The sequence below is a fragment of the Xenopus laevis genome, chromosome 4S (assembly GCF_017654675.1).
Source record: "Xenopus laevis strain J_2021 chromosome 4S, Xenopus_laevis_v10.1, whole genome shotgun sequence".
NCBI classification, from domain to species: Eukaryota; Metazoa; Chordata; class Amphibia; order Anura; family Pipidae; genus Xenopus; species Xenopus laevis.
Window position 1 is genome coordinate 39,910,595 of NC_054378.1, and position 556,117 is coordinate 40,466,711.

The 556,117-nt window shown below is 40.7% G+C and overlaps 14 protein-coding genes, 10 long non-coding RNA genes and 3 pseudogenes across 38 annotated transcripts; 16 read left to right on the top strand and 11 right to left on the bottom strand.

Annotated features, from left to right (window-relative positions):
- Nucleotides 1-14,431: 14,431 nt before the first annotated feature.
- Nucleotides 14,432-46,979, bottom strand: dync1li2.S (dynein cytoplasmic 1 light intermediate chain 2 S homeolog). Its single transcript, XM_018260490.2, has 13 exons — nucleotides 46,829-46,979; nucleotides 40,644-40,717; nucleotides 37,676-37,792; nucleotides 33,213-33,443; nucleotides 30,694-30,863; nucleotides 26,271-26,364; nucleotides 25,284-25,419; nucleotides 24,534-24,639; nucleotides 23,066-23,125; nucleotides 21,958-21,999; nucleotides 19,777-19,894; nucleotides 18,261-18,380; nucleotides 14,432-17,210 (listed from the first exon to the last, which is right to left on the bottom strand). The coding sequence occupies exons 1-13, from the start codon at nucleotides 46,912-46,914 to the stop codon at nucleotides 17,107-17,109; spliced, it is 1,458 nt and encodes a 485-aa protein (XP_018115979.1). The 5' UTR covers nucleotides 46,915-46,979; the 3' UTR covers nucleotides 14,432-17,106.
- A 9,232-nt stretch (nucleotides 46,980-56,211) lies between these two features.
- On the top strand, nucleotides 56,212-66,208 carry LOC108715400 (RNA polymerase II degradation factor 1). Its single transcript, XM_018260491.2, has 2 exons — nucleotides 56,212-56,625; nucleotides 63,843-66,208. Exon 2 carries the CDS (start codon nucleotides 63,851-63,853, stop codon nucleotides 65,783-65,785), a length of 1,935 nt encoding a protein of 644 aa, XP_018115980.1. The 5' UTR covers nucleotides 56,212-56,625; nucleotides 63,843-63,850; the 3' UTR covers nucleotides 65,786-66,208.
- A 21,868-nt stretch (nucleotides 66,209-88,076) lies between these two features.
- On the bottom strand, nucleotides 88,077-111,227 carry nae1.S (NEDD8 activating enzyme E1 subunit 1 S homeolog; the record flags this gene model as incomplete). Its single annotated transcript, NM_001091183.1, is given in 20 exon segments — nucleotides 88,077-88,367; nucleotides 91,123-91,172; nucleotides 93,606-93,720; nucleotides 94,188-94,280; nucleotides 96,121-96,207; nucleotides 97,517-97,556; nucleotides 98,005-98,080; nucleotides 98,176-98,309; nucleotides 98,390-98,449; nucleotides 99,296-99,387; nucleotides 99,538-99,601; nucleotides 99,699-99,761; nucleotides 100,322-100,431; nucleotides 101,423-101,532; nucleotides 101,612-101,691; nucleotides 103,422-103,493; nucleotides 105,051-105,081; nucleotides 107,429-107,489; nucleotides 109,328-109,431; nucleotides 111,130-111,227. Coding segments are annotated over 20 exon segments (1,602 nt in total). The 3' UTR covers nucleotides 88,077-88,257.
- A 4,070-nt stretch (nucleotides 111,228-115,297) lies between these two features.
- Nucleotides 115,298-119,512, bottom strand: LOC121393226 (cyclin-O protein A-like). The gene is made up of 2 exons (XM_041561140.1): nucleotides 116,491-119,512; nucleotides 115,298-115,891 (listed from the first exon to the last, which is right to left on the bottom strand). The coding sequence occupies exon 1, from the start codon at nucleotides 117,595-117,597 to the stop codon at nucleotides 116,611-116,613; it is 987 nt and encodes a 328-aa protein (XP_041417074.1). The 5' UTR covers nucleotides 117,598-119,512; the 3' UTR covers nucleotides 115,298-115,891; nucleotides 116,491-116,610.
- A 7,454-nt stretch (nucleotides 119,513-126,966) lies between these two features.
- On the top strand, nucleotides 126,967-129,902 carry LOC121393225. Its single transcript, XM_041561139.1, has 2 exons — nucleotides 126,967-129,368; nucleotides 129,453-129,902. The coding sequence occupies exons 1-2, from the start codon at nucleotides 127,080-127,082 to the stop codon at nucleotides 129,639-129,641; spliced, it is 2,478 nt and encodes an 825-aa protein (XP_041417073.1). The 5' UTR covers nucleotides 126,967-127,079; the 3' UTR covers nucleotides 129,642-129,902.
- Nucleotides 129,903-138,537: 8,635 nt separating this feature from the next.
- LOC121393227 (cyclin-O protein B-like) lies at nucleotides 138,538-141,901 on the bottom strand. Its single transcript, XM_041561141.1, has 2 exons — nucleotides 138,885-141,901; nucleotides 138,538-138,628 (listed from the first exon to the last, which is right to left on the bottom strand). The coding sequence occupies exon 1, from the start codon at nucleotides 139,989-139,991 to the stop codon at nucleotides 139,005-139,007; it is 987 nt and encodes a 328-aa protein (XP_041417075.1). The 5' UTR covers nucleotides 139,992-141,901; the 3' UTR covers nucleotides 138,538-138,628; nucleotides 138,885-139,004.
- A 3,572-nt stretch (nucleotides 141,902-145,473) lies between these two features.
- On the bottom strand, nucleotides 145,474-171,050 carry rnf166.S (ring finger protein 166 S homeolog). 3 transcript variants are annotated; one of them, XM_041561144.1, is made up of 6 exons: nucleotides 170,737-171,049; nucleotides 163,634-163,790; nucleotides 159,619-159,731; nucleotides 158,359-158,473; nucleotides 157,138-157,245; nucleotides 145,474-145,697 (listed from the first exon to the last, which is right to left on the bottom strand). In XM_041561144.1, the coding sequence occupies exons 1-6, from the start codon at nucleotides 170,901-170,903 to the stop codon at nucleotides 145,578-145,580; spliced, it is 780 nt and encodes a 259-aa protein (XP_041417078.1). In that variant the 5' UTR covers nucleotides 170,904-171,049; the 3' UTR covers nucleotides 145,474-145,577. The 3 variants fall into 3 exon arrangements, with proteins under 3 accessions (XP_041417078.1, XP_018115983.1, XP_041417077.1); XM_018260494.2 differs by lacking the exon at nucleotides 145,474-145,697 and adding an exon at nucleotides 152,325-153,213 and having other exon boundaries at nucleotides 170,737-171,046; XM_041561143.1 differs by lacking the exon at nucleotides 145,474-145,697 and adding an exon at nucleotides 153,531-155,367 and having other exon boundaries at nucleotides 170,737-171,050.
- A 3,752-nt stretch (nucleotides 171,051-174,802) lies between these two features.
- Nucleotides 174,803-178,552, bottom strand: LOC108714968 (cyclin-O protein B). Its single transcript, XM_041561142.1, has 2 exons — nucleotides 176,235-178,552; nucleotides 174,803-175,976 (listed from the first exon to the last, which is right to left on the bottom strand). The coding sequence occupies exon 1, from the start codon at nucleotides 177,339-177,341 to the stop codon at nucleotides 176,355-176,357; it is 987 nt and encodes a 328-aa protein (XP_041417076.1). The 5' UTR covers nucleotides 177,342-178,552; the 3' UTR covers nucleotides 174,803-175,976; nucleotides 176,235-176,354.
- A 6,681-nt stretch (nucleotides 178,553-185,233) lies between these two features.
- piezo1.S (piezo-type mechanosensitive ion channel component 1 S homeolog) lies at nucleotides 185,234-284,276 on the bottom strand. Of its 6 annotated transcripts, none has more exons than XM_018260498.2 (51): nucleotides 283,458-284,276; nucleotides 259,095-259,190; nucleotides 249,748-249,870; nucleotides 249,052-249,094; nucleotides 248,670-248,814; nucleotides 244,983-245,172; nucleotides 244,216-244,429; nucleotides 241,263-241,431; nucleotides 238,967-239,053; nucleotides 238,314-238,452; nucleotides 237,141-237,232; nucleotides 235,316-235,576; nucleotides 233,487-233,598; nucleotides 232,545-232,723; nucleotides 231,426-231,574; nucleotides 229,367-229,543; nucleotides 229,175-229,278; nucleotides 228,878-229,038; nucleotides 227,825-228,001; nucleotides 226,536-226,661; nucleotides 219,119-219,319; nucleotides 218,770-218,974; nucleotides 218,569-218,673; nucleotides 217,008-217,161; nucleotides 215,132-215,375; nucleotides 213,755-213,851; nucleotides 213,312-213,480; nucleotides 212,854-212,943; nucleotides 211,244-211,320; nucleotides 210,989-211,057; nucleotides 209,531-209,634; nucleotides 209,308-209,422; nucleotides 208,027-208,098; nucleotides 206,697-206,869; nucleotides 204,146-204,258; nucleotides 201,203-201,373; nucleotides 200,395-200,653; nucleotides 198,267-198,455; nucleotides 197,657-197,831; nucleotides 197,294-197,399; nucleotides 195,212-195,359; nucleotides 194,886-195,100; nucleotides 193,805-193,963; nucleotides 193,537-193,684; nucleotides 191,681-191,869; nucleotides 191,476-191,568; nucleotides 189,847-190,019; nucleotides 189,006-189,128; nucleotides 188,041-188,120; nucleotides 187,006-187,201; nucleotides 185,234-186,501 (listed from the first exon to the last, which is right to left on the bottom strand). In XM_018260498.2, the coding sequence occupies exons 1-51, from the start codon at nucleotides 283,519-283,521 to the stop codon at nucleotides 186,252-186,254; spliced, it is 7,470 nt and encodes a 2,489-aa protein (XP_018115987.1). In that variant the 5' UTR covers nucleotides 283,522-284,276; the 3' UTR covers nucleotides 185,234-186,251. The 6 variants fall into 6 exon arrangements, with proteins under 6 accessions (XP_018115987.1, XP_018115990.1, XP_018115989.1 ...); XM_018260501.2 differs by having other exon boundaries at nucleotides 238,362-238,452; nucleotides 283,458-284,275; XM_018260500.2 differs by having other exon boundaries at nucleotides 206,697-206,872; nucleotides 238,362-238,452; nucleotides 283,458-284,275.
- On the top strand, nucleotides 206,841-209,670 carry LOC121393228. Its single transcript, XR_005960867.1, has 2 exons — nucleotides 206,841-206,925; nucleotides 209,602-209,670. It is a non-coding gene; the product is annotated as an uncharacterized LOC121393228 (long non-coding RNA).
- Nucleotides 284,277-299,252: 14,976 nt separating the features above from the next.
- LOC121393230 lies at nucleotides 299,253-301,200 on the bottom strand (annotated as a pseudogene).
- A 3,074-nt stretch (nucleotides 301,201-304,274) lies between these two features.
- cdt1.S (chromatin licensing and DNA replication factor 1 S homeolog) lies at nucleotides 304,275-317,539 on the top strand. 2 transcript variants are annotated; one of them, XM_018260503.2, is made up of 10 exons: nucleotides 304,280-305,005; nucleotides 309,307-309,447; nucleotides 310,381-310,613; nucleotides 312,363-312,557; nucleotides 312,643-312,788; nucleotides 312,900-313,003; nucleotides 313,539-313,727; nucleotides 314,874-315,017; nucleotides 315,419-315,620; nucleotides 315,939-317,539. In XM_018260503.2, the coding sequence occupies exons 1-10, from the start codon at nucleotides 304,667-304,669 to the stop codon at nucleotides 316,100-316,102; spliced, it is 1,857 nt and encodes a 618-aa protein (XP_018115992.1). In that variant the 5' UTR covers nucleotides 304,280-304,666; the 3' UTR covers nucleotides 316,103-317,539. The 2 variants fall into 2 exon arrangements, with proteins under 2 accessions (XP_018115993.1, XP_018115992.1); XM_018260504.2 differs by lacking the exon at nucleotides 312,363-312,557 and having other exon boundaries at nucleotides 304,275-305,005.
- A 3,161-nt stretch (nucleotides 317,540-320,700) lies between these two features.
- LOC121403678 lies at nucleotides 320,701-333,354 on the bottom strand (annotated as a pseudogene).
- Nucleotides 333,355-344,420: 11,066 nt separating this feature from the next.
- On the top strand, nucleotides 344,421-352,379 carry LOC121403731. The gene is made up of 3 exons (XR_005967453.1): nucleotides 344,421-344,486; nucleotides 346,352-346,443; nucleotides 352,333-352,379. It is a non-coding gene; the product is annotated as an uncharacterized LOC121403731 (long non-coding RNA).
- A 1,549-nt stretch (nucleotides 352,380-353,928) lies between these two features.
- Nucleotides 353,929-355,488, top strand: LOC108705946 (protein kinase C delta type-like). Of its 3 annotated transcripts, none has more exons than XR_005967454.1 (4): nucleotides 353,929-354,116; nucleotides 354,598-354,726; nucleotides 355,056-355,180; nucleotides 355,355-355,488. XR_005967454.1 is itself a non-coding variant. In XM_041591531.1 (3 exons), the coding sequence occupies exons 1-3, from the start codon at nucleotides 353,934-353,936 to the stop codon at nucleotides 355,098-355,100; spliced, it is 357 nt and encodes a 118-aa protein (XP_041447465.1). In that variant the 5' UTR covers nucleotides 353,929-353,933; the 3' UTR covers nucleotides 355,101-355,233. The 3 variants fall into 3 exon arrangements, 1 of the variants encoding a protein (XP_041447465.1); XR_005967455.1 differs by having other exon boundaries at nucleotides 355,059-355,180; XM_041591531.1 differs by lacking the exon at nucleotides 355,355-355,488 and having other exon boundaries at nucleotides 355,056-355,233.
- A 1,058-nt stretch (nucleotides 355,489-356,546) lies between these two features.
- LOC121403732 lies at nucleotides 356,547-358,006 on the top strand. Its single transcript, XR_005967456.1, has 3 exons — nucleotides 356,547-357,128; nucleotides 357,798-357,826; nucleotides 357,912-358,006. It is a non-coding gene; the product is annotated as an uncharacterized LOC121403732 (long non-coding RNA).
- A 2,604-nt stretch (nucleotides 358,007-360,610) lies between these two features.
- LOC121403733 lies at nucleotides 360,611-361,580 on the top strand. The gene is made up of 3 exons (XR_005967457.1): nucleotides 360,611-360,641; nucleotides 361,320-361,348; nucleotides 361,437-361,580. It is a non-coding gene; the product is annotated as an uncharacterized LOC121403733 (long non-coding RNA).
- A 681-nt stretch (nucleotides 361,581-362,261) lies between these two features.
- Nucleotides 362,262-363,984, top strand: LOC121393231. The gene is made up of 2 exons (XR_005960868.1): nucleotides 362,262-362,371; nucleotides 363,415-363,984. It is a non-coding gene; the product is annotated as an uncharacterized LOC121393231 (long non-coding RNA).
- Nucleotides 363,985-364,530: 546 nt separating this feature from the next.
- Nucleotides 364,531-369,984, top strand: LOC121403679 (annotated as a pseudogene).
- Nucleotides 369,985-379,456: 9,472 nt separating this feature from the next.
- LOC121403734 lies at nucleotides 379,457-382,080 on the top strand. The gene is made up of 4 exons (XR_005967458.1): nucleotides 379,457-379,505; nucleotides 380,560-380,588; nucleotides 380,675-380,798; nucleotides 381,883-382,080. It is a non-coding gene; the product is annotated as an uncharacterized LOC121403734 (long non-coding RNA).
- Nucleotides 382,081-382,088: 8 nt separating this feature from the next.
- Nucleotides 382,089-383,031, top strand: LOC121393232. Its single transcript, XR_005960869.1, has 3 exons — nucleotides 382,089-382,119; nucleotides 382,795-382,823; nucleotides 382,908-383,031. It is a non-coding gene; the product is annotated as an uncharacterized LOC121393232 (long non-coding RNA).
- Nucleotides 383,032-388,495: 5,464 nt separating this feature from the next.
- LOC121393233 lies at nucleotides 388,496-392,042 on the top strand. 4 transcript variants are annotated; one of them, XR_005960873.1, is made up of 5 exons: nucleotides 388,496-388,761; nucleotides 389,322-389,559; nucleotides 390,724-390,961; nucleotides 391,636-391,664; nucleotides 391,750-392,042. It is a non-coding gene; the product is annotated as an uncharacterized LOC121393233 (long non-coding RNA). The 4 variants fall into 4 exon arrangements; XR_005960872.1 differs by having other exon boundaries at nucleotides 390,724-390,752; nucleotides 390,838-390,961; nucleotides 391,636-392,042; XR_005960874.1 differs by having other exon boundaries at nucleotides 389,322-389,350; nucleotides 389,436-389,559; nucleotides 391,636-392,042.
- Nucleotides 392,043-394,258: 2,216 nt separating this feature from the next.
- On the top strand, nucleotides 394,259-396,527 carry LOC121393234. Of its 2 annotated transcripts, XR_005960876.1 has the most exons (3): nucleotides 394,268-394,857; nucleotides 395,958-396,195; nucleotides 396,316-396,527. It is a non-coding gene; the product is annotated as an uncharacterized LOC121393234 (long non-coding RNA). The 2 variants fall into 2 exon arrangements; XR_005960875.1 differs by having other exon boundaries at nucleotides 394,259-394,857; nucleotides 395,958-396,527.
- Nucleotides 396,528-401,231: 4,704 nt separating this feature from the next.
- Nucleotides 401,232-402,876, top strand: LOC108715405 (cyclin-O protein B-like). Its single transcript, XM_018260505.2, has 2 exons — nucleotides 401,232-402,401; nucleotides 402,658-402,876. The coding sequence occupies exon 1, from the start codon at nucleotides 401,295-401,297 to the stop codon at nucleotides 402,279-402,281; it is 987 nt and encodes a 328-aa protein (XP_018115994.1). The 5' UTR covers nucleotides 401,232-401,294; the 3' UTR covers nucleotides 402,282-402,401; nucleotides 402,658-402,876.
- Nucleotides 402,877-432,517: 29,641 nt separating this feature from the next.
- pabpn1l.S (poly(A) binding protein, nuclear 1-like (cytoplasmic) S homeolog) lies at nucleotides 432,518-440,522 on the bottom strand (the record flags this gene model as incomplete). The annotated part of the gene is given in 8 exon segments (NM_001090949.1): nucleotides 432,518-432,841; nucleotides 434,242-434,366; nucleotides 435,233-435,320; nucleotides 436,142-436,248; nucleotides 436,680-436,747; nucleotides 438,290-438,443; nucleotides 438,539-438,681; nucleotides 440,297-440,522. Coding segments are annotated over 7 exon segments (657 nt in total). The 3' UTR covers nucleotides 432,518-432,801.
- Nucleotides 440,523-440,631: 109 nt separating this feature from the next.
- On the top strand, nucleotides 440,632-445,684 carry LOC108715406. Its single transcript, XR_001935511.2, has 3 exons — nucleotides 440,632-440,766; nucleotides 443,464-443,521; nucleotides 445,089-445,684. It is a non-coding gene; the product is annotated as an uncharacterized LOC108715406 (long non-coding RNA).
- Nucleotides 445,685-450,705: 5,021 nt separating this feature from the next.
- Nucleotides 450,706-476,157, bottom strand: cbfa2t3.S (CBFA2/RUNX1 translocation partner 3 S homeolog; the record flags this gene model as incomplete). Its single annotated transcript, NM_001171987.1, is given in 12 exon segments — nucleotides 450,706-452,144; nucleotides 452,885-453,069; nucleotides 453,072-453,075; nucleotides 453,267-453,334; nucleotides 453,507-453,711; nucleotides 453,799-453,869; nucleotides 455,061-455,296; nucleotides 456,202-456,386; nucleotides 456,642-456,731; nucleotides 457,549-457,790; nucleotides 461,831-461,977; nucleotides 475,649-476,157. Coding segments are annotated over 11 exon segments (1,665 nt in total). The 5' UTR covers nucleotides 461,952-461,977; nucleotides 475,649-476,157.
- Nucleotides 476,158-556,117: the final 79,960 nt, after the last annotated feature.

Here is a 556,117-nt window from a genome sequence, read left to right on the forward strand (position 1 = left end):
GGGATTTTGTACCTTCTAATAATATACTGTTTAATACACCTTTTTAAACGGTTAATTATGACACTAGGATTTTCTGTTGTTTTAAATGTAATCTATTTCAATGGAGTCTATTTTTCTCCTCCAGTGAAGCTCTTTCTTCTTCAGTAAAATGATTAATACTGATGTGCATCTCTCAGTGACTATGTCCCTCCTTCAGGCAAACCATACCTCCCAACATTTTGGAAGTAAAAAGAGGGACAAAAATGTTTTTCCCGCACGTAGCGCAGCAATTTTTTGACCACACCCCTTTCTGTGGCCACACCCCCTAATTACCATGTTTGTTTTACAAAATTTGGCAGGTTATGAAAGTTTGAAAATATTTCTCCTTATCTAAACTGTGTTTTTGTGTCTCAAAATTGTTACAAAGTATTTTATTTGCACTTGTTAGCTGTTCTGGGCTCTCTGCTAAAAGCCAATTAAGTGAGAAACTTTGTTTCTTTTTCTGGCTGTTCAGTGCAGAGAAAAGAGGGACTTTCCAGTACAAATGAGGGACTGCGGATTGAGCTGTCAAAAGAGGGACTGTCCCTCCGAAAAAGGGACAGTTGGGAGGTATGGGCAAACTATATTCTCTCCCAGAGAAGTTTTCTCCTTCAGTGTTTAATGTAACACCAATAATGTGCCTGCAGAAAGTTTTCCGCCACCATAACCCCTATTTCAGTATTCATCGTGAAAGCACTTATTGCCAGCATAACATTCTCCCTATTAATGCAAAATTAGTACGTAGAAATAATTATTTCCTTCAGCAGTCGATCTGCCTAAGTCAATTTTTTGCCACGCTCAATATTACAAATTAAATTGGGCACTGTATATTCGCATACGTCCACACAGAACATTAACACAACTTCAGCCCCTCGTGCTTTTCTGCTGCGCAATAAAAATATCATGGGAATTTATAGGAGAAACGTCTGACGTACACTGACGCGTACATCAGCGCCATCACGTACTGCGCAGTAATAACGATGCACAGAGCATGTTGTTTCTATTGCGCATGCGTAAAATGTAACGCGCTTCCCCCTGCGCATGCCCAGCTTCTCAGCGGCGTCGCCTTCCCACTTCTACTGCGCATGCGTGAAGGAGTGGGATGTGTTTTGTGCCGTATTTTTTTTTCAGTGTTTTATTACTGTACCAGCACGAATCGTCAGCAGTCATTGACTGTTTGTCTTATTTGTAATTGTAAGCTACGGGAAATATCTGGGTACAGTGAAGAGGAAAACGTATTTAGCGATTAATAAATAACATGAAAAACACGTAGTAAATAAATTCCTTAGGGCTTCCTTTCAACATCCAAGTTTAATCTGTGACAGCCAAATAAATGTAATAAAACATTAAAAGACTGGAGATAACCCCTAATACATTGTTCACAGAGGCCAGGGTAACAACCATAAACTGTGTATTTTAAAGCAGTGTCATGTTTTTCAATTAAAGGTATGGGATCTGTTATCCAGAAAAGCTCAGAATTACCAAAACGCTGTCTCCCATAGACTCCAATATAATCAAAAAATCCAAATGTTTAAAAATGATTTCCTTTTTCTCTGTAATAATAAAACAGTAGCTTGTACTTGATCCCAAAAAGGATATAACGAATCTTTATTGTTAGCGAAACCAGCCTATTGGGTTTATTTCATGTTTTATATGATTTTCTAGTAGATTTAAGGTATGAAGATCCAAATTATGGAAAGATCAGTTATCTGGAAGACCCCGGGTCCCGAGCATTCTGGATAACAAGTCCCATACCTGTATTAATTTAGTTTGAAATAAAATGGTGTGCAGACATATGAATAGTCTGATATAACTTGTATGCTGATGGGGCCTCAGCATGACAGCAGGATTCAATTTTGTTTTTCATTATTTTCATAATTTAAGGTGGCACTAAAGCATCAAGAGGGCTACACTGGAGGTGTGAGAATTTGGTATGTGCCATATTCTCTTTACTGCAGGGGGCAACATAATGCAGAACAGTCTAAATAAATATATATATATATATATATATCTCACCTGTGTGTATATACACTTAAATAGAGAGGTTGGTAGCATAATATGTAGGCTTGTACTATAATATACATGTTTGCTTTCTAATAGGTTACCAATAATACTACCTGCTCCCTTTCATACCACAGGAAACAATAATAAGATGAAATAGTATAGAAAAGTAGTACTAATTACTCAGCAAATATTTTAGCAGGTTCATTACACTAAACCACATCTACAAAGAAAATCTATTCAATTGTAAAAATAATAAAAGAAAAAAAGAAATGATCAAATAATAGACCCTATTAAACATCGATATAATCTGTTAAAATGGCAAAGTGGTTACTGAGGAAAGCCTTGCCCTTAGACCTAATACTCCACCCATACATCAGGAGATACACACAGGGCATATGTTGGAAATGTATGGCCCACATCTAGTATGCTCTCATAGTATAGAATGGGCTATTTTTAAGAACAGCCTTTAAACATTTTACTTTAACAGGGATTACAAGAGAATACAAAATGCAGGAAAAAGTGTACAGAAAAAAATCAAAGAAGGACAAAAATGTTATCTTGGATACCCCAGGTTGCGATGCTGCAATTGGCAAAGTAGTTCTTTGAGTATAAGCTTCCCTTAGTGTCCATCTTTGTTTTTCTGTTAGTTTGAAGGCTTATTTTTTTTTGTAGACGGTTTATCATATTGGACTAGAATTGTCCGACTAGTGAACATGGTGAAAAAAATACTGTGGATTTTTGTTCTTCTATGAGAGAGTTTTGGGCCAGTAGAATGATTTCAGGCCAGGCTGGTAATACTACTGAAGTACTGTCTGAAATTATTTGGAAGATTTGATTAGTAAGGACAGTCTGTTGTTTGGGTTTGAATTGTTAGGTGTATTGGTGCACATTGAGGTAATTAAAGAACGTGTGTGCTATACTGGATATGCTACTGTATACTTGCTATACACAGCTATTGGTGGACATCCAAGAGTCAAAAAATGCTAGTCCCATTGAGCATAATTCAGAGTGTGGTGCAGGAATTCAATAATATTTTGAATCAGTTTTGCTGAACCCCATGTTAAGAGGGCAGCTCTGACCAAGTCTGAGTTAAATGTTTTGAGTTTTGTTGGAAAACAAGGTTTGTGGTTTTTGAAGGAGAAACTGTATTTATTAGTTAGGTTTTGTAGTTGCAGAGTCCTCTCTATAAGTGGATTTACAATCTACATTATTACTGAAGTGTTATGCAATATTGAGGGTGCCTTTAGTGAATGGTTCAGTTTTATCAAATTGTTTAATAATTCACATTAGGGGGCGTATATACTGACTAGCATGTAGGACTCTTGGTTTTTTATACATTGAACAACTTAGCATCTGCTTCTAAAGTCATGGGTAAATTCACTATGCGCCAAAAATGTGCTAGCGACGGCTTCACCACACTTCACCAGGCGTAGTTTCGCCATGGCTGGGCAAATTTACGAAGTTGCGCACTGATTACCAAACAGTTACGAATTTGCACTAGAGATAATACGATAAGCAGTCCGTAATTACGTTAGCGATGCCTAATTAGTATATGGCGTGAAGTTAAAGTACAATGGACGTGTATGCTGCAGCAACTACATTACATTACACAAGACCAGGGAAACTTAATAAAATTATATAGAGGTCTTATATTGCCCTACACGTGTGCCCACTGTATAGTTTAGGTGCAAAATGTAAGGGGGAAGGAGGGTACCCCAAAAAAAATTTACAAACTTTTTTAGCCTATCACCCAGTAAAAAACAGTTTTTTGGGACTTAGAAAAATTTTCAACTTTTTTTTTGACAAACTCCTATCTACTCTATTGCAATTCGCCTGGTCTGAGCTGGCAAAGTAAAGTCTGGTGCAAGAGGTTAACGTTCAGTAAAATCCGCAAGTTAGTGAATTAGTGTAGTTATGTCCCTTCACCATAGCGCAACTTCACCTGATGTAAGGGTGCGAAGTAGCGCTAGAGTTTGTCTACTTCGCTAGCGAATTTACACCAGCACCCGTTAGTAAATCGGCAAAATGACAAAATGACGACACGCTGGCGAATTTTCGCTAACGTTAGCCACTTCGCCCTTAAAGTAAATTTGCCCCATAGTTACATGTCCATCAAGTTCAACCCCTTCAAATGAAACCCAGCGTCCATACATACATACACTGACACCGACCCTCCATACACTCACACAGTAAACTGCACATACCAATATCTATACCAAATGTAAATTTTAGCATCATAATAGCCAATGATATTATACTTGTCCAAGAAATCATTCAAGCCACTCTTACAAGCATTAACAGAATCAGCCATCACAACATCACCCGGCAGTGCATTCCACAACCTCACTGTCCTGACTGTGAAGAACCACCTACGTTGCTTCAAATGAAAGTTCTTTTCTTCTAGTCTAAAGGGATGGCCTCTCGTGCAGTGATCCTCTTTATGCGTAAAAAGGTCCCCTGCTATTTGTCTATAATGTCCTCTAATGTACTTGTAAAGTGTAGTAATGTACCCTCGCAAGGGCCTTTTTTCCAGAGAAAACTCCCCAACTACCCTCATAATTTGTCTTCCGTCCCTCTAACCAATTTAGTTGCACGTCTCTGCACTCTCTCAAGTTCAATTATATCCCTCTTAAGGACTGGAGTCCAAAACTGAACTGCATACTCCAGATGAGGCCTCACCAGGGACCTATAAAGAGGCATAATTATGTTTTCATCCCTTGAGTTAAAGTGGATCTGTCACCTACACATAAAAAGCTGCATAATGAAAGTCCTTTGCAAATTAAACATGAAACACACATTCTTTTTTTCATTAAAACATCCATACCTGTTATGAAGTTGTTTAAATATCTGAGCTGCCAATCAAATATTATCTGCCTTCTTAGAGAGAGAGTTTGGTAGGTTTTCCAACTCACTCTGCAAAGTGGCAGCATCCTGCATGGAACCTATAGTTCTGCACAATTTAGTTTCACCTGCAAGAATAGAAACAGTTCTTTTAATCCCCACCTCCAGGTTATTAATAAACATGTTGAAAAGCAAGGGACCTAGTACAGAGCCCTGCAGGACTTGACTAACAATACTAGTCCAATTAGAAAATATTTGCCAAAGGGAGCATGGCACATGTTCCTTCTAATTAATGCTAAACCTTGCTTTTTAGTTGTAGTCGAGGTAGCAGGAATATTTTTAATACTTTTTCATTTCTAAAGTGGGTTTCTTAAACCCACAATAAGTCAAATTTAACCTCATAAAAGGCAGGCATTTCAGATTTATAATGCTATTTAATGAAAGTGTTTTATGAAGTGTTCTCCTGTGTATTTCAAGCCTCTAATGAGGTTAATGTGTAGAGGTGCCTTGTTCTCATGAGAAGCTCTAATCCTTGTGTTAATTACCACTACCATCGCACTGCATGGTTTTAATTCAGTTGCATATAGATGGGTTATTTTAGTTTATATCCCCTATGTTACACTGCAAAAGTCGCTGAGGAAACAGGAACTGTTTGTCTACTCTATTCTGTAGTTGGTAGCAGAGCAGGACCGGGTCAGGGTGATCAGGAGCACATTTGTTAGCTTTGCAGGACTTGTTCAACCAGACTAGGGGTAGTCAGCAGGGCAGGTAAGTGCCTGGCGCCCCTCAAGCTTTGTGCCATAGTCACGTGCCTTTTCTGCCTACCCCTAGTTCCTACCCTGGTCAGTAGCACCCCCCAGAATAATTTCCATTATAGACAGGCCCGGATTTGTGGAAAGGCCACCTAGGCCCGGGCCTAGGGTGGCAGGATTTTAGGGGGGTGGCATGCTGCCCAACCACACCCATATTGGTTCAAAAACACTTGGGATGCGCTGGAGATACAATCATTTTTTTAATTTCCCTTGCGCCAATCCCCATTGCTCCTGTCCCCCTGGAGGGGACAGGGGTGATGAACGGTAGTGGGCCTAGGGGCGTCCACTATGTAAATCCGGCCCTGATTATAGATATGATTTATACTAAAGCAGTTGAAATAATTGCTGAGTAATTATTAGCTTTATTTCATACTAGCACATATTAATAATTTTTGCTGTTGGAAAATGGTCGAAAACCTTAACCCGCACCTGATCATAACTCCGTGCTTTACTTTTACATGAGCCTCTAGTTCCAAGACAGGGAATCTTTGAGAGCAAAGGAGATGTGTACTTCCCCTTTCTGACCCACACTCAACCCTAACCCTCAATGGTAGCCCAACTTTCAACCCAAACCCATGGGTCCCACACGTTTCAGGTCAACCCACACATCATGAGATACTGTGCCTTTTTTTCCTACAGAAAATGTACTCTATGTGCTATACTTTTTACTCAGTGCTGAAGGAATTATGTATTGGAGTATTTTCCTGCAAGCACATAGTACCTATGTGCTTGGCAGGTAATGGATTAATGTCGAATTTTTGCAGTTGTTTGCCCCTTATTATTCTTGAAATTGCACCTGGGCCGATAATATCCCTTTAACAAATGAATCAATAGGAAATACCACAAAATTACCATTTATGATTGGGTGACTAGAATTTGTTCTGGTGTGGTATGGAATTGCAGCGTTCATTGACACTGTATTCATCTTTCCTTTTAATATCACAGTCTGGGGGATGTATGCTTTTTTTTATGTACATAAACTATAAAAAAAATTTGTCTCTAACTATTCCAGCAATGCCAAGTTCTTTAAGACATAATGAATTAACACCGACTATGCTTGAAATTAAGTACTGATCGTTAAAAGCTACCACCTCATGCAATTTTTAGTAAATGTTTTTTAAGGACAAGGACCTGCACTCAAAGACCGGGAAGTAGTGAGCATTTTGAATGGCAGCCTGTTTTATTGGAATTATGATTAAAAGATAAGTCTTAATACACTATTTGAATTCACCATCTGAACTGGATTGAAGTATAGGGGGCATGTAAGTTAGGATTGTATCTAGCCCTGAATGATTCAGTATTAACTGGAGTATATTGTTGGTCTGGAATCAAGATGTTTCTTGTTTACTGGTGTGTTTGGGGTCTTTGTGTTGTGTTGTTGAAACACCCATTTCAAGTGCATTTTCTTTTCATATATAAAGCAACATGACCTCTTCAAGTATTTTGATGTATTGAAACTGATCCACAATCCTTGGTATATGATAAATAGGCCCAACTCCGTAGTATGAGAAACATCCCAACATCACAGCATGTCTTTCTTTTTTCTTTGTGGGGGCAGGTATATCTTGGCTTCACATAGGCATCTTATAATTGTAACAGAACTCACAGGTAACTTTAGACCTTCTTTGATCTTCCTGGAGCCTTTGCCATTTTGGCTATTCTTCTATCCATTCAAATGGTAGTTTTCCGTTTTCTTCCACATCTTTCAGGTTTTGGTTGCCATGTTAAAGCATATGAGATTGTTTTAGCTAAACAGACTGTCATTTTCTTCACTTCTTTATATGTTTCCCCTCTCCAATCAACATTTAAAATCTAAGTTTTTCTGTTCTTCTGAACAATGTCGTGAAAGAGCCATTATACTTTATTTTCAGAGAGAATACTATAACCATCATGCACAACATTTGCTGCCTTCCTTCCTTAAATAAGGGCTGTAATTGACACCTGTTTTTCACAGAACAAATGACCTCACTAATTAAACTTCACACTGTTATTATTTGGAACAAGCTATTGTTATTTTGAACACTGCTATTATTTGGAACAAACCTTAATTAATGATTCAGTTACACAGAATCAGCAGCATGAATGTTGGGTCTGTTGGTTTTCTATTACTCTACTACACCTACTAGTAAATTATTTGGCATGTAGAAATATAATTTCTACCAAAATAGGGACTGATCAGGTTAGTGATGTTGGACTGCTATTATTCTGAACAAAACTGTATTTCTTGTTAAAGGTAGCAGTTTTCAAATAATCAAGCAAATAATGCAGTATCCTAAAAGGAGAATAGGCCCAAGGTTCAATTGTGTCCACAGATCCCAGCCGGCTCCTACTTGTATCCCTCCAAGTCCGCAAAACTGTTACTGAAATAAAAAAGCCAGCGCCAAAGGCGCGGGAGACAGACAAACAAGCAAATAGGGTAATATAGTTTTGCGATGTTGCCACCTCTTGTGTGAGAAACAGACCACTTGTTTCACCATATATGTGTTACCCTCCTTTGCTATCGACCTCCACCAAAGGGTTAAAACAACTTTCCTTAAACACTTGTTTAGGTGGGTACTCACAAACAGGGAATATCAACTTGCACGTAAAAACATGAGGCGCTTCTTCTTGTATGAACTGTGAATCAACATGCAGCAGCGAATAGTGTAAAAATACCTTTTTAATATTATTAAAAACAAAGCTTAAAATGCACTCACATGACAAAAGTTTAAAAAGAGCATATCTTATGCACTGTCCACCTGGAGGCTCCCCCTATATGCGCCAGTCCGCACAGAAAAGTCCCAGGTTGATCAGGCTTGGGAAGTTACGTGAGCGGTCGTTTGTGTACGTTCGTTCCTCGTGTACGATGCTGGGCGCCTACCAGTGACGTCACCTGCCTTACGCGTTTCGTCTTGCGACTTCTTCAGAGGCTTAGTTCCAGCTGCGCATGTGTGGATCTTTTATTCCGTCTCTTCCTGCGTCACCCGGCAGTTCCTCCTCCTTGGACTCTCGTTGCTATGGGAACGCGTCGCTTTCTGGTTCCTAGATCTTACGTTGCCATAGGGACGCGTGGTTGAGAGTATTCTGACCTTCACTCGTATTTATAGTATTGAGAGTTCTCTTTATAACAATTTGACCAAACTTTCTTCAAAAAGGGGGCTAATAAATATCAATAAAAACTTTTTGGAGTGCATACAAATAAAACCATTGTTACACATTTTAATTAGTATATTAACAAAAACCACTCCTATCACAAAATAATGATCCAAAAATATATATATATACCACAAAAAAGAAAAAAAAAAACTGAAAAATAAATCAAGAGATGTTAAGCAGCATTTTTATAAAAAGCATTCTCAACCATTCGCTATTCTATATCTACCACTTATTCTGGATGGATAATCCTGTTTAGTCCTACATATTTAGATATTCTAGTCCTTACAGAAATGCTCTCAGATTTATATCTACATTGAGACCATTTGGTACTGATGTTTCCATTTGGTATATCCATTTACTTTCTATCTGTAATGTCTTTCTCACTAAATCACCCCCTCTCCATCCTCTCTTTACCTGTTCTATACCCCGCAAGACGAAATGCGTAAGGCAGGTGACGTCACTGGTAGGCGCCCAGCATCGTACACGAGGAACGAACGTACACAAACGACCGCTCACGTAACTTCCCAAGCCTGATCAACCTGGGACTTTTCTGTGCGGACTGGTGCATATAGGGGGAGCATCCAGGTGGACAGTGCATAAGATATGCTCTTTTTAAACTTTTGCCATGTGAGTGCATTTTAAGCTTTGTTTTTAATAATATTAAAAAGGTATTTTTACACTATTCGCTGCTGCATGTTGATTCACAGTTCATACAAGAAGAAGCGCCTCATGTTTTTACGTGCAAGTTGATATTCCCTGTTTGTGAGTACCCACCTAAACAAGTGTTTAAGGAAAGTTGTTTTAACCCTTTGGTGGAGGTCGATAGCAAAGGAGGGTAACACATATATGGTGAAACAAGTGGTCTGTTTCTCACACAAGAGGTGGCAACATCGCAAAACTATATTACCCTATTTGCTTGTTTGTCTGTCTCCCGCGCCTTTGGCGCTGGCTTTTTTATTTCAGTAACAAATAATGCAGTATGCAATACAATTTACAAACGCACATTAAAAAAGAAATAAATTGTCAAACAGTTGAGACTAATGCTTTACATTCTAGTCCTAGTTTTAGTGTGCTATGAACATGATATGATCACAAAACAAGCAACCAAAAGTCAAAATAGCCTTACTGGGTAAAAAAACATTTGATGCAAAAGACACTTGAAACAGTTAAAAAAAAAAAAAAAAAAAAAAAAGCGGTGAAAAATTCTGTATCAGGCATACCTCATTCCAAAGATTAAAAGGAAACCATGGTACCCAGATAAACCATTTCCCAATATCCCTTAGGCTCACAGTGTACTGCAACCCCCTCCCACATTTTTTATTGTAAAGTAATGGGTTCTGGAAATTGCAGCCCCTCTGTTTTCTATAGCAAGTGGTGCACAGATTCTGCAAAACAGAAGCCTTCAAGTCCCAGAATTCATCACAAAGTTCAGTGTATAAGCACGTTTACTACCTAAGCCCAATCATGAGCTTGTGTCAAATAGGGGGGTACATTTTCTATTTAGTATAAAGGCTTATGCTGTGGCGTGTAAACTTTGGTAGGTAGTGAAATATGGCAATTAATACAATTACATTGGTTGGCGTTCTCATACAGTGATAGGGGGCCCCAAGCTTTAGACAGCTAGGTGTTGTTTTGGGCATCACAGAATTGGGAATGCAAATATTTTAGCAACCTAGGAAATCCATGAACAGCCTTATGCCCTACTTCTATGTGGGGTTTAATCTGATATCTCGAATGGGCTTTATTGAGATATAGACAGATATAAACATTAAACCTCTTAAGAAATAAAAGGCACTAAGTTTATCCGGACGCAGTAGCCAATAAGCAACTGTGTTTTCTTTTAAACAGGTGACCAATAAATTCTACCTGCTGATTGGTTGCTATGGGTTACTGCTTCTCGGCAAACATAGTGACTTGTATTACAGGAAAATGATTCAGCCATCACATTGTTAACACAAATTACTTGATTCTATAGGGCTAAAAAGGCCTAGAGTTTTAAATTGTCGCCTTGAAGGGCAAACCAGGAACCGAAAAAGAAATGTTTTTCAACCTACTGATCAGGCTAATGCCCAGCTTGTATGTGCTAACACGGGGAGTGCTAAATGTACCAGTTTTACTTTAACATTTCTAAAGCAGATCCAATCACACTTTCTGCTATTGCACTGTTGTTCTTAGAGATTAAAGGTCAAAAAACATTTTCCCCAACCAAAAGTGCAGGCTAATAGATCCGCCTGGAGCTAACAGTAGTTTTTTGTTTTTTTAAATGGCCCCCCGCCAGCACTAGGCCACCTGCACCCGGAGGGAGCTCCGGGCCAAGTGCCCATGTTGGGGTACACGCACTTGCGACTTGCTCATTATACACATGATGTCAGAAGCACATTATGTGCATGCGCTATGTATGACATGGCTGAGTATCCTAGCACTGGCAGGGGGCATTTTTTTAAAAAAAAAACAAAAAAATAAACTATTGTTACCTCGAACTGGAGTGCAGGCTCTATTAGCCCACCTTTGGTTGGGGATAATATTTTTGGCCAACAGGTGCCCTTTAAGAACAATTGTAAAATTATAATTTTAACATATATAAGAAACTAATAAGAATTTTGTATATTGAGCTGTTCTATTTTATCTACGTTTTTGACATTCCATTTGTTATTTTAAGGGTTTAATTTAAAGTGGTTGTGGTACTGTATTATGATAACAGAAGGCATGGGAGTAGCCAGACAGCTGTTGAACTTGGAGAGAATTACAATAAAAACAAAGATCCCGCCTATGTGACACCAAGTGGCAAATAAGTGAAAAAAGTTGCAGTTTGTATATTTTTTTACAATAAGTTTAATTCATATTCTGTTAAAGGGGTTCTCCACCCAAAAAAAAGTTAAAAAGAAAATATAAATTCTAAGTAGCAATTGTTGATCCCTTTCTGTGCTCTGTAGCCATATGTGATGAGTGCATAATGTCATAACACTCGTTTAACATGCAGTTGTCGTTGTGTTGTTAGTGTGTGTGTGAGATGTATACGAAACAAAGGAAAATTGCGGCTCAATTCCACACATAAAGATATGGAATTATAACGTGTAGCGCGAAGTTGGACCTGGGTGTACAAACCCCAGGTCTATCACATTCAGGTGCCGTCTTAACACATCTAAGGTGTAAAGTGAAGTTATCGCAGCAAATATACTACACTCACCAATGGCATCTGGTGGCTCGGGTGCAGCGCCCCCGAACCCATAGTTTTGCGTATGTGTGCAATTCAAGACTGCTGCTTTGTATGTTTAGAAGACAGCAAACAGTGCAGCAAATGTGGGGGCACAACAGTAAGACATAAAAGCAGATAATGGCTAATGTCAAAGTTGAGCCTTATTCCAGCCTTTTCCCATTCTCATAAAGAATTTAAAGTAAATGAACCATACAGACATCATATCCACATTTTCATGGGTAATATTTTATTTATGGGGGGGGGGGTTTGAAATAAATTTGGATGGAACCACTGATAAAATTGTGTATCCTTGCTACAGATAAAAGGCAGTCATTTATATTTAATCCCATACCAATGCTACGCTTTGAAGTGAAAATAGATATCCTTAAACCAGTTTAAAAAAAAAAAAGGAATGAAAAACACAAAGGGACCCATTCTGCAATGATGTTTATTGAAGCCAGAAACACTTGTTCTTATTCAGCCAGCATTAAGAAGCCTTCAGGTGACAGGACAACGTGTGCTTGGGATAGTTATCATTAACAATTAAAGGTTTGCCCAACAAAGGCTTCGAATCATTTCCTCTTTGGACAATCGAGTTCAGTGTCTGCACAATGATGCACAAGACATGCCAACAGTGCAAGGGTTACCAGCTTCTAAACTGTTACAAGTCAGTGATTAACAGTAGCTAAATCCACATGCCATTTTCAATTCCAGTGACTTATACAATTTAGAATTAAAAGCGGTTTCTTTTCACTGTTCATTTTTCTTTCAAATGTTTTTCCAAAGGTCGCTGTAAACTAGAGTCCAAGTTAAAATGGACTTGCGCTTATCATGAGATGTTTCTTTCCCCTTTAAAAGGCAAGTCAAACCAGGAAATAAAAAGTGATTTGTAAAAACAATTTCTATTGAAAGCAGCATTTCCTCAAAAGACCAGTAACATAAAACATTTTTTTTTTAAAAAAAAATTAGTTTTTATTTAACGGAAAAAAAAAACACCAAGGCAGTTTTAAGTTTAAATGCGCAAAGTCTTTAATAAGAAATTACTTACCGATTCTCTGCTTGCGCTCCTCTTCAGAAAGGCGACAGGGTCGACGATCTATCGTGTGGCAATCGATTTTTCCTCCCTGCTTTCCTTATAGGAGATAGCCAGGGAGGAGAAATCGAGCGCCGCATGATGGATCGTCACCCTATCGTTGTTTCTGAAGAGGAGCGCAAGCAGAGAATCGGTAAGTAATTTCATAATAAAGACTTTGCGCATTTAAAGTTAAAACTGCCTTTGTGTTTTTTTTTTTCGTTAAGTAAAAACACATTTTTTAAAAAAAATAAAATTCATGTTACTGGTCATTTAACTTTTTTTTTTTTTTTTTTTAACAATGGTGCAAAGGCAAGTGAGTTAATCAGCTGCCTTGGCTTACATTGTATCAACAGTCTGAGCAATCAGAACAGAGAATAGAAAGGGACAGAGAGAGACACTGCTTTCAATAGCAATACATATGCCAATAACGTAAAACCATAGAAAAATCTTAAATTAATATTGCAAATGTTTTGTTTTTAATTAGGCAATTTTTATTTTTCTGAGCTGACATTCCCTTTAAAAATAAAGCTTAGGATCCACACATCAATCTGAGAGAAGTCACAGTTCACCTTTTGCCTCTGCTGGATCTAGTATAGAAACAATAAGAACGCAAAGCACAGACAAGGATTCATTTTACCCAATTAGTTATTTGCTCCAAGGAGTAAAGACGATGACGGCAGCATTTGCGGTTATGCACCAATCTTAAAAGAGGAATAAGCAGAAGTTAGAGTTTCTGGATGCAGCCCACCTTATGACTATGTTTCTAGGGGTAAAGTAATAATAAAGACTTGTAAAATTCAGTAGTTATAAAAGGATGATAAGTACAAGGGATAACAGGGGGTGCTAGGTATAAGCAGGTCTCAAGGGTAAGTTATGTATCAGTTATCGGAAGAGACAGTTGTATGTTGTACACATCAGGCCCGGACTGAGAATTAAAATAGGCCCTGCCATTTCAGGTACATAGAGGCCCAATCAGCCCACACAGAGGCCCCAACAGCCCCCACCAGCCCACTGAATACTGACTTTCTATGGCACCTTATGGCAGCCCCTCTGGCATTTGCCAGAACCCACAGATTGCCAGTCCGGGCCTGGTACACATGAGATATTTGCTATTTGCTACTACCAGACGCAGAACACAAATCAAGAAACCTTCATTTGGATTATTGAAATCAAGCAAGTAGAATAAAGGCCACCAGCAGTAATGGTTTTGGTTGCACTGCTAAAAACACTTGCACATTACAACAGAACTGTTAGGAACATGATTGTAGTTGGAACATTAATAAAGGCAATGTAGTACACTGTACAATGAATCCAAGTCTAAAAATAAGACGAAATGGCCTGATGGAAGTGTTCACTCACTAACCTAGAAATCCCTTTATTCTGGCAAATTCTGGGTACAAAAATTTCTCAGTCCTGTGTATGAAAACAGAGAGAAAAAGTTCTACCTGGCTCCATTACATTGCACACAGGAGCTGTTTCAGAACACATGCCTATTCTCTAAAAGTATATGCTGCAGCAGACTTACTACATATTCAGTTTAATGCAAATACAATTACATTTTTACTTATGTTTTTAGTAACTCACATCATAGTTGAGCAGCATAGAGCTGGTTAGCTAGGTAATGTAGTTACAAAGCAAGTGTTTCTGTGTCTCTCCAGTAAGCAGATCTCCTCAGGGTTAGTATATTCCAAATAGACAATCTGGCAAGCAGTCCCAAAGCTGTAATAAGGTGCTTAATAATTATAGAGCTTTTCAGTCCTGCATGGAAGCAAATACTTTGTGATGAAGGCAAAAGAGAGCAAACAATAATAAATAAAAATCAATATTGAAGGTGGAATGGACACAGAGCAGTTGGTGTGTGAGTATCCCAGTGATGGCTATCCTGTGCTTTGCCTGTTGAATGAAAGTATGAAATGCACTGCAGCATATACATTACTGAGCATGAGCTGCTGCCTTTAAACCATTTGCTCGCAAACCTTCCTCTGTCAATATGTACACTGCTTATTTACATTTAAAAAAAAACATCCAGTAAATGAGAAAGAACAAACTAGTCAGAAACACAGGTATTTTTCAGAGGTTAGTACATTTTGCAGCACGTTAGATGTGTTAGTGTTTTAAATACATTAAAATTGGACTTCTTACAAAAACATAGGCTGTAAATGATATTAATATATAGTGGTCAACTGCACTTTGCACAAATTATTAATATGTTTAACATTCTGTCATTACACATTCTGCACTGAATAGCTTTTATCGTTTCAATGTAAGGACAATACAAAAAAAAAAAGTTCATAGAACGAGTAAATGGGGCAAATAAGATTTAGGCTGGCCACGTATTGGAGGGAAAGGTAACAATATAACAAAGTTCACGGATTTACACAAAGCCAACCTCAAACAATGTAGAGAAGACTGGAATAACAGAACAAGTTCTGTAGTGATAGATAAATGAGGGTTATGGAGTAACATGGGCAATGTTTTCCCCTGGTCTATTTGATCAAAGGTTTTATAATAAGTTTAGTAAAATAAAGATAGCCAGGAGGATGCTAAAGACGTCAGTAGCTTACTGGCCCGTGTATGGAGTCCATCTGACCTTTATGTAGAAGAAAATTGGCCAGATATATCTAGTGGGAAGTTTGAAAATTAAGTCAGACATGGACCTGTCCTCTCCAAATGGGTCTTCCATTCCGGCCCAGGGGCCATCATGATTTGTCCATGCATGTTTATAGCCAAGTGTCATGTATGCACAACTTTAGATAAACAGGCAATTGTCTTCTATGGGTTACTGCTTATGTTACTAACAAAAATCTTAGAAAGAATAGTGGATTCATTTTACTGCCTTCAATTCCAGGTGGCAAAAACTGGTAAACTGGATTCCGATATCAGACAGGCTTTCTTGAATCAAAATATGAATCTATAAGTTTTTTGTAGAGTAGTGTATGAAAAATGACCCAGTGTCTTACTCCTACTCCCTTGCTGCTAAAATGCATGTATAGATGGTACTGACATCCATAGATTCTAACTACCCACGTACACATATAATGTGCAGAAGTACCTGCAAAGGCCGACTTCGCAACCTTAAATAAAATTAAGTGATTTAAAAAAATTGATGAATCTAAAAACAAACCTCTAATGTGCAGTTACCCATGAGCTGCATGGAGTCAGCTTTAAGCACATCCCTCTAACCTGTTTACACAAGCATGTACTTTTGGAAAACGAAACTATAAAAACAATGTACAGATTGAACAGATTGTTGGTAGAGCACTTGCAAATAATATATATGTAAAAAAGTGACATCAATTACAGTGCATAATTACTCCAAGAACCTGTGATGGCACTTTCTCAACTATTGTACCAGGCACTTACTATGTTTTGCCCAGCATCGTTTCCATCAAACTTTCACTTGAAATGATTTTGTTTTACTCCAAATCTTCCCGTGTTATTTGCTTAGGGTTAATTTCCCCCAAACACGGTTTACTATATGCTCCAGTAAAGCATGTTAAAGTAAAACATGAGTAGCACAGAGTCTTGGCTAACTGCTTCTCTGATCCATATTAACATACCGTTATCCTTAATTTCCATTAATGGAACGCTTTCCACTCACTTCCTAAAAACCCATTCTGGATTTTATTTGGTTGCCTTCAGCAGAAGTGCCTGCAATATAACCTGACCTTTACACAGCAGGTTCATAACCAAATGGGGAATGCTGTCTGATAAGTAGGATTTACCTTTTAGCCTTCATTAGGATGCACTAGTGTGTAAGTACAACACGTTAAGTGCTTATAGGTGCGGAAAGTGCAGTGCTAGCCCAACCCCTGCATTTAAGGGGAAAAAAAATCAGGTGGCAATTCAAGGCAAGCTTCCCAAAAGCATGTAACGCTAAAGACAAGTGAATCTGCTTGTCTCTTTCCACAAGAAAAACTACAGTATCTTCTGTGTCAGAGCAGCCTTGGTGGCATCAGTTCTGTATACAATAATAATATTTGGTCATTTAAATAAGTGTTGGTATTCTTTAGCATAATAAGATGTCAGGCCTCATTCTCCGTTGGGGAAGAATTAGCTAACACAGTGTCTGGCTGGTGGCTCATCCTGTCTAGCTCCTCTTGGACGTTGGTTAATACCGGCTTCTGGCCTAAGAAAACAATAAAAGCACAACAAATAATGTTAGCACAACTACACTGTCTTTCATTACAACAATTTCCCTATTTATTATCTTACAATTTTACTTAAGAGTAATAGCACTAAATCCACTATTTTGGGATTCAGCCGAATCTCAAATCCTTTGTGAAAGGATCGGGAGAATAAGTTGAATCTGAACCCTAATTTGCATATGAAAATTAGGGCTAGGAAGGGCCAAAGAGAAAAGAGTACACAGCATGTGGTTAAAATGTAATTTCCTTGTATGTGTGATGAAAAGTTAAGTTATTTTAAGGATTCTGATTAGGTTTGGCCAGACTCTTCCTGAACTGCAATCCTGAACTGCAATTCTGAACCGAATCCTGGATTTAGTAGTGCATCCCTAGTTAAGAGACTGATTCATTTTGTTTATTTTCACCCCCAAAAACATATTGCAAAGTTTAAGAATATTGATAAATGAAAGATCTATATAATGAGCACTGCTGCACACAGGCTACTGGATAGAGTATACAGATGCCCTCAATCATAATGGCAGACTAAGTGTTAAAACAGGTCAGATGTTCTGAATATTGAGTATAATACAACAGAATGAGCAACTGAAAGTGGTTTCTCCACAGGGATGCAATTATAACTCAAGCAACACTCAAGGAAATATGGAGAGGTGGGAATTTGGGCAGGCATGAAAATTAAAGTTATGTGTCGAGGTAAAGGAGAAGTGCTGCTCTGGGTGGTGGAAAGTGGTTACCAGATGGAGTACTGAGGGAGTGAAGTGAGGAAAGGGCACAGGAATGTTTTGGCGAGAGGAAGAAAATGCAGAAACAGGATATGATCTGGAGACAGCAACTTGGATTTAAGACACTAATAACATTCTCAGCTTCCGATTTAAATATACCCAATAGGATTGTTTTGACTCCAAAATGGATTCATACATATTAGTTCCCATCAACTCTGTTATTACTTTATTATTATTATAACATTTACATTTAAGAGGAGAAAAGTGAGATCAGTAAGTTTTATTATACCACTCCGTAAAGCTCTTTCCTACCTGGCTTTTTGGCCACACCTTGTGCTGCTCCTCCTCCACTCGGACTTCCAGGTGATCCTGTCTTTTTACTCAGTAGGCTGTTAAAGAAACTGGCCAGGACACCTTCACTGGCAGCAGCGTCTACGGTAAAATTATATAAGTAAATAAAAATTACTTTAGGCCTAATACAGAATTAGAACATTATTTAAAATGATGTCCTGTGTGTGGCAAGCTTTACAGCGAAGTATGTAAAAAAAATGGATTTGTTTTTAGTTACTGATAAATCCTTTTGTCTGAGCCACACAGGTAGGAATACATGACTGTACCCTTACCTCAAGGGAGCAGTATGATACCAATACATTTGCCCAGAGGCTACTTCCTCCCCCTGCATTAACCCCACCTCAACAAGTTCATACTAACACAGGTTTAAACAAAGGTGAAAGATCAAAAGTGAGTTACTCCCTGTCCAAGCTACTTTGGATGAAGAGAACAAAGTCAATTTGAAAAAAAAAAACATAGAAGATAGTAGTGATAATGATAACCTGACTTAAAGGAACAGTGATGTCAAAAAATAAAAAAGTGTTTTAAAGTAATGAAAATATATACATTGCTGTGTTTACTTAAGAACCACTACTATTGTTTATATATATAAGCTGCTGTGTAGCAATGGGGGCAGCCATTCAAAGGAGAAAAGGCTCAGGTTACACATCAGATAGCAGATAAGCTCTGTCTGTCTAATGGTGTTATCTGTTATCCATTAGTTAACCTGTGCCATATAGCCGTTTTTCAATTTCCGCCATTGCTCCCCAGAAGCTTGTTAATATGAACTATAGTAGTGTTTCTGAAGAAAACAGATCAGTTTTACCAGTGCAGGGCAACACTACATGATATTTTCATTACTTTAAAACACTTACATTTTTTGGTGTTACTGTAATTTTAATCTCATCCAGCCTTCCTGTCCCCTAGAAGAAAGCATGTATTAATTCTTCTGTGCCACCAAAATAAAATACTGCTTTCCTCCAAAACTGCCAGGGTTAAAGAACCAACAACATGAAAATAAAAGATGATAGTTAAGAATTATATATAAAAAATTTTTAGTAGCAAATGACTGATTATGTAAGGATAGTTAGCTTTAACGTTTTTAATGAAGCAACAGAAATTACACATTCAAGGTTTGGGCATAAAGCAATGCGTACAATAAAATAAGCTTGATAAAGAGCCTTGTCAGCTTGAAACATTGCTACTACCGGTATGTGCCTTAAAACTGCTGAATAAACACCTTTCAATAACTGGAGTGCTGTCACGTGGAATTTTCAGAAAGGCCAATAAAATGAGTGCAGACATTTTCCTGATGTTAATGTACCAAAAACGGTACCAGGTATTATTACATGGAAGAGTGCATTTTGTTATTGTTCCACGAGTTTATTTTAATTGCTGTTTCAACTAAATGAGATAGAACAGTGAGAAACTAGCAAATGCATTTGAAAGTTCTATGTAAAATTCATAATCCCAACATCTGTAATAAAGGCCAACCTACTTTTAATGTTGGGGTCTGGCTTCTTGACAGTTGCCATAGGTGAAGAACTGGGTACAGCAGTTGGACCTGTTCGACCAGGAGTGCGGGGGGATCCTGTGGGAGCTCGAGCTGGGGACTCCTGATAAAAGCAAAACAGGTAAAATAAATATGAACGCTTCACAACAAAGCTCATATCATGTTTCAAATACCTGCACAAAACACAGAAACAAACCATACATTTAACAAATACTGTACAGTCAACAAGAGGCAACTGGTTCCCTGCCTTTGTATTAATGAAACAAAGATTAAAAACTTTTACATAACACATGATAAAATATATTATTTACGGCCTCAAAGTATCAAAAAGTTTGAACATAGGGTTTAGGTCTTTAAACTTGTGATAGTGCTGCTAAGTTTAGCTTTCAATGGAACACTGAATCTGAGCTTAATGGATATCTACTGTTCTAGGGGGTTAGAACAAAATGTAAGCTTTGAATTTCGGCCCTCAAACATTTATTTTATAATATTACTTTTGCAATTTTTCTTTATTTAAGTAATCTAATCAATAAATACAAATAACTACATGATTTCCCAATCATTATCTTAATCTCGCATACGTTATCACTGGAGACTGAACAACAGGTCTACCTTCCATTTAGAAGATGGTAACATCTACTAACTAGATATTGTCTATGCTGTACATATCAGACTTCATGCTACTGGCACACAAGCTTTCTGCTCCCTAATTAAACGTGTTAAAGCGGGGCCTTGCCCCATTATTTCACATCTATGGAATTTATATGTCAAACATATTGTCAAATGTACATGAAAATTTAATTTGAGCGAGGGAAAAAAAAGTGAAATCTTTACTATAAATAAGCAGCATCACAAGACAACACATGAAAGTGTGTCATAATCTGTTACCTCAATATGTAATTTAATTGCAAGGGTTTCACACAAAGCCTGATGCAATGATTTTACTAGCAGCAAGTCACCCTAATATGCACAAAAAATTATCTTTGCTGCAAACATTTTACATAGTAACATAGTAAGTTAGGTTGAAAAAAGACACACACATCATGTTCAACCTTTTAGATCTACATATTACCTGCCTAACTGCTAGTTGATCCAGAGGAAAGCAAAAAAAATAAACATAATTTGAAGCCTCTCCAATTTACCTCAGAGGGGGAAAAATTCCTTCCTGTCGCCAAGATGGCAGTCGGACTAGTCCCTGGATGAACTTGTACTATGAGCTATCTTCCATAATCCTGTATTCCTTCACTTGCTAAAAACCCATCCAGCCACTGCTTAAAGCCATCTAATGTATCAGCCTGTATGACTAATTCAGGGAGAGAATTCCACATCTTCACTGTAAAAAAGACCCTTCCGAATAATTAGCCTTTCTTTGGAATGGGTGCCCACATTTTTTTTAACCTGCACATCATGTGTAGTTTTGAGGAAGGTGGAATAAATTAAGAGGCCCATTTATTAAAGGTTGAATTTCAAATTCAAGGGAATTTTTTATTTACTCTATTAAATTTGAATATACTTAAATTCGATTAGGAGGTTAAGAAAAAAGTAGAATATCTAAAACTCGAATGAATATTATCGACCGAAAACTCAAATTGAATCTGCATCTAATTCGACTAAACTCAAATCGAGTTTTTTCTCCAAAAAAAAAAAACAAAAAACTTGAATGTCAGGAAGGCTATTAACATCTTCAAATGGGTCATTGAACCTCTCCCACTGACTTATACATGAACTCGGAATGTTTTAGGTGGCGAATAGTCGCATTTGAATTATACCCAGGGTAAAGGTTTGATAAATCTCGAATTTTGAATTCCAATCGAGTTTGGATTATTCCCAATTCGAATTTGTGAGTTTTGAATTCGAATTTCCTTTTCGACCCTTGATAAATCTGCCCCTTAGTGTGTGCATATAAAAATTTCTGTGTGCACTGCAAAATTATGTTTTAGTGTATGGACATTGCTTATAAAAATCGTTCCCTTCTGCCTATCCATATGCCCCCACTTCCTCTGCCGTGGGAGTGCTGCCTCATGGGGAAATATACCCCTGTGTATATCACCTAATGAAAAAAAACACACAGTTTAACAATAAAAGCTCATGGATACCTTGTAAACTTGTAAATCTGTAAAACGTGCACCACCAAGTTAGACTGAGATTTAGTATTGGGTTACTCACCGAGGCTCGAGTGGGAGTGGCTGGCTGCTTTGCTAAATATGACTGTATAGAAGAGGAAAAAAAAGCATTAGAAAAGGGGATTTTTCACCCTCTTCCTCAAACTTATACTATATAGAACAGTAATGTGTAATGTTTGGCAGAATCATTCATTAGTTCTCTACAATTCAGGTGAGGATCAGGCATATATTAGCAGTTCCAAACTTGGCTCTCTGGATTCCACTTATTACCTCAACCCCCTACTTTGGCTACACATTCCATATTTGTAATAATGATCCATACCACCAAAGTTTTCACAGGAGTTCTCCTGTCGAAGGACACCTACTCAGTGTGATCTGGGAGCTGGTGAGAAGCTGAGCTTAGGGGTTGTCAAATTATAAAGCAGAAAATAATTCTACAGGATACGGAACAGGGAATTCTAATGCAGAATGTATTTGTTTCTGAGCTCTCTTGTAATCGGATTCTAAATTTATCAATAGTGATGGGCGAATTTGCGCCGTTTCGCCGCGAAATTCGCGAAACAGCGAAAAAAATTATTTTTTGCCGCCGGCGAATATTTGCCGCGAATTTTCGCGGGCGTTTCACAAACTATTCGATGGAGGCGAAACGCGCAAATTCGCCGCAAATTCGCGCCTGGCGAATAAATTCGCCCATCACTACTTATCAATATTAGCCTTGTTTAATGACATGTTATTTTTATTAATGTAATTTATTATTATGAGTTGGTTCCTAAGCTTAGCCAACTGATAGCAGCTCAGAGCATGAGCTCAACACAGACCTTCACTGCTAAATGGCTGTGGCTGACTTAGCTTTGTAAACAATCCCAAAACATAAATGTGTTAAAATGTAGTTCTTACTTAGGAAAGCACCATTGTCAAAGCTATAAAATTATAAATGTGAACCTAGACAGTAAAAGGCCACAGAATTGTTTTTGCCTAGAATAGTAAATCCAGATAGAAGTGTATAGCAAAAGAAAATCTCTAGGCTATTTAGATATAATTTAAGATATATTTAAGGCTAGTAACATGAAACAATGGAAAAATTGATAGTTGAAAAGAAATTTACAGATATTACCCAGAAAGGTTTGATATTTTCTAAATGTGATTCCTACCTGTTGTTTCATTAAAAAGACTTGCTCGTCCTCTGCAGCAACTTCTTTGTCATGGACCAGCTGAAAATGTAGACATATAGGACATAATATTGTTATATTAATGTACTTTTAGCTACTGTTCTTATTCTAACAAGAAGCTCCCTTTTAACTTCTGGACCCTTTGCCACTGCAAAACAAAGCAACTGGCAGAAAAATTATTTCTGGATGCCAGGATCATTCTTGTAACCAAACCATTATCTGTGCCATAGATGACAAGGGGGCTGATTCGAGCAAGTTGACAACATCAAATGATTGTAGAAAACTGTGTCGATTTTAATTTGTTTTCTGAAATGTCAACGCAAATCAAAGCAATAGACCCAGCAGCTAAAAGCAGACACAAATGTCTCTTTACCTCAACCTCCAAACAAATAATTCTTGAATTAGTCAGTCATTCAGCATGTTACAAATGCTAGAAATGGACAAAACACTGTTTGATGGTTGGTCTTCATGATCTACTTTAACAGCTTTCTCCTCAGTAGCAGTGTCTAGGGCAGGGATCCCCAACCTTTTGGACCCGTGAGCAACATTCAGAAGTAAAAGTATTTGGGGAGCAACACTAGCTATGAAAAATGTTCTTGGGGTGCCAAATAAGCCAAATAAGTGCAGTGATTGGCCATTTGGTAGCCCCATGTGGATTGTCAACCTACATTGAGGCTCTGTTTGGCAGTACACCTGTTTTTTATACAACCAAAACTTGCCTCCAAGCCTGGAATTCAAAAATAAACACATGCTTTGAGACCACTGGGAGCAACTTCCAAGGGGTTGGAGAGCAACATGTTACTCACGAGCTACTGGTTGGGGATCACTGGTCTAGGGTATTAGGCATTTGCAGAGAAAAGCATTTTACAGTCTAAGGCTACCTTTTATATCCCTCTAAACCAGCAAGCAGATGGCTATTCCTTTAACTTATTACGAATATTAAGAATATTACACTTATAATTATCAAAAATGTATATTATAAAAAATACAATAAACCCAAGGTCAGCATGTGGAAGTTTTAGAGCTTTAATGCTTGGTTTTAGGATACTGTCATTTAGAACAATACTTTCTGTAATATACTGGTGAGACAATGAAGAGACAAGAGCAAACCAATAAAAAGGGAGACAAAATGTAAAACTACTAGGATGGGGGGTGTCCATCCTATCACACTTTGCTGCCACACGTTAAGAAAGATAAAATAAAAAAGGACCTTTAGCACACCATTCAATAATCTACATACAAGGTTTACATGTATACGCAGAAATATTGAAGTCTCCCATTTCAACCTAGGCAACTCTATGATAAGATGTTTAAAACTAAATTCCTATACCATTTCTTTGTCTATATTACTACAGTGTATCTTCATATATACATATATATTCCTTCAAATTTTGTGTAGTGACCCCCTATAAACAAAATCAAACCACTGTGTAATAAAATAAGTGGTTACCTTCCTAACAGGAGGTTTCACAATGAAATCTTCATAGGCATCTTCAGGTTTTGAAACGTTTTCGTGCAAAATCCCAATTTTCTTCTCATTGTCCCAGCCAGCAGGACTACAAGAAACCAATAAAACAAAAACACTTTAAGAGCAGAATTCAATTTTGCATAATCGGCTCCATATTCATCCAGTGTTGGGAATGATCACCGTAGTAAGCTCCATGGCAAAAACACAGATGATTATATAAAAGGAAGCTTCAAGAGTTGTGGGCCTATAGCCAGCAGTGAAGATGACAGGTGCCATAACGTTACTGGGACTGTTAAACACACTTATTGGATCTAAAGGGGAACTTTCCTTTATAAAGTAACATATGGCAAACATGTAAAACAGCAATAACGGTCACTTTCTGAAACCAGCTGCTCATACTTAATGCAGCCCCATACTAAATAATAAGCCCTGTTCAATATATAGAGATCATCAAATTTTAGTCTAGAGACTCATCAAAGTCTAGAAATCAATTTAAAAAGCACTCAACCAAAATGTGATTTCTTCCATGTCTTTTTGGTGACCCTTTAGAGTTAGAAAACTACAAATATACACTTGGGCCAAATTGGCTACACTGTTCAGTTTTAATAACACTTTCAAAATTGCATGGCTTAAAACTTGACTAGTTAAAGACTTTTTGTTACAATCAAAGGGGTGCTGACAGTACAATAGATCAAGTACAATCAGCCTAAAATGAGAATAAAACAGACTTACATAAACACGGAATCTTTCTCCACCACCATGGCAGCACAATTGAAGTGAAAATTGTATGTTTTGTGTACAATGTACTTATAAAGCAAATCCAGGTTTTTTTCTTCTTTTACAGATGTATAAATTAAGGCAGCTCCATCTAAATAGTTGTCATCAAGAAAAATGTTGCTTTTAGTTTAAAAATGCCTTTTGTAAAGACTATGGGTACATTGCATCTTTGCAATTTCTGCAGCGTTTGTATTAGGCCAAATCCTTTACATCCAGAAGAACAGGCTCCAAACTGTGAATGTCACTTGAGAATTTAAGAGAACAAAATGTTGTTCACAAATAAAGCAGATTTATCACTGGTGCAAATTAATGTTCAGATACTACAGATTCAGATATTGCTACAAATAATTTTGTGGAGGATTTGATTGAATTAAAAAAATATGAATACCATGCATTCCAAAAAGGCCCAGATACATAGTTATTGCATTCATATTCTTGTTAACTCTATACTCTTTTGGCTACGTTTGATCAGAAATGTACGAAAAGCATTCTTGTGTAAAGTAGACATTATGAGAAAACATTTTTTTTTAAATGTATTTTAGCATTATTAGCCCCTTATACTAGATCAAACCTCTAAATGATGTGCCACAGGCATTATACACAAGAAGCCACCTCTTTCATGATTTATGTATATGTGGTGGCCCAAAAGAGATAAGAGTTAGCTCCTATCCAGCCAATAATCCATTTTCCTCAATAACATTGAATACAATACTCGGTTGTAATCTTCAGCTGTACCTAGAGAAGACTCAGGCCTACAAGGCCAGGCTCATGAGTGCATGATAACTACCATTTGGTAACAGATGGTCAGGGTCAAAATGATGCAGAAGTTGATACAGCTTTCCAGGGAAAGGCCTGATAAATCTCTAGGATAGTACTGACACCTTTTTTGCCTGGTGTTTGCACATTTGGTAAGGCTGCAAATGAAAATTAAAAAGAGGATACACTGTAAGCAAAATCTCCGGATGTGAGACTGGATGAAGTCAAAATGCTCATCTTTGTAGTCATGTTCCTTTTCCAAAACACTGACTGCATCACACTGAAAAAGAAGCGTTACACAAGTGTTACTATGCTATGCACATAAAAAAAGACAGCACAAGAAATAAATCAACATACATCATCAAAAGTCTACACATATACATTTTTCTCAAATGCTTCGGATTGTAAAAATCTAGTCAAAAAGCAGTAAATTCAGTTTTCTGGAATCTCTATGACAAGGTTAAAATGCTAATGACTAATGTCACACAACATGTTTTTTTCTGTCAGAGAATATGCAAAACACCAGCATGTGAAAATACTACCCCTCTGAATGTGTAGTAACTAGAATGAATAACATCTATGAGTCACTGAAAATACAAGACAAATAAATTAAAAAAAAAAGCTACCAGCCTTTAGTAACCCATATCAACCAGCAGGTAGTTGTTCAAAAACAAACATCTGATTGGTTTATATACTACTAGCTAAAGTATAGTATTGGTAGAGGAAGGCTTGATAAATGATTACACTGCAGTTTTTAACACTTAAATGCTTTTTTTTTTTCAATATTTTTTATTGCTTTTCAAACAAATGCAATATGTGCAAAAAGAGTTTGACAAGTTATCAAAAGCAATACAGACAATTGGAAATGAACATAAGTGAGTTACCAGTTCACATTTATAATGTCAACAGTAAATGTGCAAAATAAAATGGTTACAAATTATCATAGGCCAATGTGAGCCTGAAATATTGCATTGAGTATCAAACTTTTGTCCTTTTACAACTATTAATCAGTAAAATCAAATGAGCCACCTATATAGTCGGGACACCACTGCATCCCAGAATGCAAATGAAGGACTGATGAACTACAGAATAGATCACAGAAGGTTGTCATACCTCGAAAGTAAAATAATATGGCAGAAGAGGAGAGTCAGATAGAAAGAAGCTGACAAGCAATTGGATCACAGCGCGTATACTCCAACCAGGGTTGCCAAATCCTTAGATATTTGTCATGGGTATTGTTGAGAAAACTAGCTAATTTTTCGTTCACCATAATCCAGCCTATTTTACGTTTGAAGGCAAGTATAGGAATAGATCCGGCCTTCCACGCCTTAGCAATGGTTTGTTTCGCAGCCATAAACATAGACGTTAAAAGTTTATGTTGTATCTTGGAGAAACCTTCACATTTGCCATTCAAAAGAGCTATTATTGGGTCTCTTCTCACATTAATGTTGAAAACAGAAAATATGACAGTGTGTATCCTAATCCAAAATCAAACCACCCTAGGGCACGTCCACCATATGTGGTACATGGAACCAATTTGTTGGCAGCCTCTGAAACAATTGGGATCTGACGTAGGGGATACCTTTTGCTATGTTATCAGGTGTCAAATACCATCTAAATAGTACCTTGTACGAGGCCTCCAACAAAACAGTATTCATAGCGCTGGATTTAGTGATTTCCCAACATTTTCCCCAATGATCAATATCATAAGAAAACAATACATCCTTTTCCCATGCCCGGACATAAGTGTGATCCCTTGGCTTTGACACGTTGTTTAAGGCAGAGTACAATAACGAAATTGTACCCATACGGTGAGAAGGGTGGAGACACCACCGTTCAAAAAACGACACACTGTGCTCCGACCTTTCCCAGTTGTATTTCAGCGAAGATATGTAATGTAGCACCTGTAGCGCTCTAAAGAATTCTGATGGTGGGAGGTTATGCTGATTCGGAAGATTAGCTATAGTGACTGGGCCCCTAACTGTATAACAGTCATAAATTCTAAGAATGTTACTGGAACTCCACCACCACGGCTAAAACAGTTGACAAAACTAAATGCTTTTTTTTTTTTTTTTTTTTTTTTTTAAAGGTTCCCTACACATTCAATACTACACATACAATACACATACTTGCAATTATAGGTCAGTAAGTTTGACATCTGTGGTCGGCAAATTATTTGAAGGCTTGTTAAGGGATCACATTCAAAATTTTGTCCTAGTGAATGGCATTATGAGCAACAATCAGCATGGCTTTATGAAGGATAGGTCATGTCAGACAAATTTGATTTCTTTTTATGATGAGGTAAGTAAGTTGCTGGACAGTGGGGGGCAGTAGATGTGATCTATTTGGATTTTGCCAAAGCGTTTGATACCGTGCCCCAAAAATGACTGATTTCTAAACGAAGGTCTGTTGGGCTTAATGAAGTCGTTTGCACATGGATAGGAAACTGGCTACAGGATCGGGTACAGAGGGTGGTTGTTAGTGGGACATTCTCTACTTGGAGTAAGGTTCTTAGTGGGGTCCCCCAGGGCTCGGTATTCGGTCCATTTAACTTGTTCATTAATGACTTAGGGGAGGGTGTTGTAAGTAATGTATCAGTGTTTGCAGATGACACAAAACTATCCAGCCCAATTAATTCCATCCAGGATGTGGCATCCTTGCAACACGATCTTGACAAACTGGCAATCTGGGCAGCTAAGTGGCAAATGAGATTCAATGTTGATAAATGTAAAGTCATGCAGTCATGTAAAGTCAAAGCCACTTATACCCTTAATGGGACTGCACTAGGCAAATACATTATGGAAAAGAACCTTGTAGATAATAAACTTGGCTGTAGCAAGCAATGCCAGTCGGCAGCATCAAGGGCAAATAAGGTCTTGAGCTGTATTAAAAGGGGCGTAGAGTCACGGGAGGAGGGGGTCATTCTTCCATTGTATAGAGCACTTGTAAAGCCCCATCTAGAATATGCTGTACAGTTTTGGTCTCCATCACTCAAACAGGACATTATTGTACTACAGAGGGTACACAGAAGGGCAAATAAGTTGGTAAAAGGTATGGAAAATCTTAGCTATGAGGAAAGACTGGCCAAATTGGAGAAGAGGCACTTAAGGGGAGATATGATAACTATGTATAAATATATAAGGGGATCATTTAATAATCTCTCTAATGCTTTATTTACCAGTAGGTCTTTCCAACTGACACGAGGTCACCCATTGCGATTAAAAGAAAAGAGGTTCCGCCTAAATATTCGGAAGGAGTTTTTTTTACATTGAGAGCTGTGACGATGTGGAATTCTCTCCCTGAATCAGTTGTACAAGCTGATACATTAGATAGCTTTAAGAAGGGATTGGATGGCTTTTTAGCAAATGAGGGAGTACAGGGTTATGGAAGATAGCTCATAGTACAAGTTGATCCAGGGACTAGTACGATTGCCATTTTGTAGTCAGGAAGGATTTTTTTCCCCATCTGAGGCAAATTGGAGAGGCTTCACATGGGGTTTTTTTGCCTTCCTTTGGATCAACTAGCAGTTAGGCAGATAAAAAAAAACAAAAAACTAAAACGTTGAACTTGATGGACGTGTCTTTTTTCAACCTTACTTACTATGCTCATCCAACCATGCTATTAGTTTTTTCCCATAGAATAGCAGAGTTCTCAGTAATGTTCTGGTTTTAATACGAGGAGCTAGATCATCTACTAGGCCAAAGAGGCAGATCTCGGGGGTTAAAGCTCCAGGTAGCAGGACCTGGGTCGTTATATACTTGACCAGGTTAGTCCAATATTTATGAATTGCCTGATATGTCCACAACATATGAAAGAGGCCTGTATCCGGGGCTTGGCACTTCGGGCAGTTAGCATTAGGATTCCTACCCATATCTTTAAGTCGCAATGGGGTGATGTATTTTCTATGAATAATCTGCACCATTTTATCTCTGGTAGAAATGAGAGAATTATACAGGTTTGCCTTAACATCTTCCCAAACATCTTCGTCCAAAGAAGGAATATCCACCACCTATTTGGACCTAGCTTTCTTAAGCAGGTTACCCAGTGTAATCAATAAAATTTTATATAGCTCAGAAATAAGTTTTATGGGGTTGGGGTCCCATAGTTTAGTCTCGTAGGGAACCATTTTTGTTTGGATCCTCACAGAACCAAATTGAGCTACAAATGCATGTCGGAGTTGGAGATATCAGTATAGTACAATGTTAGCCTGGTTTAGGGTTTCTCCGAGTTAGGCCATAGCAGGGAAGTCTCCATCTATTAGCAAGGTAGCTAGATGTCTGGAGTCTTGTAGGGAGCTTAAATGGGAGTAGTGGGAGTTCCTCCATAAGGGCGAGTGGGGTGACTGTTCTGGGGAGGAGCCAATAAATAACCTGGTGGCCATTACCCACACTTTCTGTGGGGTTGCCAGAACCGAGGGAAGTTTCTCTAGCTTTTCGATATGGTGCATATGGCCTATGGATTTGCCTAAAAAATATTATCCAAGGGTTTTCTGAAGGACCTGCTGGCTACAGTTTACAAACATCTTTATAACCTTTAACATCAGCTTCATTAATAGAGTTTGTGCTCAACATGCTGACTCCTCTTCTGGTCCTACTCTTTTTCCACTTACCTTAGTGCAAACAACCAATACAGGAATTCCAAGGTTGTGTGTTAAAATATTATCCCCAAGAGGCAAGACAATATTTTCATCCTCCGTCCCAGATGACGTAGGACCTCTTCTCTGTGGTGATCCAGAGAGTGCATCTTCAGGTTCAACATACTCCTGAAAGTCCTTAATAACTGAAAGAGAAAAAAAAAAGAATAATTTGTATATTTGAGAACAATAACAATAGATCCATAAGTAGCAGGGATCTATATTCTACTATTATTTCTGTTTCAGGGCACTGCGGTTTGAGCAATGCCATTTCAAAACCATAAACATTTATCAAGGAGATGGGTTGTCACTTTCATCTCTTTAATGCGGCTGCTAATGATTCATACAGAAGCTTGGATGAATGGCCTTTTACAGACTCAGTGGTGTAACTACCAGGGAAGCAGCAGCAAATGCACCAAGGCCTTCCCACAACCCCCAAGAAGGGCTGGCAGGAGTAGCTGTGTGCACGGCCAGACAATCTAAAAGTAAGATCATGCACACAGCATGTTTTCTAAGGTTGTTCACCAAGTGGTTATTGATATGACCATTTATTCTGAGTGCCATTACTCTTCAATATGTGATACCTTTAATTCTCTTGATGTGCTTTGCCATTTCTGAGGTAAGGGTACATAAAAAATGAAAAAAACATTGCAACCTGTAATATGGAAGAAATAGACAACAAGGTTGTGCTACATCAGCAACCCAGCGTGCCGGTGGGTGAGGTTCTTGAGGGGAATACCCCTAAATAAGATGTTAGATAATCACTTTTGCGAGTATCTGCTACCCACAACTGCTTTATGCACCCTCTGGACATCCAAGTTGTTTTGTAATTGGTTGTGATGATTGTACTGTACTAGTGTACTAGTGCAAGGCTTCACTGTGTTAGTAACAGAGGCTGTTCTTATTAAAGGAGTTCACTCACTGGCAATCTTGTTAAAAGGATACCGTCATGGGAAAACGTTTTTTTTTTCCAAAACACATCAGTTAATAGTGCTGCTCCAGCAGAATTCTGCACTGAAATCCATTTTTCAAAAGAGCAAACAGATTTTGTTATATTCAATTTTGAAATCTGACATGGGGCTAGACATATTGTCAATTTCCCAGCTGCCTCCAGTCATGTGACTTGTGCTCTGATAAACTTCAGTCACTCTTTACTGCAAGTTGGAGTGATATCACCCCCTCCCTCCCCCCCCAGCAGCCTAACAGAACAATGGGAAGGTAACCAGATAGCAGCTCCCTAACACAAGATAACAGCTCCCGGAATATCTAAGAACAGCACATAATAGTAAAAGCCAAGTCCCACTGAGACTGATTCAGTTTCAGTTGCAAGTAGGAGAAATAACAGCCTGCCAGTAAGTAATTCCATCCGAAACTGCAGGTACAAGTCACATGACTGGGGCAGCTGGGAAACTGACAAAATGTCTAGCCCCATGTCAGATTTCAAAATTGAATATAGAAAAATCTGTTTGCTCTTTTGAGAAATGGATTTCAGTGCAGAATTCTGCTGGAGCAGCACTATTAACTGATATGTTTTGGAAAAAATATGTTTTTCCCTTTAAGGTTGTAAGGACCCTAGCTCATTGGATTCTGTAACTGCTTCTCCACTTTGCATGGAATCTGCACCACTCACTAAGGAAAGCAGAAGAGCTTGAGGTCCCAGAATAAATCACTAAAGACCAATTAAACAGTTAACAGAATCCAGTTATTATGGTAATTTTAATTGATCACTGGAACATTTTATAGCACTTGTCTACAATGAACATTATTGGTTTGATATTTTTAATATTTGCTGGACATTTGCATGAATTAAGTCACATGCATCCATTGTGTTAAGTGGCAACCACAAATTGTTTTTAAATAGAGCAATATGACCCTTTATGTCCATGATGTTTTTATGGGGAATGGGCATTTTAGATATACCTCAATAAATGAATGTATTTATTACAATGAAGACTGTTGATTATATGCCATTTGTAAAGATTTTCCCGGTGTGGCCCAAAATAGAGACATTCTTACTGATTTTCCTTATCTATACTACAGACCTATACAGCACGACACAATGTAATTAAGCACTTGCTTCCTTTAATGTTTGTGACAGTAAGACCTTGATATAATTTTCTGTTGTGGGTTCTAAAGTGTCAAGGGGTGGTTCCAGATGCTTTTCAGGTAGCTTAAGGCTCTCTGTGTGCCATCGGCCTACTAGAAAGCAATATGTTGTGTTTCCCTACGAGAATCGTAAATGTATTGAATTTAAAGAGCACATCAGACAGGCAGATGTCATACAATTGCTTACAAGACGCTTTACCCCTTATAATATCCACGTGACTGAAATAAGAAAAGAATATAATAGGATTTCTCTAATACTGGGCTGATGCAAAACATTTTCTCATAATCATTGTTTTATGTCCATTTGCTAGAAAAAAAAAAGAGAGCAAACAAAGGTAAGGTTGTCCCCAGGCTCTTGTGTGGATGCAGAAAGCTTACACCCAACTTACTCTTTTGTTCCAATTCTCGCATTTCTTCTGGAGGAATTTTCAGTTTGTCTATGTGCTCTCGCAGAACACTTGCCCATTTCAACAAAGATTCCATAATAGTCCAGGGTCTGGACATGTCCCCAACAAACACGGCCACTGTCTCACCGATAGATTCTGCAGGCAGAGCAAATTTTAGAAGGCCTTTGTGGTACAAGTCTCCATCCAAAATCCACACATTGCAACGTGTGAGATCTGCAAAAGAAAAATACTCATTTTGTAATTGAACCTACAAGCAATGTATAATGATCAGTAAAGCAGAAGAGTCAAAATTATTCACAAATGTGAAACAGCAGTCCCGTCCAGCTTTACGGCTTTGTTTATAGCAGTGATATCAGTCTTTGGTGGTCTGAGAAAATCTGAAACCCACGGGTACATCATTGCAGTCTTTACCCGAATTATTTATGGTTATTAAATTAAGCAAAAGGAAATACTACAGCAGTAATCTATGACAATACTAAAGAAACCCAGAAATACCCTGATGACGTAAAATTATTAACTTTATCTTATTCCGGATTGTTGGAGGCTTGGCTTACATCACAGAAAACTTGCTGACAGTCTACAGAAATTGATGCTCTTATTTCAACCCAACTTAATTATGTTACTATTTAAACATAATGGCTAAATAATCTGTAGAAAAGCTGGGAATAGAGACATTTTAATGTTTGGCAGGCATGCTGATAGCTGTGAAGCAGAAGAGGTTACTAAAAGGTAATTGATAACTACTGGAAAAAGGGAATCTAAGGTAGAGAGCGAAATATCTACTATGTAAACATGAGGCTATGCGACTCATGCACGAGAATGCTCTGGATCAGACTGTAAAAGCAGCCATTGTATTTGGACAATATGAGCCATCATTTCTCACACAGCTGCTGCTTGGCATCAGTGTAGCGCAAATAGCTGGCACTCTCCTAATGCGAGACATCAAGGCACATATTTCAGGCTACAAATAGCCTGTCTCTTCATAACATGCCTGAGTCTTTGTTGTTTATGCAAATATCCGTCAACAAATGACTACAATTTTTGGATTAGTGGCAAGCGATTGTTCTCCTGCTGCCATAATGCCATGAAGCCTAAACAAACACAGAATGGCAAGTGTTCGTTTCTCCAATTTATTTTCAAAGTTACAGCCAAAGGAATTTATCTCAACAAAGTAGACAGAAAAGTAAAGTGTACTATGAATAAGAGACTGTGTTTTGAAATAAAATGACGAACGAAACAAAGTATTTTATGGGCTAGAATAAAATATGTGTACTCAAAAGACAGCCACATGTCCCAAAGTGCACAATAAATAGGGTTTGTGTAGACCAGTGATCCCCAATCAGTGGCTCGTGAACAACATGTTGCACTCCAAACCCTTGGATGTTGCTCCCAGTGGCCTCAAAGCAGATGCTTACTTTTTAATCTCTGGTTTGAAGGAAAACTAGTTTTAGTTGCGTAGGTACTTAATCAGATTAGCAGTGCATATATTAAAACAAAACACTGCATGCCACTCATATAAGCCAAAAAAATGACAACAAAGGACTAAAATGAGGAGGGTTGTTTATATATCGCTCATTATTGCTAGTTAAAGTAATGCCGCTTATTACGGTGTTATTGCTTGATAATAAAAAAAAAAGAAAACATCTGCATACATCACACTTCAAAAGATTAGGCACAATATATTTTCAGCATAAATTCCATATTTTTTGCTAAAGTTTATTTAGTGGGACCCTATTGGGTTTGGCATATATCCAGCATAGAGACAACCATAAAGTGTTGCAGCCTAAACTTCTTACTGATGGTTAAAAAGCTTTAAAAAGCTCATGCAGGTACCTCAATCATCATCTTTATATCTGTGACATCAATACTATTGCAGGGAGTGTCATGGAACTGTCATAGTAACATAGTAACAAAGTGCCTATATCTTATTCTAGGCTGATACAGATAAATGTAGAGTGACTTTTCTAATGTGAAAAAGAACACTTCTAATTTCAGGTCCTATTTTATTCGACTTAATAAGTAGGGATGCACCGAATCCACTTTTTTGGATTCGGCTGAACCCACGAATCCTTTGCAAAAGACTCGGCCGAATACCGAACTGAACCCTAATTTGAATATGCAAATTAGGGGTGGAAAGGGGAAACATTTTTCCTTGTTTTGTGACAAAAAGTCACGTGATTTCCCTCCCGCCCCTAATTTACATATGCAAATTAGGATTCGGTTCAACCGGGCAGAAGGATTCGCCTGAATCCAAATCCTGCTGAAAAGGCCAAATCCCGAACCGAATCCTGGATTCGTTGCATCCCTATTAATAAGCAACTTTTAAAGGGTCATGGTCAACCAAAAAACAGTCTACTTACAGATATAGACTAATCAGCTAGACAGTTGCTGTAAATTCAGTGTTTTCAGTGTCTAAATCTGCTGCATACTTACTTTTAGTCAAAAAAAGATGTCACATAATTTTGTACTCTTTGCCCTCTTTGTTTAAGTGGCTGAAATGTACCGGACTTTCCAGCACACCATTTGACATACATTCTATCCAAAAGCCAGCTGAAATGGTCAAAATCATCCAATAGTTTACCACAGGGATGGTTAAAGGAGAACTAAACCATAAAATAATAATCACTAGAAATGCTGTATTTTATACATTGAACTTATTTGAACCAGCCTAAAGATTCAGCATCTCTATAGTAGAGATCCAGCACTTAAAAGTAGTCACAGGGGGTCCCCATACTGGAATCTGTTAGAAATGTCTGCGACATTCACATGCTCAGTGGGCTCTAAGCAGTTACTGAGAGGCTAAGCTTAGGGGTTGTCTCAAATTATCAAACAGAAACTTAGGTTTGTCTGTCATAGAGATGCTACCGGGCTAAATAATATCTGATGCTAATTGCAATGGTTTCAGAGCTGCCATGCACTAATGATATGATTTACTAATCAGCCTTATATTGTGACATTTCTATTCTATGTGTACTGTATATTGTGAGTGTGTCCCTAAGCTCAGTACGTGACAGCAGCACAAAACATGTGCAGTGAATCAGCAGAAAAGAAGATGGGAAGCTAATGGGGCATGTTTGGAGGCTGGTATAGAAGCCCATTTCATAATATACACCAGGGGTGCCCAGACTTTGTCAGCGCATGGTCTACTGTCGCAACTGGCCTCCATCATAAGATCTAGCAATAATAATAATAATAATAAAGACCATTATTAAAAATATCAAATGCAAGCAAAGGTTCACCAGTAAATAACTGAGCGTGTGTCTATACCACAGAAACACATGTAAGTAACTTAATGCCATAACATCTAAAAGTGCATTACACAGATACCATGTTGCGGTCTACCAAGAGCTCTGAAGTAGTCTACTGGTAGATCTACGTCTTGGGCACCCCTGGTCTACACCATTTCAAGACTACTTCTTTAGTTAAGCTTTAGTTCTCCTTTAAAGAGACATTATACACCCTTGGTCCACATGAGTTCAGCAAATAGGGCTTGTGGTGAACATATATTCTGATAATAACAAGAAATCTATTTTTGTTATTTCTTGACCTAAATTGGAAAACTGAAGCTATTCTATGTTTAGTCCTTGAAAGACAGATAATTAGATTACTAGTCCACAGATAACCCCTCCATGATGGACTTGGCTAACTAAACAGTTACAACAAAAGGGGAATTATCTACCTTTATAAGGTATGCTGTTATACCAGGGGTATAAAGCACCTTTTAACATATGGGTATTAATCTAATAGTACGTTCCTCAATTAAATATTTTTCTACAAAAGATAAATGCATACCTTATAACTAATTGTTAACCAATTATTGGGTTGTGAAGCTGACTTACAATTTATTGGTCTCATAAAGTTTATGAAACACTGCTACATCATAGAGTGACATGTATTAGTTGGCCCTTCTGTTCACATATGCTGAACTGCAGGTCAATGTTTGCACACTATGTGCCATTCTTAGGACAATAACTGATATGAACATGGGGGGGGGGGCTGTGTGATACTGATAAAGTTCTGATGTCTCACTATCTACCACCAAATGATTGCTCTACCATGTGATTCACCTGTGCAAACAAATGCAGGTACATCAAACATCCTCATAGATAAACCCCCTGAACAAACAGAACAACAAACACTCAAACGGACACTTGAACACTTAACTGTCGCCTCCCATAACTTTTTCATCAACATACGGCGGCTCATTTACTTACACCACCCATATGTTCACCTTGTAGTAACCAATCATGATTACTTCCATTATTCTACAGGATTTCAAAGTGTGTGAGAGAGAGAGAGAGAGAGAGACACAGAGAGAGAGACAGAGAGAGACAGAGAGAGAGACAAGAGAGTGTGTGTGTGTGTTTCATTACAAAAATCATGTGTGTTTCATTACAAAAGCATGTCTTTACCAAAAAAAATTAGTTCAATTTCACAAAACTGACCATCTCTATCTTCATCATGAATGTTCAAGTATAAATATTCAAGCCCCCTTCCTTTCTTGTTGTGTTCGGCACCTTGAAGTTTTGCCATGAGAGTGGTCTTTCCTGAACCATCTTCTCCTGAAGGAAAGAACAAAGTAATTAGAAGAAAATACTTAATAGTTTGCCCATGGATATAATATGATTATTCGAAAGCAGAGTTTTGCAACTGTTTTTTTTTTTGTAGCATAAAAAAAAAAATGTAATTTTCATTTTAACACAAACGCTTTCATTTAACATGAAAGATGTGGTTTAAAGAAATAAAATGTGTCCATCAAGCACAACCTTTTTTGTCTAAATCGAAACCTGCCTAATCGCTAGCTTTATTTTCTCACTCTAAAAAGGCATTCAACCCTTGCTTAAAACTATCTTATATAAATGCCAGTACAACTGCTTTGAGGAGAGCATCCAAAAACGTAACTCTCACCGGAAAATATGTTGAATGGTCAAGTTATATAGTTAATAAAGTACCCCCTCTTGTAAATTATAAGGATATTATAAGTTACCAGGAGTTTCATGACCATATAAAAACAAACGAGGTGTGGGTGTGTTCAAATATTTTTCATCATTACCCACATGATGAAGGTGAAACCCTTTAGGTTTTGTTATATGTTAATGCTGTCAAGTCATTTCTGTTTTATGGCGTTACTGTCTGTTTAATGTTAAGTATGTAGAAATGCTAGCACTGTAACTCCACAACTTCTCATTTATGCCAGTTTGGGAAGGGAGAGAATACAAAGTTTAAGATTAACAAGTATAAATATTTAAAAAAAAAACTTGTCATACAAATGTGTTTCCCCTGGTATGGGCAGCATAGTTATCATGAGGGAAGGCAGATTTCTTGTTAACATACTATTATTTGCCCTGTCTGCTCAATTAGTCTGTACCTCCAGTGCGGGAAACACATTTTGAATAATGGGTGCCATTTAAAAATAATACATTTCCTGTTTGAATAGTTACAAATAATATTCTGTTTAAAGGAACATGGGTAAACAGGCTGTGCAGAATAAAAAAAAGTGACTGGATGAACACTACTTCCTGCTTTGCCGCTCTCTTGGTTTCCACTCATTGGTTACCAGGCAGTAACCAATCAGTGACTTGAGGAGGGGCACATGGGTCATAACTATTGCTTTTGAATCTGAGCTGCATGCTAAGGATCAATTGCAAACTCACTGAACAGATATGTGCCATGTGGCCCCCTCACTGACTAAAGGTGGCAATACATGGGCAGATTAAAGATGCCGATATCGGTCCTTTAGACCAATTCGGCAGCTTATCTACCCATGTGTGGAGGCTCCCGACGGGTCCTCCCGATTGATATCAGGGGGAAAAAAAAATCGGCCAGATATCAATCGGTCAAGTTTGATTTCTTTCTGTGATCCAGGATCAAATTGCCTAGTTGATGTGGTCCTGCGACCCCCCGGGCGCCCATTCGCAGCATTGTAATTCACCCGATATCGCCCAGCCGGTAGTGGGCATATCTGGTTAAGATCCACTTGTTTGGCGACCTCGCCAAACGAATGGATCTAATAGTGTATGGCCAACTTTACTCTTTAGAGTTAAAGAGCTTAAAAGCAGCAAGTTGCATTCAGTTCTGTTATGTTAGAGATCCAGTCACTCCACTCTTAATACATTCCATTTTTGCCTAACTATATTGAAAACATTTATTTTGCACAGCTCATCTATCTACCCAGTTTCTATATTTACACTGAACTGTTTCTTTTAAAGTGTTATATAAACACAATAGCAACAGGGAACGTGAATTGTAAAGGGAATCAATTTCAAACCTCCCAAAAAGAAATAAAAATATGCAGACAATGATGTGCTGTTGTGGAAGCAAATCAAGTGATTTTGTGATTTCCCTGGGGCTGAACTGTGGAGAAACTTCAGATAACAAGATAGATAGATAGACAGACAGACAGACAGATAATAAAGTACCCCCTCTTGTAAATTATAAGGATATTATAAGTTATCGAGGAGTTTTATGACCATATCCTCATATTTTGCAACTGGGGGTACTTTATTATAATACACAAATTTCAGTGAGTCATGTGACAGAAATGACATCAGAACTCACCGTTTATAAGGATATCATTTACAAGATATTCATAGCTTTTGTGTATTATATACTGTATATATATATATATATATATATATATATATATATATATATATATATATATATATATATATATGTGACAGAAATGACATGACTAAGCTCAGATTATAACCAATGACATTACTAAGCACCATTTATAAGGATATCATTTACAGGATATTCATGGCTCTTTGGTATTATTTATATACACCAACAGAAATGAAATGCAGGAGCTTAAAAGAATGGGTGCACAGTGGAGGAGAAAGGATTACATATTGGCTACATTTGCAGGACTCAAGATGAATGCTGTAACCTGATCCAGCAGCTTGTTGTTGGGCGGCTATTTGCCTCATATGTGCTTTTAAGATCACACTTGTGAGCAGTATTTTAATGAATAATCATTTTTATAACCTACACTATTGGCACTCACCATTTGTTCTTTTGTTAACTTACTATAGAGTATGTTTTTATGAAATTTTTATTTAGAGCAAGAAGTATTTTAAATGCTATAGACATTGTTGGATATTCTTTTCAACTAATCTGTCCTTCAGTTGCAACCTACTGGTTGGATAAAAAAAAGAAAGAGGAACATTTAGAATCTGATGGGTTTGTTCATTAGACAGAGACATGTGATCCATAGATGATCTAAGCAGTAAAAAAAAATTTCACAGATAACTATGACAATGTTCCCACTCAACTGGTAGGATTGAAAAGGAGAACGCAGCTAAAAGGAACAGCTGAAACATAATAAAAGTCTATAGGGTGAGGTTTTAGAGAGATACGAAGTTTCCAGAAAGAAAAAGCAAAAAAAGCATTTTCACAGCTTATACTAACCAAATACCAGTATGTTTTTCCCAGAGGGTAACTTCGATCTTGCACTTGTGGAAACATCACTAAGAATTGAAGACCTAAAAAAAAAAATAAGAATGTTGCAGAAAATTCAGTAATGCTGTACTCAATATGGACAGTCCTAGCAACATGCAATACAAAATACTAGGGTTTAACTTAAACAGCCACAGTGATGTATAGTAGCCTGTCACACAATGTGTTAAAAAAATAGAACTAATCACATCTTGGGCTTATTTCCTAAAACTGTTCACCACAAAAACGCAAACAGATTTTGTGAATAAGGCATGTTTCACCTTAGATTTAACTTTTTAGTATGTTATAGAATGGCTAATTCCAAGCAACTTTTAAGTTGGTCTTTATTATTTACTTTTTATAGTTTTTTTCTTTTTTTTTTTGTCTTTTTCTTCTGACTCCCTACAGCTTTCAAGTGGGGGGGTCACTAACAAATGCTCTGTAAGGCTACACATTTATAGTTTTTCTTACTTTTAATAATTCATCTTTTTATTCAGGCCCCCTTCCTATTCTTATTCCAGCCTCTTATTCAAATCAATGCATGGTTGCTAGGGTAATTTGGACCCTAGCAACCAGATTGCTGAAATAGTTGAATAAAAAGCTAAATAATGAAAAAACCAGTCTCAGAATTTTAGGTTCTATATCATACTAAAAGAACTCAGAGATAAACAATCCCTTTAATTCTTTTCATCTTAACATTAAATAATGCATATAATAGTTGAGCAATGTTACCATATTAATATAAGCACTTGTGTGTGTGTATATATAGATATACATGTATGTGTGTGTATATAGATATACATGTATGTGTGTATATATAGATATACATGTATGTGTGTATATATTTATATACAGGTTAGGGATCCGTTATGCAGAAACCCGTTATCCAGCAAGTTCCAAATTTAAGGCAATCTCCCATAGACTCCATTTTATCCAAATAATCCAAATTTTTAAAAAAGGATTTCCTTTTTCTCTGTAATAATAAAAACAGTACCTTGTACTTGATCTCAACTAAGAAATAATTAATCCTTATTGGGAGCAGAGCCAGTCTATTGCGTTTATTTAATGTTTACATGATTTTCTAGTAGACTTAAGGCATGAAGATCCAAATTATGGAAAGATCTGTTATCCGGAATACCCCAGGTATTAAGCAATTAAGCAAATCCAATAGGCTGGTTTTGTTTCCAATAAGGATTAATTATATCTTAGTGTGGATCAAGTACAAGGTACTATTTTATTATTACAATTTCTAAAAATTGTAATTATTTGGATAAAATGGAGTCTATGGGAGACCGCCTTTCCGTAATTCAGAGCTTTTTGGATAACGGATCCCATACCGGTCTTTTGTTCTTGAAACCCTTTAAGGTATAGCTCTGCTCCAATCGTGTAAACCAAAGTCTACCAAACCAGTTGGGAATAGTATCATATATATGGGACACTGCTCCAAGTGATCAAATCTTCATCATTCAAAAATTCAGTCAATTGTTACCATTGGCAGACCATACTCTATCAACCCCTAAAGGCCAAAGACAAGAATTAGGCCAAAATAAAAAATGTTAGCCAAAATGTAATGTATAAAGGCTGGAGTGACTGGATGTCTAACATAATAGCCTGTTTTTCAGCTCTCTTGGTTTCCACCGATTGGTTACCAGGCAGTAACCAATCAGAGACTTGAAGGGGGCACATGGGCCGTAACTTCTTGCTTTAGAATCTGAGCTGAATGCTGAGGATCAATTGTAAACTCACTGAACAGTTATGTCCCATGTGGCACCCCTTAAAGTCGCTGACTGACTCAGAGTTATAGAGCTGCAAAGCAGGAAGTAGTGTTCTGTTATGTTAGACATCCAGTCACTCCAGCCTTTATAGATTAATATTCTAATTGCTATAAAGTGAGTTAAATAGCAATATGCACACACATACATAACGCAAATTATACAGGGCACAAGGAAAATAAGAACTGTGCCTGGATTGTAAGTACACTGTTCACCATTCAAAACATATGATTAAATAAAGAGAATGCAACATATAAAAATGGTGCAATGCAGAGAAAAGGGTATTTTTTTGGTTTACACTTTAAGAGCATATTCCCACAACTTTCTCTTTCTTTTACCCCATCCAACAACAAAACATCACCAACAACTCCAAAATCGCCCCATCACCTCACACCCAGTGCCTTTTCAGCACCTTCAACAATTCTGATTTGCTCTCTCATCATCACACATTGATTACTGTAACTCTCTATTAATTGGCCTTCCCCTCCAGAGACTGTCACCTCTCCAGTCCATAATGAATACTGTCATTAGAGCACCTCAGCAACCTTTCCTCCTCTGCCATTTTCTACACTTGCTTCCGCCACAGTTCAGAATAAAATTCAAATGAATGGCCTGCACATTCAAAGTGCTTTATAACTCTAACCCACACTTAATCTCTGTAGACATTCATCAAACTGCTTGTTCCTCTCCTCCACTCACATTGAAGACTTTACAAGGGCTGCACCTCTTCTTTGGAATTCTCTCCCAGAATTTGTCAGACTTTCTCCCAATTTCTCTGCCTTCAAAAGGTCTATGTAAACACATTTGCATGGCTTCAGGGTGGACTATATGCTGCTAAATGCAATGATTAGTTCCACATCTCTGACCTGATACTACAACCCCTACACCTTGAGTCATACCCCCCTTCTTCCTTTTAGATTGTAAGCTCATTTGCACAGTGCCCTATTTACCTTTTGTATTTGTTTTTGGTTTTGTATGCTTTCTTGTATTTTAACGTATACACTCACTTATTGTACTATGCTGCGGAAAATGTTGATGCTTTAATAATACTCATGAGCCGACATGTAATTGAACTGTTGCCAATTTTAGTGCCATGAATAGTTGCAAAATTACAATGTTAGTACTTTCCACAAGTACTTCTGATTCAATAAGACATCTTTATAATGTTTCCTTCAAGTTGCATTCACCCTCTAAGGGTCTGGCCACACGGGCAGATTCGGGGAAATTAGTTGCCAGGCGACAAATCTCCTCTTCTTCATGGCAACTAATCTGCCTTTCCCTGCCTTGGGCTGGCTAAAATGAAAATCTCCTGGGGGCAGGCAGACGGATCGCTTCATTTTCCGAAGTCGCCCGTAATTGCCTCACGAGGAAACTTCGGGCGACTTCAGAAAACGAAGCACTCTGTGTGCCTGCCCCCAGGCGATTTACATTGTAGCCGGCGGAAGGCAGATAGGGGAGTCAGTTGCCGCGAAGAAGAGGAGGATTTTTCGGCTGGCAACTAATCTCCCTAAATCTGCCCATGTGGCCAGACCCTAATAGCATAGTTGGAACCACTAACATTATTTATCTTGATTATTACACTGGGATTTAGTGCAAGCTGGCAATGCAGTTCATAAAAATAAGAAAATGTGAGTTCTGCTAGCATACCTAGTCAAATATCTCAGAAATGTTCAACTAATGTTAACATTAGACATCAGCATAGGTTAAACTTAAAAACATAAAACATTATGTCCTTAAATATTAACATGGATTAATAAAGCTTCACACAACAGGGTGTGGTAATTCCTAAGGCAAAAAAAATGGTTGGTATTGAAAGACACTAATTGTACCAATGAAAAGTACTAAAAGCTGCAAGAAATCCACACTGTCTAAATGATGCCATGTTTCTTTGAAATAAAACGGTAAATACCACACGATACAAACTTCAAATCTAGTTTTTGAATATATCTTATTATGTGTATACAGAAACACAGATATTAAGGCTAATTCTTATAGTACAATGGCAGCAGAATGATAGATAATACAATGTATATTATTTCTACAATTTTGATACAATCAGGATATTGAGGAGTGTTGTACTAATTAGGAAAACTGGCAGTTACAGTCTGCATGATTAAAGGGGTGGTTAACCTTTAAGGTAACTTTTATTATGTTATAGAATGGCCAATTCTAAACAACTTTTCAACTGGTTTTCATTATTCATGTTTTATAGTTTTATAGTTATTTGCCTTTTTCTTCTAAATCTTTGCAGGTTTTAAATGGGCGTTGCAGACTCCTGTCTAAATAATAAATGCTCTGTAAGGCTACAAATTTATTGTTAGTTTTGATTACTGATCCTTCTATTCAGGCCCTCTCCTATTCATATTGCAGTCTTTTATTCAAATCAACGAAATAGTTGCTAGGGTAATTTGGACCCTCGTTACCAGATTGGTTAAGATGCAAATTGAAGAGCTGCTGAATAAAAAGTTAAATAACTCAAAAACCTTCAATAATAAATACCAATTGCAAATTGTCTCAGAATATCACTCTCCGCATCATACTAAAAGTTATCTCAAAAGGTTAAAACCCCTTTAAGCTGACAAGTAAAAAGCATTTTTAAATAGTTTAATAAGCCGTAGTGGCAATAGCCTCATTGGAATCTGTTGCCAAAAAAAACAGATAGAAAATCTAAATCTATATGCCAATGGGAGAGATCATTAATTGATGATATAACTTTAAAAAAAAATGAGGGTTGCTTCCCTTCAGTGGTTCAGGCAGTAGGAAGCCAGATGAATATGAAGGAAATGCTGCTGGATGGAGTTTAAAGATGTCCAATGTGCTTTTCTCCAGCTATTCTTAGGGCAAGGCCAGACATGGCGTTTTTGCGGGGTATTGCAATCTTGACGTATTGGCGTTTCTGCTAAAAAACGGCAATACTGGCGTCCTGTGTCGCATTTCAGCTTGCAAGCGCCCTGTGTGAATTGCCATAGTGTGTTTTCCATTAGTTTCAGTGGTAGTGCAGTTTATGCATATTTACTTCTGGCTGTTCTTTATTAAAAACGCCACAAAAACGCTACGTCTGGCCTTGACTTTAAGGGCTATTCCACACGGGGAGATAGCCACGCGTTTGCGGTCGCGGCGACAAAGCGCCGCGCCAGTCGCCGCGACCGGCGCAGGCGACAGTTTTGTATGGGCGCCTATGTAAAAACGCCTGTGCTAACCACACGAGGCGATGCGCTTTTCAACAGTCGCCTGAAAAAGCCTGGCGAGGCATTTTCAGGCGACTGTTGAAAAGCGCATCGCCTCGTGTGGTTAGCACAGGCGTTTTTACATAGGCGCCCATACAAAACTGTCGCCTGCGCCGGTCGCGACGACTGGCGCGGTGCTTTGTCGCCGCGACCGCAAACGCGTGGCTATCTCCCCGTGTGGACTAGCCCTAAAGGAGAAGGAAATTGCCTGGGCGCAAAAATCCTCCCCCTCCCCTGTGTTGCCCCCCTCCCCCCCTGGCCTACCTGTCCTGCCGGGCAAATGCCCCTAACTTGTTACTTCTCTGTGCAGGTCCTGTCCACGGAGCTCACAGGCGCCATCTTCTCCGGATCTACTGCGCATGCGCCGAATGTCACAAAGTTTTCCGATTTCACTTTGTGACATTCGGAGCATGCACAGTAGATCCGTACCCGGTAAATGCTCCTACTGCGCATGCGCCAAAAACGCCAGTCAAAGCAAGAAGAAGACCGCTTGGGAGAAGATGGCGCCTGTGAGCTCCGTGGACAGGACCTGCGCAGAGAGGGGAGTAACAAGTTAGGGGCATTTGCCCGGGGGGACAGGTAGGCCAGGGTGGAGGAGGGGGGGCAACACAGGGGAGGGGGAATGATTTTGCACCCAGGGGGTTTCCTTCTCCTTTAATCTGCTTACTCCCAGTATTCCTTGCAGCTCTCCAGTGTCAGTGAATGCTGGGAGTTGTAGTCCCACAGCCTGAATGCTAGAAGCTGGACATTGCTGCTGTAGCTGAAATAAGTGGAGAAGAGCAACGTGTGAAGCCACGTCCCAGGGACATTGTCATGCCTCCAATAAAGCCCCCAGGTGATGCCATTTCATTAGGAAACGTAACAGAGTGAATCAAGCGCCGGTGTGACTGCTCTCGCTATTTCACTTTGTCAGCCCCACATGAGTAGCCAACAGGCAGGGGATGCATGAGATCAATGATGAACTTTCTTTTATTGTGTTCCGTCCCCATTGTCATTCACTGACAACATGAGCATCCCATCCGCCCACCAATGGGGCAGCGCAAACTCCTGTCAGTGAACTCAGAAGCTGGGGGGGGGGGAGTTTAGCCGGAGCAAAGATAACATAGTCGTATGCATTGATTCCTTAGCGGCATGCGTCCAGCCCTTGTTTGCTTCTCACCATAAGCTCTGCCCTTCGTCTTCTTCGCCCCCTGCTCCGAGAGCATCCCCCCGGTCAGCGCCCAGCAGCTTCCTCTCCCCCGCCATCTTGCCACTGCAGCCACTACAAAGAATGACATCAACCGGTCCTGCCTGAGGACCCCGACCACAGAGTCGACTTCTGGTCGCCTGAAACTAAAGCATCAAATCCTTCTGCTCTTGTTTGTGTTAGGCTGGTTAGATGTTCTCGTACAAATGCTCTTAAACTGCGTCTGCGTTTGGCGAAGCAGAAAAAAAACAAGACGTCGAAATGTTTATTAGTCAGGCAAATTCGCTGACAACTAAAGTGTCTGGGGCTTTAGTGAGACATAAAGTAATGGCTGGAGGAGCCGCCCTGTAGCAATAGTGCCACCTGTCGTTGTGCTTACATTATTTCATTACAGGAAGCACATGATTATTATTTGGTGAAGCAGCAGTATTGTCCTGGCAATTTCTGGCGTTTTTACTCTCCTTCCCTGTAAAGTGTAATCCCTGCAAAACAGATTGCCCGGAAGAAAATCAGTCTTAGAACGAGAATTTAGTCTGTCCTCTAAAAATTACTTCTTAAAAGGGATACAGTCAGGGGAAAAAAGGTTTTTTTTTCAAAAAAGCATCATTCAATAGAGCTGCTCCAGAAGAATTCTGCACTGAAATCAGGTTCTCAAAAGAGCAAACAGATTTTTTCATATTTAATTTTGAAATCTGACATGGAGCTAGACATGTCAGTTTCCCAGCTGCCCTCAGTCATGTGGCTTGTGCTCTGATAAACTTGCACTCTTAAGTGCAAGTTGGAGTGATTTGACCCCCTTCCTCCCCCCCCCAGCAGCCTAACAACAGAACAATGGGAAGGTAACCAGATAGCAGCTCCCTAACATAAGCAGGCCTGGATTTGTGGAGAGGCCACCAAGGCCCGGGCCTAGGGCGGCAGGATTTGAGGGGGGCTGCATGCTGCTCAACCACACCCACATTTTCTCAGAAACACGGGGGATGCACAGGTAGGGTTACCATCGAGCCGGGTACCTGCCAGGTACCGGTATTACAAATTTACCAGCAATGTAGCTGCCATTAAATTTGTAATACCCTTAAAAAGACCCCCTCAGCCCGCCCCAATCCCCTGTAAATTTAGCTTTTTTGACTATGTCCCCCATCGAGAAATCTCTTTGCTGTTGCCACGCCCCCTTTTACGCCATGGACCCGCCCCCTTTTATTTCACACCCGCCCCCCCACCAGCTGGTAAAACATTTAGGAAAAGGTGGCAACCCTATGCACAGGAGATGATAGTTTTTTAAATTTCCCGTGCACTAATACCTATTGCTCTGGTCCCAATGACTAAAATTTGCCCAAATAAATAGGAGGGGGGCGAACGGCAGTTGGCCTAGGGGCACCCGCTATGTAAATCCGGCCCTGTGTAACATTCTTCAGGTTGTTGATGCTCTATATGTTGATAGCTCTTTTAATTGCTGGAGACCAAATGCACCCGCTTCTGTGGTCCAGACCCTTGACAGAATTAGGAGCGGTATAGGTTGCTCAGCGGTGGGCAGCAGCAGCCTTATAATGCAGAATGCATTTTCTAACATGGAAATTAGAAAATACAGTGATCCTGGCATTTCCTTTCAATTTCCAATAAACTCAAAATTTATTTTGCTGATATTTGATTTAGGACAGCAAGATGGAAAGTGATGCAAAAGTGTCTCTTCCATTTAGTGTGCGATTTTCTGTGTTTATATTTCAAGGCCAACTGTTTATTTTCTCCTGACACTCCATACCCACAGCACAGAATTAACTATTTACACCTTCACCCTCATTATGTAATTAAACCATTGAATTACTTAATTCCCACAATAGCCATATTTCCATTGCAGTTATATATGCTGAAGACAAATTACTCATTACAAGTGTTTTATTCAAGAGCATAGCATACAGACACATGTAGCTTTGGCAGAACTTGAAACAAGACTTGCCCTGTTGTTCCAGTCTTGCCACAATAGTTGTGCTGTCCATAGGTGTCCCAATTAGTCTAAAGTAATTGTCACACACACGTTTGAGTCATGTAAACTAAAAATATTATATATGCCTCCATCCCTTAATATTTATTAGGCATAATAAATTAGCCATACAGTATATGTTTTTAAATGTAACAAATCACAGCAGGACCACCATCAGGGGGGGTACAAGTACTAAAGAGCCAAAGATCTGAAGTGCCAAAGACCAGAGGCCGCGAATGGAGCTGAAGCCGTAAAAGACCCGAAGTTGAAGTCCTGAAGCCGTTAAAATATCCGCAGCCAAGAAAGGAACAGTGTTCTGGCCCACCGGAATACCAGGAAAACCCAGATGGGCACAGGTGTCAGTGGGCCTCATGCTTCTAACCATTTAGCCCTGGGGTCCCCAACCACCGGGCTGCGGACACTCCCGCACTGGGCTGCCAAACCCAGTGCGACAAAATTGGTGGGCCCCTGGTCTGAGGTTTGTTGGTGGGCCCCTGGTGTCCCAGTCCGACACTGCTGGCCACCACTGTTTTTTTTTTTTAACTTTTATGTGGGACCCTGGCTGCCAATGTTTTGTTAACTTATAATGGGGTCCTGAATACCAATGGCTTTTTAGAACTTGTGTGTGGGGTTTACAGTTTTTGGCGCTGTCTTTGTGGCCTTTTTACTGTGGTGTGGGTGGGCGGGGAGCAGAAAATTTTGTTGTACGGGCCCCTGTGACTTCTGATGGCGGCCCTGAATCACAGTAAAAACATTTGCTTGCACAGGGCAGTGTACCAAATGTAGCCAGATTATTTGGGGCCCCCCTAAATAAATATGTATATGCCCCCAGTATCAATAAAGTATTTGTTGCCTGAGCATCTCTATTGGATTTAGCTGTAAGGGTATAGAGAGATTAGCTAAACATTTGAGACCCACAGTTGCTGGATCCTAGAAACCACCATCCCATATGCATAATGTTCATTTGAATAGTGTGGGATTTTGGTGTGAGGTAGGCTTTCAGTTTCTACAGACATTTTAAACTGTCTGCCGATGTGCCCACCAAAAAAAACAGATTTCAGTATCAACCCAAACTAGTTCCTGTGAAATACAAGGTGTATATCAACTGTGCAACAAGTCAAATCAGACAACATCAGCTCAGTTTATACTTGGTCATTTAACAGCAAAGTATGCTTCTTTTATGACCCATGTAACAGACATTGCAGAATTGCTGTTTTAGCCTATGCGGGACCTGCCAGAACCTATTTGGAGTCAATTGGTGGACTTTGAAAAATCAAAGCGAATTTGATCGAATGCGCTGTTACTTCAATTCGTACCACTGAATTTGATCGAAAATTGACCTATTCAATAGAAAAAGGACCTATTCGGCCAAAAAAAAAAAACCTTCGATTTTTTTTGCTAAATTTCGATTGGTCTTTTTTCATTTGAATTTTGAAGTTATGGGAGTTCAAAAAAACTCCCATTACTTTGAAATTTGACCCTTGATAAATCTGCCCCATAATGTCAACTTTTTTTTGACTTTGCTGTTATAGAAAGTATGGCATAATTTCATGCTTTTTCCATAATTCAGATAACAATCATACATATTGATAAAAATAATCTGAACATTCAACAAACCCAATGAACCCGATTGTTTTGCAACATGGATTTATGCTGCTAAAAGTGTCCATACACAGTTTTAGTCGATGATTTAGCCCATTAGACCAAATCAGCGCCAAAATATTGGGTCCCTCTGACAGGCCTGCCCAAAAATGGGGCAGATATTTATTGGGCAGGTTTAAAAATCCCCTTGGGAGGAGGACTGCATTGGCTTGATGCAGTCCTTACCCCGAAGGCTTGAATTCCTGTTTTGTGATCGGAACCAAACAATCAGATTAACTAGTTGGCAAACATGGCAAACGAGCGGATCTTTCAATTTATCACCAGCTTCTACTCTTTTTTTATTACTATAAAGAAAAACAGAAAATCTTTTTTAAAATTTTTAATTATTTGTTTAAAATGTGAGATATCCTTCCAGTCTTGAACATGAGTTGTGGGAAAATGGACCCCATGCCTGTACATGACCATTTAGAATCATGCTGTCTCTTATGTTACGAGGAAATAAAGCCAAATATTTCTAGGTCTGTCTTCTACAATGTATCATTAAAGAAATTGAATTAAAGTCATGTTGAACTCATCCTATCTGACAGACAGTACACAGTTGGCAGTTGTGGAAGAGAAGATGGACCACAGCCCCTCTTTACCTCATTGCTTTCAATCCAAGCAAACAGCAATAGAAAGGTGTCTTATTATGTTTTGTACGGCCACTCATATGGTATCCATCTATTTCACCTGTGGACTGGCTAGATACCAAAGACGATCGCCTGGTATATGGCCACCTTAAAGCCGGGGCGCCCAGCCTGCGGCCCAGGATGGATATGAATGTGGCCCAGGATGGATATGAATGCGGCCCAGCTTGAAGGAGAGAGAAAAGGGAGAGAAGGGAAAAAAAATAAAGAAATTAAGAAATAAATGTATGGAAATACAGAGAAAACGAGAGTGAAATAACACTTTGTGCTCTCTAAGTCCAGACACATTAACCACCTCAGTCTGTCGTCTTGTTAGGAACAGGCTTACTATGCCAGGTTGTAACAATTTGCTGATCTATGGAGTAGGGAGGATGGGGGGCTCTGCCCATTGCCTAGTTAGTAAAAATAATAAAATAATAATTAGGGATGCACCAAATCTACTATTTTGGATTCGGCCGAACCCCTGAATCCTTCACGAACCGAATCCCAATTTGCATAGGCAAATTAGGGGTGTGAAAACATTTTTACTTCCTTGTTTTGTGACAAAAAGTCACGTGATTTCCCTCACTGACCCTAATTTTCATATGCAAATTAGAATTCGGATTTGGTTCGGGCAGAAGGATTCAGCCGAATCCGAATCCTGTTGAAAGAGGCCGAATCCCGAATCCTGGATTCGTTGCATCCCTAATAATAATAATAAGTCTGTTTAATATCCAGGTATACCATATTCCAATGTATAGCTCCATCTGGTTATCTAACTGGTATTGTAGTTCTTTTTTGTGTATTTTCTTTAATTTTACAAATCAAAAGTGTCTGTGTATTTCATGTGTGGCCCCAGACAATTTTTCTTTTTCCAATGTTGCCCAGAGAAGCCAAAAGGTTGGACACCCCTGCCTTAAAGGAAAGATCACTTGCCTTGTGATATCATACAAAACTGTGGTGAATGTATTGTCCTGAAATAAAGGGTTGTGCGTACAATTTAACCATAAAACCATGCACAAATGCACTTTTTGGTGGGGGGCGGGTGCAGTTTCAGCCACATAAGGCAACTGTTCATAAGCATATGGCTCAGCTGATGTTCATTAATCTGTCTGACCACATAGGGAGTATTGATCATAGTTTGTGTGACTTTCTCTCTGCAGTTAATTTCTCTAGGAAAGTGACCCCCTCACCCATATGACACGGTCTTAAAATGCTCAGTGAGAAACACGAAAATGACCTCTGATTTAGGCCTGAGTGGTAGCCAGGCAACAAATGATTCTGCCGGACACCAGTAATTTCAATATGACCAGGCAAGATGCATTTTATAGCCATCTAGTTAACGGTACACATGCCCCATAGGCTAAATAAAAAGCTACTTCTCCATGGCAACTAGAATTTGTTAAATCCATCCTGCAGTTGTTGCAGATGTCTGGATGGATAGATAGATAAGATAGATAAGATAGATAGATAGATCATGCATATCCTACTGTGGAAAAAGAATCAGGGGGGGGATACATTTGGTATGTGTCTAAAGAGCATACTACTCCGCACAGGAAATAGATGCATTCATGCAATATGAACCACATATTGATTTATATCCCATTCCAGCGAAAGCTTTTATAGCACACAAAATGGGAACAATTTATAGGACCCACCAGTGACCTTTCTCTGCCTGGAGCAATCAACAAGATCATCAAGAGGGTTGTGGAATGAGCAGAATTTAATCTAAACATTTTCGACAGCCTCAAATATACAGCCCTTAAACATTAGAATAAATATTTAAGTTCTTGAGATTTGGGCACACACACATTTGTAAATTAAACCTTTGGCATCCACATTTTGCATATAGCCTTCGGTTGTATTAAAGGGAAAGTAGCCACACATTTATCACCCTTGCCTTTTAAGGCAACTTTGTACAGTAGTGTTGACATGTCACTAACATTTCATTGGTGGGCTTTAGTTTGCTACTACCATTATTACTCATGTTTAACAGCCCACAGTATATCATTATACCTGTCCAGTCAACTGAACAGCAGGTCTCCCCCACAGAAATGATTGACAAAAGACATTTTACCCATAAAATATGAGCACATTGCTAGATCTTCATTTGGGGAGAATTGGATTCAAGTCATGTAATAACCTGCAACAGGTAATGATATCTAGTGGTTTTTTAAATGTTACAGAACTACAAATCTCAGCATATCCTAATATATATATATATATATATATATATATATATATATATATATATATATATATATATATATATATATATATATATATTGTGAGAAAGGCCATAATGTGGGCCGAAACGTTGGATATGCATTATTAAATAAACACGTCTGATTGGAGTGCGGGTCCTTCTGATATATTATATTAAAATATTATATATATATATATATATATATATATATATATATTCATATTTTGTATTATATAATTTGTGTGTATATATATATATATATATATATATATATATATATATATATATATATATATATATATACACACACACACACACAGTCCAATAAATATCCACACTCCAATGCAAAATGAATGTATAATTGATATTTGTATACTCGTATATATGTTTTTTGAAAGTTTTTTCACTGCTGATGACGTCATGGTTGGTGTCAAATTGAAGGGTATTTAATTTTGCACCCATTTTTATGAAAATTGTCCTTGAGAAAGGCCCTAATGTGGGCCGAAACGTTGGATATGAATTAAATAAACACATTTAATTCACACGGAAATGGAGTGCTGGTCCTTTTATCAAGATATACAAATATATATATATAAGTAGATGCCGGTGCACACAAGGAATTTTTTAAATAAATACTTCTTTATTTTATCGACGTTTCGATCCTCTGCTGGGACCTTTCTCAAAATATAAATATATATATATATATATATATATATATATATATATATATATATATATATATATATATATATAATCCGAATGAATTAGGAGCGCACAACCAAAAGTATGATCCGAATGCTGGGTGTCAGTCTGTAAAATTTTCTATAAATATCTCCAATGATGACGGCACTCCATAATCAGCCAACCTGGACAACTAGGTAAATATTTCAAAGGTTTATTAGTGGACCAACGTTTCAATTCCGCACAGGAATCTTCGTCAGGGTGAGAAAAGTGCCAAACACAGATAGCCAGTATATAAACAGAAAATGGGGCCAAATACTCGTTGCTAGGGTGCCTAGCAACACATGTGAAGGAGAGAAAAGAGTGCAAAAGTGTTAGAGTAAGGAAGACACGCAAAAATCGTACAGTACCCCTTTACCTTATGTTCTGTGCGCATTCTGTGGTGATCGAGTCCAGTAATCAGGCCTGTAGTAGAGTCGGCGATGTCCCATATAACCCGTCTGCGGACATAGCAGCAGTAAGCCGGCAACCCGGAAGTTGCTGGCAATCTCCGTGAGCCGAACGCTTCAGGCGTTGCTAGGCAACCCGTGCGGCTGAATTGTACTGTTACACTATAGTTACACTATGTCCCCAATCGTACCTTGGGTAGCAGGTGTACCCAGTTTGTGCCATCAAGGGTGTGGGTAGCGGGCACACCCTCCCAGACACCTGTTCTTTGGTGTCTACGGCCTGACCGATGCTTGGGTATGGATTAGTTCAGCCTCACATGGTGCTCCTGACCCAGGACATGGCAGTGTATTCTCCTATCTGACCGGTACTTGTGCACCTTATAGACTGGCAGGGCTAGTGGCCTGCAGGAGCGTGTCAGCGCACCTTTGGTGTACTATCTACGTTCCCGTCTGTGCCACTGCCTTGATGCCAAGATCCTAAGCCAGCAACAGCGGTTTTGAGCTGCCCGTGTCAACCATACACTGGGACGCAGCTACCGCGTATAGATCTGTTTTCGCACTCACAGTACAATTCAGCCACACGGGTTGCCTAGCTTACTGCTGCTATGTCCGCGGACGGGTTATATGGGACATCGCCGACTCTACTACAGGCCTGATTACTGGACTCGATCCCCACAGAATGCGCACAGAACATAAGGTAAAGGGGTACTGTACGATTTTTGCGTGTCTTCCTTACTCTAACACTTTTGCACTCTTTTCTCTCCTTCACATGTGTTGCTAGGCACCCTAGCAACGAGTATTTGGTGCCATTTTCTGTTTATATACTGGCTATCTGTGTTTGGCACTTTTCTCACCCTGACGAAGATTCCTGTGTGGAATTGAAACGTTGGTCCACTAATAAACCTTTGAAATATTTACCTAGTTGTCCGGGTTGGCTGATTATGGAGTGCCGTCATCATTGGAGATTATATATATATATATATATATAGATATATATATATATATATATAGATATATATATATATATATATATATATATATATAGATATATATATATATATATAAATAAAATACAAATTATGAATCAGAATATACCTTTGAGGTGTCAGGGTTGCATAAGAGTGAGTACAAAACCAGACGTGTTAAACACAGCGGCTGTATTTATTACTGTAAATTGACATTCTCTTGATGACCACATTGTCTCATGAGAAATGAAAGCTCCCTTGTATTTACAGGGCTGCAAGGCAGGGCTTTGTTCTGAGTCTAGTCTGCCCAGAATAGCAGAACCCAGTCACGCTCACTGGCAGCCTGGCACAAAATGATTGGTTGAATGATTTATTATACAGGTGGATTTGGTTTTAGAATCTTGGATATGCAAAATGTTAAAGGGGCAAAATACTGCTGGCAGCTGTGCATGCAATGACTACATTAGTGTGTTCAGAATCAGAGTAGGAATGCAGCAATTCTGTAGCTCTGTTATAACTTTTCTCTTTATTGGGTGCCGCTTGCTCAGGATCCTAATGACATCATTGAAGTCTGGAACTGGACTCCTATTAAATAAAAGGGTACTATTGGAATCTGGTGATTTTATTGCTCAACACATGCTGCACCAACCCATTCTGCCCCTTTTGTTGTAGGAATACCACTTATAGTGAAATAAAGGCATGGCTTATTAACTGCATAGGACTTTACATTCTTGTTAACTCTTACATGACTAGCAGTGAGCACCTGATGTGGGGGATAATGAGCTCCACCTTTAGTTTAGCATTGTTAATCTAGCCTGTGGGTAACCTGAAGAGGAGTGGAGACACAAGGGGAAAATAATCATTAGGATAAAGAGATAAAGAATGGGATTCTATGCAGATCTATAACACAGAACATATCATTGTGAGAAAAAGGCACCATATATATTCCCTGCGGCTGCCATTGGGAGAGAGCAGTTGGCTCTTTAAATGGAGTAGTCACCCAGAGGAGACTAGCCTGTGCTAGTTCTGAGGGCTTCAATACAGCAGATGCAGAGAGGGGAGTGTATGTAAAAGGGCGAAGAAGAGGAGGAGGGGGAAGGGGAGCACCAGATTGTACCTCTGAGAGGGGAGCATCTGTCACTCTCCATCTTGCTCTCAGTTCCAGCCCAGCCCTGCCGAGGAGTGGAGATCTTCTGCCGCATCCCTCACTCCAAACCCAAGTACAAGGTAGGTACTGGCTCAGGCTGCCCAGGAGCCCATGGTCTAGAGCAGCTCCATGTGCGCTGTGTTGTGTGATGAGCAGATCAGAGCCCGCAGCTGCTTCCTTTGTTCTGACTCCTGCACCACTGCAGTCTCCGCTACAAACCACAGCCCGGGCTCGTCTCATTGTGCCGGCTTCCTACCTGCACTTTTCTGTATACACTATCTTGGGGGGGGGGTGCTTGTTATACTTACACTCTACTATTCCTTGTGGAGTTTATATCCTACATTTAATTGACTTCAATAATCTGCCGTTTTTGGTTGAGATAAATGGGCGCAACCTGCTTCCCTCCTGCTGTACAAATGCAGCTCTTCTTAAAAGGTTGCAGCTGGAGGGCTGCAGGTTGGGGTATATCCCTGGTTTAAAGCATTTCAACTGTTCAGTCAACCCTTTAAAAGCCTCCACCCTAGTGTCTCTTTATGCATGATCTGGGACACTTTCCCTTTAATCCAAGCTGAAGCACTGTTCCTCCCATATGTTTCTTGGCTTCCCCTCCATTAAATAAGTTTGGGGGGGGGGCTATACAGCTGGGATTTAATGGAGGGCTGAATCATACAGTTAAATATAAAAGATCCTGTTCTTTTGAGGGATTGTTACACCCTTTTATGGGTAGATGGTTGGTAAGAGGAGTAGCACATGCGTGACCGATAACCTAATCTACCCTGCAATTTCCTCCTCCTCCATGTATATGTATAGTAATTACAATTAAGCCACTGAATCTGCTGGATCAGATGTCTTAATTCTGCTTCTTTCAAATAATCTTAACCCGTTTATTGCCAGGCACTGGGGTCTGCACCAACCCTGCACCCCCCATTCCTCTCATTGTGGATGCTGAGGAGTGTTAATGAATGCCATCCATTCCTATTGTTCCATATTAACCCCATGTGCAGAGCTGATGCCTCTAGCAGTCTAGAGATCTATCTACTGCCCCCATCTGGTACATAAATCCATCTGTGAAAACTCCAGTTATGTGGGTGTTATATGAACTCAAGCCAAGAAGGGCATTACTTGAGAGCTGAATATTGATGTTTAGAATTGAGTTACTACTTTATGTCTAGACATTGTAGGTAGATGCTATTCTGTGAATACCTAGAGAGCATCAGCAGGACATATACTGAAGTGTGTTATATATTTATATTGGTAAAAGGACACATTAAATCCACCTGCTGATTCATTTGGAATCATTTTGCAAACAGAGCAGGTTTCTGCCAATGCAGCATGCATCTACTTTAATTGCCATTTAGCTATGTAGCGCGAGGATTTCATGTGTGTCTAGTGCTAAAGGACCAGTAACATCACTGTAGGGTTGCCTCCTGGCCGGTAAAAATGATAGTTGATCCCAATATTATTAATAGGGAAAAAAGATAAATATATAGGAAGGCCGGTATTTTTTTTTCCAGAAAAGGTGGCAACCCTAACTGAGTACCATTTTAAGTGTATCTGTCCAAGCAGCGCACAAATAAAAGGTTTTTTTTTGTCATCAAATGACCAGTTTTAAGTGAGAGAGGCTTTCCTTCTGTGAAACGTAATGAATGACATTTGACCATTTTCTATCCGTTTGCCTTTGCCACTGTCCTTACCCAACATGGATACGGCATGAGTCTGTCAGTGCACACACAGAGCGACTTTTAGCATCTCTGTGCGTGAAGTTGTTGAATTGCAGGGCTGAGAAAGCTCCACGTAGGGAAGTGCAACACAGGGCCAATTGCCAATACTTTGCTGTCTGCACAATTTACAGCTTGTTGCAAGGGCAACAAAATGTTTGCAATTGCCCCTCTAACATCAATGGACTGGACCAGCAGGGTCTATTTATATTATTGGAGGGACACTTGCAAGAGCATTATTCTGCTAATCTAAAAATTGCATGTGTCATTGGGGGAGGGGGGGTTACTGTTTGCAATGGAAAGTCCCCAAATGCCATTGGATAACTCCCAGCAATACTGAACATATAATGAAGTTTTAATGCGTAGTGGAATCTGTCTGTAGCCCAGAAACACTGGGGAGACCCAGAAACATTTAAAGGGATGAAGTGGCCATCCTAGCTAGCACAGACTTTCCTTACATGGAAAATGTGTTTTAGGCCTCCTACTAGTCACTTAAAGGGGTGGTTCACATTTAAAGTAACTTTTAGTATACCATAGATTGACCAATTGTAAGCAACTTTTTAATTGGTCTTCATTATTTATATTTTATAGTTATTTTTCTTCTGACACTTTCAAAATGGGCGTCGCTGACCCCTTCTACAAAACAAATGCTCTGTAAGGCTACAGATGTATTGTTATTGATACTTATTATTACTCCTCTTTCTATTCAGGCCTCTCCTATTCATATTTCAGTCTATGCATGGTTGCCAGGGGAATTTGGACCCTAGCAACAGATGGCTGAAATTGCAACCTGGAGAGCTGCTAAACAAAAAGCTAAATAACTCAAAAACCACAAATAATAAAAACCAAATGCAAATTGTCTCAGAATATCCCTCTCTACATCAAGCTAACAATTAATTTAAAGGTGAACTACCCCTTTACGCAACACGGCCATTAATGGGAGTGGTTCAACCTTGTTGCTGGGCCTCCATTTCTTGTTTTAGTAGGAAAGATACAATCTGTGGCACAACTGCATTTGTATCATGTACTTAAAAATTAGACATGAGGGCTGCTTTTTAGGATGCCATTTTGGTTGACTTGATTCATTCTCTAACTCTATACCTGTGATGAAGTAAGCGCAACCAGTGCTTTTTCAGGGGCGAGGGCCACATAATCGCTGGTCACCCGTCATCCCCTGCCGCGCGTTCTTGTGGGTCACCTTCTATCCCCCCAGTTTTGGACTGGGACACCAGGGGCCCACCCAAAAACCTTAGACCAGGGGCCACTCTCAGTACTATTATTCTCCATCTCCTCACTCAACCTCTATTCTCCTAGTCTGTTTTCTTTACATACTATAATCTGTTATTCCATCTATTTAGCCTCTTTGGCTTATGTCAACTTTTGGCTTTAAAGGGGAAAAAAAGACCCCTCTTTTTTTTACTTTAAAGGGGTGGTTAACTTTTAGTATGTTATAGCATGCCCTATTCCTAGCAACTTCATTGTTTATTTTGTATAGTTTATTAATTATTTTCCTTCCTGTTCTGCCTTTTCCATCTTTTTAGTGGGGGTCACTGAACCTGGCAGACAAAAAGCTATTTGCTCTCTGAGGCTACAATTTTATTTTTACTTTTTTTTACTTATCTGTCCAGGTCCTCTCTTATTCATATTCCAGTCTCTCATTCAAACCATTGACTGGTTGCTAGAGTGAATTAACTGCCCCTCAGGGTGGTATTTAGGGTTTCCTCCTGGCCGGTATTTTACCTGTCTGAAAAATTATTATGATCCCAATGTTATTAATAGGGATAAAAGATAAATATACAAGAAGGCCGGTTTTTGTTTCCAGAAAAGGTGGTAGCCCTAGTGGTATTGGGGGCTGAAAGGACCCTGGGTGCACAGATTTCCTGGAAAGCCCGTCTATATAGAACAAGGTGAGGGAGTGGCAATTACTAAAGGGGTTAGGGAATAGTCCCCGTGAAGAGACAGATTATCATGATTCATCAGATTTAAAGCAAGTCCTAACTGTGGCTTGCTCTTATAAAATATATTTTTGGCAATTAAAAGCTCAACTGAATGAGCATATGTAAAAGGGGGTATTCGTCTCTGTTATGATGCACTTTTACAGCATATTCCTAATATATTTTGTCCTTTCTTGTATTCAGAAGGTGTAGCATTACATGTTTTCCCCTCTTGGCAGGCACTTAATAATAAAAACCTTGTCTACACTATAATTAAGTTTGAAAGTAGAAGATCCACGATCACTTTAAAAAGGGATGCTTATGAAAGAATGCGGGGGGGGGGGGTTACATTTTTTCAGCCCTTCAAGAGGAATTTTATGTCAATGACCCTTCTTAAAGGATATGTTATTCCTACATATCGCATAATGTTTATAGGATACTGCACACTAATCTTCCAGTATGTCAGGCTCAGTAGAGAGAATATTCCCACATATATCTGTTATTTTCTATTACTTAGGGAACAATTAAGTTTCTTCTGTATGGTTAACTGTTCATCCTTTTCATCTGTTTACAACTGTCCATGAACGTTGGAAAATGTAGTTCAACAACAACTAAGAGAATGAAAATGAACCAGGCTATGTTTTTTGCTCACATCTCTCTTTTTAGAAACAAATACAAGCTAGAGATTATTATCAAATATGACACTGGGAAAAGAAAATACTAAATGTGAGAGTATTCTCAGGGGTCCTTTAAAGGAATTGTATTTGTGTTTGCAAATTGTTGCATATTCCCGGTTTGCTGTTTCAAATGTGAATGTAATTGAGTCCTGATTTCAAATTACAAGTGTTTCTTGTTTCAGAGGGCTCCAAAATAACTTACAGTTCATGTATTGTTTGTGAAAATACAGTCATATGAAAAAGTTTGGGAACCCCTCTCAGCCTGCATAATCATTTACTCCACTTTCAACAAAAAAGATAAAAGTGGTATGTCTTTCATTTCCCAGGAACATCAGAGTACTGGGATGTTTTCTGAACAAATATTTTTAGTGACGCAGTATTCAGTTGTATGAGATTAAATCAAATGTGAAAAACTGGCTGTCCAAAAATTTGGGTACCCTTGTAATTTTGCTTACTTGAAATAGGGATGCACCGAATCCAGGATTCGGCCAGGATTTGGTCTTTTTCAGCAGGATTCGGATTTCGGCCAAATCCTTCTGCCTGGCCGAACCGAATCCTAATATGCATATGCAAATTAGGGGTGGGGAGGGAAATCGCGTTACTTTTCGTCACAAAACAAGGAAGTAAATTTTTTTCCCTTCCCACCCCTAATTTGCATATGCAAATTAGGGTTCGGTTTGTGAATCTTTCACAAACGATTCGGGGGTTGGATTAGCTTGTTAAGCCTTGAACTTCATAGGCAGGTGTGTCCAATCATGAGAAAAGGTATTTAAAGTGGCCAATTGCAAGTTGTGCTTCTGTTTGAGGGTAAGGTCACACTGGGCGTTTTTGGTCGCCTGGCGACTAATCGCCTCAATTTTGCAGCAACCAATCTCCCCAAATGCCTTCCCTCACTCTGCACTGGCTAAAATGAAAAATTGCCGGCGCTAATCACATGCGGCGATTCGTTTTCCAAAGTTGCCCGAAGTTGCCTCATGAGGAAACTTCGGGAGACTATGGAAAACGAATCACTGCGTGTGATTAGCGCCAGAAATTTTTCATTTTAGCCAGTGCAGAGTGAGGGAAGGCATTTGGGGAGATTGGTCTTTGAGGCGATTAGTCGCCAGACAACCAAATCTCCCCAAAACGCCCGGTGTGACCTTACCATGACTCTCCTCTGAAGAGTGACAACATGGGCAACTCTCAAAAGATGTGAAAACAAAGATTGTACAGTATCATGGTTTAGGGTAAGGCTACAAAAAGCTATCTCAGAGGTTTAAACTGTCAGTTTCAGCTGTAAGGAATGTAACCAGGAAATGGAAGGCCACAGGCACAGCTGATGTAAAACCCTGGTCTGGCAGGCCAAGAAAAATACAGGAGTGGCATATGTGGAGGATTGTAAGAATGGTTACAGACAACCCAAAGATCACCTCCAAAGACCTGCAAGAACATCTTGCTGCAGATGTATCTGTACATTGTTCTACAATTAAGCACAATTTGCATAAAGAACATCTATAGGGAAGAGTGAGGAGAAAGCAGTCCTTTCTGCACTCATGCCACAAACATCGCTTGTTGTATGCAAAAGATCATTTAGATAAGCCTCAGTCATTTTGGAACAAAGTGCTTTGGACTAATGAGATAACAAAATTGAGTTATTTGGTCATAACAAAAATCACTTTGCATGGCGGAAGAAGAACACCGCATTCCAAGAAAAACACCTGCTACCTACTGTCAAATTTGATGGAGGTTTCATCATGCTGTGGGGCTAGTTCAGGGACTGGGGTGCTGTCAAGGGTGAGGTGAATTCAACCCAATATCAACAAATTCTTCAGGATAATGTTCAAGCATCAGTCACAAAGTTGAAGTTACACAGGGGTTGGATATTGGCTATAGGAGGCGTCTAGAGGCTGTTACATTTGCAAAAGGAGGCTCAACTAAGTATTGATGTAATATCTCAGTTGGGGTGCCCAAATTTATTTCTGTTAATCCAAACTTTGTCACTGCTGAAATACTACTGTTTCCATACAGCATGTTATATAATAAAAGGAAGTTTCTACTTTGAAAGCTTAGCCAATGATAAAACTCCAAAGAAATAAGAGGGGTTCCCAAACTTTTTCATTTGACTGTATGCCCTATTCCACTGTCTGCTTAATCTTAAAGCGATACTGACACGTTCCTATTAAAATCATAGGAACGTGTCAGTATCAAATATGTGCTGCACCCGAAATAGTTCCCCTCAAAGCCACCCCCAGCCCGAAAAACCTGCATGAACCCGACCCTCCGACACTGCTAAAAGATCTTTGGTGCTGTTTCAGTGATGCTGGGCTGGGGGCGGCACGATCCTTCCATAGGCTAATTACGAATAAAAACAAGACTTCAGCCTTAGGAAGGATCGCTCCGCCCCCAGCTCAGCGTCACTGAAGCAACATGGAAGATATGTTAGTAGTGTCAGCCGCACCAAGGTTTGCGGGGCTGGGGGCGGCTTTGAGGAGGGATATTGCAGGTGCAGCACCTACTTGATACTGACGTGTTCCTGGGCTATGATTTACATAGCGGGCGCCCCTAGGCCCGCTGCCATTTGTCGCCTCCCTCCCCTTAATTCCCTTTATTTTCATAATTGGGACCGGAGCAATAGGAATTGGTGCACGGGAAATTTTAAAAACAATTGTATCTCTGCGGATCCCCAGTGTTTCTGAACCAATGTGGGTGTGGTTGGGCAGCATGCCGCCCCCTAAAATTCTGCTGCCCTAGGCACGGCCTTGGTGGCCTCTCCACAAACCCGGGTCTGACTAGTATGATAAAGTAAATGACAAGATAACTGCTAAATAGTGTATTATGAGACTGCAATGTTATTATTTTTGACAGTGCGTGTGTGTGTGAGTAGTAACATCCTTATTTGTGGTGTGGAAGAAAGGGTTTGATGTTGTGAATGTTTGTAACACAAAAGTCATATAATGTGTTGTAACATACTGTTTCTATTTTCATGCAGAATCAAACATGGGAGCAAAATTTAGTAAAAAGAAAAAGTCATATTGTCTTGGTGCCGGTAAAGATGGAGAGTCAACTGAAACAACGGAAGTGGAACAAAAAGAAACAGAGACCCAAAGTGAGCAAAAAGATGCACCTCAGCCTGATAAACCTGTCGGCAATGGTACCAGTGAGGAACAAAAACCTCAGGTGGAGAAGCAATCAGATATAGAAACAAAACCAGATGAACCCAGCAAAGATGAGCAAAATGCAGGCCCAGTGCCAGACAACAATCTAGGAAACAATCTAGAATCAAATAGAGCCGAACCTGTGGAAACACCACAAGAAAAAACAGAAAGCAATTGCTCAAGTTCTGTGCAGGGACAGTCAAGTGAAGTGGCAAAAGTGGACCGTAGCAACATAACACAAAAAGCACCACCATCACTGGAGCCAGAGAAGACCGAAAAGGAGCAACCAAACAAGAATCTGGATTTGTCCAGTGATCCTCCATGTGCTGCTGTAGCAGAGCCAGAAGTGAAACAAAGCAGTGGTGTAGAGCAGCAGGCGATTGTGCAGCAAGTTGAACACTTACAAGAAGCTACAGTGAAGGAAGCAGATGAGGAACTTCAACCTGCATCAACACTAACTGTTGAAAAAGAAAACCAATTGGTCACTGAGAGTACCATATCTGAGAATGATGTTCCCTTGTCTGAAGAGGTTCTTGAAGTAGTAACAAACACTCAAACAGATATCCATGACAAAGTTACTGCACCTGTAATTATGCCAGAACCTTCAATAACGAAGAGCACTTCAAAGGTGGCAGAGATCTGCAAATCAGAAGAAGAGTCAAAGCAGTCTTTAGAAGGCCAGAGTCCATTACCTGAGCATGAAATTCCAGAGCCTGTGCAGATCCCTCCACCAAATGCAGCGGCAGAAGAGCATAAAGAGTTGCCTGTGTTGGCTTCTCCTGAACCAGTAGCTGAGCAGTTAGTGCCTTTAGCAGACACGGTAAACACAGAAATAGAATCTCTAGAGCATCCACAGGCATATATGCCTTTAACCATAGAGCCTGCAAATGAGAAGGAAGCAGTGGATCCTGAATCAGCCCCACAGGAGTTAGAGTCTGTGGCAGGACCAGAAGATCCTGATCATGTAGCTGAGCCAGTAACATCTGAAGTACTGCAGCAATCTCAATCAGAGACTGACAAAGTGTGTGAGAATGAAACCAAGCAAGTTGCCCAAGAAGATGAGCAACAGCAACCAAAAACATCAGAAGTGCCTGAGCAACCTGCTCATGACAAGAAAACTAATGCAAACCAAGTATCTTCAACTTTTGACAATAAGGAATCAGAAGTCTTGTGTTCCCGGGCATCTGATATTGTATCTAATGATCCACCAAAATTGACCTCAGCGGAGCAAGAAACTTGCACAGAGATTCCAAGTGAAGTTACACCTCTGCAAACTTTACAGGACAGTGCAGCAGAGCTCTCCATCCGTTTGGAACCTAATGCCCATGATAAGAAATTGGAAGACCAGAGCTCTGACAAACAATCAGTAGTAGAGCAGGAGAAAAGTATGGAGGAAGAGAACAAAGCAGTAGTAGATGTGGTTCAGGAAACCTTGAGTCAAGAACCAACAGATGGCAACCATACTGCCTCAAGTCCAGTGGCTGAACAAGATAACGTTTCAAATCCCTCGACTGCAGATATCAGTGGTTCAGCTCCCCAGTCCCTCGTCAAAGATAAAATAGAAAGCCATGCAACACTTGCTGAAGAATCTGTAGATGAGAAAATTCATTCTAATGTTCAAATAGTAGATAACCATGTGACCCTTAATGGCCTGCCAAGCAAAGAGGAAATTAAGGTGAAAGAAAATTTCGAAAATCTAGAAATTGGTTCTAACCATGCAATTAGTGAGCTAAATGGGCAAAGTGAAAACCATGAAATTGAAGTGTGTAATGAATAAGCGCATGTGTTTTTGTTTTTTTTCTTTTTATCAAAGGTGGAAGGAGCCAAAATGTCCCTGTTTTGATGCACTGTATCTATTTTCAGTGACCAAAAGCCTCATGCAAATGCTTGCGAGACAAAAGAGCTGAAGCTCATGCAGGTTCTTCCGTGAAGCAATCGCACTGTCCTTGCCAGTTCAATGCTGTGTCATTTCCAGAATAAATGTCCTATTTATATTAATGTTTTCTAACTTTTCACTGAACAGGACAATTCTTAATTTGTTTTCCAAAATGTCTCCTGTTTTAAAGAAGCACCACGAACATTTACCATCAACATTGGCAAAGTGCAGTGAGCATAAAGCCCCAATGTTCTGATTAAACTGTCTTTAAAGAATGAAACGATACACCTGTTTTCCAGAAATAAAATAATCATATTTACCCCCTTTTGGTGTTGGCGTTTCTTTTATATCAGTATTCACTGTTGGACAAGCAGTGAGTTGGAATTGTGTGAAGTATGTAGAAAAAGTGTTAATAGTAGATTAGATGATACAGGTTAAAACAGGAGTGCCAATACTTAACTAATGTAAGGGGTGCTTTATATTGCCCCATTATGATCTACATTCATAAAAGCACTGTTAGCATTTTGTTCCGTGGATAATATTCCTTAAATATTTACATTGATTTATGAAAGAATTTGTATTGAAATCTTTAACAAACAACTATTTGTTATGTTACCTTAAAAGGATACTGTCATGGGAAATTTTTTTCCCAAAATGAATCAGTTAATAGTGCTGCTCCAGCAGAATTCTGCACTGAAATCCATTTCTCAAAAAAGCAAACAGATTTTTTTTATATTAAATTTTGAGATCTGACATGGGGCTAGACATTTTGTCAATTTCCCAGCTACCCCTGGTCATGTGACTTGTGCTCTGATAAACTTCAATCACTCTTTACTGCTGTACTGCAAGTTAGAGTGATATCACCTCCCTTTTCCCCCCCAGCAGCCAAACAAAAGAACAGTGGGAAGGTAACCAGATAACAGCTCCCTAACACAAGATAACTGCCTGGTAGATCTAAGAACAACACTCAATAGTACAAACCCATGTCTCACTGAGACACATTCAGTTACATTGAGAAGGAAAAACAGCAGCCTGCCAGAAAGCATTTCTCTCCTAAAGTGCAGGCACAAGTCACATGACTGGGGGCAGCTGGGAAATTCACAAAATGTCTAGCCCCATGTCAGATTTTAAAATTGAATATAAAAAAATCTGTTTGCTCAGTGCAAAATTCTGCTGTATCTCTTTAACATAATAAATATCTGCATGAAAATAGGAGGGTGATTTAGACAAGAAAGATCTACTGGTAGATCCTGATCTAACATTTTTGGCACCCCTGGATTAAAACATAATTAAGATCCTATATAATTGGCTTACTAAACTAAAACGTGATCTTACACTGGGCAAGAGCAAGCACCCCTGCAACATAAAAGCTAGACAACTGGCTGCAAGCTGCCTACACATCAAGTATAGACAGGAAGTGACATTGTGACACTGTTTGTGGCTGTTCGGTGACATCACAGCATAGCATCAAATGCTTTCCCATAGTGATTGCTTTGCCAGTCTTGCATGGAGAACAGCATTTTTTGTAAAATATAGGGCAAGTATTAAAATATATGTTTTAAAAAGTTTCCCATCCCTAATATTAAATATATTTCAAGGATAGAGCTTTGGAAGTGCAAGACATGTTGTAAGGTAGAACTAGAGTAGAATATAGGTAGCTGTCGTGTAAATTCTTTAATAAAAATGATTAAATCATTTTAATAATCAAATGACAAACATTTTAAAGGGAATGTCAACCCGAAAAATTCATTTTTGCCTAATGAAAGAGACCTGACTTTGATGGGGAAAGAAGACTTTTGCAACGTTGTTAAAAAAAAATAACCAGGAGTTAAACAAATGCTGCTTTCGATAGCTATTGTTTTTACAAATATCTTTAAGAGACCTTGAATTTCTTTATACATGAATATTGAAAAGTTGTTTTGAATTATGTTTTCTTTTATTAGGCAAATGTTTATTTTAGGTTTGACTTACCCTTTAAGGCACAGAGCAAGAGAACACACTGTATCCAAAAAACTTTAAATGATCTGTGAACTGCAGTTTCTAAAGTAACAAACAGTGGTGTCCCATGCCTTTCCAGTGCTGGTGTTTTGGAACAAAAACAGCCAGAAAAAGTGTGAAAACCATATAGTGATAAAGGGGACCCCGTTAAAAAGCATTCTTCAGAATGTTCATGAATAACCTTATGTAAATTTATCTGAAAGGACTAGCAACCCAGAGTAATGCTAGCATAAAGTCCATCACCGAATGATATATAAGCAGTAATTAATCACTGTTTCTTTGCCTAATGTAGATACAGTAGGTGGTCTCTCTCTGTATATATAGTGAATAAAGTACCCCCTCTTGTAAAATATAAGGATATTATAAGTTACCGAGGAGTTTCATGACCATATAAAAACACAAGGCCGAAGGCCGGTAACTTCTAATAACCTCATATTTTGCAACTGGGGGTACTTTATTATAATACACAAATTTCAATGAGTCATGTGACAGAAATGACATCAGAACTCACTGTTTATAACTGATGACATCAGAATAATCAGAATAATAGCATACATTCAGAATAATAGCTATGTGTTTTGAAGAAGTGAATAAAGCTCAGAATCCAACAGCTTTTATTTCCAGACACACAAATGCATTGGAACACTGCACATTCTTTTCCAAATCAAAACATGAAGAAAAATGTATTAAATTTGTGTTATTCCTTTACAGGAAGTGAAGAAAATTGTCAGTATTAGGCTGTAAAAAAAATAGCAAGGTCTGCACAAACTCAAATAATCACTGTATAAACTGAAAAACTGCTTTCCTTTGAATCATTGAATTTATATTTAGTTGCATAAGCAGTGTTTCTGAGAACTGCTGCCATTCTGTGTTGCATGGAGTCCACCAACTTCTGGCACCCGTGAACAGGAATTCCAGCCCAGGATGATTGAATTACATTAAACATACATTTCTTGGTTTAGTCTCAGAAACAGCATTTTTTGTGTCACCCCAAATGTTTTATATTGGATTAAAGGAGAACTAAAGCTTAACTAAAGAAGTAGCTAGAAATGTTGAACATTATGTTTTGGGCTTCTGTACCAGTTCAAGGCAACCACAGCCCTTTAGCAGTAAAGATCTGTGTCTCCAAAGATGCCCCAGTAGCTCCCCATCTTCTTTTCTGCTGATTCACGGCACATGCTCTGTGCTGCTGTCACTTACTGAGCTTAGGGACTGACTCAAACTATACAGTACACATAATATAAATGTAATAATAAAAGGCTGATCAGTAATTAATACAGATAATTATTACATGGCAACACCCGAAACTAGTGCAATTATTATCAGAATTTAATAATCAGCCCTGTAGCATCAACTTATATTACAGGCCAACCATATTCTCTGCTTGATAATTTGCAACAACCCCTAAGCTTAGCTTCTCAACAGCTGCTCAGAGCCCACTGAGCATGTGAGTGTTGCAAACACTTTTCAAGATGATAACCCCCTGTGACAAGTCTTGCTGCTTTTGAGAAGCTGAAACAGTCAGGTGGAATAAGTTCAGTATATAAAATATTGCATTTTTAACCATAATTAATTTTAGGGTTAAATTCTCCTTTAAAGTCTGGGATTAGGCTGGCCACTCCATAACATCAATCTTGTTGGTCTTAAATCAGTTAATAGAGGTCAATTAATTTGGTTACAACACTGAGAAGAACTTTAAACCATATTTAAAATGAGTGATTAATTAATAGAACTTTAGTGTTATAAAGTGTAGTGCTAAATAAATAGTCATAAATATCTTAGCAGTTGAGTTGATTAGGCTGATGTAATGATGTAATATAATGTGACCATTAATTAATAGGATAAAAATGTTAAATCAGTCTGCTCGAATTCATGAAAATGGAAGGAAAATGAAATAGTAGAAGATGGAGTTGTCCCAATCTCTACTGCCTAGTATTTTCTATCCCTGGGACACCACAAAGATGGAGAAGGCAGAGAAACCGGGACTGTGGTCTCAAATTTTAAAGGGATACTGTCATGGGAAAAAAATTTTTTTCAAAAGGAATCAGTTAATAGTGCTGCTACAGCAGAATTCTGCACTGAAATCCATTTCTCAAAAGAGCAAAGAAATTTTTTTATATTCAATGGGGCTAGACATATTGTCAATAAAAGGAATTATTTATTATAGGAACATAATATTTATTATTTTTTATTTGAAATATTCCTTTTATTCAGCATAATGCCTGGAAGTGCGGCTTCTTAAGACACACATATATATATATATATATATATAGATATATATATATAGATATATATATATATATATATATAGTAGTAAATGGACCCGCACTTTTCGTGAAAAAAGTGATACATTTTATTCACAGATGCATATCCAACGTTACGGTCTCATCCTTGAGAAAGGTCCCAGTGTGGACCGAAACATTGGATATGCATCTGTGAATAAAATGTATCACTTTTTTCACGAAAAACATTGGAGTGCGGGTCCATTTACTACTATGTACCAGAAACCTTGACCAAGGCACCCACCTCTAATAAAATCCAATAAGAGTGCGCTCACCAAATATATATATATATATATATTGGTGAGCACAGAACTTAGATCTAGGAGAAGAGAGAATAATATTGGCAGCCTTAGATGTAAGTAGCCTGTACACCTCCATCCCCCACGAGTTGGGCATGGCGGCGGTCCATTCTGTGTTGGAGAACTCAGAGTATGATGCTATACAAATTAACTTTTTTATGGAGCTTCTATCTGTTGTCTTACATAAGAATTATTTCTTGTTCCAGGATAAGTTTTATCTCCAGCTACAGGGGACCGCAATGGGATCCAACGTCGCCCCTACCTACGCCAACATCTTCATGAACCATTTTGAAGATACATATGTTTACACGCATGAATCATTCGAGAGACATTGCCTGAAATGGTGGCGCTATATCGACGATTTGTTGGTAGTATGGAGGGGTGACGCTGGATCCCTATTGGAGTTTAAATCATACTTGGATACATGTATCCCAACCATAAAATTCACATACACGCACAGTGAGGAAAGGGTTACATTTCTCGACACTACAGTGTACCGTAAAGGCAGACAGTTACATACCGATTTGTATGTCAAGTCTACTGACAAGAACAATTTATTACGGTTTGATAGCTCACATCCGAGGGCTAACATTTCCTCTCTCCCCAGGTCACAACTATTACGCGTCAAACGAATAGTTTCAGAGGAGGAAAATCTCACTGAACGCCTGACTGAGATGACAACTAAATTTACACAGAGGGGGTACCCGAATGCAATGCTTAACCAGGAAGTAGCAAGGGTTAGAGAGCTTCATCGAGATTCCATTATACAGGGAAAGGTGCCAGAGGTGTCACAAAAAAGACGTATACCGTTTGTGCATACTTATCACCCAAGTGCACGTAAGATACATCATATTATCTACAAACACTGGCCATTACTGCAAAAAGCCTATGCTGATATTTTGGAATTTAAAACACCCCCCCTCCTGTCGTATAAGCGCCCAAGGAGTCTGAGGGACAGACTTGTTAAGGCAGATTTAGGTACCACTCGGACCAACCCGCAGAGGACTTTAGCACCCCTGAGAAATGGCATGTACCCTTGTGGTAGATGCAATCAGTGTTCTAGCGTCATACGTACAAATGCCTTTACCCATCCCCACACAGGGCGGAAATTCGAAATACAAGATCTTTACACTTGTGACACTGAGTATGTGGTTTACATGCTGAAATGTCCCTGCGGGCTGGCCTACATAGGGGAGACCATTCAACCTATACGTGACAGGATAAGCCAGCACAAATCAACTATTAGAAAGGAGGTATTGAAATTACCTGTTCCGGCGCACTTTCATGCAGCACGGAATTCGGTAGCAACCTTGAGGTTTCTTGTGCTGGAGTCTGTTGCCCCCCCACGCCGGGGGGGCAACAGACTCCAGCAACTCCAGAAAAGGGAGAAATTTTGGATCCATACACTACAAACACTACATCCAAAGGGACTCAATAGAGAATATGATTTATATGCGTTTATATGAGTATGTTACAACCATTGAGTGAGATGGGGTAACTTTGGGACTGATTGATAATACATATCCTATTTGTTACATTGTTTCGATAATCTGAGTGAAAACTAATATATGATATTGTTACTTAATTGTTACTATTTACTTGATGCATAACCTGATGTTTATAAGAATTATGCCAGCAATGCTTAATTATGCTCATTCTGGGTGATGTTATGTGATACCAGGGGGTTATGTTTAATTATTCTACATATGTGTGTGGGCGGAACTTATGCCTATGACCCTATATAGGATGTGATGTCATTGTAATCATTTATGCTTGATAAAGAAGCGGGAGCTTCGAAACGTTGCAATTTCTTGCTTGGTAAAAATCTTTTTTATTTCATTAAGCAAGTGGTCTGGACTTTTTTGTTTGATATATAATTTGTCTATAGTTTACTTATTTTCCTGTTATTTGTATGAAATACAAAGAATTCTAATTATAGAAATATTCCCATAGATTTAATGCATTTTGAACTAGCTTTTAATGCTCAAATTATTTTGCCCATGGCATTTTGTTCTGGTATGTTAAAATTGTCTAGGTCTTTGATACTGAATCTTGAATCTTATAGTATTGTTTTCAGCTGTTTGTATTTCTTGGACAAATGTACATTTGTTCTTCCCTTTAGAAATGGATATGACCACAAAATATTATTCCAGTTGGTCCCAAACTTTTCTACACCATCCAGAAGATAAGCAACTTCACTTGAAGTAAAATTTCTGCGAAGTCCTGGTAGTTTCTTTTTTTTCCACTTTTCAGGACTCTATGAATACAATGTCAATACTACACTGAGCAATAGAGAGGGGTCATTTCTGGGATTAGCACTGGTTTCCTTTAAACAACATTGCAACAAGAAAATGCTAATCTTATTTTGCTGAATATTATATAGAGAAAATAATGAGAGGAAATTGTATTAACCTAAGTGGCAGAAGGAGACAGCAGATGTAATTACACAGCAGTAAAGGGCTGCAAACGTTTATCATGTATCAGATCGTCACTAAGCCTGAATAGCAACCATGTGTGCCTACATTGCATGCAGATATTAACTTCTGATAAATAGATACAACTCAGAAAAGCTCTAATAATAATATTAAATATATATTCATAGCACATTCAAACTGCATTACTGTGCATTCGAGTACAACACACTAAAGCATTCAGTGTCATTGTGAATGACTAAACATTTAAATTTGTGTAGTATATCTTTTGGGAATCAATTCAAGGAAACAAGGGTGCTGGCTCCTTTTACTCACTATTTCTTTTCACTTCACACCATTCGTCTTTAAATATTTAATCTATGAAAAGCATTTTTCTGTTATCACAGTATTATCGCAGTACAGTATTTACAGTATTTCTGGAGAGATCTCTGCCTCTTCTAAAGTGGTCAAAATTATTCTGCACAGAGAGTATGTAAAGTTGATGTCAGTGTTACATCAATGCAGAGGGAATTCATAAGAAGGAGAAGCGGTGAGCTCCATTATTTGTACCAGGCTTGACTGTTTGTGTCTGTTGGGGTAAGAGACACAAAACTGCTCACAATTATGTAGCTAAGTAATTAAAACCAGGGTTGGACTGTGCCAGGGTCCCCCCGATCGGCTGCCACCTAAACAAAAGAAGATATGAGGTGGCGCAACAGACTGTGCTCTTGTTCCTACATTAATTATAATGTTTAAAGCTGGCCATAGATGTTGAGATTTTTAAAAGATCAGATCCTAATCGTGAGACCACAATCTTCTCAGAACGATCATACAATCGTACGAATTTACCATCAACTAAAAAGACAGGCAAAGATTTTTTGACCTGGCCGATCAATTTCCTGACAGATGTCAGCCGAAAAATCGTAAGATGTACGATCGTTCAAATCCCACTAACCGCACGATAATTGGATTATAATAGGATTGGTCGGGCTTCCCTAAAATCGGTCGTTCGGCAAGAAGAATCGTCGCGTCTATGGGGAGCTTAACAATGATGTTTAAGTAAAACATTTTAAATGTTTCATTATTTGACAGAATGTGAAAAATAGGGAGATATTACAAAATGCCCTTCCTCAAAAGAAAATAATGAAATTTACCAGGTTCTATGATGAAATATGAAAGGTTGTTGGTGTTTCTCCTGACAGTGTTGTGGTTTGATCAAGAGAAAGATCTGAAAATGTAAACAAGAGTAACAACAAATTAATTAATTCTGCACGTCATTCATTATTAAAAATGCCCCACTAAGCTCCATGTACTTCCTGGGTCCCCCCAGCAGTCACATCGTCTGTTTGCTCTATAATTACACACCTGGCTTAGACATTTATATTTAAATTGTATGATCATAATCTTTTTGCCTAGCAACTAAAATGTACAAATGTATCCAACGTGTTTTTTAGAACCCTCCTTTACCTATTTTGACATAATCTGCTGCTTAATTTGGTTAATAGTTATTACATTTGAATTATTTCTGCTGAACATATGGGTCAGCCCATTCACTTATATTGTCTTGGTAAGTAAGTGGTTAATGCTAAAATGTAAAAGGTTAATAAAAATACAATATATTACCCATGTGACCTCATTCAGAATCAGTTGTTCTGGAAATACCTATTACTTTTTAAACAGGCTGACTTGTGAGTTCTATCTTGCTTCCCTCTTACAGTTCTTCCTGTAACTGCTGAACTCTTTCCTGTTCTTAATGGTGCCAATAATAAAACGGAAATATAAGAAATAATTACAGATATAATTATTTGTTCATGAACTTATGTGACATGGACCCCAACATTCCAGGCAAAAAAAATAGTATTCATTTAATTGTTTGTAAATTTAATTTGCATTGTGCCTTTAAACCATAGATCTCAAAAATGAAAACATACTTACGTATAGGGGTAGATTTATCAAGGGTCGAATTTCGAAGTACAAAAAACTTTTGAACGAAACGAATATCGAATTCGAATCGTACGATTCAAACGATTTTAGTGTACGATCAAAGGATTTTTAGTCGATGTGTAAAGAAAAAGTTTGTAGAAGGTCCCCATAGGCTAACATAGCAATTCTGCAGGTTTAATTTGGCTAAGTATTGAAGTCAAAGTTTTTTTAAAGAGACAGTACTTCGATTATCGAATGGTCAAATATTCGAACGATTTTTACTTCGAATCGAAGTCGAAGTAAATTCGAAGTCGTAGTATCCTATTCGATGGTCAAAGTATCCAAAAAATTACTTCGAAAATTCTAACTTTTTGTACTTCGAAAATTCACTCGAACCTTAGTAAATTTGCCCCTTAGTGTCTGTTTTACTTTGAAGACATTTCTCTAAACTCATGCCTCCTTTTTTCAGTGGTGTGAATAGTTTATCTATAAATGATCAAAAACAATCAGTAAAGGCACACTCTATGCAAGTTGGACAATAGCTGAAAATCACTTATTGCATTTTATAAAATGTGCAGAGTAACATGTCTCTATTTATAAAGGAAATATGGAGAGGACATCTCCGTTTTTCCATGACGATATCTGTGTTGCCTAGTAACATTCAGTAATGCCTTTAGGCACACAGGCATGACAAGAAGTGATGTCCATTAGGTTTAATGTATTGCTGTTGAATTCTGAATATATTCGTGAATATTAGTTAGCTAGTTTACATCATTGTTTCCCTTCACCCTTCAGGAATCCAGCACTGTGAAATACAGCATTGGATTCATGGGGACAAAGTGCAAAAATGTGGTGGATTGCCCTTGCTTTCTGCACTTTCCACCCTGCCTTTTGGGTCTCTATTGAAGTGGAATCAGAAGACAGCGTGCAAAGTGCAAAAATAAGGGCAATCCACCAAGTTTTGGCACTTTGTCCCCAAGAATACAATGCTGTGTTTGGCACGGCTGGATTCGTGAAGGGGGAGTAGAAACATCTAGGTGTTGCCTTTTCCTCCCACCCCCAACCCATCCCCTTATTTAGGACACAACATGGGACAGGCTGCTTCAGGGCCCTGTTCATACCGTCTATCCAATAGCAGGCAGTGAAGACAAAGCTGCCTTGGCCCCTCTGACATGGCACTCTGTATCCAGTTCTAAATAAAAGGATTGTAGCCACACCATGGACAGAAGTGCTCCCTAAATGAGCACTAAGGGCATGCTTTTGCACCAGGCCTGGACTGGCCATCTGGCTGTTTGAGCAAATGCTGGTGGGCCAAAAGCCAAATGGTAGCGAAAACCGTAAAGCCAAATGGGGGGGGGGGGAAAAGCCGTGGGGGCCGAATAGGAGCCAAAACTGAAAAGCCAAATGGGAGCCGAAAAGCCAAATGGGGGCCGAATAGCCGCGGGGGGGCGAAAAAGCCAAATGGGAGCTGAAAAGAGTCGAAGCCACTGAGGAGAACTCGCTATGTAAATCTGTCGCTGCTTAGTGCTCTTGAACTTCTTTACCCCCCTAAATGTGTTATGTGTTATTTAAGATAAGAAAGTTTAATATCAAATGACCGATATTTTGTAATGTAATTATTACTTTAATGGGTCTGTAAATACCATTTGTATGTTGTAATTTCTTTAATTTGCTTTTATACTGCTCTTCTGCTTTTACTATAACCATGTGATGATCACACAAGTGCGAGGAATCACGCAGAATACTAGTACAGATCCTGCTGTTCATGGCCATCCCTGTTTCTAAACAACCTGGAAAATAAATAAGCAAAATGCATTACACCTGTTGATATTTGATTTGTTATTATCTTTTCTATGTTTTATTATAGTTCAATGAACAGGGATTGAGCAAAAAGTTTGTATTTATTGAGTTAGACAGGGCCACCAGGGAAACTGAAGCTACTCCATGCTTAGATCTTGCACATTAGATAATTAGACTACCAGTGCACAGATAATTCCCCTCATAATGGACTACTGATAATAATTCAGGTGAAACAGTGAAGGGAGGGAGAAGTATACTGGAAACATCCAAGGAGCAAACATTGAGTAAAGTTCAATCTCCTTGTTTGCCCAGTTTAAGTCAAGAAATAATGAAAACCATAGATTTTTTTTAGTAGGCCAAAAGTTTGCTCAGAAAAAGTCCGTGTTCGCTCCCCTCTGACGCTCTCCCTCATCTCTGTCACTCTCCCTTCTGTCACTCTCCACTCTATCACTCTCACCTCCCCTGATCTCCCCTCTGCCACTTTCTACTCCCTCCCTTGCCCTCGGCTCTGTTACGGCCCATGCACCAGCATCTGGGGAGAGGGGCACGGTGGCCGGCCGGGTTGCCTTGGGCATTTAATCAGTCAGCTTGGCCAGCTGTACTACTACTAACATAAGCTGCACACCAGAGTCTAAGTAATAGAATATAAAGAAAAAAAAGTACACAAAACATCTAACTGGAAAAGCTTCCAGCATAATATGTGAACACAGTGGCCCCTGTCACTCACTCCAAAGCTCATAGAAAAACTACTGTAGAATAATTTGTGGTGGTAAGACAGAAAAAAGTTTCATTTTCATTTAAAAATAAAAATAACAGAATTTACTTAATTACAAAATATGTGCCTAGTATAGACAATTATTTACCTGTACATCTTGATTTAACACTTGTTATTTCCGGAGTAAGAATTGTACAGATCTCCATGTCAATGTTGCATAAGGTCAAGGGATCTGAAAACAAAAATAAAACAAAAAACAATTCTGTCAGTCCTATTAACAAGTCCATTGTGAAATATGAAACATTGCATGATCATATCTAATTTTGAGATTTTATGCCATTTCTATATATTCACTTAACAAGTAAAAGTGCAAAATTATGTATTTGCACCAGCCACAATCAGCCTTAAAATGTTCCTCCAGATAAAGCAAGTACAAAGATAAAGGGCAGTAAGTCAGGCCCAGATTTGTGGAAAGGCCACCAAGGCCCAAGCCTAGGGCAGCAGGATTTTAGGGTGGTGGCATGCTGCTCATTTTTTTTAGAAACACTGGGGATGCACAGGAGATATGATCGTTTTTTAAATTTCCCGTGCGCCAATACCCATTGCTCTGGTCCCAATGACCAAAATTTGCCTGAATAAAGGAAAGGAGGGGACGAACGGCAGTGGGCCTAGGGGCGCCCGCTATGTAAATCCGGCCCTGTGCCTCAACGAGCCTCACCTTTGTATTCAGTGGTCTTGTCTTACCTAAAGCAGATTCCAGCGGAAGGGAAGTCGAAAAAAGCTTTAACCGCTCAGCGAAAAATAAATTCCTTCTTCTGATCAGACATCTTCTGTTGCGCTGCTCCTATCAGAAGACGTTCCTTGTGCGGAAGCCACGTGGTTACACTGAAGGGCGTGAGAATGGGCAGAACCATCTAGATACGCCCCCTAGCTGTAAATGTTATGGCCTCGCCCATTTTACACCAGTGTGGGCAAGAGGATACGCTTGAGCTGTGTGAATTGATAATGAATGGGGAAGTGCCATTGTTATGGAGGGTCAGAAAGGACTTTTGTTGTGCCCCGGGCCGTCATGGTCCTAGGAGTCTCAGTGAAAAGGCTGCAGAAATATGAGTTTAAGGCGACTGTATTCTATTATAGTTACTGGGGATGTTCTACATGCCATCCAGCTGTAGTACTGTAACTCTTAGCTAGGCTTCACACCCCACAATGATGAGAGACACCCCCCTTATTTATCCCCTGCCCTGAATGGGGGTGAAAGACTGTGATTTAGGTACTGTATGTATAAGAGAAGACCCGTGCAGGCTGGAAAGGCAGTGGCTGATGTCAGAGATGCACCAAGATATTCTGGCACATAACCCCAATAATTCCCATTTTCTCTATTTGTTACAGATATTTGTCAGGAGATCAGCCAGCAAGATCAACAGGGGAAGAACAGCACCCAGTGAACAGCATCTTCCCAATGTACCATCTACAGAGCACCCAGGACTGCTGTGACTGAATTATAACCTGACAGACTTCTTTTCCCCCAGTACAGGTAGATTTACCATCAGATGGCATATATACATGGGCCTTACAGCCACTAGGAGGCCTCTGTATTCCTCTCCCGTCCATCTAACAGACTGCAGGTGCTGGGGTCTGCAGGCCACCGGGGAGGCAAATGGAACGGAGAGGAATGCAGAGGACACCAAGCGGCTGGAAAGCTCATGTGCATGCAGCCATATTCTTGTCCAGCAAGATCAGGGGCATTGATCCTGGGAGCAAATCTGATCGCCGTTAAGGGGTCAGGAAGGAATTTTTCCCTCTAGTGAAGTAGATTGGCCCAAGCTTTTTAGAGGGTTTTTTGCCTTCCTCGGGATCAAAGGGCTCTCTACCCAGCTGCGGCTCTCAGGGAAAGGGCATAGTGGCCCCTCTCCCATCCTAAGCTCTGTCTTTGTGCAGCCCCTCCATCAGGAGTTTAGTTAGAAGCCGCAGGTAGGAGGGAACCCATTTACAGACCCACTTTCCATCTCATTGATCTTATTAATAAATCTGTGATTTCACAGGTTAAGTCCAAACCAGTTGTTTGTGTCATTTTTCTGGGATTCAGGGGACTGCAGGTACAGTTCTTACTTTCAATACACTGTTGGGGTCCCAAGGTTGATGTTAGAAAACTATTGCCTGGACATCTTAATTTTGAAAAAAACTGGGCAGCATTTTACGGGGAAAGTTACAGATAAAACTTAATCTGCAACAGCCAAGAAGAAGCTGAAAAATGTGCAACTGAAGTAAAAAGAGACAAAGCAGCAGGGAAAAATCTAATGGCACAACTGGACAATACGGGGCTTAGGGGAGAAAGGACAGGAAGAGGAAAACTAATATGTACAGGGCTAGTGGTGAGGTCTCTGGGGGGAGTGCATACGGATCCATATGATGTGGTTGCTGGGGGAGAGAAGGGGAGCCATACAGGGTTGCGGGAAGAGAGCAGATGTATAGGTACAGGGCTGCTGGAGGGAAGCAGAAGGATAGGTACATGGCCAGGCCTGGATTTGTGGAGAGGCCACCAAGGCCCGGGCCTAGGGTGGCAGGATTTTAGAGGGGTGGCATGCTGCTCAACAACATTTTTCAGAAACATTGGGGATGCACTGGAGATATGATAGTTTTTAAAATACAGGGGAGGGGAGGGGGGGGCAAACGGCAGTGGGCCTAGGGTCACCAGCTATGTAAATCAGGCCCTGAGTAAGCCGGTGACGCATGGGTGTGCAATACCTTTAATTGTGGCAAATGCAAAATAAATTATTACCACTAACAATCTTGGCTACAGGGATTGCACCTCCCATGCAGTGTACTGTGTGCTGCACCTCGCACTTTTTGTAACAGAGCAGGCACAATCATGAAACTACTGCAGAATTCTATGTGTATGGCAGTTTCTATGTGTATGGGAATTTTTGCCTCTAATGATTGTAAATGAGCCCTTTTACATTAAACATTTAAAACATTAAAAATGTTTGCACTGCATGTCTTAATACTGCATTTTGGAAATCTGCGGCTGTCCTGCATGTGCTACAGAAGAATTTTAATAATGAGACTCTAAAGGTGGAAATAGGTTTTAGCACATCTGGTGCCTTCCACTCGAGGTATCTAAACAAGTTGCCTCAGGTTAGTTGCCTGTTTACATTATTTGAGACTTTTTTTTTTTGTCTCAAAATAAAACTGCCGCACATATAAAAGTACGTCTTTAAAAAATATGGTAAAATGTCAGCAATGTTTAAGAAAAGACATACAGTTCTACAATAATCTTCATGTGTTGGCAGTGGTGACTTAATCATCAATGTCACTGCCAAGAGCCACCACCATAAACTATAGCTTTTTTGAGTGCTGCTTCCATTGACTATTTAATTTAGTGCAGACTGTATATTGTGGGGGTCACATTCAGATGTAAAAATAGTTGGGAAGCAACATAAGCATGAGAAGATATTCCAGGGTGGTGCAAAATAAGTGATGTGACTGGCCATTCGGTAGCCCCTATATGGAGTGGCAGCCTACAGGTCTTTGGCATTAATAAACCCAATAGGATTGTTTTGCCACCAATATGCACTCATGCATCCTAGTTACATTCAAATACATGGTACTGCTTTTATATTACAGAGAATGATATTTGATTTCATTTGATAAAAGTTTATTTATGGGTTTACATTTTCTTTAAGCAACAGAATATATCTGAGTTGTATTTTGTGGGTGGGAAAATAGGTGATTTTTGGGTAGACGATAGAAGCACCAGAAAGGACTAAAAAAGTACTGGGAACTAGATTGAGTGTTATAAGAAGCTAAATAAGAGAAGCAGAAGGAGAATACCCCAAACCAAACCTCCCATGAAAAAGGGGTGGGAATCTGAATAATCAGATCAGATATTCATATATCATTTATGGTATATTTTCTTTATTTGATCACTGTAAAGATGTATCCTACTTTGAAGTAAAAATGTATACTGATTTTAATTTAATGAATTTATTATTGTACCTGCAGTTGATAGATTTGGTTTCTTTAGGGTCTGGCCACACAAGCAGATTCGGGGAGATTACCCTACAGAGATTCAGACTGCAGCTTAGACACTTCCATAAATAACCATCCTCCAAGGGATCCAGCCCTTCAAACTTAAAGATGTTCTGCAGTCTCCTGGTAAACTCACAAAGGAACCCAGAAGAAATACAATAATCTGTGGGTCTCACTCTAGGGGTCTGGCCGCACGAGCAGATTAGGGAAAACGAATCGCCACGTGTGCCTTCCCACAGGCGATTTTCATTTTAGCCGGCAGAGGGCAGGGGGAAGGCAGTTTAGGGAGATTGTCGCCCTGAAGAAGAGGAGATTTGTCGCTGGGGCGACTAATTTCCCCGAATATGCTCGTGTGGCCAGACCCTTAGAGTGACTCCTATAAATGATTGTATTTATTCTGCGTTCCTTTGCGAGTTTCCCAGGAGGCTGCAGAACATATTTCCATTTCTTCTTCATATTATGCTGCTTAGTTTGAAGGGCTGGATCCCTTGGAGAATGGTTATTTCTGGAAGTGTCTAAGCTGCAGTCTGAATCTCTGTAGGGTAAGTACATGTGATTCTCTTCTGGCTCAGCTTGGTTGTCACCACTAATATTACCTGCAGGAATGAATGTTGAAGCCACAAAGCAGCCCAGATACTGAGTATTTTGCTTAGGAAAAGGGGCATAAATAGGAAAAAACAGAATGATAAACATTTAAGAGAAGGAAAGGTCTAAGAAAATAGAAAAACAGAAAATGGAATGGGGAGAGCCCAGGTTGATGAGGCGGATAGCTTTGCAGACAATGTTAAAGTTAATGGGTAATATATACAGTAGATAAGTGGGGGAAGCTGGATGATGCATACAAACTAAATGAGAAATATAGAATAATAATAAGAGCAGTTTGAGCTGCTGTTGTCACCTCTCCCATTTGCCCCTGTGATGTTTCAGCCAACAACACCCAATGTAGGGTCCCGTCAAAATGGTCTCAATTGATAAGGCTGTTAATCACTTACTGATACCCCAGGGCAGAGAAGCACTGACCCAGTGTACTACTGACCAAACACCAAGAACTAATTCTCTTTTTTTACTTCAACTTTGTTCAGTTGCCCTCACATGTACAGTAGAGTAACAACGCTGGCCTTTAAAATAAAATGTTTAAAATGTCACTGTACTGAGCATGCACCCCTGCGTGATGCTCGCTGAGAAGTTGTCCTGGGTATCAGGTAAATGACTGTAATATCACGGGGGGGGGGGTAACACAATTGAACCTTTCCTTTTCAATTAAAAGAAATTAAAAGAAAAAAAATAATGATCTTTCAAATTAACCAAATGTTGTATCAAGCTTTAGTGATTTGTTCTAGATTAGAAAAGAGCTTTTAGTATGATGTAGACAGTGACATCCTAGAAGACATTTTAATGGGCAGATTTATCAACGGTCGAGGTGAATTTTCGAATGCAAAAAATTCGAATTTCAAGCTATTTTTTGTGTACTTCGACTAGTGAATAGTCCAAATTCAATTTGAATTTGAAAAAAAATCTAAAATTAGAATATCGAAATTACTGTCTCTTCAAAAATTTCACTTTGACCATTCGCCATCTAAAAGCTGCCGAATTGCTGTTTTAGCCTATGAGGGACCTTCTAGAACCTATTTGGAATCAGTTGGTGGACTTTGAAAAATCAAAGATTTTTTTGGAAAAACTTGGATTCGAATTCAATCGAATGCACTTCGATTTGTACAATTCAAATTCGTCCGAATACGGACCTATTTAGCCAAAAAAAAACCTTCAACTTAATTTTGGTTGGTCTTTTTGAATTCGAATTTTGAAGTTTTTCAAATTCGAAAATTCGATAAATATGCCCCTAAATGTTTTTTTTTTAGTTATTTAGCTATTTATTCAGCATCTGTCTCTAGGTCTGATCTCAAGGGTACAGTTGAACGTATAAACAGTGGTTTGAATGAGTCTGAAAGATCAATAGCAGAGGTCATAAACAGAAACATAGGCAACAAAAAGCATCAGTAACATTATGGCTTCACAGAGCAACACGTAATTGATTTGGTTGCTCTGCATTGACAGCATCATTACCTTTTCTTTGCACAAATGACTTTTTGTTTAGGGTTTTGCTAAGTTGTGTGTTTAAATACAATGTGTTTGCTATCCATCTTTTATATGTTTTTTAAAGGAGAAAGAACCTCCCCCCACAATGTTAAATCCACACCGGCCCCACTCCCTGCACAGTCTTACCCCCAGAATTCTGCCCTCTTGAAATAGCGACCGCACATGCAGAGTGAGCGCAGCGGAGCTCACGGGCGCCATCTTCTTCTTCTTTTTGGTAATCTTCGTGTCTTCTACTCTGCTTCGGCAATTCCCATCTCTTTCGGCGCATGCGCAGTTGTCGCGAATAGGAAGATTGCCCCAACTGCACATGTGCCATTACGCTGCTCACTTCACGAAGATTACCGCAGAGAAGAAGATGGCGCCAGTGAGCTCTGCTGTGCGGTCACTATTTCAAGAGAGGACAGAATTATGGGGTAAGACTGTGCAGGGGGGAGGCAGAAAGGGGAACAACAGAGGGGGGCCAGTGGGGACTTAATTGGGGGTTTAATTCTCCTTTAAGAAAAGCCATCTCCCCATCAGCCACCCATTGTGTTCAACAGATAATAAATATACCCACCATTGTAAAACGTAAGGATATTATAAGGCATTATAAGTATGGCCATATAAAGGTACAAGAATGAGCGCTTCTATGCAGGTCATGGAACCCCATGATATGAGGGGTAGGGTTGTTAGAATACTTTACTGTGGGCCCAATAATGTATTGTTATCCTTGTGGTTTGAGTGCTTCTAATCTGTGCATGCAAATCCTGTGAGTAAGAATAGCTACAGCCAGTAACTGGTCTCGCCTGTGTTACATATGGGAAAAGGGAACTGCATTACTTGGATCAGAAATCAGTACTTGCAAAGATCCTTTGGTTAAAAGTAAAAAAAAAAAACGCAGGGACAAATGGGCTGTCAATATTAAGGGGCAGATTTATCAATGGTCGAGGTGAATTTTCGAATGAAAAAAAAAAATTGAATTTCGAGGTATTTTTTGTGTACTTTGACTAGGGAATAGTCCAAATTCGATTCAAATTTGAAAATTCGACCATTTACCATCTAAAACCTGCTGTTTTAGCCTACGGGGGACCTCCGAGAACCCATTTGGAGTCAATTTTTTTTTTTTAATAAATTTATTTTATTTTTCAACAGTTAAATTACATACATTCCTGTACAGCAAGTTTAAAAAAATAGAATCTTAAAAGGACCATCCCATCATACATAATTAAAACCCCCATCAATTAACATTCCCTTGATGTGATATTATTAACAAGTGTCTCTGTTTAGAACTACCAATATTGTTACAATTTACCATACCTATACAATGATACCTGTGCATTTATCAATTTTAGATACCAGTGTTATTGTGAATTTACCATATATTTATGAATACGGAAGTATTTTATTAATTAAGTTAACCCATTGGATGACAGTGGGAGCATTTATACCCATCCAGTTCATTATCACCAACTTTTTAGCATAGAACAATATAACCCTCATAAGTGTTCTGGTTTTATTTAAAGGTACAAGATCATCCACCAATCCCAATAAACAAATTTCCGGGGAGTGCACCTGGGGAAATGCTAAATTATCAACCAAATACTGTAAAACATCCTTCCAAAACTGCTGCACTGGAGGACAATGCCACACCAGGTGCTGAAAAGATGCATCTAACTCCTGACACCTTGGGCATCTGGCTTCCAATTCTCTACCCATTGTCTGAAGCTTTTTAGGGGTTATATATAATTGATGAATAAATTTGTATTGAACCAGCCTGTCACTCAAAGAAATTAAATCACAATAAAGTGAATCGGTAGCCTCCTCCCACTGTTCCTCACCAAGAGCAGGAAATACCATTTGGAGTCAATTGGTGGACTTTGAAAAAAATCACCGTTTTTTTGGAAAAACTTTGAATCGAATTAGATGGAATCGCTATTACTTCAATTCGAATTTGGCCGAATATGGACCTATTCGATCAAAAAAAAAACTTTGACTTCATTTTGGATGGTCTTTTTGAATTCGAATGTCAATGTTTTTTCAATTCGAAATTCGACCCTTGATAAATATGCCCCTTACGGCAGTGGCGTAACTACCAGGGGATAAGGGGGTGCGATTGGGCCAGGGCCCGCACCCCCTCAGGGCCCTCCGGCAGCTCACGTGCAGAAAATATTGTATGGAGGGGGGTATGTGGTGGGCCCGGCTGCACGTTCTGCGCCAGGGCCCGCCCCCCTCTGGTTACGTTACTGCCTTACGGCCCTCTATTCTTACAGCCCAGATTTGTGAACAGAGGAAGCAGTGGACTGCAGATGCCGCTTGTTCTGTTTGAGTAAATATGATACAATAGAGTTGTAGCCTTTCAATAACCAATTGAAAGAACCATGGAATGAAGGTTTTCCCATACATGTATATGCATTGATAGACTATTATATGTATTCATATGTCCTTGAGGAAAACAAAATTATTCCTGCATTTATATTCACTGAAAATAATATGCATTTAATAAGAAAAACTGCTTTTTTGCTTTTGTGCTGTACCTTGAGAAGAAAATGCAATGTGTTCAAATGTGCATTAAAATTCAGTGCTGAAAGGACAGAGGGAGAGACGAGCCTATAAACAAACTAGTGCAACCTCTGTGACACAAGGAGGAATGCGTCTGCTTCCAAGCATATCTTCATGTTTACTGCCCAAAACATTTTTGGCACCTATTTAATCTTTAAATTGTATTCTGGCCTATTTCATTTTGTCCTGTTTCATTTTCACTTGTGTTCAGAATAATAGAAGTCCGACATCACTAACCTGATCAGTCACTGTTTTTGGTAGAAATTATATTTCTACATGGCAAATAATTTACTAGTAGGTGTAGTAGAGTAATAGAAAACTAACAGACCCATCAGTCATGACATTCATGCTGCTGATTCTGTGTACTTGAATCATTAATTGAGGCTTATTCAAAATAATAATAGCGTTTCAAATAGTAGTGTGGAGTTCAATTTAGTGAGGTCATTCATTCTGTGAAAAAACAGGGGTCAACTACAGTCCTTTTTTAAAGGAGAACTAAACCCTAAAAATGAATATGGATAAAAATGCCATATTTTATATACTGAACTTATTGCACCAGGCTAAAGTTTCAGCTTCTCAATAGCAGCAATGATCCAGGACTTCAAACTTGTCACAGGGGGTCACCATCTTGGAAAGTGTCTGCTCAGTGAGCAGCTGTTGAGAAGCTAAGGTTAGAGGTTGTCGCAAATTATCAAGCGGAAAATGAGGTTTGTTTGTAATGTAAGCTGATGCTTCAAGGCTGATTATTAAATTCTGATGCTAGCTGCACTGGTTTCGGAGCTGACGTATTTATCTGTAATAATTATTAATCAGCTGTATATTGTCTCATTTCTATTCTATATGTACTGTATATTTTGAGTTTGTCCCTAAGCTCAGTAAGCGACAGCAGCACAGAGCATGTGCAGTGAATCAGCAGATTATCAAATGGGGGAGTTAATGGGTCATCTTCAGATTCACAGATCTTTACTGCTAAAGGGCTATGGTTGCCATGGGCTGGTAAAGAAGCCCAAAACATAATGTCAAACATTTCTAGCCTATTTAGTTAGTTCTCCTTTAAAGAAGGAAGGAAGGCAGCAAATGTTGTGCACACTGGTTAGAGTGCATTTTTTTCGCAGTAAAATGGGTCGTTCCAGCCATTGTTCAGAAGAACAACATACTTTGATAAAAAAGTTGAGGGGAAAACATATAGAGAAGAGCAGAAAATGATAGGTTGCTCAGCTAAAATGATCACACATGCTTTAAAATGGCAAACAAAATCTGTAAGACGTGGAGAAAAACTAAAAACTACCATTTGAATGGATATAATAGCCAAGATGGTAAAGACTCAGCCAATGATCAGCTCCAAGATCAAAGAAGGTCTAAAGTTAGAGTACTGTTACAATTATAAGACACCTATGTGAAGCCAAGCTATCGACAAGAAGCCCCATTGCACATACTGACTGGCCTAAAGGGAACTGGCGCAACATTTTATGGACTGGTGAAAGCAAGATTGTTCTTTTTGGGTCTAGAGGCTGCAGTTTGTTAGGCGACCCTGAACACTGAATTAAAGCCACAGTTCGCTGTGAAACAGTGTGGTGGTGCAAGCATGGATCAATTTCAATATATAAAAATACTTAGAGGTCATGTTGCCTTATACTGAAGAGGAAATGTTCTTGAAATGGACAACAATGACCCCAAACACACCAGTAAATGAGCAACATCTTAGTTCCAAACCAACAAGACTGACGTTATGGAGTGGTCAACCCAATCCCCGGACCTTAATCCAATAGAAAACTTAAGGGGTCCCATCAAAAATGCTTTTTCGGAGACAAAACCAAGAAATGCAGAAGAATTGTGGAATGTAAGAGGTGCCAGAAGTTGGTGGACTCCATGTAACACAGATGTGCAGCAGTTCTCAGAAACACTGATTATACGACTAAATATTAGTTCAGTGATTCAAAGGAAAGAAATGATTGAAATATTTTTCAATTGATACAGTGAATGTTTGAGTGTGTAAAGAAGAATGCAGACACTATTTTTTTGTTTTTACTAGGGTGCATTTTTCTGTATATGTGTAAGGATAGGATGGAACAAATAAACAAACAGATTCTAGACACATTCAAAATGCTTTATTTAAATGACTCATTGTTATCAATTCTTATACATAACTGTGCCCATATTATGGGTTTTTTATTTTTTCTAAATATCAAAAGAAAATATTTTAACATATTCAAGGTTAAGGAAGTCACAGACAATAAAACTGCTATAAAGAAAATGCATTTACACCTATAATACAATGTAGCTAGAGCTGGAAAGTCGCAGAGGTCTGAAGCATGGCGTTGTAGATAAATGTATTATTAAAGATAACAAATTGCTTGGTTATTATTTTAATGGCTTCTTGAGCAGCAGCACCTGAAATGTAACAAAACAACAGAGAGTTTTTATTACAGCAGCCTGAATAAGTGCTTTTTACTTCACAATCAAAATGACAAGGACAGACCATGTACATCTACATTAACAGGGGTGCTTCGCCAATGAGGCAAGTTGAGGCTGTCGCCTCAGGCTGCAGCACCCCACTAGGTACCAGGGGCAGCAAAAATGCTGCTCCTGGTACTTTAAGAGAGAGAATTTCCGGGGGAGGGGGGGCAGCAGCAACTGCTGTTGCCTCAGGCGGCGTTGGGCCAGGACTTTAATGTTTACCCTTTTGTTTCCTTTTTGCCCTTTTTGTTTCCAAGGCTTAGGGTGGCTAATCTTAAAACTCCTGCTAATTGTGCACGACTGTTTTAAGAACCTGTATAGAGTATTAAAACATTTGTTCTTAAACCGGTAGTTTAATGCAATCTCGAAAAATGTAGATGTCTCCAGCTCAATAAAAAAAGGCTTTCATTTTTTTCATATTATAAAATATACAAATATAACTGTAGTCATAGATAGATAGATAGATAGATAGATAGATAGATAGATAGATAGATATATAAATATATATATATATATATATATATATATATATAGATAGATAGATAGATAGATAGATAGATAGATAGATATATATTGCCTCTCCGAGAGACATTTATGGCTTTAAGGGAAATTCCACAGCCTCGTCTCCCTCAAGCTGAAAAACGAAATGCGTTCACATGAAAAAAGCCTTTCATCCTTTCAATTGGGCAGTATCTTGCCCTTTGTTTATCTGTCCGAATAAAAGTTTCTCCACTATTTGACTAAATTGCTGTATTTGTAATATTGTATCTGAAATTATTGCAAACACCTCCAGGAAAAACAAATCCCACTTTCACAGTTATTTCTTCATACTCATAGTGCCATCACTTTTACCAGTTCAGTTGCACAAATATGCCATTTTCTACCTCATTGATGTCATTCCTACAGACTGGCAACCAGAATTGCTCTGCATCTATGTGTAAAGTGAGGTCTTACCAAGATCTAATAAGAGGCAAAATTCTGCTTTCATCCCTAGAGTCAATGTACTTTTGTTGGGCTACATATAGTTGCAAAGTCTGCTATGCACAAAAACTCCCCATAAAACCTTGCATTTATCAATGCTGAGCTTCATATGCCCATTTGCCTTGTCCCCTGTTCTACTTTAACCACAGGAGGTTGGCACGTAAGTAATGTAGGTTCTATGCCGGAAACTGTCTGCATGGAACCTATATTACTTACAATGCAAACCTCAAAGTAATTGATGAACAATTTAAAAAGCAGAGGTTCAACTACAGACCCCCCCTGTGGTACTCCATTAATGCAGCGTTACAATCACACTTGTTGTTATATATTTCCTACAAATAATATGAGAAAGGCCACTTAAATTAGTAATACTATCAAGTGCTTAAGAAAAAAGTACTTCACATCCACCAGGTCTAGGTTTCTGCTCACCTCCTTGTAGAATTCGATTCATGTGGTGGTATTTATTGCCCAAAAAAACACATTGGCACATATTCACTTCTTGTGATTTGGATTTAGAGATCCCGCAGAGTAATGGCACCATATTAGCAATTCACCAATCTCTTAGTTCAATGCCAGACATGAAAGCTCACTCAAAAAACTGATTCCAGTACAAACAAAATAACTGCCTTTTGCACAAATTCTGAATGTAGAGAGACATGATTTCTGGTTATTTTAATAGAGTGAGCTCTAATACATCTTCTTGGCAAAAGGAGCCCCCCTATAAGATATATTGGATCATTCATCTGACACCCAACTCCTGAATGAAGTGGGTCTCCTCCCCAGAAAAATATACTTTGTTTCCCAACCATTCCTGTGAATTTATATCTAGTCCTCTCTTTAAATCTATCCCCCTTCTACTCCTACTTCCATACCACTGTTGCCCAATTTTTTGGTTTCAACAGAAACACAGATACAAATAATCCATTATCGTAAGGTAACAGCTTCCTGTACCAAGTTACTATTTATTGATGAAGCATCAAAACCACCATCATTTGTTGTTGTTGAATAGCCATTCGTATAATGTTGAATCTTACTGATCTGGTCGTTAATATCTTACCTGCATTTGTAAAGCAGTGGTTTCCAAACCAACAGGCTGGCCCAGTATGAGGCCAATTAAAGAGAGATCTGTTTAGAACAGTGATCCCCAACCTTTTTGACCCATGAGCCACACTCAAGTATAAAATAATGTTGGAGAGCAACAGAAGCATGCAATAAGATCCTGGGGCTTTCAGTTCTCCAGTGCTGTGATTGTGTATTGGTAGCCCCTATGTGGATTTGCAGCCAACAAGAGGTTCTGTTTGGCATTATACATGTTGTTTATGCAACTAAAGCTTGCCTTTAAGCCATGAATTCAAAAAGAAGAACCTGCTTGGAGGCCACTGGGAGCAACATTAAAGGGGTCAAAGAGCAACATGTTGCTCACGAGCTACTGGTTGGGGATCACTGGTTTAGAAAGTCTCTCCTAGGTTCTCCTGCTGCTTATTTTGTTAATAGAATGTATGTTTCCCATTTGTTTTCCTTGTTAAAAACAGTTTGTCTCTTAAAAATGCAAGAATAAAAACTAAATAAATACAGTCTCATATATTAAGGGCAGGCAAGGGCAAAGTGCAAAATATCTAGCGCCTTTTGAAAAAGAGAAAGCGCGTTAATGGAAGGACCATTAAAGATAATAGTACAGTAAATTAAAAATACATGTATGAAATATTACCTCCCAAGAAGGAAGCAATTGTATGAGGTTCTGCGGCTCCATATCGACAGCTGAAATAGAAAAGTAAAATATGTCACCATGGGCCAACAGACAGGAGTTGAACGAGCCTATAGCTGCTGACCTACTTTCTACAAATGGCTTGTCTAAAGCAATTTCATCATTCCATGTTCATGGGCAAAGGAGACAAAGTAAATAAGAGCACAGGAGGCTAACTAGAGGGGAAATCAGCCTTCAATTGTACTCGTATCACTGGGTATAACTTCTTGCTTTTTCTTCCTGCTATGACTGGCTAAACCCAGACCACTGGCATACTATTTAATCAGGGCACATATCTTTAGGCTAATAGCATAGTAGCAAAGATTTCTCCAACTGATAAACACCCAACTTAGTAACATATTGATACCACCTGTCACAGCTAGTGACCCTGAAATGGCTCATACATGCATTTTCATGTCAGGCAGTATTTTTTAGGTATGAGGGTGTTTCAGGCATTTCTCCACCCACTGAAATAAGCTAGTGGGAAAATGCCATGATACTGCCATAAAAAAACCCAAATTATTTAATAATTGTATATATTTTAAATAGGGTAGAAGGGTACAGCTGTGCAATATACCAGTTGGATTAGAATGTAGCATTTTACAGTTACCATTATATTTTTCTCTGCCTTAGTTGTTCTCTAATTCAGTTAAAGGCAAAAAAATAAAATCCAATTTTTACTTTCTTTAATGAAAAAGAAATCTATCTCCAATATACTTTAATTAAAAAATGTTTACTGTTTTCATAAGTCAGCTTACAGAGGATGCAGAAGTTGGATGTGTGGAACTTCGCTGGAAGAATCTGCGATGAGGGGTAAGTATGGAGTATGGGGCATTTCCCCCAGGGGGTAGTTACCCTGGGGGGAGAAGAGAGGGGGGTCTACGTGGGGTGGGGGTAGGGTTTTTTTGCCCACAGGTTGAATCCTGCTTTGAAGGTAGTTTTTAGTTCTAAATTACACTGTTTACACTACAAATAATTCATTCTACCATGTAAAATTTAATTCCTAACCCAACAAGCATATATTTTTTTAGTGTATATTGGTGTGTAGGCAGCTATTTCAGGTAATTTTGCCTGGTCATGTGTTTTCAGAAAGAGCCGGCACTTGGCACTGAACTGCTTTCAGGCAGGCTGTTGTTTCTCCAACTCAATGTTACTGAAGTTGCAGTGGGGCATGGATTTTTACTATTGAGTGCTGTTCTTAGATCTACCAGGGAGTGGTTATCTGGTTCCTTTCCCAATTGTTCTGCTGTTGGCTGCTAGGGGGGGGGGGTTGATATCAATCCCACTTGCAGTGCAGCAGTAAAGTGTGACTGAAGTTTATCAGAGCACAAGTCATGTGACTGGGAGCACCTGAGAAACTGACAATATATCTAGCCCTATGCCAGATTTCAAGATTAAATATAAAAAAAAATCAGTTTGCTCTTTTCAAAAGAGCAGCACTATTGACTGGTACATTTTGAAAAAAAGAGTAACAAAAGGCCAGGTGAATACTTGTATAAGTTGTTGATGCACAGAGCTTTAATTATTACACAGTTCACTGTGCAGACACTTTATCTAGTGCAACCCAGATAAAGGAGGCCAAAACATTGGCAACTAATGGTGTGCTAGTGGACAGTGGACTGACACAGACTGCACAGCGCCTAAGGGCAAGGGCACACGGATCTCAACCTTACTCTTTCCTTCTTCTGTGTAGAGAGAAGAGTATCCACTCTTATTTGCAGCTTTGCGACAGGCACAGCACTGGCCTGAGTGTAGCTACAAAGAGTGGAGTTAAGCCAAGGGCAAAGCACATTCGCACCTCAGCTCTAACTGTACCAGTGGTCTAAGTGCTTGGTGAGTATTTTCTACTGTGTGCATGCCTGTGTCTAACTTCTAGTCAGAAAAGAAAATGGCCTTTGTAGCTACTCCGCTCAATACTATAAGTAGGAACTATGGTCACAACAGCCTTTTGAATTTTTGCCTAGCCAAAGATGCCTAGAATATAGCTCAGCAACATGGGCATAACGTTTAAAAAATATCAAATAACTCCGAATTATGGAAAGCCCATCTCCCATAGACTCCATTATAATCAAATAATCTACATGTTGAAAAATTATTTCCTTTTTCATTGTGATAACAAAACAATAGCTTGTACTTGATCCCAACTAATATATAATTAATCCTTATTGGAAGCAAATTCAGCCTATTGGGTTTATTTAATGTTAATGTGATTTTCTAGTAGACTTAAGGTATGAAGATCAAAATTAGGGAAAGATCCATTATCCGGAAACCCCCAGGTCCCGAGCATTCTGGTTAACAGGTCCTATACCTGTATAGCCTACAGTATTCATAGGCTTTTGTTCTCCTTAAATTTTATGTTTCTATTCATGGCTGTACACTCTTTAATAGCTTATCACAAAACACCATTCAGTACTAGAGAAATGGCATGACATAAAATGGAAACTTACAATTCTTGGATATACTCATCTTTCACAGTCAGGGATAGACCATATTCTTGAAGCAAACCATTAAGGCAACTTTTCAGTTTTCCAATATCACTCTCAATTTGGTAATTGTAAATGCCTGGAGGATAAACAGTAACTCAATTAAACCAGGTGCTCAAGCTAGATAGTGTGCTCCACAGACACCAATATTTCAAAATAAATATGTTTCCTTTCATGCTAAATGGCATTCTGTAACCTGAGGGAACATATTACTTATTTGATCTGTCAATTCATCTAAGACTGATAGGTCACATACAGTGAAATCTAGTTTAAATATACATACATATAGGCTGTGCCAAATACCGTCAGCACAATACAAGCTATACATGTATATGTTGCAAAAACTAAATTGATTCCAAATAGTTTGTTCTATTTTAGCATTGTTATTATAATTTTCATGGTTTGGGTTTTAAACTACTTTACACTACATGGTCATTAACCTATATCATACAGTATTATTCATTTGTGTATTTATTTATATATATATGCAATTGTAGGTTGTGTAAGATTTTGTGTGTATTTAAAAATCCATGATTTAACAGTTACCTGGGTATCTGCCAAGCTGTTTCTGAAACCTGTCAACAGCCCTGAGCATCAGGTATAACACAATTTCATTGTCTGGATTCTCCATTAACGAAACTGAGAATAAAATTTGGTCAGTTAGAAATTATACACATTTCCACTTTGAGTTGACGTAGCATATATACCCCCCCCTACACAAAATTATAAATAGCTTAATTCCATATACTGTAACTTTTGTTATTACACGCAAAACATAAAAAGAATAATCTATGAAATATTAAGTAGATTTTTAGAAAGAGTTAACAAAAGTAATATACATTAATTGGTGAAATGTTTGATTAGAATACACCTTAATTATCTGGGGAGCAAGCGTATTCAACATTGCTTTGTTCAGGCACATGGGCACCGGACTCAGCAACTCCCTTGTGCTGCCTTGATAAGACACACAAGTATTACTGATCAAATCTATCCAAAAGTATTTGCTAGAGAGAGATTGAGTGTTTTGAGTAGGGGTCAGTCATGCACTGGTTTTAAAGAAACCTAAGAGAAACACAACTACTAATCAGCAAATCATAGGGTTCATTAGCTCTTTTTGGAAACTTGCAAAAATAGGCAAAACAATGTCCATTTTACCCACAATGTGCTTCTCTTCCCAATCGTATAAGTGTAAATGATCTTGCCGCTATCCTGCACAAATCTTTGTAGGTGGCACATGGGAATCCATTATATGCCGCTCACTAGCACACTATTCCACAGGGGTAAGATGAAAAGCCTGTGAGAGCATAGTGCACTAAAGGCAAGTACAAGGATTTCTTGCAACTCATACAATAATGTCAATTGAAATGGCACAGCACACTCATTACTGGACCATAGGTAGCCACAAATACGCTGAATGACAACTTTTTATTCAAACTTGTTCAAGAACCTTCTTGGAATAACTTTTTTGGGTCTTAGGTGATACCTAATAATACTGAACTCATCTCTAGCATTCAGGGAATAGTGATCATAATATGGTCTTCTTTGAGATTCTGTTGCAGAAGCAATTCTATAAAGGAGCAACTAAAACACTAAATTTCAGATGTGCAAACTTTGACATTATAAGGGCATCTCTGCAACATGTTAAGTGGAAGATGCTTTTCACAGGGTTAAACATGGAACAAAAATGGGAAGACTTTAAAATGTTGCTTAATAAATAAAGTATGCATCAGTATATTCCCCTTGTAAGCATGGAACATCGTTGCAAAGTGTTGGTGTTGAGGTGGGTAAGAAAAGGCGTGCTTTTAAAGCTTTCAAGTTAGCTGGGACAGCCAAATCATTTATAAGGTACAAGTATGTGGTAGAGTTCTGGACACCAATCCTTAAGAGGGATATAAATGAGCTGGAGAGAGTGCAGAGAAGTGCAACCAAACTGGTTGGAGGAATGGAAGACGTAAATTATGAGGGTAGACTGTCAAGGTTGGAGTTATTTTCTCTGGAAAAAAGGTGCGTGCGAGAGGACATGATTAGACTTTACAAGTACATTAGAGGACATTATAGACAAATAGCAGGGGACCTTTTTACACATAAAGTGGATCACCGTACCAGAGGCCACCCCTTTAGACTAGAAGAAAAGAACTTTCATTTGAAGCAACGTAGGGGGTTCGTCACAGTCAGGACAGTGAGGTTGTGGAATGCACTGCCGGGTGATGTTGTGATGGCTGATTCAGTTAATGCCTTTAAGAATGGCTTGGATGATTTTTTGGACAGACATAATATCAAACTCTATAGTTAGTATAGGTATGGGTATATAGAATTTATGTGAGGGTATGGAGGGGTGTGTGTATGGATGCTGGGTTTTCATTTGGGGGGGTTGAACCTGATGGACTTTTTTCAACCCGATTTAACTAAGTAACAAGCACTAAGTGAACATTGTTCAAGTTTGCCCTAATGTTTAACTTCATTAAACACATTTGTTTACCAATATCATCCTTTTTGGCTGTATCCAAGCCATACTCCTCTTCCAATGATCGGCACCTGACAACTCTAAGAAAAGCACAGTTCCTGCCTGCATCAGAAATCACAGTTAGGAATATCTTTGTGGTAAAAGTAAAGAAAATCAAATCAGTAAATTAGAGATAAACAGCATTAAAAAGGACGATGTTTACTACAATACATCACGGAAAATAAAGTAGTTAAAGGAATAGTTCAGTGTAAAAACAAAACACTGGGTAATTAGATAGGCTGTGCAAAAGAAAAACTGTTTCAAATATAGTTACTTAGCCAAAAATGTTATCTATAAAGGCTGGAGTAAGCGGATGTTGAACAGAAATTCCTGCTTTTCAGCTCTCTAGCTCTGAGTTAGTCAACGACTTTAAGGGGGACCACATGGGACAAAACTGTTCAGTGAGTTGTGATTGATCTTCAGCATGCAACCTCAAGTCACTGATTGGTTACTGCCTGGTAACCAATCAGTGGAAACCAAGGAAGCTGCAAGCAGGAAGTAGTGTTCTGGCTATTATGTTAGACATCCAGTCACTTCAGCCTTTATAGATTACATTTTTGGCTAACTAACTATATTAGAAACATTTTTTATTTTGCACATACTATCGATTTGCCCAGTTTTTATTTCTATACTGAACAATTCCTCTAAAGGGTGGTTCACCTTTAAATTAACTATTAGTATGTTATAGAATAACAAATTCTACTAAAAGCAACTTTTCAATTTGTCTTCAATTTTCATTTTTTATTGGTTTTGAATTATTTGCCTTCTTCTTCTGACACTATCCAGCTTTAAAATGGGGTCACTGGCCCCATCTAAAAACAAATGCTCTGTAAAGTTACAAATGCACTGTTATTGCTACTTTTAATTACTCATCTTTCTATTACAGGACTCTCCTTTTCATATTACAGTCTCTTATTTAAATCAATGCATAGTGGGTAGGGTAATTTGGACCCTAGCAATAAAATGTTTTTTTTTATTTCCCTCAATCTGAACATGTAAATTTAAGTTCTGATATAGTTTGGTATTTGGCTGAATACAAAAATAATGGCTTTGGTGCATTCCTGGTTTCTTAATCTTTTGTAATACATGAAGTTCCCTTTAATCCACACTTCTTCCTTTCAAATACCCAAAACCTACTACAGGGTAGTAGATTCTCCTGAGACCTTCTGTATTTAGACTGAAAGGTGTAAGTTTACAGGGTCACACAGTTACAAAGGTGTGATGTTTTATTTGCACGCTTTCATGTATTGACTTAAAATGGCACAAGATTATACCAAAAGACCTTCCACTGTAAACATATCATACTGAAGGGCACAACAATAACCAATCACTTCAGAACAAAGTTCGGTTAGAACAGATGATGTCAACTTACAAAATAAGCGAATGTCTCTCTCAGATATGGACTCTGGAGGCTGGAAATAGATGAGTGTGGTCAAAATCAGATTTTTAATATTATTGTCTACAGATATGCTTGAAGACAATTACTGCATTAATAACAAATATACTGAAACAGGTTCTCCAACCAAAAACTTTATTTCCTAACAACTTTATTTTTAAATGCATATGCAACTGAAAGAGGAATTTATCAGAATCAGTAGCAAAGAGATTATAAACAGGTACTGCTTTTAAAAGCAATTACATTTACAAATAACTTTTAAGTAGTATTTTTTTAAAAAAAAATAAATGTGTATTGAAAAGCTTTTGAGCAGAGGTCTCTTTTTCATGTTTATCAAACTAGTATAACAATGTGAATCTGAAATTGTAATAGGTAACTAAACTAAGTTATTCATGCACTTTCTAGATGCTCATTTTGGGTTTATGATTGTGCCACAGGATTATATGAGGATATTTTATACTTACTCTGCCTACAGATTGCAGGAGTTTGGAAACACAACTCTCAACAGCTGAAGCATCCTTTTTGGCTTTCTCACGATATCTAAACATGGAATTATGAATTCAAGAAATTCATTTTATATTTATAGAAATTTTTAAAAAGCCTACATATTCTAAAGATATATTTAAAAAACCTACATATTCTGCAGTTTTATGAATTTGTCAGAGTCAGCAATCATGTCAGGAATAGTCCCTCGAAGAGGTAAATTGCCTTTCCCTTCCATCGCCATGAACTCTTTCACAGCTCGAGCCAAAATCCAAAATGAAGTTGACTATGGATTAACCAGGGAGCGTTACCATCTCTTCTATTCAATCTGATAGGTGGACAAATTAAGTTCAAAAAGCTCTTTACCTGATGTGTAAGATTGGTGCAGCGATCATCATTTAAAATCTCCTCAACACTACTGGAAACCTAAACAGGATTTGAGAAAAAATAGATTAGCATAAAAACAAAACCTTGGCAGCAAAACCCCATGAAAATGATCAAACTAGAAAGGGAAGTTTAAGAACAAACTTTGTGTTGGTTTGAAAAATTGACTGAATTAAATCAATAAGCAGTTTAAAAATAAACCAATGAAATTACATGGGTAAAATCTATGTTGGTGGCCTCACCCACTTTATGTAACGTTTAACCTTAGTCCACCAGTGACAAACTGTGAAAAGTTTGGGGACACTGGCGTTAAATGTGTGAGAAACGCAGCAGTTTAAACTTGATGCTCACCAGGCTTGGAAAGCTTATTTTTTAATTAGTCTGGACTCCACTACTCCAATGTCAAACACATTATAGTTAAAGATAGAGGCTACGTTAACACTGTTACCCTCCCAAAGAATAGCGGACCAAAAAATCAAACCAGAAGCAAGGGATACTCCAAGGAGATCTTAAAAAATCCAAGCTAATGGCCTCTCTTGTACTGGTGAATGTTCATGTTCATGAGTTCACCATCAAGAGATCATTAAAATACAATAGTGTGCATGGCAGGTTGTAAGAAGAAAGACACTGCTATATAAAAAAAAAAAAAAAAAAAAAAAAAAAAAAAGAATAGTGATACTACGGCCCTTAAACCCATCCCTTATGGTGACATCAGAGATGATATCAGAGAGGGAGGGCTGGTCCCAGCACTGTATCACCATGATTGGCATAGGGACAGGTAGTTTAGCTCCAGCGCACAAGTAGTTATTTTGCAGTGCAGCTGGGTCACATGACCAGAATATTATGTAAATGCACATCATTAACAGGGATATTGCAGCCCCTTCATACCTTTGTAATATTTAATGCAGTATTCACATTTTTAATAGCTTCCTCAAAGTTCTCCTCATCCTCTGGAACCCCATTTTCATTCTTCAGTATGCCTGGTGGATATTGAAATGTATTTAAAACACAACTGAACATGTCATATCTTGTAAAAAGAGAGTGAGAGAGAGCATGAGAGAGAGAGAGAGAGAGAGAGAGAGAGAGAGAGAGAGAGAGAGAGAGAGAGAGAGAGAGAGAGAGAGTGATACCTTGTCTGATCAGATCTCTGAAAGATTCCTTTTCTTTGTAGCTTTTTGGCATTTGGCCTCCATTCTGCAACAAGAAGGATAGTAAAGGAGCCAATGATACCAGAATTCTACAGCATTTTCTCAATGCGAGTCCAGAGATACATGGCAAACAATATTCATACCTCACTGCGCCACTTGTCTAAATACTTGGCTACTACAATAATCCATGGAGTATGACTGTGGTCCTAAAAGAGAATAGATATAATCAAAAGAAAACCAGTTTTTACATTTCTGACAATGAAATGGCCTGTAGCAGAGCAAACAATTTAATGTATAGATAGGAATTACATAACTTCCTAAAATCCATTGCTTCTAAAATAATAGCAAATCTATAATGGCATACAGCGGGAACATGTTTCAGTTTTTACCAACAAAAAAGGTTTGAAATTGCTTCCAGCCAAAGAGAATATGCTTGTTATACTAGACATGAAAAGCAGTTTATTCAGGGTTACATTCAGTAGATTAACACTGGGCAAGCTCTTTTATCATATAAAATCCTTTTTAAAACCTATAGTTGGTCAATTATAATACTTGCTTAAAAAATAATTTAAATTACAACACAAAACTATGTCTTGTTCTGAAACTGCAACCATAACAGAAGGAATGATGGCTAAGCCAACATACCCCCACATGTTGAAAGTACGTTATTACCCAGAGGCTTGGTATGCTTCACTGCTTCTAGCACTTTGGGAACATAGGAATAAGAAAGCCCCCCAAAAATAAACTAAACAAAGTATGTGCATACTTTTCTCTCCATGTGGTCCAAATCATATGACTGTAGGTGTTCCCTCAGCTCTGGAAATGGCTGGTCCAACCTTAAATCTTCTAATGCATTGTCAGGATGAGATTCAATCACTGGAACATGAGAGAAAATGTTGGGGAAATGCAGCCCATAGGTGGAACTTATACGGGGATTTTTTTGGCTAAACTGGCTAAACAATTAAAATGTCTAGTTTTCCGGATACCGGATCTTTCCATAATTTGGATCTTCATACCGTAAGTCTACAAGAAAATCATGTAAATATTAAAAAAAACTCAGTAGGTTGGTTTTGATTCCAGTAAGGATTAATTATATCTTAGTTTGGATCAAGTACAAGGTACTGCTTTATTATTACAGTGAAAAAGAAAATATTTTTAAAAAATTTGGATTATTTGGATAAAATGGAGTCTATGGGAGACGGCCTGTCTGTAATTCAGAGCTTTTTGTATAATGGGTTTCTGGATAATGGATCCCATACCTGTATTGCAGGGGTCCCCAACCTTTTTTTACCCATGAGCCACACTCAAATATAAAATAATGTTGGAGAGCAACACAAGCATGCAAAAAGTTGCTGGGGGTGCCAAATACGAGCTGTGATTGGGTATTGGTCGCCCCCTATGTGGGCTTGCAGACAACAGGAGGCTCTGTTTGGCAGTATACATGTTTTTTATACAACTAAAGCTTTCCTTTAAGCCAGGAATTCAAAAAGAAGGATGCTACTGGGAGCAACACCCAAGGGGTTGAAGAGCAAAATGTTGCTCATGAGCTACTGGTCGGGGATCACCGCTGTATTGTAACAGAAAGTCAAAATTAAATCACCACTAACATTTTTCTAAAAAAAAAAAAAAAAGCAAGAAGGCAATATAACTACAAATTCTCTTAAAAAAAATTCAGGAAGTTCTTGAATATACCCCAATATATCCACATTCAAGAACCTTCCAGCACCTTAAACCACAGGATTCCGATAGGTGGCAATTCTATTTATGCTATGGACCAATAGTTAAAGACAGTTGGCAGCAATTTTTATATATTATATATATATATATATATTTATTTTTTTTCAACACAGTACAAAGATATGCTTACCAGTATGTTCTTTCACAATAATCCGCATGTAGCCAACAAACCCATATGCGCGGCAGACTAATAGTGGAATATTGGAATCCCAGAGTGTTTCAGCCAGGCGTAGAAGTGTGCTGGAATAAGCAGAGCAATGAATGCTGGCAAGCAAGCAATTACTGTGAATGTATTGGCAAACGTGGATGAGCTACAAACCTTTCCGGGAGCTGTGTGCTGATCACCATAGTGAACTTGCAAAAGAATGATGGATCTTTATCTAAAAGTTGTTCTGGGCTCTGGAGAAAATAAACAGTCATCAAATTGCCTGCTGGGGTCTTTTTAAAGTGCAGTATTTCACAAAACGTATAGTTTCCCCACAAGTGATTCTTTTTCCAGTGGCTTTCTATTTTCTATCATTCTTCTAAGCTTACATATTTAAAAGTATTTTATTTTGTTGTTCTCGTGAATCAAATTTAACAGTTTATAGAATCTATATGAGGAGAAAATTATACAATCATTGGAAAAGTTATGTAAAAGAAAATTGTAGTAAACAGAAAAGAAAAAAAAAAGTGGATATACCCTATTTTTATTTTGTTGTTCTCGTGTATCAAATTTAACAGTTTATAGAATCTATATGAGGAGAAAATTATACAATCATTGGAAAAGTTATGTAAAAGAAAATTGTAGTAAACAGAAAAGAAAACAAAAAGTGGATATACCCTATTGTTAATTAGGTTTAACATTGTCTCTGTTTGCAATAAATGTTCTAAAATAAAAAAATGGATGTAGATTATTCTGCACAAGGTTCTCTGCATTGTGATAAGATCTCAAATCATCTCACTTTATGACAGTTATACTGGCAATGTGCAAAATGTTTAAAAGCTAGAAAAAAATAAGATAATCCATAATCAGACATAAGTATAGTGCTTGCTCTCACTTTATAACACCATCCGGTCTCTTTACAAATGTGCCAAAAATCTTTTTAGTGAAATGTTATCATGTTTATAGCCACTTTCACTTGCTGCTGTTTTGAGAAGATGCATCAGTGTTATTCTAATTCTAATGTTTCCACTGGACCAAACATCCAGGAATGTCTGTAATTAGATCTATAAAGATTGAAAATAGAACCAGGGGCGTTGCTGCCATGAGGGAAGTTGAGAAACTCACCTCAGGCGCAGCCCACAGCAAAAAGCTGCTCCTTGTAACTTAAAGAGCTAAAATTCCAATTTTTAAATCAGAATTTCGTCTCTGCCTCAACCCACTCATGCGCTTGGAAAGGTAAGCTCCTGGTGTGAGGGGGAGCGGAATCTGAAAGGCTGCCCCAGAAACACCCCTGAATAGAACCAGATAGTGACATGCTCCTGTAGAAATCCGCAACATGTCAGTATTTTATGTACTGGTGATAAATAATAAAGGGATGGCACTGAATATAATGTGTGTGTGTACACACACACACAGTTTCCTATGAAGCAATCGTACGAAAGTTATGTCCAACAAAAACTAGTGACTGTCTCTCACTGAAAATCGTCCGATCAGCAATACATACAGAGAAATTATCGTCAGCCAACAGAAATCTTTTAACCTGGCCGATTGACCAAACATCCGATCTCCGTGGGATGAAAAATGTCGGGACTCTACTCACACGGTCCGAAAATCGTACAAATCGAGGATTCGTACGATCGGATCTTGGCGTCTATGGCCAGCTTAAGCCGGGAGCACACACACACAAAATTTGAGGCCAGCTGAAGATAATGTTTGTATGTATATATAAATATGTATATAGCCTAGATAAGATTAGAGGGAACAATACCAACTACATGTACACAATTGAACAGAAATGCTACAGGACATGTTCAACATGCACTTTGGAGGAATCTGGTTTTAGTAAATGGGAATATTCCAAACAAAAAAGCACCACAATTAATGTGGATTGTGTAAATAATTACTAAAATAAAAACATTTGCATTGACCTTAACCAAGCAGCTAGGCTAAGGATAATATACAAATTCAATAAAATCTTACAAACCTCAGGAACAAAATTGCCAGTAACATCATCATTTAATTCTTGTAAAAGCTCCATGGAAGTCTGAGCACGATTCTATTTGAAAAAAATATGACAAATTAATAAATGTTCCGAATTATCAGATGAAAGATAAATTTAGGTTAAAACTTAGGTTAAATCATCCCTATTGGTTCTCTATGCATGTGTAATATAGCAGTCAAAATATATGATCAGTAAAAAAGTCAAACATCATTAAAAGTAACTTCCACCAAAAACAGTTCTTTGCCTAATGAAAGAAAAAGTAACTATAAGCAAAAATATTAATGGTTTTCAAACGATGTAGTTGTAATTGAAAACAGTGTTTATTTTCCTATCTGTTCTCTGGGTTCAACAAGAACAGGTCTGAGTTCTCTTTCAGGTCTATTTTTTTTTTTTTTTTAAATGGCAGTCATGCAAATTTGTTAATGTATAACTCACAGTACATGTTCTTATACAATTATTATGTGCCAAAAATAAGACATATTTAGTATTAAATAGGCGGTTTACTGGGCTTGCAAGTTAGGGATCATGGGGTATTGGTCCGCCAAAGAAAGTGACGTGACAGTATTAAGTAGTAAACAGAACTAAACTAAAGAAAACAAATAGGTCTGGTGGCTCCTGTAAGTGTGCATTGTACATCCTGCCATTGCTCTGGGGTAAGCTCAATGTTTAAAGGGATCCTGTCATCGGAAAACATGTTTTTTTTCAAAAAACATCAGTTAATAGTGCTACTCCTGCAGACTTCTGCACTGAATCCATTTCTCAAAAGAGCATACAGATTTTTTATATTCAATTTTGAAATCTGACATGGGGCTAGACATTTTGTCAATTTCCCAGCTGCCCCAAGTCATGTGACTTGTGCCTGCACTTTAGGAGAGAAATGCTTTCTGGCAGGCTGCTGTTTTTCCTTCTCAATGTAACTGAATGTTTCTCAGTGGGACATGGGTTTTTACTATTGAGTGTTGTTCTAAGATCTTACAGGCAGCTGTTATCTTGTGTTAGGGAGCTATTATCTGGTTACCTTCCCATTGTTCTTTTCTTTGGCTGCTGGGGGGGGGGGGAAGGGAGGGGGGTGATATCACTCCAACTTGCAGTACAGCAGTAGAGTGATTGAAGTTTATCAGAGCACAAGTCACATGACTTGGGGCAGCTGGGAAATTGACAAAATGTCTAGCCCCATGTCAGATTTCAAAATAGAATATAAAAAAATCTGTTTGCTCTTTTGAGAAATGGATTTCAGTGCAGAATTCTGCTGGATCAGCACTATTAACTGATTCATTTTGGATTTTTTTTTTTCCCCATGACAGTATCCCTTTAAGTCTTGTTCCCATTTTATTATGTGGGGGTATTTGTAGTCCGATGGCAGGTTGAGTAAAAACCAATAACAGTCTGAGAGAATTCCTCTAACCTGTCCTTCTGTGTTGCATAGATGCTTTATTCTGGTTTTCTGGCGTATGTCATATAGGTTTGATCGGAGACAAAGAAATCTGATGCCAAGGCCCATGTGTAATGTATGCATGTACATGTATGTAAAATATGGCATTTTTAGCCATATTCATTTTTAGGATTTAGTTCTCCTTTAAATATAAGCTATCTACTGTAGCAAGACCTTACCTTTCCAATACTTTCTTTTTGAAGGAAAAAGCTAGAGAGAAAGCAAACGTTTATTAGTAGAAAGATATAAAATCATTACATTTCACTAACTTTATTTAGAGACAGGCTTCACCCCTTGCCGGAGCACAATTTTGTACGGTTTCAAACATAAACCCTGCTTCTAAAAGAGGAATGTTTAAAGGACCAGTAACATCAAAGAATTAAATTGTTTTAAAGTAATAAAAATATAGTGCAGTGTTGCCCTGCACTAGTAAAACTGCTGTGTTTGCTTCAGAAACACTACTATTGTTTATATAAATAAGCTGCTGTGTAGCAATGGGAGCAGCCATTCAAATGAGAAAAGGCTCAAGTTACACAGCAGATAAGCTCTGTTGAACATGTTATCTGTTATCCATTATCTATCCTGTGCCATATAGCCGTTTTTCAATTTCCGCCATTGCTACTCAGCAGCTTGTTTATATGAACTATAGTAGTGTTTCTGAAGCAAATAGATCAGTTTTACCAGTGCAGGGAAACACTACATGATATTTTCATTACTTTAAAACACTTTCAGTTTTTGGTGTTACTGTTCCTTTAAACTGAACATAAAAGCCACTGTGAACAGAGACATAGTATTTGCTTACAGATATGACAGTATGGCTAATTTTCATCCACAAATACAGCTACAGTCCCACAGATTTCCCCACAGTTATATGTAAAGCCCTTTTCATTAAAGGTGTCAACGTGTGATCAAAATGTGCTCCTTGCACTTCCATATAGTTTACACTTAGTGCTGCTCAGTCCTTCCTGCCTTCTGTTTCAAATAGAGTTCTGCTGTGCCTATGGACGTAGGGAAACCCTGCAGTTACCACCAACTCCTAAACAGGTGGACGCTACAGGGTTCACTTCATGACCATTTCAATTAGTGCTGCACACTTGTGGCTAAAGAACTGGGTGCAGAAATAATTTGCACGCTGAACACCATTATGTCTGACAGAATTCCATCAAATAACATCCAATTTGCAACAAAATTTACATGCATTTGTGTTAAGTGAAATAGACACAAATGAATCAGGTGCAGCCCAGTTACATCAAGCACATCACCCCCTTGTGACCACAATGATGAAACTAATAAATGTGTTTTTCTGTTGTTTGGGTACTGAGGAGAACAATTGCTGTAATTTTGAAAGTAAAATGCTGCACCATTCTTGCGGGATAAAGGATTTTGCTGTGCAACAGTTTGTTATCTTTTTTGCCCTATTTTTTGTATATTAGGACACATTCAATGTGCTGTTCAGAAGGGCTGATTCATGGGTGCTAAATTGCACAAGGGTAGTTACCCATTGCAACTTATCAGACCGTTGCTTTTTTAATTTTTAACTTATAGTGAACAACTCATATCAAATTGCCTATTAGTTGTTATTGGCAACTGCACGTATGCAATTGAGTACCTGTTTTAAAACACATTTTAAAGGGTGGCCTTTTTATAAGTTACCTATTGTATTGTAAAGCGTCACAATACAACACTGATACCAAAAATGGATAGTCACTTCCTAGTCACTAAGTGAAAGAAATTACTCCTATCGCCCTGACATGACATGAGTGACATAACTAATACTATTGTGCAGATTGATGAGAAAGGTAACCCTCAACATGACAGAAGGTGCTTTACTTTGAAAGGCCCATTGATCAAAAGTTGAATTTCAAATTCAAGTGAATTTTTTTTACTCCATTATACTTGAAATTCGATTGGGAGGTTATTTATGAAAAAATATGAACGTCTAAAACTGGAACTAATTTTACAGACTTGAAAATTCGAATCGAATTCGATTAGAATTTGACTAAAACGCGAATCGAGTTTTTTCTCTAAATGTCTCTAATGTCATTGAGGCTATTAACATCTTCAAATGGGTCACTGAACCTCTCAAATTGACTTATACATCAACTTCACCAGGTTTTAGGGGGTGAATAGTTGAATTCTAATTATTCCCAGTGTAAAGGTTTGATAAATCTCGAATTTCGAATCGAGTTTGCATTATTCCCAATGCGAATGTGTGAGTTTTGACCAAGAAATTATTCAAAAATTTTAATTTCCTATTCGACCCTTGATAAATCTGCCCCTAAATGACAATCTGAAGAATTGTATCAAGGGTTCCAGAATTTTCATGCTCAAGCAACAATGCCAACAGAAGGCTTAGACCAGAAAAGCTAGTCTTTACAGATCAAGGACAAAAAAACTTATGAATCAAGGGGAAGCCCTCAAAAGAACACTGTTATATAAAAGATAAGGTACAGTAGCAAGTGCAGTTATCAGCACCCACAATTATGGTCCATAAAGGCTCAGACATTATATCTCAGCTATAAACAACAATTGTTTGAGCAATATGTGAAGTACTTACTTGTTACCAACATCTTCCCCAGTCACAACGTTCCCGTCCACAATGGTAAATAAGCCAATGCCTGTATTAAAAGAACAGCCCACAAAAGATTTTAAGATCATATTTTTTTTTAAATTTGTATGGTACACCCAGTTGGTCTGAAGTGATGGTCCAATTATACCCATTTTGCTTTGCCAAAAAAGCCGCCAAAGGTAATGAAGACAATGGGTGTCATACTTTTTTTTTTTTTTTTACTATCCATGGATGTTTTTTCTCTGCGAAACAAGCTGAAATATTTCACTCATCCCTAACACCATATAAAACAGTCAGTGTTGCTTTAAGGTATTTCTTACTAATGGATCCTACTTTGACGATTCTGATTCTATTAACCTCTTATACCACTTCTACAGGAATGACACACTATGTATTTGAACAGCTTTTGTCAACTCTTACAATGCCAGACACATTTTTCCATTTCCAAAACCATTCTGGACGGCAATACAAGAGAGAATCACTAAGTTACTGGGGTTTGAGATACAGTTGGATCCAAAATAGTACTTAAATTGCTGTTTCATGTGCGCAGGCTTATAGTACAACACTGGAAATAATGAATCCCCCCCCCCACATAACCTGAATGGGGAAAAGCAATACAAGAAACACAGGCAATAGAACATTTAATAGCCAGAAAGAATGGTACAGTTTAACAACATCTTTCCATTTGGCAGTTGTGGATTCTGGAAACTGTGTAATTGCATTTAAACTAATGTTGAATGTCTGGTTAATGCACCGCTGTACTATATACATGTACTATACATGTAATTGCAGTTGTTTCTGCTATTATTGTTCAAATAAAACTTGAACAAATAAAAAAAATGGAGCTGCTCAGACAGCAGGTACAAGATATTTTAATATGCAAGTGCATAAATGGTCAGAACTTATGTGAGATTCCCTCTGGGGACTCCACACACCAAAAAAATGCAGGCAGATTAATGGTTCGTGATTAAATTCATATTGTGTGTGAATTTGAAAGGGACCTTAGACTTTAAGCTCCAACGGGGCAGGGTCTGATGAAAAATTTGTACAATCTCTATAAAGAAGAATTTGTCTGTACTATATAAAGAATATTAAAAGTCTCTCATCCGACCTCATATTTTCCACTGGAACAGAAACGTGCATTTGACATTGGCCTCCTGTAGATGTCAAAAACACAACTAAACAATTTTAATGGGTTGTTCGCCTTTGAGTTAACTTTTAGTATGATGTAGAGAGTGATATTCTGAGACATTTTGCAATTGGTTTTCATTCTCTATTATTTGTGGCTTTTGAGTTATTTCAATTTTTATTCATCAGCTCTCCAATTTGCAATATCAGCAATGGCAACCAAGCATTGAATTGAATTAGAGACTGGAATATGAATAGGAGAGGAAGTGAATAGAAAGATGAGTAATCATAAGTATCAATAACAATAAATATGTAGCCTTATAGAGCATTTGTTTTTATAGGGTCAGTAACCCCCATGTGAAAGCTAGAAAGAGGCAGAAGAAGAAAGCAAATAATAAAAAAAAAAACTATAAATAATGAAGACCAATTGATAAGTTGCTTTGAATTGGCCATTCTATAACATACTAAAAGTTAACTTAAAGGTGAACAACCCCTTTAAGCGATATTCCTGATGATATAATTTGTTCTGATAACACTGAATCCACACAATGATTATGGTTATATTACTCTGCATTGCTGCTACATAAGGTGAGAATAAGTGAATTTGTTTGAAATTGCCAGACAATTCTCACCTGAACACCCAAATAAACAGCGCCCTCTTGCATTGTACTGTTATTTGCTTGTAACTATATGAACATTTGAAGATTGCTGTATTGTTAACTATGAATATTGAAAATTTTTATTGTTCTCATCACTTACCAGGTAGCACCAAGTTCTTCAGAATCTCAGTACCAGTGGCAGTTGCATTTATTAGACAAACATGAGCAGATTCCAGCGCCTCCTGTCCATGGTCACCCCATAACCTGCCAATAAACAAGCTCTACAAGGTCAGTATCACCAGAAAGGGGATATACATTACTTGCATTTTATCATATAAATCTAGGTTATATAATTTTATTATACTGCTACTACAACTTTTAGGGCAGAGACACACGCGTAGATTCGGGGAGATTAGTCGCCTGGTGACAAATCTTCTCTTCTTCAAGGCGACTTATGTCCCTGAACTGCCTCCCCTGCCTTCCCGTGGGCTAGAATGTAAATAGTCGGCGGGATGGCACTCGGAGTGATTTGTTTTCCGAAGACTGAGTAATTTAAATCAGTTTATTTATATATAATACACAAAAGCTATGAATATCTTGTAAATTATATCCTTATAAACGGTGAGTTCTGATGTCATCAGTTATAAACGGTGAGTTCTGATGTCATTTCTGTCACATGACTCACTAAAACTTGTGTATTATATTAAATAAAGTACCCCCAGTTGTGAAATATGAGGATATTAGAAGTTACCTCGGAGTTTCATGACCTGTATAAAAACACTCGGCCTTCGGCCTCGTGTTTTTATATGGTCATGAAACTCATCGGTAATTTATAATATCCTTATATTTTACAAGAGGGGGTACTTTATTCACTATATAATCTACAGTCTGGTCATTTCCCTATGGGACCAGACTGTAAATTATATCCTTATAAACGGCTCGTTCTGGCGTCAGAATGCGCCGTTTATAACAGGGATCCCCGGCCGCCGAATTTTACGCCGCGTGTCCGAATTTGATGCCACCGCGTTCAAATTGGATACCGATGCGCCCAAACTGGACGCCAGTGCAGCCGATTGGGACGCTGGTGACCAGAATTGGACGCCTATCCCCACACCCCCCTCCCGACATTTCACACAAAATGTAGATTATAATGCATAATGTACCACCTACTGAAATTTATAAAGATATTAGAAGTCACCTCATAGTTATGTGACATGTATAAAAGCACGAGGCCAGGAGGTGACTTCTAATATCTTTATAAATTTCATAACTCCTCTGTGACATATCTTTATAAATTACAGTAGGGGGTACATTATCCACTATATATATATATATATATATATATATATATATATATATATATATATATATATATATATATATATATATATATATAAGCTCTAAAGCTGACTTTCTCTTTGGATACCTGTGGTGAGCTTTGATAGAACATTGGTAGAGAGAGGTTGCAGAACAGGCACCACTGATGCTGAGGAGGTTGCAAAAGTAAGGTAATAAGGTATGACAGCTAAGGAAGCAAGGCCGCGCGCGCGCGTCCCCGTTTGCGCACGGCCGCGACGTGGACGTGGCCGGCCGGGTAGTCTGTGGCTCCCGACCAGAATTACCAGCCCTTAGTATAAAATAATGTTTCATGTCAGCATTATGGATGTTCAAAAGATCAAGCGTATTACCTAGAACTAACAGATGCCAGTACGACATGTGTACACCGGGTCGAACATTTATCGCTGCCTGTACATTATAGAAGCCTAGCGCTAAACGTCCCAGCTGTCAGTATATGATAGGGCTGACTCGTGTCCTTACTGCAGCTATACATCACCCTAACTCTCAGCGCGGACCGGTCTTTAAATGAGAAAGAACAGCAAAACTACTCTGCAGTATAGGCCCTCACATCTACAATATAGGAAACCAGTCAGATATGATACACAACAGCCCAATGCAATGTACCTGAGCTGCCTGTCATACTTCTGCTCCTTTATGTGTACAGCCTGCGCCATGTTTGTGACCCGGAACTAAATGCTCGCAGCTTCCGGTCATTAGATGGCGCTCAATCCTTGTAGATGGATGCAGACAGTGAATCAATCTATTAGGATTGTTTGCCTGCGCCTAATCTCCGCTAATCGAACACATCTATCACAATCCGACGCCTCCAGCAAATGATGATACTTTTGGCACTGCGAAATCAAAATGGCGGCTCGTGTACTAGCTCTGGGGACATTTATAGGAACCCAAATGAACCAATCTTTAATTTTGATCAGTCTTGTGTAGCTGAGCTCGCATAATAAAAATGTGTCCGATAGTGTTAGTAAACGAGAAGCAGTGCTGGCTGCATGCTTTACTTCCCGGGTCCCCAACCTTTTTTTTTTTTTTTTTTTACCGTGAGCAAAATTCAGGTTTAAAAGGAATTGGGGAGCAACACAAGCATGAACAATGTTCCTGGGGGTGCTGAATAAGGACTGTGATTAGGGTTGCCACCTTTTCCGGAAAAAAATACCAGCCTTCCTATATATTTATCTTTTTTCCCTATTAATAACATTGGGATCAACTATCATTTTTACAGGCCAGGTGGCAACCCTAACTGAGATTGGCCATTTAGTAGCCCCTATATGGACTGGCAGCCTACAGGAGGCTCATTTTGGCAGTACACCTGTTTTTTATGCAACCAAAACTTGCCTACAAGCCAGTAATTAAAAATTAAGCACCTGCTTTTAGGCAACGGTGAGCAGGGTCGGACTGGGGGGTCCGGGGCCCACCGGGACTGGTGTCCAGGGCCCCCCTCTGGCCCCGCTACCTACTTGTTCGGCGAATCCCTGCTCGGCGCATCGCGCATGCGCAAACGGAAACGGCGCTCGGCGCGCATGCGCAAACGGCGCTACTATGCGCCGAATTTTTTTTTATTATTTTTAAAAAACAGTTTGGGAGAGGGGGACTGGCCCGGCGGGGCCCACTAGGGTCGGGGCCCACCGGGTATTTTCCCGGTATCCCGCCGGGCCAGTCCGACACTGACGGTGAGCAACATCCAAGGGGTCGGTGAGCAACATGTTGCTCACGAGCCACTGGTTGGGGACCACTGCTTTACTTGCTGACTGTTTTTTTTAATCACTTTTATCAACTTTTTCAAATGGGACATGTTATTCAGAATGCTCATGACCTGGGACTTTCCAAAAAAGGGATATTTCCGTAATTTCTATCACCATACTTTGTCTACTAAAAAATAAAAGTCGTTTACCACTCGAGGATGCCAAATGTTTGGCACCCCCAAGTGATTGTATTGACTTACCTGAAACCCAGGCTGGTGCGCCTATCTGCAGAAAACTGCACCGGCCAGGGGTTATTGCAGTGAGCACCACAGAGCGATCCTCTTCCGGCTTCTTCTTTCTTCTCACAGCTGCGCATGTGCATTAGAGTGAAAAGCTGAACTTTAACTAAGAAATTTGGCTTTTTCATTCTACTGCGCATGCGTCCTGGGAAATTTAGACAGAAAAAGCTGGAAGAGCAGTGCTCCGTGGTGCTCACTGGTATAACCCCGGGCCGGTGCAGTTTTCTGCTGATAGAAGCACCGTCCGGGATTTCAGGTAAGTCGATACAATCAATTGGGGGTAGGGTTACCACCTGGCCGGTAAAAATGATGGCTGATCCCAATGTTATTAATAGGGAAAAAGATAAATATATAGGAAGACTGGTATTTTTTTCCAGAAAAGGTGGCAACCCTAATTGGGGGTGCCTAACATTTGGCACCCCCAAATGGTAAACGACTTTCCTTCTACTTTAATGGAGTTATTTATCAAAGTCCAAATGGCAAAAACTCTAAAAATTCAAGTTTTTTATTACTATAAGATCCAGATTTTAAGTGAAAAAAAACCCAAACATTTTTCAGGATCTATTAAACCCTGAGGCTGCAAAAAGTCAGAATCCGAAAATCCGGCATCTCAGACCTGCCGAGGTTGTATATAAATCAATGGGAGATGTACCTAGTTTATTTGGAAGTTTCTGTGGTTTGCGTTGAAATCTGACTTTTCAGGAAAAAAATCCAAAAAATTCAGGCTTTTCAGGAAAAAGGCCAAAAAATATAACAGGAATGGCATCTGAAAGATTGTCTCCCACAGACTCCATTATATCCAAATAATCCAAAGTTTGTAAAATTATTTTTTTCTGTAATAATAAAACCGTACCTTGTACTTGTATGGAAGTACAACAAGCTTATTGTTTTTCTTTGTTTTTTTTAATGTTAACATGATTTTCTAGTCAAGTCGTCAAGTTTTTCAAGACTAGCTCCCGAAACATGTCGTGAGTGAGAATACACCAATAAAGGGTGTTTGCAGACTAAAGTACTGCCTGTTCTTGGTGGTCTGTTTCTAAGTTCTATAAATCAAATGCTTATCACATGATGGATGGTGTGTGTTGAAACAGCAGGTTTACACGTATCTGATTTTGTACGGTTATCCTTCTCTGATTACTGAACTTATTGCACCAGCCTAAGTTTCAGTTTCTCAATAGCAGCAATGATCCAGAACATCAAACTTGTCAAAGGGAGTCACCATCTTGAAAAATGTCTCCAACACTCACATGATTAGTGGACTCTGAGCAGCTGGTAAGAAGCTAAGATTAGGGGTTGTCGCAAGCAGAAAACGAGGTTGGTCTGTAATATAAGCTGATGCTACAGGGCCGATGATTAAATTCTGATGCTAACTGCACTGATTTCTGTGCTACCATGTAGTAACTTTCTGTATTAATTACTAATCAGCGTTATATTGTGAGATTTCTATTCTATGTGTACTCTATATTGTGAGTTGGTCCCTAAGCTCAGTATAGGACAGCAGCACAGAGCTATTGGGGCATCTTTGGAGACACAGATCTTTACTGCTAAAGGTCTATGGTTGCCCTGGGCTGGTATAGAAGCCCAAAACATTGTGCAAAATTTGTAGCCTAATTCTTTAGTTAAGCTAAGAATTCATTCTCCTTTAACTAAAGTAAAATGATTGCTCTCCAGGGTCGGCACTATAAGTGCTTTTAATAAAAGATTATATTTACTATTCAGCCATATTCTGGTTCATTTAGAAAACAGTCTCTGTAGAGGCCTGTTTATTAAAATTGTAATTTTGTAATTAATAGGGCTCTATAAAAATGTATTGCATAAAACAGCTCATGTGTAAAAACCTGCTTCATGTAAATAAACCATTTTCATCTTTATATACTTTTTAGTAAAGTGCACCATTGGGTAATCCTAAATAGGAAATGCCATTTTAAGAACTAAGGGCCACGCCTTGAGATCCTACCCGGTGCACACAAACAAACCAAACATGTTAGGTCACATGAGCCGATTAACGGACAAAGTTCTGTCTTTTGCTCCCACTCTTCTTCCTGTTAGATCTCATATGAGATTTTATCCATTTTCACACTTTCTAGGTTTCCCCATTTTTTCTTTTTGTAAATTGATTTCATATGCTCCCATCCGCCTCTCTCAGAATTGAGACTCATCCTACATGAATAACTCTGTGGTTCACAGTCGGCTCTACTATGAAGGAATTTTCTCTGCTTTCTGTTCATTAATTTCACTGCAACATTTTCCAGATTGCTTTCACTTTTTACGAATATTATATTGAATTTTACTTATAGAACAGTTGCAACTTGCGGAGTGCAAAAAAGCAGAGAAAAAGCAGAGTGCAAGATATGTATAAAAGCATGTGATTATGTACCTATCCCTCTGCTTCCCCCAGCAGCCCTGTATGGATCCCCTTCGGTCCCCCAGCAACCGCATCAAATGGATCCGTATGCTCTCCCCACAGATACCTCAACAACAGCCCTATACATATTAGTTTTCCTCTTCCTGTCCTTTCTCCCCTAAGCCCTGTATTGTCCAGTTGTGCCATTAGATTTTTCCCTTCTGCCTTGTCTCTTTTTACTTCAGTTGCACATTTTTTCAGCTTCTTTTTGGCTCTTCCAGATTAAGTTTTCTCTGTAACTTTCCCCATAAAATGCTGCCCATTACTTTTCCAAAATTAAGATGGCCAGGCAATAGTGTTCTAACATCAACCTTGGGACCCCAACAGTGTATTGAAAGTAAGAACTGTACCTGCAGTCCCCTGAATCCCAGAAAAATGACACAAACAACTGGTTTGGACTTAACCTGTGAAATCACAGATTTATTAATAAGATCAATGAGATGGAAAGTGGGGTCTGTAAATGGGAACCCTCCCACCTGTGGCTTCCCTGAGAGCCGCAGCTGGGTAGAGAGCCCGTTGATCCTGAGGAAGGCAAAAAAAACCTCTAAAAGCTTTGGCCAATCTGATTCTTTAGAGGGAAAAATTCCTTCCTGACCCCTTAACGGCGATCGGATTTGCTCCCAGGATCAATGCCCCTGATCTTGCTGGACAAGAATATGGCTGCATGCACATGAGCTTTCCAGCCGCTTGGTCTCCTCTGCATTCCTCTCCGTTCCATTTGCCTCCTCGGTGGCCTGCAGACCCCCGCGCCTGCAGCCCGACAGATGGACGGGAGAGGAATACAGAGGCCTCCTAGTGGCTGTAAGGCCCATGTATATATGCCATCTGATGGTAAATCTACCTGTACTGGGGGAAAAGAAGTCTGTCAGGTTATAATTCAGTCACAGCAGTCCTGGGTGCTCTGTAGATGGTACATTGGGAAGATGCTGTTCACTGGGTGCTGTTCTTCCCCTGTTGATCTTGCTGGCTGATCTCCTGACAAATATCTGTAACAAACAGAGAAAATGGGAATTATTGGGGTTATGTGCCAAAATTTCTGGGTGCATCTCTGACATCAGCCACTGCCTCTTATACATAAGAGTGAATATAGGAACTGGTTTTACAGTGAGGGTCTAATAGACCAGAAGTGAGCCAGCACTATATGAGAATGTGTGCATGTAGGCATATATAATAGATACCTGCCGCTATTGTTAAGGTGGCCATACGCGGATAGATCCGCTCGTTTGGCGATGTCGCCAAACGAGCGGATCTCCCTCCGATATGCCCACCTTGAGGTGGGCAATATCGGGCTGATCCGATCGTGGGCCCTAGGGCCCAACGATCGGATCCTTCACGTTCGCAAACGGGCGGTCGGATCGCGGGACCGCATCAACGAACAGATGCGGCCGCGATCCGACGGGATTTTTAACCCCATCCGATCGAGATCTGGCCGACTTTCGGCCAGATCTCGATCGGGGAAGCCCGTCGGGGGCCCCCATACACGGGCCAATAAGCTGCCGACTCGGTCTGTCGGCAGCTTTTATCGGCCCGTGTATGGCCACCTTAAGTGTATTTAAGGGTAAATGTAACATCACAATACTCCTACCTGCTACATCCTGAGCATGACCAGATCTCAAAGCCGCCACCTCCTTCAATCACCATGAGCTGCTTCCTCTCCATGTTACTGCCACTGATCTCCTGATGACTTTTGGGAAGAGCCTCTTTCTTAGGTGTTTGCTTTGCTGCCATTCTTGGTTGATGGTGGAACCAAGTCTGGAAAGGTTTCTGGAAACACACCTGGCATAAACTTGCACAATAAGATGTTGTTGGATGATACCAGGTGGGTGATTTTACCCATGCACTCCTGCCATAAGGGGCCTGAACAGTCTCTAGGGTGCACTCTATTCCAGGTGTCATATTGCAATATTTGGTCTGCAACTCTAAGGCAGCACTGAGCTAGGAGAGATGGTGGGTAGGAATGGAATCCATACCTTGTCATGCTCAGTGCTGCAATGCCTCTAGCAGCAGTGAAGGCATTGGCTGCTCTGTTGATTTTGGCAGCTGGACATTCCTTGTAGGACACTCTTCTAAGGGAAAAGTGTTCCAGGAAATACTCGATGGTGGGAGCCCTTAGACGGAAACACAAACTCCTTAATACCAATTTTTCTAAATAGTACATTAAGGGAGCTGTGAATCCATCTTCACAGAACAGCAATAGAAACATGTCTGTTTTAGGGAAACTCTTTTCCATTACCTTGCAGGCCAAATAAAGACAAGTGGCACCTATGACCTTCAGGCTGGCAGCTTTTAGGGGAGTGCAGGCCAGAAACCTTTCCAGGTAGTTGACAGCGAGACACAGGGTCTCAAAGTCCAGTCTAAAGGCCCTGTGTGCAACAATCATGGTGGTGATGACTTCCCTCCAAGATGTTTCATTGATGTCGCTGTGATTCCCTAAAAAGTTGTTAGGTGCGAAGTCCTCTTCCAGGCTCTTATTAAACATGTAGCACATTTCTCCATAATCCATGAAGTTCTGCAGCGTATCTGGCATCAGGTTTCCAAAGGTGCTCCATGGATCCAGTACAACTGCACTGCTGCAGGTCCCTTGCCGGTTGCTCTCATACTTGGTGATTTTGTAGCATCGAGGGTCATAATGGCTTCCCTCCTGGCTCTCAGGGATAGCTAATCTCTTTCGCTTTTTAATAAAAGTCTCCATAACGCTGTCTCTCTCTCTCTCTCTCTCTCTCTCTCTCTCTCTCCCTCTCTCCCTCTCTCAATTGCTGCTCTCTCCTCAACCGTCTCTCAGCAACTGTCTCTTTCCAACGGTTTCTCTCACCTGAGAGCTTTGTATATCCAGCATGTGCTCTACACCGATTGGCTGGAGATGTGTCTAATGGACAGAGCTTGAAGTGAATCTTTCTATCACTCAACCCAATTACTGACCTTTAACTGCCGTTCTAGTGCCTCATTTTATGCCCCAATCTTTAATTAGGTTTTGGGTATCTGACTTAGAATCGGGGGAGATGAATACAAGTTTTGTGAATATGAAATACATTGTGCTGTCTGGGGTAATAAGCTGGGAAGAAAAACTTAAAGTAGCTACATATAATCATAGTCCCTTGTTTTACACCCTTTTTATATTGTTATATTCATGAGAGTGGTGGTTGATTGGTAGACATGGCTAGCACCAGGCCTGGATTTGTGGCCAGACAACAAAGGCCTGGGCCTGTCCACTAACCACATCTAAATTGGGTGGGAGAGGTTGATAGTTGATTGAGTCTCCTGCCTGTTCAGTCCCCAGTGCCGGCAATTAGTGACCTGCAGCAGCGTGGAACAGGGGTAAAAGCTATTACGTATGAGTGGCCTAGGGTGCTTTGGGTTGAAATCTGGCCCTGGCTAGAAGCACATAATGAGCCAAATTGGTACCAGAACCATAGTCATTCACTCTATTGGAATATTTGCTTGTTTAAATATACCAGAATTTCATCAGCCTCAGTGCCTAAAGCAACAAGCCTGGTACAATACATATATCATAACACATTGTTCAGAGGTTGGTACAAAATATATAGTATATACCTAAATCACAGTCTTTCACCCCCATTCAGGGCAGGCGTTAAATAAGGGGGGAGGGGTGTCTCATCATTGTGAGGTGTGAAGCCTAGCTAAGAGTTACAGTACTACAGCTGGATGGCATGTAGAACATCCCCAGTAACTATAATAGAATACAGCTGCCTTACATTCATATTTCTGCAGCCTTTTCACTGAGACTCCTAGGACCATGACGGCCCGGGGCACAACAAAAGTCCTTTCTGTCCCTCCATAACAATGGCACTTCCCCATTCATTATCAATTCACACAGCTCAAGCGTATCCTCTTGCCCACACTGGTGTAAAATGGGTGAGGCCATAACATTTACAGCTAGGGGGCGTATCTAGATGGTTCTGCCCATTCTCACGCCCTTCAGTGTAACCACGTGGCTTCCGCACAAGGAACGTCTTCTGACAGGAGCGGCGCAACAGAGGATGTCTGATCAGGAGAAGGAATCGATTTTTCGCAGAATGGTTCAAGCTTTTCCCAACTTCCCTTCTCCTGGAATCTGCTTTAGGTAAGACAGGACCACTCAGTCCAACCGTGAGGCTCGTTGCGGCTTTTTAAATCACGTAACAGCGATATATTATGTCCAGATAATATTGTGAAATATCATCTTTTCTCCAAGATATAACTTTCTGCACAGACATTTAATTAAGTACACAACAGGAATTTTTATAAACACCCATAAACTCTAAATTCAACCCTTGATAAATCTGACCTAAGGTTCCAGCACCCTAACAGACAACTCAATTCAAAACATGCAAAGAAAAGTAAGATAAAAATAAATCCAACGAGGGAACCAAAGTCAGGCCCTCCCCCAACAATTAACAAACGGTAGCATATGCAACATCATAGTGATAATATAGTATTTGATAATATAGTATCCTCCATGTTTCATACACATCTGCATTTGTGTTACCATTATAGAGTGATTGATTTCACTATGGTCACTTGCTCTGCTTACCCTTATAAATGTTTTTTCATAAATTCCTATGGTATTCACCAGGCCACCAAGGCCCGGGCCGGCAGGATTTTAGGGGGGCGGCATGCTGCTCAACCACACCCACATTTTTTCAGAAAAACTGGGGATACACAGGAGATATGATAGTTGTTAAAATTTCTTGTGCGCCAATACCCATTGCTCTGGTCCCAATGATCAAAATTTGCCCGAATAAAGGGAGAGGGGAACGAATGGCAGTGGGCTTGGGGCACCCGCTATGTAAATCCAGCCCTGTTGGTCTGTAATATAAGCTGATGCTACAGGGCTGATTATTAAATTCTGATGCTAACTGCACTGGTTTCTGTGCTGCCATGTAGTAATTATCTGCATTAATTACTAATCAGCGTTATATTGTGACATTTCTATTCTATGTGTACTGTATATTGTGAGTTGGTCCCTAAGCTCAGTAAGTGACAGCAGCACAGAGCTATTGGGGCATCTTTGGAGACACAGATCTTTACTGCTAAAGGTCTATGGTTGCCCTGGGCTGGTATAGAAGCCCAAACCATTGTGCAAAAATTGTAGCCTAATTCTTTAGTTAAGCTAAGAATTCATTCTCCTTTAATTAAAGTAAACTGATTTCTCTCTAGTGTCGGCACTATAAGTGCTGTTAATAAAAGCTTATATTTACTGTTCAGCCATATTCTGGTTCTATTTAGAAAGCAGTCTCTGTTTCACACTGTATAGGTTTAGAGGCCTGTTTGTTAAAATTGTAATTAATTGGTGTATTGCATAAAACAGCAAAAACCTGTTTCATGTAAATAAACCATTTTCATCTTTATATACTTTTTAGTAAAGTGCACCATTGGGTAATCCTAAATAGGAAATGCCATTTTAATAACTAAGGGCCACCCCTTGGGGTCCTACCCGGTGCACACAAACAAACCAAACATGTTGATGAATATAGGGCACTGGTATAATTACCCTTTAGGCTGTATTCTTAAAAGTATCTTGAACCCCTGCTTCCATACAAAGCAAAATCCTTAATTTAACAGAGTCTCCTCCCACCACCACTATCATTGGTTCAGAGGTCATTGCTATGGGGGTTTGTAGCCTAGCCATCCCAGCGTCAATATTAACCCCTTTTGGAATGTCCATCAAAAAAAATCAAAGTCCAATTCATAGATCCAAACCGGTGTGTTGTGATTCAATCAAAGTCTCATGGTTTCATGTGTTTTGTTGGCTAAAATAAAGTCAATAAATAAATACAATATTTACACTTCACCCCTGCACTGCAAAAGCTACAAGTAGCCAAAACACTTTGTGTCAAATTTTTTTTTAAGAGCAAAAAATGCTACATAACGTTTGTTGCAACATATTTCGTAATGCTTTTGACATAGTTACCTACCTGCCAGCCTTATATGTAACAATAAATGTATCTTACCAACAGTAGGTTTCATTTTTCAAAAGGCAGCACTATCTGTCAAAGAAGAGGAAATAACATTAACATTTAAGTCATAAAAAACTCGCAACACTCCATTGATCATTAAGGCCTTGCGGTTCCATAGCACGCAATTTATTAATCCACAGGGTCTCGTTCTGTAACAGGATTCTCTTTTTATCACCCCCTCTCTGTGGTACCTGTACAACTTCTAGTATTTGCCATTTCAGTTGTGACATATTATGTCTAAATGCATTGAAGTGAACTGTAGTGTCTGTGTAAGTATTTAATTTAACATTTTTGATGTCACCTGTATGTTCTTTTATTCTAGCCTTTACTTCCCTCGCTGTTTGGCCCACATAAACGTTTCCACACGGACATTTTAGCATATAGACCACCCCTAGTGTGTTGCATGTGGCATAGTGTTTTAGAGGAATGCTATTACCTTTAGTGGGATGTTGTACAACTGCACCCTTTATGATTGATGAACAACAAACATAGCTAAGGCAAGGGAAAGTACCTAGATTTGGTTTGCCTTTAAAGATTTTTTCCATTCTTTTAGGTGCACGTAGTTCGGCGGGGCACAGAATATCTCTTTACGCATTGCGTTTTCTGTAGCTAAACATTGGAGTATGTGTGCATATCTTCCCCAAGGATTTATCTACATTGAGTATGGGCCAAAATCTCTTTATGATTTTCTCAATTGGTTTACTCTGTTTAGCAAATTTGCTAACAAAAGGTATTTTCTTTGGTTTCCCTACTACCTCTTTGTTCATATTATTAGTTAGTAATGTGTTTCTGGGGACCTCCCCTATTGTATTAGTGTTAAGTAGTGATTTTCTATTGTAAGCTTTTACTTGAAATCTATCAATAATTGAAGATACTGCTTCCCAGTATTTCTCATTACTTGAGGCTATACGCCTGGCCCTTAGGAATTGTCCTTTTGGTATCCCTTTGATACATTGGGGATTATGAAAACTGTTAACCTTAAGTAAATTGTTTTTGTCAGTGGCTTTCCTGTACAGATCTGTTATCAATTCCCCATTTACCACAGTCAATTTAACATCAAGAAAATGTAAGGTCTGAGGTTTCTGGGGTGAATTTAACCGTAGGGTGTTTGCTATTAGCTTCAGACACCATTTCATGAAACAAGGAGACGTCTCCTTTCCAAATAACCAATATATCTTTTGTATAGTAAAATGTGTTCCCTATACTTATGTTTAAGGAAAAACTTAGATTCTAGCATATGAACAAATAGGTTTGCAAATGAAGGTGCTACCGCTGCACCCATCGACGTCCCTTGTTTTTGCCAGTAAAAATCGCCTTCAAACGTAAAGTAATTCCTTTTTAGGACAACATTTAGGCAATCTAGTAGGAAATAAAATCAAATTATTGGGCAATGCAGTTTCCAAAAGGGCCTCCTCTATGCAATTTAACCCTTCGTCCTGTGGTATTGCGGTGTAAAGGCTTACAATATCAATACTACACAATGTACAATCTACATCCAAGGTTTGTAAAAGGTTTAACCGCTGTAGCAGATCATTAGTATCTTTTAAGCATGTTTGGATATTTTGAACCAATGGCTGTAGATATGAATCCACATATTTTGAGAGAGGCTGTAGGACAGAACCTACACGTGAGACGATTGGCCGTCCTGGAGGATTATCAAGTGACTGTATCTTTGTGTATCTTTAGTAGGAGATACAACACAGGAGTACGTGGATTTTCATTTATCAGATACTCCTGTGTATTTTTGTTAATTGTGCCATTGTTCCAGGCATCAGTCACTAAAATACAGATTTCTTTAAGTAAATCTTGTACAGGGTCTTTGTCAATTTTTTGGTAATGTCCAGGTGTAGTTAGCTGTCTCATAGCCTCCCATCTATATTTTTCTTTATCCATAACCACAATTGCCCCACCCTTATCTGCTTTTTTAATTATGATCTCTTCGTTATTTTTTAAGGATTGTAAGGCACATTTCTCATCATGTGATATATTAGGTATATTCCTAGCTGGGTGTTCCCACAATTTTCTGACTTCATTCGTGACCACAAGTTCAAATGCAATTAAGGCATCATTATCAATTGCTGGCATATATGTACTTTTCTTTTTCCATACATGTAAATTAGGTGTGGGCAGGTCCGGACTGAGAATTAAAATAGGCCCTGGCATTTCAGGTACACAGAGGCCCAATCAGCCAAGATAGAGGCCAATCAGCCCAGATAGAGGCCCAAACAGCCCAGATAGAGGCCCAAACAGCCCAGATAGAAGCCCAAACAGCCCTCACCAGCCCACTAAATACTGACTTTCTATGGGACCTTATAGCAGCCTCTCTGGCATTTGCCAGAACCCACAGATTGCCAGTCCGGGCCTGGGTGTGGGGGCCTCTGGATTGTCAGGGAAACGCATTTTTAATTTTAGATTCCGTATAAATTGTTGAAAGTCAATCTCCCACTCAGCAAAATCTATTTGGTATGTGGGGATAAAGCCCAGACCGTGGTTAAGCAGGTTAACTTCGTTTGGGGTAAGTTCGGAAATGTTTATAACAATATTTTCTGTTACCTTTGATTCCTCTGCCTGCTTGGATACTGCTCTCTTGGAATTGGAGCCCGAGGGGTTTTCTTCTTTTTCTTTTGGTACGCTGCCTCCTGGTCTAAAAAACCAGCGCTGCTTAGCTCACTGCTACTAGAGAACTCCTTCGGGTAACTCCTTAAGTCGGGTGATTGCTCTCTCCTGTTGTAAGTGGGACGTGTGGTTCTCTGGTCTGGATAGTGACAACCTCTTAGTTTGCCGTGCTGTTGTGGAGAATACTGCTGCTGGCGCTGTTTCCTTCCATCTTCATGCCCGGTATAGACTTGATTTAGACGATAGACTTGGGCGTCTCACTAAAATTTTACTTTTTTGCGCTCAGCGATACTCTATGCTGCTTCAGTTGCTCCTCGTGGTCATGCAAAATGGCCGCCGCTTGTTCCGCCCCTTTTTCTTGCATGATTTGTTCCTTCAGCTCGCCTATCTTTTGCCGAACTGTCAGTATTCTAGCCTGTAATCGCTCTATTAGGATTATTAGGTCAAGGCTACATTTATTGCAGATTTCCTGCCATCTTTTGATCAGTAGTGGATCGTCTGCACATAGATTTGGTTTTATATCTAGGCAAAGTCCTCTAGGGATGCGCTTAGATCTTCCATATTGTGCTAGAGAAATGACATGAAGATTTATGCTTGTTTCTTTTTTCTGGAGACTTAGTAATTCTTTCTTATTATCACCATTCACTGTTGTTCCACTCTGGGAGATATCTCCCTCCTCGATTTCACATAATATCCGCTGAATGTCAGCGTCACTGTAGGCAAATGTAGAGGCACCACTCTGATCAAGTGTTTGATCCTATTCACTCATTATACCTTATCCAGGTAGAGAGGGTAATACCAGGGTTGGATGGATATAGTCAATGAATATAGAGCACTGGTATAATTACCCTTTAGGCTGTATTTTTAAAGGTATCTTGAACCCCTGCCTCCATCCAAAGCAAAATCCAGTAATGCAGACAAGTTTGGGGAAAGAATACCAACAAAACACATGGAACCATGAGACTTTGATTGAATCACAACACACCGGTTTGGATCTATGAATTGGACTTTGAATTTTTTGATGGACATTCCACAAGGGGTTAATATTTTCGCTGGGCTAGGCTACAAACCCCCATGGCAATGGCCTCTGAACCAATGTATGTGGTGGTGGGAGGAGACTCTGTTAATTTAATGATTGTTTCACTCTGCTACTAGCTCGAAACATGGCGTGTGAATAAAGGCACCTGTGCAGCAGTTTTGCGCCTGTTGGTATTCTTTGCCCAAACCATACATGTTAGGTCACATGAGCCAATTAACGGACGAAGTTCTCTCTTTTGCCCCCACGCTTCTCCCTGTTAGATCTCATATGAGACTTTATCCATTTTCACACTTTCTAGGTTTCCCCATTTCTTCTTTTTTTAAATTGATTTCATATGCTCCCAGGCCCGGACTGGTAATCTGTCACCTCGGGCAACTGCCCGAGGGGCCGGTCTGACCTGTGTTTAAGTGGGCCGCCCGCTGTCTGATAAGATGGGGTGCAGCACTTCATTTGTATGTGATTAATCAAAGCCAGCAGCAATCCGTCACCCGCCGTCTGCTTATTGATATCCCTCTGCTCTGTCTCAGGTTTCTCCCCCAACTCTCTGGGATGGCACTATGACGCTCATGTTCGCAGCCCCCTCCCACCTCCACTTAGCAATGTAATGTAACAGAGCAGGGGGAGGACCGCAGAAACGTAGAATTCGTGGGCAGGACACATGTGTGACCATGGTCGCTTTAACAAATGCCCAGGGATACTTATTTTTGGGGGCCCACTGCTGACTGCTGATTTTTTTTTTTGCCTTTTTTTAATATACTGGTGTAGCTGGTGTAGCTGATGGGTCTGGGCTGGCTCCCTCCCCTGTCTGAATTCGCAATGCCCCCCCCCCCTGACCAAGTGAAATGGAACAGGCCAGAGAAGCCCAGGAAACCGCTGTACAAATAGGAAGCACAGCCTGCCGGCTGAGCTGTGCAGAGAGGGAGCCGCGCATCGCAGCAGCGGTTTGGGTTGGAGCGTCACACGCTTCTGGCCTGCTCTGCACTGCCTGCCACCAGGCCTGGATTGGGAGTCAAAATAGCCAGGCCTGGGAGTCAAAATAGGCCCTAACATTCCAAGTCCACAGAGGCCCAAACAGCCTCCTACCAGCCTGTCATGATACAGGCCTGTAATAGTTAATAAAACAGGCCAAGGTATCATGAGAAATATTTCTGCCAACATCTAAATCAGACACATAACAGGCCTCTTTTCACTATGGTCAGAGGGGTCAGAGCTGTAATTCCCTCCTCCATGCCCTGGCTGATAAGAGCCATTCCATGGGGAGGGGGGAAGCCCAAGGAGTGAGAACTTAAAGTTCCCAGCAAGACCCTCAAAGGTGAAGTAAAGGTTACATATAATGTATACTCCAATATATTTATCCTTACAGAACCCATACCTGTTGTACCAACAGTATAAAAAACTGATGATGGGTTCAAGGCAATTTCATCTTTCCAACAAGTCCAAACATGACTAGGTTTGGTACTCTGTATATTAGATGTGAATATCTGGGCAGGGGCAGGTCACAAAGTATTGATGTTTAGTATCTATGGAATCCCTGAGAGAATTAATAACCAATGAATGTAATATCATCTCTCTCCTATTTTCCAATAAGGAGTTATGGTCATTATATTCTTGGTCCAGTTCCTACTCACAGGAGGTCATAAAAACTCAATCTGTGTCCTGCTAGGCCACGCCCCCTTACATTCCTGAGGGAGGGGGGAGTATGCAGTTACCTGATGCCCTGAAATCACTAATAAATAGTCAGCTCTTCTGACTAAACTTTGGATTTTACTTTGGAGGACCAATTGCGATTGGAAGTTATCCCGTTTGTTTCCCCTTGCCTCCAGGACCAGGAATTCTATATCTTTGGAGTTAAGTATAGGTTTTCCATGTTTTCCCTTTTATTTTACAACTGTTTGTACTTGTATTATTGAATGTATGTCTCTTTTGTAACATCTTTTTTGTATTTTGCACTGTTATACCTTTTATAATATTAAAAAGAATTTAATAAGATTGTCTTTGATGCTCTAAACGAACCTAGCCTGAAAGAGTTGAGCCTTAACCCTCTGCATACTGAAGTACTTGTTGAGTCAGTAGGAACTAACTGACTATAGTGAGAGAGTGTGTATTGCATTGGTGTATTGTGAGTTATTACCTGTTAGAGAGAACAGGGGAATAGTCACATTAGGTTTCTATCGCCTGTGAATGATAGATGGTGGCAGCGAATGAGTTTTGTGGGTGTTGGTTGGTGTTTGGGGTGCTTTTGTGTTAGTCTAACCTGTGTGCAAGGTGGGTGAGAGACTGAGTGAGTGACCCCTGATAGCCACACCTAAAGTCACGTGCGGTTGGAAGTACCGTGTTCGTGACAGATTGGTAGGCAGCGGTGGCATATTTTTTATTTAGAGCATTAGTGCTTGGGTTAAGTCATTAAACCTTGCACTAAAGAACTGTAAATCCTTGCGAGGAGTTTACAGTCTTCAAAGACAAACTCAGTGCATACTAATTTTATTAAGACATACTTGCAAACAGTTTCCCTTCCCTTCTTGTTTTTCTTTTCTATCTTTTATTTTGGCAAAGTGTTGCAAGATGGCAGCATTTTACAAGAGGCAGACCAAGGAGACCCTCATCAATCTCTGTGAGCAAAGAGGAATTGATGTAGCGGACAAATCGAAGGAAATGTTGATTTGTGCCTTGGTGGAAAAGGAGCAGCAGAACTACACACCTGAGTCAGGAGACTATGCAACTCAGGATGTCCCAGTGATGAACTCTGTTCCAGGATCCTCTCAGCGAGAGGACAGTTCTAGTTGCAGTGGGCAGGATGACAGGAATTCATCCCTGCAAGCATCTTTGCAATTGTTGGGTTCAGATGACCCCCAGCTGCGTCTTCAGCTCATCCTGCAATATCAACAGGCAGAGAGAGATGCAGCAGCTGCAGCAGCAGCAGAAAGAAAGGCAGAAAGAGATGCAGCAGCAGCAGCAGCAGCAGCAGCAGCAGCTGAAAGGCAAGCAGAAAGGGATGCTGCTACAGCTGAAAGACAGCATCAACTGGAGTTAGTCAAGCTCCAGCAGCAGGGATCACACTCACGGTCCAGTGAGACCCAGGAAGTACGCCCTTTAATAAACTCTGTGGATAAATTTCCAGTTATGGATAAAGATGGTGACTTGGATACCTTTTTGCGGTGCTTTGAAAGGGCTTGTAGACAGTATCACTTACCCCGTGAGCAATGGGTAAAATATCTCACCCCAGGGTTGAAAGGCAAAGCCCTGGATGCCTTTGTGGACTTACCACCAGAGTTTGATGGGGACTATGATGCTATAAAAAATGCCCTCATCAAAAAGTACCATCTTACACCAGAAGTATACCGCAAAAGATTTAGAACTGTGCAGCGTGCACCTACAGACAGCTACTCTGATGTTGTGAGTAGTCTGAGAACCGCTTTTAGATCCTGGTTGAGAGGACTCTCTGTTACATCATTTGAGTGCCTGGAAGATCTGATGATAAAGGATCAATTTTTGCACACCTGTCCTATGGAAGTGAAGCAATTCATTATGGACCACGAGCCCAAAACGGCAGATCAGGCAGCAGAGATAGCAGACACATATGCTGCAAATAGGATGTCTGACCACCGCAGAACATCTGTACCAAGCTACAAGGAGCGATCAACAGGAGGAACCGCACACAACAGTCTACAGTATGGTGAGAATTCATCTTTTGGGGGGTCTGTTGCAGCTGTGGGGCAGAAGGATACCCGCCGATGTTTTTCCTGCAACCAGATGGGCCATGTGAGGACTGACTGTCCACAAAAGAAGGAACCAACTTCACCTGGACAGCCTGTTGTGATGCTTGTGTCTGGTAAGCCTGAGAATCTACATCATCATATGCAGTCTGTGATTGTGGGGGACAAAGTGACTCAGGGACTAAGAGACTCGGGATCTAATTTTTCTCTGGTGCGTCCAGAGATGTTAAACACTGGGGACATTATTCCTGGAAAGACTTTGTCTATAAAGGGAGTGGGTGGGAGCCACCCAAAGGTGCCTGTGGCAAAAGTTTTCTTGGATTGGGGTGCGGGGAGAGGTCTAAGGGAAGTGGGTGTAACTAATGAAATTCCTGTAAATGTCTTGTTGGGGAATGATTTGGGTTACATGGTAACTGCTTTTGTGCCCTATGACCAGGTCTCACTAGGTCCAGCCGTGCTGGAGTGTGGCCACCCACCTCAACAGGTAATTGTAAAAAGTACAATGCAGCAAAGTAACTGGGAGGGAGGACTGGGAGGCAGGAGCCAGAGTCAACCAGTGCCTGAACCAGTGTTGTCCCAAAGTAGGGATAAGAAGGGAGAGGGGGAGGAGAGGTTTCCCCTAGGAGTCTCCCTGGTGCAGCCCGGTAGTATACCGGCAGTGAGGGATTTCCAGCGTGTAATCCCTGATCCTGTACCCAAACTGCCTGAGGTCTTGAGTGAGGGTCAGCAGCTACGCCAAGCTCAGGAGTCAGTGCAGAAGCATGAGGGACAGGTGGTTAGGACTCAGAGTAGGGTCCTAGTGGATAATGCCACTCAGACTGGGGAGAGTGATGGTAGTAGTGGGCCAGGAATAGCCCTCATGCCAGAACCAGTACTGAGGGGCGGTCAGGTGGTCAGTACTAAGGAGGAAATGCTGACAGTACCAGGAGTTGCTCCCAAGTCAGATAGCAACAAAGTAGTTTTTCCAGAAGTCCAGAGTATTAAGGACAAGCCCAGTGGTTTATGCCAACCCAAGACTAAGCAGGTCAGTGGAGACCAGGGTGGCATCAAGGGGGTGGGAGGCCTCCAACTACTTTCTATGTCTAGGCCCAGGGAATGGGAGATTAGAGATAGGCTGGAGGGCCCCTCAGTGAACAAGGTGGGAGGCCGCCAGCTAGTTTCTATGTCTAGGCCCAGGGAATGGGAGATTAGAGATAGGCTGGAGGGCCCCTCAGTGAACAAGGTGGGAGGAATAGGTCAGATGCCTGAGGAGAGCAGTGATAGACCATTGCCTACTATGCAAACCTGCACTCTGTCCAGAGACAGTGCAGATAGAGGCAAAATGGGAAGTATACCTACATCAAACCAGTCCAGTACCTGGGATTATACTGATACAGCCCTCAAGGAACAAGACTTTAGGCCGGGGAGGTAGCCTGATCCCTCATACTGTATAACATGAATGGATATTTCGATAATGACCTGGCTATGGTTATGGATTTATGTTTTATTGTGGCAAGGTTAAGAGTGACCTGTAAGTCAATCTCCCCTTGCTCACTCTAAAAAGGGGAGGTGTCATGATACAGGCCTGTAATAGTTAATAAAACAGGCCAAGGTATCATGAGAAATATTTCTGCCAACATCTAAATCAGACACATAACAGGCCTCTTTTCACTATGGTCAGAGGGGTCAGAGCTGTAATTCCCTCCTCCATGCCCTGGCTGATAAGAGCCATTCCATGGGGAGGGGGGAAGCCCAAGGAGTGAGAACTTAAAGTTCCCAGCAAGACCCTCAAAGGTGAAGTAAAGGTTACATATAATGTATACTCCAATATATTTATCCTTACAGAACCCATACCTGTTGTACCAACAGTATAAAAAACTGATGATGGGTTCAAGGCAATTTCATCTTTCCAACAAGTCCAAACATGACTAGGTTTGGTACTCTGTATATTAGATGTGAATATCTGGGCAGGGGCAGGTCACAAAGTATTGATGTTTAGTATCTATGGAATCCCTGAGAGAATTAATAACCAATGAATTTAATATCATCTCTCTCCTATTTTCCAATAAGGAGTTATGGTCATTATATTCTTGGTCCAGTTCCTACTCACAGGAGGTCATAAAAACTCAATCTGTGTCCTGCTAGGCCACGCCCCCTTACATTCCTGAGGGAGGGGGGAGTATGCAGTTACCTGATGCCCTGAAATCACTAATAAATAGTCAGCTCTTCTGACTAAACTTTGGATTTTACTTTGGAGGACCAATTGCGATTGGAAGTTATCCCGTTTGTTTCCCCTTGCCTCCAGGACCAGGAATTCTATATCTTTGGAGTTAAGTATAGGTTTTCCATGTTTTCCCTTTTATTTTACAACTGTTTGTACTTGTATTATTGAATGTATGTCTCTTTTGTAACATCTTTTTTGTATTTTGCACTGTTATACCTTTTATAATATTAAAAAGAATTTAATAAGATTGTCTTTGATGCTCTAAACGAACCTAGCCTGAAAGAGTTGAGCCTTAACCCTCTGCATACTGAAGTACTTGTTGAGTCAGTAGGAACTAACTGACTATAGTGAGAGAGTGTGTATTGCATTGGTGTATTGTGAGTTATTACCTGTTAGAGAGAACAGGGGAATAGTCACATTAGGTTTCTATCGCCTGTGAATGATAGATGGTGGCAGCGAATGAGTTTTGTGGGTGTTGGTTGGTGTTTGGGGTGCTTTTGTGTTAGTCTAACCTGTGTGCAAGGTGGGTGAGAGACTGAGTGAGTGACCCCTGATAGCCACACCTAAAGTCACGTGCGGTTGGAAGTACCGTGTTCGTGACACAGCCCAAACAGCCCCTTCCAGCCCACTATATGATAACTTTATATGGAACCATACAGCAGCCCCTCTGGCATTTGCCAGAACCCACAGATTGCCAGTCCGGGCCTACCTGCCACTTACCAAACTGATCTGCGGCGCATGGGCGGGTTTTCTGTAAGGCTTGACGAGGCTCCCCAAACATTTGAACTTTTTAAAAATAGAGCAAGGGAGAAACAAAATAAAGTTATATTTAAAAAAAACCCGAAGCTCTTCTGCAGGCTCGACTAATACTATGCCTTTTTTTTTGGAAGAGCGGAGAGACTGTCTGGCTTCTATCCCCCCATCTGATTTAGGTGGCTGCCTGTCTCCCTGCCTGCCTCTCTCATAAATAACAGCTATTGGTCAGGCAGGGAGGCAGAAAGCACACTAAGGCACGGAGCAGAATGGATGAAGAGGTGATTTTACATTTTTCAGCTGTCGTTTTCATGCAGATACACCAGTGCGCGCTGTAGGTAACAAGTCAGTCCACTTCCACCCATTGCCCAACAGATGCTGATCTGATCCTTTCTCTGTAGTTTGTTGCAAACACATTTAACAGTGCTTGGTATCTGAGACTATTTGCAGGTGTTACTGTTTATGTTGTACTTACTGATGGGCCAGGATGGGGCGTGAGAAAGATGACAAGTCACATAGGGGCATGTTTCCTAACATTGGAGATAAATATCTGGAGAGATTTTTGGAGATGTTGTCCATGGCCACCAATCAGCATCATCATCATCAGATTCAAACAGACACCTATAAGCTAGAAAGCTCCAATGTTAGTAAACATGCCCCATGGGGGGGGGGGGGTAGGTGTCAGGGAATAAACTATTCCCACTTTTTTATACTTAAAACTTAAATGTATTGTGGAAGAAAAGTGGTAATTGGCTAGCTTTTTATTTGTATGAGAGTTTCTATATTAAAATTACACACAGTTTATCTCTCATAATACAGCACTGCATGCATTAACCCTTTAAGTGCCAGCAGAATTTCACATTTTGGTTACGCGAAATGCCAGCCGTTTTTGAAACATTTTGTGCTCTCTCACTTTAGGGGCATTTTCTGAGGGGAAACCTATAGTTTACCTAGGAAAACTATACATTGTTTTTTTCGGTAGAAACTGAGCTTTCTAAATCTGCCTGAGTTTTCATGTATTTCCACCTGTGCAAAAAAATTTATAGTGCTAAATACCAAAAAAAAATGAAAAATTACCATTTTTCATCGTATATCAATTTATACCAGAAAAAATATTTCATTTTAGGGATGAAAATCCAACTGATTTGGAAAGCCTTATGTCTCTCGAACGTGCCAATACTAGATATGTATAGTTTTAGGGAGATTTAGGATTTCTGTACAGCAAAAACTCCCGGCAGTATATTACCGAATTTTGAAAGCACTAAGGCAGAAAACGGCATGCTTTAGATTCCAAGGCAAAAAATCCTGAAACCGTAGGTTTACCCCAGAAAACCATACATTTTTGAAAAGTACACATTCTGCCGATTACAAAATGGGTAACTATGTCTCTCTACTCCCAACTACCAAACATAAAAGCTTGTCTGAACATAGCAGTTTTTCAAAAAAAAATTCAAAATTCTGAAAAATCATTTCAAAGGTTTTATTTTGCTGCTCCGCATATCCCAAACTATATTAGGTACCAAGAAAAAGCACCTGAAATATGATTGCCAGGGGTCCACTGAACAATTTGATACCCATTATGCATAGGTTTACCAAAGTATCTGGCATTTAGAGACACCAATATAAAGTTAGCACATCCAAATTGATCAGGACTTTACTTCAGCTACTGAGAAATCAACACATTGACTGCATTTTTTGTGGGGTAAAAACACAGAAATATATGTTTACCCCCCAAACCCATATATTTTTGGAAAGTACACATTCTACTGAATCTAAAATGGGTACCCATGCCTTTCTGCTCCAAACTACTGAGTCGCAAGGCTTTCCCAAAGTTGTCGGTTTTGGTGAAATATCTGAAAATTGCCTCAAAGCTTCAACTTCCCAGCACCATATCACCCATGTATCGTTACGCACCAAGAAAAAGCACCCTAAATATGATTGCCAGGGTTCCTCCAAACAATTTGGTGGCCATTGTTCATAGGTTTACCAAAGTATCTGGCATTTAGAGGCCTCAAACTGAAGTTAGCGCATACAAATAGTCCTGTGGGTAACTTCATCTAATGAAAAATCAACACATTGACTGCATTTTTGTGGGGTAAAAACACAGAAATATATGTTTACCCCCCAAACCCATATATTTTTGGAAAGTACACACATTCTACTGAATCTAAAATGGGTACCCATGCCTTTCTGCTCCAAACTACTGAGTCGCAAGGCTTTCCCAAAGTTGTCGGTTTTGGTGAAATATCTGAAAATTGCCTCAAAGCTTCAACTTCCCAGCACCATATCACCCATGTGTCATTACGTACTAAGAAAAAGCACCCTAAATATGATTGCCAGGGTTCCTCTGAACATTTTGGTGGCCATTGTTCAAAAGTTTACCAAAGTATCTGGCATTTAGAGGCCCCAAAATGAAGTTAGCGCATACAAACAGTCCCGTGGGTAACTTCAGCTAATGAAAAATCAACACATTGACTGCATTTTTGTGGGGTAAAAACACAGAAATATATGTTTACCCCCCAAAACCCATATATTTTTGGAAAGTACACATTCTACAGAATCTAAAATGGGTACCCATGCCTTTCTGCTCCAAACTACTGAGTCGCAAGGCTTTCCCACAATTGTCGGTTTTGGTGAAATATCTGAAAATTGCCTCAAAGCTTCAACTTCTCATCACCATATCACCCATGTGTCATTACGTACTAAGAAAAAGCACCCTAAATATGATTGCCAGGGTTCCTCTGAACATTTTGGTGGCCATTGTTCATAAGTTTACCAAAGTATCTGGCATTTAGAGGCCCCAAAATGAAGTTAGCGCATACAAACAGTCCCGTGGGTAACTTCAGCTAATGAAAAATCAACACATTGACTGCATTTTTGTGGGGTTAAAACCCAGAAATATATGTTTACCCCCCAAAACCCATATATTTTTGGAAAGTACACATTCTACAGAATCTAAAATGGGTACCCATGCCTTTCTGCTCCAAACTACTGAGTCGCAAGGCTTTGCCAAATTTGGCGGTTTTGGTGAAATATCTGGAAATTGCCTCAAAGCTTCAACTTTCCAGCATCGTATTGTCCATGTATCATTACCAGCATAAAGCATCCTAAATATAAACATAGGGGTCTACTAAACAGTTTGATGCCCAATATGCATAGATATACCAAACTTTGTGGCGCACAGAGACCCCCAAATGACAATATGTATAGACATTTTCACGGCTGACGCGCTGGCTGCTGCAATATAACCACTCGGTGTGTGTATTATGCGACATTAGACCACCTAACAGTACAGAGACCCCAGAAAACCATATATTTTCAGAAAGTACACATTCTGACGGATCTAATATGGGTAAATAAGTGTTTCTACTGCAAACTGCCAAACTGCAAAGCAATGCTGAACATAACGGTTTTTATCAAATTTCTGAAAATTGTCACAAAGCTTGAATTTTACCCCATTATATGCCCCACATTTCGTAACTTATCAGCATAAAACATCCTAAATATGAACGCCAGGGGTCTACTAAACACTTTGATGCCCAATATGCATAGATATACCAAACTATGTGGCGCACAGAGACCCCCAAATGACAATAGTGTATATACATTTTCACGGCTGACGCGCGCTGGCTGCTGCAATATAAGCACCCGGTGTGTGTAATATGCGACATTAGACCCCCCTAACAGTACAGAGACCCCAGAAAACCATATATTTTCAGAAAGTACACATTCTGACGAATCCAATATGGGTAAATATGTGTTCCTACTGCAAACTGCCAAACTGCAAAGCAATGCTGAACGTAACCGTTTTTATCAAATTTCTGAAAATCGTCACAAAGCTTGAATTTTACCCCATTATATGCCCCACATTTCATAACTTATCAGCATAAAACATCCTAAATATGAACGCCAGGGGTCTACTGAACACTTTGATGCCCAGTATGCATAGATATATCAAACTATGTGGCGCACAGAGACCCCCAAATGACAATAGTGTATATACATTTTCACGGCTGACGTGCTGGCTGCTGCAATATAAGCACCTGGTGTGTGTATTATGCAACATTAGACCCCCCTAACAGTACAGAGACCCCAGAAAACCATATATTTTCAGAAAGTACACATTCTGACGAATCCAATATGGGTAAATAAGTGTTTCTACTGCAAACTGCCAAACTGCAAAGCAATGCTGAACATAACGGTTTTTATCAAATTTCTGAAAATTGTCAGAAAGCTTGAATTTTACCCCATTATATGCCCCACATTTCGTAACGTATCAGCATAAAACATCCTAAATATGAACGCCAGAGGTCTACTGAACACTTTGATGCCCAATATGCATAGATATACCAAACTATGTGGCGCACAGAGACCCCCAAATGGATATATAGTAGATAAAATTTACAAGGCAAAACAAAATAAGGCAGTAAAGGGTGAAATGCAAAAAAATCCAATAAAAACCACAAAAATCAATGTTTTTTTCCAGACTAGTGTTATCGGCCGTCAGAATCACAGTTTGAATATTTTAGATGGGCCAAACAGGTTATACGGCTAGAAAAAAGTGAACACAATATATGCAGAGCTGAAAATGCAATAAAATGGCTAAAAATTCAATAAAATGGCTAAAAATGCACCAAAATACCCAAAATTGCAATATAATCACCGAAATAACATACAAAAGGTATTGCACAGTACGGTTAGCGAATACGCTATGCGTAATGGCAATAAAACATTTTTTTCAGCCAAAAAAAGAAACGATGCGATAAGAAAAAAAGCCACAATGCCATGTATGTGCGTGTGCGTGTGTACAAATGGTAAATTACATGTTATGTGCGCGTGTGTGCACGTGTGTGTAAGTGCAGTGAGTGTAAGTGAACCCCCAATCCCCAAAAATGTATGTGTAAGTGTGTGTAAGTGTGAATCTATGTGTATTACTGTAATAAGTGTGTGTTGGTGTGTTTGTGTGTGTAATTGTTGCACTAACCTGAAAAAGTCGCTGGAGACTGTTGCAGGCGATCAGGAAGAGCCCCTGGAAGACATCTGCGACGTGGTTCCTGTCTCTGTGCTGTGGGGGCGGAGATCGACGGCGCGGTGTAGGCTGCAGCAGCAGGACACGTAAGTAACACGTGCCTGCTGCTGTTTTTGGGCCCCTGGGCGATCGCGCCCCAGGGGCCACTCGATCCCCTGCTCTGCTCGTTGCCTAGGGGCAGGGGATCGAGCAGGAACGGAGCGAGCGGCTCTAACAGCCGCTCCTCCGCTCCAGAACCCGGAAGTGCTGCAGAACGTAGAATCTACGTTCTGTGGCATTTCAAGTACCTTTGCCACAGAACGTAGATTCTACGATCTGTGGCATTTAAAAGGTTAATACTGTCATCAGTTACTTCCAGGCCCGGACTGACAATCTGTGCGTTCGGGCAAATGCCTGATGGGCCACTTGCTGTAAAATGTAAATTTTCTGCTGACCTAAAAATGCAAATTAGGTCTGTCTTTAATATGTAAATGAGCCACTCACTTGAGAAAAGTAAAAGCTGTCCGTAACAGCCAGCCACAACTAAGCCGATGCCTCCATATGTTAGTGCACGCCAGTACTGGCATATAGGCGGAATCAGAAATTCTTTCCAACTTCAGTTAGATATATTAGAGTTGCTTGCTATATACCCAAACCCTTATGCTTATGATAGGTATATTAACAACATGATATGGAAAACTGTGATGTGTATTAATTGCATGAGGCAGCATTTGGCACACATGATAATTAAAGTCCTCTTATCTGCCAGGGTGCATGGTCTAGCTGGGGGCACACAAAGGAAAATTTAGAATTTATTTTAAGTGTAGGGCCACTAATCCATCTGTTAAAATAGTTGTGATACAAACTAGGGTGAGATATTTGTTGCAAGGGCCAGTTCTAGTACATAGGGTGTATAATATTGCTGGGCATTATATCGTAATGGACTCTTAAAATATCTATTAATAAACACTAGTTCTAGTTAACCTTCGGGTTGGAAATAAATATTATGCTTTGTATGTATCGTGAATACATGGGCTGCATTGATACTTTTACCTGGGCTGCTTTTTCCTCCCAGTCCGGCCCTGTATGCTCCCATCCGCCTCTCTCAGAATTGAGTCTCATTCTACATGAATAACTCTGTGGGTCACAGTCTGCCCTACTATGAAGGAATTTTCTCTGCTTTCTGTTCATTACTTTCACTGCAACATTTTCCAAATCGCTTTCACTTTTTACTAATATATTGAATTTTACTTATAGAACAGAATGGGGATGCAATTTGCAAACAAATTGATGCACAACAACTTGCACAAAGTAGAGTGTGAGATTTGTAAAAAAGCATGTGATCCCGTGTACCTATCCCTCTGCTTCCCCCCCCCCCCAGCAGCCCCTTCTCTCCCCCAGCAACCACATCAAATGGATCTGTATGCTCTCCCCCCAGAGACCTCACCACTAGCCCTGTACATATTAGTTTTCCTCTTCCTGTCCTTTCTCCCCTAAGCCCTGTATTGTCCAGTTGTGCCATTAGATTTTTCCCTTCTGTCTTGTCTCTTTTTACTTTATTTGCACATTTTCTCAGATTCTTTTTGGCTCTTCCAGATTAAGTTTTCTCTTTAACTTTCCCCATAAAATGTTGCCCATTACTTTTCTAAAATTAGGATGACCAGGCAATAGTGTTCTAACATCAACCTTGGGACCCCAACAGTGTATTGAAAGTAAGAACTGTACCTGCAGTCACCTGAATCCCAGAGAAATTACACAAACAACTGGTTTGGACTTAACCTGTGAAATCACAGATTTATTAATAAGATCAATGAGCTGGAAAGTGGGGTCTGTAAATGGGTTCCCTCCCACCTGCGGCTTCAAGATAAACTCCTGATGGAGGGACTGCACAAAGGCAGAGCTTAGGATGGGAGAGGGGCCGCTATGCCCTTTCCCTGAGAGCCGCAACTGGGTAGAGAGCCCTTTGATCCTGAGGAAGGCAAAAAAAAACCTCTAAAAACTTTGGCCAATCTTATTCTTTAGAGGTAAAAATTCCTTCCTGACCCTTTAACGGCGATCGGATTTGCTCCCAGGATCAATGCCCCTGATCTTGCTGGACTAGAATATGGCTGCATGCACATGAGCTTTCCAGCCGCTTGGTGTCCTCTGCATTCCTCTCCGTTCCATTTGCCTCCTAGGTGGCCTGCAGACCCCCGCACCTGCAGCCCGACAGATGGACGGGAGAGGAATACAGAGGCCTCCTAGTGGCTGTAAGGCCCATGTATATATGCCATCTGATGGTAAATCTACCTGTACTGGGGGAAAAGAAGTCTGTCAGGTTATAATTCAGTCACAGCAGTCCTGGGTGCTCTGTAGATGGTACATTGGGAAGATGCTGTTCACTGGGTGCTGTTCTTCCCCTGTTGATCTTGCTGGCTGATCTCCTGACAAATATCTGTAACAAATTGAGAAAATGGGAATTATTGGGGTTATGTGCCAAAATTTCTGGGTGCATCTCTGACATCAGCCACTGCCTTTCCAGCCCGCACCGGTCTCCTCTTATACATAGGAGTGAATATAGGAACTGGTTTTACAGTGAGGGTCTAATAGACCAGAAGTGAGCCAGCACTATATGAGAATGTATAGATAATAGATACCTGCCGCTATTGTTAGTATATTTAAGGGTAAATGTAACATCACAATACTCCTACCTGCTACATCCTGAGCATGACCAGATCTCAAAGCCGCCACCTCCTCCAATCACCATGAGCTGCTTCCTCTCCATGTTACTGCCACTGATCTCCTGATGACTTTTGGGAAGAGCCTCTTTCTTAGGTGTTTGCTTTGCTGCCATTCTTGGTTGGTGGTGGAACCAAGTCTGGAAAGGTTTCTGGAAACACACCTGGCATAAACTTGCACAATAAGATTTTGTTGGAGGATACCAGGTGGGTGATTTTACCCATGCACTCCTGCCATAAGGGGCCTGAACAGTCTCTAGGGTGCACTCTATTCCAGGTGTCATATTGCAATATTTGGTCTGCAACTCTAAGGCAGCACTGAGCTAGGAGAGATGGTGGGTAGGAATGGAATCCATACTCTGTCATGCTCAGTGCTGCAATGCCTCTAGCAGCAGTGAAGGCATTGGCTGCTCTGTTGATTTTGGCAGCTGGACATTCCTTGTAGGACACTCTTCTAAGGGAAAAGTGTTCCAGGAAATACTCGATGGTGGGAGCCCTCAGACGGAAACACAACCTCCTTAATACCAATTTTTCTAAATAGTACAGTAAGGGAGCTGTGAATCCATCTTCACAGAACAGTAAAAGAAACATATCTATTTTAGGGAAACTCCTCTCCATTACCTTGCAGGCCAAATAAAGACAAGTGGCACCTATGACCTTCAGGCTGGCAGCTTTTAGGGGAATGCAGGCCAGAAACCTTTCCAGGTAGTTGACAGCGAGACACAGGGTCTCAAAGTCCAGTCTAAAGGCCCTGTGTGCAGCAATTATGGTGGTGATGACTTCCCTCCAAGATGTTTCATCGATGTCGCTGTGATTCCCTAAAAAGTTTTTAGGTGTGAAGTCCTCTTCCAGGCTCTTATTGAACATGTAGCACATTTCTCCATAATCCATGAAGTTCTGCAGCGTATCTGGCATCAGGTTTCCAAAGGTGCTCCATGGATCCAGTACAACTGCACTGCTGCAGGTCCCTTGCCGGTTGCTCTCATACTTGGTGATTTTGTAGCACCGAGGGTCATAATGGCTACCCTCCTGGCTCTCAGGGATAGCTAATCTCTTTCGCTTTTTAATAAAAGTCTCCATAACGCTGTCTCTCTCTCTCTCTCTCTCAATTGCTGCTCTCTCCTCAACCGTCTCTCAGCAACTGTCTCTTTCCAACGGTTTCTCTCACCTGAGAGCTTTGTATATCCAGCATGTGCTCTACACCGATTGGCTGGAGATGTGTCTCATGGACAGAGCTTGAAGTGAATCTTTCTGTAACTCAACCCAATTACTGACCTTTAACTGCCGTTCTAGTGCCTCATTTTATGCCCCAATCTTTAATTAGGTTTTGGGTATCTGACTTAGAATCGGGGGAGATGAATACAAGTTTTGTGAATATGAAATACATTGTGCTGTCTGGGGTAATAAGCTGGGAAGAAAAACTTAAAGTAGCTACATATAATCATAGTCCCTTGTTTTACACCCTTTTTATATTGTTATATTCATGAGAGTGGTGGTTGATTGGTAGACATGGCTAGCACCAGGCCTGGATTTGTGGCCAGACAACAAAGGCCTGAGCCTAGGATGGCAAGCCACTAACCACATCTAAATTGGGTGGGAGAGGTTGATAGTTGATTAAGTCTCCTGCCTGTTCAGTCCCCAGTGCCGGCAATTAGTGACCTGCAGCAGCGTGGAATAGGGGTAAAAGCTATTACGTATGAGTGGCCTAGGGTGCTTTGGGTTGAAATCTGGCCCTGGCTAGAAGAAGATAATGAGCCAAATTGGTACCTGAATCATAGTCAGTCATTCACTCTATTGGAATATTTGCTTGTTTAAATATACCAGAATTTCATCAGCCTCAGTGCCTAAAGCAACAAGCCTGGTACAATACATATATCATAACACATTATTCAGAGGTTGGTACAAAATATATAGTATATACCTAAATCACAGTCTTTCACCCCCATTCAGGGCAGGCGTTAAATAAGGGGGAGGGGTGTCTCATCATTGTGGGGTGAAGCCTAGCTAAGAGTTACAGTACTACAGCTGGATGGCATGTAGAACATCCCCAGTAACTATAATAGAATACAGTTGCCTTACATTCATATTTCTGCAGCCTTTTCACTGAGACTCCTAGGACCATGACGGCCCGGGGCACAACAAAAGTCCTTTCTGTCCCTCCATAACAATGGCACTTCCCCATTCATTATCAATTCACACAGCTCAAGCGTATCCTCTTGCCCACACTGGTGTAAAATGGGTGAGGCCATAGCATTTACAGCTAGGGGGCGTATCTAGATGGTTCTGCCCATTCTCACGCCCTTCAGTGTAACCACGTGGCTTCCGCACAAGGAACGTCTTCTGACAGGAGCGGCGCAACAGAGGATGTCTGATCAGGAGAAGGAATCGATTTTTCGCAGAACGGTTCAAGCTTTTCCCAACTTCCCTTCTCCTGGAATCTGCTTTAGGTAAGACAGGACCACTCAGTCCAACCGTGAGGCTCATTGTGGCTTTTTAAATCACGTAACAGCGATATATTATGTCCAGACAATATTATGAAATATCATCTTTTCTCCAAGATATAACTTTCTGCACAGACATTTAATTAAGTACACAACAGGAATTTTTATAAACACCCATAAACTCTAAATTCGACCCTTGATAAATCTGCCCTAAGGCTCCTGCACCCTAACAAACAACTCAATTCAAATCAATCAGTGACTCCGATAAAAAAAAACATTAAAAGAAAAGTAAGATAAAAATAAATAAAACGAGGAAACCAAAGTCAGGCCCTCCCCTGACAAATAACAAATGGTAGCATATGCAACATCATAGTGATAATATAGTATTTGATAATATAGTATGCTCCATGTCTGTATGCACCGATCAAACCTTCTTCAGGTTTCATACACATCTGCATTTTTGTTACCATTGTAGAGTGATTGATTTCACTATGGTCACTTGCTCTGATTGCCCTTATAAATGTTTTTTCATAAATTCCTATGGTAATCACCAGGCCACCAAGGCCCGGGCCGAGGGTGGCAGGATTTTAGGGGGGCGGCATGCTGCTCAACCACACCCATATTTTTTCAGAAACACTGGGGATACACATGAGATATGATAGTTTTTTAAATTTCCTGTGCACCAATACCCATTGCTCTGCACTCAATGTCCAAAATTTGCCCAAATAAAACTACTTGTTAGCATATGGTTACTAATTTGTGGCTCCATATCAACTAGCTGAGTAAGTTTTAAATTTCCTATTATCTCCCAATATGTTCCCTAGAAAAAGCTGCAGAAACTAAATATTCCCTACAGCATAGCCCTAAAAGACAATTTAGGTATAAAAAAAGCAGAGCAGTCCTCCTTCGGGTAGGCTAAGTTGTCCTATCCAGAAGCATTTGAAGAAGGGGGTTGGCTGAAATATTGGCTGAGGTTTCAGTAAAACTTCTCAATGAGTCGTGTGAGTGCCATTTGGAGATATTTTGTAAAGTCGGGTTGAAAAATTACCAAAGTCCGTCAAGTTCAACCCCTCCAAAATAAAACCCAGCGCACATACCTACACACACTCACTGAAACTATATACTGTATACCAATATTTATACTAACTATAGATTTTAGTATCACAATAGCCTTTGATATTATGTCTGTCCAAAAAATCATCCAAGCCATTCTTAAAGGCATTGAACTGAATATATATATATATATATATATATATATATATATATATATATATATACATACACACACACACACATATATATATATATATATATATATAAACACACACACACACATATACATATATATATATATATATATATATATATATATATATATATATATATAGAGAGAGAGAGAGAAAAAGAAATCAATCTGAGAAAGACAATTATTCTTTTAAAACAATAAGGGGCCGATTCACTAACTTCGAGTGAAGGATTCGAAGTAAAAAAACTTCGAATTTCGAAGTTTTTTTTGGGCTACTTCGACTACGACTTCGAATTGAATTATTCGTAGTAAAAATCGTTAGACTATTCGATAGTCGAAGTACTGTCTCTTTAAAAAAAACTTCGACCCCCTAGTTCGCCATCTAAAAGCTGCTGAAGTCAATGTTAGCCTATGGGGAAGGTCCCCATAGGCTTGTCTAACTTTTTTTGATCGAAGGATATTCCTTCAATCGTTGGATTAAAATCCTTCGAATCGTTCGATTCGGAGGATTTTATCGTTCGATTGAAGGAATTATCCTTCGATCGAACTATCTGCACTAAATCCTTCGACTTCGATATTCAAAGTTGAAGGATTTTAATTCCTAGTCGAATATCGAGGGTTAATTAACCCTCGATATTCGACCCTTAGTGAATCGGCCCCTTAGTCTTTTAGTACAGGTATGGGATCCAGAAGAAAACTCCAAATTATGGAAAGGCTGTCTCCCATAGACTCTATTATAATTAAATAGTCCAACTTTTTAAAAATAATTTCCTTTTTCTGTGTAATAATAAAACAGTAGCTTGTACTTGACCCCAACTAATTAATCCTTATTGGAAGTAAAATCAGCCTATTGAGTTTATTTCATGTTTAAATGATTTTCTAGTGAACTTAATGTACAGTATGAAGATCCAAATTACAGAAAGAACAGTTATCCAGAAACCCCCACGTCTTGAGCATTTTGGATAACAGGTTCCATACCTGAACTCAAAGGATATAAGCACAGGAGTTAATGTCAAGGGTTAATCAGCGCAGCATTAAAGGGGTCATTCACCTTTACATTAACATTAGTTTTGACAAACTTTGCAATTGTTTTTTTTATTGGTGGTTTGCGTTATTTACCTTTTTATTCAGTAACTCTCCAGTTTGCAATTTCAGCCGTTTTTTGCAGGAGGAGAGCTAAACTCGATGCATGATTTTCTGGTTTTCTATACACATAGGTGAGCCAAAAATATAGTGATTAAGGGAATCTGTATGAGAACTTTAGGGGGAGGTAGTGAATACATTTTGCCTTTCCTTGTCCTTTAAGTCCTTTGAGGTGGTGTGTGTATATATATATATATATATATATATATATATAAATCAGGGATATTATACAAAGAAGCAGTATGATCCAGTATACAGTTCTGCAGAACAATACTGGGATCTTCTGGGAATAAAACCTAAATGCTGCAGTTTGCTAAACAAAAATGACTATTTGGACTGGATTTCACTAAATTCAAATACTTTGTTGAATGCTCAACTGTTTGTGTGAACCCACAGATAGGTATTAATAAAATCCACATCCTCTAAATATAATCTAATACATTATTTTAAAAAATGCAAGGAACTGAAATCCATGCTCATAGCAGCCAATACACCAGTTTTGCTAAAGTATCACAGGCAGGTGGTGGCCCTTCCCACCAACACGGTCAGCGCACCCCAGTCCCATTGTGAGGGAGCAACGCCGCGACCCATCCCAAAGTGCCCCGACCCGCTCGCCTGAACTGAGTGAGAGCAGAGAGGTGGGAGCAGCAGTAGATGGCAGCGCTCGCTTGCAGGTTTAGCACCGATCTCCAGATGAATCCAGTCATTGTGCCGCTGCTTATTCCTTCATCTCCCGAGTGCGCTGCTCATAGACAGCTGGTTCCTCATCCGCACACTCAAAGAGCCTCTAGTTCTCCTCCTCCCGAGTCTTATTCAGAGAGATTTGCGGGGCAGTGGGCCCAACAAACATGAGGGATTGGCACCAAATGGAAGGAACTGTTTGAGCACATGAGTGCGCCGTCCTCATATGGTTCCATCCTTCTCAGTTAAGGAAATGCCCAACACACTGGCAATTAGTGTATAACTTGCATTTATATTATTTTTGCCAAAGTGCATAACCTTGCATTTATCAACATTGAACCTCATTTTCCATTTTGCTGCCCAGTTTTCTAATTTAGACAAATCACTCTGCAAAGTGGCCCCATCCTGCATGGAACCTATAGTTCTGCACAATTTAGTATCATCTGCAAAAATAGAAACAATACTTTCAATGCCCACCTCCAGGTCATTAATAAACAAGTTGAAAAGCAAGGGACCTAGTACAGAGCCCTGCGGTACTCCACTAACAACACTGGTCCAATTAGAAAATGTTCCATTTACCACCACTCTTTGTAGTCTATCTTTTAGCCAGTTCTCTATCCAGGTACAAATACTATGTTCCAGGCCAACATTCCTTAATTTAACGAGTAACCTTCTGTGTGGTACTCTATCAAAAGCTTTAGTTATAGGCTATGTTGTCCACCCTTACATTAAAGGACAAGGAAAACCCACATCATTGGCAGCTGTCAATTTGTTAGTCACCCCCCCCCCAGTGACTTGCTTACTTTTTGCCTTAGGGGTAGTTTCCTCAAGGCCATTGCAACACAGAAATCTCTGGCTCAGTTTCTAGCTATCTTTATAAGGCCATTACAGGGGAATAGATCAGTGTAGCCTTGCTGAAATGGTTAGCTCTGGTTACCTACAGGTAGGTAATAGCCCATACCCACACATTTCTGTTCAATCATTTTGGTAAGTGTCAGCTTTCATAAATATTATTTATTTCATAAATAACAGAGATACAACTGCAGACAAGTGAAATGAAACTGCATTTTACTGAGAAAAATGGTTTTGCTACAAATACGTAATAAATTGTTTTACTTTTCAAAAAACAGCATTTATCATCAAAACTTCTAGTATTTAGCATGTTCTGCAAAATAACACAAGTAACAGAGACACAGTGTAACAACTAGACAAACAGACAATATCCACAAACCATGTGCAATTTCTTCTTCCATCTTGCCATAGGGTGGCACAGTCCTGAAAGAAAAGAAAGCATCCAGCTGCTTTATTCCAGCAAACGGAGCTTCGAAAGCTGTCCTGCCTTAATACTGCCATTCTGAACATGGCCTGTCCCAAATACCAGGAAACGGACAGTTGTCAATAAAGGGAAAGTTCCTCCAGTTTGCCTTGCATTTGAGCAGATTCTGGTTTTTGTAGAATTTATTATCCTCCACTTCAGCTTGGAATGTCCGGCAGTAATTGTAACCATGCTGATTTCAGGTGCCATTTTAATCCTTCTCAACAGAACAATGGGAGAGGGAATTAAAGCAGTTATGTCAAATTGTATTACAAAAAAAGAAACAGCAGAACAAGGACAAACCAATAAGCAGCCTACAACCAACAAAATGAAGTATTTGCATTGTTCATTTGAGGTAAAAGATTTGCCTTCATGCACAAATAATAACATCACTATCTAAGAAAGGTGCTGCACAAAGCTTCATTAGAAGGCATTGGATACAAGTGATGTGAGCAGTGCAGGAAGGGGCGCTTCTTGCTAACCTGATGTGTACAAGGCAATGGGGAGATAAGGGGCATGGAATAAAGTGGCAGATAATAAAGGAATATGTAAAAGACCAGAAAGTGTTGAACATTCCTGACATTTGCAGCAATGCAGATAGTTATAACTACAACAATGAGCTAAACCCTTTTGGCAAGTACAAGTGTTAATCATTGAGAGATCTTCCTACCGACTTTAAATGTCCATTCCTGATCAAAAGGGAGATAAAAGGTTGAAGTAATGTGCAAAAGGCTCTCATGCAAGGTATCATTAGTCCACACCCTGGAACATGACACTGATACAAGGAAAGAAACCCAGGCAATGATACAGTCAATATGACTCCCACCCAAATTATATCTATTGTTGGAAATTGTAAGGCTAGTCCATATATTATTAGCTTTAAAAGAAGCCTTTTGTTGTACAAATCAGCATCTGCCATAAACTTATGGATGTTATCACTTAAAGGATCAGTAAAGCCAAAACATTCAAATGTTTTAAACGTTATTAAAATATAATGTGCTGTTGCGCATGGACTGGTAAAACTGGTGTGTTTGCTTCAGAAACTCTACTCTACTATAGTTTATATAACAAGATGCGGTGTTGAAATGGAGGCAGCCATTCAAGCTGGAAAAAGAAGAAAAGGCACAGGACACACAGCAGATAACAGATAAGCTCTGTACTATACAATGGGATTCTATGGAAATTATCTGTTATCTACTATGTATCTTGTGCTTGAATGGCTGCCCCCATGGCTACACAGCAGCTTGTTTATATAAATTATAGTAGAGTTTCTGTAGCAAACGCACCACTTTTACCCAGTGGAGAGCAACACTACATTATATTTTCATTCATTTTTTGGTGTTACTGTTCTTTAAAGAGGGGTGGGGTGGCTGATTTTAAAACATTCAGACTCACGTACACTAATCTCTGATGGTTGGGTACAAATAAATGGCAAATGTGCATTGTTCCAAGGTTATGTGCAGCAAAAAAGCAGCTGTATTCCTCTATTCTAGATTCATTTAAGCAACACATTTATGTGACTCTACAATACTATCCCCCAAGAGCAATTATTGAAGATAACACATTGTGCGAGTATGCTCTTTTGCACAAAATCAGATTTTGCGTTTTGTATTCCTCTCTCCACAAGAGAACACATACAAACCTATACATTCTATATGTATTTGTGAATATTTCAGAAATATTTACTGTTAATTTGTGCTAAACATTGGTTACCCTATTTTCAAGTTCTGAGTAATGGAATGAACGCCCATTTTATGGATTAATCTGCCTCAAGTTACAATCAGCAGAGTTCAAAATTAAGAGGGAAACTGCATTTTTAAGGAAACCATGCCCATCTGGCATCCAAACCGTGTTTGTGCCATTACGCAGTCTTAATAAAAGAGGATTTGGTCACATTTAGGAAATGCATTGTTGCATGAATTAATAATTTGAGTGGCAGTCATGTGATTGTAGCACATAATCCCCCTCCTGCTTGTATTGAGGAAAGGGCACTGTCACACATTAAAGCAATTATTCAGTGTAAAAACAATGAAAAACATCTTTCCATAAGTAGCATAGCAGGAAAGGCCAATTAAAGTAATGCTTTATATAAAAAAAATTCCTTTTACATCCCTAAACTAAACATATTAATTTTTTTGCTTTGTATTTTCTTTTTTTAAAATCTCCACCCTTCTTAATGCCTGACATTGTTTTCTTAAGAGTTTTGAATTGCTACGGCCATCAGCCTCCTAGTAAGTACTCACACAGCAGGTCCCTCTTCTGCGAGATTGTATACCACTAAAACAGAGCAGGATAAGGGCTCTTACACACGGCAGTTTTTGGCTGCGCTCCCCTGTGTTACGCAGGAGTAGATGCAGTCAATTATTTTGAAGGGGGCTGTACTCACACAGACGCATGTAAGCACCAAACGCAGGTTGGGACGCAGCAGGTTGCATTTCACCCGCGTTCGGCGCATACATGCGTCTGTATGAATACAGCCCCCTTCAAAATAATTGAAAAAAAAAGACAAATGATGGATTTGATATTTGTTCTATATTCATGTTTTTAACTCTTGTCTTTTTTTCAAAGGAATATGATCCACATGGAACACCCTGCGTATCGGTACTAAATGGAACATATGATGAAGTGTCTCAGGAAAAGTACTGAGTACTGTATGTCACAAAGGTACCATATGATGTCTCAGGCCTGTATAGATCAATTCCTACTAAAGGCTATTTTTCCTTAATTTTCCTTCATGTTTCAATTTAAGTATCACTTTAATCTGTACTAGGTAATTTCTTTCACAGTGTGCTACAATGTTTAAGATATGGCTACATTTTGGATACATTGTCTGTGGTCATTCAGTGCCATAACTACAGTCTTTCAACAATTTTGGACTTTGATTATTTCGAACTATGGGCTAAGGACAACAGAAGTATGGACACTGTGAACTTTGACCCTGGGGACGGGGTGAGAGGCGGGACTGTACCTCTCTTTCACTATATATGTTTGTCACATGTAATACACCAATAGGCTTGATAAAGGGCCCAGCAGAGGCCCGAAACGTTGCCGCTTTGTTTTGTGAGCTGAATAAACACTGATCACTGAATCAATCGTATCAGTTGTGCCACAGGTTTCTTGTTTTGCTATGCACAGTTCTTGGGCTTTGGGCAGCACTGAGCCCGATACCTGACGGCACCTGACACCAATCCAGTGTTTAGGGCCTGGAGCAGCACTCCATTGTTGGGATTTACCCTTCAAAATAATTGACTGCATCTACTCCTGCGCTCCCCATCGTCTGAAGGGAAGAAAGCACAACGCTAGGGAGCACAGGCAAAAACGGCTGTGTGTAAGAGCCCTTACAAAGCCTAAGTCTTAGGAGCTACAGCACAGCAGAAAATCTGAAAGTGGAACTACCTTTGGGTATGAAGGAACAACCCAATATCTGCAGATATTACGGCTTCCCACCGTCCCTAATGGCCCCTAGTAGTTCTAACATTATATTCCTGCATATTCCTGCTTGTTTAAGCTATGCACCGAATCCACTATTTTGGATTCCGAACTAAATCCGAATTTGTATATGCAAATTAGAGGTGGGAAGGGGAAATATTTTTAACTTCCTTGTTTTGTGACAAAAAGTCACGGGATTTTCCTTCCCGTCCCTAATTTGCATATGCAAATTATGATTTTGATTTGGTTCAGCTGGGCAGAAGGATTCAGCGAATCCTGCTGAAAAAGGCTGAATCCTGGATTCAGTGCATCCCTAGCTTATAGTGCAGTGTTTGGAAGAGGAAGAATTGAGCAGTTGCTCAGGAGTCAAATTAACTAAAGGGCGAATTTTCCCACACTTCGCCAGGCGCAAATTCCTCATCACTATGCTGCGTCTCAGCAGCCGAACATTGGCGAAGTGTCACTAGCATTAATTCAACAGCATTACTTGCCAATCTTTCAATTCTGCCTAGCAAAAATTCATTAGTACTTTTATGCTTAGGCCAATTTGAATAGGGCGGGTACATATAGGTCGTATATTTGTCTTTATTAGAGATGTTGGTGCAAATGCTTGAAATGGCCACTTATTATAACAAATGTCCACGGAAGTAAAATAAAGACAAAAGAGATTCTCTAATGCCGTAGACATGAGACAAGCCTACAATAAATGTGGCATGCCCCTCAAATTTGTTAAAAAAAAATTGTTAACACAAAACTCCTTAATAGTTAGAACTTTTGAAGGCAATCCCACTTTAAAAAATTAAAAGACACCAGCGTTTTTTACAACTTTTATGCATTTCCAGGTGTACAGGATATGATTTAGGAGGATGTAGCTTCATCTTATCAGTTCGCCAGGTCTAAAGTGGCGAATTTAACTCTGGCGAAAGAGGTAATGTTCTGTAAAATTTGCAAGAGTTACGGCTGTTTGCCTGTGCAAAACTGCACTAGTGATGATCCCTTTCAATAGCGAATTCTCGTCTACACTTGTTAAATTGGCGATGTTCCTGCCAATGAAATTTCTGGCAAATTTTCGCTAGCGGCGGCCACTTCGCCCTTTAGTAAATCTGCCCGAAAGTGTTTAATTGTCCTACTATCCATATAGGGGCATACACAGCAGTACAAATACCCAAACTATGTGAGGTTGCTAGGGATTTGCCAACACTAGCAACCTGAAACTTTTAGAAAACATTGACATAGAAACATATATATTTCATAGCAGAACTACTTAATAACCTTTCTTTTGAAAAGTAACAACAACAAAGCATCAACATTGCCATGTTCCTATCAATAAAAGAAATCCACTAAACCATTTGATCCCTATGATGCAAGTATCCCCAAACCTTTTCTTTTTTAATACTAGAAACACAGCTCCATATCATTAACAGGCCCACAGCAGCCAGGTTCAGAATATGTGCTTTTTCTGTAGGTACACAACACTGATGAATGACGACTGTCAGGGTCATAATGATGGCTACGCTGCTTTGGGTACAACTATTATTGGCCCTCTGGGAATTAGGGGCTCTCGTGGAGATTTGCAACTGGGTGTAATTCCAGAAATTATGTTTAATGCGGTACATACCAGCAGACTGATTGAGTTGCACATCAATGGTCCCTAGTGTGTGTTCACCACTAACTCTCCCAGACAGGGGTAAATGTGTGGTGAGAGAATTGTGGAGGAGAAGTTAACCATTGTTGTCTTGGGAGCCAAAGCTCCTTGGTACAGCTTTGATGCTTGAACATGTGCCTTTTTTAGTGATCGGAGTGAGGAAAAGACCCTCACACTGCCATAGATCCATGTGCTTTCTGCCTTTTAGCTACAATAGTATCATCTGTATCAGACAACAGCTCATGTGAACAAATGAAGAAGCAATATACAGTATTCTGTCCAAAAAGCTAATATGTAACAAAAACCCAACTTGTGCATTGGAAAGCAGACTAGCAAAATGAGAATAGCTGGGATGTGGTTGTGGGTACAAAAAATATATGATACAAACTGGAAAATAGTTAAGTGCTCTTGCACAAATTCAGAAAAATAAAGTGTAACAATCATTCCTTGAACCAGATCAGATGTTAAACCAACTGCTCTAAAGCTGCAAAATGTTTAAAAAAAGTACCTATGTTCCATAACAGTGGCTTAACTACCGGGGGAGCAGGGGGTGCGAGCGGGCCAGGGCCCGCACCCCCTCAGGGCCCCCCGGCAGCCCGCGCGACATTGACAATTGGGGCGGGGCCCGGCTGTGCGTCACGCACCAGGGCCCGCCCCCCTCTAGGATCGCTACTGTTCCATAAAAATACTATTGTTACTAATCAAACACAGACATTGCAGTATGAAGAATAACAATTTTCTCCTTATCTTTGTGTATATTACATAGGTTTTTACACTATAAAATATCAAAGCTTCACACTAATGCGGTAAAAATGCCAAAACCTGTTGTTATCATAAAAAGCCAATATAAAAAAAAAAGGTAAGACCCTTAATCTCTGGGGCACACAGAGACGCTTTGAGGAATTGAAGGATTAGGCTAATGAATGGATCAGGGCATGAAATATATTCAGACTGCCTACAGGCGACGATATCCTGAACGGCAGAATTCTTCAAATTAAAAAACATAAATTACATTAAAAAACATCTGGCATCCAAGAAAGCTAAAGACCTGCAATTGGTGTCCCTTACATATCACTCACGTTAATCCTTTCCATTATAGAAAGACAATTAGCAGGGCACTGCAGGCAACATACAGAGTATAGATTTCTACATGCAACAATACATTAACACTTTGGTTGCTGATGCAGTTCCCCTGTCTTCTGCCTGTCCTGCATTGTGTGTGTGGTAGGGGATCAAATCAATATTGTTCCAGACGTGAATGGCACTTGAAAACCTCAGAGCTGTCACCACAGAGGTGCTTCCTCAGGGATTAAGGGTACACAGCATCTACTCAAATACAACAGTCCTCTGCACTCAACCCATTATCAATATATTTAAGACAGAGACATTTTGTGCATACTGCTACTGAAAAATGCCTTACCCTTTAAACAAAACAGGGATTGTTTGTCCATATATTGCAATATATTTAAGCTGGCCAACTACGTCAAAGTCATCCCATATCTGGCCAGTCCTATGCTCAATTTTCATTCAACTAAGGGTACACAGCAGCAATACCACTTTACTGAGCCATTCCTTTATCAAACAGTGGATCAAAGAGCACTATATACCTAATATATATATCTATATATATCTATATATATCTATATATATATATTTATTAGCGGTTTAAACCAGTTCACTGGCAAATTGTGCAAAATAAGATATTATTTGAGAAAAACTGGCTCATTGCTCATGGTCTCTCGTGATCCACAGTGATCCTACTACCCAAGCAGTACTGCTGCTGTTTGAAGGTGAAATTTTTGTAGAATTCAGCACATTCCCAGATGTTTATATGGGTCATAACCAGATACTAACCTCAGATATCACGTCGTACAGTGCTAACCTCTACCGGACATTAAATAAGCATAACTACACATAATCCATTGCGGGTTTCCTTCTTTATATGTTCTCAGTCTTTTCCATGCTATACTATTAAAGATTAAAGTCCTCTTTGAGAGTTTCCTCACATTGCTTCAGCATGGAAAGGGTGCATAGTCACAAGTGTCAGTTCACTGGTCACACCCATTAATGCAAACTATACACCTCAACTCGGATTTCTTAGAGGTCCTCTTTAGACCCCCTGCATTGCACTTCCACTGTGGCCTAGTACCTCCTCTGATGATCAGAAAAAGATTCCACCTTGCTAAAATGATTAGTAATCAAAAATTAAAAGGCATGGGGAGAAGGAAACGTGATTGGGAGAAGGAAACGTGATTGCTATATTTTGGAAGGAATGTACAAGCCTCGGCTGTTGGTGGTAGCACCGAGAAGAGGGACATCGGGTGCCAAAAGTTTTGTCAGTTCTCTGAAAGTGACAAAGCAAGGGCTGCTTGAAGGGCTGCTTCCTCATCAATGCTGTAATCCTATAAAACACAAACACAGGAGGTGCAGTATAATGAATACTTGTTTTTGGCAGTCTGATACAAAATGTTCTTTGTTGATTAAGCATTACCCTGAGCAGAATGCAAAGGGGTTTGATATTTGGAAAAACTACAAGAACCTGGGCCCCATACACTACATATTTGATCCAGGGACTTGTCCGATTGCCATTTTGGAGTCAGGAAGGATTTTTTTCCCCCTCTGAGGCAAATTGGAGAGGCTTCAGATGGGGTTTTTTGCCTTCCTCTGGCAGTTAGGCAGGTTAAAATAGAGTTCAACGGTTGAACTTAATGGATGTGTGCCTTTTTTCAACCTAACTTACTATGTTACTAGTCTCAAATATGGCCTAAAAAAAAAAAATAGGAATTATTTGAGCGGAGCTCACCAGACTTTGTGGTGTTGATTTGCACTATCATTGCCACTATGTCACTTAAATAAAGCCAATTTGGAAAAGGACAAGTGGTCTCCATAAGTTTCTTTGGTTGAGTGCAACTTCGAGAAGCTAACAATTGTGCTGGAGTTCTGGCCTGTCTGCATGTGATCCAAAGATTGGCCTGTATAGACTAGTAAAATTTGTACATTGGGTACTCTTAATTTTTTTTATAACCCAAAGCAACATATGTGCCAAGATTATTGGTGGTGCAAAGTCTGTTATGAAGGTAATGGGAAAGGAAATAAAAGGCTGGTGACGTCACTGGAAGGCGCCCCGATCGGAGGACACGAGGAAAAACGCTGCAGACTGGTTTTACATACAACAGATGCCAGAGACTTGCAGACTCCATAAGGGGACGGTTCCTTACCAGGACGGTGCAATATTATGCATTTTATATGAGATGCCATGTGAGTACATTTTTTAATTATTCTTTTAAAATAAAAAGGTTTTACACTATTTTGCTGCCACATATCTTTTAACAGTTGCACAAGAAGAAAGTGAAATAGACGCTGGAAAGTCTCTATATACGCAAAGATACACGTTTATGTTTGTGAGTACCCACCTTGAAACCTGATAAGGAGAGTTTGAAAACCTTTCTTTAGTCTTTATAACAATGGTGGTGGAAACATCGACAATGGTTCACATTTAGAGATAATATAGCAAAGCCCTACTTAGCACAAAGTGGTGTTTGAAACAATATTGCCCTATATTTTGTTTGTTGGTCCTGTGCCTATGGCGCTGGCTCTTTTTTTCTAGAAATTGTATGAAGGTAATGGGAATCCTGTTTTGAAATATAGGAAAAACTAAATATGCAAATAATGACACCAAAACAATGTTCAATTAACATAACATAAAACCAGCCAGTCTTTTTGCTAGGGCTTTGTTGGCTTTAGTTATTTGTTGACCTCCTTTGACTTTGCTGAAGAGCGCCCAATCAATGTAAGGTTTGAAAGTTGAAAGAAATGACAAGTAGTATGTCATTTGCAATAAAAATGTCATTAAGTAGTTAATTTGCATTTATGTTAATGGTTCAAAGACTGTCACGCTGAATGGTGAGCCCCCACACATTTTCACCTCACCAAATCCAAATATCCAGCAGACCCATTTTAAATCTTTGTAATGAGTTAAATAGGATTTGTGTAGGAGCTGTAAAGCCATAATTTGGTATTGACTAAGAGTGATTCTCCTAGTGGGAGAGTGAAGTTTGAGTATATCGAGAGTGCTGGTGTTCAGGATAGAGTCAGCTCAGTTCCTGAGTGATGTATCTCCAATGGAGGGATCTAGGTCTGTTCTGAGGAAATTATGAATAACTGCAGTTGAATGGCGAGTATTGTCTCCTTTCCATGTATGATTAAAAGGATTGGCATGGTCTTGGTCTGTCATCTTACACAAAACATTCCTTGCATAGTGGATTGCTTGTGTGAAGTAGAAGTATTGAGTATGGAGAAAGGGAAATTTGGCTCCATGTGTCATGAGGACAAGGTTTTATTTAGTATGTAACCAAAAGAGAAAACGGCAGGCACTCACAGATCCCACAAACAGGCTTGTAAAAAAAACGAAAACTTTATTTTAGGGCAAAAAATAAATCAATACATAGCCTTACACGTTTCGTGCCATCCGGTACCTGTGCGCAGTGAAGTCCACCCTGTTTCTGTGTTTTGAAAAGGTTAGTCATTAGGCCACTGGGGAAGTCCTTATTACCTGTCTAGAGTAGGTAGAAGGAGAGGTTTTGGGTAAACTTGTGTCTATGTCTGAAATTGCGCCATATGGGTTTGTTTTAAAGGTGTTAGTTTGTTAGGTGATGAATGGAGCAAAGAGTTAAGTTGCAGTGTTCCCATAAGGTTATATTCCGTTTTTAAATTGCTGTATTGTAGATGCAGTCCCCAACATGACATAGGAAGGCAGCCTCGTTATAGTAATGCAACTTTGGACATTGGGTATTCTTTGAATACACACATAATGGAATTGTGACATGACTTCCAACTCAAAATAATTTCTGACGTCTCCCCTTCTAGACTACATTTTGATAAGCTGTATTTTCCCAACAACAAGTTTGCATCCTGTATTTGTTAAAGCTCAAACTCTTTGGATTGCTCAAGCTACTTTATTTTAGAATTGCATGCTGATAAAATCATTTGAGAGTTCTGAGAATTCATTTTCAAGCTACAACCATCTACATCAAAAATGGAACCATATAAACATCCCAATACCAAAAACCAACAAGCCGTCATGCATATCTTATGTGGGACACTTTTCATCCTCATCACATAAAAAATCAATTGTGTTTAGCCAGGCTCTGAGATACAACCGGATTTGCTCAAACCTTGATGACAGAATAAACATCCCCATTTCTTACGGAAAACTTTTGTTAATCAGGGACACCATCCACAGGTTATTGGTGATCAAATCCACAGAGCAACTTAAATACCCAGAGACACACTCTTGGATTACAAAGAAAAGACAGAAAACAACAGGGTTGCTATTGTAGTTACCTAAAACCCACAACTGAACATTAGTAGAAAAATAGCCAGAGACCTGCAACCCATGCTCCATACAGATACCTGCAACACATGCTCCATACAGATACCTGACTAAAACAAATATTCCCGGAACTACCTCTCTTGTCTTAGAGACAACCACCTAATCTGAGGAAAATGATTGTCAGAAGTGCTCTTTCTAAAACAACTAAAGCAGGTACATTTCCCTGCAACAGCAACAGATGTGAAACCTGCAAATACATACTGTGCAAAGATCAAGTTGCTATACCGAATACACATAAAGTCTACACCATTCTGGACCACTATTCGTGTGCTTGATCCAATGTGGTATACATGATTACATGTACTAGGTGCTCTACAGGAGGCATATACATTGGTGAAACAGGACAAAAATCTCGCACAAGGATGAACCATCGCAGACATAAAATTAACACCAAATCATGTGATACACCAGTGGGGCAACACTTCTGCAGTCAAAATCACAGTCTTCAGGACATGAAGGTCTTAATTCTAAAAGGGAACTTTAAAACTGAACGGGAAAGGAAGATTTATGAATTCAAATGTATAGAGTTATTTAACACATTAAGACAGGGCCTTAATTTAGGGTCAGGTTTCATGTCACACTATGTGACCTGACTGAATCAAGACTCCTATTGACTATTCACAACCCACCCTAATTCATTGTATTATCTATACAATTGATCTCTATCTATCTGTAACTTCCTAATATATTGCCCATGAATACCTTTCACGGATTTAACAGTATATATGCTTTGCCTTTCTAGCTTTCATTTGTATTTTGCCTGACGAAGGGGCCTTGGTGCTCCGAAAGCTTGCAATGTATTTTTATTGTTAGCCAATATAGGTATCACTTCTACAATACTTTTTGTATTTTTGTTTTTTTATTTGTTATTTATGCTACTGGCTAACACGGTACCACAGTTTTTGTTTTGTGCAAGTCTGTTAGAAATACATACCACAAATGTATCATAAGAAAATTTATGTCGGTGGAGCAGATGTTGGAGGAAGTTGGCACTCTTGTAGCTTGGATCCCCCCATGGCATTGCTGAACAGATTGGGCATACCTAAAAGAGAAAGAGAATGCTATAGACAAAAATTCTGCTAAATTGCAGTGAGGAAAATTTTCACACATTTTCAATAAATAGGAGCTGCATTTCCAAAGAGCATCTATGTTCAACTGAAATAACAATGAATAAATTCAGAGGAAGATTCTAATCCAGAAAATTTTCAGCCATTGAACTGCTTGTGTTTATATGTGATACTTAGTTGGTGGTGCAGTCATTGTTATGACAAGGTTACCCCTGCAAAATCACCCAGTGGGAGGTCTCTTGCACTTAAGATGGCCATAGATGTAAAGACTTTTAAAAGATCCAATCGTTATCGTGAGACCACGATTATCTCAAAATGATCATTTAAATGTACGACGTGTCCATCAACTAAAAAGACCATTTCAGGCGATATTGCCAGCAAACTGTAGCTGCCTGCTTGGCCCTGCAAACATAGATAGATTGCACTGGGACCCATAAAGATTTTTAAACCTGGCCAATCAATTTTCTGACAGATGTCGGCCGAAAAATCGTAAGATGAACGATCGTTCGGATCCCACTAACCGCACGATAATTTGATGGATTGGTCGGACTGCACTGAAATCGGTCGTTCACCAAAGAAGAATCGTTGCGTCTATGGGGACCTTTACACACAGGCCAGATTGTTTTGAACAGGATGGCCTGTTTAAAAGCATTTTCAAACTGCAATAATTACAAAGGCAGAATATTAATGAAAATGATTTGGGGAAAAAAAATTGCTAAGAATAGGTCATTCTATATCATACTAAGGTGAAAAAGACTTGCAAGGTCAAAGGGAACAAAGCTATAATGTACCTCAATTGTAAGTCACATAAAATATTCTGTGAGTTACTTTCATCTTATCTTATTGGCCACTTACTTCTTAATTCTGTCACCAGAAGTTTCCAGATGAGAGTGACTTTACCAGAAAGTAACATAGGTTCTACACTTAGTGAAACAATCAGTGTTACACTTACACAAAGATCCGTTTTTGAAGCGTTGGCTGCAAAGCTGAAATCCCTTCTGCACAGGGTAGGTTTAATTGTGGCACCAACAAGGCGACTATTCCAGCCCTTTATCAAGCTCAGTGTGCTGTGTAGGTTCAACACTTACCACTTTGTTAGGGTCATTCCGATGATTCTCCATGCAGTGCTTTACAAGTTCCTGTTGGTCAAGGTTACGGGCTCCACAATATGGACATATAAATGTGGATCGATTTGGGATATTGCTTAAAACAGAAGATGACAGAATATACCAATTTGGTAAAAAACCACAGCATATAAGTGACAACATTTATAAAGTAATCAAGTAAATTAAAAAGTACTCAGGATTCTGATTTGTTAAATCTCTTTAGCTCTAAACCTAAAAAAAAAACTATTTGGTGTTAACTTACTCCCTGTAATTTTGCACTTATATTTGTTTTCTATTTATTTTTGGAGATATCTGCATTATTAGAAAAAGGATTTGGATTTTATGTTTAATTTAACAAGGACTTTAATTATACAGCTTTTTATTTCTGGGTGACAGGTCCCCTTTAACCCAAAAATTCAGCTCCGATAGTGCAGAGAGCACTATTGCACTAGAGACGTGGCCCCCCTTTGACCCGCTACGACACTGATGTTTTAAGCACAGTAAGGAGAGGGGGGCCTCAGGCAGCAGCCCAAGGATCGCCCTGGATGGCAAAGTATTTTTTTAGCATTTTGTAGCTACTACAAGTATTTGCTACTAGTAGCTGTGTGTGTCTCTAAGGGTAAGGGCACACTTGGCGACTAATCTCCCTGAACAGATTCCCCCCTGTCTTCCTTCGGCTATAATGAAAAAACGCCTGAGGCATGGTACACGCGGCGATTCGTATTCCGAAGTCGCCTGAAGTTTCCTCATGAGGCAACTTCGGAAAACGAAGTGCCGCGTGTGCCGTGCCGCGTGTGCCATGCCCCAGGCGTTTTTTTCATTATAGCCGGCAGAAGATGGGGAAGCCATTCGGGGAGGTTAGTCGCCCCAAACAAGAGCCGATTAGTCGACTAAATCTCCCTGAATTGTCAGGTGTGCCCTTACACTTAGGATCATGGAGTCGGACATTGATCTATTTAATAAAAAAAAAAAAAAAAGAGTTGTTGAGCTGAAGCCTGCCTTGCAGTATAGTATACAGAAACATGTAAATTGCAAAAGTGCTCAGAAATCTACTCTGAGAAAACTCCAGATCCCAAGCCTTCTAAATACTAGATCCCATACTTACATACACTCATATGTAGGAGTACAAATTATGGCTCTTCTGTGCAAATGAAAGTCCTTAGCGCCTATTACATTTTCAGCAATTATAACAAAAAGGGCTAATGATTTAGGAAGTTGTAAGGGAAAGAACACACTGTATACCTGGGAATGGGTTGGGATGTTGGGACAACTGGAACAAACTTTGGGCAGTTGGCCATCTGTTCTTGTACCTTAGCACATGAGGAGATGTGAGCTCTCATCTTTGCAAGGGTTACCTGCATTTGATACAAGATTACAGTAGATTAAAAGCAAATGCCTGCTGTACTTTGTACAACGAGTTTCTGGCAAATGGGTAATTAAAAGCTGCTTACTATAGACTAACACCAGAGCTATGGAGTCAGAAGGAATTTTGGGAGTCAGAGTCACCAAAAACATACCGACTCCTAATAACATTAAAACACTAGAATGACAATAGTGTCCTATTGTGCCCCACAAAGTTAAAACTGGTGTGTTTGCTTCAGAAACACAACTATAGTTTATATAAACAAGCTACTGTGTAGCCATGGGGGCAGCCATTCAAGCACAGGATATACAGTAGATAACAGATAAGTTCTAAAGAATCCCATTGTATACTACAGAACTTATCTGTTATCTTTATGTATCTAGTGCCTTTTTTTCAGCTTTGAATGGCTGCCCCATGGCTACAAATCAGCTTGTTTATATAAACTATTGTAGAGTTTCTGAAGCAAACACCAATTTTACCAGTGCATGGCAACATGACATATTTTCATTACTAAAAAACACTTTCATTTTTTGGTGTTATTGTTCTTTTAAAGGCATTATTCAAATTTGAGTTACTTTTAGTATGATGTAGATATTCTGAAACAATTTGCAATTGGTTTTAATTTTTAATTATTTGCGTATTTTTTAGTTATTTTGCTTTTTATTAAGCAACTTTCCAGTTTGCGGTTTCAACAATCTGGTAGCTAGGGCCCAAATTACCCTAGCAACCATGCATAAATCTGAATAAGAGACTGGAATATGAATAGGAGAGGGTCTAAATGGAAAGACGAGTAATAAAAAGTAGCAATAACAATACATGTGTAGCCTTACAGATCATTTGTTTTATAAATGGGGTCAGTGACCCCAATTTGAAAGCTTGGAAACAGTCAGAAGAACAAGGCATATAATTAAAAAACTATAGCAAATAAATAATGAAGACCAATTGAAAAGTTGCTTAGAACTGGTTATTTTTGCCCATGGGCAGTTACCTATAGCAACCAATCAGTGATAAGCTTTTTAAAAGAGAAGGAAACCCCCTTGGCGCAAAACCCCTCCTTTCCTTCTACTTTAAAGACAGCTGTAAGTAGAACAATGAATGCAGCAATTTGATTGGTTGCCATGGGTTACTGCCCATGGGCAAATTTGCCCAGTGTTGATAAATGACCCCCAGTGTCACTTTAAGTTGAAAAATTGCTAACGAGCATCATAAATAAATGTGTGCTAGTTTTCATTCATGAATATAACTGGGTTGTGGCTGCTTTAATCTATTTCAATTGCTAATTAACTGAAGGCCTTTTAACTGCTGTAGGCCTGATTATTTGTGAGGCATATTGGAATACTAACGTTTCTGTACTTTAACAGGCCATCAGCTCTGCTTAAAGGGTTGGGTTACCTTTCAGTTTATGTTTAGTATGTTTTAGAATTCAATTCTATTCTAGAATTCAATTCAAAGCATCTTTTCAATTGGTCACCATTATTTATCTTTTACAGTTTTTTTTTTTAAATTATTTGCCTTTTTCTTATGATTCTTTCCAGTTTTCAAATTGGGGTCACTGACCCCAATTAAAAACAAATGACTTGTAATTCATAGTTATTAATACTTTTCATTACTCATCTTTCCATTCAGGCCCTCTCCTATTGCCGTCTCTTATTCAAATCAATGCATGGTTGCTAGGGTAATGTGGACCCTAGCACCAGCAAACTGGAGAGCTGCTGAATAAAAAGCTTAATAAATCAAGAACAACAAATGATAAAACATGAAACCAAGTGCAAATTGTCTCAGAAAATCACTTTCTACATCATACTAAAAGTTAATATAAAGAAGAACAACCCCTTTAAGAAACATAACCAAACTTTGGATCATGTCAAATAGTGGAAGACTTAAATACAGGCCTTGCTTTGTTCTGTTTCCCTGAATGTGTAGTTATAAAAAGATTCAGAAATGGCTTCATAACTCTTTGGGCTATGGCGCACAGCACAAAAATGTTTATTTGTGTTTGTGTGTATTACCCACACAGCTAAAAGATCTGTATATGGTTGTTAAAACACTCTATATATGGTTGTTAAAGCACTCTGTATGTAAGTGTTAAAGCACTCTGGATATAAGTGTTAAAGCACACTGGATATAAGTGTTAAAGCACTCTGGATATAAGTGTTAAAGCACTCTGGATATAAGTGTTAAAGCACTCTGGATATAAGTGTTAAAGCACTCTGGATATAAGTGTTAAAGCACTCTGGATATAAGTGTTAAAGCACTCTGGATATAAGTGTTAAAGCACTCTGGATATAAGTGTTAAAGCACTCTGGATATAAGTGTTAAAACTCTGGATATAAGTGTTAAAGCACTCTGGATATAAGTGTTAAAGCACTCTGGATATAAGTGTTAAAGCACTCTGGATATAAGTGTTAAAGCACTCTGGATATAAGTGTTAAAGCACTCTGGATATAAGTGTTAAAGCACTCTGGATATAAGTGTTAAAGCACTCTGGATATAAGTGTTATAGCACTCTGTATATAAGTGTGATAGCACTCTGTATATAAGTGTTATAGCACTCTGTATATAAGCGTTATAGCACTCTGTATATAAGCGTTATAGCACTCTGTATATAAGCGTTAAAGCACTCTGTATATAAGCGTTAAAGCACTCTGTATATAAGCGTTAAAGCACTCTGTATATAAGTGTTAAAGCACTCTGGATATAAGTGTTAAAGCACTCTGGATATAAGTGTTAAAGCACTCTGGATATAAGTGTTAAAGCACTCTGGATATAAGTGTTAAAGCACTCTGGATATAAGTGTTAAAGCACTCTGGATATAAGTGTTAAAGCACTCTGGATATAAGTGTTAAAGCACTCTGGATATAAGTGTTAAAGCACTCTGGATATAAGTGTTAAAGCACTCTGGATATAAGTGTTAAAGCACTCTGGATATAAGTGTTAAAGCACTCTGGATATAAGTGTTACAGAACTCTGTATATAAGTGTTAAAGCACTCTGTATATAAGTGTTAAAGCACTCTGTATATAAGTGTTAAGACCCTCTGTATATAAGTGTTAAAACCCTCTGTATATAAAAGTGTTAAAACACTCTGTATATGGGTGTTAAACCCCTCTGTACATAAAAGTGTTAAAACACTCTGTATATGGGTGTTAAAACACTCTGAAATGCCCATAAGTATTTATAAGGCAATTGCTTAGAGCCATGAGTGCACTCGCAGGTCAGGCAATTGTTACTTGGAAAGGCAAAAGTCAGTGTTTTTAAAGGCAATCACCTGACCCATGAGTGCTTCACTGAAATCAACTAGTCAACCCAGGAAAAAGATATACTCGTTGGAAATTTCACTAAGAGTGTGAATCTTGCTATGTAGGGGCACTTGACTCTCTGATACAGTATACATGTTTCTCAACCTGCCCAGTTCAGTTTTAGTAAGATAAAAAAACTCAAATAATTCATCTACATTGCTATCTATGGGGCAGATTTATCAAAGGTCGAGTGAGTTTATTTTACCTCGAATGATCTCAAAACTCGAATGGTATCTTATTTAAGAAAAAACTTGAACGTCTAAAATTCGAACAAATATTACCGACCCAAAAACTGGAGTTTTTTCCAAAAAAAAAAACTTGAATGTCAGGAAGGCTATTAACATCTTCAAATGGGACAACGGACCTCAGTCAATGGCTTCTACATGAACTCGGCAGGTTTTAGGTGGCGACCTATCGAATTCGAGTTAGTTCCAGGGTCGAGGTATGAAAATCTCGAATTCGAGTTTGGATTATGTGAGTTTTGACCGAAAATTCAAATCAAAAATTCAATTTATCTTTTGAATCTTAATAAATCTGCCCCCTAGTCTATTGCCATTGCTAAAGCGAAATTTTCCATACATAATGAAAAAACGCACCTTTTTACTGCAGCCTCTGCAGGGAGCTTTGTACGAAGAGAGTTGTTTATCTACATTGGATGCTTTATCTACCTTCTTTGGGTCAAAAGGCATACGGCAAAGTGGGCAGAGTGGGGAAGAGACCTGGAGGCATGGCTGCAAGCACTCACCACAAAACCTGCAAGTGCCAAACAGGGGCAATAATGAAAGAATTGATCAAATTACAGCAAAATGTTTACAGTACATCATCATATACAGGACAAACAGAGTAAATATCACAATCCAACTGAAATGAGGAAAGCTTACAAACCAGAGAATTTCTAAAAAACAAAAAACAAAAACAGATTGGGGCAATAAAGCAAAATAGAAGGTAGGAAATGGCAAGTGAGCAATAATCAGAAAGCATAAAGCTTTAGGTCTGTGATTGAAGCCGTTATGTTAGGCCTGCTGTAAATATGCAGACATTACAATTTGCAGAGATATAAACTTCTTACTAAGCTTGAGTTAAAGGGCATGTAAAGTATTACCTTTTTCTCTGTAAAAATAAGACAGTGCCATGTACTTGGTCCAAACTAAGATATAATTAATCCTTATTGGAAGCAAAACAAGCCTATTGGGTTTATTTAATGTTTATATAATTTTCTAGTAGGCTTAAGGTATGAAGATCCAAATTATGGCAAGATTCGCTATCCGGAAAACCCCAGGTCACAAGTATTTTGGAAAACAGGTCCCATACCTGTATGTATGTATGTATGTATGTATGTATGTATGTATGTATGTATGTATGTATGTAAATATAAATATATATATATATATATATTCCACGTAGTCTGATGCACACCCAGCCAGCGTCCATTAATGCCTGGGTGCAGGTTCACACGGGATAATATAACAAATACAACAAACCGCACTCCAAGGTCTTCTCAAATGTGTTTAAAGGTGAATCTTTATTATCTTCTATATATATAAAAGAGGAGTTGGAGGTACCATAAACTGAGGAGTAGAGGTTGAAAAGCTTTATGTACCGACTCCACAGCCCTGGTAAGGATTAAGTATATCTTAGTTTGGATTAAGTACAAGGTATTGTTTTATTGTTACAGAGATAAAACTCTAATTTAGAAAATAAAAATAAAATGCAGTCTATGGGAGATGGCCTTCCCATGATTTGGACCTTTCTGGATAATCGGTTTCCTGATAATGGATCCCATACCTGTAGGTCTGATAATTTTGAGGCAAGGAGAACATCCTCAGCATTATGTGAAAGTAGAAACTTAAAAACATCCATGATAAACTGGATGTGTTCCTGTAAAGATATGCCCAATATGCACATATACAATCCCTCTATGTTTACACCCACTAGCCAACATCTGGTCTAGAGGGCAACTAATCTCCTGTTTATTTTGTAAATCGCAGGTGGGAAAACCTATGCTTCAGTAGCTAATCTCAACATGTGCCATAGCCATTAGATAAGACCATCTCAAAATGACTTATCTACAAGGTAAGTATTAAAGGTCACGTATGGTTGCAAAATTCCATCAATGAAGACACAAATTTAGTAAGATACCTTCTATTTATTTACTTTGGGGAGTGCATAAAAAATAGACATTTTTGGATGTGCTACCATAGAAAATAAACAACTATAAAACTGTAAATAGTCGGCTTTAATTTGTAAACTTACCTGAGTAAAAAAAAAAGTCTGCTTTAAAAACCTGGTCATTATGGAAAAAAAACAACATTTTAATATAATCATAAGTGTTCAAGATGACACTACTTGTCCCTTTATTGGAGGGTTTTAACACAATATCTGTATTAATATGTTTTTTTTTTAGTTCATACCATTTGCATTTAGTGAAGATAAAGAAGATGATTTATTCGATGTAAACAAGGGGTCCCCAACCGCACTGGGCCGCCGAGCCGAGCGAGGCGCCCCCCGAAATGGATGCTGGCGCGCCCCGAAATGGACACCGGCGCATGCAAATTTGCTGCCGACCCTACCTGACCCATGGGCCTCGCAAAAAAAATATTTTTTGCCACTGGTCCTCGGTCCAAAAAAGATTGGGGACCCCTGATGTAAACTATCTGTTGTTAAGTGTTCATTTTGGGGGTATAGTTCTCCTTTAATGATAAAGAAAGAAGCTCATGTGGTGGGGAACTGATGTCTGGAAATTATTATCATTATGGCAGTAATGTTGTAGACGTGAACTCGCGAGGAACTGCAGAGCTCGAAATTTCAATGCCAGTGGTTTGTCTGTACAGATATGGGATCCGTTATCCTGAAAGCTCCAAATTACAGAAAGGCTGTCTCCCATAGACTCCATTTTCTCCAAATGTTTCAGATTTTGTACAAATAGAACAGCACCTTGTACCTGATCCAACCCAAGATATAATTCCTAATCAGCCTATTGGTTTTTTTTTTTAATGTTTACATGATTTTCTAGTAGGCTTAAGGCATGAATATCCGAATTACAAAAACATCTGTTATCCAGAAAACCCCAGGTCCCGAGTATTATGGATAACCGGTCCCATATCTGTACTTAAAAAAATCAATTGCAATATTAGCATTATTGTTGGCAGATTTGCACATAATCCACACCATATTATAATAAATAAAGCTGGACAATAGCATTTGCTTCATGATAATGCATATGCATTCAATATGACTTTGAATCTACAAATCTGACACAAAGTTTAAAACTGTTGGATTGAGGGTTGCGATTTATTTATTATGTTCAGCTCATTGTGATATCTGATATTTTGAGAACATAATTTTTTGCCACCTGCTGTCCCTTTGTTAGGGTTTGATTTAAATTTTTCATTCAAGAGATCAGTGATCTCAACATGGAAACTGCTCAGTTTTGGCCCCTGGGGCCCTGTCTCTTGTACAAACATAAGAATAGAAAATAATTCCCAAAACCCTTACAGTAAACGTTAAACAAAAAAACATTTAAAGGACATGTAAAGCCTACATTTTGCTACCATGGATATAAGTTGGGCATATCTTCCCCACCCAAGCCACATCATCTGTACTGTATATACCCCCTCCATTTGCCAGCGCCATCACATTTTCCTAAAACAAAAAGCAGCTTTCACCAGGCGGCCATTTTCCCTCTGACACATCATCAGTAACGTGGACATGTACAAACAGGACATGTATGTTGTAAAGTTCATGCAGTGCAAAATGCAGGTTTACACAGGCACAACATACTTTGATAAAAAGTTCTGCTGGGGTTGAGCTCTGTAATGGTTAAGCTGAACTCAGGAGAGGTGGTTATGAGAAATAAATAGGATCAGACAACTAGTGTTTTTATGGGAACCTGCTATCTCTTCATTGGCTGTTAGACTGGAGGGTGTGTTTATCTGAACTGCAAAGAACTGAGCATGGTCATGAGCCAACAGCCAAAGTAAATTCCTGAGGGAGGCAGCAGAATGAGTTAGAGGAGTAGAACGATTTCTAAGTGATTAAAGGGATGCTGCAGCCTTACTGTTAATCTTTTAACAACCAAAGTTATCTAAAGATTTCAAAGAGGCTGTTCCCTGATTACATTTTTGTGTTTGGAGGGGGGGGTTACATGTCCTTTAAAAAAAAACTTCAACTTTTGTTAAACGTATGTGAATTGAATACGTTCCCTTACAGTTTATAGATTTGTTACAATCTGGAGTTCCACAACATGCAGTCTGAATGATAGACAAGTACCAGAATGTTTGATTTATGATTTTCACAGCATGTTATCACTTTTTTAAAACAAACATTCATTTAGTTGGTAAGTGAACACATAAACCAGAAACACATGGAACAACATGAATCACAAAATCTGTGACCATCAGTCTCCATGGAGCCAGTCAGCTTTCAGTTATTCCATCCGAACATATCATATCGTCTGCCAATGGCTTTCATCAGCATAGTGGACTTGCTGGCCCACCCAGTGCCCAAATCATTTCAGTCAGGTCAGTACATTTAAACAGTAAAAAATAAAACTATATCTAATAAAACAGCGTGGGAGGTGGTAATAGGTTGGGGATCCTTACCAAAATCAGAGAACACAAGAACATGATACAGTGAAACCTCGATTTTAACTTCCCGCATTTTACATTTTTTATTTGTGATCCCACCAATTTATAATGCATTTAACTAGGCCCATTTCCTGATTTAAAGTAATGTTTTCCAGTATTTTACATCAAAATATTGTCCTCGTGTACCCCAAAACTGCTTTTTTTCTTCTGTTTGTGAAATAAAGAGATGTAAATGGTCAATTCCAATTAGTCTGGAATCAATCACTTATTGCTTTAGGTTGTGTATGTGACAGAGGCCTTGCACATGCCCCCCATAGTGCAACATTAATGCTGCAATGCTCAACCCTTGTTATTAACACAGTAATTATTGTATCTCAAAGTAAAACGGTCAGTAATTGAATAAAAAGTTACTTTAATACATTTCCCTGATTTTTAATTTTCCTGGATTTTACATAATTTTTTTCCTGGTCCCCTGGAAAACATAAAATGGGAGTTTTACTGTACATAGAAAACTTTAATTAATTAATTAGAAAAGGGTTGAACTTGATGGACTTTGATATGTTGTATATAACCTGCCTAACTGGATCAACTAGCAGTTAGGCAGGTTATATAAAGACTTAAAAGAGAACTAAAGCTTAACTAAAGAAGTAGGCCAAAATGATGTACATTATGTATTGGGCTTCTGTACCAGCCCTAGGCAACCACAGCCCTTTAGCAGTAAAGATAACACAAAAGGAAGGGGAAACACTCCCGTAGAAATCTATTTTTTGGAGCACTGGGTGATTCCCTAATTACGTAAACATACTGCACTACATTGGTTTCTAAATTTCCATTGCCTTAGGCTAGGGGCACACGGCGCGATTTCGCCGCGATTCTGCGCTGGGCGAGTTGTCGCTGCGTTTTTTAAGCCGAAATAGCTTTGCTAACTTTGGCGCTGGCGTCAATGCAAATCGCGGCGAAATCGCTGCGCTAATTCACACGCGGCGATTCTTTTTCTACTGTCGCCCGGAAACGCCCAGCGAGGCAACTTCGGACGACAATAGAAAACGAATCGCCGCGTGTGAATTAGCGCAGCGATTTCGCCGCGATTTGCATTGACGCCAGCGCCAAAGTTAGCAAAGCTATTTCGGCTTAAAAAACGCAGCGACAACTCACTTAGCGCAGAATCGCGGCGAAATCGCGCCGTGTGCCCCTACCCTTAGGCGCTGATCTCTATACAGGAAATTCCTTTCCTTTTTCTTTGGGACTTTTATGCGCAGTGGGGAGACTGTGGAGAGACGGCAGGAAACCAACAGGACCAACATTTTTAAATCTGGGACATTTGTAAATATTTGTCATTTTTGATCACATGCTCTGTGCTGCTGTCACTTACTGAGCTTAGGGACCCACTTACAATATACAGTACACATAGAATATAAATGACACAATATAAGGCTGATTAGTAATGAATACAGATAATTACTACATGGCAGCACAGAATCCAGTGCAACTAGCATGAAAATTTAATAATCAACCCTGTTGCATCATTTTCTTCTTGATAATTCACATCGACCCCTAAGCTTCTAAACAGCTGCTCAGAGCCCACTGAGCATGTGAGTGTCGTAGAAACTTTCCAAGATGGTGACCCCCCTGTGACAAGTTTGAAGTCCTGGATCATTGCTGCTATTGACAAGCTGAAACTTTAGGCAGGTGCAATATGGTCATTATATAATATATGGGATTTTTAGCAATATTAATTTTTAGAGTTGAATTCTCCTTTAAGGTTGAACTTGACAAACGTGTGCCTTTTTAACCTAGCTTACTTACTATGTTACTTAACTATGTATGTAATCAATAAGGAGACATTTGAATGTCTCCACTAAACATAAGATTAAGGATTTCATAGTTGAGGTCATAGAAAGAGTCCATATCGTTTTAAAGGAGACATATAGGATAAATGAAAAAAAAACCTAATTCTGTAGGCAATAATAAGTGATATATGGTGTTGCTTTTACATGGTGCTAAAAATTTATATTATCTTTAAAAATCGCCCCTTTATTGGAGCTCCCTATAGATGTTCTCTGGTCCCTGTGTTTCAAATGAGGGGTGGGCATGTCCTAACTGTTCCTGCCAGAAGCACGGTAGGAGGGGGACAGCCAATCACAGCCTTGCAGTCACACAAGCACAGACAGGTGTCAGTTCCCTATCAGGTCCCGCTAGTTGCTGATTGGTTCCTGTCCTACAGTGCAGTAAACGGAGAGTCACCAGCTCCACTGCACAGCCTGGGAATTCAGGGAGCAGGAAGTGGAAGGGAGGGATTATTAGGGTTTTTGCAGAAATATTCAATAAATCAGCCTGAAACACTACTTTTTAAAGCACAATTCTTCTATATCTAAATGAGTGCAGCGTACTGGTACATTCTTATTTTTTCTGCAAAAAATAAGACGTTTTGCACCCCCTAAATCTGCAAGAGCAATTTTTGTACGTAGGTTCAATTCAGTTCTGATAGAAGAAGTTGCTTTCTGCACAGCCATGATCCTAAACTGTAGGTATTATGATTTTATTCATATTTAGTATCCAGCACAAAAAAAGGCATATGGATTAATATGAGGGTTGTGTTCTGTAGCTAATGATAGCCTACACAAAACTGTCCTTATCTGGAGTTGCTCCAATTTCCAGAAAGAAACTGACTCATAAACATGGTGCTGTTTTTCTACTACAATTAGGAAGCAACAAGTGGAACCTCCCTATTCCTATTTGGTACCACTGAAGGCCCAGCACAAGTCTTGCATGGAATCATCCAATGCACATAAACACGGGGGGGGTGTACACTGTCAGGGGGCCCTGCCATTCGAAGCTTCAGAATGACACGGCCCCAAAGCAGAGCAGAAATGTAGTACCGTGACTTTTCGGCCTAGAACACAGCGACAGGAGAGAAAGCCGCTCAGCTAATCACCAGCCCAGCAACACGTTCGCTCAATAGTGTTTATTCTTAAAGGGATGACGTAAGAAAGCAACAGGCATTCTATAAACCGCGGACAGAAGCGATCCAATGACGAGAGACGGCTGGCACGTGACAGGCACTATAGCATAGGGCGATATTATGCCCAAGGACCACTTGACCAGTCACTCACGTGTGTCCGCAGCTCCCGATGGCCACGGGCTTATAATAAACCTCCAGACAGATGGGGCAGCCATATTGCGTCTCTATACTGTCTGCGGAGGACGGAGTCGCCAGAGACTGGTGCGAGTGATGTTGCCGGTGCTGCGAAGAAGACACCAGGTTCCGGAACATAGCCATGACCGTGACAAGCCCGTTACCTCAGCGGCTGCAAGACATAAACACAACACGTCATCGCCACGCTACTCAGAAACGTCATCGGTGCGACAAGGAGGCCTAGCGTCACCATGGAGACGGGCTTTGTTTCCGCCGGCTCACTTTATATCATGGGTAATGGGGAACTCACACGTCTATTCATTGTTGGGGGGATTAAACGGGGAAACGTGAAGCGCCTTGGTAACTGTGAATGCAAACAATGACAGTTTGAAGAGCAGTGCAACTGGATCGCCATTGCTTATATTATTTTTTTATTTTTACTGTAGTGCCTTTAATGCTGTCCACTCTCTGATAGCTTTGCCCCATATTCTGCCACCTACACACAATGCAGACAAATAATAGCGCGTCTCAGCTGTGTCGCCATTTCAATACACCCATAGGAAAACAGAATACCTCCCAACAGTCCCGCTTTGAGCTGGACAGTCCTGCTTTTGACTGCTCAACCCACAGTCCCTGATAAGTACTGAAATGTCCCGAGTTTCTTTTGGATCTGCTGCACTGAACAGCCAGAAAAAAAGATACAAAGTTTCTAACTTTATTGGCTCTTGGCAGAGTGCTCAGAATACACACTTAAGATACTTTTGTAACCGTTTTAGATAAAAATTAAGGGCAAGGCCAGACGAGGTGTTTTTAAAAAAATCTCCGCAAGGCGTAAATATGCATAAACTACACTACCACTGAAACTAACGGAAAATGCACTATTGCAATTCACACAAGTTCGTTTGCAAGCTGAAATCTGCCACAGGACGCCAGTATTGGCTTTTTTAATGGAAACGCCAATACGTCAAGAAACTACCAAATCAATAGACTGGATCTGCACGTTTGAAACCACACGCAGCGTATCTTAAATATGGCGTCTAAATTCTCAATGAGAACAATGAGAAGTGCATGTTGGTAAAAAAAACCTACATGCTGAAAAACGCATGTTGACAGTTGCGGGTGGCTTCAGTGGCATAGTTACGACCCGCGTTTATTTTTTAAAAACGCAACGTAAAAACACCATGGCTGGCCTTGCCCTTAGACTCACAGCTTAAGGGTCTGGCCACATCAGCAGATTCGTGGAGATTACTCGCTCCAGCGACAATCTCCCCAAACTGCCTTCCCCCTGCCCTCCGCCGGCTAAAATGAAAGTCACCTGGGGGAAGGCACACGCGGCACACGTTTTCCGAAGTCGCCCTAAGTTTCCTCGTGAGGCAACCGTGGGCCACTTCGGAAAATGAAGTGCCGCGTGTCCGTGTGCCTTCCCCCAGGCGATTTTCATTTTAGCAGGCGGAAGGCAGTCGGGGAGATTGTCTCCACGAAGAAGAGGAGATTTGTCGTTGGGGCAACTAATCTCCCCGAATCTGATTGTGTGGCCTAACCCTAAAGGGCAACTCACCTTCATTAGCAAAACTATAAAAACCACAGAAATGTGTTCAAACTTTCATAACCTGCTAAATTTTGTAAAATGGACATGGTAATTAGGGGTGTGTCCACACAAATGGGCGTGGTCAAAAATATTGCAAAGCTCCACGTGGCAAATCTTTTTGTCCCTTTTTCTGTTTCCAAAATGTTAAGAGGTATTTGGCATAACAGAAGTATTTTGCTTATTTGTGTGAAACAAGTTTTTTTTTTTTTTCAGCCTTGGAAAAATATGTATGAAATGCAAGCAAAGTCATGCTGTCCTTCTCATCCAAGCAGGAGATGCATTGATTCTGCAAGTAAGATGTGTCTGCCATTTACTCTTTGTAAATCTTGTATTTTATATAATACAGAAACTGATGATTGCAGTGCTGCTTCTAGAAGTGGCTCTTTTTTTTCTTTCTAATATATATATATATATATATATATATATATATATATATATATATATATATATATATATATATATATATATATAATCTTGATTCAGCTGCAGTCAGAGTAAAAGGATATTTTATACTTCTGCTGCTGTTGTTATAATTGTCAATATCATTTTGAGGCACAGGGGACAGATTTATGTGTGAGCTGTTTCAGATCCCTTGAGATTGTAAACTGGATACTCTTGTCTTACTCCATCTCTAACCCTTATTTGTCATTGTATTTAAAGTCCCCTTTTTGGTATAATATTGTTTTGTGTCACTTAGAGGTACTATATAAATAATAAAGATGAGGCATAAGGTTTGAATAACAGCATTTAGGTGCAATCTAAGTAGAATGCAGTAAGGACTGAAGAGATTACTGTAAGAGTACATAGCAAAAATATAAAAAAAAAAGTATAATCCGTTGTCAATATGTGTATTTGTTCAATAGATCCTGCTTCAGAGAATACTAATGTGCACAAATTCCGGCTTCTCTTGGCAAGAACAGTCATTTATCCAAGGGAGAAGGTACATAAAGTTTAATTCTATATTATAAATTCATCCAATGTAATCAGATGCTTGTGATGACATATAGTATAGGAAACTTACTGTGCTTTTTATGAATATTGATATGCATTAATAAAGCAACACCATATTTGGCAGCACTGCAAATAACTGGGTATATGCATCAAATATACATGTTACATTTATTGCTCACCTGTTAAAAAGCAAACATGTTATTGGTTGCAATTAGTTCTTGGACCTGGGCAAACTTTGTGTTTTTAATTACATAGACCACGGCTGTTACCCATAGCAACCAGCCACTTAATATGATATAGACTATCTATCTGTTGCTTAAGTATTCATTTTGGGGGTAAAGTTTTCCTTTAACTGCGGTCCCAGCAGTACATGCAACAAAAGAAAAAGTGGCCTATGTAAAAATAAGCATTCCCACACCACACGGGAAAAGAAGAAAACACTTGTGTTTAGGAGTCCTAAAAAACAAACAAACCTCCCTCTCCCATATAGCAATCCTATTTAAATAATGATTCACTTATTTTAGTACTTGTTACAAATGTTCCTGCAGTGATTTGTGGGGTACTTAAAAGCTGAGTGATGCTATAAACAGGCCCGGACTGGCACTCTGTGGGTTCTGGCAAATGGCAGAGGGGCTGCTATAAGGTGCAATAGAAAGTCAGTATTTCGTATGCTGGTGAGGGCTGATTGGGCCTCTATGTGGGCTTATTAGACCTGAAATGCCAGGGCCTATTTTAATTCTCAGTCCAGACCTGCTGTAAAGATTGATATTGTGTATCTCTCAGGTTATCTTGGCTTATTCAGACAGTCCCTCCTCCAGTGCCATGATTCAGCAAGTTCAGGAGGTAGTGGTTGACTTTGTTCATTGCTAACTGTTTTGAAATAAAAATTAAATAAGAAATAATTTTTTTTCGTTGTTTTTTTCCCCCCTTTTTTAAGAGTATTCCCAAAATTATGTAAAGCAGCCCAGATTAGCAGGAGGCTGGCAGAGGGTCAGAGTTTTCTCCGTGATTATATCTGCTGTAGTAGAAAGCGAAGTGCAGTATTCACTGGCCCAGAATATGCAAATTAATTAGGGATGCACCGAATCCAGGATTCGGTTCGTGATTCAGCCTTTCAGCAGGATTTCAATATGCAAATTAGGGGCGGGAGGGAAATTGCGTGACAAAACAAGGAAGTAGAAAAATGTTTTCCCCTTCCCACCCATAATTTGCATATGCAAATTAGGATTAGGATTTGGTATTCGGCCGAATTTTTCCTAAAGGATTCGGGGGTTCGGCCGAATCCAAAAAAGTGGATTCAGTGCATCCCTAAAATTAATTCAGCCCGTCATCAGGGCCGGATTTACATAGCGGGTGCCCCTAGGCCCACTGCCGTTCGTCACCCCCCTCCCCTTTATTCGGGCAAATTTTGGTCATTGGGACCAGAGCAATGGGTATTGGCGCATGGGAAATTTCTCCAGTGCATCCCCAGTGTTTCTGAAATAATGTGGGTGTGGTTGAGCAGTATGTCGCCCCCTAAAATCCTGCCGCCCTAGGCCCGGGCCTTGGTGGCCTTTCCACAAATCCAGGCCTGGCCATGTACCTATCCCTCTGCTTCCCCCCAGCAGTCCTGTACCTATCCCTCTGCTTCCCCCCAGCAGCCCTGTATGGATCCCCTTTTCTCCCCTAGCAACCACATCAAATGGATCCGTATGCACTCCCCCCAGAGACCTCACCACTAGCCCTGTACATATTAGTTTTCCTCTTCCTGTCCTTTCTCCCCTAAGCCCTGTATTGTCCAGTTGTGCCATTAGATTTTTCCCTTCTGCTTTGTCGCTTTTTACTTCAGTTGCACATTTTTTTCAGCTTCTTTTTGGCTCTTCCAGATTAAGTTTTCTCTGTAACTTTCCCCATAAAAAGCTGCCCATTACTTTTCTAAAATTAAGATGGCCAGGCAATAGTGTTCTAACATCAGCCTTTGGACCCCAACAGTGTATTGAAAGTAAGAACTGTACCTGCAGTCCCCTGAATCCCAGAAAAATGACACAAACAACCGGTTTGGACTTAACCTGTGAAATCACAGATTTATTAATAAGATCAATGAGATGGAAAGTGGGGTCTGTAAATGGGTTCCCTCCCACCTGCGGCTTCTAACTAAACTCCTGATGGAGGGGCTGCACAAAGACAGAGTTTAGGATGGGAGATGGGCCGCAGCTGGGTAGAGAGCCCTTTGATCCTGAGGAAGGCAAAAAACCTCTAAAAAGCTTCAGCAAATCTGCTTCTTTAGAGGGAAAAATTCCTTCCTGACCCCTTAACGGCGATCGGATTTGTTCCCAGGATCAATGCCCCTGATCTTGCTGGACAAGAATATGGCTGCATGCACATGAGCTTTCCAGCCGCTTGGTGTCCTCTGCATTCCTCTCCGTTCCATTTGCCTCCCCGGTGGCCTGCAGACCCCCGCACCTGCAGCCTGTTAGATGGACGGGAGAGAAATACAGAGGCCTCCTAGTGGCTGTAAGGCCCATGTATATATGCCATCTGATGGTAAATCTACCTGTACTGGGAGAAAAGAAGTCTGTCAGGTTATAATTCAGTCACAGCAGTCCTGGGTGCTCTGTAGATGGTACATTGGGAAGATGCTGTTCACTGGGTGCTGTTCTTCCTCTGTTGGTCTTGCTGGCTGATCTCCTGACAAATATCTGTAACAAATAGAGAAATTGGGAATTATTGGGGTTATGTGCCAGAATATCTTGGTGCATCTCTGACATCAGTCTTTCCAGCCTGCACAGGTCTTCTCTTATACATAGGAGTGAATATAGGAACTGGTTTTACAGTGAGGCATAGACCAGAAGTGAGCCAACACTATATGAGAATGTGTGCATGTAGGCGTGTATAATAGATACCTGCCGCTATTGTTAGTGTATTTAAGGGTAAATGTAACATCACAATACTCCTACCTGCTACATCCTGAGCATAACAAGATCTCAAAGCCGCCACCTGGTCCAATCACCATGAGCTGCTTCCTCTCCATGTTACTGCCACTGATCTCCTGATGACTTTTGGGAAGAGCCTCTTTCTTAGATGTTTGCTTTGCTGCCACTCTTGGTTGGTGGTGAAACCAAGTCTGGAAAGGTTTCTGGAAACACACCTGGCATAAACTTGCACAATAAGATTTTGTTGGAGGATACCAGGTGGGTGATTTTACCCATGCACTCCCGCCATAAGGGGCCTGAACAGTCTCTAGGGTGCGCTCTATTCCAGGTGTCATATTGCAATATTTGGTCTGCAACTCTAAGGCAGCACTGAGCTAGGAGAGATGGTGGGTAGGAATGGAATCCATACCTTGTCATGCTCAGTGCTGCAATGCCTCTAGCAGCAGTGAAGGCATTGGCTGCTCTGTTGATTTTGGCAGCTGGACATTCCTTGTAGGACACTCTTCTAAGGGAAAAGTGTTCCAGGAAATACTCGATGGTGGGAGCCCTTAGACGGAAACACAACCTCCTTAATACCAATTTTTCTAAATAGTACATTAAGGGAGCTGTGAATCCATCTTCACAGAACAGCAATAGAAACATATCTATTTTAGGGAGACTCTTCTCCATTACCTTGCAGGCCAAATAAAGACAAGTGGCACCTATGACCTTCAGGCTGGCAGCTTTTAGGGGAGTGCAGGCCAGAAACCTTTCCAGGTAGTTGACAGCAAGACACAGGGTCTCAAAGTCCAGTCTAAAGGCCCTGTGTGCAGCAATCATGGTGGTGATGACTTCCCTCCAAGATGTTTCATCGATGTCGCTGTGTTTTCCTAAAAAGTTGTTAGGTGCGAAATCCTCTTCCAGGCTCTTATTAAACATGTAGCATGTTTCTCCATAATCCATGAAGTTCTGCAGTGTATCTGGCATCAGGTTTCCAAAGGTGCTCCATGGATCCAGTACAACTGCACTGCTGCAGGTCCCTTGCCGGTTGCTCTCATACTTGGTGATTTTGTAGCACCGACAGTCATAATGGCTTCCCTCCTGGCTCTCAGGGATAGCTAATCTCTTTCGCTTTTTAATAAAAGTCTCCATAACGCGCTCTCTCTCTCTCTCTCGCTCTCAATTGCTGCTCTCTCTCTCTCTCTCCCTCTCTCAATTGCTGCTCTCTCCTCAACCGTCTCTCAGCAACTGTCTATTTCCAACGGTTTCTCTCACCTGAGAGCTTTGTATATCCAGCATGTGCTGTACACCGATTGGCTGGAGATGTGTCTCATGGACAGAGCTTGAAGTGAATCTTTCTATCACTCAACCCAATTACTGACCTTTAACTGCAGCTCTAGTGCCTCATTTTATGCCCCAATCTTAAATTAGGTTTTGGGTATCTGACTTAGAATTGGGGGAGATGAATACAAGTTTTGTGAATATGAAATACAGTGTGCTGTCTGGGGTAATAAACTGGGAAGAAAAACAAAGTAGCTACATAAAATCTTAGTCCCTTGTTTTACACCCTTTTTATATTGTTTTATTATATTGTTATATTCATGAGAGTGGTGGTTGATTGGTAGACATGGCTAGCACCAGGCCTGGATTTGTGGCCAGACAACAAAGGCCTGGGCCTGTCCACTAACCACATCTAAATTGGGTGGGAGAGGTTGATAGTTGATTGAGTCTCCTGCCTGTTCAGTCCCCAGTGCCGGCAATTAGTGACCTGCAGCAGCGTGGAGTAGGGGTAAGAGTTATTACGTATGAGTGGCCTAGGGTGCTTTGGGTTGAAATCTGGCCCTGGCTAGAACATCCGCAGTAACTATAATAGAATACACCCGCCTTAAATTCACATTTCTGCAGCCTTTTCACTAAGACTCCTATGAACATGACGGCCCGGGGCACAACAAAAGTCCTTTCTGTCCCTCCATAACAATGGCACTTCCCCATTCATTATCAATTCACGCAGCTCGAACGTATCCTCTTGCCCACACTGGTGTAAAATGGGCGAGCAGAAAGAATCCCAAGGCACACAGGGTCAATGTAAGCAAGCTGCCTTGCGTGTTTATTGCGAAGTGCAACATTTTGGGGTCACGCACCTTTCTCAAGCATAAAGAAAACAGTGCAAAGTGTGAATATAAAGCAATTGATATGAAAATAAAGTCAATTAAAGTCCATCCACCAATGGTGGAGCATCCAAAGGTGTGCTTCCTCAGTGTGTCAGTGATCCTGTGTAAAATTAGTTATTAATTAAATATTCTGGATTCATAAAAAATGAATACATCATAAAACCATGAAACTTGCAGATATAAAGGGTTAAAATGCATTAATAGAACGAAGTAAATTTACCCAGTGCATTAAAGTGAACCAATCAGATATAAAACAGACATAATACAAAAAAGCATTTACAATTAATACAATAAAAATATAGTGTATTCACACTTCTTATACAAGAGGGGGGTTGTGGGTGCACTCCTAAGGCCATATAAAAATATATATAAATACAATAATCCCCTGTCTAAAAAAAAGAAAAACAGGGTTTTTTGTTACAAAGTCATAACTTTGTAACAAAAAACCCTGTTTTTCTTTTTTTTAGACAGGGGATTATTGTATTTATATATATTTTTATATGGCCTTAGGAGTGCACCCACAACCCCCCTCTTGTACCTGAAATGTAGCCGGAAGCTGTGGCTAAGCTTCATGTGGTTAGTGCACCCTCATACCCACCCCTTTAAATTAACGGTGGCCCTATGTCCTTGTTGTTTTTTATTAATCCTTGGTTTGGGCAATTTCTCTCCCTCAAAAGCCACAAATGCTAGCGGCTGGGGAGGCTTTGGCCTTTTTATTACCAACGCCTGTGAGACACCTATTATATTTGCTGCACTTATCACTAGGTAACACTTGCACAGACCCACACACATTACACCTATTACACTCCACATTTAGCTTTTCCTTTTTAATCTCCCTCTAAATCTATACTCACACCTGTACTTATACTTATACTCACACACATACACACACAAGTGTGCACTTATATATACAACTTTACTTTTCCTTCATTATAGTCTCTTCACAATCACATTTTTTTTTTTTTTTAAATGGGCGTTGGTCTGGGCAGTCTCCCCTACAAAAGCCGCATATGCAGGTGGTGGGGAGGATCTAGTCCAGATTGAAACCAAGGTTTTAAATTTTGATCACAGGTAAACAGGTTAGGGACCGCCGTATGGGGTTTACCTTGACGTGGTATGGCGGCTTACCAATTTTATGATCATAACTTTGTAACAAAAAACCCTGTTTTTCTTTTTTTAGACAGGGGATTATTGTATTTATATATATTTTTATATGGCCTTAGGAGTGCACCCACAACCCCCCTCTTATTCACACTTCTTACCCTAAACAAGGGGGGGGGGCAAAAGGAAGAGGCCATAGCATTTACAGCTAGGGGGCGTATCTAGATGGTTCTGCCCATTCTCACACCCTTCAGTGTAACCACGTGGCTTCCGCACAAGGAACGTCTTCTGACAGGAGCGGCGCAACAAAGGATGTCTGATCAGGAGAAGGAATCGATTTTTCGCCGAGCGATTCCAGCGTTTCCTGACTTCCCTTCCCCTGGAATCTGCTTTAGGTAATACAGGACCACCGAGTCCAACCATGAGGCTCGTTGGGGCACAGGGCCGGACTAACATAGCGGGTGCCCCAAGCCTACTGCCGTTCATCACTCCCCCTCCCCTTTTTTCGGGCAAATTTTGGTCATTGGGACCAAAGCAATGTGTATTGACACATGGGAAATTTTAAAAACTATCATATCTCCTGTGCATCCCCAGTGTTTCTGAAAAAAATGTGGGTGTAGTTGAGCAGCATGCCGCCCCCCTAAAATCCTGCCACTCTAGGCCTGGGCCTTGGTGGCCTTTCCACAAATCCGGGCCTGTCCATCAAGCAGAGTCAATGTATCGAATTAAGCAGCTTTAGTCTGTGTCCAAATCTCCAGACTGTACTGTATATCAGTAATATAACATATAGGAAAACAGAGCTAAATGTACTGAAAGAAGCCCAGCAAACGAAAAGTAAATAATACTTAGTGAGGTAGAACAATGTCTGTCAATGAATGAAAAGCCGATACCTCTTTATGCATCAAACGGGGTGATCCCAAGCTTTATTCCATGATGCTCTTAACACTGTTCACAAGATCAAACGTTTCGGGACCCCATGGCCCTTCATCAGTGATAATATACAAAAGAGACTATACAAATTTATAGGCTTAGACACAGTGACTCCTAGTGCTGGTTCATGAGAATAGTCCTCATCTGTTTTTCCAATGTCCATTTTATCTTCCACATTTTGCTAAAGCTATTAACCCTTCAACCGCACAAAAGCAATTTTTTATAGCAACATTTTTTTTAAAAAAAAAAATACTTTACCCATTTTTTAAATTTTTTTAAAATATTTTTTTGTTATAGTGTCATATAAATTCACTTCTTAATTGTGTACCACAACTAGGGTTGCCACCCGGCCGGTATTTTACCGGCCTAGCCGGTAAAATACCTGCCGGGGCCGGTATTACAAATTTACCGGCAATGCAGTTGCCGGTAAATTTGTAATACGATTAAAAAGAGCCCTCGGCCTGCCCCCAATCCCCTTGAACTTACGTTTTGGTTCTTTTAGTGTCCGTGGCGCGGCCCTGCCCCCTTTGACGTCCCGTCCCACCCATTTTGACGTCACGGCCCGCCCCTTTGCGTCCCCGCCCCCCACCAGCCGGTAAAGAAATTTTAAAAAGGTGGCAACCCTAACCACAAAACTACATATGTACATCATCATCATTTATTTATATAGCGCTGTCAAGATACGCAGTGCTATACAAACAATAGTATGTTCTGTATAATTATTGTTAGTTACTCACTGACTAGGATACGTATAGGCATAAGATGTCTCTTAATCACTGGCACATTGCAGGTTTCTACATTTCTCTATAGCTGCAAGAAAAAATGCTCTTATCAGTTGTCTGGAACTAAGTTTACACAGTAGCAAATACTCTTTATCAGTTGCTTAAAATTAAGTTACAAAATGTATCACTATAAGCAGTTCAATCCCCAATTTTCATTCATTCCCTTGGGGGATAATGTTCGAGTTTCCAGATCCAGAAGCACTCCCTTAGTAGTAATTTCTTATCTATCCTATATAATAAAGTTCAAGTGTCTCTGCATCCAGTCCCTGTGTCCGTGGGATTGCGCTACTGCGCATGTGCCCCACGGACCGTCTCTGGCCAATTTTCTACATATGTTCTAGCGCCCGTTAATTTAACGGGCTTAATGTCTAGTATTAGTATAATTTGCTTTAACCTCTTCCAGCACTTGCCAGCGTAATTGAGATACATTGTGTTTACATTCTGCCCAGTGCTGGCTTACTGATGTCATTTTAGAGTTTGCAATCCGGATGGAACTATGATGCTCATTCAACCTTAATCTTATCATAGTGTTAGTTTCTTCTACATATCCCTTACCACACGGACATTTTAAGTAGTATATTACATTTTTCGACATACAAGTGTGATACCCCTGTAGTTTCATTTGGGTTCCTTTTGTTGGCTGTAATACTGTATCTCCTTTTATCACATTATTACAGTTCTGGCATGACAGGCAGGGGAAGGTACCCACCACTGGTTTGTCCATAAATCTTTGTTTAGCTGTTTTAGGGGGCTGTATGTCTGTGTGGACCAAAAAATCACCTAAATTTTTACCACTCTTATAGGCAAATAAGGGATACTCCTTAAACACCTTAGAAGTGGAGGGGTCATTCGTCAGTATTGGCCAATATTTTCTGATCACCTTTCTTACCCTTTTTAAATGTACATCAAAAGTGGTAACAAAAGGGATTCTTTCCATCTGTGTATCCTTTTTCTTATTTGCCTTTTGCAATATGGGTTTGGGGTAACCTTTCTTTCTGAACATCCCCAACATCTTATCTTTACTCACTTCATAATTATCTTGTAATACGTTTGCATCGCATTAATTGACTCTTAGGGAGACCTGACATTGTATTAGGTGGAATCTATCATAATATAATATATAATAATAGAACCAGGTGTGTGTCTAGAGTATGCTTCCTGTGTAAATGTCTGCTCACTGCCTCTAGTCCTTCATGAGGAATACACGTATAAAGACTTGAGCCATCCATAGTGCATAGGAATACTTCCTCATTTTCCAACAGACTTATGTGCGCAATTTTATTTAAAAAGTCTGTGGTATCACGCAAACATATAGGAAGCTCCTGCACTATGGTGCCCAGGTAACGGTCTACAAATACAGCTAATATTTGCAACAAGGAGTCATTCCCGACACTATGGGTCTACCCGGTGGATTGGTTGGATGCTTATGTATTTTCAGCAATAGATAGAGGATTGGAACCCTGGGATGTGTGACTGTTAGAGCTGTTCTAATCTCTGCCAACAACTCGTAATGTTCAGTATTACTTAATTGATTTAATGCTTCCGTCACATACAATGCCTTGTCCATAATCACTCTTGCCTCTCCTTTATCTGCTCTTTTTATAATAATATTCTGGTTTTGCTTAAAGTTTCTAAAGCTATATGCTCAGAGAGGTTACGGTGAGTTCTGGTTCTGGTTGTTAAACATATTTAATGCTTTATTATCTACTGGCGGATCATAATTACTTTTTACGGCAAACTTTTTGGATATAGACACTTTTGTTGCGCGTTGTATAGCTCTCCCCTTATTTTGAAACTATAACTTTAACTGTGACGAGCGCACGAATTTAAATAAGTCAATTTGAAAGTCAAAAAGGCCAACAGAGTGTGTTGGTACAAAGGAGAACAATGTCCGTGCCACAGTATATTGACAGGACCTCCATCTTGTTTTACCAATGAGAGGAAACAATACCGCTAATGAAGTGAGTTTGTGTGACTGAACCCACTGCAGAAGAGAACCACCAGCAGACAAGCTTCTCCTTTAAGGCAGGAAAAAGAAGTATGCAGCTTCAATGGCAGATGGGCCAAGACTCAGAGTGAGGTGCACCGACCATTCTGCAGTCAACAGACCGCAGAGGCAGCCAACACGGATCCCCACAGAACCAGCCAGGACAGCTGTCAAAACGTTCCCCTTCGTCCTCTCAGATCTCTCATAGATCCTCCAGACCAAGCCAGCACAACACTACGAAGGGCAGATATCGTAAAAGCCAACTCTTGACCCTAAATAGTGGGAGCCGTATCCCTGTGCCTCAGGTGTCAAAACCAGAAGTCCTCTTTTGATTTATTGAAATCAAGAAACACATCAAGTTCAATCTTTTGCCTTAGCAAAACCTAACCTAACTGCTAGGTGATCTTTTCTGTCAAAATTGATGGTGCTATGTGCTTGTTTTTATGGGGGCTGCCTAGACAAATTACTTGTAAGTAGCTCCAAAAATTCCAAGGGTGGCCCTGGCACTCAGAGAAGGGGAGTGCTGTCTAGAATGTAGGCTGGACATAGGAGTGCTGCTAGCAGCTTGTTAACATTTCAGTGTTGATAAGATCAAGTAGGTGTGGTAAACGCCTGTATAATTTGAAAGCAAACTTGCTATACTTGCATTCACTTTCATGGGGCTTGTCACTTTGCCAGTGCAGACAACATGGCATCCAATAGTTCAGGATTTTTATCTTTTTGCTACATTGCAAAGCTGTGTGTCTATGATCTGCTTGAATGAACAGTAACACCAAAAAAATTAAAATATAATTTACTGTTGCTATGCATTGGTAAAAGTTATGTGTTTGCTTTAGTAAATAGGATATTGTGTAGCTGTGGGGGCATATAATAATTAATCCAGCACACGAAGTTTGCTCAAGGGTTATTACCCGTGTTTAATGTCAAGCCAAACAGGTTCCTATGATCCATGCACCGTGAACGTTGAAAGAGGGACCAGGTGTGCATCTGCATTTCGTTTGGCTGTAGCTGTGGGGGCAGCCATTCAAGCTAAAAAAGGGGAAAAAGCACAGGCTACTCTTTTGTGCCAGGGAAGGGTTATAATAATGCATCATAGTTCAGTGTACAGGTCCTTTAATAATTTTATGTTACTACTACTTGAATTGTAAGTATACCCATGTTTTCCCTACTCCCTATCGTATCGCCTAGAAACACAACAGTCACCCACTGTCTCTGTATTGATTAGGTACATTGTTCTGGGGAATGAGCTTTGCTACAATAATGGTTGTGTGCTTGATAATTGATAAGTTGTCTTGAAATTTAGTTGCCAAAATAGAGTTTTCAAAATGAGGCTACGTGTTTTGGGTTTGCCTAGAACTTAGCCAGTTTATTGTAAGGACTCTGTAATAATCCTGACAAAATATTGGATAGATGGGAAGAGATCAAACTTGAAAAGTCCTGGTAGAGCTACAATGGGAAGCTGACGCTTTTTTGGGCTCCTTAAAACAGTGTACGTCCATGATTATATATGAGACATACAAGTCTATGAGCTGGAAACTCTGCTGTATTTCTCAGTGAGCTAGAACCACTGATTTTGCCCTTCTTACCTTCCAGTCAATTTCCAGTTTGTTAATCAATTAAGGAATTTATTGTTTTATATATAGGGTTTGATAAACTGTTTTCAGTTTCACTATTCCACAAAGGTCAGTGCAGAAAAAAAAAGAAACCCGTATATTTACTGTAACTGAATTATTTGTTTCCTTGTGATTCTCACTCCAGACAGGACCAAAGCTCCCTCTAATTCCTCCTCTTAATTCTTTTGAGTGCACATTTGAAACTTGTGTTTGAGCATTTTTAAAAGGTGTTTTTGTGTGCACCACAATATGTTGTGCGCTAGCCTCAAAATTTGTGCTTACGTACACAGCCTTGAGGGAACAAATATGGAATATTTGTTCCCTCAAGGCTGTGTGCGTAGGCACAAATATTACTTATGAAAGAGAAACATAGTGACATTTAGAACAGGAAGAGGAGATACAGTATATTGTGTAAGAGGTGGATCTGTCTTTTTGTCACTCATTAAACAACACTTTATTCTTACTTCAAATAAGCTTTTTTATTTTTTAATATTAAATTTCAATCTCATTGATTTTGGTTTGGTTTAAAAAGGCAGGAGAAGGAAACCCAGTTTGTCAGGCATCCTACAGTGATTACAATTGCTTACATTCTACCTGGGGCTGGTATCCACCATAATTATTTTCCAGACTTTAGTGTACACCATATGTGCCCATCAAGGAATTCATGGGAAATGGAATAAAGATGGTGGCACCATGCACATCTGAAATTGACTCCAAGCTGGTGTGTTTAAGAGGGGCATTGGTGCAGAGTAGAAAGTATCCTATTTTAGTCACAAGGAGGTGCCCCTGATTTGGGTTTCCTTCGTCTTTTCAAGTGCTTCCTATCCTGCAGTATTATTGCACATTCGAGTATAGTCTTTGGCACAGTAAGTGGGAAGAGGCATAGATACCAGCCATTTCAATGATCACCATTTGACCCACCATCTCTGGAAAACAAGCGCAAGGATGGATCTGGAACAGTGCATACAGTTTCTGCTGTAACAGTCGCTGTAAAGACTCCTTTCTCTACAAGGTGCTTGGAACAATCACATGTAGAATTCATGAAGTCAGGCTCAGTTCATATCCAAGAAAACCGTCCAGGTCAGTTTGAGACTTACATTTTTGCTTGAGTGAAGTCCTCCAATATCGAGCAGCATATATAAAAAATATATATATATATATATATATTTATATATATATATTAAGTGAGAATCCTCCAGGCTTGCTGAGAATCACAACCCACCTTGAGACAACAGTTACTGCTCTCCTTTTATATAGGCCAATACAAAGTGGACATGTGAGCAGTTACACCTGGACATTAAGTGTTGATTAGATGTTTTACAAGTCATATCTTTCATTAGCACCAACCTGTAGTGTCTTTCTGTGCATATTCGTGCTTAATCACGCCAGTTATTTCTCTGCTTTCCTGTAAGATTCATACAGCTCAGTGTTTTATTCTGTAGTAGGTAAATGCTCCCTCCGCACCAATAAAGAAAGTCTTAATCCTTCTCTATAGTCCATTTGATCATGGTTTCTGGTGAGCGATATAGGAAGATGAGTTTTGCATACAGTTCCTCTTCCAGTTCTAATTCCCCACGCTCTCGCACCACATAGATATCCTGGCACAGCTTGAGAATCTGATCCACACAGGGCAGCTCCTCAAACATGATGGAGTGAGAGATTTCACTGAAGAACCCACGCACAAATTTCCCAATGACCAGCACAATAGACACATACAGACCCATGATCCTGCAACAGACACATTCTACATTACTGACCAAAACAGGGTAGTGAATAAAAAGGGTCAGAAACTGCTTTCAATAGCGGTCACAATTTCAAATAAATCCTGCTGAAAAAGGCTCTCATTCTGTCAAATCCTGCATCTGGCACATTCCTATTTGCAATGCATCACTGACAAAAAGTATGGTTTTCTTACAGTAAACCATTTATAGCTAAAATAAAATAAGAAAACCTCTTTCTTTCTTAATCTGTCTGTGATCTATGACTAGAAATACACCCTTCTGATGTGACTGTTTTGGTTTACAAATAAGCAGAAGTCCATTATGCAGGGGGTTTATCTGTGTGCAATGACACAGTGGCTTTGTTTAGCTCTAGGAATAATAAAAAACATATTTTTTCGTGATTAAAAGAATAGTCAAAGCTTTTGTTGGGCACAAGCCCTATTTAATGAATACATGTTGAACAAGTTGGGTGTGCTGCCACTTTAAGTCTTGTATATTGTTTAGCACTTACCCATATCCAGCCAGGAATCCTAAACTAGGGGGGCTGACTTTATCATTAAAAATCACCATCGGTAGTATGTTGCAGTCGTCCTCGCAGTCTTTCAATGTAATGACCCACCACTCCACAAAACTGTTGGTGCCATTTCCCTCTGCAACACGCATCCGATTCAGCTGCACCTCCACATCCAGGTAACTTTCTTTCTCATCTGCCCAGCAAAAACACCATTAGCACACTGGATAATGACCCTACTCCTTGTACAATCCAGCTCTACTCAGCGGGTCTTATATACTAAAAGCAAGCACATTTTTCTCCATGCAGTAATCCAAAACAACCAAACAGCAAGTAGTTTGAATCTGTTTACTGCCAGCAGAATACTGAAAGTACATGTATGACTGCTTGTTATGGGTTACTGCACTGGGTCAATCTTTTCAACTAGAGCAAAGGAAAGGCAGCACTATGGATAAAAGTGATGGTTTATTGCAATAGGACACAGACCAACATCGCCTGACGCATTTCGGGAGCACCTTAATCATAGGCTTATCTTCATTCTTCCACTCTTCAGAAATGAAGGGTGCATTATTTGTAAATTAGTAAGAAGGGGGTCAGAGTTTGCTGAATGTGGCACTGGGTGGCTGTGGTCATTATAAACAGGACAGAGAAGAATTTCCAGCTTTTTCCTTTTGCTTTCATTTAGTCAACCTTGTGTACCTCCAGTAACATAGTGTATATTTAAACAGACAACAAAAACACAAGCTAAAATATTTTCATGTTGCAGTGCCACTTTCCTAAATTTATTTGTAAAGCGACAGTTACCATTTCTGGATTTCAAAGTTATTTTTATAATTAAAGTAGTATACCAGCCTTCCAATTTTTTTTTAAATTTAATAACAACATTAGCATCAAGTATTCTTTCTAATAGTTGGTCTGGTAAAAGCCTAGCCAGTTGGCAACCTTACCAGAGAGTATAAAGCCAAACTCAAGCCCAGGGCTATGAATGTCAGGTGACAGCCAGAAAATGAGGTTGCCTGTGGAGCATCTCCTTACCTAGCTGGAGCGGTTTCACTGGATTGGCTTCTGGGCCATTAGGAGCACGAATGTACTTTGGAAACAAGTGCTGAATAACACTGTAATAACAATTTACTGAATCAGTTTCCCACAAATTACAGAAATCTGTAGAGCAACGTTTCTTAAAAATGAATATGCTGAATCAAGCTTTGCAAGATAAATACTGGTTTCGGATTTCTGCACTTTATTCTAATAACAATTTTCTATAATAGGAAGAAATTTCCCAAAGAATCAGAATACAACCTAGCATTATTGTTTTCTGTGAAATGCAAGAAGTGACAGATTGTGTCACCTTCTTTTCACATCTTCCACATCCACTGCCACCTCTTGTCTCAAACCCTTGCTGCTTCTTACCTTTGGAATTCCATCCCATCCTACAAAAGGAATCCTCTCTCAATCTCTTCAAGGCAAAACAAAGAGTCTACCTTTTGGATAACTAGAACGATAGCTGAGTCCTGTGCCAAGCCTATTCCTATGCCTTACCTTGTGCATGTTTTCACCTCCAATTTGTGCCTGTATGTTAGCCTCCCATCCACTTAGACTGTAAGCTCTACGGGGCAGGGACCTCCTTCCCACTATATTATGCGATTTGTCTTCCTCGTGTATACGTATATATATTGTACTTTTATGCACTGCACTGCGGCTCAGTAAAAGCATTATACAGTAGGTTGACTATCTGGACTGCAGGTTGCCATGGTGCAGATTCCACTATGCCACTGGGTGAAGTTCTGTTGGGGGCCTGGACTGCTCTGAAAAGGCGGGACTACAACTAATAGGGTGGAGTTTGAGTGGATCAGGATGGCATTGTGCTTGGGGGGTGGTAAGGCAAACATATAAGGCCCATGACTGCTCATGGCAATCCTGCCTTAGGACTTTAAGCTCTACTGGTGCAGCAACTCATAAGAAAGAATCACTGTAAAACACTGAGTAACGTGGTAACTCACACAGGGGTATCTCGTACTCCTTGAAGAAGATCTGCTAGCTCCATCCTCTCCTGGCCCCCACACTCCAAGTCTTTAGTGTGTTTCTCAGACGTGTGCTCAACAGTGCCACCTTTTGCCAAGTCCCTGTTAAAGAGATGAGGTGTCATTGTTTAAAGGGGAACTATTACGAAAATGAAAATTTAACATAAGCTTCATCATACTGAAAAACAAAACTTTCTAAATACAATTAGTAAAATATTCTTCATCGTTTCTGAAATAATCAAGTTTATGTTCACTATCTCCCTCTCAGCATCGGTTTCTCTTTTTCTGTCTTCATGCATCAGTTGGGTGTCAGATATTCATTGACAGTTCGATCCAATATATCTCAAAGGGGGGCTTCCTTTCCTAGCAGATGTATTAGAGCTCACTCAAAAAACTGATTCCAGTACAAACAAAATCTAACAAATCTGCATTTTGCACAAATCTTGCATGTAGAGAGACAGGATTTCTGGTGATTTTAAAAGAGTGAGCTCTAATACATCTTCTAGGCAAAAGGAGAAATAAGATATATTCAATCTAACTGTCAATGAATATCTGATACTCAACTCCTGCATGAAGAGAGAATGAAGAGAAACAGATGCTGAGAGAGGGATAGTGAAGATAAACTTGATTATTTCAGAAACAATGCAGAATATTTAATTGATAATATTTTAGAAAACTTCTTATTTCGGTATGCTGAAGCTTATATTACATTTTCATTTTCACAATAGTTCCCCTTTAAGCTAGTTAGTAATACACAGTGTTTTGGAAGTGAACCGTGTAAGTTCCTCAAGGCAGCCACTTGTGATTCTAAACCCCTCACCTTTGAAAATCCCAGGTAAAGCGGAGTGTGATGTCGGATGATCCATTTTGCAGCTCCTTTCTCATTTGCTCACGGCTTGGAGGACTGATTCCCCATACAGATCCTGAACTTCCCTCAATTCTCGCAGTCACTAGGTCCTCATAGCTATACAAAGTAATAAACTGCATGGCAGTCTGGAATGAGAACAGTGATATTGCTTCATGAAATCACATGCTGCCATCACAAGGATACTGAGGAAAATACATCATTCAATTCATTGCACACATTATATATAACCATTATATGCCAGATATATTTATTTCACACCTTCTATTCTACAAACTCCAGTCCTTTAGTCTAACACAATCTCACCAATGATTTAATAATTAATCAAAATGAATGCCTGTCCTGTATGTTGAAATAATATAATTTAGAATTCATAACAATATGCACTAATGTAACTATAGAGTTAGGATTGTACTTTGATAAGCTACAATATCTCTGCACAATTATCTGTAATATGTACAGAATATATGCGGTCAATTCAAAAAAATCAATCAGAATTTGGTTTTTAGAGTATTACTGCATATGAAGAGTAAGTGGCAATTGCAGGCTGGTTGCTAAGGATTTCAACTGTATTTTTTTTTGTTTTCTTTTAGTCTAGTGATTGCCTCCTCTGTCTACAAAACCATGACTCATGCCAAAAACCTCTAGACTGAGGCTGGTGTTTTAATAACACTATAATGTGCAATATATATGAAATAATGCATGGATAGCGCATTTTTTTGTCCGAATGCTTTTTCACTATAACTAAAATCCAACAAACTCTGAACGTCAGAAAAATGCCTTTTTTGTAGCATGAAGTGTTCCACATGCACAAACAAGTACCAGTTTGAATTCCACAGAGGGAGACACATCACACTGTGAAATCTTATGGAACATAACATGATCAACAGCTGTACTGTCTGCTTTCTCACTTCTCACTCTGCACAATATAAATAGCCTTTCATTTCTACCCCTGTGAGCAAAATCACATCAGCCCCAAGAGAAACCGCTTCCTACCAGCTCTCCACGTTCCTTACAGACTGGCAGAACAGCAGTATAGGTATGGGATCTATTAACTGGAATGCTTGGGGCCTGGGGTTTTCCACATAAGGGATCGTTCCATACTTTCAATCACTATACCACAGATCTATTAATAATAGTTTAAACATGCAATAAACCCAACAGGATGGTTTTGCCACAAATATGGATTCATGTAGCTTCAAGGAAAATGTACTGTTTTATTATTACAGAGAAAAAAAAAGCAATTTTTAAATACAGGTATGGGACCTGTTATCCAGAATGCTCAGGACCTGGGGTTTACCGGATAACGGATCTTTCCGTAATTTGGGTCTTCATACTAGAAATTCATTTAAACATTAACCCAATAGGCTGTTTTTGCTTCCAATAAGAATTAATTATATCTTAGTTGGGATCAAGTACAAGCTACTGTTTTTTAATTTTTAAAAAATTTGGATTATTTGGATAAAATGGAGTCTAGGGGAGACTTTCTGGATATTGGGTTTCCGGATAAGGGATCCTATACCTGTATTAGCATTATCGATTTAAAGTGCATTCTAATGAAGATTATTAGATATTAGGACTTACCGGCTGTCTCTCAAATCGATAGGTGAGATCTTCATATTGCTGTGGGGTAAATGGCTGGATAGACTGTTGTTGTGCACTCATTGTGAATAAGGGCTGAGGAATAAGGAAAAAATGATACAAAATAAATGGCCAGCTGCAATATTTTATTCATTCTTACTCACTGAACACTTCAGCTGACCTTTGCCTGCCACCATTCCTCACTTACCTCATAACCCCCGAGTTTAAAAGTAACGGTGACATCTATAGGGTGGTTGACGACTCCCACCACTGAGCGCACCAATGACATGAAGAGCAGGGGAAACCAAATTATACAGATGAGAAAGACTATGATCAAACCTCCCATTCCATATTTCACAATCTTCTTTTTCTTCTGCCCCTTGGGTTGGGGGTATTTCTGCAAAGATAACAGTGGATAAAATAAAATATCAAGATAAGGAATTTGGCTGACTTGGAGGCAGCTTGGGAGTGGATGCACCCTGAAACAGTAAGTGGTGTGCTGAAGAAAAAATAGTTTTTTGAACAGTGGATAAAGGTCACCCCAGCTCCATTTTTAATAATTGTTTTGGAATGAGCTTGAAGGGCATGTAAAGTCTAAAATAGAATACGGCTAGAAATGCTGGTTTTTGTATACTAAATATAAACATGAACTTACTGCACCACAAGCCTAATCAAACAAATAAGTTATGCTTTCAAAGTTGGCTACATGGGGTCACCATCTTGTAACTTTATTAAACATCTTTGCAAGACTAAGGTGGTTATTTATCAAGGTCCGAATTTATCTCAATATCGGCTGCTACAAACTCAGATCTAAACCGCTCGGTTCTTTAAAGCTTATTTATCATTACATTTTCCCGAAAATTTCCATTGCGGGAAAAGCTCAAACTTTCACGATTTTTTCGTGAATTTTTCCCGAAATCTCCGAGATTCACCCGAAAGCTCAGAAAACATTGTGAAATTGCCAGAAACCCCAGACACAACCAAAAGTCAATGGGACTGTTCCCATTGACGTTCATGCAACCTCGACAGGTTTGAGATGCCATGTTTTTAAATTCGGGCTTTTTAGCCCTCGGGGTTTAATAAATTCCGAAAAATTAGTGATTTTTTAAAAAATCCGATTTTATAGAAAAAAATCAAAAATTTTTCGGATTTCGGGGAATTCGGAGCTTGGTAAATAACCCCCTTAGACTGTGCACATGCTCAGTGTGGTCTGGGCTGCATAGGGATCGTCATAAACAAAGCTGCTTGAGTTCTGCATGGCTGGGAAGTAAGGCGGGGGCTCCCCCTGCTGTTCATAAGTATGATTGTTTCCCCGCTCAGCAGTTAGGGACCATCTGACAATTCCTTTCCACAGCAGTAAATGAAGGGAGAATTCACTGCATACAGTCAGGTTTCTTATAAAACGGTAAACATTTTTTAATTAAAGTATATTGGAGATAGGTTTATTTTGCATTAAAGAAAGTCAAAATGGGATTTTCATTTTTTGCCTTTACATGCCCTTTAAACATATACAACCCCCAAAGCAATATGTGGAGGCTTATTTATTAAAGGTCAAATTTTAGTGATAAAACCACGAATGTCATTGAATTTATTAAAAGATCCGAATATAAAAAGCATGAACTAAAAAAACGTTGACCGATCTAAAAAAATATGAATACCTTTAAAACCTCTAAAAATTTGATTTAAAACTTGACTTCTTAGGGGACCTCGGCAACTTTTACTTAGTGAAGTTTGGTGTTAAAGGGTTTCGTTGTTTTTTTTAATTAATACATTTCTAATTTTTAGAAATATAGGATAACCACTATTTTTCGGGGGTGGGATCGAAATTTATATTTATATTTTAGTAAATAGGCCCCATAGAGCAGATTTAAGATATCCACCAAACATGCAAATTATAATCAAAAATGGCAATCACATGACAACAGCAAATTGCCTCAATGTTTGTCTTATATTAGGGATGCACCGAATCCACTATTTTGGATTCGGCCGAACCCTTCGCAAAAGATTCGGCCGAATACCAAACCGAATCCTAATTTGCAACAGTAAAGGGTATTTTTTTTTAACCTTTTCAGTCTCACGGCTGCATTTGATAATGAAGATATTAGCATAAATGTCTTCCACGCACATCCAGTTGGACAAGGACAAGGTGGTATCAGTCCAAACCCAGTCCATAACAGCCCTGAGCTCTACTAGAAAAGGAACCAAGCGAAACCTGTGAAACAATAAAAAGAGCATGACTTGTTTTTCAGGAGAATGGCTCATTATATTATACATTATAGTCTTAATATTCTAGGCTGTGACAGATTCAAAATGCACTTATTTATCATCTTACCCCTGAAATAGGAATAGGTTGAAATGGTTGTACTTCTTGGTAAGGAAGTTGCCCAGTATGCGGGTAGGATACCCACAGCGGATCTGGTAGGCAGACAGGGCAAAGTAAATGCACTTAACAAAATACCAGAGCTGAGCCACAGTATTCTGATTGAACATCCTGCAGGTAGAAAAGACAATTATGAGGCACTGGCAAAGTATATAACAGGATGTGACCCCAAATTCCCTTACAGCACATGCACTGAACACTTCAGTTAAAACAATTAAGAGATGATGTCTGTCTGTCACATCTACAAAATGCAAATATCAGACACATTTATATATGCTATACAAACTAAAGTCTCATTACAGTAAAATAATACACTAACTTACATTTTTGGCAATTTTAAAGTTTTAGTAATTATTTCAGAGGATTTAAATCATACAAGCAGAGTTTCAATATAAAGTGATGAGCTTTATCACTGAAGCTCAAAGCAGCTGTCTTGTAGAAATGGTAATCCTTCACAACTTCGCAACCTCTCGCTTTTCCTCATTTCTCCTTTATCTACTCACTCTCTTTCGACAGAAAGGGAAACCAAAGGAATTAAACTTTCTTTTAAATAAATGAAATATGTTGTAATGAGTATAAAGTCAGTCTATAAGCCAAAAACATTCTTCTCTCCTCATTCAGAAGGTTATGGATTGTATACACACTAACAGCTGGTAGGGCAATTATAACAAAAAAGGCAAAGAAACTCACAAAAACACAGTCATTTTGATTCATTAGCCATTTGTTTTTGATTGACTAACCAAACATTTTTCTCTGGAAAAAAGGAGCTTGCGAGGGGATATGATTACTCACGTACAATAGAAGACATTATAGAGAGATAGAGGGCAATCTTTTTTCCCACAGAAAAGAGGGGGCTATACTACCCCTTTTAGAAACATGAAAAAAAATACATTATATATAGAGCAAAATCCTGGTTATCGGATCAGTCTTGCCTGCAACAGATTCAATGACATTAATATTTTTCGTTGGAAATCTTTGGATTTAAAAATGGTTGCAGTGATTCAGCTGTAATCTTTACAATTGAAACGCTCACCTTTCTGTGACTGCAGGCAAGATAAAGAACATCCAGGCATGTATCCCAATCACCAGAATAACCTGAAAGATCAGCTTTCCAAGCACAGTCTTTCGCAGGTACAGAGCACGATCTATCACCATGGTGGAAAACTGAATGAGGACCATGACTAAGAAAGCTTCTGGTACTTGGTCATCAGACAGAGATGATGCAATGTCAGCAGCAGCAGAGTATTTCTGGAAAAGACAAAGCAATTAAACAAAAACTGTCCTCAATTCTGAAACCTAAGATCTCTATAAAAAACAAAATGAGAAAAATGAAACGGCAATGCTGGTTACAAGACTTACTCCAAAAGCCCAAAACCCAAATACGATGATCACAAAGTCAACCACATCTGCGAGGAACATAAAGGCATACATATCTGTTGTAGCACGGTACTTAGTATGTAGAATATCATGGAAGAAAGCTTTCACTGGCTGATATACATTCTGCACCCTGCAACAGAAGAATTTATTAGCCATAAATATGTTCTCCTTCCTCCTACACTCCAACAATGGATTGAGTTAATAAATGTTACATTGCTTCTAATCAAATTAACATATAATGCTTGGGGTACACCTGGAAAGTATGAGAACATATGGGAACCATGGTTGGATGCGAACCCTCAATTATCTTTACCAGAGGACTGAAAAATAAGTATCATTTGATATACACCTTAATAATATGATGTTACTTGCTTTCCTCCACTTTATGACAATCACTGCTCTTATGTAAACAACTGTACCCAGTGCCATGCATGATTGTTTATTTCTTTTTTTTCTCTCTTTGTTTTTATAGAATGCAAAATAAAAACTTGCTATCCTTCATTCAAACAGAGAAAGCAACATCAGGAAATTATAAACATTGCATGGTTTGTTAACTGAAGGAAACATAATATCTTCATAAAGTGTTCCCCCATGTGATTCTTTCATAATTACAATATACTGTATGTTTATTATAGTCATTCCATACAGATAATAAAAGACACTTTTTTTTTAAAAAAATGAATAAGATTTCTGTAATAATAAAAAGAATGAGCGAATGCATGAGCATGGACCACCCCATATTCCCATTGGCTAGCTCTCTCTCACCAAATAGAAACAACATCACAAACAATTTACATTAATTCCCCCTTTTTAATAAATATATCTCCTTACACATTACCACAAAGCACAGGAACAGGTTTATTTAAAATACCTTTATGCAAGCGCATCCCCAGCACAGAAACAGGGCAGCCCTAATTCCCATGAACTCATCGTTTAACAATATGAGAATGGTTCCTTTATATATACATCTAGTACCTCACAATACAACAAAGATGCTAAGTCAATCCAAATCCCTATATAAAACACTGAAAACCATGTAAAAATAGCATTAGCTATTTAACCAATTACTAATCTAAAAATGTTTTATGATAGATGTTTAAAGGAGAAGTCAACCTGTACAGGGAAAAAACCTCCCCCCCCCCTCCCTGTGTAGGCCCCCCCCGGCCTAGCTGCCCCCCCCGGGCAAATGCCCATAACTTGTTACTAACCCCTTGGCGCAGGTCCTCTGCTGTGGAGTTCACGGGCGTTTTTTGGCGCATGCCACAAAGTTTACAGAAAAAAACATCAGAAACTTTATGATTTTTGGGCGCATGCACAGTAGGAGGCATTTGCCGGTAAGGAGCTACTGTGCATGCGCACAAAAATCACGAAGTTTTCAATCTTCTTTTTGGAAACTTCGTGACTCTTGGCGCATGCGCAGAAGATCCTTACCGGTAAATGCCTCATATTGCGCATGCGCCAAAAAACGCCGGGTAAAGCAGGAAGAAGAGCGCTCGGGAGTAGATGGCGCCCGTGAACTCCGCAGATGAGGACCTGTCCCTGGGGGTGAGTAACAAGTTAGGGGCATTTCCCCGGGGGGGGGGGCAGGTAGGCCGGGGGGGAGGAGGGCCTACACAGGGGAGGGTTTTTCCCCCGTACAGGTTTACTTCTCCTTTAAACAGCTACACCACAAACAACATAAGTGCACAAAATAAAGGAAGGATCTCTCAAAATTGAAAAAGCAATTCTTTAATACAACAACCAAATCCTCGTGTTTGTGTTAATACAGAACTAGCCGTATCCAAAATTTAAAACAAACAAAAAAAACAAGCAATGCCTCACTGTACTATAGGAAGTCTTTCTTTACCACAGCACCAGTTTCAAGAATATGTGGATATTCTTGAAACAGGCTCCTGTGGCAAAGACTTCCTATAAAAACTTGCAGTTTTGCAAACAACTCCAGGGGAAGTCACTTGCCAAAAGCCAAAATGCTCAACAACAAATACATCATGTGCTTAATTGAAAGGAATAGGACAACATCAATAGTGTAAAATGAGTCCACCCACCCAGCACAAGATAACTCACATGTAGGTAAAGAACTGCTGTATTTTCATCCCCATCGTCTTCACTCTAAGAGCTGCTCTTTCTTTTCTTTTCTTCTGCACATCTGTTGATTTCTCGTTTAAAGAGTCTGAAAAACAGAAGATGAAACATTGAACAAAGTTACATAAGCAGAAGAGGGACAGAATTTCCAGACAAGCAAAATAGTTATACAATATATTATTGGAAACACACAATATTTGTTTAATGGTCCGGCCTTTACAATCCTGTCCAATATGCTATACAGACACATTTTTAATTCAAGCTATCACAGAAACATAGTAATGAGAAAGCATTGAATCCAACAAGTTAAAAGTTGTACAGTACATCTCCAGTTTGTATAATTACCTCTATCTTGCACACTACCCTGGGACTCTTTTCTTTTGCGCTGACGCAGGGAGGAGCTGCTGCTTCCTGCTGGCTCCAAATCCTGGGATGTGTGTATGTCTGTTTTGCTCTCTTTATCCTTCCCTTGTGTTCTCTCTTCAAGGTCTAAGTCTTTACGGTCCCAGAGACCATAACTCTGAAAATACATGGTAGGAAGCACAGTAACTGCCATGAAACTCTGGAATATAATCGAATTACTGCAAATAAGGAGAGTCACATGGGTATGCATTTTTTTTAGTGATATATTCTTTAATCAGGTAAAAAGCTCATCCATTTGACCTTAGCTGGAAGTAAACACAAGAAAACTGCGGTGCATAATTCCAGTTTTAGGGATTTTAAAATAAAAGGCTTAGTAAGGGATAACTTCACTTAAGGGATAGTGGAGAGTTATAACTGAAGGGATCATAAATAAAGGTGCAAGTAGAGCATTACGTAGATCCGAGGTGCATTGTAGGCAATAAACATGGTGCTACGAGATGTAGATGTAAGAAGAATTTTATTTCAACACTGGTCAACGCTGTTAAGATGCACTAGGGAATTCATTAAGTGATTTCTATTTGTATATCTGTACCATGAGCAGCGAGCGTTGAAAAAAGAGCATCAAGAGCTGGATCAGATCATATTTGATGTACGAGTCACTCTTCTCAAGGCCCAGGACACGCGGAGGAAAATACGGCTTTCCTTCATTGCGTACCAGAATGGTATAATTGTTCCACGGGAAGAATCCGAACTGGAAGAGGTATTTTATTACCACCATAACCTGTTAAAGAGAAAGGAAATATACTTACTGTACATTCATTGTATATGCCACAGTCCATTGTCTAAACCAGGAGTTCCCAAAAAGTAGATCATTCTTTTCATTCAGATATTTATTACATTAAGGTTACATAGTTGTTTGTAATCTTTTAATGATCTTTCAAATAATGTAGAGAGTGATATTCTGAGAATTTGCAATTGGTTTTTTATTATTTATGGTTTTTGAGTTATTAAGCTTTTTATTCAGTAGCTCTTCAATTTGCATTTCAACCAATCTGGTAACTAGGGTCCAAATTAGTGTAGCAACCATGCATTGATTTGAATAAAAGACTGGAATATGATTAGGAGAGGGCCTGAACAGAAGAATTATTAATCAAAAGTAGCAATAACAATACATTTGTAGCCTTACAGAGCATTTGTTTTTTAGAAGGGAGTCAGCAACACCCATTTGAAAGCTGCAAAGAGTCAGAAGAAAAAGGCAAATAACTATAAACTATAAAAAATAAATAATAAAAACCAATTGAAAACTTACATAGAATTGGCCGTTCTATATCATAATAAAAGTTACCTTGAAGGTGAAATATATAAAAGTAGACCCTACATTAGTAAAGTATGGGCACTCCTGGTCTAAACAATTAAACATACACAACAAAACAGGCACAAAACTAAATAACAGTGGCTGAACATACAGTTCTGTTCAGAATAATAGCAGTTTGACATCACTAACCTGATCAATCACTGTTTTTAGTAGAAATTATATTTCTACATGACAAATAATTTACTAGTAGGTGTAGTAGAGTAATAGAAAACCAACAGACCCAACAGTGATGCCATTCATGCTGCTGATTCTGTGTATTTGAATCATTAATTGAGGCTTGTTCAAAAATAATTCAAAATAACAATAGCTTGTTCCAAATAATAGCAGTGTGGAGTTTAATTAGTGAGGTCATTCATTCTGAGAGAAAACAGGTGTCAATTACAGCCCTTATTTAAAGGACAATTCAACCTGTAATAAAAAAACTCCCTCCCCCCTAGCCTGGGTAGACCCCCCTCCCATCTCCCCCCAGCTTACCTGCCCCCTGGGCAAATGCCCTACATTTTTTAATTACCCCTCCTTGTCTGACCTCGGAGTTCACGCCAGTCATCTTATTCTTATCCGGTAATCTTCGTGTCTTGACGGCATTTTCAGTGCAGTTGGAGTAAATTTCCAGTCTCAAACAACTGCGCATTTCCCGAAAAAGACCAGAGAAATAAGATGGCACCCGTGAACTCCGAGGCCAGGATCTGCACAGAGGGGTGAGTAAAAAAAAAATAGGGGCATTTGCCCAGGGGCTCTACCCAGGGTAGGGGGGAGGGTTTTTTTTTTTATTACAGGTTGAAGGAAGAAAGGCAGCAAATGTAATATGGGTCATTCCAGAAATGGCTCAACAATTTGTGGACTGATGAAAGCAAGATTGTTCTTTTTGGGTCTAGAGGACACAGTCAGTTTGTTAGACAACCCCCAAACAATGAATACAAGCCTCAGTACACTGTGAAGACAGTGAAACATGGTGGTGCAATCATCATGATATGGGGATCTTTCTCATACTATGGTGTAGGACCTATTTATCACATACCAGGGATCATGGATCAGTTTCAATACTTCAAAATACTTGAAGAGGTCATGTTGCCTTATGCCAAAGAGGCAACATCCTAATATTCCCTTTTTTTTTTTACTTTCTGTAAAGGAATAACACAAATGTAATAAAATGTTTCTTCATGTTTTGATTTGGAATAGAATGTGCAGTTTTCCCAATGCATTGGTGTGTATGGAAATAAAAGCTATAATAAGGATTTTCAGCTTTATTCACTTTTTTAAACAATGCTAATATTCTGAACATGTACCTGTTATCAAAGGAAACTCTATGTTCACCATATATTTCAGTGCAATGTAAGTGACCTACCATGGTAAAAATGATGGCAGTCATCCAGAAGCGCTTGCTGGGTTTGTGGATGGACAGCATAGCCCACAGGAAGACAAGAACTGGGAGGACCAGTGATATCAGCGAAGCGCTCACCATGTTGTTGAGAATGATGATAAAGTAACAAAGCAGCTCAGAGTGACAGGCCACAAAGTTATAGAGGGCTAATAGTAGCCTCAAAATACGACTCTGAGACTGGAAGAAGTGCTGAGACTCTAGCAGCTCTGGATAATCAAGTGGCCTGTGGGGACGTCATGCAAACAATAGTAACATTACAAGAATTTTCTTGAATTTAAGATGATGAACAACAACAAATAAAAAAAGATATCAAGGTTTCTGTTCTCTAGTTTGCAGTAATCCTTAAATCTGCATCTATGATCAGAGGGACTACACAAGTATAAGACTCTGTTATCATGCTCACTTATGATCATCTAAAGGCAAATTTTCTCTTATTAAGGAACATCACCAACCAGCACCAATGCCTATCACTTGCTCTTCTAACTTCTGGTTAGTAGCTTTGCAAACCCAGGGTCCGTATAATGACCTGACATCCTCAGTTACCATAATAATCATAATCCTGAACAAGTTATTTAATTTGTCCAAAGCACCTATTACATTATCATTCTATGTGTAACAGCATGTACAACAGAATGAGTTATTTCTTTAGCAATATGACTAACAGGATGAAAAAAGCAGAGCAAAATCTGAACTGGGTAAACCTAAAAAGGAGCAAATATAGCAAATAAAGTCTGTAAATGGAAAATAGCAGTATTCAAGGATATCATCACACCTGGAAAGCAGCAATTCACTAGCAGTACGAGAACGATGAGTTGGCTTGATTTCCTGAGACCCCCTAATAGAGTCCAAGCTGTTACTTAGTGTGTTGTACCCAGTGCTGAGTTGTGTAGTATTTTCTGTACAATCTGCTGTGCTGCTGATAACCTCCTCTTCTTCACAGCCACTGCAGAAGAAAAACAATTCGCACAATTATACCATTATGTCAGGGCTGTCACACTTAGCATTCTTGCATTATTACAAAATTGTGATGTGCCATAAAACTGCCTGTGGAAATCAGGTTCTGAACTTTGTCTAGAGGGAGAAAGGTGCGGTGCGGTATTAGGAATGAGTGGTGAATCTAAGGTATCGGTGATGAGCCTTGTGGATGGGGATATGTAGATAAGCCTCCTTGACATCTACTCAAGAAAGAAACTCCCTGGGTTTCATTGCTGCAATGACTGAAGGGATTGACTTTATCCAGAAGTGGGAGTGTTTGACGCTTGGTTGAGACGACTAAGGTCCAGGTAAGGGCGAACTCCTCCATCCTTTGGAGTGCAAAAGAGAATAGAAGCCCTGTTGTTGTTCGGCTTTGGGAACGGGAATGATGACACTTGACTGTTGCAGGGAGGAAATGGCTTGCCAAAAAGCTGCTTTACGAGAGGGATTGGTTGAGGAAGGAGAGGAAAGAAATCGCTCTGGTGAAAGACACTGAAATTTGATGGATTAGCTGTGGAGGAGAATCTTTTGCCCCCAGGCATCTGTGAAGGGGTGAGACCAGACTTTCCAAAAAGAAAGAAGATGCCCACTCCTTTGGTTCTGGGGGTAAGGGAAACTTCAGGAGGTGGTGGATTTGTCCATGGTGAATTTCTGACTCTGTCGGCCAGAGGTCCAGGTAGATATTTACCCTTTGCCTCTGAAGGGAGGCCCCTTGACAGATGGTGCTTGGTTGGACTGCCTAGAGCAAAAGGAAAGAAATTGTGAGAATCAGGGATTTGAGGACTGAGACTTTGGTTTGTTCTGTGGTAGAAGGGTGTTCTTACCCCAACCCAAAATGGGCCTGAAGGCAAAGCCCTCTAATCTTTTATCTATGGGGTATTTAAAGCCAGCAGGGTCAGGAACTGGGATTGTGGTAGACTTGGCCAAAAGGGAGATTGGAGAGTCCACTGTTGGCGAGAGGGATCAAAGATCTGTAACCTCTTTTGGAAAAGGATACAGTAAAGACAAATGGTGGGAGATGTTGGTTTTGCACTCTCAAAGGCCCATTTATCTTTAACAAACAAGAAAAACTGTTTGTGCGAAGGAATGGTTTTGGAGGTCTTCTTCTGTCATTGAAAAGGTCCTTGGAGGGATCCAAGGAAATAGGCGCAGAGACATTAAGGGGTTCTAGAACAGCCCCAATCAGGCCATCAATGTCAGAGGAACAGGGGGATGCATCTGGCTCTTGTTAGGTTTCCTCGTCAGATGAACCCTCAAAGAGTCCTCTGCAAGTTCCGACTCCTTTTGAGAGTTTGGAAGCAAAGAAATGGTAGCAGCCTTGTGTTTTTCAAAAACCCATAAAGGAGTCTGGGATGCAAGTTGTCAATTGACTCTGGAAGTTTGGCTAATCCTTGTAAGGACGCAACTGAGTTGGCGAGCTCACGGCCCAGGTGGTTCAGGGTCAGAGGCAGAGGAACCTGAGGATTCAGTGGAGACAGAAGCAGCTTGGGAAGGGAAAGAGCAGGAGATAAAGAGAGGCACCGCATGCCATGGGGGAAGCCTAGTGCAGCAAGGGGTGCAAGTGAGAAAGGAAACTTGAGTAGGAGCTGGCATCCTGGCAGGATTATGAGCAGATACCAGCTCAGGTCTTTCCATGGAGGGGTCCGCCATGATACGGTATGGGGGTGGGGAAGAAGGGTGAAAATAGCCCAGGGGAGCAGTATTCGGCTGCGTAATGGAGAGGAGTACTTCCAGAGGGATCAGTAGGAGGTCAGCCTGCTGGAAGTAGATAGAGGTCAGCTGGATTGGAAGTCAGCCTGGACTGCAAAGCCAACCTGGTTGGAAGCTGCCCATGGCTTTGTAGAGAAGTGGGGCTTAGGTTGCTCTGGCACCTGACGTCACATCCGTAACTGTTAGCAGCAAGAAGAGAGGGCACGCGAGATAGGGAGAGCACGTCTGACACTACTTCCTGTGATTCACAGTTTGTATACATGCAGGAGAAGCAGTGGTGGAACAGTGTGCAGAGCGTGTGCTGCCTTCTGTTTAATTGCGGTCATGCACCACTGTGGGGGAGGAAGTAGTTCTACACCCTGGTCTGTGGGTGAAGAGGAGGGCCAAAGAGTGACCCACCACAGCGGGAACTGAGCCAAACCTCCTGCCCTTGCTGGCTCGTAATGCCTAGAGGCATCATCCTCCTCCTGAAGATGTGATGACTGAGCCGCACCTCCTGCCCCTAATTGGTGCTCCACGATGCCTGAGGTCCGAATAGAGATTTCTGGTTTGCAGAAGGGCTGCCTGGATCAAGGCAGGATCTCTCTTGATTGACATGGTGATCAGCCAATCTCCCCTGTGACATGGGTCGCTTTCCCCTTAATGTGACTGACCCACCCCTCTGATGTCATTACCCTGCCCCCTGGCAACCTGTAAAAAAAAATAAAAGGGAAAAAAATAGAATTAAATAAATTAAAATAAGTTAAAATAAAGCTCCCAGTGGGAGGTCCTCCTATAAGGAAACTAAAAGAACTGGGTTGCGCAAACTGGGTTGGGCTGGCCCCCTAGGAGGGCTGTCAAGACTTTTTTTTTTAGTGTCCTCACGGAAGGTAGTGTTAACCCTCCAGTGCCTGTGTCCCCCTGAAATGAAACTGAAATACCACATGTGATATAGCTTTAAGAATCATACCAAACAAAAACACATTGGTACATCATTTTTAATCAGATAGGGGAGTCAATAAAATGGGGGTTTCTTGTGAGGTGTACTTGCCTTGAAGCAATGCTTGTTTGAAAATCAGTTTGGGGAGATGATACCTTGGGCCCCCTAAGATCCTGAACTGTCCCATATATATTTTCCAAATCCTTGCGGTTGATATCTCCCCCCTTCAAAAAGCACAAACAACAGTGTCAGTGTCACTAAAAACAAACAGTTCTACATGTGAGTCTAGACCCATAACAACTCCCATAAATATTTATACGTTGGAGAATAAAACGACATGTTAAAACCTTGTATTTAGAGCCCTTTGCCCATGGCGTTCTTGGATGACGATGAAGCCCCAAAACCATCATGTTCTCAATCTTTCCATTTCAAGAACAGATTTTATGGCCCCATGTTTCTTGTCACATCCTTTTTCTTCTCAGTTATGGAAACTTTTCACCAATCATGCATTTGGCTGACATCCAATTAAGCCATTACAACAATATACATAATAACATACACAATGGAATCCAGTATAGGACAATATATCAAGCAGGCTGTCATGGTAAATCAATTTTAAGCCCAATCTCTTTAAACAAATCGAGGCTGAGAGTTTTGGTTTGTGACATTTTGTTTAGAGGCTTCTACTTTTGAATACATAATTGTACTGATTACTATAGGAAATAATGTGAAAGAGTTATACAAGAAAACTGCATTTAAATGTTGTTTATTTTGAGAAAGAAAGAACGCGGTTCATTTTTATTAGACTTTTCTTTTGTGTATGACACATTTCATCAGATCACTGTAATACATTTCAGGAAAAAGTTTGCCAAGCAAGGGAGACATGAGTATTTCATAATTTTTCATTTCCATTTATTTTATAAATTTGGAAATTCATTTAACACACGGGATCATTAAGAGTCATGTAGCATTTAAAGATATTTGAATGATAAAATAAAACATGGGCTCTACTATTCCTTTATAGACATGGTTTTAACCTTGGGTCCTCAGATGTTGCTGGATTACAATCCACAGATTTTTATATAAAATCAAAGTTAGAGAATTCTGGAAGTTATACTCCAGCAACATCATGAGCGACAAGAAACAGGGCTTTCAGAGGGTTGTTCATCTTTAAATTAACGGTTAGTATGATGGAGAATGTGATATTCTGAAACAATTTGCAATTGTTTTTCATTTTTTATTATTATTTGTGGTTTTTGAGTTATTTAGCTTTTTATTCAGCAACTCACCAGTTTGGAATTTCAGCAATCTGGTTGCTAGAGTCCGAATTACCCAAGCAACCATATATTACTAGACCAGTAATAAAAAGTAACAATAATTATAAACCTGTAGCCTTACAGAGCATATGTTTTTTAGATGGGGTCAGTGACCCGCATTTAAAAGCTGGAAACAGTCAGAAGAAGGTGGCAACTAATTGAAACACTATAAAAATTAAAAAATGAAGACTAACTGAAAGGTTGTTTAGAATTGGCTACTCTACAACATGCTAAAAGTTATCTTAAAGGTGAACCACCCCTTTAAAGTATCTTCTTCTCTTTCATTCTGCTCAAGCTTCCTTTATTTTCTTCAAAAGCTTCTTCTTCGCCTTTATCAACAAGCATTTCTTTCCTCACTACCCTCACTAGATGTGGCATTTAATAGCCCACAAAGAAAACTACCAGTTGTGAATGAAAGCATTCAGTTTTGTAGACGTGGGCCCTTTTTCTTAGTAGCAGTGTGTTGTAGCCATAAAGCAAAACCAGAAAATATAGAGCAGGCCATACCTTTTATTGACTAAGTGGATTCTAAAGCTTTCAGGACTATTACTAAGTTAACCAATAACATGTATCACCTCCTCTATATTTTCTGCTCCTATAAGGCATACTGCTGCACTAATATGGGATGACTGTGCCAGATACAGTTATGGGATTTTCCGGATAATGAATCTTTCTGTAATTTGGATCTTCGTACCTTAAGCCTAATAGAAAATCATGTCAACATTAAATAAACCCAATAGGCTGATTGTGCTTCCAATAAGGATTGTCTATATCTTAGTTGGGATCAAGTATACGGTACAGTTATTTTACTACAGAGAAAAAAAAAATCATTATGAAAAAATTTGGATTATTTGGATAGTTTATGGGAGACATCCTTTCCATAATTTGGAGCTTTCTGGATAATGGGTTTCTGGATAACGGATCCCATACTTGTACCTGCCATCAGAAATCCACCTTGCACCAAGGAGCCCTTTTAAAATAATACCTCCTTTTAGTAAACAAACTGCATTACATTGGGACATCAAAAATGATGGGAACTACTTGTTCATGTTGTTTCTCTGTAATCATTTTGCCTGCTACTGACTTAATTAATCCCTTACACTCTCTTGGATGAGTGCTCTGTTACTAGTAGTAGCAAGCCAAACGTAGCTTAGACAGGTTATTAGAAGGTTCAGTTTCTCTGCTAACAAGTCTATATGCCTCTACCTCCTGACTATAAAGATACAGAGGAACGAAATAGAAGATCATATAAGTCACCAATGGAAAACAGGACCTTGTTGCTTCAACCGCAACAAAATGGCTAATGGGAAAAGTTTTTATGTGTTTTTATATTATTAAAGACTTACTTTAGACAGTTTTTGAGTTATGATGTATCTCTCCACCCACAGTACTGTGGACATATCAACATGCTGCTTTGTAAGGGTTCCTAGCCAATTGATCAGTCCATCCACCATGGCAAGCAGAAGAACCCAAAGAAACTTTAACACATCAAGGATACGCTGTACCACATTACTTCCTCCTGCTGAGAACAAGTCGGTAATGCAGATTGCTGATGTAAAGTATGCTAACAAACAGGTACACAGATTTAAAGACAAAATACTTCTAGGATTATAGTTATGAATTAATCTTTCTCAGGTCAATGAAGTGTGTGTCTTGCGATGAGCTATATTTTTCATCTCTGTATATTTATACTCTATATATTTATACAATGCAAAGGTTATACATACATAATTCTTGAGAAGCTGTAGCAGCAAAGCTTTACAGCAAAGTTTTACATCTGTTCTTTAGCTTTGTGGGGAGAAACCAGTATTTTATGACTATGGACCAATCAATTCTGCTCAGCCAAACTCAGTTAGAACCCTCATGGGACTATTTATCAAAGCATGAAAACAGAATGGAACAGTTTTCTTTTCATTGTTATAGGATTTTTCAGGGGTATATTTATCATGTGTTGTAAGTGAAATTCCACTTTTTGATAAATAGCTTTTGCAGGATTAGCTGGATTTATTCTGCAAAGTAGCTTTAATAAACATTGGGGCTCATTTATAAACAGTGGGCACATTTGCTCCTGGGCAGTAACCCATGGCAACCAATCAGATGATTGTTTTCAGTGTTCAACCTGAAGCTGACTGAAAAAAGCTAATCACTGATTGGTTGCTATGGTTTATTGCCCAAGTGCAAATTTGCCCAGTGTTTATAAATGAGCCCCACTGAACAAAACAAAGAACGTGACTCCATGATAGTTTTAATGTCATTTTTTTTGCAAACTGCATACATTCTTTAACAGAAATTGAACAGCACAAAGCAAGTACAATTTTCCCACATTTTAATCACTTTTTAAATTACTCAAACCAAATTACTGATTTTCTTGTTGAATATGTAACATTTGGTAGAAAAAGCTCACATTTTAGTTTACCAGTTATTATCGTGTGTTACAGAGGGATATTTTTATCTATTATTATTATTATTAATAATAATAATAATTAAGTATTGTATTTATTAACAATGGAGACAAACATCACCAGTGATGTTGTCTATAGAAACCAATTAGATATTTGCTTTTGCTTTCTTGCATCACAGAGTATGTTTTTCTCCAATGTTAATAAAAACACCCCTTAATTTATCAACTTTTGGCATCATCACATTTTATTCACCCCATCCATACCACTTGCTCACCTCTCTCTTCATTCGGATCTTCATCCTCAACTCTCTCTTTTGTTTCCTGAGTTGGAGACTCAGTTTCCTCACCTACGAATGAAATGAGTGTATATAAAAATCAAAAACATGTTGCCACTGCTAACATACAATATATATATGCACTGTATATAGGGTTGCCACCTGGCTGGTATTTTACTGGCCTGGCCGGTAGAAATGATGCTTGATGCCAATGTTTATTAATAGAAAAAAATGTCAAGAATATAGGAATGCCGGTATTTTTTTACAGAAAAGGTGGCAACCCTAACTGTATAGTATATACAAGTATATACATCAATAATCCTCATAAAATCCAGGGATGCGCCAAATGCAAAGATGTTATTGCACACAACATCCACTGTCTTATGAGTTTCTCTGCTGCAAAGCTTAAAGGAACGTTAACACCAAAATATGAAAAAGTTTAAAAAACTGCCAGTATATAAATAAGTTGCTGTGTTACCATGGGGGCAGACATTCAACTTGAATACAGTGAAAATGATTGTGTTTAAATAGCAGATAAGATTTGTAGAATACAATGCTTTTTCTCCACAGTAGACAAACAGGGTTCAAAAGTCATTCACTGCTCTCTCTCCTGAATAGAATAAACATCTAAACACACTGTTTCGTTTTTCCGAGGTTGCCTCGGAAGGAAAATTCAGGGTACTTGGCGATGTGTAGGTTCTACTGGCAGAGATTTTAGATCTTTTTAGATTTTTTCACCCAAAGTTTTACATAAATAATTAGGGGCAACAAATCTCCCTGTCGGCTGCTGCCAATATACTCCTGGTCACATGGAGAGGGACCAATAGAGTTTGCTCAAACTTTGCCTAGTATTAGTTAAGTACACTATCAATGTGTCTTTACCCTAAAAAGGCAGTATATCCCAACTTTAGTTTATTTGTTTTAATTAAAAATACATATCGTTTTTATTTCTTGCGCTAATCAGGCCAACATGAAAACTCACATCACATTCTACTTTTGGTTCGTACCAGCACAGAATAAGACAGAAGTCCATTGAGAAGTCCTCCGTATAACCAAACCCCTCGCAGCCTAAAAGGCTTCAACTAAGCAAGCTAATTTCCTAAGTAAAACAATTGGAAAACGGTATGCAAAGCCAGATAGGGTTTACTATGCAGATACCAAGAGAAACCATTCTGCACTGTGCCGCTGATCAATATTAATATGCTCCCAGAAATGACATATCTAAAATATATTTGTTTCAACTAAACATTTCTGTACATAGAGACCCCTATTCCAACTCACCTGCTTCACTATTCTCTACCACGATCATTTCCACCATTTCAGATCTCTGTTTCTGTTGACTCTTTCTTTCCTTCAGCGCAGATTTAGCACTTGTAACCCATGCCTGGTATGCAAGCTGATCAAAAGGCAAAAGCTTAATATTAATTAATAATATATACAATGAAGGCAAGAAGAATGCTTTTTGTATTAAGAATGGTTAAACGTAGGTGTTCGTTGCACCTACCTGAAAAGCACTCTGCTTGGGTGACCTCTGATTCTGCTCCAGTAAAGACTCTTCATCCTCTTCACTGTCAGATTCGAACAGAAAATAATCTCCTGAATGCAGCACTGCCAGAAAACATGCCAGGTGCAAAGAAAAGATGGGAAAAAAAACAACATCCGAAAACAGGTAACTAATTCTATAATGGCAAATATTATTAAGCAGCATATTACATAGTTTGATATAACACTGCATTGCAAAAAAACTAGCTTTTGCAGTGTGGTCACAATATTTAACCAGAAATGAAGAGATGCTGCATTTGAAGTTTGGAAATGGCAGAATCCTGGTTGTTAAAGGAAAAATATGTTATTTTATTTTAAAATGATACTGACACTAAACATTTTATTTTCAAAATACTGTATGAATCTACATTTAGGGCGTTATTTATCAAAGTCCGATTTTATCTCAAATTTTATGCTGCAAACTCCAATCAAATCCGCTCTGGTTGTTAACGCTTATTTATTATTACATTTTCCGAAAATTTGCTTTACAGGAAAAAAAAATCTGATTTTCAGGATTTTTTCGGATTTTTCACCCAAAAACGTCAATTTCTTATGTTTTTTGCCCGAAAACTCTGAAAACTTTGGTGTATTGCACAAAACCCAGCGCACATCAAAATATCATTAGGACTTCTACGATTGACTTATATGTAACCTCGACAGGTCTGAGATGCCAGATTTTCTGATTCGGACTTTTCCATCCCCGGGGTTTAATAAATTATGAAAAATGTATGATTTTTTTTTTTTAATTGTATAAAAAGAAATTTTTTTGTGATTTTTGCATTCAGAGTTTAGTAAAGAACCCCCTAAAAGTTACCAATAGGTCATGTTGACCGTTTTTAGCATATAGTTCTGCTTTTGTAAGTAATGGTTTCTTGAAGTTCCTAAACCTGACTGTTTTGCCAATCTGACTTGTCTTCTTAACCTGTCTAATGCTACAGGACTACTGCTGCACAAATATGGCAGCCCCCATGGAGGAAAGAAGGGTAATATAAAAGCATCAGGCAAATAACTTTATGGCAAAATTATAAATAGCATTCAATAGATATAATAGATATAAAAAAGTCTAAATGACTCCTACTGCTTTAAACATAAATCCCTGCATTGAGTCTGATGCTCTTTCTAAGATAGAAACTGAACCATACTGAAGAAATCAGTCACTTCCTTCTTTATCTATTTTTTGTCCCTCCTTTGAGAACATATGCAGACCTCAAACAGAGCATGACAGTTGTTTGCAATTCTGATGGATAGCAGCATGTGTGAACACCCCCTGATCAGGTCGCTGGCTAACTTTCCCAACTTTAAACTTTTAAATATTGGCTAGTATACATACAAGTTGATGGGTTATGGCACTTAATCGCATAACTAGTCATTTATGATGACATAAAATGAGTTTCTGCATGTAAGCAGTACCCAATGGTACCTGAGGCGTGGTCTAACCATGGACGGCTCCAATGGATCTTTTGCTTACAGGACCCTTTATTGCTGCCACCTGGAAAAGACCAACAGGTACATGAGAGCCTGTAAACTAGTCAGACACAGGGGCAGACAAAACAAAATCAGGCTATAGGCAAGGGACCAGATATAAATACAGTTTGCACAAAGGTATAAATTTATAACAGATCAAATCTAAATATTTTTCTGTTACATTTTTAAAACAATGGTGCAAGGAAATTACCTTCCTTTTCTTTTTTGCTTTCATTTTGTCTTCTGCCTTCATGATAACGTTGTTGCTTTGCTCGAATCCTCTCCATTCTGTGGAACAAACTTGGTCAATTCTGTTATTACCATCACAGTCAAAGCATATATAAGCTTATTTGCTCTGCAAACACTACTTTGATCAAATGATAATTGTCTGAGATGATCCACCAATACACCCAATATGAACTACCCCATCAAGGGTTTAAGGAAGAAAATGCTATGGTAATTTACGCTGATCAAAAATCTTCATAGAAAATAACTTCCAAACTTCTTATCTTAGTGTAAAACAGATTAAACTACATATAAAGTATCTGCATTATTCATGCTTATATAGGAAAGTCATGCACCTGGAATGTAAAAATATCCAAGCCACTTATACCCTTAATGGGACTGCACTAGGCGAATCCATAATGAAAAAAGACCTTGGAGACCTTGTAGATAATAAACTTGGCTGTAGCAAGCAATACCAGTCGGCAGCATCAAGGACAAATAAGGTCTTGAACTGCATTAAAAGGGGAGGAGGGGGTTATTCTTCCACTGTATAGAGCACTTGTAAGGCCCCATCTAGAATTTGCCGTACAGTTGTGGTCTCCATCACTCAAACAGGACATTATTGTATTAGAGAGGGTGCAGAGAAGGGTAACTCAGCTGGTAAAAGGTATGGAAAATCTTAGCTACGAGGAAAGACTGGCCAAGTTGAGGATGTTCATGCTGGAGAAGAGGCACTTAAGGGGTGATATGATGACTATGTATAAATATATAAGGGGAGCATATAATAATCTCTCTAATGCTTTTTATGCCAGTAGGTTTTTCCAGCTGACACAAGGTCACCGATTCCAATTAGAAGAAAAGAGGTTCGGAAGGGTTTTTTTTTCTTTTTTTACAGTGAGAGCTGTGAAGATGTGGAATTTTCTTCCTGAATCAGGGGTACAGGCGGATACATTAGCTTTAAGAAGGGGTTGGATCGCTTTTTAGCAAGTGAGGGAATACAGGGTTATGGGAGATAGCTCATAGTACAAGTTGATCCAGGGACTAGTCCGCCATCTTGGAGTCAGGAAGGATTTTTTCCCTCTTTGAGGCTGAGGCATATTGGAAAGGCTTCAAATGAAGTTTTGTACCTTCCTCTGGATCAACTAGCAGTTAGGCAAGTTATACATGAATTTAAAAGGTTTAACTTGATGGACCGGTGTCTTTTTTTCAACCTAACTTACTATGTTAGAGAGTGGTTTAACATTCATTCATTATTTGAAGGGAGTGCAGAAAAGTGATTTGCAACTAATACACTTCTACATCCAGGGCCGGAACTAGGGGTAGGCAGAGAAGGCACGTGCCTAGGGCGCAAAGCTGGAGGGGCGCCAGGCACGCACCTTCTCTTCCTCTGCTATCCCCCTAGTCCGGTCCCTGTTCTGGCCGGCGTATGCGCAAGCGCACTCGTATTTTTTCGCACATGTGCACTCATATTTTCTTTGCGCATGCGCACTCGGGTATTGTGCGCTTTACCGGGCCAGGCTGCCTGGGGCGTCTGCCTGGGTTGGCCCGGCACTGTCTACATCATCAACCACCACCAAGATTCCCTTGAAATCTTACTGTTTCTTGAGCTGGCTGAGAGATCGTCGCTCAGATTCTTGGTGGAAGCACACATTCTTCCTGATGCTGGCCATGAAGAGTTCAAAACCTCTGTAAAGATACTTTTTCTGATCAGGGGAGTTTTAAACAAAAATTATAAACTTGAGGTGAAAGACAACATTTCTTTATTGGCCATATTATTTACAGAAATATATAGGATATTTTGCATGTATTGTTGTTTCTATCAAGTAACTGCATGCCTCTACATATAATAAAAGCACTTACATAATAGAAAACAACTGTTATGTTAGTGTTTGTGATCTTTTCTCTTTATGAATAATTTTTGTTCAAAATTTTTAAGGGTTGTCTGTATAACTAAACTGTCATGGCTTGTTTTTGTATCACCTACTCTGTAAAACCCTGCATGAGACAATAGCACTATATAAATAATAATAAATGTACATAAAGAGGGCACCAACCTTGAAGTTTGAAGGGAGGATGCACGAAGGTCTAGAACAACATGCCGAAAGTAGCAACTCAGAAAAACTCTTCGCTGTAGAAGGAGAAATAAGAAGCAGATGCTATCCCAAATGATTCCAGCCTCTTCTACTGGCAAGGAGCAATCCCGGTCTTTATTCATATCTTGGGCTGCAGAAAAATTTTAAGCACTCGATGAAAGGCTGCTGTTGGTGGTGTCACCATCAATTATCAGTAGCTTGTTGTTTTTTCCATGCCATTAGACACCCTAAGCTGTATAAGTTTGCTTGTCTTGATAGGTTTTTGGAATAAAGTCTAATTTTGCTAACATACAGTACTTTTGTTAGTGACACTGACACTACTCTTTGTTGAGCGAGTCAAACCAGAAAAACAATAGTAGTATATGAAGCCCTTTCTTTCAGACCCTATTAATACAAATACTCACGGTTGTAGTAACCCTTAACTGTGCAAACTAGGCTGAAGAGTTGGATCACCCAGCAAAAGTTGGTTTGCATTTGTTGGACAAATACACAAGACAGGAGCTGGAGACGAGAAAAGAGTTAAAAAAGATGATAAAACTGATTTTTTTGGAATGCATTCTGATATATTTCCTGAAAGGATTTTAATTTTGAAGAGTAGCACAGACAAAATTGAGAAAAGGGAAGCCTGGAAATAAGGTTATCTTATACTCCTGGTCACATGGAGAGGGACCAATGGATTTACTTTCAAACTTTGCTTAGTATTATTTGAGTACACTTATGATAATTCATCTCCATAAATGTATAACAATGCTGTTTGGGCTTAGGTCCTGTTGCACTCATAGCTCAGTCAATATGAGTTTAGGGCTTCCTAGTCTTGTAAAGAATTGCAATTGAGAGACAAAATGCTGCAATTTGCCAGCTGAAATTGATAAGAAGATGTCATGTGGGTTAAACCTGGCATAACCACCAATAAGTGTGTTTTACTGGTATAAAGTCTCAGTGAAGAATACTATTCAGATAAGTGAAAGTATCTTTCACTGCATCTTTCATTTTTAGTTATAATCTAATGCAAATAAAATATAAAAAATGCATTCTAGCCTGGGTATTATCCACAGGAAATTTATATTTTCTCCCTGTGTCTACATGGGTCTCTCCCTGTGTCTACACGTTTTCTCCCACAGTCCAAAAAACAGAGGCATGTTAGTTGGCTCTTGATAAAATTAACCCACATGTGTAAAGTGTGATAGAGAGCTTAGAAAAGTAAGCTCCACTGAGGCAGGGACTGAATGATGTTTCAGCACTATATATAAATAACAGATAATGAGTGACAGACTAGCTGCTGTAATTTTCAAATACTCCTTTATAAAATAATGTACCAATCACTGAATAATAACCAACATGCAAATGGGTATACCTACAAGTAAAGAGTTTTACCATGTTAATACAAAAACAATTGTATTCTGTGTTCAAGAGAGACCTATTAGCTGTTAGGTAATATTGGTATCACTTGAAAGCACAAAAACACGGAAAGTTAAGAAACAGAAGTGCTAACCTTTAGCCTGGGGATGTGAAAGACAGAATAATTTATATGCCACACAAATTTTGGATACTAAACATTCTGGGTCCAATTTAATACCCACTTGTGAAAAGCTAGTATCTATAAACTGATTAACCTCTAGATAAACATAATTTTCCATTTATGTATCTTTGACAAACAAGCATTAACACAAATTCAATTAAAATAGCTTAAAGGAGCTATAATTCCAGCAATAAGTAATTACTAAAAAAACATGGAAAACAATTTAAAAGTACTCGCTTAACAGCATTTTAACAAGTCTCACCGACAGCATGTTCTTGGACAGTATAACAGTGATGTTGTAGAGGACCAGACAGTCCCAAAGCACCAGCTTAGCTTTCATTGGCTTTTGCAGAAGGGTTGTACCAGACAGGAGAAAGTAGAAACAAGACATCAAATATCCAAGGCCAAAAACACTGATGCGAGTGGCTCCTGTTATAAAGACCACAGCCAAGACAAACCAGAAGAGGTACCGAAAAACTGCTACTTTTACCATATCCAGATAAGACCTGCAGAGACATGGAAGACTGTCATTGCGAAGGATCATAAATATATAACACACAAACTCACTGTTCAATACTCAGTGGAAAAGAAGCAAGGGGAACAGACTAAACTCTATATACAAGCAATAAAATTGTACATATGGATACAGTGAGTGATGTATTTCACAGGTGTATCTCTATACCTTCATTAAAAACCCTACTAAAACAATGATCAATGGCCAACTTGCCGACTTCAAGAAATATTCCCCAGTGAAGAGTATATGCTATGGGCCCACACTGATGGCTTTATTTTTTAAAAGAACTAAAGCATAACATGAAAAAGGCTAGAAATGCTGTAATTTATAAATATAGAAGCAGTACAGAGTTTCTACAAATCTAAAATAATGATGCCTGCTTTAAAAGTGGTCTACAGGAGCTTGTCATTTTGGATCTTTTGTATGGTGGACCTTTGTATGTATATTGTATGCTGAAAGGCTGGTCAAATGTCTCCTTATCACCTTCTAACTAACAAAGCCTTCCAGTTGATATTAACTAACCTAGCATAAATCTGTATTGATGGCAAAATAAAATAAATGGGATTATATATAGATAGATATATATACAGTATATAGTTGGTAAAGACCAGCACACTCTTGTGTCCAATGTTCGGTCTATATTTAGGACCTTTAACTTGATGTGATATGTGTAATGAGTTTGTATGCTAAAAAGGTATAATTTACATTATCATACATTTTTAAACATACAAGATTTTTATGATATTGTTGCAAGCCAATCAAGTATGAGCTGCATCAACGCCACCTACAGAACGCAGTATGGGATGAAGTAATCCTTGATATCGAAGCACTTCTATAACAGTTACGGAATGTAAGGTAATATAATACACAAAAGCCATGAATATCCTGTAAATGATATCCTTATAAACGGTGAGTTCTGATGTCATCAGTTATAAACGGTGAGTTCTGATGTCATTTCTGTCACATAACTCACTGAAATTTGTGTATTATAATAAATAAAGTACCCCCAGTTGCAAAATATGAGGATATTAGAAGTTACCTCGGAGTTTCATGACCTGTATAAAAACACTCGGCCTTCGACCTCGTGTTTTTATATGGTCATGAAACTCCTCGGTAACTTATAATATCCTTATATTTTACAAAAGGGGGATTTATTCACTCTATATATTCTGGTCTGTATTTTGAGTAAGGCAACTAATAGCTTGGCATACCTTTGCAATATAACGGACCACACTTTATTTAGACAACCAGGATGAGGTTGAAATAAATTCATAAAACTATGGTACCTATTTATAAACATGTGTAAAAACCTGTGTTTTAAAAGTCACAATTTAAAAAAAAAAAATCACTTAAAAAAAAAGAAAAAAAAAAAAGATTTCAACGAACACCAAAACTACAGCTGTGTAAAATATTGATGTTTTTCCAATGTTATTTTGACACATGCACTTATAAAAAGGGTGAACAAGAGGTTTCACAAAGGGAATGAACTGCATTATTTCAAGTTATGGTTATACCAGGCTTTATGAGAAGGAAATCTATATTTCAACTATATTTCAGATGTTAATTGATAATATTAATGTCATGTTTGTTATTAAAGTGAGCCCACAGTTAGGCAGATACTCACTGACAATTGATGAAATTAGGTACTGGGTTGGGTCTATCTTTTGGAGCTTCAATCTCTTCCACATTCTCCCCTGCCATAGTGTACCATTCTTCCTTTTTCTCATTGATAAACACCTTCCACTGCTGGGCCACCCCAATCAGCAGAACAAAATCACCTACAAGTAAGAAGAGAGGAGGATAAATAGACAGGAGAAAGATAAGAAATAGAACTAGATCTATAGATAAGCATGGCATCATCACATATATTCATTTCTAGATAGTAAAGCTACATAAATGTTTTAGAACCACTTAAATTTTAGACCTTTTTTTGATTTTACAAAAAAAAAAATCCAGGTCACAAACATGTTATCTAATTGTCCAACAAAATATATATGTGGTACATCAGTTTTCTGTGGTGGTCTTAGCATAGTTTGCAAACTATGTAAGGTAAGGAGATATAAAACCAAATGAAGTATCTGTTGTTTGCCATATCCTGAAAAATGCAGGAATCGGCTGCCCTCCAACCAAAACTATAAACCATAAATGCCTTCAACGTCTCTGTCATTCTTCTTTATTACAGAACCAGAGAATATGGAAAGCATTATATACATTGAAGATTTAGCTGGAGGTGAGTAGACCAGCATGATCAGCAGGGAAGGGAATAGCTAAGAATAAGACAATTTGTCCTTAAATTAACAAATTTTTGGCATATTAGAAAGATACTTAAAATTAAATATGTTTTCATGAAAAGTTTATTTTGAGGTTTACAACTCCTTTGTAATTGCATTTAAAAGAGATGTCCTATCATCTAGAGCCAGACATCTACAAAAGTAGATCCTGCCTACTTTTGACCATACCACTTTGACCACACTTGCTCCAGGTCATGGCCACAAGGTTCCATTTTTACAAATGAAGGAAAATGGTGCAGGTGCACCAGCCCCAGACCCCCAGCTTCATGTGCTAGCCCATGATTAAGTACCTTGCTGGTACGAAACGTGTAGGGCCTATAGAGATGGATTTATACTTTTAATTATGACAATAAAAATGTAACTTTTTAACTTATACTATTGTGCCCTGTTCTTTTGCTCTGTGTTTCCCAAATTCCACTAAACAAAAAAGAAAAATAAACATGTCAGATTTTATACTTTGCTGTACTTTTATACACAAAAACAGCTCGTCTACAGCAGAATCGTAGGTGGGTGAGACAAAGTGGGGACATTCTTGAACCAGTCGCTATAGACAGGGTCTCTTAATGCGAACACTTTTCAGCAGAACCAAGGTCCTGAAATGAGGACTGATGGAACCCTATACTATAGGGTGAAGTGGAAGATCACTAGCCAAACTGTTGGTAATCACTTGCCATTATAGTAAATGGCACATGAGATTTTGGCTAACAACTGTGCCCTTGGGCAAGAATGGCAGAAATGTACTTTGATTATAATAGGAAACATCCACCTTAATTCCCAGCTTTCTGTAACCGCACATTTTCCTCATAAAAGTTGTCAAGACAAAATATTATGAACAACATTATCCTAAGCAGACAAAAAAAAACACTCCATCATCAGCTACCAGTTCTAACTTACTGATAAGGTTGACAGATTTGGGTGTAGTATAGAAGTCTGGAAGATATAACCATTTTATCAGTGCAGAGTTGACAGGAACAAATGTGTCCCACCTCCAGGGATAATCTGGCAGACAGAAGGAAAAGGGTAAGCATTCTGCATACTGGTTCTCTTTCTAAGGTTTATGTAGGATGATTCCGGCAGTTTCAAATGTCCTCCTACCTATACAGAGTACTGGAGGAATGCCCAGGCAGATCACGTACTGCCACAGCAGGAAAAAGATCAGGAACACACAGTATTTAGGCCATAATTTTGCAATGCTGACTCTCTGCCGTCGAGTAAGAATCACAATCAGCCAGCAGCCATGAAAGATTACCATAAAGTTCATCCTCTGACCAATCACATTCACCGTCAGAAGGAAGCAGATCTAAAAAATCATCAATAAAAACACAGAATACTGTTAATACTGTTAATACCTGTGTATCCTAAAAAAAACAGCATTCCTAGAATTTAGGTATGATTATTCAAACCTTTGTCTTGTGGATTCCAATCACATTCCTTAAGAACTCACCTCAAGACCAAACTTATAAAAGGAATAGTTGATAAAATATTTGATACAGCTGAATAAGCCTTGGTCCAAGTGCTCTCTGTACACATCTGGGAATACAGCCTGAATGTGTGGCTTCTCAAGCTGGTATCGTTTACGGTAAAACTCCTGATGCCGATAAACAATTGCTTCAAATACCAAAAGTAGGAGGATCTGCAGATGATTCTGGGTGGGAATAAAAGCAAAGCTGATTTACAGACACCAAGAAAGAGTCATCTTCCTTACACTATATATAAATATATGAATATCTAACTCCTACCACATTAACATAGTAATGTACAAAAATCATGCTTTAGTGTGCAACTGAAAATACACTTCCTGCCTGCTCCGAATGGAATGTAAAAGCTGGAAAAATAGCAAATTGTTCTAAATACAGTGAAACCTTGATTTTAAGTACCCTGATTCTTACATTTTTTATTTGTGGTCCCACCAATTTATAATGCATTTCAATGGGTGCATTTCCCTGATTTTAAGTAATGTTTTCCCAGATTTTACATAAAAATTTGGTCCTGATGTACACAAAAACTGCTTTTTTCCCCCTCTATGAATGTTATTATTTGTGAAATAAAGAGGTTTATTTTTGCCATGGTTGTGCCTGTAAATGGTCAATTCCAATTAGTCTGCCCCTTATAGAGTCTTGCAACAATCACTTATTGCTTTAGGCTGGGTGTGTGACTGGCAGAGAGGCCTTGCACATGTCCTCCATAGTGTAACATTAATGCTGCAATTCTTAGCCCTTGTTATTAACACACTAACGGGGGAATGTAATAAAAATCGCTAACGGAAAAACTATACGCAATGCGAAAAGTTATGCCTTTGCGCGAACAAATTTTGCTTTGTGCGAATTTAATATAGCTTTTGCGAGCCCGGAAACTGTTTAGCGACCACTTCCAACAGTGAAAGACCGTTTGCAAATTTTATAGTTTGCACAATAAGCAGTCAATGTAATAAAACAAAATATTACGACACCTTCAAGCACTTCTTATAAATGCACAATTAAAATTCGCAATGTGCAATTAAAATTCGCAATGCAATAACAGTTTAAGGAACAATATTACATTGCGAGATGTGGATTTTTAGTCTTATTGGTGCGAAATGTTTTGCTCTTTGCGACTTTTATTACATTCCCCTGTAAATATTGTACCTCAAAGTAAAATTGACTCCTGTGCTTATGTCCTTTCAGTACTTGAAGAAAAAATAGGATTTTTTGCTACTCACCGTTAAATCCTTTTCTCTGTAGTCGAAAGGGGGACACAGGGACCGATGGGGTTAAGCTCCATCCTCCAGGAGGCATGACACTTGGTAATATTAATTAAGGGGCGTGCCATACTTGGCTTAACCCCGCACACTGTGCTGAAGCTTCAGTTTGTTCCAAAGAAAAAATTAACTGATAACAACTATGACAGAATGAAAGCCAGGGATTATCCTGGACACGACCGTCTGGTCAAAGGCTCGTCCTAGGGCGGGAAGCCCTGTGTCCCCCTTTCGACTACAGAGAAAAGGATTTAACGGTGAGTAGCAAAAAATCCTATTTTCTCTGTCGTCTAAGGGGGACACAGGGACCGATGGGGACTTAACAAAGCAGTCCCAGGACAACAGCAGGGTGGGACGAGCCAGATTGAACATTAATGCAAAACAGACTGCAACACCCTGCGGCCTAGAGAGGCCTCAGCTGAAGAAGTGGTGTCAAGTCTGTAAAATTTAGTAAAGGTATGAACTGAGGACCAGGTGGCTGCTCTACAGATCTGATCCATTGAAGCAGAGTTGCGCCAGGCCGCTGATGCACCCATGGCTCTTGTGGAGTGAGCCGTGATAGTCTCTGGTGGCGTCTTGCCTTTGGAAAGATAAGCTTGCCTGATGGCTTCTTTTATCCACCTAGCAATGGTAGTCTTGGAAGCAGGAAAACCCTTACGAGGACCGGCAGGAAGCACAAAAAGAGTCTGTGATTTCCGAAAAGTCTTTGTCCTATCAAGGTACCACCGAAGGGCTCGGACTACATCTAATTTGTGAAGACGTCGTTCCTTGTCATTTTTGGGATCCGGACATAGTGATGGTACTATGATTTCCTGATTAATGTGAAAGGAAGATACAACTTTAGGTAAAAATTATGGAACTGTTCGTAACACTGCCTTGTCTCTGTGGAACACCAGAAAGGCCGGATCAGAGGACAGAGCGCTCAGTTCGGACACCCTTCTGGTTGAAGAAATAGCAACTAGGAACACTGTCTTGTAGGTGATCCAACTGTCGGAAACAGAATGCATTGGTTCGAATGGGGAATCCAGCAATGCTTCCAGCACTAAGTTAAGGTCCCAACCTGCAACTGGCTGCTGAAATGGAGGAACTACATGCGCCACACCTTGTAAGAAGGTACGTATGGTGTCTTCTGTTGCTAGTCGATGTTGAAACAAAATAGATAATGCCGAAACTTGGACTTTCAGAGAACTGAGCTTTAGGCCTAATTGTAGACCTTGCTGAAGAAATGATAGAAGTCTGGGTAAATTGAGTTCCAGGGCCGAGACATCTAGCTCCTGACACCAATTATAGTAGGAACGCCAAACCCTGTGGTACGACTTAGAAGAAGTGGGTTTACGAGCTTTAAGCATAGTGGCAATAACTTCTTCTGCTATCCCCTGTCTTCGCCAGATGGATGCTTCAATAGCCATGCCGTCAAAGCGAATAGTCCGGGATTGGGATGCGACACTGGGCCCTGGTTGAGCAGATCTGGTCTGCATTGTAGACGAACTGGTTGGTCTATCGACAAATCCTGCAGATCGGAGAACCATGTTCGCCGAGGCCAATAAGGAGCTATTACAATCACTGTCAGTGTTGACTGCCTGATTTTCTTGAGCACTCGAGGCAACATCGGAAGCGGGGGGAACACATATGCCAGGTCGAATGTCCAGGTTTGTGTCATGGCGTCCACCCCCGCCGCTAGTGGATCTCGAGCCCTTGCAAAGAATGTGCGTACCTTCCGGTTGGATTTGGATGCCATCAGATCTATCTGTGGTTGGCCCCAGAGACCCAGGAGTTCCGCGAACACTTCCGGATGAAGTTCCCATTCGCCCGGTCGAACTTGGTTTCGACTGAGAAAGTCTGCCTTTATGTTGGACACTCCCGGAATGTGGATGGCCGACAATCTTACTCGGTTGACCTCTCCCCACTCCAGTATGAGCTGAACTTCCTTCAGTGCTGCTTTGCTGCGAGTTCCTCCCTGACGATTTATGTATGCCACTGTGGTGACATTGTCGCTTTGGATGCGAACTGGTTTTTGGTACAGGAGACATGACCATTGATGTAGCGCTATTTTTACGGCCCGTAACTCTAGTATGTTGATGGGGAGTTTGGACTCCTCGTGAGACCATTGACCTTGTGCTGATAGATTGTTCCAGGTTGCACCCCAACCTTTTAGACTGGCGTCTGTGGAGATGACATTCCATTCCGGAGTCGCCCAAGATTGTCCCGTGATTAGGTTGTCCATCCTCAACCACCACTGAAGGTTCTCCCTTGTTGTCTGGGAGAGATTGACCACTTGAGACAGAGGTCCTCCCTTCCAAGATGATAGTATGTTTGCTTGTAAGGCACGAAGGTGAATCTGAGCAAAGGGTACTGCTTCGATCGTTGAGACCATGAGACCCAGAACCTGCATTGCCATGTGTACAGTAGGATTCTGGTGTGATAGCAATGACCGCACTTGCGTCATGATCTTGTGTTGTTTCTCCTGTGGAAGGCATACCAACTGTGAGATTGTGTTGAACTCCAAGCCCAGAAACACCATCTGATGGCTTGGTTGAAGGTTGGATTTTGACCAATTGATGGTCCAGCCGAAGCTCTGCAACAGTCGGATCGACTTGTTTAGGTCCTCCTTGGCCTTCACTTCTGATCTGGCTTTGAGGAGAAGATCGTCCAGATACGGAGTCACAGATACTCCCTGAAGCCGTAATGTTGCTGCTGTGACCGCCATTAACTTGGTGAACACTCGTGGGGCCGAGGACAGGCCGAACGGCAATGCCACAAACTGAAAGTGTAGATTTGCAAATGCGAATCGGAGATATTTCTGATGAGGGGGCCAGATGGGGACATGGAGATAAGCGTCCTTGATATCTAATGACATCATCAGCTGTCCCTGTTCCATTCCCCGTATCACAGAACGGAGAGTCTCCATCTTGAAATGAATGGAATGGATAAACTTGTTTAGCAGTTTGAGATCCAGCACCGGCCTGAAGGATCCGTCCTTCTTTGGCACTATGAACAGATTGGAGTAGAACCCTGAGAATCTCTCCTGTCTTGGTACTGGTATAATTACTCCGGTGCGCTCGAGATTGGCAATGCAGTGCAAGAAGGCCTGAGCCTTTCTGGGATGAGTTGGAACTGTGGACATGAAAAATTTTCGTGGAGGCGATCTTGTGAAATCGAGGTGATAGCCTTCTGAGACTATTTCGTTGACCCATGCATCTGTTGAATGATGGATCCACACCTCCCGGAATCGCAGTAACTTGCCCCCTATTTGCTCTAGCGATTCCGGAGGGAGTGCCCCGTCAGGCTGAGGTAGACTTATCTCCTGCTGGTTTGTTGAATGTTTTGTTGGACTTCCATGGGGTATGACCTTTATCACTGGTCTTCCCTCGAAAGTGCGAACGTTGTGGTGGGCTGCTTTTACGTGAATAACGGCCGCTTTGCCCACGAAAAAACCGTCCACGTCTGGTTGTTCCTGTAAACTTTCTCTTCGCCTGAGGGAGAAAGGTGCTCTTTCCCCCCGTAGCCTGTGAGATTATTTTCTCAAGTTCCTCTCCGAATAGTCTATGTCCTTTAAATGGTAATGAGGTTAGTGACTTCTTGGAACTCAGGTCAGCAGACCAGTTTTTAAGCCACAATGTTCTGCGTGCCGCAACGGACAGTGCTGAAGTTCGAGCTGTGATTTGCGAAACATCTAGAGTAGTGTCACACAAATAAGCTGATGCTTCCGCAAGCGTCTGTGCTGAAGACAATAGATCAGTTCTGGGGACTCCCTCTTGGATGTCCTTGACCAATGATTCTGACCATGCTTGAATAGCTCGGGAAACCCAGGCTGATGCCAAACTGGGTCTGAGAGTTGAACCAGAGGACGAGTAAATAGCCCTTAAAAATCCTTCCATACGCTTATCAGATGGATCCTTAAAAGCCGCTGCGTCATTAACTGGTAGCGCGGTAGATTTTGACAGTCTGGATACTGGGGCATCCACGACTGGGGGAATCGTCCACTTGTCTACTATTTCTTTGGGAAACGGGTAGGACTTTGAAAACTTTTTAGTGGCTTGAAACTTCCGTTCTGGATTGTTCCATTCATCCTGCAACATGTCCATCAACTGTTCATGCGATGGAAAACATAAAGTGGATTTGTGTTGTCTCTTGAACAGCTTTGCTGAATCGGACTGTTTAGGTGTTTGTGAAATGTTAAGTACTTCAAGTACCCCCTTAATGATTTTATCAACGTCATGTTGGGAATCACGGTCTCTCTCAGCCTCTATATTCTCCTCTTCCTCATCAGAGGATTCGTCTGAATAAGGTATCTCGCCCTCTGACTGAGATGATACCTGTTCTACTGACGACTCGTCAGGGGATGTGTTAGATGGATTGTCGGCTTTAGCGCCATGTGTGCGCTTGCGCTTGTTGCCTTGCTTGTGGCCCAACTTTGCTAGTGCTTTGCCTAAATTATCAGCTATGGCTGGGAGCCCCTGCAGGGATGCTAAAGACTGTGACCGCCCAGAGGGGGGCTGGTAAATCCTGAGCTCTGCTGGTGCCGGGTTCTTGTGGTGTACCCTGATCGTTTGTACCTTCAGATAGATTTACTACTGAATCTGAATTATGCCCCCCAGCGGCAGGGGCCCCTTGCTCAGCAGAACAAGACCTGCAAAGTGGCTCACTCTGGCCCCCAGCAATTTTTGATTGACATTTTGTACAGGCAAAATAAATGACCTGTGTTGTGCTGGGTGCTCTCCCCCCCGCCCTAGAGAATAAGCCCACTGGCCTACCTTCTGCCATTGTGATTCACCTGAAGCCAAGCAAGTGTGCATGAGTTAAACCCTGTAGGTCACTTTAAACGCTGCTTGTAGTGGTGAGAAGTCTCTCCCCTCCTTTGCTGCCAGTCGCTCTGTGTGCACCGAGCAGTTACTTCTGCTCCCACTGTGCGGCGCGTGTCTGCCCGCTCAGTGTAGTGCGCAAGATGGCCGCTGGAACGCAATGCGTTCCACCGCGAACGTCATTTGAAAATGGTGTCGCGCACTGAATGGCGCCAAAAACGAGACGCGCTGTGCGGAATAGGCTCAACTATAGCCGCATTCCTCAACGGCAAGATATGCGCAGCAGAGCAGACGCAGCCTCCCTCTGGGTCCCCTTTGAAATGATAGCAATGACCGAACTATCGAGTCTGGACCCAAAGAGTAAGCGAGGGTATGGCGACTGGCTGGTAGAGGGAGGAGGGGAGGGGAGGGGGGGGCAACCGGCGCCACAGTAGCATATGGATACTGGGGGAGACCGGACAGCTTACCTCAGTAGCAGTTAACACCGGCCAGACCTTCTGTCAACCAAGTTTGGCGCAGGCATTGTCTGGGTGGTTGATATAGCCGCATGGCTAGAAGAAATACCCCGGTGACTGTTCCATGGCGGGGGCTAACCCTTAGGAAGCAGGTATCCCTGTTCCTGGTGTCACCCCGGGTGTCAGCCGATGCTGACTGAAGAAATCTTCCCCCAGAGGGGAAGTCCATCCTCCTGGTAGCAGGACACTTGAAAAACTGAAGCTTCAGCACAGTGTGCGGGGTTAAGCCAAGTATGGCACGCCCCTTAATTAATATTACCAAGTGTCCTGCCTCCTGGAGGATGGAGCTTAACCCCATCGGTCCCTGTGTCCCCCTTAGACGACAGAGAAATATATATTGTTTATCTTGTCTACACATTTAATATGCCATTCTTAAAACATAAGGGTCATGAAACAATTATCCAAACAAATGTAATGTAGCGAAGGATTTTCTACCCCTGTGAAGTGAACCAATTATATTCCAGATGCTGTTTGAAATTTCCTTTCCCAGCTTGTACATCTAAAATTCATACTGGGCCCTGGGTTTACCCAAGAAGTTAGGCTCCAACCCAGGTGAGTTGCATGGCTTTTGGGTGGACAATACTACTTTCTTCATGACAACCTGTACAACACCCTATATACAACTACCTTTATGCAATGCACAATATCCCAAAATGTGTGCTGCCTCTTACTCGGTAATAAAAAATAGTATCAAAATGTTCATAACAAAATGGATTCAATAGATGGCTTGAAATAGTGCTCTGTATTGCACTTTTATTTTAATCTACTGGACCAAATTAAATTTACAAGGAATAAATAAAAAAAGAGTACCTGAATGTAACCTAGGTTTGGATAACCTTTCCGGATACCAAACCAGTTTGCTGGATCTATAGGCGTTCTGTAAAGGGTGGAGTTCAGAATCTCCTCCTCTAGCAGACTGGTGCTATTAAGAAGAGGCTAAAAAAGAAGTAGTAAAGTTAGTGGAAGATAGAAGGGAACAATACAGACAAAGCAGGCTCTGCCTCCTCTGTAGTTACACCACTGATCCCAGTAAACTTGAAAAAAAAAAAAAGACGCGCGTCAAATTTTTTGGACGCTCATAGACTTTAATGGGCGTCGGCAAAACGAAACGGGTCAAATTCGCCTATCCCTACAGGCTATAGGTCCTCCTGGTCCCACCATAAAAGGTCAATGTATCTGCAAAGCACAATGGAAGACCAGTGGCAGTAAATGGGCAAGTGTAACAGGATTAAGTTAAAATGTCTTTCATTGTTTTTTTAACCAAACAAATGTATTGGGCATTTTATTTAGAAAATGGCTTATTTTGCATTTTCCTGTGGTTGAGCAGGATCACCGTGATATTTGTAACTCGCACATTTGCCATTGCCAACAAATCTCTTTGTGTGCGAGTACCCTAACAAGCAAAAACCATATATAAAGCTCGGTGAACCATATGGAGTTATTAGTCCGATTTTTTCCCTTTTGAAAGGGGGAACCACTATTTTTTCATAGGAAAAGAATTTAATTTTTCAAGATTTATTAAACCGATAGTGTTAAAAGTCTGGATAAGAAAGTATTCCAACTCAGACCTGCTGAGTTCATGTAGAAATCAATAGCATATGTCCGGTTGACATTTTGAAGATATCCTGATCTGCGCTGGGGTTCGTTCAATAATCCGAAAATTTTTCGTTTTTGGGCTTCAGATCCAAAAAAAAATTCATACAATTTTTCACAATTTTACCGAACTTTTCCCACACAATAAATTTTCATTAAAATGTATTGATAAATGGGAGGGGGAGGGGAAGCCAGTGACGATTTGGTCAGAGTGGTTAGGATTTTGATAAATAACGCCCATAGATTGCAAATAAGGTACCCCAGCCTTTTGTGATTGTGAAGTTGACCAATGCGGTCTTGTGCATGTGCCAGGTAGAGTAGGGTATAGACAAAGGACCATGCCTAGGGTCACACTGGATATAAATCCAGGGTAACTTACATATTCACACATAATGATGAGTTTAGGTAGTGCAATTACCATGTGGTATGACTGGTGCACCTCTGTACCAATATATTCCCTTGGTGCACCATGTGAACACAAATAAGCCAAACGATGTATAAATTACCTGAGTGCAGTTGCTAGAGTACTCCAAGGGATTGACAACAGTAAGCTGGTAAAGCATTTTGCAAACAATGATAATAGAAGTCCAGATGGTGCAAAGACAGGAAGCCATGTGCTGGAATCGGGAGAAAGGCATAGCAAATGCCCACAGGACCACAAAAATGAAATTCATCACAGATACCTGTGTAAAAAAAAACATTTTTTTTCCACACATATTAATGAATTATCAACTATTAATTATTTACTATGAATTCAAAAAACTAACAATATATATAAGGAAGCTATAACAAGCCACTGAGGGGAACATCCAAATTCAGAAATAAGAGAAGACAAGGAAACAAATTTCTCCCGGGGTGCTGCTATATTTTGGTAAAAAAAAAACCCCTGAGGGAAAATGTATTTTTCCAACCATAGGGCAGACTTAGATGTGTATATAAACAGTACAGTAAAATTACTGTAAATGTAAATTTTAAGTTTCAGTCTATAAAGAAAAAGAGAAATACTTTGCTCCTTTTAGGAAAATATGCCAAGCCTAGAGAAAACATGTAATAAACTTAACAATTCCATTAACTGGAGGAGACCACTGTTACTGAATCTGGTGGGATTGGATGACATTATATGAAAATATTCCAAAGCGATACAGGTAAAAATGACTGGGCAGCTGGCCAAATAAATGCATGCATGGCTACACTATCCGCAAACTGACAGATTCAGAGAAAATGGATTATATACTGTATATATATATATATATATATATATATATATATATATATATATATATATATATATATATATATATATATATATATATATATATATATATATATATATATATATATATATATATATATATATTGGAAGGTTATTATTGGTTATTCAGTTATTTCAAGTGAAACTGATACACACATTTCTATTAATTATAGTAATCATGTAATTGTCACTAACAAACTGTTATTTTTAGAAACTTCACATATTCGCCGTTTATTGTGGGGGTTGGAAAGTTTGAGAAAAACATTTCAGTAGAACTTTAGTCCAGAAAGAGTACATTTACTCTTACCTCTTGCAGGGCCACCCACACACAATACAAAGCCACCAGTTTCAACACATGAAGCTCCAAAAGTCTCCAAAGGAAAACCTGTAGTTGGTGCAGCAGTTCTGAGAACTTGAAGAACAGGACAGAGAGGCGCTGAGTCACCAGGTCCCATTTACTTAGATTAGCTGTAACCACACAAAATTGATAATATGAGTGATATATGGTGACTAACTAAGACCTGGCTGGGATAAAAAAAAAGATTGAAGATACAAATAAATAGATCTCTCTCTATTTTTTAAATCAAACTACTTTCATCCCCACCTTCATGTGCAGATTCTTCCTCCTCCTCTTCCCCATCATCAGCAACACTACAAGCACCAGCTTTCTCCTCTTCTTCTTCTTCTTCTTCTGCTTTTGGCTGCCCACTGCAAGAAAGACATATTTCTCATGACAGGGTGCCAAGCATTTCCTTTACACCATAACACCAGCAGAGTTAAGTTTAGCTGTGCATACCTCTCCTGGCTTTGGAAACTTCCTCGGGATGAGGCATGCGCCAAGTCTGTCATGTGCATAAAAGGGCGGTGAAAGTAGTGCAGCTGGAGAATGCAGGCAAGGAGGAAGAAGCCTGGGATAAGGATGCTGGTAAAAAGTTCCGACACACTAAACCTCTCAAGCCCAATATCACCCAACCTGTAGAGTACAGTACAGTCCTGGGTATGGCAAAGTGCAATGTTTATTGTTGAGAGTATATACAAATCAGGAGTTTGACAGGCAGAGACCAAGGTTCACATAATGAGTAAACAGTCTCAAAATATCAAAATATGATGAGTGTAATATAGGAGAGGAACAGAAAAGACTGTTGCAAACAGAAAATGATTGAGGAATTATTTTAGAGAAACATAGGGGTATATTGATGAATCCTAAGGCCTAGTTAACCTTTGAACTCTGGTTAAACATCTTTTTCTTTCTATGCTCCTTATAAGTATTTAGAAGCAGTAAACATGTTTTTGTCTTTTTGATAAGAGCTACGTGCGAAAGACAGTTATAAAATCGGAACCAGATAGCCTACGCCTAGCTGGCTATTAAGAAATTGCTTGTGGTCAGATAAACAAACAACTGTACCAAGTATAAAGTTTATGCCCATATAAGAATATTTTGCTTAGCCTTATTTTGCAAGTTATATTTTAGCCAATCATGTATAACCCAATGCTTTTGGATCATAACCTGTAACCTAACAAATATATGTGCACGGGTTGAGACTGGCAGAACGTTCTTATCCGAGCTACTGAATGCTTGTATTCTGTATCTCAATAAACTTCCTTCTCTGATTGCAACATTGATAAGGGCGTTGGCTGTATCATTGGAAAGGTCTCTCACCGAGGTCCAGACCCAACAAAATTCTTTGTTCAAAGTGTTACTGACAGACACCTATGACTACGCGCCGGAGGGTACGAAACCCTCCGGCGCGTAGTCATAGGTGTCTGTCAGTAACACTTTGAACAAAGAATTTAAATCCAGGTGATCCCTCCCCTTTTCTCTTCTATCAGAAGTCACATGCAAACCTTACTTCCTTTGTGTCTTAACCCATAGTGCCTATGCAGGGTATTCGTACTGTTTCTTTTACATTATACATTGTAATCTCGAGTTCCAGTTTAGTATCATAGCATCTAAAAATTCATTATTATACAACATAATATATTAGAAATGTATAAATATCATAATCTTGAAGAATTGCAGTTCATCCACTAAAAGAACTTTGCCATGTGGGGTCAGTATGTACCAAAAACGTTTTAATGTGATTGTTAATAAATAATTTATTTTTACTATAAAAAAGCCTTGGGACATATATGTTCTCGATATAACTTATGCATTGTGACTGCCTTTGGTACTGGGGCATGTCGCTCTGGCTTGGCTAGAGATCTACAGAAATCAGCCACGTGGACTCCCGACTAATAAATAATCTGAAGTTAGAGATCGCCACAGTCCTCTAGAGTGAAATTCCGCCGCTCTCCATTCATTTCTATGGGATTTTTAAAGGAGTATTTATCAAGGGATGAACTTTCACTTTCACCCATTGATAAATGGGTGATCAATCTAGAGGACTGTGGAAACCTCTTAACTTCACTCTTTGATAAATAAACCCCATAGAGTTGATCAATGAGAGATCCAAGCAAAAAGAAAATGGAAGCTAAACTACCAGTAGATATAAACTTGACACCCTGTTGCTTTATAGACACATTCACAATCACAATCGATACATTGTACTTTGCATCATGTGCCATGTTTATGAATGAGGCTTATGGTTTCATTGGCACTGGGCAGAAACTCTGATGAAGGCTACTCTGAAGGCTACTGTTTAGGCAACCCTATCTGTCAGTTTTACAAATATAAATTAAAGAATTTACATACTTTATGCTAAATGAATAACAGCATTTAAAATTAAGTACATGATAGTTTCTCTGAGAAGGCTTCCATTTACTGCCAGGCAAAAAGGAAACAAAAAAATGAACAGGGAGCAATAAGAATACTTTAGATTAAGGCAAAATTAAGGCAATTCTAAGAGGATGCATACTGCTCATCTGTAAGGTTGGTCAAGTTTTTCCAGTACGCAGGGAACTCTTCGAATTGAAAGGTGTAGATGGCGATAAGAACCAACATTGTGTAAGCTACAACTAGCCCCCAGAAAAAAGTCAGCAGCTTCCTCCACAAGGAGTAATAAACCTATCAAAAAAAAAAAAATAGTAGTAAAAATTTATGATTTAAAGAGACACTGATTTTTAAGTCACTATAGGAAATACTCTCTTTTATCATACTAATGAACTCATAAATCTTCTATGAACACTCAAACTTTAGCAACATGGGAGTCAACTAATAGATTCCATATATTCATATTAATAATATAAATTATAATATTGTGCATACACACTCTCATTCACCTTGAGGTGGGCAATATCGGCTAATCCGATAGTGGGCTCTAGGGCCCAACGATCGGATCCTAACGAATAGTAACAGGTGGTCGGATTGCGGGACCGCATCAACGAACAGATGCGGCCGCGATCCGACGGAATTTTTAGTCCCATCCGATCGAGATCTGCCCGATCGGGGGGCCCCATACATGGGCCAATAAGCTGCCGACTCGGTCTGTCGGCAGCTTTTATCGGCTCGTGTATGGCCACCTCTACTTAGATTGGATGTAATAGTAACAGCAATGTGTAGTTAACATCTTATTTGCACACTATAACACTAGAAACAAGAATACGGTGCAGCACTGGACTTTACAAAGTTGCTTATTCAAAATAATTGTTTTATACGTTATAAAAAAATTGGAGCTGATTAATATCCACGTTTCTGGTTATTTTAGATTCACCTAGACTGTAAAGACTATTGGGCTTAATGCCCAAACTGTCATAAAAAAGAGGCCTGAATTGTATAATGTTGAAACAATCTACAAACACACAATAAAGTAAATAATAAATGAAAAATATACAATACATAATGCCCAAACAGTCAACATAAAAAAGGGGTCTGAATTGTGTAATGTTGAAACACTCTACAAACACATAATAAATGAAAAATAAACACATGATAAAATAAATGATGAAGTAAACGAACAAAGATTCTAATAGAATAATTCATTAGTAAGACAACAGAAAATATGGCACCAGGCAATTTTGAAGAAGCAATGCCTCACCTGAAAAAACACTAAGCAGAGTAGGAACAGAAGCATGTAGACTATTTTATATACTACCAGTCTGCCAGCAAAGCTGACCACAATAAACATGCCTCCACACACATAGATCCAGTATTTGGAATAGAAGCTCTTCACTTGCTCCCCGAAACTTTTTAGCAGGTTCTTTTCTTTGCCAGCATCTTGAAGAGTAAAAATAGTAGAAAAGACAATGGGCTAATTTAGGACAGCTTTGGGTTCATAAAAAAACAACAATATTTTTAAAGTTTCATACTTATACATAGCATAACATAGCATACATTTTATTCTCAGTAAATCCAGACAGTTTTTTTTTTTCATAAAAATCTATGGAGGACACAGTGGGAGGGATCCTTTACAATTTCTGGAATTGATTTTGCATATAACTGTAGGAGCAACCAGTACAGGACCTCCTGATAAGGTGTAAAATCACAAATATGCAATAAAGAAATAACACACGTGGCTCATTTACCAACGCTATGAAGTCAATGATTGGTTGCAGAAAGTTATTGTCCAGGTGCAAAGCAGCACTGATTAACGAGACCCACTATTATACAGAATAAACTATAACCATTATTATTTTGTGAACATTTATTACAAATAATAAATATGATAATGTAAACATAAACTTAGCTATTAAAAATGGTTATACAATTTCCAATTAATATTTATTTGACAGGCTACAGCTATATAAATGCATTCATAATTTGACAGTTAAAAATAACTTCACATTTTTATAGATACTGTATGTCCACAAGGTTAAAAGGCCAGTCTACCGATTTCTAGCTGCTGCTAAACCACTACTTCAGGCATCCTTGTGCTACATGTAAATCTAGTTACTGGCTAACTAAACACTGTCCACAAATTACATACCCTTGAAACAAATATTCTTAAATGTAGAACCCAAACCCTTTGTCTGGTACCCACCAGTCACTGGCACAGTCACTTCCAGTAGCGGGGACATACACTTCTTACGTTTTAGAAGTTTTTCTGTTACAAATTGGTGCAGCAGCAGCCAGAATGTCAGTGTGTAGAGAAGCTGACATGGATATAAAAAGAATAAAAATACAAGCTGATAAATAAGCATACATGAAGAAGTAAAGAATCACTTACTATTAGGGTAAGTCTAATTATGTGATTTTATTTCTAAATACAAATAAATGTAATCATGGTTTACATATCAAGTATTACTGAAAAATACTGTTTTTTGAGCCTTTTAGATCACACCCATCGAGCTGAATTCAAGGAGCAATGCACAGCATGGGGTTTAAGAAAAAAACATATACAGGTATGGGACATGTTATTCAAAATGCTCGGGACCTGGGGTTTTCCGGATAACGGATCTTTCCCGTAATTTGGAACTTCATACCTTAAGTCTACTATAAAATGATGTACACATTAAATAAACCCAATAGGTTGGTTTTGCTTCCAATACGGATTAATTATATCTTAATTTGGATCAAGTACAAGCTACTGTTTTATTACTGAAAAAAGAAAATCATTTGTAAATATTTATGGGAGAAAGCCTTTCAGTATTTCGGAGCTTTCTGGATAATGGTTTCACGCATAACTGATCCCATACTTGTAATGACAAAGTTAACATATTTGATTCAACAGAATTGCAAGCACGGAACGCGCGTCCTTGTTTGCACACGGGAGAGCGCACAGGCGCGGGGGGGGGGGGTTGCGACGTGGCCGGCCAGGTTGCCTTGGCCTGCACTGGTCTTAAAAATGGATGAAATCTTTGCACATTTTCTCTTAGGTTACCACACTGGCTTATATATTGGCACTCACTAAACCTGCTACATCTCAGTTCAGAGCTTAACTAAGAAGAAGCAGATTATATCTAAAATGCCGTTAATAATAGGCATAGGTATTTTTAAATACCATTTGTAAGAGGGCTTGGGTGCAGTTTCGGACACAGTATTGATCCTGACACCAGGTTAATATTCGAACACCACCTTCACATGTGACCCCACTCATTCTTTCCATCTGCAGTCCATTGATTTTAATGCGCATCTTCAAGACATGAGGAAGGAGGTACATTTTGTATTATTAGGATGGTCACCCTGGGGCAGAACATTACTCTAGGAGAGGCAGGTGAATTCTACTTTCACCTACATGCCAGTCCAATAAAAGTATATCACAAGTAACAGAACGATTACATTTTCATCTATTTGTGTTTTTCTTAAAGAGGTTGTTCACCTTCCAAACACATTTTTCAGTTCAGTTGGTTTCTTATTATTCACCATAAACAAAGACTTTTTCCAATTACTTTCCATCTTTTATTTTTTACCATTTTCTCACAATTGAAGTTGAACATTTGTGTCTCAGCCTGGCAGCTCGGTGATCCAGGAGCATCTGAACTGTTACCATTGGCTACATTTAGTTGATACAATCAGTTGCTCCATTACTCAGTAGGATCCATGGGGAATATAAGTACAACTATTGTATCAATTATGACAACTGCCTTTAATGGAACTCGGGGATTCTGCTCAGCCGGGCTAAAGATAAATGTTAAAGAGTCGGCGACCCCTCCTCCCAGAGCTGCTTTAGAAGGTGAAAAACAAAACTTTACACTTCAATATAGGAAAAACGGTTACAAATGTAAAATAGAAAGTAATTGTAAAAAGTCTTTATTTCTGGGGAACTGTCTGAAACCAACTGAACTGAAACAAGTGTTTGAAGGTGACCAACAAGTAATATTGCCTAGCAGAGGACACCGAGGTAGGGATAGTGTTATGTGAATAAGTTACCAGTGCTCCCATGTTCAGGCAGGGGTATGGTGCACGAACCAGTCCCAGCTGTGACAGCTTCATAAAGCCAAGCTGTGTGGGGAGCTCTTCCTTCAAATCCATGCTCCAGACATACTGCAGGCTGCAGAGAGTCACTCCATACAGCAGAATAAAGGGAGAACACAGCATTGCAAACTGACACCTGTTCCTCACCATCCAGATTACACATGCCCAAAGCAGCAGAACAAAGGTGAGCCAGCTGTGATACGTAATGCTCCACACCTATAATTAAGTCACAATATTAATAAGCAGTACCACATAAAATTCACATTTACAATGAATGCAAATATGAGTCCATTAATTAAAAGGGACAAACAACACAGAGCGAAAGACTGGAGCAATCTGCTATGTGTTTTGGGCATCCTTGCAGCTACTAGTATCAAGTGCAATCCACACCCTCCCCTTTTCTTGAAAGTACTTAATACTATTTATGTAGGAGCATATGCAGGTGCATGGTACAACCAGATCCCTGTAACTAATATCTCCTGGAGGTAGGCATTAAGCACAGTGCTCCTTTGAACATGTGAACCACACACTCTTCATCATGTGCTGGATTTTTACTCTGCAGCAAGAAGGGGTGCAACTCCTTACTGTTTGGGCTCTAAGTAACACAGTTTTGTACCCATGAGCACCCCCGCACTTGCTCCTCTGCACATAGCAAGTTAACCGTATTGTCCTATATGATCTTCAATGTGCACTTGTACTGTGTAAGATTTTAAATGTGGCAACAAAACATGTTGTGCACATGTCTGTAAATTGGTAAAAGAAGAAAGGGCAACTGCTGTTGCTATTCACTTCTGAGGGTTCCACAACGAGGCAGCTGTAAATTGAAATGAACAGATCTCTATTATTATATACAATTGCTCTAGAGTTAAAAGATGCCCTGCTTTGGCCGAGATGTTCTCAGCTTTGAAAAAACATGAATGCATCCTTACTTCTTTTGTAGTCTTAGTCCATAGTCTTCTATAGCATAGAGTCAGTAGAACTGGTTCAACTGCTTAATAACACTAAAACCATGTAAACTTTGATCACACAACAGATATAAACAATGTGAACACCTATAAAAGGAAACCTCCTACAACCTTACTGAAACAGAAGAAAAGTGCATTGGTATTTATTTACATAGTTACATAGTTAAATTGGGTTGAAAAAAAGACAAAGTCCATCAAGTTCAACCCCTCCAAATGAAAACCCAGCAGCCATACACACACCCCTCTCTACTTTTAATTAAATTCTATATACCCAAACCTATACTAACTATAGAGCTTAGTATCACAATAGCCTTTGATATTATGTCTGTCCAAAAAAATCATCCAAGCCATTCTTAAAGGCATTAACTGAATATGCCATCACAACATCACCCAGCAGTGCATTCCACAACCTCACTGTCCTGACTGTGAAGAACCCCCTACGTTACTAATACTAGTGTATTAGTATAATGTATAGCTACCAAATAAACACAATCAGCCACACAGTGATTTGCTAACAATAGATTGTGTACTAGGCTAGGTGTATAGTGTACACAAAATTTATTTTTTATAAACTAATTAATTAGGAGTTTCTCTTCCACTAGGAATTGAGTCCGTTTTACACAAAATGTCCCAAGCACATCTACTAACTGCTATACAAATTAACTTTTACGTTGAGATGCATAGTGCTAGATATTAAACTGCCCATTTTGTGCACCTCTAAAATACCTTTGCACAGAGACGATTGTATATTGCAGCAAGTAAAACAGTTTGCAAGAATTTGCAAAAAGGAGTAGATACGTTAGGTTAATACATACCATCATAGCAATAAGTGCACAGATATAGCTTTGTCTCAATATTAAATGAATCAGCAGGTGAAATGGTGACTGTTCCTTGGTTTCAAGCTCTTCTGCAAAAGAGACACAATTTAAGGATTTTTAGGGGATAAAATATCCCCTACTATTGCCCCCTCTTTTCTTCACTGAGTGAAAACTAGTATGGCTTACACCAGTTTTACCCCTTCCAATCTGTATTGGGCTGGATAACCTCCTTAGCAAGACATATTTTGGAAAAAGGTGGTTAGTTACATTATTAAGCACTTTGAAAGCTTCCAAAATACAATTTTGGGAATTTTAGGGCAAAGATTATAAATGTGACAGAAAACTTCATAGAATATAAAAATGCATGCTGCAGTGAATACTAATAAACTCTCATGGTAAGTATGCGGAACATGCAGAAGTTCCACACGATTCTCATGGGTTTGCATACATCACTTTACTGAAACAATTACAAGAATGCAGAAAAACTGTGACGCGCTTAACGAAAGGCCAGAAGATCAACTTAATCAACATGATCACTAACAAAACAATACAGGTGGAACAGTAATACAGTATATATATCATATCTCCCAACATCGGAAAATCGAAAGAGGGACAAAAACATTTTCCACGCGTATCGCAGCAAATTTTTTGGACCACCCCATTTTTGTGGCCACACTCCCTAATTGCCATGTTCATTTTACAAAATTTGGCAGGTTATGAAAGTTTAAACACATTTCTGTGGTTTTTATGTGTTATTACAGTTTTGCTAATGAAGGGGAATTGCCCTTTAAGCTGCAAGTCACAGTTTCCCCTAGAGACCTATTTATCTTAAATTGTTAGCATTACTTATTTGTTTATCTTAAATTGTTACAAAAGTATCCAAGTGCACCTAGTGGCTGTTCTGGGCTCTCTGCCAAAAGCCAATTAAGTCAGAAACATTGTATATTTTTCTAGCTGTTCAGCGCAGGAGAGAAATTTCAGTAACAAGTGGGTAACAAGTAACTGTGGGATGAGCTGTCAAAATCGGGACAGTCCCGCTCAAAACGGGGCAATTGGGAGCTATGATATACAAGATAAGCTATTTTAGGAAAACCAATTTGCGGTCTACATTAAATGTTTTTTTAATCGCCAATATCGCCAATATTTATTACAAGCATCACAAATACTTACGAAAGGTTGCCACAACACAACACTGGGCTTCTGGGTAAGATTCTGTACCTGGTAGTTGATCAGAATTTCTTTGGATCACGTGAACAGTGCAGTCTTGGGGTTTAGCCTCCTCTTCAGTGTTCATCATCTCAAGCATTGGCTAGAAGAAAATACAAAGTGAGGAGGGAACAGTTAAGGGGAAAAATCAATATATAAAAAACAGGAGACAGGGAAAAGTGAGGGAACATTTTATGAACAATAAAATAATGTAATATAAACTATGACTAATTTTATTCCAGCAAACAGGCATATCATTCATATGGGAACATTCTCTCTCTGTTTATCTGTATGGAAAGGGGACATTTTGTGTAACAAAAAACAAGCATGTGCAATTGCATTACACACCTTTAGATATAGAAGTAATGTGCTTAGAAAAGTTGAGCTTTCAGGGACTGCAATTTTTGGGGCCAAAGTTATCGAAGATGAAAGCTCTGACGGTGGTCCCCCTTATGCTTGTGGCACCATAGCAAATTACCCATTTGATTTTTTATTAAAATGGCCCCGTGCCATCATGTTTTTATGTAAAGGACACAGTTTTAACAAACAGCTTAAATTGCTAATTAGCACTAGTACTTGATCAAATAAGGAATGCATGTTAATAAGAAGGCTCTTACTCTTATCTCTTCTCCTGTATTATGTGGCTCAATATCAGTCAACTCCAAATCCTCCTGCTGAGGTTTCTGGAGGTCACACCCTGAAATCTAAATACATAGCCTATATTTTAAATGGCCTTTGCCAGACATCTAAAGCTCAAATTGTTAAATTGTATAATTTATTACAGTACGTAAGTGGTTAAAATTGAATAACAATATTTACATCTTTCTTAAGTATAAAATAAAGCACATTTATATTTTCATGACTGCATTTGTCTTTTACATTTGTGCGCTTGGATGTGTTTTAAGCACAAACACTATTAAATCAATAATCTGATTCACCGAAGTGATAAAAAAAAAAAAAAACATGTTTTATTCCCCAAATCATTTGTAAATGAAATTTAATACATATGAGATATGTAATGCAAAAAGAATTAGGATCAGGAGAATATGTTTTAGGAGGAGGAGTGCAGGGTTTCACAAATCTCTTAAGGGGAGAGAAAATAACAGAAATCAGTGCAGTTGCCAATTATTCAGAAAATGAAGGGTTAATGCTCCAAGAAGTCAACGGTACTGTACATAAATGGTATATATAGTGAATTAAGTACCCCCTCTTGTAAATCATAAGGATATAAGTTACCGAGGAGTTCCATGACCATATAAAAACACGAGGTCGAAGGCCGAGTGTTTTTATACAGGTCATGGAACTCTGAGGTAACTTCTAATATCCTCATATTTTGCAACTGGGGGTACTTTATTTATTATAATACACAAATTTCAGTGAGTCATGTGACAGAAATGACATCAGAAATCACCGTTTATAAGGATATAATTTTTTACAAGATATTCATGGCTTTTGTGTGTGTGTGTATGTATGTGTATATATATATATATATATATATATATATATATATATATATATATATATGAGTGCAAGCCGAAACGTTAGTTGCTTTTTACTAAATAAACACCATTTTTGATCTTGATAAGTCCTGTGAGTGTGAGCTTCTTTACCGTTTTACCTAACCTTTGGGCTTTTTGCACCCAGGCAGCTATGACCATTTGACGTGTTGTGCCGGCTTTCAAACTACCTTATATATATATATATATATATATATATATATATATATATATATATATATATATATATATATATATATATATATATATATATATATATATATATATATATATATATATATATATATAAACCAAAAGCAATAAGGTCCACACTCTCAGGACTTCTTAAAACGAAAAAATTATTTATTCAGGCCGAAACGTCAGTCTGTAACTTCTACAATAAATAATTTTTTCCTTTTAAGAAGTCCTGAGAGTGCAGACCTTATTGCTTTTGGTTTGGATAAATACGTGGGACACTGCACCCAGGCATGTAAACCTACAGTATATATATATATATATATATATATATATATATATATATATATATATATATATATATATATATATATATATATATATATATATATATATATATATATATATATATATATATATATATATATATATAGTAGAGCCAACAAACCGCACTCACAGGACTTTATGAAGGTGCAAAATCAAAAATGATGTTTATTTCAACGTTTCGGCTATTCACTTAAGCCATCATCGGCTTAAGTGAATAGCCGAAACGTTGAAATAAACATCATTTTTGATTTTGCACCTTCATAAAGTCCTGTGAGTGCGGTTTGTTGGCTCTACTATTGATTTATTATAACCAGCACCTAGGCAGTTGCGCTTCGTTTTGTGTGCACCAGAATTTGGACTATATATATATATATATATAGCTAACTTTTACAATTTCCTCCCAGTATCTCCGTTCACAAACCTCATCTGACATTTATCAACCCAACGTCTTCAAAATCAATTTACAGTAGTCTTAGAATTCTCCTCTCATTGTTTCACAGTTCGAACAAATTGTCCACTGCAGTTCTGCTATACTTCTTTTGCTTATAGTATGTGCCCAGGTTTTAGAGAAATCCCACTTATTTGTTTGGTTTAAATACAAGTTATGCACACCTGCTTTTTACAGCAAAAAAACTGTCCAAACAAATGAACACTTTTAGGTTTTTTTAAAATGTTGGATCCAGTGTTGAAATGTAATAATAGGTGCATACTGGTCACTGGTTTAAAAGTAATCATCTTATTTGGACTACTGCACCTGGGCAATTTATTAAATATGGGGCAAAGTCTTATATGCAGCACAAAACCTATATTGCAACTTAAATGTAAATACATTTAAACTGTAACAATATTCAAAATTGTACCTCATCATCATATGTTTATAAATCACTGTTCTTACCTTTTTTTTGTCAGAGCTCTTCAGTTTCAGTATAGATATTACGGAGTAGTAAAGTAGTAATAAAATTCCAGGATGGACATACAATGGCCAGTCAAGGTTTTGATTCAGAGGGTCATGGGTACAGTCTGTAACATTGGAGTGACTGATGATGTCATGCAACCCAAACAACCTGCAAAAAACTTTATCAGTGAGAAGACCCTATACTGACTGATTATTGACTTCTTGCGGTAATTGTGGTTTTATCACAAAAATAGAACATTTTGACTTATGAAACTACTGATGATACCAGTAATTTAACTAGGTACAGGGTCGGACTGGGGGGACCGGGGCCCACCGGGACTGCTGGTCCAGGGCCCCCGCCCCCCTACTGCGCGCATGCGCGAGCGCACTTCTCGCCGTGCAAGCGCCGATACGCATGCGCAAGCGCCGATGCGCATGCGCAAGCGGTGATGCGATGCGCATCGCCGAAAACTTTTTAAAATTTTTTTATACTATTAGAGGGGGTCTGGCCCGGCGGGGGCCCACGAGGGTCGGGGCCCACCGGGTTTTTTCCCGGTGTCCCGCCGGGCCAGTCCGACACTGACTAGGTATTAATTGAAAATTCATGGCCTTGAAAAAACTGTATAACTTAGGCCAGATGAACATATATAAATACAGTATGTGAAATACTTTTGTATTGATTTCTGAAATTCCAGTATTGGCTATGACCCATTACCAAAACTCAAAGGCTGAGCAAAAGTTAATCTCCAGTGCTGTTAGCTGAAATCAAAATTAACCCATCTCCCACAAATCTAGACAGTGCTTACTTCAAAAATTTTAGCTATTACAATAAAGAATAGTCCCTTGCAATAATAGACAAGACCAATGTTCTATAGTGGCCAATAACTAATCCCATGGTACCCAGAGGGCAAGAGCAATTCCCTGAAATTCCTTTACCGAATGTGCTCCAATAAAGATGACTTTTGGTTATAATTTATTCAGAATGTGTTGAATCACTAAAGGAAATCTATACCCCCTACATAAATATTTTTGAGCAACAGACAGTTTGTATCATATTAAGTGGCATATTAGAAAATCTTCGGTATTACTGTTCCTTTAAGTAAATATTAATCTTTTACATTTTCCCTTTAGCCTCCCATTTAATGATATTCTCTGTGCTGCCTCAGAGATCACCTGACCAAAAATAATGCAACAAGAAGACGTTTGGAAACAAGAGACAGAACTTTGTCTATTAATTGGTGTATGTCACCTAACTTGTATGGTTTGCTTGCTTTGTTTGTGTGCACCTTGAATCGTAGGATCCCAGGGGGGCAGCCTTTAGTTCTTAAAATGGGAATTTTCTATTTAGTAGTACCCAAAGGTAAATACTGTTAAAAAAATATTATTATGAAAATGGTTTAGAATACGCAGAGTTTTACGCAATACATCTTTACACTGTTCGGGGATATAGTTTTCCCCAAAAACATTTATACCGATTTGCACATATAGAGAAATGGACACAAATAATATACATTTCGCAACATTAGTCCAGTAATCTGGCTACACAACTACCATATATACCCGAGTATAAGCCGAGTTTTTCAGCATCCAAAATGTGCTGAAAAAGTCTACCTCGGCTTATACTCGGGTCAGTGGTACCCGACCGGAGTAGCTGAGATTGCAGTCACTTTTAATCATTCCTATACCAACAGTTCACTTGGGGAGAGACTGCAATATCCCACAATGCCCTCTGTTGGTTATATGAAAGAATAACAGTGCGCCCTCTGTTGGTTATATGAAAGAATAACAGTGACTGCAATATCACACAGCGCCATCTGTTGGTTATATGAAAGAATAACAGTGACTGCAATATCACACAGCACCCTCTGTTGGTTATATGAAAGAATAACAGTGCGCCCTCTGTTGGTTATATGAAAGAATAACAGTGACTGCAAAATCACACAGCGCCATCTGTTGGTTGTATGAAAGAATAACAGTGACTGCAATATCACACAGCACCCTCTGTTGGTTATATGAAAGATTAACAGTGACTGCAATATCACACAGCGCCCTCTGTTGGTTATATTAAAGAATAACAGTGACTGCAATATCACACAGCACCCTCTGTTGGTTATATGAAAGAATAACAGTGACTGCAATATCACACAGCACCCTCTGTTGGTTATATGAAAGATTAACAGTGACTGCAATATCACACAGCGCCCTCTGTTGGTTATATGAAAGATTAACAGTGACTGCAATATCACACAGCGCCATCTGTTGGTTATATGGAAGAATAACAGTGACTGCAATATCGCACAGTGCCCTCTGTTGGTTATATGAAAGATTAACAGTGACTGCAATATCACACAGCGCCCTCTGTTGGTTATACGAAAGATTAACAGTGATGGCAATATCAAACAGCACCCTCTGCACATGGTAGTGGGACAGTGGGACAATGCACACAGTAATCCATTTGGCAATTCTCTGTCACAATCAACTTTGCAAAGAAGTCTGGTTGATCGCTTGGGGGGTCACTTTGGCAGAATGTGCGCTGCTGGGAGACAGGGCTGTAGTTTTGTCTAGGCTTATAATAGAGTCAATAAGTTTTCCCAGTTTTCGTACGTAAAATTAGGTACCTCGGCTTATACTCGGGTCGGCTTATACTCGAGTATATACGGTACATATAAACAAGAGAAGGACAGAAATGATGGGAAATCCTAACTACGAAGGTCTCTTATTTCAAACTAGCCTAATTGTTTAAATGTTGTTTCGTTAAAAACGAATTACCAACATTTGTCTTTTACAAAAAAAAACGTAGCAAACTAAAACAAACACATATGGATTTATAAAGTTTCATAAAACACTGGACTAGGACTAAGAAACATATAACACATGCATAATTGTTTGATACCCACTTATATACACGGGTATACAACACAGAATGAATAATACAGTATACATTTATACAAACCTTGCCCATAACTGGTCAGGATGAAACATTTGTTGGCTGAAAGGTGTCTGGTAGATATAAAGGCAGATCATGTGACCTCCAGTGAAGAATCCAATAATGACACAGATGGTATTAAATCCTAGGTGGCTAATCGGAAAATGGCAGGCCCACCATGTGCAGAGACCAATGAAAATCACATAATATGGGGCTGAGAAGGCAGAGGGAACAGTGATGCCTGAAAGGGTAAAAGAAAAGAGTAGAGTCAGGCTTAACACAAAAGTTTCTGAAAGCCAATTGTTTGGCTGTGGATAATAGTTCTATATATAAAAAAAGAAAGAATATAAAATTATTGGCATACTTACACTACGTAAATATTTACTAAGTGTTTTAATAAGTAACAGGATTGGCACAAACGGATATCATAATTCAAACTGATAAATATAAAATATAGTTACACACAAAGCCTCTACTGCAATAGCCAGGACTGACTTCTAATCTATACCACCAAGTTTGTAATAAAAAATTCATGCAATTCCTGGCTGATATTATTTTGATTCAGCTCATGCACAGAGAGTTGCTTTTAGGTTGGCATCATGACTAGGAGTCTCTAGTTTTGCTATCCGTGGAGTATTATATAGAGAGCAATAATTCTCAGTTATAAAAGTGCTCATCCGCTTGTGGCAGCAGCAGCTACAGTATATCTGGATAAAGTACTTTCTTTTACCAGCAATGTTCATACACTTTATCAAATTCCTTTAGTGGAAGAACTGAAATGCACTTAGCTGTACCTGCAAGAGCCAAGAGCAAGATGGCAAGCGATTTCCCCACCGCCTCCAGAAGCCTGTATGCTGCCTTCCTAACCCAGGGCCCAAGTAGGTTATCTTGTGGATCAGACTGTATGTTGCCCCTAACCTCAAACTCTGTATCACATTCTCCACGTCCATCTGTCAGTTTAAGCTCAGTCCTTTCTTCTTCTTCCTGCAAATTCAAAAAGAAAACACAGTATATGAAATTAAGGGTTAGGAGATGAGGGGGTCATTTAATTGTCAAGGATGGTTACTGCTGCCATATTTAGAGAAGATTTTGTGCCTCACATTTTTGTCAGTACACAAGAACATATAAAATAAAAGTTTGTTATAATTCAGGTTGTATTTATTTACAGAATAGTTGATTTATTTATTTTGCAAATATTTTTGTGGGTGTCTATATCTTCCTTCCTAAAGCAAATTCAGATACTAAATCACCACATCTGATAAAACTACTGATCTGAGCAATATATCTCTACACTCCACAAGCCTGATATAAGGCTTCTGTTCAAAATGCATTCTACATTCTGTTCCAATATACAGTAGAGCCCCCATTTTAAATTTTTCTAAGGACCAGGAAAAAATAGGGTACAATCTGGAAATATTGAAAATCAGGGAAATATGTTAAAACAACTTTCTTCGTGTATAAAGGAACAGTAACACCAAAAATGAAAGTGGGTTGAATGAATGATAATAAAATTTACTGTTACCCTGCACTAGTAAAACTTGTGTGTTTGGTTTGGAAACACAACTATTTTTATATAAGCATTCAAAGCCATTCAAATACAGGATACACAACAGATAAATTCTGAAGAATTCTATTGTATGCTATAGATCTTTTCTGCTCTCTGCTGTGTATCCTGTGCATTTTCTCCTTTTTCAGCTTTGAATGGCTGACCCCATGGCTACACAGCAACCTGTTTCATAGTAGAGTTTAAGAAGCAAACACACCAGCTGTACCAGTGCAGAGCAACTGTACAATGTTTTTCATCAAACACTCATTTGTTGGTGTGACAATACCTTTCGAGGATATAAGCACATGACTCAGTTATATTTTGAAATACAATATTTATTGTGTTAATGACAAAGGTTAAGCGTTGCCGCATCAATTTTACACTATGGGGGACATGTGCAAGGCCTCTCTGTCAGTCACATGCACAACCTAAGGTAATAAGTGATTTGCACATGACTGTATGAGGAGCAGACTAAGTGGACTTGACTATTTACAGATAGAACCATTGCAAATTAGGCCTCTGGTTAATATTTTCAACCTATTAATTGTACTAATAACATTCACAAAAGACAGACATTTATGGGAACATCAGCACAAAACGTTGGTGTAAAATCCGTGAAAAGTAGCCACTTAAAATGTATAATAAATTGGTAAGACCACAAAAGAATTTCAAACTTATGAAAAAGATTTAAAATCTTACAATCAGTAAAACCCCAAACTGAAAAATGGCAGTTGTTTTCCAAGCAAGCCCCATTTAGCTAGTTCATATTGAACATTACTGTATACTGACACTTTTAAACACAACTTGTCCAGCCAAGCCTACAGCTATGGAAAACTCTGTCTACAACAGGCTCTGACTAAAACAGGATGCTGGGTTTTGTAGACTATAGTTTGAAAGTGCTAGGCCCAGTGGATGTGCCCAGTGTTAGCAAATGAGCCCCAGTGAACTGAGATCAGTACAGTAGTGCATATACTGTAAGTCCTCTGTTTACACTTGCTAATTTATACCACACATGAGCATCTTTTACATTGGCTGTAAAGGGATAGTACGCCTTTAAGTTGACTTCAGCATTTTATAGGATGCAATTTTTCATTTGGTTTTCATATTTTATTTCATGCAGTTTTATAATTATTTGCACTGAGCTGTATGTACCTAACTGCCAGTAATCAAGTGGTACTTAAAGGAAAGGGTGGTTAAATAAAAAGGGTACAAGACAAAATGTCAGTTGGAATTAGTTAGGGAAGTATATCTAGGACTATCATACCAATGGAATTTAAAAATCTGTTATGTGAGTACTGTGTTAAGGCCCAACTTTGTCTATCCTGTAACTATGTGTGTGATATCTAGTAAATTTGCAGGTCAACTCTGTAAAAGGACCTATGGGTTTCTAGTTGTACAACTGCAGATGCAAGTGTATTCCAAGGGTCTAAAATAAGAGGTCTAATTTTTTTATTTAAATGTTTACAAATGCTTGAAGCCGTATGTTGAACTGTGACTCTACTTACAAATTTGTAAGCCACGTTCGACTTTTATCATCTTTACACATTTCAGCAGAAAGCACTACCCCAAAAAGTTTTGAATAAAAGATGACTTGAAGCAGTATATCTGTTTAGATTTAGAAATGTCCAATCTGCACCACTTGTAATTCATTCAGTTAGAGCTGGTGACTGTAGATTGGCCCAATGTACCTTAGTATTTAGAGTGATGTAAAGCAAAGATGCACAAAACAAAATAGTAAATAAATTGTGTAAAAATAGTAAGGCATGGGAAACCCCCAATACAAATGTTTTCTTCAATCTATATAAAGTCTAAAGTGAACAGTAAGAAGACAGAGATTCTCCTCAGTCTGTGTCAGGTTGGTGAAAGGTCACTACTGAGTTTGAGTTTCTGGATCTGCCCTGTTCTAAGTGAATTCCCAGCTCCCTTTGGTTACACATTTCACATATGCCTGTCATGGGTCTGATTTCAATCTGGCATCTCCTCGCAGCTACAGGTCAAGATTCTGACAAGGAGAAGAAGCCCAAACCCCTCCTACTCAGTGACATAGAGCTGCCAAGAGGGAAGCAGGACTTTACAGTAGTTCTGGAAATCACTGCTAGTTACTCAAGTATAGAATTATTAGTATGTATTTCTACAGTGCAAATATATTCTGCATCACTTTACAGAGACTATAGATCATTCAAAGCAGTTTCTGCCCCGAAGCAGATTACTATTTGAGCTCCCTACATTCACACACACAAATGCACATGCAAATAAATCTTCCTGTACATTATAGGGAATGTTTGAGTAAATGGGAGTACTTGGAGGAAACCCACTCAAGAACAAAATAAAATCATAAAATGATAATGATTTAAACATAGCCCTGGTTAAATGCTCGCTAGTAACCTGAACACTGGTACGGCAGGCTAGAGAGTTACAGATGCAGTCAAGGGAAGAAATAGGAGAAGGAAAAAACAAGAGTCAAATGTTCTGCCTTCTCCCAAGTTGCCAGTTTCAATGTAATAATTGATGCCTTTTATTTTTTGGACCAGACATAAGTAGAAAAAGCATGCAGAACATTACTCTTCTGTAGGACATGGGGTAGGTGTACAAAGATAAATAAAAAAAAATATGATGGTATGTAAGAAAGAGAAAGATACATTGGAAATTAATAAGGAAGCAGACTCCTCATATTGGTTGCTTTGGGTTGCCTCATCTAGGCAAACTTAGTGCCTTTCATAACATACTGTATGGGGTATCTCTCTAAAATTCCTCACAGATTCAGGCAGAGGTCAGCCATCACAATGCAATATGATCCAAACATCGGTGTATGATAAAACAAACCACTAAAAGATTTACTGTCTGGGGAAATGGCTACAAAAAATAACAGTAAATGTATAACAGGAGAGCATAAATATATGTTATTAATCCTCCATAAAAAAAACCTGGCTCCAACCTGCTCAAAATGGGCTGCAGACCTCTGCCGTCTCTTCTTCGCCACCAGGCGATTACACAAGCCCAGACACACTGCCGACACAACAAGCATGCCAAAATCTGGCGACACCAAACGCACTGTTTTGGGGATATCAGAAAGATCCAACCTTTGGGGAGAAGAGATGAGATATATCAGATCTTGGTACAATTGATTTCCAGGGGTTTGATTAGTAATCACTGCAATATATTACTTACCAAATATTTTGAATGCTCACATATAGGCGTTGTGTAAATATGAGGTATTTCATAATGCATAATATTTTAATTTTATTAAGGGAAAATGTGTCAATGTAATTGTGCATGCAGCACCATCATTGGCAGGTCTGAAAAGCTGCCCATCTTACCTGGTTATACCTACATGACGAGCCAACAAATCCCAGCTGCTGCCTGCAAAACAAAGTAGACGTGTCACCAAATGTGTAGGCTTTCCAACCTCACATTTTAGGAAACTCCCTCTGGCAGGATCCATAATACCTAGCTATGGCATCTGAGTGTAGAAAGTGAAACAGTCAATGCTTAGCTACATCGCTCTCCAGCCTCCGTAAAGAAGGATAGTGCAAAAACCGTACCAAAAAAACTGATTTTATGGATCAGGTCCATACCCAAAAAAGAGTTTATTTTAATCCCTACATGTAAACATAATCACTAAAATTCCCATATTAATATGGAATACTCCTTTTGCAGCTGACTCATGCCAGCTTTTATTTAGTATACCGTTTATATATATATTATATATATATATATATTTAGTATATTTCTTGACTCGTTACAAATCAAAAGGCATCAGAATTGATGTTTTACTATTGCCTTTGTAGTAGGAGCTTCCATCTCAAAACAGCATCAACATGTGCTGGCAGTTTATAAGTCAGCAAAAATGTATTTTATATTTACATATATAATAATATACACTCGCTGAAAAAGTACAGAGATTGCAATGACTGCCAAGGGAATTAAACACATCTTTCATGTTATAACAGTGACAGGGGAAACAATACATCAGGAGTACTGTCACACATTCCAGCTCTGGTGTCTGCACTTACAGTTGTGTCCTAGCAGGTCATCCAATTCAGGTATCGTGTATAGGCAGACCTGGAAGGCGAGATGAGTGCAGAGGAAGAGGATGCTGGTAGCAAGTAAAGCCTTCATCAGCCGTCCTGTGTGACCTATCAAAGTAATCAGAGAGTAAATGTTTACACACCAGCTATAAACTATATAAACAGCCAAAAAGACAGCATCATAGGGCAGACTAGCCAAACAGCTGTACTTTAATAAATAACTGGACATGCTCAAAATGTTGGAATAAATAAAATGTACATACTAAGTGATCCCAGACAACAGCTGTAGCAGGCCTTTGCCCCAAATTACATTCTTGTAGGGTCAAACAGATTTCTACTGCCATTATCAAGGATATTGTCACAGTATATCTTGCCAAAATCTGTTCCTTTTTTAAAAAAAAAAATTAAAAAAAATCTATGAAAATATGGTATTTTTTGCCAAAAATCTGAGCAGCCAACACCTACCTTATCTCTCTTATAAACAAACACAATTAAACTTCTTGACATGGATCTTGGTTAAAGTACAGGAAGTGCCTATTTCATCCCCTTTTTCTCTATACCCCTCTACCCAGATCCTTATCCTTACTAACAACCCTCCCTTTCACTTCCCCAACGGTATATCCGGTAATGCGTAGAGAAACATGTAAGATGTATGAAAGTATGCTGTATACCCAACTGCTTTATTTTTATTTCTGAAAATCAATAAAGAATATTTGGAAATTAAACTTCTTGACATTCCATTGAGTAATTAAACCAGTGCAGCCTAGAATATACGAATATTGGTTAACATGACACTATAGATTCCATTTAAGAATTAAATGAATAGATTCCCTGGACCTCTTCCTTGTTCTGCATCAGGTTGGGGGACCCTTAAGCCAACCACTGATTTACTACCACTTCCTGCTGTATCTGGCCACTGAGAGAAAAACTCTGAAGTCTTAATTAGTAAATCATTTAATTTTGATTTGAAAAATATTTGCAATTAAATATGTATTTTTAGACTTCAGAGTTTTATTCAACACACTCCAGTAATCCAGTCCATAGCATCAACTGGTTCTTACTAACGGTTTATTATATTTTTTGACCACGCCCATTTTGTGGCCACACTCTCTAATTACCATGTCCATTTTAAAAAATGTGGTAGGTGATGAAAGTTTGAACACATTTCTGTGTTTTTTTTTTTTTGCTAATGAAGGTGAATTGTCCTTTAAGCTGTGAGTCTAGTTCTCCCAAGAGACCTGCTTATCTTAAATTGTTACAAAAGTATCTAAGTATCTATTCTGGGCTCTCTGCCAAAAGCCAATAAAGTTAGAAACCTAATATCTTTTTCTGCCTGTTCAGTGCAGGAGATCAAAGAGAAAGTCTGGCCATTTCAGCAACAAACCCGGGACTGTGGGTTGAGTTCTCAAAATTGGGACTGTTGGGAGGTATGCTTTCCATAGGTTGAATCAGATAGCACCTTTTCAGAAATTAAGATCTTTTTGTGCAGAAAACATATCAGTGCTCTCTGCACGAATGATGCAAACCCTGAATCCAACTGAAGGGGTCTAGAACGGTATAAAAAGTCTGGTATGAAAAAAAAATATAAATAAAATTCACAACTTAATAAATAGTGATTACCGTAGCTACTGTAATGTATTGTTTGTGATTGCAAAGCATACCATGAAATAAAGTGTAAAGCCAACAATCAAGCATTATAAACACACAATTTAGGTCTATGAATTTTAAATGTTTTTTTTTCTCCTTTAGTCCAGAGTTTTATTAAACGTTAAGCTTTATAAATTTGTATATAACTTCTATACAAAAATAGAATGTATTCACAGAAATCGGATGTTTGAAATTAGAATTATTATTTCTTTGAAAAATGTGAGGAAATATTGAGCTATTTAAATGTGTATGCAAGAACAACAGAATGTTTTCCTGGTCTTTTTAAAGGATCAGTAACAACAAAAAATTAAAGCATAACTTAAAGGTAATTATATTTTAATGTACTGCTGCCCTGCACTGGTAAAAGTTTTGTGTTTGCTTGAGAAAGAGTACTATAGTTTATGTAAACAAGCTGCTGTGTAGCCAAGGGGGCTGTCATTCTATTCTACAGAGCTTATCTGTTATCTGCTTTGTAACCTGTGCCTTTTTTCCTTTTTATGAGCTAATGGCTGCCCCACGGCTACACAGCAGCTTGTTTCTATAAACTATAGTAGTCTTACTAAAGGAAACGCAGGACTTTGCCGAACGAAAGATTTGCCCGAATACCGAACCGAATCCGAATTTGCATATGCAAATTAGGGATGGGAAGGGGAAAACATGTTTTACTTCCTTATTTTTTGACAAAAAGTCACGCAATTTTCCTCCCTGTCCCTAATTTGCATATGCAAATTAGGATTCGGATTCAGTTCGGCCGGCAGAAGGATAATGCCAAAATCCGAATCCTGCTGAATCCGGTGCATCCCTAATTCCAACTAAGTTATAATTAATCTGAATTGGAGACAAAACAGTTGGGTTTCAGTAAAGTTAAAATTATTTTTTTAGTAGATTTAAGGTGTGGAGATCCAAATTACAGAAGTACCCCTTACCCAGAAAACCCCATGTCCCAAGTAGTTTGGATAACAGATTCCATATCTGTTGTTGATAAGTACACCCTACCCAATTGAAGCCACAAACTGGGCAACAAAACAATGTACAGTATTTAAAAAACTACTAAATACTGTAATTCACAGCAAGTTATTACTAGCATCTAAATTTCTATTCATTTCACAAACCTGGGTGAATATTTGCTAAGATCAGACATTGGCCCCATGAAATGTGTCTATCTGTGAATAAACTGTTAGGGTTAGTTCACAAGAGGAGATTCAAGAAGATTTTGTCGCCTGGCGACTAATCGCCTCGACTCCTGGGCGACAATCTCACAAGGAAACTTCTGGCGAATTCTGAAAACGCAGCGCTGTGTGCTTTAGCGCAGGCGACTTTTCATCATAGCAGATGGGAAGACACGAGGAGGCAGTTCGGGGAGATTGTCGCCCAGAAGACGAGGCGATTAGTCGCCAGGCGACAAAATCTCCCTGAATCTCCACGTGTGAACTAACCCTAAAAATGTTCTTTTATGTTATCAATAAGTAGCACAGGACTAAACCTTACACATGGATGATGTACCATCATAGCATTTACAGGGGGCACATAAGGTTATAACCTAGCTCTGATTACTAGGTTAAACTCTTTCCTAATGTCCATTATAATATTTGTTGACTAGAGTTCCCTGGTGCTGAGAGATATTTTGTTTATATGTTATGATAGTCCCCGACAAGTGATCTATAGGAAGAACATTAAACAATACAACATTAGTTTTACAACGTCTTATAATCTTGTATTCCAAATTTCTCCGATACACCTGTATTAACCAGACATTTAGGGGCCGATTCATCAAGGGTCGAATATCGAGGGTTAATTAACCCTCGATATTCGACTAGGAACTAAAATCCTTCTACTTCGAATATCGAAGTCGAAGGATTTAGCTTAAATGCTACGATCGTACGATCGAAGGATAATTCCTTCGATCGAACGATTAAATCCTTCGAATCGAACGATTCGAAGGATTTAAATCCAACGATCGAAGGAATATCCTTCGATCAAAAAAACTTAGGCAAGCCTATGGGGACCTTCCCCATAGGCTATCATTGACTTCGGTAGCTTTTATCTGCCGAACTAGGGGGTCGAAGTTTTTTTTAAAGAGACAGTACGATTTTTAGTTCGAATCCTTCGATTCGAAGTCATAGTCGAAGGTCGAAGTAGCCCAAAAAACACTTCGAAATTCGAAGTTTTTTTACTTCGAATCCTTCACTCGAATTTAGTGAATTGGCCCCTAACAGTTTATTCATTGTGTCTTTTTACAAACTGGTAGATAAGGACCCAGATTCCCTTCTTGCTCTTAAAGGAACAACCAAATGGTATTAGTTTATAGCTTCAACCCACTCACCCCAGACTTTGTTATATTTGTGCGAGCACCCTCATGCCATATAGGTGAGTTGTATCAGTGGGAGGTGAGTCCTAATCAGGTTGAGCCAACTGGTAAATGTTGGGGATGAGTGGGCCATCCATTGAAGAAGAATAGTTTTCCTGGCATAAAACAAGAGGGTTCTAAAAATAATATGTGCTGCTGAATCAAGACCAATAATATCTACAATAACGAAGAGGCATGTCTTGGGTTCAAGTATTTTAGGTAAGGATGTTGTGTTCTGGATGAGGTCTAGGGCTCGTTCCCAGAAAATATAGACTTGTGGGCATAGCCACATTAGATGGAGGTAGTCGGCCTCAGAGGCCCCGCATTTAGGGCAACAGGAGGAGTCAAGAATTCCCATACAGTGTAACCATAAGGGGGTCAGGTGGAGCCTATGGATAATTTTAAATTGGATTAATTTATCTTTTGTGAAGATCAAATAGTCATAGGGGCAAATTCCCTAACTGGCGAAAATTCTACAGCGACGGCTTCGCAGCCATCGCAACACTTCTCCAGGCGTAAATTCGCTAGGACATCGCTAATTCACTAAAGTGTAAAGTTGCGTTCAGGGTGCCGAACACTGGTGAATTTTCGCTAGCGTTACTTCGGCAATCAAATCGAAGATGCGCTTGCATTGCCTAATTTGCATATGACGGGAAATTATAAAGTTACATGGACGTCTATATATGTTACAGCACATACATTACACTACACAAGTCCAGGGAACATTAATAAATAAAATAGAGTTGCTATAATGCCCTACACATGAGCCCACTGTATAATTTATGTTCCATATGTTAGAAAATTGAGGGGGGGAACCTGGTTACCCAAAAAAAATATATATATATTACGGACCCATGCAGGCTATCACTCCAGCGTTTTTTGTGAATTTTGCACTAAAAAATTGAGGAAGTCCTATGCACTCCATTGCACTTCGCCTGGCCTGAGCTGGCGAATGAGGTAACGTTCAGTAAAATCCGCATCTTTGTGAATTTGCAGAGTTACATCCGTTCGCCAGATCGCTAATTCACCGTAGTGAAGCAACGCTAGCATCCATCTCCTTCGCTAGCGAAATGACAACTGCACCAGTTAGGAAATCAGCGAAGTTCCGAAATGACGTCACGCTGGCGAATTTTCACTAGTGTTAGTCACTTCGCCCTTTAGGGAATCTGCCCCATAGGCTCTACCTGTTGCCTCCTCCCAGTCCTCGTCCTCAAGCTCTGGTAGGTCTTGATGCCAGACCATGTAAGCTGTGAATAAGGGGGACTGTAGGGTAGAAAGCAGCATAAGAGTACAGTGTGCTGACCAACTTTTTAGAGGAGGGGTTTTGGAGAGTAATTTCAATGTTGGTAAGTACAAAAGGCACTAGAGCAGTTCTCCAGTTCTTGTGTGTTTGATTTGGTCTCTGGGCAGCAGTGCCCCTGCATTGGTCACCTCTCCTAGTGTGCATATGCCCCAGTGGGACCGCACACGGTACTGTGCAATTTATTGGAAATGTAGTAAGTAGGAATTCCTCCAAGCCTGGGGACGGAATTTGAGGTTTTAATTTATACAATTGCAATATCTTCTGCCATGCTTTGTAGGGTGTTACCACAATTGGGTGATCAGTTCGGATATCAGATATCTTACGGAATGGAATGTATTTCAATGACTCCATTGAGCTGGCTAGGGTTGCCTGTAGTGGGACATTACGGTTGGAGGGATCGGGGGAAGAACCACCATTGAACATAGTATGCCTGTGCTGCTAGAAAGTAGAATTGCCAGTGAGGGAGGCCTAGTCCCAATTCTATAATTGGTGCTCTGAGCTTGGCTCCAGAAAATCTGGGGGGTTTATTTCCCCACAGGAAGGCAAGCTGTACTTTATCTAAAGAGGCAAAGAATTTGGGTGAAATGAAGGATGGCGAGTTATGAAAGATAGAGGGGATATGAGCTCTTCTATGGCACCCAGTTTGAAACCTGTCACTGCTGGAGAGTGTTGAACTAGGATGGCAAGGGGCTCTATGACTAATGCAAATAATTGGGTGATAGTGGAAAGCCTTGTTGGGGTGCCTCTGGATAGAGAAAACTCTAGTGATAGGTGGCCCTCGCTGTTGGTGCATTGTATAGCAGTCCTACCCATTCAATGAATTGTTCATCCAGCCGGAAATTCTCCAGGAGTTTCAGAAGGTAGGGCCATTCAACTGAGTCAAAGGCCTTGGCTGCGTCAAGTGAAACTATAGTACGGGAGCCTTTGTTAGTATGGTTTGCATAGATGTTAGTGAATATCCTGCGAAGATTTATATTGGTGGATCTGTTTGGCATAAAGGCTGTTTGGTCAGGCCCAATCAGTTCCTCAATTAATAGTTTCAGTCTATTAGCAAGGAGTTTTGCAAATATCTTAGCTTCTACGTTGAGTGGGGAGATGGGTCTAATGGAGCTGCACTCAAGTGGGTCCTTGCCTTCTTTAAGGATAACCACAATGAGTATGATGTTAAAGGAGGGTAGTAAGGAGGGAAGTAATCGTTTATTTTCTGTTGCATTAATTATGGTTTTATGGAGCCAGGGGGAAAGGTGTTTCATGGATACTTTGTACCAATCTGCCAAAAATCAGTCTGGCCCTGGAGTTTTGTTTGATTGGATTGAGGTTATTGCTTCTTTCACCTCCTCTAGTTTGATGGGGCTATTAAGTTGGGCGTTGAGTGAGGGGGGCAACTTGGGGATAGGAATAGAATCCAGGTATCCCGATAGTTGTAGTTGGGCGTAGATGACCTTAGGTGTATAAAGCTGTTGATAGTATTGTGCAAAAGTATAAACTATGTGAGCTACCTCAGTGACTATGTCCCAATTTGTAGAGTTGATCTTAGTGACAGTATTAGAGGGAGTCTGGGCTTTAGCAAGATATGCCAGGATTTTCCGATTTTTTCCTCCTGGTCAAATGTCCTCTGCGTGGCATAAAGTAACCTTTTCTGTGTTCGCTTTATCCTGATTTCTTCTAATGCGGTTTGTGCCGCTTTAAGTTTTTGTAGGGCATCTGGGTTACTTTATGGGTTACTTTATGGGTTACTCTTTCTCTGCCTCCACCTGTCTGTTTTGCTTCTCTTCTAATTCCTCCTTAGCATGATAGGTGTGGGCCACTCATGGCCTCCTGAGCGCTATCAACCTTTGACATACTAGGTGGGTTTCCTGTAGTAGTAGAAGATCCGGGGGAATATTTTTTGACATAATCAAACATTAGTGCTTGTTAATCTTGGAATTCCACCCCCTGATGTTCCAAGAGAGTATTTTAAGTGAGCCCTTCATCCTGAAAGTTAAATGATAGGATTGCAGAGTAGATCATAACCGCTATGCTTGGTGTACCAAAGTCATGTAATATTACGTTATTGAACCAAGATATACAACAATTAGCAACAACATGAAAAAAAACCATGAACCCCGTGAAAACCCATCACACCCGACCTGAGTCGAAACTAAACTTGACAGAGAGTGCTCACGGGGAGATTGCATCTGATATAGACCAATGAGTTGGCACAAGAGTCCGCTGTGCCGATGCCAGGACAACTTCTAGAATATCAATAGGCCACTGAAGTTATTTGGATGACCAAGATAATGTCTGGGTATTGTTAGGGAGATGAGTGTCCCATATGTTGTGAGGTTCATCGTTCCTGAAAAGGATGTTAAGTTACTGTACTTGTAGCATGAAGGTAATATCAAAAGTTAAGTTGGTAACATATTGCTCTCCCAAAGTCTCTCTGGGTGGTGTAAACTGATGAATGATGTTGTAGGTAGTCTCATAATCCTGGTGGGGAGCATCTTCTCCTAGCTATGTTTGGCTAGAGATGACCCACTGGGTTTGTCCTGCATGTAGAGTTATCAGTGGTAGGAAGTTTAGGTGTGTGGTCCTGGAATACTAAGGATAGGCAGTCTCATCTTTTATGGCGGCAAATGTCATCCCCAACCTTTGTGTGGTTCCTAGTTCTGTCGATTAGGACTGCCCCTCGGAGACAGAGTTGCCCGGGCATCCAGCCAGTCTCAGGCCTCTTGTAGCGTCTCCCGCTTGGACCCTTAACTTGGCGGGTTTTTGAGGATGGCCTTGAGGAGTCGCAGTTTGACTGCTGTGAAGGTTCCCCATTGACTCGGCAGTTCCGCTGAGAAATACGGGAACACTGAGAACATTCTTCCATCCACTTTGACATCTGAATTTTAACGGTCTGCCTGGAGAATTGCATCACGGTCTCTAAAGTTGAGGAGCCAGATTAGAAAGGGCCTGGCAGGGGACTTCTGCCTGGCACTCGTGGGCTCTTTCTATTGCGAAGAATGGTTAGAGCGAGGCGGTTGTAAAGGATTCTCTGAGCCATCACTCTGCGAAGGCCACCGGATCAACTCCCTCTGGGAGATCCGCCAGCCGAATGTTGTTGCACCTCTGCCTGTTCTCGTAGTCGTCTAATTTGCCCAAGCAAATTTGTGTTTAGTTTCGAGGCATGTCATTGTGGATGGGGGGGGTTGCAGGTCTCCTCCAGAGTGGATATTCTGTTCTCCGTTTCCAGTACCCGCATGTTCTGCATGTCTGCCCGCAGCAGGGAGAGGTCTGTTTTCACCTCTTCTATTTTAGTGGACAGCGATGTCAGACATTTATATATTGGTTTTAGCTGTTCTGCATGATTTATTGGCCTCCTTATACCTGATAAATGTTTCAGCTGTCTCAGCTAACTTGAAAGCATTAAACGTACGTCTTTTCTTACCCACCTCAACACCAACACTTCTATTAAATTACAAGTTTTGTTTAGCAACAACATTCCTCGCTTACAATATACTGACATGTATTATTAAGCAGCATTTTAAAAACATCCTATTTTTGTTCTGTTTAACGCTGTGAAAAGCATTTCCCACTTAAGATGTTGCAGAGATGCCCTTATACTGTCACTGGGCATAGAGGCGGGGCAGACAATTTCTTTCACTTTCCATTCAGCACTTCCTAGAAATCACTGCTCTTCCCACAATCCCCTGTTCTCTTCACTGTTAAATTGTGTAGCCAGGGCATGGGGATTGACATCAGGTCCCCCATTCTGGTGCACAAACAAGATTCTGAGCTGATGCAAGGCTTGTCCACAAAATGGCTCCTGCCTGCTTACTGTAATTATGAATTCCCAGACTGGAGGAAACCAGATTCAAATAATTTATATAGTGTAATTAAAGTTCATTTTGCTTGACTGATGTGATAAAATGTAAAGATTTGAAACATCAATGTAAAGTGAGAAATGGTTTCCTGTCCCATTCACGTCAAAATAAGAATGAGAAGCAAATGGTTTGCACTGTTAATAAAATACTGCTCAGAGACACTATGAACATCATAATAATTCCTTACCTCTCATGCTGCAGGCATTTGGTCCAGCAAACCATGGCAGAAGCAGCAGAAAAAACAGGTACACCAGTGACAAGAAGTTGTAGCGGAATAGACAGGCTGTTGAAGAAGAGGGAAATATAAAGTCACTCACAGAAATTCTACTCTATTGAATATATTCACATAAAACAGACTGCAAAATAGAAAACCATATAATATAGCTGAATGGTTCAGAAAAGATCTGATAACAATATCAGCCAGTAGCATTTGCTTTTGAGGCTGTAAATCAGGGGTGTCTAATCTGTGCCCATACACCTTCAGTGGTCTTCAGGTTTTAGACAAATAGAAATTTAAGGAGGAATGTAATATGTTTCACTGGCGCAAAAAGCTTGTGCAAAGACGCTTGCAAGCGTTATAGACCTTGTTTGCGTGTTTTTTGGCTGATTAAAGACTTCAATGACTTCATTGCAAAGTTTGTGATCAAACAGTTTTTGCAAAGGTTTGCAGTGGATGTAATAACATTTTTATTAAAAACAAAAACTTTTTTTGTGACAAAATGCGGAATGTAATATTTGCCAGCGACTGATTTTACATAGCGAGCAGTGCTAAACAGTCGCAAAAAAATAATGCAGAATGAGTCTAAAACCTAATTTTGCCAATGGTCTAGGCCCTCCAGCTTAGGAACCACTGCTATAATGTATAACAATCGACATAGCATTGTGCACATTTAAAATATTTGTGTATACAATTAAAATAATAAGCAAGGTCACACAACCTGATGAGATGAGAGCAGGACATATGTTGGCTCTGTATAAACATGTGTTAGCAATAATAATAAGTAGAACCTTTTTTTTTTTTTTTTTGGTCGAATAGGTCCGTTTTCGATCAAATAGGTCCGCTTTCGGCCAAATTCGAATCGTACGAATCACAAGAATAGTGCATTTGATCAAATTTGATTCAAAGTTTTTCCCAAAAAAAAAACCTCACATTTTTGACTACAAATAGGTTCTAGGAGGTCCCCCATAGGCTAAAACAGCAATTTGGTAGGTTTTAGATGGTGAATGGTCGAAGTCAAATTTTTAAAGAGACAGTACATGATAAATTTCGAAAAAAAAATTAAATTCGAATAGAATTTGGACTTTTCTCTAGTCGAAGTACACAAAAAATAGCTTGAAATTCGAAAATTCACCTCGGCCTGTGATAAATCAGCCCCATAGTGCTATTCTGTCAGGAAATTATAGTTTTAGAGGAAATTACAAAGGTATTTGTTATGATTATGTCTTTCTGTTTTGGGTTTAATCATAGTACATTGACCTATTTCCTAACCTACAGAGCAATGTGAAATATAGCATCTGAGTTAATGTTTTTTAACTTTTTACTACAAATTTCACCCTGACATTGCTAACTACATATCCCACAATCTTACAGTAACTATAGGTAGTTCAGGTCTGGTTTAGATGACTCCCAAACTTTACTTGTTTTTTATGATGAAGCAAGCAAGAACTTGGACGCTGGGTTTGGCAAAATCCAAGTAGATCACATATACTGCAAAGCTTTTGACAAATAGCAACATAGTTTAGTCTTCATAATGCAGCTTGTAATAGAGTCTGAGTTGGCTGGAGACCATAGAAATCACTTTAAGGGAAATATCTAGCTTCCCTGCTGTTGTGGTGTGATTTATGTGTTGTTATTCATTTCTTCAGTAGTGTTTTCTTAGCTTTTCCCTTGGGATACCCATATTTAGAATCTGCTTTGTGACTAAAAAAAGCTGGTTTCAAAATAGGTATGTAGTTTGGTTTAATTAAAATTTTCAGTTATGAGCAAAAATTTTACTGTATTTAAAGAGACCAGAATAACCCATCCAAAACTGACTTGAAACCAATTTTGGGTCTCAACCCATAGGTTTAGAATCCCTGTTCTACAGTGCAGACTGACAACTTGTGTATAATGTTAAACATAATACAAGATATAGGACAATATGTGGAGGAAAATAGGGTATATACCTTTAATTAAAATAAATAAAAGTTTAGTGAATACCTCCCAACATTTTGGAAATAAAAAGAGGGACAAAAAAATTGGCGGGCAATTTTTTGACTAAGCCCATTTTGTGGCCACACCCCCTAATTACCATGTTCATTTTACAAAATTTGGCAGGTTATGAAAGTCTGAACATAATTCTGTGGTTTTTTTCCAGTTATTACAGTTTTGCTAATGAAGGTGAATTGCCCTTTAAGCTGTGAGTCTAACTTTTCCCAAGGGACCTATTATCTTATATTGTTACAATTACTTGTTTGCTTATCACGAAATTGTTACAAAAGTATCTTATCTGAAGCTGCGGCTGTTCTGGGCTTTCTGCCAAAAGCCAATTAATTTAGAAACTTTGTTTCTTTTTCTGACTGTTCAGTGCAGAGAAAAACTAGACTTTCCAGTACAGAGGGACTGCGGGTTGAGCTGTCAAAAGAGGGACTGTCCCTCTAAAAAAGGGACAGTTGGGAGGTATGCAAGTTGAGTGTGTGACATTTCTTTGAACAAAACACAAGCGGTGGCAGGAAAGTGCAGAATGGGGGGAAATGAAGAATGTGATATATGTTAATAATATTTCATTATTATAGAATAATTTTGAAAAACATAGGCAATATCAAGGAGGAGGTTTCCTACATATGCAGCCCATCGGTTCAGGTTTTAGAGAAATTAACTTTAATGTGTCTGTTATAACTACATATGTTATATAGAAAAAAACATATTTTGAGCACAAAAACCTGCTGTGACTAAAACAAAGGCATACTGTATATCTGTTTGAAGTCATTTGGGGTGTCACAATGTCTTACTTGAAAATGCATTACAACTTTTGCCATGTGGGTGAACGCCCCCAGCAATATTAATTGTATATTTTATAGATAGATAAAGTCAATTATACATAAAATGTTGTACATACTGTTTCTAGAATTAATTTATAATAATCTAGAGTAACATTAAAACAAAAACAGGTAATCCAGGGGCTGTTAATGATAGAGAATGAGTGCTTGCTGAAGAACATCAATATAAGTCAAGCAACAGGACACAAAGAAATGATCAGATGTTGAAAGCCTTGCATTGCTCTTTTTCAATGAGATCAGAGCCACAAGGCTGTACTATAACTACTGCCATTAGTACAAAAGTGTCTCCAGCAGTCTCACACGCTATTGGTTAAATCTGGTGAATCTAGCATTTTATCTATTATGTATAGATATAGAGATAATGAAAAACAAGCATTACAGCTTGTTTCGAACAAAAGAGCAAGGTAATGTTTCAGTTTCATGTGATTCTTGCTTTTGAACATATGCAATATATGCAAAAAATTTCTACAACACGCCAACCAAGCTGCATGAGACATATGTGCAGAATACACACTGCCATACATACAACCCTTCATCAACAGATACTGCTTTGTTCCATAGAATATAATTTGATGGTCTTCGGCAGGAAGATGGAAAATTCCTGTCCAGCAGCTCCAAGAAGCAGCCTGCTACTAATTTCAAACTATGCTATACCCACCCTCAGGTGATGCCCTAGGTGTTTAGTCTCCTGCTCTCAAACCTAAACAACCAAACTGGGTTATGGAAAGGTGCATAAAGCTTCCAAGTTATCCCCATATATTAGGTCAGCATGGTGTCCCCTTTATTTAAAATAAATGCCCTATGTAGCACAGTAGTGACCTTGGGACCAGAATAAGTACAGGCGTCTGCATCACGACTAACTGGTTTAGATTTAATTATGCATTTTTTAATTACTACTGTCTTCTGTATTACATAGGATTATGGAAAGCCACATTATACAATATTGGGAACCATTTGTGTATTCCTGGAATACATACTGTAAACATACTGTAACCAACACTTCTGCAGCCCAGAAGCTATTGTTGTTGTGAGAATATAGAATGTGTCCCAGGGTGCAAGCAGGAAACAATCTTGCTTTTTGCCGGATTTGTAGGTGGCATTGTTAGCTAGGAGCAGCCGCACCTCAGTGTGTGCACAGACAACATTTTTAAATTGGGCACAGTGGTTCATTGCACTGGGCTGTTGACAGGAAACCACAACAGTGTGTCCAGAAACAGCTGCAGGAGTACTATGGATAGGGCTGAATGTTATAAGAAAAATACTGGCTAAAAGAGCTGTGTAAAATTATGGAAAAAAACACATATAGTGACAGTGTGTTTTTGGGTGATTTAAACCAAGAGTTGATACCATACACAGCCTGTAAATCTTATGTCTGATAAGACAGCTCTATTCACTAAATACATGGTCACTTATTACAAACCCAGAATGAATGCACATCAAACTATGAATTAATAAAAGTAGAAACCTGTTAATATACTGAGAATAAAGTAAATAAAAGTAACTCAGTGGTAAATAAGTCACAGACCTTCCAGGATGCTGGCCAGAGAATTCTGTAATGTGCCACACAGGAAGCAGGGGATACAAAAAAAGCATGGATACTGAACAGCAATCCAGGTTCCATGATGTCCTGGCTTTTATTCAGCACTAGAGTCTGACATATTTTTCTGGTGTTGCCGTAGGTGTAACATTCTACACATTTGTGTGAAACTGCAGCCCCCTCCTAGAAGAATTGTTTATTCTATGCTCTCCAGTGTGCAGCCCAAGGTAAAGTACACCAGATATCAGCATTATCAGGCACAAAAGTACAGCTATAGCTATGGGACCTGTTACCCAGAATGCTTGGGAACCTGGGGCTTTCCATATAACATATCTTTCCGTAAATATTGGATCTCTATACCTTAAGTCCACTAGAAAATCAACATTAAATAAACTCAATAGGCTCGTTCAGCTTCTAAAGGTGGCCATAGACACTAGGACTTTTAAAGATCTTTAAGTTATCGTAGGACCAAGCTTATACTGAAACGATCGTTTATGGGCAGAAGTCAACGTCGCAATGTGATCCTATAATGTAATTTATAGAAACATCACAGCTACAAACTACACCCAACATAACTGTAGGATGAAGACGCAACGTTCGGCATTTGCATCAGACAGTCGTGTCAGATACATGTAGTTTATAGCTGCAATGTTTCTATAACTTACATTATATTCGGCTTTTTTCGATTGGTCATCTGTGTTTCCTCTCAGCGCATAGCATTGGATCACATCCCGCCGTGGAGTTCTGACCTAAATGTACAATTTGTTCAGCAACTAAAAAGACCGTTTCAAGCGATATCATGTAGTTGAAAAGGAAAACTGTTTCCTTAAAACCACTTCGACCAAACTCATGCGTGCTTTACAGTATTTACCAATAAATTTTCCTGAAAAAATATTGTGTGTGAAAAGACTTGATAAAATTGTGAAAAAAACAGAATCTAGTGATTTTTTTTCGGATTAGTCGCTGAAAACTGTGTCCTTTTCGCATTTGAACCCCGAAAACTGCAATTTTTTTCTAATTATCAACTGAAAACCATTAAATCTTTGGATTACTGAACGAAACCTAATGCAGATCAGGATATCTTCCAATTGTAAACAGGACATCTGCCACTGACTTTACATGAACTCAGCAGGTCTGAGATGGAGTACTTTTTTTATTCAGACTTTTAACACCATTGAGGTTTAATAACTCTAATTAAAAAATTAGAGTGTTTTTTTCTAAGAAAAATGGTGTTGAATATCATGGTGTACAGCATATCAAAATTGAATCTAAAGGTCAACAAGCCCTTTGAGCTATAGGTTCCCATGCTGTTTAAGATTAGTCACAACGTGCTTTCTGAATACATTGAAAGGTCTTGCTACATTATAAAATAGTTATTAAAACTAGGTGCACTGCTGATGTTACCTTCAGTGTAACTGGAGATGATAGAAGCCCTAACTTATTCTAGAGTTTGCTTTCATTTTAAAAATATGCAAGAGGCCCAATTAGATATTTAGAAATTAACTTTGATAAAGCCTCTACCAATGCTAACAAACAGTTCTCCTCTCTTCACCCTGCCAATTTTTATCTCTCTATTTCATAAACATTGTGCATATCACATATTGCATTAGAGGTGCTAGTTTCTCCATGCCTGCAGAAACAGCACATTATCAAGAATGTTGCGTGAAAGCATAAAAAAAAAAAAGAAAAACCCTTACATGTGTCTGGGTGGATTTTAGAACATTTTGAATATGATACATAAACATAAGCTCCCAGAGACTGATGTTTAAACCTTTGCCTTTGTTATACTACCTGCTATTTACCGTGCACTAGCAAAAATTATGCAAATAGTGGGTGGTAAAAAACAATTGCCCATCCATTGTGGAAACTACCTGGACCCTGACAGTACAGTACATGTGGCCTAGCAGATTATAGCTTTGAAAAGCAGCAACGAGTTTTCCCTAAGGCTAATGCAACATGAGAGCTGATCTTGGCCTGCGGAAAAAGCAGGCCGAGAATTGGCCCCTACTCTGGCATTTGCTTCCTTCCTCACCTGCACTTGGAACCAATGCATCGGCATGGATGCAGACACATGGTGGGGATTTTGTTGCCAAATGCAAACGCTCACGTTTCCACAGCAAAATCCGCCACATTTACCTGCACCTGGCCAACACAATGGTTCTGGATGCTGGCAAAGAAGGAAGCAAATGCTGATGCCCTGTGTGGCATTAGACCAAGGGCTATGACACATGTTGCGATTAGTCATTAGTGATAAATCTGCTCTACCGCAGCCAACTTATCTGCTATAAATGCTTTCACACTGGCAAAATATAAATTGCTGGTAGGAAAACATACATGTTGCTTCTGTTTCTGTTTCTTGTGGGCACACTGGCTGTAGTCTCAGCCGTTCTCTGCCTGCGTTTTTTTGCAAGCTGAGAAGCAGATCCGCTACATGCTTCTGCTCCACTGATTTAAATCATATCCTTCTGTGTGCGCTCACACTCAGCAGAGCAGAAGCAGAGGTCAGCCCAAATACACAAATACAAAGGAGGCATCTTTGGGCCAATCAGAATTGTGTGCGCATGCAGGAGGAAAGCAACTCAAATAAATGGAGCAGGGGCAGAAACCAGATCCGCTTCTCTCAGCTTGTAAAAATACACAGGATGAGAGCAGCAGACTTCAGCCTAACCTCAGTGTAACCACAGGCTGATGGCATAATAGGAGGTTAGTTGCCCATGATAAATCTGCGCTACCAAGGGCAACTAATCTCCTCTAAATGATTTTCCATTGGCACGAATGCAAATTGCTCAAACCTACAAGTTGCTTTGGTTTTGACCTAAGGGCAAGGTCACACGGGGAGGTTCTAAAAACGAATCGCCTATTCTTCAGGGTGACAATCTCCCCGAACTGCTTTCCCCTGCCTTCCCGCCAGGTATAATGAAAAATCGCCAGCGGGATGGCACCTGAGGCGCTTTGTTTTCCGAAGTTGCCCAAAGTTTCCTCGTGAGGCAAATTCGGGTGACCTTGGAAAACGAATAGCCGCGAGTGCCATCCTGCTGGCAATTTTTCGTTATAGCTGCCAGGAAGGCAGTTCAGGGCGATTAGTCGCCGGGAGACTAAATCTCCCCGAATCTCCCCATGTGACCTTACCCTAAAGATTCCTCACAAGGCAACTTTGGAAGAACAAAAAGTCACAAATATTTTCCCACCAGAGATTTACATTATTGCCAATGGGAAAGCATCTCCTAGTGTGCCATAGCCCTAAGATTAACGAAAGAATATCAACAAACCTGGTGGAAACTACCTTTATCAGTTACAGGTAGAATAAACCTGTCCAAAATCTAATGTGTTATATTGCATTCAATATACAGTACATATTCCGTAAAAACTTTTTGGGTCATTACTTCACATGTTTTAACTATGATATAGAACCAGACTTAGAATAAACCTCCTACAAAATCACACTTGACACCATACGACTGCACCTGCTAAATGCCTACTCTACTCTAATCTCTACGATTTCTCCTCACAATTGACGCGTGTTGGTTTAATATTCATAGTCTGTCTAGTACAGAATGAATGGGCTTTGGAGGAAAGATGTCCCTACAAGTGACAGAATGTATCACCTATTCAAGGGATATAGTGGCTACCATGCCACCAAGCCAACAAACACACTTTTTGCTGAAGCTCACTGGGTTTGTGATAAAGCAATGAAAGCAGAACCACACATGGAAAGTAAAGTTTAGCATTGCACTCTGATGTGAAAGAACAACTGAAAACTCAATATAATATCCCCAACCACTACCTATTTTTGCCACTTGTATTCAGTATGTGCCAGGCTCTGGCTTCACAGCATGTCCAAAATAGGCTTACTTCTCAAACCCTAAAGGGGTTTTTCACCTTTACGTTAACTTCAGTATGATGTAGACAGTGATATTCTGAGACAATTTGCAATTGTAATTTTTTTATTAATTTTTTTTATTAATATTTTTAATGGTTTTTGTCGTTGTCTTGTTGAAACACCCATTTCAAGGGCATTTCTTCTTCAGCATAAGGAAACATGACCTCTTCAAGTATTTTGATGTATTGCAACTGATCCATGATCCCTGGTATGTGATAAAAAGGCTCAAAAACATCCCCATATCATGATGCTTGCGCCACCATGCTTCACTGTATTCACAGTGTACTATGGCTTGAATTCAGTGTTTGGAGGTTGTCTGACAAACTGTCTCAAAAACAACTTGCTTTCATCAGTCCACAAAATGTTGCACCATTTCTCTTTAGGCCAGTCAATGGGGGGAATTCATAAAAGTGGTGATATTGAGACAAAATAAAAGTGGAGATAAAACGGTCTGATTTCCCTCCATATTCACAAACCTTTATTTCCACTTCTGTGAATTTGTATTTTTAAACAGAACCGTTTTCAGATTTTGTTTTTCACACAACATTTCAAACATAGTTTTACTAAAAAAAAATTCTGAATTTGTCTTTAGCTCTTCCTAAACTGGTCAGTCATCTCTCAGATGACTCTCAGATACAGTGGTGTGAAAAACTATTTGCCCCCTTCCTGATTTCTTATTCTTTTGCATGTTTGTCACACTTAGGGGCTGATTCACTAAGCTCGAGTGAAGGATTCGAATGAAAAATACTTCGAATTTCGAAGTATTTTTTGGGTACTTCGACCATCGAATTGGTTAAATTCGTTCGAAGTCGAACGAAATCGAACGATTCGAAGTAAAAATCGTTCGACTATTCGACCATTCGATAGTCGAAGTACTTCCCCTTTAAAAAAAACTTCGACCCCCTACTTCGGCAGCTAAAAGCTACCGAAGTCAATGTTAGCCTATGGGGAAGGTCCCCATAGGCTTGCCTGTGATTTTTTGATCGAAGGATTTTCCTTCGATCGTTGGATTAAAATCCTTCGAATCGTTCGAATCGAAGGATTTAATCGTTCGATCGAACGAAAAATCCTTCGATCGATCGATCGCAGGATCAGCGCTAAATCCTTCGACTTCGATATTCGAAGTCGAAGGATTTCAATCCGAGGGTCGAATTTCGAAGTATTTTTAACTTCGAAATTCGACCCTTAGTGAATCGGCCCCTTAAATATTTCTGCTCATCAAAAACCGTTAACTATTAGTCAAAGATAACATAATTGAACACAAAATGCAGTTTTTAAATGAAGGTTTACGTTATTAAGGGAGAAAAAAAACTCCAAATCTACATGGGCCTGTGTAAAAAAGTGATTGCCCCCCTTGTTAAAAAATAACTTAACTGTGGTTTAACACACCTGAGTTCAATTTCAAAGGTTATAAAGCCATTTCTAAAGCTTTGGGACTCCAGCGAACCACAGTGAGAGCCATTATCCACAAATGGCAAAAACATGGAACAGTGGTGAACCTTCCCAGGAGTGGCCGGCCGACCAAAATTACCCCAAGAGCGCAGAGACAACTCATCCGAGAGGCCACAAAAGACCCCAGGACAACATCTAAAGAACTGCAGGCCTCACTTGCCTCAATTAAGGTCAGTGTTCACGACTCCACCATAAGAAAGAGACTGGGCAAAAACGACCTGCATGGCAGATTTCCAAGGCGCAAACCACTTTTAAGCAAAAAGAACATTAAGGCTCGTCTCAATTTTGCTAAAAAACATCTCAATGATTGCCAAGACTTTTGGGAAAATACCTTGTGGACCGACGAGACAAAAGTTGAACTTTTTGGAAGGTGTGCGTCCCGTTACATCTGGCATAAAAGTAACACAGCATTTCAGAAAAAGAACATCATACCAACAGTAAAATATGGTGGTGGTAGTGTGATGGTCTGGGGTTGTTTTGCTGCTTCAGGACCTGGAAGACTTGCTGTGATAGATGGAACCATGAATTCTACTGTCTACCAAAAAATCCTGAAGGAGAATGTCCGGCCATCTGTTCGTCAACTCAAGCTGAAGCGATCTTGGGTGCTGCAGTAGGACAATGACCCAAAACACACCAGCAAATCCACCTCTGAATGGCTGAAGAAAAACAAAATGAAGACTTTGGAGTGGCCTAGTCAAAGTCCTGACCTGAATCCTATTGATATGTTGTGGCATGACCTTAAAAAGGCGGTTCATGCTAGAAAACCCTCAAATAAAGCTGAATTACAACAATTCTGCAAAGATGAGTGGGCCAAAATTCCTCCAGAGCGCTGTAAAAGACTCGTTGCAAGTTATCGCAAACGCTTGATTGCAGTTATTGGTGCTAAGGGTGGCCCAACCAGTTATTAGGTTCAGGGGGCAATTACTTTTTCACACAGGTTTGGATTTCTTTTCTCCCTTAATAATAAAAACCCTCATTTAAAAACTGCATTTTGTGTTTACTTGTGTTATCTTTGACTAATAGTTAAATGTGTTTGATGATCAGAAACATTTTGTGTGACAAACATGCAAAAGAATAAGAAATCAGGAAGGGGGAAAATAGTTTTTCACACCACTGTATACAGTTGCCTGGTACAAATGATTGTGCCCTTCAAACAAGAGATTTTCTGCCACTTTAACAGGCCAATATGGCAAAACACACGCTTTATCACATATCCAAGGTAATAATATAAATTCCCATTATTTATCTCCCCAAGGAACATGTGCAGTAATGCAAGATCCCAGTTTAGCTTCCAGTTTGTATGCGTGTCTCACTGAACAGCAGATAGATATTATGAACAGAATGGACACAGCTAAATGTGGGGCCAACACTGTGTACTGGTACAAAAAAACTGACATTTGCCAGGGTGGCTTTACTTCTCCTTTAAATAAAGATGTATGTGTATTAAAAATACTAATATTGCCTTGTTCATTTAGCAAAAAATAATTATTATGAATGCGAGGTAAAAACATGTTTTTGTGACCTAATTTATGTTGCTAATAAACTACTTTCTATATAAAAATAATATATACTGTTTTTAAACATATTGTTATTCATTTCTGATTATACAGAAAACAGGGCTTGTGCCCTGACAATAGACTGCTGATCCCCATGAATATGCGGAGTCCCCTGTACTGCACCTACAAGTGTTTGTGAATATGGAGATTGTATTTACACCACTTTTACAGCAAAAAAATTGCTTCCTCCACTTTTGTGAATTCCTGCAATGCGTTCTTTGGCAAATTGTAACCTCTTCAGCACGCCTTTTTTCAACAATTTTGCGGGCGTCTTCTTGCTGATAACTTAGCTTCACACAGGCTTCTTCCAACCGTAACAGTACTCACAGGTAACTTTAACCCTTATTGGGTCTTCCTGGAGCTGCTGATTATTGAGTCTTTGCCATTTCTGTTCTTCTATCCATTCGAAATGTAATTTCCATTTTCTTCCACGTCTTTCAGGTTTTGGTTGCCATTTTAGAGTATTTGGGATCATTTTAGCTGAGCAGCCTATCATTTTCCACACTTCTTTAATCAACATTTTAATCAAGATACGCTGTTCTTCTGATCACTGTCTTGAACGACCCATTTTACAGAGAGAAAAGCACTATAACCAGAAATAGAAATGCACTATTACCAGCATGTACAACATTTGCTGCCTTCCTTCCTTAAATAAGGGTCCTAATTGACACTAGTTTTTTTTACAGAATGAATGACCTCACTAATTGAACTCCACACTGCTATTTGGAACAAGCTATTTAGTATTTTGAACACTGCTATTATTTGGAACAAATCCAAAATTAATGACCACCTGCTGCAGTCTTTATTAATTTTGATTAATAAAGACTGCATTCCTTGTTTGTCAAATTGAATTATGTCCATGGTATTAACCTGCTTAAGTAAAAGTCACAATGAAGCGCTTGTTAGTGGTTTTAAACATTGTATGCAGGACATATTCACTTTGTTGCTGATAATAAGAAACAATGTAGCAGAGTGTGGGAATGTATTCAAGACACTTGCAGCCGTAGATACGAAGAGCTGTGCCTTTTGAAATACTGCGCTGAAAATCCGGACAGATAAGTAGTATGACCGGCTCACATAAATTTTAGGTAGTATTGGGTTGACTGTCAGTCGGCTACACGCCAAGCATACATTACCACCTTATCGGTGTAGTCTCTGTGGAGGTTACGTTGCTCGCAGAGCCATCCTGGCTTGCACTTCCAGAGCCGATCTGAAGAGCCAAAGGTCCCAGTCACTCCTCGTTCCACGTATCTGATTTACAGATTATTGAATGCACTCAAATGATAGCGTTTCTCTCCTCCAAATGGCCAACACGCGCTGGCCATGTGGAGGAGAGAAACGCTATCATTACTGACCACCTGCTGCAGATTTATTAATTTTGATTAATATATTACATGAAGTAATCTACAGTGTGCGGAAAATAAGATCTTTAAAAACTTTTTATTGTTGCAACTACCGTATATACCCGAGTATAAGCCGAGTTTTTCAGCATCCAAAATGTGCTGAAAAACTCTACCTCGGCTTATACTCGGGTCGGCGGTACCCGACCCCAGTAGCTGAGATTTCAGTCACTTTTAATCATTCCTATACCAACAGTACACTTGGGGAGAGACTGCAATATCCCACAATGCCCTCTGTTGGTTATATGAAAGAATAACAGTGCGCCCTCTGTTGGTTATATGAAAGAATAACAGTGACTGCAATATCACACAGCGCCATCTGTTGGTTATATGAAAGAATAACAGTGACTGGAATATCACACAGCGCCATCTGTTGGTTGTATGAAAGAATAACAGTGCGCCCTCTGTTGGTTATATGAAAGATTAACAGTGACTGCAATATCACACAGCGCCATCTGTTGGTTGTATGAAAGAATAACAGTGCGCCCTCTGTTGGTTATATTAAAGAATAAGAGGTGACTGCAATATCACACAGCACCCTCTGTTGGTTATATGAAAGAATAACAGTGCGCCCTCTGTTGGTTATATGAAAGAATTACAGTGACTGCAATATCACACAGCGCCCTCTGTTGGTTATATGAAAGAATAACAGTGACTGCAATATCACACAGCGCCATCTGTTGGTTATATGGAAGAATAACAGTGACTGCAATATCACACAGTGCCCTCTGTTGGTTATATGAAAGATTAACAGTGACTGCAATATCACACAGCGCCCTCTGTTGGTTATATGAAAGAATAACAGTGACTGCAATATCACTCAGCACCCTCTGTTGGTTATATGAAAGATTAACAGTGATGGCAATATCAAACAGCACCCTCTGCACATGGTTGTGGGACAGTGGGACAATGCACACAGTAATCCGTTTGGCAATTCTCTGTCACCATCAACTTTGCAAAGAAGTCCGGTTGATGGGGGGGTCGCTTTGGCAGAATGTGCGCTGCTGGGAGACAGGGCTGTAGTTGTGTCTAGGCTTATACTAGAGTCAATAAGTTTTCCCAGTTTTCGTAGGTAAAATTAGGTACCTCGGCTTATACTCGGGTCGGCTTATACTCGAGTATATACGGTAATTATATCTATCTTACGCACCGCCGCACATGGCTTTGTAAGCTTCTATAATTTGAAATAGTAGTGTGCGCGGCCGACATATATATAAGTCTATAAAGGCCTGTCAAAAAAGGGCCAAAAACAATGGAATATAGCCACCAGCTCAAAAGGGCAAATATATCAAGTCCAAAGATATATTCCAAAACATTCTTTCAAGGTTTAAAAAACGATTCTTTAGCATCAATATTAAAGCGTAGGCATACAGACCAATTGATGCTCCGTCTTACGCGTTTCGTGCCCACCGGCACTTATTCAAAGCCTATGAATAAATGCCGGTGGGCACGAAACACGTAAGGCGGAGCATCAATTGGTCTGTATGCCTACTTTTTAATATTTATGTTAAATAAAGAATAATTTTTTCAACCTTGAAAGAATGTTTTGAAATATATCTTTGCTTGAATTATTTGGAACAAACCTCAATAAATGATTCAATTACACCAGCAGCATGCATGTCATGACTAATGGGTCTGTTAGTTTTCTATTACTCTAATCCACCTACTAGTAAATTATTTGCAATGTAGAAATATAATTTCTACCGAAAACAGTGATTGGTCAAGTTAATGATGTCAGACTGCTATTATTCTGAACACTGTAAATGTATACAGTACTGGTATAGGACCTGTTATCCAGAATGCTTGGGACCTTCCAGATAACGGATATTTCCGTAATTTGGACCTTCATACTTGAAAATCATGTAAACATTAAATAAACCCAATTTGCTGGTACTGCTTCCAATAATGATGAAATGTATCTTAGTTTGGATTAAGTACAAGGCAGTAGGGATGGGCGAATTTTTTCGCCTTGTTTCGCCATGGAAATGACGCCCATAGACTTGTATGGCGGCGTTCGTCAAAAAAAAAAAAAAAAAAACGCGCGTCAAAAATTTTTTATGCCCGTTGGCGACAATTCGCCGGTGGCAAATTTTAGGCGAGATGAAACGGCTCAGATTCACCCATCCCTACAAGGTAGTGTTTTATTATTACAGAGAAATAGTAAATTGTTTTTAAACACAGAAGTGCAAGCAGAGAAGGAGCCCTGAGCTTAAACACTCAAAAGAATATAAGGGGAATCACTGTTCACATGTTACTATATTCCTCTGCTTCACTGTCCCAAAAAAATGAATTGCCATTAATAAGCTAACAGTTCTGACCTTATTGTGTGCTAAAATGTGAATGAATATTCACAGGAGAATGTTGGTGCATAATGATATATTAATATAATACAAGAGTTAGTGAACTGTAGCATATAACTCAGTTTCCGCTCTGCTATGCAGCGTGTGACTCACATGGCTGAGTCAGGCATCATTCATCTCTCTGGAAATTGCAAAATACACCCCAACATTGTACACTTAAAACTAGAAAAATGAATCATACAAATACCATACAGGAACAATATCCCAGCATTCACTTGTTACTGGCAGAAGTGCTTATGAAAGCTACTCCAGTTTTTTTCCTTTCTGATTAAGGCATACTGCACAAAGCACACACTAGTTATTGTCCACGAATACTTTTTTTTACTTGCACCCACCTAATTGATATTACTTTATCATGTCTTTATGCACAAAAAAAATATAAAAAGATACAATCAGGCATGGGCATTTTGCTAAAAAAAAAGAGGAAAAACAAAATCAACAGGCCCCATATCAAAAAAATAAATTTGAAGTATACCACCATCACTTTGTGTTGATATAGATGTTTGCTTTCACACAAAAAAACACAGACCTGTGCCTGCAACACACGTATTGGCCAAGTATCTATTTATTTAATAGCTTTGCAAAACTGGGTGAGGACACTGAATTTCAAACCGATTGAATTCTGGTTGCCTCACCCCCCACTGAGAAATTGCATTCCAGGTTCTCAGTTACTGCTCCTTGGGGAGGAACAAGCACAAAGGTGTCTGGCAAATGTTTGGAGGGGTGATGCATTTTTCAGTGAACCCCTTGACAGCTCTACAAAAAAAGAATGATGAGCCAAAAAAAGGAATGAAATTGATCCTTAAAGGGGATCCGTCACCCAAAAAAATTATTCAAAATCCTATTTTATCACATTAGTCAAGCAAAATGAACTTTAATTACACTGTTTAAATGATTTGAATCTTGTTTCATTCAGTCTGGGAATTCAAAATTATAGCAAGCAGGCAGCAGCCATTTTGTGGACACTGTTATTAAGGAAAGCCTTGTATCATCTCAGAATCTTGTTTGTGCACCAGACTGGGGTTCCCGATGTCCATCCCCATGTCCTGGCTACACAATTAAATGGGAAAGAGAACGGGGGAATGTGTGGAGAGCAGTGACATCTAGGAAGTGCTGAATGGAAAGTGAAAGTAATTGTCTGCCCCGCCTCTATGCCCATGGCATAGAGGAGGGGCAGACAATATTTGATTGACATCTGAGATTTTTAAATGAACTTACAACAGCTATGAATGCTTTAATAAAAAATAGAAATTGGATTTCATGTTTAATTTGAAAAGGACTTTTATTATACAGATTTTTGTCTCTGGGTGACAGGTCCACTTTAAGCTGCATTCCCTCAGCTACTGAAAGTAATTGTAATTTCTCATCTGCAGGGCCTGTCCCATATCACAGGGGGTTCCCTTACAAACAAAATGACACTGCATCCATCTAGTCATTGCATTAAAAGCACCTCCACATTCATGGCTTGAGATCTGATCTGCCACCCAGCACGAAAATGTGGAGAGACAGACACTCCTGGAAAAGCATTGCATAACATTACCAAAACAGTTTATAAATACATGAACATGTTCACAAAATAAACAATAACACACTAAACCTCTTCTTTAAAGGAGAAGGAAAGTCAAAAAAATACTTAAGCTCTAAGTGTTGCCAATAAATAGTATATATATTTACCAGCAAGCATTCCCTCATTAGTTTTTCCCTTAATCTTTTTGCTGCAATTTATTTTTTAAAAAGTTAAAACATGTATTAAAAAGCATACCCTTGTTTCTGTCCAGAAAACCGTCTGGATAGGGCACACGCATGCGCAATAGTTTCCAGCCGTGCCGTGCTCATGCGCACAAGAATCTTTTGTAGCGATGACTATGTTCCCCCTACCTCATAAATTACAAGCTGACCCTCTGCCCCGCCTCATTAATTACAAGCACCAATAGCCCGTGCAGCCTCTCCGTTGCTCTTTGAAGCTCCTGCGCTCACTCTGCTTTTAATTTACAGTCTGTCAACGAGCGAGCGCAGGAGCTGAGGAGGGGAGCTTAAAAGAAGACAGCCAGCTATCCGGTCTGTCTGTGAGGTCTGTAGTCACTTGTGGGTAATGCAGGGGGCGCATGTGCAGTAAAGGGCGGAAGTGCTGCTCATTTTGAAGATGGCGGCGCCAAAATGTTCACAGAGCCGAAAGTTCACAACGCAGGTGCACAAGAACTGCAGGGATAAAGGAGTTCTTAATGTGGCGTTTCAGAAGGGGGCCTGATGGCAAACCTAATGATGTAGGTTTCATTTTTTTTGTTTCCTTCTCCTTTAACAATACTGGGCCTCATTTAGGGGAAAATAAGAATAATGTCTGCTCTCCATTCTTGGATTCTACACCTTAGATTGCAACATCTGTATCAATTATTTTCTGATCTTTACTAATATAACGAACATCTATGAAGAATCATGCGCAACCTGTAGACTTTCTATCCACCAACAGCATTAAGTAATAATAATGTTATTGTTTTATTACTTATTTTTTACCATATTTTATTGCTCCGACCTTGTAAAAAAGTTAAACAATGTTGTTTTTTTGTTATTATTTTAAAATGTATAACACTTAGAGCACTTCAATCAAAGGTAATCTCCACGAAACCAATTAGGACCGCTTCAACCCACCACCACTTGGCTGCTCCCCTGTGGTGCCGGGTGCTCAGTCCGCAGTGCCCCCACTGCCAACAATAGATACACGAACAGGAGGACGGCACTCCGGTACAAAACAGGTTTTTATTGCTGGGTACTGTAGAAATACATTGGCCTAAGCATTTCTACAGTACCCAGCAATAAAAACCTGTTTTTTACTGGAGTGCCGTCCTCCTGTTCGTACTTCAATCAAAGGCACTGCTGCAAACTTGCTAAATTAGTCTTTGCAGTCTTACAATACCGGGCAAATTTATTAAGGGTCGAATTGAAAATTCGTATTCGAATTTTCAATTTTTTTTTATGGTCAAAACTGTTAAATGTGACTAGGGAGTAATCCAAATACTATTAGTTTTTTAAAAAAAAAAATCAAATTCGATATTTATCATACTCTAGCTCTTTAAGAATTCAAATTCGACTATTCACCACCTAAAACCTGCCGAATTACTGTTTAAGTCAATGGGAGAGGTCCAGGGATCAATTTGGAGATGTTTGCAGCCTTCCTGAAATTTAAAAAAACTCGAATCAAGTTTAATCGAATTAGATTCGAATTTTTCAGGTTGTTTACATTTGTCAAAAAAATGTAGTCAAATTTCGAATGTATGGGAGTTTAGGGGAGTTTTAAAAAAAACTCACATGAATTCGAAATTCAACCCCTGATATATGTGCCTCCAAAAATTGCTAAAAAAAAGTCTACTTACCCCATTTACATTATTAATATAGATATAATAATTGACCACACTTTTGAGGGTAGGTAGATAACCTCTTGTGTTTCTAGGACAGAAGATATGTGCTCATTCACAATGGTGTTACTGGCTGAAATAAAGTTGGCATGGACAGCTTGTTCATGCCAACTTTACATTTAAAGTAAACTATTTAACACAAAGGAAATTGGCCTCTGAGATATGTCACATTCTGATCCCAAAACTCAATCACTAACAGATTAACACCTATAAATTATGATAACCCAGGCTCCAATTATCAATGCACTATGTATATCAAACTGTAAAACAAGAAATAATTTCCTCTACAGCTAAGTTAAAAACAGTAGTGAAGTTGCTGTTTTAGAAAGATCCCTAGAGGAACTCTTACTTTAAAAGAATGCAGCAAAAACCAAATATGGGTCAAATTCTTAGAAAGCTTACATATATACTTTTCACAAAATATTTTTTTAAAAATTGCTTGTACCATAATGCAGTGCTGGGCACTGAATCCAACAAGGAGGAGAAGAAGCCGCACACTGTCTGTGAATAGCCAGGGAGTAGAAATCGAGGGTTGCAGGATGGACGGTCGCCCTGTCGCCTTTTCTGAAGAGGACCGGAAGTGGAGTTTCTTTAAGTTATTTCTTAATAAAGGCTTTGCTATTTTAAAGTTTAATTTGTGTTGGTGTTTTTTTTTTTCCGCTGAATAGTAACGAATTTTTGTAAAATTTTTTTGATGTTACTGGCCCTTTAACAACATTTAACATAAAGGATGCATGTATATAAACACCCATCCAAAAAACTAATAATGTTCAATGTAGGTGTACACATATGCTATAAAAAGCACGCTCCAGATTCATCAGTAGAGCAATGTGCAACCATACATTAAGTAGTGCAGTTCTAGCAATCATTATAATGCCCTCACAAAGTTCAGATGGGGCTGCAGCATATTATAGGGAATTAATGAGTTAATAGTTTATGTACACAAGACATTGTGATCTCCTAGTAATCACAAAGAATCCCCAATATATCATAGGTTGCTAAGCAATAAGTAGCATTGCTAAAAACAGAAAGAAGTAAACAGAGAACCCTATATTATAACTACAGTAGAACCCCAATTTTACGTATTTTTCAGGGGACCAGGAAAAAAATATGTAAAATCAGGGAAATTTGTTAAAGCAACTTTTTCTTCAAGTACTTATACAAGGATATAAGCCTAGGAGTATTTTTAATTTGAAAAACAATATTTACGGTGTTAATAACCAGGTTTAAGCATTGCAGAATTAATTTTGCATTATGGGGGACATGTGGCAGTGCATGGCCTCTCTGGCACATGCACAACCTAAACCAATAAGTTATTTGTGCATGGCAGAATGAGGGGCAGACTAATTGTAATAGACTTTTTACAGGCAGAACCATGGCAAAATGCATATCAGGTAAGTATGTTGAACCTCTATTTCACAAATAATAACATTTACAGAGGACAAACAGCAATTTTTGGGAACATCAGGATACATTTTTTATGTAAAATCAGGAAAACATTACTTAAAATCAGGGTAAAAGTGTAAACTTAAAATCAGGGTAGTTTAATTTGAGGTTTCGCTGTATTTATGTGCCAGATGTACATAGAACCTTTGGTGTTGGCACAATGGTACTTCCATGTAAGTGTTGAAGATTCTAAGGCACCTAAGTGGTTTAGATATACTTAGAAAGCTTAATTTTTATTTAAAGCAAAAGTGTCCAGTGTGGTGATAGATGCACCAGCTCTAGCATATTCATAAGCATAAGCAGTACCTTCTAGTTTTTTTGCAAATTAATTCTTCTCAGAATAATATAAAAATATGCAGTAATTGTAATCAACATAGATGTACTATAACTGAAACCTGTTGGGGTTGCAAGGGCTTTAATTTAACAACTGTGGCAAGCGATATGAGCCACACTACCATTTTCCTTATGCCACGGTTTTCCCCAAATACATTCCTCAACTATACCACTTCAGTGTCAATGACAGCACCATCTTAATAAGTGTGCAGCTATTTATATTGTACAGGTAGAGCTGCAGGAGAGGGGTTAAAGGTTAACAAAGCAAACCATATTTTTTTGTTAGTAACAGTTAAAGAAGGTATGAGAAATTAGATATATATAGTAACACTGTATTAGGTCAGTGCGCTGATGCAGAAATGTGATTCACTGACTAAGGCTAAGGCCACACTAGGCGATAGCGCCGCGAGTTGACTCGCGGCGACTTTTCGCCGCGACTTTTAAGCCGCAATCGCTAGGGAAACTTTTGCGCTGGCGTCTATGGGGAATCGCGACAAATCGCCAGCGTAAAAACACACGCGGCGATCTTTTTTCTATTGTCGCTCGAAATCGCCTAGCGAGGTAATTTCGAGCGACAGTAGAGAAAAGATCGCCGCGTGTGTTTTTACGCTGGCGATCTTTTTTCTATTGTCGCTCGAAATCGCCTAGCGAGGTAATTTCGAGCGACAGTAGAGAAAAGATCGCCGCGTGTGTTTTTACGCTGGCGATTTGTCGCGATTCCCCATAGACGCCAGCGCAAAAGTTTCCCTAGCGATTGCGGCTTAAAAGTCGCGGCAAAAAGTCGCCGCGAGTCAACTCGCGGCGCTATCGCCTAGTGTGGCCTTAGCCTAAGAGTTTAATCACCCTGAGGGCAAGTATTGTTACTTCATGGATTAAAAGTACAATTCAAGCCTTTGCCTGCACATTGATGCAATCATTGTGATACACATTCCACAGCTCTCTCGGCAGAGGAATCTATGCAACCACCACCACAATTTCACATGTTGGTTTGTGTGCCCCTACTAATGACCACTTTTCTCCAGAATGGCTTTTTTTTTTTTGCAGTTCTGGAGAACCAGATAACTAGTAATAGGATACTGTTTAAAGAAAGAGTTTCCTATTACCTGGAAACAATGTGAAATATTATATAAGACTAAAGGCTCACCTTGTTTTTTTTTGCCATATAGAGTATGCAGTCTCACGATATTGGCACACACAGCATTCAAAAAAAATAAAGTCTCTGCTACCCATACACACCACAACTGTGAATCATACGGTGGTGCCTAACCATTCCCTAAACCCTTGGTGTGGTGTCGTTGTAGCTGAAATAATATAATACAGGTATAGGATCCCTTATCCGGAAACCCGATATCCAGAATGCTCCGAATTACGAAATGTCTCCCACAGACTCCATTTTATCCAAATAATCCAAAATTTTAAAAATGATTTCCTTTTTCTCTGTAATAATAAAACATTAGCTTGTACTTGATCCCACAAAGATATCATTAATCCTTATTGGAAGCAAAACCAGCCTATTGGGTTTATTTAATGTTTAAATTAATTTCTGGTAGACTTAAGGCATGAAGACCCAAATTACGGAAAGATCCGATCTCCAGAAAACCCCAGGTCCCGAGCATTCTGGATAACAGGTCCCATACCTGTAAAAGGAAGGAACACTCACTAAAGATGAAAATTGGCCATTAAGCCTTTTATTAATAACCACAGACATACCAAGGAATGGGATTTTAATCACCGTGTGCAAGCATATTCAAAAACACCCTTAAATCAACTATTCCCACTTTTCATTTAAAAGCAAGGGAAAACGCAACGCCTATGAGAGAACCTGGCACTGACAGACCACTGTTGCTCAGGAATGTCAACGCAATTGTTTGTGAGCAGTGTGTATTACACACCACCACTTCACAACACATTTTACTTCCAGAGACATAAGCGAATGCCTGTAGAATTATCTGAGAAAGTTGGATTCAAGTTTACAGTGTCTAAAGTCGTTTTAGCGGCTAACTGAAGTACGTGGACGTTTATTTACCAGCAGAATGATCTCAGCACCCCGTGCATATTTATTTTATAGAAGCAGACGTTTTTAAATCATTTTTTTTTCCAGTCATACATTCATTTAAAAGCATTTGGATACATTCTATGGCAGGGGTGTCCAAACTTTTGGCTCGCCGGGCCACATTGGAAAAAGAAAAATTGTCTGGGGCCACACATGAAATACACAAACACGTTTGTAAAAGTAAAGGAAATACACAGAAAAGAACTACAATGCCAGTTGGATAACCAGATGGAGCTATCCACTGGAATATGGGACACCTGGATATTAAATAGACATATTATATTATTATTACTAACTGGGCAATGGGCAGAGTCCCCCTTCCTCCTATTTCCTCAGGAACCAAGAGTTTCAAGCTGGGCCGCATTCATATGCATTCTGGGCCTCATGTGGCCCTCGGGCCGCAGTTTGGACACCCCTGTTCTATGGGCTAAAATGTTCAATATCTCCCTGTGTTCTTGAAGGAACAAAATGAGACATTACAATTAGATGGCAGGAGGCATCCAAAATTCAATACACCCGCTGTTCTGCACTGTTTGAGATTCACTCCCAGCACTGGCTGGTAATATAAAATGGGTTTCCATGGAGTAATATTTTCCGCAGAGGAAAGGTAAAGATGCTGGATTACAAAGAAAGGAAAGGGAAGTCAGGAGCACATTGCAGGAGCTGTTAGCCCACTGACACACTAAAGTGACAATCTATGAATGAGTCACAAGGGTCACTTGTCACTGTGGATCCTAATGCCCAACAGCAGCCCTTCAACTGCATCTTATAGGGGTGGTTCACCTTTACATTAATGTTCATTATGCTATAGAATGGGTCATTCTAAGCAACTTTTCAATTGGTCTTCATTTTTTTATTTTTGATACTTTTTGAATGATTTGCCTTTTTCTTCATACTCTTTCCAGCTTTCAAATGGGGGTCACTGACCCCATCTATGAATGAGTCACAAGTGTCACTTGTCACTGTGGATCCTAATACCCAACTGCAGCCCTTCAACTGCATCTTAAAGGGGTGGTTCACCTTTATATTAATGTTTATTATGTTATAGAATGGACCATTCTAAGCAACTTTTCAATTGGTCTTCATTTTTTTATTGTTGATACTTTTTGAATGATTTGCCTTTTTCTTCATTCTCTTTCCAGCTTTCAAATGGGGGTCACGCACCCCATGTAAAAAAGCAAATGCTCTGCAAGGCTACACATTTATTGTTATTGCTACTTTTTATTACTTGGCTTTCTATCTGGGCCTCTCCTATTCATATACTGGTCTCTTATTCAAATCAATGCGAGGTTGCTAGGGGAATTTGGATCATAGCAACCAGGTGGCTGAAACTGCAAACTCGAGAGCTGCTGAATAAAAAGCTAAATAAGTCAAAATACAAATAAAAAAAAAAACTAAGACCAATTGCAAATTGTCTCAGACTATCACTCTCTACATCATATTAAAAGCTCATTTAAAGGTGAACAACCCCTTTCAGGCTTCAGCTATCATCTGCCTGCTGATACATGCAGGGGCAAGATTAAAGGGGTGGTTCACCTTTAAGTTAACTTTTAGTATGATTTAGAGAGTGATATTCTGAGAAAATTTGCAATTGGTTTTCATTTTTTCTTATTGAAGGTTTTTAAGTTATTTAGCTTTTTATTCAGCAGCTCTCCAGTTTGCATCTTAACCAATCTGGTAACTAGGGTCCAAATGACCCTAGCAACCAGGCATTGATTTGAATTAAGAGACTGGAATATAAATAGGAGAGGCCTGAATAGAAAGAGAAGTAATACAAAGTAGCAATAACAATACATTTGTAGCCTTACAGAGCATTTGTTTATTAGAAGGGGTCAGCGACCCCCATTTGAAAGCTGCAAAGAGTCAGAAGAAGAAAAAGGCAAATAATTATAAAACTATAAAAAATAAATAATGAAAACCAATTGAAAAGTTGCTTAAAATTGGCCATTCTATAGCATAATAAAAGTTACCTTAAAGGCGAACCACCCCTTTAATGGCAGCTTCAAAATGAAAAGTAAAGGAGAGCATAGTTTGGCGGATGAGCTGTCAGTGGTGATTATTAGCCGGTGTCCATATTTACTCACCTGCCAGGAGGGAGCCAGGCAGAAGGAGCCAAAACAGGAGCCCGCACAAGACTTGCAGTTCCATCTCGCTCAAGTCCGGCCGGTGCTCAGAGCTGCACAGTTAGTGACATCCCGGCATGTTGGAGCGCTTCACAGTCACGTGTTGCACGCATAACCCTCGGGGCCTGAGGAGCGCGGCTCCCATTGATGAGCAGAAAGTCCGGCTCAGCGCATTCAGCTGCCCCTCCAACACTGGCACAAACTTCGGCGCGCAGAGGATGACGGGACTTTCACTTCCCTGCTCCCCGATACACTTGTGCTCCCCGAGGCTGCTCTGACTTTAATGTGTTCTGCCCTTATTCTATCACAGTTGAATATGTCCCCAGTCCCATGCGCTGCCCCTTACAAATGCAGCTCGCTACCCACAGGCATACCAGTCCCTCGGGGCTGCTCATATACGCCCATTGCCCCATGCGCTGTTTACTTTTTTTCGCACTTTTTTTTAAGGAAAAAATATTTCCACCCCGTCACCAAATTTCATGAACGGCTTTAGCGCCCTCTAGTGGCCACATTACTCAAGCGCCTCTTCTGCGCCCCATTGCTGAGAGATGACACATAAACGAGTTTAGCGCTTCCGGGGGAAAATGCAGCTACAAGTCTACAAGGCTCCAACGATTAAATGGGAACTGGGATCGTTTCTTTCTTTCACAGGACTATGTGACAGGCGGGTGTGTGCAGCCTCAGTGACAAAGCTGCTGTCCTCAGTAACTCTGCCCGGCCTCAACTACAACAATAGAAGTTGCACAAGAACAGGGTGCCCTGCCAAATGCCACTGCCATTACTTCAAGGAGATCTGTGATTTCAGAAAGCAAATTAATGTGCCCCTATGACTTTAAGGCCCCTCCCTTTTCCTAGTGTGATTGGCCAAGAGGGGTAATGACAACTTCCTGCCACACTAGTCTGCACTATAGTGTGTGTAAGGAGTGACCTCTTCCTCTTTGGCCTCTGGATGGTGATCCAGCTGGGTGTCCCCAGGGGAGCCTGGGTACAGCAAGGCCCAGAAAGGCATTCGACCAATTCTGGGACCAGGCAACCCCGTGAATGAGGAATAGAAAGTGACAGGTGTAGCTCCCAGTACTAGTACCATGACTAACAAACAGTTCTTTGTTTGCATTATAAGAACCTCCTGGCGCCCAATCTTTTTGTATGTTTGTATGCACAGTAGCCTGAGTTTTGTAGATGCATTACACCTTAGAGGGAAAGCTTCCCCAAAGAATATTTAAAAAAAAAAAAAAACATTGCCGCCAGGGCCCTCCTTACAAGTTTAAAAAAACATTGGTGGAAGGGGCATATAGAGTATTAAAATAATACATTGGTGGCCAGGGGATTTAAAAAAATAAAAAAACACATTGGTGTTTAGAGAAATTGAACTCGTGGCTTCAGGAAATCAACTTCGCCTCCTTTCGTGACAGATAGAATTGGGGTGAGGCAGTGATGTTGGGGTGAGCATGATGACATCAGAGGAAAACACAATGATGTCAGTGGAGTTATGACTCCAGGTTGGGGTTATAGCATCACTTACACGCACATGGCTTGATTTATGTTCAGTTTTTTGAATGTTGTAAATCAGACAGAAAGTTTTGAACAGACAGAAAAACTAAGATGTCCAATTCAAAACCACAGGGGTGGCAACCCTACCTCTATCCATAGTCTGCCTGATGAGAAAGCCCAAACTTCTAATTACAGGTATGGGATCTATTATTGTATATAGGATGAGTGTCTTAGTATTTCAATGTTATTTATCTGGCAGGTTACTGTTCTGGTTTCACAAGGCTGAAAACAGAACAGAAAATTGAGACCAGAACAGGCCTTAGAAAAACTGAACTGAACTTTGGTCAAAACCAAACAGATGGCAACCCTAGACCTGCAGATGAGCCTCATAACATTTTTGGTGTTGGGGCTTGGAACAACGTAGGTACACCACTGTTGTAAGGAGTTGTAAGTACCTCTGACCTTGAGGCTTAAGAAGACCTCTGTTTTAAAATAAGTAAATAAAGGAGATAGTGGTATTCAGTGACAATTTGCAGCTGAGCCTTTATTTTTGTAGCTCTTTAACTTTTTGGCTTGCAACGCTCCAGATTGCCACTTGCCCAAACTACAATGCAGCTAGGACTGGACTGAGAGTAGAAAGCAGCCCTGGCAAAAAAATCAAATCAGCCCAGTCAAGTTGAAAAAAAAAACGGGGGTGGCCAGCCCCCAGCCAATGGCAAGTCTGGGCCTGAATGCAACCTGGAACATTAATAGGAAACAATTAACCTTGCTTTATTGACACTAGCAGCAAGATCATAAAGCTGCTTAGCTTCCAAAATATAATATCAATAATGAGGTGAATATCCCTTTTTAAGGGAAACTGGACCCAAAAAAATGTCTCTGTAATTATCTGTCTTGCTATTTCCTCCACTGATTGTGAAATAATTTGTCACTTCTCTTTCAGCCAAGACTCCATTTCTTACAATGCCTTGCATTTTCTGTGATTAAGGCTAATGCCACACTGGACATTTTCTTGGCCTACGCTTATTGATTTTGGCATACTCACATGTTTCTGGGTCAATGCAGTGGCTCCAGATGCAGACACAGAAGATAGCAGATATTAGCAGAGGCGTTGCTTCTCAGCCTGTGCTATGCCCAGTGTAGCATAAGTCTAACAGGCCTGTGAAGAGGAGAAAAAGTGCAATGAGAGTCTGACTACATAATTCATAAAAAAAGAGAGAGCCTGTGCACTCACCCATATTAAATATAAATATATTAAATACTTTTTAAAGACATTCCCCTATGTATAATAAAAATTTTCACTGATTTACTGCATATGATGATAAACCCCTTTGTTTCCAGAAAGAATTTTAAAAATGCAAATGTCTGCCTCCAGGGGGAACACTAAATCATTAAAATTCAGAATGCTGCTCATCTAGAGCAGAACTCTCTACTCTATTGCTTATTTGTTAATTTTGATGCAAAGGTTTGTTGCACCAATCCCTAACACTTTGAGCTCTTTAGCTCTTACCTTTAGGAGGTACCTGTTATTTTAATATCATATCTCTTGATATATCTCTGCTGCCTACCTCTGTTCCAGGCCTTGTCCCCTAACCTTTTGCTGGTTACTCTCTGCACTGCTGGGTCATCAGTGTGCTTGGGCCGGGTTAACAGTTGTTTGCCTCACGCTACGCATATGCAAGGCCACTGGCACTGAAGATGCACTAATAAAATATGAAGATGGCAAGCTGCTGTGGAAAACTGTAGACATGGATGAATACTGATGAAGGGTTACTGCACCTCTGGGCTGGCACTGTAAATTCAGTATTTAAAATACACCATTATTAGACATATTGTTTTTAAGGCTTTAGTTCTCCTTTAAAATAAAAAAGGTTGCTATCAGCAAATTACTGAGGCTACATTTACTCTTATTTCTCATTCAATTCTTTAGCATTGTCACAGCTTCCACATTCCACACAGAGAATTCCTGTACTCAGGTACAATCAGTATTCCTCATATTTCATACTGTATATCCCCTAATGTTTTTCTACATCCTGTCTGGAGCACCATGGCCCCTAGCCACTATTTGTATATCTTGTTCAATGTGTTTAACGGAATACTGTCATGGGAAAAATTTTTTTTTTTTTCAAAATGCATCAGTTAATAGTGCTGCTCCAGCAAAATTCTGCACTGAAATCCGTTTCTCAAAAGAGCAGACAGAGTTTTTTATATTTAATTTTGAAATCTGACATGAGGCTAGACTGTACTGCAAGTTGGAGTGATAAAACCCCCTCCCTCCCCCAGCAGCTTAACAACAGAACAATGGGAAGGTAACCAGATAGCAGCTCCCTTTCACAAGATTACAGCTGCATGGTAGATCTAAGAACAGTACTAAGTAGTAAAATCCAGGTCCCACTGCGACACATTCAGTTACATTGAGTAGGAGAAACAGCCTGCCAGAAAGCAGTTCCATCCGAAAGTGCTGGCTCTTTCTGAAAGCACATGACCAGTTAAATCGAACTGAGATGGCTGCCTACACACCAATATTACAACAACAAAAAATACACTTGCTGGTTGAGGAATGAAATCTTATATTGTAGAGTGAATTATTTGCAGCGTAAACAGTGTCATTTAGAAATAAAAACAACATCATAAAAATCATGACAGAATCCCTTAAAGCATTTAACTTTTATACTAGGTACTCAGGTAACACTATTATTCACTGTGTGGAAAGCAGGTAGTAAACCAGAATTCAGCAGGGACCATAATAATCTAATAATGCTCAGCTTTAGAAATCCTGTATAGAAACATTCAAAAATGTATTAACAGATAGACAATGACAATAGATTTTTAAAGTTATATTTACTAATTTAGCTACATTTTCATTGTAAAAATATTATTAATATAAATGTTCATTAATATACATTAATATACATTTATGCCCCCATCATGAAAAGGTTAAAGGTACTTTCTGTAGCTGCCATTCACCTATAGTTTCAAGGATATTTAGAGTAAGCGTTCCCCAAAATCTCCCTCTAAATGACTTTACAGCTTTACAACTTTCTAGTGCAAATAGTTATTCAAACATGACCTTTAGGCTGAGCCCCTCCCTGACACTGCTTCTGGCCGTCCATAGTTGGCCATCCATACAATTTATAAAGGAAACAAACTCTGCAACTGTGGAGGGATCCGGTAGGTATAGGGACCAAAAATTTGTAATTCCCAACATTTAGGGGGCACTTATGATTTTACTCTGCTGCCATGTAACTGATAGTAATGTTATTGGTATTTTATTTTCAAATGTACTGGTAGGTTATTTCTTGTATCATTATATTACAGAGATGCAAGATATATGGCAACTATTCGTACGATTAGAATTGGGGTGAATACAGACCCGAATTCAAAAACGTAAAAAAGTAATTTTTGGGTACTTTGACCATCGAATAGGCCGAATTCGACTTTGATTCGAATTGACTATTCGACCATTCGAAAATGGAAGTAGTGTCTCTTTAAAAAACTTCGACTTTGACACTTAGCCACTTTAAACCGGCCGAATTGCAATGTTAGCCTATGGGGACCTCCTAGAACCTATAGGCAAAATTTGGCTAAGTTTTAAAAAGTCAAAGTTTTTTTTTTTGGAGAAAATCGTTCGTTCGATCGATTAAATCGTTCGAATCGGTTGATTCAAACAATTTCTACAATCGATTAAAATTCGACCGAAAGCGGCCAAAAAAATTCAAAAAGAAAAGTTTGACTATCAAATTTGGCCAATTTGATGGTCGAAGTTTTTTAACTTCGAAATTCCACCCTTGATAAATGTGCCCCACAGTGTGAAACCTGTATATAGTTTAGATTGATGGCCAGGCCTGGACTGGCAATCTGTGAACTCGGGCAATTGCCCGTGGGGCCGCTCCATTTCCTGTTCAAGTGGGCCGCTCCTGAACAGAGAAACCAGTGTGTTTCCCCCTCCGTCGCCTTGAATGAAGGCAAGGGATAGCGTTCAATGTGGCCCAGCTTGAAGCACTCGGTTGCCGGTATAATCAGGAGGGAGAGAGAGACTCTGCTGCTGTGCTCTGTGACAGCACGTCTCCTCCCCCTCGCAGCTTCACTGGGCTGGCTGGACTGTGCGGTTGAATAGGAGACGTCACAGCTCGTCATGTGACTCGTCTCGTCTAGACCCGCCTCTCTGCATTGTGATCCGTCGGAATGTGAGCTCCTAGTAAGAGGTACTGCTCAGTAGGGGAGGTTAAAGCTACAGACACGGGAAGGGAGCCTGGGAGAGGGATCACTGACTGTTTATTGCTAAAAATATTTTGTGCTGCGCGGGTACTAGCCACAATCTTATACAATCTGGACTGTTGAGGGGGGGGGGGGTTGGGGGGGGGGTTGGGGAGTTCTAGTTCAACAAGTGCTTTGTTTTTTAGTTTAACTGTTTATTACTAAGAGTGTTTCATGCTGCGCAGGTACCAGCCACAATCTAGACTGTTGGGGGGGGGGGACTTTGTGAGTTCTAGTTCAGCGAGTGCTTTCTTTTTTGGTTTAATAAACCATTAAACCAAAAAACAAAGCACTCGTTGAACTAGAACTCACCAAGTCCCCCCCCCCCAGATTGTGGCTGGTACCTGCGCAGCACAAAACATTCTTAGCAATAAACAGTTAACCTGAAAAACAAAGCACGTGTTGAACTAGAACTCCCCAACCCCCCCCCCCAACAGTCCAGATTGTATCACTTGCATATTATAAGAAGTAATATACCCCATACTATAATGGTGAACTATTGAATCCTTGTAATTTTTAAATAAAATGTTCAAGGCTTATAAATAAATGGCAAATCAAAAAAGTGGTTAATATAGACACACTAGATTTATGTGGTGCCATTACATAATATTTTACTGTACTATAATGTAATAATAATAATAATTAATGAATAACCGGAATATTTTACATTAATTACAGTTAAGTGAAAAAAGGCAGCCCTTTATGCACATCACCTATAACCATTTTTGCAGTTTTACCCCAATATACTGTATCTGTGGATGAGTGCAAAACATAGTGTCTTTACATGTGGGCTGCTTTGATTATTTTGCCCGGGCTGCTTTTTACTCCCAGTCCGGCCCTGTTGATGGCAATGTGATTTTGATAGTAAGAAAGATAGACTAAGCAAAACTACATGTTTAAGTTCAGATTTTAATTAATTATGAGCATAATGTAGACAGAACTATTATAAGATAATCTGCAACTGATCTTCATTTTCTATTTTTGTAGCTTTTTAATTATATTTTTAATGGTATTCTCTCTCTCTCTCTATATATATATATAAATGCAGCAGCTCTACAGTTTGGAATGTCAGCAATCTGGTTGTTGTCCAATTTACTAGCAACCATGCCACAATTTGAGAGAGACTGAAAAATAAATAGGAGAGGATCTTCAGTGGCGTAACTAGTTGTTACTGGGCCCCATAGCAAATTCAATTTAGGGCCCCAAAATATTTATAAGTTGGCCTATTTTACCAAGATATATTAAAATTGCTAATTAATTAGGGTCTCACTGGGCCCCCTACACTCCTGGGCCCCCCTGCAACCGCAGGGTCTGCTTCCTCTATAGTTACGCCCCTGAGGATCTTAAAAGAGAGATAAGTGATATAAAGTAATATCTATAGAAATAAGTCAAATCAACTGGACTTGCTGTGTTTTTCTTGAAGATGTTTCACCAGTCATCCAACTGCCTTGCTCAATTCAGAATAACTTGTACATAGGATCTTGCTTTGCTATATATCCTCTGGAATGTTGCTCCATAACATTCCAGAGGATACATAGCAAAGCAAGATCCACAATGATGTCATAATCCACAATGATGTCCAGGGCCGGTCTTAGGCCGATTGGACCTATTGCGCCTAATCGGTCCCCGCGCCCATTGGGGCCCCGCACAGCACCTCAGATAGAGTCCCCGTGTGTGCAGACAGCAGCGTGTGCAGAAATTTTGCAGGGCGCACTAAACTTTTCTACCAGTAGGGGGCGGGCAGCAGAAGTGAGCCGGAAACAGAAGAGCTGAACGGGAAAACATTAGCACTTGTGCAGTGCTTTGAATTTCCCTCCTTATTAGTTCCTGCTGATGAAGGGGAGGGAGAGAATTTTCTGACGCTGTTTTACAATTCCCCCCTCGCCCAGGGCAGGTAAGAACAGCATCTTCACTGATATGGGTGGATCTATTCTTTAGTTTTTCCCTAACTTCTATGCAACTTCAGGCTGATTCTCTCTGCATGTGACTTGCTTATATTTTAAATTCTGCAATGTGTGAGTTTGCTGTCTATCAATCATGTTAAAGTTGCCTTATATGTTACAAAAAAGTGTTTTTAGTCTATTTTTGTGAAAGAATTCTTCATTTGTGTCTGTGTAATAGCAAATTACAAGCATTCTTGTGTCCTACAGATGTCTGTTTCAAAGCACTCCCCCACTCTGTGATGCCAGACACAGCTCAGAATGATACATGTCAACACACTGCTCCTATACATCACAGCCTCCATTGCTGTTAAAAGTTTGGAGTTCAATTTTGCAATCTTTTCTAATCTGGCATCATAAATCTCGTTTCTCAGCACAATCCCACATCGAATAGCCCTAGCTAATGCTGCTGTGAATAGTTATAGTTCAGCAGATTAATAATAGTAATATTATTGTGTGTGGTAAATAGACCTTTATGAAAATCCAGTTTGGATACTGCACAGTTTAATTATTCACAGCAGTCCTGCCGTGCTTTATGGCAGCTGAGATCCTAATATTCCTCTGTATAATTGTGTCCAATGAACAGATTAAAAAAACTAATATTCCAGTGGAGTTGCCAGCTATCACCCTCACCCCCAAGCTTCTCCTCACAATTTTAAGTACTTTGTTGTTTTTCCAGCCAAGAAAATAGCGATGCACTAAATTAGGTTAAAAAAAATAATTTTATAAAACAAATAGTTTCACAGCAGGAATAGTCTGTACAGAGAGATCCCATAAAACTACGGCATCATAGGTATTCCATGTACTAAGCACAATTCAGCAGGAACAGCCCCCTAGTCCAAGTCTGTACAGAGAGATTCCATAAATGAATACCAGCATTTTCCTTTACCGTAGAGCAGGAAGGTCAGAGAAGTTTATTAAAGAATGCATCATGCATTTATTATAAAAATGTATAGCTTCATGGTAATCCATGGTGCTCTACACGCATTTTACACTAGTAACCAAAATTTGCACAAATTATTTTTTTTGTGCATATAGCCTAAAAAATGAGGGAGCATTGTCTCTCAGCTGCCCTGCCTGCCCCAACCCCAACTGGCTGCAGTCAGGGAAAAGCAGACACTATTTGCCACCCACCCTGGAACCCTATGGCAGTCAGCAAAATTCCATCAAAGGGGCCCCGCCAAAATGGTTCCAATTGGGCCCCGCAGTTGGTAAGACCGGCCCTGATGATGTCATTAAATTAGGTGTTGATTGTATTAGCAAGATTGGAGCTTTGATATGTTATAAAAACCTTCCAGGGAGAGGTGCAAAAACAGCATTGTATGCGGCAGACAATAGATGTCGCACCCCCCGCCTCTATTCAAACTTTGTTTTTCAGTTTTTACATATATGGCTTCTTTAACACCCCTTTTGAATCAGACGCTCTCCTGGTCTAAAATTTGGACTTGCCAGTCTTCAAACGTGTGTCCATACAATGCTCTAAAGCCAAAATTCCTGGAACAGTAGGTTTACCCCAGGAAACCATATTTTTGAAAAGCACAGATTCTGCTGAATCCAAAATGTGTAACCATGTCTTTCTAATCCTAATTACCAAACATCAAAGCTATTCTAAACATAGCCGTTTTTATAAAAATGTATGAAAATTATGAAAAAATACCTCAAAAGGTTTACTTTGCAAATTCATATATCCCACAAATAGGGTTGCCACCTTTATGTCTGGCTGAGACCGGGCGGGGGCGGGGGGGGTGTCCATGACGTTAGTGGACGTGTCTGTGATGTCAGTGGGTGGGGCTATGACGCGGCGATCAGCGATTGCCCGATCGCAGTGTCAATCAAGGGAATCCCGCCCGGTTTTCCTTATTTGGAAAACCGGGCAGGAAGTATAGACCCGGGCAGCCCCTCAAAATACCAGGCTGTCCAGGTCAAAACCGGACAGGTGGCAACCCTATCCACAAACCATAAGGTACCAAGCAAAAACATCCTAAATATGAATGTTAGGGGTTCACTGATGCCCACTGTGCATGGAATTACCAAAGAATCTGGCGCTCAATCTGACCCCAAAATTAAGTTGCATACAAATTGTCCAAGAGGTCACTTCAGCTACTGAGAATCAAAACATTTACTGCATTTTGGGGGGTAAAAACATAAAAACATAAGTTGACCCCCCAAAACCATATACAGTATTCCTTGCTGCTCCATTGAGTCCCCCACCTATCGATGTCCTCACTCTATTCACTGTCCTCTTTTACCCTTTCCCTTCACATTCTGCTGAGTTACCCCCACACTCAGCTATCTGTCTCTAATAACCCTCTGCCTCACTCTATGGGGCAAATTTACTAAAGGGCGAAGTGACTAACGCTGGCGAAAATTCGCCAGTGTGACGTCATTTCAGATCTTCGCAGATTTACTACCGGTCACTGGCGTAACTTCGCTAGAGAAGGAGATAGACTCTAGCGGTACTTCGCTCCTTAACGCCTGGTGAATTTGCACTCTGGCGAATGGACGTAACTATGCAAATTCATTAAAATGCGGATTTTACTGAATGTTATCTCTTGCGCCAGACTGTAACTATAGGGAATAAAATTCTACAAACCACTGGCTAGTAATTGTGCTAAGAAAGTAGAAAATATCAAGTGCTGTCTTGGCAAACCATGAGTTTGTGACGGTAATAGAATGGCAATGTTATACATGTGCAACAGGTACTACTTTATATATTTATAGAAAAGTTGTTGTTAGGTTTGTGTAGAAACCAAAATATGGGTACAAGTAATTTTTGTAATATGTTTTCTTCCATGCCCCCCTGGAAATTTTTTGTGGATGCCCATGCATGCAATGTATAATTTTAATCAGACTGAGAGGTGAACCTTTGCTGATTGTAGACTAGGGTTGGGCAACCTTTATCACTTCAGATCTTATACCTTAAACCACTCAGAATTTTTTAAATGCCCCTCCCCCCAGTGTAGCTGTGCTGGGTTGTTTTCACTATCTCTGATCTAGGCATTTATATAATAGACATATCTAGAGCATCAATGTAAGCCTGTAATGGGTGTAAAGAATAAATCTGTTGCTCTGATTCCAGAACTAGACTGAACACAGAGATGGGTGGTTAAATTAATAAGGGGAATGGGGGGGGGATATGAAAAATATGAAGGCAATTATTCAAACTGGGCCCAGGTGATGACTTAATGCAGATATGAAAAAATCCTCTGAAAGCTGGTCACAAACAGATCTGCCCAATGGACATAGTTTTAACTTGGGCAAGGTCAACATTGTGTTATTTAATGACAAAGAAGGCTGCAATTCTTTAAATGGAGGCCCATGAGACCTATTATCCTTGGGGCTAGGTTTTTCCGCTACAGGGGAGCTGCTCGTCAGACGGCAGCAGTGGAAAAGTAACTCCTGGTAACTTTAAGAACCGAAATTCTGAATTTTTAATTAAAATTGGAGAGCGCAATTGCAATGGGTGCAAGGGGGGGGGGCTAAGTTGTTGGAGACCTGAGCGACTTGGAATGCGTTAGTGAGACTTCCTTTGTGCACCTATACTCTCCCGTGCAGTTCTACCCATAGTGCCCTGTGGCTACTTACTTGTATCTAAACTTAGAACATTAAAGTGAATGCATAGGAAGAGATTTTAACCCCTGTAAAATTTTCAAGTATACCCGGTTGAAGCCACAGAGATGCTGCTACATCAATGTGTCCATGTTGTGTTTGTATGTTTATATATTGGGCTGTTGACTGTGATTGTAAATGTTTGGGGGTCATGGCTTTTTTTCAAATTAATATGGAATAAATGTAAGTATTTGTTTGCTTTTAAGTTACCAGAACTCAAATCCTTTTTCTATTTGTATTTCGTACTTTTGATCTATAGAATGCAACTGTTTACAGGGTGTTCCATTTGTAATAAAATATGGGTGTATTAAAGGGCATCAGGAGGCCAGTTCATTGGGAGTGGTCCAGTTGGTTAATGCTAACCTTAGACCCTAGCAGCCATCTTTGTCCATATTCCCAGTGTTTTCTTGCAGTACCCTGGGTCAGTGCATGAATAATGTAATGATTTTGCTAATTTTACTCTACTGCACTAGAACAAGTCAAAGGCAGTGCAAGGAAACAAAGGGATTATAGACAAATATGGCAATTTGGCACTACTGTAAAGTACCTTGAGATGGATAGAATGTCAGGCCAATGTCCAAGGTTCCTAAGGGTGAATAACAAGTTGGCACCTTAATTATGTGGCTTTATTTAGGTGTAAGAGAGTTAAAGGAGAACTAAACCCCCCCATGGTCAACAGTCCGCACTGGCCCCCCCTCGCTACCTCCCCCCCTGCTAAGTGTTACCCCAGAATTGTGTCCCTTGTAGGATTACTGACCACATATGCAGAGTCAGTGCAGCGGCGCTCACAGGGCGCCATCTTTGAAACTTCGGTAATATTCGCAAAGTGAGTGCCGTACTGCCGCATGTGCAGTTGGAGCAATCTTCCGGTTCACGACAACTGTGCATGCAACGTAAGTGACAGAAATTGCTGAAGGGAAGGAAGAAGACCTGAAAACTACCAAAGCACCAGAAGATGGCGCCCATGAGCTCGGCTATGCTGATTTTGCATGTGCGGTCAGTAATCCTACAGGGGGCAGAATTCCGGGGTAACACTCCCCAGCAGCCCTTTACCTATCCCTGTGCTCTCCTCAGCAGCCCTCTACCTATCCCTCTGCTCTCAGATTAAGTTTTCTCTTTAAGGTTCCCCATAAAATGCTGCCCATTACTTTTCTAAAATTAAGATGCTGCCCATTACTTTTCTAAAATTAAGATGTCCCAACCTTGGGACCCAGTTAATTGAACAGTTAATTGAAAGTAAGAACTATACCTGCAGTCCCCATAACCCCACAAAAATGACACAAACAACTGGTTTGGACTGAAATCACAGATTTATTAATAGATAAATGAGATGAAAAGTGGGGTCTGTAAATGGGTTCCCTCGCACCTGCGGCTTCTAACTAAACTCCTGATGGAGAGGCTGGAGAGCCGCAGCTGGGTAGGGAGCCCTTTGATCCTGAGGAAGGCAAAAAAAAACCTCTGAAAAGCTTAGGCCCAGTGGCGTAACTACCGGGGGAGCAGGGGGTGCAGTCGCACCAGGCCCGCTCCCCCTCGGGGCCCTCCTAGGGTTGCCACCTGTCCGGTTTTGAACCGGACAGCCCGGTATTTTGAAGGGCTGCCCGGTTCAATGCTTCCTGCCCGGTTTTCCAAATAAGGAAAACCGGGCGGGATTAGCTTGATTGACGCCGCGATCGGCCAATCGGCGATCGCGACGTCATAGCTCCGCCCCGTGACGTCACGGGAACGCCCACTGACGTCACGGGTACGCCCACTGACGTCACGGGACCACCCCCTGTCCGGCTGGAGCCACAGGGAAAGGTGGCAACCCTAGGCCCTCCAGAGCCACTAGATTTTTTTTTTTTTAACAATTGCTTTTTTGCCATTCTATTTTTCTTCTGGCTGGTCCGGCTCTTTTTTTTTTGTGCTGGCTGGTCACTTCCCCCTGCCGTTGTGCTGGCTGGTCACCTCCCCCTGCTGTTGGGCAGTGTTATCTCCGGTCCGGTTTCTGTGGAGCCGCTCTGCTCGAAGGTATGAGGATTTCAGCTGTCTACAGTACATAAAACAACATTACTACTCTCTTATTATCCCTTTTTAGTAAACTTGGGCTATATGTAGATATTTTATTTTACGTGTGTGTGTGTGTGTGGGCAGTCATAGTGCTTTGTTGGAGACATGTTGGAGATTTTCTTGTGACTTTAATATAACACTCAATGAAATGTGCATAGAATGTCAAAATGCTGCATAACTTAACTGAAAAAATGAAAGATACATGCTTGTAATATGGTATATGCAGTATAAAAGTTTTCAGCCTGCTGAATTCATCTTTTCCCTCCACATAGCCATTCTATTAATCAACTCTATGTACCATAAGGATATGGATTTTTGTTAAAAATATCTACTACTTCTTTTCAGTCTCGCTTTAAAAATGGTATGGTGTCCATATTAACAGTGGGATAATAATAATCTCTGGGAAGGGAGTGTGACTGTGGGATAGCAGGTATAGTAGGGAGAGATGGTGCCTATAGTAACAGTGGATAATAGTCTCTGGGAAGGGAGTGTGACTGTGGGATAGCAGGTATAGTAGGGAGAGATGGTGCCTATAGTAACAGTGGATAATAGTCTCTGGGAAGGGAGTGTGACTGTGGGATAGCAGGTATAGTAGGGAGAGATGGTGCCTATAGTAACAGTGGATAATAGTCTCTGGGAAGGGAGTGTGACTGTGGGATAGCAGGTATAGTAGGGAGAGATGGTGCCTATAGTAACAGTGGATAATAGTCTCTGGGAAGGGAGTGTGACTGTGGGATAGCAGGTATAGTAGGGAGAGATGGTGTCTATAGTAACAGTGGATAATAGTCTCTGGGAAGGGAGTGTGACTGTGGGATAGCAGGTATAGTAGGGAGAGATGGTGCCTATAGTAACAGTGGATAATAGTCTCTGGGAAGGGAGTGTGACTGTGGGATAGCAGGTATAGTAGGGAGAGATGGTGCCTATAGTAACAGTGGATAATAGTCTCTGGGAAGGGAGTGTGACTGTGGGATAGCAGGTATAGTAGGGAGAGATGGTGCCTATAGTAACAGTGGATAATAGTCTCTGGGAAGGGAGTGTGACTGTGGGATAGCAGGTATAGTAAGTAGAGATGGTGCCTATGATGCAGTGCAGAGCTGATGCTGTTTGTCACTTTGAGCAGGAGACCCAGCACTAAGCAAGTTCAGTCAGCGCTTCCCCTCACTCACTAGCACTCCCCCAGATTGGCTGTTCATATCTCGGGCTTTGAGCTGGTATAACCTCTCAGGCCCTGATTGGTCAAACCACTGTTTCATAGCTGAAGCAGTGCCGGTGACATAGCTGTTCCCATTCAGCACAACACTGTAGGCAGCACACGGCTCCTCTGCGCAATGCCACCAAGTCCCTCTTTACAGAACAGGACATAGAGCTGACCGAGCACCTGTAATGCTAATCCTCGCCCTACTACTTGCTCTCCCAACACAGTAATTCTGTATTCCAGCCCAATGCGTGGGGGTAGGGGGGCCCAGTTTTAAATTTCTGTACCAGGGCCCTTAGGGGTCTAGTTATGCCACTGCTTAGGCCAATCTGCTTCACTTAGAGGGAAAAATTCCTTCCTGATCCCTTAACGGCGATCGGATTTGCTCCCAGGATCAATGCCCCTGATCTTGCTGGACAAGAATATGGCTGCATGCACATGAGCTTTCCCGCCGCTTGGTGTCCTCTGCATTCCTCTCCGTTCCATTTGCCTCCTCGGTGGCCTGCAGACCCCCGCACCTGCAGCCCGACAGATGGACGGGAGAGGAATACAGAGGCCTCCTAGTGGCTGTAAGGCCCATGTATATATGCCATCTGATGGTAAATCTACCTGTACTGGGAGAAAATAAGTCTGTCGGGTTATAATTCAGTCACAGCAGTCCTGTCTGTATGTGAGTTTGTCTGTCTGTCTATAGTCCTGTGTCAGGATATGAATGTATGTATGTGTGTACATCTGTCAGCCTGTATAATGTAATGTGTGTGGTGCTGTGAGTGTGGATGTATGGGAAGTGTGTGTAGCACCCTGTCATATCACCCTGCCAGCTGGAAAACATCCTGGGTGCTCTGTAGGTGGTACATTGGGAAGATGCTGTTCACTGGGTGCTGTTCTTCCTCTGTTTATCTTGCTGGCTGATCTCCTGACAAATATCTGTAACAAATAGAGAAAATGGAAATTATTGGGGTTATGTGTCAGAATTTCTCAGTTCATCTCTAATATCAGCAACTGCCTTTCCAGCCTGCACCGGTCTCCTCTTATACATAGGATTGAATATAGGAACTGGTTTTTCAGTGAGGCATAGACCAGAAGTGAGCCAACACTATATGAGAATGTGTGCATGTAGGCGTGTATAATAGATATTTGCCGCTATTGTTAGTGTATTTAAGGGTAAATGTAACATCACAATACTCCTACCTGCTACATCCTGAGCATGACCAGATCTCAAAGCCGCAGCTGCCGCCTCCAATCACCATGAGCTGCTTCCTCTCCATGTTACTGCCACTGATCTCCTGATGACTTTTGGGAAGAGCCTTTTCCTAGGTGTTTGCTTTGCTGGGATTCTTGGTTGGTGGTGGAACCAAGTCTGGAAAGTTTTCTGGAAACACACCTGGCGTTAACTTGCACAAAAATATGTTGTTGGATGATACCAGGTGGGTGATTTTACCCATGCACTCCTGCCATAAGGGGCCTGAACAGTCTCTAGGGTGCACTCTATTCCAGGTGTCATATTGCAATATTTGGTCTGCAACTCTAAGGCAGCACTGAGCTAGGAGAGATGGTGGGTAGGAATGGAATCCATACCTTGTCATGCTCAGTGCTGCAATGCCTCTAGCAGCAGTGAAGGCATTGGCTGCTCTGTTGATTTTGGCAGCTGGACATTCCTTGTAGGACACTCTTCTAAGGGAAAAGTGTTCCAGGAAATACTTGATGGTGGGAGCCCTTAGACGGAAACACAACCTCCTTAATACCAATTTTTCTAAATAGTACATTAAGGGAGCTGTGAATCCATCTTCACAGAACAGCAATAGAAACATATTTTAGGGAGACTCTTCTCCATTACCTTGCAGGCCAAATAAAGACAAGTGGCACCTATGACCTTCAGGCTGGCAGCTTTTAGGGGAGTGCAGGCCAGAAAACTTTCCAGGTAATTGACAGCGAGACACAGGGTCTCAAAGTCCAGTCTAAAGGCCCTGTGTGCAGCAATCATGGTGGTGATGACTTCCCTCCAAGATGTTTCATTGATGTCGCTGTGATTCCCTAAAAAGTTGTTAGGTGCGTTATCCTCTTCCAGGCTCTTATGGAACATGTAGCACATTTCTCCATAATCCATGAAAGTCTGCTGTGTATCTGGCATCAGGTTTCCAAAGGTGCTCCATGGATCCAGTACAACTGCACTGCTGCAGGTCGCTTGCCGGTTGCTCTCATACTCAGGGATAGCTAATCTCTTTCGCTTTTTAATATAATTCTCCATAACGCTCTCTCTCTCTCAATTGCTGCTCTCTCCTCAATCGTCTCTCAGCAACTGTCTCTTTCCAGCATGTGCTCTACACCGATTGGCTGGAGATGTGTCTCATGGACAGAGCTTGACGTAAATCTTTCTATCACTCAAGCCAATTACTGACCTTTAACTGCAGTTCTAGTGCCTCATTTTATGCCCAAATCTTCAATTAGGTTTTGGGTATCTGACTTAGCATCAGGGGAGATGAATACAAGTTTTTTGAATATGAAAATATTTCCATGCGAACATGAACATCCACAGATAGGGGCAAGAGGGGGCACTTGCCCCCCCCTGGACTTGTACCTTATAATAAAGGATATTCTCTTGCCATATGTATAAACATTCATTTGTTCTTTTTTTATATGCACATTTCTTAAAATTACCATTAAAAACCTGCAATAAGCTTGTAACAGGCTTACATTTTATCGTCAGCACCCCTTCTAATAATGGACCATCCCAATGCCTATTCTATTGCTCAGAGCAGCAGTCTGGATTTAGCTCCGCCCCTTCCCTCTGTGAGATGCTTCCTGCTCCTCAACTGTGTGTGGAATGAGAGAATCAGAGTAGAGAATCTTCTCCTGTTGAAGCAGCATCTTTCCCAGGGCAGATGAGTGTGAATCTGTTGTGTTAAATTTAGAGTGTGAATGTCAGTTTATATGTGTGTGTGTCTTTGTGTGCACCTATGTCTGTGTGTAATATTAACTATTCATGTTAATGTGTGTAAGGGCAACTGTGTTTTTAGAAGGAATGACAAACCCTGTGTGTGAGTTATAAAGACTATAATGAACCTGTGTATAGCTGTGTAACTACATTCATTATTGGATTTTATAGGTACAGGTTGGCTGTGGGTTTTGCCTACAACCATTCTCCCAGTGCATTTGCCACAAAGCACATTAAAGGGGACCCGTCACCCAAAAAAATTATTCAAAATCCTAATTTATCAGATTAGTCAAGGAAAATGAACTTTAATTACACTATATAAATTATTTGAATCTTGTTTCCTTCAGTCTGGGAATTCATGATTATAGCAAGCAGGCAGCAGCCATTTTGAGGACACTGTTATTAAGACAAGCTTTGCATCATCTCAGAATTTTGTTTGTGCACCAGAATGGGGGACCTGATGTCTATCCCCATGCCCTGGCCACACAGTTATATGGTAAAGAGAACTGGGGGAATGTGTGGGGAGCAGTGACATCTAAGAAGTGCTGAATTGAAAGTGAAAGTAATTGTCTGCCCCGCCTCTATGCCACGGGCATAGAGGAGGGGCAGACAATATTTGATTGACAGCTGAGATTTTTAAATGAGCTTACAACAGCTATGAATGCTTAAATAAAAAATAGAAATTGGATTTCATGTTTAATTTGAAAAGGACTTTTATTGTACAGATTTTTGTGTCTGGGTGACAGGTCCACTTTAACCCCTACAGTTCCTTGTCCCTCTGCTCCATTGTATCCCCCGCCTATCCATGGCCTCACTCTATTCACTGTCCTCTTTTATCCTTTCCCTTCTCATTCTGTTGAGTTACCCCCACACTTCACCTCTCTGTCTCTAATAACCCTCTGCCTCACTCTATATCTGTATAGATAGAAATATCTATAATAGTATAATATATATTTTGCACCTCATCCCCTTCTCCTGTCCTGTATCCACCTTGTTTATTTTTGGATGACTTATCTTTTAACCCTTCTGCCACTCTGGGAACAAAGCAGCTTTCCCCTAGACTGAAATAGAATGTATAAACATAGATGCTGTTAGTAACATTTTGCTGTTGTTAACCCGACCCCATTTTACATTTTTCAGGGGACCAGAAAAAAGTCAGGGAAATGTATCATGCATTAGATATTCATACCTCCCAACATTTTGGAAGTAAAAAGAGGGACAAAAAAAATTTTTCCGCATGTAGCGCAGCAATTTTTTGACCACACCCCTTTCTGTGGCCACACCCCCTAATTACCATGTTTGTTTTACAAAATTTGGCAGGTTATGAAAGTTTGAAAATATTTCTCCTTATCTAAACTGTGTTTTTGTGTCTCAAAATTGTTACAAAGTATCTTATTTGCACCTATTAGTTATTCTGGGCTCTCTGCTAAAAGCCAATTAAGTGAGAAACTTTGTTTCTTTTTCTGGCTGTTCAGTGCAGAGAAAAGAGGGACTTTCCAGTACAAATGAGGGACTGCGGGTTGAGCTGTCAAAAGAGGGACTGTCCCTCCTAAAAAGGGACAGGTGGGAGGTATGGATATTGGTGGGGCCACAAAAATAGTATAATGTATGGAATAACTTAAAATTAGTGTATCTAAAATGGAGGCTTTGCTGTATGTATCCAGCTGTAACTAGAACTCAAGAGGAAATTTTCTGCGGATGACCATGTCCATTCGTGCAGGGAATTACACAGCAGCAAACTAAAGACACTCAAACCAGGGTGTAAAATTTGCGCAACCCAATGCACATTAACATGTTCACTAATACTGGTTATCCTCCATTGTTGCTGCAGGCACAGGCCTGGCAATCTGTGGGTTGTGGCAAATGCCAGAGGGGCTGCTATATGGCTCCATAGAAAGTTACCATAAAGTGGGCTGGTAGGGGGCTGTTTGGGCCTTTGTGTACTTGGAATGACAGGGCCTATTTTGACTCCCAGTCAAGACCTGGACAGGCACTACATGGGGAGGCTAGACCTAGAAATGTTTGCACCCCAGATTGCCCCTCGTTTGCCCACGTCCACTAGGGTTGCTTGCCACCTTTTCCTGAAAAATATACCGGCCTTCCTATATTCTTGCAGTTTTTTCCTATTAATAACATTGGCATCAAGCATAATTTTTACCGGCCAGGTGGCAACTCTAACGTCCACACGTGGGGTGGTGGGCAATGTGGCTGTCTGGCATTGCCTGGCACTTTATGTGACTGGTTGAAGAATAAGTTCCTGCTAAATAACAAGGACCGGACTGGCAATCTATGGGTTCTGGCTAGGGTTGCCACCTGGCCGGTAAAAATGATGGTTGAGACCAATGTTATTAATAGGGAAAAAAGATAAATATATAGGAAGGTCTGTATTTTTTTCCAGAAAAGGTGGCAAACCTAGTTCTGCCAAATGATGTCATAGAAAGTCGCTATTTAGTGGGCTGGTGGGGGGCTGTTTGGGCATCTATGTACTTGAAATGGCAGGGCCTATTTTGACTCCCAGACCAGTCCTGTAAACAGGGCCGCCATTAGAAATCACGGGGCCCCGTACAACAAAATTTTTGGGGCCCCCTGGGCCCCGCCCACACTGACGACCAAGCTCCACCCCATATCCCGCCCACTCCACATCGCAGTTAAAAGACCACACAGACATCAGCGCTAAAAAAGTAACCCCCCCCCCACACACACAAGTTGTAAAAAGCTATTGATGGTCAGGGCCCCCTTATGAAAAATTGGGGCCCCAAAAAAAAAAAATTTAAAAAAATTTTTTTTCTTTTTTTTTAAAAAAACATTGGTGGCAGGGGCCCCCTTATAAGTTGAAAAAAACTTGGGGCCCCAACAAAAAAAATGTAAAAAAAACTAAAAAATAAACAAATATTGGCGGCAGGGGCCCCCTTATAAGTAAAAAACAAATTGGGGCCCCCAAAAAAAATTTGTGACTTCGGGTCTTTTCACCGCTTCAGGACTTCAATTTCGGCTATTTTCGTGAGTTCGGGTCTTTGCGCTGCTTCAGGACTTCGGCTTCGGCTGTTTTCGTGACTTCGGGTCTTTTCGGCGCTTCGTGACTTCGGCTTTTTCCGTGACTTCGGGTCTTTTCGGCGCTTCGGCTTTTCGGCACTTCCGCATTCGGCAACGCAGAGGGAGGACGTACGGCTCGGGTGCTCGTAAGGGGGGCCCGGATCTTCAAAAAATGCAGCGCTGCCGGGCCCCCCTTCATGCCCGGGCCCGGTACGCTTGTCCCCCCTGATGGCGGCCCTGCCTGTAAATAACTATTGTAAGGCTTTGGTAGTAAAGCTGGCTGCTTGTGGTGTGGGTAAGGGTCTTTAGCTAACTAGCAGTTTTGACTTTCCACGTCCCATGATAGCCAGTTCAGAGAAATGTTGAGTAGTGGAATAACTGGATTCACTGACTGCCTTAGATGCACGGTGCGTAGTTATTTCAGATCCCTCCGCCCGGCTGACCTCTACAACCACATGTCTTAACACAACAGCCCCTCCTTCAGTCTAAAAGGGACGAGCCAAATCCATATCACGTGATCCCATTGCCCGCGAAATCTAAGTAAATAGTTCCCTTAGCTTCCGAACTAATAGCCAATCACAGCAACGATTGTGTGCGTGACGTGCGTGTTGTTCGAGTAACCCATCTGGTTTCGCGCCGCTGCTTTATACTATTGCACTCAGGGATGGCAGACATGGCGCAAACGCGAGTGACCGATTTTTTCGCTCAAAGTAAGCGGGGCTCCGCAGCACAGAACTCCAAGAGGCGTAAGGTAGAAGTGTTGGAAACACGCCGCACTCGTAGTAGGACAGCTACTGTGAAAACCGAGGTGTTACTGAAATCACCCCGCACACCGGAACGCAATTCTGCTTCAGTGACCCAGGCGTGTATTGGGCCTAGCAGTAAGAAACGAGTGCGCCAAGACTCTGACTCGGAACCGCTGCGGACTGAACAAAGGCAGGGCAAATCGGCGAGGAAGAAGCTCAAGTTGCCAGAGGGGGAAAATGGAGGCGTGGGACAGCAGGTAAGACCATTAATTCCTTCCTTTGGGCTTCAGTGTACGACGACTGGAGTAAAAGAGCAAAATATGCGTATTCCTACTCGCCTGCGAATGGTTTGTTCCACGTATAGGATTGTAATGGCGGCCTAACCTTACTGGGAATTGTGGCTATAGAATTGGGGGGGTTGGGTGGAAAGGTCACAGGTAGGCCTCACCTGGCTCTGCAGACTACACAGGAAGCATTGTGCAAAACTGGCCTTCTTGTAAGACGTGTGTGTGTGTGTGCTTTTCTTTCTACTCCAAATGGCAACAGGCAGTCTAATGTGCTGCTCATTCACCTTTTCAGTTTAGTTGGTTTCACACTGTTCACAACAAATAAACACTAATTTCAGTTGCTTTCCATTTTGTGTTTTTATCTTCTCCCCCCCCCCCCAAAATTGAAGTTTAATGTTTGTGTGTCTGGTAGTTCAGTGATAGTTAAACTATTACCGGACACCCTTTGTTAATTAATGAAACGATACCTGGTGCACAAAGGTAGAGGATCGGCCGCCTCACAAACAATCTTTCAGAAAGAATCCCAAGGCACACAGGACAAATGCAAGCAAGCTGCCTTGCGTGTTTATTGCAAAGTGCAACGTTTCGGGGTTGCACTCAAGCGAGAGAAAGGGGCGTGACCCCGAAACGTTGCACTTTGCAATAAATACGCAAGGCAGCTTTCTTGCATTTGTCCTGTGTGCCTTGGTATTCTTTCTGCTGGTAGTTCAGTAATCCAGTAGCATGCTGAACTGTTACAATTTGCTACATTTGCTTGATACATTTCTCTGCAGCATCTGAGAAACATTGACTACAACAATTGTGATCAATTCTAACTGCTGCCTTTTAAAGGGGAACATAACTGACGCTTTTTGAAAAGTAAACACAATTTCAAGCAAGATTACAATATACATCAATTAAAAAATATGCAAACTTTGCATGATTTCTAATGGTTTGGATAAACTCCTTAAGCCTAGCCCCCCAGCTCTCCTCCTGATCTCTGACTACTTTGCTGAGCTGGCTGACTACCGTTACTTTGTACTAATTAATCCTCTAAAACGAATGGTGTCTCCCCAGTCCAGCAGTCAAAGAAGGCTCTCCTCCACCCTTCAAAGACACTTTTTTTTCAAGATAGGATTGCTGTATACCTAAAAGGTAACCATTGAGGGGAAAAAAACAGACAATATAGTGTAGTACTTATGAGTAAAATGTCCACATATACTCTAAAAGTTGTTCTAAGTGTTAAATTCACACCCAAATGTTTTGTTGCACGCCACCTTAATACATATGCATTTTACCCACTAAGGCAGTGGTCCCCAACCAGTAGCTCGCGAGCAACATGTTGCTTTGATGTTGCTCCCATCAAAACAGATGCTTATTTTTGAATTCCAGGCTTGGAGGCACGTTTTGGTTGCATAAAAACCAAGTGTACTGCCAAACAGCCTCCTGTAGGCTGCCATTCCATATAGGGGCTACCAATCATCCAATTACAGTGATTATTTGGCACACACAGGAACTTTTTTTCATGCTTGTGTTGCTCTCCAATTCTTTTTACACTTACATGTGGCTCACGAGTAAAACAGGTTGGGGACCCCTGCACTAAGGATACAAGAAGATTATAAGCGAACCAGGACACCTACCAATCTTAAGGCCTTTATTTAACTTACTTCTTGTAAGTATGATCACCTGCTAAACTCGCTAGGAAATCGGATTGTGGGCTCTTGTTGCACTACAAGACACCACGGATGAAATTTCTACTTTTCAATACCCTTTGTTCATAGGGGATTGTATTCCACAGAATGCATATGTATTAAGGTGGCATGCAATAAAACATTTGGGTGTGGACTTAGCACTTAGAACAACTTTTAGAGTATATGTGGACATTTTACTCATAAGTACTACCCTATATTATTTGTTTTATTTTTTCTCTATTGGCCCGCACCTTTGAGGATAACATTTTTACCCAACACGTGTCCTGTAATGAAACTCAGGGATTCTGTTCAGGAGGGACAAAGATAAGAAATGTATCAATTTAGAACAGTTAGTCGGCAACCCTCCTCCCAGAGCTTCTTTAGAAGGTGAAAAATTTAATTTACATTCCATTCTAATAACTATCACAAATAGAAAGTGATTGCAAAACGTCTTTATTTCTGGTGATCTTATCAAAACCAACTAAACTGGAAACCGTTTTTGAAGGTGAACACTTTTAAACTCGCTCCAATGAGTGAATGTATAGGAGCCTGGTAAATTCCACTGGGGCAGGGGCTCGTGTTAATGACAACCTATGTAAAATGCTACCTATCTGTAAGTACCAATGTTCTTTACAAAAAGCGGAGATATGTAAGTACAGGTATGGAACTTGTTATCCAGAATGCTCAGCCTTTCCAGATAAGGGATCTCTTCATAATTTGGATCTTCATACCTTAAGCCTACTAGAAAATTATGTACGCGTTAAACCCAACAGGCTGACTCTGCTCCCAATAAGGATTCATTATATCTTAGTTTGGACCATGTAAAAGGTATTTTATTACAATGAAAAAGGAAATGATTTTTAAAAACTTTGATTATTTAGATAAAATTGAATGTATGGTAGATGTCCTTTCTGTAATTTAGAGCTTGCTGGATGACCGGTTTCCAGATAATGGGTCCCATACCTGTACAAGCTTACTTAACGAGCATGATGAAAGTTACTGAGCAGACCTATATCAAATTCCAATACCTTAAACTGGCCACCTACTTAGTTTGCTGAGCTATGTAAACTAGGAAATTAAATTTTCTCTTATTTATACAGCACCGCATGTTTTACACAGAACTTTACATGGATTTTTCATTCACATTGAATCCTCGCCCAGTGTACTTGCAGCCTACAGGAGGCTCTGTTTAGGGCAAGGCCAGAAATTGTGTTTTTAATAAAACCACATATGACCGTAAACATGCGTTGTTTAGCACGTAGGTTTCTTTTCCCAACATGCACTTCTCATTGTTCTCATTCCCCATAATTCCCCTGGCTGGAAATAGAAAAGTTATTTTGAAATAGAAAAACTTTTTTTATATGCAAAATGGAGCAGGAATGATAATCCATAAACAAAGTAATTACGTCAACTTCCGTAAAAACGTATGTCATTTATCTCGCGAGAATTTGGACACCATATTTAAAATACGCTGTGTTTTTACGTAACGTGTGGTTTCAAACTTGCAGATCCCATAGTCTTGATTTGGTAGTTTATTGACGTACTGGCATTTCTGCTAAAAAACGCCAATACTTCATCCTGTGGCGGATTTCAGCTTGCAAACGCCCTGTGAGAATTGCCATAGTGTTTTTTTCCATTAGTTTCAGTGGTAGTGCAGCTTATGCGTATTATGCCCGACAGCTTTTTTTAAACGTAAAATCGACACGTCTGGCCCAGCATTACACTGGGCTTTTATGTAATAAAAACTTGCCTAGAATTAAAAAAATAAACACCTGTTTTAAGGCCACTTTGAGCAACATGCAAGTTGGTGATAAACATGATTTCTCATGAGCCACTGGTTGGGAATCACTGGGTTAGACCATTAGAAAACAATTAAAGCGATTTTTTTTTTTTTTTTTTTTTTTTTTTTTGCGTCTATACCATGCAGCTGCAGTTGGCTTATCTTGGTGGGGGTTGCAAGAGGAGAGATGGTTTTAAGACCGAGGCTTGGGTTCATCTTGGATAATGACTGCCTAAACCAGGGATCCCCAACCTTTTGAACCCGTGAGCAACATTCAGAAGTAAAAGGAGTTGGGGAGCAACATAAGCATGAAAAATGTTTTTGGGCTGCCAAATAAGTGATGTGATTGGCCATTTGGTAGCCCCTATATGGATTGTCAACCTACATTGAGGCTCTGTTTGGCAGTACATCTATTTTTTATACAACTAAAACTTGCCTCCAAGCCTGGAATTCAAAAATAAGCTCCTGCTTTGAGGCCACTGGGAACAACATCCAAGGGGTTGGAGAGCAACATGTTGCTTACGAGCTACTGGTTGGGGATCACTGGGCCCTAAACCATAAATTTAGTCAATTTATCATTTTCATAATGAGGCAGTGGGCATCATTTCTCTACAATCTACAATTAATAGTATGTGTAGCTTTCTCTAATCTCGCCCCAGATCACGGTTAATTTCTTACATAGGAGGATTCTTTGAGGAAAGTCTCCTTGTAGTGATGGGCAGGTGAGCCCCAGTTGTGGGATTGGGGTGAGTGTAGGGTCAAACTTGAAGCAGGACTCTCCCCTGTGGTGGCTAATCCCACTTCCGTTTATATTGCTTTAGATTTCTAGTCCATGCAACAAATTGGCTTTGGAACCTGTTATACCTAGTTCGCTTGGGAAGAAGATTAAGGACATGGTGAACGTATCTTTATCTCCAAAGATGAAGGAACTTGCAAGAAACCCAACTACACCCGAGACAAAGGTATGACTTGATTTGCTTCTATGGCTGTCGGCTAGTAATGCTGGCACTTTGCAGGCTCAGGTTAAAGCATGAATATCTGCATAGGGGTTGGTTGTGGGTAGCTACAGGCCAGCTGCAGAGCTCAGTAAACTAGTTGTGTGTGAATTGCTTTTCTCAATGCTTGTAAGGGTGGTGTGGCACACGCTGCTATTCGGGTAGATGTTGCCCATCGACAAATCGGCTTCAGGCAACTAATCTCCCCGCAATGCCTACCCGTCAGCTAGTGTAAATCGCCGGCAGTATGGCACTCTGATTGCTTCGGCTTTCCGAAGTTACCTCGTGAGGCAACTTTGGGCGACTTCAGAAAGCCAAAGTGATCAGTGTGCCATCCCACCACTGGTTTACATTCTAGCCGGCGGGAAGGCATTGCGGCGAGATTCGCCCGAAGAGGCGATTTGTCGCTGGCTGACTAATCTTCCTGAATAGCAGCGTGTGCCACAACCCTAAAGAAGGGGGTTCCCCTTTTAAGTTAACTTTAGTTGTAAAATTGCCTGTTCGAAGAGCCAAATGCTCTGTAAGACTACACATTTATTGTTACTGCTACTGTTTATTACTGCTCTTTCTATGCACACCTTCTCCTATACAGATTGCAGTCTTATTTGAATCAATTCATGGTTGGTAGGGGAATTTGGGCCCTAGCAACCATATTGGTGAAAATGCAAACTGATGAGCTCCTGGGTAAAAAGCTAAATAACTCAAACCATGAATGATAAAACATCAATTGCAAATTCACAGAATATCCTTCTCTACATGCTAACATTTAATTTAAAGGTCAACAACCCCATTAGGTGCTCTGTGTTGATTTTTCTTTATTTGATTTTACATTTCAGTTTTTTCACATTTTTAAAAGCCTTTTTTATGAATTTGTGCATTCATACACTTGCTTTTGATTAGTCACCAGCAAAGGAGAATCTCCTGGAACTTAAGTCCCGTTTGCAGAGGATTCAGGAGCTGGCACAAAAAGTTAATCTTCCTGCTGCATCTTCAGAGGGCAAAGTCACTATCACAGATTTGAAAGCAAGGCTCAAGCGTGCTCAAGAATTAGATACAAAGATCAGAGTAAAGACAGACAAGACAAAGATCGAAACACAGGTCGATGAGCTTACAGAGCAACCTGTCCAGGAAAGGTGAGGTTCATTGGATTGAAATGCATGCGATTTATTGCTAGTGACCAAATCAGAAACTCTTAAATCTAATTTGATTATTATTAGTGTTTGTATTTAAAGGGATTCTGTCATGATTTTTATGGTGTAGTTTTTATTTGTAAGGCAGCCATCTCAGGTCATTTTGTCTGGTCATGTGCTTACAGAAAGAGCCAGCACTTTTGGATGGAACTGCTTTTTGGCAGGCTGTTTCTCTTACTCAATGTAGCTGAATGTGTCTCAGTGGAACTTGGCTTTTTACTATTGAGTGCTGTTCTTATATCTACCAGGCAGCTGTTATATTGTGTTAGAGCTGTTATCTGGTTACCTTCCCATTGTTCTTTTGTTAGGCTAAGGCCACACTAGGCGATAGCGCCGCGATTTGACTCGCGGCGACTTTTCGCCGCAATCGCTGGGGAAACTTTTGCGCTGGCGTCTATGGGGAATCGCCAGCGTAAAAACACACGCGGCGATCTTTTTTCTATTGTCGCTCGAAATTGCCTCGCTAGGCGATTTCGAGCGACAATAGAAAAAAGATCGCCGCGTGTGTTTTTACGCTGGCGATTTGTCGCGATTCCCCATAGACGCCAGCGCAAAAGTTTCCCCAGCGATTGCGGCTTAAAAGTTGCGGCGAAAAGTCGCCGCGAGTCAAATCGCGGCGCTATCGCCTAGTGTGGCCTTAGCCTTAGGCTGCTGGGCGGGCAAGGGAGGAGGTTTATATCACTCCAACTTGCAGGAAAGAGTGACTGAAGCTTATCCGAGCACAAGTCACCTGACTGGGGGCAGCTGGGAAACTGACAGTAAGTCTAGCCCCATGTGAGATTTCAAAATTTTAATATAAAAAAAATCTGTTTGCTCTTTTGAGAAACCGATTTCAGTGCAAAACTTTGCTGGAGCAGCACTATTAACTCATGCGTCTTTAAAAAAAAACTTTCCCCCCCCCCCCCATGACAGTATCCCTTTAAAGTTAAGGCATCTCGCTACATTTCTGGCCACTCTGACTCCAGATACCCAAAATTGCTTCTGAATCCACAGCTCTGGTTTAACCAGTGTTCTTAACCTATGTTAAAACCAAATTTGAATCAAGTTGATAGTACAGGTATGGGATCCATTATCCAGAAAGCTCTGACATACTTGAAGTTAGACTCGGTATAATCCAGTAATTACGATTTTTAAAACGTTTTTTGTCATAATAATACTACAGTACCTTGTATTTTATCCCAACTAAGCTGTAATGAATCATAAAAGAAAAACAATCCTATTGGGTTTAATGTTTTAAATGTTTTAGGGGACTTAAGGTGTAGTGATCCAATTTACACAAAAGCCTAGGTCCTGAGCATTATGGATAACAAGTTCCATCCAATTTTTGGCACTGATCTTCAAGGTAAAACAAAGCACAGAGAACAAACCTTCTAAATGCCATCTGTTTTCACTGAGGAATGTAACTGAGCAAAACTTTGTTGGGAAAATATAATATTTAACAAGTTGAGGAGTTCCGTTACACATGTTTACTTTTAAAAGTTCAAATAGTGTTTATGCAACTTTTCCAGATAAGCCCAGCTGAGTAATTAAATTTAATGGGGTGGGGGTTATCTGATCCAAAATATACTGGTCCAAAATCACGGATTGTTATTAAAAATAACACTAAAATATACAAAAATAAACTTAAAAGGTGTCTTGGCTACTGCAGCCGTAGTGGCTGGATGTTATATTTATCTCCTCATTTCTTTCTAGTGACAAGGCCCCAGCCTATCAACGTTTTCATAATCTTGCTCAAGATACAGCTCCAGGTCTGACTTTGCCATATAAATATAAAGTGCTTGCAGAGATGTTCCGGAGTATGGACACAATTGTGGGAATGCTCTTTAACCGTTTAGAGACTATTACATTCTCCAAAGTGAAACAAGGAGTTCAAGACATGATGAGGAAGTTAGTAAACATTATAACTTGATAAGCTAAGATTTTATTTTTTTTTAACTGATTAAACTGATAATTCAATCTTTTGAACCTCTAGGCAATTTGAACAACGTAATGTTGGTCAGATAAAGACTGTGTATCCAGCTGCCTACAAATATAGACAGGAAAAGAACATTCCAACCTTCAAGGATGGAGTAAAGAAAACAGACTATCAGCTTACTATAGAGCCATTAGTCGATGAAGGTGGGTAGTGGATCCATTTGTGCATTTAGATGCTGCCCATGTTTTACAGACTCATTTTCTTAATATCCAGATAGTGACTTTAATTTCATATTAACATGCTTTTCCTTGCAGGTGATAAGCTAAATGGGCGTCTGCATCTTTCAGCATCACGTTTGTTGGAGCGCAGGCAGCTGTTTCACCGAAGTCTTATTAGTATAGTCAAACAGCATCACAAGGTACATATTTTTATTTTATTTTTTTTAGCACTTACCACTTCTGTTTCTAGTTAGATTTTGTTTGCAGTGAACAAATACATGTTCTAGTTCCTTTATAGAAACTGATTACCGATTAAAGGAACAGTAATAAAAGAATATTATATAGTATTGTTTATATAATTTAGCTGCTGTGTGGGCAGCCATTCAAGTTGAATATGGCAAAAGTGCTAACGACAGATAACGGATAAGCAGTGTAGAATGATGGGTTTAATATAAAGAGGTCAAAAGCTGTTCATGTCTCTACAGGGCTACAGACTAAAGTTAGGATATTTGTTGCCAAGAAATAATGTTATATTTGTGGGTTCTAGATAATCTTCTGCAGTTCCTGTTCGTCATTTGTTGATAATTATACATATTCTGACTGACAAACACTAAGGGATTTATTGTGTCATTAATATGTAGGAAACAAAAGGAAACTAATAAGAATATGAATATCATATGTTTTTGTTTATAAACATCTTTGTCTTTTCATGGAATATTTTGTGCTGTAATATAGGTTTTCCTGGCATCCCTAAATCCTCCCATGCTTGTGCCAGATGATAAATTAACCCGATGGCATCCACGTTTTAATGTTGATGAGGTGCCTGATATAATGCCTGCTGAACTTCCATTGCCACCACAGGTGGACAAACTAACAACTGCTCAAGAGGTGTTGTCCAAAGCTAGAGGCTTGATTACACCAAAGGTAAGTGGCTTTTGCTTTATCTTACTTCTAGTGCGTTTGTAACAACGACTTTCTGTGCTATTGGTCAGAATCTAAATTTTTTTTACAGTAAAGCTGGCCATATATGGCAACTCTTTTAGACTTAACTAGCATAGGCAACTAATCTGCCTGACCCGTATATGGAGCCATCCAACGACTGACCCAGTCACATGTAGGTAGTTAATGCATCAGAACGTTCATGTGGTCCTGATATACATAGTTGCATGCTATGATGACATTGTTAGCCCTGGGGCCAAACAATTGGATAAGCTCTTTTGGCCCAGCATGCGTGTGGCCAAATTGGCAAAGATCAACCTCGCCTAATGAGCGGGTCCATGTATGGCCAGCTTAACACTGTGTTGTATTCCACCCAAGCTCTTGGGAATGCAGCCAAAAGGAATTTTAGGTTGAAGGGTGAAGGCTTTTTCAAATCTACTAGATAAAATCATATGAATAGCTTATTGGAGTAAGATGCTAGATAAACAATTATGGGGTTATGTATTAAAGACTGAGTTTGCACAGGAGCAGTAACCCATAGCAACCAATCAACAGGAAGCATTTACATGTCATCTGTTAAAGCAGACATCTTATTTGTTGCCATTGGGCAAAATGAGTACCTTTTATTATATGAGAGGTTAATGTCTTAAGAACCACAGTAACATTGATATAGTTGCATGGTTATTTATCTCAAGCTGCCTTTTGTGGTCCTAATACTGGTCAGGGCCACCATTGACTTATAACATCTGAATAGCTTACTACAATAGAACCTCAATTCACCCAGGGGACCGAATCTCTAAACTTTTGCAATTGTCCCAGTAGTAAGTCTTTGCTACAGTTTTTAACTGTTTTCGTGGCCATGCAGCTCCAGAGAGGAGTAGGATTTGTGTTGATGTAATTGCAAATCAGTGGCACATTCTGTGTCTGCGATTGCATTGCCATTGTGTTTGAAGACAAAGTTGCATTGTTAGCTTATAATGGGTTCTATGGGAGACAGTCTTTCCATTCTTTAGAGCTTTCTGGATCGCGGGTTTCTGGAGAATGAATCTCATACCTGTATGAGGATTAGCTAACATCCTGCATTGTGAAAAGCTGTTGGTTTCTTATTGTTACAAAATTGTTCTCTTATAGATGGAAAAAGCCCTTGCAAACCTGGCTCTGAAAACAGCAGAGAATACTGGGGTAACAAAAAATGTATCCGATGAGACAAAACCTGCAGCAACAACTTCCACGTCAAATGCACTTAAAGGAGTATCACAGTCTCTGCTAGAACGGGTAGGTTGGATTCTGTGGTTAAATCCACATCTCTAGGAGGTGGAACATGAAGAGCACCTACTAAACAAGTTTACAAAGATTAAGGGGCAGATTTATCAAAGTATGAATTTAGAACTAGCCACAAAAACCCCACTCCATTTCTTTTCATTCCTATGGGATTTTAAAAGCATGTTTATCAAATGGTGAGCTCCATTGATAAATTTGCTTCTAAAAAATCCCATAGGAATGAATAGTGGTGAGTTCTTATCTCACATTTTGATAAATCTGCCCCTAAATGAAAGTTTAGGTTGGAGTCTCTTTTTACCAAGACCTCGCACTTTTGAAGTTATGGTCAATATGATTTTTTTTGCCCAGTTAGCACCTTGCATTAACTTAACTTTTTTTTTTTTTTGCCAAAAAAGATACGTGCTAAAGAGGCTCAAAAGCTGCAAGCCATAATGACCCGCAGACCTCAACAAGAGGAGCGTCTTCTCATGATGTCCAGGCTACCAGAACTGGCTAGAATCCTGCGCAATGTGTTTGTGGCTGAAAAGAAGCCAGCTTTGACTGTGGAGGTCACTTGCAACCGGGTTATAGCCAGCTACCGTTCTTCCATGTCTCCAGGTGAGAAGGATTTTCACTTATGGGACATTAAATGTGTATGTTATCCAAGTATATCTTTGTAAATCTAATTGCGCGCAGCTATCACAGGGATATTGAGTGGTCTCATTGTTAAGCAAACAGTATTTTTTTTCCCATTGTAGTCCTTGTTGCATAATTCAAAATGAAACTAATCAGATTTGGAAATTTACTTTTAGACTAAGAATTAAAGGCACCTACTGAAAGTATTCTGTATATTGGTTTTGTTACTCCAGTTGTACTTTAATAGGCCTATCCCCCCCCCCCCAAGTTTATATAATTATTTGTTTTTGTTTTTCATAGGTGAGATGGAGAAACACCTTGCTTTGCTATCTGAGATCCTACCTGACTGGCTCAGCATTCATCCAATCAGAAAGGATACTTACTATAAACTGAACAAATCTATGGACCTTAATCTTATTATTGAACGACTGGCTAAGAAAACTAAGGAAGAAGAGTCTCTCTAGTTTTTTTTTTTTAATTATTTTTTTTTTTCCACTGGATGGATGTCTTGTTTTAAAATTTCAAAACGTGCAATTTACAGTTGGCAATCGGTGTATTCGGATCAAGTGATTAGGTGCTTTAATTTTAAGGATGCACTGAATCCAGTATTCGGTTCGATATTTGGCCTTTTTCAGCAGGATTCGGATTTGGCCAAATCCTTCTGCCTGGCCGAACCAAATCCTGATTTGCATAGGCAAATTAGGGACAAGAGTGAAATTGTGAGACTTTTTGTAACAAAACAAGGAAGTAAAGGTTTTTTCCTTCCCACCCCTAATTAGCATATGCAAATTAGGGTTCGGTATCCTTCTCAAAATAGTGGATTCGGTGCCTCCCTATTTAATTTACAGACAATACTGGTATATTTGGATTGTGCCTAAATATTTTAGAAACGTTAAAACACTTTGCATAATGATGGACGCAACTTGCTGTGGTAGTGTATGGTGCTGAATTGTAAGACCCCTCTCCAGCTAAAAGATCAATATTGATAGGTGATTCATTAATCTGCATGCCTCCCCCTATTACATCATGCAAATTATTGGAGTGCTGCTGAATTTTTTTTTTTTTTTTTCTATTAAACTTTAAACACAAGTGAGATTCAATGCATGGAATATTTGTTTCTTTGAAGTATTTGTACCAAAATGGCAGTATTTCAGCTGTTGGTGACAGTGTAACATAACATTTTATGCTGCGGAACATCTTATCTTCATTTAATTAAAATTACCACTGTGACTGCCTCTAAATGGCAGAGGCTGCTGCAACATGAGTGCTGACCACCAGTCTCCATAGACATGCAGATTTACCTTCATGTTGAACGAACAATTGTTCAGTGCCATCTCCCGACCTGCCACTAACCATTCAGATCAAATAAAGTAGTAAAAGAACAGATCAGACTATGTTCTGCCCCTGACAGTAATTGTACGAAAGTTATGTCCGACAAAAGCAACATGCAGAGATATTATCGGTAGCCAATTTTCTAACCTGTCAGATCTTCTGAACGACCGATCGCCATGGCACGAAATATGTCGGGACTCTCCACACACAGCCCAAAAATCATATGAAGCCAAGATTCGTGCGATCAAGTCTTTGTGTCTATGGCCAGCTTTAATTGGAAATGCCGATATATAGAAACAAGATGCAAACCCTAAACCTAACTGAACAAGACTGGTTTTGTTATCAAAATTGCTTCTCTAGCAAGTAACAAAATATCACTTGACGTGTACACATGCTATGTATAGTTTGGTCAGCATTAATGCAAACAATGTTTACCTTTTTGACTATTATAATGGGGCTTTGTTTTACAGAATGTCTAGAATGTTTATACAGTTGCACCCCCTCCATACCTGTTTTCCAAAGCAATTTATTGTCTTTACCTTTGGAGTAAACTCATTTTTTACAATCAAGTTTTGGTCTTGTTTATTAAAATGGTTTGTAAATGAAAAGCAATGGATGACAAAACAATTTTTTTTTTTTTTTGTCTTTGGTTGTTTTTTACAGATATAGTGTGGCCATATATGCGGTCACTTCTACAGGTGTAGCTTGCTTCAAGTTGGATATTGTTTGGGTAGCAAGGAAGGACACTCAAGGTGATGGCAGGGGTTTACTGTAATGTGTGGCGTTGACAATTGCCCTTGACCACCCCTTTGTCACAGGCATGCGTGGGTATATAAAGTAACAATGAGGAATGGGAGTGCGAACACAAGTCTGACCCACAACCTGCTAGAAATGTAGCGCTGTCCCAGACACACCAACCCCCAGGTTTCTGGTCAGGTTGATCAATACTAGTTTCCAGATAAACCACAGCAGATTCCCTAGGCTTACGTATTAGTACAGTATAATTGAAATTTAGAAATATAGTTTTAACCAATTTGTAATTGCTTAGATAATAGAGAGGATACCAATATTAATGTTTCTTAAGCCTTTATTTGGATGATTTACTGTGCTGCCTTTTGAACTCCAATTGCTTTGCATCCTACAGAAATTGGCTAACAGGGCTAGGTAATGTGCTGCTTCCACAGAAGGGGAGCCTGCCACTTATACTAGATTTTTTTTAGAGAAAATCGTCACCACAGCCACCCTGAGGAAGTGATCAAGGGAACCGGCAAAACCGTCGGCTTTTGCAGCAGTTTGATTCATTTACTGATAGACTCAACTGGAGAAGCCTTCCTGGTCCCAGAGAAGTCCAGACTTTTGCTTTGCTTTGGGTACTATGTGCTTTAGGATCTGGCTATCCTTTTGAGAAGAAAATCAGTTTTGCAAGTGATTTAAACATTTATTAAAGCAATATTATACTATTATTTACATTATTTGTGGATGATGGGGAAACTACAAGGCAACAGACTTTATTGTAGGCATCAAAATAAATCTTGAGTCCCGAACGGGGGAATCTGTGCCGCATACTTTACAAAATTTCTGCCATAAATGTCTTACGTGTGGCATATCTAAGACACATTTGCTTATTTCTTTGTTACAGAAGTGAGATTACAAAACAATTCCAGCATATTTCAAAAATAAACAATATATTTACCTGGGAAAACTTGAAATTCCCCATAAGGAACTGCCAATAATTGTAAAGAAGAGTCAAAATTCCAAAAACACTCTTGTCTGTCAATGCAGATAACCACTTCTTGTCCAGCAGTTGGTTACAGCGTACAACCGGAAGGGTGGGGGGGGGAATAAAATGCTCTCTTCTGATTGGCACAGAAGTTCACACACCTCTCTAACTGCCTTTCAGATATTAAAGAGGTAGGCAAATAAAATCTGTAGCAGCAATATGCAATTGCTCCATGCTTATATAGTGATAAAAACAAAAGTCACATTTATTTTCCTTTTAACACATGTAACCTGGAAGACTTTTTGGTCGAGAGCAAGGAGAGTTTGACATGATTCCACAGCACCTTGTTCCCTAGTCATACTGTAGCAACAGGTGGACCGGGTAAGGTTTTAGCTTCTGTGCACCTTCTAGAGATTTCAGTTCTATTAAAACTAAACACTCCAGTATCTCCGCATTTCTTCTTTTCATCCGCTCACATGCCACATTCATGGTGCCTGCAGTCAATAACAAATAACAGGAATAATGCAAGGTGTCACAATGACTAGACTAATGGGTAAACAGAACGCAGCTTTATTATTTAATGTCATTCACTCTATTCCCTGCAAAATGACTTGTGCCTTTATCTACAAAAAGTTACTCTGAAGAGGCTGATGGATTGATAATTTGCGTGCGTTTTAATCCAGTCACATATGAATATTTTATAGAGGTAAAGGAGGAAGGGAAACCTTTATACAAGTATAAAATGTGAAATAAATCTGCTTCACTAAGCTCAGCACCGAGTGTTCTGCATGACAAGGAGAAAAGCATAGCTGATAATTTAAAATGGAATGAAGTGCCTGTGCACAAAAAGCAGGGGAGCTTACTAAACTAAAGCCTAGATTCCTTAACTTACTGGGTGCACAGTGGAACCAATATAAATGGTCAATGTTACTGTTCAAATGATGACAATGCATTACATTTGTGGAACAGTGTGTATCAGACTTGTCTGATGTTTACACAGAAGAGAGAATATTTTTTGGAGGTGTGCCACTTCCTTGATATTTACATATAAATATATGTATGTACATAAATATCTCCACACAGGTTTGCATAGTGTACTTATTTTTATATTGTGTATTCTGTAATCAGTCTGTCACAGATGACTTGAAGCTGTTCGTCAATTGAAGAACTTTAAATATATGAGCATGCGTTGTAGCTATTTATAAAGTATTAATGAACAGAAGCTGGCAGGAATTATTGCTTAACTGGTGTTCTGATGCCAAGAACGAACTTAAAGCATTTCTCTATCTTGTGTTGTATATAAACAATGGATAAAGCTGGGCCAGGAACTAAATCCACAATTGTGTGGTACAAAATAAACCATGTACTTTTAATATGCGATTGTGTAGGTTTGTCGTAGTGGAGACTGTATTATTTCCTGTGCTCCAATTGCACAAGTTTGATGCATATACCGATGTAACATCCACAGGGTAAAGTAACACCAAAAAGGAAAGTGTTTTAAAGTAATTAGAATACAATGTAATGTTGCATTGCACTGGTACAACTGGTGTGTTTGCTGCAGAAACACTACTATAGTTAATATAAATAAGCTTCTGTTTAGACAGGGTGCAGCCATTTGAACGAGAGAAGTCTCAGGTTACACAGCAGATAGCCGATAAACTCTGTAGAATATAATGAAGTTTATCTGTTACCCGCTATTTAACCTGTGCCATTTAGCCCTACTTCAGTTAGTGCCATTGCTACACAGCAGTGTGTTTATAAACACACAATAATAGCGTTTCTGAAGCAAACAGACCAGTTGTACCAGTGCAGGGCAACAGCACATTATATTTTAATTACTTTATAACACTTTAATTTTTTGGTTTTACTGTCCCTTTAAAGGTAGTGTCCAGTGTTCCCATCAGTGGTGTAACTAGAAGTTACTGGGCCCCACAGCAAATTAATTTTTAAGCCCCCAACATATCCAGAAGTTGCCCTGTTTTACCAATATATGTTAAAATGGCTCTTTATTTAGGTCTTATGGGGCCCCCTATAACTCCTGGGCCCATTCCCAGTGTTAATATGGATCTTTGATCGGAAATCCTGTGCCACAACAAAAAAAGAAATGCACAAACCTGTATAAAAATATCTCCATTCATATATCAAGTTTATCGACAGACTTGAAATTTACTTCATTTAATTCTCTGGTTTAAAGATTCTGAAGACTTGGTTAAATCAGGGAAGTTACAGTGAGAGCTGATGATTGTGCAAATAGTGGTAGTGTTGGTGGCCTTTCCCTAGTATATACAATATATGATTTGTATCCGTACCCCTAAATGAGCACACATAACGTATGTTCCATTCTTACCTCCATGCCTTTCTCTAGGTCACACTCTTGCAAGTTTTGGAATGCGCTGGTAAAGACTTCAAGGGATCTAGCATGGAAAATCATTTCTACTGTCAGGAAGTCTGAGAAAATTTTCTGTAGATTTAAAACAGATACATAAGTGCATCAGTAATTAGCAACTAGAAATATTCACAGCTAATTGAAAAAGCAAGGAGACATGTATCTAAGGTCACATGGGTGATTTTCTTGCAGTTTGTCTGTTTTATTGGGTGCCTGTCAAGAATTCAGTGGGTAGCAACTTGTAATTTCTCACCGAGCACCAGGCAACTTCGGGTCTTAAAAATCTTGTTTTTTTAATACATTAATAATAGTTAATTATCCGCAGTACTGAAACAAAACCCCACACTTGACGCGTTTCGTGGCTTCACGCCACTTCCTCAGAAGCATAGGGAACAGCCCTGCTAACCACCCATAAATAGTGAGAAACTCCACCTATTAAAAACCTTTTACCCTTAGTGCTAATACATACAAGGCACTAATGCAAATAGAGAGACTGACATAGAAATAAAGCATTATGTGCAAAAAAAGCACTAAGCATCCACTAAGTGTGTGAAAATATATTGATAAATTGGGGGGGAAAGCTCATGCGGGTTAGTAGTTTTCAGGAAATAGTGAGAACTTTTCCGATATTGATAAACCCCCTAAGTGTTATATATATTTATTTGTTTATTAAGTAAAAAATGTATGCAGTGCTTTGCAAGGGTTGAACAGGGCTACAGTCATTATAAATTAGACATGGATAATATTTAAGAAGGATTAGGTGCCTGCCCCAAAGTGCTTACAATCTATTAGAAAGAGAGAACACTATGGGATGGGGATTGTCTAGTTGTAAAGGAAAATAGCAAAATGCTTCCTTTAGAAAATGATGCTTTAGGAGCTTAAGGAACAGAGATAGAATGGACGTTTTCCTGATCAAGCATTCCAGGGGCTATTAGAAAGAATGGTTTTATGTGTGACTCAGCTCTAACTGTATGGCCAATAGATTGTCCTAAGATGAGTGTAGGGGCGGGGAGGTTGTGTATGAGGAGATGAGGGCAGAGTGTAATAAAGCCAATCTGTTCAGCCATTGTATGAATGCTAAAGGTTTTATACTCAACTTACTGTTCATATACTAAAAGGCTAATGCTCTGTGTGTCATTTATGTGCTTATACAGAGGCAAAGAATACGTTCATACCAAGAGAATCAGCCCCTCAGCCCGGTTGCAGTCACACCCATCGGATTTCGGCACTAAAACACAAGTATGCATCTTGACCAAAATCTGCCACATTGCCTGCACCCGAGCCAACACAATGGTTCTTAGTGCAGGCCAGAAAGTCACTGATTCTTGTGGTAGGAGTGGATTCTCTGCCTGTGTATAAGAGCAAATTTCTGGCATTAGCCTGAGACAACTACAACCTCAAATCAGTTTTGGTGGTATGCATATAGAAAACAAGCTTTTTTGTCTAGTTATCTGCAGGGGTTGGTTGCATCCACTCTTTTTCTTTTTGTAATACATACAGTTTTATTTGTATTTTTAAACCCATTATCTGTAAAGAGAGATTGATTCTACCCACTGACCCATATGTAAACTGTAACAACAGTGTTTACTTAAAGCAAGATGTCTGCTTTGAGTTTGCTGTTGGACTTGTACAGACTTGGTGCTGTCACTAAATGCCAAACAAAAATCTTTTATTGCATCCAAATATGAATCACAAGCGAAGCAGAAGAAGAAGAAGAAAGCTATGTTTTACATAGAGTGAATGCATTTGCCCACTGGCTCCCAACTGATACTGGAAGCAGTAGTTCAGGTGGATGGCACAAGCAAAACCAGTGTAATATTTGTATGTAAGATATTATGTGAATGAGTACCTGTATGTCCTTGATCTTCTGCAGCTGGAAATTATCAATGACCTCCTCCAGCTGCTGAGTGGTACGTGCTGCATTAACTGAAGCTTTCTGAACATTGGATTTTGCTTGGAAAATTTGGGATGAAGCACATTTTTAAAAACATTTGAAACGTAACTTTCATTTTGGGTCTATTGAATGAGATTGAATGTGCACAACCTAGAAACTCCTCCCAGACCAGGCAGTAGCTCCACCATTTACTCAGTGCCTGTGTCAATAGGCACTCTGCGTTTGCTTCTAAAGAATCAGGTGCTTTAGGTGCTAAATTGTGCCTAAGTTGCTGTTTCCCATATGAATAAATTCATTTTATTTGACCCCACTACCAGTTAAAAAATGAAAGCATCTGATTGGATGTTATGGACAACTGCACTGGTGCAATTTCTCATCTATCATTACAAATGAGTGATGAGTTTATGTGAATTTATTTTACTGAATGCCATTGTAGGCCTTATTTACGGTGCCCCCACAAAAGTGTGATCATTATTTGCAGTGCACTTCTGCCTGGGGACTGACATCTTATATTGCCAGAGCATAGAAGGCTTAGAAACACATACAAGGGAATTGTGGAAGATGGGGTGGAAAGGGGGAGATAAGGAACAGATTAGATGACAGTGACAGTGAGGAGAGAATGAAAGGATGAGGAGGCACAGAGAGGCACAGCTGACAAATTCTGGTCACCCAAACATACTAATACACAGCAAAACAAATAAAAAGCTTCTCCCAAGTAGCTAACAATAGAGTGCTCAGTTTAAATAGTGTCTTCTGAAAATAAATCATTTAAAACTTGTGCTGATTCCAAAGTTTTCTCATTGTTAACAGGTCATGGAACCAATTTAGCTGGCACCTTATTCCACCTTATTCCATGGCAAGATGGATTAGAGTTCATTAAAATAAATGAGTGACACATTGGTCTGTCAATGAAGTCTGGTACAAGCTGCACAATTAGAAAGTGTTTGCTTTCTCTGAGGGATATTGGAACAAATATGCATTGCTGGTGAATCTATAAGATGTATGTGCTCAGCCATCTAAAGTTTATGCTCTCAACAGTCTCTGTTCCTTGATGGACTTTAGTTCTGTTTTCTGTTTCTAGTTACTGTTTTCTGCTATTGCAAACAGAGCTTACAGAATTATAAAGAAAAAAAAGTTAAACATCATAGATATCTAGCCTAGGTGTATATAGGCTACACACACATATATATATATATATATATATATATATATATATATATATATATATATATATATATATATATACAACCACAGCCCTAGCCTACAATTAAGAAGTGCTGATTTCCACATGAAGCGGGTTGCCAATACACGTGACCTTAGGACACACAGCTGTTTCTCTTGTGACATCTCCTGGACCTAATATTTTGGGGATTGAATTTATATTTCCCCAAATCTCAATATTTTTTAGGGCTAGCCGCTATAGCATCCTTCTCACTCTCCTAGACATATCAGACAGTAACCTGATTTCTATCACACAATTATAACTCCCAATTGTAGTTATTTTTGTGTAGCAGTTCCAAATTAAGAAAGGCAGGACTCACTTGAAAGGCAATGGTGTTTTAAGCAGAGGGGGCTTCAGAACATAACTGGCTGGCGTGGATCAGAGAATGGCCTAAATTATACAGAACCACAGAGCTAATTATTAGTTACAATAGACTGACTGGGAAACTTATTGTTCCATGTGTTGAATCACAATGATGGCCTGCCTGACTGATATTGGATTTGCCAGATACTACCTATAGGACAATTTTGAAAGTCACATTGGATGAAGATTGTATCAGGTCTTTGATGTTGTCTTCTCCTGATGGGACCCTGTTATAATCTAAGCATTAGCCTGGGGGACAAACATGTTACATTATATGAATAGTAGTTGCTTCACCCTTGCAACATGCTGGTTATATTATCTAGTTATACTTTCCTTTTGTTTTATATGTAATTAAAATACTTTAAGACATGTAGCCCTGTAGGATACTCATCGGCAGACTCACCTGAGACTGGAAAAGAGAGTTAAGGAATAACCAGAAAGCTTTCCCCTGCTTTATATCCCCTGAGACCTATAGCTGCATTGCTGTTAATGGTATAATTTACCCTAGAGTCTTCCTATTTAATTACTTCTAACTCATTCTAAACAGGTTTTAATGGCTACAGGAAACAGGCAGTCAAAATATGATATATATATATATATATATATATATATATATATATATATATATATATATATATATATATATATACAGATCAGTAAATATAAAGTGCATGGTTAACACTACAATGTACAAATATATACATATATATCACATAACAGCCTTCTCTAAAAAGCATATATTTCCTTTGTAGAAGATTTAAAAACAAACAAAAACATAATTCTATATGCAAGCTCTCTAGCCTAGAGTAGTTAAATTACCCTCTGTTAATAGTTTCAGTGGAAGACATTTAAATTAAGAAAGTGAATTAATGAAGGCACTACAACTAGGCCAATTAAAGAGCATGGATGAGAAACATCATTCTACTTTTTAAAGTCAATGTTACACTTGCTGGACAATGCTACATCTAATGAGGATGTTTCAAGTGTGCTGCCCAACAGTTTTCCAGATGTAGAGTAGATCTAAACTGATTTTCTAGACAGTGAGGCTTCAGAACATAATATATACATATAACATTAGCAACTGCACAAGGGCCTCCATCCCGTTTCAAAATACAGTATATGCACTGTTAATGCACTTACACATTTTAAAGGAGAATGAAGCCCCTCTGACAACCCAGGCCATAGCCACAAACCTCCCTCCCACCTCCTGCACAGCACTACCAGGGACTCTCACGCATTTGGGAAGCAGACTTTCAGCTTTTTTCTACTCCCATTAGCTATAAATTTGGTGTGGACAGGGTCAAACTTGACCACCAGGACACCTGGCCCTATTGGGCCCTTCCTGCAAACAGCTCTGCACTCTGCTACAAGGCATTCACTCTGGAACACACCACCATCATTCATTTTTAACTGCAAAGTAAGTAGCATCTTTGGTTGAAGGGGGAACAGAAGCAGCTAGTGCCAGTGGCTGGGTGGTGGTCCCTGGAGTCGGGTACCCGGTGGGGACCAAGTACACCAGTTCGACTCTGCGTATGGAACTTCCTTTGTGTAGCTTGTCTTTATCTCAGTTGTTCTGCTAACTTATCATATAAAAACAATGGTGCACAGCTTGGTAGCAAGCTGCTCCTCCATAGACTTTCATGGAAAATATCTGAACCTAACCAGTGGAATCAATTGTTTGAAATGCTGCCTGCTGTATGAGGTGGAGATCATGCAAAAAGCTCATTATATTGCTGTTTGCCAGTTCTCTAAAAGGGATCTGTACCCTGATAAACCATTAGACCTATTGCACATGTAACAATTCTCAAGAGTTTTACCTACTGCTGTCATCTCTGCAGAAAAACCCCAGTTTACGGAAGCTGATCAATATTCGGGAATGGATTTTACACATATCAGATTTATATTATATATATATATTTTTCAGTTGCTGTATGTTTTTCAGTTGCCAAGGAAGGTTGCATTTTATAATCTAAGTTAATTAACAAAATGTATCATTCTATATTTTCCTATTTTGATTTATGGCCAACACGGAGCAACACTATGCTACTATGTCTATAATCAGTGAGAAACATTGTGAGTGTAACTGTATTGCAGTATTTTACAATGACAAGGATACAATAATATGGCGGTCAGATGGGGCTCTGTGCCGTAATTTCTCCAGCTTCTCCAATTCCTTTATTTCTCTGTTCCTGACTGAGTTGAACTTTTTGATTTCTGCCTGATGGGAATATAGAAGAGAAAATAATTAATACATGTTACAAACCCCCATGACTGTCACACCTATATCAAGTTAATTAAGAACTATGGTTTGATGCTACAGGATGGTTTAGAAAATGCTTGACACATTTTACATATTACAGACCTGATCTTAAATCTCCTGCTGACAAAATATAAATAACATGGAATGTGGATTTTACATGTTGCTAGCCTAATATACAGCATATTGTGATGTGCAGGGGACACATTTCCAGAATACCTACTGCAAATGAGGCAGACACTCTACATACCCTTATGTCTTTTATTAAGGTTCCATATCATTTCATTGGATCTACCACTTTTGTTTCCAGCCTCTCCACCTAAAAGTTAAACATAAAGTCACTAAACATAAAAGTCTTTTAGCCAAACTAAATTATTATAAGGGTTTATGTCAGGACAAGATTAACAAGATTTTAAACAAATTATAATATTAATTGCATACCCTTAATATTGTTTTATTCAGGAAATAAATTTGGATTTGGGAAATTTGGGAAGCTGGAAGTTGTCCTTCCCACACAGACTGGACATCCCTGCTGCAGAACAAGAGCTGGCCATAACATTATAGGATCTGCGGTTGCCAAACAAGTGGATCTTTCACCCATATGCCAACCTAGACGTGGGAAATATCAAGCTAAACTGATCATTTAGCCTATGGGGCAACGATTGGATCATAATTGTTGTAATGCCGGTAGTCGGATCGAAGACCACATCAACGCAGAGATGCGGACCTTGATCCGGCAGGAAAAGCAAACTTGCCTAATCGATCTCATTGATTTGGTTGGTTTTCGGCCTGATGTGGGATGTCGGAGGGCCCCATACATGGGCAGATACAGGTCCCGACTGAGAATTAAAATAGGCCCTGGCATTTCAGGTACACAGAGGCCCAATCAGCCCACACAGAGGCCCAATCAGCCCACACAGAAGCCCAATCAGCCCACACCAGCCCACTAAATACTGACTTTCTATGGCACCTTATAGCAGCCCCTCTGGCATTTGCCAGAACCCACAGATTGCCAGTCCGGGCCTGGGCAGATAAGCTGCCAAATTGGTCTGAAGGGCCATACAGGGCTCATTCTCGGCCTGCATATAAATGTAAGCAAAGAATCAGCCAATTAGCAGGCCTTTGTTCATTTGTATGTCTGCACTCTCAGGCATAGGTGTCGATTTCAGAACAGAAATGCGTGAGTTCACTCCGTTTGTTGGGACCCACAGTGCCTATGAGTGCAGACACACAAGCGGAGGCCTGCAGATTCTTGGTGTCAGTTTATACAGAGGCTGAGAATCAGCCCTGTATAGCACTAACATAAAATAGATTGAAGGTTAAAATTGCTGAGTGCATCCACAGTGAGTAAAATCACTTTCTCCTATAGCACCAGGTGTCTCTTGTACCAACTGAAGCTTGGCTCATGCATAGTACAGTTATCGCTCTAGAATTACTATACTGCACATAAACCTGCTCAGGGTGGTACAAGAGAGAACTCAAAAGATTGGTGTTTGATGGTTAAAATGGTTAAAGAAAAAGGAGTGTTGGCCTTGGGTAAAAGGAAGTGGCAAACATCACCCCCTAGCGATATTAAAATTTGTTCTACTTTAAAAGAGTAAAGCATGCGCTATCCCTGAATAATATTTGTCTTGTGTGAAGCATGCACATAGAGTCTCTATATCTACTACTTGCTTGAAATGGCAAGATAGGTCTAAATGAAGCCTATGAGTGATATGAAACGCGTAAGGCTGTATCCAGGTGTACTGAAACAAACTACTGAATGAGCCTAGAAGACTGGTCTCTGCTAGTGCCTGCCTTTTTCTGTATACAGTGGTTCGCTCCCCAAGCTGAGGGTTCAGGGCGGTGCACCTGGACCATCCTTCACAACTGGTGAGTTCTACTAAGAAACCCAAGATTTTTCTACTTTTCTACTGACTACTATCAACACAAGTAGGTCTAAATGAAGGTTTCCAAACTGAAAAGAAGGCTGCCATATGAGGGTCCCTGGTAGATGATGAGAGGCACCAATCAGAAGTTCATCTGGGGTAATATTAAGGGGAACATTTACTGTATTTGTTGCTACTGATACCCGTGGAACTACAACAGGATAATATTTTTCCCTACACTTCTAAACTTCTTATGAGATATGAGGGACATGGACAGTTGTTGACCTCAGTTAAGAGCTTGAACCTTAAAAGTTTAAAAATTATTTGCCAGAAGTTAGCAAACCAGTGCACTATAGTGAAAAGAACTATGAAATTGCCAATCCATATACACTCTTGCAAAATTGCAGTAAACTCTTTTTCTGTGTGCACAATACAGTTTTCAAAGCAACCTTCAAGATCACTTTGGGCTTGCATAGTCTTGCAGTACATTGCAGTAAAAAACTACCATACCAATGTATGTGATTAGTACAGTTCTGTAGTGTTTTCATTGATATAGTTTACATTTTTAAAAATACTGGGATTCATCAGGACTGGAACTAAAGGGAGGCAGAATACACACTTAGTTCCCAGATGCTGTGGGGGCTTGCATAGGCATTCCTCTCCCACACTTGATTTTTTTTTTACATGATCTGGAAACTGTAACCCTAAGCAGATGAACTAAAGGTGGCCATACACGGGCCGATAAAAGCTGCCGACAGACCGTGTCGGCAGCTTATTGGCCCGTGTATGGGGCCCCCCGACGGGAAAGTCGGCCAGATCTCGATCGGATGGGACAGAAAATCCCGTCGGATCGCGGCCGCATCTATTCGTTGATGCGTTCCCACGATCCGACCGTTCGTTAAGGCATCGTTAGGATCCGATCGTTGGGCCCTAGGGCCCACGATCGGATCAGCCCGATATTGCCCACCTGAAGGAGGGAGATCCGCTCGTTTGGCGACATTGCCAAACGAGCGGATCTGTCAGTGTATGGGCACCTTTACATGTATATAGCACCTATCTTTAGTTGGAACAGTATTATTGATCATATGGTTTAGGAAAGCCAATAGGTTTTATACCCATATGGAAGATGAGAGGATATATTTGAGCACTGCACATTACATTCCCTAGATCTGACAGTAGCTTCAGTGGTTATTTGAATGCTGCAGTAGCGAAGATTTAAATGCGGGTGACAAAGCTCGCCCTGCCACTTCAGTTGATGTCAAGAAAACAGGGTGAAACAAATGTACATGTTCTGAGTTAAAAACTATGCAACACATTATGGGTACTCATCACTGACACATACAATCTTCTTTTGACTAGATTCTTAGCTGATATATTTTGCTGGCCTGTCTCAGCCAAGACATACCTGTGCATGCCGATAGTCTTGTATTTTTGCCAACTCTTCCGCCATGTTTTTAAGGGCAGTCCTTAACTCTGGGTTTTCAGTGTTAGCGAAGTCTATAAGGTTCTTAACAAGCTCATCAGACTTATCCCTTAGTTTTGCTGTTTTACGTGTGTAGGATGCTAGCACAGAGCAGAACTGCCCAAAGTACTTTTCTGCATTGGCCACAGTGGTCTCCATAATTTTGACCTGAGCATCCCTAAAATGAGAAAAGTTAACAATGCATTATATTGAATGCTAGTACTGTATATCTAAGCCAAGCTAAACTGTTGCTGCAAAATACTTTAAAAAGGACATAAACCATCTCAAAATGTCTTGCTCCACCAAAAGCTTGCTGGATCAATACTCCAGGGACAGGGATGGGTCCTTCAAATAATACTGACAAGTTCCTTAAAGGAACAGTAACACCAAAAAATTAAAGTGTTTTAAAGTAATGAGAATATAATGTAGTGTTGCCCTGCACTGGTAGCTGCTGAGTAGCAATGGCGGACAGATAACATTATGTTTTTGATGTTACTGGTCCTTTAAATTGATAGAAACTTGTCAGTATCACTAGTAATGCAGGACTGCAGTATTTTTCTTTCCCCAGACATATGGTTTACCATTGATAGATGAACTGTTTGTTAAAAAGATGATTAGTTAGCCAATAAGATCCTTCTGACTAAATCTGCCCATGTATGGCCAGCTTTAAAGAAATGCTGGGATAGTTCCAGAAAAATCAGTAAACAACTTCAAGTTTTACTCCAGTTGACCATTAAGATGGACCCCCCACCCCTTTCAGGTCCAGTAGGCCACTACCACCTCTCCACTTAGGGTCAGGGCACACAGGCAGATTCAGGGAGATTAGTTACCCGGCGACAATCTTCTGTTCTTTTTCCGAAGTCTTCGTTTCCTCGTGAGGCAATTTCGGGCGACTTCGGAAAACGAATCACACTGGGTGCCATCCCGTCGGCAATTTACATTCGGTTCGGGGAGATTAGTGACCCCAAAGAAGAGGAGATTTGTCGCCGGGCGACTAATCTCGCTGAATCTGCCTGTGTGCCCTGACCCTTAGGGATCCATTATTCTTAACTATTTATTGTTAGTATTTTATTGTTAAACGTTAGCATTTTCTTAAAATCATAGAAGGTTTATTGATAAGATTAGGCAATGGCATATACAGCCTTACACTTGGAGACATCCTGTGAGGCTACTCTCTGTTCTGAATTAACACAAATGAATAGGGTGATTCACACCTCTTGCATTTGTTTGCCATATACCAATTTTGCAGTCAATATAAATGAATTGAAATCTTTTGGAATGCTTTGTTCAACTGGTCAAACAGAAACTGGGTTATCAAAGAAAAAAAAAACAGATTTTTTTAAAGTACACATCCAAGTTTCCTCCCTCAATTCACATACAGGCATGCAGGCAATGCGATTGGTTCCTGATACAAGTAATGCTAGTAGGTGCGTAAATGTGATAAGGACTTAGACTGTAAGCTTCACTGGTGCAGGCACTGATGTGAATGATATAGCTGTAAAACACTGGTGAATAGCTTGGTGCTATATAAAGAATAATAATATTTATTCAAAATAATAATCATAAAGGAAAATACATATCAGTTTCAGTATATCTCATGCCCTGACCACTTGTTGACATTTTATAACAAGGGAATCAAACCCCAAAAGAGCTGGCAAATAGTAAATACATGTTCAGTACTCTCATCTAAAGCTTGACCAGCAAAGGATGTTCATAATTTACATGGTGTTGGGACTCTAATTGAAACCAACTACATAAATCCTCTATTTATCTCTAAATCACCTCTAAAGGGCGAAAATTCGCCAGGGAAGGCTCTGCCACACTTGCCAGTTGTAAATTCGTTACCACTACACTAATTCACTGAAATGCTAAATTGCGTCACAGTAGCCATACGCTGGTGAAATTTCGCTAGTATTAATTCGTCAGCGCGACCATTTTATATCGATCTTTCACTCGCGTTCATTTCTACCTCGCAAAACTTCATTATTACTTTTGCGCTTAGGTCAATTTGAATAGGGCGGGTACATATAGGTTCGCCCTTTTGTAAATCTGCCCCATGTATCAAGCGCCGTTTCTGAGGCGGCTCCTGCAATGCCGCCCCCCCTCGCCGGCTTACCTGTCGGGAGGGGAGGCTCATTGGCGGAGCGCCCCTGTATGTATCAACCACTGAAATACTCTGAGGTAAAATCCCAGTTTTCGATGCACCTTTTCCACCTGCAGCTTCTTCTCGTTCATGTGAATGGGAAAGTCACTGCTTATGGCAGATCGAGAGGGATATATCACATTTGAATGAAAAAGCACACTTCAGTGGTCACAACTCACAAGCCAAGCCTGACAACATCTATCCCTGGGAAAAGGCCCTTTCTCCATTGCATTTTTCCTAGCATAACTGCTTTCCAGTCCATTACTAGATAATGGAGAAGCAACCAGTGAATAAAGTGCTGGACTCTGTGTAGCATAGTGCATAAGAGGGCTTGTTTTTACTGCAGCTTGCCTGTGCAACAATGGCATTGTCACTTGAGTTTACTGTATGTATTTATATGGCACTACTGTATATGGAGTGGTGCTGTACATTTTTACAATCTATTAATAGCCCAAGTGGGGGATTTGCAATAAATATATACAATTATGCACAGTAAGTAAGATTCAGTGGCACAAGTTGAGAGCTATATGGTGAAGCCCTATGGCAGCTCCCTGCGCTATTAACCCTTTGCCCTCCCCAGCGCCCCTGGTTTCTGATCGTAGCTGTCTTACCGGGAGAGGACAATATTCATGCCTTCAGATGAAGTGGTTAGCAGATATTGAAGAGAAAGTGCTAGATACAAACACAGCTAGAGCTTAGTGGAAGTCCCAAGTAGCAGCCTTTCTTTGCCAGCTTCAGGCTTCTCTCCAGTGGTTGCTAGGCTGGTCTCCAGGCAGTCACTGTGGGAGTCGCAGATGCCTTTCCTGCTCCCAAGTTTACCTCCAGCCTCGCCTTTATTTTGACAGCACGGGATTAGTTCTTATTAAAGGGTAAAGGCACGTTATGACCCCAACTGACCTGCCAAATAACCAGTGTATTGCACACTAACTTACAACATTCAAACACAAATTCTGCTTTAGACAGACTAGACAGATTAATGGAATCAAATTCCATTCTCCTTACTACTGCTATCGTGGGTTTCTCGATATATAGTGAATAAAGTACCCCCTCTTATAAAATATAAGGATATTAGAAACTTCTAATATCCTCATATTTTGCAACACGGGGTACTTTATTCATTATAATACACAAGTTTTAGGAAGTCATGTGACAGAAATGACATCAGAACTCACCGTTTATAACTGATGACATTAGAACTCACCGTCTATAACTGATGACATCAGAACTCACCGTTTATAAGGAAATCATTTACAAGATATTCATGGCTTTTGTGTATTATAAAGATATAAAGCAGATGTATTGCCATTATGATTGTATCATTTATTAAGTAGATGTGGGCTGACTGGTACTTCTGACTTTTTTTCATCCAGTGCTCTCTCAGTGCTGTGCTTGGGACTCATCCAAAAGAGTTTCTTCTGCCAGAGTGGATGTTTATTGTGTAATTTTTCCACTGTGTCCTGGACTAAAGAGCACTGCCAGGGTCCCCTGGTTTGTATAGGTCTGTTCCAGGATTCTCTCCCACCTCTCATCTTGGACAGAATAGAATACTAATGGAATCCAACACAGGAACTGTATACTAATGTTCTTCCAGCTAAACACAGTTGTAGTGATAAGGTGATAGGCAAACTAAAGCAGCAGCACAAGCAGTGATCAGTGTCTCACCATTTGACCAATAGAAACAAACCTCTGAAGGTGGAGTGACAGCCAAACCAGCAAATCAGGCAGAAGGAAGGCGGCCATTACTGCAGCAAAGGAGGAAATCGTCAATAAACAGCGTTACTATCTGACTTGCACTGTAGGGGCATATGGAGGTGGGGTCAGGCAGGAGGAATTCTTCCCAAACTTGACAACACACAGCAACGGGGAAGCAGGCAGTGCACAGTTGTCTGTGACGTACAGAAGGAACTACATCTCCCAGAATGCATCGCTCTCACAGGAACAAGTTGAGGGAGGGGGAGTGACGCAAAGAGCCTGGAAGAGGGGAGAGCAGTGAAATGGTCTAACACACTAACATTGACTCAAGCACATAACATTTTACAGTGTGCCAATGGTCTGCAAAATGAATAGTAGGGCACAAATCATAGTAAGTATAGTAAATAGCCTCAGTGGCGTAACTAGCATTCACCTCCCCCCAAACAAATGTTAGAAGGGGCGTGGCGAGCACAGCACTTCTGTGGTATCCCCACCAACCCCCTCACCCCTCTTTATGTGCAGCAGACCCCACAGTCCTGGTCCCCTTGCATCTGTGTGGGTCTGTTTCTATAGTTACGCCACTGCTTAGCCTCTTTATCTGCTGTTTTCTGATATATGTATAGGTGTGGTCACTGAGCTAGCATCCAGACATTATTTAATCAGCAGGGTATAAAGAAATCATGTAGATGGGCAATTAAGGGAGAGAGACACTTCGCCCCAATTCGCCAGGCGAATTTTCGCCAACGCTCCGCAAATTCACTAAAATCCGAAGTTACGCACAGGGGTAGCGTAAGTTTGCGAAGTTGCGCTAGCGTTGATTCGCTATGTAAAGCGAAGTTACGCTAGCGAAGGCTAATTTGCATACGGCGCGAAATTCAAATTTCAATGGAGGAATACGTATCACCACTACAAATGCCTAGAAAACCTTCAATTCAGCAAATAAAAATTTTATTTTGCCCTACACATGTGCCCACTGTCTAGGTAAGTTGCCATGAGTCAGGAAATGTAGGGGGGAAGGAGGGGAGCCCCAAAAATTTTTTCGATCTTTTTCAGCCTATCACCCATCATGTAGAAAACACGCCAGCGTTTTTTGGGACTTAGAAAATTTTTTGACTTTTTTTGAAGCAATCCCTATCTACTCTATTGCGCTTCGCCAGGTCTGAGGTGGTGAAGGAAGTCTAGCGTAAAAGGTAGCGTTCACTACACTGCGCGCGTTAGTGAATTTGCGTAGTTACTTCGCTAGCGAAAATTCGCCAGGCGTAAGGGTGCGAAGTAACACTAGCGAAACTACGCCAGCGTTCGTTAGTGAATTTGCGCAGTAACGAAAATGCCAAACGCTAGCGAACTAACGCTAGCATTCGGCGCTTCGCGTCTTACTGAATTTGCCCCTTAAAGGAAAACTATACCCCCCAAACAATGTAGGTCTCTATTAAAAGATACTGAGTAAAACAGCTCATGTGTAAAACCCTGCTTCATGTAAATGAACCATTATCATAATAATATACTTTTTTAGTAGTATGTGCCATTGGGTAATCATAAATAGAAAATTGCCATTTTAAAAAATAAGGGCCGCCCCCTGAGATCGTACGATTCACTGTGCACACATACACACCACATGTAAGGTCACATGAGCCAATTAACAGACAGAGTTGTGTCTTTTGCTTCCTCACTTCTTCCTGTTACAGTTAGTGTTGTAGTATTTCTGGTCAGGTGATCTCTGAGGCAGCACAGATAGAGTCACGAAATGGTGGTTCAAGGCAAGAGATGTAAAAGGGCAATATTTATGTAAATATATATTCCAGTTTGGTAAGATTCTTTAATATGTCATTCAATTTGATATAAACTATCTGTTGCTTAAGTATTCATTTTGGGGGTATAGTTTTCCTTTAATGTTTAACCTCCCTTCTATTGGTCACCCTTCTCCCCAACCATAGCAAAAAAACCTGCTGTTTTTTTAGGGGAAGGAAATTTAAAATCACCAGGGGTGTCAAATGTTAACATAAGGTCCCCATTGATGCAAAGATTTCTCTTGCCAAATGACCGATTTTAGCGAAGTCCGACCAATCCTTCGAAATTATCATGAAGTTAGTAGGATTCAAACGATCGCCTCTTCTTCAGGCAACAAATCTCCACTTCCCGCCAGCTAGAATCTAAATCGCCGTTCGCCTGAAGTTGCCTCACGAGGAAACTTTGGGCGACTTCGTAAAATGAAGCGCTCCGAGTGCCATCCCGCATTACACAACTGAACAAAAGACCTACTGCAGGCTTTTTTTTTTTGCACTTTGTAGGCTGCGTACGGAAATAAGGCGTATATTTTTCTTTGCTGCGGTTGGGCTGAGGGGTGGGGGGGGACTGGTAGAGCGTTCCCCTTGTTAAACTCTTGATTTATTTCTCAAGTTAAAATTAAATGTAAAGAGCAGCAAGGTTCTGGGCACATTCAGAGGCAGCTTCAAGCTGTTGTGATTACAAAGGAGGGAAAGTGGGAAAAGGTTATAACAGAGAAGGCAATAAGACAGCAGGTTGCCTGGACAGCCATTCGCGTCAAAACGATCATATTTAGCAGGCATGCCGATGTGACGCATACAACATCCAAAAATACAGCGGGAGAGGGGGGCAAATTATCTTCCAAATGCTATGTTACTGGTTCACTCTGACTGGTGGCTTCTCTGGATCACACAGTACATTATAATTGTGCTTTCTATACAGGTCAACATGCAATGCAATGCAATGCCTCCATCTATCCTCTCCGAAAATGTTCATCTGCCTGATTGAAAACTCCTGCGCTCCGTGACTTTCTGACACCCAAGACTATATTCAGGGCCTATTTTGAATCTCAGTCCCGTCTGCAATTGCCTCACATGAAATTGAAAGGGGCAGAGAACACCTATTTATTTTTGCGTTACCAGATTTTGGGCTCTGTCTGACAGTCTCCTGTTACTCATTAGCATTCCCCCAATTTCTGGCAAAAATCCAATGTGCACATGGGCAGAACAGCGGAGTAATATGCGCAGTACATAATCTGCAGGCTTCATTAGAGCATGTGCATGATGTTGCTTCCAATGACAAAATTATCAACAAGTCCCTCTGTGACAAATTAAGAAAGTTGAAAGATCTGCACACACACCCAGGGCCATCATCAGGGGGACACAGGGAGTAACAGTTGTACTGGGCCTAAAGCAGTAGCGTCACTAGAGGGGGGCTGGCCCTGGTGCGTGACGCGCAGCCGGGCCCCGCCCCCTCCGTACGGCCGCATTTGTCAGTGGCGCGTGAGCTGCCGGGGGGCCCTGAGGGGGTGCGGGCCCTGGCCCGCTCGCACCCCCTGCTCCCCCGGTAGTTCCGCCACTGGCCTAAAGGGGTGCTGCTCTTTCCGAATTAGCAGGCCCCCCTTGGCAGCCTGTAAGCTGAATCCGAAGTGCAATGTCCCAAAGACCTGGAAACCCAAAGACACAAAGTCCCGAAACCATGAAAGGAGCCAAAGGGAACAAGAAAAAAGAACCTGAGGTAAGTTCTACTGAACACCAATGTATTTTTTTAATTATTAGTTTTAGTTATTAAACCCTTGGCCACCAATGTAATATTTTAATACTCTATAGTCCCATGGCCACCAATGTTTATTTAAAATATTCTATGGGGCCCTTGAACACCAATGTTTGTTTTTTGTAACCTGTAAGGGGAGGGCCTGGCCACCAATGTTTTTATTTTACCTTGTTGGGGGGGGACCCTGGCCACCAATGTTTTTTTTTAACTTTTATGGGAGGCCCCTGACCAGCAATATTTTTTAACTTGTAGGGGGCGGCATGGCCACCAGTGAAGTTTTTCTTTCAACTTTTATGTTACTTTTATGTATTATACCACCACCAATTTCTTTATTAAATTTGTACCACCAATAGGTTTTTAGCGCCCATGTTTGTATGGCTTTTTTACTGTGGTATGGGGGGGTGTGGGGTCAGGCTCAGACTGGCAATCTGTGGGTTTTGGCAAATGCCAGAGGGGCTGCTGTAAGATGGCATAGACCCGTGCAGGCCAAATGAATAATCTGATATAAATATTGTGAATTTATCATGGTGCCACTGCAAATGCCCACACTTATGGGCAGCCATGGAAAATTTTCCAGTCATCAATCAAAAACAACTTGTTTTATTCTAGATCAACACTGTGGAATGCAGACCCGGCCTGGCAATCTGTGGATTCTGGCAAATTGAGCCGCTATCAGTGGGGTGCATGGGGAACAGTCCCGGGCCTGGTGGCTTTCAAGTCTTAAAGGGGCTGGTTCACCCTTAAGTTAACATTTAGTATGTTTAGCAACTCCTCAATTAGCCTTCATTATTTATTTTGTTATAGTTTTTTTTAATAATGTGCCTTTCCCTTCTGACTCTTTCCAGTTTTCAAATGGGGGTCAAATGTATTGTTATTGCTACTTTTTATTACTCATCTATCTATTCAGACCTCTCCTATTCATATCCCAGTCTGTTATTCAAATCAATGCATGGTTGCTAGGGTTATTTGGACCCTAGCAACCAGATGGCTGAAATTGCAAAATGGAGAGCTGCTGAATAAAGAGCTAAATAATTAAAAAAACACAAATAATAAAAATGAAAACCAACTGTAAATTGTCTCAGAATAACCCTCTCTACATCATACTAACAGTTAATTTAAAGGTGAACAACCCCTTTAAGGAGGACCTGGTTGTGCTGCATTTCCCGGATTAGCCGGGCTCCCCTTGAGTCGCTAAAGCCACCAGAGAGAACGGAAGAAGAGGAGGAGAATGAAAAAGAACACACACCAAACTTTAAAGTTAAGTTCCATTGAATGCCAATGGGCTTTTTTTTATTTAAACTCAGGCTATGATTTTTTTATAACTTTTATTGGGGGACCCTGCCCACCAGTGTTTTTTTTTTAACTTTTATGGGGGGACCTGGCCACCAGTGATTTTTTTGTAACTTTTATGGGGGGACCCTGGCCACCAGTGTTTTTTTACTTGTAGGAGGCACCCTGACCAATGCATTTTGTAGTGGGGGGGACGACTGCCACTGATCTTTTTTTTAACTTTAAGGGTGGGCTGGCCACCAATGTTTTTTATAAATTAGGTGGGGGGGGCTAAAGGATGTGCTGATACCGAGTGCTTGTTTCACTAATATCAATAAATTGTCAGTCGAGCATTCTAATGTCAAAATGTGCTATTCATGCAGTGGATACTGTACCATTGTTGTTATATATAAAAACATATTAGAAGTGACCATGGAGTTCTGTGAGCATATAAAGGACAAAGACTGAGTGCTCTTATACACGTCATAAAAGTTTCCGCACGGGACAAAAAAACAGCATTTGAACAAGAAGGTGCTGAGAGTTGTTCATATTAGTCAGTGAAATAAAAATGAAGCCGCTCATACATCCACCTACTAAGGGCAATGAAGTCAGAGGTGAAACTACGAAAGCAGGAGGGTTTAAATAATGCAGAAATGTGTACATGAGAGTAAAGATGCAGGGAGTTTTGCACTGGAAACAAAATGCTACCATGTTAGTAATCATTTGCTAGACATGAGGCTGCCATGGGCCTGATTCCCCAGTTCATATAGTCCTTTCTCACTGATGCAATTTAGCTTGTAGTTTCCACATACAGTACCACATTTCTCTCCCACTTAATTCGACCTTGCCCACTCCCACACCTTGTGTATTACTCCCTTCCCTTTAGAGTGTAAGCTCTTTCTGCATAGGGCCTTCCTCACCTTTTGTACCGATATTGATTGTGATGAATGTACCTCCATATGTTCTATGTATATAATTCATGTGATTTAGTTGTATAATCACATTTACTTTACAGCGCTACGCAATATGTTGGCGCTAAATACATGATTATAATAATAGTTTTCTGTCTTTTTTTTGTGGCTAATTCCATGAAGGAATTTGTATAAAAAGAGTAAAAAAAATGACCCCTTGTTTTTTTATAAAGCAAATCCAAACAAATGGCCAACTGCTCATGATTAATGAGGCTATATACATTAAACATGGGAAGCTATGTAATACATGTCCCTGTATAACTGTCATTAACAGTAGCGTGCACACGGCCAAATCACAGTTGCTGAATGACAGTTGACCATAGAGCTGTCTCAGTGAATGGTTCATTTTCACAGCGTCTCCCCAGTGAGAAGCGATTTTTCTATATTTTAGTCATTTTCAGGATATATCAACAGCTATGGATAGATCCAAAAATTCTCCAGAATCCCGTGGGCTCACGAGGAAGAGAACCATCAAGGAGAAGACAGAAGGGGCACCTAAAAAGACCAAGCTTATGGGTAACAACATGGAGGAGAAAAGCTTGTGTCAAGTAGAGCAAGAGGTGCTGAAGAAAGAGAGAGAGCGAGAGCCAGCAGAAGGTAAGAAGTACCAGATTGGTCATAAACGTAATTTTCAAATGTTATCTGTAATATGACTATGAAGATTTTCATTCATAGTTATCTGTAACTCATCCTTCCAAGAAAGTTTCCCTGCACCCTGCTAGTTTGTCAGTTGGGCTCAACTTACAGTTGGGGGAGATCTATGGAGAATGCCCATTTGCTTTCCTAGTTACATCTGGAAACCCATCTGAAGGGATATTAGGCTATAATTTGAAGGACATTTACTGCTCTACTACTTAGAGGTTGGTTATCTGCCATTGATGATAAAAATCACCAAAATCCCATCGGCAAGTATGTTTAAACAGTCACCTATACGTTAGAAAAAGGAAACAAAGGTCTGATTGATTTTTGTGGACAACAACACTGGTGACATTGCTATCTATGCTAAAAGTGCAGCCTCAAAAATATATCCATGGCAGTTAAACCTTTCTCACTGATCCACTCCAGGTTGTATCATTTACTAACCATATTTTCCTGCATGTATGTATTTATAATTGCTCATGTAAATAAAAAGTACAGCAAACAAGTGTTCGCCCCAAAACTCACTCTAATTGACCCTTAGAATGGACTTCCACAAGTAGCAACAGAGATTATGTAAAAAAAAAGGTGCTAATAAAAAAGAAAGCTTTCAGAATATTTCAATTCCTTTTTCAAAGCTGATTGCAAAGATGCTATGTTGGCTCCTACTGGTGTATTATATTGTGTGGTGAATGGTCCTTTTTCTGAGGCATTCTCCATCTTCTCCAATGTAAATGCCTTCACCAATGGGGTTTATTGTATAAAGCACATTTATTGTATAAAGCACATTTTATTGTATAAAGCACATTGGTGGATGAGCAAGTGTAGTGGTCGTACTCTGGTGTGCCAGGAATTGGCACATTATCTGAGAAGAAGATGTGTGGGTATGTTTTGCATCTCTCCATATGGGTGGGTTCCATTGCTCCTGGGTCTTTTTATAAAAAGTCTCCTCAACTTTGGAGGTTGACTAAATGCCAGAAGAGTTGGATCTGGAAATATATTACTCAGCCTTTCATCTTTTTGTAGTGCACCTTGCAGGCTATTTTCCTGAGGGCCTTTAGCTATGGGTTCTAGGGTGTGACAATTTGGCTGTCTTTTTGCTTGTATTCTAGCAGTTGGTTCCTGGTGACCTTGGTGCTGCTGTATATGTTGTGACCTATAATCCTTGAGTGGCGCTTTTCTGAGCTGCTTATCCCTTTCTGAGGTGTCAGAACAGATTTGGGTGTAGTGTAGGGCCTGACTGTAGATAATGGAGTGTTTGTTGTGATCCAGGTGGAAGCTGTCATACATCAAGTAGAATGGTTTGCCTGTAAGTTTCAGAAATATGGTGGTATGTAGGGTATTGGTATTGTCTTTGATATAAATCCAGAAAGGGCAGAGTAGGCTCATTTATAGGGTGGTTCACCTTTAAGTAAACATTTAGTATGTTATAGAATGGCATATTCTAAGCAACTTTTCAATTGGTCTTTATTATTTATTTTTTTATAGTTTTTTTTAAATTATTTACCTTTTTCTTCTGACTCTTTCCAATAGGGGTCACTGACCCCTTCTAAAAACAAATGCTGTGTAAAGCTACACATTTTTTTGTTAATGGTACTTTTTATTGCTCATTTTTCTATTCAGACCTCTCCTATAAATACTCCAGTCCCTTATTCAAATCAGTGCATGGTTGCTAGGGTAATTTGTACCCTAGCAACCAGTTTGCTGAAACTGCAAACTGGAGAGCTGCTGAATGAAAAGCGAAATAACCCAACAACCATAAATAATAAAAAATGAGGACCAATTGCAAATTGTCTCAGAATATCACTCTCTACATCATATTAAATAAAGAGTGAACAACCCCTTTAAGGTTGGGTGAAAAGTATTTACCTGTTAATGGAACTGGATGAGCTTTTTCTCAGTGTCTGCCCAAATGATAAAATGTCATCAATGTTGCAGAGGTATGCTAGTGGTTTGGTGGTACTGTACAAGTAGATAGGAAATCCTGTTCTAGTTTAGCCCTAAAAACTGCAGCATACTGGGGTGCAAACCGCATTCCAATCTGGTCCCATCTGCTGTAAGTACAATTTTTGGCCAAATGAGAAATAGTTATGAGTTAAAGGAGAAATAAAGCTTAAATAAAGAAATAGCTAGAAATGTACATTATGATTTGGATTTATGTACTAGCCCAAGGCAACCACAGTCCTTTAGCAGTAAAGATCTGTGTCTCCAAAGATGCCCCAGTAGCTCCCCATCTTCTTTTCTGCTGATTCACTGCACATGCTTTGTGCTGCTGTCACTTACTGAGCTTAGAGACCCACTCACAATATACAGTACACATAGAATATAAATGTCACAATATAAGGCTGATTAGTACTTAATACAGATAATTTACTACATGGCAGCACAGAAACCAGTGCAACTAGCATCAGAATTTAATAATCAGCCCTGAAGCATCAGCTTATATCTCAGTGAAACTCAATGAACTCAATGAGCAAGTAATGGTGGTGACATAGGGCATCACTAAGAATGAAGAAGGGACCATAGCCCTAAGACAACTTGTAAACCTTGTGAATGTTAGAAACAGGGAATATATATATATACAAACAGGCCTGCACATCTTTTCATCTTATAAACCATGTGCCAATCAGATTTGGGGTTTCATTTAAAGCAATGCACTGATGCTCAGAGGCTCATAAATAAAAAAAAATATCTTCTCGCATTAATTCAACACCACAGAAAGGTGTCTTCCAGGGTATGTTAACATTTTGAATGATTAATATTCTTTCCCCCCAGCAGGAAGAAGTGGAGCGAGTAGGCCTTGTGTTGAAGCTCAGATGCCTAAAAATCCTAAAAACATCACCAACTACAAGTTTCACAAGGAGCTGGGAAAAGGAAACTTCGGAAAGGTGAGAGTTTGGCTTCCCAGGTACTGGTATATTTAGGTGTGTTTAGAAAATGCAAATTTGCTGGTGAAGCAACTCAGGCAGAAGCTACTGATAAACATGTAAAAAATGTGACAATTTTAGAGAAAGCAACAGGGAGCTATTGCATGTTACAGAAAACAATTCTGTTTACCCTTAAAAATAAAATACAAAGCCATCAGAACAACTACAGATAATATGTGTCAGTATCATATCTCCCAACATTTTGGAAATAAAAAGAGGGACAAAAACAATGTCTATTTTATGGCCGCACCCCCTAATTACCATGTTCATTTTACAAAATTTGGCAGGTTATGAAAGTTTGAACATATGTCTGTGGTTTTTTTCAGTTATTACAGTTTTGCTAATGAAGGTGAATTGCCCTTTAAGCTGTGAGTGTAACTTCTTCCAAGAGACCTGTTATCTTTTATTGTTGAAATTACTCATTTGCTTATCTCAAAACTGTTACAAAAGTATCTGCAGCTGTGGCTGTTCTGGGCTCTCTGCCAAAAGCCAATTAAGTTAGAAACATGTTTCTTTTTCTGCCTGTTCAGTGCAGAGATAATCGGGACTTTCCAGTACAAACGAGGGACTGCGGGTTGAGCTGTCAAAAGAGGGACTGTCCCTCTAAAAACGGGACAGTTGGGAGGTATGTCTGTTTAAGCCTGTAGCATAATTAACTCTATAACATCAAATTCAGAAACTTGGAGCTAAAGGAGAGGTACACTTTAATACAAATAATGGCTTTTTTTTGTGTATAATAAAAGAAAATGTAAATTCCAGTGCATTACACACGTCATCCTCCAAGTCTGCTAATCACAAAACATTGAAAGTATGGGGAGAATCAGAGGCCCACCATACAACACAATGTTTCAGTGGTAGGGCAAGAGTTTGCAAAACAGACACTGCTTTAATAGTAATTATTAATCAAGTTACATTAATTAAAATGTGTAATTAATGTGTAGTTGTATGAGAATCATTTTGTAAGTGTATACTTAAAAAAACCCGCATATTGTTTATTTTGTCATTCTCAGGTTATGCTGGCGTCGCTTAACAACTGCAGAGATCAAGTGGCAATCAAAGTGATTCGGAAGACTACGAGTGTAGAGGACATCCTGACGGAGGCACGCACTCTCAGAATCACTGGAGCTTGTCCCTTTCTCTGCCATGGATATGGAGCTTTCCAAACGCAGGTACAGCATAGAGCCAATAGTGCCATGCAGTTTATGTTACGGTTTGCCTTATTTAAAAGCTGCTACTGACTTTACTTAAGACACCATATTATACTTCTTTTTTTAAAAGGAAATTGGGCACCCCAATGATTCTAGTCTCTCACCCCTTAGCCAGAGCTGCTGCTTCTCTGCTTCAAAAACTCACCAGTGGGTAGTGTCTGCTCCTGTTCTCCAAAAACTCAGCCCAGGGTAGTATCTGTTAAGTACTAGATCACTATTTTGGGCCCCCACAGGTGTCCTCTGTGCCAGTTGTAGTAGGGAGCATATGTAGCTTGGAAATTTCCTCCTTCTAATGCTTAAATCTTTTACCACTAATGATTCACACTACCAGATATGCAAAGGTATTGTCTTACTTTTTGTGGACTGCACTCGAGCAGATTAAGTGTGGGTAAAAAACATACCTTCTGCTATTACACTAGTGTCTTATCTGGCACTATACACTATTTCCTTAAGGGGGTTGTTCACCTTTGACTTAACTTTTAGGGGTTTATGTAATTAAAGGCACTACGTTTGCCCAGGGGCAGTAACCTATAAAAAACCAATCAGCAGGTAGAATTCCCTGGTCACATGTGCAAGCATCTTATTGGTTGCTATGGGTTACTGCTCCTGGGCAAACTTTGTGCCTTTTGTTACATATGGAAGTTAGTCTGATGTAGAGTGATATTCTGAGACAATTTGCAAGTGGTTTTTATTTATTTATTTATGATTTGTGTTATTTAGCTTTTTATTCAGCAACTCTCCAGTTTGCCATTTCAATACTCTGGTTGCTAGGCATAAAGTTACCCTAGCAACCATTTAGAAAATAGCTATTTAGAATAAGAGCCTGGAATATGAATAAGAGAGGGCCTGAATAGAAAGATGAGTAATTAAAGGTAGCAATAACAATACATTTGTAGCCTTGCAGAGTATTGTTTTTTAGACGGTGTCAGTGACCTCCTTTGGAAAGGTGGAAAGAGTCAGAAGAAAAAGGCAAATAATTAAAAAACTATAAAAAATTGAAAAGTTGCTTAGAATTGGCCATTCTATAACATACTAAAAGTTAACTTAAAGGTAACCCATAACATACCCATATCTGCCTGTAGCAGGATTAACCTCTCCTTGTTCCATACCAACCCTCCGCAGTGCAGGAGCTCTTTGGGCAATACATTTTGGGAGTTGCTTAGGCAAATCATTCCTCATGTGCCGAGAGTAGGAGCAGAAGGCACAACTTCAAAACTAAGTAAAAGAAAAAGGGAGGAAAAAAGTTAGTCCTTTTTAGTCCTGTTAACTCCTGCCGGTCCTGCTTCAGTCTCTCAACTGTAAAATTCCTTCACAAAGAAAAACGGATCAGCGCCTCTGACAACTGAGAGAACAAAACAACAAAAGCAAAAAGCACAATATAGTGTAGTATTTTCAAAATAATCCAATTAGACCCCATGGGGCAGATTTATCAAAGGTCGAGTTTCGAAGTGAAATATACTTCGAAATTCGACCATCGAATGGCTATACTTCGACCATTTTTACTTCGAAAATTCCCTCGAATTCACTTCAACTCTTGATAAATCTGCCCCTATGTATTGAAGTAGGGAAATAGGGATATATTCTTTTATTTCCCCTTTAAATATTGTTTCACTCTTGTTCTCTCCAGAGGCGCTGATCCATTTTTATTTGTGAAACAACTTCAAGAATAGACAGAAAAAAAATCCACTACATTTTTGGAATTGTTTTGCTCCATGATGTGTAAATGTGATCCCTGTATTTGGTTCTGCTTTAAAATCGAATACAGTTGTGCTCTAGTAGTCTTGTTTTAACAGCTCCCATGTTTCGCTCTCTTCTCATTTAACCAGATGCATGCGTTTCTTGTAATGGAGTTCATGAGTGGAGGGACCCTGGAACAGCTTATAAATAAGAGAGGTTGCCTGAACAGGGACATCATACAGTAAGTGACATCCCAAGATCTATATGGAGATTTGAATTGGTGCAGTTTCTTGTGGGGTTTCTCCCTCCTTCAGAGCGAGAAAGAGGTGGTATGTCCCATCCCTCAAACTTTATATATCCGTATCAGCATATATGAATAGAGAGATTTTGGACACTTGGGCATTTAGGGACCACTAACCCCTGTGCTGATATTAGTTAGACACAGTATTGGGCACTGTTCAGGTGTTATGCTCCAACTCTTGGTGCATTTTACATGTAACTCACTTTTTCTTATGTTGTTGGCACCACAGTGTTGTACCAAGGGAATGTTAGAGGGGAAAAAAGAGAAAATTTGTTTATAGCAATGCCCTAGGCTGTTGCACAAGAAGCAATTAGCATTTCATAACCCTAATCTCCTCCTCAGCAATTTTTTAAGTGCTTTTACTTTGAATAGAATCCAATATTGTGTGCACTTTCATGGATCAGCAGACAGTGATTGTTTTAAAATGGCTTTATTTCCCCAAAAGATTACCTAACGCATTTCATGTGTCATTACACATACTCATAGGCATAGACATTTATAGTGCCTGTGAGTACGTATGAAGACACGTACTCACAGGCAATATTTGCAAAAAGGGGGATCAGCACTACTCAGGCCTTAAAAATTAAACAGAATTTATTTAGTAAAATAGCAGCAGACTTCTCAGCGCTGAGGAGTCAGCTGAAACGTCAGTCTGCTGCTATTTTACTAAATAAATTCTGTTTCATTTTTAAGACCTGAGTAGTTCTGATCCCCTTTTTGCGATTGTATGGAGATGTTTGTTGATCGTGCACCCAGGCAAATTATTGCATCTTATCGAGAGTGCCGGCTTCACATGGCTTTGTTATATATATATATATATATATATATATATATATATATATATATATATATATATATATATATATATATATATATAACACGATGGATCAGCACACACTGTTATTTGGTGAAGCAATAGTGTTTATTTCATACAAAACACATTTTTATCCGACGTTTCGGTCCCACCTGGGGACCTTTTTCAAGGATAATGTGGTGTAACAAAAAATGGTTTAAATACCCACCCCCTGAGTGAATAATGGCACCAAACATGACGTCATGCAGTGAATTGCAAAGTGTAATTCGAGTCCATAAGGTCTTGTGTCCATCTGATTCATTTGAAGAACTTGGTGTAATTATTCCAGTTCGCCACTAGGTGTCAGTGTTCACATTGTCTTATCAAGTCAAAGGAATGCTGATAGTGATTGTGTTCATGGAAAAAAGATACATATATAGTTACAAAAAACTTTCTGATGTAGACAAGCAATCAGAGAAAGCAACAATTACTTACAGAGTAGGAAGTGTTCAATTCAAACCCAGAGATATACATTATCTGTAAGTCAGAAAAAAACAGGTGGGTGTTGAAAACATGTATAGCTCAGCATGGCACAATCGCAAGAAAAAGCAAGGATAACTTATGTCAAAAAACAATTCAATTGGAGTTGTCCATTCAGGCCCTTAGGTGTCACACAATCTAATTCATATATCCAAAAAGCCTCCCTTTTCAGTAGTAGTTTCTCCAGATCCCCTCCTCTGGGGGGCTTTATTATCCAATCGATAGGCATGCACTTAAACTGGGATGGATTGTGTCCTGCTTCCCGCCAGTGTTTGGCCACTGGTTGTTGGGCAATGTCTTGTTTGCCAGGCTCAACTTTATGACTGGTATCCAATGCTGCCCTAATGCTTGCTCGAGGAGGGGATCTGGAGAAACTACTACTGAAAAGGGAGGCTTTTTGGATATATGAATTAGATTGTGTGACACCTAAGGGCCTGAATGGACAACTCCAATTGAATTGTTTTTTGACATAAGTTATCCTTGCTTTTTCTTGCGATTGTGCCATGCTGAGCTATACATGTTTTCAACACCCACCTGTTTTTTTCTGACTTACAGATCATATCTCTGGGTTTGAATTGAACACTTCCTACTCTGTAAGTAATTGTTGCTTTCTCTGATTGCTTGTCTACATCAGAAAGTTTTTTGTAACTATATATGTATCTTTTTTCCATGAACACAATCACTATCAGCATTCCATTGACTTGATAAGACAATGTGAACACTGACACCTAGTGGCGAACTGGAATAATTACACCAAGTTCTTCAAATGAATCAGATGGACACAAGACCTTATGGACTCGAATTACACTTTGCAATTCACTGCATGACGTCATGTTTGGTGCCATTATTCACTCAGGGGGTGGGTATTTAAACCATTTTTTGTTACACCACATTATCCTTGAAAAAGGACCGAAACGTCGGATAAAAATGTGTTTTGTATGAAATAAACACTATTGCTTCACCAAATAACAGTGTGTGCTGATCCATCGTGTTCTATACATGCCTGCCTTTGATCGTGCACTACTGGAAACATCTGTTTGAGTGTTGGTACTGTGGGACTCCATATATATATATATATATATATATATATATATATATATATATATATATAAAATCCACTGAAAAAGGTGCACACCAGGATTTTTCAATAAAACTTCAAATTTATTAAATAATTTTAAAACAGGAACCGGCCAACGTTTCGGTCATTCTCTAAGACCTTTATCAAGACCCTGTTCACGTTAAAACATCAGTGTTTAAATACCTAAAAACATGACACTCACCCCTTTGTGCACGCCCACATGATCATGTGACTATGGAAACACCTGCACCGAAAGAGCAGAGAGACATATAAACATTGTGGCAAATGTGTACACAACTCTTAAACAAATGCAGAGAACTGAAACATATTAGGATATAACATTTGTAACATTAAAACCAGGCATTTAGCGTTGCTCCAAAAAGCATAGATAAGAGCAATGCTCATTTAAGCCCAAAGGGGCTAAGGTATTTAGTTTACGTATCCAGAATGCTTCACGTTGGAGTAATATCTTGGACCTATCACCCCCGCGTTTCAGGGGCGGGATGTGATCAATAGCTATATATTTAAAGGTAGGTAGTCTATGATTCATTTCCAGGAAATGTTTAGCGACAGGTTTATTGGTTACACCGTCCCTAAACGCTGTGCTGATGGCGGATCGATGTCCATCCATCCGCAATCTCAGTGTCTGATCTGTTTTCCCCACATACGCCAGGCCGCAAGGGCAGGTAATTAAATAGACCACATGCGTGGTAATACAAGTAATATGATGTCTAATCGCTAGACGTTTACCTGTTTGTGGATGGAGAAAAGATGTGCCTGGAGACATGAACCTACATGAAGTGCAGCACGGGCAGCGAAAGCAGCCTAACTTCAGTTCGCTTAGCCAGCCACTAGGATTTTTTGTATAACAATCAATTGGATCCCCCTTAACAAGCAGATCTCTGAGGTTCGTGCCTCTTTTATAGCATATCATTGGCGGACCAGACGTCACCTTATACAAATCAGAGTCTGCCTCTATGATTTTCCAATGGTCCCTCACACCCCCATTGATTATATTAGTACTTGCATTAAAGGTGGTGGTAAAGACCAATTTCGGTTCTGTTTTCTTGGCCTTACTTACATCTCTTATCCTGTTCCGTGCTATCACTAAGGCATCATTTAATACCTTATCTGGATAGCCACGATCCTTAAAGCGGACCCACATGTCCCGCAGCTGTTTTTGAGTTTGTTGTTCTGAAGAGTTATTGCGAATCACTCGACAAAATTGTGAAATTGGGAGGGATCGCTTCATATTAGGTGGATGGCAACTTCCACAATGGAGTAGTACATTTTTATTGGTAGGTTTTCTAAAGAGGGTATAGGATAGGCCCTGATCATTCATAGACAACTCAATGTCCAGGAAATGTATTTTTTGTGAATTAATCTCATAAGTAAATCTAACTGGACTATCTAGTGAGTTTAAGTCATTGACCATGCCCGTAAAATCCTCTGAGGTGCCCCTCCAGAGAATAATCATGTCATCGATGTAGCGATGGAAAAACAGCATTTTGTCGCCAAACCGAGGGATAATCTCTTTCTGCTCGTATAGGTGCATATATAGATTGGCGTATGAGGGCGCCATGGCTGCCCCCATCGCCGTGCCTGCCACCTGCAAGTAGAAGCTGCTTTCAAATCGAAAGTAATTTAACGTTAAGGCCAACTCCAGTAGTTCTAATACAAAAGAGATAGGGGGGCCTGCATATGAATTGGATTCCTCGAGCGCCTTCCTAACTGCAGCTATCCCATCCTCATGTGGTATTATGGTATACAGACTAACCACATCCATACTCGCAAGAAATACTGTAGTGTCAGGGGGAATAGACAACTCACGGATACAGTTTAGTAGGTGTGGAGTGTCGCGCAGGTATGTAGGCGTATCGCGTACTATTGGCTGGAGTATTGTGTCAAGATATATCCCTATTGGATGAAGGAGAGAATCACGACCAGACACGATAGGGCGACCCGGAGGTCTAGTTAAGCTCTTATGTACTTTTGGCAAAGTGTACAGAATAGGGCACTTAGGGAAATCCTGCTTCAAGAAATCAAACAGAGTTTTATCAATCACATTACAATCAAATGCAGTATTAATTAGGTTGTCAACCTTTCGTTTAAATATCATTACAGGATCACCCGTAAGCTGTTTATATATACACCCATCTGATAACTGACACAATATTTCATCACTATAGTCCTGATAGTTCATGATGACTATCCCCCCGCCTTTGTCCGCTGGGCGGATCACAATCTTATTGTCCATCCTGAGGGATTTAATGGCAGCACGTTCAGCCTTAGAAAGGTTGTCGCGAGGGGAACCCTTGTCTACCCGAGAAGCCCCCACTCTCTCGATGCCCTGTTTAAACAATATTATCGTAGGGTTAATCATCGTGCTGCACTTCATGTAGGTTCATGTCTCCAGGCACATCTTTTCTCCATCCACAAACAGGTAAACGTCTAGCGATTAGACATCATATTACTTGTATTACCACGCATGTGGTCTATTTAATTACCTGCCCTTGCGGCCTGGCGTATGTGGGGAAAACAGATCAGACACTGAGATTGCGGATGGATGGACATCGATCCGCCATCAGCACAGCGTTTAGGGACGGTGTAACCAATAAACCTGTCGCTAAACATTTCCTGGAAATGAATCATAGACTACCTACCTTTAAATATATAGCTATTGATCACATCCCGCCCCTGAAACGCGGGGGTGATAGGTCCAAGATATTACTCCAACGTGAAGCATTCTGGATACGTAAACTAAATACCTTAGCCCCTTTGGGCTTAAATGAGCATTGCTCTTATCTATGCTTTTTGGAGCAACGCTAAATGCCTGGTTTTAATGTTACAAATGTTATATCCTAATATGTTTCAGTTCTCTGCATTTGTTTAAGAGTTGTGTACACATTTGCCACAATGTTTATATGTCTCTCTGCTCTTTCGGTGCAGGTGTTTCCATAGTCACATGATCATGTGGGCGTGCACAAAGGGGTGAGTGTCATGTTTTTAGGTATTTAAACACTGATGTTTTAACGTGAACAGGGTCTTGATAAAGGTCTTAGAGAATGACCGAAACGTTGGCCGGTTCCTGTTTTAAAATTATTTAATAAATTTGAAGTTTTATTGAAAAATCCTGGTGTGGCACCTTTTTCAGTGGATTTTGGATAATGCAGCTTTTCTAGGGTAGCACCCAGGTATGTGAATTCTACTTTTTGAATCTCCATTGGATGGTGTGCGTTAGAACTTCGAATCTATATATATATATATATATATTATATATATATATATATATATATATATATATATTTAGAATTTCATATATATGTTAACTACTATTTGCTTATATATTGGATTAGAATCCAAGATTATATTATTAAAAAGATGCTTATATTATTATTCTTTTTTTTTTTTTGCATAGATTCTATTCTGCAGAGATGATCATCGGTCTACAGTATCTGCATTCATATGGTATTGTGCACCGGTAAGTACAAGTTTTCAGTCTTGGCCCTAATTCCTCACTACTTTTCCACTATTACGTTCATCACTATAAATTACTACTACCCATAGCTGAATACAGTTGCCAGACCGATGTCATGACTTGTGTTTCTTTATTCCAGAGATCTTAAACCACCAAACATCTTACTGAGCACCAAGGGACATATCAAGATCAGTGATTTCGGCCTAGCTGTAGAAGGGATTTTCGGCAACAAGAAGATGTACGATCTAGTAGGGTCCTACCACTATATGGCTCCAGAGGTGAGAAACTTCTTTTATTTACTATCAGGAATTAATTTACATCTGTAAATTAGCTTTGTTCAATTATTTTGTTTAAAGGAACAGTAACATCAAAAAATGAAAGTGTTTTTAGTAATGAATAAATAATGTAGTGTTGCCCTGCACTAATAAAACTGGGGCGTTTGCTGCAGAAACTCTACTATAGTTTATATAAACAAGTTGCTGTGTAACCACAGGGCGACCATTCAAGCACAAGACAAATAGTAGATAACAGATAAGCAATATAGAATCCCATTGTATACTATAGAGCTTATCTGTTATGATCTGTTTATCCTGTGCCTTTTCCCCTTTTTCAGCTTTGAATGGCTGCCCCCATGGCTACACAGCAGCTTGTTTATATAAACTATAGTAGTGTTTCTGAAGCAAACCCACCAGTTTAACAAGTGCAGGGCAACACTACATTATTTATTCATTACTTAAATACACTTCCATTTGTTGGTGTTACTGTTCCTTTAATGTATGTTAGGTTTGTTTAAATGTTCAAACTATGCAAATATGTAACCAGTATGTGCTGTATTAGAATGCGTTGGTTGAGCTTATCGCTGTACGCACACGCCCCAGACCTTCAGCAAAGGGAGCCAGCAGCGTTCCTAGAGGGGGGTGGGCCCTGGTGCATGATGCACAGCCGGGCCCCACCCCCCTCCGTACGACACGCTGACAGGGTGATTACAGTGGCGTGCGGCGCTGCCGGGGGGCCCTAAAGGGGGTGCGGGCCCTGGCCCGCTCACACCCCCTGCTCCCCCGGTAGTTCCGCCACTGAAGGGAGCAGATACCAGGAAACATCAAAAGAGGCTGGCACAAGCCTGGACCCATAAAGTAAAAGCCGGAGTCAGATTGTAAGAGGTTAAAAGGCTTACATTTTATTCTCCATAATTAAGAACCAATGCCTGACGCGTTGCGTGTCTACCAGGGACACTTAGTCATGGGCTTAGACACGAAACACGTCAGGCATTGGTTCCTAATTATGGAGAATAAAATTTAAGCCTTTTAACCTTTTATAATCTGACTCTGGCTTTACTACTTTGTGGGTCCAGGCTTGTGCCAGCCTCTTTTGTTTAAATGTTGTTTATCCTTGTCCGACACAAGGAAGGGATCTCCTGCCCAATGTTGCATCTCTGTTCCTAAGGCTTCTGTGAGAATGATGTACAAACTTATTCCAGGAATGCTTCCCTAAGAAATGTAATTATCTAACAAAAGATCTTTTTTATTTTCTAGATTCATCTGATGAGTGGATATGGCGCAGGAGTGGATTGGTGGGCATTTGCCATTATTCTGTGCCAAATGGCCGCCAGAAGATCTCCATTCCACGAAGGCTCGACACTGCTCAACATCATCGAATCAGTCACCTTGAAGCAGCCTTCCATTCCAGAGGATATCAGCCCTGATCTGAAAAGTCTGATGCAGGAGGTGCGTAGGAGCATGTGACGGGAAATAACAGACCCTTAAAAAGAGGACAGAATCTAAAATATAAAAATGAATGGGCCAATGAGATGGTTATCTTTGCATTCCTACAGACTTTCATTTCAACTTTAATACATGAAATCTTGGAAATGATACAAAACTGAGGTGGGATGGGATACTCGCAGAAGTCCCAGATAAATGATAGAAAAATGATTGAAGGAAATATTACGGAGTGATCATTTCTTAATGAGGACCCTGGGGGTGAGGAGCATAATGTGAGCTGTGTATTCAGTATGGGAACAGCCTGCATGTCGCTAGTTATGTTACACAACAGCAGAGAAATTGCAGACACCCTCATCATACATATGTACTCACTGCTGACATAATTCCTACTATTTGCTGTGGAAAAACCTAGAATAAACCCTCCTGGTAATTGTGTAGCCACTTATCCATTTGAACATCTGTTAATGAGTTTTTTTCCATTTAGCTCTTTGAGAAGAATCCAGACAAGCGCCTGGGCACATCGGGGGATATAAGGAAACACCCGTTTTATAAATCGGTTGACTGGGCAGCGTTGGAGAACAGGAAGATTCCACCTCCTTTCAAGCCACAATCTGTAAGTCCATCACTGGAGCAGCTCTATCTGGAGGAAACATCATTTTCTGCACCCCAAGTATCAGGCTTATTCTGGTGAGATTTGACCTGGGCATAGTAGGCATATTACTTTAAAGGAGTATTCAACCGTTTTCAAAAAAAAAAAGTACCAACTGAGTCTCAACGTATTCTTTCACTTTTTGCCCACTTCACCTATTGTATTTCCCCAGGTGCCTTTATTACAAGTCCAGTAAGTGTATTGTGCTCATGATGTGGCTTCCTTCCATTATAGAGACATTTTCATTTGCCTTCTCCTGAAGTAACCAATCATTGCTATTTTCTGTAATTCAGCAGGTCCTTTCTCCTTCAGTGCTGTGGCTGGAGGTATATTCTTGAAACGCCAAACCCCCATCCCCTTAGCCAGACTGTGACAAATGTGGTTGGTGCTTGGCTGGTTCTGTTCTGGGCAAGGCAGGGTAAGAGTTAAGAAAGCCTCTTTTTTTAAGTCACTGTACAGTACATGCAAATATACCCGCACACTCCTAGGTCAGTGCACCTGGGACTGCCACTATATTGGTCTTTAGTCAGAACCCTACAAATAGTAAATAGTATGAGAGAGAGCAAACGAATGTGTATATTCCTTCTTGCAGATACCGACTGTGGATGTCAGTGCAGTCTGTGAAGAGCCCCTGTCATTCGTAGAAGAGCCAGGCTGCATCAACCCATCAGGTGGTATAAAAATGATTCAGGGTCTGTCATTCCTGAGTCCCAGTTGGGAAAGATCTGCGGGTCCTTTGCCTCACCCTCTGTGCTCTCCACCTAGGGCCCCCGCCATCATCCTCCTATACTCAGACCCCTGCCATCAGCCTTCCCACTTCTGCCCCCCCACCTCTGGCCCCCGTCATTCCCCCCACCTCTGGCCCCGCCATTTCCCGCCCCACCTCTGGCCCCCCATCATTGCCCCCCCACCTCTAGCCCCCATCATTCACCCTCATCTCTGGCCCCCCACCATTCCCCCCCACCTCTGGCCCCCATCATTGTCCCCCACATCTGGCCCCCGTCATTCCCCCCACCCCTCTGGCCCCACCATTCCCCCCCACGTCTGGCCCCCCTCATTCCCCCCGCCCACCTCTGGCCCCCGTCATTGCCCCCACCACCTCTGGCCTCTGCCATTTCCCCCCCACCTCTGGCAACCGTCATTGCCCCCCCCACTTCTGGCCCCCGTCATCCCCCCACCTCTGGCCCGCGCCATTTCCCCCCCCACCTCTGGCCTTCGCCATTTACCCCCCCCACCTCTGGCCCCCGCCATTTCCCCCCACCTCTGGCCCCCGTCATCCCCCCCACCTCTGGCCCCCGTCATCCCCCCCACCTCATGGCCCCGCCATTTCCCCCCCACACCTCTGGCCTCGCCATTACCCCCCACCTCTGGCCCCCATCATTGCCCCGCCCCACCTCTGGCCCCCGTCAATGCCCCACCACCTCTGACCTCTGCCATTTCCCCCCCACCTCTGGAAACCATCATTGCCCCCCCCACTTCTGGCCCCCGTCATCCCCCCCACCTCTGGCCCCGCGCCATTTCCCCCCCACCTCTGGCCTTCGCCATTTACCCCCCACCTCTGGCCCCCGTCATCCCCCCACCTCTGGCCCCCGTCATCCCCCCCACCTCTGGCCCCGCCATTTCCCCCCCACACCTCTGGCCTCCGCCATTTCCCCCCCCCCACTCTGGCCCCCATCATTGCCCCGCCCCACCTCTGACCCCCATCATTTCCCTCCCACCTCTGGCCTCCATCATTGCCCCGCCCCACCTCTGGCCCCATCATTTCCCTCCACCTCTGGCCCTGTCATTGCCCCCCCCACCTCTGGCCCCATCTTCGGCCCTCCCACCTTGGGTCACCTGTCATCGACCCTGAACTAAGGCTCTCTATCTCTGGGCCCCTGGCTTTTCCATCTCTAATTGTGGGTGGCACTTAGTATTGAACTGGGGGCAGAGCTGACTGTGGTGTCAGGTAACTAACAGGGCGCAGGAAGAAACTTGTGGCGCGTGATGATTCCATGGGATGAATTCATCTCTTCTGCTGATGCCACAAGCTTTAATGTCCCTGGCACCTCGAAGGCTCACCTTTCAGTTCACTTACTATGGGCTATCTGCATTATTTCTATCATACATTCTTTCTTATGCTTTTCAGCTGGTGTTTGATCTTATGAAAATGTGGAGGTAAATATCTTCTTCATAAACGTGGTGCAGCTTTTGTATAGTTGCACATAAATAGTCACTCTGTGTTTTGTTACTTGTCTTTGAGATTTTGCTAAGAAATCTGTGAACCTATTTCTTTCCTTCAACGCCCAACCGCGGACTTCTTTGAGGAATTGTGTCCAGAATTCAGCATATGGTAAAGCAAAGACGGTGCCTCTACATACCAAAAGGTAATGTTTGATTTGAGAGAACCTTTGATCTGTCTGTTTTAGAAAAAAAGAATTGAAATATACTGATCTGCGGGTCCCTTTTGCCTCCACCCTCTGTGCTCTCCACCTAGGGCCCCCGCCATCGGCCCTCCTATACTCAGACCCCTGCCATCAGCCTTCCCCACTTCTGCCCCCCCACCTCTGGCCCCCGTCATTCCCCCCCACCTCTGGCCCCCCATTTCCCCCCCCACACCTCTGGCCTCCGCCATTTCCCCCCACCTCTGGCCCCCATCATTGCCCCGCCCCACCTCTGTCCCCCATCATTTCCCTCCCACCTCTGGCCCCCGTCATTGCCCCCCACCTCTGGCCCCCATCTTCGGCCCTCCCACCTTGGGTCACCTGTCATCGACCCTGAACTAAGGCTCTCTATCTCTGGCCCCTGGCTTTTCCATCTCTAATTGTGGGTGGCACTTAGTATTGAACTGGGGGCAGAGCTGACTCTGGTGTCAGGTAACTAACAGGGCGCAGGATGAAACTTGTGGCGCGTGATGATTCCATGGGATGAATTCATCTCTACTGTTGATGCCACAAGCTTTAATGTCCCTGGCACCTCGAAGGCTCACCTTTCAGTTCACTTACTATGGGCTATCTGCAGTATTTCTATCATACATTCTTTCTTATGCTTTTCAGCTGGTGTTTGATCTTATGAAAATGTGGAGGTAAATATCTTCTTCATAAACGTGGTGCAGCTTTTGTATAGTTGCACATAAATAGTCACTCTGTGTTTTGTTACTTGTCTGTGAGATTTTGCTAAGAAATCTGTGAACCTATTTCTTTCCTTCAACGCCCAACCGCGGACTTCTTTGAGGAATTGTGTCCAGAATTCAGCATAAGGTAAAGCAAAGACGGTGCCTCTACATACCAAAAGGTAATGTTTGATTTGAGAGAACTTTGATCTGTCTGTTTTAGAAAAAAAGAATTGAAATGTACTGATCTGCGGGTCCCTTTTGCCTCCACCCTCTGTGCTCTCCACCTAGGGCCCCCGCCATCGGCCCTCCTATACTCAGACCCCTGCCATCAGCCTAACCCACTTCTGCCCCCCCACCTCTGGCCCCCGTCATTCCCCCCACCTCTGGCCCCCGCCATTTCCGCCCCCACCTCTGGCCCCCATCATTTCCCCCCCACCTCTGGCCCCCATCATTCACCCCCATCTCTGGCCCCCGCCATTCCCCCCCACCTCTGGCACCCATCATTGCCCCCCCACATCTGGCCCCCGTCATTCCCCCCACCTCTGGCCCCCACCATTCCCCCCACCTCTGGCCCCCACCATTTCCCCCCACGTCTGGCCCCCCTCATTCCCCCGCCCACCTCTGGCCCCCGTCATTGCCCCCACCACCTCTGGCCTCTGCCATTTCCCCCCCACCTCTGGCAACCGTCATTGCCCCCCCACTTCTGGCCCCCGTCATCCCCCCACCTCTGGCCCCGCGCCATTTCCCCCCCACCTCTGGCCTTCGCCATTTACCCCCCCACCTCTGGCCCCCGCCATTTCCCCCCCACACCTCTGGCCTCCATCATTGCCCCGCCCCACCTCTGGCCCCCATCATTTCCCTCCCACCTCTGGCCCCTGTCATTGCCCCCCCCACCTCTGGCCCCCATCTTCGGCCCTCCCACCTTGGGTCACCTGTCATCGACCCTGAACTAAGGCTCTCTATCTCTGGGCCCCTGGCTTTTCCATCTCTAATTGTGGGTGGCACTTAGTATTGAACTGGGGGCAGAGCTGACTGTGGTGTCAGGTAACTAACAGGGCGCAGGATGAAACTTGTGGCGCGTGATGATTCCATGGGATGAATTCATCTCTACTGCTGATGCCACAAGCTTTAATGTCCCTGGCACCTCGAAGGCTCACCTTTCAGTTCACTTACTATGGGCTATCTGCATTATTTCTATCATACATTCTTTCTTATGCTTTTCAGCTGGTGTTTGATCTTATGAAAATGTGGGAGGTAAATATCTTCTTCATAAACGTGGTGCAGCTTTTGTTAGTTGCACATAAATAGTCACTCTGTTTTGGTTGTTACTTGTCTTTGAGGATTTTGCTAAAGAAATCCTGTGAACTATTTCTTTCCTTCAACCGCCCAACCGCGGACTTCTTTGAGGAAATTGTGTCCAGAATTCAGCATATGGTAAAGCAAAAGGACGGTGCCTCTACATACCAAAAGGTAATGTTTGATTTGAGAAACTTTGATCTGTTCTGTTTTAGAAAAAAAGAATTGAAATGTACTGATCTGCGGGTCCCTTTTGCCTCCACCCCTCCTGTGCTCTGCACCTAGGGCCCGCCATCGGCCCTCCATACTCAGACCCCTGCCATCAGCCTTCCCACTTCTGCCTCCCCCACCTCTGGCCCCCGTCATCCCCCCACCTCTGCCCCCGCCATTTCCCCCCCCACACTCTGGCCTCCGCATTTCCCGCCCCACCTCTGGCCCCATCATTGCCCGCCCCACCTCTGGCCCCCATCATTCACCCCCATCTCTGGCCCCCGCCATTCCCCCCCACCTCTGGCACCCATCATTGCCCCCCCACATCTGGCCCCCGTCATTCCCCCCCACCTCTGGCCCCCACCATTCCCCCACCTCTGGCCCCCACCATTTCCCCCCACGTCTGGCCCCCCTCATTCCCCCGCCCACCTCTGGCCCCCGTCATTGCCCCCACCACCTCTGGCCTCTGCCATTTCCCCCCACCTCTGGCAACCGTCATTGCCCCCCCCACTTCTGGCCCCCGTCATCCCCCCCACCTCTGGCCCCGCGCCATTTCCCCCCCACCTCTGGCCTTCGCCATTTACCCCCCCACATCTGGCCCCCGCCATTTCCCCCCCCACACCTCTGGCCTCCATCATTGCCCCGCCCCCACCTCTGGCCCCCATCATTTCCCTCCCACCTCTGGCCCCTGTCATTGCCCCCCCCACCTCTGGCCCCCATCTTCGGCCCTCCCAACCTTGGGTCACCTGTCATCGACCCTGAACTAAGGCTCTCTATCTCTGGGCCCCTGGCTTTTCCATCTCTAATTGTGGGTGGCACTTAGTATTGAACTGGGGGCAGAGCTGACTGTGGTGTCAGGTAACTAACAGGGCGCAGGATGAAACTTGTGGCGCGTGATGATTCCATGGGATGAATTCATCTCTACTGCTGAGCCACAAGCTTTAATGTCCCTGGCACCTCGAAGGCTCACCTTTCAGTTCACTTACTATGGGCTATCTGCATTATTTCTATCATACATTCTTTCTTATGCTTTTCAGCTGGTGTTATTGATCTTATGAAAATGTGGAGGTAAATATCTTCTTCATAAACGTGGTGCAGCTTTTGTATAGTTGCACATAAATAGTCACTCTGTGTTTTGTTACTTGTCTTTGAGATTTTGCTAAGAAATTCTGTGAACCTATTTCTTTCCTTCAACGCCCAACCGCGGACTTCTTTGAGGAATTGTGTCCAGAATTCAAGCATATGGTAAAGCAAAGACGGTGCCTCTACATACCAAAAGGTAATGTTTGATTTGAGAGAACCTTTGATCTGTCTGTTTTAGAAAAAAAGAATTGAAATGTACTGATCTGCGGGTCCCTTTTGCCTCCACCCTCTGTGCTCTGCACCTAGGGCCCCCGCCATCGGCCCTCCTATACTCAGACCCCTGCCATCAGCCTTCCCCACTTCTGCCCCCCACCTCTGGCCCCCGTCATTCCCCCCCCACCTCTGGCCCCCGCCATTTCCCCCCCCACACCTCTGGCCTCCGCCATTTCCCCCCACCTCTGGCCCCCATCATTGCCCCGCCCCACCTCTGGCCCCCATCATTTCCCTCACACCTCTGGCCCTGTCATTGCCCCCCCCCACCTCTGGCCCCCATCTTCGGCCCTCCCACCTTGGGTCACCTGTCATCGACCCTGAACTAAGGCTCTCTATCTCTGGCCCCTGGCTTTTCCATCTCTAATTGTGGGTGGCACTTAGTATTGAACTGGGGGCAGAGCTGACTGTGGTGTCAGGTAACTAACAGGGCGCAGGATGAAACTTGTGGCGCGTGATGAATTCCATGGGATGAATTCATCTCTACTGCTGATGCCACAAGCTTTAATGTCCCTGGCACCTCGAAGGCTCACTTTTCAGTTCACTTACTATGGGCCTATCTGCAGTATTTCTATCATACATTCTTTCTTCATAGCCTGAAAAGCTGGTGTTTGATCTTATGAAAATGTGGAGGTAATATCTTTCTTCATAAACGGTGGTGCAGCTTTTGTATAGTTGCACATGAAATAGTCACTCTGTGTTTGTTTACTTGTCTTTGGAGATTTTGCTAAGAAATCTGTGAACCTATTTCTTTCCTTCAACGCCCAACCGCGGACTTCTTTGAGGAATTGTGTCCAGAATTCAGCATATGGTAAAGCAAAGACGGTGCCTCTACATACCAAAAGGTAATGTTTGATTTGAGAGAACCTTTGACTGTCTGTTTTAAGAAAAAAAGAATTGAAATGTAACTGATCTGCGGGTCCCCTTTTGCCTCCACCCTCTTGTGCTCTCCAACCTAGGGGCCCCCGCCATCGGCCCTCCTATACTCAGACCCCTGCATCAGCCTTCCCCCACTTCTGCCCCCCCACCTCTGGCCCCGTCATCCCCCCCACCTCTGGCCCCCGCCATTTCCGCCCCCACCTCTGGCCCCCATCTTCGGCCCTCCCACCTTGGGTCACCTGTCATCGCACCCTGAACTAAGGCTCTCTATCTCTGGGCCCCTGGCTTTTCCATCTCTAATTGTGGGTGGCACTTAGTATTGAACTGGGGCAGAGCTGACTGTGGTGTCAGGTAACTACAGGGGCGCAGGATGAACTTGTGGCGCGTGATGATTCCATGGGATGAATTCATCTCTACTGCTGATGCCACAAGCTTTAATGTCCCTGGCACCTCGAAGGCTCACCTTTTCAGTTCACTTACTATGGGCCTATCTGCCATTATTTCTATCAATACATTCTTTCTTATGCTTTTCAGCTGGTGTTTGAATCTTATGAAAATGTGGAGGTAAACTATCTTCTTCATAAACGTGGTGCAGCTTTTGTATGAGTTGCACATAAATAGTCACTCTGTGTTTTGTTACTTGTCTTTGAAGATTTTGCTAAAGAAATCTGTGAACCTATTTCTTTCCTTCAACGCCCAACCGCGGACTTCTTTGAGGAATTGTGTCCAGAATTCAGCATATGGTAAAGCAAAGACGGTGCCTCTACATACCAAAAGGTAATGTTTGATTTGAGAGAACTTTTAATCTGTCTGTTTTAGAAAAAAAAGAATTGAAATGTACTGATCTGCGGGTCCCTTTTGCCTCCACCCTCTGTGCTCTCCACCTAGGGCCCCGCCATCGGCCCTCCTATACTCAGACCCCTGCCATCAGCCTTCCCCACTTCTGCCCCCCCACCTCTGGCCCCGTCATTCCCCCCCACCTCTGGCCCCCGCCATTTCCGCCCCCACCTCTGGCCCCCATCATTGCCCCCCCACCTCTGGCCCCCATCATTGTCCCCACATCTGGCCCCCGTCATTCCCCCCCACCTCTGGCCCCACCATTCCCCCCACCTCTGGCCCCCACCATTTCCCCCCCACGTCTGGCCCCCACCATTTCCCCCGTTCTGGCCCCTCATTCCGCCCACCTCTGGCCCCCGTCATTGCCCACCACCTCTGGCCTCTGCCATTTCCCCCCACCTCTGGCAACCGTCATTGCCCCCACTTCTGGCCCCCGTCACCCCCCCCACCTGGCCCCGCGCCATTTCCCCCCACCTCTGGCCTTCGCCATTTACCCCACCATCCTCTGGCCCCATCCCCCCCACCTCTGGCCCCCGCCATTTCCCCCCCACACCTCTGGCCTCCGCCATTCCCACCTCTGCCCCCATCATTGCCCCGCCCCACCTCTGGCCCCATCATTTCCCTCCCACCTCTGGCCCCTGTCATTGCCCCCCCACCTCTGGCCCCCATCTTCGGCCCTCCACCTTGGGTCACCTGTCATCGACCCTGAACTAAGGCTCTCTATCTCTGGGCCCCTGGCTTTTCCATCTCTAATTGTGGGTGGCACTTAGTATTGAACTGGGGGCAGAGCTGACTGTGTGTCAGGTAACTAACAGGGCGCAGGATGAAACTTGTGGCGCGTGATGATTCCATGGGATGAATTCATCTCTACTGCTGATGCCACAAGCTTTAATGTCCTGGCACCTCGAAGGCTCACCTTTCAGTTCACTTACTATGGGCTATCTGCATTATTTCTATCATACATTCTTTCTTATGCTTTTCAGCTGGTGTTTGATCTTATGAAAATGTGGAGGTAAATATCTTCTTCATAAACGTGGTGCAGCTTTTGTATAGTTGCACATAAATAGTCACTCTGTGTTTTGTTACTTGTCTTTGAGATTTTGCTAAGAAATCTGTGAACCTATTTCTTTCCTTCAACGCCCAACCGCGGACTTCTTTGAGGAATTGTGTCCAGAATTCAGCATATGGTAAAGCAAAGACGGTGCCTCTACATACCAAAAGGTAATGTTTGATTTGAGAGAACTTTTGATCTGTCTGTTTTAGAAAAAAAGAATTGAAATGTACTGATTAATATTCTCTGTGTTTTACTCCCGGACTGCACTGAATCAACTCCTCGTGGAGACCTGGGTCTCATGTTCCAGTTAGAAGAAGTAGGAAGCCATCGATTAAGACTAAGAATCTGCTTGCACAGTGAATCCAACGCAAACCTGTAGACCTGAATCTCCTAATACCACAGGCAGAGATGGAAAATGGCTTCTCTGCTCTATTTTGCTCTTCTTTTTTTGCTGTAAAAACTTTGAAAAATGAATAAAAAAGGAATATATGAAAAATTATATGAGTGACAGTTTCTTGGGGGGGATAATAGTTACATGTTAGTTATATTGTAATAACCCACAGGCTTGTTTATTCATTTCACTGTGCTGTAATATTCTATATTCTCATGCACAAGAACCGTTGGTTCTCAATACATATTTGCTACTTTTGTATTTGGAAACATCAGGGCTTCTGGTAATTGCAGTAAATAAATTTTATATGTAAAGAAACTTTAAATACATAAAAAGTGCTAAAAATTTTATTTATATTTCAAACAAAATGCTCCAGTAAAATTACAATATTCAGTATATAAAATAGGGATGCACCGAATCCAGCATTCAGTTCGGGATTCGGCCAGGATTTGGCCTTTTTTACCAGGATATGCTAATTAGGGTTTGGATTCGGTTCAGTATTCGGCCGAATCTTTCGCAAAGGATTTGGGGGTTTGGCCGAATCAAAAATAGTGGATTCGGTGCATCTCTAACATAAAATAATAGATCATTTCCCTGGTTTTATACTTACCAATTACTTCAAGCAGAAGAGCTGAGTGGGTGTGGGGTGGCAGGATGTCTGACACTGTGCTGTTTGGGATGGGAGTGGACATGCTGAGCAGTGGCGTAACTACCGGGGAGGGGCTGCAGTTGGGCCAGGACCCCCAGCAGCTGCACGCCACGGATTCCGGGCATATGGAGGGGACCCGGCTGCGCATCCTGCGCCATGTCCCGTCCCCTGTAGTTACGTTGCTGATGCTTAGGATCAGTGCTAGGGTAGCACCGGGCCAGATTTCTTTTTTTTTTTGTCGTTGCTTTTTTCCCCAAAAAATTGAGGACTTCTTACCCACTGTAGGAAGAATTCAGCGTTCTCTTTGTGTTAGCAAACATTTGGATAAACGTTAAAGACAAGAAATCACCACATCCAGGTTATTTTCTGAGCCAGTGTTGTTAAAAACTTTGGGGTCATCAGACATTCTCCTGGAAACCAACATTTACAAGATTCTTTCTGAGCTGCACTTTTGCCTCCCAAAGTGCATCCAACATGACATTTTGCTCACAGAATCAAGTTTCTGGATCCTCTCCTCCATCGTTGCATCATCCAGGGCTGGGAAACAGATAACGCTACATGATCAATAGAAAGGTTTCTGGTAATGTTCCTATAAATGTATCCCACCTTTGGCCTCACTAATAAAACACAGGTGGCAGCAGAAATGGTGCAGAGTACATCCCAACATAGAAGATGCAACCCATACATAGTGAAATCGGGTTGAAAAAAGACCAAAGTCCATCAAGTTCAACCCCTCAAAATGAAACCCCATAATCATCTTCCCAGCCTTGTTCTATGGGCAGTTTAACCAATATTCTTCCTAGTGGAGATAACTCATAACTGGAGTCCAGTGCATCCCGTTCTCGTAGAGCAGCGTTCCCCAACCAGTAGCTCATGAGCAACATGTTGCTCACCAACACCTTGGATGTTGCTCCCAGTGGTCTCAAAGCAGGTGCTTATTTTTTAAATTCCTGGCTTGGAGGCAAGTTTTGGCTGCATAAAAAACCATGTGTACTGCCAAACAGAGACTCCTGTACCAGACCATATGAGGGCTACCAAACAGCCAATCATAGCTCTTATTTGACATCCCCATGGACTTTTTCGTGTTTTTGTTGCTCTCCAACTCTTTTTTACATTTAAATGTGGCTCACAAGTAAAAAAGGTTGGGGACCCCTGTCGTAGAGTATGCTCAGTTGTTATTACTGTACCCAAGGGGAGGCCTTATAGCAGTGATCCCCAACCTGAGGCTCATGAACAACATGTTGCTCACTAACCCCAGGACTGGTAATCTGTGAGTTCTGGCAAATGCCAGAGGGGCTGCTATAAGTTGCCATAGACAGTCACTATTTATTGGGCTGGTTGGGGGCTTGGGCCTCTGTGTACTTGGAATGCCAGGGCCTATTGTGAATTCCAGTCCAGGCCTGACTAACCACGTTGGATGTTGGCGAAAGGGCGACCATCCTTCTGCAGCGCTCGATTTCTCCTCCTGGCTATACACTGACAGCGTGTCCTCTGCCCGATCGCCTGCAAAGAGCCAGGGTTATTTGATTTACTTTTATTTACTCCTCCTGCCGGCTCAGTGTTGGACGCATTCTTTTGCAGCTGCTTTGTTTCAGCTGCCTTGACAGTGACAGAGTGGGCACGGGGGTCGGCAGTCAGGGCTGCATTCCTGGAGCGGAGGAGCGGAGACATCGCCTTCCTACTGCTGCTGGATGAAGAAGAGCTGGAGAAGGCGATCGGGCAGAGGACACGCTGTCAGTGTATAGCCAGGAGAGAGAATCAAATGCTGCAGATGGATGGTCGCCCTTTCTGAAGAGGACAGGAAGTGGAGTTTCTGTAAGTTATTTCTTAATAAAGGCTTTGCTATTTTAAATTTTAATTTGTGTTGGTGTTTTTTTTTTGTTGTTGTATTCTAACGAATTTTTTTGTAAAAATTTTTGACGTTACTGGTCCTTTAAAGTTAAGAAGGTTTTCATTATAAAGAGAGTTTCTATGATACTTTAACTATCTCCTCCTCCTCCAATAAATGTCAAAAAGATTTGATTTAAAATATCAGGAAATCTGAAAAGAACTATTTTAAGCAATGAGATAATTGCTTTATATTTGTGTTTGAAAACTGAATGTAACCCCAGTTTTGCCAAGCAATAAATGATTTATAAACTTCTGGGCTTGCCCTCCCAATGCGTTATATGATTGGCAGAATAACCTTTTATAGTATACATTTTCATTGTATTAGAGAACCCTGGAACAATATCAGGGGTGACAGTTGTAAGAGTGTTTATATTAGGGATGTACCGAATCCACTATTTTGGATTCGGCCGAACCCCCGAATCCTTCACGAACGATTCAGCCGAATACCGACCGAATCCTAATTTGAATATGCAAATTAGGGATGGGAAGGCAAAAACATTTTTACTTCCTTGTTTTGTGACAAAAAGTCATGCAATTTCCCTTCCCGCCTCTAATTTGCGTATGCTGAATCCTGGCTGAAATCCAAACCGAATCCTGGATTCGGTGCATCCCTAGTTTATATGTATCCATAAGCTTATCCCTACCACATGTTAGATATAAAGGAGGGTCCTGGACTAAAACAGGATGATATTATGCCAACATATAAGCCAAATTATATATAAAATCATGGCATTGGTTCTACGTTCAACCCACGGCAGACACATCTTTCCCCACGCAAACAAGGATGCGCGTTGAACTATATTGCGATGTGTAAGCTAGTAGCACTATGCTGAACACAAGACGAGCTCAAGTATTATTATTCCAACTCCTGATCCTACAGCTGCCCCAACAAGCCTCACATTTGGATTCAGTGGTCCTGTCTTACCTAAAGCAGATTCCAGGGGAAGGGAAGTTGGGAAAAGCTTGAACCGCTCAGCGTCTAATCGCTTCCTTCTCCTGATCAGACACCCAACATTCCGCTGCTCCTGTCAGAAGACGTTCCTTGTGTGGAAGCCACGTGGGGCGTGAGAATCGGCAGAACCATCTAGATATGCCCCCTAGCTGTAAATGTTATGGCCTCGCCCATTTTACACCAGTGTGGGCAAGAGGGAGAGGCTGTGAGTTAGGGAACTGTGTGTGCATAATATGCGACAGCATTGGGTACATATCGCTTGAGCTGTGTGAATTGATAATGAATGGGGAAGTGCCATTGTTATGACCAGAAAAGACTTTTGTTGTGGCACAGGCCGTCATGGTCATAGGAGTCTCAGTGAAAAGGCAGCAAAAGTATGAATATAAGGTATACTATTATAGTTACTGGGAGAATGTTATGCAGCTGTAGTATTGTAACTCTTAGCTAGGCGTCACACCCCACAATGATGAGAGACACACCCATATTTAACACCTGCCCTGTATGAGGTGAAAGACTGTGATCTAGGTATATACTATATATTTTGTACCAACCTCTGAATAATGTGTTATGATATATGTATTGTACCAGGCTTGTTGCTTTAGGCACTGAGGCTGATGAAATTCTGGTATATTTAAACAAGCAACATATATAATAGAGCAAATGACTATGGTTTAGGTACCAATTTGGCTCATTATGTGCTTCTAGCCAGGGCCAGATTTCAACCCAAAGCACCCTAGGCCACTCATACGCAATAAACTCTTACCCCTACTCCACGTTGCTGCAGGTCACTAATTGCCGGCACTGGGGACTGAACAGGCAGGAGACTCAATCAACTATCAACCTCTCCCACCCAATTTAGATGTGGTTAGTGGACAGCTTGCCATCCTAGGCCCAGGCCTTTGTTGTCTGGCCACAAATCCAGGCCTGGTGCTAGCCATGTCTACCAATCAACCACCACTCTCATGAATATAACAATATAATAAAGCCATATAAAAACAATATAAAAAGGGTGTAAAACAAGGGACTATGATTATATGTAGCTACTTTAAGTTTTTCTTCCCAGCTTATTACCCCAGACAGCACACTGTATTTCATATTCACAAAACTTGTATTCATCTTAGTCAGATACCCAAAACCTAATTTAAGATTGGGGCATAAAATGAGGCACTAGAACTGCAGTTAAAGGTCAGTAATTGGGTTGAGTGATAGAAAGATTCACTTCAAGCTCTGTCCATGAGACACATCTCCAGCCAATCGGTGAAGAGCACATGCTGGATATACAAAGCTCTCAGGTGAAAGTGACTGTTGGAAAGAGACAGTTGCTGAGAGACGGTTGAGGAAAGAGCAGCAATTGAGAGAGAGCGAGCGTTATGGAGACTTTTATTAAAACCGAAAGAGATTAGCTATCCCTGAGAGCCAGGAGGGAAGCCATTATGACCCTCGGTGCTACAAAATCACCAAGTATGAGAGCAACCGGCAAGGGACCTGCAGCAGTGCAGTTGTACTGGATCCATGGAGCACCTTTGGAAACCTGATGCCAGATACACTGCAGAACTTCATGGATTATGGAGAAATGTGCTACATGTTTAATAAGAGCCTGGAAGAGGACTTCGCACTTAACAACTTTTTAGGAAATCACAGCGACATCGATGAAACATCTTGGAGGGAAGTCATCACCACCATGATTATTGCACACAGGGCCATTGGACTGGACTTTCAGACCCTGTGTCTTGCTGTCAACTACCTGGAAAGGTTTCTGGCCTGCACTCCCCTAAAAGCTGCCAGCCTGAAGGTCATAGGTGCCACTTGTCTTTATTTGGCCTGCAAGGTAATGGAGAAGAGTCTCCCTAAAATGGATATGTTTCTATTGCTATTCTGTGGTGATGGATTCACAGCTCCCTTAATGTACTATTTAGAAAAATTGGTATTAAGGAGGTTGTGTTTCCGTCTAAGGGCTCCCACCATCGAGTATTTCCTGGAACACTTTTCCCTTAGAAGAGTGTCCTACAAGGAATGTCCAGCTGCCAAAATCAACAGAGCAGCCAATGCCCTCACTGCTGCTAGAGGCATTGCAGCACTGAGCATGACAAGGTATGGATTCCATTCCTACCCACCATCTCTCCTAGCTCAGTGCTGCCTTAGAGTTGCAGACCAAATATTGCAATATGACACCTGGAATAGAGCGCACCCTAGAGACTGTTCAGGCCCCTTATGGCAGGAGTGCATGGGTAAAATCACCCACCTGGTATCATCCAACAACATCTTCTTGTGCAAGTTTATGCCAGGTGTGTTTCCAGAAACCTTTCCAGACTTGGTTCCACCACCAACCAAGAATGGCAGCAAAGCAAACATCTAAGAAAGAGGCTCTTCCCAAAAGTCATCAGGAGATCAGTGGCAGTAACATGGAGAGGAAGCAGCTCATGGTGATTGGAGGAGGTGGCGGCTTTGAGATCTGGTCATGCTCAGGATGTAGCAGGTAGGAGTATTGTGATGTTACATTTACCCTTAAATATACTAACAATAGCGGCAGGTATCTATTATCTATACATTCTCATATAGTGCTGGCTCACTTCTGGTCTATTAGACCCTCACTGTAAAACCAGTTCCTATATTCACTCCTATGTATTAGAGGAGACCGGTGCACGCTGGAAAGGCAGTGGCTGATGTCAGAGATGCACCCAGAAATTTTGGCGCATAACCCCAATAATTCCCATTTTCTCTATTTGTTACAGATATTTGTCAGGAGATCAGCCAGCAAGATCAACAGAGGAAGAACAGCAACCAGTGAACAGCATCTTCCCAATGTACCATCTACAGAGCACCCAGGACTGCTGTGACTGAATTATAACCTGACAGACTTCTTTTCCCCCCAGTACAGGTAGATTTACCATCAGATGGCATATATACATGGGCCTTACAGCCACTAGGAGGCCTCTGTATTCCTCTCCCGTCCATCTAACAGGCTGCAGGTGCGGGGGTCTGCAGGCCACCGGGGAGGCAAATGGAACGGAGAGGAATGCAGAGGACACCAAGTGGCTGGAAAGCTCATTTGCATGCAGCCATATTCTTGTCCAGCAAGATCAGGGGCATTGATCCTGGGAGCAAATCCGATCGCCGTTAAGGGGTCGTTTCCCTCTACTGAAGCAGATTGGCCTAAGCTTTTCAGAGGTTTTTTTGCCTTCCTCAGGATCAAAGGGCTCCCTACCCAGCTGCGGCTCTCCAGCCTCTCCATCAGGAGTTTAGTTAGAAGCCGCAGGTGGGAGGAACCCATTTACAGACTCCACTTTCCATCTCATTTATCTATTAATAAATATGTGATTTCACAGGTTAAGTCCAAACCAGTTGTTTGTGTCATTTTTGTGGGGTTATGGGGACTACAGGTATAGTTCTTACTTTCAATACACTGTTGGGTCCCAAGGTTGATGTTAGAACACTATTGCCTGTCCATCTTAATTTTAGAAAAAGTAATGGGCAGCATTTTATGGGGAACCTTAAAGAGAAAACGTAATCTCAGAGCAGAGGGATGGGTACAGGGCTGCTGAGGAGAGCAGAGGGATAGGTACAGGGCTGCTGGGGAGAGTAGAGGAATAGATACAGGGCTGCTGGTGGGAAGTGGAGGGATAGGTAAAGGGCTACTAGGGAGAGCAGAGGGATAGGCACAGGGCTGCTGGTGGATGTGGAGGGATAGGTACAGGGCTACTGGGGGAGAGCAGAGGGCTAGGTACAGGGCTGCTAAGGGAAGCAGAGGGATACTGTAGGTACAGGTCTGCTGGGGAAGCAGAGGATAGGTACAGGACTGTTGGGGAAGCAGAGGGCTAGGTACAGGGCTGCTGGGGGAAGCAGAGGGATACTGTAGGTACAGGGCTGCTGGGGGGAAGAAGAGGGATAGGTACAGGACTGCTGGGGTGGGAAGCAGAGGAATAGGAACAGGGCTGGTGCGGGAAGCAGAGGGATAGGTACAAGGATGCTGGGGGAGAGCAGGGGTGTGGGTAAAGGGCTGCAGTCGCAGAGTAGAAGTATAGGTACAGGGCTGCTGTGGGGGAAGCAGAGGGATATGTACAGGACTGCTGGGGGATGAGCAGGGGTGGGTACAAGGCTGCTGTCAGAGAGCAGAGAGATAGGTACAGGGCTGCTGGGGGGGAAGCAGAGGAATAGGTAGATGACTGCAGGGGGGAAGCATAGGAATAGGAACAGGGCTGCTGGGGGAGAGAAGGGGATCCATACAGGACTGCTGGGGGGAAACAGAGAGATAGGTACAGGGCTGCTGGGGGGGGAAGCAGAGGAATAGGTACATGACTGCAGGGGGGAAGCATAGGAATAGGAACAGGGCTGCTGGGGGAGAGAAGGGGATCCATACAGGACTGCTGGGGGAAAACAGAGGGATTGGCACAGGGCTTCTGGGGAGAGCAGAGGGATAGGTACAGGGCTGTTGAGGGATCAGAGGGATATGTTTGAAGGTATAGTCTTTGCATGTGTAGCAGACAATTCTTGTTTTCATCTCTGAGATTACAATTTATAGGCACTAAATTGTGATGCAAGAAACATGGGATTCTGCCAGATGAGAGCACTTTTTCAAGAATTCATATTCAGTTGAATCCTAAATATCCAGCAGAACTAAATTTGAACAGCTCTAGACAAATCAACAATACAATTTCTTTGTTCAAAATGCATTTTTTAAAACAGGTATAGGATTTAGTCTTTGGTTGAATCCAAAATTATAGAATTGGTGCATCACTAGTCTATTCCCTTTTTCCCTAGTGATATAAACTGGTAACTTTTTTTTTCCAAGGCTGGTTCTCAGAGACAATTACTAGAGGAGAAAAACTAAGGTATGAGGTGAAATTTACTCACCTTCTATTCACATTCTATCCTCCCTTGGGCACACACAGTAGAGCAGTAGAGTAGAACTTCTGGTTTATGAGAATATGACTCTGACTCTTTGGACATTTGGAACATTGGCAAAAACCAACTGGACTCCCCTCCCACTTCCTAATAAATTGGCCTCCTGATGCCATTTAATGCACCGATATTTCATTTCAAATGGAACACCCTGTAAACAGTTCCATTCTATAGATGCAAAAGTAGGAAACACAAATGGAAAAAGGATTTGTTTTCTGGTAACTTAAAAGCAGAACAATACTAAAATTAATTTTTATCTTAATCTGAAAAAGAGCCATGCCCCCCCAAACATTTACAATCACAGCCAACAGCCCAATATATAAACATACAAACACAACATGGACACATTGATGTAGCTGCATCTCTGTGGCTTCAACAGGGTATACATTGAAATTTTACAGGGGTTGTAATCTCTTCCTGTGCATTCACTTTAATGTTCTGACTTTAGGTTCAGGTAAGTAGCCACAGGGCACTATGGGTACAACTGCACAGAAGAGCACAGGTGCACAAAGGAAGTCTCACTAACGCATTCCAAGTCGCTCAGGTCTCCCACCACTTAGCCCCCCCCTTGCACCCATTGCAATTGCGCTCCTCCAAATTGAACCCATTCCAATTTTAAAATTCAGGATTTAAGTTCTCAAAGTTACCAATGGAGTTGCATTTTTGCTGCTGCATCTAAAAAGAAGCGCTTCCCTGCATCAGCAACCCCTAGCCCCAGGAATAATAGGTCTCATGGGCCTCCATTTAAAGATTGCAGTGTTTCCATAGTCACATGATCATGTGGGCCGTGCACAAAGTGAGTGTCATGTTTTTAGGGATTTAACACATGACTGTTTAACAGTGAACAGTGGTCTTGAATAAAGGTTCTTAGAGAATGACCGAAACAGTGGCCGGTTCTGTTTTAAAATTAGTTTAATAAAAATTGAAGTTTTATTGAAAAATCCTGGTGTGCACCTTTTTCAGTGATTTTGGATAATGAGCTTTTCTAGCGGTAGGCACCCAGGTATGTGAATTCTACTTTTTGAACTCCATGGATGATGGTGTGCGTTGTAGAACTTCGAATCTATAATATATATATACTATATATATATATATATATAATATATATATATTATATATTAGAATTCATATATATGTAACTACTATTTGCTTATAATTATGGATTAGAATCAAGAATTATATTATAAAAAGATGTTATATTTTATTATTCTTTTTTTTTTTTTGCATAGATTCTATGTTCTGCAGAGATGGCATCATCGTCTACAGTATCTGGCATTCATATGGTATTTGTGCCACCGGCGTAAGTACAAGTTTTCAGTCTTGGCCCTAATTCCCTCACTACTTTTCACTATTACGTCAATCACTATAAATGACTACTACCCATAGCTTGAATACAGCTTGCCAGACCGATGTCATGACTTGTGTTTCTTTTATTCCAGGATCTTAAACCACCAAAACATTCTTAACTGAGCACCAAGCGGACATATCAAGATTCAGTGATTTCGCCCTAGCTGTAGAAGGGATTTTCGGCAAACAAGAAGATGGTAACGATCTAGTAGGGTCTACCACTATTATGGCTCCAGAGGTGAGAAAACTTCTTTTATTTTTACTATCAGGACATTAATTTACATCTTGCAAATTAGTTTTGTTCAAATTATTTTGTTTAAAGGAACAGTAACATCAAAAAATGAAAGGGTTTTAGTAATGAATAAATAATGTAGTGTTGCCCTGCCACTATAAAACTGGGGCGTTTGCTTGCAGAAAACTTCTTACTAAGTTTATATAAACAAGTTGCTGTGTAACCACCAGGGCGACCTTCAAGCACAAGACAAATAGTAGAGTAACAGATAAGCAATAATAAGAATCCCATTTGTGTATACTAATAAGCTTATCTTGGTTATGATAACTGTTTATCCTGTGCCTTTTCCCCTTTTCAGCTTTTAATGGCTGCCCCCATGTGCTACACAGGCAGCTTGTTTATATTAAAAACTATAGTAGTGTTCTGAAGCAAACCACCAGTTTAAACAAGTGCAGGGCAACACTACATTATATTATTACTTAAAATACACTTCCATTTGTTTAGGTGTTTACTGTTCCTTTAATGTATGTTTAGGTTTTTGCTTTAAAATGTTCAAAAAACTATGGAAATATATGTATTAACCAGTTGCTGCTGTAATTAGAATTGGCGTTGGTGGAGGGCTTATCGCTTACGCACACGCCCCAGCACCTTTTCAGCAAAGGGAGCCAGCAGCGTTCCTAGAGGGGGTGGGCCCTGTGGTGCATTGATGCACAGCCGGGCCCCACCCCCCTCCGTACGACACGCTGAAAGGGTGATTACGTGGCGTGCGGCGCTGCCGGGGGGCCCTTAAAGGGTACGATGCTCTCCGAACAATCTTCCTGGCCCAACATATCCGTCTCTAGCCCCCCTGCCCGTGGGGGGGGGGGCGGGGGGGGCCCCTGGCCCGGCTCACAACCCCCTGCTCCCCCGGTAAGTTCCGCCCATGAAGGAGCAGACTACCAGGAAACATTCAAAAGAGGCTGGCACAGGGGGCCCGTGGGGGGGGGGACCCCAAATAAAGTAAAAAGTTCCTGGATTCAGATCGTAAGAGGTTAAAAGGCTTACATTTTATCTCTCCAATAATAAGAACCAATGCCTGAACGCGTTGCGTGTCTACAGTTACTATTATGCGGCTTAGACACGAAACACGTCAGGCATTGGTTCCTTAATTAAGTGGAGAATAAAATTATAAGCCTTTTAACCTTTATTAATTCTGACTCTGGTTTATACTACTTTGTGCCTCAGGCTTTGCGCCACTCTTGGTTTGTTTAAATGATCTGGGTTTAAACGTCCTGTCCCGACACAGACGGACCTCACACTCTCTCAAATGATCTGCAATCTCTGTTCCTATATGGCTTCTGTGAGAAGGATGACAAACTTATTTCAGGAATGGCTTCCCTAAGAAATGTAATTATCTAACAAAAATGCATTTTATTTTCTAGATCATCTGATGAGCTCGGATATCGGCGCAGCGCATGTGGCATTGGGTGCATTCTGCCATATTCTGCTGCCAAAATGTGGCACGCCAATACTCCATTCCCAGAAGGCTCGACCACTGCTCAAACATCATCGATGCAGTCACCTTCGAAGCAAGCCTTCCATTCCAGAGGATATCAGCCACTGCAGGAATATGTCTGATGCACGAGGCGTGCGTCTCCCTTTTATTGGGAAACTAAACAGACCCTTAAAAAAGAGGACAGATCTAAAATATTAAAAATAATGGGCAATGAGATGGTTATCCTTTGCATTCCTACAGAACTTTTCATTTCAACTTTAATTACATTGAAATCTTGGAAATGATACAAAACTGAGGATGGGATGGGCATACTCGCAGAAGTCCCAGATAAATGATTTATGAAAAATGATTGAAGAAATATTACGGAGTGATCATTTCTTATGAGGGAAACGCCTGGGGGTGAGTGAGCATAATGTGAGCTGTTGTATTCCCTCAGTATGGGAACAGCCTGCATGTCGCTAGTTATGTTTACACAACAGCAGAGAAATTGCCAGGACACCCTCATCATTAACATATTGTACTCACTGCTGACATAATCCTACTATTTCTGGTGTAAAACCTAGAATAAACCCTCCTGGTAATTGGTGTAGCCACTTATCCATTTGAACATCTAGTTAATGAGTTTTTTTTCCATTTTAAGCTCCTTGAGAGAGAATCCCAGACAAGCGCCTGGGCACAATCGGGGGATATAAGGAAACACCCGTTTTTATAAATCGTTGACTGGGCAGCGTGGTGCAGAACAGGAAAAGATTCCACCTCCTTTCAAGCCACAATCGTGTAAGTCCATCACTGAGCAGCTCTTATCTGGAGGAAACTCATTGCTGCACCCCAAGATCAGGCTTATTCTGTGATGATTTGAACCTGCGCATAAGTAGGCATATTTACTTTAAAGGAGTATTCAAACCGTTTTTCAAAAAAAAAAAGTACCAACTGCAGTCTCAACGTATTCTTTCACTTTTGTGCCCACTCACCTGTTATTGTATTTCCCCAGGTGCCTTTAATTACAAGTCCAGTAAGTGTATTTGCTCATGATGTGGCTTTCCTTCCATATATAGAGACATTTTCATTTGCCTTCTCCTGAAGTAACCAATCATTGCTATTTTCTGTAATTCAGCAGGTCCTTTCTCCTTCAGTGCTGTTGGCTGGAGGTATATCTGTGAAACGCCAAACCCCCATCCCCTTTAGCCAGACTGTGACAAAATGTGTGGTGCTTGGGCTGTTCTGTCTGGGCAAGGCAGGGTAAAGAGTTAAGAAAGCCTCTTTTTATAAGTCCACTGTACAGTACATTGCAAATATACCCGCAACACTCCTAGGTCAGTGCACCTGGGACTGCCACTATATTGTCTTAGTCAGAACCCTACAAATAGTAAATAGTATGAAAGAGAAGCAACGAATGTTGTATATTCCTTCTTGCAGATACCGACTGTGGATGTCGTGCATCGAGAGTCTGTGTAAGAGCCCCTGTCATTCGTAGAAGAGCCAGCTGCTCAACCCATCAGGTTTGGTATAAAATGATGCAGGGTCGTCATCCTGAGTCCCAGTGGGAAAGATCTGCGGGTCCCTTTTGCCTCCACACCTCTGTGCGCTCTCCACCTAGAGGCCCCCGCCATCATCCCTCCATTACTCAGACCCCTGCCATCAAGCCTTCCCCAACATTCTGCCCCCCCACCTCTGGCCCCCGTCATTTCCCCCCCCACCTTCCCTGGCCCCCGCCATTTCCGGGCCCCCACCCTCATGCCCCCATCATTGCCCCCCACCTCTAGCCCCCTATCAATTCACCTTCATCTCTGGCCCCCACCCATTCCCCCCCCACCTCTGGGCCCCCATCATTGTTCCCCCCACATCTGCGCCCCCGTCATTCCCCCCCACCTCTGGCCCCACCATTCCCCCCCACGTCTTGGCCCCCCTCATTCCCCCGCCCACCTCTGGCCCCCGTCATTGCCCCCACCACCTCTGGCCTCTGCCATTTCCCCCCCACCTCTGGCAAACCGCATGCCCCCCCCACTCTGAGCCCCCGTCATCCCCCCACCTCTGCGCCCCCGCGCCATTTCCCGCCCCACCTCTGGCCTTCGCCAGTTTTACCCCCCCCACCTCTGGCCCCCGCCATTTCCCCCACCTCTGGCCCCCGTCATCCCCCCACCTCTTGGCCCCCGCATCCCCCACCTCTGGCCCCCGCCATTTCCCCCCCACACCTCTGGCCTCCGCCATTTACCCCCCACCTCTGGCCCCCATCATTGCCGCCGCCCCCACCTCTAGGCCCCCGTTCAATGCCCCACCACCTCTGACCTCTGCCATTTTCCCCCACCTTCTGGAAAACCATCATTGCCCCCCCCACTTCTGCCGCCCCCGTCATCCCCCCCACCTCTGGGCCCCGCGCCATTCCCCGCCCACCTCCTGGCCTTCGCCATTACCCCCCACCTCTGGCCCCCGTCAATCCCCCCACCTCTTGGCCCCCAGTCATTCCCCCCCACCTCTTGGCCCCCGCCATTTCCCCCCCACACCTATCTAGGCCTCCCGCCATTTCCCCCCCCCCCACTCTGGCCCCCATTCATTGCCCCGCCCCCACCTCTGACCCCCATATTTCCCTTCCCACCTTCTGGCCCTCCATTTCATTGCCCCGCCCCACCTCTGGCCCCACATTTCCCCTCCCAACCTCTGGGCCCTGTCATTGCCCCCCCCACCTCTGCCCCCATCTTCGGCCCTCCCACCTTGGGTCACCTGTCATCGACCCTGAACTAAGGCTCTCTATCTCTGGGCCCCTGGCTTTTCCATCTCTAATTGTGGGTGGCACTTAGTATTGAACTGGGGGCAGAGCTGACTGTGGTGTCAGGTAACTAACAGGGCGCAGGAAGAAACTTGTGGCGCGTGATGATTCCATGGGATGAATTCATCTCTTCTGCTGATGCCACAAGCTTTAATGTCCCTGGCACCTCGAAGGCTCACCTTTCAGTTCACTTACTATGGGCTATCTGCATTATTTCTATCATACATTCTTTCTTATGCTTTTCAGCTGGTGTTTGATCTTATGAAAAATGTGGAGGTAAATATCTTCTTCATAAACGTGGTGCAGCTTTTGTATAGTTGCACATAAATAGTCACTCTGTGTTTTGTTATTGTCTTTGAGATTTTGCTAAGAAATCTGTGAAACCTATTTCTTTCCTTCAACGCCCAACCGCGGACTTCTTTGAGGAATTGTGTCCAGAATTCAGGCATATGTTAAAGCAAAGACGGTGCCTCTACATACCAAAGGGTAGTGTTTGATTTGAGAGAACCTTTGATCTGTCTGTTTTAGAAAAAAAGAATTGAAATATACTGATCTGCGGGTCCCTTTTGCCTCCACCCTCTGTGCTCTCCACCTAGGGCCCCCGCCATCGGCCCTCCTATACTCAGACCCCTGCCATCAGCCTTCCCCACTTCTGCCCCCCCACCTCTGGCCCCCCGTCATTCCCCCCCACCTCTGGCCCCGCCATTTCCCCCCCCACAACCTCTGGCCTCCGCCATTTCCCCCCCCACCTCTGGCCCCCATCATTGCCCCGCCCCACCTCTGTCCCCCATCATTTCCCTCCCACCTCTGGCCCCCGTCATTGCCCCCCACCTCTGGCCCCCATCTTCGGCCCTCCCACCTTGGGTCACCTGTCATCGACCCTGAACTAAGGCTCTCTATCTCTGGGCCCCTGGCTTTTCCATCTCTAATTGTGGGTGGCACTTAGTATTGAACTGGGGGCAGAGCTGACTCTGGTGTCAGGTAACTAACAGGGCGCAGGATGAAACTTGTGGCGCGTGATGATTCCATGGGATGAATTCATCTCTACTGTTGATGCCACAAGCTTTTAATGTCCCTGGCACCTCGAAGGCTCACCTTTCAGTTCACTTACTATGGGGCTATCTGCAGTATTTCTATCATACATTCTTTCTTATGCTTTTCAGCTGGTGTTTGATCTTATGAAAATGTGGAGGTAAATATCTTCTTCATAAACGTGGTGCAGCTTTTGTATAGTTGCACATAAATAGTCACTCTGTGTTTTGTTACTTGTCTGTGAGATTTTGCTAAGAAAGTCTGTGAACTATTTCTTTCCTTCAACGCCCAACCGCGGACTTCTTTGAGGAATTGTGTCCAGAATTCAGCATAAGGTAAAGCAAAGACGGTGCCTCTACATACCAAAAGGTAATGTTTGATTTGAGAGAACCTTTGATCTGTCTGTTTTAGAAAAAAAGAATTGAAATGTACTGATCTGCGGGTCCCTTTTGCCTCCACCCTCTGTGCTCTCCACCTAGGGCCCCCGCCATCGGCCCTCCTATACTCAGACCCCCTGCCATCAGCCTAACCCACTTCTGCCCCCCCACCTCTGGCCCCGTCATTCCCCCCACCTCTGGCCCCCCGCCATTTCCGCCCCCACCTCTGGCCCCCATCATTTCCCCCCCACCTCTGGCCCCCATCATTCACCCCCATCTCTGGCCCCCGCCATTCCCCCCCCACCTCTGGCACCCATCATTGCCCCCCCCACATCTGGCCCCCGTCATTCCCCCCCACCTCTGGCCCCCACCATTCCCCCCACCTCTGGCCCCCACCATTTCCCCCCCACGTCTGGCCCCCCTCATTCCCCCGCCCACCTCTGGCCCCCGTCATTGCCCCCACCACCTCTGGCCTCTGCCATTTCCCCCCCACCTCTGGCAACCGTCATTGCCCCCCCACTTCTGGCCCCCGTCATCCCCCCACCTCTGGCCCCGCGCCATTTCCCCCCCACCTCTGGCCTTCGCCATTTACCCCCCCACCTCTGGCCCCCGCCATTTCCCCCCCCACACCTCTGGCCTCCATCATTGCCCCGCCCCACCTCTGGCCCCCATCATTTCCCTCCCACCTCTGGCCCCTGTCATTGCCCCCCCCACCTCTGGCCCCCATCTTCGGCCCTCCCACCTTGGGTCACCTGTCATCGACCCTGAACTAAGGCTCTCTATCTCTGGGCCCCTGGCTTTTCCATCTCTAATTGTGGGTGGCACTTAGTATTGAACTGGGGGCAGAGCTGACTGTGGTGTCAGGTAACTAACAGGGCGCAGGATGAAACTTGTGGCGCGTGATGATTCCATGGGATGAATTCATCTCTACTGCTGATGCCACAAGCTTTAATGTCCCTGGCACCTCGAAGGCTCACCTTTCAGTTCACTTACTATGGGCTATCTGCATTATTTCTATCATACATTCTTTCTTATTGCTTTTCCAGCTGGTGTTTGATCTTATGAAAATGTGGAGGTAAATATCTTCTTCATAAACGTGGTGCAGCTTTTGTATAGTTGCACATAAATAGTCCACTCTGTGTTTTGTTACTTGTCTTTGAGATTTTGCTAAGAAATCTGTGAACCTATTTCTTTCCTTCAACGCCCAACCGCGGACTTCTTTGAGGAATTGTGTCCAGAATTCAGCATATGGTAAAGCAAAGACGGTGCCTCTACATACCAAAAGGTAATGTTTGATTTGAGAGAACCTTTTGATCTGTCTGTTTTAGAAAAAAAGAATTGAAATGTACTGATCTGCGGGTCCCTTTTGCCTCCACCCTCTGTGCTCTGCACCTAGGGCCCCCGCCATCGGCCCTCCTATACTCAGACCCCTGCCATCAGCCTTCCCCACTTCTGCCCCCCCACCTCTGGCCCCCGTCATCCCCCCACCTCTGGCCCCCGCCATTTCCCCCCCCACACCTCTGGCCTCCGCCATTCCCGCCCCACCTCTGGCCCCCATCATTGCCCCGCCCCACCTCTGGCCCCCATCATTCACCCCCATCTCTGGCCCCCGCCATTCCCCCCCACCTCTGGCACCCATCATTGCCCCCCCACATCTGGCCCCCGTCATTCCCCCCCACCTCTGGCCCCCACCATTCCCCCACCTCTGGCCCCCACCATTTCCCCCCCACGTCTGGCCCCCCTCATTCCCCCGCCCACCTCTGGCCCCCGTCATTGCCCCCACCACCTCTGGCCTCTGCCATTTCCCCCCCACCTCTGGCAACCGTCATTGCCCCCCCCACTTCTGGCCCCCGTCATCCCCCCCACCTCTGGCCCCGCGCCATTTCCCCCCCACCTCTGGCCTTCGCCATTTACCCCCCCACATTCTGGCCCCCGCCATTTCCCCCCCCACACCTCTGGCCTCCATCATTGCCCCGCCCCACCTCTGGGCCCCCATCATTTCCCTCCCACCTCTGGCCCCTGTCATTGCCCCCCCCACCTCTGGCCCCCATCTTCGGCCCTCCCACCTTGGGTCACCTGTCATCGACCCTGAACTAAGGCTCTCTATCTCTGGGCCCCTGGCTTTTCCATCTCTAATTGTGGGTGGCACTTAGTATTGAACTGGGGGCAGAGCTGACTGTGGTGTCAGGTAACTAACAGGGCGCAGGATGAAACTTGTGGCGCGTGATGATTCCATGGGATGAATTCATCTCTAACTGCTGATGCCACAAGCTTTAATGTCCCTGGCACCTCGAAGGCTCACCTTTCAGTTCACTTACTATGGGCTATCTGCATTATTTCTATCATACATTCTTTCTTATGCTTTTCAGCTGGTGTTTGATCTTATGAAAATGTGGAGGTAAATATCTTCTTCATAAACGTGGTGCAGCTTTTGTATAGTTGCACATAAATAGTCACTCTGTGTTTTGTTACTTGTCTTTGAGATTTTGCTAAGAAATCTGTGAACCTATTTCTTTCCTTCAACGCCCAACCGCGGACTTCTTTGAGGAATTGTGTCCAGAATTCAGCATATGTAAAGCAAAGACGGTGCCTCTACATACCAAAAGGTAATGTTTGATTTGAGAGAACCTTTGATCTGTCTGTTTTAGAAAAAAAGAATTGAAATGTACTGATCTGCGGGTCCCTTTTGCCTCCACCCTCTGTGCTCTGCACCTAGGGCCCCCGCCATCGGCCCTCCTATACTCAGACCCCTGCCATCAGCCTTCCCCACTTCTGCCCCCCCACCTCTGGCCCCCGTCATTCCCCCCCCACCTCTGGCCCCCGCCATTTCCCCCCCCACACCTCTGGCCTCCGCCATTTCCCCCCCACCTCTGGCCCCCATCATTGCCCCGCCCCACCTCTGGCCCCCATCATTTCCCTCACACCTCTGGCCCTGTCATTGCCCCCCCCCACCTCTGGCCCCCATCTTCGGCCCTCCCACCTTGGGTCACCTGTCATCGACCCTGAACTAAGGCTCTCTATCTCTGGGCCCCTGGCTTTTCCATCTCTAATTGTGGGTGGCACTTAGTATTGAACTGGGGGCAGAGCTGACTGTGGTGTCAGGTAACTAACAGGGCGCAGGATGAAACTTGTGGCGCGTGATGATTCCATGGGATGAATTCATCTCTACTGCTGATGCCACAAGCTTTAATGTCCCTGGCACCTCGAAGGCTCACCTTTCAGTTCACTTACTATGGGCTATCTGCAGTATTCTATCATACATTCTTTCTTATGCTGAAAAGCTGGTGTTTGATCTTATGAAAATGTGGAGGTAAATATCTTCTTCATAAACGTGGTGCAGCTTTGTATAGTTGCACATAAATAGTCACTCTGTGTTTTGTTACTTGTCTTTGAGATTTTGCTAAGAAATCTGTGAACCTATTTCTTTCCTTCAACGCCCAACCGCGGACTTCTTTGAGGAATTGTGTCCAGAATTCAGCATATGGTAAAGCAAAGACGGTGCCTCTACATACCAAAAGGTAATGTTTTGATTTGAGAGAACCTTTGATCTGTCTGTTTAGAAAAAAAGAATTGAAATGTACTGATCTGCGGGTCCCTTTTGCCTCCACCCTCTGTGCTCTCCACCTAGGGCCCCCGCCATCGGCCCTCCTATACTCAGACCCCTGCCATCAGCCTTCCCCACTTCTGCCCCCCACCTCTGGCCCCCGTCATCCCCCCCACCTCTGGCCCCCGCCATTTCCGCCCCCACCTCTGGCCCCCATCTTCGGCCCTCCCACCTTGGGTCACCTGTCATCGACCCTGAACTAAGGCTCTCTATCTCTGGGCCCCTGGCTTTTCCATCTCTAATTGTGGGTGGCACTTAGTATTGAACTGGGGGCAGAGCTGACTGTGGTGTCAGGTAACTAACAGGGCGCAGGATGAAACTTGTGGCGCGTGATGATTCCATGGGATGAATTCATCTCTACTGCTGATGCCACAAGCTTTAATGTCCCTGGCACCTCGAAGGCTCACCTTTCAGTTCACTTACTATGGGCTATCTGCATTATTTCTATCATACATTCTTTCTTATGCTTTTCAGCTGGTGGTTTGATCTTATGAAAATGTGGAGGTAAATATCTTCTTCATAAACGTGGTGCAGCTTTTGTATAGTTGCACATAAATAGTCACTCTGTGTTTTGTTACTTGTCTTTGAGATTTTGCTAAGAAATCTGTGAACCTATTCTTTCCTTCAACGCCCAACCGCGGACTTCTTTGAGGAATTGTGTCCAGAATTCAGCATATGGTAAAGCAAAGACGGTGCCTCTACATACCAAAAGGTAATGTTTGATTTGAGAGAACTTTTAATCTGTCTGTTTTAGAAAAAAAAGAATTGAAATGTACTGATCTGCGGGTCCCTTTTGCCTCCACCCTCTGTGCTCTCCACCTAGGGCCCCCGCCATCGGCCCTCCTATACTCAGACCCCTGCCATCAGCCTTCCCCACTTCTGCCCCCCCACCTCTGGCCCCCGTCATCCCCCCCACCTCTGGCCCCCGCCATTTCCCCCCCCACACCTGTGGCCTCCGCCATTTCCCCCCCACCTCTGGCCCCCATCATTGCCCCGCCCCACCTCTGGCCCCCATCATTCACCCCCATCTCTGGCCCCCGCCATTCCCCCCCACCTCTGGCCCCCATCATTGCCCCGCCCCACCTCTGGCCCCCATCATTCACCCCCCATCTCTGGCCCCCGCCATTCCCCCCACCTCTGGCACCCCGTCATTGCCCCCCCACATCTGGCCCCCGTCATTCCCCCCACCTCTGGCCCCCACCATTCCCCCCACCTCTGGCCCCCACCATTTCCCCCCCACGTCTGGCCCCCCTCATTCCCCCGCCCACCTCTGGCCCCCGTCATTGCCCCCACCACCTCTGGCCTCTGCCATTTCCCCCCCACCTCTGGCAACCGTCATTGCCCCCCCCACTTCTGGCCCCCGTCATCCCCCCCACCTCTGGCCCCGCGCCATTTCCCCCCCACCTCTGGCCTTCGCCATTTACCCCCCCACCTCTGGCCCCCGCCATTTCCCCCCCCCACACCTCTGGCCTCCATCATTGCCCCGCCCCACCTCTGGCCCCATCATTTCCCTCCCACCTCTGGCCCCTGTCATTGCCCCCCCCACCTCTGGCCCCCATCTTCGGCCCTCCCACCTTGGGTCACCTGTCATCGACCATGAACTAAGGCTCTCTATCTCTGGGCCCCTGGCTTTTCCATCTCTAATTGTGGGTGGCACTTAGTATTGAACTGGGGGCAGAGCTGACTGTGGTGTCAGGTAACTAACAGGGCGCAGGATGAAACTTGTGGCGCGTGATGATTCCATGGGATGAATTCATCTCTACTGCTGATGCCACAAGCTTTAATGTCCCTGGCACCTCGAAGGCTCACCTTTCAGTTCACTTACTATGGGCTATCTGCATTATTTCTATCATACATTCTTTCTTATGCTTTTCAGCTGGTGTTTGATCTTATGAAAATGTGGAGGTAAATATCTTCTTCATAAACGTGGTGCAGCTTTTGTATAGTTGCACATAAATAGTCACTCTGTGTTTTGTTACTTGTCTTTGAGATTTTGCTAAGAAATCTGTGAACCTATTTCTTTCCTTCAACGCCCAACCGCGGACTTCTTTGAGGAATTGTGTCCAGAATTCAGCATATGGTAAAGCAAAGACGGTGCCTCTACATACCAAAAGGTAATGTTTGATTTGAGAGAACCTTTGATCTGTCTGTTTTAGAAAAAAAGAATTGAAATGTACTGATCTGCGGGTCCCTTTTGCCTCCACCCTCTGTGCTCTGCACCTAGGGCCCCCGCCATCGGCCCTCCTATACTCAGGACCCCTGCCATCAGCCTTCCCCACTTCTGCCCCCCCACCTCTGGCCCCCGTCATCCCCCCCACCTCTGGCCCCCGCCATTTCCGCCCCCACCTCTGGCCCCCATCTTCGGCCCTCCCACCTTGGGTCACCTGTCATCGACCCTGAACTAAGGCTCTCTATCTCTGGGCCCCTGGCTTTTCCATCTCTAATTGTGGGTGGCACTTAGTATTGAACTGGGGGCAGAGCTGACTGTGGTGTCAGGTAACTAACAGGGCGCAGGATAAAACTTGTGGCGCGTGATGATTCCATGGGATGAATTCATCTCTACTGCTGATGCCACAAGCTTTAATGTCCCTGGCACCTCGAAGGCTCACCTTTCAGTTCACTTACTATGGGCTATCTGCATTATTTCTATCATACATTCTTTCTTATGCTTTTCAGCTGATGTTTGATCTTATGAAAATGTGGAGGTAAATATCTTCTTCATAAACGTGGTGCAGCTTTTGTATAGTTGCACATAAATAGTCACTCTGTGTTTTGTTACTTGTCTTTGAGATTTTGCTAAGAAATCTGTGAACCTATTTCTTTCCTTCAACGCCCAACCGCGGACTTCTTTGAGGAATTGTGTCCAGAATTCAGCATATGGTAAAGCAAAGACGGTGCCTCTACATACCAAAAGGTAATGTTTGATTTGAGAGAACCTTTGATCTGTCTGTTTTAGAAAAAAAGAATTGAAATGTACTGATCTGCGGGTCCCTTTTGCCTCCACCCTCTGTGCTCTGCACCTAGGGCCCCCGCCATCGGCCCTCGTATACTCAGACCCCTGCCATCAGCCTTCCCCACTTCTGCCCCCCCCACCTCTGGCCCCCGTCATTCCCCCCCACCTCTGGCCCCCGCCATTTCCCCCCCCACACCTCTGGCCTCCGCCATTTCCCCCCCACCTCTGGCCCCCATCATTGCCCCGCCCCACCTCTGGCCCCCATCATTTCCCTCCCGCCTCTGGCCCCCGTCATTGCCCCCCCCACCTCTGGCCCCATCTTCGGCCCTCCCACCTTGGGTCACCTGTCATCGACCCTGAACTTAAGGCTCTCTATCTCTGGGCCCCTGGCTTTTCCATCTCTAATTGTGGGTGGCACTTAGTATTGAACTGGGGGCAGAGCTGACTGTGGTGTCAGGTAACTAACAGGGCGCAGGATGAAACTTGTGGCGCGTGATGATTCCATGGGATGAATTCATCTCTACTGCTGATGCCACAAGCTTTAATGTCCCTGGCACCTCGAAGGCTCACCTTTCAGTTCACTTACTATGGGCTATCTGCCATTATTTCTATCATACATTCTTTCTTATGCTTTTCAGCTGGTGTTTGATCTTATGAAAATGTGGAGGTAAATATCTTCTTCATAAACGTGGTGCAGCTTTTGTATAGTTGCACATAAATAGTCACTCTGTGTTTTGTTACTTGTCTTTGAGATTTTGCTAAGAAATCTGTGAACCTATTTCTTTCCTTCAACGCCCAACCGCGGACTTCTTTGAGGAAATTGTGTCCAGAATTCAGCATATGGTAAAGCAAAGACGGTGCCTCTACATACCAAAAGGTAATGTTTGATTTGAGAGAACCTTTGATCTGTCTGTTTTAGAAAAAAAGAATTGAAATGTACTGATCTGCGGGTCCCTTTTGCCTCCACCCTCTGTGCTCTCCACCTAGGGCCCCCGCCATCGGCCCTCCTATACTCAGACCCCTGCCATCAGCCTTCCCCACTTCTGCCCCCCCACCTCTGGCCCCCGTCATCCCCCCCACCTCTGGCCCCCGCCATTTCCCCCCCACACCTCTGGCCTCCGCCATTTCCCCCCCACCTCTGGCCCCCATCATTGCCCTGCCCCACCTCTGTCCCCATCATTTCCCTCCCACCTCTGGCCCCCGTCATTGCCCCCCCACCTCTGGCCCCCATCTTCGGCCCTCCCACCTTGGGTCACCTGTCATCGACCCTGAACTAAGGCTCTCTATCTCTGGCCCCTGGCTTTTCCATCTCTAATTGTGGTGGCACTTAGTATTGAACTGGGGGCAGAGCTGACTGTGGTGTCAGGTAACTAACAGGGCGCAGGATGAAACTTGTGGCGCGTGATGATTCCATGGGATGAATTCATCTCTACTGCTGATGCCACAAGCTTTAATGTCCCTGTCACCTCGAAGGCTCACCTTTCAGTTCACTTACTATGGGCTATCTGCATTATTTCTATCATACATTCTTTCTTATGCTGAAAAGCTGGTGTTTGATCTTATGAAAATGTGGAGGTAAATATCTTCTTCATAAACGTGGTGCAGCTTTTGTATAGTTGCACATAAATAGTCACTCTGTGTTTTGTTACTTGTCTTTGAGATTTTGCTAAGAAATCTGTGAACCTATTTCTTTCCTTCAACGCCCAACCGCGGACTTCTTTGAGGAATTGTGTCCAGAATTCAGCATATGGTAAAGCAAAGACGGTGCCTCTACATACCAAAGGTAATGTTTGATTTGAGAGAACTTTTAATCTGTCTGTTTTAGAAAAAAAGAATTGAAATGTACTGATCTGCGGGTCCCTTTTGCCTCCACCCTCTGTGCTCTGCACCTAGGGCCCCCGCCATCGGCCCTCCTATACTCAGACCCTGCCATCAGCCTTCCCCACTTCTGCCCCCCCACCTCTGGCCCCCGTCATTCCCCCCCACCTCTGGCCCCCGCCATTTCCCCCCCCACACCTTTGGCCTTCGCCATTTCCCCCCCACCTCTGGCCCCCATCATTGCCCCGCCCCACCTCTGGCCCCCATCATTTCCCTCCCACCTCTGGCCCCGTCATTGCCCCCACCTCTGGCCCCCATCTTCGGCCCTCCCACCTTGGGTCACCTGTCATCGACCCTGAACTAAGGCTCTCTATCTCTGGGCCCCTGGCTTTTCCATCTCTAATTGTGGGTGGCACTTAGTATTGAACTGGGGGCAGAGCTGACTGTGGTGTCAGGTAACTAACAGGGCGCAGGATGAAACTTGTGGCGCGTGATGATTCCATGGGATGAATTCATCTCTACTGCTGATGCCACAAGCTTTAATGTCCCTGGCACCTCGAAGGCTCACCTTTCAGTTCACTTACTATGGGCTATCTGCAGTATTTCTATCATACATTCTTTCTTATGCTGAAAAGCTGGTGTTTGATCTTATGAAAATGTGGAGGTAAATATCTTCTTCATAAACGTGGTGCAGCTTTTGTATAGTTGCACATAAATAGTCACTCTGTGTTTTGTTACTTGTCTTTGAGATTTTGCTAAGAAATCTGTGAACCTATTTCTTTCCTTCAACGCCCAACCGCGGACTTCTTTGAGGAATTGTGTCCAGAATTCAGCATATGGTAAAGCAAAGACGGTGCCTCTACATACCAAAAGGTAATGTTTGATTTGAGAGAACTTTTAATCTGTCTGTTTTAGAAAAAAAGAATTGAAATGTACTGATCTGCGGGTCCCTTTTGCCTCCACCCTCTGTGCTCTCCACCTAGGGCCCCCGCCATCGGCCCTCCTATACTCAGACCCCTGCCATCAGCCTTCCCCACTTCTGCCGCCCCACCTCTGGCCCCCGTCATCCCCCCACCTCTGGCCCCCGCCATTTCCGCCCCCACCTCTGGCCCCCATCTTCGGCCCTCCCACCTTGGGTCACCTGTCATCGACCCTGAACTAAGGCTCTCTATCTCTGGGCCCCTGGCTTTTCCATCTCTAATTGTGGGTGGCACTTAGTATTGAACTGGGGGCAGAGCTGACTGTGGTGTCAGGTAACTAACAGGGCGCAGGATGAAACTTGTGGCGCGTGATGATTCCATGGGATGAATTCATCTCTACTGCTGATGCCACAAGCTTTAATGTCCCTGGCACCTCGAAGGCTCACCTTTCAGTTCACTTACTATGGGCTATCTGCATTATTTCTATCATACATTCTTTCTTATGCTTTTCAGCTGGTGTTTGATCTTATGAAAATGTGGAGGTAAATATCTTCTTCATAAACGTGGTGCAGCTTTTGTATAGTTGCACATAAATAGTCACTCTGTGTTTTGTTACTTGTCTTTGAGATTTTGCTAAGAAATCTGTGAACCTATTTCTTTCCTTCAACGCCCAACCGCGGACTTCTTTGAGGAATTGTGTCCAGAATTCAGCATATGGTAAAGCAAAGACGGTGCCTCTACATACCAAAAGGTAATGTTTGATTTGAGAGAACTTTTAATCTGTCTGTTTTAGAAAAAAAGAATTGAAATGTACTGATCTGCGGGTCCCTTTTGCCTCCACCCTCTGTGCTCTCCACCTAGGGCCCCCGCCATCGGCCCTCCTATACTCAGACCCCTGCCATCAGCCTTCCCCACTTCTGCCCCCCCCACCTCTGGCCCCCGTCATCCCCCCCACCTCTGGCCCCCGCCATTTCCCCCCCCACACCTGTGGCCTCCGCCATTTCCCCCCCACCTCTGGCCCCCATCATTGCCCCGCCCCACCTCTGGCCCCCATCATTCACCCCCATCTCTGGCCCCCGCCATTCCCCCCCACCTCTGGCCCCCATCATTGCCCCGCCCCACCTCTGGCCCCCATCATTCACCCCCATCTCTGGCCCCCGCCATTCCCCCCCACCTCTGGCACCCGTCATTGCCCCCCCACATCTGGCCCCCGTCATTCCCCCCCACCTCTGGCCCCCACCATTCCCCCCACCTCTGGCCCCCACCATTTCCCCCCCACGTCTGGCCCCCCTCATTCCCCCGCCCACCTCTGGCCCCCGTCATTGCCCCCACCACCTCTGGCCTCTGCCATTTCCCCCCCACCTCTGGCAACCGTCATTGCCCCCCCCACTTCTGGCCCCCGTCATCCCCCCCACCTCTGGCCCCGCGCCATTTCCCCCCCACCTCTGGCCTTCGCCATTTACCCCCCCACCTCTGGCCCCCGCCATTTCCCCCCCCACACCTCTGGCCTCCATCATTGCCCCGCCCCACCTCTGGCCCCCATCATTTCCCTCCCACCTCTGGCCCCTGTCATTGCCCCCCCCACCTCTGGCCCCCATCTTCGGCCCTCCCACCTTGGGTCACCTGTCATCGACCATGAACTAAGGCTCTCTATCTCTGGGCCCCTGGCTTTTCCATCTCTAATTGTGGGTGGCACTTAGTATTGAACTGGGGGCAGAGCTGACTGTGGTGTCAGGTAACTAACAGGGCGCAGGATGAAACTTGTGGCGCGTGATGATTCCATGGGATGAATTCATCTCTACTGCTGATGCCACAAGCTTTAATGTCCCTGGCACCTCGAAGGCTCACCTTTCAGTTCACTTACTATGGGCTATCTGCATTATTTCTATCATACATTCTTTCTTATGCTTTTCAGCTGGTGTTTGATCTTATGAAAATGTGGAGGTAAATATCTTCTTCATAAACGTGGTGCAGCTTTTGTATAGTTGCACATAAATAGTCACTCTGTGTTTTGTTACTTGTCTTTGAGATTTTGCTAAGAAATCTGTGAACCTATTTCTTTCCTTCAACGCCCAACCGCGGACTTCTTTGAGGAATTGTGTCCAGAATTCAGCATATGGTAAAGCAAAGACGGTGCCTCTACATACCAAAAGGTAATGTTTGATTTGAGAGAACCTTTGATCTGTCTGTTTTAGAAAAAAAGAATTGAAATGTACTGATCTGCGGGTCCCTTTTGCCTCCACCCTCTGTGCTCTGCACCTAGGGCCCCCGCCATCGGCCCTCCTATACTCAGACCCCTGCCATCAGCCTTCCCCACTTCTGCCCCCCCACCTCTGGCCCCCGTCATCCCCCCCACCTCTGGCCCCCGCCATTTCCCCCCCCACACCTCTGGCCTCCGCCATTTCCCCCCCACCTCTGGCCCCCATCATTGCCCCGCCCCACCTCTGGCCCCCATCATTTCCCTCCCACCTCTGGCCCCCGTCATTGCCCCCCCCACCTCTGGCCCCCATCTTCGGCCCTCCCACCTTGGGTCACCTGTCATCGACCCTGAACTAAGGCTCTCTATCTCTGGGCCCCTGGCTTTTCCATCTCTAATTGTGGGTGGCACTTAGTATTGAACTGGGGGCAGAGCTGACTGTGGTGTCAGGTAACTAACAGGGCGCAGGATGAAACTTGTGGCGCGTGATGATTCCATGGGATGAATTCATCTCTACTGCTGATGCCACAAGCTTTAATGTCCCTGGCACCTCGAAGGCTCACCTTTCAGTTCACTTACTATGGGCTATCTGCAGTATTTCTATCATACATTCTTTCTTATGCTGAAAAGCTGGTGTTTGATCTTATGAAAATGTGGAGGTAAATATCTTCTTCATAAACGTGGTGCAGCTTTTGTATAGTTGCACATAAATAGTCACTCTGTGTTTTGTTACTTGTCTTTGAGATTTTGCTAAGAAATCTGTGAACCTATTTCTTTCCTTCAACGCCCAACCGCGGACTTCTTTGAGGAATTGTGTCCAGAATTCAGCATATGGTAAAGCAAAGACGGTGCCTCTACATACCAAAAGGTAATGTTTGATTTGAGAGAACCTTTGATCTGTCTGTTTTAGAAAAAAAAAAATTGAAATGTACTGATCTGCGGGTCCCTTTTGCCTCCACCCTCTGTGCTCTCCACCTAGGGCCCCCGCCATCGGCCCTCCTATACTCAGACCCCTGCCATCAGCCTTCCCCACTTCTGCCCCCCACCTCTGGCCCCTGTCATCCCCCCCACCTCTGGCCCCCGCCATTTCCGCCCCCACCTCTGGCCCCCATCTTCGGCCCTCCCACCTTGGGTCACCTGTCATCGACCCTGAACTAAGGCTCTCTATCTCTGGGCCCCTGGCTTTTCCATCTCTTATTGTGGGTGGCACTTAGTATTGAACTGGGGGCAGAGCTGACTGTGGTGTCAGGTAACTAACAGGGCGCAGGATGAAACTTGTGGCGCGTGATGATTCCATGGGATGAATTCATCTCTACTGCTGATGCCACAAGCTTTAATGTCCCTGGCACCTCGAAGGCTCACCTTTCAGTTCACTTACTATGGGCTATCTGCATTATTTCTATCATACATTCTTTCTTATGCTTTTCAGCTGATGTTTGATCTTATGAAAATGTGGAGGTAAATATCTTCTTCATAAACGTGGTGCAGCTTTTGTATAGTTGCACATAAATAGTCACTCTGTGTTTTGTTACTTGTCTTTGAGATTTTGCTAAGAAATCTGTGAACCTATTTCTTTCCTTCAACGCCCAACCGCGGACTTCTTTGAGGAATTGTGTCCAGAATTCAGCATATGGTAAAGCAAAGACGGTGCCTCTACATACCAAAAGGTAATGTTTGATTTGAGAGAACCTTTGATCTGTCTGTTTTAGAAAAAAAAAAAATTGAAATGTACTGATCTGCGGGTCCCTTTTGCCTCCACCCTCTGTGCTCTCCACCTAGGGCCCCCGCCATCGGCCCTCCTATACTCAAACCCCTGCCATCAGCCTTCCCCACTTCTGCCCCCCCACCTCTGGCCCCCGTCATTCCCCCCACCTCTGGCCCCCGCCATTTCCCCCCCCCACACCTCTGGCCTCCGCCATTTCCCCCCCACCTCTGGCCCCCATCATTGCCCCGCCCCACCTCTGGCCCCCATCATTTCCCTCCCACCTCTTGCCCCCGTCATTGCCCCCCCCCACCTCTGGCCCCCATCTTCGGCCCTCCCACCTTGGGTCACCTGTCATCGACCCTGAACTAAGGCTCTCTATCTCTGGGCCCCTGGCTTTTCCATCTCTAATTGTGGGGTGGCACTTAGTATTGAACTGGGGGCAGAGCTGACTGTGGTGTCAGGTAACTAACAGGGCGCAGGATGAAACTTGTGGCGCGTGATGATTCCATGGGATGAATTCATCTCTACTGCTGATGCCACAAGCTTTAATGTCCCTGGCACCTCGAAGGCTCACCTTTCAGTTCACTTACTATGGGCTATCTGCATTATTTCTATCATACATTCTTTCTTATGCTTTTCAGCTGGTGTGTGATCTTATGAAAATGTAGAGGTATTTATAAACGTGGTGCAGCTTTTGTATAGTTGCACATAAATAGTCACTCTGTGTTTTGTTACTTGTCTTTGAGATTTTGCTAAGAAATCTGTGAACCTATTTCTTTCCTTCAACGCCCAACCGCGGACTTCTTTGAGGAATTGTGTCCAGAATTCAGCATATGGTAAAGCAAAGACGGTGCCTCTACATACATGTTTGATTTGAGAGAACTTTTAATTTCTGTTTTAGAAAAAAAGAATTGAAATGTACTGATCTGCGGGTCCCTTTTGCCACCACCCTCTGTGCTCTCCACCTAGGGCCCCCGCCATCGGCCCTCCTATACTCAGACCCCTGCCATCAGCCTTCCCCACTTCTGCCCCCCCCACCTCTGGCCCCCGTCATCCCCCCCCACCTCTGGCCCCCGCCATTTCCGCCCCCACCTCTGGCCCCCATCATTGCCCCCCCACCTCTGGCCCCCATCATTCACCCCCATCTCTGGCCCCCGCCATTCCCCCCCCACCTCTGGCCCCCATCATTGTCCCCCCACATCTGGCCCCCGTCATCCCCCCCACCTCTGGCCCCCACCATTCCCCCCACCTCTGGCCCCCACCATTTCCCCCCCCCACGTCTGGCCCCCCTCATTCCCCCGCCCACCTCTGGCCCCCGTCATTGCCCCCACCACCTCTGGCCTCTGCCATTTCCCCCCACCTCTGGCAACCGTCATTGCCCCCCCCACTTCTGGCCCCCGTCATCCCCCCCACCTCTGGCCCCGCGCCATTTCCCCCCCACCTCTGGCCTTCGCCATTTACCCCCCACCTCTGGCCCCCGCCATTTCCCCCCACCTCTGGCCCCCATCATTGCCCCGCCCCCACCTCTGGCCCCCATCATTTCCCTCCCACCTCTGGCCCCCGTCATTGGCCCCCCCACTTCTGGCCCCCATCTTCGGCCCTCCCACCTTGGGTCACCTGTCATCGACCCTGAACTAAGGCTCTCTATCTCTGGGCCCCTGGCTTTTCCATCTCTAATTGTGGGTGGCACTTAGTATTGAACTGGGGGCAGAGCTGACTGTGGTGTCAGGTAACTAACAGGGCGCAGGATGAAACTTGTGGCGCGTGATGATTCCATGGGATGAATTCATCTCTACTGCTGATGCCACAAGCTTTAATGTCCCTGGCACCTCGAAGGCTCACCTTTCAGTTCACTTACTATGGGCTATCTGCATTATTTCTATCATACATTCTTTCTTATGCTTTTCAGCTGGTGTTTGATCTTATGAAAATGTGGAGGTAAATATCTTCTTCATAAACGTGGTGCAGCTTTTGTATAGTTGCACATAAATAGTCACTCTGTGTTTTGTTACTTGTCTTTGAGATTTTGCTAAGAAATCTGTGAACCTATTTCTTTCCTTCAACGCCCAACCGCGGACTTCTTTGAGGAATTGTGTCCAGAATTCAGCATATGGTAAAGCAAAGACGGTGCCTCTACATACCAAAAGGTAATGTTTGATTTGAGAGAACCTTTGATCTGTCTGTTTTAGAAAAAAAGAATTGAAATGTACTGATCTGCGGGTCCCTTTTGCCTCCACCCTCTGTGCTCTCCACCTAGGGCCCCCGCCATCGGCCCTCCTATACTCAGACCCCTGCCATCAGCCTTCCCCACTTCTGCCCCCCCACCTCTGGCCACCGTCATTCCCCCCCACCTCTGGCCCCCGCCATTTCCGCCCCCACCTCTGGCCCCCATCATTGCCCCCCCACCTCTGGCCCCCATCATTGTCCCCCACATCTGGCCCCTGTCATTCCCCCCCACCTCTGGCCCCCACCATTCCCCCCACCTCTGGCCCCCACCATTTCCCCCCCCACGTCTGGCCCCCACCATTTCCCCCCCCCACGTCTGGCCCCCCTCATTCCCCCGCCCACCTCTGGCCCCCGTCATTGCCCCCACCACCTCCGGCCTCTGCCATTTCCCCCCCACCTCTGGCAACCGTCATTGCCCCCCCACTTCTGGCCCCCGTCACCCCCCCCACCTCTGGCCCCGCGCCATTTCCCCCCCACCTCTGGCCTTCGCCATTTCCACCCCACCTCTGGCCCCCGTCATCCCCCCACCTCTGGCCCCCGTCATCCCCCCCACCTCTGGCCCCCGCCATTTCCCCCCGCACACCTCTGGCCTCCGCCATTCCCCCCACCTCTGGCCCCCATCATTGCCCCGCCCCACCTCTGGCCCCCATCATTTCCCTCCCACCTCTGGCCCCCGTCATTGCCCCCCCACCTCTGGCCCCCATCTTCGGCCCTCCCACCTTGGGTCACCTGTCATCGACCCTGAACTAAGGCTCTCTATCTCTGGGCCCCTGGCTTTTCCATCTCTAATTGTGGGTGGCACTTAGTATTGAACTGGGGGCAGAGCTGACTGTGGTGTCAGGTAACTAACAGGGCGCAGGATGAAACTTGTGGCGCGTGATGATTCCATGGGATGAATTCATCTCTACTGCTGATGCCACAAGCTTTAATGTCCCTGGCACCTCGAAGGCTCACCTTTCAGTTCACTTACTATGGGCTATCTGCATTATTTCTATCATACATTCTTTCTTATGCTTTTCAGCTGGTGTTTGATCTTATGAAAATGTGGAGGTAAATATCTTCTTCATAAACGTGGTGCAGCTTTTGTATAGTTGCACATAAATAGTCACTCTGTGTTTTGTTACTTGTCTTTGAGATTTTGCTAAGAAATCTGTGAACCTATTTCTTTCCTTCAACGCCCAACCGCGGACTTCTTTGAGGAATTGTGTCCAGAATTCAGCATATGGTAAAGCAAAGACGGTGCCTCTACATACCAAAAGGTAATGTTTGATTTGAGAGAACTTTTGATCTGTCTGTTTTAGAAAAAAAGAATTGAAATGTACTGATTAATATTCTCTGTGTTTTACTCCCGGACTGCACTGAATCAACTCCTCGTGGAGACCTGGGTCTCATGTTCCAGTTAGAAGAAGTAGGAAGCCATCGATTAAGACTAAGAATCTGCTTGCACAGTGAATCCAACGCAAACCTGTAGACCTGAATCTCCTAATACCACAGGCAGAGATGGAAAATGGCTTCTCTGCTCTATTTTGCTCTTCTTTTTTTGCTGTAAAAACTTTGAAAAATGAATAAAAAAGGAATATATGAAAAATTATATGAGTGACAGTTTCTTGGGGGGGATAATAGTTACATGTTAGTTATATTGTAATAACCCACAGGCTTGTTTATTCATTTCACTGTGCTGTAATATTCTATATTCTCATGCACAAGAACCGTTGGTTCTCAATACATATTTGCTACTTTTGTATTTGGAAACATCAGGGCTTCTGGTAATTGCAGTAAATAATATTTATATGTAAAGAAACTTTAAATACATAAAAAGTGCTAAAAATTTTATTTATATTTCAAACAAAATGCTCCAGTAAAATTACAATATTCAGTATATAAAATAGGGATGCACCGAATCCAGCATTCAGTTCGGGATTCGGCCAGGATTTGGCCTTTTTTACCAGGATATGCTAATTAGGGTTTGGATTCGGTTCAGTATTCGGCCGAATCTTTCGCAAAGGATTTGGGGGTTTGGCCGAATCAAAAATAGTGGATTCGGTGCATCTCTAACATAAAATAATAGATCATTTCCCTGGTTTTATACTTACCAATTACTTCAAGCAGAAGAGCTGAGTGGGTGTGGGGTGGCAGGATGTCTGACACTGTGCTGTTTGGGATGGGAGTGGACATGCTGAGCAGTGGCGTAACTACCGGGGGAGCAGGGGCTGCAGTTGGGCCAGGACCCCCCAGCAGCTGGCACGCCACGGATTCCGGGCATATGGAGGGGACCCGGCTGCGCATCCTGCGCCATGTCCCGTCCCCCTGTAGTTACGTTGCTGATGCTTAGGATCAGTGCTAGGGTAGCACCGGGCCAGATTTCTTTTTTTTTTTGTCGTTGCTTTTTTCCCCAAAAAATTGAGGACTTCTTACCCACTGTAGGAAGAATTCAGCGTTCTCTTTGTGTTAGCAAACATTTGGATAAACGTTAAAGACAAGAAATCACCACATCCAGGTTATTTTCTGAGCCAGTGTTGTTAAAAACTTTGGGGTCATCAGACATTCTCCTGGAAACCAACATTTACAAGATTCTTTCTGAGCTGCACTTTTGCCTCCCAAAGTGCATCCAACATGACATTTGTGCTCACAGAATCAAGTTTCTGGATCCTCTCCTCCCATCGTTGCATCATCCCAGGGCTGGGAAACAGATAACGCTACATGATCAATAGAAAGGTTTCTGGTAATGTTCCTATAAATGTATCCCACCTTTGGCCTCACTAATAAAACACAGGTGGCAGCAGAAATGGTGCAGAGTACATCCCAACATAGAAGATGCAACCCATACATAGTGAAATCGGGTTGAAAAAAGACCAAAGTCCATCAAGTTCAACCCCTCAAAATGAAACCCCATAATCATCTTCCCCAGCCTTGGTTCTATGGGCAGTTTAACCAATATTCTTCCTAGTGGAGATAACTCATAACTGGAGTCCAGTGCATCCCGTTCTCGTAGAGCAGCGTTCCCCAACCAGTAGCTCATGAGCAACATGTTGCTCACCAACACCTTGGATGTTGCTCCCAGTGGTCTCAAAGCAGGTGCTTATTTTTAAATTCCTGGCTTGGAGGCAAGTTTTGGCTGCATAAAAAACCATGTGTACTGCCAAACAGAGACTCCTGTACCAGACCATATGAGGGCTACCAAACAGCCAATCATAGCTCTTATTTGACATCCCCATGGACTTTTTCGTGTTTTTGTTGCTCTCCAACTCTTTTTTACATTTAAATGTGGCTCACAAGTAAAAAAGGTTGGGGACCCCTGTCGTAGAGTATGCTCAGTTGTTATTACTGTACCCAAGGGGGAGGCCTTATAGCAGTGATCCCCAACCTGAGGCTCATGAACAACATGTTGCTCACTAACCCCAGGACTGGTAATCTGTGAGTTCTGGCAAATGCCAGAGGGGCTGCTATAAGTTGCCATAGACAGTCACTATTTATTGGGCTGGTTGGGGGCTGCTTGGGCCTCTGTGTACTTGGAATGCCAGGGCCTATTGTGAATTCCAGTCCAGGCCTGACTAACCACGTTGGATGTTGGCGAAAGGGCGACCATCCTTCTGCAGCGCTCGATTTCTCCTCCTGGCTATACACTGACAGCGTGTCCTCTGCCCGATCGCCTGCAAAGAGCCAGGGTTATTTGATTTACTTTTATTTACTCCTCCTGCCGGCTCAGTGTTGGACGCATTCTTTTGCAGCTGCTTTGTTTCAGCTGCCTTGACAGTGACAGAGTGGGCACGGGGGTCGGCAGTCAGGGCTGCATTCCTGGAGCGGAGGAGCGGGAGACATCGCCTTCCTACTGCTGCTGGATGAAGAAGAGCTGGAGAAGGCGATCGGGCAGAGGACACGCTGTCAGTGTATAGCCAGGAGGAGAAATCAAATGCTGCAGATGGATGGTCGCCCTTTCTGAAGAGGACAGGAAGTGGAGTTTCTGTAAGTTATTTCTTAATAAAGGCTTTGCTATTTTAAATTTTAATTTGTGTTGGTGTTTTTTTTTGTTGTTGTATTCTAACGAATTTTTTTGTAAAAATTTTTGACGTTACTGGTCCTTTAAAGTTAAGAAGGTTTTCATTATAAAGAGAGTTTCTATGATACTTTAACTATCTCCTCCTCCTCCAATAAATGTCAAAAAGATTTGATTTAAAATATCAGGAAATCTGAAAAGAACTATTTTAAGCAATGAGATAATTGCTTTATATTTGTGTTTGAAAACTGAATGTAACCCCAGTTTTGCCAAGCAATAAATGATTTATAAACTTCTGGGGCTTGCCCTCCCAATGCGTTATATGATTGGCAGAATAACCTTTTATAGTATACATTTTCATTGTATTAGAGAACCCTGGAACAATATCAGGGTGACAGTTGTAAGAGTGTTTATATTAGGGATGTACCGAATCCACTATTTTGGATTCGGCCGAACCCCCGAATCCTTCACGAACGATTCAGCCGAATACCGACCGAATCCTAATTTGAATATGCAAATTAGGGATGGGAAGGCAAAAACATTTTTACTTCCTTGTTTTGTGACAAAAAGTCATGCAATTTCCCTTCCCGCCTCTAATTTGCGTATGCTGAATCCTGGCTGAAATCCAAACCGAATCCTGGATTCGGTGCATCCCTAGTTTATATGTATCCATAAGCTTATCCCTACCACATGTTAGATATAAAGGAGGGTCCTGGACTAAAACAGGATGATATTATGCCAACATATAAGCCAAATTATATATAAAATCATGGCATTGGTTCTACGTTCAACCCACGGCAGACACATCTTTCCCCACGCAAACAAGGATGCGCGTTGAACTATATTGCGATGTGTAAGCTAGTAGCACTATGCTGAACACAAGACGAGCTCAAGTATTATTATTCCAACTCCTGATCCTACAGCTGCCCCAACAAGCCTCACATTTGGATTCAGTGGTCCTGTCTTACCTAAAGCAGATTCCAGGGGAAGGGAAGTTGGGAAAAGCTTGAACCGCTCAGCGTCTAATCGCTTCCTTCTCCTGATCAGACACCCAACATTCCGCTGCTCCTGTCAGAAGACGTTCCTTGTGTGGAAGCCACGTGGGGCGTGAGAATCGGCAGAACCATCTAGATATGCCCCCTAGCTGTAAATGTTATGGCCTCGCCCATTTTACACCAGTGTGGGCAAGAGGGAGAGGCTGTGAGTTAGGGAACTGTGTGTGCATAATATGCGACAGCATTGGGTACATATCGCTTGAGCTGTGTGAATTGATAATGAATGGGGAAGTGCCATTGTTATGACCAGAAAAGACTTTTGTTGTGGCACAGGCCGTCATGGTCATAGGAGTCTCAGTGAAAAGGCAGCAAAAGTATGAATATAAGGTATACTATTATAGTTACTGGGAGAATGTTATGCAGCTGTAGTATTGTAACTCTTAGCTAGGCGTCACACCCCACAATGATGAGAGACACACCCATATTTAACACCTGCCCTGTATGAGGTGAAAGACTGTGATCTAGGTATATACTATATATTTTGTACCAACCTCTGAATAATGTGTTATGATATATGTATTGTACCAGGCTTGTTGCTTTAGGCACTGAGGCTGATGAAATTCTGGTATATTTAAACAAGCAACATATATAATAGAGCAAATGACTATGGTTTAGGTACCAATTTGGCTCATTATGTGCTTCTAGCCAGGGCCAGATTTCAACCCAAAGCACCCTAGGCCACTCATACGCAATAACTCTTACCCCTACTCCACGTTGCTGCAGGTCACTAATTGCCGGCACTGGGGACTGAACAGGCAGGAGACTCAATCAACTATCAACCTCTCCCACCCAATTTAGATGTGGTTAGTGGACAGCTTGCCATCCTAGGCCCAGGCCTTTGTTGTCTGGCCACAAATCCAGGCCTGGTGCTAGCCATGTCTACCAATCAACCACCACTCTCATGAATATAACAATATAATAAAGCCATATAAAAACAATATAAAAAGGGTGTAAAACAAGGGACTATGATTATATGTAGCTACTTTAAGTTTTTCTTCCCAGCTTATTACCCCAGACAGCACACTGTATTTCATATTCACAAAACTTGTATTCATCTTAGTCAGATACCCAAAACCTAATTTAAGATTGGGGCATAAAATGAGGCACTAGAACTGCAGTTAAAGGTCAGTAATTGGGTTGAGTGATAGAAAGATTCACTTCAAGCTCTGTCCATGAGACACATCTCCAGCCAATCGGTGAAGAGCACATGCTGGATATACAAAGCTCTCAGGTGAAAGTGACTGTTGGAAAGAGACAGTTGCTGAGAGACGGTTGAGGAAAGAGCAGCAATTGAGAGAGAGCGAGCGTTATGGAGACTTTTATTAAAAAGCGAAAGAGATTAGCTATCCCTGAGAGCCAGGAGGGAAGCCATTATGACCCTCGGTGCTACAAAATCACCAAGTATGAGAGCAACCGGCAAGGGACCTGCAGCAGTGCAGTTGTACTGGATCCATGGAGCACCTTTGGAAACCTGATGCCAGATACACTGCAGAACTTCATGGATTATGGAGAAATGTGCTACATGTTTAATAAGAGCCTGGAAGAGGACTTCGCACTTAACAACTTTTTAGGAAATCACAGCGACATCGATGAAACATCTTGGAGGGAAGTCATCACCACCATGATTATTGCACACAGGGCCATTGGACTGGACTTTCAGACCCTGTGTCTTGCTGTCAACTACCTGGAAAGGTTTCTGGCCTGCACTCCCCTAAAAGCTGCCAGCCTGAAGGTCATAGGTGCCACTTGTCTTTATTTGGCCTGCAAGGTAATGGAGAAGAGTCTCCCTAAAATGGATATGTTTCTATTGCTATTCTGTGGTGATGGATTCACAGCTCCCTTAATGTACTATTTAGAAAAATTGGTATTAAGGAGGTTGTGTTTCCGTCTAAGGGCTCCCACCATCGAGTATTTCCTGGAACACTTTTCCCTTAGAAGAGTGTCCTACAAGGAATGTCCAGCTGCCAAAATCAACAGAGCAGCCAATGCCCTCACTGCTGCTAGAGGCATTGCAGCACTGAGCATGACAAGGTATGGATTCCATTCCTACCCACCATCTCTCCTAGCTCAGTGCTGCCTTAGAGTTGCAGACCAAATATTGCAATATGACACCTGGAATAGAGCGCACCCTAGAGACTGTTCAGGCCCCTTATGGCAGGAGTGCATGGGTAAAATCACCCACCTGGTATCATCCAACAACATCTTCTTGTGCAAGTTTATGCCAGGTGTGTTTCCAGAAACCTTTCCAGACTTGGTTCCACCACCAACCAAGAATGGCAGCAAAGCAAACATCTAAGAAAGAGGCTCTTCCCAAAAGTCATCAGGAGATCAGTGGCAGTAACATGGAGAGGAAGCAGCTCATGGTGATTGGAGGAGGTGGCGGCTTTGAGATCTGGTCATGCTCAGGATGTAGCAGGTAGGAGTATTGTGATGTTACATTTACCCTTAAATATACTAACAATAGCGGCAGGTATCTATTATCTATACATTCTCATATAGTGCTGGCTCACTTCTGGTCTATTAGACCCTCACTGTAAAACCAGTTCCTATATTCACTCCTATGTATTAGAGGAGACCGGTGCACGCTGGAAAGGCAGTGGCTGATGTCAGAGATGCACCCAGAAATTTTGGCGCATAACCCCAATAATTCCCATTTTCTCTATTTGTTACAGATATTTGTCAGGAGATCAGCCAGCAAGATCAACAGAGGAAGAACAGCAACCAGTGAACAGCATCTTCCCAATGTACCATCTACAGAGCACCCAGGACTGCTGTGACTGAATTATAACCTGACAGACTTCTTTTCCCCCCAGTACAGGTAGATTTACCATCAGATGGCATATATACATGGGCCTTACAGCCACTAGGAGGCCTCTGTATTCCTCTCCCGTCCATCTAACAGGCTGCAGGTGCGGGGGTCTGCAGGCCACCGGGGAGGCAAATGGAACGGAGAGGAATGCAGAGGACACCAAGTGGCTGGAAAGCTCATTTGCATGCAGCCATATTCTTGTCCAGCAAGATCAGGGGCATTGATCCTGGGAGCAAATCCGATCGCCGTTAAGGGGTCGTTTCCCTCTACTGAAGCAGATTGGCCTAAGCTTTTCAGAGGTTTTTTTGCCTTCCTCAGGATCAAAGGGCTCCCTACCCAGCTGCGGCTCTCCAGCCTCTCCATCAGGAGTTTAGTTAGAAGCCGCAGGTGGGAGGGAACCCATTTACAGACTCCACTTTCCATCTCATTTATCTATTAATAAATATGTGATTTCACAGGTTAAGTCCAAACCAGTTGTTTGTGTCATTTTTGTGGGGTTATGGGGACTACAGGTATAGTTCTTACTTTCAATACACTGTTGGGTCCCAAGGTTGATGTTAGAACACTATTGCCTGTCCATCTTAATTTTAGAAAAGTAATGGGCAGCATTTTATGGGGAACCTTAAAGAGAAAACGTAATCTCAGAGCAGAGGGATGGGTACAGGGCTGCTGAGGAGAGCAGAGGGATAGGTACAGGGCTGCTGGGGAGAGTAGAGGAATAGATACAGGGCTGCTGGTGGGAAGTGGAGGGATAGGTAAAGGGCTACTAGGGAGAGCAGAGGGATAGGCACAGGGCTGCTGGTGGGATGTGGAGGGATAGGTACAGGGCTACTGGGGGAGAGCAGAGGGCTAGGTACAGGGCTGCTAAGGGGAAGCAGAGGGATACTGTAGGTACAGGTCTGCTGGGGGAAGCAGAGGGATAGGTACAGGACTGTTGGGGGAAGCAGAGGGCTAGGTACAGGGCTGCTGGGGGGAAGCAGAGGGATACTGTAGGTACAGGGCTGCTGGGGGGAAGAAGAGGGATAGGTACAGGACTGCTGGGGTGGGGAAGCAGAGGAATAGGAACAGGGCTGGTGGCGGGAAGCAGAGGGATAGGTACAAGGATGCTGGGGGGAGAGCAGGGGTGTGGGTAAAGGGCTGCAGTCGCAGAGTAGAAGTATAGGTACAGGGCTGCTGTGGGGGAAGCAGAGGGATATGTACAGGACTGCTGGGGGATGAGCAGGGGGTGGGTACAAGGCTGCTGTCAGAGAGCAGAGAGATAGGTACAGGGCTGCTGGGGGGGGAAGCAGAGGAATAGGTAGATGACTGCAGGGGGGAAGCATAGGAATAGGAACAGGGCTGCTGGGGGAGAGAAGGGGATCCATACAGGACTGCTGGGGGGAAACAGAGAGATAGGTACAGGGCTGCTGGGGGGGGGAAGCAGAGGAATAGGTACATGACTGCAGGGGGGAAGCATAGGAATAGGAACAGGGCTGCTGGGGGAGAGAAGGGGATCCATACAGGACTGCTGGGGGGAAACAGAGGGATTGGCACAGGGCTTCTGGGGGAGAGCAGAGGGATAGGTACAGGGCTGTTGAGGGATCAGAGGGATATGTTTGAAGGTATAGTCTTTGCATGTGTAGCAGACAATTCTTGTTTTCATCTCTGAGATTACAATTTATAGGCACTAAATTGTGATGCAAGAAACATGGGATTCTGCCAGATGAGAGCACTTTTTCAAGAATTCATATTCAGTTGAATCCTAAATATCCAGCAGAACTAAATTTGAACAGCTCTAGACAAATCAACAATACAATTTCTTTGTTCAAAATGCATTTTTTAAAACAGGTATAGGATTTAGTCTTTGGTTGAATCCAAAAATTATAGAATTGGTGCATCACTAGTCTATTCCCTTTTTCCCTAGTGATATAAACTGGTAACTTTTTTTTTCCAAGGCTGGTTCTCAGAGACAATTACTAGAGGAGAAAAACTAAGGTATGAGGTGAAATTTACTCACCTTCTATTCACATTCTATCCTCCCTTGGGCACACACAGTAGAGCAGTAGAGTAGAACTTCTGGTTTATGAGAATATGACTCTGACTCTTTGGACATTTGGAACATTGGCAAAAACCAACTGGACTCCCCTCCCACTTCCTAATAAATTGGCCTCCTGATGCCATTTAATGCACCGATATTTCATTTCAAATGGAACACCCTGTAAACAGTTCCATTCTATAGATGCAAAAGTAGGAAACACAAATGGAAAAAGGATTTGTTTTCTGGTAACTTAAAAGCAGAACAATACTAAAATTAATTTTTATCTTAATCTGAAAAAGAGCCATGCCCCCCCAAACATTTACAATCACAGCCAACAGCCCAATATATAAACATACAAACACAACATGGACACATTGATGTAGCTGCATCTCTGTGGCTTCAACAGGGTATACATTGAAATTTTACAGGGGTTGTAATCTCTTCCTGTGCATTCACTTTAATGTTCTGACTTTAGGTTCAGGTAAGTAGCCACAGGGCACTATGGGTACAACTGCACAGAAGAGCACAGGTGCACAAAGGAAGTCTCACTAACGCATTCCAAGTCGCTCAGGTCTCCCACCACTTAGCCCCCCCCTTGCACCCATTGCAATTGCGCTCTCCAATTGAACCCATTCCCATTTAAAATTCAGGATTTAAGTTCTCAAAGTTACCAGGAGTTGCATTTTTGCTGCTGCCATCTAAAGAGCAGCTCCCCTGCAGTCAGCAACACCTAGCCCCAAGGATAATAGGTCTCATGGGCCTCCATTTAAAGAATTGCAGCCTTCTTTGTAATTAAATAACGCAATGTTGACCTTGCCCAAGTTGAAAAGATGTCCCTTGGGCAGATCTGTTTGTGACCAGCTTTCAGAGGATTTTTACACATCTGCATAAAGTCATCACCTGGGCCCAGTTTGAATAATTGCCTTCCCTTTTCATATAAGGTTGCCACCTTTTGTGGAAAAAAATACCGGCCTTCCTATATATTTATCTTTGTTCCGTATTAATAACATTGGGATCAACTATCATTTTTACCGGCCAGGCCGGTAAAATACCAGCCAGGTGGAATGGATACCCTATTCCCCTTATTAATTCAACCACCCATCTCTATCTTCTGTCTATTTATGGAATCGAAGCAACAGATTTATATTTTATAACCCTTACAGGCTCACATTGATGCTATAGTGCAGGGATCCCCAACCTTTTGAACCCGTGAGCAACATTCAGAAGTAAAAGGAGTTGGGGAGCAACACAAGCATGAAAAATGTTCCTGGGGTGCCAAGTAGGGGCTTTGATTGGCCATTTAGTAGCCCCTTTGTGGATTGTCAACCTACATTGAGGCTCTGTTTGGCAGTACAACTGTTTTTTATGCAACTAAAACTTCCCTCCAAGCCTGGAATTCAAAAATAAGCACCTGCTTTGAGGCAACTGGGAGCAACATCCAAGGGGTTGGAGAGCAACATGTTGCTCGCGAGCTACTGGTTGGGGATCACTGCTATAGTGCAAACAACCCAGCACAGCTACACTGGGGTGGGGGTGGGGGGCATATTAAAAATTCTGTTTGGTTTAAGGTGTAAGATCTGGAGTGATGAAAGTTTCCCAACTCTAGTCTGGTATCAGCAAAGGTTCACCTCTCAGTCTGATTAAAATGATACATTGCATGCATGGGCGTCCGCTGAAGAATGTCCGGGGATGGCAAGGAAGAAAAATTATTACACAAATTACTTGTACCCATATTTTGGTTTCCACACAAACCTAACAACAGCTTTTCTATAAATATATAAAGTAGTAGGTGTTGCACATGTATAACATTGTCATTCTATTACTGACACAAACTCATTATTTGCCGGACAGCACTTGGTATTTTCTACTTTTTTAGCACAATTACTAGCCAGTGGTTTGTAGAATGTTATTCCCTCTAGAGTTCTAGTTACAGCTGGATACATGCAGTGAAGCCTCCATTTTACATACCATAATTTTAAGTTTTTCCGTTATATATATATATATGGACTGGAGCACACCATTCATGTTGAGCAGCTGCCTGGGTGCTGGTTAAATTTCATACATACAAACCAATCTCGATAAACCTCACAACACAGGACTTATTTGATGCAAAAAGTGGTAAGAAGTTTATTCGACGTTTCGGTTCAAATACAAGAACCTTCCTCAGGTGGGGTACAAAATATATATGATAATATTATAGATACAGTAGAACCCCCATTTTACGTTTTTCAGGGGACCAGGAATAAATGATGTAAAATCTGGGAAAATGGAAAATCAGGGAAATGTGTTAAAGCAGGGGTACCCAACCGCCGGGCCGCGGCCCAGAACTGGGCCACGGACACTGCTGCGCTGGGCCGCCCAGCCCACAAAATGAGGTGCGTCAAATTGGACGCGGCGCATCCAAACTTGCTGCCGACCCCTGCCGACACCTCCCTAACCCTTCCGACACCCCTCCCCCGACCCCACCCCGGTCCTTGCAAAAAAAAATAAAATGTTTTTTTACCGGTTCCCAGTCCAAAAAAGATTGGGGACCACTGTGTTAAAGTAACTTTAAGTACCGAAAGGATTTAATCACAGGAATTGATTTATGAGTCAAAACCACTGGTGCAGGAAGTAAAGGGACATAGATATTATTACATTCACTAGCAATTTCATTTAAAATAGCTTCAAAACCATTTAAATTATTGAATATTTGACAATCGCTTAGAAACACAGTCAAACCATGATTTTATGTTCCAGATTTTTATTTTACAGTTCCTTTATATATATTCTGTTGCATTTTAGTGAGAGCATTTCTCTGATTTTAAGTCAGGGTTCTCACATTTTACACGACCATTTTGGCCCATATTCATTAAAAACCCCTGTTCACCCTCTGTGAATGTTAGTTTTTGTGCATTTGAAAGTGCATACCCCTATTTTACATTTTCACTGATTTTACATATTTTTTCAGTTTCCTGGAAAACGTAAAATCGCTGTACTTTCATTTGTTGAACGAGACAAGTTTTTCTGAGTGAACATCCATTTTAAAGGACAATGAAACACTGAAGGTTTACTCATTTTAATTTTATTTTATTTAAAAAAGTAAGAAGCAGGGAACAAATTCTCCAGAAAAGTTGTTCATAGTAACAAAGTCATTTGGGTTGAACAAAGACACACATTCATTGAATTCAACTTTTTTGAATCCTAGTTTATCCAGAGGAAGGCAGAAAAAAACATCTGAATTCTCTTTAGGGGAAAAACTACTTCCTGACTCCCTGGATCAACTTTGTGTGAATTTGTATTGTGCAGAAATCAATGGGATTTGGTTGAATGATGCTTTTCGTGCATTTCTAGATGTATAGGATCTATTATCTATTTCAGTCGAATCTCCACACTCCACACCAGAATATAATACATAATATGAAATCTCCAATCACTATCACAAATGCTGTTGCTACTTGGGCATTCTTTCCCATAATTAGATTTTTTATGATTTTGTGCTTCTAAAAGAGACAATAAATGTGTGAAAAATTCAGGGGGCGGGTAAATAAACCCAATAGGGTTGTTTTCCCTTCAGTATAGATTTGGATAAAGGATCCTACACTTGTATTTTTATCTATCTGCCCTATTGTCATTGCACATAAACAATTAATTTCCTTAGGACACTGACACAAAGGGTGTTTTCCTGCCCATGGGCAAAAAAGCCTCTGAAATTGAAATATTAACAAGCAGATGTAAATCACTGCAGGTGAGGTACAAACATTTTACATTGTGGGCAATGGATTGGACATTTTGACACCCACAATTTAATGCAGACTAAAAAATGCTCTGTGTGTCATTGCCCTATGGAAATTCATTATTTATATGCAATAAAAATTGATATCTTGGAATAGCAAACCAGTTACAGATTTTAATTATTGAACTTTAAGAATGTATCTTTTAAATCACCCCTTCTGTATCTTTTTTTCTTACTGAATCTGTAGATGAGGTGCCTTGAGCACAGTTTAGTTAATATGGGTGTGTTTGTGTTGGACAGTAAATTGCCACAATCTGAAATTACAGTAATATATATGAAGGTTTAATATATAATTCATAAATATCCTGTAAATGATATCCTAATAAAATATGCTTACTGATGTTGTCAGCTATAGGGGGTACTCTATTCATTTAGAAATGACCCACAGTTGTATTTTTTCTAAATGTACCCCCTGGTGTAAACTATACCTTTTTTTATCTATATCCTTTTTATTGTAAACCCATCTACTAGATGAATTTAAACCATAACTGTATAAAACCAGGAGATGGTATGCTGAGTGCTTTTAAAGGGCATGTAAAGTCTAACAAAGAATAAGGCTTGAAATGCTGTATTTTGTATACTAAATATGAACATGAACTTACTGCACCACAAGCCTAATCAAACAAATAATTTATGCTTTCAAAGTTGGCCACATAGGGTCACCATCTTGTAACTTTGTTAAAAATCTTTGCAAGACTAAGACTGTGCACATGCTCAGTGTGGTCTGGGCTGCTTAGGGCGTCATAAACAAAGCTGCTTGAGGTCTGCATGGCTAGGAAGTAAGGCGGGGGCTCCCCCTGCTGTTCATAAATATGATTGTTTCCCTGCTCAGCAGTTAGGGACCGTCTGACAATTCCTATCCACAGCAGTAAATGAAGGGAGAATTCACTGCATACAATCAGGTTTCTTATAAAAACAGTACACATTTTATTATAGTATTGGGTACTGGTAAGTACCCATATTATATTAAGGGATATTGGGGAATATTGCCTGAGAGTAGTAAACCCCCTGCAGGGGGTCGTAAATGACATGTTCCTGGGCACTCCTACCTCATGCATAAGGTAATGAGGGGAGTGTCCCAGCAGGAAATAAAAAGGTGACATTCCCAATATCACATGGTCATACAAGGAGGCTCCATTTTTTCAGTGGATTGTATGTCCAGCTTCCAACTCGTGCCTCAGAGGAAATACACTGACAACTTCAAAACTTGGTAAAGTAAGGGTTTTCTTTGTGTCTTTACTCCCTTTTATTTTATTTACTGTATTTACAACTATGTGTCATCTTTGTAAAATCATTTTTATATATATACATATGCACTGTTTCTTTTAAATATTAAATATCATTTAATACGTTAGTCCTTGTGCTCTAAACGAACTCATTGCCCATATGAATGCTTGTGCCTACGTGTATGAACTCTTCGTATGTGTGGAAAGGGAAAGTTGCCTATTTGTATGTTGGATAACTAGTACGGCTAGCAAGAAAGTGTTTTGAATGTAGATTAACCCTTTGGCTGCTGGAGCGCTTGTTAGACTTGTAGGATCTTACCCTGAGTAACTACCATAGGAGAGAGTGTTTGATGTATTGTGTAGTGTGAGTTATTACCTGTTATAGAGGGCAGGGGAATAGTCACATTAGGTTTCTATCGCCTGTTAATGATAGATGGTGGCAGCGAATGAACTTTGTGGGTGTTGGTGTGTTTTTGGGGTGTCTGATGTTAGTCTAACCTGTGTGTAAGGTGATTGAGAGACGGATTGTAACTCCTTGTAGCCAAACCCAAGAGTTAAGTGTGGTTGAGTGAGGCGGTTTTGTGACAGGCTAGAAATATTGTCAGTTTCCCTGGTGCCCCCAATCATGTGACTTGTGCTCTTATAAACTTCAGTCACTTTAGTAACTGGATAACAGATCCCTGGTAGATATAAGAACAGTACTCAGTAGTAAAAAGCCATGTCCCACTGCGACTCCAGTTACATTGAGTAGGAGAACCAACAGCCTGCCTGAAAGCAGTTCCATCCTAAAGTGCTGGCTCTTTCTGAAAGCACATGACCAGGCAAAATCACCTGAGATGGCTGCCCACACACCAGTATTGCAACTATAAAAAATATACTTGTTGGGTTAGGAATGAAAATTTACATGGTAGTGGGAATCATTTGCAATGTAAACAGTGTAATTTAAAAACCATAAAAATCATGACAGAATCCCTTTAAGTATCTTTATGGTTTATTTGATGTATATTATTCCTTATAATGAAAGATATCAATACTGAAGCATGATGTGATAACAATCGTCTGAACGGTGAGATCAAGGAGAATGATATAAGCAGGGAATTAAACTGCCCCCTGTGGTAAAATAGAAGGATATTGAGAGCAAAGGAGGAGTTCAATGGCCATAAAAGGTATGACATAGGGTGATATATGCAATAACAGTAATGTAACATTTGTTATCCTTATATATTACAAGAGAATTTAAGTTAATTCTTACAAAAGCTAAAAAGTTAACACAACTTTTGTCTTTTTCTTAACAAAAAACATCATAAAGCATCATTGTGCAACAGGACTAATGCATAGAATATTAACTCAGTTGTACATGTATTCTTTTAATCTTCCTAACAAGGTAGACAAAAAATTAGGTTTACTCTCAGCTGTATCAAAAGTCTCCAAAAGATTGTATAAAGATCAGGGCCTATGGCGGTAGAGAAAACAGAAACCAAAATAGTACAGTATGTCTAAATACTGCGAGAGCACCCGGTGTCAAAAATTGCTCATTAAAGCGTGTTTTCCCTTTTAAACTTTCCACTTCCAGTAGTGATGTTACCACCACCATTTGGCTAAATTTCCTACTCACAAGCCGAAAATTTGATATATTGCCCGTAATATTAGCAGATCTCACTCTCCTCTTGGGTCTGCTCTTGTGCTCCAATAGAGAGAAATACATTCCAGAATAGTCTAACACCATTTATTAAGTTAAAATACAAATTGCACACACATAGTTGTTTGAAGTCAGTCACACAAAAATGAACAAGTCTTACAGGCTGTTAGCTCCTCTAGAGGGACCCTGCCGGCGTGTGTATTCCCCTCGTGGCTTTCCCTGCAATCAAATGTGACGTCACTTCCTGCCTGACGCGTTTCATTGAACCAATCGGCTTCCTCAGAGGCATGCTGTTCAAACTACATGTTCCCTTTTAAGAACCACACAATTGGTTGCCTTTGTAACCACAAGCGCTCAAACTATTGCGCTCCAGTACTGCGTTCCAAAGCCTGTCTCTTGCCCTATGTCATTTCCAGGTCTTCGTGACTTAGGCTCCTCATACAGAGCAGGTTTCCATGGCTACCATTTGTCACTGAGCTTTCTAAATTCGCTAGTTCTTTAGTCGTTTAAACACTTTTGAACAATGAAAATCATTCTCAATTACTTGCTATTGGATTTGTATTTCATTTTTCTTATTTCTTATGTTTTTGGATAATCCATTAATATGCATTAACCAATGTTATAACCAGTATTTCTGTCTTCTGTCTCTCAGGCCCGGATCTGTGGAGAGGCCACCAAGGCCTGGGCCTAAGGTGGCAGGATTTTAGGGGGTGGCATGAAGCCCAACCACACCCACATTGGTTCAGAAACACTGGGGATGCACAGAAGATACAATAGTTTTTTTTAATTTCCCTTAATTTCCCTTGCGCCAATCCCCAATTATGAAAATTTGAGCGAAAAGGGAGGGCGCCTGCTATGTATGTCCGTCCCTGCTGACTCTATCTTGAAGTTGAAGCTATATGAAATGTTACTGCTTAGAAAAGCTCATCTTTTAAAACTCTTTGAACAAACAAGAAGAACATATGCGAGATAAGCCATAGAGATATCAACAATCATTTCGAAGGAACTAAGTATGTAATTTACAAAGCTCACCCCCACACCTGGCCCTCTAATGGTGATCTTATGCCTTTAAATATGGAAGCCCTGTGACAGAGACCAATTCCCAGTTCAGAAGACACTTAACCCAAGAAATGCTACCATGGGAGGGAGGGAGGTGCCTGTCCTTTAAAAAGTGACCAGTTTGGGGTTTACCTTGATGTGGTGTGGTGTATTGTCAATTTTATTTTGTAACTGAAAACCCATGTTAAGCACTTATAGATACTATATTACTAGTGAAACAGTGAGCCAGGAAATGTTTGGTTTTTAGCTAATATGGCCAGATTAGTTGCACATCCATTGTATTGCATATTTTATTTATGTGCTGCCACAACACCATCTTTTGTGTAGTTTACAAAGGTCCAATAATCGAGGATTAGAGCACCAAAATATGCAAAACTGTACCCCTTAGAGCTAATTAATTCAGCATTTGCTTGTGGGGCATTACAAATCTAAAATGAGGTGCACAGTACAGCACTAGTGGACACAAGGTTGTCCTATCTTTACCTCTTACCACAGGGCAGGTTGTAAGGACAAGGCCCCTTAGCACCCTGTGACTGTTAATGCATCCTAATTTGCACAATGTGCAAGTTAAGAGGGAGGATGAGGGACGCCTATGTGCCTTCCCCAGCCTGATCCTTATGAATACAAAGCTGAGTGCCAGCAGATATGTATTCATGAAGAGGACACATCTTTGCACTTCATTCTGCAGAGCAAAGATCTGTGCATCCCTCTTGCACCCTTCCCTGCGCTTTGTAAATAACCCCTACAAAGTGAAACACATGAGGCCAGATAAGGGTACATTAATCAATCATATACATTATGGAAGTCATAAGCCACTGAGTAGAATGGATGCCAGAAAATCCAGCTGAACAGCTGTGTTCTACAGTTTCACTGTATTGCCCACTAGATGGTACTCTACGACCATTTCAATTCAATTTCATTCCATTCAAGCACAGGCATAACTTATCTAGAAACAGATTATGCACACTATACCAACTCCAAAAAAACGATATGTGAAAACATTTTACATAAATACTGCTGGCCAATCACAGCACTTATTTGGCACCCCAAAAACAATTTTCATGCTAGTGTTGCTCCCCAACTCCTTTTACTTCTGAATGTTGCTCACAGATTCAAAAGGTTGGGTATCCTTGATGTAGAGAGTGATATTCTAATACAATTTGCAATTTTTCATTATTTATTATTTGTGGTTTTGAGTTATTTAGCTTTTATTCAGCAGCTCTTCAGTATACAATATCAGTAATCTGGTTGCTAGGGTCTGAATTACCCCAGAAAACATGTATTGACTTGAATAAGAGACTGGAATATAAATAAGGGAGGGGCTGAATAGAAAGATGAGTAATAAAATGTAGCAATAACAATACATTTGTAGCCTCACAAAGTATTTGTTTTTAGAGTCAGACGAAAAAGGCAAATAATTCAAAAACTATAAAAAAAATAAAGAACGAAGAACAATGGAAAACTTGCTTAGAATCGACCATTCTATAACATACTAAAGGTTAACTTAAAGGTGAACACCCCTTTAAGCTGCGGTTCTCCCAGGTGCTGCTGGACCACAGTTGAAATCCTGGTTACTGCATCCTCATACTCGGTACTTGCACAAAAATACCAACATGCAGGAAAAAAAAGATATGAGCCACTGAACTGATATAAGCCTAGATTATTTGGTATTAGAAGGAAACGAACAACAATACAAACATGCACAGACGGTAGACCACAGGTACACTGGATTTCATCCATAATTAAAAAGAATGGTGGATCTTATGTAGACAAGTGACAAAATATTAGACAATACACTAGTGCTGAACACAAGAAACATGGATTGCTTTGGGAGATCCTCCTTTCTCTGTGAGCTAATACACAGTCCCCTGGGCCAGGAACACAGGTGTGCAGTGTACTTGCTTCATTTACTCTAATTGCCCCATTGGAGATTTCCAGGAGGTTCCGGTGTTTGGAGCAGCTGTGATACATGTCACCAAGGTCACATTCCTGATTCTAAGAATACCTGTGGGACGGGGAATCTGGCTGCATGTCACATAGCACAGACTGTATGCCAAGGGTCCCACTCATACCTGCCTGATGACTTTCACCAGAAAATGAGGGCATTTCGACTGATTGAATACAAGAAGTCAGCAAACAAGCAATGGCAAGTCGGCCCCATTTTCCCATTTAATACCTTTTATCTGTAATTATGCCGCAAAATCTGTTGTTACCACTACATAAGCAAGAGAAATAGTATAGCCACTGACTTCTCTCCAGGGTCTCTTCCCAGGTGGAACAGGAGAGGGTTAATACTTTGTTCTACTTGCACATGTGTTGTTATTCAAAATAAATCTGCACGCACTTCTGCAACCAAGGCCGTGGAGGTTAAAAATGTAACTTTATTCCATGTAGTTAAAAGATATGCGTCCTAACGCGTTTCGTATCAGCAGATACGTAATCATAGGCATGTGCCTATGATTACGTATCTGCTGATACGAAACGCGTTAGGACGCATATCTTTTAACTACATGGAATAAAGTTAAATTTTTAACCTCCACGGCCTTGGTTGCAGGAGTGCGTGCAGATTTATTTTGAAGACAGAGTTTGCCTAAGCTACGGGTTCGGGGCACGGCACCCGGACCATTCGGCTAACTTGGTGAGTGTAAAGCTCTTTGGCTGTTTTCTATTATTTAACGATTGGAGTGAAGGGCCCAGGCCAGATTTTTCTGCTTGGTAAGGATTGCCTAGCGGTCTACATCAACGTAGAAATTTGAGCAACTTGAGCATTACATGCATATATATATATATACACAAAAATAAGGGATTTGACCCGCAAAGTTTATAAGTGATTTGCTCTATTGATATATTATAATTAGTCCAAAGGAGATTGGAGCCGGCATCTTCTCTTTTTTGTTCACATGTGTTGTTACTCCAGTAATATTCTGCACTGGACAAAAATGAATTCCCTGCAGTGATATCATTATTATATTAGGCACATATTTACACAATACCTACATGTTTAAGGAGCAACGTTATGTTGTTACTGGTGACAGTTACATGTACAGAGGAACAGGTGTAGTGCATTGCTCCGACTGGGGTAGACCATCTTCCATCTTAAATCTAGTGAATTATACCCTTCAGATTTAAAGTAGAGGGCACCGTGCTGTAATATTCATCAGCAGTAACATGCAGAGTGCTATGAATTCATAGCCCAGCTAAGAAATTCAGTTCAGAGAGAATGGATAAGTTGCACATCACCTCAAAACAACACATGGAGCATGGCTGGATACACCTAACAATTTAAAGGAAAACTATACCCCCAAACAATGTAGGTCTTTATAAAAAGATATTGCAGAAAACAGCTCATGTGTAAAACCCTGCTTCATGTAAACAAACCATTTTCATAATAATATATATTTCTAGTAGTATGTGCCATTGGGTAATCATAAATAGAAAATTGCCATTTTGAAAAATAAGGGCCGCCCCCTGGGATTGTGCGGTTCACTGTGCACACAAACATACCAAACAAACGATCCTTGTTAGGTCTGCAGTATTTCTGGTCAGGTGATCTCTGAGACAACACACAGACCATCCAGAATTGGTGGTTCAAGGCAAGAGATGTAAATGGGCAAGATTTACTTAAATATATAGACCAGTTTGGTAAGATTCTTGAAAATGCCACTTCATTTGATATGAACTATCTGTTGCTAAAGTGTTCATTTTGGGTGTATAGTTTTCCTTTAACAAATTAACATTTATCTGTTTTCTAATCTCGTATGTTTACTACATACTCAAATTATGGCTAAAGCCATATACAGCTTTCTTCTATAGTCTTGGTACAGAGCATGACTCTCTCTCTCTCTCTCGCTCTCTCTCTCTCTCTCTCGCTCTCTCTCTGTCTCTCTTGGAGTTTATTGCATTTTCCCTTTCACAGCCTGCTCCAGGAAAGAGCAGATGAGGTCTCAAAGAGATTCACATCTTGGCCCCTGGAGATAAATTGCTCCATTGATTCTGTGTCAGTATGAAGACTTATCCAGACAGATCTCACATTATCCTCTGGAGCATTTTACGATTTATACAATAGGCCTAATCAACAGAGTGGAGTGATGGGCACACGCACACAGATCAGCCCAGAATCCTGTACTCTTTAACAACTTGCTCAGATATGATAAAAAAAGATCAAAGAAATCCCGGCAGTTTGCTTTGCAAATTCTGTTGCAAAGGAACAAGGAGCAATCTGGAGCATTTTACCCATTGCATTTTTCCCACATAAAAGGCATTAGGCATAGGTATGATATCTCCACTAGTTAAATATACAAAGTACTCACCATTGATATGAATGGAAGCTGTCGGTTCTGTTTCAGCATTGATGGATTTTGGGGCTGAATAAGCACATATTATTTTTGGTGCAAAAAAGGCAGACAGAAATACCCTATAGAAAACCTATAAAAAGCAATGATAGTACAGTATTAGTACAGATTGCTGGTCAGTGGTTCTATTTAGACGGCTGTTTTAGATCAAAGCTAAGATATAAGAGACAGGCCCATATTAAACTACTGCATAGCTGCAGCAAAGGCTACAATTCACCTGGGACAGTTCCACCCATGAGTTACTCCAAGTCCAGTAATGAGCCTTGTGCTGTCCTAGTCTGACTGCCATCAGCTCGTTGTCACGGTGATAGAATATTGGTCTGTAGAGAGAGAGAGAGAGAGAGATAATGAGATAGAACTCCCTTGTGAGTAGACTTGCATTAAATGAACAGTAACACCAAAAAATCAAAGTGCCTTAAACAAATGAAAATATAATGTACTGTTGCCCTGCACTGGTAAAACTGGTGTATTTGCTTCAGAAACACAACTATCTTTTATGTAAACAAGCTGCTGTGTAGCCATGGGGGCAGCCATTCAAAGCTGAAAAAGGAGAAAAGGCACAGGATACACAGCAGATAACAGATACACTCTGTAGTTATATAATGGGATTGTTTAGTACTTCTCTGTTATCTGCTGTGTATCCTGTGCTTGAATGACTCACACAGCAGCTTGTTTATATAAATTATAGTAGTGTTTCTGAAGCAAACACACCAGTTTTACCAGAGCAGGGTAACTATACATTATATTGTTAATTCTTTAAATCACTTTAATTTTTTGGTGTTACTGTTGCTTTAACTCCTACAAAGATCAACAGCAGTAACCTGATTACAGATTGTGTCTCAATCTAAAATAAGATGCAGAATGAGTGATGAATTTAAGAGCGTACTGGCTTGCAGCATTGTTAGCTTTGGAGGCTGATAATGAAATAAAAGACGAGCAAATGCTGATCGGGTAGGTTAAAAAATGTCATTGGATCGCGGACAACAAAGGTTTGTCGATGCAGTCCTCGGTCCGACCGCCTGTAATCTCGATGTTATGATCTGATCGTTGGGCCCTAGGGTACAGGATCTCTGCATGTATGGCCATCTTAAAAGTACTATGACCAAATAGATTTTTGTGTTTGTGCTGTACTCTGTGTTACCACCAACAAAATGCTAATGTGCAGGCTGTTTCTCTTTGATCTCTAGGATCACTGGTGACAGGTCGATGCCATCAATAGTTCTATCTTTTAGAAACTCTAGTCCTGCAAGTAATATGCTGGTGGTGAAGAGATCCATGATACTGCCCAGCTGATAGCTCACCTATAGTAAAAAAAAAAACAAAGTATAATATCCCAAGCGCAATACAATAGAATACAATTCGAGGTGGCAAAATAGAAAGAGCTGAATTCAGTAATGCTAAGGTTTTGCAAACATTGATCTGAACTGATCAGTTTTTCCAAGCTATTCCCATCTGTGAAACACACAGGAGGATATTCATAAAAATACAGTGTTTATGTGATGTTCCTTATATTTTCAATTTTATAAAGAACATACAGAATAAAATGTAGTATGGAAGATCTAAATATCTAAAAAATTACACCTGAAATGGTTGAAAACACAAGCATTGACTAAGAATTTTCATGCTTTTCTTGTTATTTTTGGCATTAATTTGGGGCAACATAAGTGTATTTATAAAAAAACATACTAGAAATGAACCTTGCAACCTTTTTTAATTCAACTTTATATTTTGGAATTCCCCTGATGGAGTTAATATTCCCAGCTGACTGTTCCAGTATATAGCATCCATAAATGATACATAATAATGCAGCTGCAGACCAGTGCCTGTGAATTTGGGATATTTTAGCACATAGTTCTCCAACTGACCCTCATTCTACCTCTATGGACTTTGTAGATTACTTTTTTGTGACATCACAATTTTATTATGTTTTGGCCCTCAAACATGTCTGCAGTTAGGTTGTGAGCTACAACATGGAGGAAGTTGGGCAGCTCTCCTTTAATAAATTAATTTCTGGAGATTACAGAAGAACTAGAGAGCTGCTACTATACATTATGCTTATAACTGCATACAACCTTTCCTACAAACCTTGCAGGCAGAAGATTCCTTCACCTATTTTGTATTCCTGAGACAACGAACATTTTATAAGGAGCTGCCAGTAGTAGAAGGAATAAACTGGGCCAGCAGTTCAGATATGGGCCCTACCAGTAAGGCACAGACATACCGATCTACACAGGAAGCTCCTTCTGACTTTTCCCATCTCTAAGGCACAAGGACACGTGATTGGATATTGTTAGCCCCTATGTGGACTGGCAGCCTACAGGGAGACCACTGGGAGTAACATCCAAGGGCTTGGAGAGCAACATGTTGCTCACAAACTACTGGTTGGGGATCACTGATATAGAACATGCTGCTATGGAGCTATGCTGACCACTATCACCCCCAAAGGAGAACATTACTCAAAACATTCTCACAAAAAAATTCCTTGAATCTGTTCCTGACATTCAGGAAGGTTTATAAAATAGAAAAAATATCTGCTGGGAATACAATCCAGTTCAGATAACAGATAACTCAGTAGATTAACCCTGACTGGGCACCTGGTTAAACACCCCATTATACATGTATACAGGCACTGAACTTTTCTAAATGTAAGGCCACAGTAAATAAATAGTAAATGTCTGAAAGGTTATGTAACAATATGTACTATACACAGATTTTTTGTGTCTTATGCTAAATAAGTAATGCAACAGCCTTACAGACAGATCTGAAAAACGGAACTACCTGTCTCAAATGAATTAAGTATATGAGTAGGAACTAGTATAATACATATTACAATAAGTTAATACCCAATTTAAACCTGTTCTGTTTAATAATGTAATAAATACTGTCTCTCGTCCCGCAGCAACAACACTTTTTGTACTTTTTAAGACCACCCCAGTGGTGGGGCGAGTCACAAAAAGCCATTTATCAGAAAACACAGCGACTACAGTATTGGAATACCCCAGTGGACGCCCAAAATTCAGCCAAACCCACCCAACCCATTGGTAGTGGATCAGCCCTCACATCACTACTCCCTAGGGGCAACAGTGTGTGTGAGTGCACAAAGCTAACAGTACTAGAGAGACAGCAGACATAGATTTTATGGCATAGGGTTATGTGTTTTTCTAATATTGAAGTATAGTCAAATTTTTCACCTTCTAAAGCAGAGCCTCTCAATTGATACATTATCTTTATTCCTGCTGAGCAGAATCCCTGAGTTTTATTTAAAGGCAGCTGTTAGAATTGTATCAACTAGGGGGGCGTGGTTGGCGACGCATGTAAGAGGACGCACTAGAGATTTGCTCTGACTCCCGATCCTAAATATCCTGCGAATATCAGCGGCATCGCCCAGCAAAAACGGAGCCCTGTGAGCTACACTAGGAGCCCCTGCCACGAAGATCCCTGATGGGGCAAAATCAAGTGCAGAAGCGAGCCTCAGAGGCGCAGCACGGCTTGAAAGGTTTAGCTGCGAGGCCCAGCAAGTTCAAGATGGTGGTGATGGGCCCGACACTAATGAGATAGAAGAATCCCAACCAGCAGAGCCTACATTACCAGACCTTCTTGCCAAAATCAGATCCTCCAATGAAACCTGCACCACGCTGATATGTGCAAAAACAGAGGAAATAAAAGTGGAGCTCTCTATCATTAAACTTGATCTCCAAAAACTACGGGAGTAGACCGCCACGCTGGAACGCAGAGTAAGCTCAGTTGAAGATGTGTGCAACCCAATACCAGAGCGCATCCAGCAACTTGATAAAGCAATACATACCTGCGCAAATAAGTCAGACGACCTGGAGAATAGGCTCTATCGCAATAACCTTCGGTTCATTGGATTTCCAGAGAAAGCTGAGGTGAGGTCCCCTGAAAACTTCATAGAAACCTGGTTGGTGGAAAAATTTGGGAGAGAGGCCTTTTCATCCACATTTGCAGTCAAGAGAGCGCATAGGATACCAACCAAGGCTCCAATACCAGGAGCGGTGCCAAGACCCCTCATCGCAAGAATGCTAAATGCAAGAGATAGAGATGCAGCACTGTCGCAAGCCTGTCTGAGGGAGCTCGGCTATCAGTACGCAATGCTGTACCCGACACGGTTGAGAGTGATAGCGGATAATACTTTGCTTTTATTCACTTCGCCACAAGATCTTAGTGATTGGATCGATACTAAGAAAAGGAGGGTGCCTAACAATCATGGTCTGCTTCCTTTGGATGAGTAAACTACGCTTAACAGCACCGGGAAGCTGAGATGCCAGCACTAGGTTGTATAATGTTGCCAATTTATTTGCCTTCTCTTCTATACCTCTGCATTAACTCTCAGGATTAGGGATTTAGCCTTCAGATGTTAATCCTGTAACAAGGACTGCCTCCTGTAAAGCACGGCCCTATTGTTTAACCCCTGCACTTTACGGGCAACCCATTTTATAACATATGGGGTCGGAAGTGTGAGCACTGTTAACTGAACTGTAGTACCACTGTTAAAGTTGCCAGAGCAAAGTCCAGCTAATGGGAAGGACTGGACTAGCCCTGACTAAGTGCCCCATGCTTATTCTAATGCTAATGTTAACTGTTAAAATGTGTTATGGGGATCAAATCTGCCAGGAGTTCAGAAGCTGGTCAGATGGGGAGGGGGAATGGGTGTGTATCCATATTTCAAGGTTATTCAAAAAAGGTTCAAGTATGGAATGTCTAAGCAACAGAGAGGGTTAGGACAGACCCCTTCAAAGGTACAAATGTTGTCGGTAATTCTATATGCATGCATGATGACCAAGTTACTCAGCTGGAATGTGCATGGGCTAAATGATGGTATAAAGCAAAAACTAGTCATGGATTTTATTAAAAAGTCCGGTGCAAATATAACAATGCTCCAAGAAACCCATTTAATAGGTAGCAGGACTCTAGCCCCGAAGAGACATTGGGTAGGTTGGTACTACCATGCAGAGTACTCCAATTACTCCGCAGGGGTATTTTTTAATCTCTCGCAATACTCCATTCAGAGCTATAACAATCAAATCTGACCCCAAAGGGAGGTACATATTCATACATGGGTATATACAAACTCAGGAGGTTATACTAGCTTGTGTATATATCCCGCCCCCATATCAAGATACATGCATAATTCATCTTATAGAGTTCTTAGCAAACCACCCACATGCTGAGGTAATTGCCATTGGAGACTATAACGCATTGCTTGACATGGCTATAGATAGAATTCAAAGGAGCACCCAGGTGGTAAAAGACAAGGTAACCAATCTTAAAGCCCTGACTGAGTCTGTGGACCTTATTGAGGCTTGGAGACACCTGCACCCTGGTAGGCAACAATTTTCCTGTTATTCCATGTCCCATTCAATGCTATCATGCCCAGACTTTGCTTTCATGAGTCGGGGGTGCTCCAAAAACTTCAGGATGCAAAATACCTGGCCAGGGGGGGTGTCGGACCATGCCCCTTTAGAAATCCTTCTGAAGCTGGAGCCGACTGTTAGCAAAACACACTCGTCCCTTAATCCTACTTGGCTACATTTGCTAGATAATTACCAATCAATAGAAGATGAGGCGCTGGAATTTATGTCTGTAAATGAGCACACAGTTGACCATTTGATATTGTGGGATGCACTAAAGGCTTTTGTTAGAGGGCAATTTAACTATGATATAAACACCATTTAAAAGCAAAAAAAGTATATCCAAAACCAGCTAGAACAGAAAGTATCCAATATCGAAATGACAATAGCCCTGGACCCAACTCCTGAAATTTTTAAAGCTCTTCCGACAGCTCAGGACAAATATGCTGAACTGCTAAAGGAAAAAGCCCAAAACAGCTTAAATTTTATGAAACTCAATGTAAGAGAATGTGGGGAAAGAGCAGGTAGACTACTGTCCCACCTAGCTAGGTCACAAACATCCCCCCAGCAATAACTTTGCTTGAAATGCCAGAGGGAACGTTAACATCTGATCCCATAAAAACCAAAACACTTTGATGCAATTCTATTCTAATTTGTACCAATCTACTCTAGACAGTGGCTTTATTAAACAGGTAGAAGACTTTATCAAATCCATCAAACTGCCAACGTTTGAGAGAATCCATAGTGAGTACCTAGAAACAGATATCTTCCTTCTAGAGATCCAAGAGGCAATTGATTCATTCCCCTCCGGGAAAGCTGCAGGAGCTGATGGTTTACTTATTGAAATATACAAAAAGCATGCCACTACCCTTGCTCCAATTTTACTTAAGGTATACAAAGAAGCAATCCTAAAAGAGCATCTCTCCACATCAATGTATCAAGCAGCAATAACTCTCATCCCAAAACCAGGGAAGGACCAGACATTACCAGAGTCTTAAAGGCCAATATATCACTGCTTACAGCAGATGTTAAGATCTTTGCCAAAGTCCTGGCTAATCGACTAAAAGGTGTAGTTTCCTCACTGGTTGATGAAGATCAACTGGGCTTTATGCCAGGGAAGACCACCACTCTCAATATTAGAAGGCTACTTTACAATCTCACAGCTGTCCATACCAACTTAGGAAATAGAGCCATTGCGGCGTTAGATATAGCTAAGGCCTGCGACACGGTCCAGTGGCTGTATCTGTGGAAAGTCTTGGTAGTCTTCGGTATAGGTCCAAAATTTCTATCCCTGATACAACTCCTCTATAAAGCCCCAGTAGCATCCCTTAGAATAGGGAATAGGGATACACCCCTTTTTTCACTCACCAGAGGTACGAGGCAAGGATGTCCCCTATCCTCTTTGCTTTTGCAATTGAGCCCTTTGCAGCAGCAGTCCGTCAAAAAACCAACATGCAAGGCTGGATTTCTATTGGCCAGGTGGATTAACTACAATTATATGCTGATGACACCCTTATTTATCTGGGAGACAGGGATAAGTCCCTTAAGGAACTTATAGGACTGACAGATACCTTTGGCAAAGTCTCAGGATTACGGGTCAGTAAGTCCAAATCCAATTTATTCTTGGTTGATCCTCTGTGAAAACCTGACCAATTGTGAGCTTCCCATAGTTACTAAATTCACTTACCTGGGGGTAGACATTTCCACACCTATAACTTCTTATATAGACCTAAATATTAATCTGCTGCTTGGTTGGGTTACCGGCAAGTGTAATGTATGGTGCAACTTGCCGGTGGGCCCAGCAGGGCGTATACATGTAATAAAAATGTTTGTACAACCAAAAATCTCATATATGCTGTGGCACTTCCCTAAGTCACCTCCAAAATCCTTCTTCAAAAAACTAGATGGAGTAATAAGAGGTTTTGTCTGGGGCAAGAATAGGGCTAGAATTGGACTGCCCCTTCTGAAACGCCCAAGGCGTGAAGGTGGGGTAGCTCTTCCTGACTTCCAAATACTATACCTAGCAGTGCAATTGACCCAAGTTTGTTCACTGACCCTGGAAGGCCCCTGTACACCACTATACAACAGCTGGAAACAGAGTAACAGGCAAATGGAAGCCTGGCAGACACTCTTATGTGCACCCCTGGGGCCTGAAGGCAGCCTGATATGCCATGAAGCCAGGGATGCAAATGAGCTTGCCAAAAAGACCATTCATAGTTCGAGCATAGACTCTGCTACCCTTCTTTGGGGCAATAAAACCCTTGGTAAACTGGCTGAAATATTCCCCCCACAGTGTTGGTCCCAGTATGGAATTGTAAAAATTTGAGATATTTGGGGAGAGTCCACTATGAAACCTTTTGAAACCCTGAGAAACCATTATAATTTACCAGCTGCTCAATGGTTAACTTATAACAATATAAGCATGTCTGGGAAGAAGGCATAGGCTCTCACCCATAAAAATCAAGGAAGACCCATTGGTTAAGCTAATCAAACAAGGTCCATTGAAATGTAAGATCTCAGCTGTGTACAAACTCATTACCACAGCTAAAGCAAGCTCTGAAAACCTAAAATGCAGATCCCTGTGGGAGAGCGATAAAGGGGATCTCACAGACACCCAATGGAGTCTAGCACTGAGGACCCCCAGGTTAGTCTCAATAGATTGTAGGCATGAACTTCTTCAGGTATACCTGTTACATAGGGCCTACTATACAAGAGAGAAATTGTACAAAATGTTTCCGGAAGTATCTCCAATGTGCAATAGATGTAAGTCAGAAGTGGGATCACTTATGCACACCCTATGGTCATGCCCTGAAATACAGCAATATTTGGATGAGGTAATAGGTCATACAAGCAAAGCCATTGATGTTCTGGTCGTAGCTGACCCAGTGCTATGTATTCTAGGGGTAATCACAACTCAGGATATGCTGGTGGAAAAAAAAAAACAGCTGTTAACCAAGGCTTTATTTCAAGCCCAGAGAATTATTACAAAAAAATGGAAAGCGGAAGCTGATCCAGCACTAGAGTCCTGGATAGAAGAAATGAATGAAACGTGCAAACTAGAGCACCATGTATACAAAAGGAGAAGCAAACTCTCAACCTATGCAAGAATTAGGTCAGGATGGCTTGCTAATAGTGCAAATAGGGCTGAGGTATAACAATCCATGACAGCTGAACTTTATTGGGTGTATATGTTGATAATGTGTAAGGATGAGTATAATGTACATGTCTAATGTCAAATGTTAAATTTATAATTCTTGCTTGATCCGTCCAATCTGCAAATTAGACTTGAAATGATCTATGTATTGCTATATTCTAATCTACTGTATTGCTTGGGATGTTCAATAAATTTACTTGAACCAAAAAAAAAAAAAAAGAATTGTATCAACTAAATGTTGCAAAACTGTAATAGTTCAAAAGCTGCACCTGAATTACTGAGCTGCCAGACTCAAACATCAGAGACAGGGACAGAGAGACAGACAGACAGGGACAGACAGGGACAGACAGGGACAGAGAGTGCCAATACATATGTTCACCAAGTTGACAATATATCATTTTTATTACCTTTATTATAAAGTACATTAAAGGATTATTGGTAATGGGACCAATTTATACATCTAAGTTTAACAGCTGAATTCACTAGTTCAACAGTATTATTGATTTCACCCCACAAGTTTTTTTATTCGATTAAGTTCCAGGGATTGGGCTGGCCACTCCATATCAACAATCTTGTTGGTCTGGAACCAAGATGTCGGTGGGTTTTCATCTTGGAATCTGAGCTGCAGACTCTAAGGGGTGAACTTGCAGCACTGAGAGCATCGGCAAACGAGGGGAATGACAGGAGGCTCGCAGAGCAACCACTGGCAGGGGCTAGTGGAGTGGGGGGAGGAGAAGGGGCAGTGGAGGCAAATGAGGGAGGAAGGTTTGTGACAGTCAAGAGGGGAAGTAGGGGACAGAAGAGTAGGGGGGCTGGTCCACAGTTTGTCCAAAACAGCAAATTCGCCGTTTTGGCTGAAGATGCTGGGGAGGAAAACTCAGAACTGGCGTGTATGGAGCAGACTGACTCTCGGAGCACCCCGGGAGGCAGTGGCTCTAATACGGGTGGTGGGGGGGAGTGCAAGGAAGGAAAGGCAGGTTCTAGTTATAGCGGATTCAATTATTAGAAAGGTGGATAGGGTAATCTGTCGCAAGGCCCCTACATGCCGAACAGTCTGCTGCTTGCCTGGTGCTAGGGTTCGGCATGTGGTGGAACGAGTGGACAGATTATTGGGAGGGGCTGGGGAAGACCCAGCGGTCTTGGTACACATAGGTACCAATGACAAAGTTAGAGGAGGTGGTGAAGTCCTCAAAAATGATTTTAAAAAACTAGGTTCAAAGCTGAGGGCGAGGACTTCCAAGGTAATTTTCTCAGAGATATTACCTGAGCCACGAGCAACGCTAAGGAGACAGCGGGAGCGTAGGGAGATTAATGCGTGGCTGAAAGATTGGTGTAGGGAGGAGGGATTTGGGTTTTTGGAGAACTGGGCTGATTTTTCAGTCGGCTACAGGCTCTTTGCTAGGGATGGGCTGCACCTCAATGATGATGGGGCAGCTGTTTTGGGAGAGAAGATGGCTAGAGGGTTGGAGGAGATTTTAAATTAGTGGTGGGGGGGGGGGTTCAGTAAAAGATTCAGTGGAAGACAGGTTAGATGAGATAGTGGGCAAAGAAAGGGAAAATGGGGGAGGAGATTTGGCTGGGGATACTGTTAAGGATAGGGAGGACCACATGTCATATGTTCAATATGGTGCCAGTATTAAATGTATGTTTACAAATGCAAGAAGTCTGACTGGTAAAATGGGAGAGCTGGAGGTGCTGGCGATGGAAGGAAAATATGATGTGATTGGTGTGGCCGAAACATGGCTGAATGAGTCGCATGACTGGGCAGTAAATATCACAGGCTATACTTTGTTTCGGAGGGACAGAGGCAATAGAAAAGGAGGAGGGGTATGTCTGTATGTTAGGCAAGATTTAAAAGCTCATATAAAGGAGGAGGTTATGTTAGAAAATGAGGGGGCAGAAGTCACATGGGTGGAGTTCTTCACCAATTGTAAAGAATCCAGCAAATTAATTGTAGGCATATGCTATAGACCTCCTAATGTAAGTGAGGAGGAAGAGACAAAGCTCCTAATGCAAATAGAAAAGGCTGCTAGTTTAGGTAAAGTAATGATAATGGGGGATTTTAATTACCCAGATATTGACTGGAGCAACGGTACTGCTAGATCAGTTAATGGGAACAAGTTTATAAACTTATTGCATGACAGTTTTTTAGCACAGGTTGTTGAGGAGCCTACCAGAAAAAATGCTATTCTTGATTTAGTGATCTCAAATGACCCAGAACTTATAGCAAATGTGCAAGTCATTGAACCCCTGGGTAATAGTGACCATAATGTTATATCATTTAATGTCTGGTGCAAAAAACAAAAATATACTGGGGCAACAAAAACCATGAATTTTGCAAAAGCTAATTTTAGTGCCTTGAGGGCTGCCCTACAGAGCATTAATTGGGGCATTAGGTTTTCAGCTAAAAAACACAGTACAGAAATGGTTGTCCTTTAAAATGATCATCCTGTGTGGCTTAATACAGAAGTAAAGACGTTAATGGGAAAGAAGAGAAAGGCATTTAAAAACTACAAATCTGTAGGGACAGAAGCTGCATTTAATGAATATAAACACTGTAATAAATGTTGTAAATCAGCAATCCGGAAGGCTAAGAAAATAAATGAAGAGTTAATTGCGGTGGAGGTGAAAACTAACCCTAAAAAGTTTTTTAAATATATTAATAGTAAAAAGATGGCAGGTTGAGAGTGTTGCTCCATTAAATAATGGTACCAGTATGGTTGTAACAGATACAGATAAGGCAAATGTGTTAAATCAGTTCTTTTCTTCAGTGTATACAATAGAGGAGTCTGGGTTCACAGGCTCACTTAATAACTGCACGAATGGTTCAGCTCAATCTAGTCAGTGGCTGACTCAGGATATGATTCAAAAAGCTTTATTACAAATTAATGTAAACAAGGCTCCAGGGCCTGATGGCATACACCCCCGGGTTCTAAGAGAGCTTAGTTCAGTTTTAGACCAGCCCTTATTTCTGATTTTCTCAGATTCACTGTCATCTGGTATGGTGCCTATGGATTGGAGAAAAGCTGATGTTATTCCAATATTTAAAAAGGGATTACGATCTCAGGCTGGCAATTATAGGCCAGTAAGCTTGACATCTGTGGTGGGCAAATTATTTGAAGGCTTGTTAAGGGATCACATTCAAAATTTTGTCCTAATGAATGGCATTATGAGCAACAATCAGCATGGCTTTATGAAGGATAGGTCATGTCAGGCCAATTTGATTGCATTTTATGATGTGGTAAGTAAGATTCTGGATAGTGGGGGGGCAGTAGGTGTGATCTATTTGGATTTTGCCAAAGCGTTTGATACTGTGCCCCACAAAGGACTGCTTTCTAAACTAAGGTCTGTTGGGCTTAATGAAGTCGTTTGCACGTGGATAGGAAACTGGCTACAGGATCGGGTACAGAGGGTGGTTGTTAATGGGACATTCTCTACTTGGAGTAAGGTTCTTAGTGGGGGTCCCCCAGGGCTCAGTATTGGGTCCACTTTTATTTAACTTGTTCATTAATGACTTAGGGGAGGCTGTTGTAAGTAATGTATCAGTGTTTGCAGATGACACAAAATTATCCAGCCCAATTAATTCCATCCAGGATGTGGCATCCTTGCAACATGATCTTGACAAACTGGCAATCTGGGCAACTAAGTGGCAAATGAGATTCAATGTTGATAAATGTAAAGTCATGCACCTGGGATGTAAAAATATCCAAGCCACTTATACCCTTAACGGGACTGCACTAGGCAAATCCATTATGGAAAAGGACCTTGGAGTCCTTGTAGATGATAAACTTGGCTGTAGCAAGCAATGCCAGTCAGCAGCATCAAGGGCAAATAAGGTCTTGAGCTGTATTAAAAGGGGCATAGAGTCAAGGGAGGAGGGGGTCATTCTTCCACTGTATAGAGCACTTGTAAGGCCCCATCTAGAATATGCCGTACAGTTTTGGTCTCCATCACTCAAACAGGACATTATTTTATTAGAGAGGGTACAGAGAAGGGCAACTAAGCTGGTAAAAGGTATTGAAAATCTTAGCTATGAGGAAAGACTGGCCAAATTGGAGATGTTCACGCTGGAGAAGAGGCGCTTAAGGGGTGATATGATGACTATGTATAAATATATAAGGGGATCATATAATAATCTCTCTAATGCTTTATTTACCAGTAGGTCCTTCCAGCTGACACAAGGTCACCCATTCCGATTAGAAGAAAAGAGGTTCCACCTAAATATTCGGAAGGGGTTTTTTACAGTGAGAGCTGTGAAGATGTGGAATTCTCTCCCTGAATCAGTTGTACAGGCTGATACATTAGATAGCTTTAAGAAGGGGTTGGAAGGCTTTTTAGCAAGTAAGGGAATACAGGGTTATGGGAAATAGCTCATAGTCCAAGTTGATCCAGGTACTAGTCCTATTGCCATTTTGGAGTCAGGAAGGAATTTTTCCCCCTCTAAGGCAAATTGGAGAGGCTTCAGATGGGTTTTTTGCCTTCCTCTGGATCAACTGGCAGATAGGTAGTTAATAAAAAAAAAAAAAAAGGTTGAACTTGATGGACATGTGTCTTTTTTCAACCTTACTTACTATGTTACTATGTTACTATGTTACTATGTAAGATGTTGCTCATTTACTGGTGTGTTTGGGGTCCTTGTCTTGTTGAAAACCCCATTTCAAGGGCATTTGCTCTTCAGCATAAGGCTTTGTAAGCGATGTAATCTCTTCCAAAAATATAAAACTAATGATAATTGTGCTCATACAGGCCTTTCTTTATCCTACATTGAGTTTTCAAAAATGAAAGAAATCAATGTAGAAACTCTATCTTGAATTTTAACCCACAGTTCCCAATTCAATCAAATCACAAAGATTGTAAATAAAAATCTGGCCATTCTTCGTTCAGATCCTTCTTGACAAAATCCTAGGGCCCAGTTTGTCTCAAGACAATCTAAAACCATTGGAGACCTTCTTTTTCCAAGCCTTATAGAGAATAAAAAAACCTGTACATAACACCTGGCTAACTAGAGTACGTGTGTATAAATGCGAAGCTTTGAGATGTATCACCTGCAATTATGTCAATAGGACGACTACCTTTTCTTCTTCTGTTTCTGGAAAAATGTATAATATAAAACAATATATCAATTGCAATTCTAAAAATGTGGTGCATCTGATTACTTGCAAAAAATTTTCTCAACAATATGTCAGCCAAACTAGTCATACCTTAACAATTAGAGTAAAAAATGATCAACCACTGTGGCTAGACATTTTGCTGAATGTACAAATAGGTCCCTTAACTGTTTATAAGTAATTGGCATAGGAAAGGTCTCGTTACATATTAGAGGTGGATCTTTTTTCTAGGAACTAGACAAACCTCAGGAATGAACTTAAGACTAGAATGTATCCTGTTTTGTTTAAAAAATGTTTGAAAACTTGTTTTAAAATATTTCTAAACAGTAAACTTTGAATAACTTTAAAAATATCAAAACGGTCACCTTAACCTAAATACTGTTCCACAGGCTTGGGTTCAAAATGAATGCATCGCCACCATCTTACTTACCTCCCACACATCCCACTTCAGGCTTAGACTCACACATGCATAGTTGAGTAGTATAAGTTGTCTAAAAATATGAAAAGGTCATTTTCTCCCACAGGCTGGTACATTTTTTTCTAAAAGGAGTAATGCTCAGGGAAAAAAAATTAAATTTTTATATTAACAGAAGTGCAGACACGCACATTTTACATACTGTATACTGAACTGTACATACATTGAATGTATGACATGCTAAAATAACCACCTTGATGTTTAGGATAGGAACCACATTTTATAAAAACCGTCATATTTGTGTGAAAATCTGGAGAAAAAAAATCATAATGGGTAACTAAAATAATTTGGTAAATTGTTGCAATTTGCACATTAGTTAAGTAAATGGGACAGGTGTCAACAAAAAGTTGGGGAATGAAAAAGGGGCTCCAGCTTGAGAGCAAAAGTATATGAACAGGTATAGAATACATTATCCCGAAACCCAATATCCAGTAATAGAACGGTACCTTGTACTTGATCCAAACTAAGATATAATTAATCCTAATTGGAAGCAAACCCAGCCTATTGGGGTTATTTACAGACTACAGCTACAGACAAAGCCACCAATATTTAAATCAACACTTTCTCTCTTACCTCTTGTAAGCCGTGTGATCAACCAATATCTTTTCGTGCAATTTTTTTTTAATGTGTGCACAGCAGCAGATGCAGCCAAGCTCTAGTTCTAGTTATGTGAACATTTTCTATATACTCCAGAATTGTGTGCAGTGTTGTCAGCTTTGTATGAGCATGCAGAAGTGCATTATTAGGAAGAAGGTGGCCACTTTCAGATTTTATTCATAATATGACAAATGTTCAGATTTCGATCATACGGTTAAGGCAATGATCTGAAACAAAGATTCTAATTGAAATTGTAGGATTAATGTCCTAAAACTAACACATCTGACAATGTTTTGGTCAATAATAATTTGCAGACAACAATCGTCAGATAGGCAATACATGTACAGATATTATCGTTATCTGACAGAATTGTTGTAACCTGTTCTACTGAAACGGTTGAATTGTCAGGACGATAATTCGGAGCCCACACATGGCCTGAAAATCGTATAAAGCAAAGTTCATCGGAAATAACATTAGAATGTCTTTTTTATTTCACCAAGCTCTGAAAATGTGGTTTTTCTATAATTAAAGTCTATAAAAATGTGAGATTTAGGTATAAAAATACTTACCAGGCAAAAGTCGTTGAGGTCCTATAGAAGTCAATAGAAGCTGCACTGATTCATTTTTAAATAAATTTGGACTTTTAGAGGACTTCTGATTTTTTGCTGTTAGTAATTGTCAGAAAAACTCAAATTTTAGAGCTTCTTTTATTTTTTTAGCGTATTGTTCAAGGCTTTTTTCATTTGTGTTTTTTTATTCACGCTTTAAGAGAAAACGAGTTTAATCTGGGTTTCAAAAACCTCCAACCCACTAAAAGTCGACCATGTGCCTCCACGAGTCTATGACCATTTTAAGATTATACTTCACCTTCCTTGATCAATCAGATATGTGGTGCATGGTATAGAATGTTTAGAAGCAAAATTAATACACTAGTATTTTTTCACAAGACCTCAAAGCACCACAATTGTTTATTTTAGTAACCAATGTAATGCAATACGTAAACATTAAATAGGTTTTATAGAACAGAGCTATTTACATACTGTAGTTCAGTAGCACAAAATCCCCAAAACATCCTCTTGGTGCCATCTGGGTTTTAACAATATTAATGTGAGTTTCTTTGGCCGGACATACCTAGGCATCCCTAGGCACCAGATTAAGGCATGTTGAAGCACTCTCCTTCCACTTGTTAGCTATACGATGTGCACACAGAGTTGGTAGGCTAAAGACTCTTCACATTCAGTATGGGTTATTCAAAGGGCCTGGTCTTCCGCGACCTCTGTAGGGAAAATAACATGGAAAGATAATGATCCTGTTTGTACTCCTATGCCAGACAACTCCATCTAATTGCCTTCCATACACTGGTTATATGCACATCAGAACACATTTTAATAGATTTTTATTCTCTGCATAAAACACTTTTTTCTCCTGGTACTTTATACAGTAGGCAAAGCTAGGGCCACCATCAGGGGGCAAAACTGTACCGGGCCCAGTGGTTTTTAAGCTTCAAGGGGAGTCTGGCCGCGCTTCCTGGATTAGCCTGGCCCCTCCTTGAGTCACTGAAGAAGCACTGAAGGAAGACTGTAAAGGGAGCCGGAAGCCACTGAATGGAGCTGAAGCAGAGGAGAAACTGCTGAAAGGAGGCAAACTCACCAAGTTTGTTGTGTGGGGACCAGGGAGCCCAGAAAATGCTGTCATTTAGGGCCCTGTGCTGGCAGCCCTAGGCAAAGTCATCCCCTTTCCCTAGTTCAAATGCCTGCCTGCGATAAGTGTCAGCAGAACTTGTTTTTATTAATAAAGTCTTAGTCATTTGATATGCAGTAAGTCATGTTTTGCAGTGCAGTTGCTGCATCATATAGAGGCACTTTATAAAATTACAAAAGCCTAAAAGTAAAGAAAATATCAAAGCAATAATATGCTGATCAATCATGAATTAATCAAAATATTTTTAAAAGAATATTACCATGTCTGAAAGAACACAGCCAATTTATATTAACTAAAGGCTTCCTCAAAATATGTATCCTATACAGGGTTGCCACCTGGCCGGTAAAACACCTGCCAAGGCTGGGGCCGGTATTACAAATTTACCGGCAATGTAGCTGTAACACCCTTAAAAAGATCCCTTGGCCTGCCCCCAATCCCCTGTAAACGTAGCTTTTGTCCTGCGTTTTTGTCCGTGCTGTGGCATCGCCCCTTTACGTCACAACTCACCCCCTTTTGTACCCGCCCCCCACCAGCCGCTAAAAAATTTAGCAAAAGGTGGCAACCCTAATCCTATAACTAGGGATACACTGAATCCACTATTTTGGGATTTGGCTGAATCCGGAATCCTTTATGAAAAGATCAGCCGAATACAGAATCAGATCTGATCCCTAATTTGCATAAGTAAATGAGGACGAGGAAGGGTTAAAGAGAACCACATGTCCATCTTTGGTGTCTGCGTGACAAAAAGTCATATGATTTTTAGGATCCGGCCAGGCACTTGGATTTGGCCGAATCTGAATACTGCTAAAAAAGTGCATATAGACATGAGGATCATACAAGACAGGTAACAAGCATCCTATGGAGTGCGCAAAATCAGACTTATTTGCTTAAGGGATCTATATATATATATATATATATATATATATATATATTTATTTTACTGTAATATACATGAATACAACTGTGTGTACTGACCTGAAAGGCCTTCCTCTGGGCCTTTGTCCTCTCTGGTAATTTCCTCGGTTTCCTCGAGGTCTGCCACGGAACCCACCCCTGTCCGTGCTGCTAATTCCTGGCATGTTTGTTCTCTTGGGTAGGACCTACAGTTGTTGGATAAATTAGATGATAAATCGGCTGTAACTGAAATATGTATGCCTTAATGCCAAGTCAATTTAGGGAATCTGACTTAGGGAACTTAAGGCATTTTTCATGCTCTATTACGTTATTACAAAATCTTAGTACAAAAAAAACTCAACTGCCCCTTGGAGAAAGCAAATTTTCCCCCCTCTGGGACAAATCATGTTTCCTCTTTATTACTTTACTAGGAAGAGGATACTAATTGGTAAAATGAATACTACTACTACTGGCTATTCATTTGGTGAGGGGTATAAGACCTTCCAATTGTTAACATTTGTTCCTTCTTAAAAAAAAACAAAAATACACATACACAAAAACAGACATTGGGTTCCCATGGTCAACAGGATGAAGCATAAGAAAAGGCCTTGAAAGGATGAATGTGCCTGAATCAGGTGTAGTACTGTATGTAATCAAAGATAGATCAGTGTGTGGTCAGGGATCCCATAGATTCAGAACAATTGAAAGACATGTGTGGGTGGGTGTCTGATGCAATCGGCTTTTTGAGACTTGAGTAAACAGCCTTCAGCTCATTTCAGGTTCTTCGTCACAGAAATGACAAAAAAATCTTGCAATAGTTTAATATCAGTGATAGCATTATCTGATCATCATCTTAACTCCAATTTAATTAAAACTAAATTGACGTACTTTCTGAAATATGATGTTGACTAAATCTCAGATATTTAATGGGCAAATCCTTGATTTTTAATGGGTAGATCACTTTTAAACAACTGCAAGTTTTTTACAGGTTGAAAATTCAAGCAAACTCGTATTGCTTGATAGAGGGAAATGTGCTTGTGAACACAATGCCATTATCTTTCCTCAAATATACCTTGATTGTTCGTCCTCGGAATACGGTTTCATCCATTGCCACTGCAGCATCGACAGAGTTCCTTTCTGCAAACTCAATATATGCATATCTGAAACACACCAACATATTATTGTAGAGGGAACAAAAAACACATTTCCATCAAGTTCAACATTTTATTTATATGAAACCTGCCTAAATTCCTAAAGGAAACAAAAAAACCCATCTGGGGTACGTTAACCAGTTTGGGGTCTGTAGTTAACCGGTTTGTAGGTCTATGTCCTTTCCAACTGATACAAACTTACAATGCCCTCCTTTCTGCATAAAAGAAAATACATAACCCTGCAGTACCCCTCTAAGAACCCTCCTCCTAGTAGAAAATGTACCATTGACAACCACTCTGTACACCATCCTTTATACACAACGTAGGGATGACTGAGTATTGGGGTTAATTTCAAGCTCTCTATCTCAGAAAGACACCCCCGCTCCAGGTGTAACAAGGTAATCCAATGATTATCAATGGCGAGCAGCCCGAAACATGTGAAAAATAAATCACTTAGCACGCAGAGCAGATTTACTGCTTTCTCTCAGTTCATCTGAATCATTGGTACACCATCCTTTAGTCAGTTTTGTATCCATTTAAAACATAACCAAGAACAACAGACCTTAGTATAGCAAGTAGGGCCAAATCTTTGGGTTTTTATTGCATTGCCATTGTCTAAACTCCTACTAACAATCATAAATAGCAATTACTTTTTGACATCATCTGTCCTTCATGAAGTCATGCAGATTACTAAAAAAGCCTTTTAGATTTAGCATGAAAATGATTTAAAGTTATTGAATAGTGGTCCAACCACCCCATGACAAAGTTAGTCTGTGTACAACGGAAAATGTAGAATGTGCATTGCTATTTCCAGATAAATGGCAACTCACCCTTTTGGATGTCCGGAGAACTTGTCGCATAGAATAGTGATGCGATTGATGGAACCACAGCTACTGAAGTGAGCCTCTAAATCCTGGGCTGTACTTCCGTAATCCACCTAGAAAGAGATAATATGTCATGTAACTACAGATACTATAGATCCCTAAGCAACAGCGGTGTGCTTAGGATCTGCAACAATCCAAGGAACAGATTTTATTAAAAAATAGAATACGAAAAGTCATAATGGTTAAAAGACCAGTAACAAAATTGATTACTTCATTTATTATCACCCCTCCCCCCCCCCAAAAAAAAACAAAACATGCCTCCCTATCCAGCCTTTGGCTTCTGACCTAATGTCTTTGCAGGAGTCTCCGATAAGTCAGTGACATTGGGATGGTGGCCATATCGAGCTGACAGCCTGGAGCAGTGGTTGATGATTGTGATATTTTAATTAAACCCAGTATTCCCGGAATAACTGAGCCGTCACCTCAGATGAGGAATCCTAAATAATGCAACGTCACATACTATACACGCACTCTGCACACTTACGTTGCCAACATAAACTGATCGTTTGTCAATTTCTTTCTTCTCCTCTGCACTCAGAGGCTGTGGCGGACCTGTGTAAGGAGAAACCAGACCAAAACAAACAGGTAGCAGCCAGGCAATATAAAAATGGGGTACACTAACTAAAGTGACAACACATTTTACATAATATGGGAAGGGCATATTTCACAATTATACAGGCTTTTGATTGCAGCAATAGACATTTTTTTTAGGATAGGCAGACCAGGAAGGAGTTTGATAAGGGGTGCCATTTCAGGGTCAGACATAGTATTTTGCTATTTATATACTTTCTTTTTTTAAATAATATTTAGTGGGGCATATTTTTTTTTTAAGTTTTTATTTTTGCAATTTTTAACAACAATAAAATGAAAATAAGAAACAGAAAGGAAAAGGAGAGAAGTGAGGCAAAGGCATCAATTACAAATATACAGGATTACAAGCATTTTTTCAGTTTACTGTATATCCAAACAGGTGCCCCATATGGCTTCAAATTTCTCTGGGCACCCTCTAGCTAAGTAGGCTCTGGCTCAGTTTCTGACTTGAAACATTTACCAGTTTTTGCCGATATTGTAATGAGGGGGGGTCCAGGGAATAGCTTTCTTAGCATAATAGAGAAGCTGCAGGTAACAGAGTCTAGAGTAGGAGCGAAGTGGAACATCATCAGTTAGGCCAAGTAGACTTGTATGGGTGTCAGCGGCATTTCGCTGGCGGTGAATTTTTGGCGAAACAAAACGGGTCAAACTCACCCATCCCTATTTGGGAGTGCTAACTTTTCATTCAGGAACTGAAGCACATTACCCCAGAATCCCTGTATCACCGGGCAGGACCAAAATACATGGAACAGAGTATCTATCTCATCTTTGCACATAGGGCAAAGGTCAGATACATTATCGTATATTTTCGCTAAGCGGTACGCTCTGTTTAAAAACTTTACCTGGATGTTAGTGGGGCATATTTAATGCTCAGTCCTCCCACCCAAATAAGAGCTGGCAAAAAAAAGACAGAATTACCATGTCTTGTGTTTGAATCCCTTTACTCTTTAGAGTGATACAGGGGATGATGGCCCCATATACATAATGATAAGAGCAAGAAAACTCAAGTGCAGCTAAAAAAAAAACAGTGTTGTTTTACTGTACTGAATCGTGGAATCTGATTCTATGCTCTCTTTGTGGGGCAACAAAAGAGGCACTGAAAGTCAACTATCCCAATGCCTCTCCTCGTTATTTTCTGCTTCTCTATTTCATCTGTGTTCATGTGTACGATATCAGCACTAGCAGTGAAAGTAGCGCAACATGATACAGGCTCTTGTTTCCTACACTATAGACATTTGAGGTGAAAAGTTTTGTTGTTGTTTTTGAGATTGTACAAGAAATTAGAACATGAAAAGCCTTACCCAGTTCTGCCAAATCTGAATTATATGCACTGACAGAAATGGCAGGCCCATTTTAACGTACCAAACAATGTTCTGTCTGGAATGGCAACCTGATCCTGGACTAATGGAAATATACTCAGTATATTTCCTTTTTTTTATATCAAAGCTAGTTGGATACGTAGGCAAACTGATGGGCTGGAGAACAACAAGCGATGTTGTTTACCCTCAGTATATGCTCCTGCTGTCATCTTTGAATGGGTCGTTTGCATGCAGGGCCTAGTGCTGACACCAATACTCTTATCCTGTCCAGATAACCCCTTCAGCCGCTCAGCCTCCTCTTCCATTTCTCGCACTCGCATTCTGATGGCCTTCAGTTCCTGGTAAAAGTAAGGATAGTGGGAATGCTTTAACAGGAATCTAAATCAGCTTAGAAAACTTTAAAAAAAAAAAAAGGATCAAACGTCTTACTTACAGGATCATCCAATTCACATTCCTCGGCTCCATCCCCTTTGTCCAGTCCCGGTTCTTCTGAAACTCTCTCAGACATCACCCACGTTTCATCCCACAGAGAAGGCAATATAATGTGGTTTTCCCACACCTTGTTTTAATCCACACCTGAGTAAAATATCATACATACTAATGGATGCAGGGCGAGTAATTACATTTGTTCGGCATTGCTTGCACTTTAAGGGCTTTAGCACACTGTTACATCACTATGCAGCAGAACTCAGATAGAAATGTCACCATGAATTGGCTGTGTATTTTTTAAATATTTTCTATAATTTTATAGTTTCTCCCAAGAAGAAAATGCATATTGAAATGTTTCTGATGGAAAAAAATACTATTATGTGTAACTCACATTGGGTGCCATGTATCTTTAAACAGGAAACAGATATGGGATCTGTTATCTGGAAATGCACAAAGTTCTTAAATACAGGAAGGCTATTTCTCATAGTGCTGATTTTAAGATTTTGATTTTAATGTTGACAGATTTCTTTTTTTTGCCGGCAATAATGAGGGATGCACTGAAATCCAGATTCTGTTCACGATTTGGCCAAATGAAATTTGCAGGATTTGTATTATGCCAAACTCAAACCCTAAACCACATGACAACTGAAGGTGACAATTTTTAGGCGGGATTTGATATTTGCCAAATACAAAATCCACCACAGACAATTCATTTGAATCCTACCATTGTGGATTTGGCGCATCACTAGTACAGGTATAGGATCCCTTATCCGGAAACCCGATATCCAGAAAGCTCCGAATTACGGAATGGCTGTCTCCCATAGACTCCATTTTATCCAAATAATACAAATTTAAAAATGATTTCCTTTTTCTCTGTAATAATAAAACAGTAGCTTGTACTTGATCCCAACTCAGATATAATTAATCCTTATTGGAGGCAAAACCAGCCTATTGGATTTATTTAATGTTTACATGAATTTCTAGTAGACTTAAGGCATGAAGACCCTAATTACGTAAAGATCCGTTATCCAGAAAACCCCAGGTCCCATACCTGTTGTAATAAAAACCATACCTTGTACTTGATGGTCACTATACTAGCATAAATGTGTGTTGGTAACAAACCATATTATGGCAATCTACAGAAAGACTCCTTTACCTGTAAAACCTCAAGTCTCACACATTCCAGATTATGGATCTCATACCTGTACATGCCATTTGGCTAATTAGCAATTAACGAGCATGAATACTGCATAGAAACAAATGTAGTCTGATTCTCAGTTCAATTTGTTTATGCATGAGTAGGTTCCTTTAAGTATCAAAAAGTAAATGATGTATTATTCTTTGATTCCACCAAAGAATCTCGTGGATCCACATCATTCAAGTCTGGGGTTTGATCAAATAACTGGGGCAACAAATCAAAGTCAAATCCCACAAACCTAATGAGGTAAAATTAGCCAGGGCCCTGTTATTGCCTAATCCCCCCTGGGTCACAGCATTTGCAGTTACAGAGTCAAGTCCAGTTGATTGAATATTAAAGTACAATTTCCTATGCATTGACTGATTCCCTTGGCCTCATCAGAAGGTTTATTGATGCAAATCATCAACACATGCATAGTGATAGTTCCATCACAAGGAAGCGCAGACACAATATGTGATTAATCAGCAAATGCAAATTAATTCTCAAAACCATAAATCTTGCTGGAATGCCTTTCTGTAGAAGGAAAATGAACACAGTTTAAACCTTACTGGCCTATTCACATACCTGGTGTGACTGTTCCACAGAAATGCTAATGCCTAGGAGGAAACACAGCAGAACTTTTGGCCCAGTCCTTCAATAACCCTTTACTTGCCAGAGCTAACGGGGATCTCTACTTGACCAGAGGTTTGTTATATATTAACTCTGTTCTTTCCAAAACTTTTTAAGCGCCTGCTCCATATAGTATAGGTTCTGTATCTGTGCTGATGGTTAGATAATTCTTAAAGATTGTTTGAAAAATATACCCAAACTGTAACAACCTGTCTTAATCAAAAGACCAGTTTCACTAATTAACTCACCTGAAAGCAACAGGATTTCCCTTTGCTCCAGCTGCAATGGATGCTGGGAGTTGTAGTCTGAAAATGGATGACTGCAGGAGTTTAAGGTGGACACTCCTGCCTTAGTACCTTGATAATTCAACTCAGACTCTTCTCTGTATTCCCCCTTCAATCAGTGATTTCTTATTCCTGCTGCAGGTAAGGGACCTTTTATCCAAAATGCTCGGGACCTGGGGTTTTCTGCATAAGAGGTCTTTCTGTAATTTGGATCCCCATACTTCGTTAATATAAAATAATTTGAACATTAAATAAACCCAACAGGATTGTTTTGTTACCAATAAGGTTTTTGTTAGGAATAAGTATAAGGTACAGTATGGGATCTGTTATCTGGAAACCAGTTATCCAGAAAGTTCCAAATTACAGAAAGGCCGTCTCCCATAGACTCCATTATAATCAAATAATCCAATTTTTTTTAAAATTTTTCCTTTTTCTCTTTAATAATAAAGCAGTAGCTTGTACTTGATCCAAACTAAGATATCATTAATCCTTATTGGAAGCAGAATGCGCCTATTGGGTTTATTTAATGTTTACATGATTTTCTAGTAGTCTCAAGGTGTGAAGATCCAAATTATGGAAAGCCTCATTATCGGGAAAGCCCCAGGTCCCAAGCATTCTGGATAATAGGTCCCAAACCTGTACTATTTTATAAATAAAGAGAAAAGGACATTGTTTTTGTAAAAATAGAATTATTTGCTTATATGGGTGAAGGGTTTATGGGAGATTCAGAGCTTTCTGGATAACAAGTTTCCAGATAACAGATCCCATAGCTGTATAAACAGGCATGCAAGGTGCCTATATGAAACACATTCTACAGGGCATTGCAGGAAACAGCTCTACTGTGCACTATGCTTTTCTTGTAAGAATCCCACAAAGTGAATTTTACATTTAAAGAGGAAGTTCAAGTTTATATTAACCCTTTGCATGATATAGATGTGTCTATTCCAAGTATTATTTTTGTTGGTCTTTATTGTATATTTTGTATTCCTGAATAGCCTTCCTATTCTGCCTCTTTCTAGCCTGCAACTTAAAATGTGTTCGTACTGTCAGGATCCCAGCAATCAAAAACAGCAAAAACAGGATGAATGGAGCTTGGCTGCAAAGTGACTTACAATACTGTGTCTGCAACATGATAAAAGTTACATTTAAAGTGAACTCATTTAACCTGAGAGGGAAGATTATTTGTGTACTCCATAATTAAGTAGAGGCTTAAAACTAGGGAAGCAGCCCTGACTGATGAGCAGTTTCAATTTGTTTGGAAAAAAAATCCTTATCTTGCTGTTTTTGGGATCCTGAATATATTTTTTTAATTGTACTCACAGTAGCTTCTATATATAATGCTGGACCAACTAAGCTGTTCATTCATTTTCTGTAAGGTGATCAATAGCTCTGCTAAATGCCTGGATCCTATAAAGTTAATATAAAAGACCAGAATATGCTCCACCTGTCTATGAACACCAATAACTGTGCACTAACTACTGGAATTCTGCACTAATTCAAAAGTCTCAAAAGAACTCCGCAACAAGGCTGCACCAGATACCTCCCCTGTAATTATAATGGGTGACATATTTTACATTGACAACATTCAGTTGGAATGTTTGGCATAGGACTACAGGGTAAAAAATGGAATGGTCCCCAGTAAGCACAATACACTCCTGGGCCTCCTGCAACTGCAGGGTCTGCTTCCACTATTGTTGCACTGACACGTGTTTTCACTAACTTGCCACCATCCCAGCAAATAAGCATGCAGTCACAAAATAATCCTTTCGCTAGTGACATCTTATTTTTTTTTAATTAAAAAACATATAAAGGAAGCATAATTATTTTTAAATAATTTTTTTAACTCCCAAGACCAGTGAACGGGACACATTGGGCTGTTACATACTGTGTACAAGCCCCATTTTACGTTTTTCATGGGACCAGAAAAAATCTAGGAAAAAAATCTAGGAAAATCTAGGAAAATGTAAATTCAGGGAAATACAGTAGATTATGCAATATGTATTGGTTGAACTACAAAAACGGTATAGAATAAAGGGAAAGTTAGAGTCAGGGTATGTGAAATTGAGGTTTTACTATATTTCAGACATTGCTCCTGGTTCTTGCTCCCATTTTCCTATAGTTTGTACCAAGTCTCCAACCATTTTTCCCTAAAGAACATGTAAACCTTACTATGACAATTCTGTCAACCACTTTATGGTTTACAACAAGTCTACTGTATTTAAATAGCAAACTCAGGCAAAGCTGGGGCAAAAGGGTGTTTAGCCAAAAAACCTCCGGGTTATAATCTCCAATTGGCTGATCTCTCTGGTATTTGTCATTCACCATGTGGTATTGTGTTGCTTAATTATAAATGTAAATTATTCATATAGAGTAGAACTGTTACTTTGTGGACTTTAAGCCATATTTTGACTCATGGGCTTCCAGCTGCAGCAGGACTTAAGCAGCAATGAAGGGCTGCAGTTTGGGCAATGCAAAAACTCATACAGTTTCTATCATACCCTGCACTCCAATAGTCCTTGTTAGGCTGCTGCCATAATTCACAGCAATGATACGATACACTGCATTGATGGTGCCTTACTGAGCTATGCCATGCTGATAGATTATTTAATGCAAATTATAAAATTGGAGGTTTTTAATGATATTAATGTAAGCTTTAGTGTGATATCACTTCTTTTTTTAAAATCTATTTGCGTGAGTATTACTGCCTACTGTGAATGTACAGGGCAGCTCTGGTTCTATTTAAAAACACTTACAGCAGTATATTTAAAAATGACTCTGCAAAAGTCTGGAAATGATTCCCAGCTCTGACTCCTAAAGAAGATGTTATTCATGTTACAGGTGATCATTGGAGGGTAACCAATCTGCAATCAATGGACTGTGAGATGTGTATAGCAGGGTGAGAATTCATCTTTTATTCATCATTTACATCCTGAGCTGCTCTAGGCACCAGACATCAACCCTGCTGTACTTCACTTGCACTGGTCGCAGAGACATAGCAGAGACATTGCACTCTACCCCTCAGTTCCGCTGCTAGATTTAGCACAGTATCTGTTGGAGACCTGGGGAGAGCCCCCCACAATTTTTATTTGCCATATAGGCCCCCCCAAAAGTGCATCCCAAGTGATGGGCTCTCAAGTGCCTAAATACAGCTATGCTGTCTAAAGGTTGGCCTCTGGTACGGTGATCCTCTTTATGGGTAAAAAGATCCCCTGCTATTTGTCTATAATGTCCTCTAATGTACTTGTAAAGTGTAATCATGTCCCCTCGAAAGCACTTTATTTCCAGAGAAAACAACCCCAACGTGACAATCTACACTCATAATTTAAGGGGGTTATTTATCAAAGTCCAAATTTATCTCAATATTTTCTGCTACAAACTCCGATCAAATCCGCTCGGGTTTTTTACACTTATTTATTATTATATTTTCCCGAAAATTTGCTTTGCAGTATGAAAAAAAAAAAAAATCAGATTTTCACGATTTTTTTCATCCAATTTTCAAAATTTTTTGGAATTTTCACCCGAAAAATTCGGGGTATTGCACGAAACCCAGCGCACATCAAAAAATCATGGGACCTCTCCCATTGACTTATATATAACCTCGACAGGTCTGAGATGCCGAATTTTCAGATTTGGATTTTTCCATCCTCGGGGTTTAATAAATTCCAAAAAATTCATGACTTTTTAAAAGTCTGATTTTATAAAAAAAAAAAATCATGAATTTTTCGTGATTTTTGCATTCAGAGTTTAGTAAATTACCCCCTAAGTATTCAATCCCATTTAACTTGTCACAGGGGGTGGCCATGTTGGAAAGTGTCTGCAACATTCACATGCTCAGTGGGCTCTAAGTAGCTATTGGGAACCTAAGCTTAGGGGTCTTTGCAAATTATCAAGCAGAAAATGAGGGTTGTCTGTAATATAAGCTGATGCTACAGGGCTGATTATTAAATTCTGATGCTAATTGCACTGGTTTTTGTGCTGCCATGTAGTAATTATCTGTATTAATTACTGACCAGTCTCATATTGTGACATATATATCCTCTGTGAACTGTATATTTTGAGTCAGTCCCTAAGTTCAGTAACGGACAGCAGCACAGAGCATGTGCAGTGAATCAGAAGAAAAGAAGATGGGGAGCTACTGGGGCATCTTTGGGGGCACAGATCTTTCTTGCTAAAGGGCTGATCTGTGGTATAGAAGACAAAACTTAATGTATAACATTTCTAGCCTACTTCTTTAGTTCACCTTTAAGGTCTAGAGCCCAAAACTGCACTGCATACTCCTGATGAGGCCTTACCAGTAACCTATAAAGATGCATAATTATGTTTCCATACTTTGAGTTCATGCCCTTTTTTATGCAAGTACATTATTATTTATTTATTAAACTAAGATATACAGTAATTAATCCTTATTAGAGGCAAACCCCCGCCTGCTGGATTTATTTGACGTTTAAATGATTTTCTTATAGACTTAAGGAATGAAGATCCAAATCATGGAAAGATTCATTATCCGGAAAACCCGGAGGGGTTCTGGATAACAGGTCCCATACTAGTACTTTGATTATATCATTATGAACATCCTGGTGCACTGAATGAAGACAGCGCCATCTTGATGACATCGCTGCCATTGTCAAGCTTCATCCTTTGTCATGGCACAAGTTGGAAGATCCATAACATCATCCTAAATCTGTAAGCCTGATGGCAGGGTCCACTTTCTCAAGACATAGCAAGCAGTAGAGATATGACATGTTTTTCTTATGTATAAAAGAACACAAGTAAATAGACCTTTGAGGATCTTCTTAACTTGAGCCCATATTACTTCAATTCCATCTGACTCAAGTAGGAAGGACTTTGCTGGCAGAGCCATGTTTTAGGAGATACAGTTCTGACTGTGTAAGCGTTCTAAACACTCAATTCCATAGTCAGAGCTGGATTGTATTGTCAGCCTATTTTTTCAACGAGAATTAGATACAAATTCCAAATTAGTCTTCGTGACATAACCCTCCCCACCATCCATTCCATATACTTTAAGATTTATGATTTACAGAGAATGACACAGGCTGCATCCATATTAAACGTTTTGTTTATGACACAGAAACAGAGCACAGAACAGACACAGGACCTGAATTTATGGTTACAGCTGCCACAGGTCAGACATAGAACACACTGAGATACCAGCATGCAAAGATACACAGCTCCACTCTGCTGGGGCCACTTCCAATGAGGATGTGTATATTACATGAATGCTTTACACAGGAGCCCTGCAATGTTTTACTGAATGACATGATGCAATAGCAAACTGAAGTTCCCCTTCACTTGGGATTCATGGATAGAAACAAAATCTTCATAGTAGATGTAGGCCTTGACACAAGACATTAGAAAGAAAAAAAGTCACTCATATGCTTCTTAAACATTACCATAGTTGAATGGTCAAGTGAGGTTTTCAGCTGTTTTAAAAGGCCTCACGTTTGAGCCATGAGAATCATTAGTTTGAAATCAGTCCCAGTGAAGTTCAGTCGCAGCTTGAGCCTTAAAAAATCTGTGGCATATAAACACCAAGACCAAAAGAAAGGGTTTATAAAACGGCCACAGGCTACAAAGAATGCCAACCAATAATATATTTGATAGATTAAGGCCAACTAAGGACTTCTAAAGATGGGACATTTAGCACTTGACACCATTAGAACAATGACAATACCTGATCTTTGGGATAGTTAGATGTTTCAGTTGGAAAAAAAATTAGGGATGCACTGAATTTAGGATTTAGTTCAGGATTCGGCCAGGATTCTGGCTTTTCCAGCAGGATTTTGCCGAATCCTCCTCCCCCGCTGAACCAAATTTTCACATGCAAATTAGGGGCGGGGAGGGAAATCGCATGACTTTTTGTCACAAAATAAGGAAGTAAAAAATGTTTTCCCCTTCCCACCCCTAATTTGCATATGCAAATTAGGATTCAGATTCAGTATTTGGCCGAATCTTTCGCAAAGGATTTAGGGGTTCGGCCTAATCCAAAATAGTGAATTTGGTGCATCCCTAAAAAAATGTAACTAAAATGTCTCAAACTAAAAAGGCAGCAGAAGATTGGCATGATTTGCACAGTCAGGAAATTTAAACATTAGTAAAGTGTCAGGGGCAGCCTTTAAAGCTTTAACTCTATCAGCACTTTTCAAAAATAAAAAACCCAACTAAAGCAGTGATGTGTTTAATATTACACAAATGCAGTAATGAGGTCTCTGGATAAAAGTAAAATGAGCTTTTAACAAAAGTGGACTTACTGGTAAACCATCACTTTATGGGGCAGATTTATTAAAGTGTGAGATTCGAACTCACCACAAAAAAACTCACTCGCTTTCATTCCTGTGGGATTTTTAAAAGCATATTTATCAAATGGTGAGCTCCATTTCTGTGTTGAGTTCTAATTTTACACTTAAAATTTGCCTATTTATAAGTCATCACCAACGGCTGGTCCCAACAACTGTCCAGATTTACTCCTCGGTAGATCAGATGGGCTCCTGTTCCATCTCCCTTCATTACGTTGCATTTATATATTTTTGATGCCATAACTGTTCCTAAAACACTCCCTGACAGGACAGATAAAATGATGTACCGTTGTGTAGATCCCATTGATACTCAAGCGACAACATTTCGTTTTACTACTAGGAAAGCTAGCAGATGTATTTAGGTGGCAAGTGTGAAAGTCAGGCAATAAATATGACATTTGGTTGGCAATAAAGACTGAATATGGGAAGCTCTGGATTACCGACTGAGGAGACATATACATGGGTACTCTCTAAGTGCGCCAGTAACACAAAAACATCGACAAATCGTTCATGGGCGAGTGAAATACATTTACAAACCTTTGTGAAACACTGCAGAGCTCCAGAGTGGCATTTAAGCCTATGCTTTAAAGCTAAAAAAAACTCCCAGGGTGCATGAGGTCACGGCTTAATGGTCCAGGGGTCAATTTATACAATAATTAAAGCTGATTTTGAAACCTTTTCCATAATCACATTTTGGTTTATTGTGAAGCATCAGTGGCAATGCTTGAAGTGCTATGGCCAGCTGTGAAATGAATTAGAGGTAGTGTGGGAAAGCTAACATGGACAGTTACATAGTAGTTAACAGCATGGTTAGGTATTTGCAGTTTTTAAAAGCCACATATTTTATGTAATCAAACGTATTGATGCTACTTTTTTAAAACAATTTATGCAGAAGTGATAAAGAACTGGTTCCAAATATGTGGAATGGAAGTGTGAACTTTGGGACAGCAGAAATTCTAGGCTCCTATGAAAAACCACTAGCAGACAACTGTGACTTCTGCATTACTCACACGAGCAGACCTTCAGGTATTAAGAAACAATATAAGAGGAGGAGATTTAAGGTTATTTTAAGATATTGTCTTCTTTGATTCTTCACTTTTATATTGTGTAAGGGACTAAGATTACGAGGGAAAATAAACGACATTAACATGTTTTCTTCCACATGTTGGTAACCTATTTGCCCATAAGGGTAGAAATATTCCGCGTTCCATGTCATTTTAAAATTCTCCATAATTCTCCTGTTTCTTAGCTAGTTCCCTTACTTCCCATTTGCCATTCAACCCACAAGTGCAATCAGAGGCATGAAACATGCAAGGATGTGGGGCAAAATGGTTTTGTGTTTCTGTGCTACAATATAGATCCAGTGCATGAATAATACATCTTCTTGCTGACCTAGAGGAATAGATAAATGACGACTAGCATTTCATGCTAACAGTAGGTTCTGGGGCATTGTCACAAATAAGTCACTACAAGAAAAGACAAAGCTGCTAATCCTGCCACATTCTGAAGACAGAATGCAGCCAAACTTGGGTTCAGATAACACTTTGGGGTAAATTTTCTAAGCAGCGAAAATTCGCAGCCATCGCAACACTTCGCTTGGCGAAATTAGCTCAGACTACACTAATTTACTAAAATGCGAAGTTGCGTCCAGGGCACTGAACGCTGGGCGAATTTTTGGTAGAGTTACTTCAGCAATCAAAGCAAAGATGCGCTAGCGTTCAATTATGCCTAGCGCAACTTCGTTAGAGGTGTTCGCTCAGGCTAATTTGCATACGGTGGGAAATTATAAAGTTGAATGGACCTATTTGTTGCAGCAAATATATTACATTACACAAGTCCAGGGAACCTTATGGTAGAAAATGTATGGGGGAACCCGGTTACCCAAAAAAAAAATTTAAGGACTTTTGCAGGCTATCACTCTGAAAAAATGAAAAGACGCCAGCGTTTTTTGGGACTTTTTTCACTAAAAATATGATGTAAGTACCAGGAGAATAAGGAAGATCTATGCACTCCAATGCACTTCGCCTGGTCTGAGCTGGCAAAGGCAAGTCTGGTGAAAGAGGTAACGTTCAGTAAAATCCGCATCTTAGTGAATTTGCGGAGTAATGTCCATTCGCCAGAGCGAAAATTCGCCTGGGGATAGAGTGTGAATGACCGCTAGCATCTGTCTCTAGCGAAGTAACACCTGTGACCGTTAGTAAATTGGCGAAGTGCCTGAAAGCAGTAACGCTGGCAAATCGTCGCCAGCATCACTCACTTCGCCCTTTAGTAAATCTGTCCCTTTGCATCTTTGTACCACAAACATGATTAAGTGGCCATAGACATTAAGATTTTTTAAAAATTCTTTTTTGTTATCATAGGACCAAGCTTATTCCTAAACAACTGTTTAAATGTACAATTTGTCCATCAACTAAAACCACCATGACAAGCGATATCATCTAGTTGAAATAGAAAAACTGTGGGTAGAGAACTGCTTGGCTCTGCAAACAATTGCACAATGGATAAATTTCACTGTAAAACGATGAAAATGATCTAACCTGACTGATCATGACTGACTGATAATGGATGAAAAATCGTTAGATGCACGATTGTTTGGTGGCCACTTAAATTATGATAATTTGGTCGTTGGGGAAAGAAAACTCGTAATGTCTATTGCCACAATAAGGGGCAAATTCCCTATGCGCCGAAAATGTGATAGCGACGGCCTCGCCGCACTTCGCCAGGCGTAGTTTCGCCAGGGCTGCGCAAATTCACGAAGGTCTGAATGTTGCACACAGGTTACGAATGGTTGCGAAGTTGCACTAGAGATAATATGATAAGCAGTCCGAAGTTAAGCTAGCGATGCCTAATTTGCATACGGCGTGCAGTTAAAGTACAATGGACGTGTATGCTGCAGCAACTACATTACATTACACAAGGCCAGGGAACCTTAATAAAATCATATAAAGTTGTTATAATGCCCTACACATGTGCCCACTGTATAGTTTAGGTGCCAAATGTAAGAGGGAAGGAGGGTACCCCAAAAAACATTTTCGATCTTTTTCAACCTATCACCCAGTAAAAAGTGAAAAACGCCAGTGTTTTTTGGGACTTACAAAAATGTTCAACTTTTTTTTGACAAAATCCTATCTACTCTATTGCACTTCGCCTGGTCTGAGCTGGCAAAGTAAAGTCTAGTGCAGGAGGTAACGTTCAGTAAAATTTAGTGAATTAGCATACTTACGTCCCTTCGCCAGAGCGCAACTTCGCCTGGCGTAAGGGTGTGAAGTAGAGCTAGAGTATGTCTACTTCGCTAGCGAATTTACGACAGCACCCGTTAGTAAATCGGCAAAGTGGCAAAATGACGTCACAATGGCGAATTTTCGCTACTTCGCCACTTCGCCCTTTAGTAAATTTGCCCCTAAGTATCTGGTTATTTAGCGTTGTACCTTAAAACCTGTACCGTCTGGCTGGTGTGGCTTTGGAAGGGTGTAGGTTGGACATGCATGCCCTAAAGATTCAATGGTTAATGGCTAGCACATTTTTGGCAAAGTATCAATCATTGTGCTATATATGGACACAAAAACAGTATTCCTCAAATACTTGTAGCAGCGCAGGGAAGAAGGTAATTGTGTGCTGAAAACTAATCTGAATAACCAGTCCTTTAACACTTTTACCTGGTGATGTATCTTTGTGTGTTTGGTTACGGTTAATTAAAGAATCCTTAAAGCAGATAACATGGTACAGAACACATCATGCTTGTCACCATTCCTGTTATCCAGGTGACTTAATGCACCATCTTATATTATACAAACAGCAGTAAGGACAGTGAAATATCAGTGCATTATACTCCAGAAAGTGCCTTATGATACCGCCCCCAAACTTTAGCTTTACAGCTTTCTATGATTTATTTAGGTATGGTTGGATATTCTTTTCACAGTGCACACATTCCCCTGGCTAATAGTTTCTTCTTGTGCATGACTTGTCCTTCATTATTTTGATTTGTAGCTGCCTCCCCCAGTCATCAGTAGCCTTGCACATTTCATATTGCACTCATGTCCCCCTTGTGGGAATTATTTTGTTTGCTTTTATAAATAGAAAATAAAAAAAATGTTCTGTACAATTTTACCATCTGTGGGCTGAAGTATGCGAGCCAGGGGGTCCCTGTGTTCAACTCCCAACTGATGAGGGCATCAATGGCCACCATCAAGCAATTCACAAGCATATCAATACGTAACCTCTTTCAATTAATCAGTACTAGTAGGCCAGGACAGAGATTCAGAACATAGTCTTTCTGATAGGAAAAGACAGAATGACCCTGATTTCTTCTTCGAGAAATGCCTGAAAGAAGAAAACTAAGCAACAGTCCGACAATGACAAGAGGCATTTGCTGCACAAGAGGTAGAGGAGAAGATGCAGATGTTAAGTGCAGCAGCACAGTGACCTCTCTGGAGAAGCTTCTAAGATGTGCATTTCTCTTGCTTCCATTCTAATGCCTTGGTCTCTTTAGGCTTCAATGCTCCCCAGACATGAAAATCCACAATATCCCCTCCACTAAAAGGGTCAAAAGGGCTTTGGCAGGGCTGGTAATGTTTGGAATAAATTAAGGAATGGGGGGGGGGGGGTTGGATTCCTTTAGATGTTCTTGGTGTTGGACATTTCTTGGCTGACTAGCAAGGTAGTTTCATTTTACATTTCTATTTTTGGATTTTTTTTGTCATTTTAAAGCCAAAAAAATTCAAAGCAGTTATAGGTAAGCACTCCCTTTATGTAAATCTTAGATCCATCCAGTAGATTCACAAAGGAACCGATGTAACGTTTTACAGTGGTGTGAAGCATCTTCATGTTGACTTCTGGTTTAAAGCAAGCCAGCCACACAGCAAAACATTGGTTGTGTCTCTTCCAAAGTGGCAGGTGGAATTGTCTGTGGGAGGGAGTGACATTTGAATGACTAGTCCGTTTACTTTGTTAGCGGGAGGCCGTATCCAGCAGTAGCGGAGTGGCAGGGGTTCCAGATCGGGAGACAGAGCTGCTTGCAGTGGGACTGGCCACTGGTGTGGCTGGAGTAGTAGGGGCTGGCGGTACATTGGATGGATGATGTACAGACTGACCACACACATGGTGATGTTTCTCCCAGTCCTTGTGCTGGCAAAATGAGCCACAATATCGGGCAGTGTTGCAGCCGCTGCATGTTTCACTTGCTTTTCGTCCACAGTTCCAGCAGCTCTACAAAGATTAGGAAAGTGGTGTTACCATAGCTTTGGCATTCTGCTGATATTAAAGGCATTTCTTAAACATTATTTCAGACATTATTACAATCCAAGGGTATATTAGCAAGGTGACCAGACCCAGTAACATGGCAACCCCCACTTCAACCTCCTCCCTTCAAATTCTCCAGACTTTTCCCCTGGGCCCAGACATTACACCTCTCCAAAACTTTGTTCAGACTTTACAGTACACATAAGCCACTTAGGGGTATAATCATAATACGACTGCTAGTCAGTTAATTGCTCTTGGCATTTGAATTACTGGTGATTTCAATGACATACTAGGATCAGAATAAGGAGGTATTGTGGCTGAGGAAAATGTGTGCTCTGATGCCCGGGAGTCAAGTTACAGGTTCTATGCAGGCAGGGTCTGTGGGGACACATTCAAACTTGCAATGGCAAATTAGAAAGCACACCTGGACAAATTAAGCTGATATAAAACCAGTAATATAGGGCTCAATATCATAAATTTACTCTAGGTTTAGTTTTGCCCTAAAACTGCCAATATTGTGGATTAATGAAATAGAGACTACAAGTTGTGCTTGGGCTAATAAAAGTAGCCATAAAGTTTTGTATAATACATTTTACTTTACAGCCTGGATAGCATTCCTCACCCCTTTATCTGTTCTTCACCATATCAGTTGCTATAGGCTGACAGTTTTTTTGCGGCTACCTTCTGTTGAGCCGCTAGGCTGTTACCTCACTTGAGTCTTCCTGCTGATTGATGACAGATGCTGCATTCTCTGATGCCTGGCGTTTTGCTTCCGCCAGTGTCCTTTCCATCTTGGCGCGTTCCAAAGTGATGAGATCGTGCGCCTTGCGCTCTGCTTCCGACACGGCTTTCTGCAGTTCTGACATAGCCTGTCGCTTCACTTCGTTCACCGCCTCCTCTGTGCGGGCAGAAAGGCAGCTCAGACAAAAGAAGCTTTGCACTTTGGGGCTCGGGTGTAGACAAATAGTTCAATGCAAAATACCAATTTCGTTCATTGCATCATAAAATATTGTTATTGTGGGAGGTTATATATAATAACAATGTCCAATACATTCAGTTTTGCATTGGGAGGAGGACCTAATGCTCACCTGCCTTCCTCCAGATCTCTTCAGGCATGTATCCTGCTTGAGGCCTGTGTAGGAAGTCCCGTGTTAGTTCTGAAATGAAACAGAAAAACTCATATTAAGAGCTAGCTAAATCTCATATTTACTGATCTGGTCATGATTACAGATGTCTCTGTATACTGTAGGTGCTTGATTAATATTTTTGTACTGTCACAAATTTATTGACTCTACTGTCATATGCTTGTATCTTTGAACAAAAGCTCACCAGTTGGGGAGGACTCTGTGCTAGATGAGTTGTTGTGGTGTCTTGTTTGTTGACCTGTAGAGCTGGTAGTCTTTTTTAGATCCTCTGCATCACTGTAGCGCCGTGTCCAATGGTTTAGCTCTTCTCGATCTGCTTCTTGGCAACGGCGAAGTACAGTTAGCGAACGCCTTGTTTTTTCCACCATGTCCATGATGCAGTTTAAAAGCTGTGAAAAATGAGACATTGGTCAGTGTAATATATGTCATATGTGGTTACAATCCTTTCCTCCTGACAAATCTAAACAGACACTCACGTTGTTGAGATGCTTCCACTCCTCTGCCCACTCCCGCTCCGTAAGTCTGTGGTCGATTACTTCATGGACAGCTGGGAGGCAAACCGTCAAACATTAGTAAGTAACATAGTAAGTTAGATTGAAAAAAGACACACGTCCATCAAGTTCAACCTTTTTACTCTATTTTAACCTGCCTAACTGCCAGTTGATCCAGAGGAAGGCAAAAAAACCCGATTGAAAGCCTCTCCATTTTGTCTCAGAGGGGGAAAAATTCCTTCCTGACTCAAACTAGTCCCTTGTACTATGAGCTATCTTACTTAACTCTGTATTCCCTCACTTGCTAAAAAGCCATCCAACCCCTTCTTAAATCTATCTAATGTATCAGCCTGTACCACTGATTCAGGGAGAGAACTCCACATCATCACAGCTCTCACTGTAATAAACTCCTTCCGAATATTCAGATAGAACCTCCTTTTTTCAAATTGGAATTGGTAGGGTTTTTTTTTTTTTAAAAAAAATTGATGTTTCTTGAACTTGTTTGTATATAAAAGAATCCATATGAAATAAAATCATCACTGGTGCAGCTCTGAGACACAGAATGGCAGGGTGTAAAAGGGAAACCTGAGGCCTAATTTACTTGCAGTGAATAACACTTTAGACCAAACACTTGCTCAGTGTTAAAACACAACTGTTCCATTTCAATGATGAGATATTATATGGGCTATTTCGCTGTATCTCTCTTATGTAGACGTAATGTCCTTCTATTTTTTGTCCAACATAAATAAGGTTATCCAGTAAGATTATCTTGCACTAACTACAGATGCTAAATTATATTCCTGGCAAGCCTTTGGAAGTAAAATGACTTGTTAAGTCAAATAAATGTACTTGATATCAGATACTGCAATGTATTGGAAAAAGAAGACTAGCACAGTAGATCTGTACCACTATGCTTCCCTCTTGTGGCTGTTCTTTTGCTCTACATGGAAAAGTACAACCTTTCCAAAAATTACTTCAGCCTTAGGGCAATTGCACATCAGGAGTTGAATTTGCTTCAGTCTCCCAAAATGCCTCAAGAGGAAACTTCAAGTGATTTTGGGAGACTGAAGGGACACATGGGTTTTACCACCAGTGATTCACGTTATTGCCAGTGGGAAAGCTTTTACGGGAGATTAGTCGCCTTCAGAAGCAGAGACCTATGGCAATTAATCTCCTGGTGTGACATTGCCCTTAAGTGGCTTTAATCCTGTTTCTAGTTTAATGGAAAGTTTATTTGTAAATGTCACCTGTCTGTCGATGGCGCTCTCGCATCTCCCGTGGCTCTGTGTGTCGATAATGGTGTGTCAGTACCATGTCCTCTAGGCGATAATGTTGAGTTGGTGGTGGTGTAGGGTGTGGTAGTCCATTAGATGGAGGGTGGATGAGTCCATTGCTGGGGCTAAATCTCTGTGCGGGGCTTGTGGTACATGTGCGCTTGGCAGGATGATCAGGGTGTACTCCTTCCTGTATATTCTCTTTGGTCCTGATGCAGAAAGGGACAAAAAGAGGTGAGAGAGATTAACCTTTTATTCACATAAGGACTAACTACTGTGATCAAGGTGAAAAATTGTTGCTGTGCTGCTCTATTATACTACAGGATATTTCCAGTATCTTAAAACATAGATATATTTATTAATTTTTCATATTCATTCATTTTTGGAGCAGGAATTTTCATATAAATAGTATACCCACCAAACACCACTCTAAACGTGTTCCAAGCTTGGTATGACCATTACAGAATCAAATGTTACAACAGGAGGAAACCCACAAACATTTTTGGATGAAACAGGCTCTTAGCAACTTTATTTCAGCCACAGACATATCATATGCAAAATTTCTGTTTTTTAAGAAAGACAGTCCTTCCTCCTTCATCAAAAGTGACATTTGCTGCTGTAGTGGTAAGAATGGGATAAATTGCTTCTTAGAATGACAGAGTGGGTCATACTGTAAATAATCATCTATGAATGCTGGGCAAAGTGCACTGATGAACTTACTCAGGTGAAGAACCAGTGTCATACTTTTAAGGTACGCAGATCCTGTGAGCATGCGGAACGAATACCCAGTAAGAACAGGCAGGGTAGAGGTGAACCCCATGTCCCACACAAGTGAGCTCACTCGGGAGAGCAATTTGTGATTATGTCCTTTACAGATTGGAGGGAACCCAAAAACATTTTTGCCGGGGGCCCACAAAGCAGGCTGAAAGATTAATATATTGATATATCGATATCATGTCATAATACTATAATTCCGAACATAGCCTCTAACCCTGCTGTCTACACTGTAAGCAAGTGCCAAAGTGTAGATCAAACACAAAATGGCAGTGCTTTGCTGTTAGCTGAATTCTTGCATTAATAAAAGGCAAACAACAGGGATGACAATTATAATTACCTGTCTGGGGTCCGACGCTTGCCATTCTCATTCACCTCCATGAGCAACTCAGGGGAATCACTGGGGGAACTACTCGAACTGGCATCAAAAAGAAGCTGTTCGTGCTGTGCCAAGTACTGGGCAGGGCTCTGCTTTGCTAAACGAGCACAATGCAGGAGCTCACGCTGCAACAGGGGAAGGTTAGCCTGTAATAGAGGGAAACATTGGGGAGTAATGTAGCACAAAAAAACTCCAGTGAGACATGATGTCATTTCTGCAAAAAGGAAAGCAGGGGCCTTATTATTGTCTGGGGAATATGCAATATTTTGTGGCACATTTCCCTCTGAGCCCTATAACCTACCACATGCCAGGTCTATATTGCTGTTTTGTAAATTCCTCCCAAGTGCTGTGCATCTGAACAAAAAGAAGCAAGAAGGGTAATCTAAGCGAAAGGTACATACCTTTAAGAAGGGGATTACAAATGGCCGCAGAGGAAAGTTTGTGGCCTCCTGCAACTTTGAGTGGAACTCCTCAATGGTAAGTGTGGAATTCTGCGGTAGAAAACATGTAGGTCAGTGGCACATGATGTCCCATACACCATCAGAAGGCTTAGGCCACAAACAAAACATGCAATAACTACAAAACACCTGTATTGTACATGCATGATGCATCTCATTCTACACATCCTAGTAATTTGTAGCTGGATACGAATATCATTTTCCACAGCCAAATATAATTCAGCAGAACATGGGGCTGATTACTAAAGGAGATTTAAAAATCAGTTGAGCAATATGGGAGCTCCTTTATTTCCTTACAAAAGCTGCTATGCAGAGGAGGACTGTTCTGTGGCTGTGCACCATCAATTCTTTAATTTTAAATAGTTTAATATGCATGCAATAAGACAGCTCCCACCATGTCTTATTAAAAATGATGTGCATTGTGGTGGGTACAGCAACAGTAAATCATGGCCGTCACCTTAGTCTGCTAATATAAAGTACTATTTATCTCACTTTCTATGTAGTCTAACCCCCTTTGGCTCTTCTCTGTACAGTTTTATATGTGATGCACATTGTTGCCTGGTAACACTGACTTGGTACTTTTTAAAAAAATACATATGCTCTACTATCATATCTCGCTGGCTATTTATTGGATCCAAACTCGAATAAACATTATGCTTTAACAGGCTGTTGCTTCCATTCAAATGTACAAAAGTCTACTCTAATATCAGTACAGGAGAAATCATGTGATGCCGGGAAGATATTTGTATTCTGCAATTAATAGATTTGGGCACTGCATAATATAAAGATGGCCACTGGAACCCAGATTGGTCACTATGATAGCACAGAGTTTCTCTTTTCTCATACATACCACTAGCCCTAGCACCAAAGTCCTCACACGTTCACCAATCTCCGGTGAAATGTCGCTGCCAAACTGCTGTAAGGTGGTAAGGAAACGCTTGAGCTTGCTAAGCTGCCGTGCTCCGCAGGCTGGAGGGAGCTGCTGATTCGTTAGTGCAGCAGAGGAGGAGGCAGAGGGCCCATTGCTAAAACCATTGGGGGTGGAGGGTGCTCCGTTAATGGCAGTCGGAGAGTGACTGCTCCCATTCATGACTGCAGAAGACAGAAAAAACAAACCTGTTATAAATATGCCCTATGAAATGTGTATAAAATACATCTTAAAAAGACTATTCAAATATTTTATCTCTGCACCTGCAGATTGTTAAATTGATTTCCATTTCACTTTCAATAATATGCTCTGTCTCTTCTTACTTTGCTGCATAGATCTTGTCGATTGTTACCTGCAAGCCTCCTTTCATATTATTGCCCATTGCAAAGGCCAGCCCCTACCTATACAGGAAAAAACTACACAAACAGAAATCTACACATTTACATATTAAACACAAGGCAAGTATGGGCCCTGCTTGTGTTTTTGACACTTAGATGACTGGCTGCCAGTTTAGATAGGACTCAGGTTTGCAGTTACTTTAGGGCATTCCCCTGCAGGGGGAACTCATTATCCCTAACTGATGTCTATCTAAGTCTATATCAGGCATTGATGCAGACGATATAAAGCAGCACTTTCAGGTCCAAAATCCCCCAAACACATTAGTGTACTGGGTATACACAGGAAAATTATGATTCAATGGGAGAAAACACTACAAAAAGGATAAACCATCTATGAGGTAGAAGTAAAAGTGTAGTTCTGGCTGCACTGCTTCATATTTGTAATTTAGACATAGCACATCAACCAATATTTTTCCTACAACTGCACACCATCAATCCATATTTGTCCTATAACTGGATGCAATGATGATAATACACTCTCCAGTGTGCTTCTGTGTGACCTGCAGTGTTTGGGCACTTTTTTTGTGAAGCAAGCACCTAGAATCTAGAATGTATTTTTATGAGCATAGGCAAAGCCTTCTTATACTGTATGTGTTAATCCCAGTCTGGGTATAAAGCATGTTCCCCCCCCCCACCCTACACATACAAACACAGAACATTTACAGTACAAGCGTTATGAAGTAACCTCCATCTGGCACTTATTCCCAACAAAGAATGTCCACACATAACAGATATGGTGCAGAAGGCAACAATCCCAGCATCCCACTACAAACAAGCAACCCAAACCAATGTCCAACCCAGTATCCCACTCACAACTGAAGGCTGAATTAAGCCATAACTACTATACCGTGACATGAACAGCTGGCACTATAAGCCTGCACTGCTGCTTCTACTACTATTACTACTACTACTAACCTATTTAAGGCTCAAGCACTATTGGGCTAGTTCCACATATTAATACTCCATGACCCACATGTATCCCAGAGTCCTCACTGTGCTAGCCCCTTGCACTAATTTAACATCAATATTGCTAAACAAAGGTATAAAACCAGTTTTTGCAATAGCAGTGACAGCGCCAAATGTCCAATACTTGTGTACAGTGCCATGTATAGATATATTCTTCAAGCAACAGAATATAAACCAGTGTCACCACAATTCAAACCTATGGCAGAACGAAGTGCACAGGTACAGGTAAGAATGACTTGGAAAGTGCTTAGAAAGGGCACACACAGTTATACAATTTGTTGTCTCACAATCATAGAGAATCAGCACAATGATATGTAGTGCCAAGCTCAGCAGTTAATGAACAACCGTGTGCTTCTGTCTAGCAGGCACAATCATTAAATATACCAGTCACAGGCACCACCTCTCACAAATCTTTACACACACAAGCTCCTGGGGGTCACAATTGGGGCCCCATATTGTCCAGTCAAGACTCACCTTCTAGAAAAGGTTAACGCCTCTCCCTCAAGCAGTCAGCTTGCTAAAAGCTCAAACACACACTGGCATCAAGAGCAGGCTGAGGGGTGGCCCACGAAAGAAGAGCCCAAAATAACCACATGCCCACAACTGACAGGTGGGATCCCAAAGTGACACAGTGCTGTGTGTGTATTTGTATGTGTTAGGCATGTCTGTGTAGAACTATGTTGCATCTCTTGCTGCAAACATGAATTTACTGTACTATGGCTAGCATGTTGTGCCCATTGGATTAGGGTTTAAGAATTGGATTTTTACTGATATAGAAAGATACACAATATAACATAGCATTAATGCACATGGACTACAACGATAATTAAAAAAAAACATTAAAGACATGGATTATAGACAGGCACAAACACATCTGTTCCTCTTCAGCTTAAAGTTAAACCCATCAGATGAGAAGCTTCCACCACCCCAACATCTAATTAAAGAACATCTGGTTTAAGGCTGCAGTGCATGAAGAGAGACGCTGCTGAAAATGAGAGCGACATCCACCCACGCAACAGAAGGCTATGATAACCTACCAACTAAATCATATCCACCTGCAATCAGAGTCTCTGCCATAAAAATCAAATGGGGGGGGGGGCATTAAGCGTTGGCCACAAAGTCCCACAAAGAGCTATTGTTTTAAACGAGAACATCCTCCACACCAGCAATAGCAACCAATGCAAATGGGAATATGTTATTTACCAGTTTGCAACCCTTTGTCAATAGCTATCAATGTGCATCTACAGTATATCTCATCACAGCCTCCATACTGGGGCCATATGATATCTAACACCAGTTCACTTTAAGGGCTCTTACTGACGAGCGGTTGTAGCTGCGCTACCCTGTGTTCCGTTTTTCTGCATTCAGCCGCAGGGAATAGACGCATTAAGTTTTTTCCAATGGGGCTGTACTCACACAGGCGCGTGTAGGCGCCGAACGCAGGAAAAATGCAGCATGTTGCCTCTCAACCTGCGTTTGGCGCATACATGCGCCTGTGTGAGTACAGACCCATTGAAAAAAGCTAAATGCGTCTATTCCTGCGCTCCCCTGCGGCTGAACGCTGAATAGCGGAACGCAGGGGAGCGCAGCTTCAACCACTCGTCAGTAAGAGCCCTTAAACAAATGAACTGCATTCCCTGCCTACCAAATGGGTTGGTTTTAGGATAGGGCAGAGAAGGCATCTACCCGGTCCCCAAGAGTAAGAAGGGTCCCTTTTTGGAAAAATGATGCTAAAATGACAGTTTACAGTTATAATAGCCTGAAATAGGTTATCTTAGGTGTTTTTAGCCTAAAGCTGGCCATAGACGTGCAGATTTACCTTCACATCGGACGAACGATCGTTCTATGCCACTAACCATTCAGATCAAATAAAGTAGTAAAAGAACAGATCAGCCGATGTTCTGCCCCTACAGCAATCGCACGAAAGTTATGTCCGACAAAAGCTGGTGACAGTCTCCCACTGATATTGTCAGATCGGCAATACACGCAGAGATATTATCGGCAGCCGACAGACATTTTCTAACCTGTCCGATCAACTGAACGACCGATCGGCATGGCCTGAAATATGTTGGCACACTCCACACACGGCCCGAAAATCGTACGAAACGGAGATTCGTACGATCAAATCTTTGCGTCTCTGGCCAGCCTTTAAATTTCCTGAATTGTCCTGAACCCATCTTCTCTTAAGCTGGCCATAGATGCAAAGATCCGATCGTACGAATCATCGTACGATCGGACTTTCCCATCTCCCGACCGGCTACTAACCATTCAGATCAAAGTCTTACCAGTCAGATTAGTTAAAGAACAGATCAGCAATGTTCTGCCCCTGACAGCAATCGTACGATATCTATGTCCAACCAAAGCTAGTGACAGTCTCCCACTGAAAATCATACGATCGGCAATACACGCAGAGATATTATCGGCAGCCGACAGAAATTTTCTAACCTGTCCGATCGACCAAACGACCGTTCTCGTACGATCAGATCTTTGCGTCTATGGCCAGCTTTACTCTCGCCCTTTGTCTGTTAACAGAGCAGTCTACCTATAACCTGAATGCACACACATGCCAATTCCTACACTCCCACCCATTCGGAAATCTTAAACCAATTTTTTTTTATACACAAAAAACTATTTAATTTTACAATCCCTGACAATATGAACTTCAAGCCAGGTCCTACCTTCTCTTTATGCTCTTTACTTGCTGTGTCTAAGCCTCTTTTCAGCACTTTATCTATAAATGTAAACTTGTCTAGTGAGAAACAAGCTGGCAGATCCAAGTGACACTTTTCCATCACAAATCCAATAACAAAGAGAAACCCACAAACATCTAAATATCATACTTGTGCTTGGTGTAAACGATGAGCTGCGGGTGGCCCCTTGGCTCAGTGCCGGTGAAGGAGGGGGCATGTTGGCTGGGCTATTCCGTGTCTGAGTCTTTATATCAGCCGGTGAGTCTGGCATTGTAACCACTGTATGCTAGAAGATACCTGTAGAGAGAGAGAGAGAGATTTAAACAAGGACAGACAAGACCTGGTAGTACATCTTGAAGGTAAACAGATTATATTGTACACACACTCACCTAAGAAGGGCTTCTTTTTGGTAAGAAAAGAGAGAGGTTGAAATGACAGGCCATAAGGAAGCTAGGATGGATGGAGAGATTACCCTTCAGGTGGAGTGTAGGGGAGGGGGAGGCACAGTACAGAGAGCAGCAGCTAAAGCAATCCTCACACACCTGCTGCTGGGATCAGCTGCAGTCCCCGCTCCCCCCCCACCATACTCTGCTATTATTAACCCTTGCCTGCTTGGGCACACAGCATTTCATTGCCAGCGACTCAGCCTGCAGAGTTCACTGCAGTTTGATAGTTGAGGACAGGTGTGTAGCAGCTGCTGGGATCTGTCCCAGTCTTCTATGTAACCAAGACCAAAGAAGGGAAAGAAGGGCAGGAGACAGAAGGAGAGTTCGCTGCCACGGGCTTCCCCGGTGCATACAGTAGACCACCAATCAAAAGGGAGATTTATATTATTCAGGGATGTAAAACCTGCAACAATCCAGTTGCTGTTAAATGGGAACACTCACCGTTCAGATAGCGGTTGTTGGGATTTAACAGCTGCTGCACATTGGACATTACAGGAGTTCTCCTCTCCTTTGTACATTTCTGCCATACCCAAAAACCAACCCTGGTTATCATTACCCTATGGGGGTTATTTACTAAGCCCCGAATGCAAAAATCACGAAAAATTCTAAATTCGTGATTTTTTTTTTTAAAATCTTAATTTTCGGGTTTTATTAAACCCAGAGACTGGAAAACTCAGAATCTGAAATCCCAGCATCTCAGACCTGTCGAGGTTGCATATAAGTCAATGGGAGAAGTTCCAATGATTTTATTGATTTGCGCTGGGTCTCATGCCAAATCCCGAAGGTTTCGGGCAAAAATCTGAGGTTTCGGATGAAAACTCCAAAAAATCTTGAAAATCGGGTGAAACCTCCGAAAAAATCATGAAAATCTGAGTATTTACCACAAAGCAAATTTTCAGAAAATGTAATAATAAATAAGCGTTAAAAACCCGAGTGGCTTAGATTGGAGTTTGTAGGAGCCAATATTGAGATAATTTAGGATCTGGATAAATAACCCCCTATATGTGCTTTCATATGCCCCCAGGATTGGAGGTCTGGCCCTCTATTCTGGTGTTGAGCTCCAATAGCAGCCAATGAGGGAGCCGTTATCCCCAAAGGAATGTATATACATAAAATATGATGCATTTGTGGTGAATTTTTGACAGGTCCTGGAAAACTCCACAACTTACATCACAGGCTCCAGCCAGGAAATCTCCTCCTATATTCGGATTATTTTTTATTTGCTCACTAATGGTGTGCAGCTGGAAACTTGTGTAAATCTGACATCTGGTTTCTATCAGCTTGAATCCCTGGAGAAAGCCTGCTCTCCCACTGTGCTCACAACTCTCTAGCAAATACAAGTGAGTCACTGATACCCCTATACGCCACAGATTTAGGTCAAACTACAGAATAACATAATAATGTGTAGTAAAATGTCACAATTCTTTCACCTGTAGTGGTGTCATTGTGATTCCAGGTGGCCAATGAGATGCTGTTTTTATGTCTTTATACCATGCTTGAAACAAAAATGAGAAAAGAGAAAAACACCTTGGCAAAAGTTGGACGGGATCTCAGTCTCAGTGGTGACCTAGAGTCTGTAAGGAAAACTATACCCACAGAATGAACACTTAAGCAACAGATAGATTATATCATATTAAGTGGCATAGTAAAGAATCTTATCAAACTGGAATATATATTTAAGTAAATATTGCCCTTTTACATCTCTTGCCTTGAACCACCATTTCCTGATGGTCTGTGTGCTGGTCTGTTAATTGGCTCATGTGACCTAACATGTTTGGTATGTTTGTGTGCACCGTGAATCATACAATCCCAGGGGGCAGCCCTTATTTTTTTAAATGGCAGTTTTCTATTTAGGATTACCCAATGGCACATACTACTAAAAAAGTATATTACTATTAAAATGGCTTATTTAAATAAAGCAGGGTTTTACATATGAGCTGTTTTATGCAATATATCTTTAGAGAGACCTCCATTGTTTGATGGGTATAGTTTTCCTTTAATGCGTCTGTTTTCTTGCAGGTGGCTCACAAAAAGGAGGAAGTCTGTCCTGATTGGTGGCACAGAGATGGATGGAACAGCTGCCCAGGCAGATAATATGTAAAAGAATGGCAAATGTGGCCTCCCTTATTAGCTTGTATCACTGCTCTTCTGGATGCTGCAGTGAATAACACAGATAAGACAGAGGCAGCAAGTGAGATGTACAGAATGGAAAGATAAGAGATAAAATAATGCAGAAAGGGAAACAAGAGCCAGGGAAAGAGGAAGCGAGAGAAGGAGAGGGCGTGAGAAGCAGAGGTGTTTGAGGAACAAACAAACCAGAAGAGGAGGGTCCTTGCATATGTCAGAGGAAGGGTTAAATGCGTTCCCCCAAGCAGCATGTTCACAGTTCTTTAAATGGCTGGAAATGCAGAGCAGATGTTGGAAGGCTGATCCCAGCCAGAGCCAGGCCTGCTCCTAAATAAAGTAAAGTATTCCTGAAATCCAGAGACAAGCCCCAGCCAAGAACAACTCCAGATAAGACCCTGAGACACGGGGCTCCATCTGGTCTGTGTTATGGAAACACTCAGTGCAGCTGGGAGCCAGAGACTCCCCTGAGCAGGGGAATGTGCCTCTCATACAATAGATGCATACCACCAGAGCACAACTCACACTGTGCTCTGTAAACCCCATAACCAAACTTTGGCTTTGTAGGTGTTGTTGCATTACAACTCCCAACATCCAACAGGGTTAAAAATACATTAATAATATATACATAAATACTGTAGGGTATACTATGCTGAAAACCCACGTGTACATTGATATATCTCCCTGTAACCACCAGAAATAAATCTCAGTGTTCCAGGGAGTCAAAATAGGCCCTGGCATTCCAGGTACAAAAAGGCCCAAACAGTCCACCACCAGCCCACTAAATACTGACTTTCTATGTCATCTTAAAGCAGCCCCTCTGGCATTTGCCAGAACCGACATATAGCCAGTCCGGGTCTGCAGTGTTCTCTGCTGGGCTGCAGGTCTCTAGGAAATGTAGCATGCTACTGCAACTTTCTTGCAACATAAATCCCCTCACAGACCAACCTTTGTGAAGTGCCAAAGGCAAACTAACCACTTGTGCCTTGTACAATGCAGTTAACAGTTTCTGACAACCCCCCAAATTCTGCCCACGCGACTGCAGAATAAACTGGTGCCGGGGTGCCAAGAGAACAACACACTTTTAGCAATACAATCACAGAGAAATGGCAGGTGCAATTTGTGCTAAAAGAAATCCATAGATATTTTTATTTAAAGCATCAAATGAACAGGTGGCAACATGCCATATAACTTCTGTGCCTCAATCTGAAACTGCTAATATCCCCCCCCAACTATCATTCTTGCAGAAACTGCTAATCTACTATGTAACAGACCTGCACTGATAAATATTCTTGCCTTGTAACAAAAAAGCACCACTAAACATTCTTCTGTGCTACAGTCTGACATAGTTTAATATGTCCCTTTATCATTCCTGCACAGGCCAATGTATCCCTGTAACAGGCCTGCACAGTATATTATGCCGTCTGTAACCACCTAGCACAGCCACAGATTGAAATGCCCTTATGTCATAGTGTCACAGACCCACAGAGCCTAATAACTCCTCTATGTTACAAACTGTCAGAGCCTAATAACTCCTCTGTGCTAGTAACATGCTGAGTCTAATGTCTTCTCCATGCATGAGACCGATGCTGAGCCTAATTTGCCCTTTATGCAAGTCAAAGCTTAATATCACCTCTAAGATACAGACTGTCAGAGCCAAATATCCCTTCTGTGCCGCAGACACTGAGCCTAAAATACCCTTGCAGATGTCTTTCTGTTACATCATTTGAAAGCCAAATATTCCCCTCCCTGACACAAACATGCAGATACTAACACTTGTTTTTAATGGTATAGCCCAGGGGTCCCCAACCTTTTTTACCCGTGAGCCACATTCAAATGTAAATAGATTTGGGGAGCAACACAAGCATGAAAAAGTCATTTGGGGTAACAAATAAGGGGCTGTGATTGGCTATTTGGTAGCTCCTATGTGGACTGGCAGCCTACAAGAGGCTCTACTTGGCACTATACTCAATTAAAACTCGCTTCCAAGCCTGGAATTCAAAAATAAGCCCCAGCTTTGAGGACCCTGAGAGCAACATCCAAGAGGTTGGAGAGCAACATGTTGCTCACGAGCTACTGGTTGGGGATCACTGGTATAGCCAATCAAACTATATATGCCTAATACCTGATTATACTTATATATACAGGCCTGCAAATTATAAAACCCCTGACCAATTCTTACTTACCTTCATATTATAAGCAACTATCATTTTTTTCATCAGAACCAGTCCCTGTAATTCCTTGCAGCCACATTTCTATGCAGAGGGAGGTATTACACACTTAAAGGAGAACTAAACACTAAAAATCCCCATGTTTTATGTACTGAAGTTATTGCACCAATCTAAAAGTTTCAGCTTGTCAATAGCAGCAATGATTCCAGGACTTCAAACTTGTCACAAGGGGTCACCATCTTGGAAAGTGTCTGTGACACTCACATGCTCAGTGTGGGCTCTGAGCAGCTGTTGAGAAGCTAAACTTAGGGGTCACTAATTATCCAGCAGAAAATGAGGTTGGTCTCTAATATAAGCTGATGCTACATGTCTGATTATTAAATTCTGATGCTAATTGCACTGGTTTCTGTGCTGCCATGTAGTAATTATCTGTATTAATTACTAATCAGCCTTATATTGTGACATTTATATTGTACGTGTACTCTATATTGTGAGTTGGTTCCTAAGCTCAGTAAGTGACAGCAGAAAGGGGAAAGGTCCCCATGTGGGACCGAAACGTTGGATAAGATGAGTGAATAAATCAACACTTGTTTTCACCTAAATATCACAGAGTGTGCTGATCTTCTATTCATTATTACTACAAACTTGATCGTGCACCTCTGACTTTGTCATTGACTGAGTGCGGGCACTGTCTGATTATATATATATATATATATATATATATATATATATATATATATATATATATATATATATATATATATATATATATATATATATTGTGGCAAGCTGGCGGCTTGTACACGTAACTTTTAGGGGGATTAGTCAATGGTGAGCAGGCAGCATAGGAAAAAGGAGCCGAAAGACAGGGACACACAGCTTCTTCAAGGAAAAACAGAGATTTATTTTCCAACTTTACACAAACACAGTATTGTCCACAGACACAGGGGTGACCATTTTATCATTCAAACAAATAATAAAATAAAAACCTAGCCCATTGGGCACTACCTTCACACCTTGAAGCAGTCCCTGACTAGGCTGGGCCCCTTGTGGACTACCAGCAAACAAAACAATTGTTGTGGCTCACCCCTGTACTCACAGTCTTTGAGTGAACCTTTTAGCCTCCTGGCTTTTCTCCAATGTCCCACACAGACAACAACTTGGCTCTTAGACACAGCCACAGGCTCCCTCTGCTTCTGGCAGGATCAGGCGGCACTCCCAGCTCCTCTGGGAGTTCCTAACACAGCCAGGTCTCCTACCTGCTGTGCCCTGTTGAGAGACACACTCTCCCATTCCAATTAACTTTAAATAGCCTTTCCACAGGACAGCTTTCCTGTGGAAGGTGAACTCCAATCTCTGGACTGGCTCTATGGAATGGAGTCCCTGGCTACTGAAATCTTTAAACAGAGCACTGATTCTCTGTTTAATAACTCCCTTCCTGGAGCCTCTCTCAGTACCTGGGGAGAAATTAAAGGCTAGAGTGACCTTTTTCCACCTTTTCCTAGTCACTCTACCACAATATATATATATATATATATATATATATATATATATATATATATATATATATATAATATATATATATATATATATATATATGCTTCAGAGTTTACCGGTTGCTACTTCTGTTTCATTTAAACCATGTTTCCACGGCTTTCATGCTGGCAACAAATAATTTGGAAACCAAAAGAACCAACATGTAAATTCACAGATGTAGTACTATCTATAAAAATAAAAACTGAAGACCAAATGCATTTTCCTCTGTAAACGGCTCTTTAGTACAGAACTAACCTGTAGAACCTCTTATACCCTCTACTTTACAGCATTTTACAGAAACCCGTTTCCCTTCTAATGAAATATTATTGTTCATGTCCCAGGGTCTCATCTGCACAAAGGTTATATTGTACACATCTGTTTCACCTTATCCATTTTGCAGCCCAGTAATCAAACCTGTTCCAGGATAGAGTTAAATGAACGGTGCTAATAGTGCAAAGAAAGCCATTCTACAACCTAAACCCATCATCCAATCAATTTTTGATATATTATACAATAAAAGTGTACTTCTGACCTACGTCAGGCTGTTCCACAGCTCTAAGAACTCTTCTTGAATATTTGTGAACATATTTTTGCTGCAGACGAATCTGTTGTGCTGTGGGGTAAAAAACAAAAAAACATGCTCCCTTGGGGGCATATGTATCCAAAATATTTTACTCTAAAACTGAATACAAAAGGTAATCTAAAATAAAATGTTTTTTTAAGCATGGACCAGGAAACTACCTCTAATTATTGGAATTATTTTGGCTGCTTATCTATTGTACATTCTAGCGATGTCTAGATAGGCCTCATCAGAAGGTCTATCTAAAGAAATCGCAGAAGCTTCTAAAAGAATTACATTCCACTTTGAACAACTTATGTACAGTATATTTTGTGATTAAGCCTTAAAGGGAAGCAAACTGGTGTATACTTAATACTAACTGATTTCAGTTATGTTGCATGGCCTCCAGTTTTGTTGCTGATCTTTTTTTGTGTAATAAAGGACTAGCATACTACAGCTTACTTCTCCATTCTAATCCATACAATCCTACAAAAAGTATGTTAGTCCATTTAAAATAAGGTTAAAAAAAACTATACTCATTAGAACAGAGCATTTCCTTATCCCCACCCCAAACAGATTGAACACCAAGGTGCATTTCATTATAGTAACTGCATTGTTCTTTAAAAAAAAAAAAAAACATCATTTAATTAAACCTTTGGGTACCCACAATATGTTAGATGACAGCTACAAATACAGGCTCAATATTCTTTGGATAGGATAGGTACACAACTCCCAGTGAGCTAAAAGGTAGTAGTGCTGATGTAGTCTTTAAAGCCCCATTTTGCAAAGAAGTCACGTTACATTGCTTATATATTTATTACACTTCTCCATACTGTTAGTCATTCACGTGCTTCACATTTGTTTATATAAATATGAATTGCTTGATACCTCTATTAAAACCATCTGCCATGTAAATGACTGCCAATTAACTCATCCTGTTTTAATTACCCTGATAATTGAACTTACTGTGTGTACAGAATGACATGGGAATATTAGATGGGCACTGGAATTATACTGGGCCAGCACTTTAAACACACAAACAAAAAGTAATAATCACGGCAGTAACTTATTTACATACAGAATGAAGATCAGGTCAGCATAGTCTGAACCCAGTTTAGATGTGGAACGTGAAATGTAGAATTAAGTAGAATTAACACAGAATAACCATCTTTTAAGCCCTGATATCACTGGAGTATCACTAGTATCACTTCACTATCTGAAGTATCACTAGTGCGTGTACATACCATCGTCAAAACCCTGATCTACAATAAGCTCTCTTCATTAGGATTCCTCAACTATTTCCTAATGGAAGCAGCAGCCATATTGTGCAGTACATTAAGTACAAGGGCTGTGCATCCAAAACATGGTAATGGCCTTTCTATGCTCCGTGGAGGGATTTAATATCCAAGGGACACACTAACTGTGACACTGCCAATGCTGTGGAACTAACCTGTCTCTGTGGGTTGTTCACCTTCAAATACTTTTTTCAGTTCAGTTGGTTTTAAATAGCAGCAGAAATAAAGACTTTTTCCAATCTCTTTCTATTTTCTATTTGTAACCATTTATCTAATATTGAAGAGAAACGTTTCAATTTTTCACCTTTTAAAGCAGCATGGGGGGGGGCTCAACACTGTTTTAGATTGATACATTTAGTTGATACATTTAGTTGATACATTTGTTATCATTAGCCCTGCTGAGCAGAATCCCAGAGTTTCATTAAAGGAGAAGGAAACCCCCTGGGGGAGGAGGGAGGGGGGCAACACAGGGGAGGGGGGAGGGGTTTTGCGCCCAGGGGGTTTCCTTCTCCTTTAAAGGGGGAACTTCAGGTTCCAAACCGAAATTTGGTAATGAGGCCCAAATAACACAGAAACCACTAATATACCCATCACAGTTACCCGTTTCTATAAAAAGTATGAATAAATGCCATTTTCTATGCTGAAATCCAGCTGTTTAACATTTTTCTTTCTGCATCAGTTGAAATCCTGGCAGGGAAGGAGGGACTAAACACTGATGTTACAAATTCAATTTAATTTACAAAATAACGGTAGTCAGCCAGCTCAGCAAAGTAGTCAAACAGATCAACAGGAGAGCAGGTGGCTAGGCTTAGGGAATTGTTCCAAACCATTATAAATCATGAAAAATCTGCATAAAGGTTTACTTTTCAAAAAGCTATTTTTTGTGGAGGTCCTCTTTAATGGCAGCTGTTATAATTAATACAATAGTTTTTAATATTCCACAGATGCTGCTGAGAAATATATCAACTAATGTAGCAAATTGTAACAGTTCAGAAAACTCATGGATTACTGAGCTGCCAGACTTGAACACTAGAGACTGGAAAATGAAACTTTAAACTTAAATTTTGGGAAAACGGTAAAAAAAAAATAAAAGATGGAAAGCAACTGAAAAAGTATTTGGTTATGGTCTGAAAACAAAACAAAAAGTGTTTGCAAGGTGAACAACTCCTTTAATTTCCTAAGAAGTAAAATACAGGACCTGCTTAATTAACAGAAATGTATTAATGTATAAAATAAGTAAATGTTTCACATATACTATATATATATATATATATATATATATATATATATATATATATATATATATATATATATATACACTGCTTCCATGAAAATTTTTTTAAAAAAAATCCTCTAGAAAGTACTGACTATTTTGAATGTGAATAGTAATAAGGTAACATGCGGCTTAGTTTAAAGGAGAAGGAAAGGCTTAAATTAAGTACACTTTATTAGGTCTATATAAATACAGCAGTAAACCCTCAAAGTAATGCTGCTCTGAGTCCTCTATTTATCTCTCTCTCTCTCTCTCTCTCTCTCTCTCTCACTCTCTCTATCATCTATCTATCCATCCATCCCTCTCTCTCTCTCTCTCTCTCTCTCTCTCTCTCTCTCTCTCTCTCTCTCTCTATCCATCCATCCATCCATCCCTCTCTCTCTCTCTCTCTCTCTCTCTCTCTCTCTCTCTCTCTCTCTCTCTCTCTCTATCCATCCATCCATCCATCCATCCATCTACTGTATCTATCTATCTATCTATCTATCTATCTATCTATCTATCTATCATCTATCTATCCACATGTAGGGGGAAACAGGCCTGACAGGTAATATGTAATATATAATATTTATATGCTGACAATGTAGTTGATAAAATGCTTAAACATAATGTAGGCACTATCCTGTAATGTTCTCCCTCATTGGCATAATTTTTTAAGCATCTGACATGTTAAAAAAATGTGATAGACTTTAGTTCCCTCATAAATATACAGTGGAAGATACTGTACTTACATAAATGCCACTACTGCTTCATCTTAAGAAACTGCTTCTAAACTACATAATTTCACCAAAAGCTATTGCCATTTTTTGTCAAATTTTTACAGTGAGGTCACTGAACTAAGAGAAAAAAGAATGTCCTTACAACTGTGGGAGAAATTCAATATAATGTATCCAGGTACAACTGGTGTAAAAGACAGTCTATTTTTTTTTCACAAAACTCAAATATCACAAAAAAAGAATGGGAGGATAATAATGCCTTTTCATTTTTCCTTACAACTAACAATTTCAGTCAGTTTGGTGTACAATTTGGGTAGTAGTGACATTTTTCTCAAGAACTGTTATATCAAATTGTGGTGACAAACCGTGAAATTCCTCTACAACTGTAAGTTGTCACCCCAAACAATTTTTGTGGGTGGTAAGAACATTCCCAGATATATCAATTAAACAATATAATTTAATTACAACAACTTTATTGCAATTAACTCTATGGCTGAATGGAGAATGGGAAATTCCTTGGCACAACCCAATTCCAAGAACATACTGTATATTAATGTAGCAAGAAAAAGGAGAAGGTATTATCTAAAACAGACAATTCTTCCTCAACGCTCAAAATCCAAACAATGAAACATACAAAAATACAAAAATTCTTGTTAATGTGTTCATAATAATATGTTCATATAATAATATGTAGTGAGTATATTGTATAATGAACTCACTAACATAAAACTGATAATGAAATGGGATACAGGCAGTGGCGTAACTAGATGTTACTGGGCCCCACAGCAAATTAATTTTAGGGCCCCCAACATATTGAGAGGTTGCCCTGTTTTACCAATATATATTGTAATGGTTTATTAATTAGGGCCTCATGGGGCCCCTTATACCTTCTGGGCCCCTCTGCAGGTGCAGGGTCTGCTTCCTCTGTAGTTACGCCCCTGGGTACAGGATTTTCCCCTGGTTAAATTATCATTTATTACAAGTGCTTACAACCAAGTTGCCCGGTAATAATTAAGCTAATTAATATTTAAAGTTAAAGAGATAATCTATATCTAAATTATCTCCAAGATGGTTTTTAAAATGACTATACTAATTTAGTTTTAATTACTATTTGTTTTAAGAGGGTTATCAGTACAACAAGAAGGAAATAAATAATGCATGAATATTTACAGGATAACGAATTTTAGAATTATATTAGCCCATGTCTAAAGGTGGACATACACGGAGAGATCCGCTCGTTTGGCGAAGTCATCAAACCAGCAGATCTCTCTCCGATATGCCCACCTTGAGGTGGGCAATATCGGGCTGATCCGATCGTGGGCCCTAGGGCCCAACGATCGGATCCTAACGAATGGGAATGGGGGTCGGATCGCGGGACCGCATCAACGAAAAGATACGGCCACGATCCGACGGGATTTTTTGTCCCATCCGATCGAGATCTGGCCGACTTTCGGCCAGATCTCGATCGGGGAAGCCTGTCGGGGGGCCCCATACACGGGCCAATAAACTGCCGACTTGGTCTGTCGGCAGATTTTATCGGCCAGTGTATGGCCACCTTAAATTAGATTTGCTTATGCAGCACTTAAAATAACATTTCTCCACCACAGGTTACATTTTAAGTCATTTAAGAAAATACCCAGTGGCCACATATAACCATATGCCTTACTTAAAAAATTTCTGTTCTATAGCAGAATAAAATCAATATGACTTCAAGTGCCATAATCTAGTGATTCCAAGAATAAAATAATTTATGGGAAGCTTCTGCGAAGTAGCAAGGAGACAAGACACCTATGAAAAGTCCATTTTCTACTCTGTGGCAATCTATTAAGGACTTGCTAGTTTTGTGGCAAGTATAGTATTGTACACATATGAGCTGAAATGTACTGTAGACTATACCCTTAGTGATGTCTTCACTTATTATAACACTGATGTCACTTGTGTCTCATGACATAAGGAAATAACATACATTCTTTTGTAACTTTGGACTGTGGTTTTGTGACCTCTAAAATCCTTATATTTTACCAATGGTGGCACATTAGTGATTATATATATATATATATATATATATATATATATATATATATAATATTATAATATATAGTAACAGAGATGATAAAAAATGTATTTTAATAGTCTGGCTCGTGCATTATCGTTGTTATATCACTAGTGAACATGGCATTAGTTTACAGTAAAGAAAAGTACGAGCATTTTAAAAGGCTGGTATTAGCAAAGGAGGACTCTAGTAAAAAACAAACAAGTAAAAAAAAATCAGCACTGCGCCAAACAACGGGATAGATTCTTGTTTTTGGTAAATTCCAGCTTAAGATATATAAACCCCACAATACAGAGGTGTATGTATGTATATATATATATATATATATATATATATATATATATATATATATATATATATATATATATATATATGCAGAAAAATGACACACAGCTCCTCTGTGCTTTTCCTGGGCCTCATATATATTTCCTATTTAAGCTTGTCACTTGCAGCTAGACCCCTGTCACAGCCAACTCCTGTCAGCCCCAGAATCACTGCCTGCACTCTGCGCAGCACAGGAATTCCGCAAGCAATACACAGGCAGCATTAAGAAGATTACATGCTGCATTGTTAGTGAGAGGACAAAGCTAGTTGCGAAGAAAGGGAAACAAAAAGCATTTAACCCATATACTGCCATGTTCTATTTTGTCTGGAAAGTGACAATTAGAAGTGGTTAATATTTAAGGTTTTTTTTCTGTGTTGTATCTTAAAACTTTTTAACCTTAAGCAGAGACATGTAATAAGGTGAAGCCCATTGCTGCTGACACCACTGGGATTGTACTGTTTAACCCTTAAATAAATAATCTTTGCACCTGCATGTTAAATCCCAGTGTTTCCTTGTAGGAGTAATTTAAATCATACAATCAATCATCCTGTGTGAACTACAACAAATCTTTCCATTTAGTAAATCTGATTGCAAGCTCAACTGCGATTTTATTTCTTTTTTTATCCATTAATTTGCCCCACAACATGCCTTTTTTTCTTGACATTTGGGGGCACATTTACTTAGGGTCAAATATCGAGGGTTAATTAACCTTCAATATTCGACCGTCGAAGTAAAATCCTTCAATTTCGAATATCGAAGTCGAAGAATTTACCGCATTTAGTACGATCGAAGGAAAAATCGTTCGTTCAATTCGAAGGATTTTAATCCAACGATTTTCCTTCAATCAAAAAAAAACTAGGAAAGCCTATGGGGACCTTCCCCATAGGCTAACATTGATGCTCGGTAGGTTTTAGGTGGCGAAGTAGGTGGTCGAAGTTTTTTTTAAGAGACAGTCAATGGTCGAAGTAGCCAAAAAAAAATTCTTCGAAATTCGAAGTATTTTTTATTCTATTCCTTCACTCGAGCTAAGTAAATGTGCCCCTTGGTGTTCTGGGTGTGGAGGGCAGCTTCATTTTAATTGAAAGCATGTGGTTATTATTATGTCTTTTTTTGAAGTGAATTGAGGAAATTTAAAACCCCAGTCTCCAAACAGTATTCTATCTACACTGTGTACAGGGGGCTAAGTACACACTTCATTGCTGACATTTGTCAGTGGAGTGTGGCCACACGGATAGAAAGTCCATAGATGTATGAGGGTTTGTAAAAGTCATTTGTTAGGGGATACAACACTGCACCACAAAATTAAAACAACACAACTTCAGTCCTGAAGAATGCAAGCTCTGTGGGACACAGTGAGACCGATGCTACTGTGTAGCTGAGATATATAGACAGACAGATAGATATGACATCATATAAACAGGTAAATAAACCCTGCATGTGATTGGCTAGTGTCAGCAAGTCTGTGCTACTCACCGGTGTCCTGGAGTCAGGCTGGAGGTCAGTGATCAAAAGCAGCAGGAAGCAGATCCCAGAGCCAATGGTCCCAGCAGAAGTAGATCCAGCACCATATCACAAGCCGGAGTCCCAGGGGTCACTTGCAGCAGCAGCAGCAGACTGTCCCTCCTCTATGGCTCGTGTCCTGCTCGCCAATGTCTCCTTTAATCTTCAGACTGATTCCCAGCTGTCACTTTGTCGCACAGTTCCTCGCAGAGCCGCGGTGCAACTTCTGTCGCCCTCCTCCCTACATCACTCACCCATTCCAAGTTCCTCGTAGCCGAGCAAGGATAAAGCTCTCCCAACTGAATGTGAAAAAAGGGTTCCCTCGACACTCAAGAGCAGAGGGGGTAAACTATTGCCAGCCCCAATGTTAAGATCCTGAAATGACAGTTGCCCGGATAGCAATGCAGTGAACGTCCTTCTAGTTTGTCCCGATGCCCAGCTGCCTGCTGCTCCTCTGGCTCCCAGCCTCACACTGCCTCTTCCTCACTTCTTCCTCACCTCCAACATCAGAGCTCTGCTCAAATGAGCGTGTGGGGGGATCGCCTGTAGGGGGAGCTGAGCCTCCTCTTCCTTCCTCATTAACCCCTTCCACACGCGTGCAACAAAGAGAATACAGGGGCTGGTTGTTACATACACTTTTTACATGTTACCGTCTAGCAAGTTAAAGGGGAATGCCAAAAAAAACCCATAATTTAAGATTTTTGAAAAGTAAACATAATTTGAAGCAACCTTGCAGTATACATCAATTTTCATGATTTGTAATGTTTCCCTATGCCTAGTCCCCTGCTCTTCTGCTGATCTCTCTGGCTACTTTGCTGAGCTGGGTGACTACTGTTAAGCAGGGCCGGGCCAAGTTAGTTTGGCACACTAGGCAAGGGCTTCAATCAACCATTTCCCACCTAATCCCACCTAATCACCTTACAACACATTAATGAATCAAACAGTACCTGTGTCAGCCTGCAGCCAAAATATTGCCCCCGATCTGTACCTGTGCCAGCAGCTCTTAAAGTATTGCCCCCGATCTGTACCTGTACCAGCCAAAATATCATCCCCAAATCTGTACCTGTGCCCCCAGCATTGCCCTCTAAGTCTGTGCCTGTGCCACCAGCATTGCCCCCAAGTATGTACCTGTGCCATCAGCATTGCCCCCAAGTATGTACCTGTGCCACCAGAAGAATCCGCCCACACCGCCTGACTCTCTACTCTTCAACACCAACATGCCAGGCCAGCACTTGCAGAGTGACGTCACCACGCGCTGCGGCACTTACTACAGCGCATCCACTTTTCACTTCCACATCCGTCAGGCAGTTGATGGCGCAGCCGAGCAAAGGGCAAGTAAGAGGGAGGTGGGGACTGGAGTAGAGTGGAACGCTACTGCTGGAGACAGGGATGAAGTTCAAACTTGAAGAAAAAAAACCCTTTCCTTTCTAAAGTGCGCCCCCCTATGACTGCACCCTAGGCAGCCGCCTACTCTGCCTACCCCTAGTTCCGCCCCTGCTGTTAAGCAGTTCTGGACTGGGAGTCAAAATAGGCCCTGCCATTTCAAGTACATAGAGACCCAACCAGCACACTAAATAGTAACTTTCTATGGCATCGTACAGCAGCCCCTCTGGCATGTGCCAGAACTCACAGATTGCCAGTCCGGGCCTGCTGTTAAGGTGACCATTAGGGTTGCCACCTGGCTGGTATTTTACCGGCCTGGCTGGTAAAAATGTTGGTTGATCCCAATGTTATTAATAGGCAAAAAAGATATATATCTAGGAAGGCCGGTATTTTTTTCCAGAAAATGTGGCAACCCTAGTGGCAATAGATGTAGAGATCCGCTCTCTGCGATATGCCCACATTGAAGTGGGTGATATCGGGCTGATCCGATCATGGGCACTAAGGCCCAACAATCAGATCATAATGGATCGGATACTGGCGGTCGGATCGCAGGACCGCATACACGCATAGATGCGCCCGTGAACCAACGGGATTTTTTAACCTGCCCGATCGAAAGGATATAGATCGGGGAAGCCCGTCGGAGGTCCCACACACAAGCCAATAAGCTGCCGACTCGGTTTGTTGCCAGCTTAAGGAAAGGAACATCACAGTACAATGCATTGTGGGTTATGTAGTTCCTGCATGCTGTCTGTAAGCTGTGGAGGAGTTGTTACAATTTGTAACATCAGTGTTTAGTCCCTCCTTCCCTGCCAGGATTTCAAATGATGCAGAAAGAGATGAACTGCCAGCATAGAAAATTGAATTTATTCATACTTTTTGAAGAAACAGGTAACTGTGATGGTTATATTAGTTGTTTCTGTATTATGTGGGCCTCTTTATCAAATTTTGGTTTGGAAGCCGGAGTTCCCCTTTAATATTAAAAGCAGACATATGTCATCGCTGTTCCATACAATCGCCACAGCCAAGTCTTTTTATAGGACTCAAAGGAAAAGCTTACAAGCTGCAGAGCGCAGCTAGTATCGCGGGAAATCTGTCGCAATCGAATTACAGGGGCATTCCTTGAGCTTGGCTGATCTGCTGCTGAAACTCACCATTATGTCAGTGATGCTATGGGGAGAAACCGACTGTCAGCGGCTGTGCTCACAGGGATACTTTTCATTGTTCAAATGTTAAATACGTGTGGTGCGGCGGTACTATAGTGTCTCTCTGGGAATTCCAAATGTTTGTAGCTCTGTCGGAACTTTTCCAGACGTGATGGGGGAACAAAAGTTAGGAAGCTGGTCTTGAAAGCAACAGGTTGATTATTTCCAGGGCAGCCATAAGGGGAATGTGCAAGGAAAGGAAAAGATACATGGAGTATGGGTTGTATGGACCCCACAGCAAATCATTTAGGACCTCCAAATTGTGTGGAAGAAGACCTTCCAAGGGTGTAACTCCAAAGGAAGCAGACCTTGTTTTTGCAGTGAGACCCAGAAGTGTAAAGGGCCCAATTGGTAAAATTGGTCAACTTTACTTATATTTTTTCTAAACTGAATTAGCTGTGGGGCCCAGTAACATTTAGTTATGCCACAGAGACCTTCAAAGACATAATACTGACACTGTTAATCGGTGATAACAACCACACCTCTGGAGTCCCCAAAAGCCAACAGTCACTAGTTACACCCCAATATGGTCTGGAAATGTATCTAATATGTGTAGAGTATATTAATGAGGTTACATTTTATATGTGGTGCTTAGGATTGCCACCTTTTTTGGAAAAAAATATGTTCTTCCTATATCCTAATCTATTTTTTATCTTTCTTCCCAATTAAAAACATTAACTTCAAACATCATTTTTGCTGTTCAGGCTGGTAAAAGGTGGCGACCATAGTAGCGACCATAGTAGTGAGGTACAACATTTAAAAGTGACAACTAGATAACATACTATCCGTTGGTCTCAATTAAAGTGGACCTGTCACCCAGACATAAAAAGCTGTATAATAAAATCATTTTCAAATTAAACATGAAATCCAAATTCTTTTTTTTTTTAAAGCATTCATAGCTGTTGTAAAGCTGTTTAAAAATCTCAGCTGTCAATCAAATATTGTCTGCCCTTCCTCTATGCCTAAGGCATAGAGGCTGGGCAAGCAATTACTTTCACTTTCCATTCAGCACTTCAGCATCTAGATGTCACTGCTCTCCCCATATTCCCCAAGTTCCCATAACCATTTAATTGTGTAGCCAGGGCATGGGGATTAACATCAGGTCCTCCATTCTGGTGCACAAACAAGATGATGGAAGGCTTGCCTTAATAACAGTATCCACAAAATGGCTCCTGCCTGCTTGCTAGAATTATGAATTCCCAGTCTGATGAAAACAAGATTCAAATAATTTAAACAGTCTAATTAAAGTTCATTTTGCTTGACTAACATGATAAAATAGGATTTGGAATATTTTTTTTTGGGTGATGGGTCCTCTTTAACAATGCATGTATTTTTCAGGCAGGCATTACCAACTTTAGATGATGACAAATAGGTAATCTGAGCATCACTGGAGGCCCATTGGGGCAAGAAGCTAAATGCTAAGAGACAACACACACACACATAATTTACATACTGCATTTTCTAGGGCTCCCTCTTCTCTCACTTCTACCATAAGGGGGTCCAATATAAAGTAACTTCATATAGATGCAACTTCAAGAAATTCATTTTAAAACCTCCATGGCATTGCTTTACAATGGCAATTATTCATATTAATGCTACGCATAAAAAAAAAAATAAAGAAATCACAGGGGAACCCTTATGATAGTTGAACTTGAAGTTGCACCTGTAAATAAAGCAATAAAAATAATACCTAAATTGTGCTGTTAAGGTGCAGAAGTATTGGGTTATCTTTGCTATAAGCTGTCTGTCCAATTGTTTCACGCTGGAGCTGTCACTTTGGCCTGTCACCAGCTCCCATTCTCCTTGCTACCTCTGTGTGGCTGCAATTACTGGCACTTGGAAGATACAATGAAGCCTTCTGTTAAAGTGACAGATTGATGCAGTCCTCAGATGTGTCCCATCACAACACACACTCTAGCTCTGCCTTTTAATTAACCCCCTTTCCTTTTATTTTTTCATTTTGCAGAGTAATGCAGTGTCAGCCTATTGTGGGGAGTAAAACTGGCCAGTTTCACTTCTGGTCTAGGCCCCCTAAAGACTTACTGAATAGTGCAACACGTCATATTCAAGGTTCATGGACTGAGGAGGCTCAGTACAGAATCATCTATTTTGCATTTTGATGGAAGCCCTGCTGAACTAATCTAATCTGCAGTCAATTGAGGATTACAATCTAAAGTAGCAATGACATATGGCAGTCCTTCAATTGTTGTTGAACTACAAGTTCCAGCAGCAGGTGGTTGAGGTTGAGGCTGTTGTTATTCTGCCCTTTGATGTCCCCATTCCGGCAATAAATTAAAATAAATAGAATATTATGATACACTAAGGGATAAAGTCAAAAGCAACTCAAGGATGTTAGACAGTCAATCATATGTAAAAAATTATTTACAGACATAAATTTGGTACAAGTTATGTAATAATTAAACAGTTTATTTAACAGTGGTAGACTATCAGTGTATGGACCCTGGTGCAAAATCTGGGTTTAGAACGCCATTCTTGTTAACTGTAAACTCCCACTGCCCTGTCCCCATCCTTTCCTCCTCTAGCCACCTGAACCCTACCCACATCTATGCCCACATACTTTGGGTTCATCTAGCCCCCTCTTTGAGATCAAAAGTGGCTTTATTGGGAACATTAGTGGCAGACATTTTATGCGCATTGGGGAAATTCCCTTGTTCAAAAATGAAAAAAATCTTTGTAGCAGACTGAGTATTTACTACTAAAATTATATTTGTTGATGTTTAGTATAAAGTTACAGTCATATGAAAAAGTTTGGGAACCCCTCTTAATTCTTTGGAGTTTTGTTTATCATTGGCTGAGCTTTCAAAGTAGCAACTTCCTTTTCATATATAACACGACTTATGGAAACAGTAGTATTTCAGCAGTGACATACAGTTTATTGGATTATCAGAATATATGCAATATGCATCATAACAAAATTAGACAGGTGCATACATTTGAGCCTCCAACAGAGATATTACATCAATACTTAGTTAAGCCTCCTTTTGCAAATGTAACAGCCTCTAGATGCCTCCTATAGCCTTTGATGAGTGTCTGGATTCTGGATGGCAGTATTTTTGATCATTCATCCATACAAAATCTCTCCAGTTCAGTTAAATTTGATGGCCGCCGAGCCTACTTCGAAAGTGTGTTTAGGGTCATTGTCTTGTTGGAATATTCAACCCCTGTGTAACTTCAACGTTGTGACTGATGCTTGAACATTATCCTGAAGAATTTGTTGATATTGGGTTGAATTCATCTGACCCTCGACTTTAACAAGGGCCCCAGTCCCGGAACTAGCCACATAGCCCCACGGCATGATGGAACCTCCACCAAATTTGACAGTAGGTAGCAGGTGTTTTTCCGCCATGCAAATCGCTTTTTGTTATGACCAAATAACTACATTTTTGTCTCATCAGTCCAAGCATTTTGTTCCAAAATGACTGTGGTTTGTCTAAATGAGCTTTTGCATAGAACAACCGTGTGAGTGCAAAAAGGGCTTCTTTCTCATCACCCTGCAATACAGATGTTCTTTGTGCAAATTGTGCTGAATTGTTGAACGATGCAGGTCTTTGGAGGTGATTTTTGGGTTGTCTGTAACTATTCTCACAATCCCCCACATATGCCGCTCCTATATTTTTCTTAGCCTGCCAGACTGTGCCTGTGGCCTTTCATTTCCTGATTACAGTTGAAACTGACAGTTTAAGTGTATATTTAAGCTGCCTAACTGATAGTTGATCCAGAGGAAGGCAAAAATCTAATTTGTGACACTTCAAGATCCAATCAGCTCAAGGTGTCCAGGAAGTCTCACCAGCAATGTTTGTTACACCAGGGGGCCGATTCACTAACTTCGAGTGAAGGATTCGAAGTAAAAAAACTTCGAATTTCGAGTAGTTTTTTGTGCTCCTTGACTATCGAATTGGCGTAAATTCGCCTGAGTAGAATGATTCGAATAGATCGAGCGCAAAAACGCTGTGACTATTCGCCATTCGATAGTCGAAGAACTGGATCGAGCGCAAAAACGCTGCGACTATTCGCCCAATAGATAGTCGAAGTACTGTCTCTTTTAAAAATACTTCGACTGCCTACTTTGCCACCTAAAACCTACCGAATTGCTTTAAAAGCCTATGGGAAAGTCCCATAGGCTTGTTTTCCAAGTTTTTGATCGAATAAAAAGGCATTCGATTGAATAAAAATCCTTCGAGCGAATATTCGATCGAGCGCCTATTCGCCTGGCGAATATTCGCCAATTCGACTATTCGCCAGCGCGTAAATTCGCCCGAATTGCCTATTCGATTCTATTCGATTCTATTCCCCAGTCGAATTTCGAGGGATTTAACCCCTCAAAATTCGACCCTTGATGAATTTGCCCCCAGGTGTCTAGCAGCTCAAAGAGCATCTTATTCCACCAATCTTTAAATTCTGAAGCCCTAGAGGCTATAGCAAGACCCCATACACTCTGGACACATCAACATTGGGTATCCAAAATTAACTGTGATGAGATAAACCTTAATTGATGGTTACAAACACACACATATATATTATAACTTCTTTTGAATAATTTACAGGCATAAAATGACAATATGCATTAACCTCTACCTTATGTATACAATAAAAATGACATTTGCTTCCTTCAAATAAGGTTAGCGCAATGAGTTGTAGCATTTGATATTCAGTATCTTGCCACTTGGGATATTAATAAAAAGAAAATCCTGGCTACTATCCCACAATAGAGAGGTCCCTGCAGTATTCCATTCCCTCACAGCTGACAGGCTTGTGCAGTCTCAGATAAGCACAGCCAGAGCTGCTGATAAGAGACTGTTAGCATACGATATACAGACTTCTGAACCCTCAGCTTGCCTACCAGATATGTACCAGCCTTCTGTCCAGAGCCAGTAGTAGAACTTGCAATGAATGTGTCCTGTAGAAAATCCTTTTCACTCTCACCCTCAATTATGGCTGCACAGTAGCACAAAATAATTAGGAAAGTCATACATTTATCTGAACTAGATATTATAGGATAAATAGAACATTTAATAAAGATTAAAATATTCATTAAAATATCATACCTCATCCCACATTGTTCCTTGTGCTCAGTAATTTGACAGTAATTTAAAATACAGTAATTTGAAAGTTTCTGGGTTCTAAGTATCTAATTGCATTAAAATATAGGTTTCATTCCTTGCTTGCCCATTAAATTTATCATTTAAATTGCTTGCCCATTCACTACTGTATATATTGGGGCATATTTGCCAAACTTTCAATTAATCTGGCACCATTTTCTTCTAGCCGTCATTTCTTGCTCCAGTCGACTACACTTTGAGAATGCAGCAACCAATCAGTGATCAGCTTTTTAAAGCCAAGCAAGTAGAACAATGAATGCAGCAATTTGATTGGTTGCCATGGGTTACTGCCCATGGGCAAACTTGCCCAGTGTTGATAAATGACCCCCAGTGTACTTGTTTGGTCCAATTCTCAATCTAAGATTCAGCAATGACTGCTTGCAATATAGTCTGACTTAGTGGAGAGGAATGGCAGATGCATTTGACATTAATTCTGAGTTCCCTTGGAGTCCATTGGTTTTGTCCAGCTCTTTTGGGCAAAACAGGAGTATGATTTTCCCACCACAAGGGTCAGTGGTTCCGGAGTGTAAACTACTGGCAGCCACCTTGAGTAAAAGCCTGTATTGTTGAGCAGTAAAAGTCTTACACACACAACTGTGTTCAATCCTAACCTCTTTACTAACAGCAATACTGAAATATGAAAAAATAGGGCACAATGTGCCGTGTTTCTTACCATCAATGCATTTATCTCCCTTAAATGTCGGTCTCATTCTTTAAACCCCAAAACTTTGCACCTGTTTTTAAAGGCAGGATAATCTATCTGGTTTTGCACCGAGCAGCCCTGCAAATTAATCACATGGGGCATATTCCAATACTATTCTAATAGAGTTTATAGGTGCATGTAAACAAACTACTGGTATAAATCTCAGTCATTCATCGTCGCATCAGGCTACATTTTTGTTGCAAACGACACCAGAAACAAAAATCTGCATTTTTCCACATGGTCATTGTTTCTTACAAAGCTTCAACATGCACATGAAGACAAGTAATTTCTTTTCTGTGATATGTCACCTTTGCTGCTTTTTAGGAAGGCAGTGAAATGTTTGTTGTCCTCTTAATGGGGCAAATTCACTAACCGGCAAAAATTTGCCCGCACTGGCTTTGCGCACATCGCAACACTTCGCTAGGTGTAAATTCACCTGGACAACGCTAATTCATGAAGATCCGAAGTTGCGCACAGGGTACCGAACGCTGATGAAGTTGCGCTAGCGAAAATACGCTCAGCAGTTTGAAGTTACGCTAGCGTTGGCTAATTTGCATATGGCGTGCAGTTAAAGTACAATGGCCGTATATGTTGCAGCAAATACATTACACTACACAAGGCCAGGGAACCTTGATAAAATTATATAGAGGTGCTATATTGCCCTACACTTGTGCCCACAGTTTAGTTTAGGTGCCATATGTTATCAAATGTAGGGGGGAAAAAGGGTACTCCAAAAAAATTTTTTCAATCTTTTTCAGCCTATCACCCTGTAATGTAAAAAGGAAAAGACGCCAGCGTTTTTTGGGACTGAGAAAAATCTTCAACCTTTTTTTGAGGAACTCCTATCTACTCTATTGCACTTCGCCTGGTCTGAGGTGGCAAAGGCAAGTCTGGCGATAGAGGTAACGGTCAGTAAAATCAAAAACGTAGTGAATTTGCGGAGTAACGCTCTTTCGGCAGAGACGAAAATTCGCCTGGCGTTAGAGTGCGAAGTTGCGCCAGAGTCTATCTCCTTCGCTAGCGAAATTACGCCAGCAACTTTTAGTAAATCGGCAGTGCTGAAATGACGTCATGCTGGCGAATTTTCACCAGCGTTAGCCACTTCGCCCTATAGTAAATTTGCCCCCATGTCTTGATGTTTCTCTTCCACAAACTAACCATTTAAACAAATAAAAATCAAAATGTAGAAAGGAATCATATTCTCCCAAGACTTACTGAATGAATTATTTGAATTCATATGAAGTATTATTCATTATAAATATTATATGAAGTATGTTTCCTTGTCTTCCATCGCCATAATTTCTAGGTTTTCACCATTATCCTTTGCTTCCTTCTGGTGTAGGAGTATGAAAGTATGTTCAATACTAGTATGTTCTCCTGCAGCTCAGTATTGTGTGTGTGGTCCACCCTTGTGGCCACACAAGATGCCATATACAGTATAAATAGCAACTGCTGTCAATGTTCCTACTTTAATACACCTACTTATAGTGAATTGAATATTACTGAATATCAGTTTGTGAACAGGCATGAAAGAGAAGAGATTATTCTCTGTATACACTGTATGCTGGCTTTCTAAAAGAAGCACCCACTGTAATATTTTGCATAGGGTTTCATTTATTGAAAGGTGAGCCCTGGTTTCCTAATTTGCTTTCTCTTTATAACCTAGCACACCTAGGGTAGACTAATCAGATCAAACTGGAGGTGAAAATTTACTGAAATCAAAATTTCACAGCAGAATTACTTTTTATATCTTCTTGGTTAAAGGGGTGAGTTAGTCAAACATTTATGTTTTTTTCAAAGCATTCTTGCATATGGTATCCCAAACCCAGAATAGACCCCAAGGTCCCGGTCTTGGCTTTGGGAGGAGCCCTCATTTACTCAGATGCCACCAGGTCTTAAAGTGAGAGGACCAGACACAACGTTCTGGTAACCATAACGTATACAGGAGGAATGAGGCTGTGACAGTACCAAGCAGTACAGAATCAGGAACCTAGTCAGGATAAACAGGCCGGGGTCAAAACCAGTAATCAGTAACATGGTACAAATTCAGGATCCAGAAGAGTGGTCAAACAGACAGGCAAAGGTCAGGAACAGAAAATCAGACAAGAATTACACCCAGGAGATAGACCTACATTGGGCAATGAGTCAGTGCAGTGTAGGCTGTTTTATAGGCAGTCTAGTGGCTTACACTGATCACTTGTGGCCAGATTGGCAACAGGTGAAAAAAGCCATGCTTACTTGCAGTTACAAGGCATAGATATAGGAGTGAACCAGGGTCTTAGCTGTCTGCTCACATAGTGCAGTGGCAATGCAGACAGCACAGGAACAACAGGTACCTGCATCGACTCCAGGCAGGTTATTACACTTCCCTCTAGTTCTTTCTTTTCATTTGCCTCTGTTCATTCATCCAATCTCTCTCATTGTTTAATTCATTTATCAGTTTCCTCATCCCTTTCTGCTGTCATTCATTCAGTATGAGTATTCCATGTTTAGTCTCTCATTCACTAACTTGCCTCCCCTTCTCTCCGTGTTTCCTTCCAATAAACAATCTCTCTGATTCCCTGGCTGGTTCCCTCTGGCAGAGCAGCTTGCTCTCCCTCCTCCCTCTGTGCTCTGGCTGACTGCTGCAGGTTTGTTGTGTGAATGCAGGGAAAAGATAAGGGGCTCAGTATGAGAGCTGTGCAGTCTTCTCAGCCGGGTGTTAGTGGATATCACAAGCTGCAGATGGGGCTGCGTGGGGCACATCTGGCAGCAACATCACCTCCTCCCTCAGCCACATCCATACACACCAAACCTCACCCCCTCCAACTTTATCCAGTTCTACCAGCCTAATTCTCTTATTATCTTTCCTTGGCATTCTCTCTAGGGTGCTTTATTTAATATAGGCTCTAGCATTAGCATGAAGTAGTTAATTGTGCCGTTCCCTAATCCCTGCCAAGCAGAGAAACTGACAACACATCCAAAACCTTTATCACTGTCTTTAGACTTCTTGGGTTCAAGCTTCTATTTGTAGTCAAATATTTGGCCAGGCATCCCTGGCTCAAAACTATTTTACAAATATATAAAAATATATTCTAAAACAACCACCGTTTGTAGTTCCAAGTGTATCATACAACCATCATATTAACATTCAGCCTCAGCATTTTATTCTAATTTACCTTGTTTTTTAAGTGCTTTGGGCCCCTTTGTATTGCAACCTATGTGCTATTATCTATGTCATTAACCTCTTTTATTGCCACTCACTGTTTAAGATACGATGTTCCCATAAAGGTGCCATAGCACTAAACCATAGACTCTACAATTGTAAATCTCTGACACAGAAAAGGTTAATTCAATGTTTCTTAATTTGGTCACTAACATTCTAAACTGATTATTTTAAGGTGTCCTCCATTAATGTGGGAGCATAGGATACAATAAAAGATGAGCAGCGTTTAGAGCCAAGAGATAGAAAAATTATAAAAAGATAAATTAATGACACCAATTGAGTTATATTCAATAATTCATATATCAAATGAAGTCAGAAGGGAAATCCCACTATTCACCCCAGTCTACGGGTGCATGTCAGTGAGCTGAAAAGGAAAATAATAGTGGGATTCCCCAAAAGATCAATAGAAAATTAGAATAAAAAATCATTTATTAGGACATGAAAAGAGGAACCTAGCGCATTTTGTGCCTGTTGGGGCACTACATCTTGGGGCTGTGAGTAAGTGCCCCAACATGCATGAAATGTCCTAATAAATTATTTTTGATATCTACTTATTTTTGTTTTGATTTCATTTTCCTTTTCAGAGCATGGGATACCCCAAAGAATTAAGTGGACCAAACCTGTCATCAACAATAAACTGACATATTTTGTACTCCCTATTTAAGTACCAGTATAAATGGTGAAAATGACCTCCACTGAACACTGAGCAGTTTATTTTAAACACATTATTATTAAATTCGGAGCCAGCTACAAATAAGCATCTCACCATCAGAAGGTAAATGTTTGCACCTAGTGGGTAGTCATTTGCAAAGAACTTGCATAGTAACATAGTAAGTTAGGTTGAAAAAAGATACACGTCCATCAAGTTCAACCTTTTAACTTTTTTTAACCTGCCTAACTGCCAGTTGATCCAGAGGAAGGAAAAAAACCCTATTTGAAGCCTCTCCAATTTGCCTCAGAGGGTGAAAAAATTCCTTCCTGACTCCAAAATGGCAATGGGACTAGTCCCTGGATCAACTTGTACTATGAGCTATCTCCCATAACCCTGTATTCCGTTAACTTGCCAAAAAGCCATCCAACCCCTTGTTAATACATTTCCTCAGTGAAGTTATTTCTACCTTGTTTCTAAAAAGGAACACCATAGTTAAATGCACCCCAAGGTTTATTAGATATAATAAATAGATATAAGATATTTTTATGTTTACCGCCGGTAGTCACCAAAGTAGCATACAGCAGACCCTGCAGGGGGCTGGATCAGGTGGGGCCAAATGACACTATGAAATAACTGTCATTTTTTATTCATTTTTTTAGTAATTTTTTATTCCAACACCTCTAGTTCAATTCCCTAGTTCCTGCCTCACTTTGCTAACGTATGAGATGAGCTTCTTTTCATGTCTCCCTTTGCTTCTCCCATGAAAATTCAATGCTTTGATGCCTGCTATCATCACTATTTCCCAAGCTACACCTTATTAATTAAGTTAAAAAGTTTTTGTGAGGCTGAATATACACACTGTGCAGTTTACACTGTAAAATGTAGCCAAGTGATTATCAGAAATTGCAGTAACTTCTTCATAGAATGGTTGCATGTTCCTTTGTTGTGCTACGTCAGACCAAGAGCTGAATGTCACATGTATGAAACAAGGCTGTATCTGGTTAAGCCATGTGCCATCTGTCCAGTGCCGGACCCTGACCACATATAACCCGTGTGCCAGCCAAACTCTTTCTCATCTCCCAGCTGTCTTCTCCTGTCCCTGCAGTTCTGTGTCAATACAGGTGTGTGCACAGCCCTGTGTGTCAATATATATACTGTGTGTATACTTGTTTTATCCCTGCAATGCTAGTATCATATTTTAGTGGTTAGTCTCTGAGCTATGTAAATGTTGATCACTGGTGCAACTGGGCCCCCTGTAAATTTATTGATATATGAATTTCAGATAGTTATTATGTGCTGAGTTATACAGTCTGGCTGCAAAGCAGAAAGGGTAGACCCCCTTCTGAGGCCCACAATAACATAAATCAAAGATATAAACGGCTATGGTTTTGGTGGGATGCTGGAACTTTACATTTCAAAAACAGCTGGGGAGCTACAGGGTTGCTCTGGAAATATGTTCACTAAAAATACAGTTATATGAGACTATGAGTCATGTACATCCAAATGACCCCCCCCCCCCTTACATGGTTGTAACTCCCCCAGGTCCTTCCTCTCAACTTACAATGATTGTTAGTATAACACAACAGATGCAGCTGCAGCTGAGTGCCCGGCCCTTGCAGATGTTCCACTTTCACAGCCCCCACACTAAACGCAGACTTCCCTCTTCATCAAGAAGTGAAACAACATCACAAGAGGTACACCTGGTATGACAGCAACCATGTACAAGGGAAAGCACTCATCCTCACATGCCCAGGTGAGAGCTGCCCATGCACTTGAACATACAATTCTTTGGCAAGGTCACCAAACAATAAAGATTTTGATCTAATATGGCCAGCTACATGCTGGACCAGCTGGACTAATCTAATCTTTGGCCCCACAACAGAGACCAATACAGGCCTGTTGGGGAGAACATCATCAACGCACTTCAGATTCAATCCTAGCCCAGGTGGAATTTTTAAACCTGCCTGTAGACATCTGGCCAAATTTCGGTCAGATGTCTGTCAAGGAGGAAGTTAGGGAGGACCGATACACTAGCAGAAAAGTCACTACCGACTTCAGTCTTAAGGAACAAATCAACATATTAAATCTGTCTGTGCATGGCCACATATACAGATAGAGGAAACTTTATTTAACTTAAGGTGGGCATACATTTGTGTGCTTCTGTAAGAAGATCTTTTCCCAATAAGCCCACCATTAAAGTAGGTGATATTGGGCTGATCCAATACACAGTTTTGTAATTCTCAGTTCTCGATCAATTATTCCAGCTCCATCATTAGATTACCTGGTTCACAGTTTAAAATGTTGTGTTTTGGGGCATATTTATCAAAAGATGGCAGCTCACAAGGAAAAGGAAAATTTCACAGTTTTCTATTCGCTTGTATGAGATTTTAAGGGTCATATATATCAAAGGGTGAATTTTAACTTTCTTCGCTTGCTAAATATGCCACACAAATCCCATACATGTGTATAGAGAATTGTGAAATATATATAGTGTGGACTATAATAAAATTGCACTTTAGCAGTTATTCTGCAAGTTTGTTCCTCTGTTCTCCGCTTTCGATTGTTTACAAGATTTGAGTTGTGTGGACGGAGCACCTGTGAGACAGCGGGACTGGCCACATTGCTGCTTTCCACGTGTATTAAAGACAAAGTGAAGAGAATTGTGAAATATTGTGGCATGCTCTTTTTTTCAACCTTTGATATACTGTATATGCTGGAACAAATTGGTTTGTTTGTGTATATCTATGTTTTTTCCACAGAGTCAGGGAGAGAGTAGCCATATTGTTGTGTTTCAACCAACTGTTTATCTTTGGTGCACAATGGTGTTATGTTTTCAGCAGATTGCAGTATCCACTCAAACCTAATCATCATAACACAGGTTTTAAAAAGCCTGCTCCACCAACCTGTTCACTTTTCTCTCCACAAATGATTGCAATTTTGTAAGGGAAACAAACAACACAGACAATAGTTAGATAAAAAATAATCTGAAAAAAATCTAAAATATAAAATTAATTTGGTTTCAGTACTTATTTTGGGTTGTAGTTGTTCTTGTTGCTCTTCTTGAAATTAGGATTGTTATTTCAAGGCTTTCATTATGGCAAAATAGAAATATAGATGTTCCTTACTTATTCTCTGCCCTCACCTGAGGTCCTGGTTGTAGGGCAGACACAGTGGATATAGGCTAATAATAAATCAGGCTGCCCTGGGCACTTGTAATATAAAGCACATAATCCTGCTAGCTACAGGACCATTTCTCACAGGCAAAACCAAAGATGAGAAATTGTATTCATTATTCATGAAATTGTGAAATTCTTAAGTCAGATGGCCAGCAAATGCTGTAGATTTGTGTTCCAAATTGTAGGTTTAAATTATATATATATATATATATATATATATATATATATATATATATATATATATATATATATATATATATTTATTTATTTATACAGGTATGCGATCCATTATCCGGAAACTCGTTATCCAGAAAGCTCCGAATTATGGAAAGGCCGTCTCGCATAGACTCCATTATATTCCAATAAACTGAATTTTTTAAAATGATTCCCTTTTTCACTGTAATAATAAAACAGTACCTCATACTTGATCCAGTCTAAGATATAATTAATCCTTATTGGATGCAAAACCAGCCTATTGGGTTTATTTAACGTTTACATGATTTTCTAGTGGACAAGGTATGAAGATCCAAATTACAGAAAGATCTGTTATCTGGAAAACCCCAGCTCCTGAGCATTCTGGATAACAGGTCCCATACCTGTATATATTTCCAGTTAAAGCTTTAGTTAATCATTTATTGTGATCTAATAGCATTTATTACAAATGCTACTCTTAGGATATGTTCACATGGGTGTTCTGCATAGTAGAGCAAGTGTTAACTAATTTCACACTATGTAGACTACACTTTAGGTATAGATCCACAGGACTGAATGAAATCAATTAACACTTGCATTGCCATGCAGTAGAATCCATAAACATTCACCACACAGCAAACACAACCTAAAAGGCCTTTGGGTACAAAACACCCAGCATGGATTACATCTGAAAGTGCATCCACTTTTTGTTTCCTCCTATCACAACATATCTTAGCTGCCTACTGGAGCATGCACTATGTTACTGAATCTGTTAAGGCTGGGATGTCAGCAAGGGTGACTTCCAGACCAAAAGGGACTTTCCCTGGTATTTTGGTAGAGCGGTCTGTTTCTACATATTTGTGATTCTATTGTGTCTTCACTTAATGCCTTTTATGCATAGCAAAATTATCTTATGGGATGGTACAAGAATGTAGCGGTGCCAAAATGTTTATGTAATCTACACATGGCTTGTGTACATGTTTTACAAGAAGGGATAATGAACCACATAATGGAAGAGAAAGATAGCAACAAATAAATATTGAGGCAATCTTAACTAAAGGAAGGTTAAAAGCTTTCATTTAGAGGAGCCACATTGGATATACCTTAAATAAGGGGGAAAGGCTAAATAAAGGAAGCATATAAATATATCAATATCTATTAATTAATATAAGGCTGCGCTTCCCATTTACAACTGATTCAGACTTTATTGGAATACAATATTAATATCATTGTATTGCATGTAGAGGCACCGTGCCTCTACAAGTCTTCAGATAACAGGAAGAAAGAAATGACGAAGACTACATTCTACTCTAACATACATTGAAGAACTTACCATCAAGGTTCAAGTGAAATTTAGTTTATCATACTGGGAGGGCATTGATCAGGTCTGACCAAGCATGGACTGGTGCTTTGTATTGAGACTGTATTGTGTTTGCGTACTTGAAAAATGATTTCATAGCTCAGCCTAGATATAGGTCTGACTTCATCCTGGCGTTTGTCAACCATTCTTGTATCAGTGTAGTAGTTTAAATTAGGTTGTTAGAATTTTGGAACATTTAGATCTACTTTTAATATATTGTACTAGTCTGATCATTGTAGTGAGGAGGTGGCTTCACATTTGAAGAGATATCATTGAGCATGATGTAGACAATTTGCCCAACAACCAGAAAATCTTTTTTCAAGTTCACACTGCAAAAAAGCTAAATAGGAAGGTGATTAATTAAAATAAAAAAGAAGGAACTCTCCAATCTGCTACAGTATATGAAAGATCAGCCCATGGTCAGTACAGTTAAAAACAACCAATCACATAAATATTTTTTTCAACCAGTGCCTAGTGTATATCATTCCACACGTGGGCAAGAAATGTAATCCTCTGAGAATGTATATGTGTGTAGCCTTTAGTTTTTTTCCTTTATAACTGATAGAAGAGCTTTGCCTCTGCAAACAGTGAAATCAAAGTTGACAAGCAATAATGTAGGACTTTCCCATGGATTCCAGCTGTGTCAGGAGTGGTAAGGAAAGTACTATTGGCAGCATGTGATCTAACTAACACGTGGTGCACATAATATATCAGACTTGGTATAGTACAAAAATAAATAGATATTAATGCACATTTCTTTTGTACTACAAAAACTGAAAACATCCAAACATAGGCTAGAGCCAAAGTCAGTCAACAATGGCACTCGTACAAACTAAGTAGAAGAATTCCCCATCTGTTGTCGATTGCTATCTGCAGCTTTCCAAAATAAGCAATTCAATTGAGACCTATTCAAGTGGCTGCAGCCTTAAAAAAGTATATATGGAAACTTTCTCTGGGTGCTAAAGGCCAGGCATATAGACAATAGAAGGAACTCAAGGAGATACTTCTCCTATTGTTCAGGAAGTGCCTGGGGATCTAGGGAACATTTCTTGTCTATTCTATCTAATTGGAGGGAGCACATGGCTATTCCTCTTTGGTCCAGGAGTAGATGCTGTGGAACCTAAGGATATAATTGTCCTGGAAACAGGGACCCTAAAAACAGAATAGAGGTAGTGGATAATAGTTTCTGTTTTGTGAGTTAGATAGGCAAGCTTAGCAAGAGCAGAAGAATAAGCACCATCAAGGAAAAATTGTGTGATGGGAGCAATCCCAGGCATCACTGTGCTTAAATGTAGTGGAACTCAGGTAGGAAGGCTACTCAAGCTATTTCTTTTCTCTGAGACGGTTACACTGCAGCTAATCCATTTCACTAAGGGGTCCCTATCATGTTGAAAATAATCCTTTATAATTTCTGTTGGTATGGGTAATGTGCCTTTTCAGAGTAGTTGTATGTTGCTTCCTAAACCTTCTACCCGATACAAGTACTTTTTTGTTTTTTGGACTAGTTGTTTCATTTGCAGTTTACAATGTTTACACTTTATTTGATTCTACAGGGTCTACCACTAAATGACAGAAATTCAGGTAAGTCATTGTGACATGCAATTCCAGTAAGTATTATTACCTTGCCCAAAAGTGCCAGCATATGAAAATGTTATGGGTAACTACATGACCATACAAGTTACGGTGCAGCACCTGAAACCCTCACAGTTTGGTTTCAGCTATAAGCTATTAGTATATATAGATTCTACAACCCATTCTGGATATACGCATGCTTTATAATCGTTATTGGGATCTTTTATGCTTAAAGTACCGTTTAATAATAGTTGTAACTCTTCTTATCTACATATAACATCTGATTTTCTCCAATATCCAGTTTTACCCACAATTTAAACATTTTCTTCAATCAACATAGTTTTTTCACATTTTCATGGGACTTTACTCATTGTACATACCACAATGACTTGATTGACATTTCAATGTATTTTCATAAAAACACTGGCAAAAATGTATGGGTATTATGGAGACCAATTGCCATGTATATTTATAATCAAAATTAGTCCCTTGGAGACTGACTAATATATAAAGAGAGAATGATAATAGTGTAAGGGTGGTCAAAAAAATTATTAGCATTAGCATTAGTAACAGGATCTCTGGTGGGCTCTAGGATGGATACGATTTATTTTATGTAGTTCATTTACAGATGCATCTATTGCTACTACCAGGAGTAGGTGGGTACCTGCATTTATATTCTCATGAACCTCAAGAAATTTTATATTAGCCCTCCCAGCTCCGAATTTCAAATTAGATGCCCCTCGACCTGCAGCCTGCTGTGCACCCCCATACCCACCCTTCGCATGTGTGCATGAACGTCTTGTGCTTACTTCTTCCAGCTGCCTCCCCAACCTCTCTCTCATAGTGCGCACATAGTGCACTTTTCTCTACAAATACTTGGACTGGGTGCTAGAGATATGAAAACCTGAAGTGTGTTTTAAGTACCCAGCACTCCAGGTGTCTGTGGGCACAAAGAAATAGATATGTGTTTGGGCCCTAGGTCTTTGTAGCCTTCCCACAAATCCAGGCCTGAGCCCTCCTAGGGCTCACCAAAGAATCTGATACTAAGTGCCCACTTCCACAACAATTATATAGATGTATCTAAATGCTATTATCGGATTGTAGAAACAAGGTGGGGCTGGGAATTCACCATGGCTGGGTCCACTAGAAGATCTTCTTGTATCCTGGAAGGCCAATATATCTCTGTCCTAGAACCTGACTAGCGCCACAGATTTCTCCAGGAGAGTAAGTCCTACCTTTGCAATTAGGGTGGACTTTTAGCTGCAACTTTGATTACCATATACAATTATGTGATACAAGACTGAACTTTGCTCAGATGCTTCTAATAAGCTTACATAGCTTTCAGTGCTTGACAGATAGCCTAGTTCAATCATGAAGAAATACTGCAAAGTAAATTGAGAATGGAAAACTGATTTTTCTGCAGCTTAATAAATAGGCTCCCCGTTGTGATGAATCATATTTTTTAATGACAAAATCCATAGTATGCAATATTGATTTAGTACTGAAACCTTTTATCACTGTAGCTATTTTTCTGCATTGTTTATTTTCTTGCAATATAGTTACAACAACTGTAAAGCTGGCCATAGACGCAAAGGTCCGATTGTACGAATCAATGTATGAACGGACTTTCCCATCTCTGACCTGCCACTAACCATTAAGATCATAGTCTTACCATTCAGATCAAATAAAGTAGTTAAAGAACAAATCAGCCGATGTTCTGCCCCTGACAGCAATCGTATGATAGTTATGTCCGACAAAGCTAGTGACAGTCTCCCACTGAAAATCGTACGATCGGCAATACATGCAGAGATATTATCGGCAGCCGACAGAAATTTTCTAACCTGTCTGATCGACCAAAATACCGATCTCTGCCGGACGAAAAATGTCGGGACTCTCCACACGGTCCGAAAATCGTTCGAATCCCCGATTCGTACTATCGGATCTTTGCGTGTATGGCCAGCTTTAAGGTGGCCATACACGATAAGATCTTTCCCTCGACATGCCCACCGAAGGCAGGGTGATATCGGGTTAATCTGAACGTTCGGCTCTAGGGCTGAACAATTGGATTGCAGAGAAGAGACTGGGTACTGACGGGATGAGTTATAACAAACAAGGGAAAGTTGTGCTCACCACTATTTTTTAAAACCATTAGGCGGGGGTGCAATGAGGCTGTGACCACAAAATACATATAGTCAAATACAAGAGTCCTCTGCACTCAACCCATTATCAATATATTTAAGACAGCGACATTTTGTGCATACTGCTACTGAAAAATGCCTTACCCTTTAAACAAAACAGGGATTGTTTGTCCATAAATTGCAATATATTTAAGCTGGCCAACTACGTCAAAGTCATCCCATATCTGGCCAGTCCTATACTCAATTTTATCTGATTCATTAAGAATTCTATTGCTTCATTAGACATTTTACAAAGGGACTAGGTTTTACCTGCAACTTACTTGCTGCTTTCAAAGTAAACCTCCATACTTGGCTGCCCTTTTATTAGACACCAGTGGGATCACCTGACTATAGCTGGGAAGGGTGGGAGCTACAACATGGAGCTGGTCACTGCCAGGCCCGGACTGGCCGTTTGTGAATACGGGCAAATGCCCGTTGGGCCGCTGCCTGTGCAGTGTAAATGGGCCGCGGGGCAGTGCGCACCGCACCATAACAAAATTAAGGAGCTTACTTCCTCCCGCAAGATCCTCTGTGCGCACAGTAGCAGACGATAAACAGATCATTTTCTTCAGTCTGAAGAGCTCACCCCAAGGGCCGCGTATGTTTTCTTTTCTGTTTTTTTTTTCCCGTGTCTGGACTGCTGAGGGGGGTGGGGGTACAAGCAAGTATGCGGAGGAGAGGTGGGACTGAAAGAAGAAGCGTCCTATACGTCACCTGTGTGCTCTCAGCTATGGGACAGTCACAGATAACAGCCAATTGCAGGTAGGGAAAAAGGTGCCAGTGTATGTCTGTGTTGTCCAGTATTCAGCTGACAGGCAGGATGGATTGCAGACACTGGTTCTGCAGATTCATCCTCTCCCCCCCCCCAGACTATCAGTTCAGAAAGAATGCTGGGCAAGTAAAGAGGATACAAATCATTTTTATTACACTGCCTCATGATTTTTTTTTTAACCCTTTCCTTGTTAGCAAAAATTGCATTTGTGCCATTTCTGGGGGTATTTATTCACGGAATTCTCACTGTGTTCATCCTGCTTTTACTCTCCTCTGGGGTAGTATACATGGAATTGCAACTGTGTCTTTTGGGTTTTATAAATTAAATTGCATCAGTGTCTTTTTTTTTAAAAATAAATGTTTAGCTATCTATATTCAATATTCCTCCCATAGTGGGCATGGTCACAGAACAATTCAGCAGGAATAGTCCCTTAGTTTGCTCATAGTCTGTACAGAGAGATCCCATAAAACTATGGCAGCATAGGTATTCCCCTGTACTAAGCACAATTCAGCAGGAACAGTCCCTAAGTTTGCTCATAGTCTGTACAGAGAGATCCCATAAAACTATGGCAGCATAGATATTCCTCTGTACTAAGCACAATTCAGCAGGAACAGTCCCTAAGTTTGCTCATAGTCTGTTCAGAGAGATCCCATAAAACGATGGCAGCATAGGTATTCCCCTGTTCTATTTACCATATAACAGGAAGGTTTGAAGGTAGTTCTTTAAAAATACAAAAATACTGTGAAAATGAATTCCTGTGTTATGTTTGCAGTTGAACTCTATAGAAATAAATAAGTGAAATGAGTAATTATCATGGGACAAAAGGAAAGGCAGTCACTTTTCGTCACCCAGCCTTGGAACCCTGTGCCAAATGGAAAAACTCCATTTAGGGGGCCATGCCAAAATGGTTTCAATTGGGCCCCACAGTTGGTAAAACCAGCCCTCCACATGGGCCTCTCTGCACAGTCTGCTGTCCCGATATTTTTTTTCTTATCGGAGGCCTGGACCACCGTTTTTTCCTAATTTTATTGGGGGCCCTGACCACCAATGTTTTATTTATAGCTTGTGTGGGTGGGGGAGCTTGGTTGCCAATGTCACACATATATACAGGTATGGGACCTGTAATCCAGAATGCTCCAGACCTGGGGTTTTAAGGATAATGGATCTTTCCCAAATCTTGATCTTCATACTTTAAGTCTACTAGAAAATCATATAAACATTAAATAATCCCAATAATATAATTTTGCTCCCAATAAAGACTAATTATATCTTAGTTTGGCTCAAGTACAAGCTACTGTTTTATTATTACAGAGAAAATGAAATCAATTTTAAACATTTGGATTGTTTGAATATAATGGAGTCTATGGAAGATGGCCTTTCTGTAATTTGGAGCTTTCCGGAAAATGGGTTTCCGGATAACCCCCATACCTGAAGTGGGCTGCTTTGATTTTTTTTGCCAGGGCTGCTTTTTAATCCCAGTCCGGCCCTGGTCACTGCTCCTGTATAACTATAACAAACAAGGGAAAGTTGTGCTCACCACTATTTTTTAAAACCATTAGGCGGGGGTGCAATGAGGCTGTGACCACAAAATACATATAGACAAATACAAGAGTCCTCTGCACTCAATCCATTATCAATATATTTAAGACAGCGACATTTTGTGCATACTGCTACTAAAAAATTCCTTACCCTTTAAACAAAACAGGGATTGTTTGTCCATATATTGCAATATATTTTAGCTGGCCAACTACGTCAAAGTCATCCCATATCTGGCCAGTCCTATGCTCAATTTTATCTGATTCATTAAGAATTCTATTGCCTGACGGGATGAGGACCACATCAACTAACCTATGCGGTCCTTGATCGCCAGAAAAATCATACCTCCCTGATTGATATCTTGAACAGATATACAGTATAGATTGGAGAGACCCATCGGAAGCCCCATACACTGGCAGGTAAGCTGCCGAATCGGTCTAAAGGACCGATAGCGGCAGTTTTAATCTGCCCGTGTATGGACACCTTTACTCTTCTTAGTTTCTTTGGTGACCATAAAGGCAAAAAGGTCCTATCTGTCCGGCTACAGTGCTCATCTCTTTTCTGAGGGCAAGCCTCTGTTATGTAATGAACAGAAGGCTCAATGTGCTTAGCTGTACCACAAAGTAACAAATATTGTGCTGCTAGTATTTGTGTATCAAGAAGTGATATTTTCTAAGTGGTTAATACATGCATTATTATTATTCAGAAATTTAGCCTGCCTGCTCCCTGCGCTGGTAGGTGTGTGGGTAAGCACGTGTGAGCAGTCGAGGAGGGTGGGCAGATTGTTTGTAATGAGTACCAGGCCCTCAGAAGGGAGGCCCAGTACAGCAAGGTTATGTTACAGCTCATAAAGCACATCGGTCCTTGCCAAATGGAGCCTACAGTATAAGGTCCCGAATCACACTATGGTCAATTTATTTAGCGATGCACGGCAGAACCCTTTAATCCTTTCGCGAAAAATTCGGTTGAATACTGAACTGAATCTGAATCCTAATTTGCATATGAAAAAAAGGGAAAACATTTTTTACTTCCTTGTTTTGTGACAAAAAGTCATGCGATTTCCCTCCCCGCCCCTAAATTGCATATGCAAATTGGGATTCGGTTTGGCCGGGCAGAGGGATTTGGCTGAATCCAAATCCTGCTGAAAAAGGCAGAATCCCGAACTGACTCCTGGATCCGGTGTATCCCTAAATTTTTTATATCCCTGTTAATTGCATCCTTAGTACTCAAATTGAACCTTGGATCCCACCATAATCTTTTGGGAGTGTCACTGATAAAGCTCAAACATCTAGCTGTAGCAGGGCACTTTTAGAGTTGTTCACAAAATGCCAAGTTCAACCTTTTTTTCTGGATCTGACCGTAACCTAATATAGTTGTTCTTAGCTGATCCTGCTGCATCAATATCAAGACACACTGCTTTACATAAGAGCATTTTAATGTTTTGGTATACATAGTAACATAGTAACATAGTAAGGTAGGTTGAAAAAAGACACACATCCATCAAGTTCAACCTTTTTACTTTTTTAACTTGCCTATCTGCCAGTTGATCCAGAGGAAGGCAAAAAACCCATCTGAAGCCTCTCCAATTTGCCTCAGAGGAGGAAAGAAAACTCTTCCGAATATTTGGACGGAACCTCTTTTCTTCTAACCGGAGTGGGTGGAAAGACCTACTTGTAAATAAAGCATTAGGGAGATTATTATATGATCCCCTTATATATTTATATATAGTTATCATATCACCCCTTAAGCGCCTCTTAAATATAACAAAGATTCCATTTAAAGGGCATGTAAAATCTAAAATAGAATAAGGCTACAAATGCCATATTTTGTATACTAAATATAAACATGAACTTACTGCACCACAAGCCAAATCAAACAAATAATTTATACTTTCAAAGTTGGCTACAGGGGGTCACCATCTTGTAACTTTCTTAAACATCTTTGCAAGACTAAGACTGTGCACATGCTCAGTGTGGTCTGGGCTGCTTAGGGATCGTCCTAAACAAAGCTGCTTGAGTTCTGCATGGCTGGGAAGTAAGGCAGGGGCTCCCCCTGCTGTTCATAAGTAGGATTGTTTCCCTGCTCAGCAGTTAGGGACCATCTGACAATTCCTATCCACAGCAGTAAATGCAGGGACAATTTCACTGCATACAGTCAGGTTTATTAGAAAAACGGTACACATTTTTTAATTAAAGTATATTGGAGATAGGTTTCTTTTTCATTAATGAAAGTAAAAATGGGGTTTTATTTTTTTGCCTTTACATGCCCTTAAAGCTAATATCACTAGCATTTCCTCTAAGCTTTGTGCACATGCACATATACACACCTTATTACACAGCAACCACAGTAAAGTATGGAACCCCCAGAATATTTTGTAGTCACATATATTTCACCACTTGCTCAAACTTTGGCACTAAATTTTGAACCTACAGAAAATTCACACTGACTGACGACCCCAACATTCTAAGCAGTTCACATTTATGCTCCCCATACCTCTGATCTCTTCACCACAATACTCTTTACATGCTTCTAACCATCTCTTTTCCTCTTTCCTCTAACCATTACCTCTTCACATACAATTATTCAAAGACTTCACTAGAGCTGGAATATCCTCCCATCAGACTTTCTTCCAATCTTTAAATGATCTCTTAAAACACATTTCTTTTTTAGAAGCTTACCCTCATCTAGCTTAGCACTCCTTAATAATAAACTATAAGCTGCTGCCACCTGCTAAGTGTAATACTCAATGCTACATCTCTCACTTTGCTTTTTACTCGTCTTACTCAACCTGACACCTTGGGCGTTATTTACTAAAGTCCAATTTTTTTCTGGTCGGAGTTTTAAAGGGGAAAAAGCCCATCGTTTCATAAAAAAAAACCCTTGAAATTTATCTAGTTTTTTTAAACCAGAATAAAAAAGTACTCCATCTCAAACCTGCCGAGGTCACGTAGAAGTCAATGGCAGATGTCTCTTTTACATTTGGAAGATATCATCTGCGCTGGGTTTCGTACAACAACAAATAATTCATGGTTTTCGGGCTTCAAATGCGAAAAAAAATCGTCTTTTCTTGCACCAGATTTCCTTGAGTTCATTTATTGATAAAAATGTGGGTGAGAGTTTGGTTGAAGTGGTTTTACTAAAATAATGAGAATTTTTCAGATTTTAGTACATAAACTCCATTGTGTTCCATAACCCTTTTTGCCTTAGACTGTAAGCTTGATCAGGACTGTCTTGTATTGTACAGTACTTGTTATTAATAACAATTGGATGGTAATTGCACTTCCCCACAAATTTCTTCTACAAAAAAATAGAATTGAATCACAGCTACTTTACCAAAAAATAAGTTCTACATATTTCTTACAAAAAATCAGCTACTCCAACACAAATCTACATCTCGAAGAGCCAAGAATTGGGGATATATAACTGATAGCTACTATTATTATTATAGCACAGTACACCTACAGTACATATGGAGCAGATTTTACTGAAGCATCTGGTGCACACATCCACAGTCTTTTTCCCCAGAGAAATGAACAATCTGCTGCATTTGTATAGCTCTGTCCACAGAAGCATATACTGCTAAAATGCAGATTCTAAAAGCAACGTTTGCCCATTCCACTTAGCATAGAAAACATCCGAATAACAAAAAATGTGTAATTATAGTATGAGTGCAGAGCTCTACCAGTGTAAAGAATTAAGGGTGAGAAAATAAAGACAAAGTTGCAGCCAGCTGCAATTCCTAGACTGTTTCAGTATCTAATATGAACAGAGCCAAATATATTACAGCAACTACATTAACAGAAATGTCTGCGATATGAACCTTACCTATTCTATTTTTCTCTTAAAAATATCAGAGAATATGTATTCTGTACACTTGTCGTTAGGACAGGGGTTGGCAGCTTTGATTTGTGTGAGGAGTTGTAGCTTTCCAACTAAAGTTTTAACACCAAACGGCTTTTTAAAATCAGTGCGGCAGTATTAAGAGTCAAGTTAGAGCCAAGTAACCTATATCTGCCGTGCAATAATCTATTCACCAGTGGTCTCAAATCAATGACTTTGGGGATCATAGGTGGATAGAAAAGAAGATTTATCTAAATCTAAGCTTAAAAGCCATCATGAACTACTTGAAGAAAAGCAGGCTGCGTGTTTTGAAATAGCCCTCACAGTCCCCTGACTTAATGATCATTCAAGATGATCTTGGAAATGATCAGTAAGGACACAATCCCTACAACAAGATACAAAAGGCATTTATATGCTGTGATTTGTGCCAAAGGGGAGAAATACTAACTTACTGGGGTGTCCAAACATTTGCACATGTCACAATTACTGTTTTCTTTGTCACTATATTTTAAAGTTGTAAAGCCAAACAAATATTTCACCCTCTTACCTTGGGGTTTGGGCTTCAGATATTTAAAAAGATATATTGTTAGATTCAATTTAATATTTATTTCTCTCCTCCCTTCAAAATGTCAGGCTATTACTGCAGTTTACTGCTCAGGTAGCAATGCTCCCTATAAGTCTAATATTGCTAATATTGTACATTATTGCTATGCAACACTCAGGGGCCCCCAATGGGTTAATAGGAAGAACCTGCAAGAGACAAAAGAGGAACACAAGCTGCTTGTGATGGATTCTGAAACCATTCAGCCTCTGTCTGCTAAACTCTGTATTTTTAACAACATTTTAAATGGTGAGCAGCAGATTAATAAGGTTCCGGTAACAGGCTCTGCCGCCTGTATTTATTCTATCTTAAATGGCACTTTGTCAGGCTGCGTGGCTGGGCCCTGCAGAGGCGGATTGGGGATGGCACATACTAGGATTTGGCGTTATCTCTTCACAACAGGCTTCATCCTCTGTGTTATCAGCCCTGTGCAGCCCTGGCTGCCTCTTAAAGTGACGGTAACCTTCTCACCACGCATTATTCCCCTCTCCGTCTTATTCCCTTTATCAGAGGAAACGCAGCGAGCCTGAAATTTCCATTTTTTATCTCTTTTATTTACTTCTCTGTAATGTCCTTTGGAGCATATTTTATTTTCATCAAGTCTTTGCTACTGATGACCCTGAGCCATCTCCCAAACTTCCAGCCCCCCCCCCCCAAATGGTCTGCCACTGGGATGTGGACCTTTCTCCAGAAGAGTTTAAAGTTGCTTGTTATTTTGCATGGATCAGTTCAAATCACTAGAGACAAGAACTGTGGTTCAGGCAGCTGCAGCTAGTGGTGCAACTATATAGAAAGAAGACCCTGCATCTGTTAGGGGGCCCAGTGGGGCACTGCTTGAAACACATTTTCAATATATGTTTTTCAAATAAAGTTTTGAACGATACCATCTCCCATCTAGTTACCCCACTTTCTGCAGCACATTACAGACAGTACAGTCACCATATAGAACTGCAATCTCTAGTCTATGGCATTGCCACCTTTTCTAGGAAAAAATACTAGCCTTTATTTTTATTTTTCTGCCCTGTTTATAACATTGGTATCAAAATCAGAATTAATGAATGGTCCTATTCATCATAGCGACCATTGTAATATGTTTTATACATACAGCTGGTTATTTATATTGAACATACATTACCAGCAATTAGTTTGCAAGCAGTGCACAGGTAGCAGCAGACTTATGGGCACTGGCACTGCCTAACTGGAACTTTCTGTCTGCGACTGTTTGTCATATACTGCAGTAAATTAGCAAGACACTGTTATCCATATCAATACACTGAGGGAACTTGTGTTCATTTGTGTTATTATACATTGTACTAAGATATTAGCAGATAGGGCCTCCATCCACTCTGCAGCATGTGTTAAGGGTTAGGGTCATTTTAATTTATATGGGCATACACCAAACAACATTATAGGATTCCAATTGGATTATTACTTATTTGGGTTGATTCAGGTGGCACTTTGTTTGGTTTTGTTCAATATCGAGAACCAATATACATGATGTAGGTGGTGGGGTTGGTGGTGTTGTGGTCTCCAAAAAACCATAGGCCTTTGGCTGCAATCCGGGTACGCCATTTTATAATAAACCACTGCTCCTGTGGTTATGAGAGTTGTAGTCCACTAAAAAAACTGTGAAGCCACAGGATGCATATTCCCAAAAAAAACAAATCATACAACACTTTTTAATAATATATTTGGTTGCAGCATATCCTGCAGATTAGAAAATAGCCCCCTTCTGCTCATGTTAGCTATGACAGATGAACACTTATACAGAAGTGTTGTTATACTGAGTCTGAAAGAAAACAGAGACTTTGGCCTATACAATATGCCTTCTCTACCAGGGTGACACAGACAAAAGGGGCCATATGGCTACACAAAACTTGTCAAGCAGCCGGGTTCCATAGTGTTCTGAGGTTTGTGTTCCGAGAAAACATAAGCTTCTGGCAGCACAGACTGTAGTATTTGTCCTAAAATAACACAAACAACAACTTCTGCAGACTTTTTCTTTCCAAAGCTGCCCAGGACTGGGGCAGAAATCCAAAGACACATGGCAGGTGTTTGGTAGTCTGGTGTCAGAGTGAATCTCGGGAGAGGGGGGTGCAGGGTAGCAACGTAGGAAGAAGCGAGCGATTGAAATGAGCTTGCTCTAATCGCATTACACTTTAGCAGCGTCTGTCGCCTGCCATCTGTTCCCTATAGCAAGAGCATCAGAGGTGTGCACAGAGAGGGCGGGGGAGGGCACAGGGAAATGTACCGGAGCAGAGGGGACTAAGAAGGACAGGGAAGAGGAAATATAGAAAGTGTGAGCAAGGGAATGACACTTCAGAAAAGGGAGAGCAGCGGTCATTCCCATTCTGACCCTAGTGACAAAGATGCTTTAATCTCCTCTGTGTTTGTCCTTTGTGTCACTGAACTGGACTGTCCATCTATGAACGTGCCCTTTTAATAGACCGTGGCACTTTATGGACACACACTGTAAATGTTACACAGGCTGATTTCACTCAAATTGTTACTTGCATTCAAATTATCAATGCTATTTTATATCACTGTTTTTCGGACCTTTTTATGTTAAGGGTAAAGATTTTGTTGCTCTTTATACAAATGTTGGGAGGGGGGAACCTCCAGACCCTGGGGGAAGTTTGCATTGGGTGAATGATTGTGCCACACAAATAAGAATGGCCGCTTGTTGCTGTAGCAGGGACATGGGCAGAAGGGGCAGCATGTGCTGGGTGATAACATGCATAGAACAAGGCCATGCTGAATAATTCTGATTTCACCCTGTAATGCCTGCAAGTGGGAGCAAATGAATAATGCAGCCTCATACCTGAAACTAGTGATTGTCTTGTAAAGTGAGGGTTCACTAGACACAAAGTACAAAGAGGAGCTTACTATGAAAAACTGGATTCAATTTGTTCGCAGATGACAAATGACTGTACAATGTGGCTCTGGTTTTACTAGAAAAATTGATCTTATAGCATAATGAAGACATACATTTAAGGGTGGGCCGTCATTGTGGTTTCCTTTACAGTAATGTTAAAACAACTGATATTTAAGTGAAAGGAAAATTTAACTGTCGGAAACCAGCAGTGCTGAACCTAGGTAATCTTGCACCTTAGACCACACATCCCCAACCAGTGGCTTGCAAATCACATGTTGCTCTAAGTGGCCTCAAAGCAGGTGCTTATTTTTTCAATTCCAGACTTAAGCTGGCCATAGACGCAAAGATTTGATCGTACGAATCTCCATTTCCCCCGATTTTCGGGCCATGTGTGGAGTGTCCCAACATTTTTCGTGAGATGGTGATCGGTCGTTCAGTTGATCGGACAGGTTAGAAAATTTCTGTCGGCTGCCGATAATATTTCTGCATGTATTCCTGATCTGATGATATCAGTGGGATATCAGTTTTATTGGATCTAACTTTCGTACGATTGCTGTCAGGGGCAGAACATCGTCTGATCTGTTCTTTTATTACTTTATTTGATCTGAATGGTTAATGGCAGGTCGGGAGATGGCACCAAACGATTGTTCATTCTATAAGAAGGCAAATCTGCATGTCTATGGGCATCTTAAGAGGCATGTTTTAATTGCATACAATCTAAGTATTCTGCTGAGTAGAGTCTTCTGTAGGCTGCCAGTCCAAATAGGGGCTACCAAATAGCCAATCACAGAACTTATTTTCCATCCCCATGGACTTTTTTCATGCTTGTGTTGCTCCCCAAATCTTTTTACATTTGAATGTGGCTCACCAGTTAAAAAAGGCTGGGGACCCCTGCCTTAGACCCTAGGTGCCCACTTACTTCACTTTTCTCCAACCCCTTTTCTAATACCTTTTCTTGCCTCCATAACTACTCACAGCTAGGCAAATCCTATCCTAGGACCAGTTGTACACGGTCAGAGTTATCTCTTTCTATACATGGTACATGACTGAGCTTAGCAGCAGGTAGAAATTTAACCTGTTTGTGTGTGTGTGTGAGGGGGTTGACACTTGATTTTAGAAAAGAGCCCTTCAATGTATCCAACAAACAATATACAACTAACCATACACAGGAATGCTCACATGCTATTGCCTGATGGCTGCAAGACATGAGAAGATGCTATGGCTCCTTTCATGCACTCCTTTGCCAATGATTCTTTCTGACAGGTGAACATATTCTGTTTAGTGAGATTTACAGTAATCCAACAGAATTGGGTGGTCTGTATGAGCTGACCCCTGAGATGACATACATGCCCAAACAGCATAGCAGCATGATTAAAACAGATATCCAGCCATAACAGTCCAGGCATATACTGTATGTACCAGCAGTGCCATCAAGAACACATACTGCAGCCCAGAGGGCATAGGAGAAGACTCAAGGGCAGTGGCTACTGATATCCTGGTCAAACTATTACTTTTTTGATTTTGAAAACATCATCTTCTAAAACTAGATGTGTATTAAGTAATAAGCATTGCATTACAAAAAACAGTTTTGCAGATAAGATGGAAAAATGGACAAACTCAAAGTCATGGGATATGCTACTAGATAAATTGATATATTTTTGATACAAAATATAAAATTCTCTATATAACTATATACAAAAATGATTTGTGTTATGACAATGAGAGGCAATATTGTCACAGTTCAATCTGATCCAATATGGGCCATGTCACCTGATGTTTGCCAAGATACAGAATCTCATAACATTTTTAGATCAGACATATTCACTATAATATATGTATAAAATACATCTCAAAAATGACTATTGCTGCGTATAATCAGTTCCCTTGTCTCACTGCTGATGTCATAAGTCCTGCACTTAAACCCTTTAAACACTTCAGTTCCAGCATTTATCGGCATCACAGAAAAGCCTCCTGATGATCTATATACCTCTCAGACTAATTGTTTCCTCACTACACAATCATCTGTTTTGTGTCTAGGATTGTAATTAGCTTCCTTTTTATCATTCAGAGAGGAGGAAGAGAAGAGAAGGTTTTGTAGAGGGTTGACGGCATTAAATATTACTTCTATGAGATTAGCGTTCATCTATATTTGTATACATGTAATGTAACAAGTTTGGACATTTTCTTTAAAAAATATTGAGATGAGTGCACCAAGAGACAGATTATGGGTTGAAAGATGTTTTATGCAGTTTTGGGCCAAATAAGGCACTTTATTAGCATAGTAATAGAATGTTAATTGGTTAATATTAGCCTAGTAACAAAAAGCAGCCAATCAGCAGATAGCATTTTCTGATCACCAAGTTGAAAGCAATGATCTGATTGTTTGCTATTGGTTGCTAGACCTGGCCAAACATTTGAATCAGCCATTGGTCTAAGTGTAGGAGTAACAATTACTGAAGTACTGTACTGTTAAGGCTAAGTGATACTGTTGGTAAAATCTGACTTTTGTGCAATAATCAAGCCCTAGGGGGGTTTTCACAAAGGAGGAATAAGGTAAAACTGGAATAAGCATGTTGGAATCAAATAAAAAGAATGTCAGTACCACAGAAGCTTCCTGTTTCATGAATAAGGTGCTCTTGCAGTAAATTGTCATTCTAGGCATCACTTTTATAAATCTGGAATACCATTTAAGAATCAGAATGTTTGGTTATTAACTCAATTTTGCTTTTGTTCATAATGTAGTATTCAGAAAGCTTTCGTTAAATCGACACTTTAACCCTAGAAAATATTTGGCTATAGCATAGCTTATAAATATAAACTTGAATTTAAAAAGGGAATTAAATTAAAATTAAAAAATCTGCTTTTAATGTTATTTGTAGATTTAACTACTATTGAAAGCAGTATCTGTCTGCTCCTTTCTATTCTCTGCCCTGGTGGTTCCCATCTCTTGAAACTGTAGCAGAAGCCCACTGATAAACAGACAACTGCAAAGCTGACTTCTGCTGCAAAAACCAGCAGTGTAGAAAGGGACAGGAAAATGTAGTTTTTAGCTGCAATGACATTTATAATTGATGCCTGTATATTGGAATGTATATTGGAACTGGCGACAAATTTGCGAAATGGCGATTTTGTCGCCGGCGACAATTTGCCTCGTCTCTGAGGAAGTGCAGTGAGACGAAACGCGTCAGACCTCATGGCGCTGTTTTTTTAAGTGTATCAAGATGTTTGAATAAAGGAAAATTATTTTACTTGCAATAATTTGAGAACAAGCGATTTTTCCGGAAAGGACTCTGGAGTGCGCCGACATAACGATTGATGTGTATACGTTCCCCTTAGTGACGGACTCAGGGCAGCAGCACCTGAGTCACAGCATAGTCCGGGTAAGATCTTTTAAGACATACACTCTATGGGGGGAATTCACAAAAGTGTCGGGAACGAAAAAATGTCTTTAAAATGTCGTAGAAAGTGTCGTAGCAGCAGCCGACAAATTCACAGAGCATTTCTCCGCCAATTTTCCGACACTTACGACACTTTTGAATTAGTGTCGTTAAAAGTGGGCGTGGCTTTTTCGGCGCCACTTTTCCCGACATTTTTATGAATTACTCGTAAACTCATTTTTTTTACCAACAATTTTTCAGACACTTTAGGCTCTCCAAAATGAAAATGTCAGTCAAATTGTCTTTTAAAAAGTCTTGGTAAATGTCGTTTGTACGATGAAAAGATATACGACATTTTAGAAAATTGACAGACTTACGAGACATTCAGAGATGGTAACATCTGCTTTTGTGAATTTGCCGTTCATACGACATTTTACAAATTTGTCGACCGCCACTTCTGGGTGACTTATTTTACCAACACTTTTGTGAATTCCCCCCTATATGTTTGGGGAGTTTGAATTGCTCCAGTGTTGTAGCGAGAGGTCCGGGTAGAGATGCACCTGGGCCATAGAATTTGAACAGTGAGCCGGCATACGGAAGTGTTAATTAATTAATTAATTAATTAATTAATTAATTAAATACCGGGATTTGTTATTACGGACCTGAGATTGATAAAGTGAACCCCCGGTGATATGATCTGTCAATTCAGCACCATTCTACAAAAACTCCTGTGCAGTTTAGCTTTTAGAGCGCTGACACAAAGGCCACGGCAATGAAGCACCCAACACTGCATTACATTGCATTACGTTGCATTACATGCAATTAATCTGGTTGATCATTAAAATGTCTCCTTTCACATTTTCGGATGTTTACCCTGGTTCACCACATATAATGTACTTTATATGCGGCTATTCCAGCTAATGCGAAAGATCAAGTATTGATGAGCACTTCATTACCCGTTGAAGAGGAGGTTTCCTACCAGAACTGGATCATTATCACCTCCGTGGATTTGGGTTTGTTGACAGCTATGCAGTCATTTTATTCAGTTATTTTTCCTACAATTCCGAGTTATATCCCAAGCATCACAAGCAAATGCAGTTCTCATAAATTCTGTGCAGCAGCTAAACATGTTTCAGTTGGAAGAGGTTTCACAAATCAAGGTCTATTTGATATTTTTGTTGAAAACAAACCTAATATGTACTTTCTGCTGTAGCCCAGGGATAAGTAAAGGGTTCCTTCTGGCCTTTTGGCCATTTGCTGGGGGTCTCACAGATGAAATATGTAATAACTGCAATAAGATGTAGCACAAAAACAATCTGTGAACCTGCTTTAGCAATGTGGTTAAGCTTTTTTAGCGATGACCTATTATAAGGGCAGATTTGAATTCAAATTTTTGGTTTGATTATTATCCAAACTCGAATTCGAGATTTATCATACCTTGACCCTGGGAACAACTCAAATTCAATAGTACGCCACCTAAAACCTGCTGAGTTCATGTAGAAGTCAATGGCAGAGGTCCAGGGACCCATTTGAAGATGTTAATGGCCTTCCTGACATTCAAGTTTTTTTTGGGAAAAAACTCGATTTGAGTTTAGTCGAATTCGATTCGAATTTGAGTTTAGAGGTGATTCGAGTCTATTCGAATTAAAAAAACTCTAACAGTAGGAATAACAATTACTGTTAAGGCTAAGTGATACTGTTGCTGAATTCTGATTTCTGTGCAGTAATCAAGCCCTAGGGGGTTATTCCCAAAGGAAGAGTAAGGTAAAACTGGAATAAGAAATGTTGGACTTAAATAAAAAGAATACAAAAAATATATCTCAAAGATATATGTCCAGAGGCTCAATTATAGTAAAAATAAAATGATTTATTAAAGTTCATATAACAATCGGTACATACTGACACCACATGGCCCACCTTACGTGTTTTGTACCCTCCATCGCTTGGTCATAGGTGTCTCTTAATAAAAAGAATGTCAGTACCACAAAGGTTTGCTGTTTTGTGAATAAGGTGCTCTTGCAGTAAATTGTCATTCTAGGCATCAAATTTATAAATTTGAGTACCATTTAAGAATCAGAATGTGAAATTGTGAGTTTTGACCAAAAGTAGAATAGTCTCCACTCTATAGATTGTATATGCCTATTTCATGAATGCAGCAATGCAGGATTCCAGGTTGGCCAGTCTTTCACAATTCTATGTAAAAAATGCTATATGGCATATGGAAAACACAGAGGTAACATCACACTTTAAGATGAAATTGCATTTTTGGTGTTGTTGAGAATGATTTGTTGAACTGTGAGCAATCATGATCTAAATACAGACTGCCAAATAATGCCCTGAAGTAGTGGGCAGATGCTAGCTGCCAATTTCTATCATTTAAGGGTGACACCATATTCCGTAGTGCTGCATAGTCATGGAAATATCGAAAACAAAGATGAGATTTGGAGTGACACAAATGACAAATAGCGTTCTTTTATGAAAAGCTCATTATGCACAAATGTAAATTGTAAACTTAGACCTGGGGTGTTGCAGAATACATTAACATGATTGTTATTGATAGTGATGACAGCAACCTCTACCACTACGCACATTCATTTAACAGCAGTGGGCTGGGAGTCCCTAGTGTTCTACTGGAAAAACCTTTCACACTAGAACATTTGGGGGCAGATTTACATATGGTCGAATATCGAGAGTTAATTAAACCTCGATATTCGACTGCCGAAGGTAAATCCTTCGACTTCGAATATCGAAGTCATAGGATTTACCGCAATTAGTTCGAATGAACGATTCAAAGGATTTTAATCAATCGATCGAACGATTTTTCTACGACCAAAAAAAATTAGAAAACCTATGGGGACCTTCCTTTACTCTAATAAATTTGGATGTACTCACAATTCGAATGGGAGGTTGTTTATGAAAAAACTCAAACGTCTAATATTCCAATGACTAGTCCCAACCCGAAATTTTGAATCGAATTCAAATCGAGTTTTCCTCCAAAACAAAAACTAGAATGTCAGGAAGGCAATTAACATATTCAAATGGTTCAACAGACCTCTGTCATTGACTTGTAAATAAACTCAGCAGGTTTTAGGTTGTGAATATTCAAATTAGAACTCTCCAACCCCCAGGTTTATACTTTATTCTTTCTAACAGGCTGAAGATGAAGTTTTTTCCCAACATCTATATTCAAAGGCTAATCTTTTGCACAGGGCTATGTACCTTAAATTTTCCCACTCTTGCTGCTGGTAAGTACTCCTTTCCTTTAGCAGTTCAAATTAGAACTGCTTCTATGGTTGAGGTGTGATACATTCAAATTTACATTCGAGTTGGGGCTTTCAAATTTGTGAGTTTTGACAAACAAAAATGATAAATTTTTATTTACCATTCGAACCTTAATACATTTTGAATTTTTAAAGCTTTTTAAAAATATGAGAAAACCACAAATTTTTAGAGATTTGTGAAAAAATTCAAAATTCAATTGTTAGTAAATTACCCCCATAGTGTATATCCAATCTCCAACCAATAGCTGAGTTCTTTTCAATATCAGCATTAAACCAATAGCTTTTTGTGTTGTCTTATGTGCACACGAATAGCCTTTATTACTCAGGGTTTGAATTGCATGCTCTTGGTCACCCCCTACCTCCCACCCACCCGCAGGTTGGCATGCATTCTTTGTTTCTACTGGAGCAACTCCTGAAGCAAGCAAATTTCTCGTGTGGCTGGGTAGTACAGCAAGTAATCATCTATTCCGCATAAGCCTGGACCCCTCCAGACACTGCTCTGGACACCCATTAGCTGCATCTATGGTCATTGCTCAGGAGTGCTTTGAGAGATAAAAGGCTGCTGGAGAGGGTATGCTGATATTATGCTAACTAATACAGTTTAGTAGAGAACAGCCCTTTAATGGATTTGTGTTGTACAGTACATGTGTATTTTGCTGCTCCTGGGATAGAGCAATTTTCTTTATCATAATTTCAATTACATTATGGCAATGAATGTGTGGACTGATATGATAATTAGTCCATCTTGGAACTATAAATGACCATAACCTTCCCCTAAATGCATTCCATGGGACACATTACAAATCATAATTGATACTACATGATTCTAGTACAATGACACTGAATTTGCTTTTCCCAAAAATTTGCAATGTATGTTAAGGGCCTGGCAAAGTTGGCTTGTCAGTTGCTATCTACAGGACCCACATAGTGACAGTTGTAGCAAAGCTTATGGTTTATTTTCCTCTGTCTCCTTTATGCACTAAAACTTTCCCCACAGTGTCAAATTATATTTTCAATTACATAGTTCTGTGGCTATACTGCAAATACTGCATTTGTTATTCTTGCTCTAAGAACAAGGTAGTGTCCACAACCCCCAATTGACTTCTGTCAGTTGAGTATTGGGAAGAATATGTATGTGTTCTTATAAATACTTTTTTTTAATTACTATAAGGAATGATCACACTTGTCCTCTGCTAAGTTCAACCTGTTACCTGCTGTATGGGAGACTTTTGCTTAGCCTTCAGGCAGGCTAGAGGTAAAGAATTACCTAGTTCTAAGGTTCCTGTATCTATCCTTAGTGATGTCTGTGATTATAAAACCATTGGTATTTATAGTTGACTTTGCTTTGTTTCTATGTAGACCCTTATAAATCAACAGGGACAGTGAATAGTCCCTCTAGTAGTAAAAGATTATCTATTATTGAACACTCATACATGCATCACAACCCCATTTAACATTGGTGCTCCTCTCTTTCCATACAGTAGTATATGCAAAGTCATTCAGAACAGTAATCTATTCTCTCTTTCCTAGGGTTCTTATACCTTCTCTTCTTCCACCTTTTCCTGCAACAGCTGCCAGTGCTTAATTAAAATCCAAACAGCTCTAAATCCACCTGGTGAGGAATTACTAACGACTAGCCAAATATCACACGAGAGGTTCCGTTAACTCAGTCGCTGCTCTGAGAGTTGTGCAGAATTTCTGCTCACAGCCATAAAAAGCAGAAATCAATTATGAAATCAGACAGCAGTCAGCTCTTCTTCTGCAGTTAGGGGTTCTGGGTAATTTGCAGGTCTGACCACTGGTCAGGGACTGGCAGGAAGAAGTCTGTGTGCTGAGTAACCATTAATGGTTAGATAATGACTCAATGGTGATGAGAAAGATATGGGTTTAATGAAACCCCCTGTGAGTTAACTAATCACACAGAGTTTTGTGCCAAAAAAAATCCTGGCAATTTTTGAAAGTTTTTTCTTGTTAAAAAGCAGTTTGAGATAGCTTACGGAGATTCCCGAGTTTCTTTAGGCACAACATCCCGCATGATTAGTAAACTCACGCTGGGTTTCATTAAAGATTTCTCATGCTGAAGAGCACAAGCAATCTTAAATGGGCCTTTTAATGAACAAGAAGGGGAAAAAAAACATTATGAAGGGCAAGTGAGAAACAACAAGTCCCAATATAGGCCTGTGGTTGAGGGGCAGTGACAGGCAAAGGCAGAGTCCAGTAACAGGCTCAGGGTCAGGGCTGGAGTACAAAAGACATGCTGAGGTCTGGGCAGGCAGCAAGAAAGCAGAGACAAGAAACAGACCAGAGGTTAAACCAGGGAATTTTCAGTGACATATGTAGTTAACAAGGAAGTAAGAGGCAAGGGGGCAGCAGGAAGAGATATCAGATGCACATCAGGACAATTGACTAAAACCAGATTTAAACGTCTTCAGTGGCTCAAAAGATTAATCCAAACACAGTTCAGTACACAGACTGCAGTTCAATTCCAGACTATTCCTGACAGTAATTTAAGTGAAGTCGCTTACCTTTTGTTTAGTTAAAACTTACATGGCTTAATATGAGCTAAGAGGCTGAGCATGCAATATGCAAAACAGTTCGAACCTGGCTCACAAAATATTTTACAAGGCCAATTTGTGTCATCTCAGAATTTCCAGCCCACTCCAAGGGTAGGATTACAGTACACTAAGAACCTTCTATCCCCTTGGTAGTCACATACCTCCCAACATTTGAAAAATGTAAAGAGGGATAAAAACATCTCCAGCATGTAGTGCAGCAAGCATTTTTTGACCACAACAAAATCTGGCAGGTTATGAAAGTTTGATCAAATCTGTGGGAGTTTTAGGGCCACGTTTTAGGTTTTATAACAGTTTTGCCAATGAAGCTTAAATTTCCCTTTAAACTGCTACTCAGTTCTTCCAAGAGACTAGCTTATCTTATTAATTACAATTGTATCTCTGCTTATCTTAAATTGTTAAAAATGTATCTCAGTGCAGCTGCTCAGTGTTCTGGGCTCTCTGCCAAAAAGCCTCTTATTTTAATTAAGTTTCAGAAACGTTGTATCTTTTTCCGGCATCAGTGCAGAAGATCAAAGAGAAACACAGCACATTTCAGTAAGAAACCCAGGACTACCGGCTGAGCAGTCAAAATCGGGACTGCCCCGCAGAAAACAGGACACATGGGCAGCATGTAGTCAGGTAGATTACCGAATAGCACACAAATTATGTTATTACCTTTTCTAAATGGAATTGAGGTTGGAGGTGTCCCATGACATCCCCCCCTAGGGAAGGAAGAAGAAGATGGGTGCCCATAACCACAAGGGTAAAGGTCAGGCATTCAGAGTGGGAACATGTGGTCAGTGGACCAGGAAGACAGAGTGCCAGTACAGAGGAGTGTTACAGGGAGAGACAGAGGAGGTGAACAGCCTGGATTGCAATTATGTACCTGTATTTCATGAATATTTTCAGAGTAGTTACAAACAAGTAAATACATCTGCATGTATTTACTGCACCATAATTAGTTTCCTTTTTTTCAAGGAAAACTACATTGAGATCATATGCTTTAAGTACTGTAATGATTGTATGACTGAATTCTATCTGCTATGGCAATATGTATATAAAAAGGGTTGGACTGGGCCACTCCTTTTACCTGGAAACTGAAGCCTACAGGCGCTGATCATGGCATTCCCCTGTGAACGCGATTGCATTGAGCATAGAGTACACTTAAAGTATGTGTGTGTGGTGGGGGGCAGTGATTTTACTCTTGATTGGAGTGGAGGGCCTGGGTGGGGGCCCCCAGGTACCTGCCCCGGTGGGCCCCAGAAACCCCAGTACAACACTGTATATAAAGTGCTTATATAAAGTATCCACCGCCTTTGGAGTTTTTTTTATTGTCATGGAAATTTTATTTTGCTGTTTTCTAAAATAATAAACAGAAATAGACTTTTTCACGTCAAGGCAAAGCCAGATCTCTGCAAAGTAAGTTACATTAATTACAATACAAATACACAAAATAACTTGTTGCATAAATATACACCCCTGCAAGGCAGTATTTAGCAGATGCACCTTTGGCAGCAGTTACACATCTGGACAATTCCTCTATGCAAAACTGCTCTTTCAGGTTGCATGAGGATAATAAGTGAACATCCCATTCTTCATCCATCATCATCCACCAACGAATTATGTGACTTTGGAAGAATATGTGCTGAAGTACACCTTCATTTACCGTAATCAGTAACCTTCTGTTACTGGTATGGTACTGTATTAAATGCTTTAGCAAAATCTATGTAGATAACATCCACTGCTGTCCTAGTGCTAGGTTTATACTCTACTCCTCATAGAAGGCAAGAGGGCATTTATAAACTGGCCAGTAACCCATGAACACCAATCAGATGCTTACTTTCATTGTTCTAAAAGCAAATCAGTGATTGGTTGCTATGGGATAATGCCCGGGTACCCAAATTTACCCAGAATAATTCCTAAGATCTCTTGTGTATAAAATCATGCTGCCACAAACTCAAATCATATTTCTTATTACTCCCACCAACAATTTTCCTTCTAATTTCTAATTTCCAATATATGTTAAAAAAATAGTTTTTATTTATTTGTAGTTTTTCTTCACATAGCTGTTGCAAACATCTTAATTTATATACCATATAATTAAAAAAAAGCCCAATGGGGGTGACTTAGCAACAATAACAACAAATGCAAAGTTTGCACAAGGTCTTGTAGCCTAGAGCAAGCAGTCATATGTTTGCTTTTAAACAGCAGACCATGCAATCTGCTTATACAGTAAGTTGCTATGGGTTACTAGAAATGGGTCAACCTTTGCCCCTGACATTATGTTAAAATTTAGAATAGAAAAAAAATATAGCAGCCACCAACATTAGCCACAAACTAGATTGTTTGGTAGTCATGTGGGATGATCTTTGCATGGTGTGGCCATCAAAAGTTCATACAGATACTCTGCTTATGTTCTTTCAGAGATCCATGATCCCCTTGCTCATCAGTACCGTTGTTGAGTTGTACTTATAGGAGCTCCTTGCCATCAGACATCTCAACCATCCACCATGTTCAGGAGGGGTATTAAACTGCAGCCAAAAAAAACATAGGCAAGAAGATACAATGGAGTGCGGGTAGTAATTTGAAGTGCAATGTATTTCAGATATATAGATGACAGAGAAGTAGTTTTAAATGCCTTTATTTTCTTATTCCAAAATTGTACAAACACATCTAAAGAGTATCAAGAAGAAGTTTTACAAAGTATATTTACTTGTAATTCATTTTACATAGTTACATAGTTACATTTTTTTTCTTTCAGATTATAGCCAGATTATGTAACAGCATATGAAATCGCAAGAATCTGATATTACAAAACTGTAGGCTCATAGAAAAAAACCTTTGTTTGTTAGTATGCAACACATGGAAGGCCATACAGGTTGCTTGTTGTTTATCAGTAGAAAGGCTTCCAACCAAACATTCCAAATATCTGAAGAAATACTTGGTGTGTTTTGTGTCTGTGTAAAGCAATGTTTATGCTTTTCTATGTGCTGTATTATTGACCTTACATGTACTTTTATTCAAAGTTTGTGTTGAACAGTTACATTCCATTCATGTGAGCAAAGTGTGATGTTGTCTCCTTTCATTTAAATAGAAATCAAAAATAGAAGGTCAGTGTTTTAAAAATCTAAATGGAGAATACTTTGTCAAAAATACTAAATCAAGTGCATGGATAAGTATAGGCATGGTCTTACTTGCCCCTTTCTGTCCTAATTTTCCCATTTCCAGGAATGCTGAGAGGCATGGTGTGTGGGCTTTAAATGTTTCACATTTCATTAAAAAAACTTTCCATTTTGATTTGTATGAATCCTATGTCATTTGCACCTCTTGTGATGTTATTTATTTTTGTTGTACTTCACTTAGGTAATGTGAGTCACAGTTTAAACTACAGAAACCAGTCATCTTCAACTCTTGAAACATCTTGCTCTTAGAGCTGCAGGGCCGGGCCAAGGTATTTTGGCACCCTAGGCAAGGGCTTCAATCAGTGCCCCCCCCACCCGGTCCTTCATTATCATTTCCCACCTTACCATTCGTATTGTCCCCTGTACCTGTGACAGCACCTATCATACTGCCCCCATTTGTACCTGTGCCAATGGCAGCTAATCCCTCAGATTGCCCCAAAACCCTAATCTGTACCAGTGCCATCATAAAACAAAAAAATCCATCATATTGCCCCTAATTTTTACCTGTGCCAGCAGGAGCCAAAATCCATCATATTGCCCCAAACATCTGTGTACCTGTGTCAGCAGCCACCATATTGCCCCATGTACCTGAGCCAGCAGCATCCAAGAGGGAGGTGGGGAGTGCTTCTGCCCGCAGTATGAACCACGGGCAGGAAAACTATTAAAGGATAAGCAAACCAGGGTTTACAAAAAACAAAAAAATTCCCCTTAAAAGTGCGCCCTAGGCAAGTGCCTACTTTGCCTACACCTAGTTCCGGCCCTGAAGAGCTAATCCCTATTTAGATAGAGCACGTATTGAAGTAATCCAGTATAACATAAGAATAATAAGCCAACAAACAATATAATGTTAACAAACTGGATCCCCTTGATGCAGATTTGTGTCAGAATGCACAGACAGTGATAGTAACCTGCTAATATCTTGCAGTGCCTGTTGACACAAAGTACCAAATACTTTACCACCAGTTCTTCAAATTTGATGGCTGATCCTCCCTCTCACTCCTGAGACATCTGGATACATTGATGACAATGACTGTTGCCATGCGACGGTGAGACAGCTTTATTGTTGTAGCAGGTAGTATTTAGGCTGCAGCTGCTATACAGTATTCAGGCAAACACCATTCAGTCAAAAATTTAAATCTCATTGTATCACAATCAGTCTGTCTGAGCTAACACTCTCATATGGCAATCCCTTTTTACCAGAGTTTAGGTGTAACTGGAGACACTTCCTCCCAATTGCATCTAAACCAATTTGTCCAGCCATTGACTATTCTATTTGGAGATATCCAATCAGGGGTTTAATCCATTGTGGTTAGCACACTAACCTTAAGGTTAGTCTGTGGATGGCTAATTTAAGGGTTATTGCACTATACCATATTATTAAATCACCCTGCTTTTAAATCTCTTACTTTTACAAATTTCCTCTAACATTAATATTTTAATGTGGGTGTAAAGGGGGCGTCATGCAGGTGAAGAATGGGGAATCTAAACAGCACACAGTGTCGCGTGAGTCAAGATCACAGTTCACAACAATTCAGACAACTAAAAAGCTATTGTGCATTACAGGATTTGCTTTGTGAAAGTGCCATGGTAATCAACACACAATGACATAGACAAGCAAGGACAACTTTTAGGATAAGACAGAGAAAATACAAGGGGATTTATTATATTTCCCAGTTGCGGGACTCTGCATTGCCAGCAGATTGGAATGTAACATGCACTATGTTGTAAATCAGTGACTAGGCATCATTTCCATAACCCAGCGGGATCTCCAAATACACTGGTAATGCATATCCTACAGAACTCCAATGGGTACAGGAAAGCCTTAAGGGCTGATTTACATCTGCAACTGCAAGTGCAGTGAGCAAAGCAAAATTTTGATTATAAACAAACATTTTTCCTAGAATGCAACATTTCCCCCAGAATTCCAGGGAGCGATGTGCTTGGTACAATGGGACATTATTTACCACAATGGTGTCAAAATTAAGGCAACTGCAAACTGGATGCAACTGCTTGAAAGTCTGTCTGGTGTAATTTTTGGTGTTTAGTATGTGAGTAACATCTGCGCCAGATTCTTCAGGATGTTGTGCTTTTTCTATGTCTGCAACTGGTTTATTCCACCTCTGCATCACACAACAGTATGGTAGACGGAATACCATTTGACACTGTTCTATTATTTGCATACTTTTTTAACTGTTTAATTTTTAGTCTGTCACACAGTCGTCCATATGAACAACTGGCAGTTATGCAGAAATGTTCCATGAGGAATCAGGCAGAGAGGAGTTAAGCAGTGGTCCTTATGGCAGACACAGTCAGATTACGCATTCTTGAGAAGAGCCTGCTCTGTCTAAACTTTTCAATAATTATCAGGAGGGAGCAGAGAGGGAGAGAGCGGAGTTATTAAAATTCATGTGCACAGCTTGGTGCTGCAGCAGATGTTGGTATAATTAGAGAGGAAAAAATTATGAAATTAATTTCTGGTTCAGTGTAAATTTCAGCGCTGGGGGAGAAGAGAGGAGCTCTGCTCATGTATACAGAGAGTGTGGCACAATGGAGGCAGCACACACACATACAGACACACGTACACGCACACTTACCAGCTGCCAGGGAAGCAGTAATTGTCAGAAGATATCCAGGGGGAGAGAAGGAAAGAGAGAGCCTGGCATAAAATATTACCATGTATTATTCATCGACTTAAAGGCACAGACTGGCAAAATGGGAACTTTGCACAAAAGAACATACCACTGCTTTTGTGCAAAGGATTTTGGAAATTATTTTTATTGTTGCCAGAGAGTAGGAGGTACTATTTTTTTTGCATCTTTTACAGCAGAGATGCCCAACTTCAAAAGTTCAGCTGTCCTCCTCAACCTCGAGCTTGACATCTACACCTGTTGACAGCATAAATATAATGTAGATGCTCAATGGGATTTGTTAAAAGCTGGAAGAGGCATTTCTGTTTTGCAACAACTGGAGGACCAAGACAAGATTGGGATTCCACAATTCTGCACTTGGCTATATCCATTACTGAGTATTAGTGTTGTGCTGTTTGCACATCTGGGTAGGGACAAATGTAGGTGTTTGGTGGGACCCTGTAATTAATATTCGTAAAAAGTTAGAGGTTAGCACAGGACCACTATACCCCTTTTAGTCATAGTTATCACTCTTCACAACCAGAACAAACCTAGCAGACAGTGCAGCCCATACAGGGAAATTGCTTTGCACCCATAATGCTTAGTGGCTGCTTTGCACTAAATGGAGAACATCTTTTGGTGATTATAGGTTTAAGGCGAAAACAAAAGCAATATATACAGTAGAATACACTTTTCCTTTACATTTGGCTAATGGAAATATTTAGAAGCGGGTGCATGTTTTTTTCCTCCCTAGCCTCTACAAAGATGTTTCCAAGCAGCATTGTTTCATACTGTCTGCCACAGCCAAGCTTATCAGTTCCCATAGCACTCCTGTTGTGATGCCTTTCCAAATAGCTAGCAGAAGGCATAGATAGGGATTTTCAGAAGTGGCATGGCATCATTAGGGGCATCACTGTCCAATAACAGCTATAGGAAGGTAATAGGTAGTGATGGGCAAATTTATTCACAAGGCGCGAGTTCGCAGCGAATTCCCCAGATTCGCCGCCGGTGAATAAATTTGTGAGACCGATGCGAAAATTCCCCAGCAAAAATTTGCTCGCGTCAGAAAGAAATGGACTTCTAATATTTTAATATTTTATGTTATTTGTATTTTCCTTTTTTTTTTATTATTATTATTTTTCATGTCAAATGTTCTGACCGTTATGCTTAAGAATATTTCTTTTGCTCCTTGTTGAAACATTGTATGTTTAACATATTGTCAAATTCTTGTATTTTAATGAAAATCTCATAAAAAGAATTTCAAAAGAAAAGAAAGAAAGAAATGGATGCCGGTGTCTGTTTTTTTTTTGGATGCCAGCGCATTTTCGCCAGCGAATTTTTGCCAGCGTAAAAAAATGGACACCGGCGTCTCGCAAATTTTTCACCATTTCGCAAATTTTGCTAATTTTTCGGCAAAGCGAAACGCCCCAAATTCGCCCATCACTAGTAATAGGGTAAATGCTTTACTTCCTCCTAGCCTGTACATTGAGATACCACTTTTGTTCTGTGTTCCATTTCACACAGAATCACATAACGACAATATGTTATGCAGTATGAACCCGACACACTATAATGATTCAGTTTAATAGCGTTTAAAGGAAATCCCTTTGTTCTGGGTAATGCAAGCCTCTTGACTTAAAGTGATACTGACACCTACGCTTCAAAATATGAATATACATTACAAGTTACCTTTAGGTCATATTTGATTATTTCTTTGCTGATAGGGCTGCTTTTGTAAGTAATCGTTACATGAAGTTCCTAAACCTGTTTTGCCAACCTGACTGTCTCGTCTCAGTTAGCGTTTCTAATGCAAAAATATGGCAGCTCTTCATAGAAGAATATTGGCATCAGATAATGTAAAATGTATTGTTATCCAGTAATGTAAAAGCATCTGGAAAATACTTTAAAATTATAAATAGCTTGCAAAGGCATTGCTACGATAGGTGTAAAAATGTTTAATTTCTGGTGTCAGTTTCTCTTTAATATAACTGTTAGGGTTGGAATTTAAGGGGAACTGAGAAACTTTATGAGTATACTGTATACTCTAATAAGATTCATATAGGGACTTTTAAAAGGAAAATCTCCCTGAACACAAAAGTCTTGGGTTTCTGTACAAAAGCAGTATCTCAATAAAATTTCACATGCTAGTGATACAGAATACTAAACATAAATTATGAACCCCATTAAATAATTAAAACCTGCACTATACTGAAAGCTTTGCTTAGCCATTTTACCTGTCACAGATGGTTTTAGTTAGAACTTTGAAATCCAGCACAAAAGAAATCCTATGGAATTATTCAATAAGCTCTTGGCAGAAGTAAAAACAGCAAAGTTACTGAATAACTTAAAGGGGACATTTGCCAAAAGTATTATTGGTGGTCGAACATTTGTTTATTGTGTTATACAACTCACTAATTTCCAGCTGTACGATTGTTATCATAACTCAGTTAAAGGGGATGGTCATGTTAATGGGTCTTTTGTTCATCTGGAAAGTAATGAAAAAATTTTTTGGAAACTGACTCTCCTAAGTGGACAAACTACCCAATATTTGGGAAGCAAGAGAACCACACAGCAGCTGGAAGAGAACCACTGAATAACATTTTAAAGGAAAACTAAACCCCTGAGCAATGTAGGTCTATATAAAAAATCTATCACAGCTCAAATGTAAAACTCTGCTTCATGTAAAAAAAACATTTTCATAATAATACTGTATACTTTTTTTTTTTGTAGTGGGTAATCCTAAATACAAATCTGATCCTACTATTCATAGTGCACACAAACAAACCAAGGGCACATACACGTTAGGTCACATGAGCCAATTAACGGATAAAGTTCTGTCTTGCTTCCACACTTCTTCCTGTTACAGTTAGAGCTGCATTATTTCTGGTCAGGTGATCTATGAGGCAGCACACAGACCATCACAAAATGGGGGCTCAACCCAAGGGAATAGATGTAAAAGGGCAATATTTACTTAAATATATATATATTACAGTTTGGTAAGATTATTTTATATGCCACTTAATATGATATAAATCTGTTGCTTAAGTATTCATTTTGGAGGTATAGTTTTTCTTAAAAGTTCTCTGTTGAGTCTACAAACCCAGCAGAGGCAAATTGTTATGTATGCAACCCCACATTGTCAATGTTATGAAGCCTTCCTTGTCCATGCTTGATTACCAAACATATTCAGGCTCCAAAACAAATTGTTAGGGCAATAACAATCCTGTGGGCACATATAATAGAAAGATTTTCCTTTGCTGCACTTTGCTTTCATATGGTTACTAATACAGTACTTAAGACCAAAAGCAAAGGAATCAATTCAGTTATATGAAATAAGCTGCCAGGGCCCCTCTCCTCTCTCCAGCACTTCATATCTCTATACTTTAACACCATAGTTCTTAAGTAGTTTAATGACATAGCTGATCAATATAAACAGCAGTGATATGCTCAGCAATAGCCCATAAAAACACATTCATCAAACAGATGGACTGGCTGCTTATACTGTAAAATAATGGTTATGCATAGGATCGATATCTTTCAGGGTTAAATTCTCACCTTCAGTATGTTGGCTAAAGTAACAGACAGTATAGCATCATTTTAAAGCTATCATCTCAGTTAGGACTATGGCACATGTACAAAGTGCATTTACAAACCAAAGCCCAAATGCAAAGTGTGAATGATTCACAAAGGTTCTCCAGAGCTAAATTTCTGGGTTTTAACCTGGAAATTTGTCTCTGCTAGTGCAGAGAGTGCTATTGCACCTGCTCTGACGCTGATGTTTTAAGTGCAGAATGGGAGGGGCCTGCAGGCTCAGGCGTCAGCAACCCCAGGATCGACCCTGCCCACACATCCCTGCAAAAAGCAACATCTATCTCCACCCATCCACCCCTTGCTCACTCGTCGCCTGCCACTAGTTTGAGATCACTAGCTTAAGTCTAATTTGCCGGGTCAGAAAGGGGCTGGACGGGGAAACTAATATAAAGCACAAGTGTACTACTGTTTATAGTGGTTACCAGGTCTGGACTGAGATTTCAAGTATACAGAGGCCCAGGGCAGGGGGGACAGGGGGGAGACAGGGGGGAGAGTTGTAGGGGGCCCCAAGGGTAAGGGGGTCCTGGCCACGCCACACTTACTTGATTATCCGGGCCCCCCATCTTTCTGAGAGTTGCTGACTTCGGGAAGGCATGGGCCGCATGGACGTTTAAGGGGCCCTGGCCACCAATTTTCTTATAATGTGGGGCCACCCTGGCCACCAATTTTTTTTTCTCATGTGGGGTCCTAGCCACCAATATCTTTTAATGGGGGGGCCCTGGCCACAAATGTTTTTTTTATGGGAGGCCCTGACCACCAATATTTTTTTTGTTTTTTTACTGTGTGGTGGGGGGCGGACCTGTGGGGTGAAATGCTTGGAACCTGTCTTTTTTAATTTGGATAAGTTAAGGGCTAATCTTTTGATCAGATTTCGTGGTTCAGATTTTGTCTGATCTTGTCATGCAACCGTACGTAACACCACACAACACCATGATGGTATAGTCTGTTCTTGTAAAAATCAATTAAACATTAAACCCAATAGGATTCTTTTGCCACCAATATGGAACCATGCAGCTTAGTTAGGTTCGAGTACAAGATACTGTTTTCTTATTACAAATGAAAAGGAAAAACTTTTTAAAAATTAGAATTATTTGATTAAAATGGACTGTGGAAAATGGCTTTGGAGGATTCTGTTTAAGCAATCTCAGTACTAGATAATGCATAACTAGCTATTTGTTGTTCATGTGCCATGGGGAAATAGTCCACAAGTAAGTACAGAACATTTATAATGGTAGATTGGGCAAGGACAGCTCTGGCCCATGAATCTGACATCCCTGATTTGGAACAATTGCCCTAAAGAATTAAATGGGATACATCTCTCTCCCCTAAGTGAAATGTCTTCTGTGGAAGTGAGTAATCTACAAAGCTTTCTGTGATCCAAAGAAACGTATAGAATGCAATGCCAGTGTTTAGATATTGTACAATATGTCACTCTTTATAAGTACCATTTGGATTTTACACTAGGATTGCTTCAAACCATATGTCCGCTGTTCTCCATTACAGATACAAAGGGAACAGGATAGAAGTGAATCTCCCCTTTGTCTGTCTCATGGCAATCCCCTGGTATTTCAGTGTGCTGTGTAGGACACATAGTCATTTACTCTGAAGAAATTAAAAGTTCAATTTAATTGCGCGCACACTGCAGTATGCAAATGAGGATCTGAACATTATCAAGCAGGCACAGAGGATTAAAAACCATTAACTATTTGATGGGATGTCTGCACAAAGAAGGTCTTCTGGCTCTGTTCAGATTCTTTAAGAAATGAATATACAACTCATGGTCCTCCATCTATTAAGAACTACAGCTCCCAACATCCTCAGACAGTAGATAAAGTAAAAGTAATGTAAAGTTCACAGTAACAGTTGCCCTCGAGCTTGGTTAGTGAAACAGTGTGTTTGCAGCACTATAATCCTGGAGACTGAAATGCCCAACTGGGGTGATCCTGGGATGAATGAATTCCCAGCAGCCCATATCCAGATCCTTTAATGCATCGTATTCTTTGTAGAAAGGTGCCTGGCAGTATTTGGCATTTCTGCCTGCAATACTGTTAATGAAGCCCACAGTTACATCCTTGGGCTGAACTGCGTCTGGAGATGGGTTAAACATGGCTCTGCGGATCTATGGGATATGCTGCACAATGCAGAGATTGAGGGTATCCTAGCGCAATACTCTGACTGCACACTCATGCAGAGAAGGTTAACAGATGCTTGGTAATTTCTGTGTGCTTAAAATCTCAAGTGATAACACGTGCGCTGCCAAAAATGCTCAGAGATGCACTGACTTGAAATGCATTTCTTGTCCTTTAGATGGCAAAAGGGTTAATCCTAGACTTCTTGTTCAGAAAGGGAGGGTTTAAAACCTATTGGATACCCATGTAAGAATGCTGTAAACATTTTCTTTCTTTCTGGAAAATTAATATGCAAATGCTGCAAGTCCCCTCAGCCCCCCCAGCACATTTTCTTCCCCACCTCGAAATTAGCCAGGCAGAATGCTAGAGCTGATTATGTATTCAAATGAGTAGCTTTCGTTAATGTGGTATTAAGAGGAATGCTGGAAATGCGGCTGAGGTTTGGGGGAAGGGAATAAATGATTAGGGGGGACGAAATGTGAGGTAGGTGAGGAAGAATATGAGGTAACAGTGGGAGATGAGGATGATACTTGTAGGGGAATTTGGAATTAAATGAAGGATAGAATATGGTTCCCAAGGATGTATAATATATAAGAGACATATCCCTCCTCTTTGAAAGAGAAGCCCATGCACTTGAAAATACTTAGCGTGGAACATGCACCATATAAAAAAAGAAAAAAGGCTGTGGGTAAAGGTATTACAACTGTACCTGTATTATGCATTAAGGGTGATGTATTTATGCTATAAAATATACAGGACAACCAGAGGCTCTTCAAATGTGACTGAACTTTCCATACCTCATACCCTGAGAGCCACACCAACAAAGCCAGTTATTCAAACCTTTGTTAGAATTCATTATAAAATGGTACAAATGACGGTCCAAATCGAATATTTTTGCGCCAGGGACTGTTTCAAATCATGGTTGTTAAAAAAACTGGATGCACTGGAGCTGCAAAGGTGCTAAGAGTATAACCTGGAACTAACTGCAATGTAGAGACTTGGAAGGAAATGTATTCTGAAGCACTTCCTTGCAAATAAATATATAAAGGGTAATTTAATTACATAAGGTCAGTGTGTAAAGTGCAATTTCAGACACAGTCCACCATGTTTGTTTTACCCAGAAGGCAGTATTTCCCATATTTTCTGTATAATTTTGGCTGTGAGGGGTGTTGCATTTGAACAGAGATGCAAATCAGCCCCACAAGTGCATAATGTTTAACTCTCTCAACATGAAACTGATGTCTGCGCCTTTGCACTGGTGTGGAGCACAACTATACAGAAGTGCAAAGAGCACAGTTAATGAATTTCATCCATTAGTCTAGTGCCTGCAACTCAACTATGCTTAACTTGGGCCTATCTGATGTATCTAGCTCCTGTTGGCTTCCTTGGAGCAGGCCTATCATTGTAAATCAACACAGAATCATTTAAAAGCAAATAGTGGTTAATGCTTAAACTATGCCTCTTGCTTTCCCTGGTAACACTGGTGTTTTGCCCATCTGCCTGCAGCCACTGTTGCAGGGCAATTTTTGAGACTTCTGATCTAACCATGGCCTTAAGTACCCATACAATGTCATATATTTTTAAAAGTACTATATTTAAAATGCCAATCCAATTAACATAACATTACATATTGATTCCACAAAATAGTATCCTTCCAAAATTGAGAAATTACTAGAAATTACTAGTAAACTGCTTTTGTCCATGTACTACTGACTATATTTTCCTTGCAGTGCCCAATAGCACTGAATGTACAGGCTCTTTTACTCCACAAAATAGTTTTAAAAATGAATGAAAGGAAAATAGGCCCAGAATTATCCTCCCTTTTACGTTGTTATTATCCCAGTAGAATGTGTTGGAATCCCATCACTGGAGCCTTAGCAGAATAGAAGCTCTGGGGAACTCCTGTAGAGCAGGTAATATCTGTCAGCATGTGATGTATGAGTTGCTGGGTGAGATCGGTCAGAGCCTGCAGAGTTATAGAGTAATCAATAGGGATGAAAAGACGTTAAGCAGCTTAACAGGTCCTAATAAATAGTACAATAAATACATAGCACAGACAGATACTTACAGAGCAAAATACAAGAATGTACCATGCAGATACATGAAGAGAAAATATGCGGTATTGTGACACGTTCTCCTTAAACATAGCGATCTGCCCCTGAAGGCACAAAGCAATGTGTTGTAGTCCTGAGCAGCCCTGGACTGAGATTTAAAATAGGCCCTGGTATTTCAAGTACACAGAGGCCACAACAGGCTCCTATAGTCCCAATAGTCTATGGCATCTTACACCAGCTCCATTGGCATTTGCCAGAATCTACATATTGCAAATACATACATGGCGCTGAGCCCCTGAAGTTAGGTGATGTGCATACGGTACACGTTTTATAATATTAATTTAATACACAAAAGCCATGAATATCCTGTAAATTATATCCTTATAAACGGTGAGTTCTGATGTCATCAGTTATAAACGGTGAGTTCTGATGTCATTTCTGTCACATGACTCATTGAAATTTGTGTATTATAATTAATAAAGTACCCCCAGTTGCAAAATATGAGGATATTATAAGTTACCTCGGAGTTCCATGACCTGTATAAAAACACTCGGCCTTCGGCCTCGTGTTTTTATATGGTCATGAAACTTCTCGGTAACTTATAATATCCTTATATTTTACAAGAGGGGGTACTTTATTCACTATATTATATACAGTACACACAAACACAACATTTTGCCTGTGAGTGCAAATGTCACACATCCATAACCATTAAGGACAATCCAAACACGTTTGTATTATCAGAAAAGATTTACACACCTCTGGTCCAGGATGTAAAGGATACATACACAGTCTCTATTTCAGAATGAAAAGGATACACACAGCCCTCCTTTCTTGAGAATGAAGGAAACACACAACTTGTTTTTCTCGGTGCAAAGCCTCCCGCATACATTTACTGTATCTGAGTGCGAATTATACACACATCTCCCTGTTTCTGAATGCAAATGACACAACCACTGCTCTATGATGCAGTAAATTCACATAGTCCTTGATCCTCAAGACAGTGGATACAAATTGCCTCCTACTTCCCCCTGTTTTCTAGTCTAAAATGCAAGGGTTGCCAACAGCCCCAAAATTCTCTACATACCCCACCCCTGAAAAAATATCTAAAAGGTTTTTAAAGCACTGTAACATGATAGTATACATATACTGTATATATACTGTATATAATTATATAAAACATATTATAACATAATAGTGCTTTGTGTCCATCATACATGAAAATGTATTAGTAGTTTATCTGTAGTAGATGCCCAAAGAACATCCTGCCTGTTAAGAGCAATGTGTATTCTCATCATCGGGAACTCTGGCACTTGTCAGGGAGAGAAGGGACAAAGTGGAATCTACTGAGCTTCTTCTGTCTACAAAGAAGCTAAAAAAGGGGTGAAACATGACATTTCAGCGTCATAATTGAACAGAAGATGTAAGCAAAGTTACACTTCAAAAGTGAATGCCCTAGATAGCCTTGAGCGACCTGTATAGAGAGCTGACCCAAATCCATTGAAGAACTTGCTGTATGAGTTTATGTTTGACGAACCCTTAGCAGTTCCCAGTAAATTTGTTACTGCTAAAGTAATTTAAGAAAAAAGTATGCTAACATTCATACAAAAACTGTGTGCATATCCTTGTGCCCAGCCTATTTGCATATTCTGCATAGCTGTCATTATTGCACATTTCACATTTTAGTAAACATAGAAGTAGCGTTAATTTTCTCGCAAGAATATTCGCAGTGACAATGGCCAATGGTTTATTGACACTTTTTAAAGAGATTTAGTAATGGACACCTTCAGTTTGTTTAGCTACCCCTTATCAGAAGAAAAAAAAACATAAAACACAAGTCCATCAACTTTACCATTTCTAGTACCCCTATTTTCACATTTGTTAAAGGGGCATTTGTCCTTTTGTATGAAAATTCCCCAATTTTACCATTACACACCAGTGGCGTAACTAATGTAGCCCGGGTGCAGGATGTGCACCTGGACCCGCCTCCTGCCAGTCTTATACTGCTCGTGCTGCACAAGCAATCTCAAGGCCTTAAAGGAATAGTTCAGTGTGAAAATAAAAACTGGGTAAATAGATAGGCTGTGCAAAATAAAAAATGTTTCTAATATAGTTAGTTAGCCAAAAATGTAATGTAGAAAGGCTGGAGTGAACAGATGTCTAATAAAACAGCCAGAATTCAACTTCCTGCTTTTCAGCTCTATAACTCTGAGTTAGTCAGCGACTTGAAGGGGGGCCACATGGGACATTTCTGTTCAGTGAGTTTGTAATTGACCCTCAGCATTCAGCTCAGATTCAAAAGCAACAGATATGACCCATGTGGCCCCCCTCAAGTCTCTGATTGGATACTGCCTGGTAACCAGGGCAACCAGTCAGTGTAAACCAAGAGAGCTGAAAAGCAGGAAGTAGTGTTCAGACTGATATGTTATACATCAAATCACTCCAGCCTTTATACATTACATTTTTGGCTAACTAACTATTTTAGAAACATTTTTTATTTTGCCCAGCCTATCTATTTACCCAGTTTTTTCACACTGAACAATTCCTTTAAGAAAGGTCCCAGAGTGGACCGTAATGTAATGTACCACTTCCACCTGATGGAAAATGTCGGGACTCTCCAAACACGGTCTTCGTACGATTCGTGCGATCAGATCTTTGCGTCTATGGCCAGCTCATGAACATTTCACCATCCTATGCCAGTTACTGTCACTGACAAGGTGAAGGCACATAGAAGTGACTTGAGTTTGGGCTAGGCCTAAAACAAATATTTGATTAGGCCCTCTGTCAATGGATCAGCCTTTCATCTGTGTAAAAATGCAGAGTTTTCGACTGTCCTTACCTGTCATGGCTGAATATTTTAAGGATCAGTACAGTAATGGAAAAGATGACTAAACTGCACAGCTACATGCTGGACTACCCTGCAATTGCACTGGTGATCAGCATGCTGTACTATAGTGCTATCAGCAAAGCACTGTAAAAATATTAATGGCCAGATTTAGGATCATGGTTGTTCACCTATAGCAATAACAACCAATCACCAATTAGTTTAGAACAGGAGCTGGAAAATGAAAACAAATATATGATTTGGCACTGTTGGCAAATGTATTTGTCCCAGTTTATACATGAAAATAAGAAGTATTAGAATAGCAGAAGGAGTTAGTTCCAGAGCAATCTAGGGTCTCTGCTGGAATGGCAGAAATGTTTGCTGTGGCAGATCACTCTGAGTCAATGGAAGAGAATCAGAGCGACACAGCAGCCTAAAGCTGGCGCTAGAATATCAGAGATGAGGGGTATGGAAGTAAATAAATATAAATCTCTCATTATTTAACAGTCGATATACCTGCAATGAAATCAGATTGACAGCATTGAAACAATGAACTAACAGGGAGGCTGTAACAATAACTGTTCTGGGGGAAGGGGAAAAAGAAGTGTGTGAGTAAATTTAGCATTTATTGATTTCCTACAGAAATTGGTACCCAAGGAATAGGAGTGACAAAGGGCCATGGCCCAGCTGAGCTCAAGAGTACAAAATCCTAATTAGAGAAACCATAAGGCTGCCTGCTATGGGCCCCATCTGTTTTAAAGAAAAGCATTTGTATACCTTTAGATCCTTCTTGTGTCCCTGTCCCCTCGCATTGTCACATTTGGACCCACTGTCTCTGATTTATATGTATTATTACTTATCTTGGGCAGAAATGGTTGCTGGAACACAGGAGTTACAGTAAGTGGTTATAGGAGGCCTTAGTTACAGTGTCAGAGATCTATAAGCACTATATATATAATATTCATAGGCAGGGGATATTAAAGTTCAAATTTTCTATGGAACAAATGATTGATTAAATTGAACTCACCCTCTGTAACACTAAATAAGTGCTATTCTGTCCCCCTGAGTGTTCAATGCCGGGTTTTCTTTCATTCATACAGGCCTGTCTGCTCGCATTAGAGAATGAATCATTGCCAGAGCTGCAAAACTATTAAATCAGGCTCCATGATTTGTAGCTGCTGTATTGATATGTGAGTGGAACCTTGCATCTAAAAACACAGCCCACATCAAATAAATCCTGTACTATATATATAGTCTAATCCCCAGTTTACCTACTTCAAGGAAATTGCTGTAAATTGTGGGAAAGTGCAAACACCAGAAAATTCTCGAGACCTTAAAGAATTCAAAGTTATAATTCTATAGAATCTGTCCAAGCACAAGCTATAGTAATGTGGCTGAGCACTAAAGCAGTATTTGGCCATTTCAATAGCACACCATTGTGAAATATGCTTATTATTACATGATAATATGCACTAAATCCACGATTTAGTTTATATATATATCACGATATATAGCATATTCAGTTTCATGCTATTCTTCGTAACCTTTGTAGTTGTGACATTTGAACTAGATAACAAGACAAGACACACATTGTACATATACTGTAGAAGTTGCAATTTTGCCAACAATGGTAAAATCTCAATAAAATCAGTAATTAAAAAAATATTAAAAAAAACTATTGATTTGGCCCATTCTATCTGATGAACATTGAATTTTCACAGAATAATCAACTGTATGTTGAACATCAAACTCTAGTTCACGTTAGGACACTTTCCTTCTGAATAATCAACCTGTTGGTGCTATTGTGATAAATGAAGTTACACTGAAATTGACACTGAAATGTAAATAAGGGGGTGTAAATTAGGCACGATATTACGTTTGTTTGATATGTAAGATTACAGTCTAACCTGTCCCTGATGATGTTCCTGGAAGCACAGATGAATCGACAGACAGGAATTTGTAAAGACAATTTATTATGCTGCCTATTACTTCTAATAATGGACCTTCTCCCTACTCGATGAAACATTATACTAGCTCCAGTGCAGTAATCCATATCATTTAGGTTGATGCCACACAGGGCTGAATCTTGGCCTACTGAAATATGCAGGCGTGAAACAGCCCCTAAGCTCAGTGGCGTAACTACCGGGAGAGCAGGGGGCAGCTTGCGTGCCACTGACTCTGCTGATTCCGGGCGGAGAAAATAGCGTACGGATGGGGGCGGGGGCACGTCCCGCCCTCCTCTAGTTATGTTACTGCCTAAGCGCGCATCAGCCTTTCTCCTTGCCTGCAACCAGAAGCATTGCGTCAACCTGGTTGCAGACACATGCAACAAATTCTGGGGCTGAAATGCGACGGTTTGCATTTTACTGCATACGACATAAGCTTGCAACTGGGCCGACACAATGGTTCCAGGTGCAGGAAGGGAGGAAGGCTGATAGAGTAAAGATGGCCATAGACATTAAGATTTTTAAAAGATCTTTTCATTATCTTGAACCAAGCTTATTTTGAAACAATCATTTAAATGTACGATTTGTCCAGCAACTAAAAAGACCATTTCAAGTGATATCATCTAGATGTGCGTAGATGCCTGCTTGTCCCTGCAAACAGTTGGACAATGGATACATTTCACTGTGAACAATGAACAATTTCTAACTTGACTAATCGATTTTCTGAGCAGTGGCGGAAGAAAAATCATTACAAGCACGATTGTTTGGTGCCCACTAAACTCACTATAATTTGATGGATTTGTTGTATAGCACTAAAACTGGTAGTTAGGGAGACAGGCTCGTCCTTGGGGCTGCTGCCACCCCCCCCCCCATCCTGCTCTTAAAAATCATTTCCGGATCGGGTCAAAGGGAACCAATATCACTAGTGCATTAAGCACAATAGCGCTCTCTGCACTAGCGGAGCTGAATTTCCTGGTTAAAACACAGAAATTTGGGTCTTAAAGTTTTTTGCCACCCCTGGCTGGCTTCTCGCTGCTGCCTGAGGCAAGGCTCTCACCTTGCCTCATGGCAGGAGCGGCCCTGTAGAAAGAGCAAAATCTTAACGTCTATGGCCACCTTAAGGTCTGATATAACCCTGTGTGGCATTTTCCTTTGGTAAAGAAGCACTGCGCTGGATTAATTAATCTAAGACTAGCTAATATGTTTATTGCACAATTGTTCATTAGACAGCTGTGCCTATTTAAATGAAGCCCTTTCAGTCCAAAAGTAAAATATGTGAGTTTAACACTGATGTGTTATTGATCTTAAAAAAAGCTTCCACCTAAAACATTGTTTTCTGCATAAAATATACCTCTAGGCAACTTTCTAACATGCATTCATGAAAGATTTGTAATGGTTTTAAAGCTATTTGTGAATGGCATGCAATTGCAGTTGAAAGCAGTGTTTGTTTACCACTTTCACTTCTCTCTTGAAACAATGTAACAGGAGTCAGTTCATCTCTAGGTCAGGAGTCACAGCCAGCAGTGCACAGAATGTAAACAGCCAGATAGATACTGCTTTTAAAAGCAATTACTTTTTCTGTAAACTGTAAAACTACTGAACCTGACTTTTTTTTCCCATCAAGCTACAGCTTTACAGCACCCCCATGGTGAATGTTAGGCAGTGTAATTCTACAACAGCCAAAAAAGCCACACACAAATTACATAAATCTATCTTGCGGCCTAACTTGCACCCCACTGACAGCTCTGAATGTAGATTAACAGTAACTTTGGCCCTAAAGGAGCACCTCTGATACTGGAAGCAGAGGACAAATGCTCTTGCTGCTGTTTCATCAAGCAGGAGCTTCCTTCCATTATTTCACATTCTTACCATTCTTCATGTTTGGAATGGTCAGCTGAGGGTGGAGGTTAATCATTTGCAGAGTTCATTATATATATATATATATATATATATATATATATATATATATATATATATGTTGCCATCTGGTTGACATTTTATCAGCCCTGCTGCTACCTTACTTGTTCCCAATGTTATTAAAAGAGATGACAGATAAACTCTCCTACACCAGATCTAAGGTGGTGCTACTCTCTCTGTAGTAAAAAAACTGCTATAGAAGACACAACACCATTATAAGAACGGTTAGCGCCTCATCTGGTAACTGGACAGATGTTACAGCAACCTGATAGCAACGAATGATGCAGCCGGCAGTGATGTACTGAGTGAGTGGGAAATGTTTAGCGGGCCTTTTGCATTTTTTTATATGCCCTCTGATTGTTCACTATTCTGGTAACCCTGTGTATAAAGTTGACCATGCATAGACAGATTTTGGCTGCCAGTTCAGCTCCAGTTGGAGTCAGCAGTTTATCTGCTAGAGCAGGGGTCCCCAACCTTTTTTTACCCATGAGCCACATTCAATAATTAAAACAGTTTGGGAGCAACACGTTCATGCAAAAAGTTCGTGGGGTGCCAAATAAGGGCTGTGATTGGATATTTGGTAGCCCCTATGTGGACTTGCAGCCTAAAGGAGGTTCTGTTTGGCAGTACACCTGGTTTGTATGCAACCAAAAATTGACTCCGAGCCAGGAATTTAAAAATAAGCACATGCTTTGAGGCCACTGAGAGCAACATCCAAGGAGTTGGTGAGCATCATGTTGCTCGCGAGCTACTAGTTGACTGGTTGGGGATCACTGTGCTAGAGTATGAGGCACTCTGACTGCCTATACAACCAATATCTTGCAGAAAATTGGGCAGATATCAATTGGATTACTTTAAAGATATCCTTGGGCATTGACTGCATCTGTTTGTTGATGCTGTCCTTGCCTGACGGCCTGTCTAACAGTCATTATGATCTGATCATCCCTAGGACCAAATGACAGGATCAGCCTATCACCCATGACAAGGTGGGCATATTGGCGAAACATTTGCTTATTTGGCGATCTCGCTAAATAAGGCATATTAGTTAGATTCTGTGAAGGTAATACACTGTAAACAATTTCCAATCTTTTCTGCTGATAATTATTTTATGTGGATGCTGTCCAATTTATTTATCTAACCCCACATTCTATAGCAGAATCAGCAATAGCTGCATGCTAAACTCATAAATGTCCATGTGTCAGTGCAGGATACAGGTCCATCTCTAGGTGCCTGTGATGTCAGTGTCTATAGCACAGACTGACTTGGTGATGGCAGGTGTGCGGTGAGAGGCACGTGCCCTGGTGTTGGGTCCCAGCAGCCGCTGGCAGATCACGCAGGCAGGTTTATGAATATTTCATGAGATGGGGAGGGGAAGATGTGCTGGGGAGTTTAAAACATCTGGCGGGTCTCAGGGGGAACTCAGCTCTGTTCAGCAAGGCAGAAACTGTGAAGTATGAAAGAGAAGAAGGGAGAGCGTGAAGGGAGAATGCAAGAGAGAGAGAGAGAGAGAGAGAGAGAGAGAGAGAGGGGTGAGGGAAACAGAGACATGGAGAGAAACTGTGAATATGGGGGGAAAAAGGTGGAGAGAGAGATAAAAGAAAAGTACAGCAGGGTATGGAATAAAGACATGAAAAAGGAACATGGGAATGAAAGAATTTGTTGATGCAGGACACGTAAAAGCTGACAAGGAAATGTTGAGTGCAAGACACAGGCATACTGTAGATATATATAGATAGATATATATCTTTATATACAGGGATATAAAAAATATACACATATATATATATATATATATATATATATATATATATATGTACACAAATATATATTTGTTATGTGGAAAGGAAGGCAACAAATGGTTGTATGTAGATCTGTTTTGAAGTATATATTATACCTTATAGCAGTGATCCCCAGCCAGTAGCTTCTGAGCAACATGCTCTCCAACCCCTTGAATGTTACTCCCAGTGGCTTCAAAGCAGGTGCGTATTTTTGAATTCCAGGCTTGGAGGCAAGTTTTGGTTGCATAAAAACCAGGTGTACTGCCAAACAGAGCCTCAACATATGTTGACAATCCACATAGGAGCTACTAAATGGCCAATCACAGCCCATATTTGGCACCACAGGAACATTTTTCATGCTAGCGTTGCTCCCCAACTCCTTTTTACTTCTGAATGTTGCTCACGGGTTCAAAAGGTTGGGGATCCCTGCCTTATAGCCTTGAGGAAGGAAAGGGTTATCCCTGATCTGTCAGGCTGTGGCTATGCTATGGACTGCAGATATATTTGACTCACTATAAAAAACTGTTGCCAAAGAACAGAGAACATCACTGTATTACCTATCACTGGAATGAAAATACAGTTTCAATGGATTCTGTAGCTAACAGGAGAGAGAAATCTGTGAGATCTGGCCATGAGCCAGGACTACGAGATCCATCTACAGAGAATGAATGTGGAGTTTCCTGGGTGCAAAGGGGAATGACAACTTATTTAGCAAACTGATAACCTCTATGTTAATTCTCCAAACTGGGCACCAGTGACCTTTAGGCATGTCTGTAGGCCATTACAGATGTGAGGATCTGGGTTAAATCATCAGTTTGCTGTAATTAATAAAGTAAAAAAAAAATATTTCGAATGAGGCACCAACTTCTAGAAGAAAACTGAGAACTATGAAGCATTTTATCGACCCCGATTACCACTGCTGGCACCATAGTGACAAATGTTAAATAGTATTACATACACATGACATAAACATTCCTCCTAGATCCATGTATGTAGACTAAAGATCTGCAAAAATTAGATTTCTAGTGACCTTCCTTCAGTAAATTATTTTCCTGTGAATTTTTGGTGTAACAAAACGCAGAATGAAATTCCAAGCTCCTACGCAATGCATGTGAAGTGCCCAGCTGTATGGCGTTTCCGCCATTATAACATCTAGCAGAGAAGGAGAGCAGGACATCCATTTTAAGATTTCCAATGATTCCACGTATGGAAAGGATATCTGTACATCCATGTGATTAGCCACACAATCATGCTGAAAATAATAAGAAGCATCCATGAACTGCAAATCCCAATGCAGGAATTGTATCAAGCCAGCGGCCACGTCTACCGAGTCACAGAGCGCTGATACAACAACAATGTAAAGATATGGCAAGCAAAGTGGCAGATGGGAATTTCTGGGAAAAATGCCCAATCCTTGATGTCCCTCCGTCCGGATGTTTGAACGGTCATGGGAAAGAGACACCCCAAATCCAGAAGTGGTGGCGCCACTGAAATTCACCGCAGCAAAGGGTGCCCATATTCCAGTATTCAGCTGCAGGGAACAAATCCAGTGCAATCCATCTATATGCAAAATCATCTGCCTTGGGAACATAGCTACCTGCTGATTATTCCATTATATACCTGATCCTTTGCTCTGTCACACTCTTCCTGTCTGTGCCACTATCTCTTCCTCCCTTTCACACTATCTCCCTCTCCTCTTCACTGTCTGCCTCGCTCACGTTTCATGTTGTGTCATCCTCAATGGCGCCTGTGCCAAACCACCTCCCGCCTGACTGGGTATGCAGTGCCAGCTTCCCTGGCCCCATGCTGCCAGAATTGGCATCTTATCAGCTTCAGATTCTGTGGCATCTGTCCATCTTTCTTCTGTAATCTCCCATCCTCCTCCCAGTCGCCTCCGGACCTGTGGTGCCCGTGCCAGCTATCTGCACAATTGGCAGCAATGAAGCCAACATGTTTCCGCAGCTGCTGAGCCTTGGATCCCATCAACAGAAGAACAGAACGGGCAGAAGTGAGCGAATTCTCCAAGTCAAAAGGGAGATGCCGCTTTGACTGGCAGCAGGCTTCTATATATACTTGAATATATATACATGCCAGGTACCAAGTACATTTCTCAATGCCTGATGCAAATACTGAGCAGAGGTGCCACTGATCTATGGCAATGCACATTTATTGCACACACCTTTGCACACTAAAATATGCCCATGAATAGATATCTGAACCAAAGAAAATACTTAGCAACAACCCCATAACCTTAGAATATATAATCCCTTCACTATTTGGCCTCTAGCTCTCAGAATACTATACCTAAAAACATTGTGGAATCATATATACTAGCAAGCAGGGGCGTAACTACAGAGGAAGCAGACCCTGCAGCTGCAGGGGGGCCAGGAGGTATAGGGGCCCCATGAAGCCCTAATTAATGTGCCATTTCAATATATATTGGTAAAACAGAAAACCTCTGAATATTCAGGAGGGCCCTAAAATTAATTTGCTGTGGGGCCCAATAACATCTAATTACACCATTGCTAGCAAGGATTTCTTTTGCAGCCCATGGAATCTATTTTCAGCTAAATACTGTTTGTGACTATTTGCAGCTTAGTCACATTAGAGAAGTGAGAACTGGTTTCTGTTAATGTGATTAGAATGCAAAATGAGAGGACAGTGCAAGTGTAACTTCCAGTGCAGATCAGGTATGGTGCAGAAGCAATCTGCTAAGGACAGCCTTGTGGGCTCCCTGCAGTGCACTGTGACTGCCAGCTCATTCTGAGAGTGCACCTGAGAAAGGCTGCCTACCATAATTCTACTCTCTGGCTTCTTGTTAACCACAGGGGGAGCAACTGTTGCACATGAGAGAGGGGAGGAGGCGTCTTTCTTCAAATCCCTACACCTGCGCCTCTTGTCTGAGATGGGGATTCCCCCTGATATCTGGAAGGAGGAAAATTGCAAAGCTTCCTCACCACAAGTCAACAGCTGAGACCCCCTGTTACAGGGAAGCCCTGCATGTTTCTGTGCTGCCATGGGAGGCACATAATTAATGTGCACAGTTTAAAAATGGGTTTATCCTTGTGTTCAAATACAATGCTCATTCCTTTGTTATGGGTCACTTACAATGCATTACAGGCAGATTATTCATTAAAATATCAGCCACATTATAAACCCAGGGAATGCACCAATGCACTCATGTTAGTAAATGTAATAGGGAACTTAGCTCAGTTTTGCATATTGCCTGCTAATGGTAAAAAGCCAAGGCTTTGGAGGAACCATCTTGTACATATTGTTTATAACTCCTTGTTTGTGGTGGTTTTGGCAGAGGAAGAGTTACTGTCCCGTATCTAGGTTTCAGGCTGCTCAAGCTGTTAGCTCCTTTTATTTCATTATTAATTATTCACTTAAATTGTCTTTCTTGTAATTCAGTGAGTGCGAGGTGGCAGAGTCGTTAACAGGCTGCTGCCTTTAACAGGTATTCTTTTAAGTGGCTTTTGATGTTGCCTCATTATTAATTCATACTGCAGCACTAATGACTATAAATGCATTGAGTATTAATGGGTTTCCAGGAGCCCTTCTGGTGGAATCCAGTGTTAATTAACGCTCAGATGCCAAGCGAGTCTAGCACGGTAATAAGTTACAAAGTTCTCCTTTGCGGACCCAGCACCTGCCAATCTGTTTAACTCTCCGCATGCTGGGGTGGAGATGTGGACATGCTGCTTTGCACAGCATTGTTCATTGGTCTGGAAACGAAAGGATGAACACTGCAAGGGCAAGTAATATGAGGTGCTCACATGTAGCCAATTTTTTTCTGGTCCCCTGAAAAAAACTTAAAATGGGGGTTCTACTGTATTTATGATTAGCAATGTAGGATCATTTTTTTAACCTGTGTCCAGTTTTAAAGGGTCATGGTTCTAAATAAAATCATGGGCCACAAAAGTATAACCTATATAAAAAAAAAGTTTATACGCATATAAACACAAGAGCCCCCAGTACAGAAGATACCTAGATGCCAGATCCAGCGAAAACGTATACAAAGCAAGGGCAATTGTGTACAATTCAGTGTTTATTCCCTGAGCTTAGCAGCTCCGTGGGTAGAAGACCAAATGCTCTGAATTGCTCCATATTGTTTTTAATAGCAATTGCTTGGTCCTACAAGTACACTTGTAATTTATGAGACACATCCAAAAACAAAAATTGCCCACAAGTCCAAGCGAGTGCCACTGAAAATAATATGGAGTGATTTTGAGAGTTTAGATGGCCAACCATGGAGTTTTTAATTGCCTGGGGTGACAAAACACCCTGAAATTGGGTTCTATGCTTCTGGGTTTTTGTAGACATTAGACTATTATTTAAGTGGTTATTCAATTGTTACATATATATGTGAAATAATGAGCCTCTCATTCAGTGTCAGACTGGGGTGTCTGGGTCCCACCAGGGCTGCCACCTCAGGGGCCCTCATCCCAGCCTCAAGATCCTTAGCATGGCATACCCAATGTCTCTGGGGCCACAGGGGATCCACCTCAGAGGCCCCCAGCTGCAAGATCTTCCAAATGCAAACCCAATGCCACCCTCCTCTGTGCACCCGCATTATTGTGGCCTGTACCTCTTGCCAAATTGGGGATGGGGTCAACAGGTACCAACCAGCGTGGACTACAAGGACCATGGCCGACCAGGGTTTTTTCCATTGTCCCAATATGATCCTGCCACCATTGTGAAATATAAAGATATTGGAAGTCAACGAGAAGTTCCTTGACCATATAAACCCATGAGGCTGAAGGTTGAGTTCACTTATTCAGATCAGATGTATGCAGGGTGTATATATATATATATATATATATATATATATATATATATATATATATATATATATATATAAATAATAGTTTTCCACAGTAATGTACATATGCTACTCCTGAAAGAGCATTTTACGTCTCAGGGTATTGTGTTCATTCAATGTTTTTATGTTCATTACACATACTTATTTTGTTGGTTAATGCAATATATTTAAAAGACTACCAGAAGATGCACCGCAAATGCATATAATTGATAGTAATTGGTAATGCTATTTTAACATGCATTAAAACATCAGCCGACACATGTTGATGTGAAATGTACATCATTAGCAAATGTAGAAATAAATCTACTTTGAGGTTGTTTTATCTATGCTTTTAGATCTGTTAGTGCATTGTGTAAAGAAGTTTATATTTGCAGTCATTAAGCACAGGCACAGTCCTGCTCCAATCCAATTGCTGCTCCAGCTTCAGAGGAAATCAAATTATAGGCATAATGAGGACCATGCTGAACTATAGAACTAGTTAGATTAGGAGGATGGCACATGATCCAATGTGTTGCCCATGGGTGACAAACCTCCTAAAAAATTAATTGCCATAGTATGGCAAGTAATAGGAAATGGTTCCCTTTGCTTTTTTCTGTGATTGATCAATGAGCGTAATACGTTTTCTTTTAAATACTGATGTTTTTATTGAAAGATATATGGCATATTGCACTGCTTATGGTAAAATCATGCTTTTTACATGTCCACAAGGTCTAATTCATGCTACAGTACAGGATTTGAATCCATCCAAAGACTGTGTTGTGAACAAGCATGAATTCGTTAATACGCAATGGCGTCTCTGGAGGCAATGTCTCCTCTGGAGAGCCTTACAACCTTTCCAATAAACACATGATTCTGATGGAAAAGCCTCCCCCCATACTTCACCATAACTAGATACTTATCTGACCTCTGGGTGCTTCTCTGTTATGATATAACTAGATTGGAGGTGACCTCTGTTGCATCAACTCCCATTATCTTAATTGTTCTCCTGGCAGCCAAGAAATACATTTTCAAAAATCAAGCTTTAAAAATCCTGGTCACCATTAAGCAGTTCAAAGCTATACTCACTCATACACTAACTTGAAAATGACTCATGTTAGGCAATAAGCTGTTCCTTTATAAAGCAGCCATCTTTCATCCTGTCTCTCCAAAATCCAAAGCAGATATCAATAATACAACCTTTTTGGGCATTGTCAATTGGGTTATATGCATTATAACTGCTTTATAAATAACCAGCCTGGGATTTTGTTTACCCCTTTATAATTGTAACGTGTTCATTATAGGTTTGGTTTTGAAAAAGGCAGAGGTGTCAATGAACCCCAAGGAATCCCTTTTCTAGAGCTTATCTCATTTTCCCCATACAGAAGCATATCAATAAACCAGGACTGGATTATACCCATCCTGATGAAATGGGGTTAGTTTACATAGCTAAAAGAGATTTAATACATATCTATTGGTTCATGTTTGTAAGAGTTGAAATGGAATTTATCTAGATTTAGTGGTGTCATAATAAAATATTAGATCAAGTATAGTCATCATCATAATTATTTACAGGACACTGTTACTTGCAGAAAATACATTTATGAGACCTGGCTTATGTAAGCTATTCAGGGTCCATTACAAAGAAAATGGGCCATCAAAATCACTGAAAATTATGTCAATGAGCTGTAAAGGAACAGATTTTTCAAAAAGAATCAGTAATGTATGTGGTATTTGTGGCTATTGCAACTGTTGGTTTTCAAATGGGGGGCAGCAGCTAGCGAGGCGCGCCATGACTGTAGAGGGAGAGAGAGGCAGTGCTTACCTGCCCCCCCGTGTGTGTCGTCGATGACATCATCGCTTGGCGCCGTCCATTATTAGTTGTGCGCGCAATCTCTTTGCCTGCCTGCCTCCCTCCCCTATGCAACGAGCATTACCTGGGTAAGATTGGGGGACAGCAGCATCAAGCTGTTTTTTCTCCATAAATCTTCTCCATTTCTTCACTCTGTCCACCCTGATTGTGGCCAATACCCACTATAGTGGCTGATGCATTTTTACAGCAACTAAAGGCCAAAGTGGCAGCTGAAGGGGTTGATTGGCTACAGGAGTTTATTACCCCTAGGCAGCAGCCACCTATAAGATCAGGGAGAAAGGGGATTAAAGTGGTTAACACTCGACCAGCCCATCGCTCCCGCCCACCTACTAGATTAAGTCACAGCTCACCCAGGACTAGACGATGGCCCCTTTCTACCTCTGCTCTCAAGGCTGCACCCCCTCCCCTTCCCACAGTTACCAGTGATACCACAGCTCAAGCCGCCACAGCAGCATCGGCTAGGAGCCACACAGTTTCCGATATCATACATCAGGTCAGTGGTACGGCTACTTCTACTAGTCGTACCGATACAAGGGGTACTCATTCACCTAATGTCATTCCACCCACTCAAAATAAACCCCCCACTAGACCTGTGCCATTAAAAGGACGCTCATCTGGTCCTGTTTATCAGGAATCTGAGTTGGATATTGCAGTTTTTTCATCCAGCTCAGAAGAGGGTGAACTTCCCCTTTTTGATGCACCTTAAGCCAATTCCGGGACACAGTTCTGTTCAACTCTCTACTGCTGTGCCTACAGAGAGCGCAAGGGCAGCATTTCCCGTTTTACAGGGGCAAATTTGTCCTTTACCCCCAGTTCCTGCTCCGCCTTCTCTGTCTAGCAGGGGTCACGGGCGGGCGCATAAGAGGAGATCCCACTCTTCCCACAGGGATTCTGATACCCAGAGCTCTGGTCGGCGCAGCTGCCACCAAAATGCCGGTAAAAAGTCCCGCAAGGCTGTACGGCATAGAGGTGCTACCAGCCGCAGACACAGCAGTTCTGAGTCTTCATGAGTCTACAGTTACAGGCTCAAACTCGTCACAGACTGCTTCCTCTTCTGGCAGTTCTACACATCACCATCGGCACTCCAGTCGTTCCAAGAAGTGAACTTCACGGGGGCAGGACTACAGACCAACTAGGGGCCTCTTCAGCCGTCGCTGCCGCACCATTGCCAGGTTCCTCTACGGGTACACAAGTTCATGGTGAGTCATCCTGTTTAGGTGCATGGGGCGAACGCCCAGCCAATTCCAAAATACTGCTGACCTTACGTTCCATTATGGGTAAGCTAGAAGGTACACAACGTCAAACTACGCCTAATAACAAGGTGGTGTTACCTCCCCCATTAAAAGATACTAATTTTTGTGGGCTTACGCCTCTAGGTTGTCATATTACTGATGAACTCAGGGAAAAAATGTGACGAAATGAATACATAGATATCTGGTCCCTTGTTTCCCCTGAGCAACCCACGGTAGACCAGGAAAGACATTTTGATAGACAGGAGGATACAAAACTGAGAGTTGCAAAAACTTTCAGTAATTGGCTTCAAGCCTTTTCAGTGTTAGCATGTGTAATTGGTCAGAAGTCTCCGACAAAATGTTCGGGACTTTTCATATACCTATATATAATTTACGGTGCATACAGGACTCATGGGGGTTCAGCCTGTTGGCGATACGATGAGGAATTTAGACGTAGATTGGCACTGAAACCAGACTTAGGTTAGGATAATAAAGCTACTGATGTGTGGTTGCGTCTAATGACGACCCAGCAAGCACACCACTTTCAGTACCCTGCTGCAGCACAGAATGCTACTGGGGCGTCCAGTGCTGCGGCCCCCCGATGCCCCGGAGCTTGCTGGCTCTTTAATGAAGGGCATTGCCGATTCTTTGGTTCGTGCAGATTTAAACACAAATGCTCCTTCTGTGGAGATTTATGAGACCTGGCAAATGTAAGATATTCAGGGTCCATTACAAAGAAAATGGGCCATCAATATCACTGAAAATGATTTCAATGAGCTGTAAAGGAACAGGTTTTTCAAAAAGAATCAGTAATGTATGTGGTATTTGTGGCTATTGCAATTGTTGGTTTACCATGGGGCCCCCTACAAGAGCTGCCATAATTTGTATTGCTGGCGACAGGAAAATGGGGGATTTTTACTGTGTATACCTAGTTACACCACTGTTGACAGCATAGTAATAGGGGGAAACAATGAATTTGGGACAGAGGCACGTGTCAGTGTAACCCAGGCTGTGACAACTGTATGTTTAAAGGGAGTTACTGAAGCAGAGGCTGCTGGCAAGAGGCCAGTGTGCAATTCATAGAGTGGGGGACGTAACTAGTCACCGGCGGCCACCAGCGGGCTTATTGCATTACATACCCTTACATTAAAGTACCACCAGTCCACAGCCAGTTAGATATAATTGCAATTTGCCTTCATGAAAGCAGTGCTGTTGTCCAGGGCAAAAGCCACAGGCCACTTTTTCATCTAGCTGCTGTTCCTAAATGACCCGCTGTACAAGATGGACAGCAAAAAAGAAGAATGCAGTTAGAGAATCACAGGCACACTTGCACATAGAGAACTGTTACTGAGAGGCTGTGGCAGATTAGAAGTTTGGCAGCACAGGGCAGTCAAATACCCCCCAGCAAGAAGCCCTGTGTTCACACCCCAGACGCTTCATTATCATCATTAAAAGTGCAACCGAGTTACTAAACAAGGGATTAAGTATGGGAAGTAAGGGCAGGGGGTTGGGAGATCCATATGGCAGAAAGCCAAAGCAGAAGGGCCTTAGTCACCAAGGAGTTAATCCTTAACTCCTTCTTTGCAGTAAACATTCTACAGGGCTCTGCACATTATAGGGTAGCACCTAGGATATAATCATGACCTTCTGCACCAGTGTGGATTGTGAACGTACCCCACACAAAGATTATGGCATTATGGCATTGAGAGAAAACTGGCCTTCCTTTGTCCCTGGTTAAGCTGGTATGAAAGGACAATTCAGGTCATTCTGACAAATTAAGGGTTAACTAGAAGTGAGATGAGGCTTTAGGGGGGGCACTGCAGATGGCTGCTAACTACAAGTACATCTAGAGATAATACTGTGGACAGTTGCATTGGGAGGGGGAACCAGACTGGACATCTGCTACAGGGGCAGCTAAGCCACAGAGCCCTCTTCATTGCTTTAACTCCTGACTGCTGCAGTCAGACAAGTATTCATGGCATTAAAGAGCCAAAATAATGATATGGAAGACAACTGATTGTAGACCCTTTCCACCCCCTTAAAACCAAAGAATAAATGCTATAAAACCCAGCTGGTATAATTATTATTAGTAGTTGTTGCAAGACCAGAGAATGCATATAAAAAGAAGAGATAATGTAGTACTGCTGTGATTACTGGTTATACCTTGTAACGCTACGGCTGCATTGCTTTTTTGTTTCCAAACCAGCCAAGATGCAATATGAGAATAGATAAGACTCCTTCCTCACTCTGCACAAAAAAACGATGCTTGAAATTAACATTTTCATCATCAAGTTAATGGGCTGCACTGCACTAGATTTTCTAGAAGTGACGCCAGTATTCACACGAAGGTTCATCAGCATCAGACTGGGCCAGCGGGACACTGGGAAAAAAACCTGGTGGTATACTGGAAACCTGGGTAAAAATCTGTTGCATTTGCGGGTAATAAAAAAAAAACTTCCAATATTCCAATTTTGTTACTAATAAAAAAATTGCACTGGTTTAGTAAATAAGTGTCCAACCCATTAGGCAACCTTGTCTTAGAAATACAGTAAGTATATACAGATGTACAAATTCATATTAATGTTTTACTATGTGAACTTTTAATGGTATGTATGTCAGCTCTGAACATATTTCAATGTACAAACAGTATAGTTTAACAATGTAATCTTTTCCAACCCTAAAGAGACAAAACACTGGTTCATCATGTGCAGTAGAGGGCACACTCTATCACGTCTGTCATATTGTGTGACTTCACAATGAGTCAATGAATAATCCAAACTCTCCCTTTCCTTTATCCCTCCCCGACACGTAGCAACTGTCAGCCCTCCCCATGCATATCGCTCCCAGCAGAAGTGGCTTGTGACACATGGCATATAAAGCGAAGACAAATGCTTCAGAGTGACAGCTGTCAGTGAGTTTAGGCTGACACACGTCACTTCATTATGAACAACGTGAAACAAATCCTTTCAAACCTCAATTTATGTTTTTCTACATTCTACACTGTTTTTCTGTGGTGCCACCAATTTTTGTGGGGGCTTTTCCTGGATTTTACATTATGTTTTCCCACTAATATGTAGTCCTGTTTTTCCTAAAAACAGCTGTTGGTTCATGTGGATGTTATTTTTAATGACATTAAATTGTGTAAAATACAATGACATGCATATCTTGCCCAGGATCTTTCTGTAATAACTGAAATCATTGCATTTGGGTGTTATTCTGACTTTGATAGGGTTGCCATTTTGTTCTGATGATGTCTGCACATGGAGTGGGGGTAGTTGACACAGTTGAAGCTGATGAAGTCAAGGGCAGTGCAATGACATTTAGGGGCAGACTGATGATGTCAATGGCATAAAAATCTTAGGCCAGGTGCAAAAGTCCCTCCTCTCCCGCCTAGGGTTGCCACCTATTTTAAAAAAAATTGCCGGCCAGTGATGGGGGGCGGTAACGCAGTGATGAAAAAGGGGCAGGTCACGGGTAAATGGGTGGAGTGTGACGTAAAAGGGGCGTCACGTCCAGCGTGACGCGAAAGGGGGCGGGCCCCATCGCAAGAGGGGCAGAAGACGAAGGAGGGGTAAGTTTCTGCCGGAGGGCCAAGGGCTTTTGTTATAGGTATTACAAATTACCGGCAGCTACATTGCCGGTAAAGTTGTAATACCGGCCCCGGTCCTGGCAGGTAATTTACCGGCTAGGCCGGTAAAATACCGGCCGGGTGGCAACCCTACTCCCGCCCCACTCCCAGTCCTAGCCTGTTTGCTATCTGCATGCACTGCTTTGTTACCTTAATGGCAGGAGAGAAGCTGAGAAGGGGGATTACAATAGAGCAGACCCTGTGATCCATGCACTCCTGTACCCCAGGTCCCCCTGCTACCGTGGGGTTTGTTGTTTATGTAGTTATGCGACTGGTCAATGGACTGGTAGGGATTGGCTGAATTTCGAATCAGGCATACAGCATTTTGTTTGGGTTTCCAGGTTTTAAAACCTGACAGCTGGCAACCCTAAATTTAAGCAGTCCTGCAGAAGCTGTTTTGTGATTTATACATAAATGCTGCACTGCACAAAGCTTATCATTAACATATCAGAGTACTATTTCAGAGAAATACATTTTTAAATATTTCAGAAACTTGATGCTGAAGTTGCTTCAACACACAAATCCCCTGTATTTATACCTTTTATGGTCTGGCCCCCTGAAAAATATAAAATGGGTGGGTTTTACTGAATTAAAGAACATAAGAGCTATGGTTGGTATACTTTGGAATGGTAAGAAATAACATTTCATTAAACAATACGTGGAAACAGTAAGAATATCTTTAGCTGGCATCAATGCAGGAGATCAAAGAGATACTCAGGACTTTTTAATAAAAATCGGGGACGGTGGGTTGAGCTGTCAAATTTGGGACTGTCGCGCAGAAAATGGGACACTTGGGAGGTATGAGAGTGTCCTGTGATTGTTTCTTGTGCCCCCCCCCATGAGTGCACACTGGTGTGGGGTTTCACTGGAGCACTGAGAATTAGGGCTAGTCCACATGAGGAGATTCGGGGAGATTTTGTCGCCTGGCGACTAATCGCCTCGTCTTTTGAGCGATTATTTCCCCGAACAATGAAAAGTCGTCTGCGCTAATGCACACGCAGCGATGCATTTTCAATAGTCGCCCGAAGTTGCCTCACTGATATCAATATATCTCACCCCCATCCAGAGTTGGTTTATAAAATACCCCTTAAGGCTGTGGCATATTAGTGATTTAACTGCTATGGTGCTCTCAGGGAGAATTGCCTCAGTCAAAATGCCTTTCCCCACATATAATTGCTTCCCATTTAAAAAAAATGGAAACTGTTTTGCTGGTAGAAGCAGACAAGCATTATTTGGGAACTCTTGCTTCAGCATTCTCTTGTAATCACTCCTTCTAAATGCCACTATCTGCCAAGTGTGCCATAGGCATTATGCAGCAAGGTCACCAGAAAGACTTTAAGGGACTGCCATTAATATTTTTTTTAAAATAATTGCTATGCAACATACTATACAATATATATTAACAAGTTGCCCAATCATGCTTGACAGGGCTTTGAATAAGTTAACGTGTTATATTTGCAAATCGTGTCCTGGTGCACTGCTCTAACTGTGTTGATTTGGGGGACTCCCTTAGAGAAGCATCAATGTGAAATATAAAGCAGTCACACTTCACTTCTCATACAGTAACTGAGACACTAATATTAGGTATTCTGCATCTCTCCTCTGCAAAGTGAGTCATAAACGCAGCTCACAATAAATAAAGCACAATGCAAAAATGTACAAACCCTTGCATGGTTTTTTAGATATAATTCCATCCTTACTACCTGAGAGTCTGCAAACATAATCTGCTGAAAATGACTCAAACCCATATTTGCACTATTATCTTTTAATCATTTCCCCCAGTACAAGATTGCACACCTACAATGTAGCATGTGCTGCAACTTGCATGTGATTTACCAAGTAGGCATATATTCACTCCTGTGTTGCTAATTTGCATGCAGGTTCAATGCTGGTTTTTCCATTTGTGCATAAATGGTGCTACTTTAGATGCATGTGACATAAAAAATGGCATTTATGCTGAATTCGATAGGTGCAAGGTGTTTGTGTATGTGGGTGCATCAGAGAAAGGAAGCCCAGGAAGTAATACATCCTCATGGCAGGGGCAGGTGATAATTCCAGAGCACCCTTAGTTTATGTGCACTGTTCTTGCATTCATTTTATTAATCCGGGCTTATCTCACACTTCTCAACCTTTTGGCTAAGATCAAGTGTAGTACCGGGCCTTTTGCCTAGGTCCCCCCTTCTTATGATCCTATGTGAGGAAGGAGAAACACATGGTCCTCTGACTGGCTAAGATCGAGTGTTGTCCCATTAGCTAGGTATCCGTTCTTATGATCTTATGTGAAGACGGAGACACACTCGGTCCGTTGGTCTATGCCGGGAAGTGGAAGCTTGACGAAAGCGAGCCACTGTTATCCCGTATGGTAGGGGTGCTTGATTCATTTTTTTTGGGTCTTGCATAATAGACACATACTTGCTTAATCTTGTTTCACTTCCCATATCCCCATCTGCTTGGCTGGGGGGGAAATTCTTCTTTCTTCTCCTTTTCTCTTCTTTCTTTTTTCTGGCCGCCAGCTGGAGCCTTAATAAGACAATCAATGGCATTGCACCACTCACTCCAGCACCTTTTTTGTGTTTGGTTTGAGCACCCTGGATGGGTGTCATAGTCCCTTTGGCTGGACCCCAGGCCATTACATGCCCTAGGGAAAGCTTCGACAGAACCCAGGGTAGACCGAACTCCCCCTAGCTTTGGTGAAGGGGAGTCAAAACGGCCCTAAACACCCTCGGGGGGGCGGGATGGTGGGGCTCACCCTAGCTTCGGTGAAGGTAGACCCACCCACTCAAGCTGTTCCTTCGGGGACACCTGGGCATCGGGTAGGACTCAAAAGGATGATTCAATATCATCAGTTTTAATGTGCAAGATGCAAGAAGCATGTATATAGAGTATAGCTATGCCCAATATGTTTTGTCCATGTGGCCAGCTAAAGAGATTCATTAAAACATAAGTAATGTAGTTATTCCCTTTCACCTGTAATCGGAAAAGGGACCAGGGCCCTTGATCCCTCCATTTGCTCACCCCATTGAACAGGATGGAGATAAGAGAAGCTTAGGAAACCAAGTTAACTATTTTTAAATGCTTTTCACTCAAAAGCACTTTGGATATGAATAAGGATGAGAATGACTGAGAGCCTCTTGTTATCTGATTCAAGGGAACACCACTGATTTCTCCCTCTATAGGCAATGGGGCAAAAGGCAAGAGGGCACAAGCATCTACCCTAGAGAGTCAGCAAAACTAACAGGGAGGGGTGTGCAGTGGAGTATAAAAGGTATAATGAATTAATAGATAACCTTTTTTAAGTCTTTGGGGATGCGATTAAAATTAGATTTTGCTCTGGGACCCAGTGCCCCCAACCTAGTTTTTGTAGTTGTGGGCCAACCAGGTTTAAAACTCTGCCTTGTTTTTTAGTGAAATTACTGAGCAACTTCATTGTTCTTAAGCAATTTGCCACAAGGATATAGCATTGATAAACATGGTTTGAAATGTGTTGCATACCTTGGGGAAAATATAAATGTATTTATACTGTACTTAAATGAGTAATAAATAATTTCAGGCTACACACATTTTAATGGTGAGAAAATAGAGCATAACTGTACCCATCAAGCAATACAGAAATGTACTCTTTTTAAAAAGCTGCCTAATATTATGGGGTCTTGCTTATTCCATGTATGTTGAATAGGGATTAACCTGTATGATAAAAAAACAAATCCCATAAAGAAAATCAATGTTTACGCTTGCCTAATACACCTTTTCCCAAAGGTCTCAGTGAAGTATTGCCAGAGTACATATATCTGAGATACAAGGTTATATTCAACAAATCTGTATGCAAACTGAGTATGAGCAGTGTTGTTTGCTTTCTAATCATACTGAGAGCGCTAACACAGGCCCGCACGTCCTTGTTTGCACACAGCCGTGCGGGGCGCGAGGGGGAAGATGTGGCGGCAGTGGGAGAAACCAGAAAACAAATGATTTGCATTGGGACATAGAAGCCTCAGAACACATGGCTGTATAGCATCCTATCCTATAACATTTCATCAACCAGGTGAATGCTTAACTGCCTTGATATCAGCTTACTTATTTCAGAAGGCACTGCTTATATATATGGGGGGAAATGGATGCCCCTGAAAAAAATCTAAATCTACAATATGAAAGCACAAATGAATTATTATAAAAATGCTTTAATAAATCATGATCCCATAGCAAATAAAAACTCCCAGAATTTGATATTTTGGGGTACCATACTTAAATAAATTTATAAAGAATAAATACATTTCTCCATGTAAATATAACGGTGGTATGTATTAGACCTGATATGACAAGCTTTTTCTTCTTGACTATTTTACTTTCATTTTCCTTACTGCTTTATATTTCATACACCTACGAAATCAACTTTGTAATGAATACATTTCACACATATTTCATATAGCTCAAAAAATGTTACACAGGCAAATACCCAAGCCCAGATTTGTGGAAAGGCCACAAAGGCCTGGGCCTAGGGCAACAAAGTGTTAGGGGTTTCATGCACCCCACTTGTCGCATTGATAAGGTGTTCTACCAGCTACTACACCTGCTTTCAAACCTCCTGTCCCTGGTTCTTCTCCTCCTGATTCTACTATAGAGTGATGTGCAGATTGAGGGGATAAGCAAGTGAGCATGGCTCTCTAGCAGTTCTAGCACAGCAGGGGGGTGGTTGGAATGGGACCCCAGGCCGGCCTAGAGGCTCATGCATTTTAAACAAAGCCATGCAAATACCATAAAACAGTCAGTCATTTCATACATTTATTTATATGTCTATCAAAATCTCTTGTCTATTTTAGTCCATATATTTTAACATCATATGGATAGTTCAATACAATAATTAAAAAAGTCCAGTTTAGCACCAGATTGATACCATTATGAATGGCACATGGCACCTGCTCTCCTTCTGCAAAAGGACATGTGCTATTGTCATAGCAAATATGGGCTTCCAGATTATGCCAATTTTAAGTATTCAGTGGGTTAACTATTCAAGCTAGTACATAAATATTCTAGAACCAAAGTCCCTGGGGTACTTCAATCAAGATCCTGCTGCAGTGAGAACATGCCAATTAGGGATTAACACCCCTCAAGAGTTTGGGACACCTTGTCAGTGATCAGCACACATCGGGCAATTACCCAAAGTCCCCAACAGAAGTGCCGGCAACTGGAGAACGGAGGAAGTGTGACACATCAGCAAATTTACCACAATCAGCTAACGTCTATTAGATAAAAAACCACCCCAGCTAAGAGTTTTCAGATTGCTCTTAAAAAAATGGCATCCATGTTCTAGTGGCTACTGTTAAGTATCAGAACAAGGAACTTATATAAATGTATAAATAGAATCATAAATAAACTGTCTGAATGCTTAAGGGTAGGGTACCCTCACTGCCCAGTATGCCCACAGATGCTCAAGGCAGACATTAAAGATCCAATCAGGAACTCTTCTCTATCTTATTGGCTCACAGGCTGAACGGACAGAGAGTGCATGAGGGGCTACACTGTATGGCCGCCTTCCTGTAGTTCCGATTGCTCAAGCAAAACAAACAATTGGAGCAGCAGGAGCCAGTGGCGGAACTAACTGGGGAGCAGGGGGTGCAAGCGAGCCAGGGCCCGCACCCCCTCAGGGCCCCCTGGCAGTCCGTTCGCCGCTGAAAATGCGGCCGTACAGAGGGGGGCAGGGCCCGGCTGCGCGTCACGCACCAAGGCCCGCCCACCTCTAGGATCGCTTCTGGCAGGAGCTGCAGCTCCTCTTCATCACCTCATCTGCGATGCATTTGCACCATAAACTGGCCAACATGGTGCATTGGCAAATTACATTTTCTAATCTGTCTGATTTCATAGTACATGGATATCAGTCAGTTCAGTAGGGCACCATACACGTATAAATATGCATACAAAAAAAACAGGTGGAGAAAAGTTAATTCCCAGCTCTGTGTACCATTAACTTTAGGGTTTCCTTGCATTACAAACAAGGATCCTAGTCCAAAAAATGAGAAAACAGCCCAGACCATTATTGCACTGTACAGTCAGTATAATGCATTCAATGATCTAGAGGCAATCAGAAAATGCGTACTAATTATAAAAATGTTGCAGGGGAACCTATAGTATTGGGATGCCTCAGCTTAGGCCTCAAAATGCTCAACTAACATTCTCCTAATAATAAAAATCTACTATATGAATAAATAGACTTAAAAGAAACACACTAGCAAACCATGGTCACAAAGCAACCTAACCATGAACAAAGGAAGCACCTGTGTATCAGCCAAGGAGGCTTCAAAACAAGTTCTTGGTAGAATATGCCTAGTACCTTCTAGGTTCCATAAACACTAACCAGAATGCAACCGTCAATTTTGATGAGGTTGCATACTGTATATGATGGAAGTATGGGCTACATGTGGTGGGAATGCAGGGTGGTCTATAAGGTTTTGGATACAGTTTGGACCTTCACAAGCGTACTGCATGTCAAATTTCCACAATATCCTTTTGTATTTTTACTATTGAAAATATAAGGAACCAACGCAGCACAGACTGAAGCAGGACATCTCAATAATGTCAGCCAGACTTATAGCCAGCAACTGAAGAAAACCAACAAACAAAATAACACTGATAAAAATAAATTAAAGACTTACTTATATGCTTTAAATTAAAGTAAGATATGGCTATCATGGCTGACCTATGAGAACAACCCCCAACATCTGAATATGTAAATAAAATAGCTAAATACCAGGAGATGATTCATAACCAATTGCATTTATTTATATTAAATTGTCACCTACTGTAAAATTTGCACCAGCTGCCAAATGCTTTACCACTTGACTGTCAGCTAGCTGTCTTTTAATTTATTTTTTAGAATTGATAAAATTGTGAAACTAATAAAACATTTCAGTTTAAAAAACATATGTTGCCTTGGCAATGTTGCAGTCCAAGAGACAGAATCAAATTCCCTTTTTCCTTGGTTGATTCTAATTCAGCAATATAGCAACTGCTCCTGCTGCTCAAATTACGAACTCGATGGACCAGCATAAAAACAGAACAAAACCCTTACTTCTCAACACATCATTTACTCTCAGAAGTGTCTATATATGTGTACCTCCTTTTAAATGCAAAGCTGTGCAGTGGGCTTGACAGAAGTCACTTTGCACCAAGTTATGACCTCTTCAGTTTGATTTGGTGCATCCCTAAACTATACCAGTGGGTGGTTTATTGTATTACCCCTCTCATATTGTACAAGACTAATTTACCGATGATGTTTTGCATGTGTGTCCT

What these genes read in the sequence shown, in the direction of transcription:
- rnf166.S (XM_041561143.1), bottom strand. Translation starts at nt 170,903, where the DNA reads ATGGCTATGTTCCGGAACCTGGTGTCTTCTTCGCAGCACCGGCAACAT. An exon ending in GGAATGACCCTAACAAAGTG is followed by an intron (nt 157,246 to 158,358) that starts GTAAGTGTTGAA and finishes TTTCTCTTTTAG; the next exon opens with GTATGCCCAATCTGTTCAGC. An exon ending in TTTCTTATGATACATTTGTG is followed by an intron (nt 155,368 to 157,137) that starts GTATGTATTTCT and finishes TACCTACTCTAG; the next exon opens with ACAGGTAATAAGGACTTCCC.
- LOC121393227 (XM_041561141.1), bottom strand. Translation starts at nt 139,991, where the DNA reads ATGGAGACTTTTATTAAAAAGCGAAAGAGATTAGCTATCCCTGAGAGC.
- LOC108714968 (XM_041561142.1), bottom strand. Translation starts at nt 177,341, where the DNA reads ATGGAGACTTTTATTAAAAAGCGAAAGAGATTAGCTATCCCTGAGAGC.
- LOC108715405 (XM_018260505.2), top strand. Translation starts at nt 401,295, where the DNA reads ATGGAGACTTTTATTAAAAAGCGAAAGAGATTAGCTATCCCTGAGAGC.
- dync1li2.S (XM_018260490.2), bottom strand. Translation starts at nt 46,914, where the DNA reads ATGGCGGGGGAGAGGAAGCTGCTGGGCGCTGACCGGGGGGATGCTCTC. An exon ending in CCGGAGATTTTGCTTACAGT is followed by an intron (nt 25,420 to 26,270) that starts GTATCCTCTTTT and finishes ACAACTATTTAG; the next exon opens with ATGGAGCTGCCTTAATTTAT. An exon ending in CCACTCCCACTCGAGCCTCG is followed by an intron (nt 19,895 to 21,957) that starts GTGAGTAACCCA and finishes TGCTTTTATCAG; the next exon opens with GAGTCCCCAGCTCGAGCTCC.
- piezo1.S (XM_018260497.2), bottom strand. Translation starts at nt 283,521, where the DNA reads ATGGAACTGCAAGTCTTGTGCGGGCTCCTGTTTTGGCTCCTTCTGCCT. An exon ending in TGTGGGTGGCCCTGCAAGAG is followed by an intron (nt 228,002 to 228,877) that starts GTAAGAGTAAAT and finishes TTTTTTACACAG; the next exon opens with GTATCTGTGATGAATTTCAT. An exon ending in CTCAGCCAGCTCAAGAAACA is followed by an intron (nt 211,321 to 212,853) that starts GTAAGATTTCAA and finishes TTTGTTCCACAG; the next exon opens with AATGGAGAGGATTCGAGCAA.
- LOC121393225 (XM_041561139.1), top strand. Translation starts at nt 127,080, where the DNA reads ATGGCAGCATTTTACAAGAGGCAGACCAAGGAGACCCTCATCAATCTC. An exon ending in AGGGCCCCTCAGTGAACAAG is followed by an intron (nt 129,369 to 129,452) that starts GTGGGAGGCCGC and finishes TCAGTGAACAAG; the next exon opens with GTGGGAGGAATAGGTCAGAT.
- LOC121393226 (XM_041561140.1), bottom strand. Translation starts at nt 117,597, where the DNA reads ATGGAGACTTTTATTAAAAAGCGAAAGAGATTAGCTATCCCTGAGAGC.
- LOC108715400 (XM_018260491.2), top strand. Translation starts at nt 63,851, where the DNA reads ATGGGAGCAAAATTTAGTAAAAAGAAAAAGTCATATTGTCTTGGTGCC.
- cdt1.S (XM_018260503.2), top strand. Translation starts at nt 304,667, where the DNA reads ATGGCAGACATGGCGCAAACGCGAGTGACCGATTTTTTCGCTCAAAGT. An exon ending in GTTCAAGACATGATGAGGAA is followed by an intron (nt 312,558 to 312,642) that starts GTTAGTAAACAT and finishes TTGAACCTCTAG; the next exon opens with GCAATTTGAACAACGTAATG. An exon ending in GAGGCTTGATTACACCAAAG is followed by an intron (nt 313,728 to 314,873) that starts GTAAGTGGCTTT and finishes GTTCTCTTATAG; the next exon opens with ATGGAAAAAGCCCTTGCAAA.
- LOC108705946 (XM_041591531.1), top strand. Translation starts at nt 353,934, where the DNA reads ATGAGTGGATATGGCGCAGGAGTGGATTGGTGGGCATTTGCCATTATT. An exon ending in TGAAAAGTCTGATGCAGGAG is followed by an intron (nt 354,117 to 354,597) that starts GTGCGTAGGAGC and finishes TTTTCCATTTAG; the next exon opens with CTCTTTGAGAAGAATCCAGA. An exon ending in CTCCTTTCAAGCCACAATCT is followed by an intron (nt 354,727 to 355,055) that starts GTAAGTCCATCA and finishes TCTGTAATTCAG; the next exon opens with CAGGTCCTTTCTCCTTCAGT.